Genomic DNA, 511,763 nt, shown 5'->3' on the forward strand with positions numbered 1-511,763 from the left:
ACACTAGACCTATTATTATCATGATTACCAAGGCAGCTCGTTGCATCAGACCCATATTTATGTGATACTGACAATGTTTTAGATGCACTATCTTTTCCACAACAGCAGCGCAAATTACGTTTTTGTGTGTTTGTTTCCTGAGCGTGAAAAACAACCCACCCAAAATGGATAATAACCAAACCGCTAAGAAAAAAACAAAACAAAACAAAACACTTAACCACCAAGGACAGACGAAAATCTGAATTCATAACTAAAATAAACTAGACCACAGTCAGCCTCTTCGCAAGTCAAGTCTTAACAAGCGAATGAATGAATTATAATGCTCAGATTTTTTTAAGAACTGCATCTTGCGGCGTCCCCAGCTGCATAACAGAGGACGCCGGGAGTTGTAGTTCTGCGTGCTTGGATCTGTGCTGCCAGTGCGCCTGTGTATGACAGAGAACGAACTACACTTCCCATAATTCTCCGCGCCCGGTTGCTCTGAGCTGCGCATGGTGACCATGGCGTTCCCTGGGACTATCTGACGCAGGTTACAGGAAAACAAACAGTGAAATAACTGAACTGCGCTCTGCATTCACATTGCTAGACCCGGATATTTTGAAAACTGAAAATGGGGTCTCGGATAAAGTAAGGGTCATTTATTCTAGCTTTTTCTGTACCGCAAAAAAAGATAAAAAAAAGAAATGCTATTCCCGGAATTCATGGAGTGACTGGCAAACACAAGGCCTCCCAATAATACGAGCTGGACTTGTTGCGACAGACCAGGGACGTGTTTACTGGACGCAATGTTTGTAAATGACAGCGCACTTTTGCGGTTGTTATCTAAAGTCGCACACCCTGCAGAGACGAGCGGACTGGGGTGCTCTGGACCCGTGTGGTGGCACTGGCTCGGGAGGGTGTGCAGAAACAGGGCTCGCCTTGCCTGGTTAAGCGGAGTCCTGTGTGCTGGTGTGCGTGGTGGAGGGTGGTAGTGTTTGAATGGGTTTATAGGAGAATATTACAGGCTATGTTGAGCTTTTCTATGGATAATTAACGTCAGTTAATGCCGTATCATGCAAAGACAGATGTTCGTGGAAAACACAGGGCTGGGGCCCCAGAATGGCAGCTGGCTACAGTGCATTAGATGGGGGAGAGGAGATAAAGTGACATGACATCTCTGTACATGCCACAGTGAGTGCTTTCTGATGGGGTTCAATAATGCTGGTTTAGGCCGTGGCAGAGCTGTTTGGTGCCTTTAATAGGAGTCATCTGAGGTTGGTGTGGAAAATAAAAGAGCAGGGTTGTGGCTAGACGTTACTACTTGGACATAAATAAAATGCAATGGCAGTAATAGACTCATATAGTGAAATCATATATATATATATATATATATATATATATATATATATATATAGTAAAGCATACTCATGATCCTTCACCACTGTAAGATACAGAGACCAACATCGTTTTCACACAAAATGTTTTTTTTTTCTATTGATTAATTATTTCTCAACATTCTTAGGTTGTAAACAGTTCACAGTGAAAAGCAAATGAGTGCACAGACAATACACTTGTCCTTCTTTCTCACTATATATATATATATATATATATATATATATATATATATATATATATATACACACACACACACACACACACACACACACATCTGCATGTGTGTGTTTTCACAATCAAATACAAATAAATAAAATCTGTATAGGCTGCTGTTGATTTTATGTAACCGCGCTTTTGAACCTTTACAATGTAGGCCTATTTAAATAACAAAGCAGTCTCATAAACACTGAAAACAATTCACTCTGTGGTCAAAGCTCAATGCAGCCTTTGCTGGTAGTTTTTGACTGTGAAGTAATGGAATCATTTCCTAAATTACTTTGACAATATATAATGGTTTGTCTTGTTATGATTATGTGGTTGATGGACTGTATTTACTTTCCAGATCTACAATGTAGTTTTGTTTTGTGTTACTGTAACCCGCCTGTCATAGGACAAGCCACTTTGACTTAAGGTGACAGATAATTTTTGTATTATTATTATTATTATAAGAACAATAATAAATATAATTTTAATTGGTTTTCCATGGTAATTGAGGCATTCACTTTTACAAATTAAGCTATAAAAAGTTACAAAATTAGTAAATTACGAAATTAGGTAACGCTGGAGTTGTTGGCCTGATTTTATCTTCATCTACAATGTAATTATTGTGCTGTGACCTGAAAATGGGTGTCACAGAACGGAAAACTTTTGGCACCTGTTACCTTCCTGTTATGTGACTGACAGACAGAGTAGAATTTCAAGCCTCACATTCCCTTGCATACAGTGTCAAAATAATTAGATAGATGTCTCTCGTGTCCGTGTGAAGAGGTATTTAGGCTAAATACAATGTATAGGTTATGTTCATGAAAGTGCTCTAATCATATGCCTACATCTACATATTCCGCCTTCACCTTTTGTTTACACCAATACTTTCACTATTACTAAGGAGCCTCAATTAAGAAAGGTTAATCTGTCTTTTTAAGTAAATACATAACACACTCCTGCAATAGATTGATCTAGCATTTGTATATTCAGATTAGTTGTTAATGTATAAAAGTAGCATTGTTGCAAACAGATTTATCGCAGCTTGCCAGTGGCTTACTCAGCTTTAAGCCACAAGAAGCTATCATGTGACTTGTACATGGTGTTATGAGTGTTTGTGACTCAGCTTTGAACTTATCTCAGATTCACAGTTAGTCTTTTAGAAACCTTCCATTGAGTTAATAACTTTTCCCCTTCATTTATTAATACCATTATTACTACTGATTAGACTATATTTTAAACTGTTAATGTTGTAAAACACTTTAATTATACAGCTTAAGATTATTAATGTTGAAAGTATTTCACATATTTAACCTTGTTACTTAACTTCCTCTCTTTTACACTGCTGCTGATTTTTTTTTTTTTTTAAAGGAAATTCAGGAAGGAGAAGCATTGCATTGCACCATGTGATATGTCAGTGGATTACCTATAGCAGAAACTACTGCCAACATTAGTATTCGTTTCATGCATTCACAGGTTTACAGGCTATTTTTTTGCATTCTACAAAAAGTGATTTATTTATTCCCTTCTGTGACGGTTAACTTAAAAACTAAATATGAATGGGGAGTGGTTAAACTATTCCAAAGATTGTCATATATTTAGATGATAGGCCGATATTGTGTGCCCGGGGGTCAAAGTTCATCCTTGATTAACTGTGAGACCTTAACCTTTTTTTTTATCTTTCAAATTTCTCCCACTGTGACAGACAAAACATTTAAAATCTAAAAAACGGATGAGTTAAAGTCATATTTAATATTTCATTTCTGACCATAAAACTAATTACATGTTTTAACAGCATGTTATATTTTCAGCTTTGTAAAAGGAATTTGTGTCATGTCGCTCATTTGTCATAGGATAAATACATTTCCGATAACTAAATTGTGTTAGTATGCATGGGATAATAATCCTTGTTCATCAGTGATTAATTATGGTATGCTTTTTTCAGGGACAGCCCAGAGACCACTTTTGAAGTATATGTAGAAGTGATGCACCCAGGGACAACAACTTCAGGTAAAAGCATTTTGGACAAAATTGAATGACTTTTCCCAAATTAGTTCAATATTATCCTATATGATGCATTCATGATGTTTCTTAACTGATAATGTAATTAGACAGGTGAATGGAGGTGTTTGTTTTGGGAAGACATTGATCTGATAGACACTTCCTTTTTTGTTTTATGTTTTTGTTCTTGTTTTTATATCCCTACCTGGCAGCATAATGATGTTCTGTAAATTATGAGAGATAAAGAAAACATCTGTTGTGTCATTTTAATTAATACAAAATATTTTACACATTTTATACAAGAATAGCAGCATACTTAGGGCTAGACCAAATGAAAAATTTGACACCCGCAAAATGTACAGTACAAACCTTTATGCTTCCTATCACGTTTTGATGTATAAGTAGAAAGTGGCTTTTGACAATAAGTTATGATTTCTCCTTTTGTGATTCTCAGGCAGTTCAAAGTTTTTGATTTTAGTCCTTAATTCAACTGGGTGATCAGTCACATTTCTGCAGCTGAGAGAGACAGTTTAACTGTAGAGTTTAGCCAATAATTCAGACATTTTATCTACTTCTCTTTCTTATGGGCAGGAGAGTTGTCAGGTCTAGGTGCGGTGTACAGCTGCATTTTGTCCATTGTTGCTGATAGTGCTGATTGTTTGCATTGCATATTTGGCTTTGGAATACTAAAGATACAATAATCCCAGACTAAAAACAAAAACACAGGGGTGTATTTTAATAAGGTCTGCTAGATCACTGGTTCTGGTTGGCGTGGTATTAAACAAAATATGATATTTCTCAAACAAGGGTTTTATTTTCCTCCCATTTCATATGGCATAACATTCTAATTATGTTTACTTAATTTTCCGTTCAGCTTGACAAAGAGGAATGATAAATATCCTTGCCATCATAGTTCCTATTTTACAAAGAATTTAGTTAGTTAATTCTTCCTTTACTTTGTCTGCTCTGTTTTTAAGATGCCATTTTAAACGAGAAAAAAGTTTTTCTATTTACACTTGACTGTTTGAGATTTGAGATGCTGTACTATGCTGTTCTAAATATAGCTGAGCTAAGACATTTCAGTGTACTTAACTTAACATTAGTAATTGTGCATTGTTGTCAAAGTGTATATTAACAGTGAGAGTTTAGCCTGAACATGGAAATGGATGAGTGAGTCTAAATTAAATGAGACTATTTTAACCTAGAAAATAGCTAATGTATGTGCTGTAGTTGCTTAATGAAGTCCATGCATTGCAGTTGAAATTGATGAATATAGAATAACATTTGTTATGGTTATGTGTATGTATTTATGTATACATGCATGCGTGTGTATGTATGTATGTATAATCAATACATTAATTGATTGTTATTTAAGAATAACTAAGAAACACATCAAATAACTTCAGATGAAAAAAAAACATGTTTAAATACAACAAGTTTTTCTGTTCCATTGAAATTTAAGCGTGTTTTCCCCTGGTAAGACACTAAAACTTGTTATGCCATAATAGTTGTTGTATTTCACTCCATTCCTGCTGAAGATCTTAAAATGCGTTCAGTAGTATGACCTGAAAGCACCACCTCCTTCTTTGCTTTCACATTCCTTATGTGATACATATCTTTCTTTTTATGCACAATAACTTATCAGACTTCAGATGCTTTTAAATACTCTGGACACCTTATGCTCTGTCTATGATGAAACTAATGGTGCACCATACTGTATAGGATGGTATTGTTTGTTTGTTGTTTGCAATAAAACATGGGGGTTGTGTATTTTATGTCCTAGAGTTATAGAAACAGCGAAGTTTTCACAACAAGGCGCTGCTTATGTCTCGGCACATTTCTAATTACCAGAATCAACGGCTTTAAATCTTTTGTTTCTAAAGAAACTGCAGAGGGCATGTACTGGCAGAAGAAAAAAGAAAAATGAGAGAATCCCTTGAAGCAGTAGTGTCAGGAGAACCTGTGATACTAACGATACATGGTTGGCTGTTGTATGGATCTCTTTGGAATTAGGATTCTTTTGTAAATTTATTAGGTGTTTTGGGTCTTAAATCTACAGACAACTGCATAAGAAAATATCTTGGGTTTCAGTCTATGCTGCATTGTAAATAAAGGTTTATTTATTTGTGTAGCCTAACTCCTTTCATTCTGTGTTGAGAGACCAGTTCTTGTTGTGAAAAAAATAAAATAAAATTCCCCTCAATAAAGGCACTGCGTTTTGAAAAGGAATTTTGTATCACTGTAAAATGATTGCATTTGTCAATTACCATTGTTTTAATATAGGCCTCCTTCACATTCTTTTTTTTTTTGTTTGTTTATTCTGCAAAATATAACATCATGGAAGAATACACCGCCACTTCATAAGAGACATTTATTTTGTGCTTTACCCAAATATAACATTTCCTCTCTGGATCTTTGAACCACGTTTCATATTGTAAATCACTCCGAATGAAAACAGTCTAATATTCCATTTAAAACTGCAATTTTTTTAAGAAGCAAAGCACTGCCATAAAATTACATCTGACAGCATGAAAAAAGGACTTGAGTCTGCGTGCCTCACTTTTAATGAGGACAGACAGAAAACAAAAATAAACAGGGTCATTCCATGTCAAATCAACATACCTAAGTAGCAGTTTAGCACACCTTGAAATACGTCTGAATTTTTATATAACTCATTACAATTTTTTTATAGTGTAAGCTCAACATTTACAGATTTCAGATGCATTTTGAGACTGGAGTAGGATCTCAGGATCTGATTGAGCCAGACATGATTTTGGTAGAATTGTATAGACCATTAATGGGTCCATGGAGTTATTAAATGACATCTTCATTTTTGTTTTACCTTTGTTTTCTTTTTGGCTGATATTGGCAGAGGAAGAGTATCTTCAAAATTGTTTTTGGAAGGTAGAATTAGGGCTTAGTTTATATAGTAAGAATTGGTTTAAATTCTGAATTTGGTATGATAGAGGTATGTATTCATGCAGCTAGACTCTTTCAATAGAGCAGATTTTGTAAGATGTTACATTACATTTTTTTAATGACCAAGGTGGGAAACATATTCTCAGCCTTTTTTCAATCATTATGGCAATTAGTGCAAATTCTCGAGATATTACAATAACTTATTGCTCAGTTCCCCATGCTCTGGCTTGACAGAAAGACAGATTTTCTAGACAGGTGTTAATTGTTTGCAAATTAATGATCTTTTTATGTTAGTGAATACCCTCCCTGTTAACTAAAGCAACCCTCAGTTTCTGCTTCTAATGCATACGGTCACTGTTTCTGAATTGTTGACCTATTTTTTTTTTTCTTTCTTCTTTATTATAGATTCCTTTGAAACTTAGGCTGTGTTCACACTGGGACCTCTTGGAGATTTTGGTGTAAACTTAGCAAAGCTCAATAAGTTTGGAGTGAAATGTGAACAGCATAGTCCACAGACCATGTCAATTACACCTAATGAGGTGGTTTTGGCTTGTTTAATGAACCTTAATGTGAACAAAAGCTGGACTTTGCACATTTGAAATGAGCTATATCCTACTTTTACATATACCGTTCAACTATACCTTCAGATGGAGAGATTTGGATCTGGATTTACTGAGTGCCTTAAATCACTACCTGTTGAGTGATGGTGCCAAAATAAATAAAATTGTGTTCCATTGCGAAAGGTGAAGTCCGCATCTGTGAATATCAATTGAAATATTTATACTTTCTTTCCTGTCTTTTGATCTAATAAGACGCACTGAATGTGGTTTACTTGATCCACTACGGGGCTGGGAATTAATTACATGAAACCACGAGTTCAGTTGACTGAACTGGTCCCTGTGAATGATACTGAAAATTCACAAGCATTTTAGTGCAATACATAATTCTCAATGGCATGAAATTAGTTTTGAAAGATGTATTTTAGTGTTTTTACTAAAATTGCGTAAAGAGACTCAAACCCAATTCTGACAGTAGCTGCACAAAATATTAAACAAAACTCTGGGCACTTGGAAGCTTTATTGTGAGCACTAATGAGCTCTGTCCAGCGAAACATAAAAGTACCAAAAGGAGAAGCTTTGGGGAAACTTTTCTTATGAATCTTTTCTTATAAATGATACAATAATATGGAGATGTACTGCTTTATTATTAAAATGTATGTAATTATTTTGATTGTATTTTTGTGTGTTAGACCTAGGTGTTTTACTTTGTTTTTTGAGAGGAACATCAGGTACCTGTGGAGGTAGACAACTATAGAAATATATTGTACACGCAGGTCTAAGCTACCTTTCAGTTTTGCCCTCAATGTGATTTGGTCAAGCAAAGTATCTTCGTGTATGTTGTGTAACAATATTTCTCTTAAAGATAAAAGAAAAAGATTACTTACATTCATGTTTAAATTGAACTGATTTAAGAATTGCAGAAAACTTTGAAGTGCTTTTCCGATCCTGTTGAAAATGCCTCTTGGGTGTTGGCTTCCTTTAAGAAGAGCACAGCTCATTAAAAAAAGTCTGTCATAAATAAGTCTAGGGGAACATCTTAAGTCCTGTCATTTAGTGATGAGAACAAGTTGTCTGTTAAACATAAACCTGTGACATTTACTGGAAAATTGAACAATTAATTTCTTTTAATGAGCAGTTGCCCCTTAATCTTTGACATGATTAATAAATACACCCATTATGCAAAGTTACTAATTGGCTCTTTACCTTGTGTGTGAATGAGGGATACATCGCACAGGAAGATGTTTCATGAAGAAATCAAAATAATAAATTGCAAGCACAGGAAGAGGAAATGTTTTGCTCAATCATATTTCAATTACCTTAAAGTATTTTTACCTGGAAACTATGATCTCCTGAAACAGTTATAGGAATGCAAATAACTTTTATACACACTTCTCTTCAAATTTGACTTAGTGGAAGCATACAAATGGTTCTTAACTAATGTAATGAAGTGTAAAATGTCCTCCTAGGCAATGACGGAATTTCTGTTGCTGATATCTTTTATATCAATTACTTATCTCAAAGTTCTTGTTTACAGTCCTTGCTTGACTAAGATAAAGTATCTGTATTTCTGTGGATATTTTCAGATAGGCTTGCTACCATACCTGTACAATGTAAGAAAGATGTCCCTGTTTGCTCTAAGTGTGGTTCACAAAGTAACTTTTCAGGGATCAAGAAGATGATACAATTTGTGTTTAGATCATACAACCCTCCCCGTATTGTTTTGACCTTTCTGTTTTAAACTGTAGATTAGGGGAATCATTAAACAGTACACCTCCAACCCACACAATATTCATGTTCTTTGAGACTGAGCATCCACTACTATCACATGATTAGTTCTGGAGAAGGGTTTCAGTATCTGTAGTCATTGATTAAAAGTTTTGCATCATAGACATAACAAAATAGTTTTAAAAGCTAGGAATATGTTGCATTTCGACTACAAAAATGTAATCACATGCATTTCATTTATATTGTTCAATTCATTCACTTGGATGTATAATTTATCAGATGCAATTTGGATCTTGAAGAAAGGGCACTGAGGTGGAAAGAGATATATGAAAGCTAAAAACTGAAAATATTTTGAGTTGTACAAGCAAGGCAGTGAGTTAGCATTATGAAGAATTATAACACATCCATGCTGTGGAAGGTCAAGGAATCTAAAAGTAAAAGCAGACATTAAACAGAACGATGATGCATTTGGAAAACTCTTGCAAGACATCAGAAGAAGGTTTAAAAGCTGTGGAATAAGTTAACTTTAAAGTACAGTAGAAATACATTTAAATTAAGAAGCACTGTTTCATAGGAAAGCAAGACACAAACGTGTATTGAAACTCAAAAATAAGAAGATGAATCTCTACCATGAAGACATTTCTAAAGTATTCCCCCCCTGCCCCCGAAACGAACAATATACACAAGATGTAAACAAAAACAAATTAGCACTTACGCTGAAGTTTTATGAATAACCATTGCAGCTGTTGATATACTGGTCAAGAGAAGATTATGGTTGCTATGATGTCAGGATATTTAAGAACATCATGTGTCCTGGAGTCCAGCTGTATTTTTCCAGTGTAGCCTTGAACCACGAGCGCACAGCCTAAATAAAGCATCCATTTTCAATGAGTTTAGTTAAAAAAAATATTTTCTGGCAATGTCACCACTAGGAATGTTATTTATTATTATTATCTCTACTTACATCTGAAGAATATAACATAGTCGAAATGTACTTTGTTTAATAGTGTAGACGTGTACACAATTTTTTTTTTATTATGATTTGTCAGCTATTTTGAGTATTGATATTATTTTCACATAGATTATTTAGCTACCTCGATATTATTTGCTTATCTCATTTAATTTGTAAACGTTCGCACCAAAACACATGTAATTTCCATCTAATTTAATTTGGCTGCTGACATAAAATAATCCTTGAACTGATTTCTCAATTGACTTAATTGGTTTAAAGCTTAAATTCTTCTGTGTGAGTTCCTCAGGGTCCTGGTATTGCTGCTCGTCTCCCTGCTCGTTTCATACAGATCAGACATTTTCAGTGGAAACTACCTTCGATAATGCGATTTGTCTTTTATGGTCAAAGCTATTTAATGCCAAATGAAAAGCACTTTTTAATAGTTTACCACTTTCTGCTACTGCTCAGTACTGCGGTCATGCTGCAACAGAGAGTTGAATTCTGAATGCATTTATGGAATAAGAAGAAAAAGTCCCAAGGCTTGTACTAAAGCACTAAAATATAATCTGATATAGGTGATATTTTATAGTTTGTCAAAATTCTATCATTCTCATTCATGTTGATTGTGTCCATAACGCAACAAATGAGCATTAACTCCAACTGACACAGAAATGTCCACTATAATTACACTATGGGAGGAATAGAACTAGATGACGCATAAGAAAGACCTCGGAGTCTATGTGGACTCCTCACTTTCTCCATCCAAACAATGTGGGGAAGCAATAAAAAAGGCAAACAGAGTGTTAGGGTATATTGTCAAAAATGTAGAATTGAGAACAAGGGCAGTGATGTTCAGACTGTACAATGCACTAGTTAGAGCTCATCTGGATACTGTGGACAGTTCTGGGCTCCACACTTGAAGAAAGATATCGCTGCTCTAGAGGCAGTTCAGAGGAGAGCAACCAGACTTATTCCAGGTCTGAAGGGAATGTCCTACTGAGAGACTGAGGACCTGAACCGTTTCACCCTGGAACAGAGGAGACTACGTGGGTACTTGATCCAAGTCTTCAAAATCATGAAGGGCATCGACCACATCAAACCAGAGGAGCTTTTCCAGATCAGCAGGGACACACGCACCCGGGGACACAAATGGAAATTGGGCTTCAAGGCATTCAAAACGGAAAACAGGAGACAATTCTTTACACAGAGAGTTGTCACAATCTGGAACCCCAGCGATGTGGTTGAAGCTGAAAATTTGGGAACATTTAAAATCAGACTGGATAGGATCCTTGGATCACTTATTATTATGGACACCAAACGAGCATGATGGGTCAAATGGCCTCCTCTTGACTGTAAACTTTCTTATGTTCTTAGAAGAATTATTGTCTTTGCTGATATTTTGTGTAAATCATGATTATTCCAGTTTGAAATGGTTGGCAAAGGATATGTGTGTTGATGACATTATGAAATGTCATGGAGTGGAATTGAGATGCATCTTTTTATCCATTCATTATTCTTCCAATGTCCATATTTTGCAGAAACAGGTCTTAAACGCATCACATAGGTGAGAATACAGGAGGTTTCAGATATTAAAGCAGTTCATGGGGCTGTGTTCCACATCCTGAAATAAATCTGCCATAAGAAAGATGTTCTCAACCCTGTGACTATGCTGTACATGCGCTCAGCGGGATCTGTATATACTGTATTAGCTTACAAACAGCTGCACCATTGTCATTGTCAACAAGACATAGAGCCTGTGCTTAACCTCTTAGTGACAGTGAATGAGACAGTAGATGCTGTAGAAAGCAAGGTTATTTTAAGCACCACTGGCTTAACACAACTGTTATTCCACCTGACACAGAGCTAGGGCTGTGCACTGAGGGGGGGACAGATGACAGTTTAGATGAGGATGGAAATGGTTTGGTGAAACCATGTAGGTATAAATGTTTTACTTTGAGATTGTTTTTTTTAATCCTGTATTTCGTGACTACTAAATGATGCGCCTTTTTTTGCCCATTTCTAGTTTTTTGGCTTGGATTCTTTTATAATATTTTTGTATTTTGAATTTTTATGGCATCAAATCTATAGCTTTATTAAGTGAATCTCATCGATTATATTATGAAAACAGCAGAGCAACGTCAAGTGAGGAAAGACTGAGAATAAACCCGGACAGTTCCAGAGCGCAGATTTATTTTGGTAATTTCAACATGTGAGTGATTTTGCTCAGAATCAACTTTTTAAAAATGCAGCTGTTAGTGTTGTGTCTCTCGAGGCTTGGGGAAGTTCATTGTTCTACATGGCTTACAGAGATGGCGGTAATTGCTATCAGGAATGCCATACCTCTCCGGTGATGCTAAAGGAACGGTGGCATCTATTTATGCTCATCCACAAAAATACTTATTGTTCTCGAGGGGTTATCTTTTCACTCCTTCCTGACTGGAGTGCATTTCTACTCTTGTATACTTCTATTCTCATCAAAGAAAATATGTAGCCTAGTTGTAAACTAAAAATGAGCCTCTTCTGAACTAATTTCATTCCTCCAGGATAATATAATTATTTCAAAATGACAGGGATGCATTTTCCAAATGTCCCACAAATAGAATGCAATTTGACTGTTTAGAGATTTTTTGTATGTATAATATTATGGGGGGTGCATATTCCTCATCATCGAAATGTGCCAATTATGGACAAAAAAGTGCAGTTCCTAGATCTTCAATTTCTACAAATAGTTTTCAAGATTAAAGCCATTCCAATGAATACAGACTGTGTGTGTAATAGAAAACAGGGGTGTGATACATTGTGTAATATTGTGTTTTGCCACACCATTCTTTGCTCTTGATAGAAGAAACACTGTAGTCTAAAATAAAGCTAATTGTGTCCATCTGAAGTTCTTAAGTCCTGATTTTAAAATACAAGCATTTTGTACAACAATAATTAAATACACATATGTGCATCAATGGGTACAAGAACAACAGGAAAGACTTCCACTTGTTTTGTTGCCACTTTTCTTTGACCAGTCAGCTGTTAGATTAATTCACCCAATTTTAATTACATTTTAAGGATACCTTGGGATCTGACAGGCTGTGGATGAGTCTTGCACTGTACTCTTTGTTTTGTTTGCTGTTTGGTGGGAATTTCTCTTTTGGCAAAGAAAAATAATGGTATTCTTTTTCTCCTCTTTTTCCTCCTTGTAAGAGCAATGGCCTTGTCAAACATCTGCTCCCTGGATTAGTTAAAGAAAACGAACATTGTATTATATCCTGAAGAGGCTTTACTGTAAGGCTCACCGCAAGTTTCCCTTTTCCTCTTTTCTCCTCCTAAATGTAGTACCGCGGTGAAAAGGAGGATAAATCTTTGTTAACAGGGAAACTATTAACTCTGGGGGAGTTAATCAGAGTCAGGGAAAAAGAGTTGGCATTTACATCTGAATTGGCTCAGAGTATATAGTGGACTCCTTTATCTTATTCATTGAAAAGGCTGGAAGCTTGGGGTTTAAATACTTCCTACTTTAATGTCATGGCACCGAGGAGTACGCAGTCTGATTTATGAAGTAAAGCTCGGTTTTACTCAGCTATGTTACTGATGAGTTTATTTGTTTTATTTTTGTTATAAAAAATGAATTGGCGTTGCTCAGGTGTAATGAAAATGATATATTTACATTTTTGTCCAAGTCGATTTTTTTATTTTTGTGTTTCGTGAATAAAGGCTAGCTCTGATTTTTCATGACTAAAGTAACTGATTAATAAGTAGTAATAAGCAGTGAACTTAGCAGAGTGTTGCAATCATATAATAAGCCATCCCCGCATATTCAGCTTGCACAACAAGATCTCTACTGCAGACTCGCATAGTTGAAGTAAAGTGCATTAAAACACGGTCTGTTCAAGACTGAATTATTGATGGTCTTGCTGGTTTCTTTAGCAATTGAATAGCCTAGATAATAAAAGATGATACCAATCATCCACATGTGAAATTGGATTTTTAACCTTTATTGCTTAAGTTAGCTAAGGGATAGAAGACTAACAAGTTTAAGCGGATATTGTTTATGAGGATATGTAAACATTTTTTATTAATTTCAACTTCTTTAGTTTTTAGGGTGTATTGTGTGCGAATTGAATACTAAAACAAAACAATGAATGACATTCAAAATTCACTTGATGCTGACATCGGAAACATTAATCCACATACCTAGTAGCTTTTTGTAATTTGGATTGTACTTTGTTTTCAGGACAACTTATTGAACATATGATGGGGAAGTATATCATTAGTACACCATTAAATACAATTTTATAGCATGATGTTCCTTTGCATCTTAATCTAACAGATCAGATAAATTGTAACAAACAACACTATGTTCTAACACTAATATGCATATAGGCAATACAACATTAAATGAGCTGCCACAGAGCAAATCAATGTCCCAGTCTACAGTTACTGACTATATTGAATATGCATAATTCTTAATTATTCTTTCTAAATAACACACATAGTGTCACTCGTGTGTTACAAGAAAGGAGAATTGTGCGATGCACTGGAAACAGTTGTTATTGGGGAATCTTTTATAAGATAAGTGATTTGTGCAACTTATTCGAAACCGATTAATTTCTTTCCATTCAGTGCTATTGCCTTTTAAATGTAGAAATGAGCCATTTTTCTTAAATTATCCAGGAGTTCAAAAGCACAGTAACAAGTTAGTTTTGGGCTTGTTTACTCTGTTAAACGCATGTTAGCAATACGCCCCCTGTTGTTTGTATTATAAAATATGCACCATTGCTTAGTACTGTGTTCCGAATTTGCATCTATTATTCTTTTTCTTTCTTTCTTTTTTTTGCAATCTGGTTTCCCTGGATAGGTTTAATACAATATACGTCATGTAATGTAGGTTGATCTCTATATAGATTATGCATAATGTATTTGTTACCTGGCTATTTTTAATCCTGTTTGCCTGAAACTGTTTGGAAGAGGAATTGGCTTGCTGTACAGTTGTGTGAAAGATCATTCAATACAGCTACAGACACACACACCATTCCAAAACTAATTGACTTGTGTTCAGTAAGTCAGGCTTGCATGAGGATGATATAAAAGGGGCTATATTCGAAATCAGTATGCACCACTGATGACCCCCCCCACCCAATTTGCAGTGTGTGAGTCAAAAAGTCCCCTTTCTTAATGTTATTCTTTTCAGAATGGTTGACTAACCTTGTAGTGCTTAAATAGGTTAGTTTTACTTGCACTATTGATTCTGTGTTTGTAGACAACACAGTATATAACATTAGGAAGCACAGCAGCAGCAGCTTATACTGGTTTCAGAGCAATCAAAGAGAACATATTTGTTGCATTTATTTCCATCCCCTTTCTGACCCTAACCCCCTTGGGAGTCTTGACCCACAGTTTGAGACATGCTGCCCTACATAAATGTAACAAACACTAATTAAGTGTCTTGCGTCTTATTTTAGATGCGAAAGCCAAGTCCAGCCGCCCAGACTTTGGACGCGCATCTGTCTCTTATACAGACAGACGAAGAGTAATGTCTTACCATTGTCTTTACGTATTCTGCAAATATCATTGGATATTTTGGCTGATGCCCTATAGTATTCATGTGACAGCACCAGTGCGCAGTAACATTACTATTCCACTTATTTCAGGAAAACAATTCAAGTTGTTGATGTCTTTTTATTAAGATATCAGAATTTGTTTTCCAAGCTTCTGTGTTGCAACTCCAGTTACGTCCAGTAAACGCCGAAAACAAAACGTCCTGCTCCCAACTGACCGCTCTGAAGAGTCTTTCTAACATTGTGTGAACCACAGTGAGGAAACCCACAAAGAATCTGGTTTTCGGTGGTACCAAACAGCGTCAAACAACAACTCGGATCCTGGGTTTGGCCTGTTAACACCCATTTTATTTCACAGTGCTGCTTTTCTCCATGCAGGGACCAAGAGCTTATGCTGTAACACAACATTCGGGCTGGCCCTTCACCCAGACTCCCCCTCCCCCGGCCCGTGTTTTGTTTGCAAGGCGAGGTTACTTCAGCTGGAAGATTGCGCTTATTTGCTCTTGATCATTTATTGAGCAGAATGAGAGAAAGTAAATCTGATGTGGAAATGTAGTCTTAGTGGGATTTACCAATTTGAAAAAGGCCTTTTCACTTGTTTTGTTGGTTTATCCCTAAACCCCTATTTCACCCCCCTCTATGAAAGCTTTTGACATCTTCATCAAGTTCACAGTGGGCCGGCATTGTTTGCTCTCGCTTGAAAGCCTGATGAGATTTTGCCCTCGTAGTTCAGTGGCACAAGGACAGGACTTTGCCATGGCAAGGGTGTTTTTTTATTCCCCCCCCTTTTCTTTTTTTGGGGGTGGGGGGGGGGGATAACCACAATATGGTCATTGTATGGCAGTGAATAATTGTGGCCACTCTCAGTATAACCCGCTCTCAGGCTTTGACTGTGAACCAATTCTTTTCTTTAGTGTGAAAAGAGACTAATCCATGTAAATACAGCCCACAGAATAAAGCTTTACAGAGAAGGGGAAAGATTGCTAAGCAGGAGGCTAGGGGTCAGCAATTTAACCTTTGACCTAACAAATAAGAAGCATGAAAGTTCCAGAATTAGTTTACAAAGACAGGCTCCCGCGGCCTATCACTTTTTCTTTTGTTTGTCTATGGTAAGGGCTTGATTGACAGATACTACTTTTAAAGGGGGTGAATGTAAAATAATATGGTTTATAGCCTAACACTGTACTTCCTGTTACAGCGTGTGCTTTTTGTTTTGTTCATGGACTGTTTCCATTGATTACTCTGAAATTAAACAACTTTGAGTATTGTTCTAGATAGATTTTATCTAAAGAAATATAATAACGAGAATTTAACTTTTTGTTTTGTTCATGCATACATTACATCTAATGAACATCTGGCAATATATAGTACAATCTATTCAATTTGCTCCTGAACTAAGAGTCCAGAGGATATTTGCTTAGTTTACATAAGGAGTTCCAATAGATGCTTCTATATATAGTATATTTAGTCTTACCTTAACAATTCATAGCTTGACTTATTCTATTTTACTCGAAATATGGAGGAATACTGTATTGAGTTAAGTAAAAAAAAATTGTTTGGAAGTTTTATTTAGCACATTTTCTATACCTTCGACAAAAAGAGAGCTCTGAACATAGCCTTTTAGCTAAGGGTCTTCATATTTTAGCAATTAATTCAGTACCTGGCTTTGCTTTTTGGAAATCATGCATGCTTAATCTCATAAAAGGATTATTCCAGTAACATTTCCCCCTCTCTGTCAATTTTCTAACTCTGTAACTGCCTGCATTTCGAGCAGTGAAAAAAAAAAAAAAACAGTTCCACACAGAACTGGTACCTGGAATTTCGAAGTGAAAATAATTCCTCATCACATAAAGATTCATGACATTGAACGAGACACCCCTTCCATGTCAGCCTTCCAGGTTAATGCAAACCTTAACAGACGTTCAAAATGTAACTGCAGTGCTTTGAAGAGCACTGGAACGCAAGGACACCATTAAATGACCTGATATAACCCAGGCCTTGGTGTCTTTCATTGCTTCCTTCCTGCCTTCAGAATCCTTTATTGTTTCCTCTCTTCTACCACCTTATTGCTTCTTGATCCTCTGATCTTACTCTGCTTAACTCCGAATTACAGGTTTTTGGTGATGGCTTTCCTTAGACATTACCTTCCACTCAATGAGCTTGATTTCTTATGGATTTTGTATGCATTTAACTAGAGTATTCTCCATTCATATATATATATATATATATATATATATATGTAGGCCTATATATTTGTAATCAAGTTAAGTTTGCTTGTGATGAACTCTGCTGAGGGAAATGTTTGCCTTAGAGCCGAATCCTTGTTTTCCAGTTAACTCTTTTTATTTGGTCTGTTTGCTCGTAACAGAGCTACTTTGACTGGAAAGTCATATGCAAGGCAGTAAGACTTTGGAGTCATTGGCAGCTTTTTCTCATTATCACAACCTCTTGTGGAATATCCCATTTCCATTTGTTGATGTAGAAATGTCAATGTGGAGTATCGTGGTGGAAACTGTCCTGCGTCACAGAAAATACTAATAACACAAAATCATTGTGTAAAAATCATTGTAATCAAAATGGTCTGCATATCAAGAAACAGTGACTTAACACACTTGAAAAGATGTGAAATAGATTATCAAATGTTAGGGACTGATGAGTCACACCCACTTACTGCGAAAAAAAAACCATTAACAAAATAAATCTAGAAAAACATTATGCATATTGACAGTTATTACATGATCAGATCTGTCGTGTCCGATGAGTGATCAACTTGTTAAACATGCCAGTGCTTTCATAGTGCTACAAGCAATACTTGTGTTACATTAGACGGAAGGTAGGCTTGAGCTTTTGCAATATTAATACATTAATAGGTAAAATAGACATCTAAGTGTTTGAGTCACGTTATCTTAATGATAATATTCAGAATAAACTAAGATATATAAAAAAACATGTTTGGTATTAAAAATTAGTGTTTTTTAGGATAATTATTACAATATTAAAGTTGAAGGCATTATATCGGTATAAAGCAATAATTTGTGTGTTGGGATTTCATCTTCCAGGATGGGGTTAGAATGAAACCAAATGACGTGCGTAACACTTAAAATTCAGGAACAGCTGTCAGGATTTGTCGGATTAATCAGCGCTCCTTGGGAAGAAACTGAAGGAACTGCTTCACCTGGCAAAAGACTAAAGAAATTCCACAAATTGGCCCATGTTCCCAGGTCTTATTTGTTGGTCCTAATCAAATGCAAAACAGTTTCTAATTCAAATAGTAATTTTCACTTGATTCCGTAATTGGTATAATCTGACAACTAATACAAAGGGAAATAAGTGCATTACATCATCCCAATCAAATCTGCATTCTTGAAAGACTGTCTAAAAGTAATAATACATACATTATATTAATTAATGTATATAGTCTATAAATAGATGTAGTAAATTATGAATTCTATAGACCTATGTATTTTTTTTTCTTCCTTTAACAGAAGGGTGTGTTATTCCAAGTTAGTACCATAGGACTAGTTATGTAGTAAAACAGCATAATGTTGGCATTCTTTTATATATTTGTGTCAGACTTCAGCTCATTAGAGTGACTGCTGGAGTACAAAGTCAAAACTGGTAATTTGAGTTTGAAAATGTGCATTAATGTTGTTCGAACCTTGAGGTGTGTGTTTGTTCGTGTGAGTGGGTAGTTCTTTCCCCTTTAATGTATTTGCAGTTTAAATTACACAGAACATTATTTTTTTAATTATACCAACGCTATCCTCAGAGATCATTTGCCACAGTGCACCAGCGCACCCCCCCCTTCACGCATCCTATTAAATGTGGACCACGGGATTCTGTTTATACCTTTTATACAGAGCACAATTAAAATGTAGAAAGATCAAAAAGATATTGAAGCTTTAGTGTGGTGTAATATTAAAAAAAATGCAGATTCTGTTATTGATGGCTGCCTGTTTGGAAATCATTAGGGGAGGCGAGGTAATCGTTAAAGCTGCCTCAGCATTTAGTTTCATTTCATCTTTTCTTTCCCTCTTTTTTTGTAAAGGGTCTTTTAGTTGAGTATCAAGACTTTGATGTGGAGAGAATGCTATCTCGATGCTTTTTTTTTTCCTTCCTCTTAAACAAAAAAAAGGAAAAATTCCCCATTGGTTATCTTGTGATTTGTCTTGAGTTAGTGTGTTAGTTTCATCTTAGTAGCCCTTCGCACTGGCACTTACTGGGGTGCGAAATGAAGTGAATTACCGATTCTGTCAAGGTGTATTCATTTCAATTCTCACTCATTATCCCTGTCAGATGGGTGTTAAATTATATGCTCTTGAACACTTCTTGTTCGCATTTACAAGGCATAAGTTATTAGGCGTACCCAGTCTGCATATAGTTGTCTGCCAGTTTTCACAGTCAGGAATGTCAACTTTTTTCCCACTCTTTCTAACAAGGAGAGAAACACTGAAAATAAATGTAAAGCCAAACTGGACCCTTGTGTGTACTTGTTGTGGTGGTTGTTATCACAGTGAAATTTGCATGTTTTATGACTCAGGAGAGTAAGTGTTCAGCTTCAAAACAGTCTGTGTTCCCTCTACTAACTAAGGGCACTGCAAAAAAAGAATCCCCTTGCATAAACATCATTATTGGTATATTATTTATTTATTTTTGTGAAAGGAAAAATCAAGAGCTGAAGATCATTTGTTCCAGGAAAGGAAAAAGACAATTCAACAAATTACAATTGCCAAGGTTCTCTTTATGCCTAAAAATTGCTTTTTCATAACTAAAAGGAAACTGATGAAAAGGGTCCAGTACATCAAAGAGGTTTTCCAACTGACTGAAAGGTTAGAAGTTTAGCCTGAACACAGGTTACCTTTTCCTTTTGAGTTAGATACTCATTATCTTCTAATTTTAATCAGATTCGCCCTAAATTAGTATAGCTTTTTATAGTAGTTTAAAGTTAAGCTTCAAGGACACATAACTTTGCTTCAATGCTTAGCTGATGGTTATAGTGTAGCTCAACTGCAGCCCATAGGCAGGGTAAGTGCAAGCTAGAACTACACTGCTGCTGTTTTCTGTTTATTATGTAGAAATATTTGATTTAAATTCCTGCAAACAAACAAAGCAAAGGATAGCAGTCTGCGAATCACAATACTTGAGATAGACTCATGCATGTGTTCAGACGTAATTTGCTAGGTATTTAACTGGTAATTATTTTAATGGATTTTACATTAAATGTGCTATATCAGCAAATGCTGGCTGAACAGCAACAACACCAACAAACACAGCTTCTGTATTTTTAGCTACCTGTTCTGTTTACATCTCTCATTTCTAGGACTTGAATATACTGTCAAAGACTAAAGTATTGGTCCTCTAACATGAAGTATGGAAAATGAACAGGGAATAAATGTCAGAATTCCATTCTTACATAAAATATGAATTAAAACATTCTTCTTTATCTTTTGATATTATGTCCCCACATTCAAAACTAGTTTGAATATTCTTAGGTAGGGTTGTCACGATACTAGAATTTTGAACTTCGATACGATACCAGTTCAATTTCACGATACTTGATAACAATTCAATACCACGCCAAAAAAATTAAATCTGTGCACACGTTCCTTTCATAAAGATACACAATCTTCACTCCAGATCAAACAGACATGTCGATGTTTCACATTGTTGAAATGCAATCTGTGGTAAATGCACTGCAGTGTTGAAAAGCGCGTTCCTGTATTGATGTGTGCAGCTGTATACACAGTCAACCCATTTCAAAGCGCTATCACATTATTATTATTTATTTCTTAGCATTGCATGTTATATTTTAATGTTATGCTATTTTTATAACTGGTTGTTTGTTTTTTAATTGTATGTTTGCTAGCATAGGTGCATACCAATTTCTATGCCAGTTTACAGTTTGTTTGTTCATGTTTATGTAGCCTATCTGTGCTCGTTTAGAAAAAATAAGAAAAATACTTACATTTCCAATGTGAATGCAGTGTTGCTGCCGTGCAAATGTTGTGTGATGTACAAATATTAAGTTTAATCCAACTGTTTATTTTTCATTTTCGTCACACAGATATTTTATAAAGGAGAGACACATTTTGCGGGTGCAGTGGTTGTATTTAATCCGAAATCACGGCAGTTCTAGTGTTAGGAACTCATCAAATGTAATCAGTCCAATCAATACCAAATTCAACAAAAATACTACAGAAATGCGGTGCAATGTCTCGGCGAATTGTGATAATCCAGTCTTTCCTTTTGTCTACTTGAAATCTGTGAAATGACAGCTTTATATCTGTCATAAAGGGAATCCCTCACACGGCCAGTAACACCACAGTGATACATGTTTGTTTATCGCACTTCCGGAACTGATGCTTTCAGAGCCTCGTTTTCGCTGGGACTGGAATATGGTCCATTGGTTACAACATCGGCTGTCTCTTTGTTTCCACTTGAGGTGTATTACGTAACTTTGCGTTATACAAGTACAATGCTCTGATACTTCGATATTACCGAATGCATAGCTCAGAACCGTTTCTGAAATTCGGGTAGTATCAAAGTATCTGTGTTTTTGACAACCCTATTTTGAGGAGATATTCCTGCTCCAGAGTAGTACTCAATGTTGAGCACTGATTTTAGGGTTTTTGTCAGTAATCATACTCTGTAGCTTCCCTTTAATTTTAAATTCATATATTTTATTAATTTGTAAAATGCAGCTTCACTCAATATTCAAGCACCTGGTAAGTAAATAGAGCAGTTACAGAGCAGTTATGTTGGCTCATAATTAAATCTGCGTTTAAGAATGTTCTTGGTGAAGCAATCATCGTCTTAGACAACTGGACTGTGTTCAGATCTGAATTCAGTCACAAGCCAATCCAGTTTCTAATCGCAGGTGAGCCCCTGGATCATCAGTATATACATTAGGAGTCTTTCTTAGGAGTGGCATAACTGGAATTCACTGAGCTGGTACGATAGCGCTGTGGCATTTGTTGCCAGTGGGCACGTTTACTCCACATGTAACAGTTTTGCAAATGAAAACAAAACTCGGATAACAAATAACTGATGTAGCACTAAGTGGAGCTTGTCGGGTTGTGGGAGATGCAAGGGGTTAAATTGTAGCTCTACGATTAAGCCTCTGAAGACAAAGTTGTGTAATATTCTGTTAGAGTGGTATTTAAATCTGCTCGATCCCAATCAGAGGCTGGCACCAGTATACTCATACATGGTGAGCAGCAAAAGCTGGCTAATCCCATCTGAGAAATTCCTTTTCAGTTAACTGTAGGTGCTGTACCCCTATTGGTTACAGCATGCCAAAATTCAGGACTTTAAATATTAGATAACGCATTATACTCAAATTATACTTTTCATGTTAATTAAAGACAGTGATGTGTGTGCATAACTGTATGGCTTAGATAAAGCAATTGAATTAGTATGTTATGAATACTATCTATCTTTCCACTCAGTTGTGAACTTAAGAGTATAAAATAAATGTGTGTATATATATTCTCTTTTTCATTACCCATACTATACAGTGAGCAAAACAAAGATGTTTATACACCGATCGGCCATAACATTATGACCACCTGCCTAATATTGTGTAGGTCCCCTTTTGCCGCCAAAACAGCCCTGACCCGTCGAGGCATGGACTCCACTAGACCTCTGAAGGTGTGCTGTGGTATCTGGCACCAAGACATTAGCAGCAGATCCTTTAAGTCCTGTAAGTTGTGAGGTGGGGCCTCCATGGATCGGACTTGTTTGTCCAGCACATCCCACAGATGCTCGATTGGATTGAGATCTGGGGAATTTGGAGGCCAAGTCAACACCTTGAACTTGTGATTCATCAGACCAGTCCACCTTCTTTCATTGCTCCGTGGTCCAGTTCTGATGCTCACGTGCCCATTGTAGGCACTTTCGGCAGTGGACAGGGGTCAGCATGGGCACCCTGACTGGTCTGCGGCTACGCAGCCCCATACGCAACAAACTGCAATGCACTGTGTGTTCTGACACCTTTCTATCAGCATTCACTTTTTCAGCAATTTGAGATACAGTAGCTCGTCTGTTGGATCGGACGACACGGGCCAGCCTTCGCTCCCCACGTATATCAATGAGCCTTGGCTGCCCATGACCCTGTCGCCGGTTCACTGCTTTTCCTTCCTTGGACCACTTTTGATAGGTACTGACCACTGCAGACCGGGAACACCCCACAAGAGCTGCAGTTTTGGAGATGCTCTGACCCAGTCGTCTAGCCATCACAATTTGGTCCTTGTCAAAGCCGCTCAGATCCTTACGCTTCCCATTTTTCCTGCTTCTGACACATCAACTTTGAGGACAAAATGTTCACTTGTTGCCTAATATATCCCACCCACTGACAGGTGCCATGATAACAAGATTATCAGTGTTATTCACGTCACCTGTCAGTGGTCATAATGTTATGGCTGATCGGTGTATATAAAAGCAATGTAATAGCACTATTTGTCTGTTCATATCAATGAGTTTAACAGTGACCTCCACTACAACATATATTTTTGCTGTTACATTAGATGAGTTACATGAGTTATTATTCTCATTTAAGTAAAATTTGCCTCTTATTCTCGTGTGGATTGAAGCAGGTTTGGGTGCACACAAAATCCTTCAAGATTACAAGAGCTTTCTCCTGATTCTGTAACTATTCTGTTCAATTCTGGCATGTGATAGCACTGACCGATCTTTTTATTCTTTGGCAGCTCTTTTATTGACTAAATCCTTTTTGTATCCCATGAGCCCATGACCACCAGAAATATTTGTACTCAAATGCCCTACAGTTGTACAAGGGTCTTTACAGTCTGTGAAGAGGGAATGGATTGGCAGGTGGTAATAGAGACATCAGCATTCTTGACGGTCACCACAAGACTGGCGATGTAGGCCTCTAGTCTCTCTTCAACAAAACAAAATCGTCTTGTGGATTTATCATAACGTGAGAAGTGGCCCTGGTCTTTTGATGGCCTGGTCTAAATCATGTTTGTTGTCTCCTTGTCAATTATGAATCCTTATTCTTTCAAAACTTCTACGCCACTGTTATCTCTTATAAAAGGTCAGATTTTTTAGCGGAAGGCATTACAACATGCATTGTAGGTGTAAAATATAATTGAAAGAGTCCCTCAATGATGTTGATAATGGTTTGACTTAACTCCCCAAAAAACAATTTTGTAGACTTTACATTTTTACAGGATCAATATCAACATTTCCCTCTACTGTATTAAAAGTGTGTATCCCCAGGAGCAGGGCCAGGAAGGGTTGTGATGTAGCCTGCTGTGCAACTGATTGTCTTCAGTTTTTAAATTAGAACTGGACTGGCTGCTATTAATGCCATGTTTTTTTTATTTCAAGATGGTTTTAGCAGAAATCTAGAGCACGTTGATTTAAAAATAATAGGAGGTGTTTCCTTGCAAAAGGAGTTCTGACTGCTGGGAAGCTGGTACCGAGCCATATTGTCATTCACTGGGATTGTGGAAGAACCTGCTGGGAGAGGGTCTTAAATCATGCACTTCTCAATACAATTTGCAGGCTACTTGTAAGCTGCACTACTTGGCCCAAGTGCAGATCGCTTCAGTACAACAACAATGATGTGTATGTTTATGTGTATGTGTATATCTTTGTTTGAGTGAGTGTGTGGTAGCGATTATCTTAAAGGGATATGATGGAGTACGTAATAGCTGATTTGTGCATAAAGCTATTGAGTTTGTCAGTCTATCTAGCTTTCTGTATTTCTGGAACCCTTGACTTTATTAATTCACTAATGATGTTAGACAGCACTCTAGTGTTGCAGGGCATTCATGCACTCCAGCACACATGGAAGTGGGAACTGAACTTTTTAAAGTATCAGATTTCATACTGAATATAACAATTAATAACGTATTAAGATGTATTTCTGCAGAATGTATTATATCATCTTAAGCAATGGATGGATGAAGGTCTTCCCGTCTTTGGGGGCGGGGGGGGGAGTTTGTGGCCATGACACTATTGTCCAGAGGGGTTGTGAGAATAAGGAAGTATTCTTGAACTCAACCCCATGGTATGAACAACATAGGAACCATGCAACTGGGTGTGAATTGGTTTCAAATTTTTGGCAGAACGTAATTGATTAAAAGATGGAAAAAATGGTGTTATAATCGTGGTCATTTTTAATGTAAAATATCAAATCTTACATTATCAAAACCTCTGTATGCTTTGTGCTGCTGCTCTGAAACCTTGATTGCCTGCCAGCATATTACAATAAATAAATACATAAAATGTTTAGGATTTCTACCAGCATTTCCTCTCCAATCCCTTTGCTAATCAATCCTGTATTTGTTGTTGCTGGTTTGTGTACTGTACATGTGATTCTACCACTGGAAAGCTCCTGTCTACTTTTTAAAGGAAAGTAGGGACCTCTGTGGAAGGGTTGCGCTGTGTGTTTAACGTGAGGGATGGCAGATGTGCTTAGAATGATTTTCAGCAACAAGAGTAGTGATTTTGTTTTCGAGCCTTTTCAAAGGATTTCTGCTGGCAGGTCCTAATAGGAAGTGATGTGAAAATGTGTCTTAAACGTGTTGGATGCTAATAATGTAGTTTGTATCGAGTACAGCTCGGTATAATATCTGCTACTAGCTGGGTTCTCTGTAGACACATGCTTGGGACGATGTTTAGCCTGCAATACATGTCTGTGGGTTGTATCTTTTCTTTGAGGCATGGATTTATTCTCTTACATTTTAGATGAGGCATACACTCTAAAATAATCCCAAACTATGTTTTTTTTTTTTTTTGATAACTTGTAATTTTATGGTCGATGTAGCTCAATGTGTTTTAAAATAAGGTTTTAGATTGTGCCGGTACCACTGTAATTTAATGTAATGTTACATGTGGAGTTGTGAGTGGATTTGTTCCCTTTGTTGTTGGCTGGGTCTCTGTTGTGTTTAATACATCCTTATTGTGAAAGAATGTACTCTAGGAACTTTCTGCCCATTTCCTTCTGTCTGCAGACATATTATTTTGCACCATATGCCATTATCCTTTCAGGATTACAGTGTTTTAATTAGAACACCATATTCAGATAAATGCAAACCCTGTAATAGCACTCTTTTGTTATTTACATCTCAGATTATTTTCAGTAATCATGTAAAATTGATTCAAACACATAACTAGCATAATGGAGAGCCCTATTTTGGTTTCCTATCATAAGTAGCAAGACTGCATTTTTCCTGCCACATTTTTAAAACCTTGATTAAATCAGGTACAATACCGAGTGATTCTTTAGCTGAAGATGTTATTTCGGGATGCATCTTATTAACTTGGTGGCAAAATATGTCATTTTAGAAGGGAAGGATGTAATTATAAAAATCTAAGACAGATTTGCTTTCTAGCTGAGGAGTAAGGTTTTTTCCTTGATTTTTTTTTTTTTTCTATTTGTATTTTTTGTGAATCTGCAGAGTGGGATTTAAGGCCCCAGTAGTGAAAATAACAACTGTCTGTTGAATGTAATGTTTTAGAGCTTCAGAATTCATATCTACCTTTCACATCTTCCCGTACACAACTTTGTGGCATATGTTCAACGCTGAGTAACATGATATTCTCCAAAGGCTTCTTCTTGTAAGGTTTCACTTGTAGGATTATACTCAAGGTCTCCGGCTGTTTTAAATAATAAAAAAGCAAACACGTTGTCATAGAGCTACTAGGAAGCATTGAATCTGAAGTTTTTATTTAAAGTGACAAGAGGAAATACATAAACAGGTCTGGGATTTGGTAGTCACTCCAAAAGAACAGCTGATATAGTTTAGTGTGCTTAAAGCACCAGCTTCCCTTTGTAATATCCTGTCTGACATTTCATTTTATCCTGTGTTCTTCAGTTCACGCTTTAGGAACTGCAAAGTTCAAAGCAGCTTTATGATTTCAGTCTTAGAAATTAAATGAAGAAACTTCTTCTGTTTTCCCTTTTTCCCTCTCGTTTTGAAGCATTCTTTTGGGATTTTCTCCACAGTCTATTCAGCTTTGAGAATTGGCTTTTCATAAATTTCCACTTTTCAATGCTGAAAAAATCCTATTAAACAAACTTTTAAAAGTTACATAGCCGTGTGAACAATTTCTCTGTTCCTAATAGTCATACATCAAACAAAATGTAAAATTTGTCAAATAATGTTTTGTGATAATTAAAAAAAAAACAACTATTTTTCAACATACATATAGTCAGATCTGATCTCAAAATATTTGCAGAATACAAAACATTGACAAATATTAATATTGATTTTTAGTAATAAAATTAAAGGTATTGCAAAAGTACATTTATCATAGTTATCTTCTTGACATTTCTTTTTTTTTTTTTTTTTTTGTCCCCTTTCTCCCTGTAAATATATGTGGAAAGCAAGTTCTTTGAGTTGAATAAAACAAAGCTAATTTATGAAGATCAATTGTTAGGTTTGCAATCAGTTCTCTGCAAGATGCACCTTCTTCAGAGCTGGAGCGAAACACTGTGAATATTTTTTGCTGATGCTTCACATTTCAGGTACTTGCTGATGCAGAAATATATTGATCTGTTGGATTCACTCTTCAATGCCTTCCAAGGTGTCTTTATTTAACCACTTATAGATCTGCTGGTAACTATTTGTGCTTAACCAACAGAATGTCCAGAAGGTTAAACATGAACCGATACAAAATTTAAATATTAATGAGCAACACTCAACAAGCAAAACATTTATGAATAGCGCTCCCTACAGCGGTGTTTTCCCCACTCGTCAGCTAAAAAAATTGGATTGTCTAAAATAACTAAACAAACTGATAGTAACATTCAGTTTAAATAAAACTGATAAGCAAACAGACATGCCTGTCTTAGCTTCAAACAGGGAATTCAAGGCCAGTGATAAAGACTTGATTGCTGTGTATATGATTATAAATAACAGGGCTTTGTTCTACATGTGAAGGTTGTTTTTTTTTTTCCCTTGCCAGGAATGAAATCAGTGGTAATTCAAAATGCTATCAATGCTAGAAACTTTGGAAGGTTCCTCAGACTTTCAATCAGTGGTGGATGGAGAGATGGGCAATCCTTACACACGTTAGTGCGCGGCACATTAAAAAATAATGTATAGTGTCCAGAGTTGGCTTATTCTCTTTATACCTCTTCTGAATCCAGGCTGGACCTGATAGTTTGAAACAGGGATTTTGACTAGGTAATAAGCTCAATCCAAAGAATTTCATCAGACCGGAGAAATGGCGGACGAGATGATGTTATCACAGTAAATGAGCTCTGACTGCCTCCTGTTTAACTGTGCCCTCTCCTGATCACAGGGCGCTTCCCACGGCTTGTGTACAAGGTACTCCTCTCGCAAAGGTACTACGTGCCATAACCCTGATTTTATTGGCAGATCTGCGTCAGTTCTCATTTCAAGTTGCACAACCATCAAATAGCGAACAGACCTGAAGAAGCACACTCAGCTCAAGCTCAGAGACGGGAATATAAAAGCAATTTCCAGCAACGTTACACAAAAACCATGTCCCTAGCTTATATAGATGAAGCCAATGTGAATATCAATGTCAGTGGGTTTACTCCGCATCCTAACTAAGCTTCTTTTATGCAGCCCAATCATGATGCACTGAAAGGCTCCTGTTATTATTGTTGCAGGAACTGAGGAATACAAGCGATACAGAAACAGGGCTCGCTTTGCATATGGACAGAGCTCTGACAGCAGTTGCCGGTTCTCACCTTTGTGACTTGTCTGCAGGGTGAGATTATGCATTAATATATCCCTAGAGGGAGTGCTGTTTTTTCCTTCAGAAATGTTAATCAGTTTTGTAGCTGTGGCAAATGCATTTCCAGATAATAGCATTTTGTTGGTGTTAAAGAGGTAGAGAATTGGTCATCTGTTTTATTTTATTTTGCATTATATCTGTAGCCAAGAAAAGTATTAGAACCCATCACATTACGCATACCTGCATCTGTTGATTTATAGATGGTAGTTTTGTACAGTTAAACAAACCAATTAAAAAAAAAAAAACATCAGCTGTAAATTTAATATATTCCTTGGGTTATCCAATTACTTTATTTGGTTTTCTTAATGCAGCATATTTGTGCAAAAGTAGTATTTCGTTACCCAAATAAGAACTGTAGTTTAATTATTATTTGTATACTGCTATACTTTAAAAACACCTGAAGCTGGTTGCTTCCAAGGGACTGCTGCGATTTGGCAAGCAACCATGCTCCTTGTAAATTAGCTCAATGCTAACACTGTGTACGGGAGAAATTATAGGGTTTGCTTGCTGTTTGAAATAGTTTCTTTTTTTACCCACTCTAAATATATTAGTAGTCTGTACTCAGAAATGGTAAATGTCAATTAAAATGTATGTATTTAATGTTTACCTGTCAATGATTTATGAAACACTTATTTCTGTTGCGAGCTAAATATAAAAGGTATACAGATCTTGATGTTTCCACCTGCACTTTCCAATAACATTCTTAGTTGTTTTTACGAATGATTTCACATTTTCCGACCAGCCAGACTTGTCCCCTTGTTCATTTGTAATAAAAAACCTATACAAAAAAATCTATCAATTACTATGTAGCAAGGTCTTTATCATTAAACACAAGTAATGAAAGTGGAATGTTTGTTTTACATTTGTCAATCAATTTTCAAACCTGAGTTTCACTTACCTGAAAAAATGTACCCCTTTATAATGCTCCACATAAAGTAACAGTAAATACCAAAATGTTATATCTTCATTTATTATTTTCATTCATTTTTCCTAAGAAATAAAATCAAAATTTTACTGCATTACAATTTGACACTGCTCTGTGTGGCATGAAAATAACTAGGTCTATATTGTGTTTAATGTTTAGGCAAAGTTGAGATTATAGTAGTAGAAACCATCAAATTATGGCTCCTGGGGGTTAAGGGAATCTTCTGAGTATTGTAATGAGCCTATAAGAGTAATTTTAAAACAGAGATGCAACTGAAGGAGACTAAGGACAAAAAAGCTGCTCATTCCAGTGGTTACCCCTTACATCTATCTGGAAGTTTTTTTTTAGTTTTAATTAATGCAAAACCTCATCTATTTCTGTATACAGACAAAACCATTATGGAAAAGGTACTTTCCAAACATTCACGGGGCAGGTATATCGCCCCCTCCTATGGCCGTAGTGTCAGTCGGACTCTGTGCTTGACACCGCGCAAGGCACTGGTAAATGGAAGGCCATCAAGCAAAATGCGGATGGCTCAAGAGCAAGAGAAGGATTGTGTATTTTTCTTTGCATGCTGGGCTGTTTGAAAGATGTGTTTACCCCCACCTCCTCCCCCTCCCCCACCTCTGAGGTTTGGGTAGCCGTGGCTGGTCCGATTTGAAAGGCGGTGTGAAATACTAGTAGGCTACTCCTCGCGACACTCACAGGGCGAAGAGGTGCATCGCCAGCTGCTGCTCCTCAGAGCCGCCTGTCTCCAGGCAACAGCGATACCGGGGAGAGGGAAATAAAGAGAGTCACGAGAGGGGCAGAGTGGGAACAAGAACCACCACGGCTAAACAAGCACTCCAGACGCGAATCACAATTAATTTCCTCCTGGCACATTGAGAAACGAAGGAAGCACTTGTCAAAAACAGGAAGTTTTAATGCGGGTAAAAAAAAGGAAAAAGGAAAGAAAATACTTGTTTTGCGGCATGAGCTATGTGATGAAACAGGCGTCTTAAATTGAGGGAATATACTTCTTCAATTTATTTTTTTGTTTTGTTTTAGTCCATCTATATATAGCTTAATATATAGCTTCATTAACACATGCATACAATAATATATAGTTTAATAAATACATGCATTTTATACATTAAACACATACATTTTGGCCTTTTTGCGTGCACCCTGAATTATAAAGTTTGTTTTAATTTATTTTTCCTTCAGTTTGATTCAGTTTCCTGTTTAAAATGTTGCTTCTATTTTACAAAGCATCCTATTCACTTTTATTTATGTTCCAACATTTTAGTATTGTATTGTAAGTGATAAGAAACCAAAATCATAGCTTCCTGAATGACAAATACTTTACTATGCAGCAATCCATGTATTTTTTATTTATTATATAGATTTTCTTTACCTTTTTCATATATGTTTTACCCATTTCTCAAGTTATATTTGTCTGCAGTTCAGGTGTTTGCCTACACTACCTTGGTTTTATTTTGAGTGTCAATTCTCAGTGCTGGTTTACATTCAGGGGTATTGCAGCTTGTCTGCTGCTTGAAGACAATGTGCTGTTGGATAAGTGGAAGCAGTCTCATGTGGGGCCAGAACTGTCAATATGTACTGAAGCTTACTGTTTAGTAACGGGGTGACACATTGTTAATAAGAAAGGATAGCTCTTAGTGTGGGGGGCAGGGAGTTTGCTTGTGGGATAAGGGACATTTTTATTCATCCCCTTTCTCTCTCCTTTAATGAAAGGGATTATGACCTGGAAATGTTCTTTCAATTGCTCTATATTGAACCCATTACGTATTAAAATATGATGTGGCTTTTTTTCATATGCGTGTTTATCTTATGTGGTTTCTGTAGAATGAGGTCAGATGAGAACTAGAGAATAATATTTCTCACAAGCACACTTCTGAGAGGTGCACTTCACACTACATAACACTTCAGTACCTAAAGTTATATCATTGCCAGTATATAAGCAAGGTCAGCACTCCTCTGTTATCTTAATTTGTGGAGTCAACACAGTAGCCCAGTTAATCCCAGAGCTCATAGTATGAAGCAGGATCATTGGATACGGTATTTCTTATCCCGTGGGTTCCCTTGTGAGAAATTCAGTTACATGAGTTTTGTTTTAAAAAACATAAAGAGAAAAGTTACAAACAAACAAAAAGTTGTGGACCTAGACCTGAAACTCCAATGAGCCAAAGCAGCAGGGATTGTCAGGGATTTTATTTTTATTATTACTATTATTATTATTATTATTATTATTATTGTACTATGGTTTTCTCCAGAGTATAGATTTCAGAAGATCTTACATTTGCAGGAGCTGCAGAGAAATTCTTAAATAAACATTACCTGCATGCGTACCTGCTCTGGATCTGAAAGAAATATAATTGCATTGAGGTTTATGTTTGTTGAGGGAGCAAAAAAGTATTCACTTTGCTTTTGGAACCTTTAGGATATATATAATATATGTATTACATAAGCTATAGGCTTAGTAAGTGAGCCAAACTCTACAATGTGTTCAATATGTTATATTCCTCAAAGCTGTCAATAAGCTAAGCAAGGGTGACCAACCCTGGTCCTGGAGAGTCACAGTGCTCACAGCTTTTTATTTTATCCACATCGTTAACTACTTAATTGAGTCAATAATAGGTCTTAATTAGTCAGTTTCCAGGTGTTTAGGGTATCCAGTGATTGGTGAATTAGAGAGACTTGGGAAACCTTCAAGACTGCAGCTTTGGAGGAACTGGGTTGGCCGCCCCTGACCTAAAGGTGTCTACTTACCTCTTTAAGATGTGTCAGTGCCTTCATCGTTGTAAGCATTGTCCCTATCACAAGTGTAACTGCAGGATGTCGATTACCCTCATGCCTGCAACCTGGGGTCTTGCATAGCTTTTCAATAGTTGTTGCTTTGACGTCTTCTCTAAATTAAAGGCAGTTCTGTTCTACATGCGAGAAGATAATTAGCCACCATTAAACAATCATTCTGCTGCAATTTAGTGATTGGATCCTTTTCATGACTTCAGACTACACATTAGCCAATTAGTATACAGAATGGCTATTTCTGTCTGGATGCTCAGAAATGGTGTGCGGCCTGTCATTACTCCACACACCACTCAGGCACAGGTGCACAATCATGTTTTCATAGCCGAGCATGTTACACATACATCAAACACAACTGCCTTGATCTTATTTAAATGGGAACTAGTCACTGCTATGATTGGTTTACAGCTACTCTTGTTAGCAGGAATGTATAAATAAAGTTTCTGTTATGTTCCTCTTCCACTCGTTTTTATTACTGACATTCACACCATTGCCAAATTGAGTCCCACTGTACAGCATCGAGTAAAGGCACTTAATCTTCTTATTTGTTCACTATTATTAAGGTGATATAGTCGCAGTTAATCTCCCGTTAGGCTAATTATTAATAAATCATTATAAACGCTAGGTGTAATATTGATAATTATGCCTGATCTACCCACTGCATCCGTAATGGATGTACATCTGCACTGTATGTTGCATTTGTTTTTAGTTCACATTATATTGTAATGTACTGTATTATGTACAAATCCTGTGCTCTTTAGATGTAGTCTCATGTAATGTCACCACAGTGCTCTCATTTGAGATATTTACAGAAGCCATGGTTGTGATGAAAGTGATACTTTTAAGTTTTAAAACTTACTAAATTGATAGACTGGAACAGAAAAAACAGAGACCTCTTACTAACACAAGTCCGTATAAACTGGTCACTTTAGCAACTACACTAGTTCCCCTTCAAAACAACTTATTGTTTCAGTCTCAGAATCAGTTGAATTTGGAATTTTCAAAAGTATTTGTATTTAAATTGAACCATCCTCTCATGTTTAATACCAGTATACCAAATTCAATATTTACTTCATCTTCTCTTTTCAGGCTTTTATCAAATTGTCTGCACTACCACTATATTATTTGTCCTTTGGGAATACATATTGTTTTAATTGTTGTAATCCGTAGTTTAAGTTTAAATCGTAAGGAACATTTATGTATAAGCCGGTAAAAGGACTCGCTAATGTCTGCTATGACCATAGGTTTAGTTTCTGCTTCCATTTGTGAATGTATGGTTTAGACTAAACCTGATGTATACTGTGAATGAACTGTGTGTGTATAATCTGTGATTTTAAACTAAATATACCATTGTTTTGTAACATGGTAAATGTGTTGTCCTCACACTGACATTGTAATTTGTTAACTAATTAATATACATTTATGTGTTTTTAATGAGTGATTCCCCACCCCCCAAGCTAATAGCCTGACCATAGATTTGATCAAACTATGTGCATGGCTTTTTTATCTTCAGATGTGTGTTCATGTATGTATGTATGCATGTGTGTGTATATGTTCTCGTCCTGTGTGTCAGGCAGATTTGAATCTGCGTCGCTGTGTCTGATGAACTAGATAAGCAGATAAACAGCTCCAGGGGTTCCTCCTCGCAGCAGACAGAAATGTATACGAGGAGCTTATTCCAGAGCATTGGATAATTACACTGTAGTCCTGCTTTCTCTAGCACTGGATGCCTGTGGGCCTTTCTAGTGGATCTTCCTTTCTGCAGCACTCCTATTCCCACTAGCATCCCCACTTCTCTCCTGCATTGTGGGCATTCTTCGTTTTCTGTCCTTACCCGTTTTTTTTTATTTACTATTTTTATTTATATGATCTCGCCTCAATGTAGCCTTTTGTTTCCTGTGGTATTGTTGTCTTAATCTTGGTCTGTTGTAGCTAAAGCTTGGAATTGAACTTAATTCTTCAGATCAGTTTCCTAAATGTGGTTGGGTATGATTTTTCTTTCTCTAAAATAATTCTAATTGGACTGAATTTTTCCAGGTCGTTATCCTACTGACCTTGATTAAGTCAAGGTAATGCGTTCATGTCTTTTTATTCTACAATTAAGTGCACAGCACACTTAGTATATGATTAGTTAAACATGTTCCTCTTCAGACATAAACAGTCTAGTCTATTTGATCTTGGATTTTATCATTGCAGTGGAGTAGACATTTTTTGCCTGGAGCTGGACCGGAGCTGCAAAATTTTGCCTTCTTGTGCTCCAACTTTTTTTGAAAAATGTTCCATATTTATTTTGTGTTTGCACATTTTATGTTTGATTTTAGTTTGAATGCATGGGCTGGTTAACAGTGTTGCCCAACCCTCTGTTTTATTTAAATAAATGAATTGTGCTTGCCATCTTCTGGGTGACATGAGTTTCTTTACTCCACTCATGTGACATTGGCATGTCAACAATGCAGCTTCTCCCATAGAACTGTGTTCATCCTCTCTTTTAAAATTAAATTTTGTCAGTCCGTGTCAGGTCTTTATTTATTTTTTAGATCAGTCTTTTCTACCACTGTGAGTTATTTAAGAAATAAACACAGGTCAGCCCCGTTCACACCAGCCCCACAGAGCCCTACATCTGAAGTGTGAACACCCCAACATGTTGGCCACCAGCTGCCTCTGACTGAATGACCCTTTCAGTCTTTCTTTTTCATTCTTCATGGCGTTCAAAGAATTGGTGGATTTAGTGAAGGTGGGAACAAAATCTGAATGAAGTGTCAAATAAAAATAGTTTTTACCAAATCAGTGATATCCTTTCTTTAAAATAACTAAGATAGGTAATGATTTAATGTGAGCCAGAGCGTGGAGCTGGAGCAGCCACTAACTGGCCAGTATAGAACAGTTCAGAAATGTTGCTGCTCCAAATCCCTGGAAACAAGTGTCTCATGGTCATGCACAGAAGTGATTCTTGAATACAAAGGGCCTCTTTGGTTCAACTGCCATAATGTTTAATGCGTGCCGTAATTATGATTACTATTACCTTTTGTAGACCTGCCGTTTTCACTGACTGCAGTGCCACTGACAACACTGTGTGTGTGAGAAACGCACCACATTGGAATTATTTATATATAATGAATAATGTTAATGCATGGAAAAACATTTAAATGAGGATGCCAAATACCACTAATGAGGTGTTTAATATGCACATGGTATTCACTAAGGGTTGCTAATTTCACAGCATGCCTTAGTGTGTGTTAAAAATAGTGATTATAGGGGCTCCACAGTGGCTTTACCTAAAACACACTCTGTTTGGAGAACTGGTCCTATGGTCCAGACATCGGTTGTGTTATTGGTCATCGCTGATTGTGACTGCGATTAAGTGTCTGTGCACAAGTGACCGAGCGCTGCATACAATGGTCTGTACTGGGGACATTGATGTACCAGTGTATTGGAATTTGTGTGTTTGTTGTCTTCATCTCTCCTGTGCTGGTTGATGAAAATCCCTCCCAAAAACTAGCATGTCAATTAATGGACGCCTACTTTTATATTTTCATTACTGTAATGTTTTTGTAGATTTATTTTTCTGAAACATTAATGAGTAGTAGTTTTATTATGTGCATAGGAGAGAAGGTAAAATTATGCAACAAACTGCCTGTTATTAACTTCTATGACTTGGATATCCTAACCATATTTCATTTTGTTGAATGAATATTTGGGGAATTTTGCAAAAGTTGCTTTACCTTAATTATATATTAATAAACACGTTATTTTTGTAATGCTTGTAATTCAAATCTTATGTAGTTTATTTTGGTTTTATGTATAATGATCCTAGGTAGGGTATTACAATGTGAAATGCAGAAAGACTGTTAAGAATAATGTCGAAAAGTAACTTCACGGTTTTGTGCAAAGTTCTCCCCATTAATTCCAGCCATTGTTAAAACATAGCTCCAAGTGAAACACTCAATTGATAAGATTAAAATCGGGCTGCTTTGGTCTGAGTCCTACAGTTTCCAAAAATTATAAATGGTAAGTAGTCATGGACTGACACGTAGGACCTGTACATTTAGGGAGAACACTTCAAAGCTTTCTCTCAGAAGAAGACATTTAACTCTTGAACTTCTTTCATATGTCTGCTCATTTCTTTCTGTAAGTTTATAGTGTCTGAATATATTTTAAGTGGTTAAAATGGTTTTCAGAAATTATATTCTAAACTTATATATTTTTAATCATTTTTGGAGTACTCTAGTTCTGGGTGGTTTAAAAGTGAAAAGTGGAAAGAAGTTAATTATTTGGTGTTTCTTATTATTTTAAATATATATATTACAGAATTAAATGTAATGAAATTGAATTGTAAGTACTTTTATTTTATTATTATTTTAAAATAATACTAATAGTTTTTAGCTAATGTCAGGTAATTCTATTCAGGGCCTATAAATCTTACATAATAGAACTCTGTCTGACCCCCAAAAAACCTTGAATATATTTAGAGCTCGGAGACGGCTCTCAAGACAGTTCTTCAGTATTTTGCCAGGTGTGCGTGTGTATCTCAGTCTTGGAGAATAAAACGGCATCTACGAAGGCATATGAATAGCAAAAGATTTGCTGGCGGATGTTTTCTTAATTAGAACAACATTGATATCTTCCATGGTGATAAGTAGCTCACTCCTTTCATGTACTGATGTCAGTGCTTATACCATCTGTGGCCTTCTACCGAACTAATCATGTGCTCCCCGTATTTCTGAAAAGTGCTTCTCTGATGTACATTTCTAGACTGCAATCCTATTTGTGGTGTGAACAGGTTGAAACAGACAAGTTGGAAAGAAGAACATCACCTCGTCTTTTCTGATCCTGACACTGATAAATCTGACATGATACCAGTCTTGCTCCCAGTGGACTGGTTGCTTTGAACTGATTATGGTCTGTCTGGACAGACACTTTGGAGGTCTCTTCCTTCACTTGTAAATGTACTGGACGTGTTTAATCATCTAGGTTAAAAAAGAAAAGGGAAAAAAGCATGTCTTTTGTAATGCACTGTGGGAAATAGGCATCCTACATGAAGTGATTCTCAGTCTTAGAAATAACGCTTCAAAGTGGCTGAAAATTCACCAGAATTAATATTTGTTGTGGTGATAGAGGGAAAAAAGGAAACGTGCTTTAGTTTGAGGTGAGAGTATACAGTAAGCTCAATTTTATATTATTTCATGGATTATATATATGATTTTGCATTCCTTTGCTGCTTGCAGTGAACAGCAACCTAATTTCTAAGAATTTTTTAATTGAAAAGTCACATACAGTGAGGGAAAAAAGTATTTGATCCCCTGCTGATTTTGTACGTTTGCCCACTGACAAATAAATTATCAGTCTATAATTTTAATGGTAGGTGTATTTTAACAGTGAGAGACAGAATAACAGCAAAAAAATCCAGAAAAACGCATTTCAAAAAAGTTATAAATTGATTTGCATGTTAATGAGGGAAATAAGTATTTGACCCCTTCGACTTAGTACTTGGTGGCAAAACCCTTGTTGGCAATCACAGAGGTCAGATGTTTCTTGTAGTTGGCCACCAGGTTTGCACACATCTCAGGAGGGATTTTGTCCCACTCCTCTTTGCAGATCCTCTCCAAGTCATTAAGGTTTCGAGGCTGACGTTTGGCAACTCGAACCTTCAGCTCCCTCCACAGATTTTCTATGGGATTAAGGTCTGGAGACTGGCTAGGCCACTCCAGGACCTTAATGTGCTTCTTCTTGAGCCACTCCTTTGTTGCCTTGGCTGTGTGTTTTGGGTCATTGTCATGCTGGAATACCCATCCACGACCCATTTTCAATGCCCTGGCTGAGGGAAGGAGGTTCTCACCCAAGATTTGACGGTACATGGCCCCGTCCATCGTCCCTTTGATGCGGTGCAGTTGTCCTGTCCCCTTAGCAGAAAAACACCCCCAAAGCATAATGTTTCCACCTCCATGTTTGACGGTGGGGATGGTGTTCTTGGGGTCATTCCTCCTCCTCCAAACACGGCGAGTTGAGTTGATGCCAAAGAGCTCGATTTTGGTCTCATCTGACCACAACACTTTCACCCAGTTCTCCTCTGAATCATTCAGATGTTCATTGGCAAACTTCAGATGGGCCTGTACATGTGCTTTCTTGAGCAGGGGGACGTTGCGGGCGCTGCAGGATTTCAGTCCTTCACGGCGTAGTGTGTTACCAATTGTTTTCTTGGTGACTATGGTCCCAGCTGCCTTGAGATCATTAACAAGATCCTCCCGTGTAATTCTGGGCTGATTCCTCACCGTTCTCATGATCATTGAAACTCCACGGGGTGAGATCTTGCATGGAGCCCCAGACCGAGGGAGACTGACAGTTATTTTGTGTTTCTTCCATTTGCGAATAATCGCACCAACTGTTGTCACCTTCTCACCAAGCTGCTTGGCGATGGTCTTGTAGCCCATTCCAGCCTTGTGTAGGTCTACAATCTTGTCCCTGACATCCTTGGACAGCTCTTTGGTCTTGGCCATGGTGGAGAGTTTGGAATCTGATTGATTGATTGCTTCTGTGGACGGGTGTCTTTTATACAGGTAATGAGCTGAGATTAGGAGAACTCCCTTTAAGAGAGTGCTCCTAATCTCAGCTTGTTACCTGTATAAAAGACACCTGGGAGCCAGAAATCTTGCTGATTGATAGGGGATCAAATACTTATTTCCCTTATTAACATGCAAATCAATTTATAACTTTTTTGAAATGCGTTTTTCTGGATTTTGTTGTTGTTATTCTGTCTCTCACTGTTAAAATACACCTAGCATTAAAATTATAGACTGATCATTTCTTTGTCAGTGGGCAAACGTACAAAATCAGCAGGGGATCAAATACTTTTTTCCCTCACTGTATGATTATATTCAATATTTAAAAACGAACCTGTGCCGTTCCTTGTGACACTAGCACCCCGGTATGAAATGGAAAAGTAACTTTTTCTTGAACGTGACCTGAATTATGTGCAGGTCACTGCCAATTGTCCTTGGGTGGGTAGTAAAGATCAATGTTTGGCATGATTTATCATGTGAATTCCTTTATCTAGGGCTGCTGCAACTCTTTGTACCTTCCACACCTCCATTAAAGTGTGTGTCATCTGCACTGAATCTCCAGGAAAGATCTCCACAACTTTGCATTTACCCAAGATGTACAAAAGTGTACGGGAGCTGAAGTGCTTTTTTTCCCTGACATATTCCCATCCTGTCAGCTGGAAAATTTAATTGGTTTGCAGCTTGGATTAACATCTAGACTAGCCTACTGAGAGGGCCTTATGAAAAAGGGCTTGATTTAAACTCCATGAAATTGAGCAATGAGATTATGTGGTTTACGGCTAATTTCAAAGTCCTGCTCGATGGTTTTATGGTGCTGTTTTTTTGCTTTTCCCGAAGTACGCCTTTTTCAGCATGAGTGTCGGCAGCTCTACACAGAAAAAGCTTTTATTATGTAACAGTGGCCTAACATAGACCATGTGTTCAAGTGTTGACAACTCTAGTTCAAATAGAGGCAGCCTTTGTGAGCGTGATCTTTTACTCAGGGAACTGAACAGTTTTATAGCTACTGGTTCAATGGCTTTATTAGTCTTGGCGTTTCTAGATTGTTGGTTCATGATTTGATACACAATTCAGTTCAATTCAATTCAATGTAAATATCATCCCATTCAAGATTGCCTACGTCAACACTGGAGCATCTACTGGTCATGGCAGTGATACAGAGTGATGTGATGATTTTCATATTGGCTCAACAGAATTATTCAAAGTATAATTGCTTTTTAATATTTGTTTGTCTGTTTATATCTGCATTTGTTATGAGAAGCTCCATACGTCAATCTTATGTTCCGTGGTGTTTCTGGAAAGCCGTGTTTAGCAGTTGGGCTTAGTCTTTTAACACATCGGTGTTACAATGTTCATAATCATTCTTCAATAATAAAGGATATTTTTTTAATTAGCTGGTAGCTGAAGTGTTTTGACCAGTTGATTGTAGAGGCTGGACCAGCATTTGAGTTTTCAGACTGAAATACGATTTAAGAAAAGCTCAGTTCTAATACATATGCGAACTTTGCTATAAAATAGGCTACTACTTTCTATTCTCCAATAAAAGTAAGCCTATCACACAGCCATTTGGTATTATAACTTACAACAGTCTGACTGTTTAACTCAGCCAGGCTTCATTATAGTTTATGAGAACATGGGAGTGCTGTCATACGTCTTTAAACTTAAATAAGTGAATGCACAAACACTGCATTATTGTGCTCTTTCAATGTTATGTCTTCTCTTTACTGATCAAAAGCCTGCAGTCTAAATGAAATGGCATCCAGAAATGTATAGTGAATGTTTATAGATAGATATTTATTGTATCAGCATTCAGTTCTTGAATTTGTATTCAGATGTTTACAATAACAAAAAGGTATAGCTGCTTGTGTGAACAGATCAATTTGCATTTTTTTTAATGTGCGCCATTAATCACTATTGGTCTCTGGAAATTATTCATAATTACTACAGTTGATAGAAAGAGGCAACAGTTGATAAGAGTTTATGCACACTTTATAACACAGAAAAAAAATAGACACAGGAACATATGTATACATTTAAAAGGTTTAGCCTACGCTGAAGGAGATTTAGGCCCCGACTAGTAAAGTGTGTCATATTGCTATTGGGCCATTATGGTACATGCTAAACCATTTCTGTTGTGTTAAGAATGAAAATAATCTAAAACCCGCAATACAGTAGTTGAGCATTTTAATATGATAAAGGAAATCTTGGTTTCTATTACACTGCTTTTTATTAGCTACACTTGGAGGTGCTAACCTAACATTTATTTATATTTTTGTAACAACATAATCTCGGCTGCATTGGTAGAATTTAATTGATCTCTGCAAAAGGTGTTCTTATTGTTTTCATTTGCTGAATCTTCACTTCACTTTACAGATCTGGAAGAAATCGTACGATTCTGTGACCAATTAAACATAGAAATAACCATGTTTACAATGGCAGCTATTTAAATAAATAAGCTGTACCTAAACGACTAGTTGTATTTTGCACGAAATATATATTTTCACTTTTTAAGTAATTAATTATTCAAAAGACTTTCCAATAATTGTTAGCTGTGGTTTAAATAATATGGAAACAACACATTTATGTATGTATATGTACTTTGTAGATCTAGAACAAGATACCCATGGGTAAAGCAAACCTGGAAAATCAGTGTTAATCAAGAGAAAGGCTTCAAAGAGTGTGCTTTTCATCTTTTAACCCCTGTGTGACTAATTAGGTGTGCATGAGTGTGCATAGCTAAGTTACGTTGTTTCTGTAGAAGGAAGAACAAAAAACCCCGGATCAAATGACTTATGTACATTTTAGAATTAATTTAACACAGACAGATTGCTTTATGCTGTTTATATTTGTTATTGTTGGCATTCATATTTAGAAAAGTATTATTATTTTTTTTTTTTTTTAATATCAAAGCTCAGTCATAATGTCAGTGTCAGGCAATTAAAGTATACAGCAGGACTTTAATTCTCCACTTCCATTTGACCAAAAAAATTGGTGTGCCAACCTTGGCTCTTGCCGTTTTCTAAATCTGTACTTTAACAATTATTAATATACCATTTGTAAGACATCTGCTTGAGTAATGGGTGCTGAAAGCAACATTGACTGAATTGTACATGGCTACATCAATTTTATTTACTGGAATAAAAAAATAAAAGCAACCAAAAAACCTGCCTTGGAGCCATGCAGTAGGGCAACGCTCGCCACACAACCCTACCTTATTTTCTGCACATCTACCAGCTGTGATTATCTCTGCATACTTACGATTCACAGATTTGCTTTGGTAGTCATACACATTTTTAACACAACTTTAATTCACTATTCGTAGCAATGTGTTTCACCTTTCTTAAAATATCACCTTTCACTACATTCAGAAATTGTAACTTCCCAATGTTTCTCTCCAAACACTGAATGCAAAAGGACGGTGCTGTATGGATTCCATACTTAAGCACATGTGTGCATGTCGTCAGATCTGCTCATGTATAAATCCATTGTCTCTCCAATCTGTTACTCTTACTCATGCATTTGTGGAGTTTGGTTATTTATGGTTTTTGTTACAGAACAAACAGTCATATTGATTTGAATACATCGAAGTAGAATAGTGGGATACTATTTTCAAGTTACACTAAAAGTAAAGGCAGCAAATAGGGATAGTGTATAATTGAAATGGACCCATTAGAGCTTGAATTCTCTACTCCAACACTAATGAAGCATCTACATGATACAAATAACATAGTAAAATAGACACACTTTACAATATAAATATGGCATTACAATTAAAATCATCAGCGAATTTAATAGATAGAGGAATTCATGCAATATGTTTTTATTTTATGTTATTTTTCCTCTGTTTTTTCATGACTTATTTATTTTTAACTTGGTAGTGATGATATTTAGCATATTCATCCAGAGTGCATTTTGGATGTTAGTGCACTGCCTTGGCAGGAAATTGAGCCGGCCCGTCGAGTGTACATACTGCCATCCATCTGTCCAACTGGAATTCACTAGAACAAAGATTGAGATCCTCCTTTCAGAGCGAACGTCCATGTGCTACATTTATCTTTCATTTCTACTTGAGAAGAAAGACTCACTGATGCTTTTGCCTCATTATTTAAATTCATTGCTCGATTATCGCTCATTATATGACTACCACACCACCGCTGCTACTACTAATTCTTTTTATTATTATTTTATGAACTTCCTAGTGCTTGGGTAATGCTTTACATGCACAAAAAAGTATCATTTTTGTCGGTTATATTGATAAACGCTTCACGTTTCCAGTCCCTTACTTAATACAAAGAATAGCTGAAAACTCAAAAGTATTTAGCTGGACCTCTGTGGCCAATTTGCAGGATAAAACGGGTAATTAGCATAGGAATTGCACTGATGAATGTGAAGAAATGGTTATGGCATCTTTGCTGAAGATGCATAAAGTGTTTTGCTTTAAAACTGCTAACCTAAAAGCTGAACGTGTGGTTTGCGGCATCAGAGGCGACTTGTTTCATTCAAGCTGCCCCGGAAAACAGTTCCCGTTGGTGACCATATCAATCAGCACGCCTCGCTAGGTCCTTGGCCTCTTTACTCATCGCAAGCAACATGAAAAATGTTTCCCAGGACTTTGACCAAACTTAATTCTCCAGCAACCTGCCAGAACAGAACCAGGTCACTAAAGTTTAAAGTCTTGAAAGGCTATTGACTTCACTCACTGTGCCCTAATGGGATTGAGATCTCAACTATCAGGTGCCCAGCGATCATGCTTCTGACTTACAACTTATTTAACTGATTGTAATTAATGATGTGTGCATGCATGTATGTGTGTGTGTGTGTGTGTGTGTGTGTGTGTATATATATATATATATATATATATATATCATTATTATTACATTTCACCCCCCCAAAATACTGATTTTAAATGTATTGATGCTATACGTACAAAATAAATATAATAATATATATATATACTTTCACACATCACATATGTATATATATATATATATATGCAAGGGGATAGACTAAGTTTTCCTGTGTGCATTATTTTCCACATAAAGGTGCAGATTTTTTTATATAAAATGTCCCCCAGACCATTTAAAAGTCAATGAAATACAGCTGACGCAATGCAATACATGGAGTACTTGTAAAAACACAGAGACACGCAAATGGATCGCTGCCAGGCAGAGCGTTTTAAAGATGGTTTTCTCAACAGTAATGCGCCAGGTTTTGTACATGCTCCACGCTGCCGCTGTTTGTAAGAAAAGTGTTCTGTTGCTTGAGAAGAACTGCACACAAAGCAGATTATTTGCAGCACCTTTCAAATAAAGGACCTTTTCAGCAACTTAGGCCTCCCTTTTTAGAAGTTTATGAATTTTTTATGGTTCAAGGAGCAGTACAGTAAGACACTTCTGGCACTGAAGAAAAGGAGCTTATATGCAGAACTGCATTTTTTCCCCCTTCATGAAACATAAACCTTTGTAATTCATGCTCACATTATAATGCTTAGTCTGTATATTATCTTTTTAATTTTTAACATGCATTTCGGAGATTTGGGGGCTTTTCTTGTGAAGATATCCAATGAAAAGGAGCTTATCCAGAGTTCAGAGTGGTATAAATGTGTGTGTCTCAAACCTGTTCATTAACAATGCTTTGTGTGCAGATTCCCATCAGTAGATTGTGTTAAGGCTGATCAATTATAAGAACACAAAGTTATTTTTATATTGAATCAAACAGTTTAAATGTGTGGCAGGAATTTGTTTTTGCTTCTGTGGACACTGTATTAGGTGGAGTTATTCCCCACTTTTTTTTATATCTTAGACATGGTTTTATGATACACCAATTATTTTGCATTAGTACATTATTATAGTATAGTCTAAACCCAGCTGAATTCAAATGCAAAGAATGCTAAAGCTCAACATGTTCCGTAGAAACAATGGGCCCCAGCACCTTATAATTTGGGTGTATCTTATCATCCTTATCATAACCTCCGCAAAGGTTGACACACAGTGACCTGTTTTTATTGGTTACTGTATCAGACGTTTTCTGAAATCTGTGCTGTGTGAGATGGCAGTGCTTTTATTCACTTTCTTATTAGCAATGCTCCTGAGTACTTATGTAGGCCATTGTTAGCACTTTTATCATTTTAAAATAACTTCTATGCCTACCCCACCCCACCATATTGTCTGCAGCTGTTCGCTCCTTTATACTTAGGAACTGCTAATACAGAAGTGATTGGTTAGAACTCATGCGGTTGTGAAGCCGGTTGCAGACGGTCTAAACTACCTGGCTGTGTAGCAGTAGCATCCCAATCACTCACTGTGTAAGTCATTTGAAGGACAAAGCTGACAACACGCATGGTTGGTAACACGGAAGTTGCATGCAAACTATTGCACCTGGATTAAACCTGTAGAAGTACAGCAGGGAGGGTGACCCGCAGATTGTCTAACAGATGCTTACCTGCAGCACATTCGCTCAGATCAATAGCTCAAGCACACATGAACGCATCAGTAAGAATTTTCTTGGTTGTCTTAACTTAGCATTACCCTGCTGTAAAAGTATGCTTTCAAGTCTTCAACGTAATTATCCAGGTTCAATACTAATTGGAAATGCTTTTTATTCTGCTGTATACACAAGGGTAATTGATTATATTTTATTAATATTCAAATGATGAAAATGTGAAAAGTCATTTTAGTGAATGCAATAAACATGTTCAATTGATTTTTGTTTTCTCTAGATAAAGGGTTTTCTGATAGAGAGGAAAAATAAACATTATTGTCAGAATTTGTCTTGTTAAATAATACTAATTAAAAAAAAAAGTATTGCAGTTGAAGGTGTACAGTTTGCAGTTGTTTTTTTCACAATATATGCAATATTCCAAAAGAAATTGATCATCAGTGAAAAAATACCATTTTGTAATGATCTGTTTTTAATGGCAGTGAAGGCGGTGAAAAAACAAGTTAATTACGAAGAGGGATGGCTATTTTGAAATGATACTTCTTTTGAACTCAGCATTCATTACTCAATATCACAGTTAAAGGGACTTCAAGGAACAGATGAAAAGCACTTTAGGAAGATTATTATTTAAGTAATATTAATAATATAATGGTTAAATAATAAAAATAATATAATCTTGGGTTGGGAGTATTTTACATTTTATTTAATTATCTACAATACACAATTTCCATTAAATACCTAAAGTTTTGGAAGGAAAAATTAATAATTGTGCTTTATTTTCTTTGGATACTATATTATTATTATTATTATTATTATTATTATAGTATAATTAATTTATTACCTATTGCTGTCTAGTACAATATCAGCTATGTGAGTCTCCACATGTGTGGATTAATTAATGTTGTTTAAAAAATACATATCATGGAATATATGGTAAATTGCTTGTAAAACAATTCTTGTAACTTTTTCATAACCAACGTATAGTTTTAAATGTTAAAGGAGAGCAAGCTGCTTTTTATGTTTTACTTCACCTCAAAATAATTTAACAACCTATTAAAAAACGTAAATGCATGTTGAATGAGCTTTAGAGCGTTGCTAATTAACCTGTTTTGGAGTATCTTTCACAGTTAAACACAGTCAATTTAATATAGAGATAGATATATAATCTCGACCAGGATCTCGAGTAGGATGTGGGCTGAAGTAGTGTTGGTCGGCTTAGGTATCGTTGAAGGAGAAGGAAAACCAACAGGAAATCTACAGTTAGTCTACATCTAGTATAGATGTGCTTTATTATTTTCATAAACTGGTGTTCATAAACGATGGCAAATACCCGGGGGCCATGTCAATCAAAGTTGTATCCACCGATTTGAGAAACTAATCACACCCTACCAATTGACTCATATGGAAAATAACTGGTCATATTAAATAATTAATTATTATGTAGAGTTTCTAAAATGTAGGATGGAGCAAATATCCAGATAAATTACATTTCCAATTGTATTTGTATTAATGTACTATTTCATTTTCTTTGCCCAGTCTGGAGACGGAAACTATTTACGACATGATTGGTTCAAATCAGTGTTCGTTCACTTCTTATTTCCTTCTTGAACTACTGACACAACACGGCTTCTGTGTGTAAAATATTGAGATTTCAATTTGGATTAATAACAAAATTCATGGCATTACTCCCAGAAGACTTTCATAACTTGGAGCAAAGAGTAGCTCATTAATAATGTCTTTAAAGGGGGCAGAGGTGGGGCACATAACTAGGCTCAGCTCTGGCCTCCTCACAGCATTTTAAATTGTCTGCGTTTTTCACTTTCCAAGTCAACAGAGACTGAAAATTGTAGGCCCTAATGGCTGGTCTGTTTTACATACTTTTTCTAGCAGATGGAGTCAAGTTGTGTTTTATTATTCCAGTTCATTAGTGGTCATGTCCATATTTATTCTATAGCCTATATTCCATAATGTATTGAGTACAATTCAGTGCCACCTCCGACATTCCCAATTATCACAGTGTTAATTTCCAAGTTATAATTTCTATTACATTTGAAGGATAATCAAGTGGTACAGGAATGTATTTGATTAAAAAGTCCCACATGTTACAGTTGCCTTTCAGAGGAGACTGTAAAAATGACAAGTAGTAATAATGCCCTTACCTTAAAATCCCTCCTTGCAGCATTTCTGGAAATCTGCCTGTTTCTTTGCATTTGTTGTCTTCCAACATTTCATCTGCAGTTGAAAGATGGAAATTCTGGCACACACTTTGACATTTGCAGTCTTCAATGGGGATGACTAGTAGCCAAAGCAGTTGTCTTATCTTATCTTTTGGCACAGTTAATATTGACAGTCGGATAAAATAGTATTAAAGTAAATGGTTGTATAAATTCATAAGCTGTCTGCATTGCGGAATAATGGTCTTTGGCCAAACAAAAATGAGCTGAGCTACGATTAATGTATTTTTCAGGAAAATACAGTTTGTTTTTCAGTTAATTGTCCTAAAAGTATACTCGGTAATTAGTATTATTAAGTATGCAAGTGCAGTGCTTGTGTTCCAGTCAAAATGTGTAACTTGAGAGTCTGTTTATGAAAATCTACTTTTTGTCAGCTTTTTTTCCCTATCAGTCGTGTTCAAGTGTCAAGTTTGAACTTTAAAGAAAAGTTTTATTATTTGAAACAATTTTTAATTATTTAAACCCTAAGCTACATTGCATGCAGGGCGGGGAAGTAGAGCATCTGTTTTGCTAACAATACCAGTTTAATCACAGTCCTGTATCACAGGGTCAACATCTACACAGACCTATGCATCACACAACTCATGACTTTCTGTGCTTCACACCTAAGGAGTTTTCCTCACTCTCTCACCTCTCCAAATTTTACTTTCCTTTAACACTTGAGTAGCTTTTGTGGATGTTAAAAACACATACAGGTGTCCCCCCCCCTCCCCCATAAGTTTAACTATTCCAGACTTGCTTTCAACTCATCATATGACATGATTGCCTCACACTTTGTGCCACTTCAAACCTCTAGCTTATTTTTAGTGAAAGGATATGGAAACCAGCAATACTTAAAGTGCTTTATCCAGAAGAAGAAAAAAAATAATGATAAAAAAATATATATATAGTATATATTTCGTTTTTTTGTTTGTTTTATTGGCATTGGAGACCAAATCAGTTGCAGTGCGGGAACATAGAGCATATTATAAAATAAAATAACGTGTGGAATATACTTGTAAAAAGGCTTTAATGCCAAATTGACTGGGGGATACAGTCCTCTGTTGTAATATGAATACAATGATTTATATTGGGATTTGAAAGCTGATGTATTCTGACTGCTACTGTACTACTAGGGCTGCCAGATAGCTGTAAATCTGTAGTAGTAAAACAAATTTGACAAAACAAATTAAAGCGTATGTTAGATGAGAGAGGTATTGTTGTCATTTGGGCTCTTCTGTTTCTGCTCCATGTCTTTTCTCCTCTTAAATCTTTAATACTGTTGTCATGCACGCTGTGAGAGGTTCAGCACCACTTTAATTAGCCTCCAGGAATTGTTTAGAATTTTTTTGGAAGATTTCCATACAGTAAATTGACCCTGAAGCACTTCCCTTATTATTCATAAGTCAACTTTCTGATAACAGGGGTCTGCACTCTGTTGGAGGCTGGGACTGGAACATCAGAGGGTTGTGAGAAATGTGTGTATCCCAAATTTGGGACATATATCATACCCATATCTGTTGGCTGTCTAAACGTGGTAGCTAATAAAATAACAATCAAAGAAGGTTTGAAAGTCGTTGTGATTTTTTTTCACTGGCATTACATCCAGCAGGCAATTTGCTGCCAGTAGGAGGTTAGGCAAGATAGCAGCCTAGAGCTAACAGGAGCATCAAATCATTTTCCTCTTTTCTTTCTTTCTTTTTTTTTTTCTGGAGGAGGGTAAAGGGTAACGCCTTGAATAGTTCTTTCCTGGCCTAATCAACATACCAGCCTCAGCTGCCCCTTTGGATCCCCTGCCAGGGTCCCTATCATCTTCTGATCAAATATTAATGTGTGATACTCTGCTTGCTCACTAATCCAAAGCCAATTAATATTATCTGTCAATTATTTACAGATCCTGAGGTGCGGAGGCAATTCCCCGAGGACTACATCGACCAGGTTTGGAATGCGTAATTAACTTTTTCTTTTTCTTTTCCTTCTCTCCTCCTTTTCTTTCCCTTCTTCCCTTGTTTCATTTTGTGTCTTTTTCTTGCTATTTATGCCGCTTTCATTTTGAATTGCTGCCATTTCATGCCTTAATTTATTTATTTTTGCTTGGTACCACTTGGACATCATTCCTTCATACCACAATGGTGAATTCCTGTTAAACGCGCGCGGACACACACAGACACACACCCACCCACCCACCCACCCCTATATGTATATGTACATATATTTTGCAATAGGAACTATGAAGCCCACAGTCTGCAGGTGTCTGGAAACTTGTAAATTTTAATTATTGATCATATTGCAGAGTTAATAATTACAACACTTTGAATTCAGTCATCATTTAATTAGCTGTGTAACACTTTCACATCTACTACAGAAGTTAGCTTGTGGCTCTTTAATAGCAGATGTCTGGGGTTTATGGTTGTAAATAGCCAGTTAGTTGCTGAGCCACTGTTTTGGCAATCAAAGAAGTATAAAGCTAACGGGAATCAACTTAGTAGCAGTTTGTTTTTAAAGTGTTTTTCCCCAGTTGTTTTTTGTTAGATGAGAGCTTAAGCTAGGTTAACAAGGTAAACCTTGGCCCTTCCTGTCTCTGTGCATTGGCTTTGCCAGGAAACGCTTGTAAACCCTGTCTTATGAAAAGGTTTTTTAATTACTTCGGCTCAGGTGTAAGAGGAATAACAATTCTGACCAACAATAAGGAGATAAGGAAACCCTCGTAGCTGAGTGGCTAAGGTGAAAAAAGGAGACAACTGGAATAAATCATTCTGAAATAAAAAGTGGCAGTCCACAAAACTTTTCTTCACATGAAGGAAACATGGACGCGAAATTGTGAAGAGCTAGCATTTCATAAGAGAATTATGGACAGATGCTGCACGATACATATTGTAACAGAATTTCATATTTGAAAGCAATGCTTTTATTTTAAACCTTTTGGACAAATGCAAAAACGACTAATTTGATCCTACGATAACAGAAGTGTCTGTCTGTACTTCACTATATTTTGTTGCCCTCTAGTGGAAACTCCACATATCTTAACGTAAGGTGCGTTTTTCACTTAACTTTGTAGAAAAGGGTGTTGGAAAAGGACAAGTAACACACTAACTGCGCTGAAAGATTAACTAACTGCAAGGAAGATTAACAACTCGAACAGGGAGCCGGAATCTGCTGATGTAGAGACCAGACCAGTAGTCAAGGTGTTGATCCAGTCAGAAAAACCATAGTGAGATGAATTGGTGAATTAGCACAGAGCTCAGTTTCAATAAATAGAAGTTGATTTCAATTTTGTATGCTTATGCAAATATGTATATTTCTTTCCAAACTGAAATTAACAATTCTTAATCAACTTTACTCTTAACATGACTCTTAATTCCCTGTACTGGCCAGCTTGAACACAACACTGGCATCGTTTGTCCACTTGTCAGCTTCTTCGGGAATTCACAGTTGGCTATGACTCCACCTGAGCCAGGCCAAAGCCCCCAACACTACTACCAGTAATTTACATGTATACAAATATGTCATAGTCCTTAGATGCATTAAATAATGAAATCAATAACCAAACAAACAATTAAATAAACAAACACAAATAAATAAATGCATTCTAGCCAGAAGGAGATACTGCCCCTATGTCAAACAGGGCCCAGCCAATCAAAATGGTCTCACACCCCTACGCTCATTAGCTGTTTCTGCACTACGAATTTGAGAACATAATGAAAGTTCTCTTGTAGAAAGCAAATTGAGAAGAATTATATTTGTATTACACATTTATTACAATTGTATTACACTTATTACACCTTCTAGATTCTTGGGTGTTTACAAACTTTGTGCACGTCAACCTCTGTAGAATAACGTTATATCGCAAAACTGGAAAAATAGTCTTAACTTGTATGTCAAAAAACTAAAAATGTATTTGGCTTAGTTGTGAAGGTTGGCACAAAACCAGAACGCCACATACACTGAAGCAGGGTGTATGATGACTTGGAGCAAAGCCTAAAATGATCTATGTCCCACAGTTAGAGGTATAATCTTTGGGCTGCTCTACAGACTAGCCTCAGCTGAGCCGATTCAGGGTTAGATTTTGTAGCGATTTATATATGAGGGTTGCCAGCACTGAAATGGTAAATGATGCTGTAATACCGAAGTACATGGCCCAAGGGAAGCATGTAAATCTACAATAAAAGAGTGCCTAAAACACAGCCCTGGGAGACACCAGTTAATACAAGTGCTGTAGTAGAAGAAGAGAACACCATTTGGTCTCCAAGATCAGTTTTTTTTTCACCTGTTCTGGAAAATTGACCTGTCTGTATTAAGGAACGTCAAACATTAAAGCTTCTTTTTGATTTGGTATTGTGTTCTTTGATCTTCATACCCAGTGATCTTAGTTTTACCCAGTGTCGGTCAGTAGTTTGTTGATCACATACTCTTAGTGTCATGGAATCTATTTATTTAACAATAAACTAATTAGTGTATTTTCTATCAGTAATTGCTAATTATGTAATTAATGTGATTTGTTTGTCTTTTTTAAATGTGTATATTTAAAAAAAGGGTTTTAATATTAGATTGCTGAATTTTGCTTTAACTTTATCGCCTCATTTAGACCAATTATTTTGTATTTTACATTTATTTAGTAGACATAAAGCCAATAACGAATCTTTGCTTATTTGGTTCTTGATTCACAATTGTAATAACCAAGATTTGTGAAGCCAACATTTGTGCTTTGCTTTGAAATATTAAAAACAACATATGGGCACATACTATAGGCTTTAATAACCCCCAAACTAGTATTTTACCTTGGAATCTAACAGCAGCTTCATTGTCACGTCAAACCATCTTTACAAAGATGAATGTTGCAAACAGATTGAGGGGTACTGTTACCAACCTCGACATAAAACAGGATGTAATTTACAAATATGAAGTGTTAAATAGTCTTTAACATCTATCCGTGTTAATGGCTTTTCTCCAAGTAAATGAATGCCAGTTACCAGGGCTACAGTACGAGAATTGCGTTTAACGTATGGAGCCCAAAAGAGAGTAGCCAACTATCAATAGATCATTAAATGGGAAAAAGGGGATTATTTTTTCCAAACCAGCTATGTGTGGAGATGGTTGGCTTTTTAAAATATTTTCTTTCATCAGCTGTATGCTGACCAAGAAGGAATAATATATATTCCCCTCGTAATAACTAGAAGCATTTTTCACATATTGTCTTCAAAAAGTGGGAGCAATGGGTGGTTTTAAATCCATTCCCATTTATCCTAAACATTTTATAAACTAATCACCTCTGCCTGTTTGTGTGTGTTTTTTCCCTCTTGTACAAATATTTGATCTAGAAAAAAAAATCCTTTGTTTCTGGTAGATGTTTTATGCTGGGTGTCCTTTGTTCCATACAGTAAAAGAATCTGTCTTGAATTATTGTGGCTCTGTTGCTTTAGGAACAGGGGGAAGAGAGGAGGTTAGATTGACATCTGTGAATGAATAATGATGACCAGCCTTTTGGCTTCCCTTGAGCCATAAAGCTGGTACTTTTTCCTTTCTGGAGAAAAAAAGGGACAAGAAGAAAGAGGAAGGATAAAAGGTGGTTTGAATAAAAGAAACGAGTCCTGAAGATGTATTGGTGTTACCCTAGTCATGTGCATGGTATGATAATCCATTTTGATCTGCTCTGTCTTAATTGTCTGCTACAGACAAATGGGCAGTAAAAGTTCATCAGTTTCATCTTTTGCTTTCTCATTTAAGGGCAAAATAAATGAGGCAAACAGAAGAAAATGCCTGCCTGGTTTTATTTATTTATTTATTTTTGACACGGAAGTAATGGCGAAGCATTATGGAGAGGAAAAAAAAAATCTTTCTGCCTCATTATTTCACTCGTCCTCTGCACAGCTCTGATAGATCTCACCATTTGTATGGAAAATGTAATCTGATATGTAAATAAGTTGTTTGATACAAAGTGATGGTATAACGAGCGCGATCTCTGTATTTTAGCATTTTTTTTGCCTATAATTAAAACAAAGCCAGTTTCATTCGCCCTGATTCTTTTTTTTTAACGGCGTCCTCTTTGACACAACCAGACTGCAATGACATTCATGCTTTGAATCTTTTAAATTAGGCAGCTGCTGAATATTTTGTAGAAAACTTAATGTGATGTGGTACTTTTGTAATGTTGAAATATGATTTTTGAAGTTCTCTCGCTTTGATGTCACTGTGCTGTGGATTATTTTAACTTGCCAGCAAAGAGGCCAGAATTAGTCTTTAATGAGAGAATATTCAAATGTCTGACCTCTAAAAAGAAAAAAAAAGGAATATTCGAACAGTGAAAAAAAATCTTGCGCATTTTCACAACAAAGGTAATGAAGTTCAGTATTTATGTATTATTTTCTATGCCTGTTTGATATCTCCCAGTAATAGCTCTTGCCAGTTTCGTATATAATTTAAAGACCTTGTCATACTCAGTCAAAAGCTTTATATACCCACGTATTTCTTCATAAAGGCAGGGTTCTCACATGGACAGTGTGAAGAAGACAAAATGTAATAATGCCCTAAATCTCGCCTAGCCTAGTTTGAAGTCATTTTTTGTTTTGATTATTTTTCTGTATTTAAACAAAATACTGGAGGATAAAATAATAATTGGCAGGAGAGAATGAGAATGAGCATGAGAAGAAAACAAAACAAAACCATAAAACATAAAAATCTCTTCCCTAAGTTGAATGGAAATTCTGCTGGAAACAGGAAAAACTAAAAAACCTACAAATTCCCAACTTGTTCCATAAAGCTATATGGATATTTAACCTTACAGTTAATTTACCCAGAGTACTACTATATATAATGCATGTATACTGCAGATACTGTATTTACAACATTATTTTATGAAGACATGTTAATTAATTTACTGTTGACCTCTCCTTTAGCTCTACCCTCTGTCTGTCACCACTAACAGCTGATTGCCCAGCAACTTTATTGCAGTTAACTTTGGTAACAGTATTGTATAGAGTGTTTAATTATTTGTCTATTCTTCATGCCACTTGGCTGCAATTTATGTTGTATCAGCTGACTTTGAACCATCACTACAACCGTTAGAGAAATCAAAGCGGGTTTACGGGGACTTAATTCGGGATCTTAAGGGAGAATATGACTATTTTATGGTCCAGGTATTTCGATGCTAGGCTGCAGTGAAGTTGGCCTGCCCTTAAAGCCATGCATGCGTTGTCATTCTGTTTAAACATATATTGTCGGTATTTCCACTCAAAGATACCAATTTTAAAACTGTAGATGTCTACCACACATTTGGAGGTATGTCCTGTTTCCATGATCTTGACACTGGAGAACTCAAAACAAAGAGTTAGGTCAGGTTAGCTTACCTTTTGAAAGGCTCACGTCTGCTGTTCAATACCACCTGTGGTTCTTTCAGGACATTTAAATATATATTCATGAGATTCTTTAGAAAACTTCAAAGTTTTTTATCAATGTGTGTATGAAAAGCTGCAATATGAATGCACAAGGGCCAAACAATCTTAAATAGCAGAGCCTTCCTTATAATTATATTCCTTAGCAGACTCTTATCCAGAGCAACTTACAATTATTACAACATATTATTTTCTCTTTCAATTATCCATTTATACAGCTGGTTTTTCCCTGGCACGATCAAGGTGAAGTACCTTTAAACAGCAGTGTACCCCACCTGGGATTGAACCTACGACCCTCAACTCCAGAGTCCAGAGCCCTAACCACCACTGCACACTGTTTCTGTATGTCTGCACATCGAAAATCTTCTTTTGAATTACTGTCTCCCAGGGCTTCTCTTCCTAAAAGAACAACTACTACTAACCTGTATTACTTTTCAAGACTAAACTGCCTCATGGCTGGAGGACTAAATTACTAGCAGGCATTCAAACAGTGTTAGAACTTGTAATTTTCACAGCGCTCTATTAACAGATGCGTAGTTAATTGCAGGGGAATTGTTTTAAGGTGAGTTCCCTCTACTGGTTCTTGTAGATGGTTCAGCTCCCTAGCTATACCACGTCTCCTGTAATTTTGTTTCTGCCTGCTGAGACGTGCTATGGATCCCTTCCAAAATGAATATTCAAAAAACTAAACTAAACAAACAAAATGTAGTGGCTTTGAGAGTATTCTCAAAGGGTTTCCCTGCCATTAAATACTACTCAAACTCTCTTCAAGATTTAAAATGACTTCAGTCCTTCAGCGTGACAGGCATGAGCTAAATCTGATCAGGAATACTAAGAGAACCAGGGCCTTGTGACAAACAGTTCCACATCGGTCTTCATCAGTGTCATATCACTGACGAATCTGCTGAAATGTTTATTAACACACTAATTTTGTTTTGAGGAATCACAGCTTTCTACCTCAGAAATTAAAGACAAGTCTGATCTACAGTTACAGTTGTAAGAGACAAAACTATTTCTTCTGTACTCGTTTTTGAATGTCGTTGATGTCTTGATTATTTTAGATTTCTGAACAAAAATACATGTTTTTGCTCTTCTATTTAGACATTGGTTGTATGGTGCCAAACACGGAACATTTGTTTTCATGAGAAGAAGAAGAAAAAAAAAAGTCAGATCAGAAGCTTTAAAATTCCAGTATTCCCTTTCTGACATTAATGAATAAAATATTACATTGCCCTCTATCTGTGATATCAGGTGGATGTTAAATTATTGATTTATTCTGTATTTATGATTTTATGCTGCTATTTTAGATATTAAAAGATTGAAGAAGGGGTTAATGCCCTTTCAAGGTGGACGAGCATGGGTCAGACACTTTAATTGAAAAGTTAAACCGTTTCTCAATGGGAGATACTTACAACTTCATAATTAATACATTGCAGTATAGTACATTATATTACCAAAGATGTCTCACTGTGTTAAGTAACCTTTAAGTTCCTTATTAATTTACTCACAATTCCACTGCCAATCACTAGGTCAGTATTATACTGTATGGATATATAGTCTCAGTTATTTAAACATTAAACATTATGAACAGAATATGAGTGTAGAATTTGAATATTAACCCCTTAATAATTTTGTCCATGATGTCCCACTACAGTTTGTATCCTTAAAAGTTATCCACTGCTTTATGGTACAGGGGCTTGTTTGTTGAAATGCAGTATTTAATATTTGTAATTTATTAATTGTGAATCAAATGGTTTTATTTTGTTTCTAATTGGTCCCTGTATAAAAGTTATTGTGTGTAAAGCTGCTGGAATTGAGATGAAAACAAATGAAGCTCAGACAAGGCATTATCAAATTATGTGGAAAGCTGAAATGCTTCATCATTCTCTATTTAAAGTCAAATTAAGTGAACTTGGCAATCAAGGCTGCGCTCTGCAGACTGAGGCATATTATCTCCTAATGTTCTCACTGTCATGCGGCTTCTGCTGCAAATTGGATAAAATATGCAGCAAATTTTACTTATTTCACCATATATGTTGTGTCTAAAGGCTGCTTTTAGCAGGCTTTAATTTTGGAGCTCACTCCTGTGACATAGCCTGTGGCTTAGACAGCAATGGAGACACGGGCACTTGTGTCAGGGATAAAAGAGGAAGGCATCTGGCTGCTCGGGAGCTCCAGCAAGCAAGGTACCCAGAGAAGTCCTTGATTTTCTAGTTTATCTAAACAAGCTCGACTAATCCCAACTATCTAGGGGGATCCACTGTCAAAACAAGCAGCAGGGCCCTAAGGCAAACAGATCCAGCATGCGAGGAAGGCTGGTGAATCCAATACACTGGTGAGCGCACACTGGAGTCTTTCTGCAAACGCAGGGAAGGGAAGGGGGGAGGGGGTTCGAGAGGGAGAGCGACGCACAGAAAGGAGGAATTTGCATAATGCCTTTTCATTAAGAACTTGGGGAAAGCTGACAGGCTCGAGCGCGGAGCCGCACGGCCACAATGCATAGCGCATAGGCAAGGCTTTGAATGACCCAACATATTGGGCTGAAATAAAAGAGCTCTAAGTATGGCAAAACGAGAGTGGAAACAGTGACTGCCGCATTGTGTAACATCTGCTGTACTTCTTGTTAGTTTTGTTCTCTGCAATTCTATGTGGACACTGGAGAAACCTTCACCGGCCCAACATGAATCCTGTTATCTTGCTCCTGAATATTTATGCACTGGGCCCATAGCTAAGCTGCCCTTTGCTGCAGTCTGACTCTCTCCTTATTTTAATTCTCTTCAATAAGGTCTGCTATGGAGGCAGAGGGGGAGAGAAAGCTAAATAAATGTTTGTCTTCCACTGGATTTTTTTTTTTTTGGATTTGCATAAATTGCACACAGAAGAGATTTATTTTTTCTTTTAATGCCATCTTTGAAAGTATTAAAAAAGAAACTGACACATGCATGGATGAATTCTGAATAAGCAGATCTTCTGTCTAAACTGTAACAGTTGTTAAATACTTTTTTATTTGAATAATGCTTTCTCTTGTGTCTGTGGATGAAGGGGAGGTGATTTTAGCTTACAGTAGTGCGGTGTTTAAGTTCAACACACAATGCACTGAAGGAGCAGGATTTATTTTATGCAGATACCTTCAATGTGCTTTGAAAATCTGAGTCGTGTATTCAGTTAACTCTCATTAATACAAATGTAAGGAGACTTTAAAGATTAAGTTGTGTTATAGAGACATTGGTAATTACAGCTGAAGCAGCACATATATTCTAATATGTGGAAATGGTTATGATAGCAAAGTAGGGCTTGTGATGTCATTGCACATTCTCAACATGAGCATTTTATCAGTAAAATAACTGTTATTTTCATGGTTTCGATCCCATCAGTAAATAGTTGCTTCTGTTCACTTTTTCATGGCCCTGTATCACTAATGTTGTAACCTAATGTTGAAATAAATGCTATTTAAATATAAAATTTGCAGCCATTTGCTCTGTCATACTTTGTTTTTACAAATGCCGCAATACATTGTGTGTTGTGCTAAAGGAACAAACAGACAAGACAATGAAAAGTACAGTATCAGTATGGGTTGTATCAAAATCACCACTCCGGCCCTGTTTTATATGGAGTTGGCTAGGGAAGGAAAATAAAATCTCTCTAAAGTGTGGCGGAAAAAGTTTTCACAGGGAAAAAAAAGACAGATCAAAGCCATTAGCCATCTTTTTTACTGCTTGGGTTGTTTATGATTTCGGCAGTTTAGCTTGTCAATGAAGTACGAGTCAGGGCTGCTGAACCGACACAGTTTCTATTACAACAGTGCGGATGGCGTCCCAAAGGGAGTGGGGCAGTGTGAGGAATTCAGCACGGGCCCATTATCTGCTGTTTCTCTGTGTGCTGTTCAAGGCACAGGGCTTCTGGGAGTCCTAACCCCATGTGCATAGCCTGTGTCATATTTGAGGGACTGGTGGCAGGAAAGCTGTGGCCTTGGGCTGGGAATCTGAGGAAACTCAGCTGCAATTAGATTTTGGAGAAGAATAATAATAATGAAAAAAAGTTTCAGTGATTTTTAGATTTTAGATTAAAGGATTATATTTTGACTCAGGAGGACTGGAACGCCCATCTGTCCACTGTTGCCTTACAAGTGGAAAAGCATGCTGAATTTATCTGTACTTGGTGTGTACAATTATTTGTTTGTGCTTGAGTTCTGCTATGTATATATCTTCCCTGCATTTTTCATACTGCTTCAGGGCAAGAGCTAACATGTTTGTTTTCCCTTCAATGTATGGAAAGAGATTCTTCCCCAAACTCCCAACTTTTTCAGATTTATATTTTTAAATGACTCCCTTAGCGTGTTACTTATTTTCATTGAATAATCCATAACCTGTTCAAATAATCATTGAAATAATGGAGGCAAAGGCTTATAATATTGGATAATGTAGTATAGTGCTTAATAATGAATGTATCCTGGACTTTTTATTAAAGCATATCATCACTGTGTTGACACTAATTTAATGGCTTTCTTCAGAATTTATAATAATAATAATAATACTTCAGTCCACTTTGTAGTCGTCAACTATCAGGAATGTCTTGTAAGAACTATGAACATCAGTATGGTCACCAATTAAACCATTGGGCCAATCCTGATATGTTGGTAGGGATTGACAAATACAATCTCATTAAGCCATTAAGCTTCAATACCATAGCTGTGCAGCCTTTTTTTCCCAGACACTCACTGCTAGGGCAGTACCCCTTGCATCCTCCAATATTTTGGTTTGAGATCTGATAAAATATTTCAGGATTCTCAATACTTGCATGTCTTCCCCCAAGAATATCCTCTGTAAAGGGATTCAGATTATGAATTATTATTTTTTTCCCCAATTAAATACTTTCCTCAGTATACTTTTTTGCAGTATAGTCCTGTTCTCCTAATACTATTAACAACAACAATAATAATAATGTTCTTTGCATAAAAAAAAGTTTTTTCTGGCAGCTAGATCTTACTTCAGATCAACAAATTATGTTTTGAGTGGACTCAGGTCAAAGTACTGAGTACAATGACTAATCCAACACTTTGATCATTCTCCACTTTAGAGTTTGTGTTGTTGAGTTGGCTGTGTGTTATTATTGTTGAAGTATGATTGGGAGCCAACAGGTACATTCTGGTGCTTTGATGCATCATGCAGAATGCTACTCTCTTAAAAGTTGCACTTCCCACACAAAGATAGTTGCTACATACTTGAAATTAGTTGGTGATCTTTTTTTCTCTCCATTGAAGGTTGTTACAAACATTAATAGTTGACACGACAAGTTGATGGAATATATATTTGAATGTATTTTAGAAGACGTCTCCATGCAGACCCTAATAATAAACCAATGATCTTTCCTTATTTTTCTAATTGTGGAATTCCAGCCTGTTTTATGGGTTGCTCACTCACAGTTTATTTAGACTAATTAATTGGGTTTAGATAAAGCACTGCAAACCCCACATTATTGTAATTACATTTGGTTAGTTCTAGGCACCCTTTACTGTCTTTGCCAAAATTGTGTACCTTGAGGCTAATTCACTCAGCCTCCGCTCAAAATGCAGGAACAAATCTAGAATATTAATTGATATAGTGTATAATATGAAATAAATCCACATGGCATATAATGAAGAATTATTGTGTTTTCTGTCATTGGCACATTCTCGTGACTTTATTCTCTGCTGCTTGAAGCTGGTTTTGGTCTTATGCATTTTTTTTTTTTTTTTTTTCAATCACCCCCTTGTTTCATTTTGTTTGGAATGAATACAGAGAAAAAAGAAGTTTATCATTTCAGACTGTTGTCATTTGTCTGAAATAGCTTCTTGGGCCCAATTATTAAAAAAAAACTTGGCTACGGAAGCCTGAAATAATCGATGAGCCCTGTGTTGCCATCAATACGTTTAGTGTTGAGACTATTGATTGGAGAGGATTATAGACAGCCTGTGCAAGCTTTATAATGTCAGCGTCATTTGATTATGAAAAGGGTTGGAACCAAGGGACCTGGTACCAGGTGGTGCGTGTCCTGCAGCCAGTGACAACATGGCTGCGTTCGCTCCCCGGGGGACAGAGGATCATGCCCTGCACTTTCACTGTACTGACTTACTGCTATGGATGAGCTATCAGCTCATTATGCTGAGGTGACGCTAAGTCAAGTAAGTTGTCAGAAAAAGGGCCCCATTAAGGCCCCTGGCTCCTCAATTAAAATAAAAGCTCTGCTTGTAATAAAGGCGGTTCAGTAAAATGGAAACAAACCCCTTCACCTTTTGTTGTGAAAGTGCAATATATATATATATATATATATATATATATATATATATATATATAAATGTGTATGATATGGAAGTAAAAATACCTTCCCACCCTTAATTAAAAAAAATATGTTATGGACGTTAACTCTCTAATAATGTTTTACAGTTGTTGAACTCAGAATGATTTGCTTCATGGTATGATTTTAAGTCAGACTGTAAGACTTGACTGTGTTCTCACTATATGTGTGAGTGACATGTGCCATGTGGCAACGTCCCCTTCCCCAAGGTGAGAGTCTGAATTCAGATAAGAGATATAGCTACTGTTGTGTTTTAGCTTTTTTTTTTTTTAATGGGCCTTTGAATATGTCACAGCACATGAAGCATACTTTTAACTAATTATTCTCAATGAAACTGCTTTTAATTTCACAAAAATGCCTTCATTACCTTTCCCCCCCAAATCTTTCTTGTCCTGAACCAAAATTTGACCTGCATACCAACCACAGATTAAAAACACAGGACTTGGTGGTGTTTTTATTATTACATAGATGGATGAATTCTCTGTCAGGCAAATAGCTGCCACTGAGAAATGCTGTTTGCCATCGGTAGGTGGGTCAGAGCTCTGATCTGCTCTGGAGTGCGATAGATTTTATGTTATGAAGATGGTCTGGTACTATAATGAACACACAAAAACAAACCACTAAACAGATTGACAAACACTTATCTATTTCCAGTTTTAAACTAGTGGGCATTGCTGATTTAATATGATTTAATAATTTTTACAAGTTCAGCTTCAACAAGACTTACATCTACATGTATTTTTAGAAAATAACATTTATTTTGTAGGAAACTTATGTGGTTGCTGGAATAATTTACACAATAAGGTGACATCCAGAGCAGCAGTGTGTGTGTGTCTGTCAATAAGCCTTGCTCTCCATTGAGAGGTTATGAGATTGATGTCCCTAGCATCTCATAATGTGGAACTTGCTTAAAAATAAATGAAGTGAAAAGCACCAATTCAGTTAGCATTGATAATTCATCATTATTGGTCATAGAAGTGCTACACATGTAAACTGATCTTTAATTTATCACAAAAGTTAAAAATTGCTTAAGGCAATCTTCCCTCAGCTTGAAGCCGCTTCTCTGGGCTTCACAAAATTAATTAGCTGCTCGTCATCCCAACCTAAACTCTGGGAATTCGAACTACAGACAACACACAGATACTACAATAATGAGAAGTGATAGACATGTACTAACTGTGGGCCGTGGCACTGCAGGTGTTGACTTAATACGTGGATATTGCAAATTAGAGATTCATTCACTGGGATTCTCATCAATTCCGAAAATTATGTTCACATTATTAAAAATCCAGTGTGGAGCACTACTCTATAATGTCCTCGTGCATTGAGAAAATTCAGCCCCACTCCCATGAAGTTGGACTCTCCTGTCATATTGACACTGTATACATCCCCGACTGTATCTCCTGTAACTTAATTGAGACTGTTCAGCCTTGACTTCAAAATTAAAGAATCTGAAGCAACTCAGCCCATATTGTGAATAATTCAAAACAGTTACACTAGCCTAATATCGTACATTACCGAACTGCACTTTAAAATTCATATTGTATTCCTACAAGCAAGCATCACTAGTTCACTGATTCCATATGTCAGCTGACAAGGGAAGGCAGCGCTCACTCCTTTGGCAACTGCGGTGGCAGGCATTTGATTGAATTAAATAATTAGTGTGTTTTTGCTTTCACAATCTACATGAATTGTGCACTGTCGTTTATATACCATCGCAGTTACAGCTCAGACCTGCCTTAATGTACACTGTCGAATTGAGCCTCACGCAGCCTGTGTACACGTGATTCCTTACAGTGCTTTTCCTCATAACTGTAACTAAACTCACAATGTTGCATCATATTTGTTAAAGCGTCCGCGTGTATTCAGTTGTGATTAACTTCTGCGATTGTATTTTGTAAGTGAAATCGGACCTGGTTGCCTCAGGACTACATGAATGAAACTAAGCACCCAGTCCGATCGATTTTCATGTCACTCACAACACTGAAACAGATTTGTAACGCACGCGTTGTTCGTTCAGTTTTAGGTATTTTCTTCCTTCTCTTGAATGTTTATTGAGCTTTTGAAAGCAGCGGGCTGGGCATTCTCTTTATGCGAGAGGACATCATCAGGCATTGCATTTCTGGCTGTTCTCGAATCCCCCGTCCTTTTGTTCTGCATTGAGAGCGAGCGCTGGGCCCGGCAGTCCCTCTCGCTCTAATCCCCAAGCCCCAGTTCCCTGGTAACAGCTGAAGCCTTGGCAGGCACCGTGCTCCAGCCAGCCCATGGCTCATGTGGTTTGGTGTTATTCACTGTTACCCATATGGTCAGGCTTCAGAGCGTTCCCTGGAGGGTTGTTAACACTGCATAGCCCAACCTCCCTTTCCTCCCCTCTGTCTGCAGATCCCACCGAGCCCCTGTGGCTCACCCTCGTGCAAACCTTGATTATTTTTTCATATTTAATGAAGTTTGATCATAAGTATTATTTCCACTTATTGCCTGTTCAAGTCTCTCTCTCTGTCACTCGTCTGTCTCTATCGCTCCCTCTCTCTGTCTCTCTCTCCTGCTTTCTTCCTCCACCCTCTAATTGATAAAACCTTTTTCCCCCTGTTTTCTTCCTCTCCCCTCCCTTCATCTGTCTCCCATTTCTTCGGGGCATGCCCTTTTATATGGTGTGGTGCAGTTAATACTTAGATTTATTGGTCCCATTAGATATATAAATTATCTCCTTTTTCTTTCCACAGGAAACTCTTCAGACTTTGACCAAGTTTTGTTTCCCCTTCTATGTGGACAGGTACCGTTATCATTTCTTACTTTATTAGCGTTGCTGTTATAAAGCTGCCGTAGAAATTAAATCCCACATGCAAGTTGGGTTCCTGTCTCTTTAACAGTGATTTAACGCACCCAGGTGTAGCCTAAAGTTGCACTGTCCCCCTTCTTGACGTTTTTATGAAGCCAAATGTATTTCAAAAAATGGGTTGAATAACTCTTAGTTAAATGTGACATTATAATGCTTTTTATGATCAGATCATCTTAAGTGCTTACATTTTGAATACAGTAGACTGACATACCAAGAGACTGATTTTCCAAAGTTGGTCCATTGGTCTGAATAGAGTGAGTGAGTAACCTACTTTGAAAATCTTTACGTTGCAAAGGAGTAGTACAATTTCTCATTTGTATGTTTCTCCTCCATAAATATTCTATGACATACCACATCGCCCCAGAAGATTTGTAACTTTGTGGTCTCGAAAATACAAATGCTTGATAATTTATATAGTAAACATAGGATTATTATTTTTGAGTATGAGCTTGAAGACTTGGATGCATATTTACTAGAGAAGATTAGTATCCACATTTAATGGTTAATTTTAACCATATAAACATTTAAATTATATAATTTATTTTAATGAAATTACTGTGATTATTATTTTTGTTAATAGAACAGTTTTTCTTTCATATTGCCCATAAGCTTAAACTTCTGTTGTAATTGTGGAAAGTCAGGCAGTTAAGAAATGGCTAAATATACTAAAACAGTGTCTTTTGATATTTATTACTACAACATTGGTTTCAGAGAATAATACAAAGCTTACTTTCAATAACTGATGTTGCTGGTACATACCTGCATTGTATTAATCTCCTGTTTCAAATCATCCTAGCACTACACATACAGGATTTTTAAACCTATAAAATGCAAACATAATTTCCCAATTTGCATATGTTCTCTGTCCTCCTGGTAATTTATACAGCCCTGTATATTGGAAGGAATGATCTTAACGGGAAACATTGAAGCAGAACTGGAGAGGAGAATAAAAATCATCAAATGGAAATGAGAAACGGTGCTGATACTATTATAACATATGTACCATATAACAGCACATTATTGTGTGAATACTGAAGTCCTTTTAAATTTAATACAATGACTTAATAATACTAATTGGCAGAAAAATACTTTTATTCGAAAGACAAGTAAATCCTTTAATTAGTATAACAGGGTCTTTTTGTCAGCATATGAACATGATGCGGACTTAAAACTTTAAATAATAATGTACTGTGTATGTGTGTGTGTGTATATATATATATATATATATATATATATATATATATATAGATATATATATATATAGTTTATTTTATTACTTTCAGAATTATTTGAACTTGTAGGTAGCTAATTTAAACATCATGAACCACACTGAAAAAAGCCATTCTCTTTCTTTATTTTAGCAGGCTCCAGGTTAGGCAGAGATATTGACTGCTAGCGCCCTCTGTAGATGTGTCCGGAGATTTCCTGCTGGTACACTCCTTTTAAAAACATGTAAATAAATAGACAATTCTGCAGTGTCTAATCATTTGACTAGCCTGCATGAATTACCCCCCTCCACCCCTAAAAACACACCAAATTCCAGTAGATCTGCAGGAGAGGAATTCAGATTTTAATGAGGTTTCTTGGAGCCCATCGTAGGTACTTTGTACAGATAATAAAAAAAGGTATGAAGCTGGTTTAAAAATAATTGTTATAGTGAAACATTCAAAGATTTGTCTTTGAAAGGGAAGATGCATAGTATGTGATTTAAAAAGTTTGTTGTGTTTGTCTTCCGAGGAGGATGCAGCCTCTGGCTTCTACAACCTTCCTTACACTCTTACTCCAGGCTTAAGAAAGTGGTCAGATGTTTTTCATTCACAATGGATGGTAGCTGTCGATGTGTATAAAACAGGGAAGGAGATTTTTATTGTCCTGTTTTGTCCTCGTGGTATCCAGGGACTTTACAAGGGGAAAAATAACCAGTTGTTTTTTATTTGGTCCATTTTAACCACCTGGATAGCGCTGACCTGGGGTGAGAGTTAGTCCTACCTTTATATAGTCACTACATAAAGTAACAGACTGTCACACAGGGAGAGGGGAGAGGGCAGAGGTTGATATGTGGTTGATCTGTTCTTTAATTTGACTCTTATTTTATCCAGGAATCGAACACATACATGTAATAAATGTCACCATGATAACCATGCTGGTGCCCAGAGCTGTTTTTGGATTCTAAAACAGAATCTAAACACTAAATACAAGTTTTGTTATTATTTCCATATTTGGGCTGGGTTGTGGTGTAGCTCCAGTTCCAGGTAAATCACGTGCTCCTTTGGGGACTCTTGAGTGCCTCCCCAGGAAAAGTCTCCACGAAGAGTAAACTCATGGATGCATTCCTATCCAGTTTCATCCGAGTGGTCACTTCCCTCATTTGTATACAAAAGATGTTATCTACAATATCACAACATCCCAGGCGAACGTGTTGAGAGACATTTGCACCGTGTCCACCACGCTTCGGACCATTTCCGATGATGTTCTCCGCTACCCTTTTCATTAAATATTGGAGAAAGACAGTGTAGTTCAAGAAATCATTGACATTGTTCGGTGATATGCTGAAGTCTTTATGAATCTACCAAACCTGCCATCTGGTGTGATATTTGTATTAGAGATCTAAACCAAACCAAAGAACCAGCTTGATTATAAGTGATCCATTCTAGCGGCCATATTGAACCCTTGTGTCTTGAGGGCTACCAACACGTCATCTGATTATAGTGTTCTTGATCTAATATTAGAAGTAAGGATACACTTGTTTTCCATTTGACCTTATTGAATTTTCATAAAAATCTGATTCATATGATAAATGTATGATTTAATTTTGCTTTCTTGTGTAATGAAGATGATGGAGACACCTAATGAAAACATAATGTACAAATTGAATAAAAAGTTCTGCGATGCAAACTAACTTAATTTGAACATAAAATCATAACTACATGACATGAATATTGTGTAATAAGAAACATACAACTGTATTTTAACAATGGGTGAGAGCTATTAATTACAACATTTAAAACAATTATAATCCATTATTCTCTGATTAGTTTTTCTTGTTGGAGACATATCATTTTATTGATAATTTAATCGTACAAACAGCACCTATGAATCTGTTTAATATTTATCATGTTTTACATGATGTTACATTATTTTACCAGTGCATTACATCAGCTTTTGCATCTAAAAATATTATTTCACATTGTGTGGTTTGTAGTGAAAAACAAAGCGTAAATCCCCTAGAGTGCTGCTATGGCACTCTTATGGTCTTGTTCCCTGCCTGTTGCAAGAGCAATTTAGTCATTAGCAGCATTTGTTACATATGAATGGTAGCTTAGTTTGCCTTCAAGTCCTTTGCATTTAGCCATTACAAGCTGAATCAAGGGACAAAGCAGCTACCATGACCCCTTGGTGTGTAGTAATGACCAGACATGTGTACACAGTGTAATTCGAAGAGTCTCCTCCGTTTTATTACATGTGCTTTCAGATTAGTCTTTCTCTTAGATCAAGATTGCGTGATCAAAAATGATGTGCACATATCTGTTTCATAACTCACCATGTATATTTTTCCATGTATAAACAGCAAATGGGACTAAATAATGTAAAAAAATGTAACCACTTTTATAAGATGTATACATATACAAAGTGTTAACTTTTCTGCAAACAGGGCATCTATAGCCATTGTGGATGAGAACAACAACAACAAAACATGTTAATAATTAAATATTATGGAAAGTATTTTACAATTTGCTTACAAAATTATTGAGTACATTTTATGATTTTTAACCCAAGGTTTTGTCTTAAGTCATAAGGGTCTAACACAGTTATGTAGATGGATGGTTGTGACGTATGCCACTTTTCCTTTATCAGAGAAGATTTTCAGAATATATTGAAAGTAGTGGATTCGGACACAAAATACTATAGAGTCTCCTCTGGACAGCTCAAGGGTTGCTGAACATGCTCTCATCCTCTGGTTTTTCATTGAGCTAATAGTCGTCGTTTGCTAGTTTACTAATAAAACATTGATTGTCTGTCCTTCTTCGTTCAACATAAATGTTCTGTTTTTAAAGGTATTTTGTTTTTTATTTTTATGAACTACATTACAGAATTTATCCATTTCTATTTTAGCATGATAGTCAGACAACTACATATCTTGAAGTCACGTCAACAAAAAGCAGTAAAGACCATTAAATAAATCGATAAAGATCAATGGAAGGATTAGTAAAGACTCTTTATAATCTTTGCAAACTTATAAAAGGATACCAGTGCTTAACCTCCATTAATTAGTGGTGCATCAATAAAATAAAGTTGTCAAGAAGCATCTCTGTGACCCCTTGACCTGCCCAGTGGTGACTGCAGGCAGTATCGTCTGAACCCACATTTCACTGTCCCAATGAGATCTGAAAAGCTTGGTCAGAATAAGGATCTAGAATTATTTTTCAAAGCTCTGTAATTCATAAAATATTCATGAAATTTGGCATTGTATATGTTTTAACTTCATCAATAACCATATATCAATATAGCCTATACACACATTGTTTATAAAATAGGACAGTGTTGATGTAGTTTCTGTGAACCTAAATGTGTATGCATAGATTAGCCAAGACAAATTGGAGTGACGGACTGTTCCAGAAGTGAACAGGAACCGCATGACTATACAGAGTTTCTTTAATAAGACAAAATATAATGGGAAATAATTTAATTACAAAGAGCTGGATGGAGTATATGAACAACACAATTGAAATCAATGTCATCAATAATATCATCTAATCTGGCATTTGTGAGAAGATTCCTGTAGCTTTCTGTGCTTTGCCCTTTTGTCTGTGTAATATATGAGGCCGAGGCAGAGTTCAAATCACTCGAAAGCGGTAAACAACATCGATTCCTGTAGTTGTTTCACACTTCACTTGTCCAGTCAGAGATGGAAAGGTTCTATAAGTTAACGTCGCACCGATATGTGAACATGCTTCTCAGACACAGAGAGCGCGGTTCAGGACTGACGCTGTTTGCCAAGCGGTGCTGTTAAATCTAATGCACTGTGATCCTTCATTACTCATATTGATGTTATATGAGGATCGCTCTGAGCATTGCACTGCCTCAGCGAACTCTGATGGACTGACAGGCCTGTTCTCTTATGGGACATCTTATGTTTCTGACCAGCAGCCTGGTATATTTATAGTATAGTGTATTTTGAAATACCAGAGGTTTTATAAATAAAGAGTGAGGGGTGGAGTGGCATTCTGTTGATTTTCTAACTAGCAAAGAGTGAAACCCTGGGTGTGTCAGGTTCTCTGGTGTCAGACAGGACCAGCTATGCACACAATGAAAACCTGTTGGTAAATGAGTTGGACCCGCTATGTAGTGATATGAGGCTTCCTGGGGAATTCTCAGTTACTTAATGGATCTAAACATTTACTCAACTTCCTTTATTAAACTAGTCCGCAGTTCATAAATTACTGCAGGCACTTTATTCAAGAAACATTAATTTTGAGACGATTGTGTTGTGTGGAAAGCATTAAATCTATCCCATTTGTCATGTGACTTGCATTTCCAGCACCTGCATTTAACACCCTGCGTCCTTGCTCTTGTAATTTCACTCTACAGTAAACATTTAAATTAACTGTAATTATTATGGACAACATTGCTTGTATACAGTACATGAAAGGGATGACAAATAAACACAGTAAGGTTTATAGCAATTTGATGACATAAAGCCTTTAAAATGTTCTCTCTTTTGTCTGAATTAGTTTAATACAAGACAACGAGGAGTCAGTCTGCAGCTTCAAGGTTCATGAAAAATATTGACAATGACATGTGACATGCTCTCCAGACTGTGTGAGAGGAGGACGAACACAACGACAGACCCAGAATTTCATTGCATTGTTTCTTTCATTTTTAGCCTGACGGTCAGCCAAGTTGGCCAGAACTTCACGTTTGTGCTCACTGACATTGACGGCAAGCAGAGGTTTGGCTTCTGTCGCTTATCGTCGGGGGCCCGAAGCTGCTTCTGTATCCTAAGGTAAGAGGAGTGGGGCTGTGGGTGGCCCAGGGAAATCGTGTCAGCCTCTGGTGTGTCACAGGCAATGCTAACAGCTGTCAGGGGTAAAGCTGCATATCCTTTTCTTAAAAAAAACAAGCTTTTCCAAGATGTTAGAAGCTGAGAAGGTCTTTTAAATGGCTCTTTGGGGTATTGACACCAACCTCATCAACTGAGCGGTTTCCCGTACACCTAAATCACGTATTGCAAAGCATTCATATCCACAGTAAAATAGTATGGAATGTATCACAGTCTTTATAAATATCTATATATTTCCATGCAGCTTATCAAAATAGTTTTTTATTAACTATATTACATTAGTTATACATTATAGTGAAAACGTACACATAACAAATGCTTTATTTAATGGTTTAACTCCTGGAATTCATTAAAAAAATATTATTTGTCATACAGTTGTCCCTTGCAAGTGACGGTATTTTCATAAACAAAGGCGTTCATAATAAAACCTGTGTCCAGACTTCAGCTCCTAACATCCATAAGCTGAGCTGTACAATAGTGTAAGTTCAGATTAAGCGGCCTGCTGTAACAGACTCATATTAAAGCTTGCCTTTACTGTGCTTGTGTTCTGTGCTTTTATTTTTGTTCCTGGTGCAATTGTTATGCAATGTGGTTTCATAATTTCAATAACTTGTAAGTGTAATAATTCCTGACCAACGTGGTGAGGGTAGGTATAACACTGAACATCGTAATTTGTTGTTGAGCTGTGAAACTATGTAACGCATGTGTGTGTGAGACGTTTGTATGTTTCTTGCAAGCGGTTTGAACTTCCTTTGATAAAATGTCTGAGGAGTGAACAGCGCATGTGAACAGCATCTGAAAGATACAATGATGTCTGGACCTGCTGTCTTCAGGCAAATCCAGCATAGAGACCACAGGAACCTAAGACATTGAGGATTTCAGACTTGTTTGGTCATCAGTGCTGTAGGTTATGGACTCCAGAACTTTGAATTTTGAAAACTTCAATCATATTTTCCTTGCAGACAAAGGGAAATAAAACCTCATAACTCGTATGCTTCATATATTGCAATCCTTGGATTGTTGGGGATTATTTTTCTTCAAAAACTGGACACCATGTTACATACAGTAGAGAATTATCACGTGATATGCAATTCAACCGTGTAAGATTATATTAGTTTCCTGTTTCTTTTAGAGCAACTTTCTTAGTAATGAGGGACTGTTGCTAATTTGCCTATAATAGATTTTTTGATTATAAATATATGACTATTGATTTCTTTAGATAGATACAGATATAGTGGAGAGACTAAAATTCACCTGTTTATTTCTCAAAGAGACATGAAATAAAATTAATACAACCATACCCATATGCAAAAAACCCTAAAAAAATGTAGTCCTATAAAACTGTGCCACAAAGCCACATTAAGCCATTCTGTAGCTTTTGATAACAAAGAGGTTGAACACCTCATTATTTGCAAAGGACTTTCAAAGCCTTTATCTACGACTATACTATATATAGCTTTAATATTTTCTTCTTGTTACCTGTTTTGTCTTTTATATACATTTCTGTCTGGATGCAGTCTTTTCAGAATCTAATCTGTGTTTTTAAAGTGTATATTTCAAGTCTGTTGTTCAGTGTCGAATTGTGAGTTTGCCCCAGAATGATGCTGTTTGGTTTACTCAGTTCAGAGTTTAGAGCCGGGGAAAGAAAGAAAAAAGAGATGAATGTTTCTGAAAGGTTACACAGTGTCTTTAATTACTCTTCGTAGAAGAAAGGAAATATATTTTGTGGGGATTTTGAAAGGATCCACAGCGGGGAGTGGTGGGATGTGATAAATATGCCACACAGTCTGTTGATGGGCTACATAACCCATGCATCAAAGGCAACCATTTTTATGTAGGTCTGCTGTCAAAAGGTGAATTATTTATAATAATGTGCTGCTTCCAAGCTGTTAGGGCATCGAGAATAAAACACATATTAAAACAAACACAGGAGAATCGAAACCCATTTGTTTGTGGTGCTGCTGCTTCTGACAAGACAGCAGATGTGGAAACACATTCGTCTGCTGCCTGATTAGTAGAATCAGCCAAGAATAATCTGTTGTGGGTGAGATGAATGCAGCTGGTCAAAGCTGGGGTCTGTTTCAGGCATCTTGTTGAACACAGTCGCCAAAATGCTGCTCCGTCAGTTGTCGTACGGATGACCAGGGGGCCGTGAAGTTAGCTGAGGACACAATGTCAGTCAGTGAGAGCATACACTGCCGAAGATCATGTATAACCCCCGACCACATTAGATGCTTCGAAACTCCTAAGCGGCTCATTTAATGAGTGGACGGCAGGGTAAATCTTCTCTATGGACAACGACGGGGCAGTTCGAGTTGGCCTCGGCGACTCCAGTCTTTCTTTCTTCCTCTCTTGTCTAGTTGCTAGATTTTATTTGTTCAGTCATTGTGGCAACAGCATGAACTCCCTGGAAATTCTATTGCTTCTCCGCATTGAAACCCAATCAGTGAGGCTCTGTGTTTTGTCTGAAAGCGGTAATTCCTTGTAAACTCTTGCTGTCATCAAGTGGCTGTCTCTTTTTACACCGTCCTTGATGTACGGCTGCTGTGGCTCACTTCCCATGTGCAGCGCGCTCTAATAAAATCATCTCCGTTCGAGCACATTTTCTCCTTGCAGGGAGAATTCTTGAGAGTTTGAAAAGGGGGGCAGGTTACTTTCAAAGAACAAGAAAAAAAACAACTTGGTTAAATGGAAAACCAATGATCACGTTTTGTGATTCTCTCTCTAGCTACTGAGTTAGTTTTTCCAGCTGCTTGTAATCCATTATAACTAGTTTCAGATGCACCGTCTACAGGAAAATTGGAAGTGACTTTCCTCCTACCAGATAATGTAAATAGTAGGGTTGTGGTTGATTGCTGTTTTTAGCTTCCCACATTAGAGAATCATTTCAGTTACAATTATCAGCATGACTTTCTATTTCTACTTATTGACACTGACAGTAATTGTTTGCAATGCAGACAGTGAAAATTGGATAAACTCAAAACTAGATTTTTCTGTTGTGGTTCTTGTTTTTTTATTCTTCCCTTCATCCCTTCATCTTGAAAGGGAACGGTTTGGCTTAGAACGGTGAGTGAAATGTTTACAAATATGCATTGTCTTTTATTGGATTTTAGGGGTCTGCAGCTGAGACATTTCAGTTTGTAGATTGAAAACGGGTTTATAAACCTGTGATGCACCTGTCCGTTTTGAATAATAGGGCTTAATAATGTCCAGCCTTATAAGAGCTCCTGTTCATATTCAGTTGATGATAGTCCAGCTTTAAGTACCACAGAGATTTGAAAACTACACACTGACAGGATCAATGGCTATTTGTGATTTTATTTGATTTTTTGGGGGCAACTGTATAATGCTTTACCATTATGTAGCACATGTGCCCATATTTCAAATCATTTTCTGTAGATTATTATTATTATTATTATTATTTGCACAAAAATGTAATTAAACAATATTTTTGATAACATGAAAATACACCTGAAATTGAAGCATCTGAGTTTCAACAAACATGCTAACTTTTCTGCATGTAGATACCTTTTACTTGATCTATGGCCAGGGTTTTATTTTCAGTCACCTAAGAACTTAACATGCATCTCCTGTTGTAAAGGAAAGTAATCATTTCCACGGGATGGCTAAGAGCCCATACTTTCCTGAAAAACATGTATGGCTCACTGAACAGTACAGTTTTCCTGACTGGTTTGTTTTTAACAGTGAAATGTGTGTTGAAAAGTCACATAAAGTCGCATCTCCCCCCTTTCTCCTCTAAGCTCCTCCTTTTCCCCCAAAGGGTGCAAGACGAGATTTTGTTTTAATTGAGCAAAAACATGTGGAGGGATCAGAAATATCTCAGGGGATTAAAGAAAAATTCAGAATTTGTACTACTTGCAGCTTGTGTTTTGAGCAAGGGTCTGCTGGGAATAAATGTAGTTAGTGTGACCTTTGACTCTGAGAACTGTTGACATGGAAGGCAGCCAAAAAGTGGCCACAGAACGCCTTTGTTAATCTCATTCATGGCTCCCTACAAACTTTAGTCAGTGGAAGTTGCCAGCTCAAATCTATGGAATGCAGAGCTCAATTTTCCCATGCTTTGGAAACAGAGGTGGGCCCTCAACCAGCAAGACTTCTTTAACAGGACTACATCGGCTCAACTCAATTGAAATTGACAGTTTCCTGGCTTAGGCTTGCCAACTGGCAGAGCATTGAAGCATTTTGACAAACAAGCCCTTTTGGGATGCATAGGCCACTGTTTGTACAACACCAGAAATAACATAACCTGCTTGTGCTCTGATACCCCTTAACTCACCATTAAACTCCATTACACATGAAATGGGCTCATTATATTCCAGGTTCAGGTTCTATGTTTTATGAGCAACAAAAACGACGAAATTCCTTGTGTAATCTCAAAACTGTACTCAAGTTTTCATGATCAAAGATTGTACCCCAACCTTTTTTAATGTCTTACACCATTTTCCATTTGACAAACGAATACACAATGCATTTAACTTTCACCTGCCTATAATATTCTGTGACATTTTGAATAGCCCTTTTAACTAACAAATCCAGCAAATTAATGATTAGAACCAACACGCAAGTGATCTAATGGCAGCATTACTGTGACTTCTTAATCAACACTAACCCAGCATTACTAGGTTACAAGAACTAGAAATAGATGTTAAAGTGCTTGGCAGTCAAGTAAGTGCTAGTGTTTGCCAAGTGGCTGGTGGCCAACTACAACACACCAAAACCAACTGACTCCTAGTGTTGGCTCAACAATTTGTGAGCAGCTGAGATTTGATTTTGGAATTCGGGATATAGAGGATTGTGTATGAGCAGGCATACACAGCAAGACGCTGTTTGATCTGAGAGACTTTTTTTTTTGGGTAACAGGAGTTGTTACCAAGGAAACCTTCAAGGACAGCATCGGCGGTATGCTTGCACACACGCATGTCTTTTATGTTACATGACCAAGCATAAAAATGAAATACATGGCAGACGCACACAAGTATTTTTATGTATTATTTCTACATAAAAGAAAGATTAGGGATAGAATCTGCAGCTCAATACTTCATCATGAGAAGTCTTTCTTGTAGCTATTATTCAATGTACTGAAATTCTGTCTATTCACTCACACTATTATGATGTTAGAAATTAGGATAAACATATATTATTATCTACAATTTCTTTAAATGTTACAGGTGTATTATTCTACACAGAGAGTTGCTTTTGTGCTGGTTTCCAAAGACTGTATAATTGAGTATATTATAGATTTGTCTCAATAGTTGGGTCTCATTAAAAAAACATTTAAAATAGTTTATTCCAGATTGTTTTCTTCTAAAGAGGCACAAGCTTTTATACCACTTATAATAAAGAGCTGGATTAAACAAAGATGACTTAATATATTACTGTCCTCATTTTCTTTTATTATTATTTTTTAAAGTTCTTAATAACTTAGACACAGACTCTAATGCTAACCAGGCACATACATATTCAGACACAATTGTGTAGTGTGGTAGTGTTCTTTTCTTTTTCCTTTTTCCTGAAACCTACCCCATCTATTTCTTGGATCTCAGCAGTAAGGTTCGGTTTTCTTTGTGCGATGCTATAGAATCTCAGTATGGTGGCAGCTGAAGCCAAAAATGCCAGAACGTATTACTTTTAAGAGGACTTAGAATGGCTTTGATTCTCTTCAACAACAAAATAAAATTTAATGAAGGGTATAATTTTCAAATTTCTGACTAAGATTCCCTCGGTCAGGCTACATGTTGTGGAAACCAACTTCTAAAAGAAACCCAAAACAGTGGGAAAACAATCTTTCAGATTTTAGACACTGTTGCAGTCACTTTTCGTTTATTTGAAAACCCCAATCTGTAGACCCCCCCAACACACACACCCCAAAGTGCAGCTGCTGGGTTGATTAAACAAACAGCATGTGCCATCGGGGCCTTTTTGTTCAGTACTGTTTTTCACCGATTGTGGCCCACGATTAATTAGTCTAGCAATCTTTAGTGGAGGAAATTGCCCATACGGTGGCTGGTTACGAATGTAAACAAATCAATCGGAAGAAATCCATTGAAATTCGATTATTTTTTGCCTTGGAGTCCGTACCAGTACAATCCCACTGGAGGTTGAAGGAAAGGAGGCACTGCTCTGGGGGAAGCTTAGGTCCTGGTGTTTTTGGTTTACACTTCCTGATCATATCTCTAACTGTTTGCACAACACATGGGACTCTATATGAATACATCATGGCTTGGCTGATTCTAGCTCACCAGATGCTTTCAGTTGCTGTAACTTTTATTTTATTGTTTGTTCCAACTCTTTGCTACTGGCCCTTGAGCACTGTCAAAGTGTTTTTAAGATGTGACAGGAAGGACACCACTAGGTACTTTAATATTTTTAATGCTCCTTCTCCCCTAACATTTCTGACATAAGTCAAGATTGGGGGACCCTCTGTTACCCAAGACAATTTACTTCTATCTTCTTCTACAGACACCTACCGTCTATGTATCCTCAATTAGTACATTTACTTTTGTTTTTTCATATTAATACATTGCCATTTCTTAGGCATTTCACTTAACGTTTCTGTTGATCTAATTGCATTGGTTGGGGAGGTGTACAATACATTTTTACATCTTTTGCTGTGTCTATTTTTTATTTATTTCTTAACCTTTCTCTTGGTATTTTTCTGGTTTTGTTTTTCTTGGTCTGCTAAACCATGAGATACAACATACTTTTATTTTGGGGGAGGTGTGCAAAGATCACATATTTCTCCACATGTTGATCTCTCTGGAAATATCCTCCTATTTTGCTCAAATTTGCATCAAAACCTGCATCATTACAACAGCAGATTTTATTTTTTAAATCATGTAAAATCAGATCAACAGCCACGAGTTTGATCACTTTCCATCTCTCCCTTTTGAGGTTATTAGCGACCCCAGTTTTAAATGTGCAGCCAAATATGCATATATTTTAGGTTGATTTTGTTTTGGAGGGATTCAACCAGCACATGGTACGTTGTGGTTTTAAAATACTGAAGACCTCGTACTCTGAAGGAGGATTTACCCTGACATTTGCAATGGCGGATAATTGATTGAGTTTCACCTCTAATGCTAATGTTTTACTATTAGATAGTCAGCTTGGATTTAGAAAAGACAGACCCTGTCTGGCTGACTTGATAGATTTCTTTGAGGAAGGAACAGTAGCAAGGGATACAGTCTACTGTAGTATTTACATTTCCTAAACAATGGTTGAGTAAGTATTAGATTACAGCAGGGAAGGCCCATTTTTCTTTCTAATGTATTGATTAGCCTTTTTGTATATATGGGAAACTTAAAATGTTTTGATGAACTGGCGAAGTGCATAAGGGGACGCACTACCTCACAGCAGAGGAATTTTAAAAGAGTGGTCTGATCTGAAAATGCAATTTAATGTACTTGCAGGCAGCTGGAACCATATCATTTCTGAAGGGTGGTGCTTAACTAGAAGTGGCCTACGAGAGGGATGTAGGTTTTTATATGCTCTGAGGTTCAACAACAATGGAGGTATATTTGTGTTTATTCTCTGCCGCTATCAGATCTTTTGTTCAGATCTGTTTTCCACTGGATTCTCCTTATCTACTGATGTTGCACAGCTGATGAGCCCTGAAGGAGGGACATCGTATAAAGGGACGTCTGCCAGGCATGCCAGTGTTCATTCTCATTAGTTGGTGGAAGAATAAGTCAAATGAATCCTGAGCATTTTGTCTCTGGTTAGTGGGACAATCCTTGTCCAGGCCTTGTCCTGAAATGTGGTAGTGCCTTCTTTCTAGAAACATAACAGCAAAGACATCGCAACACGGTGCCCCCCCCCCTGAAAAGCAAGCAAGCAAGAAAGAAAACTTTATTGTAGAATTGTAATAGAAGGATTCCTGCAATTTTCACATTTAGTTTTCTCTTGTGTAAATAATAATGAAAGTATTTTTCTTACTCGTGGTATGTCATTTATGCTGTTTTTAGGACTTCCTTGATTGCCAGTTTAATCTTAAATCTTCACAAGCGCCAGGGTTTTGTGTCTGCATGCTTACCAGGAAATGACAATACTCGGCTCTTGCCACCTCCTCTTTAAAGTGCAGCCACTGTAATGTATGGCACAGTGGCGGCCGGGAAGTACCTGTAGTTGTTTACAAAAGAGCCCTTTACATCTGAACTCTTTTTTCCTCGGGCAGCCAGGCGGTAAGCCCTGCACAGTCTGTTTGGCACAGTAGCAGCTCCCAGCCAGCCCCCGTCTCTCCTGCTGCTCGTCAGGGCCGGGGATGTGCCAGATCTCAGGTCGCAGCAGAGCAGGGCCGCTCTGCAAATCTGCTTTCAGTTAGGATGGAGCCGTTTGGCAGCACACTGCAGGTCATTGATTTAGTTGCAATCCTTTTCTCTAATATTTTCCATGTGGGCAACAATGGCCTATAAAGACAGATGCAAAACAAGATGTGAGTTATGGGCAGAGCAATGGCTCTCCTGCTTGCTTCCACGTTCGGTTGTAATCCAGTGCGGCACTTTTCACAAGAAGAGGTTTTCCGTGCATTTAGTATAGTGGATGTGGATAACACTCCTCTGTCACTAGAAACTCCTGAACAACAGAACATCCTGCAGACAAAGTAGTGTCGTCTCTCTTGAAAGTGAAAGAGATTTAAGCTCCGCAGTACATTCTAACTTTTAAGATCATTACATGTTGTTATACTGAGAGTTACAAAACCTAAGATATCACTCCTGCGATCTGTTTTTATATGAGGGATGGCTGAGGAAAGCTATTGACAATTCTGCCGTTCTCTACTACATGTGGAAAGACATGACGTCGTCTGCATGTGAGAAATGTAGCTCAAACATTTTATAGGACATTCTTCTGAAAGATTCGTTTTTTTTTTCTTTCCCTCAGAACTTCTGCACCAAAACATCCCCTTTAAAGTGTTTTTATGCAGGAGGAGCGGACGGACTCACCTGCCATTTTAAGTGTGTGTCTACATATCCTATGTGTGTTTTGAAACAAATTATTTTCTTTAGGGAGATTTGAATGATTTATAAATATGCAAATGTATCTGTCTTATTACTGACAGACATTATTACTGAGACACATCAGCAGGGTGTGGAGTGATCGAGGGGGTAAGGCAGGGATGGAGATCTTAAATTGAATGTGAGCCTGGGTAACTGTTCAGTGTTGAGACTGATAGGCAGCACTGTGGAGTAGTGGTTAGGGCTCTAGACTCATGACTGGTTGTGGGTTCAAATCCCGGGTGGGGCGGTGCTGTTGTACCCTTGAGCAAGATACTTCACTTAGATTGCTCCAGTAAAATACCCAGCTGTATAAATGGGTACAAATGTAAGTCGCCCTGGATAAGAGCGTCAGCTAAATGACAAAAATAATAATAATAACTGTTGTGTGCAGAATGCAAGGCCGAAAAAGTGCATGGAAAGCAGTGTGTTGGAGAGAGTGGCAATAGTAAACATATATTGATATTTATACAATAAAGACTCCGTTTTGCCCTTGCTGCTCATGTGAAAGGTATGTATAGATGCATATATGGAATATATATCTATACGTTTCTTCTTTGATTTATTGAACTTCAATGACATGTTTTTCAGCTGCCTGCTCATGTGTAGTAAGTAGCAGGTAGCAGGAGAAAGTCATTGATCCTGACATTTATGCACCAACACATTTACTATTTAATGAGGTAGTTCTAAAAGTACCTGCTGGAGTCAGGACCTTTTCCTGCTGTAGGCATTAATACCATTATAATTGGAGGACCAATTCTCACAGTGTTAAAATCAACATCATTTTTAAGTTGTTTGCTTGATTACTCTGATGGTCTTAGGGAGCCTGTTGAGTGCAAGAAATAGCTTCTCCGTGGCATTCGCCACATTTCAAAATACATAATTGCCAAACAAAGACATCGCTTTGCCTCGCACCGCAATTGCATCTCGGGTTGATAATACCAGCTGTAATGTGTAAGGTTGGTTTTTATGCTGTGATGCTTTTAATTAAGTGTGCTTGGGCCTTGCATTTGTTTCTGGTTTGTCTCTCGAACTTGGAACGATGATTATACTTCTCACCCGTGCAAACCACATGTGAGTGAGATCATCTGCTGATGCAATAAACGGTCATTTTTTAGCAGTTCAATCCAGGAGAATAGCATATGTCATCTGCTGGGGTCTCGGTGCTGTGGTGAGATGGATCAAACTGGGAAATGGTGCAAAGTCAGAGTCAAGGCCAATATAGTGATCTTACTCTGAAAAGGGAACAGTTGGCACAAACTGTTGACATGCATGGAAAGGTATTAACCTGTTCAAAGAGAATTCCAACAGAGGACACTACTGGGTTTTGTCTGCAAACCTTCCATATGAAAACAGCCCCCTTGTGTGTAATCACAGCCACACACACCCTGGGCATCCTGCTTCACGCACTTTATGGTGTGTTGCTGGCTGTTGTTTCTCCATTTAGTGTTAAACATCACCTGGAATGCAGTTATGCACTCGCGATCTCTTGTCAAGCTCATCCCAGTTCAATTCAGTGGTGATAAGTTCATGGGCTTGGCAAGAGTATCTGGTATCCAAATTCAGAACCTGTGATTCCTCTCAAGTCCTTTAGTCTCCTTGTTTAGTATCATCATTATATGGAAAATAAAGTAACCTTCTTCAGAGTACAAAAGGACATGGAAGAGTTTGCTTTTTAAAATGAACATATCTGATAACTTTGTGTCCCTGGCAGTTTTCAACAGTGCCTTGCTATTTCCTAGAAGTCTGTTCTTTGACTAGTCATAGTTTGTCTGCCATTTGCAGCAGCAACATTGTGTGATGATCCCCACTTGTGTATCATATGTGACACCCTTATATATTTGTTACAACGTTATTTATATAAGCTTTTGTTTTACACCCCCATCAGTACTCTGTTTTCTGCACTGCACTTAAATCTACATGCTGCCTTCAATTCCAGCCCTTTGAGAAGGATTATTGTGTTATGTGTACCCTTATGCAAAAGGCAAATCAAATAAATCATATCCTATGCCCTGCTGATATTATTGGTGTTGTGAATGGCGGTTCAGAGAAATTCAACAAGTTAGCGGAATTACTTTTCTAAATCCCTGCTGGTGATGAAACCTATTACCGTATAGATAATCTTTTAATTTAATTCTAATTCCTATCGTCGTAATTTTGCATATAATGGAAGCAAGGCTGATTGTTTTTTAATTACCCGGTTATGTTTTGTCTTCGTTTTTACAGATTGCTCTTGCTTTAACAATTTTCTCCTGGCATAAGTGTCTGTACATAACAGTATTAAGAATCATTTAAAACATACAAATGTGCCCAATTGAAAGATTTGGTGGAATAAATTGCCTGGGTTACTGGCTTTTGTCTAAGTGTATAATTTCCTTTGTAGAAACATGTAGTTCCACTGAGTGACACTGGAAACATGGCATTTTAACAAGAACAAGGAACAAGCCTGAAATCAAACAACAGGAAAACAATGATTATGTTAGCCTTTCCTGTCCTGTGATTTAAGTATCGAGGCAAATATTCCATCTTGTCAGTCTGGCGGTTGAGGTGACTAGAAATTGTATTTCCGTCTGGCAGACTTGTGTTTTAAACCACTGTATGACCAGTTTAATGACTTCCCAAACCTTACATGTGGAGGTTCAGTTTTGAAATTAATATGTCTTCACTGGTTTCATAAAAAAACTAAAAAACAACGCACATTTATATTTAACTAAGAACAATAAAGTTGGGTCAAACCTCAAACAGAGAATGTCATCTGGAAGCATTAGTGGTACAGCGTACAGAAGAGTCATTCATTTAGAAGCAATTAAGGGTGTTGTTGACACATTTATGTTCGGCCTATTACTCTTCATCTGATACTACCTTTTGAGTACAGCAAAGCATTTCAGCCTGTACATAATGAGGTGTGTTTTTAATTCACAAACTCTTGTTCACTGAAAGTAGTTATTCTTTTTTGCTGTTGCTGGGTGTGGGCAGAAGTGCCCCCAAATCACCAGAAACAACAAGAGAAAAGCCATTGTGGATAGAGGAAGTATTGAGCCAGTCCTTACTAGGATATCCTTCCACTCTGCGCTTTGAAGACCACGTCTTCCATTTGCTGCTAGTGCTGTCTTGTTTGGTTTTGTAATTGGTTAGAAAGTTGTTTTGTTTGTGCACGACTTCAGGTCATCATACTATTTAAGAAGAATTATGCAAATTTAATCAAGTTTAATTGAAATTATAATTTTCTCTGTTTTTTAGCTCCTTTTTAAAGAATACATTAAATTAGGCCTCAAAGAGATAAACAGTTTAATGTGATTGGTCCTTCAAAACAAAGAAAGAAAATAAATCTGTTCATTTAATCGTTTATGTATTGTGAACTGTGATTGATGCCCTTTGCTGTGCTTACATAGGTGACAAGAAAGTATGGCAAGCATGGCAGAAAACTGAATTCTTTCATTATTTTAGGGATAGCAAGAAGGCAAGAGATGGGTTAAATCTGTTTTTTAAAATGAAAATACATTAAGTTAGTGCTGGGAAACATGTCCGTCAGGAATATCCTGCTCAAAGACATTGTAAAATTCTGCATTGTGTGGCACAAATAAAATAGATTATTTTATAGATGTGGAAATCACCTTTACCTTCAGCCCTCTGTACCCGAAATACTCCCCTGTGTTTGAAGAGGATTTAATTATAACCAGATAGTGTATGTGGGCACCAGTCCTTGCCTTGCTGTAGTGTCTTTGCTGTTGTGTTATTTTTTGTGTGTTTGTTTTCTTGTCTTCTTCAATGTGTATTAGCCTCACAGGGAGCAATGAATTTTTCTTGGACAACCTTGAAATATTTTACTATGATCTAGAATCATACAATAGATGTGGTAATTTATAGTTTTTTTATTTATATTTTTTCCCCCTGCGGATCGCATTATATTTACGTATTGCTCATTTTTTGCTCAGACTACACTTAAAGTAATGTATGTTGGGAAAATTCGTTTAATTTGTTTCCTGTAATAAAATAGGAAGGCCCCATTCTTACTTACATTAACACATATAAGGTGTTTTATTTTACAGATTGCAGAATTTTCATGCCTATTTCTGTTCTAAATTAGGTTCTTAAAAAATAGGCTTTCTTATTTTCACAACCTATGTAGGTTCATGTAAGTGCGCTGTTTAAGACGATGTGCGTGTCTTCGATTTAAAAATGTCAACACTTCAGATGCCTATTGTTTATATATTTCTGCAATACTAGCCTGGTACTTTTGTGATAACTCAGGCATGTGATCTTCTTTCCTATTGTAAGAAAGGAAAAAATATATAAAAATAATTATAGCTTAAACATTAAGTTGCCATCATTTATGTTAGCATCAATAACAGTTTTTGAAAGTGCCGAGAACATCCTGTCTGTTACTGCTTGTAATATCAATTATATCAAAACAAGCCATTTGTGCCCAAAGTAGTACTTTGACAGATGATATATATTTTATGTGCAAAGACAAGTTTTTTGTTTGGGTTTTTAAATGGGCATATGGTATCAATTTTCCCTGTTTTGTTAAATAATTAAGAATTACCAATTGTTATTCAACACAACCCACTACTGTACCGCCACAACCCCACTGTGCTGTCAAGCTGTTTTTTATTTTGTTTTTTGCAAATCTGGAACACAATAAGCAAAGCTCCCCGTGAGAACAGGAAGATTAACATAACGTCTTCTGAGTCCCACAGCCCCAGAATTAATACAGAAGAGGTCCTGGAGAAAACCGATTCTTGTGAAGATGACTTTTTGTTCCTCGGCTTCTTTCTCCCACCTGTAACTGGCACGTGATCGAGCCTTAAATTAAATCTCTACAGTTAAAACTTCAGTGTTGCTCTCTGGATGGGGCTTTTTACTGGCTGAGCAACTCGGGGGATCACTACAGAACTGTTCATTGGCAACAAAGAGCAGGTGTTTGGTATTTCAACTGAATCTGTGAAACTCAAAGTACAGCTGCAGTGTAGTTACTCCAGGCTAGTGAGAGTATGAACCGTGAAGCCTTAATCTACAGTTAGTGCAAGGCTACATTTAACATATGATGCATTGGCTATAATAAATTGGTTTAGTGGAATTTGCATCACAGTCATTGATGTCACTGACCAGTATGGTTTCTTATGACATTTTTTGTAATTGGATTCATAAAAATCCCCAAAAAAGCCCTGTGTGCTTTAAAGCAGACTGCAAATGCTGTTTCCTTTATTTGAACAATCCCTCGTCTTCCCACCTGATGTGGACATTTTTTTGTGGTTTTGTTTTGCCTGCTGGGATGAACTCAGAACTCCATAGGACTTTCACACTAAATAAACTTATATGTTTATACAAGTAGGATCCAAATGGAAGAGCCAGTCAGGCATATTACAGTGTTTGGGGAATAGGCTTTAGGGTTTATGGTCTATGTCGCTGTAAAGTTGTCACTGTGAACGGCAAGGGAGACATCTTGCAGAGAGAGGGTGTAAGAGGATCCCAGTTGTAACGTTGAAATGTAACCAAATTAAATTCAGTGGGATGTTATATGTTCCCTGTCTTTTTACTGCCTTTTGTAATCCACCAACCCCCACCCAATATTAGAATTAAACCTTTGAACTCAACGTGTCTGTTGGGATCCGTAGACCATCAGTTATTTTAATATGTGTTGTACTGGCTCTGTTTGGGATGCAGTGCTCTCGGCTGTTTTGCCACAGAGTGCTTCCCTTCCTTTGTTTAACCTTTGACCTGTAAAAACAAGAGTTAATCAAAAGTTCTGAAGGCAGCTAAGAGGAAGGGGAAGTGTTTGGTTACAAATTAAATATGTGCGTGTCATAAGCCATAAATCCCCAATAGTGCTACCAGCAGTGCTACTTAAGCTGCATGTGGTACTTAGTGTTTGGTTATAAATTTTTAAAGCCTAGGTTCCATTACTTTGTTTCAAAGGATAGCATGTTGGCTGCAAGACCCGGGCTTTGGAGCCGTATATCCCAGGTGTTAGCTGGGTTAGGAGCCGTCTTACTGCAGAAGAGAGAATAACAGCTGTGGGTTCACATGTAAACAATTCACACTTTCCTGGCAAGGCCACTGGTCTGAGGAAAACCTGACTACCTGGCCGAGAAAGATGAAAATGACCTTTTAGTTAGAAGGTTTCTGAGTGAATACTTCTAAGTTTTATTTCGGTTTCTTCTCCCCTGTGGGGAATATATAGACACTATTACCTAAGTGGGTGACGTGTACTGAACTGTTTGTTTCTTTTGTACTTTCAACCTGATTTTTTATTATTATTATTATTATTATTATTATTATTATTATTATTATTATTATTATTTATATGTTTAGATTCCCATTGGCTTACAGTAAAACAGCACATTCTCCAACAAAAAGTCTTGTACTAATTTTCTTTATCAGAAAAAGATTCCTTAGGATTCAATTACTGGAGTTATTACTTAGTTCTTAAAAACATCAATAATCATAATAATAAAAAGACACTAATACCATCTTGACTGTAGATAAACTATTAATTGTCATGGTGATGTTTTTGGCTAATGATACATTTAAAAAAACAAGAAACGCGTCATATCATTCTTATATAAATATTTATCTTAAGCATAATTTTTAAATGGGCTGCAATGTACAGTTTAAAGTTTATAGGGCTTAAAATGCAACGTTTAGGGTGACCAACACATGGTGACGAACATTATCGCTGCATTCTTTATCCCACTCGTTCTCTATAATGAGTTTTTAACGAGCTGCGTGAGTGGTGGCAAGAAAACTATTCTAAAAGCATTTGGAAATGGGAGCAGATATTTAAAGCTCCGGGTAAATTGTCCAGCTTTACTTCAACTCCTCCTGCATTACAAGAAAACGTCAAGACTTACTGCTAAACCTTTGTTATGGGAAAATGACCGAAACTGCAGTGTTGTTAAACCAAATATGTCCAGAGATGGATTGTTTTAATAATGTTAGACATGTACAGTTATTTAAGAGTGTGTTAATAAATAAGTGAAGTAAATACTATAGCCTATGCTTATATTAAAACCATATGATCACATTTTGATCACTTTGAATGCAAGGGATTCAGTCTATTATCAACTTTCTTTCTGATTAAACAGTGTTAACCTGATAAAAAAATATTTAAAGATTAAAAAGTTAAAATGTTTTAGTGTGTGTTTTTGGTTCATGCAAAAAATATAATATATGTATGACACTACTTAAATACAATTGTTTTCAAATTCGTATTTCCCTTAAGTTGCAGGTATTTGAAAAGGATAGTTTCTGCATACATTTATGTACTAAACACTAATCTTGTTTCCCATATTATTGGATACTAACAATTGAAGTGTCTTTTGTGTTTCGCATCAATTTGCACAACAAAAGTTTCAGCAATTCCGATATGCGTTAGTAATATTTCAAGGAAATTTGTGCAACCTTCAGCTGTATCAGCAACTCTGAAAAGAAATCTATTTGATCTACACACTTTGCCCGATACAATGTATGATGCAGCAGCAGCAGCTGTCATTTGTGTTGTAGGATTGTAATTGGAGTGTCTCCTTTTGAAGTATTATTAATAATTCTGTACTTTCGTTTGTGCCCAAATTGGTTGTCGTTAAGCCATCCGTGATTATTTATTACGACACCTAGAATCCTTTTGACTGTAAACTGAATATTCAGTGCATTTTAATACTCAATAATGTCTTTGAATAAAAACAAACTACTGTGTAATGGAAATGTCAAATATAAACTGAATTCTTGAAATTCTGAAAAGCACTGTGGGACAATACCTTGTGCCCCGTCAAAGTTATCCATGGACTTAACAGTGCTTATTAAGTGAATGAAGTTACTAACTACTAAACTGAAGGTTTTATAAATACACAATTGTGGTAATCATTCCTAATTTATGTGGTAGTAAATACTAATAATGCACAGCTGATTAACCTTGTTGAACACCAGTCGCTAGTTACCTCCTTTTAGGCTCAGTATCCGTGACGAAGACTGCTGAATGATGCTTGAAAGAGTTGAGCTGTAGTCATGGTGTATATCATCTGATTGCTCGTGTAATAAAACCCATAACAGGCCTGTATTGCTGACCTTACAAGCATCAAAATATTGTCCTGCAACTTAGTGCATTTACATTGTCCGATTGGTTGGTACAACATTCTTGTGCTGCATAAAAGAAGCTCATTAAGCTGAAAATGTAATAAAACCACCAAGAGAAGCTTTCTGTTCATGCATTTAAGGAATTTTGTGTGTAGCACTGTATTACTGTTTATTATGTGTTTTATAGGCAGCTGGAATATGTGCAATGCCTCGACGAGTTTCTAGATCTTTTCCCACATATGCTTTATTTCTGCAGTATTTTCAATTAATCTTCTTTCTGAAGGTATGTACGATTTTCCCTTTTTTGAATTTGCAACATATATATATTTATTTACCCCGCCCCCCAGAAAAACTTTAAAATATGGTTAAAGTGTACGCCCTCCTGCTTAAATTCTTAAACAAGGAATATGCAGTAATAGAGGTCAGTGGTCAAACTCACAGCCCGATGACATGATAGACAAAGGGACCAGAGACTTACTGCCAGTTTGTCCAAATCAGATCATGTTTAACTTAATAATCTCCCCACTTAAATAACTAAGATAATTATTTTTAATTCACAGTCACAGTTAGTCTCCAGGACAAGGTTTGTGAAGAGACATTAATAAATACATCTTCATTGATAGTGCTTGAACTGTATTATATTGCTATAAAAGGCAACAGCTAGTAAGTGTATATTTATACTTTATAAACTGGGCTCCTTCCTTATTCAGCATAGCTTGGGGTTGTGTATGCAGAATACTACAGAAACACTCATTGTACTTCCATGTAAACCTAGAATTATAAAAACCTACTTGAGCATATTAAAGCATTCTGACTTGCCTTTGATGATAGTGTGCTTTTAAATTGTTTCAGCAGGTGTCCTCAAGTAATCACAGCTTTATCAATGTGAAGCTATTTTTATATGTTATTCACATGAAAGATTGAATGTAGGAAACTACAACATAATATATTGCTTTGAAGTTAACAAAAAAATTACATTTGTTTTACTTACCATGGTGCAGGGTGAAATTTCAAATATGTTTTTACTGATTATATTGTAAAACATTACGTCACATCTTTCTTTGATGTTTAGAGTATTTAAGAAGACGAAAAGCTCTGAAACAAAAAGCTGAGGGATGCATTAGCTTGGAATTTGCATAAATGGTTAACCTACATGCCCACTGAAATGATATCCAAATACACTTAAGTAATGTGTCATTTCCCCCCATGTTTTCAAAGAGAGGAGTACTGTTTTATCAGCCCGGCATCTGAGTGCCGCTGAATGACAGAATTAAGGTGGAATCTGGCCCTGGTGTTATTGCCTGGTGCTGGAAACTGTTGTTGTCTGTGAGCGCAGGCTAAAGAAACAAACGGAAGTCCTCTCAGCTTTGTAACAAGATAAGGTTCAGCTGTGAAACCTGGCCTCCGATAGGGGAATTGGCAAACTTTGAAGAGTGATACAGCCAGCCTTTGGTTTCACAGACTTGAATGTTGCTAGTGCCGGGCAGTCCGTGCAAGAAAGGTATGGGATAGCTCTCCAGGGATGTAAATAAAGACATTGGACGGCCTCCGTAAAGAGTTAAACGGCCAACCCTGCCAGATTCCAGGAGAATATGCATAAACTGAGAGAGTTGCGTGATCCATTCATATTTCTAGTGGTTAACAGGGCTGGTGGTGGCTTGAGTGAGTATTTGTGCTTAAAGTTGATCAATAAAAGAAGCTCTCGGTAGAACTTTTTCAGTATCATTTGTCTGAAATATTTATTAAATGTTGCATAAAAAATCAAACTATGAATTGAAAAAGTTGGTTGTTTATCGTGTGTGTGTGTGTTTGTGTGTGTGTTTAACTGTCTTGATTTTTTGTATCACATGGTAATATTTGGAAGCCGTGTCAAGGAAAGAACGCAATTACACAAGCTGTGGTCTGTGTGGAAGATCCTCACTTGTATCAATCTACAGAGAAGATGCATTATTATTCATTGCTCTTGTTATTAATAACACCTGAGCTAATATTGTTGTTGCTTTTTTTTTAAACACCTAGGAAGATTTGTCAACAACATGCCTGTTGCTCCTCTCTTTTTATTTGCGCAACTGAAAAGCTCTCTGTGTCGTAATTCTGTGCCAAGTTCTGTGAGCTGTGACTTTGCACTGTGGACACACCAGCAACTTATACATTTGTTGTTTGTTTGTTTATTTATTTTTATATTTAATGAGTTCATTATGGACAGTGTCACTCCTGTAGTGTGGAAAAATGTAAAGAAAGAAAGAAAATCTGTCTCAGGGTCAAAGTGAGTAATGCACTGGAATGCAGAGTTGGATTTTTAAAACTGCGTATGTGGTCTAAATGAGTCAGTTGTTTACCGTAATCACTGCCCATTTACAACTAATTGGCATTCTGGAAACCACGTAGGTAGACTCATGCTTCATTGGAGAAAACCGCTAATACAGGAGTGTAGAGCAAAACAAATCAAAGCATATTGTTTAATATATTATAATTGTATGCAGTCTGACTCCTGGACATACCACCAATATGATACATTAAAATTGAATTGTGACCCGAATGTACTGCAATAAAAATCAGGAGAGATATTTTAAATATCAACATCGCCTTTATCAGTCCACTGCTGGATGAACGTCTCCCCAAGATGGTACCACATGCTTCGATCTACTGCTTCTCTTTTTCATATCATGCCTGCATGATTTCATCTTCTCATCTTCCATGTGTTTGTCTTCCAAGTCTTTTTTTTCATCTCTTAGTATCCATTCAATATCTTTGATCTGTTCTTCTAGCAATATGTCCAGCCCATTGCCATTTTAACGTTTTCACTTTTTCAATTGTCACATGGTTTGTTCTCATATCCATTAATTTATTTTTCTGTCTCTTCTTGTTATTTGAAGCAGACATCTTTCCAAACTCCTTTGTGTCATCCGCCATTTCTGTATCATTTTTGCATTAAGTGACCAGGTCATAAGTGAGCACTGACAGTATGCGTTGATCATATACTTTTCTCTTGAGGCAAGTGGGTAGATTTCCTATGAACAGCGTGCTATTTCTTCCAAATGCACTCCATCCAATTTGTACTCTTTTTCTGATTTCTTCTGCAATATCTCTGTCTGTGCTGATTTGTTGTCCAAGGTAGACATGACTTTTGACTTCTTCAAGTATTTGTTGAACTTGGTATCTTGGTGGAGTCGGATTGTTGATGTAGCGTTGTTGTAGATGTATTTAATCCGAGTTATATGGGTTTGATTTATTTGTGTGTGTGTGTGTGTGTATATATTCTGCATTCCATTACTCTTTTGAGTTGCTGCACACACACACATATATATATATATTCTGCACTTCCATGATCAAAAATGTATCTTTATTCTCATAAAAGTGAATACCACAATGTTGTCAAATTTCAATTTCCACAATGGCCTGTACAGTATTCTTACTTCACAAGAGTTTCCTCTCTGCTTGTTCTCCTTATAATACAAATAAAGTCAAATCTTCTATGTATTTGATTTAGGAAACTATGAGGATTAGATCTGTTTGCAAAAGAATAATACTTACAGCATTTCGGTATACTCCATCAAATTGGGTTCGAATCTTCAGTGAAGTTGTTTGATCTAGTGCCACCAAATGCTGATACTGCAGTTTCATTAATGTTTCACATGGTTGTGTAAGATTTCAAGTGTAACTCATATATCAAGTATAATCCCATGGAAAGAATGATTTTGCAAATACATGGGCAGCTTAGAGCAGCTTTGCCTACATAGTTCTTAAATCTAAATCCTATACCTATTACATTGAGTGTTCAGAATGACATTTATTTATTATGATTTATTATTATTATTATTATTATTATTATTATTATTATTATTTATTCCTTACTTCTTATTTACCAAGCATCTGGCATTTGTCTCTCCTTTTACAATCCTACCCAGGATAGATCTGACTACATGAGAAGAAGTTATTTTTCACTCGATAAAAGTAAATGGATGGTTAGCTTTGTAATCCTTCCTGATTGTTTTCATACTCTTGCCGAAGCCAGTGCCTCTTTCCGGAGTAATTGTCTTCTCCGAGTTATGCTTGGGAGAGAAGGGTGCACGCTGGCCTGTGCCTGGTAATGAGCAGCGATGATAAAGCTGCCATATTCATGGGAAACTTAAGTCTTTAATTAAGAAGAGGCAGTTGCAATCATCCTCTTCAGATCTCTTTAAATGTAAATATTACAGCCTTTCTCAAATTCCCTTGAACACTGTTCCAAATTAAACTTGTCTGTGTAACGAGATAACTGTGACACTTCAACAAGAAGCAGATTTTTCTTTTCTTTTTTTCTTTTTTTTTTTTTTTTTTTTGCAGTGTAACACCAAGCAACACTTGTACCAGCCAGTGTTTTTGTTTATTGAAATGCTAAAGTTAGTCTTAAGAATTACATTTCACTCTAATTAAATGTGCTTTCTATATTATGTGCAATGTTTAGCTTATTCGCTCATATGTCTTCCTGGACAGTATTGCATTGTTTGTCCTCATAATCTATCCAAGTGCTGCTGACAGAACTGAGTGTTGCTAGACATGATTTTACTCTTTTGTATTCCTCAGGCGTCTGGGTTAAGTAGGGTGTTTGCACATAAAATGCTTGTTCCTTTGCCGTGTTTGTTCAGCCTCACGGTTTGCGAAGGCCTTGGTCAGATATCTGAGTGAACTACAAATATTCCTTTGAGAATTGCCTCGTGCAGCACGGCGTGTCGTGTCAGGTGAAGCAATGAAATTGTCATACAGACAGCTACTTTTGCACTTGTTTGTGTTTCATAGAAGAAAATAAAGATGCTGCATTCTAAGAGCTTGTTCGTGCTTGTTATTTACTTGTAGGCTGCCTCATTATGAACTGAGAAGAAAAGAAAAGTGGTCATTAAAATCCACATTACTGCCCTATTATGTACATTACACATTGATAACACTGGCATTTCTTACACATTTCTGAAGACTTAAGTGAACCAGTGCGAGAGGCCTGGTTTATTCAAGAAGGATAGGCTGAATACAGGTTGCACAAAACAAGTGCCTTTCGTTAAGCATGTTGTGCAGTAAATGTATCTGCCTACCCTCCTCATTTTGGGTCTATTTCCCCTGAGGTAGTGTGTTCCCCCCAGTGCATAATACTGCGCAATTTGAATTTAGTGTCGATTGGATAAATTAGTTCAAGTAATTATATGTAAGGTAATTCGTTACTGCCGACACTTCCATGTATGTTTTTTTATTTTTTGCTGCTGAACAATGGACTTCCAATTGTGCCATTGTACACATGCAAGATTAATTCATTTACCTGCCAAATAACTTTCACATCTTACTGTGTCGTATTTTTATTTTGTGTTGTTATTCAGATTACTGTTGCTTGAGTTGTCAACAGCATTGTAGCAGACCCCAATCATTTTGACTGATCTTTTATATTAAAAGAAAACGTTATAATGGAGCGAGAATGTGTTCTCATGATATATATACACTCACCTAAAGGATTATTAGGAACACCTGTTCAATTTCTCATGAATGCAATTATCTAACCAACCAATCACATGGCAGTTGCTTCAATGCATTTAGGGGTGTGGTCCTGGTCAAGACAATCTCCTGAACTCCAAACTGAATGTCTGAATGGGAAAGAAAGGTGATTTAAGCAATTTTGAGCGTGGCATGGTTGTTGGTGCCAGACGGGCCGGTCTGAGTATTTCACAATCTGCTCAGTTACTGGGATTTTCACGCACAACCATTTCTAGGGTTGACAAAGAATGGTGTGAAAAGGGAAAAACATCCAGTATGCGGCAGTCCTGTGGGCGAAAATGCCTTGTTGATGCTAGAGGTCAGAGGAGAATGGGCCGACTGATTCAAGCTGATAGAAGAGCAACTTTGACTGAAATAACCACTCGTTACAACCGAGGTATGCAGCAAAGCATTTGTGAAGCCACAACACGTACAACCTTGAGGCAGATGGGCTACAACAGCAGAAGACCCCACCGGGTACCACTCATCTCCACTACAAACAGGAAAAAGAGGCTACAATTTGCACAAGCTCACCAAAATTGGACAGTTGAAGACTGGAAAAATGTTGCCTGGTCTGATGAGTCTCGATTTGTGTTGAGACATTCAGATGGTAGAGTCCGAATTTGGCGTAAACAGAATGAGAACATGGATCCATCATGCCTTGTTACCACTGTGCAGGCTGGTGGTGGTGGTGTAATGGTGTGGGGGATGTTTTCTTGGCACACTTTAGGCCCCTTAGTGCCAATTGGGCATCGTTTAAATGCCACGGCCTACCTGAGCATTGTTTCTGACCATGTCCATCCCTTTATGACCACCATGTACCCATCCTCTGATGGCTACTTCCAGCAGGATAATGCACCATGTCACAAAGGTCGAATCATTTCAAATTGGTTTCTTGAACATGACAATGAGTTCACTGTACTAAACTGGCCCCCACAGTCACCAGATCTCAACCCAATAGAGCATCTTTGGGATGTGGTGGAACGGGAGCTTCGTGCCCTGGATGTGCATCCCACAAATCTCCATCAACTGCAAGATGCTATCCTATCAATATGGGCCAACATTTCTAAAGAATGCTTTCAGCACCTTGTTGAATCAATGCCACGTAGAATTAAGGCAGTTCTGAAGGCGAAAGGGGGTCAAACACAGTATTAGTATGGTGTTCCTAATAATCCTTTAGGTGAGTGTATATAAATAAATGCTATTGATGAAAGAGGTTTGATTTGATTGTTTGATTTGATTTAAGTACCCTTCTCTCTTCTGATATGATTAAACACACATATCTTCTCAGATTTCTAAACTGCTGTACATTTCCACCAAGAAAAGTGCAGTTATCCTTCCTAATCTCTTCCAAACTAGTGTTTACATAACACTGTTAACATGTAACATTTTTGCCCCTGCTGTTTTATGAGCTGAAGGTAAACAGAATTAAGGATTACCATTGAACATTGGAAGCTGACTCCTAAACTGGCATTACATGAGATTAATGTATATCTATTTCCTTCCAGCTATCTTCCATGGTTTGAGGTGTTCTACAAACTCCTCAACATCCTCGCAGATTACACTGCAAAGGGACAGGTCAGTAGACAGGAGGTTTCTGTTAAGAAGTTGTATGTTTTATGTTTACTGTAATAAATTCTGTGTAGCCTGTTTCAGTGCGTCTGCTAATAAATCACTAACATGCGGTTATAAATTCTAGTTTCACTTCGCTCTTTGCTCATGAATAAAACTGAAGAACATTTGACAGTTGGACAGCAGAGTATGTTAACAATTGTGCTTATGTATATCTTTAATAAATAATTGTATCATACACAGGCAACCCTAAACCGCTTTGTTTGTCTTTTTATGTAAGCATTTTCTGATCAGAAAGAAACAGAAGATACTGAAAAAGATGCAAATATAATCCCAACAGCCTAATGCATCCTCATTTCCTATTTGTTAATTTCTCTTCATTTTCTTTAATAGAAAAATACAGCATGTGTATCATATGAGATATTTCACAACTCTGAAGGCACAGCGTCTTTATTAAGGCTTTTACATTATTTTGTCAACTATGTTTAGCAGTTAAGTGATGCTGTGTGTAATATCCACCCTAAGAGCATTGTCTAAGATCATCTGTGACCAGAGTTGTTTTTTTTTGGTTGTTACTTCTCTGCTGTCTTATCCCTTTTCGCTCTCTAACTGTTTTTTGCATAATACCATGTTGGTAAAGACACATGTTATTTTACATGTTTAAATGTATATTTGTTTTGCCAAATGCAACCAGTGAGACATATGTATGTGTTTGTGTGTGTATATATATATATATATATATATATATATATATATATATATATATATATATATATATATAGAGAGAGAGAGAGAGAGAGAGAGAGAGATATAGATATAGATATAGATATATATAGATATAGATATAGATATCATCTTTAATTTGTCACTGATTTTTTTCCTTCCAAAAGAAAGGTTAAAATAAATAAATACTCAGCATTAAGTCACATGATTTATTTCAACCCAAAGGGATGCCTCCTGGCTCAGAGCTTGGGCCTTTCTTTTTTCAAAATGTTAATTGTATAACAATCCTCATTAAAAAGTGCAAAACCCTTTTTTTTCTAATTACAATTATGTTGCATTTAATTAGCACCATTTAGTAAATCAGTTTTGACATACATTGGCTGGTTTATTTTAAAAGAGAACTCAGTTTTCTGTAAACACATCTTTGCTAGAATGGCTTTACAATCAGCCAAGGGGCTTCTGTATTGCAATAAATACATTACTGTCTTAGACGTCCCAAAAGTATAATAATAATTTTCATAGCTTAATTCGCGATGTAAGTATTCTGTGTGATTTGGTTTATTCAGTGGTTCTCAAATATGTTTAAGTGACGCTAAATGCCACACGCTAAACTATTTAACCTAGGTGACAATTGTAGCACATGACAATTAAATCAATAATTAAGGAACATTAATTGCAAATGATGCATGAAAGAAAGAAGGGATAAATAGAAACATGTCTGTTTGTCTTCTTATTTTAAGTGTTTTGGCATTGCAGTTTCTATTTGTCTATTTCAACCATTAGATCAAATAAAAAACAACAGTAGGTAGTTAAGATTAGCAAAGGATACAGGTAACATATGATGCATAAACACACACAAGTATAGCTGGGTCTTCTAAGACTACATAAACTGTGTGTGTTTTTTATATGTTTGCATGTATGTATGCATCAGTGTATGTGTGATTGATGTATGGGGCTTGTCGGAGAAATCACGGATTGTGTGTGGGTGTTCAACAGTGTCAGGGAGAAGCAGAGAGAAGTCTTTAGGTTTTCAGACACCAGCTGGGCTTTTTTTTAGACCTCTCTCAGAATATTTGCGGCATTTCTGTTTCAAACAGCAACAGGGTAAACTTCAAAGAGAGAGTAAAGACAGCACTATCTTTAGCACTAAATGTGTTAGCTACAAGTGCAGGTACATCCACTGGCACTAGCTTAGCCCACATGCGTGTGCACCTACATTCACATGAACAATACACATCAGCAAATGCACAAGTAGCCTCTGATAGGAGACGCTTCGTCACACACATTCTTCCAGGCTGTCTCGGGTCAACCTCTGGTTAGTTAACTCGCACTCTCACTCACAGATGACAGCTGTGTTCCAGCGGGATGAAACACTGACTGTTTACAGCTTTTTCTGAATCCTAATAGTCTTGCCAAGCAATTGTGTAACCGCTGAATGCATGCTTTCTGTGAGCACACATTGGGTGGATATATTAACAATGCATTTTAAATAGTCGGATCACTTCTGCGGCAGACTACAGTGTAATGCTGTGAGGGGTATGTTAATACTTTTCACGGCCTCACTAGTGAACTTTGCCTTTGGCTAGTGCCATGGTTTTCTTGAACCTCTGGTGGGTTGCTTTAAAAAGAAAAAGCCAGAGAGGTATTGACAGTTGACTTATAAAGATACTGATGATCGTATATAGCATTATTGTCATACTGTATATAGATTAGATCAGCATACACAATGTTATCCAAGGAGATTACTTTCATGTTTCAGGCATACACACTTATTGAATAAACTTGCCTTAATTGAGAAGAGGAACCGAAAAAACGCTTTGTATTCTCTGATGGAACAATTTGGATGTTTAGAACTGATTGAACTGTATTCCTTTTCTGAAGGTTCATTTCAATTTGTTCTGGTGTTTTAGGACAACCAATGGAAGGAGCTTCTCGAAACGCTACACACGCTACCTGTCCCCGAGCCAGGAGTGCCTGTTCACCTCAGCGTGGTGAGTGACTTCTACTGCTGTTATCTTCACAACACCTTTGTCTGAGGCGCTGCACGATCACACAGGACCGTACAAAGAATTGCCTCTGCTAGGTGATGATGATAATCATAATAAAACAATGTAGAACACAGTGTTACCTAATTCAGTTCTGCATTGGTGTAAGTTACTGCACAAAAATATAGAAAATGCAGGTGTGGATCCTTTTAACTCAGTGCCCATGTGAATCTTGTGAATCCCATGATGGGTTTTGATGTTCTGTAAAATTACAAATACAATTCATAGAATTTTTCTGCATCTAACCATTGATTTTTAACATTTGATTTTCTAGGGGCCATGTGAAATGATTGGGGATATTTGCATCACTTAATTTCAAGAACAGGTGCTTCTATTTGATTACCAGATGGTTAAAACATAAATATAATATCACTTTCTGTAATAGGCGTTTACGTTTTATTTCTCTCTAAACTGCTGATTAAATATTTAACCATTACAGAGGGAATGCTTATAAATGTATCACAACCTTTATAGAGTACTAAAGAGAGGCAATTCTAAGTAGAACCACTAGAGACATCGCAGCGTCAAGCTTGTTTTCTTTGTAAATAGTACCCAATTGTCATTGCAGATGTCTGGGAGATTAGAGATGGTTTCTCTTTGGCATTTTCATACTTGTAACTCTTACGTGTTTTGATATTTCTTCATTTGTATTGAGGAAAACAAATATTTAATTGTTTTTCATATGAGTTTAAGCTGTTATAGGTTTAAGACTGTCATTAAGTATGGGCATAGATGTCATTCTGCATCTGTCATAGTGTGTGGTTTGATCTGTTTCAGGGGATAGTCCCACTCGGTGCACTGTGGTAGATCTGTAAAGTCTAATGACTCAAAAACATTTTCCAGAATGGAGGTTTCCTTTTCCGTGGTCTTCCATCCAGACAGGCTGTGTTTTTCTGGTCGACAATGCATCACAACTCTGTCATAGCAATACAATAAGTCATCTAGCTCCAGTCGTGACCCGCAAAAGTATTAACCCCACAGAAGGGTTCGTACAGACCTGCGTGTCTATTTACTTCTATCTGTATATGATTTGCTCTATAACTGGTAAATGTTTTTATTAACTTATATATATTTTTATAGAAATACTCTAAATATATTTAAATGTGTTGATTGCTTTAGAATATAAGCAGTATTTACCATCTGATGCAGGCAACCTGTTGCACCCCATGAACTTAAGTCACCGACCAATAGCCAACACCTACAAACGGCGTTGTGCTTATTCCCTTTGTGCTAATCACAGACTGCGAGAGAGCTTATTTTCAGCGCTCCCTTCCCTAATGTCAATTGACAGGTAGCAGTTGTTGCCTCTTGCCAGGTCATTGGCTAGTTCAGCAGATGACCCATCACTATTTTGTAAAACTTTAGGAGGAACAGCATGCCTGTCTGACCCCAAAGGCCAATCTGTCTCGTAGGCTTTTGTGGCATGATGGGATATTTCAGCTGTTTCGTACCAATGGTTTAAAGGAATGCTGCCGGTCTGCCCTTACTTCAAACATTTCATGGGCAGTGAAGCAAGAAAAGATATCAAAGAACTGCTTAGGGATGGCTTTGTTTCACTGAGCTGTGCAGTAGCTATGGGGCTGTTTGGATTGAGCAGTTTAACTATCCTATTTACCACTCCAGTGGAAGTGGAGCATGTGTATCCACCTACAGTATCTTTCTCTCCGTTGAGCCCTCTTTCTAAACCCTCTTCCCACAATTTTCTTCTCTCTGTCCATCTGCATACAGATATCTGTGCTGTTTGAAAAAGATGATTAAAAAGAAAGTAAAGTACAGTGCAAATCAAACATAACAGTTAAGAAAAAAAACAAAAAACGGTCCCTCTGTTGAAATAGGCTTTATAATGGCTCAGCTCGGTCTATGCATTGCTGAAAGTTAAATTAAATGTGCTATTGGATTGCAATATGTGTTGCAGTATGTGGCATCATTAGTCTCACCTTTCTGACACATTCATTCTACAGAAGCTCGATGGGTGATAAATCTGAGGATCATGGTGGCTAATTCGTGTTTTGAAAGGAACCCTTTTGTTCCTTGCGTGCCGAGTGCCGTCTGCACTGATTTTTAGAGTCGTTACCTTTCAGACCAGTAACTCATATTCCAGAAGGCACTGTATGCCTTTGTAAATACTTTGGATAGTTGCATTTAGCACAGTACTTCTGTACAAATTGCTTGTTAGAGCTTGTTTCAACTTTATTTCCAGTCTTTACTGAATATATTTGTGCTCTTCATCATTTGATTTCATTTGACCTTTTTCTTTGCTTTTCCTCTACATCTCTGTTGGATGTTCAAAGTTTTTTTGTGTCTGCTTTTTCCGAGACTTAACGGAATGATGAAAGCAAAATAGTTGCCTGCTTTAAATATCCTACCTCAAACAAGTCGATCTGAGTAATGATGATAAATTAATCTTTGTCTTTTCAGCATTCCTACTTTACTGTGCCTGATATCAGAGAACTCCCGAGTATACCCGAAAATGTGAGTCTTATTAACCCTTCAAAGAATGCATGTTATGAGTTTACCATGATGGATCGGCTTTCCTACAAGTATTCAGTCCGTAGAAAAATCATTAAAAGTGAAAAGTCCAGACGACATCACTGATCACAGGCACTTTGAATTACCACATAGGTAGGAACATACAGGTTATAAAAACATTCCCCGTACCAGAATACATTCCAGCTTTCTTTATTGTTGCACTATCTCTCCATATACGAATGTCCCTTCATAAAAGAAAGCACATAGTTTTCATAATTTAGCTTTCATTCTCTGGGTACTATACATGGAAATCTAAAAAGTCAGCTAAATCAATAATATCTTTTGATTTGTAATCCCCATTGGCCCAAGCTGCCATACAAAGCAACCCATTTCTGTCTTTTTGCCCTTAAGATGGTGTGCTTTATAGATCTCACATGTGGTAGAAACACAAATGTATCCAGGGAAAATTGTTATACTTCAGGTAGGTGCTTTGTTTTTAAGGATTGCTTTTTTTAAACTTATTTATTTTGCAGCATTTGACCATTTAATGTACTGCTTATTTGTGAATATCATGCAGAACAGATACATATATATTTTTTTCTATTGTTTTAACAAATCAACTTTCTCTTACATTTATTTAATTGTTAAAATATTTTCACTTATATGTTCTGTTTGTTTCCTTAAAGAACATTGTTGTGTCTTGTGAGATCTCTTGACTTGACTATATCCTCAGTGTATGAATTGACTGTACATAGCCATCGCAGACTCCTCTCCTCAGCACAGAATGAGTTCTTCTCTGACAAAAGCTCGTAAGTGGGGGTCGCCCTGTGCCTCTCACCCCCTGACACTGCTGCCCCACCGGCACTGTTGCTGCCAGGTCACCTTAGAGCTTCTCGGAAGCATCTCTTTGTTCATCAGTGAGACCCAATCCCCCTTTTTTTTTAAACCAATGCGTGCTTCTTATAATTATTAAGACTATTTTTTTTATCACTGTGCTTTTGTTTTTCTCTCTCTCTGTATTGTTTGCAATCTTTTAATCTCTTTTTTTTTTTTTTTTTTTTTTTTTTTTTTTTTTTAACTATCCCAAGTAATTTTTCTGCACCATTTGGATTTTGTTCCACCTGTTGTAGATGCGCACGTTGTTTCTAGGTTCCAAATTCAAATCTGAGATCATCATGCCTGCAGATTACATTTAAACCATCTGAATCGACCCCTTTTGTATATGGACCGTTTGATTCAGTCACACTCTTGGAGATGTCCATTTGAGCATGGTTAAGTCGCCCATTAAACCCTACAGCATCACTGAGCCTGCTTACTCTGGTGGCTATAACATCGGCCAGGAGAGGGGTGGCCTGCAGGCACTCTGAGCATTGCCACAGTACCCCTGCTGGAGCAGTCACAGGGGTCAGGGGTCAAAATCTCGAGCCATTTTGTGCTAGGGAGAGGAGAAGGTATTGGTGAAGGCTATTGTTCCCTGTAATGAAGCCAATCCTAAAAGTATCCATTTAATCTAGGTATTCTAGATAAATATATTGGATATATTCTAATAAATAATGTTTTGTAAAGTTTTCTCATGGCTGAATCTGAGGAGATTAACTGTCACAGAGACTTCGGTGAGCAAGGCTTCGGTGAGCAAAGCTTCATCAAAAATAAGTGTGCAGTCAAAACATATTCTCTGAGAATAAATATTAAATACTGTGACAGTGTTTAGTTATTGCTCTGAGGTGGGCCTCACAAACTAAGTGGGAATGGTTTATCTACTGATAAACCCCATGACTGACTGATGAGATTTAGAGCACATTTCATTTTTCATACAGTGTGTGTGCAAAGATGCAGTCATTACATGAATGCTTATTTTACACACCCTTCACCACTAACTTGTTTCCCTGTTTTTTTTTCCAGAGAAACTTAACTGAATATTTTGTAGCAGTAGATGTCAATAACATGCTTCATCTGTATGCTAGTATGCTTTATGAACGTCGAATCATCATCTGCTGTAGCAAACTAAGCACTGTAAGTAGAGCTCTCATTCCCTGAACTCAATCATCGATGTTTTGTATTGCAGAACGGATCCAGTGCTAAGCATCTACAGTCTGATGTGTGTCACCGACAGTGTTGCCAGTTTAATTTCATACGCACTCATTTCAGCATCAATTTAAACTTATTTGTATTGTTTTGTCTTATTTTATGATGAGGTTTTATATATTTTAGGTTGGACAATGTACTCTTTAAAACACAGTCATTCCATGAATTATACAAGCTTCAATATGCATTATTTCGTACTGTATTCATTTTCATTACATTTAGTTTTTAGTCCATGTAGTTGTACTTGATTGTAGGTACTGTCCTTGATTTGTAGAACTGTCTGGTGCATTTAACAACAGGGATGTATAAAGAGAGTAAATATTTAAATATCCACACTGTATTTGATCAAATACTTTGGTCAAAGTGATGTGTTTAAAAAGAAGACTTACATCACTTGCTCTTCACACATTATAAATCAATTGAAGCACAAAGAGTCATCAAACTATTCAAGTTCCTGAACTGCTCCTGTAATGTCTGACACCTACAAGCACAACTGCATGTGTATAAAGACCTTGTTACACAAATGGACACATTAGTAGCTTTCATTCCTATTCATTCTGGGTTAATTCAGTCCAATGTGTCTTCAATGTTTGTTCTCATTGCCTTAAAAGCCTCTACTTCACTACAGTTAGTTTTCATTCCTGACTGAGTTTCACTGCTACAAGCTTGTAAACAAAATGGCCATAATGCCCTCCTTTGCCTGCTTGTGGTTGTCATTTTGAGCTTCTGAAGCCAGAGACAGTATATAGTCCTTGAGTTAGCTGATATGGGACACAAGTTGCCTGTTTGTTGTGTAGTCTAACATGACAAGTCCCCCGCAGGGCTATCACAGACAACACATTGTGTTGTGCATCGACTTGTGTAACTAGGCCTTACAGACATTGATTGCAAACTTGCCCGACAGCAGCACAGGCTTTCCTCGCTGTAAAGCAATGAGAATCAAATACAAGCAATCCATTACAGCGGAGGTCTTTGGCTCACTCTATTGACTAACTATATGATTACATTAAATACAAATTAATCAAGTAATTAACACGCTGGCTGTGTGTTGGGTGCCAGTTGCCTATCATTAATTTAGTTTGATTATTTATTTATGGCTTGTGTCAGACACACTATACTTCTGAAGGGAAATGTCCTCAATGATTGGTGCGTTGGCATTGTCTTTATACTTATGCCATGGGTTTATGAATGCTGCAATTCCACCATTGATAATGTTTTCAAAGGGACCTGCCCATGTTTAGACTTGGGAGAATTAAGCCATAAAGGGATACTTTACTCATTCAAATCTGTGGCCTTCAAACCTTAGCGCTTACGAATATTCCAGATACAGAATTGTATTTAGTATATTACATTTACATATATTTTAGTAGCATGATTAAGACATTTCAATTAACTGAATAAAGCCAAGCTGCTGAAATACAAAACACAGGAATATCACAATGCACAGGTATGTATTGATCAACTCTTGACAACTGTATTTTCTTGCTTTATTGAAAAATAGCCCCATAACATTATGGACAAAGGCCAAAACACATTCGGACGACACTCACAAGCTTGTGCTGCAGTGTGTATATTCTTGCTGTGACTGTACTTCATTGAGTAGACCTGAAGCATTAGCTGTGTATGTTTGAAAGTACTTGTGTTACATTATAATGCTTGATGTGCATGTTGGAGTGCTTACTCAATCAATCAATTGCTTTCCCCCCCCTCTTTCGGAAGATCTTTTGTAGCACTGAAACTGTGATGGAAACAAAATTAATGTGCAATTTTTTTTGGTCTCGTTTTCCGTTGATCCGATTTCACAAAGAAATAATTTTCGAGCTCACACAAGCCGTGGTTGCCTTTATTGTGGCAGAAAGAGTTGTGAACGTTACTTAAGTCCCATCAAGCACCCAGGAGATTAAAGCTCAGGGCACAAAATGCGTCCCATCTCACAAAAGAAGGTCTCCGTCGATATTATGAATGAGCTTCTTTTAGTTTGCTCTATCACATAAAATATGTCAATACTGTTGAGATGTGCTGAACTAAACAAAAGCTTGTTTTCCCCCTAGTTGCTTTTAACCTGTTAATGTGTATTGATTGTACTTTATGAGTGGAAATGTAAGTGGAGCCTGCTTTAGGATATTTAAAAGCTGGTAGTTTTAACTTTTTCAAGAGACTTTAATGCCAATTTTTGCCAATATGGATGCTCAGGCTGTCGCCAGGCAAACTCGTTTGTGTAAGGGAGAGACACTGTAATAGCACACGGTATGTGATTTAGAAGTCGGGTTTTAGGTTTGGGATAATGCCCATAAAACAGTGTCAAAGCACAGAGAGTAGAGTACAGTAAGAAACAAATTAAGGATTCAACATTCACTTTAAGAGCATCTACACTAGGACATTTTTAAAACAAAACAAATAAAATGGAGACTAAAGTGCACTGTCAGTGATCTTAAATAGCAGAACAATGGAATACAGATTAACATAGTGAAACTGTTATTAGTATTAATTATTATATTAATAGTACAATACATTAATTTAACAGACACATTATACAATGTATTTTTCCAAACAGTAATATGTGAATACTCTTTATTTCATTTATCTGACAGTTATTTTTTTCAAAATATATACATTTGGACAATTTAAGTAAAGGTTAACAACAGAATAAATGGCTGGAGAATCCTTGGCAAAGATTCTGTTCATAAGAATTTGCAATGGTTTGTAAGCAATGAGATAAGAGTCTGTGACTGGGAACAGGCACAAATTGTAAATTTTATTCTATGTTTTTTAAATCACTTTTACTTATGTTTCTAATCTGGGAGATATGTTTTAGATATGGTGATGATATAACTACACCAAAAAATATGCCTTTTCAGCAATTAAGGTGTTCAATAGTTTTCTTGAACAGCATCATTATAATTCGCCTTGCGGGATCACAATATTCATCTCAAATAAAACACTGCATATTCACATAGTGGGAGGTCTTCCTGCCGTTGAGTTGTTGTCGGGGGTTTATTGTCTTAATTAGAGCCATTTTCAGAATGATGGGAAAGAGAAGAATATAGGCTTATCAAATTTTATCCTTTCATTTCAGGCTGCTTTCACCTTTACATGTGGCCACAGTCTCTCTCACTGTACTGTTTGTATTTCGAACGACATTACTAACTAAATAGAAAGTATTTGTTATAGTCGTGCAATTGATGTGTTCAATTATGGTTGGCAGCTAGGTCTGTATTAAAACAAACAGGCACACAGACAAACAAACACAAACCATCTGGGACGGTGCCGAAGATAATGATGTCTGGTGATCCCAGACTAAAATAGACTACAATAGAGTAGTTTGAGTGTTTCTATTCGCATATAGTGATGAATGGGACTGAAGGAAGGAAAACAATTGGCGGAGAGCTTTGAATACACAATCATCTAAAATGATGAAACACAGTTGTGAAATATAATTTCATATATAATAGTATTTAGAAAGATCTGTGGTGGGATTACACATACACTTGGTTGACACCACTTAATATCACCATCCATCATCCGCCAAAAACTTTTTTTCCTCCGCGCAATGAATGTAATAAACGTATATGGGAATCTCAAAAAACTGATTCCTTCATGACACTCGAATGCTTTTTTCATGCTCAGCTACACATCTGAGCAGCAGATCAACATGGAAGTCCAAAAGAGCCACGTAGTCAGCACACGGCCTCACTTCTTTCTGAACTCCTGCCCCTCCCCTGTGAAACTCAACAGCTTGTGCTGTGGCTGAGGGGTGCTAACCAAACCTCTCTGTCAAACATTTGATAGCGCTCTACTACTCTGAACAGGGATCAGATTTAAAGGAGAGGGAAGTATTAAGATAACAAATGCTGTATTTGACAAAACACCAATCCGGAGAGAGGAAGCATACATATCTGCTGTATTATAAGTTAATGTAGCTCAGCTAGTCTCTTATGTGATCAATGTATTGTAAATATTTTACCGCCACTCCATTGTTTTGCATACAGTAGAAGTCAAAAGTCTGAACATCCCATCTCATCTCATTAACTCAGAAATTGAATTATTTATAGTTTTCCATAGACTGAATTGAGTGATCAACAAACGATGAAATATATCATCGATAACTAAGTATAGTTTAACTAACAATATGTATGAAATTATACTAGTCACTGAATAACTTGTTTCCAATGAAGGATGTGAATGCTTTCAAATACATTTGTAGATTATATCCAGGATCAAATTCATCGCATTATTAATGTAAAGCTTTTGAAGCCCTCTAGAGAAAATCAAGATGTCCTTTGTGGAAAAGTCTGGAATTCCATTTTGCTTTACATAAAAAGCTGCTTTAAAAAATGACAACTACAGAGAAATATCCCCATGTGTATTATTGGCAGACGGAAGTGGAGCTCATTGAAAGACATGAATGTAGCCCACATAAGAGAGAGTTCACAGAATTAAGGTTGATCATTTTCACTGGATGAAAAGACTTTGCTGGTTTTAAAGATTTACTGGAGTCTTCATGAGACTGCCAGTTTGATTTGAACACCTTGCGTTATGATAAACCATATATTATTATTAGTAGTAGTAGTTTCACATACAAATATAGGATACTTACCACACAAGAGCAGTTTAATATTGAAGTAAAAATGTGCTAATAATGAGGGCAACAAAATGTTCACACAACAAACACATTTTGTTTAAAGCCTTGACAGTATACCCACGCACATCTCAGCGTGTACTTGATTATTCATTCTTAGAAGCATTTTTCATCCATTACGCAAAAAAGATGAAAACCGGTTGCACAAAACTATATTAGACTAGTCTTAATTTGACAGTTAGGCTAGTCTAATGGAAGTTAGACTGTTGCATACATATTGAAGACTAAGACTAAAAAGTTAGCCTCTTCACCCCCAGGCTAACTTAGACTTTAAGCCTATCTTTCCATTGAAACTACTTGCGACACTGTGATGCTGACAGGCGGAGTCTCCCACTGGCTCATACATGTCACTGATACTGACTCCTCCCACTGCATCACACGTGTCACTGATGCTGACTCCTCCCACTGTCTCACACGTGTCACTGATGCTGACTCCTCCCACTGCCTCCCACTTGTCACTGATGCTGACTCCTCCCACTTGTCACTGATACTGACTCCTCCCACTGTCTCACACGTGTCACTGATGCTGACTCCTCCCACTGCCTCCCACTTGTCACTGATACTGACTCCTCCCACTTGTCACTGATACTGACTCCTCCCACTTGTCACTGATACTGACTCCTCCCACTTGTCACTGATACTGACTCCTTCCACTGCCTCACACGTTGACATTTGGTTGACATCGACATAGTAGTGGGTCGATGCTGTTAATACATTTTTTGTTATTTTATCCCACAACCTTGTGTTTGAATGTAAGCAAGTTTCAGAAAATGTCCCGAAAAGTAAATATTTTTCTGCCTATATTCCAATAACAAGCAGATTTTCAGTTACTCTGAACCGGGATCGACGTTGTTTGAGAGGCTCGTGGTGTCGGCTATGTTTTTTTCTTTCCTGCTGTCTTAAAATTAAAATTAAAATTAAAATCCAAATGTCTTAAAATTCCCAGAATGCATGGCAAAATTTACTAAGTAAGACCAGTCTAAGGAAAGACTGTTTTATGTAATGGGTTTAACTGAGTGTCTATCATTACTATGACTTAATAATTATAAGACAAATACAAATACTTTTTAATGTAGCCGGCCCCAGAATTAAGAACTATACATTCTGTAGTTTAGGGCAGCAAAATGTCAGCCCTCCCCAATATTAATTGTTTTGTTGTGGTCAACAAAATACCTGGCCTCCCTGCTGGATCTCTTGGCCTGAATGTTTGTACAGTAATGTGGTTATAGAACACAGGCCCAGCTTGAAATTCTTTACCACTGAAACACAAAGTTAACTTAATCCGTGAGTTAGTCACTATTTCATAAAATCCTCTCAAGCAGACACGCTGATTAAAAAAGAAGTGTGTCTGGTTGACTCGATACATAAAATGTTCGGAATCCTTTTTGATTAAGTAAGTAGTTGTGTGCTGACTCAATTAGATGTGCTTTGTTTGAGCAGCTTATTGGATTATTATTGTATTTCTCTGCATTCATAGTCTTCATTTTTTACTTTTAAATGTATAAAAGATCTATGAAAAGATAATCCATGCCACAGTTTTCCAAGTAGCTTTTTTATTTTCTTTTTGTACTTAAAGAAGTAGAAGTAGGAAAAGCCATCTGCTGAGAATTCAAAATCACAGATATGGTTCATACGTTTTAAGTGCATCAGTAGAACTCTGTCCTTCATCTATCAGATCACTAAAGTAGACAATCACTTTATTGGGGGTGTTGTACGTGCTAAAATAGTGAAAAAACTGTGGTGAACAAACTTATTTACATTTTTTTCTTCTTTTATAGTTTAGTTGAAAATATCAATTGACATTCTTGCCTGTTTAACCCCTAACTGCCACATTAACCTGGGGGGACCCTAAATCACACACACATATTTTCAAAGACATGTTTGACACTCTTTTTCATTTCTTTTCCTACCGCAACTCTGAATGGATTTAATGGTACTTAAGTATCAGAGCAGATAGCACCCGATGAAAATCAGTTAGTCTCAGGAGTTACTTTTGCAGCGGGAAACGAGGATCCCCTAACTGCCCCCAGGGACTTCCAGTGACAGCTGGAAAATGGGATAGACTGGAAGGGAAAACAGTGAGCTCGCCAGTTGGGAATCCCTTAATTAATTGTCGTGTTACTAGTGATAAACTATCCAAGAGTTTATTTCCAAGTCAATAAACAAATTTAACAACAAGCTATCTAGCCATTCATCCATTCCTCCATTTTCCAGATTTATCCTGTACAGGGTCACGGTGAGCTGGAGTCTAAACAAAGAAGGATACACAGAGGAGAGGAAAGCAAAACCACAAAATAATCACAACTAAACAGCACGATAGAAAGCAAATAAAGCAGTTACACAAAGGAGGCATAAAAGTATACAAAGATTGTGGAGATGTGTGATATTGCTGGAAGCTCAGCTCAAATGAATTCTTGAGCATATCAAGGGCACTACTCAGATCTGGGAAACCAGATTAAAAAGATCTGTACAAAGGGGAGATAAATTATTTGAGAGGTCCAAAAGGGCCTGCAGATTCATTCTCCACAATCTGGGACATCAGTTCATTAGAGAGAAGAAAAAAAATTATTGAACAAGAAGGACATATGGACGTGCGCCAAAGGACAAGCTACAATGTCCACTTTCAAGCCTGTTAGATCCTCTGAGAACATCCACAGAGACCCAAGTAAAATTGGAGACACGAAAGGCAGGCCTGTGATGAAAAGTTAATCATTCTCATTGTCAAGCATGGAGTCGGGAAACGAGGAACGTAATCTACAGAAACGGGAGTTCATGACAAAACAAACTGCAATTGAAAAAAACTAACAATAATCGAAGCAATCCAAGAGGAATCGGAACTGATATCTGGTTCCTTGTAATCACTGACAGTTAAGGAGCTAAAAGGCTGAACATTTGCACTGAGAAATTAATTATTCTCTTGCAAACAATGAAAGAAGAACTCCACATTAGCTCCATGAATATGTTTAAGTGTATCGCTGTAAAGTTCCCCAGAGCAAGTTTTGCAGTACAACAACCTTGTGTGACCTAGTCAACAGCTGTATTTTGTACAGATTCTTTGACAGGATCTGTATGATGCTTCAGCACTGTAGCTGATCTCATTTTCAACCTGCAGGCCTCCCATGGCTGTGACAGTTACTCGTCAGGTTGTCTCATTATAAACAGCTTGGCTTCAGAGCAGCGAGTGATAATCGGACAGGGTCTCCGAGAAGGGTGCTATTTCCATTCCTGGCAGAAGGTGTTAACATAACTCTTCACTTCTGCCTTGAGCTTAGCGCCTAATAGATACTACCCTGTTAAGGCTACAAAGGAAGCGATAGTCTTCAGATATCAGCCACCTCGCAACCTTGTGTTTTTTCCCATAATGAAAAACCACCTACTTGAATGAGGGAAAGAGCTCGCTATTGTTTCATTTACAAATAACAAAAAGGGTTGTTTCTTTTACAAATTTGAAAAAGTTTGGACAAAAGATCCTCAAGTTAAAAAGCCCTATACTTTTTAATTCAGTTGGCCATTCCTTCGTTGTGGTGAAGTTCTACCTCCAAAACACACAGTTCTCTGAACAACATCTGTGGATGCCATAGGGACTATTAATGAGCAATACAGAGCTCACCTGGGATCACCTTGATAAGGTACAGATGGAAGATTGTCCTCGTAAAGTGTAGACCAGGCTTTTATTCCAGAACATATCAATACCATATCCTATTAGATTCATTAAATGAATATTGAGAGAGCACCAACCGTACATTAATTTCTACTTGTTACCTATGATTAGCATGTATTTCTGATTAAATTGTGATAAATGTTATATTTAATTGACTTTATCAAGTGCTGGTTTATTTATACAGATATTCCTGATTACGTTCTACAAAGTGTGGTAAACAATTAATTGAAAAACACTAAAGCAAACAAACCATAAAACTAAATAAAAAATCAGGCAACAGGCGAACAGGTGTGTCCATTTCACATTTTATTTAAATCAATTAAGTCAAACAGTTTCACCTATTACGTATTGTATTTTGTATATGTATACAGTACCTTCAGGGAATTCTGTAGAAACTGCTTGGCTAATTCAGTTTACGCTGTTTTTCCTTCATTTGCATGACTTTAAGACAGATGCAGGTGTTCTCTTCACTCCCTCTCCATGGAAGGACCACAGTTCAGTGTAAATATGTATTTTGCCCAACTTAGGTGTTTCAAATAAAAATAAAGCTCAGGTGGAAAACCCAGCCCATGTTTATTCTGTTTGTGTGAATTATTTAATCAATTTGTTTGTGGGAAAAAAAATATATCCTCAATTTATATCCGCGTTATTCATTAATGTTTGACATGAGTTATGATAAAATGTAATATGGAGATGAGCCACTGACTCAAAAGGTGTAAATTGCTTTATTTTTTCATAGACATGAATTGCTTCCTTTGTTTAATAGTTGTTCTCTAGGCATCCTCCTGGAAAGCAAAGTATGTTCATAAAATTAAAAGGAATTAAAAAAGAGAGAGAGAAAACGGATATGAATATTTATGATGATAAAAGGCTTTGAGCAAAATACACAGTGATATACAAAGACTCCCCACCAAGTGCAATGTTGATAGGATAATTTCCTTAAAATTGCATTTTCATTATTTGTTGTTTAGTATTTGCCTTGCTACAAGTGCAGACCTTTAAAAGAAAAGAAAAGAAACTTGTCCCATGGATTTTGAGAGCAATGGATTTTTACTGGTCAAAAATGAAGACGGTGTCTAGTATGGAGGAAGAGGACTCAGTATGATGCTATTAATCTGTTGTTTTTAGTGTTGTAGACACCAGACACAAGATTTTAAGATCATCTCTCTTTAGCTCAGTAGGCAGTTAGGAGCTGTTTGTATGTTGCTTTGGCATGGAATCCAATTTGGGAGTTTGTGTAACTTGTAATGCAAATTGTGTAACAATATTCAACTCTTTACTGTCTTTACTTCTGACCCTCTGTCAGGTAATTCTATGTATAGTATGAATCTGTGTTTGCATGTGTTACAAGAAAGCATGCTATAGAAAAAGCTTTTTTTTTAAATATATTTCCTCCAGACCTTGATATTGCAGATTAGGGATGTTATGGGAATATTGTGGGTTTTTTTTTCTTCCCAATACACACATTTGTGCTGAACACTGTAGTCAAAGATCTTCTTTCTATGACACATAGTCAATGTAAGATGGTTCTGTCTCAAATAGGTGTCAGCATTGTATTGAGTGCATATTATCAGTTTACTTTTTGTTATAAATGAACATCAGCAATCCTACCCAATATTGTATAATTGTATGTTGATATAATACTTTTTTTTTTATGCATTTGTTTTACATGACTTCCGATTTTCACAGTCTAACTTTACTCTCTGTCTTTATCTGTTATAGTTAACTGCCTGTGTCCACGGGTCTGCAGCAATGTTATACCCTATGTATTGGCAGCACGTTTACATTCCCGTTCTCCCTCAACATCTAATAGACTACTGCTGGTGAGTATAAAACTCTAGTTTAAACTGGGGAAAGAATCAAGCACAACCCGGACAATAGATATATATAAAAAAAAAATGCATGTCACATTTCATCACATCTATGATTCAAAATTCATTACTTGCAACCCAAACAGAGGAAAGTATCACAGACTCTTTCAGACTGACTGTCAGCCCAGATGCTCCTTCAGTAAATAAATGTAATTGGTAGTTGCTGTACAGCTATTAAGATCAGAGATCCAGAAATCGGTCTGAGAAAACTGTCCTAACAGGGCATTGTTGTTATGGGGTTGGCGTTGGTCTGTTGAGGCGATCAGAACCATTTCCCCTCTCCCTAGTCTGGGCACAGAAATAAACACTGAATGTGCAGTTGTTTAATGAAGATGACATTACAAAATGTAAAAGGCTGATCTAACCGGGTTTGTAGGAATATAGGTTTAAACCAGGGGTTTTCAAACCGGTCCTGGAGTACCCCCTGCCCTGCTGGTTTTTGTTCCAACCTAGGTCTTAATTACTCAATTGATGGTATATTGCTTTGTTAGGTCAATTAAAGATTCAGTTAAGCAATTACGACCTCAGTTGGAACAAAAACCAGCAGGGCAGGGGGTACTCTAGGACCGGTTTGAAAACCCCTGGTCTAAATGCATTAATGGAAAATGTAGTTTGTTATTAATTTAGTACAGCACAGTGTCAGCAAAGTGTTGTGTTTGTTAATGTGTGTAAGGAAGTGTAACACTCACATACATAAAAGGCACTGTTATTGAGAGTATATTAGTCTGTGCATCAGAGGCTGTTGCATCCTGCTTGTACTGTAGGTATGTGTTGACCAATTATAAATTACTTGCCTGATCACTCTATATAAGAGCTCCAGTTACCAAGCTTTTAATATTCATTCCCTCGCCTCTCATTTGTGTTTTTGCCATTTTCATTGCTCCCTTTATCATTAAATGCTAACCTGCCCATTGCATTTCAATATCTTGGATAAAAGCCTAACCTTTCTGCAGCTGGGCTATGTGTGTCCTGTGGCATTTCCTCGCTTTTGTGTGGAAACTTCCATATACTAAAGAGCATGGCCTCATTTGCAATAAGCAGCACACCATCAAACACATGATTCAATAATATACACACAGGCTGCTAGTATCTTATATATAAAAAACAAATACACACCTCCTCCGTGTACACAATCGACAGAGGCTGCGCTTTGGCGAATCCTCAGGAGATACAAAACAATATATATCTTAAAAAAGTTTGCTCGCTTAAGTAGACTGATTGCTAACAGTTAGAACCCAGATACACATACTGTAATTGCGTGTTGGTGGTCGTTACTGTGTCCCTTTTTCTTCCTAGTGTGTAAAGCTGGATTTAATTTGTGTCTGTGTTTAGAAAATGGAAGATGGCTGCAGTGGGTTATTCTGAGCATCCTCCTTTCATTTCACTTCAATCTCTATATCATCTCGAACATGTATTGTTTACTTAACTGCCTATGCAAATACTTTTTTTTTCTTTCCATGAGCACATTTGTTGGAATTTAATATTTTCCCAGAGCAATACAATTCCTTAAATAATCATGTTATATTTTGAAGCATTTTTATTTGTTTTGCTTCTCATTTAATGCAGTTTTTATAACACGTGATATGATAATATTATAAACAGGATTTCTCAGGAAGCGTTGAAATTAGGTGAATCAGATCAGTTACCGGCGACCGTGCATTAGGGATAAAACTAATTGTGTCTAGGCTATAACCTCCGTTTTTTTTCTCTGTATGTTACAGAGGTGGGAGTAAAAATGGTAAGTGCAAAGGAATGTAGTCGAGAAAGGTTGAGAAACTCTGCAAACACAGGATTTAAAAAATGTTCCGCTGCTGCATTAATGAAGACGTAGAATAATAAAAGGGGGGTCTGGGGCCCACTTAGGCCCCTGGGAGGTGGAGGGTTAAGAGAGGAAAATTGTGTTTTTTATGTATTTTGACACAAAAACTGGGCAGATTTATGTTGCTGCGCTCCCGTTATTAAAACTGTTTTAAGATTATTAACTCCAGATGGTACACAGAGAATTCAGGATACTGCACACATTTTAAGCGCTAACTTTCCATGGAGACTTTGTGCTTGAAATTTAAAAAAAAATTACGTAGAGGTTCTACTAAGGAACCAAACCATTGTTGTGTGGTTCATTTTCACATCTTTTCATTTAAGGAATACACTGATCTGTATTTTAACTGAACTTTTGTTAATTTGATGTGCATTATCACTCTAAATGTGCAGAAGGATGGGATCTTAAACAACATTTAGAAACTGAAGATTTGTTTTTTGCTCGTGTTCGTGCCGGATTGGATTTTTCCATTTAAGCACAAAAATACGTGCTTGTGATGTTACATTTTTATAGATTGAAAGATACATCTTTTGAGTGCCTTGTTTTTCCTAAAAGATGCGTCAGACAGACCCACCCAACCTCTGGCTTTTCTCCAGAGACTTCCCATTCGGTGTCAGTGTCTCTGGGGCCCGACTGTCAGTTTCGTGGTGGGAGATCCCTTTGGGAGGATGTTCTTTAGGTAGAACATGGAAGCTGTGTTCTGTATATTGCACGTACTGAGGGCTTTCCTTTTTCTTAAAACGAGATAGAAATCAGTTCTGAATCCCCACCATCCAGATTCCCAACATCCTGTCCTCCATACATTCTACCTGAACTTGCCCATTGCTCGTATTGAGGCAGGTATGGCTTTTACCTCCAAGCATCCATGGGAAGCAGATTAGGGGTCAGAGCCGCAAAGCAGTTTCTTTTATTTGTACCGTCATCATGCTCAGTTTTTTTTAATACATCCCAAGCCCCCTTTTTCCCCCAACCGCTCCCAGAACTCAGGGGGCGGATGGGGTATTTAAATTTTCACTTCCAGATTCCCCTTGAAACAGTTGCACAGGTAGATGTTCAAGTAATGTGCCATTGCTGCCGTCTTTTTTTGGTAAGGAGTTGAAGTCTGGAACATGTGCTAGTTTTTGTCTCAGCATTGACCACATTGCCCCCCCCTTATCTACACTTGTGTGGAATACAACATCGCTCCATGAAAACTCAATGCACATATGAAGTCATAGAAATTCACCCAATGCGGAGAGAGCGAACGCAGAATCCGGAACTGGCTCTCAGCCCTCTTCACTTAATATACTGGAAAAATAATTTTACTAAAGATACTTAAACAACTGACATTTTTCTGACTCGTTTGTATATCTTGTCAGTAATGTAATTACAGCAATAGAGAATCAATTTGCCTGCTCTTGTTCTACTTCCTTTTTTTAATACATTACCCGTAATTGAATGATTGTTACAGATTTTAGAATGCGAATGTATCCATACTGTTTACACCGATACGGTTCTTGTTGCATGTAATAACACTCATTTGCAAAATTAATGGACCTGCTCATTTTGTATCAAATATACTTTCCAGTTCCAGCGGTGGAGGTCACGAGTTTGTCTTTGAAAGTCACTCCAGAGCTCGTAATTCGATTATTGTTCTGTATTCTCCATGGCCTCCCATTTCTTTAACTAGCAACCTCTGATGACAAATGTAAGGAAGCCAGCAGGGATAACCAGAGTTTTAAGTGAAGTGCCAGGAGCCTGAAACATTTAAATTTGAAGGCGGTTTGTTCCCCTGTGGATGATTTAAATGTTAAGTACATCCCCATCTCGGGGATACATGAAAATGCAATCTGAAAACTATTATCTCCAATCCAAATGAGCCTTCAATTTACTCACTGCAGAGGAAGGGCAGATTCTATTCATTTTCGCTGCCAGCAGGTGCCTTTTCTTTGCATAATAGGCTTTGCATGTGTAATTAACACATAAAGGCCAATGCTGCCAGATTCACTTCAGGTGCACACGGGCTGAAGTCTTCGAGACTCCTGAGTGGACGGCAAGAGGTTTTTCACATCGTGAGTGAAGATTATATTTTCCCTGGCTGCGGTACAAAAGTTGTGTTAAGAAGGGTTTCTGTTCAGAACCTGCTGTTGAGAGAGCAGGTGCAGACAAAGGAAACATACCTTCAAAAAAAATCTTTTTGGAGATTGAATTCAAAAATGTTTTTGCCGTTTCCCTTTCCATAAGCCTGCACAACAAATAGTGCTCACTGTGTGGGATAGCTAATAGGTTAAGAAGTCTTATTATGGAACCTGTAATTACCAAAGATACACTAATTAGGAATTAAAGAAAAAAAAAAAAAAAAAAACACCAGGGCCTATTCATTCAGCCTGACATGATATTTAATTAGATTGATAATCACACATTGTAATTTTCTGAATGGATGAATTTTCCAGCATTGTATGTGGCATCAATATAGTTTGGAAATAACTTGCAGCTATTTGCACGTGTTTATATAAATTAGACAATATGTTTTTGGTCATTTTTATCCAAATAGCAGATTTTATCTCCAGGCTGACTGACTGCTCTGGTGTTAATTAGGGGTATTCTAGGTTAGGAGGAGGGGAAAACTACTAATTATTTCTTTTTTTTGCCCCAAACCTTAATCATTCATACGATGGTGTCTGCTGTAAAACAATAAATACTATGTGGCATTAAGACTTGTCTGCATATGATTTGTGTTGGAGCTGGAGGCACGGGGTGTCTGCTGTTTTAATTGTATGTTTTGTTGAGAAAGACAACAGTGATTTTAATTTTCAGAAATCAACCTTCACATGGAATGATGTTTTATATGAAGCCTTTCAACCAAATTAAGAACCTCTATAGACCCGATTATAGAGCCTTTTCTGAAATTAGGGGGTCAGGTCAGTTTCCTGACAGTGAATTTACATGTGATTTGGTTTGTCAACTTCAGAGCAGAATTCCAGAAAGCTGGTGATTTTAAAAACATTACATTATATCGCCATACCTTACTATAAATAACGAATACCTATTTCATAATTATTGTATGTCTCACAGTGTTTCATGGTATTTCTGTGACTGCTATATAAATGCATTTAAAATATATATTTCTAAAGATAAGTTTGCATGAATTATTCAGAGATATTTCCTAATTTGACAGAGCAAGATAATTGGTTTTCCTATTGATTGTTTATTTACCTGATCATAGAATTATTATAAATTGTTTAACTTATAAAGATGTCTAGCTGTTCTATAGATTTGTTATATTATATATTTATTTATGTATTTATTTTTGCAATGTAGGGAGTTTTCTGCCACCATAATAGTGAATATAGCTTTTTAAAACACATTTTCATGTTTTTTTTGAAAACATGAAACATCTTAAAAAAATATCTGTCTCATGATTCCCTTTTTTATTTTGTTTTACTCGAGAAATACAAATGTTAGTGTTTTATTTGGTATTTTAATTGAACCCTTTTTAATATTAATTTTAGGAGATTGAAAGGAGGACACAGTATTGTTAATTAAGTTCTCTAGGTTTAAGTTCTTTGCTAGGTGACAGTTTTTTTTTTTTTTTTTCTTTTTACTCCAACACATTAACAAATTACTGGGATTTACAGAATCCAACAGTCTCCCCGCTTCCTTTCATTACGGTGGCGAGGCTTTCAGTAGATGAGACGTTTTTGCACTCTTTAGACTTCCTGCAGTGGCCAAGTCCTGGCTTCTCTGACATTGAAGCTGTCATGTTCCTGAAGCTACTTAATTAGAAACATGCTCATTTCGGTGTGACCCGAAGGAGGCAGGGCCACTCTCTCTGATATATGAACATTCCTGAGGAAGGCATTTCTGACAGAGACTCGTTCCCTGCTACATCACATTTCAGAGAACTATTTTCAGTTTCTGCGCTTTGAGAAGGGGACTTTGGCCCCTGCATTCTTGAATCATGAATGGTTGGATTTTAATAATGTGATTTCTCAAAACACAGTCACGACGGACGGGCTGTTTCGAGACACTGTACTCATAATTGTAAAGACTTGGTTGGAGTTTTAATAATTTTGGATATCCATGGTATTTTACTGGGGAACACTGATATAAGTTATTTGAAGGGTGACAGATTTTATGCCTTCAAAATCAGAATAATATAAATGTTTATATTGCATGCGCTTTTTCATTCTTGACTGCAGTATTTTCTACATTTTTAGAGATCCTAGAATCCCACACTTACTTTTTACCCACATTAAGGGCCTAGTTGTATTTTTGTACGCGTTCTGTTTCTATTCTGATGTAAAATACATCTAATGTAACAAGAATAGTCCACTCTGAACTATGTTGAACTAGACTTCTTCTCATACACTCATGAATAAGACGCTTTGGTCGAAATGCCTTTGGTTTGTGAGGGGATTTAGACAGACAAGATTGATTACTGATCACAATAATTGTGAATGTGTGTTCAAGTTATTATTGCAGTGGGACTGTTTGTAAAGGGAAAAGGCGGTTTTGTGTGTTTGGAGTTTTGTGGTCTTTTGTGGACCTCTCATTCCAATTGAACTCCCTGTCAGTTAAGAACAAATGCCATTTCAAAGTGCGTTCCTCCCTCACCTGTCCGGTTCCGTGGTGTAATCTAACACTCATATTTGTGTAGTGCGCCACAGGCCTTCCCATTCTCCTTCTTGTGTAGTTAACGTATCCTCTGAACAAGGGTATCTCTTCTATATCCTTTCAACACAGACTATTCAATTTTTCAGTTTCGTGAGATCTATTTGAATATTATTTTATTTACTCATCGGATCACATTATTTAAATATGACACACATTTGGTCTCTGTAAGAGGTAATCATACATGGACACATAAGGAAGGCATTCAGATGATTCAATGTTTACAGGAGAAAGAGAATGCATACATTGGATCTTTACCCATATAATTGATCTTTTACTTCGTATGGAGTTGTGTGTCTTCGGTGCACCAACTCTACTCTACTTTTCCCTGCCATTGTACCTTCAGTCTGACTTTTTTGAAGACAGTTTATTTTACACAGGAAGTAAAAATGTGGTTGAAATAAGAACAGGCAGAATAGCTGGCTACAACAGTCTTCCATTGTTCACTGGAGTTGTTCTTTGTTTTTGTTCTTTCTTTTTTTAATAAGCATATTCTTACTGAACTACAGCAAAGGTTACACTGCAACTGCAGTGCAGCTAAAGATAAAGGCACTGGCACACACACAGACACACACACACATATATATCGCATAAGCCTCATTATTGTGGTGAAGGAGTACACATACAGTTGAAGGTAAAAAGATACAGACAGGCCTTGTGGATACATGCAGAGGGAAAACTGATTTGGTTTATTTTTTAGCGTGTTGAATACTTACTGTCATCTTTTGATATCCTCTCTACACAGTGGGCTGTCATTATTTCCATTAGACTGCCACAGCACAGTTTTGTCTCGTGTATCTCTATCTCTAAACATAGCAATAAAGACGAAAGGAATCACGGTTAAAACAATCTTTCACTAAGTCTACATACATACATACATACATACATACATACATGCATGCATACATTAGAGTATATACTATAGTCCAAACGAGTGAGTACATGTATGTTTCAACTGAAGTAGTTTTGTCTTGTGTTTTTTGAATTAAAAGGTAACACATCGTATGCATTCAAGGTCTGAATCTTATAACATGCAGCAAATATTGTGAGCAAATAACGTACTGAGTGGCCAGAGGGATGTTTTGGTGGGTGTAGTTGTTCTTATAATCTCTTAACTGTAATAAAATAGTCAAAAACAAGGACTGCTTCCAGACTTGAAAAGACCAAATATCCCAACACTACTTTCTCTCTGTAAAGGTTGAGGTTATATTGTCATATGTTTGTATCATAAGATACAGAAATGTATCATCATAAAGGTTGTGCGTCTCTCTTGTGAATGTTGACTGAGCCACATTGTTCTTCTGTCACTGGTGCCCATTATAACATCATACGGAACTCCTGCATTTGTAAACAATATTTTCTGAAAAGTGGCAATATTTGATGAGCAGTTTGTAGGTTACACAGTGTTCGTGCGAGGAGGGGGGTAATAGAACGAGGCCACAATCCTCTCCTTCTCGTTCTCCAGTATTATGCAAATATTGCTATGAACCATCACCAGTGTCAGCCTTTGAGAGCAGTCAAGATTAGGAACTGTGTATTTCGATATTTAGACATTTTGATATTTAGACTTGTATCTTGAATCAGCCATCAGACCTTATTAAATCCCCCTTGTGTCTCTGCAGTAATTGTGAGGTCTGTGTGTACAAAATACTAGACAAAAACTACCAACTTTCCAAGAAGATAATTATGTCATTACTAAGCTGTACTTTCGAGTTGTAATTACAAACGAAATGTTGTCAATCAATTATTTTAATCAGTGCGGTGCTGGAGCCGGTTGTACGAAATGGAAATTGAAATGCAATTTGAATAACCCACGAAGGGTTGCGGTTTGAATGTATGGTGAACCCTATAATTGCAATCCCAGAAAAAGCCACTGAAACAAATTAAGCTCATTAAGTGTAGATTCCAGCCATCCAGCTTTTCACACTAAAAAAAAACATAGATTTTCACACTTAGAGAAAAAAAACCTTCCATTCAAATCAGACCTTTTGTAAGGAAATCCTGTAATTGAATTACACACAATGCTAGCACCATACGTGTCAAACCTCTTTTTCCTGCATGCTTCTATGCTATTCCTAATGATACTATATTCAAGGCAGGCAGATCATATCATACTTTTTTAGTATTAGATTCCTTTTATTTAAAGAATTTCCTTGACCTCTCCATGTATTATCATTCATAGGTTGTACCAAACCGTTTTCTCATGTTTGTATAGCTTAGAACATGTATTAGCCCAAGTCCAATCAACAGCTGATGTTTCTCAAACCATCTCAAAAAGTAGTGTTAGATTTATGTTTAACTTCTCATGTCACACGTTAGATTGTTTGCCTCTTTTTGGAAACATTGTGCAAAAGTTGTTCTTTTTGAGCCTGTTTACCATTCGATCTTGAGATAATTGTATTCGAGCCTGGACAATACATTGTGCTGCAAGCTATTTTATCATGCTATGCTGCCATTCTTTAATACCGCTGATGTTTGTTCTGTTGTTGCAGTGCCCCCATGCCCTACCTCATTGGTGTACATTCGAGTTTGATGGAGGTAAGTTTCTTGAGCTCAGTGTTATTGTGTACTTGTCTGGCATACATGCATTGACTGTTTAAATTAGAGTCTTCAAAGTGGCTGCAATGTTTTTATGTGGATTAAAAATCTGGTCACAGCTACTGGTCGGCCTTACTTTCTCTGTACTTCTCTCATTTTGTCAAGCTTATTGCTACACCTATAGTCATCAAAGTCATCTTTGATAATGACATCTAATAAATGGCTTAATAATAATAGGTTATTGAAAGAAAAAAACAAATGCAGATCATTGTATAACCATGTTTTTTATTTATTGTGTTATATATGAACATTTTAATCAATCAGTTATTTATACCACTGCAATATACACTCACCTAAAGGATTATTAGGAACACCTGTTCAATTTCTCATTAATGCAATTATCTAACCAACCAATCACATGGCAGTTGCTTCAATGCATTTAGGGGTGTGGTCCTGGTCAAGACAATCTCCTGAACTCCAAACTGAATGTCTGAATGGGAAAGAAAGGTGATTTAAGCAATTTTGAGCGTGGCATGGTTGTTGGTGCCAGACGGGCCGGTCTGAGTATTTCACAATCTGCTCAGTTACTGGGATTTTCACGCACAACCATTTCTAGGGTTTACAAAGAATGGTGTGAAAAGGGAAAAACATCCAGTATGCGGCAGTCCTGTGGGCGAAAATGCCTTGTTGATGCTAGAGGTCAGAGGGGAATGGGCCGACTGATTCAAGCTGATAGAAGAGCAACTTTGACTGAAATAACCACTCGTTACAACCGAGGTATGCAGCAAAGCATTTGTGAAGCCACAACACGTACAACCTTGAGGCGGATGGGCTACAACAGCAGAAGACCCCACCGGGTACCACTCATCTCCACTACAAATAGGAAAAAGAGGCTACAATTTGCACAAGCTCACCAAAATTGGACAGTTGAAGACTGGAAAAATGTTGCCTGGTCTGATGAGTCTCGATTTCTGTTGAGACATTCAGATGGTAGAGTCAGAATTTGGCGTAAACAGAATGAGAACATGGATCCATCATGCCTTGTTACCACTGTGCAGGCTGGTGGTGGTGGTGTAATGGTGTGGGGGACGTTTTCTTGGCACACTTTAGGCCCCTTAGTGCCAATTGGGCATCGTTTAAATGCCACGGCCTACCTGACCATTGTTTCTGACCATGTCCATCCCTTTATGACCACCATGTACCCATCCTCTGATGGCTACTTCCAGCAGGATAATGCACCATGTCACAAAGGTCGAATCATTTCAAATTGGTTTCTTGAACATGACAATGAGTTCACTGTACTAAACTGGCCCCCACAGTCACCAGATCTCAACCCTATAGAGCATCTTTGGGATGTGGTGGAACGGGAGCTTCGTGCCCTGGATGTGCATCCCACAAATCTCCATCAACTGCAAGATGCAAGATGGGCCATCATTTCTAAAGAATACTTTCAGCACCTTGTTGAATCAATGCCACGTAGAATTAAGGCAGTTCTGAAGGTGAAAGGGGGTCAAACACAGTATTAGTATGGTGTTCCTAATAATCCTTTAGGTGAGTGTATATTCACTTGGAGTTATTTAACCTTTCTGATTTATACATGTACACCAGATATTTGAGATATTTTCAAATGACAAACAGACAGGTCACCCGGTTGTCCAGACAGGTATAGGTGCATAGTTATTTCCAAATATAAAGCAATGAAAATTACAGGCACAATGATAAATGTGTAATTGTGCAATTCCATTTATTGCTTTTTTCCGTTCACATCTTTCTTTTGAAAAACGCTCACTGAGCTAATTAAGAATTTAGACACTCTTAGAACCAGACCGGCATATCGTAACAGATCTCTATTACAGTGCGTTTGGCTTCAGGCACTGACTTCTGGTAAATTCCTGTAGTAATTAAGAGATCCCGATGTACCAAAACTTGTGTGAAGGTTTTTCTGATTACATCGAACCTTTAGCAATGTACCTGATAGAAATAAGATGTTAGAGAGATTAAACTACCCTGAGAAATAGAGGGGGGAGAAACAAAACTGGCAGACCTTTATGTAATTTTACTGGATATCCAAAGCACGTGTAATTTATTTTTTAAAAGAAGCATCAAACACATTCCATTGATGGAATCTTGAATGGACCTTTCAGACTCCGTGAGAATGAGGTTGTGATGCTTTAAAACCACACAGGGTCCACTTTGTATCATTTTGTTACTGCCGAATAAATACAAATCGGTGCTGCTTAACATTATGAATTGACGTGTTAAATGGTAAATGTATGTTATTCATAACTTGATTTATTCTTGCTTTCACCGTACAGTCTCATATGTACACATGCACATGCTTGCATCGCAGAAGGCATGGCTGTTTAGTATAGATTATTGTCTGTGTGAGCCCTGTCAGCTCGGCATCTTGTTGACCTTCCACATGAGCATGTTACGTAAAACCCAGTAATGAGCTTCCTTCTCAGTTGATTATTATAGTGCCATGTCTATAGCAGGGCTACTGCTCAGACAGCATGTCTGCCCTGGAGTCTATTGATCCAGGTCCATTTACACACACTGCCTTCAGTGTGAAGTGAGGGGAACTTGAGTTCTCTCTCATTGGCTTCTCACAGTGTCATCTCGTTTGGGCTTTGTTTGCTTTTTTATTTTTAATTTTGAGATTTGTATTGAAGACCCGCTCTGTCTTGGGCTCCTTATTGCCCTCTAAGTGTCTGTTTTTATTTTTCACCACCTATTATATCCTCCATCCTTCAGTTTCTTGGCCATGTGAGTTCTCCATTTGCCGTGTTAAGAACATAAAAGGGCTTTGGAGACCAAAATGACTCCTAATGCATCCGAGATCGGCTGCGGCTGCCACTCGATGTATCGGTCATGGGCTCAAAGAGGGTGCTCGAGTGCACGTATGCACTTGAAGATACATTTATATGTTGGAAAGCTTGCAGTTTAGCTTTCAGAAAAAGTTTGCCTTAACTTTACCCTCCCCCCTGCGACACACACACAAACCTTCACCACCACACAATAACCTGTTTAATCTGTCATTTAATAAGTAAACTATAATTTGTAGAACCCTCTCTGAGACTTGAATTAGCACAACATTTTCTAACAAGTAACAAATGAACTGATCTAAAATGCTAACTGGGATAATAGGAAATCCTCCTCTGATAATTATGAATAATGTTCAGTATGTAGCATGGAAGGATAAAGTAGCCTGATGTGGATGTGGATGTGTACATGTTCTGTGATGTCTGTCAGGTTTTATTTAGACGGCCAGTAAATTTATCTTGGTGTTGCTCGGCGTGTTCTGACTGAAATCCATTCCAGTGTTAAGGTAATCTCCTCTTTGAGGGCAAAGGCCAAAACTGTGATTTATGATAAAAAAAGAACAAAAAAATCCCAGTGGAAATTCAGGAGCTGTTTCTGATGCCTATCTTCTCAATTTTCCTATCATCACCTAGTTTATCATTACAGAGGAGATTTGAATCCAGAGATCTATAAACCCACTTCAAAGGTGAACGCAAAGTTCATTTGGGGAAAAAAAAAAACCTATCCAAAATGTTCTCGATCTATTTAAAAATTTGATTGGGTTAATGTCTTAATCAGAATCATATTGAATGAAGGCCTGTTTTCAGCATACGTAAAGAAAGCACATTTGTTTTATAAACACGTACATAGCAAGATCATTATGCTTCTTGTGACCTTTGGCCTTTGTTGTCACTTGTGTCACGGAACAGGTTGCTGCTGATTTGGACGAAGTGTGTTTGGAAATTACTGTAGTTCTGCACAGATCAAAGCGAATGGTCTGTTTGTGTGTGTGTGTGTGTGTGTGTGTGGAAGGACACTGAACTGAATTACATTTGTGTATCATTTCTCAGGTAAGTCTTCCACACACATGTAATGATACGAATAACAGAGTATTCAAGCATTCAAACCATTCAAAGGTTTAGCCACACGTGCACATTTATTGCACCCAATCCATTTCGGGACACAAGGGGTTAATGATCTGCCGTGTCACTTTTGAATTATACCTTGTAGTGACCATTAACGCACAATCCAAATTCATACGTGTTGGAAACATGAAAGAAATACCCAGCTTAGTAGAAATCATTCATTCCTAATTCAAGGAAGCAGAGTCATGTGTTTGCACTTAAAGGAGAGACGGATATACGATTTGCTCAGCTGCTCATGTTTATTGGTATTAATATTAATCCTTATATTGTAAATCAAATCACAAATATCCCTAGATCTATTTTGAGACTGGAAATAGCCTAAATCGGCAGATGTATTTGCCAGTTAAGATTTAGTCTAAGTTATATAAATTAGAAGTTAGCATCTGTAGCATATTCACCTATTTTTATTTCATTAAATTGACTCTTAGATGCACACACACAGGTGTATATGTATGTATGTGTGTGTGTGTGTATATATATATATATATATCACTATCTTACCATAAGCAATTATTCACACCAAGTTGGTGAAGGCCTCCCTGTTTCGATATTAGTTAGTAGAGATAGTAGAGATAGTTTTCCATCTCTACATTAATGCATGCAGTAAACATCGATGGATATTTTGTACTTTACTTATAAACTTAATCTCATGAGAATACTCCTCTTGGCACCTTGGTTAATTTCTGACTTGGTTTTTACTTCATATTAATTGACCCCAATAAACATAATTACTTTTAGCTTCATGACATGCATGTGTAGGCCTATTGCTTGACCAGTTTTGATGCTAGATTCACATAGTTCTTATAAAAAAGATCTGTAGCTATAAGATCTAGCACAGTACTTTTTTCCCACCTACATATCCCAATCCATTGTCTTTAACTGGCCGGTCATTGGACATTTGTTATCATAAACTAAACATACAACGAAGCTACTTCTTGATTAAAAGTAGACCAATGTGTCTCCCTGTCCGAGACTACCGAACCGTCTACAGTAGAAAGCACTATTCGACGGCTGTTTGAGAAGACAGTACTGCAGAGCTAATCATTTGGAATATTAGTTATTTTCATTATTCCAGGCCATTATTATTATTGGTTATTATTCCAAGACAATTTTTTCAGCAAAAGGAATTATTCAGATTTTTCTTATTTCCTTTTTGTCTTTTTTCTTTATATCTAGTACAGTATATCAGTGCGGTTCTTGTATTTATCAATGTCTACGCAGGGAGAAAGGGAGAAAACTTGATTTGCAAAATTATTTCTTAACCCCTTTCTTATTTTGATGAGCTCAGAGTTTCACCTCAGGATTATTGACTATGGTTTTCCTAAAGCACGATTATCTGAACTCCACATGGGTGGCTGTCAAGCCCTGCTAACCTGAAGAACAGGTACCTTTACTCAGCAGGTTTGTCTGCAGCAGCTGCTAGTGTCTTGTAATCAGCTCTGAGAAAGCGTATGTATCTGGGTGGGTGCTAGCAGGAGGGTGGGGGACTCATGGGGGTGGGGGGGGTAGAAAGCCACACGCTGAGCGGGATGAAAAGGCTTCATGGTCAAAGGGCATGTCTACCCTTCCCATGTCTGTCTGTTGAATAGCCACTTCAGATTGTTAATCTCAAGACTATTTCATTAAGTCTTTGTGTCTACTGCTGGGCCATGAAATCATAAAATTTTATATCAGCAGGTTTTCCTGTTTGCATGCAGCTAGTCTAGAAGGAAACCCACCACATCACAAATGCACCGAACTCACGAAGGATTACAAATCCCAGTGGCATGACTCGGTTTCAAGTTATTTTGTTGTTCATGTATTTGATCGAGGTATGCTTTCTGTGTGAAGTTATAAGCTGTCTTTAAAAGCAGATACAGTAGCCTCTAGTTTATGCAGGAGTGGTCAGATGTCCCTTCTGAAGAGTTGATGAACCTAGAAAAAGGCTACAGGAAGCACCTCGTCCATGTTATCAGCCAAAGGAGGATTCATAATAAACTGATTTACCACTGGCAATTGGCTGTTTATATTGGCTGTCTAATGATTGGTGCAAGATAAAGATTTAGTCTGTCTGAATAAGTGGCAGTACTTTATGCCATTATAAAACAATATGTTTATTCTGTGCATATTCCATTCATTCATTTGGTAATCAGTAATCAACCGATGTGATGGATGAAAGCCCAAACTGCAAACATCATTAACACCTTTGTTTATGTGGGTCATAATTCTGCCTTTTTACAAATACGAAATGTATGCTGCGAAACAATACACACCTAGACTTCACACCTGGTCTTAAGCAGGTGTATCGCATTGGGTTCCCATCAAAGGACCGCCTGTATTGCTTTAAGTATACAGAGACCAAATGCATTTTAGCTTCAATTACTAATTAAACTGTCTGGTTTATAGCAGATTTCCATATTAATGAAGTGGAGATTTATTTGTTCTTCAAAAACAACAGCCGCAGGAAAAAGCACTCTCGGCTGCCCAAGAAAATGTAATCCCCTTTTGCAGTTTCTTTAGTAACACCAATCTTTTATTCTGTAGACCTTCCATTTACATGGTATGTTATGTTTATCATGAGTTGATTTGTTACATGCTAGTAAGACACAGAACCAAAGTAGTCTACCTCCTATACCAACCTCTCTATTTTGTTGTGACAGACAGGAGACCTGGAAATGTAGTACATGTAGAATTAGTGTATTACCCCATCACATCGCATGAGTGGAAAGAGTCCATAACCACAATTATACCAGCGCAGAAGGGAAATGGCATGGGAAGATGAAAAGAGCTAGATGTTTTAGCCTGGAACAAAGAAAACTTGAGGGTGACTTGATTTTGGGTGATCCAAAATTAATCTGCAAAGTCAATTCAAGCCTTTTCTTCAAGTTTAACACTAAGACCAGGACCAGAGGGCATGAATGGAAATTAAACGCCACTGCATTCAAGACTTGACAACAGGAGGCATTTCCTTACACAAAAGCATGTATGGAATAAACTCTTAAGGCACGTTGTGAATGCTAAGTCACTGCGAGCCTTCTAGAAGAATCTTGACTTGGTTCTTGGATCATTAAGCTGGTAACAACAATATAAGTAAGATAGATGGACACCGTTCAGTTTTAACTCAATTATTATTGTGGTTATAGGCTGTAACTACAATATAAATAGCTACATAGAGCCACTACAGTAGATTTTGTTATTGTGGTTTTGAATTGATGGATGCCTAATCCCATATTAATAAGTAAGGTAAATATTTCTGGTGCTTTATTCTTCCGTCAACTACTGTGCCATTAAAGTTTTAAGATAAGCTCAGTATGCTTACCAAAATGCTCACATTAAATATAAAAGTATTAATATCCACACAGAGGGTTTTGAATCTCGGTTCCCAATTTGAAAGGCCCACGATCATTTCTGATGCTTCTGGGTGATTTAGTGATGTCGCATATTTTTCCCCCTCTCTATTTTCTGACAGCCTCATCAAAGTGGAAGCGGATCTCAGAAGAACTGAATTTCTGATTAAGAGAATGAAAAAAGTGAATACATAGCAAGAGACTGTTTCATCATCATGGAGAAGCACTACATACCTCGGGCTGTATTTTCTTCCACAGCCCTTTATAATCCTCTAGTTAGATTTTCAAGCTGAAACCGCCAAAAGGATATTTGAGAATTTAATCAATTTAAAACACGGAGTCTCCTTGTATTATATTACACTTTTCCAGCGCAAAGACGTCTTTTCGTTGCTGATGTTGGTTTCTCTCTATATTTTACGTCACTGAAAGACAGATTTCCATCATAAACGAGCTAAACCATCTTTTTTAAATAGTGTTTGATACAGATGCATAGAAATTATGGATCTTACGAGCATCCTGAAAATGTAGCCACTGTATTTTTTTCCGTTATTATAAATTAAAATATAATGTATAAACTTAACAATACCCTATTAACCCCTCCCTTTTCCACACTAAATTGATATTTCAGATGATTTGTACATGAACCATATTAGCTCGTGATATAAACTGCTCTGCTAAATTATACATATTGGATATTGCATTTCCTTAGTGTAGATGTGTTGAAAGTGGCTGAAGTGGCTCCTGCACAATTTTTTGGAAACAATTCAAGTTTCAATTTGTAAGATTTGAAAAGTCTCTCTAGATAATTGCACTGCCACACTTATGAGTCTAAATGTCTCTTATTAACAAGGTTTCCTGTCCTTGTATATGTAATGCGTTGTGTTTTGGCAACTGTAAGTTACACAAGATACAGTGAGGGAAAAAAGTATTTGATCCCCTGCTGATTTTGTACGTTTGCCCACTGACAAAGAAATGATCAGTCTATAATTTTAATGGTAGGTGTATTTTAACAGTGAGAGACAGAATAACAACAAAAAAATCCAGAAAAACGCATTTCAAAAAAGTTATAAATTGATTTGCATGTTAATGAGGGAAATAAGTATTTGATCCCCTATCAATCAGCAAGATTTCTGGCTCCCAGGTGTCTTTTATACAGGTAACGAGCTGAGATTAGGAGCACTCTCTTAAAGGGACTCTCCTAATCTCAGCTCGTTACCTGTATAAAAGACACCCGTCCACAGAAGCAATCAATCAATCAGATTCCAAACTCTCCACCATGGCCAAGACCAAAGAGCTGCCCAAGGATGTCAGGGACAAGATTGTAGACCTACACAAGCTGGAATGGGCTACAAGACCATCGCCAAGCAGCTTGGTGAGAAGGTGACAACAGTTGGTGCGATTATTCGCAAATGGAAGAAACACAAAATAACTGTCAGTCTCCCTCGATCTGGGGCTCCATGCAAGATCTCACCTCGTGGAGTTTCAATGATCATGAGAACGGTGAGGAATCAGCCCAGAACTACATGGGAGGATCTTGTTAATGATCTCAAGGCAGCTGGGACCATAGTCACCAAGAAAACAATTGGTAACACACTATGCCGTGAAGGACTGAAATCCTGCAGCGCCCGCAAGGTCCCCCTGCTCAAGAAAGCGCATGTACAGGCCCGTCTGAAGTTTGCCAACGAACATCTGAATGATTCAGAGGAGAACTGGGTGAAAGTGTTGTGGTCAGATGAGACCAAAATCGAGCTCTTTGGCATCAACTCAACTCACCGTGTTTGGAGGAGGAGGAATGACCCCAAGAACACCATCCCCACTGTCAAACATGGAGGTGGAAACATTATGCTTTGGGGGTGTTTTTCTGCTAAGGGGACAGGACAACTGCACTGCATCAAAGGGACGATGGACGGGGCCATGTACCGTCAAATCTTGGGTGAGAACCTCCTTCCCTCAGCCAGGGCATTGAAAATGGGTCGTGGATGGGTATTCCAGCATGACAATGACCCAAAACACACAGCCAAGGCAACAAAGCAGTGGCTCAAGAAGAAGCACATTAAGGTCCTGGAGTGGCCTAGCCAGTCTCCAGACCTTAATCCCATAGAAAATCTGTGGAGGGAGCTGAAGGTTCGAGTTGCCAAACGTCAGGCTCGAAACCTTAATGACTTGGAGAGGATCTGCAAAGAAGAGTGGGACAAAATCCCTCCTGAGATGTGTGCAAATCTGGTGGCCAACTACAAGAAACGTCTGACCTCTGTGATTGCCAACAAGGGTTTTGCCACCAAGTACTAAGTCGAAAGGGTCAAATACTTATTTCCCTCATTAATATGCAAATCAATTTATAACTTTTTTGAAATGCGTTTTTCTGGATTTTGTTGTTGTTATTCTGTCTCTCACTGTTAAAATACACCTACCATTAAAATTATAGACTGATCATTTCTTTGTCAGTGGGCAAAATCAGCAGGGGATCAAATACTTTTTTCCCTCACTGTAAATGCGTCCTCAAAATGAGTCGATAAGATGATGACGGAGAAGAAGAAATTATGTTACTTTGTTACTTTATGAATGCTTAAGTAAGCTTAATTGAAAGAGAATGAGATGATCACACCATAATGGTCACAATAGTATGTTCTGCAGGACCAACTAGTAACAAATCTTATTATTACAGGGTGGTGTGGACAGGCTTTATCCACACAGTGCTCTATGAAACGCAGTGTAGTGTGGTTAGGTAGGTTCATAACAAACATGGAGATGAAAACCTGTCCCGGCTGTTTGACAGACTTCATGGGTTTTTGATTCTTATATCTCAGAAGTTCCTTGCACTCTTTTGTTTTAAAGGTGCTGTTCCAGAAAGCAAGCCTTTCAGACAAACTTCTGAACGCAGTTTTCAGAAGTTGCATAACCCTCTCCCCTCTCTCTTTGTTGCAGAAGGTCAAAAGTATGGCTCTGGAAGATGTGGTGATCCTCAACGTAGACACCAACACACTAGAAACACCGTTTGATGATCTTCAAAGTCTTCCTAATGATGTGGTTAGTAGGACTCACTCTTATTTCCCCAGTGTCTTCTGTACTGAAACCTACATGCTCTACGGTAGCCTTGATCCCTCTCTCTATCTCTCTCTCTCTCTTTCTTCTGTATTTTGTAGTAAGAAAATAGGAGTCTTTCTTTTTAAAGATAATGGGCAAAGTGCTTTACAATTTTACAACCATTTTGACAATTCTGTCCTGCTGGGCTCTTCCATTCAGTTCAAATAGCAGAGCTTGTTTTCTTGTAGGCTGGAGTAATTGAGGACAACAGGTTCTTTTCACAATGCATTATGGCTGTTGTCTTGACCAAATTGTTCATTACTGATCTTGCTTTCCTTGTTTTGGTTGTTGTTTTGTTTTGTTTTGTTTATTTACTAGTGTTTCTTTTGAGGTACATTTAAGGTTTACCACTTTGTTACTGTAAAATCATTAATATTAGCTAAGTAGTTTTTATTTTCTACTGACATATATGCAGTTTGCTCAAAACTATATTAGTGCCACCTGCTAGTGAAGTAGCCTCTTAATTATCAGATCAAAGAAAAAGCAAAGGTGGTAAGTGTTTGGGAGATGCAGCAACCTGCTATTCTCTTTGATCTAGACTGTTGTTGTGTTGCAAAATATGACTAGGAGGCAAAAAAAAGGGGGGGGGAAGTATTTCAGACATTTGTTGTTTGTGTTTGTATTCTTTTAAACTGTTTTTTTTTATAATATATTTTGAAATGAAGAACAGTCTACATTCATGGTTTTATTCAAAGGTTTGGATAGTAAAAAAGAAAAACAAGACGCTTTGAAGTCGAATGTGGAACTGACTTTCATAATGCCGCGTATGAATGAGAGAGGAAACGCTGATTTGAGCGGAATGGATCCTTTGTGTTCTCTGAAAAGGTGGCATTGCTCATGTGATTGTTGTACGAGCCTCTTAAATGTTACCTATAATAAGATGCTGCTTTGTGAGGTTTCGCTATATTCCTCCTGTCTGTTTGATGTATAATTGTTTCTATGATCAAGTGTCCACATCACTCACAATTCACGGTGCTTACAGGTAGGAGAGCTCGACATTTGTAGAACAAGATCTCAAGGGGCCAATCCAGCATTTCTTCCATGCTTTTAAAATACCAGTCTTTCTTAGCTCATGCTGTAATGAAGGGGAATTTATTGTATTTCAGCAACGAATAGCCATATCAAAAGGTGGTCTTTTGTTATTTAAGGCACACGAAAGTTCTCCTTTGATTGGCTGGGTTAAAGGAGTCAATTATTGCATCTCTCTGTCTCACAGCAACATGATTTAAATGTTATTCCTTTCTCTTATGTTGGTGTGCCACTCGTCTGTGGGCGCGATGGGTTGTCATTGTATGGCCATGGATGTGATATAGAAAGTTACTGTTTTTTAAAAGAAGAACTTAATTCTTAGCATAACATCTGATCAAATCGAAGCAGCCTTTGTAAACGGTTTAACCCTTTGGTATACAAGCCACTGCTTAACAGCTGAAAGTGGCAAATGTGTACTTGGTCACAATATCATCTCTGCTTCTAGTGGGGGAAAAAACTAATTGAACACCTATAAGTACATTCAACATTTTGATGGACATTTTGAAGAATAACAAGAACCAAATTATGTACATTTTCGTTGACCCTCACAATATATACAGCTGCTTGGTTGATTATTGGCTTGTTAATAGTAATCTGAGAATAATGTTACAATAAGTGTTCTGGGTAAAATAAGGGGGAGAGACCTAACCCAGAGGAGGTGCATTAAACCCAGATGTTTGAGAAATGGACTCTCACTAGTTTCTTAATTACTTCATTTGGAATTTCTCTTAAGATCAATAAGCAGTTTGAGAAACGAGGAAACACAGCAGAAACAGTTTTTGTCCGGAAAAATACCAAATTTACCAATGTACAAATTCCAAATTCACTGCATGTTGTGCACCCCAACCTAGCCAGTACTCCTACAATGTCCTCTATGAAACCACATAGTCCATGTGCTGTAGACCTTTCCTGTCCCTCTCACAACTCCAGTTTTGTAAGAGCAGTTGCCTTCTCCGTGGAAGTATTTGCAACCGTCACGTAAGCAGGATGTCAAGGGTGTACTGCTCCCCTGCGGCTATATACATGAGTGGCTGCTGTATTGGCTACTGCTGACTCAATGTAAAGAGGATTTGGGGTAACGCTAGCTGACGCCTCGCCTCAACATTGTAATACATCACTTTATCACATACAGGAACAGTTTAAATATACCACAACTGAAAATACACAAACTGTTAGTTATTGAACTGTTATAGCTCCCTGTGTGTGGAACCCCACCTAATTAAACTCATACTTCTCCCGCTCCAAGCATTCATCAATTATAGCTTTGTAGCCCTTTTCAGTCGCTACCCAGAGCCTCAAAAGACTTCAGCAGGACAGAAGCAACACGTGGCAAGTTCAGGTCTGTTTAACATGCTCTGCGATGTTAAAGATTATTGATATGTAAGCCTGGCACAGGAGGAAAGCGCTGAGTTGAGGTACAATGCACTTAAAAGCAGTATTAGACATCTGTGCAAAACATTCTTGCTATTAAATGGTACAAAGTACAAAGGAATAATTTGGAACTGTATCAGTATTTTATGGATACAAATTTGATGCCTAACCAGATTAATCTCTCTGTGTGTTAAGCGCCAATAATATTATTTATTGAAGAATATGCAGGCCAGGTTTAAACAGTTAAAGACTTGTGTCACCAGACATTTTACTGGCAACATGGAACCACTAACAGGCCTTGGTGTTTCAGTTTGCTTTGTCAACAGTCAGGTGTTGTATTCATTTTACAGGACTTAATTAAACCAGGAATCGCTGGATCACTGTATAACATCAGAAGCAACTGCAGCCATAAACCCCAAATACTTCATGCTTAGGAATGTAATAAAGCTTTAAGAGACTTCCTTCCTTTCATTATTTACTTTTAGTTTCTTTTTATAACAGTAGTAATTCTGGCTTTATTAGTTTTAATTTCTTTCTTCAATTTTCCCTGTCTATGTTTTTTCAAGGCAGCATGTGTGTTCGAGGAATGCCCGTGCCATTTTGTAGCGACTGCCGCAAACGCAGCACAGTTCAGACACGAAATGGTGTGTTTTGCCAAAAGGCTACACTAATGCACAAGATTAACATGGCAAGATGGGCTCCACATCAGTGTATCCCTCTGGGTTTAGGTGGAGAGACCGAAAATTACAGTTAGAAAGATAAACGTCCAAAAGCACAGTTACCTTCCAAAGCCCGGCTCAGGTTACCTTTTAAAGGCAATACTAGATCCAGCAATCTCTAATACTCTTCTGCAGTTCATAACCTTTATTATATTCCATATGTAAACTGCTCCAAATAAGTTTTATTCATCCTTATTGGAAAAATGATTTACAAAGCAGTCCTTACAACTTATTTATTAGTACCTGTATGCAAAACATACAGAGAGGATCGAGGACAATGCCAACACATATAGCTTGAATACACATGGACAGTAAAACAAGAGTCTTTCAGTACCAAAGCACAACAGCACAAAATACAATGATAATTTATTCGCAGTAACCAACGTTGATTTGTTAAAAGAACAACACAATGTCTAACCAAAAAACACAATGCTGAGCCCTTTTTGTAATAGATGTTGAAAAAGAGTCTTAACTATCTCGGGTATTGCCGTGACTCGCAATCTCGCATGAAGGGGGAAGATGACAGTGTGCGTTATATTAGTTATCCTTAGCAATGCTTTTAGCTCATAGAGGTCCACTTAATTTACCCTGGTAACAGACAGGTGGGAGGATATACCTGCTCCTTTGCAAACGCGAAGCAGTTTTCATTTTCCACGTTATAGAAAACATATGCTGAACTATGTGTTTTTCAAATGATGCTGCTAAAATTAAAAAACATATGACATTGGAAGATTTTTCTAGGTCTGTATACTTATATTTGAGTTAGTCTTGCAGGGAGGGAGGTACACAATTCAAGTGCATTTAAATCAAATTTAAATCCTTCAAATGAGACTTTGATTTAGCTTTGATTAAGTTCTTCACATTCATCGGTTGGAAGTTATTTCCATTTAGTCAAACGCAGCCTGAACTTCATCTCTGTGAGTTAGATGAATAAAGACACAATCTGTACTTCAGATAAGAAAATGGAAGTACAGCGTGAAGGGTTTCGAACGGAGGCTGCAGACTATCCAGTGCAAAGCAACATATGGTATGGATAAAGGGAATGTTTTGTGGTGAGTTTACATGTTGACACTTCAGTGGTCGCTTGGTATAAAGTTGCCAAGGAAAACCACTCGTCAGCATCCCCAAAGAATTCCCCGTCTCTTGTTTCCTAGAGCAGCTTTCAAAGAAACCTTGTTTTCGTGCTTCCTGTTGCTGTGAGAGACTGACGCTCAAGTTGTACCCTTTGGTGTAGTGTTCATCTCTGAGCCCCTGTTTTAAAGAGACCGTAAGATGTGGTCCATGAAATGCACACGTTTGCATGCTGCATCAATCCTTTCATGTGTTGCCATGCAAACAAAAGCCAGTTGTTGTAAATAAGTAATCAAAGACCAACAGAGACTGGCTGTTTTTTGTCCTGCAACTTGTCTGTAGTAGGGCAGATCTTCCAAATGTATATATATAATATATCAAATACAACAACAACAACAATAATAATAACTTTACTTCACCAACCTTCACAATATGGTAATTGAGGAGAGGAGAACATATGTTTACCATTGAGAGAAGAATTATACAGTTGAGTGGAAAGAAAAGAAAACTGTGGGGGTGATTTTGACAAGGCAAGTGATTTCAATGATGAAGGATGTAGGGACACCACAGATTACCAGGACAATTATGTATGAATGTATTAGTTGTTTTTGTTTATCTGTTGGATGTATTCATTCATTGCAAACCCCCCAAAACTGCACAATATTTCCTGGAAGGGGTCACCACCAGAGATTTATATGTATGGTAAATTATTAAGTTATAAGAGAAGATGATAGCCAGAATTCACTTTTGATTGAAATGGAAGTGCGCACATGAGTCTGTCTTTTAAAATGACAGTGTTGCTTGTGACAGACACCATTGACGGACTGAGCAAGGGAGGAACTTCCTCACAACACACCCTAGACATGGCAATATCCCAATTCAGCCCACGCTCTGCCATTTTATATTGCTAAATTATTATTGCAGAATCCTCATTTTCTATCGGAATAATCTATTAAATGTACAATAAAACTGAAATGAACTGCTGTGAATATGCTGCCACTGGTCACGATGGGTCCTGTTCTTAAGATAGCTTCGAGTATTTAATGCAGTGTTTGAAAATGTTTTTGAAAGACAAAATTTCACCAGAACGCTGCTGGAGGCAAAAAGATATGTATGCCTTATGAACTAGTCTTGAAAACTGCAGCAACATTATTTTCGGTACTCCTAGGCCCAACGATTTAATGTCAAGAAAATACTTTTTATTTGTTTGGTTTGTTCGTGGTTTCGCTTTTTTACTGCACAAAATGACACAAAATATAACAGATTAAATGGTTAGGAAGCGAAAAAAGATGAGAGGAAAATAACATTATTTCAGCCCCTCATCATGCTTATCATATTGGTTAAACATTTGTTTTACAGAGTTTTTTCATGTAGAATAATGCTGTTGTTTACTTTTATTTGATCACAGGAAAAATGATGTGATTTTAATTGTGTATGAGGGAATAGGGGCTGCTCACAGATGATGCACTAGTAACAAGGCCCGTTTCATCTGTCAGATTTTCTCTTTGAGATGTGCAGCTAAGTTTCCAACTCCAGAAAGAGGGATCTAAACTGACCGTGTGGTTGAGACAGCTGCTGTGGGCTGGACACTGCATGCTCGGCTTCATTGTTTGATAATGCTTCTCTCTCGCTTCCCATTCCTCTGGGGCTTATTAGATGTGAATAGGAGAGGGTTGTTTTTCAGATACACTTCAGCATTTTAAAATAAGGCAATCCTTTAATGACATATTTCAAAGTTAATGTTTGTGTGCCTTTGCTGTGCAGTGAACTGTGAACAGTGGTTTAAACTATGTAATTTGCTCTTGCTATGTCCTAAGGTTCTGTATAGTTTAGGACTGAATTTTTTTCTTTGTGTACTTATTTTCAGTGGGTATGTTTTATCTCTTCAGAAGGGCCCCTTTATGTAGGGAATGTAAAGGTAATGTCGTTCAAATTATGTAATAGTCGAAGTGCCGCCAGCTCAGACCCCACCGAGGTGCGTTAGTTAAAAATGACTACATTGTTGAAAAACTCTGCAACTCTTCATTGTTGAAAAAAAACAAAAACCCTGAAGAATATTAGTTTTCTTGCCTTTGCGTGTTATACAGAATGACACAGACTCTGTGTTGTGTTGTGTTGTGACACAAATTCTAAATAAAAAATCATATTTGCATGTCTTAATTTTCCATTACTAATGCCCCAAAACAAATTACATTTGAGGATATGAATTCCAAATTAGTATGAATCTGCAGAGGATGCATCTTATGATATCACAGGTTTGATTGTTGGCGATGTCATAACCAACTGTCACCTGCTTTCTCTGAGGGCTAAGCGCCCAATGGGCCGAAAGCTGTTGGGTGGGTTCAAAGGTGGCCAGGGATTCCTCAACTTGACATACCTTTGACTTATTGGGCACCTCCAAGCTTGTAGTGTTATCTGTGAAAGTTTTCATATTGTTTGTACATGTGGAAAGCTCTCTATAGGCTAACAATTCAGTGACACTTGTAGTTTGTTAGATTCAGGCTGATGATCAGCTGTGAGATGCTCAGTCGTGCTGATGTATAACCTGCAAATAAGCTCTGTGAAAATGCAAGTGCTACCCTGACTGAGGCATCACACTTTTTGTCACTTCTCAATTAAATCAAACACTATTATGCAAATATATCACTCAGTGCATGTTTATTTTCATCTGTCCTTATATATAAAGTTGTCAATGTATTAATATACATATACATAATGTATGTGTGTGTGTATATATATATATATATATATATATATATATATAAGAACATAAGAAAGTTTACAAACGAGAGGAGGCTATTCGACCCATCGTGCTCGTTTGGTGTCCATTAATAAACAAGTGATCCAAGGATCCTATCCAGTCTATTTTTAAATGTTCCCAAGTTTTCAGCACATTGTGACCACTTTATTAGGTACACCTCCCCTCTCCATGGAAAGTAGTATTAAATTGCAAGTTATAGGGTAGGATGTATAGATAAATGGGAAAAAAAAATATTTTTTCCTACCCCATAACTTCCATTGAAAACCATATTTTAGGAATGTATAGAAAATGTAATTAAAAATTAAAACTGAAATAGCTTATTTGGATAAGTGTTCACCCCCTTGTAATAGTAAAACTAAATTAGCTCAAGTGTCAGCAATTGCCTTCAAAATCACGCACCAATTTAAATGGCCTCCACCTGTGTTACATTGTACTGATTCACATGATTTCAGGATCGATTCAGTAGTTCCTGTAGGTTTGCTCTGCTGGGTGGTGATTTTCAAAGCAAAAAGTCAACCGGTCAACCATCAGCACCAAGCTTTCCAAAGCTTTTTGTCTCCGGGACAAAGTTTTTGAAAGACACAGATCATGAAGAATCATTAAGAAGTGTTGCACCTCCAAGACCCTACCTAGACCTGTCAGTCCCCCCAAACTGGATAACTGAGCAAAGAAGGAGGCCGATGGCAACTTGACCAGAGCTGCAGGCTTTTATGGCCAAGCCTGTTCAAAGTGTGTATGTGACAACAATATACTCCACAAGTCTGCCCTGTATGGTAGGGTGGCACAGAGGAAGCCATTACTCAAGGAAACCCACCCTGAATCCCATTTGAAGTTTGGAAGAAAAACATTCAGGAGATTCTGTAGCAATGTGGTAAAAGGTTTTGTGGTCTGACAAAACTAAAATGGAACTTATTGGCCTAAATGCAAAGCATTATGTTTGTCACAAACCCAACACATTGCATCATCCAAAGAACATGTTTTGCACTTATGTTGTAAGTCGCCCTGGATAAGGGTGTCTGCCAAGAAATAAAAATAATAATAAATAATAATAATAACACCATCCGTACTGTGAAGTAGGATCCCTGCATGATGATGCAGCATCATCTTACAAGGATGATTCTCATCGGCAAGGACTGGGGCACTTGTCAGGACAGAAGGGGACATTGATGGAGCAAGTACAGGAAAGTCCTTGAGGTAAAGCTGCTGCCCTCTGCAAGAAAGCTAAAACTGGGACATAAGTTCACCTTTCACCATGACAATGACCCAAAGCACAGAGCCAAAACTACACTGGAGTGGCTAATGAACAAAAAGGTAAATGTCCTTGAGTGGCCCAGTCAGAGCATCGACCTTAATCCAATGGATCATTTGAGGCATGACTTGAGGATTGCTGCCCATCAACGCCCCCCAAGGAACTTGACAAAGCTTGAACAGTTTTGCCATATTGCCAAATCTAGGTTTGTGAAGTTAGTAGAGATCTTTCCCAACAGACTCACAGCTGTAATTTCTGTATGATATATGAGTATGATGCATAGATGAGTGGAAAAACAATCTTCATTAAAATGCGTTAAACTCTGAGGCACTGACACAGCAAAATTTGAAAAAAGGGGGTTTAGACTTTCTACAAGTACTATATTCTTTCTTCTCCCACGTCCTATTAAATAATCGGGACTGATTGAGAAGTGCACTCACCAGATCATCTGTCCTTGGTCTTTGATTGACTTATTTTGTGTTCCTCTTAACTGATGCTAGTAAACCATTATCTCTGTTGAGAGTTATTTTAGAATATGTGAGGACTTTGATTACTTTGTTGTTAAATTATAAGGGTAACAAGTATATAGTAAAGTCTTAACTACAAATTGTGAACATTGACTTTTACTTGCCTGCAAAATGTAAGGATACAGTATAATTCTGTATTTCATCCTTAATGTTTCTATAATGGAAATATGAAATCCCAAGTTGTAAAAACGTTTTTTTAAGAGTTTTGCTGTCTGTCCCTTCTTGGTGTTCATTTTCTCTAAGAGCCTCTTACAGGCACTGAATCATTTGGTTTCCCTCCGACTGCTATTCTTGGAGAGAGCATAACAGATAATTTTACTAAAACCACAGAAATTGATGAGCTTATATTAGATGGAAGATAAATTATTTTCAAATACACTGTGATCATGGCTGAGTCAAAGTAGTGCTAAAAGCTAATGCAGTGTCGAAGTGTCTCTTCGAGGCAGGAGTGCAATATTGTGAGTCTGTGCTCCTCCGAGTGAAGTGTAATGTTACTGACTCTCCCAGCCCTCACAGAGTACACATCCTCTTAAACACCTTTTCAAACCAACCATACATTGAATCCTTTTTTAAAACATATTTCCTTAAGCTTTTATTTATTTTACACCTGGAAGAACACGCTGGGCAGAGGGAGTGCTCTTGTTCATATCAGAGCATGAAGACTCGTGTTTTATCACAAGAATTATTGCGCCACGCAGACAGAGTTGTCAAAACTAACAGCATAAACTGTAGATGCCTGTTAAAAAAGCATTAACCTTCTCCATGATGCAGCAGAGGATGTGTTTTACTATCGTATGACTGCATCGGCACATTCTCTGTACATGCTGCCTCGTAGCCTTAACAGTTTTTTTGCCAGTTCATTCCTGCTCAGCTCATTCCACAATATGTCCATGAAGTTGCAGCACAGGGAATTTGTGAGACCAGTGCATCGGTTTTAAAATGCGTTCTTGTTCTTCCTGAGTAGCTTTACCATAGCTGTGACACGTAGGCCCCTTGTCTCATCCTGTGCACGTTGACAAACTCATTTTTGTGGGGTGACACATGATGTGCAGTATGCAGTGAGGACACCGTTCCCTGATCAATTCCAATCAGGCCGGCCGCTATTAAAATTCTGTGATCATGGTCTCAACTCACATGACTGTCTCGAAACTCCAGGATAATTCTGTGTGCGCACTACACCCGTATACTAAGTATTAGTAGATTTTAATGAGTAAGGCTGGATATCTCAGCAGCCCTCACAGAATCAGTTACAGAAGTCACTGTAAGTAAGATTTGTTTTTAAAGGCGCAGACAAATGACAAAAATATGACGAGTAAGAATGGACATCTGTACAGCCGTCTGTACAAATTAATCCATTCTAATTTTCTCCCTCTTCTATATGTTGTTTTTTTAGGTCTCTTCGCTGAAAAACAGACTCAAGAAGGTCTCCACAACCACAGGAGACGGTGTGGCCCATGCGTTCTTGAAAGCACAGGCAGCTCTGTTCGGCAGCTACAGAAATGCTCTGAAGATTGAACTGGTGAGTCCATACCCTGTGTCTGTGTTCTGAGCTCATAATGTCATCTTCAAGCAAACCATTGTGAGTTTAGATCCACGTCAAAGCTACCGCATGCTGTCGCTGTGTTATCCTGAGCTCCGTGGTTGTTGGAAAAGCATGTGCAGAAGACTATTGTTTGTAATACCCCTGTAACTGAATTTTGAATCAGAGCAGCATATATATGCCAGCCCCTGACTTCAGCAAAGATCCACCCTTAATATTCTTGGTATATTAAATTCGAGTCCTATTCAAAGACTTAACTGTCAGTCCAAAAGTTTCATTTATCGTGGCATGCTCTAAACACTGTAGTATAAAATAATTATCCCACTTTCAACTATGGTTTTACCTGCTGAATTGTAAGAACGCACACAGCAATGGAAAAATTTTCAAGAGTACTGTCGACAAGAGTCTCTCACTAGACAGTGTATATACAGTGAGGGAAAAAAGTATTTGATCCCCTGCTGATTTTGTACGTTTGCCCACTGACAAAGAAATGATCAGTCTATAATTTTAATGGTAGGTGTATTTTAACAGTGAGAGACAGAATAACAACATAAAAATCCAGAAAAACGCATTTCAAAAAAGTTATAAATTGATTTGCATGTTAATGAGGGAAATAAGTATTTGATCCCCTATCAATGAGCAAGATTTCTGGCTCCCAGGTGTCTTTTATACAGGTAACGAGCTGAGATTAGGAGCACTCTCTTAAAGGGAGTGCTCCTAATCTCAGCTCGTTACCTGTATAAAAGACACCTGTCCACAGAAGCAATCAATCAATCAGATTCCAAACTCTCCACCATGGCCAAGACCAAAGAGCTGCCCAAGGATGTCAGGGACAAGATTGTAGACCTACACAAGGCTGGAATGGGCTACAAGACCATCGCCAAGCAGCTTGGTGAGAAGGTGACAACAGTTGGTGCAATTATTCGCAAATGGAAGAAACACAAAATAACTGTCAGTCTCCCTCGGTCTGGGGCTCCATGCAAGATCTCACCTCGTGGAGTTTCAATGATCATGAGAACGGTGAGGAATCAGACCAGAACTACACGGGAGGACCTTGTTAATGATCTCAAGGCAGCTGGGACCATAGTCACCAAGAAAACAATTGGTAACACACTACGCCGTGAAGGACTGAAATCCTGCAGCGCCCACAAGGTCCCCCTGCTCAAGAAAGCACATGTACAGGCCCGTCTGAAGTTTGCCAATGAACATCTGAATGATTCAGAGGAGAACTGGGTGAAAGTGTTGTGGTCAGATGAGACCAAAATCGAGCTCTTTGGCATCAACTCAACTCACCGTGTTTGGAGGAGGAGGAATGACCCCAAGAACACCATCCCCACTGTCAAACATGGAGGTGGAAACATTATGCTTTGGGGGTGTTTTTCTGCTAAGGGGACAGGACAACTGCACCGCATCAAAGGGACGATGGACGGGGCCATGTACCGTCAAATCTTGGGTGAGAACCTCCTTCCCTCAGCCAGGGCATTGAAAATGGGTCGTGGATGGGTATTCCAGCATGACAATGACCCAAAACACACAGCCAAGGCAACAAAGGAGAGGCTCAAGAAGAAGCACATTAAGGTCCTGGAGTGGCCTAGCCAGTCTCCAGACCTTAATCCCATAGAAAATCTGTGGAGGGAGCTGAAGGTTCGAGTTGCCAAACGTCAGCCTCGAAACCTTAATGACTTGGAGAGGATCTGCAAAGCGGAGTGGGACAAAATCCCTCCTGAGATGTGTGCAAACCTGGTGGCCAACTACAAGAAACGCCTGACCTCTGTGATTGCCAACAAGGGTTTTGCCACCAAGTACTAAGTCGAAGGGGTCAAATACTTATTTCCCTCATTAATATGCAAATCAATTTATAACTTTTTTGAAATGCGTTTTTCTGGATTTTGTTGTTATTCTGTCTCTCACTGTTAAAATACACCTACCATTAAAATTATAGACTGATCATTTCTTTGTCAGTGGGCAAACGTACACAATCAGCAGGGGATCAAATACTTTTTTCCCTCACTGTACATATATAGACACAGTCAAGTAAATATTTAAACACTGTGCAAGAATAGTGCACAGGCTTCAGTGATTTAGTTATCTTTAGAACTGTGTGAAAGATTTATTTCCTAATGTTAACAATTAGTGTCCCCATGTTGGGTGCTCACATAAGGACTAACTCTGAGCCGGTCTTAACTGAATACAGACAGTAGAATATGTGCCAGTATCTCGTCCACATTCTTGAACATGCTAACACGACCATACCATCAGCAGTGGGCCGACACATGTCACACACATCGACGCATGAGAGGAGCACAGAGCGTGGCATCCACTTCACTTAATAATGCTCATCAACTTTGCATCATTTGCTTTTCGTGCTTTTAACATGAGTTATGCTTTCCTTTAAGAATTGAACTGACAATGAAGTGGCAGAGTTCTTTTGATTTAAATAAAAATAAAAGTACTAAAAAACAAATGCATCTTCTTACACATTCCCTCTATTGAAAGTGATTCATATTAAATGTATAATCATTGTCTTTCTAATGGTTGTGCCCATCAGCCTTTTATTTCAGTGTTTTGAGCTGCGCATGACCAGAAATCAGGGAACAGCTATTTTCTTTCAATTGCAGCATGGACTGCCTGGAAGAACTTTGTTGATTTTTGCCTTCCTTTATTTAAAAATAATGCTGTAAGTTTCAAAAATAACATGATTGAAACTCTGTGGCACACTGTCCATTCTCATTTGCACTTTTGCAGATTTTGTAATGTATCCATATGATGATGATTAATCACCTTCCTTATGCAGTGATAGCCAGGAGCGCCATTGGCAGGTCCAGAGCGAGGTCAGGGTAATTAGCATGCTATTTCACTCGTAGTGCCAATATTGCAAATACACAACTTCTAGTGCTGCTGCTGAGATGAAATGTGTGCATTAGCAAAGCATAAGAACCTTCCATGTATATCTGAAAGAAAGGGGATACAAATAATATTCAAAATATAAAACCAGAATTGTTAATTATTCAAATATTCCACCATATGCTGTCAAAATCTGATCCTTTCTGCATATGGCCCAATGGGTCTATTTTAAAATCTTATTTCAATTTATTTACATATTTTAAACAGGATAATATGAATAAAACAAATAAAGGTGTCAATCAAAGTGTGAGATATACGGGAGCTATATGCTCCACAAAAAGAAATTGGCAGAATCTGTATAATAGCATTATAGATGTTAATCTCTGTGATCCTGACACTAAGGTTAGGGGAAGAAAGCCTTCACACTGTGTCTTTTATAATACCAGTAAGTTATAGCACCGAACATGTGCATTAACAATGCTACAGCTGTTCCAGGGACTGCATATGGGAAACTACGAACACATTAGCAATCTGTCGCTGGATGACAGCAAACTAATTTGTTATATTGTATGCAGTCAGTTATATATTTCTTGATACCTTTAATTTCACATTGTAACAACTAAACTGTTAACTTTAAGATCACTCATAAGAAATATCCTTTAAAATTGAAGCATACAATTATTATTTTTAAAAATGTATCTTGTCATCTATTATTTGATTCTGATTTTACATACTGATCATGTGATTTAAAAAGGTTGGTTAAACCTGTAAAATTAAACAATTTGTTCGGGTTCATCGTTTTACAAACCAGTACTTGCAATGGCAGCATAACCAATTACTTCTTGAGCCCTTAAGATCTTTCTTGAACTATTTTACTTTGGCAGTTGTCCATGTATTTGGTTATTGCAGAATGTACTACAAACCTACACATTGTCCATAGAGAACTATTATTATTAAAAAATATTTGTGTTTTAATTGCATTTACAGTTAATGCTACAAGTCATTTAGTCAGATAACATAATTAGATTATATATATGTGTAAATGAATTATGAAGCACTGGTGAAGAAAAAGGTTAACCTCCTTTGTGAATAATGAAAATTAAAAATATCCCAATTTTTTTAGAAAGGAAAAGGAGAGAAAAATAATAAATAAATAATAAGTCATTACAATCAATACAGAATTCCTAATTAGAAATTAATATCAATTATCACCCCTTATATGCATTATTGTTCATTATAATATTATGGTTCTTCCTCTAGTTTTTTTTTTTTTTTTTTTTTTGAAGATGCTGCACATATATATTCTGCATTCCATTACTCTTCTGAGATTGTGTACACTGTCACTTCTCAATGAGACCTTTTTTGGTGCAACAGTTCAAATCAGACTTTTTAAGAACATTCAATTAATATAACCATCAGTCACATCTAGTTAAAAAATACAAGGTCAAATTATTTGTTTTGTGGGTTTCCTCTTCTGTGCATTGTATTACAGTACCTGTGTCATCCAGGGAAAAATATATTTCACATGGTTCTTCTAAGACAAACAACTCTGGAATTAGGAATAGATGCAAAATTAATATAAACGTTTTATCATTAAGCAAATAATTATTTATAGACACAGATTTTTTGTTTTAATCATAGACAGCACAAATGTGTGAAGTGTAAACTGTTAAAGATTAACTTTAGCTCATTTTACTAGTATTTACATGAACGTATCTGTAATAAGGCAGCTTTGAACAGTGTTCCAGATATCATCACCTTATAGGAAAATATATTTGACACATGCATTACTATGGGTGTACTAGGTATATACTAAGCACTATGATTCATGTCTTTATATTCCTGTTCACTATTACTGTGTTAATAACAATGATCTTCAACATCTAGGTAGATCATATTTGAAGACTGTGCTTTCAAATGTGCAGACGTCTCGCTCTCTCTTAGAGTGACATCTTGTGGTTCACAGTATCCATAGTATTTCCCAATACATTCTTCACAGTACTTTAACTACTTATAATAATAGTGGTAATCAAAATTTTATAAATATTATTATTAATGAGACTTAATTAACAGTATATTATTTAAATGACAGACAATATACGTTTATAGGTATAGTTAGCTTGGGATCTTTAACTGTGTGCCTTCTTCATTTGGTGGCAGTATGTTTTTGTCATATGCAGTTATACTTTACTGATTCAATTCAACTGGCTTAAGGTGTACTGTGCTTGCATTGTGGTTAGCTTTTAAAATGGTAGAATATTGTTTGTTGGCTTGTTTGTTTTGTTTAATTAACTTTGTTTCCACATGAAAGAACTGAGGTTTCTTTTGTGATCAGTGCAGTTAAAGATGTACTGTGGTGAAGCTTAGACCAGTGATCTCCCAACCAACAGTCACTTTACACCAAATGTGATCTACCAGCTTTGAGCAATGAATTCTTTAGCCGTCGGTCCAAGACATGTTTATTCATTAGTGAAAATAGACTATGAGTTCATATAGCCTTTTCACTGTTATAAGATGCGTTGAACTGAAGATGATACCACCAAGGTTGGTGAAGACAAGGAGCTGTATATCATCAGGATAATCAGCACAGTATCTGCACATAGACTCCTCATTTCATTATAAATACAAATTAAAATAAGATGGCTCCTACACTGGACCCATGGGGAACACCTCAAGCAACTGATTCTGATGTAGAATTTTCTCATGAAGCCAATTCAACGAAACCCCTTTGCCAAACGTGCACCATTCACTTCTCTAATGATCGCAGTTGCAGTCATGTGTACACAACAAAAACCTGCTGCGCCTTTAATACTCTGACTATAACTGATAGTAAGGTCTATATTTATATAATTGCATTAATTATATTTTAGATTTATGACTGGGTTATATAGGAGAGCAAGCAATCTATGTAAATGAGACCTGTTTTTCCAAGGCAGATTTGTCATTTGTGTTGACTGCTCATTTTCAACAGAGAAATATATATATTCACACTTAACATTTCATGAAGAGGGAAATTCACTTTCAGACCAGACAAATCTCTTTTTATTATTATAGCTTTATAAGTAATTCACATTTACAGATTTTCAAGTTTATTCTGATGATTATTACTGATTATTACCCTGAAATAGACAGCATACAACTACTTGAATGAATCGGATAAAAAGAAAGAAACAAATATTTGTGTTTGTGTGTGTGTGCATATATCTGAAAACTAACAATCCTTAATATACATTTTGTAATTGCAAAAGCACGGTAGTTTTAGCACATCCGGCAGCCTGGAATATGCCTTGTTTCGATTGTGATGATAATCGTACTCTGCATACATGCACATAGTTTTGATGCTGATTAGCTATAATTTGTTAATAGGAGAGAAAATGCTTCTGCATTAGACTCAACACATTCTTTCCCCCCTATTTCCTTGTTCTTTTCTTAACCAAACTTCAGTGTGGAATCTCTGTAGCATGTTTGTAATGATTTCTTTGTAATCCTCTCCAGGGATTGTGGCCCAGTCCCCCTTAAGCCGTTGCAGAAATCTTGCACCGATTGTGCCTGCCTTTTCTGTACCTCTGCCTCAGATAGCTCTCTCCGTGACCTGTGTGATTGAGGTCAGACAGCTGAGGGGCCAAGTCATCACTTGCATTGCTCCCTCAGAATCACTGTAGCGTGGAGGGTTCGTGCACAAATGTGAAGAGTGCTTGTGGTCATTATCTGACTAAAATCTGAATGCTGCTGCACCAATTAGTTTCCACCCAGAAGGAATATATGATGCGGTGGTACGAGGAGACAGACAAGCTTCTATCAGAATCCTTTCAGTAATAGTCGTATTTGTTGTTTATGCTGGGTTACAAAGAAACAAGGCCTTAAAGACACATGCACACACACACACACACACACACACACACACACACACAGTGACTCCAATAAGTTTTTATACACCTGCTAGGCAAATCCGTATTAGAGCCACTCTGTATCTATGTAGAATCACTTCGATTAGTAGGTCTCAAGGAATCGCCGGTGAGCTTTAGTGGGTTGTTCTTGTTCCAGACCTCTTGCGCTCGTATAAATACATACCGATATTGTTATTTATGGTCATAATTTACATCACTGTGAAATAGTTAATTGGTTGCACTAGCACCCTATTATATAACCATAGTTTGCAATTGTCTTTGTACATCTGTGATATCAATTTATGCAATATGTTTTAGTGATCGCTCTTTTAACTAAATGCAACAATAACATTGTTTATTTGACATCATTACTATTATTATTATTATTATTATTATTATTATTATTATTATTAGTAGTAGTAGTAGGTTTAGTAGTGTTTGCTGCTGCTGTTGTAATTTTGTCATGGTTTTAATACAGTAATATTTGACTCTTAATCATGATTATAATCTATTAACAAATTGTATTTTATTTCCACCTAGAATGCATATGATACATCAGAATTAAACTCCCATATATTTGATAATAAATCAAGAAAACTATATATATATAAATTATTTTAGATTTGAATAACCAATTTTGGAGCAATATATATTCAAAATGAAATCATTGCAGTTTAATATATTTATGTGTTTAAGTCATTATATCCTCCATTGTTTTCTTTTATTTCAGACTTAACAAAACAGTCTCACAGCCTGTTAAGCACTGTCAATGGCAGTGGGGTTATTGCAGGGGGCCGGAAACTAATCCTTTAGCCAGCAACTACATTCTACAATAAAGAGTTTACTTGTAAATCCCTGAACAGGATTAGGTTCACTAGAGGATGGATGTTTATGATATTAGATTTATGTTTTGAGATGGGTATTTATTGGTGGTTTTATTTTAGGTGGTTATTGTAAAATGTATGTATATATCAAGTGCCTGGTATGTTTTATGCTTTTTGTTTTTGGTGTTAAAAATTGTCTGATTGTAAAATGTAGTACACAATAAAAATAACTTCTAGATCTTTGATACTGTGTGTTTACCTCCCAGTTTAGCAGTTTATGGATCCAAAAACCTTATCAAGGTGTATTATGAAGAATCTATTCACAGCAGTTTGTACCATGAACACACTCGTGCTGTCCTGCTCGTACGTCCATTACAGATGTATCTTCTAGTCCTGAGTGTGACTAGTGGTCTAGGGTGACTTGATCAGTCCTCTTGAGCATTTTGAAAACTTGTAGTCCTCCTCTCAGCATTGTTGAATTGACTCATGTCTGTCTGTATATGACATATGTCTCAGTCCTGAGGGAATCCTGGCTTCTCCACAACACACATTTTGAATTGCGGGGACCAATGCCCAACACGGCCCAACTGTTAATGATTGATTGCATTTATTTTGCACCAATTATTGGAGCTCAGTGTTAATGACCTGGTCTAGCCCAAAGTGTACACTTCCACAGACGATTCACATAATATTGAACTGAAATAGCAGTAAAAACAAACTGGTTTCTTGGGTGCTTCAAAACAACCTTAATTATTATGATGTTCAAGAGAAACGCTATAGGCTATTTGTTTATTTAATGTGATTGAAATTATATTTTTGACATATATTGATTTAATATACTAAATGGATCAATTTTATTGTGTTTTTCTGTTTGTTTGTGTCTTAACGGAGCCTCTATAGTTTGAGATTACACTCGGGTGACCACAGTTGTTGAATGGGCGCTGCTGTTTATCTAACGTGTGTGCACAAAGGCTTAAGCCATTACAAAGGCACTTAAACCATTTTAGTGTTACACAAAAGACTAGATTAAAGAGATTATTCTGCTGTTTAAAGAATCTACTTAGTTTTCTTGTCAATACCAGCAAAGTGGAATCTGAGTGGTACACCAAATAGCTACGTGGAGTTGCTTTGTTTTGTTGTGATACAAAATGCATTTGTTGCAACAAAATGCTAACGTGTCTGTATCTTACAGGCCCCGGTTTGCCTCTGCATTACTCTCAGATCATTATGTGACCTAAATGCCCAGAGTGTTTCTTTCAGTAACTGGTAGGACTCCAGCCATGACATGATGTTAAGCCTTCTAAGTCTCCTCATTGTTTGCAAAACCTGTGCTAGATTTATAGCAAGGGGGATCCTAACGATTCAACGCGTATATCTCTGGCAGGCTTGGATTCTTTGTCATGAAAACAAAACACCATTTCCTTTCTTTTTTAATGTAAAATAGTATTATCTGTGTATAAATAGAAATACAATACAAATAAACGCAAATGTGTTTTGTTGTTGTTTATGCCTGATGCAATTAATTGTGTCCATGACAATACTTATCTATAACTAGTTCAACGGGAGAACAACACAATATGACATTCAACTATACAATTGATACACACTGTATGTTTTGTGAAACTTGAAACTAATTGTTTAGCTGTAACCGCTGTCTTTACATTGTCAGCTGGACAACAAATCTTTACGGATTGTATTCTGTAGTATCAGACCTGAAAAGTATATTCATAATTTAAATGAATACAAAATCTATTAAATATTTTCTTGAATGTAGTGATCACTAAGAAATTACTTACTTGTTTCCATATGAGCAAGAATGGAAGATCGATGTTAGCAATCACTTCAATTTATGGATATTCAATACCTTGTTATAGTCATTGATATCCCAAGCAGATTCCTCAGTGCTGAAGTGTTAAGCATGTGTTACTCAAGTATGGTCTTTCATGTCTGCACTACATTCACAGCAAGTTTGCAGCAGAATCCATGATATTATATGCAGATTTAAAACATGTTAATGGTTGTCTCTCTGAGTCATTTGTAATTGTAAAATTTTCTAGCTAAAGTTAAATATGGTTAATTTAATATATGTTTAATAATTACTTTCACACACTCCAAACAAAATCTGCTGGCCTGTGACTCAATGCTGCTTAACCTGAGATGAACAGAAGTGCAGTGTGTGTTTACATTGCAGATGCCTCTGAAATATACCAGGAGAGTAAAGTGTGTATAGGTTGTACAGAATCTGAGCCTACATAACACATGTTGGTATGCGAAGAAAGTATTTCCCTTGGAAAGCCAGGGAAGAAGATTCTTTATTGCCTGGATATATTTCCACCAAGTACTCTTCTGAGGAGGAGCTGATGATTTCATGAAGCTAACATCCTTTTGCACCTCACTGCTCTGCGCACTCTTGTAAAGTGGCAGCCTGCTGCCACACTAATGTCAAAGTTGTGGGTTTTGCAGGTGTCAGCCTCATTGATCCAGCTTAATCCAAATAAAAGCACAACTGCTTGCCAATTAGAGTGGTGTCTCATTCTGGCTTCATGTTTGAGGAGGAACATAATGTTCTGACTTGAAGATAGTTTGCTTAATGAAAGTATTCCTCACACAGTATTGTTTGAATTGCCTAATTACTGAAAACCTTTTGTTTGTTGTCAGATTGGCTTTAACCCAGCTGGTTCTATTCCATTGAAAGTCTTGAGGGCATTGTTAGGTATTATTTTGCTTCATATTATTCCATTTTGTAAATACAGGTTTAATAGAAGATCAAATACTTGGAGTTTGTTGTGTGCTTTTATGAAAGCTGTTTTATGCAATATCATTGATCCTGTATTTAAGGACACAAAATTGAATAGAAATATATCCGTTAATAGACAACAGTAACTTTTTGCTTAGTATTTCTGAAAAATGTGTGTAGATTTGTGGTCACTGAGAAATAAATACCTGTCAGAAAAACATATTCTAGATCTTTGTGCACTTATTATAATAATGAATGTGTAGAATCCTGTTTCTAGATGTATATGAATTAACATTTGTTAATGTGTCAGTGCTGTTTAAAATTCAAACAAACAAAAATAATTTAGTGCATTCTTCTATGAAAATGTTAACATTACGATTTTAGATGAGATTTTTGGTCCTTATTTAGATTTAATTGTATTGATTATGCAACTATAATATTCACTGTTTCTCATTGTCTTAAGACCCCTGTCATTTAAAATATCTGGTTAGCATCTCTGTGTCATGCTGCATTTAAAATAATCTTGTCACTTGAGAGCTCAAATAGACAATCCAAAGATTGTTGTAATTGTTGTGCGTTAAATTATAGCCCTTACTGATTATTTGATCCAGATGATTTTATTCCAAGATTGTAAAGTCCTTTACTGCTCTACAGTGGGATTTATTTATGCATTTATTTATTAATGTATGTATGTTTATAAGTGTGTGTGTGTGTGTATATATATATATATATATATTTATTTATTTATTAGTTTCCTCAGTTGCAGAACCAATGCTGGTAATCATTTTGTGAAAGCCTTACATTCATCAGCAGTTCTTCCTGTGCTTATTGGAGAACATGTAAAGGAACCATGTAAACATATTACTAAATAGATTTTTGGTTAATTTCTCAGGGAAAGATATCTGTGGTACAACATTATTATTTTCTGCTTACACAGATGCCCTTACACAGGGGTGGCTTATAGTTTTTACAATAAATATTTTCAAAGCATTACAGAGTGCTGGTAACTACAATCGGTACATCCATAATGTCAGAAAATACAAAACAGCATTGCAGCCTTTTACAGGGCATTACAATATAAATATTGGTAATTCATTACTGGTAATCAGGTTCTCCTCTCTTTATACTGGAGGGGAAGTCCAGCAATGATTTGCTAAGTAATGATCTAATGTGAAGCCATGAGGGACAGAAGGGTTTTTATGTTTTAATGTCTGGCCAGGTGGTCCAGCAGCATTTAATGTGAATTAAATGACTACAAGATCAGGACGCTGCCTCTGGTTTCCATTACAATAATGAGAATGTTTTAAATTCTACTTACATGAAGTAGTTTGGTGGCAAAGTGCCATTATTAACAGAATTCTCCTGTCCTGTTTGTTTTTGGTCAATACTTTGTTGTTTCTGTCTAAGGCATACATTGATATCTTCTTAATTTGTATATTTAGAGAGTTTTATGCTTTCTAATCAAGTTAATATTTTACCGTCGTTCAGTTTTTGAACAGTTCTGAAACGTATTAACCCCTCCAATGCCACCCACACTAGCGTATTGAAGACCCACAGCGCGTTTGAATGAGCAGTTTAAGGCCATGCTGAGCGAGGAGTCTGTGAGGTAGTTGTCTGACTCAACGAGGTATTTGTCTGAGTGTGGGAGAGAGAGAATCCGTTCACAATCAGATGATGGACCTGCTGTAGGAGTACAATACAGCGGTGTGTCTCTTGATTTTCCAGAACCATTCCTGAAATACTTTGGCGGGGGAGGTACCACAGAGTAGTGGAGAAGGGCAAGTTCGGCAGAGGGTTACAAGAGCTATACCCCAGGAAGACGAATTAACACTGCTCTGCATGTATCAACTGGCGGTAAATTAATGAGGTCCAGTCTATGCAACCTCGTTTAAATGCCTGGGGCAGGGAATGGCCTCAATGCAGGTCTGCATCACATCACTGTTTCCCCATACCACATCACTGTTTCAGCATGAATTCAGAGAGCACCAAGAGAGCTTATAGACGAACCCCCAATTCTGGGTCATTGATAACTGTAAATGTTCAATTTAGTGGTACTGCCTAAGCAGTCAATTTTAAAATGTACTTATGAGTACAATACATATATATCTACATATACCCTTTCCAGTTTAATTAACAGACTTCTGAAATGACTGAAATCCAAGTTAGCCTATATGTGGATCTGTTATATGTGTTACAGACAAGGTTGAGTACAATTATTATTAATTTAAATGATAGAATATTAGTTTACTTTTAATAAAATACATCCCAATTTCCATTACATGTTTTGCCACTCTGCACTGTCTTACTATTAGCACAAACATGTCTCCACAGTTTTAGGTTTTAGGACAATTTAATAATGTTCTTGACCAATAGTACAAAGCCCTCTCCAGTATTCTTGTAGGTTGTTTTTAAATTCATATAATTTCCTCCCTGCTCCATCATAGCTCACATGCAGCCAAATCACACATTTCAGCAGGATTTGTTTCTCAAATGGTACAGCTGCTAATATAAGACAAAAACGATTCATGGTATTTTTTATTTTATTAAAACAAAATGAAGAAAGCTGATTAATTGTTAGTTGTCTTGTTTCGTGAGCTTTGTCATTACTTTATTCTATCGAGTCAAAGCCCTGGGGAGTAGAGCTGTCGAAACACCAAAGGTGGAGAGAAAGTGCTTTGAATCAGAGGATAGCAACATTGCAGGTGCACTGCAGTATCTTTAACAGAAGACAGATGGAGTACATTTACAATTAGGGATGCTTATAAGTGAAATAGAGCAGGAGTTAGAGGATAGGACAATCACAGTTCACATTGAGTAATTTAACACAAAACATTGGACTGCAGCAAGAATATTCAGTAGGAAATCAAGGTACAGACAAATCAGTGCAAGCTATAACTTAACTACTGTGAAAACATCAAATTCTAAGCAATAGACACTGTAGCATTAATAACATTTTATAGATTATCTGTTTAAGGTTTTAAACAAGATGAATCTATTTGCGTGTGCAATAATATCTACTGTACTGCAGTATTTGTGAGTGGAACAGGACATGAAAGGTTTGACTTTCTGCTCAAAATTTCGAGAGGTAGTTGCTTAATTGAATTATTGAATTTGCAACATCTGGTAAATTCGCTATCAAATAACGTATTTAATCTTTGTATTTGGATTATACATATCTTTTTGTATTTTAGGCATCACAAATATTGACTGTAAATACATATTTATTTTTCACCTTTTTTCAGCGTAGTATAAAATTAACCGGCTCTTCAGTTTCAGCCATGTTCAGCTGTGAAAATCGGTAGTATCATCAGTGAAAATGCTTCAGAATCTATACTGACAGTACCGCGTGATGCACAGTAATGACTGCATGATGTCTGTCATGTCAAATAACAGTCATACTCCATAGCAATCTCAATCCGAGCATGATTTAAAATACGCTTAGAACTATTTATCATTTAATTATAAACATCACTGCATAGAATAACTTGCTAGATGCTCTTCGGGCAGTGTTTATCCTGTGTTCGGCCTATTGTTACTAGACACAGTCAAGCAGAAATATTGTTTTATATTTTTGTACTGTAGTGCCCAGTAAAATCTCAAACGTGCCATTACATTGTAGAAAGGAAAGATGCAACATAAATAAAATTAGTTAACAGAAAATGGAAATGTTTTGTGAAGATTACAGAGTCTGTTGTACAACCTTCAAAATGCAAGTACGAAAATAAGAATGTAGTGAAACACTTTTTTCCTAACGTATTAATGTTCCCAAAATAAAATGTTACCCCAAAATGCCACCTATTTTTATTTACGGTTTGACAAATGTTGTACTAGGAAACAAATAACCCGTGCCTTCTCTTTTATTACTCTATCTTCTGTTTATACACTGGCAAATAACCTTAAACCTTTCACCTTTAGCCTTTAAGTTCCCACCTCCTTGTTATACTGTAGGCACTGCTCAGGAATGTAAGATAAGTGAGTATCCTGAGAGAAACACTTTAATCATCGCTGTTTCACACAGTGGGGAGCAGACAGGATTCAACACAGAAACATCATGGCTGCACACACAAGTGGCTGAGGCAGGAAGAGGCAGAAACCTCTAAAAGAGCAGACATGCTGATCCCCTGCTAACCAGCAGTCAACTTGCTGCTGATTTCAGTTTCAGATCAATTCTCATCATATGAATGGAACTCATAAAGACGCTTCTTCCAAAAGCTGATGTGATTGGGAATGCAGTAGTTCAAAAACCCCTGTTCAGAAATGCCTACATGAGCACAAAACGGGACAGAGAAGGATTGAGTAACAGTGTTAAGGATAAATTAAGTTATATTCATTATTTTTCCTCTTAGTATTTCAGTTCATGTGTCTCTCTGTACATATTGACTGATTGTAAATATCATGACACTATCCACACCTTCAGTTATAACTCTGAAGTATTGTGTCATGTGTGTAGGCCATTTTAAAAGTCAAGATTGAGAAGATCTGTAGCTGAAATATTCTTGGACAGTTAGTATACACATGAAAAGGGACTATTTTTGTGGTTACTGGTGGCCATACTGGTGGTACGTGGTAATTTTTTGCTATAAAGGGTAATTCCTCATTTAATTTCATGCATGCTTTATACCCAAAAAGAGCATCTATCTATCTATCTCTGTTGATGTATATATTTTCATTTATATGTCATCATCATCACTATCAGCCTGTATCGATCCACTGCTGGATGAAGGCCTCTCAAGATGTTTCCACTTGCTTCGGTCTACAGCTTCTCTTTTCCATATATATATATTAGAATGTGTGTGTGTGTATATATTTGTGTGTATATATATATATATATATATATATATATATATACACACACATTTTCAGATGGCTCTTTCTAATTCAACTTAACAAGTGTTCACACATGCTAAAGCTGTTTCTGTTCTATAGAGCCGGCGGCATTTTCCTGAAGGTAGCCTGTCACTGTTAATTCTGCAAAGTATCTGATCACTGTTCACCAACTGGAATGGCAAAAGACACTACAGATTGTTTTTGATGCCCTGTGAAAAGCATGGCAGAGAAGGAATTGTGGAATGTTCCTGCTCTGAAAAAATGATACCAAAAAAACAACAACAACAACTGCCTGAAATTACGAGGGCACACCCCTGGCTGATTAAACCAGGAAATATTATGTAGACCGCCTTATTGGAGTAATAGGGGAAAGAGCAGACCGAGCTAAAAACGTGATATACATGTATAGATACTTTAGTAAATGATTTTATAATATACAAACATTAAATACATTTACATTTATTCTGTCCCCATATTTTTTTCTACTAATCAGGAAAGGAGGGTTTGTAGGAATGGTGCAAAAAAGACTAGCATGTTTTGAAACGTACATTGCCTCACCTTCTGTCAGCAGGATGGTCCACTAACTGGTCTCCCATTTGGTCACAGCCTCCTCCAAGAATGCCCCATGTCCCAGCAGTCAATGCTGCGTGACAGACAGCCTGGCCAATGAAATATATACATGTCCCAGCAATGAGACTGCCATACCCAGACCCGTACAGTTTATATTCCAGTTTCATTGCTTTCCTAAAAAAACTACACCAGCTTCAAGTCCAGTCTGAATCTACAAGCCCATAACAGGTGCTGGCAATACTAAGGTGCTCTCGCTGCAGATCTCCCTGACTGTATATGAGAAATGAGCATTTCATATGATAGAGGAAACAGAATCAGGAGTCAGTATGGGTGGAGTTCTCTCTTTTTGTTTTAAGACATTTAATTAAATGTTCACTCACTGCGATACTCAGCATGAATCAGTACTGCACAGACTATGATGCTTAGCACTAAAAGAAAAAAAAATCTGTTTTGTTATTCTGACCCACTCAGAATTCATTACAGACAGGTAAAGCATGTGTCAGCCAGTTTTGTACCAAGATTGTTGTTTTCTGAAGCGATTCTTCTGTCATAATGTGGGTATGCCATATTTTGATTAAAAGATTAAACGCTTTCACACAATAGCTTTAGAAGCCCCTGTATTTCCATATATAGATTGAAGTGTATTATGAATTCAGCTTCTGTGAAACAGTGAGTTGTTATAAGTCATTTCTTTGCTGGATGCAGCAGAGTAACATCAATTATTTTGACCAGTGCATTTGTCATGTAGGTATAGTTTAGGTGGTGGCCTCCAACACAGCTGACCTCCTTGAATGCAGTGTCTTTTCATCAGCTGCTCAGATGGCAACATCTTCACTGCTCAGTGTCGCACACAAACTCCTCTACTATTAATTGGCTGTCAAAGTGTGCTGAATTAACGGATTAATGCCCTTGGATTTTAATGCTAAATTCAGAGATTGGTAGTTTCATACTGTCGTCCCCAGCCTCTCTATTTAATGCAATTACAGATATGCATCTAGGACATCTGAGTGGATTGCATTTCATTAATATGATTTGAGCGGACAGCATTAAGCTGCTGTCGGCCCTGCTTGGACAGCTAATTACAAGAATGAAGCTTGTACTCTGATAAAGAACAATGGATTAGTATGAGCTATGACTTGTCAGATAAAGAAAACATATTTGTGTATATACATTATGCATTCTGTAAAGCTTTACATGTGTTAAAATCTTTATAATATCTAATTGGAATGTATCGGATTCCTAGTAAAATTAGTCCTGAACTAGCTTTATTATTATTAGAAACATTAAATTCACAAGAATAAAATTTCTCCCCGTTGAGAAGGACCCTTTCCTTGCCTCCTGAAGATATTCCCTAAAGGTTTAAATTGCTTCGACATGAGAAGAGCATACTGATCTGTCTCCCTTCATAATTCTTTTCATGTTTAAATAATCAACATTAGAGGCAGATTAAAAATGTGGCTCATTCATGTGGATGTTTTTTTCCCCCTTAAAAGAAAATTAAATGGATTAGTATAAACGTCAATAAATTTAGCTATGCATTATACGCGCTACATTAAAACAGCACATACATTTTAAACAATTGGGTTATCCCAGTTACAGCGAAATGTACCCTTTTGCCATGCTTCCTCTGTGATTCTTATTTTTCAAAATAGATAAAGAGGGGCTTGTTTCATAGATTGTGGCTTTTGCCATACAAATACACTTCAAATACACCACCGTGAATCATCACATCAAGCATGAGATAAGCCAGCGTACAGTGTTTTATTTTGTTCTGCCCAAGAGAATGAACGAGCAGGGTGCCCTTTATGTTTTTGTGTTTATTTGTTGCTTGAAAAAAAATGAATGGTCCATATCGGTGTCAGAGACGAGAGACTTGAACTTGTGTTATGAAGACTAACTCCAACAGCAGATCATTAAATGGTTTAGAGTGGAGCTGAAGATAGTGTTGTTCTCGTTTTCGAACCATATCCATTACTGTTGTACCGGTGATGTTAGAAGCATTTTACCCACTGTGGCCCATTTTGCTTGTTTAAGTGCTGTTTAGTTTACTGATCCAAGGACCTCGGCAGGCACCTTTGTCCTTTAAATGCATTGCCTCTTTAAGATGGGTCTCTTTCATCTGGATATGCCTTCCACCTCTCTCCATTGATATTCCTTGCTTGGCGTTCCCATGTATGCTATGCTGCTATATTTTTTTTTTTTTAAGATGGATTTGGAACAGCCCTAAACTATACTAGAGGTCTTTTATAAATATTAGAAAGGCCACTGGACCTCGTACTGAACCCTGCAGTACTCTGCTAATTACGGCCACACCACTTTCATGCATCTACCCTCTGTACATCTGCCCATGAAGAAGTTCCTCGTACACTTCCGTAAATTAGCTTTGACTCCATAGACTTTCAGTTTGTGAGTTAATCTTTCATGTGGAATTGTCAGTCTAAAGATAAAAACGTTGAATGCTTTATTTTTACCCATGGCAGGTTTGCTATACAAGATCATGCAGTTTTTCCTTCATGATATTTTTCCCATTGCATATAATCCTGTGGTTTAGTTCTATTTAATGTTTCCATAAATGTATGGACTGGAGGCAGAGAGCTGATTCGTTTATAATTACCTGGATAGGTTGTCTGCCTTCTTGTTGATGGGTATTACAGGCATTTTCCAGTTTCAGTTTTACATTCAGCAGATATGTCCTCTGTGTTTAATGTTTGTTTGTAGATGTTTGTTATATTGAGTGGCTTGCATGTATTATATCCTCTATTAACCATCTCCAAAGAAAATACAGCATAATGTTTTACTGTAGGCATTGCACCACACAGCATTTTTTCTTCTTGGGGTGGAGAAGTTCAGCCATTTTTCATCTGTCCATGCATCTTACCTTTGTTACCTGTTGGACCAGTCTTCATGACTTATTGCCCTTTATCTGCATTTTGTGACGGTTTACTCAAGACACACAAGTCATACCAGGATCTTGAAGAGATTCCTTTAGTTGTGGAGACATTTGATCTCTTTCTTAATAATTGTATACAAAAAGGAGAATATCAATGATAATGTGTGCTCTATTAGTTGTTTTTATTTTAACTGTAAAAGATAAATGAGGTCAGTCCAAAATAGAGAGTGAACAATATTGTCAATAAAAAATGGTTTGGTTGTTAAAAGTTTCCCAATGCTGAACATATTTGTGTTTATTTGTGAGAGGCATGGCTTCAAACCTTAACATGCAAATCTAACTGTATCTGTCAATATGAATGAGGAGAGCACTTGACAGGTGACTATGTCGATCTCCATGCACCTAATTGTCATCCCCTGTACCTTGGAGCCTCCTCTTCCCATACATTGCCGTGCAGGCTTGTTTGGACACTTGACATGGCCTATCACCAGCTCCCAATCATGGCCAACATGCCCAATCACTGCAGCCCCACCAGTCTGCCCTGAAAACAGCATTATCAGGCTGAGAAAATAATCCGACTTGAAATGAGGCAAGGTACACAAAGATGGGCATCCTATGCAAACCTCACCATGATTTGTTTTTTCTTATTGATTTTCTTCAGGATACTTTTTGCAATAACATGATAGGCTACAGTCCTGGTGTAGAATTAAGATATGTTGGCACAGTCCTCACACAACATATAAGGGAGGTCACACATGTAAACAACGAGTGGAGACACTTGTCATTAGACAGGTAAAATCCAGGGGATAATATAAATGAATTCCCTGTTTTCTGGGTTTGAATTGTATTATTTGTCTAGTCCATCATAACTTGTATTGTTTCATTATTTAATTAAAACAATTAAAAACCCAACTTGCATACATATTGAATGCATTATATAATAATAATAATAATAATAATAATAATAATAATATTAATAAAGAATATAACAATAACAATATCCCAGTAGTATTTTGTAAGTGTTCTGTAATATAACAAAAAAGCAGTATCTCTGGTATTTTCTCCTAAAACATGTCAAAGACCTTATTACCTCTCTGGTTTTGTTCTTTGTTCAGGCTGCAGAAACTAAGGCTTTTTACTCACCAAGAGAATACACTGTAAATTGGCCACCCGATCTCTGCGTCTCACTGACACCCTGTAGCCTTGAATATGTATTCCTTTAGCTTACTTGTAAAATAGAAAAAATATTTTCCTCTATCTGCAACATATTATTATACATACATTTTTATTGTTGTTCTTGTTTTTGTGTTGTTTTTTTGTTTGCTGAGATCCTGATATTGTTAGTTTGCTAGGCATGAATACTGTACTGTACATGTAAAAAAAAAAAAAACTACATTACACAGAAATATTAGAGAAAACAGATAACCTAGCGGGTAGGAGTGTTAGGGTTATATTTAAACTGGGGTAGTGAAGTGGTTGGGCTGGCTGTGTAGTGTGTGAGCATGTGTGAGGTAGAGGGGGTGATGTGCCATTTCCTGGCACATGCAGAACCCGGTGCCAGCTGCGAACGGCTGGTGCTGTTTCCTTAGGGCACAAGATACCAGCCAGCAAATGTGTAAACTGCTGAATTAATTATTTCTCAGCTTTATTGCTACTGTAACAATAGCTATGAGCCTTTGTTACAGTCATGCGGTGCCCTGATTAATGTTCCTCCGTTTTAAAAAAATTAAGAGAATCTGAAAGATTATTGAAATGATTAGGTATGTGTGGGTGGTTTTTATGTGTATACAAAAACAGAATACACACTTATATTATCTTAATATTTTAAAAGTCATTATAATATATATATATAATGTGATATTCACAGAAGATTGTAATCCTATGCTTTAAAATTATGAAAAATAATTTAATTGTGTAGAATTGTTGATGCTGTGCATATAAAATATCTTCATCAACATACTGTGCATATTTTTTATATATATATATACACACACACACTTACACACACACAGTGCTAATAGAAAGTCTACAATCCCTTGAATTTTCTTCACATTTTGTTGTCAGTGTCTCAGTGTTTTATGCATCTAAACTGTAGTTGTTTTTTTCTCCACTTATCTACACACCATACGCCACATTGTTAGGGGAAAAAGTTTTCATTGTGAAATTATATATATATATATATATATATATATATATACAAAACTGAAATTTCATAATTGGATAAGTCTCCACCCCCCTGAGTTACTACTTGGTGGAAGCACCTTTGGCAGGAATTTCAGCTGTAAGTCGTTGGGTCTCTACCAATTGTACACGCCTAGATTTGGCAATATTTCACCATTCTTCCTTACAAAACTGTTCAAGCTCTGTCAAGTTCCTTGGGGAACTTTGATGGACAGCACTCTTCAAGTCATGCCACAAAGGAAAGCCAAAATGGATTCATGGTTGGCTTTCTTGAGTACCATAAATTGGTGGAGAGCCTACAGAACTGCTGAATTTATACTGAACTCATGTGAATACAATCTCAGAGATGAAGGCCACATAACTTGATGTGTGATTTTCAGTGTGACTTACACCTGAGCTAATTAAGGATGCTAACAAGGGGACATTTCCAACCAAGCTATTTCAGTATTTATTTTTATTTCATTTCTAGAATATTTTTTTCACTTGGAAGTTGTGGTGTAGGATGTGTAGATAAACATTATAGACACACACACACAGTATATATTCCCAAACACAGCTTGACAGAATATTGTAATCAACAAATAATGTACATAGAGGCTGTGGGGGTGGAGGATCCTTTTGCTAACTTTTCTTTAATGTAATAACTTGATTTTACTACCCTTTTACCATTCCTGAACATACAATGTTCTCCTCTTCTGTAATACACTACACACCCCGGTGATGGCTTTATCCTATTGGAGTAATCTATCAATACAACGCAAATAATGTCCAGTCAATTAAAAATATGGTGAGAAATGTCTTGCAATTTCACATTCAAATGAAAGTCACCCTTTACAGCACAGCTTGAACAGTAGCCAACTAAACAACTCGTGATTGATTCAAAGCTGGGTTGAGGCTTCAGCCGAGTTTTGAAAGCTGTCACTGATTCAGAAAGACAGGCCAATTGAACCAGAGTGTTCCACCGCACAGTTTACACACTGGTGTTTGGGATACAAAAGAGAGGAACATCACCTGAGTTTGAGGACTGAGCAGCCAAGGATTAAAAAGACAACAAATGCAAATGCCTGGCTTTAGAAATGACCAGCTGAATCTTAAAGCCAACTCTGTATCTGACGGAGGTTGCATGTCCAACCTCTTTAGATGTTTGTGTAACTTCTAACGAACTAAAGACTGAAGAGTTGATTTTTGGAAATACTGTAATAAAGGGCATTGTATTATTCATTTCTGGAAACATGAAGGTGTGTAAGAGTCTATGTGTTTCAACAGAGTCAGATTCTAATTATGTCAATTATTTTAAATAGACTTTGTCTGATAAATTAACTTAAGTGGCTTTCCAATATGGCTCTGAGACAACTGAGATATAATTGTCTTTAATATATTTTAAAGAGGAGACGGTTATCTATGCAGGAATGCCACAAGATTAAGTTTCGAGGACAAAAAGGCAATTCTCACCAACATCATGGGTAAAGCCTTGTGTTCCTCTCCCTTTAAAGTGTCTCCCCAGTATTTCTGTAATGAAAGCATACTGCCATCTAGAGACCAAACGTCATCTTTTTTTTTTTTTTTTTTTTTAATGTGTTTGTTTGTTTGTTTGTTTGTTGGTTTGTTTTCTGGAGTCGTCATCTTTATTTTTAAATCATCAAATGTATGTTTATTTATTTATGTATTGTATAGCAGCCTTTAAGCTGTTTAAAATACATATTTTTTGCCTCTCTTATTTAGTTTTATATGCTTGAAAAGATGGGAAGATTAAGCCACTTAGTTACAGCAATGACATTAATAATAGTTTTAGGAAAAAAAAATATATGTTTATATATTTATTATACATAACATATTTTCATAAGATTAAAGTTAATAGGCATATTTAGTATGATTATAATTATTAACACAAGAGTATTGACACTCTCCACTTGCAACATTCACTCACCTGTTTGTTAGTTGGATGGATATTGATGTTGTTAATATGTAAGTGAACTGAAAACAGATTTATCCAGGCTAGTTATGCGTATAGACTGTGTGTGCGTTTGAGTGGTCTTGGGGATGAAGTGGGTTTTGCTGCATCAGATAAAGCTCTTGGATCAAACAGAGTTTTTTTTTTTTTTTTTTTTTTTTTAAACTAAATAGCTTTTAATGTGTATCTGGATTTTTTTTTATGGTTTTGTTGTGGCAAAAAATCTGGCAGGACCCTGAAAAATGTGGCATTTCTGTAGTACTGAATGGTGAGTGGGCTTTTTTTGCCAGTTCCCCAGGGCACACTTAATATTATATGCCAAAAAAAACATTTTAGTGTTTTGTAGCGTTACTTCATACTTCATCCGGATAATTTAAATATCAGTTCAACAAGGTATGCATATTTAATTATATCCCCACCTAGTCGAATTAGGCTCTGCCCAGATTACCTCCATCAGGAAACAGCTTGTATAAAGAGTTTTGCACTGTTCTTGATATACACGTATATGTTTATGCAACAATAGTAAGTAATTATTTATATATGGAGTGATTCATCCAATAATTAACTCATATTTAGTTTTTCAAAGTAGACCAACTACAAGAAGGGAGAGAGACAGCAACTCAAAGTAGTTGAAAATCTTGTGACGATTGTAATTTTCTATCAGGAATTTGTCTTGGTTATACACTTCAGTTTGAAAGGAGATGCCATCTTAATCCACGCTTGTTGCCTTTCAGCTTGATAAGACTAAATTAATGGGTAACTACCTTTACCTGTATGACTGTGATCAGCTTATACATTTTTATATATGATACAGGTCTTGAAAGCACTTACTAAACCTAACATTGATGCTGATCAGCTCTGAGAAATGACATTCGGCAGCAGGTATTGTCTCAGTTACACTTGTATACCAATAAATAAAATGCATGGATTCTTTTGGGTGTTTTGTGTTTTTTACGATTTGCCTTCATTAGCTGAATTGGAGCTTCCAGAAGCAGAGCAAGACTAAAATGTTAAGTAGTGATTTCCGATATTTATACTTCTTAGTACAGAATTGCCTGCGGCTGCTATGACTGTGGCTCATCCACATATGCTTCTTTATTGACTCACACTACAGTTTTGCCTCCAGTATACATTATTTGGGGAATTTCGAATAGGTGATATTATTGCAGAAGCGAGGGCCTGATATATTTTTTTTTGTCGGGGGGGGGGGTTATAAATTATAAACTGATAGAGTAAGTTAAGGTAATCCATTCCCAGCTCCGGCCGATTGCTCGCTGACGGCTGGCGCGCTCCCCTCCGCCCCTGGGGAGTTTGGTGCACACTTTGGCAAAAGTGTTAAGTGTATATATTGACTGCAGCCTGCAGCTCTCAGATTATTGAAGTCTGCTTCTATGGCACCAGCAGGGTTAAGGGAGTCTTTGTGTTGCTCAAATTGCTCTGTGGTCAGGTGCTCAGGTGCCGGAGTCTTTGCAGCCAAGCGTTGGTTACCCAGGAGTCCGGTCAGCTGTTGTTCTGTGGTAGAGATTACACAGCTTAATCATTAGCCGCTATAAGCTGCAGCTGATGCCAGCCTCAACCCCCTTTACACCTAATTAGCCTCATTAATGAGTTCTCCTGATCTCCATAGAGAGGGCTTCCTCCCTGGGACTGGAGGTAAAAATACCTCATGCAGGTAGTGCTCCTCATGTCTTTAATTAATGCCAGCACCTTCAAAGCACCGTGAGTCACTCGGCTCAGGCCCGCACAGTCTGAACAGCCACCTTCTTGTTTACATGGTTACGACAGCCATTTGTTGGGATATTAATTTAGTGTCTTCCTAGGGTTATGGGTTTAGGGTGATCTTCGTTCGTTTATTGAATTTGTTTCGCCGTAGAGTTCGATGGCGTGGAGACGAAGTTTGGCTGTCAATACACTCTTGCTGCATTATTTAATGAAATGTGGTAGAAACAAGCAGGCAAGAATCAAAGTTCTTTCCGGGGTGGAAAGTTTTTTCTTTCTTTCAGCAAATATTAATATTATTGTGATGAAGGAAAGTATAGCATATCAATTTTGATTGTACACAATTTCCAACTGCCACTCTAAAATAGAGACTTCTTCACAAGAGTCAGTAGCATGTGTGGAACTAGTGGGCAACATGCCTTTTTGAGTTGAACCAGATATCTCAAGAGAGGTGGGTTCCGGATTAGTGAAATTAGTTTAGCTGTCTCAGCTAACTCTTCGGTAAGAAGCCATGTAAAAAAAAAAAAAAAATCCCCTCACATCATTTGTCACAATTAGCAGACTCAGCTTAATAGAAGCCCAGGGCTGAATAACTAATACAGAACTGAGTGTGCATCATAATCAGTCTTTTATACGCTATGTATCATAAATGGTAATGTACCCTAAACTGTGTACCACAAGAAGCGACGAAAGGTTTCTCAGATAAACGTTTACCTGTGATTCTAAAGGGATTTGTGTACAAATTGGCAAAATCGCTTCATTCTCTGTGGTATTATTTGTTTTAGGGCACAGAGAGATTGATTGGTCCAAGCTGGTCTTTATACATTTGCTTTGGCTTAGTAAATGTTCTGCTGCAACAGATATGTTCTTGAAAAGTTAGGTTTGCAGCCTCGCCTGGAGGGCTTTATGATGTGAAAACAAATAGAGCATAAACTGATTTAAACTGTACTTTTAAAAGTAAGGTAAAAATGTAGGAATTCACCTTAAGGGCAGACATAAAGATTTTGTTCAATTAAGACATTGCTTTCATTTTCCAGCCATGGTAATTGTGGCACCATGGCTGTGCTATATTTTCTTTCCTTTATTTTCCTCCTCTTCCACTCCTTTGCCAAAACCATACAATGACTATTATCAAGCAGGACTAGACAGCCAAACACGGCCAGCTAAGATGAATTATGGTGTGAGATTATTTTATTTTTGAACCTGCTAAGGTTCAGGATTGTCACACACATGTAATGCATATGTGAATAATTCAAGTTTTTTTGTTTATTTATAAGACTCTTGACTCCATTTATGAGAACTTAGGAACAAAAATCGCAGTTGTATATTGGGGGAATAACACAAACATACAATCTGAAATGCTGTTTCCTTCTCCAACAGCTTCTTACCTTCCCTCAGAGTGTGTGTGTGTTTAAGATTGTTTTAAAAACACAAACACACATATATAAATAAAGCTCTCCTACTAGCAAGTTATAATTAGGCAAGAACTCACCCCAACACTGCACTGAATTCCAAGTGTACTACTTTACAATATAAGGAAATAAGCACCATTTTTTTTTCTTTCGTGGTTATGTAGGAGTGGACCCCCAGTGGAGTTGTTCGGAGGAGTGTGGAGGGGAAACGTGGGACTGTAATGAAAATAATGACTTTGTATTAGCTGGCCTAGAGGGGAGCAGAGTTGGCAGTTTTTGGCCCCATGAATGGTTGCGCCCATCTGCTCACTGTCAGAGCGTGTTAGGAGTGCATCTGGAATCGTGCCCCAGAGTTCCAGCTCGGTGCTGGTCATGTGACCGTCACCACGACAACTCGCCCAGAGTGTCGCAGCTCTGTCAGCCAGATGCTTGGGTACACATGTGCTCTAATTAGCTGGCATTTTTACTCACCATTAGAATAAAGTTTGTACGGGGATTGTTTACTTTTTTTCTTACTGCTGAACGCTAATTGCCTGGCTGGTAAAATAAGTGCTATCTATTTTTATCTTATTCATTTCTGTAGATTTGAAGGAGATGTGCACAAAAATGTTTATCAGAAATGAGAAACATGCCTTTCAAGCTACTGTACACGTTGATTTGAATCGAAGAAATCTCAGGGTTTTTGTCCTCCTTTCTTATGCTGCACGCTGTGCTGATGATTAGTCAACAGGTTTGTGTCACACAGTCTGGTTCAGATGTTGCCGTTCTTTTTAACCTTTCCTTCAGGGAAGGACCTGTTAAGAAAAAAAAAATAAAAAAAAAAAAAAAATATATATATATATATATATATATAAGTGATCTAAATAATCAATATCCAGGCTGTGAGGCACCTATGGAACCCAGTGGAAACTTAAATCCCAACTGGAGACAAGCTCAGCTCACTTTCACGTAGTTCAGTAAGGAGCTTGGGGAGGAGGGAAGCTGTATCAGGATTAAATAAATTAATCTAAATATAGCCCATGTTCATATTAAATCATCTACTGGACTGCCTACATGCACAAGCAGCAGTAGGGAACATACTGATGTAAAGCTTTGTTTATGCTTACTTGAGTATAGTGCTGTGTAATGTATAATGCTACAAGTTTCAGTGTCTCTCCAGATATGTGGCTACATTTGTGTGCTAGTGATCAGTGAAATATAAATGGTTATGACACCAGGAAGATAAAAGAGGTAGGGCATCACACTGATTCTTAGCAAACAGTTCACAGCTAATGTGATGTAGAAAATAAATAAATAAATACAAATTCTCACATTATGCAATACCCCTAGGACGTGTCTTGTGGGTGAAGGCTTTGATTTCCATGGGGTAATGATCACAAACACACAGCCAGACTGTAACCAGGTTTTATTTCAATAAGGGAAAGACAAGAACAAGTTTACAAATTGATGCACACTTCTGTCTCCAGTCACCTGACATGAACCCCATTGTACTGTTTAGTTGTGTTTAATAAAAAGACGCACGGTCACTAACTACAGCTCTGTGTGGGGCTGAATCTCTAGACCTTTGTCTTCATCCGTTAGGAATGCCAAACTTTTTTTTTTTATTGCTGCTGCCTATCCTTTAACTCCTTTGTGTAGCTTTATAATGGGACTGTTGAGTTTTGCATCATATGCCTCAGCTTTGGCTATTGTGAAAGAACCAGAAGTAGATGGTTGTTCAGAGAATCATCATTGCATTCAACTAAACCGGTGACATTTCTATGGCTTTAATTTGTGGGCTTTTTCTCTTCGTATAACCATTATTTGTAGCCACGTAACTGTGTGTACATTGTCTTGAACGCTTAATTAACTTTACCAATTCATCAATCCTTCTGTATTCTATTTGAAAACTTCCTCTGGAGAGACTAGCTGTCGTGTTAAATGGGAGGTGTAGGTACGCCGCCATTCATCTACATTGAGAGAACTGTGAACCTTCTTCATATAAGAAAAATCAGAAAAATACATGGACGAAATAATAATTTACCATTGTCTGTCCTTTAGAAAAGAAAGTGCAAGAAAGTTAGAGTTTTAAGATTAGGAAATAAATCTGAAAAAACATAAGCCTTCAAAGAGTTATATATATTTTTATATTTATATTTTTAATTTATTTCAATTAGACTGTTTGGGAAATTCTTAATAAAAATAGTTACCTGCTAATAATAATAATAATTAAAAAAATGACTTTTTACATAGGACTTTATTCTATATATATATATATATATATATATATATATATATATATCGATCAGCCTTAACATTATGACCACCTGCCTAATATTGTGTAGGTCCCCCTTTTGCTGCTAAAACAGCCCTGACCCGTCGAGGCATGGACTCCACTAGATCTCTGAAGGTGTGCTTTGGTATCTGGCACCAAGACGTTAGCAGCAGATGCTTTAAGTCCTGTAAGTTGTGAGGTGGGGCCTCCATGGATCGGACTTGTTTGTCCAGCACATCCCACAGATGCTCGATTGGATTGAGATCTGGGGAATTTGGAGGCCAAGTCAACACCTTGAACTCGTGATTCATCAGACCATGCCACCTTCTTCCATTGCTCCGTGGTCCAGTTCTGATGCTGACGTGCCCATTGTAGGCGCTTTCGGCAGTGGACAGGGGTCAGCATGGGCACCCTGACTGGTCTGCGGCTACGCAGCCCCATACGCAACAAACTGCGATGCACTGTGTGTTCTGACACCTTTCTATCAGCATTCACTTTTTCAGCAATTTGAGATACAGTAGCTCGTCTGTTGGATCGGACCACACGGGCCAGCCTTCGCACCCCACGTACATCAGTGAGCCTGGGCCGCCCATGACCCTGTCGCTGGTTTACCGCTTTTTCTTCCTTGGACCACTTTTGATAGGTTCCCACTGCAGACCGGGAACACCCCACAAGAGTGCAGTTTTGGAGATGCTCTGACCCAGTCGTCTAGCCATCACAATGTGGCCCTTGTCAAAGTCGCTCAGATCCTTACGCTTGCCCATTTTTCCTGCTTCTAACACATCAACTTTGAGGACAAAATGTTCACTTGCTGCCTAATATATCCCACCCACTGACAGGTGCCATGATAAGGAGATTATCAGTGTTATTCACGTCACCTGTCAGTGGTCATAATGTTATGGCTGATCGGTGTATATATATATATTAGACTTTTGTCTGATATGTTTTACTCTCTGTTTTTAGGAAGAACCGATAACATTTAGTGAAGAAGCCTTCGTGTCTCATCGATCGAGTGCAATGCGGCAGTTTCTCCAGAACGCCATTCAGCTCCAGTTGTTCAAACAGGTACTGTCCGATAGCCTCAAGCCTTTCACTGTTTGTTTTTTAAACTCAACAGATTCCTGGAGAATAAATCCACTTTCTGTTCACAATTCTCTTCAGTGATCATAAGACCCATTCAGACCCATATTTTACCTTATCTAGGATAAAGTTTTGTCAGGATGACATGTAAGAGATAATTAAAGAGTTTTTGACACACAAAAAATTCGGTCATATGGGACAGAGAGCCTGAAATCATTGTTTTATATATATATACACACACACACACACACAGTACCTTTGACATGAAACTATATTACTTCTGCAAACAATAAATGACTGTGATGACAATTAAAGCATTTCTGCAAGCAATGCTTTCTAGGCCTGGATTAACTCAAAACTATGACCCACCTGTCACAGACAAGGAGGATTTCCATTCCAAGAATCGAGAAGACTCTGGCAAACACATAGAAAGTCCTGGGTTTTATAATTTGCAATTGCATGGTTGGTGAAACTTTTGATTTTAACTAGGCCCTATTTTCTTTACACAATACATTTCAGATAGACATGAAACTGTGTATGCCACACAATGTCTTTATTAATTTCATAAAAATGAAGAACCTTACAATCATTTATGTATCTCTTTTTATATAGAAAAGCGGCTCTGATTTCATGCTGCAGTATGAATTTTAATGATAACCAATTTGAATACGGTTTCCCCCACTAGCTAGTCCTGTACTAGTCGTCCTAATCACATTCTTCTTTCATTCCGTCTTCCAAGTTTATCGATGGGCGGTTAGAACTTCTCAATTCTGGAAAGGGCTTCAGTGACGTCTTTGAAGAAGAGATCAACATGGGAGAATATGCTGGTAAGTTTCTACCTTTAAAAAAAAAGTAAAAGTATTTTTAAAATGTGACATTTTCAAAGTAGGCTTCTTCTTCATTCTCATTCTTACAAACATGAAGTGCAGTAGATTCATTTTTGTTTAATTACTTTGTTAGTGGTGGGGCTCTGAATATGTTTTCTTTGTAATGAAGTCCGATTATGGACATCTTGAACGTAGGAATGGTGCCGTAAGAGTTCTTCCTCCACACGTCACTGTTGGCTCAAGACACTCTTTATTTCAGTGTGTTTTCAGCAAATAGATGCCCAACTATTGGAGCCTGAGAGTTCAAATTTACTATTGCCGTTAAAAACAAATGATACATAAGATTCCTGCTGTTTCAGAAAAAGCCCTTTTCTGTTCTCTGTTCATAATTATCTTTATCTGTTTAATACATTTTAATGAGAGCAGAGTGCTAGTGGTATTTAAGCTCCTTTCAGGTGTTCTGTGGAAAGATTACATAATTATAGGAGAGCGGCAACACTGAGGTTTAATTAGAGATACATTTCAAAGTAGGAATGGCCTTCTGGCTATATTTCGGTGGGTGTTAGAGCAATATTGTGTCTAGTTTAGCTTAATTTTGCTCTAGAGTTGAATATAAATTAAACATCAGGGATAGGGTTGCCTTTCTGCTGTTAAATAAGATGTGTGTAGTGTGGTTTGGGTGTAACTTCATTCTTTGGTGTTGGCTAAGGTTGGAGTGCTGGCTGGCCATTGTCAGGGCTAAAAATAGGGTCAACATCTAATTGATTTAAAACGTGTATAGTGTCAAGTCTTTCCATTGGCCACAGCGATGCAATATCACAGGTCCAATACAGATTCAGAAAGAGTTTTCAGGCTAGTAAATTTTAATCCTGGTATGGCTGTGAAAATGTGAAATTGAATTGGTTAAATCATGCTGTTTATCTGGTGGTCCATGGATATCTCCCTCAAGACAGCAGAAGGGAGGTAGGGGTCTCAGCTGTTGAACACAGCTGAACACCTCTTTAAAGATGATGTATGCAAGAACTCTGACAAAAACATAGAAGTTTAGTTTAATGTATGTATTTTTAGATCACCTCCATTCCTTAAGCCCCATTGAATGTCAGTCTAAAAACACTGATCAAAAAGTCATCCTTCCTAACTATCTTCTCTGCCGCTTCTTTAAGCTTAGGTGTTGTATAATGTAAATGTGCCTTTGGCTACTGAGGCGATAGTACACGTTCAAGCACACTACTGCAGGGCTTGCCTACCTTTCTGCTTTGTGGAAAATTAAATGTCACTAGTTCACTACATAACATAAAACGGAGGATGGTAATTGCTCTTCCAACTTGTGCAGAAACTTCTGTGAAAACTCAGCTCACAAACTATTATACTCTGTGCAAAATCAGCCCCCCAGAAACTCAAACTTCACTTTCCAGCTCCACTGAATACATTTGTGTAGTGTAAGCTGTGTTTGTCAGTGCTCTGTTTTTTATATGTTTTTTATATTTGCTTTTACTGTGAGATACAACTGTTTTATTCTGTTTATTCCTTCACGTAAAGTGTTGGCTCCATTTAATACTTGAAATGTTGAAATGAAATGTTTATGATATTTGTAATTGGTAGTAAACTGAATGAGTGAACCTAGTGCTATACAGTGAGGGAAAAAAGTATTTGATCCCCTGCTGATTTTGTACGTTTGCCCACTGACAAAGAAATGATCAGTCTATAATTTTAATGCTAGGTGTATTTTAACAGTGAGAGACAGAATAACAGCAAAAAAATCCAGAAAAACGCATTTCAAAAAAGTTATAAATTGATTTGCATGTTAATGAGGGAAATAAGTATTTGATCCCCTATCAATCAGCAAGATTTCTGGCTCCCAGGTGTCTTTTATACAGGTAACGAGCTGAGATTAGGAGCACTCTCTTAAAGGGAGTGTTCCTAATCTCAGCTCGTTACCTGTATAAAAGACACCCGTCCACAGAAGCAATCAATCAATCAGATTCCAAACTCTCCACCATGGCCAAGACCAAAGAGCTGTCCAAGGATGTCAGGGACAAGATTGCAGACCTACACAAGGCTGGAATGGGCTACAAGACCATCGCCAAGCAGCTTGGTGAGAAGGTGACAACAGTTGGTGCGATTATTCGCAAATGGAAGAAACACAAAATAACTGTCAGTCTCCCTCGGTCTGGGGCTCCATGCAAGATCTCACCCCGTGGAGTTTCAATGATCATGAGAACGGTGAGGAATCAGCCCAGAACTACACGGGAGGACCTTGTTAATGATCTCAAGGCAGCTGGGACCATAGTCACCAAGAAAACAATTGGTAACACACTACGCCGTGAAGGACTGAAATCCTGCAGCGCCCGCAAGGTCCCCCTGCTCAAGAAAGCACATGTACAGGCCCGTCTGAAGTTTGCCAATGAACATCTGAATGATTCAGAGGAGAACTGGGTGAAAGTGTTGTGGTCAGATGAGACCAAAATCGAGCTCTTTGGCATCAACTCAACTCGCCGTGTTTGGAGGAGGAGGAATGACCCCAAGAACACCATCCCCACCGTCAAACATGGAGGTGGAAACATTATGCTTTGGGGGTGTTTTTCTGCTAAGGGGACAGGACAACTGCACCGCATCAAAGGGACGATGGACGGGGCCATGTACCGTCAAATCTTGGGTGAGAACCTCCTTCCCTCAGCCAGGGCATTGAAAATGGGTCGTGGATGGGTATTCCAGCATGACAATGACCCAAACCACACAGCCAAGGCAACAAAGGAGTGGCTCAAGAAGAAGCACATTAAGGTCCTGGAGTGGCCTAGCCAGTCTCCAGACCTTAATCCCATAGAAAATCTGTGGAGGGAGCTGAAGGTTCGAGTTGCCAAACGTCAGCCTCGAAACCTTAATGACTTGGAGAGGATCTGCAAAGTGGAGTGGGACAAAATCCCTCCTGAGATGTGTGCAAACCTGGTGGCCAACTACAAGAAACGCCTGACCTCTGTGATTGCCAACAAGGGTTTTGCCATCAAGTACTAAGTCGAAGGGGTCAAATACTTATTTCCCTCATTAACATGCAAATCAATTTATAACTTTTTTGAAATGCGTTTTTCTGGATTTTTTTGCTGTTATTCTGTCTCTCACTGTTAAAATACACCTACCATTAAAATTATGGTCTTGTAGCCCATTCCAGCCTTGTGTAGGTCTACAATCTTGTCCCTGACATCCTTGGACAGCTCTTTGGTCTTGGCCATGGTGGAGAATTTGGAATCTGATTGATTGATTGCTTCTGTGGACAGGTGTCTTTTATTCAGGTAACGAGCTGAGATTAGGAGCAGTCCCTTTAAGAGAGTGCTCCTAATCTCAGCTCGTTACCTGTATAAAAGACACCTGGGAGCCAGAAATCTTGCTGATTGATAGGGGATCAAATACTTATTTCCCTCATTAACATGCAAATCAATTTATAACTTTTTTGAAATGCGTTTTTCTGGATTTTTTTGCTGTTATTCTGTCTCTCACTGTTAAAATACACCTAGCATTAAAATTATAGACTGATCATTTCTTTGTCAGTGGGCAAACGTACAAAATCAGCAGGGGATCAAATACTTTTTTCCCTCACTGTAGATTGCTTACCAAAACATTCTCCTCTTGGCCATTATTGTTGATAATGTCATAGATTACATCTGGGATGCCCTTCGTTGAACAGTACTGAAGGAAGAGAAGGTACTTCTGTAGGTATGGGCCCAGAAGTATTCTCCATGACTCTTGTGAAGTGAAATCACAAAAAGCAATCATTATCCCTGAACATCCCATCTTTTTATGTATTTATTTATTTATGTATTTATTTATTTTATAACTTACAGGCAGTGATAAAACATACCACCAATGGCTTTCGACGGTGAAGGTCAGTGGGATTTATTTAATTATGTTTGTACATCTATGCCAACTTTATTCTTGAGAGTCCAGCTTTTTCCTCCACTCAAACGTAAAGTTTATTTAGATTTCCCATTGCATCTCTCTGTCAAAGCAGGGCATAGAGTTGAGTGTCCTTGTAGAAAAGCTCAAAATGATTTGTTTATAGCACAGCAATTCTCACGGTTTCTTTTTCTCCCCTATCCTCTTTAAATGAGAACCTGGACACAGAAACTCTCAGACGCTGGCTACCTGTTCCTTGAATGTTGAATGTTTTAATATCAATATTTGTATATAATGGGGATGCTGTGTTAAATTATTAACAGGTTGTGTGTGATTGTTTCCCCCTTTAAATGGAAAAGTAAGTCAGCTATCTGTCTGTCCTTTACAGAAGGGTAGTGGAGCCATCTTAAATACAGTGAAAACAAAGGCCAATCCTGCAATGAAAACAGTGTACAAGTTTGTAAGTATAACTTTTTGTTCACGTCATAGATATATGGTGGGGATTTACAATCATGTATCGTATTGATTTAGCCGACCTCATTATCACCATATAGTCATGGTCATAGCCACATGGAGAAAGAGAGAGAGAGAAAAAACAACAAGGGCTTTAACAAAAATGCATAAGATCAGTATTAACCTTCGCTCTAAAAAAAACATGAACCCTCTTTTTGCGCTGCTGAAAACGACATTGAATCCTTGGCAGACAGATCTGAATTTCTGATGAGAAAACGGGAGGGTACAGCATGTTGTTGGTCTGGAGACGTTTACTTATTAAACAAGCCAGCCTTATATGGTTGACACAGTTCTCCACTGCATTTACTAAACATAACAAAGAGCGCTGGTGTTGCCATGCAGTGGGAGATGGCAGTGTGGATGGGCAAGAAACATAACTCCATTGATTTCCTCTTGCAGGCGAAAGACCATGCAAGAATGGGAATAAAAGAAGTGAAAAATCGGTTGAAGCAAAAGGTAATTTTTTTTCCAAGCTGTTTTTCATAGATGTGGTGTATTAATTGATGCATCTCAATAGCATTCTCTGATCCCAAAAGACACATCCAAATCCTCCAGCGCACTCAAAAATATCTTATATACTAGGATTGCCTTTCTTTTGACTCAAGTATCTCCTTACCCACAGTAGGTTGTTTATTGTGGAGTTTTTTTTTTCATAGTGTTTCTGTTTCCTACCAAGCTGTTCCCTGTTTCAGAAAAAAAATATGTATATGTAGATTTATTACAGTACCACTCATTCATTCTCACTGCAAATACGCCTATCGTGTGTCTAAATATATAATTGTGTCCGTGTGTGTGTATTTCATTTTTCAGATCTGTGTTGTCACCCCCTTATCTGTCATTTATTCTCCAGTCATTCTCAGATCAGTTCAGTCCAGCATCCTATCATACACTGCAATGCTGTCATAGTGATATCTTGAATTTTTAAGGACAGAAGAATAGCAGTAGTAGCAAAACACCATACACTTTTTAGCATCTCACTCTGTTTGGGACACCAAGAAACCTGCTTTCATATGAGAAGAGCTGTCTTTATTCCTGTGAAACCTAAATACTTATTATACGCTTGCTGATTCGGGGGGGCTTGCTAAAACAACGGCAGTGTTTGATTGGGGTATTTTAGTGTCATCCGTGGCACATTCTGAAAGGTTACAATAGTCCTGACATCAGCAGTTTAGAGAGAGGGCAGGGCTGTCGTCAGGAGGTGATGGCGGCAGGGCGTTGGGAGAGATTGTTTGTGGTGCGGAAATTATTCGTCAGATCCGCTGCCTTAATACGCACTCAGCTCCCACTTTCAGCGCTAGTTTATTACAGCGGTCGTGAGTCCCCTGTTTATTTCCTGCACAAAAACAGAAAACAGAGTTTCCAGCAAGTCCCAATAAGACAATCCTGGCTTGGGTTTCTGTGACATCTGACAAAGCACTCAAACTGTTAGGAGATGGGTTTTTTTTTTGTTTATGTATGTATGTGTTTAATTATATATTTATTAAAGGAAAGTACATAGAGAATGTCTGTTAAAACCCACATAATGCTATTCTAGTCTGAGATGAGTTAATTGTCCAGCTTTTACTTTTAGTCTGTCAAATGTCCCTATTCTGACAGAAACAATAATATATTATTATGTCAAACTGCTTATGACAATATTAAACTGTGGCAACACAAATAGAACATAAACATCTACTTTGATTAAATAAAGTAGGATAAATAGATTAACTAAAAAGGTATAATATTTATAAACATAGGTATTTCCTCCCTATTGCTTTTGCATTAAGGTGCTACACAATAATAATAATAATTATTATTATTATTATTTAAAAACAAAATGTGATATAAAGTTAGCTGTAACTAGGGCAAGTGTTCTCCAGAGTTTCACTAAATTACTAAATTACTTTTCATTCCCAAAATAATCCCCTTTTTACATCTACTCAGGCTCAGTCAGCTTAACTGAAATTGCTTGTAAAAGTGAAGGAAACATTTACGATAAATATGAAATCAATACAATTAAATGGTTATTGTATGAGATGACAGAATAGTATATATTAATAATATATTTTCTTGTGCTCCAAAAAGTAATGTATTCAAAATTCCTTTTAACTGGAATTTACAGCTGCCAAAGGAAGGCATTTACAATATAGAGTTAAAATACAAAAACACAATGTCTCTGAATGGATCCTGGAAAAAACACCACTTATGACCCTTTTTAATACTAATCATGGAAATGTATGGATTATATACATTTGGATTTTATATTATATATGAATTAATACATTCATAGATGGCAGCCAGCACAGTACACTACAACACGTATCCTAACTTGATCCCCACAAGCCCCTCACACGTTGTGTCAGACATTGTAAATCCTGGGGATCTGCTGTCCCTTTTCTCTCTGGGCATCACCAACTCCTCTTCTGCCTCTGTTTCTCTCTCTCCCCCTCCTCGTCCGTCTCCTTCCCCACCTTCCTCTCCGCTGCAGTGAGCCGGTCCTTTAGACCAGGTTTCCACCTGTCAGATAAAATGCAAGACAGACATTCCCCTAATAATGCCGAAGCATGTTTGCTGAATCACATGCTCAGGTCTGATTGCAAGAGCCTGATCTGAGCGTGGTCTCTGTGTATAACAGGCCGGGGTAGTGATTTTCATTTTTGTTTAAATGCTAAACAGGGCCCTTGTTCTTACCTGAAAAAAGTGTACAAAATGGTTTGTGTTTTGTGATTTTACTCTGAGCAGGGATGTTTTTCTAAACTGAAAAGTGTAAGCCAGCGATTAACCAACTGTTGTTGTGAAGTAGTGTCGACATGTATGAGATACTGACTGTCGGTTCTCTTTCTTTTTTGTGTGTTGTCAATGCCTTATGTTTTTTTTCCTAACATCAATGCACTTAGTCTGCCTTATCCTATAGTACCTCCTCTTTGCCCCTCACCCTTAATCAAGAACGATCCTGGCCATGCAAATCACCTTTTCCTACCATACAGGACATTGCAGAGAACGGCTACTCTGTGGCCGCAGAAGACAGTCAGCAGAAGGTGGCGGCTTCACCGTCCGCAGAGAGGAGGGACCTGAAGCAGCGAGACGAACGCCGGCCAATCACAGTACACTTTGGACAGGTGGGTGGAGTCTCTTTATTGTTTTCTTTGGGTAAGTCCCATCGACTGGCTGTTTTCAGCACACGAGGATAAGAAGAATCGGGACCGGATGAAGAAGAAACATAAAAGCAGGAATAACAAGGAAAGTAAGAATATAAAACAAATGGGTAGGAATGTCGAATCTTGAATAATACAGTATGTCTCTGAGATCCTTCTGCAACGGCAGCTGAATCGCCACATCGTTGGCCTTGTAGAAATACTGAAATCGTCACTTCATTTTATTGTAGGTTTTTGTGATTTATTATTCTTCATTGACATGCTGTAGTTGTTTGCCCTGTCTGAATCATGATCGGTTAACAGAGAACATGCACAGATAGATCAGTATTCACAGAGCTGAGCTCGATTGGCTTAAAGAGAGCGTGGTTGGCAGCACAGCTTTTTTTCTCATAAGTCTTTTCCAATATAGTCTTTATTATCTTGGATTTTCACCATAACTGGCACCTTTTTCCATCTCTTTCAACTGGCCAAATCCTTCCTTCCCTGGTTAGGAAATATTAGGTGGGGATGGCAACAGTGAAGAAACCAAAAAACTGTGGGGGAGGGGGTGTGTACATGTGATTTAGGAAGACTGGAGAGAGTATGTGTGGAGGCTCTGCTGTGTGAGTAACAATGGAACAGTGTGAGTTGTTCCTTTATATTTCAGTACAGAAAAACCAAAAATCACAGATAGGTGATCCTTCATCACTTCCTTAGACTATGGACTCTTCTGCCCATAAGGTTCACTGACGTGTCATTGATAGGAAAGGCCATTGATTTTGTTTACTGACAAATCACTGATAGGAGATGCTTTGTCACTTCCTCAGACTACTGCCTCTCCTTTCAAAAAGGTGTTCTGACAGGTTAAAACTTGAATTTTCCAGGTGTCACTGAATCCCCTGATGGCTGGCAGCTTTGCTTCTGCTGTCTGGGGTTTAATTTCTAAACAGCATCTTCAACCAAAGAGAGAGTGTGACAAGTAATTATAGCTGGAACTAAAGTAAGTCCCTTTTTTAGCTAAGTGTTTTACCTTCTTATAGAATGCCCTGCTTCCTTTATGCTCTTCACGATAACAAGCAGCGTAGACTTGTCAGAGATTTTAATTAAAGGGCAGTGTTCTCCAGCAATGCATAGAGTTCGGTTGGGGCACTTGTCAGCGTCTTTAACGTTAGATAGATAGATGTACGTGCAGAGTAAGAGTGAAAAAGTTACAATAAAAATGTGATAACTGTTGCAGTTATGAGAGAGTTACATAATCCGATGAAAACGTTGAGAGTTGAGATGGATGATTCTTGAAGGAACTCTGGAACAATGAAATAATTGTGAGTTGGCTTTAACCTTTACCCAGGCTCTGTGCAGCATTGACATATGAGGGTAGAAATGTCCCAGATACACCACTGGAGACAAACAACAAATAAAAAGCAAAATACTTCTATTTAATGGAGGAAATATAACAAAAGCAAGTGTAAATACGCATATCACATATTGTGGAGAATGCACACATTTTGATGAGTTTATACAGGAGGAAAACGGTTAACATACAGCAAAACACGAGCACTTGTCTTCGTTCTCGCTCTACGGCTCAGTGCACTCCCTCAGTGATTAAAAACGATGAAGGAAATCAAATACCGTTCTCTTCTTCAATTCAAGTGTATTCAAACTCGTATTATGTTTTCCAGCTTTCTTGTGCTTATTTTGATTGCTTCCCCACATGCCTTGGCTAAATTAACATACAGTGATAAGTTAACATAACAGTTTGTTTTCTTATTATTCTAATTCAAAGGCAACATTCTCCAAAGCCCCTTTCTACTAGCAAAACCCATTTCCACTACTGAGTCTGGGGAAAAGATGCCCACTTTTTTTGTTTGTTTTGTTGTTGTTGTCCTTCCAACTCTTCAGTGTTGACTGAAGGAAGGAACAAATGCCGTCCTCTTGATCCAGTTAGTGTGAAAGCGCTCGCTTCAGAATATCTCTCTCTCCCTCTTCTAAACTGCAGCGTGATTAATTTATTAGTTGAACCTAAGAAGCCTTTTCATCTCGCCTGTCAGTTTGTCCACATTTCACTTAAGACAGGCTCCTTTGCTGTGCAGTTGAAGACAGCCGAAGGAGGGGAGCCAAACACCTTCCTAGCGCTGCCTCTGTCTCGTCCCATATCATGTACAGATTCTAAACACTATCCTGTTAATTTGTCACCGTCTCGCTAGCGGGTCAATGAACTGGCTGCTAGGAAAAAAAAAAAAAAAAAAAAACTTGTCTTGTCATGTGGCATCGAGAAAACATAAATGCTTGGTTTGTTTGTTTTTAATTATTATTTATTCATTTCATTACTGATGTGTAGCAAGTGCTTTTTTATTTATTTAACTGCTTTTTAATTTTAGAAAGTCTTGAGTGTCGCAGGAAGATCTCTGTGCAGATCATGAAGCCTTTTTACAATTTTTTAATCATTTGTCACTTGTTTTACACATCTGCAAGTATTCTGCTCGAGTTATGTGGCAAAGCCTTTTTTTCCTTCTTTCTCTCTCTCTCTCTCTCTTTTTTCTTTTATAAATCCATGCATGTGTATTAGGGTCAAGCCCTGCATATCAGTGATGCAGTCAGCTTGCAGATATAACTGCACCAAGAAAAGCCTGCTAACGGTTGCGAGATACCTTAATTGAGACATGCTGTCAAAGTGACAAACACATTTGCATACAGTCTATTTATTTTCACCGGAAAGGTCCGCAGTTTGCTGTTGGTTGAACATCCTTAATCAGCTCACTGTACACGAGCCAGAGGAGAGCTGTCCTGCACTCGTTTATTTCTGGTTTACATGACAGATTAACAAAAGGGGGATGGGCCGCAATAAGATTTCCTTTCATTTTATCCTTTTTTTTTTCTTTTTCTTTCATTCCTTCTTTCATTTTTTCTTTCATCCCTTCCTTCTTTTTTATTCTCACTTTTTTTCTGTTATTTTCCAAGAAATCATTTCCATAAATATTTAGATGTTCTCATATGATAATATGCAATACTTATATTCAAAGATTCGACTCATTGTGTTCAGTAGCTCAGTTCTATCCTTTCTTTCTTCTATAATCTATAAAATAATTACACTTCTTTTCACACATACTAAAAATGTGTCTTTCAAAGGTATGAATCAGTCCTCAGTTGGATGTATTTAAAAAATAGATCAGTTTTAAATTGGATGTATGTCGCAATTTGTAATGGGAGCAGTTTTTTTATTTTTTTATTCTGTAACTGTGCTATTTGTATTAATAAATAAGTACTGAATCTCTGTGAAAAAGAAAATAATTAAATATCCAAGTATCTGAATTTATATCAACTTTAAATGAAAAACATAGGACCATATGAACAAATAACAATAAGAACAAGTGACTTAATGTACAAAATAAAAATAAGTATTCAAAATAATACTTGACACCTATATATATTACCAATATCCTAGAGAGAAATGAAAAATAAATGTAAAGCATTATCAAATATATATGATTTGTCCAAAAAGAGAATATAATCATGTATATTTTTAATGGTATTTGGTCCATAGGGAACCATATGAAACTCTTTCAGAACAGGACGGGGGGAAAAATGTCAGTTGGGTCACTTACCTGTTTTACAAACCTGTACACAAATCCAGTGAAAAGAATATAAACCCACCTTTAAATGAGGTGTCCCAATGAAAATTCACAGATCCTCTGGGAAAAGCTTTAGAATTTAAATTGATAGATGATAGATGAACTCCCGGTGTCAAGGGAATTTCATATACTGGCAGCTAAAATAATCTAAATCTCTTCACAGATGAGATTTGATTCCTCAATGTTAATGACAGCTAATGGGCCTACTTTAAATTTAACAATGAGACTAGGACCAAAGGACACAAGTGAAAGTTCAGCAACAACAACATTTATGACTGACAATAAATGCCAGTTATTTACACCAAAATTCAAGGTTTAAATTCAAGATGATGATGTGAATGCCTTAAACAAACACTTTTGCATTGTATGTATGAAAGAAAAAATAAACATTGTACAGTCCTGCTGGAAGTCCTCGTTTTAAGCAGAATAAAATATTTTAGTGATATTGCTTAATTCCACCTGCGTAACATTCTCCACACTCTCAGGCTTAAAGAGCTAGTCAGAATATTATATTTAGTTTTGTTTTTGTTCATTAGAAACACGTGTAGTTACTGTAGAATAATGCCCCAGCTGTCATGCTATCGGTTTAATATTTTATCTGGTATTTGTTTCATTCTCATGATTAATGTTACCAGTTTAAGCTTGAGGGTAACTTAAAATGAGTACCAATAAAAATACTTCGTGTTGTTTTAAATATATTGCTCACTTACTTACTAATTTAACAACAGTATATTGTTATTCATTAATACAAAAATTGTGAAATGAATGCCATACATTTTCTTTAAATCTTTTGGTTCCAAGAGTAGAGTGCATAGATATGGGGCAGTAAACCATAAATATCAGCAACAAAAAAGAAACCTTGAACGGCCTTCATAAATATTGAAATGATTCTATATGCAAATTTTCAAATAGTTTTAATATTTCACTGATACGCACTTAAAGGGCAGGTAGGGTGTGTTTTTAATAGATATTTTCTCAGTGCACATCTCTGTGTGAGATTATATGCAAAATATATAGTAAAAATATACTGTGCTTAAATGATAGAAAGTAACATTTAACTGTTGTTGGACCAGCTTGGTAGAAGTACTGTGTTTCTGGTCACATGACAGGGAACGTTCAGAGACGCTTGATATTAGTATTCTGAGAAGGAGGTCCGCAGCGTGTGTACTGACAATGCCCTGGTGGCTTTGAAAAGGGAGGTTTTTCCGGCACTTGCTCTTCTTCGGGATCCTGCTGGTGTTTAATAAGACGCCTGGATCTGTGGCACCTCGGCTGCTTGTTTGTTTTCCAAGGCTTGGAGGTTGCTGCAGTAAGCACACCGGCCGGAGCAGATCATTACAAGGGCACTTGTCGCCGTGAATAAAAATGTCACAAATTTTTCGGTGCTGTGGGAAAGTGAAAATGTAACGCTGTCAGCCAGCCGGTGCAGGTGGCAGACTGTAGACAGGAAGGGAGAAAAATGTAGACTTGTATATTTCTGTCCAAAAGAGAGTAGTTGGAAATGTATTATGTGACCCTGTAAACTGCTGTGTATATGATATGATGGATTAACAGGTCTAACAGTCTATAGCAAGAGGGCTATATTACAGATTTCTTTGTTTTGTTTTGGTATTATGGTATTTTTTTAATGATGTATCATTGTTATAAAAGTTGGGGGTATAATCCTAACATCGTCCTGGAACTTTAAACATAGGCAGTACTGTACCAAAAGCACTGGATCAAAAGACATTTGTTCACAATGTATTTGTAAGATTTAGCCCCTATCCTTGCGATGTCCACAGCCTGGCTCTTTACCATTTGTAAATGCCATCACCACTTGAGGGAGGCTTGGCCTATTACGTTTGATAATACATGCTATGTTTGTGTGTGTCTTATAATATTTTCGAGTGAAATTACAAAAGACAATGTCACTGTAGCAAATAGAAACTGAAGGACCACATAAAATCCTCGCCATGGAAAAAAGTTGATCTGATTTTGTATGTATAATAATGTAATAATGCATAATGTATGACCTGTGATTCATAAATAACATCACCATAAACATGGTATTATTTTTTATCATCATTAATAAGTCATAATGCAGACTCCCTTATCCAAATTATTTTTTAAACACACTATAGTTTTGAGCCCCACAAACGTTTGCTTTGTTGCTTTTTTCCTCCCAGAAGTGTGTTGAAGATTCCAAAAGATTAGGGACCGAGAACATTGGATTTTAACAATTGGATTAAGTAAATGTAAACTACTAAGGCTGATGAACATTTAATTATGCAATCAGTTCAACCCTTTTTTGTGGTTGTCAAGCAGTCCACATTTATTCACGTGAAGTTGTGTTTATTTATCTGCATTCAGCAATATGACCATTTGCAATGCAACCACTCATCCATACACAGCTCCGGTAATTAAAATGATATTCTGACACAGCTTCCCTGCTGACCTTATGGAAACAATGTGTTTTGCTGCATCAACAAATTAGCTGCAAATCAGACAGTGTTCGGTAAATATGGTCTCCTCTCTCCGTGAATATGTTTTCCCCCTCTTTTAATGATGAGCTCATAACTAAACAGCGTTGACTGGAATGGGACCGTGCACACTTTCATGAAGAGAGAGAGAATATCGCCAGCTTTAAAAAAAAATAATACAGAACATTGCAAATACAGTACATGGATTGTGTTCTGTGCACTCAATATTAACAACTTTAAAAGAGATTTAAAAGATTAAAAGAGGCCAGCTTCAGTAGGAAGAGTAGAGTGCCATGATCTTTTTGCCCTGATGAATCAGTTGTGGCCAAAACCACCTCCCCGTAGGTTATCTACTTATATTGAACTCCTCAGTTATTAAACACATGGAAGAAAAGAAAACAGACAGTGAATAAAATCATTAATCAAAGCCCAGGGACGGTTAAGTCGACACCCCTGTGGTTTTTGATGCCCACAGTTGGCTTTTCCATGCTAGTGGGTCCTGAAAATAGTGTGTCTCTTTAAGAAGCTCATACAAGGGAGGAGAAGAGAAGCAGGAAAGCACAAGAGAAGAGAGACTTCTAAACGAAAGAGGAGGGAAAGGATTAGCAAGTTGCGATGTATTTTTAGTCCTCGACACATTATTTGCCTGCTTAAGGTGAACAGCTGTGTTGTTCTCCATTACTACTGATTAGAAGGAATAAAGACATGATACACTAATGTGTGGCCTTCAGATAATGCAACCTCTGTAGTGTCAGCTTACACATTATAATATTTTTCAGTTTATTTGTTCAAAAAGGGTAACTCAGTGAGACAGAAGGGAGATTAGGTTTTAAAGTGAACTTTATTCCACAAATACAGGATACAAATATACAGTATACTGCAGTATACAGAAGGGAGATTACAAGTATTGCTACTACTAATAGTATTGGATTGTGAGTTAAGGAGATGCATGCATAAAGCTTGGCTAATGCATAGGTCTTAGTGCTCAGTTAAAATACAGAGGTTGGTGTTAAAGTTCATCATCAGTTTGCATATAGAACTGAAAACTAGATCTCTGTGCTGGTCAGTGAAAGGTCTCTGTACCACACAGCATTAATATAAGTGATAAAATTAACATAGGTTCCATAAATGATGGTTAATATATATATATATATATATATATCAATACAAACTAACACTTGCTCTCGGTTAGTGGTGCCTGATTATCGGTGCGCTCGTTTCCCTTGTTCACATGTGAGAGAGCTGTTGTCAACGTGATCGGCATTGAAAACACTTATTGGGAAAAAGACCAAATTGTAGAACAAATTGAATAAAAATCATAATTAGTCTCGGTGGGAGTGACAGAGACTCGGATTCCCTGGTTTCGGACACTAATGAGGATAATGCTGAGGGACAGCGAAAGCAGTCAAGGTTTCCAGAGACTGTCTTCTGATAGAGATTTAACCAAAAGGTAAAGTCCTTTTTTAGTGATTTGATGTATAGGATAGGATTTTTTGTAGTCTTCAAATCTTAAAAAAAAAAAAAAACATAATATAAAAAAACTTTGAAATTCTCAAAATGCTGTAGCCATCAAAAAGTTGATTGTGTAATGTTTGTATTTGGAATTGTTTGATTATTCTGGGCAAAAGGTTCAACACCGAAGACTGATCCTCAAATTGGAAGCTATAGGCATTCAGGGTAATGTAAGCAGATGGATTATGAACTGGTTGATGTATAGGAAACAGAGGGTGTTGATTAGAGGAGTTGCTTCTAACTGGAGTGAGGTTGTTAGTGGAGTTCCACAGGGATCAGTACTAGGGCCTTTGCTTTTTCTAATCTATATTAATGATCTGGACCCTGGAATAGTTAGCAAACTTGTCAAATTTGCAGATGATACTAAAATAGGTGGCTCAGCAGATACAATCTTGGCAGCACAGGCTATTCAGAGGGATTTGATAACATTCAGTTGTGGGCCGACACCTGACAGATGAATTTCAATGTGGACAAGTGCAAGGTAATACATGCAGGTAACAAAAATATCCACTATAATTACACTATGGGAAGAATAGAACTAGATGAAGTAACGCATGAGAAAGACCTCGGAGTCTATGTGGACTCCTCACTTTCTCCATCCAAACAATGTGTGGAAGCAACAAAAAAGGCAAACAGAGTGTTAGGGTATATTGTCAAAAGTGTAGAATTGAGATCAAGGGCAGTGATGTTCAGACTGTACAATGCGCTAGTTAGAGCTCATCTGGATACTGTGTACAGTTCTGGGCTCCACACTTGAAGAAAGATATCGCTGCTCTAGAGGCAGTTCAGAGGAGAGCAACCAGACTTATTCCAGGTCTGAAGGGAACGTCCTACTGAGAGACTGAGGAACTGAACCTTTTCACCCTGGAACAGAGGAGACTACGTGGGGACTTGATCCAAGTCTTCAAAATCATGAAGGGCATCGACCACATCAAACCAGAGGAGCTTTTCCAGATCAGCAGGGACACACAGACCCGGGGACACAAATGGAAATTGGGCTTCAAGGCATTCAAGGAAAGCAGGAGCCACTTCTTCACACAGAGAGTTGTCACAATCTGAACAAACTCCTCAGTGATGTGGATGAAGCTGAAAATGTGGTAACATTTAAAAATAGACTGGATAGGATCCTTGGATCACTCAGTTATTAATGGACACCAAACGAGCATGATGGGTCGAATGGCCTCCTCTCGTTTTTGAAAACTTTCTTAAATATGCAGATATTTAATTTGAGTCCAATCCAAGCAGAGGCACCCGTTATTTGAACTATTGAGACAGCAGAACCATTACACTCTTAACAGTTCTTCTTTTGACACATTTGTAAGGCTGTTTGTTAGGTATTGTAATGAGACAAACGCACTGTTGCACAACTTGAAGAGCACAGTTCATATCCTTTCAGAGGCTGTGAGATCAATGTATTGATCCTGTGGTCAGGCTCTCCAGACTCCAGACTCTCCTTACTGTAGAGAGTGCTTTATGCACTGTGCTGCAGAGCTGCGGTCATGCTAAACAAGCTGTACGATTGGCATGCTTTTCATTCCCTCCTGAAACTTTCCAGGCCTACTGAAAATAGTAGGTGAAATAGATGTTTGAATACATGTGTAGTGTTAGAAAACTATTGTTTCTATTCCTATTTCAAAAAATAATTTGAGAAATCACAAACAATACAAATCAGTATCTTCACACAATGTGCAGAACTTCGGTTGCTGGAGTAAAACTCAAACAGACCATTTGAAATTTATGAATGTAACTTTGGAAGGAAAAACTATTACATTTTGTCTCTTGGTAGCTAATAGATTAGTTATCCAAGACCTCTCTTTAATCTTTCACCCAGAATCATATTGATCTGAGTTGTAACTCCCCCAAATAGGAGCATTGGTAAGTCAGTATTTTCTTAACTGTGCAGATTACTGGCCATGTAGCTGCTTGTAAAATTGGATCTTACAGAGGTAGCTTCCAAAAATGTTTGTAGGTGGTGAAAACATTTTAACATATACATCTAGACTTGGAAACTGGTAATAAATGCAATTTGATACCCAGCAGGTTGACAGTTTGGTATATATTTTTGTGTTTTATGTCATTATATTAGATTATTTATTAGAGAATGTTTAGATTAAGATTTCACTGAAATGTGAGGTCACAAATTTGTTATTCCTCTTAAAATCTGACATAAATGTGATTGACAAATGCTTAAAAAAAAAAAATGGATGTCAAAAGCAGTTTAAAAACTCCCGCTGCCTCTGGACGTTTAGCCCATTTTATCCATTTCTGTGTCCATCCAGTGGATAATTTACTTTCTGTTTCTCCTGAGTACATGTGTATGGGGTTTTCATCCCTTTAAGGTTAATCAAGAAAATTGGAAGGAATTGGAATGGACTTACAGGGTAGTTTCATGCTTGTTAGAGCTATTTAAAAAGTCAAATCGTCACAGTGGTCTGGAAATTATTCTGAACGGGAGCGCTTTGTTGCATGAGTAGACCCCCTGCCAGCTCAAAGATGTTGGAGGCTCTTAGGTTCCTGCTCCGGCTTTCAATCTGTTTTATATTATAGCTGTGTGTAGACTCCCAGCCAGGCCTACACCTGAGCGGCAAAATTATAATTCTGAGGTAGTTAAATAAAAAATCAAATAAATTAACGTTCCTGCTGATGTCACTTGGTGTCACGTAGAAGGCCTTTGGGTTATCAGAGAGAAATACAGGCTGGACAGGGTTTCTAATGTCAGTATTTTCCCTGCTTCTGAAGATAAAGGTACTGTGTTACAACAACAAAAAATAGAAACAAGGAAATTGCTCATTTCTGGTCTCCTTTCTATTATATACATTTTTTATTTCCTCCTATTTTACAACATGGAGATAATGTAGGCATTTGCTTTCTGTTGTTTTCATAGCAGCCAACATTGTGCATAATTGTATTACATCACTAATTTACTTGTTTTGTTTGTTGTTTGTTGTTTGTTGTTGCTGTTTGTTAGAGGAACATATTGCCATAAGCTTCAGTCTTAAGGGTTCCAACTTAATTGTTATGCCAATCAGTGTGTAGAATAACAGCACATTTCTGATATTTAGCCAGTAGCTGATATGTTGATGTGCCTCGAGGTTTCTTGAGTTTCTAGACAGTCATCCCAGCCATGAATTTTGCAGCACTTTACATATGAGGTAGATAGTGTGCTTTATGTATTTATTTATTTTTTAACATTTTACTGTCTGATTTTGTTTTTCTCACCAACAAATACAACTGTAGTGTCAATAGGTTTCATGCTTATTAAAATGCTATGTTAAAAAAAAAAAAAAAACTATTTTCTAGAAAGATAATTGGCTCCTCTTATTTGGTTTCTTTCAAATGTTTTGCTAATTGCTTTGGCCGTGGCAAGCCTGTCCTTGTTCACCTCTCTGCTAATCAGGTGATGGACCATTTCATCTTATTATTGTGCACTGCCAAATCTATGTGTGTTCTTTGTAAGAGAGAATTCCTCCTGGCTTGGATCTTGTTTTGTTTTTCTTCTTTTGGTTGCTGTGTGTATGGTGTGGTACCTTGAAATACACCCAAGTTAAAAAACCTCAGCCTTTTATTCTGCAGGATATCAAGCACGCATTTCCTATGCTAAGCGTGCCCTTCCTGTCGCTTTGACTCCTCCCTCTTTCTGAAGTGCCAGGAAACTAGAGATGGCTATTATACAAAGGATTTTCGAAGGATAATTATATTGTGTCACATATACAAATTATATTTTAGTGGTATATTGCTACTTCTATATGGCAAGTGTAATTAAAACATAATTAATTAATGAGCATATGGCAATTTGATTAATGTTGCCCATTAAGCCTGAAACTTCCAAGCTGGAAAATATGTATATATATATATATATATATATATATATATATATATATATATATATATATATGTGTGTGTGTGTGTGTGTGTATATATATATATATATATATTTTTTTTTGGCACTTGATTGGTTGTACATGTCAATTTTTTAATTTTATTTATTTTCATGTTTTTGTATCTTGTTTAAAATGTTTCTTGTCTTCCATCGGAGCTCATTGTGGCATCCATTTTGTGTTGGCTGGGTTCTGATGTCTCAGTTTCCCTTCTGATACAGCCTGAGCGAATTCGCCCCCCCAGGCCTCCCCCTCCCAAGCTCCAGCGCACCAGCCGGCCCGTGAGTAATGAGTTTCACCTTCTCGCTCGCACTACTAACAGCAGCGGCCTCGCCTGCACAGTCCTGCCAGTGCTTATTAAAACTTTCACTCTCGTAGTGGCACGTACAGGAGCCTGTTCACAAACCGTACGCTTCTAGTTTTGGGCTAGACGACTATAGCACTGAATTTCTGTTTGGAAAACCAGCCTAGAGAATGAAATTAGATTCATACTCTTTCATTTCATTCTAGTTTTGTAATTCTCTTCTTGAGCACAAATAGGCTACTAATGTGCAGGTACCCCCATGATTGAAAAATATCATGAATTACATTGACTATATGTAAACAGGTACAGAAAAGAGTGTTGCAAGGTAAATTTGGGTGTTCTTTTTGTTTGTTTTGAGACAGTATATGTACAATTACATTCCATTAATCATAAGCTAATTATTGTCCCTTTATACATAATACATCCTTTGAACAGATGTATCATGTATGAGTTTGACTACATTTCGTAATTCTAGCTGTTATTGGAGGCCATGGTTACTAAATATTTAATGTTTTGTTTTGGAAAATATACCCATGATTATATTTTGTGGACATGTTTTAAGTTTCACAAAAATTCCAATGCATTTTACTTTTTCTGGCTAATGTCACATTTTATAAAATGCATCGATGAAAAACAAAAAAAAAACATTTTCTGTGGCCATTTGGAAATTGCTTTTCACGCACTTTGCAAATTGAGATTAATATTTTATCATAATACATCAGTTGCCTGTGGACTGGAGCCAAAAGACACTGGTCACATCATACCAGGAACCAGATAAGAACAGAGTTGAGCCAAGCTATGAGTTTATAGCAGTACCTGCTTAAGCTGAGAACCCAGATACGAACACGTCAATTACAGTGAACATTCATGACATTTCAGATTAGTCTTTATGTATTTCTTGGGCAATGGTGCTGTTTCATATGCTTTGTTAATTCTTTACTCCTAAAGCTTTTTCCTTTACACAGTAAAGGTCATAGATTTTTGTTACGTAGAAGGAAGTCGTTCAGTCAAAGTTGAAATGTGCAGGTTAACTTTATTTATATTACAATCGTAGGAAAATGAAATTACACTGAGACTGTAATTAATATATTACACCTTGTTGAGCTGTTCCATTTGAAAATGACAAATTGTAGTGTTCTTTACATAGTACAGAAATTATTTTTTAAATTATTATCCATGTTCCATCTTTTTCTTGGTCAGGTGATCACTGTTAAACTTCTTTTAGCACTTTTTTGTACACTTGCAACATTGATAAATTGTACAAATAATTACTCTCAAGTAAATACAAATGGTTCACTGACAGAACTGTACCATGGGGGTACCAAACTGATGCTATGTGGTATGTTGAATGCATTGGGTGATGTCATTTTATTGAAAACAGTTATTCTGAAACCTTTTTCTCTTTTGTGGCACTTAAGGCTTACAATGGTTTTCCACTTGGGTGTGTGGCAAGTTTTAACTGTGGCTCTGCCTTTGGTGTGGTGCCGTTCCTTTACTACTTAACAACTCCTCCTTGTATGTGTGGGATTTTCTGCGAAGCTGGCCAAGCACTCTGTATAGCTTATATCCTCGCATGACTTTAATGTTTCAACAAGTTTACTTTACGATTTTAGCCAGTGTGCCATTGATTAAAATACCATGCAAAATACTTCAGTTACTACAGATAAAATACCAGTGAATTAGACAGGAATAACATCACAATAAAATTTAAAAGTTAAGAGTAATAATTAAATAGGGTAATAAAATATCTATTCTTGGATTCCATAGGTTCTGTAAATTAAGGAAAGCATGTGTGTGTTTTTATCAGAAGCAGGGATATGATACAGCTGTTACCTGAATAACCTCAGAGTGGAGTCCAGGATCTTTATCCTCAGCTGATATAACATTGCATTTCTCCAATTTAAATTTCTGCTCCCAGGATTAGTGAAAAACTTTTTATTAGTAATTTTGTTTTAATAAAGTTTCATTCATTGTCACCCATCGATGAGAAATACCTTTAGAGAGCTATATTATGAGTCTGTTTCCTAACAAGTTATTAAACTAGAAATATGTTTTTAAAGGTTGCTTTTTAATTTCCCTTTTTTAAACACTTCTCTGGCTGGTATTCAATCATCAACCCATATGTTTCTTTGCGCTTGCCTTTGTCAGGGTCCATCTACAGGGAATTAGAAATATATATTCGGAGAGGTGGCAAGGTGTTTAATCTGAGCATGCTCACACTTTTTTCAGAGACGATTTTCACTTTTCCCAAGCTACTAATTGTTTGAAGATGTGAAACAGTGCATGATTTCATTAAACAAACAACACTTTTAATTCAAGGTAAGTTAAAAAGAAATGAATATGACAAAAAGAAACACAAAAAAAACCTCATGTTTATTCATGTTTAGCTGAGTGTAACAGCCAAACCATCTAGTCAATATTGAACTGTTTTTGCTTGTGTTAATTCTCCGTCTTCAGGGGATTCATATATTAAATTGAATGTATAATTTCAGTATTTATTTAGGAGGAGTTAAAACTCATGAATAGATAGTGCCTTACATATTTATATTAAGAGTCACCAGCTCGGATAGTTTATAGTTGAATTCAAGGAGAGCCTACATTTCATCTGCAGACTTTTGTATCGTTTGAACACACTGGACCATATCCGTTAAACTTTACCATCCTGCAGACTTAACACCCAATGAGAATAGTGAAAAAAATTCACACACAAAGAAGTGTCTGATAAAAGTGCTATTTTAAGTTAACAAAAATAAATATAATGCTTTGTTTGTTTGGTTTTTTTGTTCCATTGTTTTATCTTTTTTTTTTTTTTTAACTGGGTAGTAAATTTAACAGGACATTAAGCTTTTTATGAACATGGGAATTTCTCACTTCTACTTAGAAGCCCCCATCAGAAAACGTTTGTCCACGAACGTACAGTGCAGTGTGTCCAAGGCCCCATTTTTATCTGAAGGTTTCTTTACGCAGAGATCCATGTCAGAGCCCTAGGATTCGGTACAACAATGGCACGCTATCACAACCTGCTGCTGATGAGAAGAGAATCTCATTAGGAATAAGAACAAGATAGATATAGGGCTGCCTTTTGGAGGAGCTCCGTCATTATGCTTATGTAACTCCTTGGGTTTCTAATTGAATGTGATAACATCTTGCTCGTGAAACCCTTCACAGATAAGGGCCATTTTATGAAGCTGCAGCGTTTCTTTTTTTGAGCCATGGATAATAGGATCCAATTGATTTGAAGGAAGATGTGATTAACAATAATCTGACTCGAAAGCTGGTGATTTGCTAATTAAAATGCAAGGCGCTCTGCGGTCCCTCCGTGTATTTTATCATATAATTTGGTAAAGCTCTGGAATGTCTTCGTTTGTTTTTGGTAGGTAGATTTCAATAGATTTCCAATAGTTGAGAAATCCGAAAAGACAGATAGTGTTTGAGGAGGTTGGAATTGCTCCTTGTGTGTGATGTAACATGACTGAGAGCGCAAGTCTTCCTGTGGCGCTTCAGGGGAGAGCAGTCGGTATTATTCAATTATCAATCGTTGAAAGTAGAGCTTAAAAGAAAACTAAGATAACTAACTAACTGCATTTCACTAAATTCAAAATGTACATATGGCAGGAACATGATTACAATAATAATCCGGAAAACTGCATTTTAAAACTGCAATTCAGAATGATTACAGGCTTGATTGTAAAAGATATTTGTGTTTGTGTCTCTTTAAAATCATCAGCTGTAACATCCAAATAAACTTTTCCAGATTCCTCTACCTGTTGCTGGTGGTCCATGCATTTAAAGCAGGATTTTCGAAGTCCAGCAAAAAAACTTAAGCCTTACCCTTTAACTGCTAAGCTCCAAACAGCAACTGACAGGAGAAACTCCAAGAAGATGTTTTCTTTGTCTTCTATTGAACCTGTTCAAATAATACCAAAGCTTTTATATATGTCAGTGCTCCAGAGCCGGGGGTTTCAGTCATGGGCCCCGGCTTTCATTCCAGATTAATTCTTAATTACTTGGACTTTTTTTGAAACCCTTAATTGAAATTAGATCTTTTTGTCTGACTGTTTTGTCAACACAGGCCTTTGGTTTCAGACATGCCATACTTAAGGTGTATTATTTCCAATAAATTTAGCGGACAGAACTGTTCATTCTCCCCTCAAGTTGTTTAATAAATTCCTGCTCCCCTATAGCTCTCTAATAGGTTTCCAATGAATTATGTACAGACACAGGTGTTAATTACACTCAATCAAACACTCCCATTTTAATCCAGCTCAGAGCGCAGGCTATGATGAAGCCTTGGTTTTCAGTCACCGAGCGTTGTGACGAAAGGAGATATGGGAAAATGACTTGTTTTTCCTGAGAATTAATTGACAAAGAGAGGATTTCTAAACAATTCTTCAAAGTTTTAAAAATTATATATCAACATTTCAAATTCAAAACCCTTTCATCACTTCCACTGTTTTACATATATTTGAATATCAAGGTGAAAAGGGATAATCCAGATTGTCACTGTGTACATAGTCATTTCAAAGGTCTAATTAATGTGATCAATTATACACATTTTCACTTGTATGATTCTCAAGATTTCTCATCAGCGTGTGTGTGTTCTGGTTTTTGTCTCAAGCTGCTGTTTAATTGGGAAAAATCTATTCATTACTTAAATGCTTTTTCGATTAAACAGAGCTTTCCATTTCTGCTGTGCTTGTTTGATTTAATAGTTGTTTCTGGTTTTGACACTTTATAAATATACATCATGCTTGTACATTAAAGTGAAAAAAGTACATACAAATACATCTCTGATGGCTGTAGAACACTGAATGTATGTTTACATGCATCTGTTTTGCATGAAATGGGGCTGGTAAAAGTCCTGGGACTTCTGTCTCACAACATAACTGTAAAAAACGAAAACGTATTTGCCTGGCTGCGGCACCGCAGTACACTTGCTCTAAATGAGGTCTATGCGCTCTTGATGAATTACCCTCCACTTATATTTTACAGTGGACTTTAATGATGCTACAATAATTACACTGCAAACCCCCGAACGCAGTGGAAATTCACTCCTCTCACGGATTAGATGTGGTCACTGCTCTTGTATTCAAGAGGTATTCAAATATGCCTGGTCAAATTTGTCAGGTTCAAAACCCAGTGGGAATTCTGCCTTTCTTCCCTCGTGTCCCGAAAGGCTGGGGATCCAAATCCTTCTTAGCATTTCTCCCCGGACTAAGCCTTTTGCCGCTGACACTAGTGGGGCCGATCCTAGGTTTTTCTAAAGCTGCAGAAGAAAGGTGAAAGTATTCGCAGCACGATGACAGGCCGGCTTCACGCATCACCTTCCAGCTCAGGCTTAATTAAACAGCTTTTCGTTCCTTATTTTTCACCCTCCCCACCCCCCCACCTTTCTGCTTTGTTCTATAGTCCTTAATGAAGCAGTCTTCTCCATCGATCCTGCTGATTGCCAGCCCGCTTCTTTTGTTTGTTGGCACTGAGCCATTTGGCTCTGCTCTGACAGCTCAACTCGCCTAATTAGCTCTGTTGTTCTTTTCCTCCCAAGTTTCACCCTGTTTCAAGTTCAGACAAATACCACCAAACTTAATCCCCCTCCAACCCCCAGTCCCAGGTTTGTAGTCTGCTGATTTGGGGGGGGGAGGTACAGGGGGAGGGGCAAACGTGCCTCAGAGATGACCTCTGTAAGCCATCAAGAAACTTCTTGAACCCCCTCACCATATTATATTAAACTAGGAGTAGTAGCCTATTCACAGCCATTTTTATTTTGTTTGTAGTTTGTGGTTTTGTGCAACAGATGTAGTGTTCAAATTCAGTACAACACCTCACAATGGGTTGTTGGTGGACATTTGTAAACATAAAACTTTTTTGTATGAATGGAACACATATTTTTGCAAATTCACTCATCTAAAAACCTAGCTCAACTTTTTTTTTTAAAGTTCAACTGGAGTCTTTCCAGATGGACCAGTAAACCGGACTAAACCACTCCTACTCCTACTCCTGAAAACGACTACTGCTAAACCACTGTGTCTCAGGCATGTCACCACTGAATGCTTACTTTCAGACACTGCTTGAAATCAGTTGTATCTGGCACATATTACAGTTATCGATAAGAGACGGGAAGCAGGAAGTTATTTTTTTATATTTGTACTTATTTATTCAGTAACAAAACCACTGTTTTGGAACCACTATAGGACTTCACATGGGTGACAACTGGGTTATTGTACACAACTCTTAATATTTTCTACTGTTCTTTAAAAGTGATAAAAGCTTAGCATTATTCCTGACCTAAACCCCTCTCCCTGTACTGTACTATGTAATGAAAGCAGTCCATGATTGGGCCTCTCCCTAGTTTGTCTTGCTCAACGTATCACTCTTTGCGTTTAATTCTGTGCATCTTTTAAAATGATAGCTTAAACCAAATCAAACTCTTTATTATAATTTGGCTGTGTGCTTGGGATCATTTTGTTGTGAGAGGCTGGGGATAGGTCTCATTGATCCACCTGTAACCACTGTGGGGGTGAACTCCAGGCCTCAGCAACAGGTATGTTTATTTTATTTTACTTTCTTGACCAGTTAGAATTTTCTTGCCCCAACAAGTTAATTAATGATGTTACAATGTTCATGATGTACTATGTAATTAGAATTACTATATTTTCATGGCTTTGAGGATCAGTTTTGATTTGGCCTCCCCCACTGACACTGTGTGTATATTTACATCTCTTACAGCTCTGATTTGATGTGATATTCACACACACACACGCAACCTCCACAAACAATGTGAAATGCAAGAAATACAACTAAAGGCACAGACCCTTCTCCTTCGCCGTTGTTATTGGATCAGAGAGATGTTAACGATCGGGCATTGGCGAGCTCCTCCAAATGACGGCAGGAAAATGTCGTATTTAAACGGATCTCGCCTTAGACCAGTATCAGGTGTTATTAAGCACATATTCCCACACCGCGGACGCATTTCTCTGTACCTCCATGGGGGAGATAAAAATTAAAGATAAACAGAATTGAATCTAAGCAGTCAGACGGCTACATGAACCATATGACATGCTGTACGCTGTGGTGGGTGTCCTGAGCCGTTCAGCACTGTCTTGTTTCCTCCGTGTCACATCAGACTTATTAAGTGTTCCGAACAGGCAATTATAAATCTTCGGAAATCTGAACTGACAACTTCAACTTTGCGTCGTTTAACAACTCCCCTTGAAAAACTTTAAAAAAATCCTTCCCCTTCTTCCGAGAGAGAGCCTTTTTCCCTGTGCATCAAACACATTATGAAAGCTTACATCTCTATTAGTATTTTCTTAGTCACTACTTTGCTTATCCACAGGGGGTTGCTTCAGGTTCAATTACTTTTGAAGCTTACTGTGCTTTGACCTTTTTCAATGTGTTTTATTTTTTTCATTTTGTTTTTAAGAAGGAAATCAATCTGGAGGTCTGTGTCAGTTATTCCAGTTAAGAAAAATATTTTAAAGTCTGATAATTATATGATTGATTGACTAATGTTATGTATGCATGCATATATGTATGTATGTATGAACGTATGAAGAAACTGAAGTGCCAATTATAATATGTTAATAGTCCCTCTTGTTAAAAGCATTATTACTCATCACCATACCTCAGTGGTAGAATTTATATCTTCAAATGTACTTTAAAATAAGATATCTTCAATTCATTTTAAGATATCTACAATAATTTCAAGATATCTGAAATACATTTCCTGTTCACTCCTTCATTTATTACTCTTTAACTGAACACGTAAACAGGAAGTGATAATCTCTACAAATATACAAGAAGTTTAAATATATCTTAATGTATTTCTGATATCTTCAAACAGATGGGAAGTAATTTCAAGATATCTCAATGTATCTCAGGTATTGTGAAATTAATTTGAGGTATCTGTAGACAGTTAAATGAGATATCTCAAATCAATTTTGATATATCTCTTAATGATTTTAAAATATCTGGAAATGCAATTTGTTAATTCAGTTTGCCATACATCCCAGAGTGTCATCAAAGACATTTTTCCTTTGCTCAACAACCACTTACTCTTCAGTTACCCTACACTAAACAGTGTGGTGTGCCTTATAAATTGATCTGAAAATGGGGATTTGAATGTGAATACATACAGCAAAGAAGTTCAAATCCACACGTTCCACATCAGCCAGTTGAAAAGGTCATTCTGCTGTTGACCACCTCTGGACACATGACTAAAATGTGGATTGGACAGTCCAGTATTTTAACATATGTAATTTGTCCAGAGCAAAATGCAGATTTAATGATGCCGCTGTGCTGTTCATGTGCAGCGTCTTCATTTTTAACATAAGTTCAGTAAAGGTGCAGCAAAAAGTCATTCACTGACCCCAGACTTGACCTTTCCTAACCCTGATCAAGGCTGTTGACATGCATGGGCCATTAAGACTCAGTTAATGTGATGTTGCCTCCTACTGGGTTTGGGTTTGGTATCAATGGAACCTCTGTCAGCCGGGTCAACATGCAGACAGCTGACACAGTGGCAGTTACAGAAGGCAGTCGGGCAGTAAAAGTGTATTGTATATCATACTGTATTGTAATATATTTTATATTATTAATTGATATGATTCCACATCCTTCATTTGGACTGGTCAATAGGACTTTGCCATCGGTAGTTGTTTAAAAATGTACGCTTGTCCACAGGACGATTTTTGCATTAATAAAGTCAAATGTCTTTAAAAAATGCAGTATGAAAATATCAATAAAGGCTTCGTTAGTGATCCCGGCACCAGCCACAGTCCAGAGAGTGTCCGTGCTGTCACTCAAATGGTTTTGTTTCTTGTTTCTTAATGAAAAGAAGGAAGACAGAGACAGCAGGTAGATTAGGTAGGCGTCCTGCTGTTGCCATTGCTCCCAGAAGAATCAGCACAAAGTTTAATCAAACTGCAGTGTTTCCTCTGCGTGTGTTAATGCACTGAACAGTTATATTACACACTTCGATTGCTATTGTTTGTCCTTTAAATCGTTTTATGCTTCAGTTTATAATTATAATTACAATAATAAGATAGAAGCAACAGATGTTTCTTCTCTGGTAAGTGATGTGTTTTACAAAATACTGGTTGGAATTCAGGCTTTTATATTCCACAGATTTGTGTTGGTCCTTTTATGAAATATAAGATATTTTTATTTGTATGTAGCTCTTAAAAAACATGTTACACCAATCAAGAAGAATACCTTGGAGTTTATATGACTCTAAATATCAAAAAAAGTAAATACAATGTTATGGGGAAAAACAAAGCAGGTGTCCCATTTGAAGATAACCAATCAAGTGAAAAACAACAACACAGAAATACAAATATGCTGGCACACCTTAATCAATACAAAATGTATACTGTATGGAGTGACTATAAAATTAAAAGGCCTCAGTATGTTTCCATGTATGTCCCCAGAATCATCAAATTAAGTTTGAAATAACTGCTGGAATCAAATATGTTCAGTCCTTTGATGGTCCCGTGAGCCATTGCTGAAAGTGATGAAACCACTATACGACTTGTTTCCCACTGAATTATGACTAATATTTGTATTCCTGAAATGCAACGCTTCCTTTACTAATTCTGAATATAACTGACCATGTCTGTGACAGATTCCAGGACTGGTGATATGAGTCAAATAATCTTAATGGTCACAGTATTTGCAATTGCATCAAATTTGAAATCAAATTATTATATAGGTATATTACAAGAACCAATGAAACGTCCTAGATCCCTCTTTCAGTTACAAGTTTTCTTTCATGCTTCGCCAAATGCTTTCCAAAGGTCTTAAATGTTATGGCTATATCAGAATGTTTAATGGCCTCTTCTAAGCATCTCACCATACAATCTCTATGTCAGTTATTAATAACAATCCCACAGCTGTCTGGATGTACTGCCGATCTGGGTTTTTACAAGCAGTAGTTTTGAAATTGACAGGTCTGTAACATATTTAACAAAGTACCACCTCATTTTTTAACATTAAGTGTGTGCAACCAAGTTTCTTGTTAGCAAGAATGAGGTTTGTTGTCTAAGAATCTGTGAAGGATAGCAATTAAAGACTTTCAGAGGCTTTCAGTTTTTCTCTTTAAGAACTCTTGGGTAAATTTAGGTCATGAAGCGTTATCTCTTTTAAGAGTCCGTTGTCCTATTAGTAAAGAATCTCTCTCTTTATCAATTACATACAGGCATCTGCCTCTATTATCTCGCAATTTAGTCATACCTTTGGGGTCTGCACTAGTGAACACTTCTGTAAAGCATGTATTTAATATGTCATCAATTACCTCGGTACCTCATTATTTACAAAATGCCCAATGAAATCCGTTACACTGGTGACCTCTTCCTTCACAGCCACTCATTCACGTCTGTTAAGTTTTTTTATTTCCTCCAACTATCTTGTGGCATTCCCACTTTTTTTGTTTTAAGACTGATATTACGTAACTTTATTTTCTGCCAATTTAAACATGAAGTACAGCCTTTTTGGTCTAATAATAAAATGTCTTCAATTCCTGCTCAGTTTCTGCTTCTGTTACACTACTCTGTTGAATATTTCAACTTTTGCGATCGATTTGCATTTTCCCCCCTGAATTCTGACAAGCTCAGCTCCAGTAATTAAAATAACATGAGATTGTTTCTGTGGTTCACAAGCATCAAAAACAAAAAATGCAGGAGGGGAGGGGAGGGGAACTGGCACAACCTCAAAATAAAGCGAGTGTTTGGCAAGAGAAAAGAATACACATCAAAATGAGGCAATCAACGCTTCTCATCGATCATGCGGTGACCCTTGTACCTACAAAACAGCTGTGAAATACAATTGCATGTATGTATTAATTACATCCCGTCTACGTGTTAATGCAATCAAAGAATAAAAACACAACAACACATCAAAAATAACACTCGGTTCACTGTTAGGATTACATCAAAACACTTACCCACCCAGCAATCACTGACTTCACTTTATTCATTATTTAGTAGTAAGCTGGTCTATAATCGTTGTTGTTTTGTTGTCATTTATACATACTGAAATACAGTTTTAAATTGCCTGAATGTGACAGTTGACTAACAGGCTGGGTAACACTTACACTATTTCATGTTTGTGTATTTTGTATTTGCTTTTTCTGAAGAAAATCCTGTTGTTCAATGTGGTCGTGGAGAGATAAGCACTGTAGGTTGATGATTCTCCCAGAATACCTTGCACTTTGGGGATACGGCTGGTAATCATACAGACTACATCTGCAATTATTTATCATGATCTAGAAGGGTTATTGCATATACACAGTACATTTATGTTCACCATAGCAAGTGCCTACAATTGACCAGGTCTGCTTAAGCTGTTTTGTTGAGAGTGGGTTTGAGGGAGACTGCAACCAGCCAAAATGGATACCCTCAAAACACAGGGCACAGTTTCTCAGGACAGGTGCTGGCAACTCCTGCTCCAGTTTCCGTCACAGCGCAGCAAAACCTTTGCCTGTTGTTTGAAGCCAAAAAAGGACAAACAGAGCACTAACTCAGAGTGCGAGGAATACTTTCATCGGTGTGTGCTTTTCAAAATCAGGTTGTAAAAACAAAAGTATACACTATATTTAATGTATTACATTAGTGTCATATAGATGTATTTACGTTATGAGAGGTTGTGATTGCGGCCTGCGTATCTCTTGCTGGGCATAGCGTATACACAAGGGTGGATACTTCGGTTTCCTGTATCTGTAACATCGAATGTGACACCCCTCTCTCACATTTTTATATTCAGACATCAAAACACAAACAGCATCTGTTTTTTTGGCCTAAAAGTTGTTTTTGTTGTTGTTCTGCTCAGGCCCGTCCTCCCCGGCCCTTGGTTGCGAAGAGACCCAAGAGTAACATGGCAGTTGAAGGTAGAAGAACTTCAGTGTCCAGCCCTGAACAGTAAGATTTCCACTTGTTTTCTTTTCCAAGTTAGGCTTTTGGATTTTTGTAATGTGTTTTCTTTGTTGTTGTTGTTGTTGTTGTTGTTGTTGTTTAGTATTTTTCTTTTGATACAAAGTTGAATGCTTTTATTACACTATATATTAAAGTCAGTATTTCTGTTTGCATTCCTTTAAATATTCCTTTGTTACATAGTAGCATAACATTTGATTTGGTGGGCTGTTATACATTTCATGTTTTTTTTTTGACAGAAATACATTTTAAATACACAAGAAGGATAATAAATTGCACATCAGATTCAATCATGTGTATTACTAGCTGCAATAGCTTTCATGCTGCTTTAAAGCTTTCATGCTTTAATATATATATATATATATATATATATATTCATTTTACAAACCTTTGGGCCATATATTAATATTAAGTTTGTTTATTTTACAAACCTTTGGGCCATCGGCACATGTGCCAAGAATTTGGTCCTGATCACTGTGCAACATGGCAGGGAAACGTTCACCACATTGTCTCCAGACCCTGGCCTGCCTGTCGGAATAATCAAGACAATCTGGGCTTGTCAGTAAAGAGGACTGGCGTCCAATTATTGATGTTCCACCTGACACGCTCCCCGTCCAATCTTCAGCATTCCTCGATGTGCCAGGGTGTCATGGGAACACGGATTAAGCGCCTGATCCACTGAAGTACTGTATCGATGCAGCATAACTCAGTGCAACACCTCGTGGCTGTGCACTGAAGAGCTGTGCGGGGCGTTTCCTCGCCTCGGGATGACGCAGGCCTCATTGCATTGCCAATAATCATCCATTGCATGGCCTTGCCTGTCCGATGAATATGTATTTTTAAGCCATGTGTTATTTAAACTGGCCTTTCAGTTCACAGGCCTGCAATCTGGGGCATAAGCTTGCGTTACCGAAAACTGCATGCCAAAACAATCTTGGTGTGAACAATTGCCACCAGCAACTACACGTGTACAACAGCATCCAGAGAAGCGCCTTGCAGGGACATTTTCTACAAATCTGGTGTCAGTAGTTGGAGGTGAAGATGGGGCATTATCACTTGGTGACCCAATTTGGCCCATTGGAGGGAATGGTACAGCTCGACCACAGACTATATACGTTTCGTCAGATCACTTGTCTGAGTCAGAGATTGCAAGATGCGAAAGGGACCTTCTTTTCTGAGGAGTAGCCCTGAAAATCAAACGTATTCCTCGTTCCTCGTTGAAGGTATGAAATGCAAAACAGGAACCGTGCTCGCTCTCCCATCTCTCTGAATCTGAGTCATTAACAAATCTCAGCCTGTTTATCTGACATCAGTGTTTGATGTGGCATTCCCAGCTGAGAGGTTTTGATTCTTATTTTCAAAGATCACATACTGTAACTTCCTTTTCAGACAACTTGGGGAAAAAATAAAAAAGTGTAAATTGTTTTTATGATATTTTAACCGCTCTGGCCTAGAGTGTTATAAATATCGTCATCATAACAGTAATAATATCAATGTGTTGCTAAGGAGTTAATGATGATATTCCCAGGGATTTTGGAAATGTACAGTTTTCACCCTCATTTTCAGGGTTTAAATTGTGAGGCCGTGCAGGGTATGGGACGGGTGTGTGGGGCAAACTGGGCTGAAAGACAGAGACACAGCTCTTCTGTAAGGAAACCAGGTGCCCCAGATATCTTCAGGGGATTAAAAAAGGAAAATAACCCCTAGCCCAGGTGAGGGCGCTTACTAACCCTATTCTTCTTAATTCCCTAGCTGCTTTCGGGCCTTACTTGGTTCCCTGATATGTCTTATTAGAGATCTCTCCAGGGCTTTAGTCGTATCCGGTGTAGACATTATTGAAATCGGTTTCTCAGTGCCAAAGCAGGGGCAGTATTCAATCAGTTGCCAAAACTCTCAATAGTATTCCTGTCACTCAAAAGCTTGCCCTCACCCTCCTGGCCCTCCCTGTAGGTGCCGAGCCCTGAGCCACTGTGTGTGTTCCTCTTATATACGGCCGGCTGATGAGCCCCAGGTGTATCGACCCGTCTGAGTTCGGGGGGGGTGTGTCATGTTTGCATCAGTAAAAGGGTGAGACGCTTCTCCAGTATATATCTGCTGTCCTGAACGACTCCCCACGGGGTGGCACATTATATATAACAATAGAATATAGTTTTACGCATCTAACACCTTGTATGATTGCCGTCTCTCACTCCTCCGATATTGTTTGCTTTTTTTGTTTAATTTAATGTACACTCACCTAAAGGATTATTAGGAACACCTGTTCAATTTCTCATGAATGCAATTATCTAACCAACCAATCACATGGCAGTTGCTTCAATGCATTTAGGGGTGTGGTCCTGGTCAAGACAATCTCCTGAACTCCAAACTGAATGTCTGAATGGGAAAGAAAGGTGATTTAAGCAATTTTGAGCGTGGCATGGTTGTTGGTGCCAGGGGGCCGGTCTGAGTATTTCACAATCTGCTCAGTTACTGGGATTTTCACGCACAACCATTTCTAGGGTTTACAAAGAATGGTGTGAAAAGGGAAAAACATCCAGTATGCGGCAGTCCTGTGGGCGAAAATGCCTTGTTGATGCTAGAGGTCAGAGGAGAATGGGCCGACTGATTCAAGCTGATAGAAGAGCAACTTTGACTGAAATAACCACTCATTACAACCGAGGTATGCAGCAAAGCATTTGTGAAGCCACAACACGTACGACCTTGAGGCGGATGGGCTACAACAGCAGAAGACCCCACCGGGTACCACTCATCTCCACTACAAATAGGGAAAAGAGGCTACAATTTGCACAAGCTCACCAAAATTGGACAGTTGAAGACTGGAAAAATGTTGCCTGGTCTGATGAGTCTCGATTTGTGTTGAGACATTCAGATGGTAGAGTCAGAATTTGGCGTAAACAGAATGAGAACATGGATCCATCATGCCTTGTTACCACTGTGCAGGCTGGTGGTGGTGGTGTAATGGTGTGGGGGATGTTTTCTTGGCACACTTTAGGCCCCTTAGTGCCAATTGGGCATCGTTTAAATGCCACGGCCTACCTGAGCATTGTTTCTGACCATGTCCATCCCTTTATGACCACCATGTACCCATCCTCTGATGGCCACTTCCAGCAGGATAATGCACCATGTCACAAAGGTCGAATCATTTCAAATTGGTTTCTTGAACATGACAATGAGTTCACTGTACTAAACTGGCCCCCACAGTCACCAGATCTCAACCCAATAGAGCATCTCTGGGATGTGGTGGAACGGGAGCTTCGTGCCCTGGATGTGCATCCCACAAATCTCCATCAACTGCAAGATGCTATCCTATCAATATGGGCCAACATTTCTAAAGAATGCTTTCAGCACCTTGTTGAATCAATGCCACGTAGAATTAAGGCAGTTCTGAAGGCGAAAGGGGGTCAAACACAGTATTAGTATGGTGTTCCTAATAATCCTTTAGTTGAGTGTATATGTTTGAAGTTTAATTGAACATTTGCTGCAAAAAATATTAATGGTTGCATAGAGGGCTTGCATACCAGAGACTGTGCTGTTGTGTTACCATAATATACACTACATATACTGTACTACCTTTCTGAAATCCAAAAAACACATCTGGCCCCAAGGGTTTTGGATAAGGGATTGTGGACCTGTACTTTAAATAGAATCAGTTGTTCTGAAGGGACAATCTGAGAGGCCTCTATTATAGAAATCATGTTGAGGAGGTAGAGTACTGTATGTAGATAGTTATTCACAGAGGAATGTTTTTTTGTTTGGTGAAAAACATGTGGCCAACAGTATGCAATGACTGCAGTAAAGAGGCTTAATTAAATATACACTTTTACTGATGCATTTGTAAGTTCCCTCACACACGATTCTGCTGTGAGGGAGAGAAAGTCTTAGATACTGTACAAAGTTGTCAAACTCAATTTTGCTGTAATGTCGTATTTCTTTCTAACAGTTTTCTTCCAAAAGGTGAATAATTCGTTTGAAATCAGAACTGAAAGTTTCAAACCATAAAACTTTGGTACACTTTTGTATTAGATCTTAAATTTAAACTGTATCTATTTTATATTATACATTTTTTATTATTATTTTATTTGAAGAGCCAATAGTTCAGTACATACGTTTTATTGTTAAGCAGTTAGTATGATTATTTAAGTGCAACATTCATAATTCCATAATAACATAATCCTTTTATTTCATGTATTTGAATGTAAATAACGGGTTTAACATTATCAGTAACAGATTTTTTTTTTCGTTTTCATGGCTTATCAGAGAGAGAAATTGAAAGAAGGATGGATGGGGGATAAATAGATTTACACATGCATACACAATATTTCAGATGCAATTCTCATTAATTACTGGACAGAATGTCAAAAATTAATGATCTTGTTCACATGAAATTGATTCCTTCTCAGCTTGTAAGTAAAATATATGATTTTCGAGTGTCTCCATAAAGCAGGAGAGATTTTATTATAATTTCCTTATTTTTGATGAGGAAATTGTTGATTTTCTATAAACTTGAAGTGGGAGGACTGGAGCTAGAAAGGGTACGGGGCTATCACCATTCAAACAATTTGCAATTGAGTCATTTCTGTACTTCGAAATTTACACCTGCTGTGCCAATTTAGCATCCAAGAAGCAGCCTAACAACCAGATATATAATTATATGGTAGGTTGACCCGCAACTATTAGATTTATAAGGGCAAATTTATCTTACATATATATATATATTCAAATTATGCAGAAGACAAAGCCCAGACAAGGGAAACAGCCATCAAAATGAAAAAAAGCACAGCTTTGTTCTGAATTGAAATAAATAAGCACAGCACTGGCTGCCCTGGAATTCATTTTTGAAGCTCAGCTTTTTATTCTTTTGCAATGGCTTTAGCAAACTGTTACATAGGCATTTATGCACAAAGCTTACTCAAGCAGCTGTCAAATGATACAGAACATTCTTGTTGGTGCCGGCAAAACGAAATCCCAGCTAAAGCAGGGACTGTCTGTAAACCCTGTGCCGGACCCCTTCACGCTGTCTTGGATTATTGCAACAGTGGTTTGAGAGCTGCACCATCTCTCAGTCTTGCAGGCAACCGTGGGATGTGGGTTCAGACAGGAAGTTGCTAGAAAATGTCTTGAAACTCAAAATGAACAAGAACCAAGTTGATTTTGCTTATTTTCTGAATTAACAGCTGACTCGCAAATCATGACTGTTATTAACACAAAGCATACTTCTCAGTCTCCCTTTTCTCTGGGGGGCTTGCTGAATTCAAGTATAGATCTTTACCTACCCCTTGTGGAAAACAGGGAACATTGCATGGTATCCTTGGGCACCAAGTCAGTGCACTCTGTTTTGTTTGAGGCACATGAAAGGCAGAGAACTAGATCAAATTGATATAAAACAGTAAAAGTTGAAATTTGAAATAAAACTGCATTCGTCAGTTTGAGTGTTTATTAAAATTGTATGAACAACTACATTTAAAGGGTTTGTCGGTCAAGCACTTTGTCGAAAGCATGTACATCATAGAAGTCAAAGTTATTTAGGATTATAGATGTTATAGAACAAGTTTATTAAAAGTTTGAAAAATCTAACTTGTTACTAAAGCTACATCCTAATTCTCTTAATGCACAATGCAGTGATTCACTCTTCTGCAGAAACAAGGCAACTTTGCACAAAAACATTCCTCGTCAAACAGTGAGAGTCCTTTGTTTCTTTTAGAATATCAGTCCTTCTGAAACAGAGAAATTGATGTAATTTTGTATGATTGTTCTCCTTGCTATATATAGAGATATTTTCATTGTTGAAGTGACTGAAGGTGTGAAGTTCCAGTATTGTGGATTAAAAATCACAGACTTCATCTATATATAGATGTAGCTACATTTATGTGTAGCTATATAGATATAGCTATATTTTAGCAAAAGTTCAAACATAATTAAGTTTTTGTGTTGAAATATTGCAAAATGGTGATAGATTTTTGAATATTGATATTGATTCCTGGATACAATGCCACAGAGCTGGTCTACAGTGGATTTCATAATAAGACTCCAAGCACAGGTGCAGAATTAGACGCACACATTAATTGGTGGGTGTTGGAGCACTTTTAGCATCTTTCCTACTTCCAGCTGTGTTAGTGACAGTGACCACCACAGCTCTGGAACATATGCAGGAATGGGCGTCGAGGCTCCTGGGTCTCAGTGGCAATAACGCTATATTTGAAAGGTGTATCCTGTTGAACGAGTCAAGTGTCTTTAGCCGGGATTAATGACGGCTCCAGGTAGACTTGACCGAGGCATTGCAAATCCTGACGGGGCCAATGCTCAGAGTACTGTACACCCAGAGACATTATGTATATTCAGACCAAAACAGTTGTTCCAGGTTGAGGTTCATAATAAATAACACGCCTCTCCTGACTATTCAACCAAGATGGATCTGTGACCTTTTGTTTTTATTTATCTGACCTCAGGTAGTTTGACTCGAATGTGAAAATGTATTCTTTATGAACTCTCAAGGCAAAGGCTTTTTGATCCTAGATATACAAAATTAAACGACGCATTTTATTATTCTGTAGCAATGCAATGTCAAATAATTAGCCATTTCTCAAAGTTATGTTTAAAATGTAACCCCTAGTGCCATAAAATCTAAATTAATCAGTTTTTCTAAACAGAATGGTTTCTCATTAATTCCACTCTATTTTATTTGTTTGTGTGTGTGTTTGTATGAAACAATCACTGGCATTTCTTTTAGGAGCCTATTAGAAACTGAGCAGTAAAAATAAAGCTGAAGCTCTGATTGTTTTTAATATTTAATGTGACACATACAAAACATACTAATACATGCTTTTTTATCCTGTAGGTAGTGAACCTCTACTTGGTTTCTATGGAGCTGCATCATATATGTATATGTGAAAATAAAAAAGCAACAACTTTGCAGTTCATGGTATACCAGATGTCCAATAAGCAGCCCCCAAGCACCTCCCTTGATGTATAGTTTTTATTTAGATTGGCCTGTTCTTTTGTCTTTTCTTGTTCAAAGATGAGCTAATGAAATTTTGTGAAGGGAAATGAAAACTAAAATACGGGATCTCCAAATAAAAACATAATGATGCAAATATTGTGAAACAGAATATGCCAACTAAGCTGACAGCTGTTTAAAAATATCTTTGTATTCATGATGTGCCATGATTTTCCTCTCAACAAGAGAAAATAAATAGAATACGCCACAAATTAATACTTATATTTATTTTAACAATATCTTGTTTTTTTTATTCCTATAATTTGCAGTCCTCACAAATAAGCTCCTTCTCTTATTGTCTTCCCAGAATCCTTTGCAGAATAATTTTCATGCCTAAGTGTCAATTAAATGTGAAATATCTGCATTTGTCAACATTTCATTTCTGGCCACTGTGATGTGTTACTGATTTGTCCGTGATTTCTGACACTAAAGAAAGCACTCAAGACACAGATCTTCCTCATTAAAACATAAGCTGGCACTATCATACCATACACAGCGCCATGAAGCGCATCCTGGTTTTGCGGCGCTGTGTTTTTGACATGATACTTAACAAGGAACAGCCACGGCTGTCAGGGCTGTCACATGTTATCGCAAACCAAGGGCATGTTAAACTAAACATTAGAAAGAGTGGCAAGTCATCGGCATTGTATCTCAGCCCAGGGATATGTTGGTAGGAGTCAGTGCACTCGTGTGGAGATGATGGGGGAGGGGCAGAGGGACTGGGTCTGGCTTTGTGTTTGTTTGTTTGTTTTGTTGATTTTGTTTTGTTTTGTTCATTGTTTTTTTGTTTGTACTTTCTTTATTATACACACCAGAAGATTAAAAATGCCAGCAGTTACGGAACCACGGCAAATTATTATCAGTGAATGCAGATTTCTCTGTCAGTAACCCATAACTCAAACCTAATGAAGGTTAGGTTTTTACTGCAGGTTATTTTCTCCCGAATCTAACAACCAGAAGGACTAAGTCCAGGAAGACCACAGTTTGGTCAACATAAATACTATCAAGATCAATAGTTTTAATGTGAATATTTGCAATATCTTATCTGACTATAAATGTAATTTAACACACTAAATTGGACTTATTTTCTTGCTTCTATCCCCCCAAAAATCTGTACTTTTATATAACTTGTCTTTTTATTTTCAATTTTTTTTAAACATTGAACTGTGAAGTAGAAAATGGGTAAATACTACATTTCAATTAGTGTATTTTTTCTATGCTGAATTTTTCTCTATGATGTGGGCCCGTCTCTGCTTAAAAAAAATACTAAATATGATATTAATTAGGAATTCCTCAGGAATTAATGTGAACAGTGAATCTGAATGGTGATAAATAACAGAGACAACGCAATTTCATGTTCAGCCTTCAGAGGAAGCTAAAATCTAGCTTTGGTACTAAATACAGGTTTGTCAAATAATCCTTGGTAAATATTATCAATCAAAATTCTGCATTCTTACCTGGTTCAACATTGTTCTTCAGCTTCTGTTAACTGAAATAAACTCTTTTTGTATATCATGCATATTCCAAAACGTTTTTATAGGACAGATTGCAGAAAATATTTTAATCAAATTCGTTCAGATGATCCAATCTAAATCTTGCATTTCGAATCACATCCCTGTGTTTTTTTTTTTTTTTTAATCTATACGAATATAGAAACAGGTTCAAGATTGAGATAAAGGGAATCCTCTCCTTATAGAATCAAGGCAGTATGAGACAAAATACCTTAACATGTAATTCAATTAAATTGATCAATCAGCGAAGAAAATAGGCCATATTAACATCGCTTATGAACATTATAGTAAAGTTTACAAGCTGCTGCTCCCTCTCCATCTCGATTGTTCTCATCATGGATGGCAATGGTTATTGAAACTTTTGTCATCTAAATTATGCCCAGGTAATACACTTCACATGTGAGTTAAAGCATGCGTAGTGTTTCCAAGGTAAAATTATATATTCTGTAATGGTTTGTGGCTGAGGCAGTGCCTGTATGGGGTTCACCGAGCAAAAATGACTTCCAATCCTCAGGGGGGGTTTGCATGAGGGGTACCTCTCCCTGTCACTGTGATTGAGCCTTTTATTTTTCTCTTCCTGTCTCCTTTAGTGTTGTAAAGCCCACCAGGCACTACACTGTCTTCCTTTCAGAGGACTCCTCGGGAGACGAATTTCAGCATGAAGACGAGTCTGTCTCTGGCTTCTCTGAAAACTTTCTCTTCTCTGCTCCCTTTGAATGGTCTCTCCTTTAAGATTCACTCTTTTGTTGTCGATGTGTTGCTCTTGAGTCCTTTACCGCCTGCTGGTTGACAAAATGTTGCACATTGCTTTCTAATTCGCTCCGCACTTCCTTCCGGGTGAGTCCGTCCCGCAGAAACCCCTGCTAAAGGCCAGGCTCTGCTGTAGCCCCATGTTGTTGTTGTGATTTTCATTTGTTTTGCTGCTTCAACAGCGTAACGCCACGCACTGGCCAGTTTTAGTGAAGGTTTGGGGGTTTGGTGAATCTGCACAGTGTTTGAAACATTGAACAGCCCCAGATATTGAGCAACTACCTACAACTATCGATTCACTCTTGGTCGAACAAAAATATAATCTGACTGTTATCCCCTTTACATAGCAAAGAAAAATGTAAGAAATATGTCCGTTTGACAGTTCACATGAAGTCACATACATTCTCACTCGTATTTTGCATGTTAGTATTCAGAAGTAGTGATGCTGGTGTTTAACTCAACAATCAACTCCACTGAAAAGCATCAGATGATAAAACACAGCTTGACATAAGGGTACAATTGACACTATAATGTGAAAGCACAGAAGCTTCTATGTAGTGTCCTGTTATGCTTTGCATGCTTTAAAAACAATGCTATGTATCTCTTTAACATGTATGTATGTATGTGCTACCATGCTGTTAAATGCCTCATGGTTTATGCTGCACCAGTTGTTGAATGTCCTCCCCTGTGTTGGTCAGGCCCCAGCCCTATAAGACACTCAAAGAGGCCGACATCACAGAAGGGGAGGAGCCCCAAGAGTCACAGAGGGTCCTGGGCCACACTGCGCCCCCCAGTCCAGTGGCCTCAGAGAAGATCACAGAGATCAACCTCCTGGACGATATCTTCAGTACTCTGGACATGGACTCCGAGGACCAGCCCCTTAGCCAGGCCAAGAGCCTCGAGGACCTCCGGACTCCCAAGGATGATGAGGGGGAGCAGATCAAGTTTGGCTACCAGGTGAGAGAGAGAGTGAAAGACCCAGAATGTGGGCTCTTATTGCTTTCCCCATGGCATGATGTTTTTACCACTGAGCTCACGGTTTCTTTTGAATTAAAACGCCATGAGATAAAATTGAATTAATATTGTATGTTTCTTGAAAATCAAATCTGTTTGCTCTTTTCACCATGCAATTTTTTGCCTTGTTCTTCCGCAGCGTATGGATCTCAACTCGGCCGATCGCACCCGGACATTGCCCGGACTGAAGCACTCCAACCCGTACAACAAGCTGTGGAGCACAGGCCAAGACGACATGGCCATCCCCACCAAACCCTCCCTGAGCTCCGAGAGGCCCCCAGCGGTCCCGCAGGCCGAGCTGTCCGAGTCCCCGCGCCCACCGAGCAGAGAGAGCGGCCCGGCCCCCTTCGACAAGGCCGAGTCCGTTTCCGGGAGCCAGAGCAACATCACCATCCCTCGCCCGCAGGGCCGGAAAACCCCTGAGCTGGGCAAGGTGCTGCCCCCGCCCGTCCCCCTCCCCAGAGCGGGGAAGACACCAGGGGACACCGGGAGGGTCTCGTCTGACTTCGTTTTCCAGCAGGAGAGCTTTGGTGCCACAGCTGGCGGACAGGAGTTCAGGCAGGCTTTGAATGTGTCCCCCCTGCCCTCACACCACTCCGGCCCCGATATCCTCAAGCCGATTAAAATGAGTTCTGAGAGCGGCGGTCTGGACCTCTTAAGTCTGTTAGATCCGCTGAGCACGGTAGTCAGCGTTCAGAGCAGCACCCAGATCAACAGTCCCGCCGTTGCGGCAGCGCCCGTGCCAACTGTGGCGTCCAGCCCCGCTATGTTTACCTCTGTGGGGGCGGAGTTTAACCCCCCACCGCCTCCCTTCCCTCAGCAGCAGGCATATCCCCATTCTGTGACCCCGATGGCACAGTTTTCACAGGTATCTCTCAATCCGTTCACCCAGACTCTGCACTACCCCGCCACGGGTCCCCCGGGCCCCCATTACGTGACTCCTGTAAGTAATCCCTTCAGCTCAACCTATATACCTCCTAGCACCGGATATTTCCAAACCCCTCCTAAACCTCACTACACCGGCTCACCTCTAACGGCTGTCTTCGCTCAGCCTCCTTCTTTAGGACAAGGCTTTATCCACCAGAGCCAAAGCCCGGCAAAACCTGCCTTCCAGCAGGCGGGCCCCCTGAGTAGCAGTAGTGCCGCCGCCGCCACCAACCTCCTTGACTCCAGACAGGGCAGGATCCCTTTGGAGCCGCCTGTGGTCTTGCCAAAGCCCACCCACGGGGGTGAAGAGACGCATGATTACCCACTCAAACCTCCCGAGGAGCATCAGGATCCCTTTGAAGATCTGTTGAACGTAACAAAGAAGGAAGTTGGGCTTCCCTCGCAGGGCAGAGTAGATCATCTCCGGAAACGATGGGAGACCTTTGAGTAGCTTGTAGATACTTAGGCTTGCCATGGCCTGCACCTGCGTTGATTGATTTCATGTGACTTTGGATTTCAATGATATTGTTCTGCACTGGGAGAGTTTTTTTGTCGTTTTTTTTCTTTTTCATTCATCGATACAATGGAAGGGGTACTGGTGAGACCATTCTGGTGATGAGAAATGAATTTTAACTGGCACCGCACTGACAAAACAGCTCCAGGTTGGAGATTTTGTCACCCGTGCCTCTGCTGATGTCCCAGTAGTGCAGACGCTAAATGTTCTGCTTCTGTATTTGTAATTTCAAGCCACTTTATCTTTGCACCTGGAACAAAACTGACCCGTCCTGCTTCAGTACACCACACACGATATATTGCCCACTTAATGGATTTTCACAGTATTCTGCAGAAGTCAGTTCAGTTTTTGATGCCTTTTCTTGTTTTGCTTCTGCTGAAATCGGTGTTGTAGAAGTGGCCCGTGTTTCAAGACGGATGCCGGTCACCATGCTTCAGTTTCATGTATAAGCGGTACCTCTAAATAGAGCTCAATAGTGATGATGCCAAGCTCACTAGTAGGTCAGCTAGTTTACTGCCTTCTCTACAACTGTATTTTGCTTTTGTAGAATTCAGTCTGCATTCAATCATTCTGCTTATAGCATACAACTTTATGCTGTACAAAAGCATAGTCTTTGTTAGATTTCTTTAAAAGCATTTGAAACAAAACCGTGATCGTTTTCTTGACAAGAGTTCATCTTTATTACTTTTTTCCCAGATTTGCTTACTTGATCCAACTATCAACTCAAGTTTTATTTTCATTTCTGTCTCGGAAATGATTTGACCAAACGTGTTGACAAAAGCAAGTGCCCTTTCAGGTGTATTAACTAGGGAGAACCTGCAATTATTTCATTGATATTTTTTCATTATGCAAATGCAGTGTCCCTTTTGACGCATAAACACTAATTCATCCTTCACCCATGCATTTAAAACCGAAAAGTGTGTCAAAAAATATGAAATAGCTGTTTCAGTTTGTTTGTTGTATATTCCTTATCATACCAAAAGGAAGAAAGAATTTCTGTTTCTGTATACAAAAAATAAATCTTGTTTGTAACATAATTCTTACGATATTTAAATGTACAATAAGTTATTTCATTAATTCTGGCCTTATTAGAGTAGAATGAAAAACTAGAAACATAGTTCCATCATGTTAACTTGTGTTTTAAGACAATCAAAAGTTGTCACACACTTTAATTAGATATGTTCCCATTACTACATGATACGCTGAGGAAATACCATGAGGCATTTTACTGAGACGTATCCGTGTTATTGAGGAATAGTACTACACTTCAGTATGTTTGCTGTGTCTCAGAGTTCTTCTGTGAATTGATTGACTCAGACTTCACTTTACCATTGCAGGTGTTTTATTTTCCTAAAAGTGGTCTTCCACGCATTTTCAGTTCCTCCATCTCTGCACTGGAGGCCCGTGATTTTATTTATCCTTGGACACAGACGCGGTAGCTTTACTTCACTCTTCTGGACTCACGCAAAAACTGATTTTATGGAAAGCTTTAAGGAACATTGCTGAGGCAAGAGGTTTACACTACGGATCCAATGGCTTGTTTAGGTTTCCTATTTGAGTCAGCCCAAGGATGCTGGGAGAGTGTTTATAGGTTTTATGGCTTGCTCAATGGCTAACAACAACAACAAAATCCCATTTAATTACGTGTCTGTTTCGCATGTTTGTTTTCCGATTCCCTGTTGTTCTTGTGTTTTGGGTGTACTGACTGTACAGCTTCTTCTCATGTAGCCTGTGGGCTGTATGGTACGCGGAGAGGTGTGAGTGATGTCACAGCTACCATCACTGCAAAATGTCTGTGTGGTCCGCAGAGCATCTCTGTACACTAAAGCAGCTGTCACTGAGCTCCATGTGCACACGGTGTTGTGTTCCTTCAAACTGTGCTGAGGAGTAATTATTTGTTCCCAGACGCGGTTGTGCGTTAATAATACCAGCTAAACCTGCTCCATCTCTCTCTATCTCTCTCTCTCTCTCTCCCTCCCTGCCTCCCTCTCTCCTGCCACTTGTGCCAACCCCTGCCCCCCTGCACTTTGTAGACTGCTTCTTCCTGGCTTTCCTGACAAATACTGTTGCAGCAGCTCATTATTTCCTGGGCTTGTATTCGAATTGTGGCCTGCAGTTAACGTGAAATCTTCAGGATTGTCCCAGACTCTGCTGGAATGGCAGATTCATCTCCAGGAGAACTTTCATGTGGAGGAGTGGTCTGAATGTCTGCTGAATAGATAAAGACAGATCCAGTTAGCAAACACACAGGTGTGTGAACTGTAAACCTGAAATGTGTTTGTTCTTATTGGATTAGTTCGGTTGGCAGGTTGGATGAAGCCTCGCATTGTGGTTTTTTTTCTGTAGTTGGGGTTTTGGGTATTATAAGGGGCTCATAAGAGTGTAGGTCTCGTAATGGTGTGACATAATATATATACATATATTCACATATGTACATCTGGCGCTGCAGTTTCACAGTTCAGCATAAACATTGAGGCTGTTGTTGGGCTTCTTCATTATTATCACTATATTAACTGGTAATTTTAATAAATAAAAATGTTTTTCAATAAATAAATAAAATCTGAAAACTATAAACTTGATAATGCTAATAAATGTAATGTTCTCTCTGAGAGAGTTTCAGATTGCTGCTGGATCAGTCTTTAAAGCCATGGTGTCACATGATAAAACCTCCCAGATTAGGTCATACTAAAGCTACAGCACAACAACAGGGATGGAGCAGGTGACTATATGCTAAAGGAGGGCCGGATTTAGCGCTTCTACCAAGAGAGAATAAGAAACAGAAGCTGCCAGGTCAACTTTTATTAAAGGCGGTGAAATCCTGTGCAGTTTAGGAGTAGTTCATTTAACAGGCGAAGGAACTCCAAGAACAACCTTAGTCTATTTTTGAATGTTAACATTGTTTTTAATACACTGAAGTTTAGTTTAGAGTTTTAATTGTACCAAAAAGAGGTGAATTATTTCTGGTGAATAATAATGATGGTCTCAGCCATGTTAGCATTGGATCGGAAGCATTTACATTATTTGCTGGTTTAAAATGGTGAAAACCGAGGAGACAGTCCTTTAATATAGTCTGTGGATTCGAGATAGATTTGCATGTTTGTTTAAAATGAAACGGCAGTAGATACCTCCATGATAATTGTCAAAGTAAAGAAGCATATCAAAGGAGTGGGGCAGAGGTGCATCTTTAAGACAACACAGAGGAGTCACAATGCATTTTTTCTTCTGGTTGACATCATATTTATTGAGACAAAGGCAAACAGCTCCCATTTCAACCAACAGTGTTTTCTCTGATATCTTCAAGGAGCAGCATCTGTTTGTCTTTGTTTCAATAAAAACGTAAAATGTAAAAAGCTTTGGATCTAAACAAGTGTTGTCTTTATTTTTTTGATGGCAGGACAGAAACGTTCAAGTAGCCTTAACGACAAAACAGAAACAATAAACCGAGGCAAAAATGTGAATTTCGAGTTGATCAGTCTTATATCTGTGCTGACTCTTCATTTCACAGCACAGCGCAGTCTCAGTGTCAATGCAATAGCCTCACAGAAACAGGCGTACGTTATTTGGGTTTGTTTTTAATAGAAGAAAGCTTGTTTTGCCAGCCTGCACATGCCTACTAAGACAATTTATTGAATGGATATAAGCATAAGCAGCCCATGAACTTTGTATTGATGTGTTTTTATTTGATAAAACAGTAAGTTTTTATATCTGACATCTGCACATCATATTTGAGTGTTTGCCAGTCGACGTAAAAGGAACACTGAATTTGTCCCTTGATAATGAGAAAAGAAAACACTATAGCAAAACAATGATACACCGAGTGAAAGTTTAAATAAAATGTTGCCTTATCATAAAGGAAACCATTCAGTTACTCAAGGTCTTTGGTATATATATCATGCCGACAATACGTCCTTGGGTTCTGTATGTAGATAGTGTTAATTGCAATACTTGAGATTGCGTCAACTATCATTTCATATAATTGTGTTCCCAGGCTGTGTCCTGTAAAACTGTGAAATATAACTTTTTCTATCATTTTCTTTTTTTCACTTTAATGCCATTTAGCACAAGGAAAGATTTCCTGTTTTTGTTTGTTTGATGTTGGTTTTTGTTTTTTATTTGATTTTATTTGATTTTCTTGTATTTGTTTTTAATATCGCAGTATTAAATAGCAAAATTTTACCATCTACCCTGTCATTGTTCTTCACTTCCAATTAATTCATTACTCCATGTAATTGTTTCCCATGCATTCATTTGAAATGCTAGTGTTTTTGTATTATTCAATTCAGTTACTCTGACATGCTTTTGAGGATTTATTGTTTCCTTTGTCACCTATTTTCTACTTTCTTGAGAAGACACTCCATTTCTTTCTTGTTCTCCCTCATCTCCACCTTTATTTCAGCCGAACTGCCAGACTGATGGAAAAGTCAGTTTTCTGAACTATTTATAAAAGGAATGCAATTTATAGACCAGATTAATAGATTCCATGATACACATTGCTGTACACCTTTGTGCTGTTGAAAAGTACAAAATAATACATTTTGACCTATGTTTTTTTCTGTCGTTCTAGCCCCATCTTTGTCAGGTTAATATTATTTCACAGTTATGAATAAATTGCAACCAAAAAGTATGGTGTTTTCTTTATTATAATTTTTTTCCGTTGATTAACCTTGAATGTCATATTTCCGTTAATAAGTGTGTTTTGTACACCAATTATTAGAAAGTCGTGTAGTAGGTAGTACGTGTAAAAACGGTTGCAGAAGAAAGATCATTAAATTCATAGTTTGTCCCCTCATTAATTGTGGCAGATGAGTCCATCGCAAAATAGATCATTCTGGCATTTTTGAATTATATGCCCCATAATAGCTTCTTTAAACCTAGAGGTTTTTTTAAATAAGTGGACTAATTCAGCGTACATGAGATCACTCAGCACAATAATTACACTGGGCACAAATCCATTTCTAAAGGTGTGAAGTTGTTTTTTTATTACAAAATATCTCTATTTCTGTGCGCAACTGAATTTAAAAAATGTGCCATAAAAAACATGTTGTGCTTTAATGAAATAATATGAAGCTAAGCCTCTGTGATACTGCTGACAGATTTCTAGGGCATATATTGCAATATTTCTGTAGTATTTATCTCTGACTCTCTGAAAGGAAAACATATCAAGAATGTAGAGAATGAACAACGTGAATATGAAGAATTACAATGGTTTGAATCTGGTATGTATGCTGTCCAGTATCCTTAACGATGTCAGGAATCATGGAATATAATCCAAGAGGATAATGTCTTTGTTGATAACTGCAAAATGTGATCTGACTGAAAGCATGTTTAGAGATTAGAATATCTCATACAGCACTCAGTGAAGAATCATTGGGAGTGTGGTAAATGTCTGCGGAATAGTAATTAACCTCTGTTCTGTTAACTAGCTCCAAGGTAGTTTCGCATCTAGGAGATTGAAATGTTCACTGAATGGCTTTCAAAAATTGCAAATAATAACAAAATAATTGTGAAGAAGCAACAATAAAAGATAACTCTTAACGCAGAAAATAGTGGCAAGATTCAGAAGTAACCTTTTGGAGGTTAAGAAGTTCTATTCATTATCCAACTTTTAAATATTTGCTTTGATGTTGAAATATAGATAAAACACAATTTACTTTTTCCCCCATTATTACCGATAGTGCAGTTTTATTGTTTTTGCTTAGTAAAGCAGTGATAAGTATTTGCCTGGCACACTCTGTACACTGCTGTGCATTAAAACAAAAACCTCTTTCTGCATTTTTGCAGCATTCTTTAAATGTCATAATTCTCAGATATGTTCATGAGTTCTATTGTCTTTGAGGAACAAGTACAAATCAAATGTAGAACAATTAAATGTAATTCATCTGAAGTTTATAGTTGCTCGTATTGCTTTATTCAAACACTGTTGGTATCTGAACAACTCAAGGAGGAGAAATGAACGTTAGGATTTTTGAAGTAACAGAAAATGAAATGTGTCAAAAACACAATGGCAGTGAAAATGTAGGCAAATATTAGCAAGGCACAATTAGGAAAAGCTCCTTTTGGTCTTCCTGCAATATTACATATTAAAGTGGAAATATCCCAGATTTATGTCTATGAGTTCTACATCATCGGTCTGATTTTCCACTTTGAGGATGAGACCGCACTGTACAGGTTTATCAGTTGGTCAAACTCCCATCAGTAGAAAATGAAGACTATTGTCTTTTGCATTTCAGAGCAAACCTGCCTCACTGGACCATCAGTGTGATTTGGATCAAATTCTTGTCATCCTATTAAAAACATTAACTGAAAAGACATGTGCCTTACTTCCTTTTACCTTGAGTACATGTACACTTTCTGTGTAAACCAAAGCCTAGGTTAATACTGTAGACCTTTTTGATTTACTTTTTTTTTTTTAACAAAACACTGTAATAATGAAGGATCTCCAGACATCTTTGCCTTGGTACATTCCTAGTGTACCATAGAGTCATGTTAAACTTCCAAATGAATTCCATTAATGAAAATGATAAAACAAATACGCACAATGTTCAGCTGGACCATGCGTACAGATGGTCAGAAGTCCACAACTCCATGTGGATACTTTTACTGAAATACTTCTAAACAAAGAAAAATAATCATAACCTGTTTATTCACACGAACAATTATTCACCCTCTCAAAAATAAATCCAAGACATTTAAGCATGTGTTTCCTAAAACCTTTTCTCATTGAAATTTCCGCCTTGTTGAGCGTTTCGGTGGTATCTACTTAAGGCGTTCCCTCGTACAACCTAAGTAGTGAATCTGTGTCTGTTTTTAAATCACATTAACTCCCAGAGTCAATTGATATCATCTGCAGTGTGGTTTCACTCTCCAATCAAGCTCATCACATCCCGTTTCAATGGGGATAGCTCAGTGCATGAGACCAGTGCATCCATTTTAAAATCTGTTGTTTTTCTTTGTCCATAATTCACCTTTAAGTTAATAAATTTTCAGTAGTTCATATTGATGATCATTTTGTAGTTGTATTTCAATAAGGTTGCCCCTGTACCCCTGCATAAGTGGCCACCATTGTGTACAATAAAGAAAGGATCACGTGTCAACGAACACCCAGCATCAATACTTTCCCAAAGTTACTGTGTTCTATCAGAAAGGCTTGGTGGACTTTAACTTTATGCCCACCAGGCTTAAATATCATGTTATTTGGGAGGGCTAAGCCAACTGACTAGAATAATTTACAACTTTAAGAATATAAGAACATAAGTCTTGCAGTTTACATCAAATATTCCTCACCAGCATACATACAATGAAATAGCAATGTTTTGAGATGAGGAAAGCGGTCTTTTTTATTTTATTTTTTTTTATTTATTTTTTTTTTAAGTCCAGTTCTCAACATACACATGCTACATGCTAATTGCTTTCCCCTTATCAAAACCAAAATCAGTGCCACACGTATGTAACTCTCCATGTACTGTATGTACTATGATATGCAGTTCCTTGAAAGTTCTTCTCCAAACATTGACCCATGTTTGCTTCTATGTTGGCTGTGGACAGAAGCTGCTTTTTGAAGGCAATGTTTTGCTCCGATGTGTTTCTTTGGAGAATTTCAGCACCATTTTTATAAAGACATAAAATCAGCTCTTAAATACAGTAGTGGCTTGAATTTCAAAAGTAGTCATCAAAAACAACACTGCCTTTTTCCAGTGCATTTTGTTCTTCATCCAAAAAGGAGATGTTAGTCACTTACACCTTATTCTTACAACTACATTTTAGACGCATTGTTTTTCTCTTTATCTTCTTAACACACATAAGAAAACAGTCATTAACACAATGTAAGCACAGTTATGACATTCAGAAAATAATTTAGGTATCACAGATCACAAAACAAAGAAAATACATATATTGTAGTAGTGCGTCGTGTCTTTGACAGGTAACTCTTGCAAAAAAAAAAAAAATCTGAAAGTTGAGATGTCGGAATAAGGGAACTAGTATAAACTTATCTACAGCCGTGGGCTGAGGATTATTTCTGTGTATGCAGAAGGCTTTGTCCTGAACACAGTGTAATCCATTTTTGTGGAATCATTTCATTTTGTAAGACTGACAGTATTACATAGCTGGCAGTTATAGTTCTCCCTGTGCTGCCGACGTCTTCAATCAAGGTTGCAGTCGTAGGCCTTAGAACAGATGCAACAGGTGCCTGTCAAACCAGCTAACAAACCAGCTACAATACCAGCGGCGTGCTCCTAATCCACCTTAAGGATTTACCTTTTGGTCGGCGAATAATTACACTATAGTACAAGTAAAGAGGGAATGTTTCCCCACTTTAGTGGAATCAATTCAGTGTATAAGACATACAGAAGTCAACAGTGTGCACCTGGCAGGAGGTCAACTGCTCCCAGTGCTTTCAAAAACCTTCACCAAGATCATGTCTGTCGGGGCTGGCAGCGAAGCAAAGCTGCCCAGAGAAGCGTCCAGCCTGCGGGGCGGCTGCCAATCAAATGAGCCGCTCTTCTGGAGGCACTTTGAGGACACTGTCCATTTCCAGGCGGGCTCCGGCCACCTCCTGCTGGCTCGGGCTGTAGGTTCCCTCCGACTGGCGCTTCTTACGGGCCGTGAGCACCATGAATATCAGGCCGATGATCACCAGGAGCACACAGCCGCAGGCCACAGGGATGGCGATCACAAGGAGGGGGATCCGCTCCTTCTGCTCCTGTTTCTGAAGAATGAATGAAGCCAAACTCTTAGTTTACTTCGTCTCGGAATCTCGACCCCTCGATTTAAATGGTGTCAGAATAATTAAAGTACACACACTGAATATATAGCTTAAATACAATTCTGGAGACACCTATCAGAAATTGTTACCTCTGTCTGAAGCCTAAGGACAGTTTTCAGAAACAAACTGAGGAAAGAGGACCATGTAAAGATCTACAACCAGCAAGTGTCTGATTACCCACTTCCTTTATAGATGTGTGTATTTTACTTTTGATTTATAAATATATATATTCTAACCAGAATTATTGCCTTCTCTTTTTTCTATATATACTTTAAATAAAGCTAACATCTCACTGAGCTGGTTTTAAGAAATGAATAATAATGTATGAGAATATGTTTCTAGTTTTGAATATTATGACCAACAAATTCAGCCCTGAGTGGAACCAGAGATTGTCTTTACGACCAGACAGGGCGTTTGCATTGAGAAGAACCATAGTGCCACTGGACATGAGAACGTAATAGCTCTTGACACTGATATTAGTCGGGCTAGTTTCCGCTCGCAGGCCTTTCGATCAGTGTGAACCAGGCCGGCCCCGTCCCTCCGGTCGAGGGCATCACGTGAGAGCTGAACCTGTCAGGTTTGCTTTACCAGCTGAAGGGGAAGGAGCACCAACACTGACACCACCACCCCACCCTGGGCGGCCCTTACAGAGAAGCTTGGAGATGTCAATGAAAACAATTTGAGCTTAAGTTTTAAAAGCTCGAATACAAGATGTCTCGGCAGGTGTCTCTACCTCTCTCTCATGTTGTCGAGCACACCGGGTGAGAGAGAGGGGAGTCTCTGTTACTGCCTTTGTCTGGTTTGCGTGTTTGTTTATTTTTACATTTTAATTTCTTAAAAAAATATATCTTATTTTTTTAAAGGAAACGATTGATAAGATTTTATGCTTTACCAGAGAGATAATTATTTCAATAACTTGTGTGTTACATATGGTAAAAAATTGCTTGTAATGAATGTAAGCCCATGTTGGAATGGATTTGTGTTCAGTAACAGTGAGATATGGAGGGACAACACCAAGCAATTCACATTAGTGGCTACAGAGGCTAAATACAGCTCTACAGAAATCCTGAAATTGCTATTCAATAATCAGCCCATATGTTGCTGTTGTAGAGCTCAATGACAGATCCTTGACACTGGACAGATGTAGAAATATCTAGATATCACAGCACATATATAGTACTTCTGAAAAGCAGACTGAATTCGTGTTATCTTTTTAAGAATGTCATTAGATATTATTTTTATGTTCCTCTGAAATAAGTCTTCTCAGGATCTCAACTTGCTTGACATCAGGTTTTATAGGCTTTCGATGGCATGACATCTCATTTGGCGAGTGGGGTATTGCTAATACAACCCATAAATAGTCAATTAAAATCACTCTGAGGTAAATTATATATATTCTCAGAAAAAAGTTTTGGATTCAAATGGTTATATGGTCATTCTAATAAGATTCCCAAGGTCTGAAGTTTGAAGTTTTAGAAACAAGTCAAATACGATGGAACAACCAAAAACACTGCTGCACAAGAACATACCACTTTGTTTGAACACTGAAATAATATTTCAAGAAACCAAGGAGTGTGTGATGACTGGTGATGTGAGTATGCTTTTATTATTTTATTTAAGCTGAAGATTGAATTTAAAAAAAAGAAAACATTACTTACATTTGTCTCACATTGTTGTCCTACAAAGTTGGGTAAACATGTGCAGTCAAACTTGTTAACATAGTTCTTGCAGGTGCCACCATTTTGGCAAGGATTTGCTGCACATTCGTCGATGTCTATTTCACACCTGCCCAAAAGACAAAACCCAATCTCTTATATCCTGCAAAGCACTACGGGAAATGAACATCCTAATTAAAAACCCTTTCCATTTGGTCTTTTGGGGAAATTACACACTTCCACATACACAACCCAAGACTACAGACTGGTACTTTAAAGACAGGGATAATAATGTTAATTGTTAGGTGTGTGTACATAATATCAGCCAATAGATGTCAGTATAAACCACACAGAAGAACTGGATATTCAGTGCAATGTTTACAAAGGTGCATCAATTAAATCATGCCAGGATAATCACTCTCTCATAAATATGCGTGGATGTTGTCAGACAGCTGCTTTGAGTCTCTTACCTTTGCCCTGTGAAGCCAGGAGTGCACGTACAGTTCGCCCCCCAAAGTCCATCGTTACAAATGCCATGATTTTGACACAGCACATCTTTCTCACACGCCAGTGGCGGATATGACCACCTGTTGTAAGACAAATATGAGAAATAGCACCTTGCAATAGCACCTTTTTATTTTGGTCTAAAACAGAGGAGATTACAAAAGTTTTTGATCCTGATTTTGACCCCATATTTCAGATCACCGTGGCTGACAGTTCACAAAGTGAAAGTTCTTCGTGTGTGTGCAGATGTTGGCTGAACTGGTTCAGAATCATAATGCCTTGGTTTTAGGCTAGATATTTTCTACTACTGGTCACCTCATCCTTGGTCTTTTTTTCCTTTCCATTCTATTATGTTAGATTAGGCACTTTCCTAAATATTTTTACGTTTAATATGTGTATCTGTGAAAACACTACGATATTTACACAAAACATGCTACTTTGACTTGAAAGAGTATTTTCATGTCACAAGTACTGATTTACCTTTTAAAAAATTAAGAGGTGGTGTGTTATATCAATTTTTTGCTCTATACATAACAGTGAAAGCAAACTTACTCGCAAAGATGACCGGTGTAGTCAGGAGAGCAGGTGCAGGTGTAGCTGTCTACTCCATCATTGCAAGTCCCTCCATTTGCACAGTGGTGATCAAGGCAGTCGTCAATATCCACAGCGCAGGTTCTTCCAGTGTACCCTGGATAGCACTCGCATTCGTAGGTTCCTGGGAAATTGCTACAGTTGCCGTAGAGGCAAGGACTTGACTGGCAGTCATCAATATCATACTGGCAATACTGGCCTTCCCAACCGAGTGAGCATCGGCACTCGAAGAAGTTAAACAAATCTTCACAAACACCATTGTTGAGGCATGGCTGGGAAGAGCAGACGGGGGACCCCATGCATCCCGTCTGGATTTCCTCCCCGCTGTGCTTGATAAACCTCGCCTGCTGAGGAGCCATGTCATTGTCAATGAAGGGAAGATGGACACCGCCCACCCTCACCCTTCCCAGGCAACCGGTAAAATTTTCAGCCAGTGACACCACAGACTCATTCAAGAAATTGAGGTTTCCTGCCACATCCAAACTGCTCGTGTTCTTTTCATCATCCACCACAATCATCCACTTTGAAGACCCGAGATAGGGTTCTGCCATTGACACCAGAACTTTGTGCCACAGGCCATCTGAAATAGGAAACTCACTGAACAACGAGAGGATTTCGAAGTTATTCCCAGTCCGAAGTTTTACAACCAGTGTTGAGTTATGCAAGCCAACACAGAACAACTCGACTCCATTGGTGGCACGAAGAAGCACAGCGTCTTCATCTCGGGTACGAACATCCAGAGAGATGCTAGTAATTGGCCGGCTGAGGGTCATGTTGGCAGTGTACTTAATAGGGGATTCCCCTTTAAAAGTTGCAGTGGTCACACCTGAAAAAGAAATTGAGGCAAATATTAGTTTCTAGGTTGAGGTCAAAGAGCAGGGGGGCAGCTACATATGCCTGCACGAATTTGTGACTTTAGTTTTATGGAACACCATGGACTCATTACTGTAATAAGACTCTATTATGTTATTATTATTATGTACAGTTTTTGACCATGATTTTACATATTTGACTTTGAAACTTGGGGACATTCATGGAGAGCTACTGTAGTCAAGCTTTAGTCTAGATATTCTTCTGTTTTTTCTGTACTTAGATTATTTTAAATTAATCAGAAAAATCACCATGTGTTGTTTGAATTAGCGGGTGGGTCAAGTTTTGATCTAGTCCTTAGTGAGAGAACAAAGATCAGCTCTTACATTCGTATCCATCAGGCAGATTGAGACACTGGCTGTTGGGGGGGCAGGGTTTGCTGCTACACCATACTCTTCTTTCACAGTTTCTGCCCGTGAAATTCTCAGGACAGGAGCAAACATAGTCGTTCCAAGTAACATTGCAGGTGCCTCCATTTTCACACGGTGTCGCCTTTAGAAAAATTAAAGAAACTGCATCAGATGAAAATGAAAATATCACAGAATGACACCAAAGAGATTTCATGTTTTACAGAACAACATTAAAAGCTGGGGTGGGAATGTGGTGGTTCTACAGCTGTGATTTAATGAGGTCAAACTGATGCTATCAAAACGAGATGTTAAGGAACAGACATGACCCCACATGCTTTCTTGAGACCTGACGGGGCTCTGTTCCATTTCTGGTTTCTCTTTAGTTTCATAAGGAACATAAAAGGAGTTTTGAAAGCTTATTGATCTAGATTACTTCTTCAAAGACGTTCGTGAACAACATGGACTGCTCTAGGGCAGTAAGGCATGCTGTTTATAATTTGATGGTCAAAGCCAAAGTAAGCCTCAAAATAGCATCTGCCTCTCTGTTGTCCTTTTCTTTCATCAAGGTGGTGCAGATATTTGCCTTTGTGAAAAGAACCCTTACCTGACAGGTGTCGTCACTGACGCAGCCCACTGTCACATCCTTGTCCTGCAGGATGCTGTATACCTCCGAGCTGCTGGAGCTGGCGTTCTCAAATGCCAAACGCGTGTTGTTGAGTCGCACATCCTGTAGGCATCCCTTGAAATAGCCTCCCCAAGGCTGTGTTTCATTTTCCCAGAGGAGACCTCCTACAAAGGCCAAATCCCCTGCCTGAACTTGAACATTAGGGACCACTTCCATCTGTATATTATCATGGGAAGTGCTGAAGCTAATGTTGCCATAATTAAATGTAACCATGAGCCATTGCTTTCCACCAGTAGTGCTGTACAGGGGGTTTACTGATAATGCCAAGGTGGAAAGTGTCTGCAAGTATATCCTGCCCATGTCTAGATACACGGTGAAGTATGCACTCTGGTCATTCCTGAGCTGGAACATTAAGCCACTCTCTTTTCGCGAACGCCAGAAAAATGAGACGTTAAAAGTGGATCCGTAGCTGTGGCTTACATTGAAGGAGGCATAACTCGATGAATCTTCTCGACTGAAAGTCAGTGGTGTGTATTCTGTCGGAATAAAAGAGAAAGAAAACAACGTTCAGGACAATGGTCTGGCATTCCAGATAGCTTTACAATGATCTATCCCTTGCTGAAAACCTGACCTCAGCAGCTTTGTTCCCAGGTCTTTTTCAACACTGACAGCTTGATTTATAGTTTTCCATTCTTAGTAGGATTTCAGTTGTATTTTCCTGGTGGCACCATTATTTTTACCAACAGAATATTTATTTAATATCAAAGGAAAATTTACTTGTAATACAGGATTTTGGCAACAAGAGTATTTGAGACTAGATGACTTGAATCACATAATTTCTGAAACTTGTTTTTATGTTTGATCATTCATGTGAAAAATATGAAATACAAAAACTAGGAAACCTGAATATGTAGTCTTGTTTTTAAAAGATTTTAAGTTCTTACCATCCAAGCAGCGTTCACCATGGAATGGGCGGGAACAGTGGCATTGAAAAGTGGACCATAGATCAACGCAGGTTCCGTTATTAAGACAGAGGTTGGGGGCACACAGTTCGGTTTTGTTGCAGCCCAGCTCCATGTCTGTAGCCAGGCCCTTAGAAATATCTTGGGGCAAGACCAGCAAGGAATCGATTAGAAGGTCCTCCATGCAACCAATAAAACCACTCTTGCTTCCTGTGTTGTTCAGGTAGAGTTCAGAGCCCACACCGCCAACAAAGGTTTTCTTGAAAGATCTAGGTGTTTTAAAAGATTGTTGTTCTGGGCCAATGTCCTTTGCTGTGCATATGTCACTGCCACAGTTAGGGTCTTTAAGGGTCACCACCAAATCCGTCCTTAAACGCACAGTCACCTCATGCCATTTTCCATCGTTTACCTGATGAGAGAGTTGTGCATGTAATGTAACTGTTTCCACACGTGATTTAACATGGATTTGACCCGAGATAAGTTCCAAGAACAGAAAATCCAGTTCATTACCCCTGTAAAATATAATCATATCAGGTAGGGTGGTTCGGAAGCGCAGGCTGATGCTAAGTCCCTCAGAGCCAACATCCCTCTTGCTTCTATTGCTCTCTGAAGCGTTGATAAGGATAAAGCCAACAGAGTTAAACGAGAAAGTTGTTGTGATGTTGCAGTATTGGCCATAGAAGCCTGGTGGACACTGACAAGTGTAGTCATGGTATCCTTCTACCAGTGTTGGCGTGCACGTGGCTCCATTTTGACATTCGTTTCCTGTGCAGCCCACCAACTGTATTTCACAGTCTCGACCACCCCAAGGGATGGCGTCTTTTTCTGCCAGTGGGCAGTGGCATTTGTGTTCTGCAATGCCATCCTCACACGTGCCACCGTTTTGACAGGGGTTACCCTCACATTCATCGATGTTGGTCTCACATCCAGCTCCTGAGGTAGAGAAAGAAAAGAAACGTTAGGTGGTAAAAGAAAAAAAAAAAGTAATATGACCACAACAAATTTTACAAAACAGAACCAACTCTAACCCTCTCAGGGGTTCATAGATCATGTTTAAGGGAAGTGACAGTTCCATTTCCTGTGAGAGTAATAACTTTTCAAACATCCAGGGACGTTTTAATAATATATAGTTGTACATTAAACAACATGAACAAGCAAATAAGCAAGTTACTTCTTACGTCACACATGTTTTCCTGAATAATGTTTTACAAGGACTTCCATTAGGAATGCCCTTCTTAACTTGATTAGTTTCCCTGTAAAGTTTCTCAATACCCATAGTGTGTGACAACCACAAGGACAGCAGGAAAACTGGCAAAACCCTCTTCCGATCTTCAAGATGAATTTGTGATGCAACATTTTGGCAACCTACAGTATATGCCGGAGTCAAAAACAGGCGAAATATATAACAATTGTGTATATTTGCTTTTACTTTTAAAAAATAAATAGACTTTCAGTTATGTTCTAGTTAATAATTAATTAAAAACAGCATTAATAATTACACAAAATGACAGTGAATGATGTTAAAAAATGTTTGGTCATCACAAAGTCATTATTTAAAGAAAGCTAACTTTGATCCTGTTTTAAGGGTCATGTTTTGTATAATAGTTGCTAAATGGATAACTTAGGAATGCAGTGTTCCTCCACACACTCTTGAACTTAATGGAGTTTAAAAGTCTTCAGTAATCCCCTTCTCACATCCTGGGCCCCTGAATTCTGACCCTACTCTCCTTTATGACAGAATTGAGCACCGAGTGACTGCGTTACAAATGATCGCAAGGTGACATAACACAGCCACGCAGCTATAATCAAGGTATGTCCAATTTGCTGCCCCACATAGTGCAGATGAAAGCTTACGCCTTGATTTCCAAGAATCTCAAGTTTCTAAGATGGCAGTTAGCATGAAAAAGCACAGGGGAGCCCCTATTGGTCATCATGCGCACAGCAGCTGTTTTCTCAGGTTAATGTAAGAGAAAGAGCCGCCTCTGGAGAGGCACCTCAATAAGGCAAGTACAGCTGGTACTCTATCCTTTGACCATAACTAATCCCTTCTCAATCCCGTTTTTCACCATTAAGTGACAGCCACAAACCTCACAGCAAGGGCAGTCCAAACGTATAAAGCTACCGCAGCGATCTGAAGGGCTCTTCTCCAGGTATGATAGATACATGTCAGACTGAAGCTAATAAGCATGACAACGGCCAGGGCTTGTTGGAAAAGATTACATAACCTGTCAGCTTTAAAGTGGTAGAGAGAGAAAACTTGAAAGTCATTTTTTATATTTTATTTGTGCTAATTACCGAGATTAAGATGGATGTTGGGCCTGTAATGCTTTCATTTCATTTAGCTATATACAGTATCTACATTGCTGATGTCAATTTTTGTGTGAGTGTATTTGATGAGTCATTTACTTTTCATTAAAGTTTTTAATTATGTTTGTTTATCAATTATTCATTTTCAGAGTTTGTTGAACACTGATTTGGCTATTCGAGAGATATAATGGTTATAATGGTCCATTGAATAATATAGAATCCACACTTTGCTTATTCCCTGTCTTAACTTAATGTTTATCTATACATACAATCCTCATGGTAACTCATGCAATTTTATATGATTGGTCTAGATAGTGATTTTAAAAAGAATGAGATAATCTACTAAATATTTTCATTTATGCCCAATGATTTGAAATATACACAAATATCCTTGTAATACAATACATCAGACACATGTGTTTGCTACTCCAGGTATTGAGAAACACAGGATATTCAATAATAATAATGTTGAAATGTTTTTGGAAGCAGCAGTCAAAACAGAGTAATGCTCGGACTGTAATCCTTTCCCCATGAAGTGCTCATCAAATCAATTACATAACTTAAAAAATCAAGCTGTCAAAAAACCATAAGTTTAAAGAATAGCCTGCTCAAATTCCTGTCCTGGCATGGCATGTACAGTTCATACCTCCTCCCCACACACACACACACACACACACACACACAAACGCGCCTTACAAGTTATGAATAAAAGTGATTAGTCAGTTACCTGATAGAAGGCAAATTCCGAACAAAATCACTTGCGATGGAAAAGGTTTCATTGTGCGTTCCCTGAAGACATTTGTGACATTGTCAGAATGGAGAAGTGGAAAAGGACAGAAGACAAGCTACGAGGAGAAGCCCAGCATGCCTGCTTTCCCTTAGTGCCAGTCAGGCAAAAGTGATTAGAGGTGAAACCAGCCAATACAGCTCGAGCCTCCCTCTTCAGCACAACTTGGACTGAGAGCTAATCCACATCTGACTGACTCCCTCCCAGCTGGCTCCTGTCAGCACTGACAACAGGAATGTTTGTCTAGAACGGAGTTCCACATGATATATCACTAATAATGCCTGGTACCGGCAGGCAGCTATGTAATGACTTTAGATGTAATTCAGGTTTGCTAGTCTGATCTTCACAGACCAAACAGATAGACAATACGCATCTTATTTTTGTGGAGGGTTTAGAGTTTCCTTACTTTCACGTTTTCAAGAGCAGGGAAAAGAAGAACACACGAGAAGTTAAGGTAATGCTGGAGAGCATAGGGAGAAAAAATTGCAGAGACTTCAGTATTGTGTTCTTCTGTTAAAAAGACTAAACAAAGCATGAAATGACAAGAGCTTTGGTTTGTGAGGGTTTATTTATAATAGATTTAGTTTTGTGACAACCCGAACCATCCAAGATTAATTATGCTGGCAAAACAGCTTTTTAAAGGCATGTTTTTTTTATTGGTATCCTCATGAAGTTCAATGCAGTAAGATGGAGTGCCTTCCTCACACACACGCACATGCACACACACACTCACACAAAACAAAAACCATGACCAAACAGACACACAAACAATACCAAATGATCAATTTTAACATCAAAGAACTGATGCATTTATTTATTATTTGCATTTAGATCTGTCTAGGACTTGGAAGGAGCATATGACCAATGGGAACAAACAGATGGTGAGGATTAGATCTACCCGTCTGCATTAGCCTAGAGTAGATAAGCAGTTTTTTGGATTGATAATGAGCTGTACTCCAGCAATGTTCAGTTTTTGTTTTTGTGTTTGTTTTTTAAACAGAGCATGCGAGGAAACAATACATACAGTATGTCCTCGTGCTGCCAAAGGAAAAAGGAAAAAGTCATCCCGTTTTTAATAGATTAAAATTGTGTAGAAGCTCTTTAAAAAACAAAGATAACAGAGGTTGAGCTAAGCAGTTGAGAGCTGGGCTGAAATGACAGAGAAAACACTGGGCTCCTGCAGAGCAGTTTTGGAAAACACTGGCCAGGGGCCTTGTGCAAATTTAATTAAAAACTTTCCATCCATAATATATTCATTAGTTACACAGTAGTACTTTGACAGTATTGATTTGTAATGTTTCGGGATGACTTGGATACTGTGGCAAAGATCCAAGACTATTAGCCCTAATTGTATAATGGGCAAGGGCTGGTGCTTGGTGCAGGCTAATGTACTGTTGTATTAAAACCAGGTCCTTTCCCTGTTATAAAAAAGGCCTCATAACACCAAGTAATGGGTATATAAGACAAGGCACAGTTTACAGATAGGGGTCTTGTTTATCATGGGATTGTATTGATGGTGGTGCTGTTGTGTAATTTTTAAGTGACCTACACAATCTTCTAGGCTTCTGCTGCTTATCAATTATATATCCTGGATATTTATGCTGCAGTCACAGGGGCTATGTTTAATGTGAATAAAAGGATTTGTGTTCAAGATAAATCAACTTAAAAGGTGGAAAAAAGTCGAACTGTTGTGTTCGGCACTTTTAATCACTGAAGAATTAGCAGAAGCACAAACTAAATATCCAGTTATTCTATACACCATAATGAAAATATATATTGCAGAAAGCCCTTCACCTACATGAATTTGATAAATAACGTTTGGTCAATAACTAAAAAAACATTTCATAGGCTGTTGGTAGATCATTTTAAGAATGCAGTGCCAGTGCAGAGTTTGCTGGTTGAATGAAGAAAGATTGAGAATTCCTGTATTCATCACGGTGGGAAGCGAAACTTGCATGCTATTGCATTTTCTCTTAGCCAAGCAACTTTAGTTCTGTGCAAGGCTACATGGGAGTGTCTGCAGAGGCATCTACCCTCCCACACTGGCGTTTTAATAAGTTACAATTAAATGCACAAGCAGCCTGGAATTGAAAAGGTTTGCTGGTGGCTGCTATGCTAAAAATGCCATTTTAAATCCTGAACATGTAACAATGAGCTAGACTTGTGCAGTAATTAAAGAACAATATTATTGTAGACTTCTACAGACCTGAAGACCCCTTCAGTTTTAAGTAGCTTTTCTCTAATCTTTTCCTCCCCAGCAAATGTAACCCAAAGAAATGGCATTTAACAGTCGACATATGGGAGGTGAAGCTGCTTTGTGTTTAATGCAATGCTGTGCTTCAGATAGCCTTTAGCCTTGACAAATTCAGACTGTATGCATTTAATTAGTTAATATCAATATTACTGGCATTTAATATATTCACTTAATTTCTCAAAACAATCAGTCTTATGTTGCACTGAAGTTGCACACTCTCCAGATGATTGTACTCATTTGAATGCATTGTTCAGTTCTGGTTTGTTGGTTTATAATTTTTCCTGTGAAAAGCATTTTGAAATAATAAAATATATATTGACCCTGGTAGCCATGGCACAGGGATTAATTGCTGAAGCAAAAGGGATTAGCAGCTAATTATTTCCTGAGAGCATCACTCATTTGCTCACAACTCGCTCACTTATTGAATTTGTGTACTTAACGCCCTAAAAAAACCTGTGTTTACTATTATAAAATACTTATCTATACTAAAGTATGTTTTGTGACTTCAAACGTAAAACAAACAACATGTAACGAGGATGTTAATTACAGGCAATCCGTTATGAATTATGATAAGAGAGCAGAGAATGACCAGCAGAGAAACTGGCCAGAGTCCCAGAGTGAATAAACCTGACTGTCTTCTCTCTCTTTCAAATGACCTCATATCATCAGTAAAGCAGTAGGTGTAAAAGAGGTTAATATATTCTGAGATTACACTGTTTGCAGTGCATCAGCTGTAAAGCCAGTAAACATGATCTACAATAGTAAGTTGTGATGTTTTTCAAAGGTCCTCATTGTTTCATTGTCAGTGGAGAAAGTTCATAGCGGCCAGAGAATAGCCAGTAAAATGTTGACAAAACTGAATGTATCCCCACCGTACAATGATTTGCATTACACTCATGTTTATATTATGCAATCTTTCATCACCTCTATATCCAGGCTCACAATGGCATGTATATCCATTGATCAGATCTTCACAGGTCCCTCCATTCTGACATGGCATGGAAGCGCACTCGTCAATATCCACTGAGCAGTTCTCCCCTGGAAATGTAAGTAATATGCATTAAAAAGAAGACAAAAGAAAATGGACAATTATTATAGATTGCGAATCTATACTGTATCGCTACTGCAGTACTCCAAGTTGTGTACAGAACACACTGCATGATTTGTAAATGTGTGACAGCAGAAATTATAACAACATGGCTTTGTTGCAAGAGGAATATGGCAAGCAAAAGTATAATTGAGATATGTTTAATTTCATGATTTAATTTAGAGATATCTGCAAATAATTTAAACATATCTTATTTAAAAGTACATTTAGAGATATCTTTAATTTATTTATAGATATCTCTAAATCATTGAGATATCTTCAAATGACTTCCTGTATGTAGCCCAAGGTTATCACTTCCTGTTCACTTGTTCATTCATTTCTATGTAACTGGATAGGGAAACAGGACGAGATAATCTCAGCCAACATACAGGAAGTCATTTGAAATCTTGAAATGATTTGCAGATATCTCTAATTGAACAGGAAGTAATTTGCAGATATTTTGAAATGATTTGCAGATATCTCTAAATGATTTAAAGATATCTGCAAATAATTTAGATATATCTCTAAATGATAATTTGACTTGCCATAATATGATTTTTTTCTGATTTCCATTTAAAGAGGAGGATATACAAAAGACAACATCCTGTATTGCACCCTTTGTCCACCGGAGGGCAGTTCTTAGATCAACAGATTCCCTAAGTATCTTCAGCATTCATAGTAGAAAGATGATTAAAAATGTCAAGGCTAATATGTGCTTGGAGAACTAGGCTGTTTGTGCAGCTGTGCTCATACTTTTGCTGAGACCAGTGGTATCAGAATTCATATAACAATTCTGTTTGGAGTAAAGAGTACCAGGTCAAACACAGACCCGTGGCCATGTCCGCTGATGAAGTCACAGCCAGAGCTGTGAGACCAAGATATGAGAGAAACAATCTAGGTGACTGACGCTCGCTAGTGGGATGAGGGTGGACTCTCAAGAATATAAGTACAGAGGACAGTGTGCGAGTGGGAGGAGGTCGCTCTCTATCTCACGGGGCTCTTAGCTGCTTAATGACCCAAGAAACCCTCCAGGGCTCTGCGTGACGACTCCACTCCGGGAGAGGACACTTCGTTCCACTCTCTCAAACATCTCTGAGTAGAGAGGTCCTCAGGATCTCCCATTTCTCATCATGTCAGTTTGCTGAATGGAGTTACATTTAATTTGCATGCCAATCCACTATAGTCTTGCACTCTGCATTGAAACTAACAGATTAGTTTTGTTTATTTCCTTTTTGTACAGTTTTAGACACCTCAATTTAAATCTTATGGCCTGGGTAGAAAGTTTCATATGGTTGTTTATTTATTTTCTCTCAGTCATTAATCTCAGTCCTGGAAGTATCCTGCTGGTCCATCTCTGACACTCCTGTGCTATAGGACCTAGCTGTCTGAGTAGAGCATTAGTATGTTTTCGATATAAAGTATTCACTTATTTTTCATCCTCTATGTATAAGTTTCGGCAGTTGTTTCAGCACACACTTGGGAATGCAGTTTATAACTTGGTAGGTAGCAGCTACTTTTGGTCTTTCTGTTCTAATACAGCCAACGCTGAGCAACCCCCTATGTTTCAAACCGTTTAGCCAGTTCAGACACCTCCCACCTTTGAATATCAACTGGTCAATCACAGATCACGTTGCATGGTTTTTAAATAACTCTGTGTATTGCAAATCTCCTTTCAATTAAAAACTGGAAATCACACTGATGATGTATTAGCTAATGTAAACGCATCGATGGGATGAATGTTTTAGTCCTAGTAGTCTTAGTCTCACCTGTAAACCCAGGCAGACAGTGACAGACGTAGCCTGCCGCCACCGAGTAGCTGAACTCCCGTGGGAAGTCGGGCAGTGTGCTGTAGTAGGCGTGTTGGGACCGCTCGTAGCACATGCCATGGTTTTCACATGGCTCTGCTGCACATTCGTTGATGTCTACTTCACAGTACTGCCCCTCATAACCTGGAATAACACCAAACACAAAAATGACTGATGTAAATTTTATCGTAACTTAGATTTTCTTTTTTGTTTTGTTTTTTTTCTTAATATTACTGCAGCATTGTAATATTTTATAAAAAGTCGCATGTAGGAGTTGAATTAAACTGATTACATTACTCGAAATAGGCTGATGTTTCCCTTTAATGGGAGGTTTACGTGCACTTATTTTGTGTAAGTCGCCCTAGATAAGGGTGTCAGCTAATAAATAAATAATAATAATAATGAGGGTTGGTTCAAAGACTTTTGCTTCCATTGTAATGCCACTGAAGGCTATGGTGTTTGGGTGGGTGTTAAGCAGCATTACCACTCCAGCAGAGGCAGCTGTAGAGTTTAACGCCGTCGATACAGGTGCCATCATTTTGGCAGGGATTGGATGCACACTCGGGAATATCAATCTCACAGTTATCCCCTTCAAACCCTGTATCAGCGCAGGAGCAGCCATACCTGCACAAATAAACATTAACACCAAAAAATGAATCAGAAGCCATCTTATAAAGTACATACATGAATACATACACTTCTCTGTGTGATCATCTGTTAATTGATCTGAAAGTATGTGTATATACATAATATGCAGAATCATCCGTTCACAAGATTCCATTTGTATACACATACATAATCTTAAAATCATGACCAATGTCAACTGTCTTTAGTCTCCTTAAAACATTGAGCACATCTGTGATGTTTACTTGCCCTTCACTATCCTCCAGTATGTTTTGTGTTCTGTGGATCCTGATATCTCTTTCAAGATGTGCATACCACATACGCAGTAATCAATCTGTGGTCTGCCTAAGGTTTTGTACTTGTAGTCCGTGCTCTTTTGGTCATGTTATCGATTTATTATTGGCTTTTGTACTTGTGCCCGGACACTGACACTCACTCAGTCTCCCTAGTTTTATTCTCGCTCTTATGTAATTACATTCCATTTTCTTAAGGAAAGCGGCAAAGCTTCACGTTGATTTGTACTCCAGTCGATATGCCGTGGATTGGCATATTTCTTGACCTTGAATTGTGAACAATTGTAAGAGAATAGATGTGTGAACCTTTATATATCATTTTAAAGCACACAGGCAATGTAATGATGAGATTTAGAGGTGGACTATTACAATTTCTTTGTTGGTTTGTTTCAGTGAAGTCTCCCTCAGAGATTCTTACCCATTCACCAGATCATGGCAGACACCTCCATTGTGGCAAGGTTCACTGGCACATTCATTGATGTCTACTTCACAGTCCAGTCCCTCGTAGCCCGCAAGGCACATACAGGTGTATCGCCCCACATAGTCTTGACAGGTGGCCCCATGCTGGCACGGGCTAGACTCGCACTCATTGATTTCCACTTCACAATTCACTCCTGTTATAAAAGACAGCGAAAAGGTTCAAGAAAAGAAATGTACATTTTACAAAGCAAGGATTACTACTCAAACAGTACCACCAGTTGCACTCAGGCTAAATTCATGCACAGTGTGGCTAGCGTGAGAAGCATATTAACAAGCTGCTCTGACTGTGGTTGTTTAATATACACATGTGCTCTTAGACGCTATTAACTAGGAATCTGTTTAAAGTGACCTCTGAACTCAGACTGCCATTAGGCATTTTTGAGGTGCCACCCAGACTCTTTGCTTTGGGTGTTCTTGAATAAAATAAAAAGAGTTAAGCTTTTACACTTTGTATATCCTACAGTACATTGCAGTGGGTCTAGTGGGAAATTAGATGATAGGTAATCCACATCAAATGGAGCTGGGCAATAGAACTAATTGCAAGGTCTATTAATGTTACATCAATCATCAAGTCTCAACCCAGTGGCCATTTAAAATTTGCATTTAAACATTGTATAATGCTCTGGTGTTGCTTAAATGAACAGGACCAGGCTCTCTTTGCATGATTTATTTATTTATTAAACTCCTGGAGAGGCTGTCCACCAGCAGCTGTCCAGCTTCATCACTGAGCCCCCTCTGCTTGACCCTTGCCGTCTGGTTTTCATCCTGCGCACACCACACACCTCTCTGCCATGAACTCCGTACTGCCCACACTGCATCCATCACTCCCCTAATACCTCTTGACCTTATCTCATGACACAGTTGACCACACTACCATCTTCTTCTCTCTGCCTGAGTTTAGGATTTTAGGCATTGCTCTTGCCTGGTTTTCTTTCTACCTCTCGGACTGCTGCTCTCAGTGATGGGGCTCTCTCTTAACCTTGTGCTCTTCCTGCAGGTGTTCCCCAGGGACAGTGCAAGGGCCACATTTTTTCTGTCTTTGCTCTCAATCTAGGTCATCTTATGTCTTTCCAAGACTTGTACCACTATTGGCAGCTTTCTGATTGACAGATCATTCGATTTTGGCCTTGCCTATCACTTGCAGTATGCATTGTCCTTGCATACAGCTTTTTCCATCACTCCACCTCCCTTGTCTTTCTTTACACCTCCTCTTGCCCTCTCCACTTATCTTTATTTGCCACTTGTTAACTTGTTTATAACCTCTCTTTACCCTCCCACCTGCTGTGTCCCCTTACCCCCTCCCCCACCCCCTGTAGTGAAACCACCTACCTGCAAACATAAAAACTCACATTGTACTGCCTGCACCTGTGGCTCCTGACACCTACCAAGATATAAACTATTATCACCAGTACAGGGCTAATTCAATAGATTGGGCAGAAACCAAGCCAACTCCAGAGTCATTGGACAGAGCACATGGTTAATCAGAAGGTTTGGGGAGAACTTGTTTATAATTATAAATGCCCTGTCTATCCACAACTGTATCCACAAAGGTTATCCTGCCATGTGACTGTTTTTCTGTGTTTCAGATTAAAAGCTAATAAGAGAACAGAGATTCTGTTTGGGGTCACCTAGAAATGTCCTTGTTTTTGAAAGAAAAGCCATTTTTTTGTCCAGTAAAATAACATCAAATTGATCAGAAATACAGTGTAGACATTGCTAATGATGTAAATGACTATTGTAGCTGGAAACGGCTGATTTGTAATGGAATATCTACATAGACGTACAGAGGCCCGTTATCAGCAACCATCAGTCCTGTGTTCCAATGGCACAATGGCACTCCAATGGCCAAGTTTATTATTTTAAAAGGCTAATTGATCATTAGAAAACCCTTTTACAATTTTGTTAGCACAGCTGAAAACTGTTGTGCTCATTAAAGAAGCAATACAACTGGCCTTCTTTAGACTAGTTGAGTATCTGGAGCATCAGCAATTGTGGGAAATGAAGGCTATTCCATGCGAGAAATTGCCAAGAAACTGAAGATCTCGTACAACGCTGTGTACTACTCCCTTCACAGAATAGTGCAAACTGGCTCTAACCAGAACAGAAAGAGGAGTGGGAGGCCCCGGTACACAACTGGGCAAAAGGACAAATTCATTGGAGTGTCTAGTTTGACAAACAGATGCCTCACAGGTCCTCAACAGGCAGGTTCATTAAATAGTCCCCGCAAAACACCAGTCTCAACGTCAACAGTGAAGAGGCAACTCCAGGATGCTGGCCTTCTAGGAAGAGTTGCAAAGAAAAAGCCATATCTCAGACTGGCCAATAAAAAGAAAAGATTAATATGGGCAAAAGAACACAGACACTGGACAGAGGAAGATTTGGAAAAAGTGTTATGGACAGACGAATCTAAGTTTGAGGTGTTTGGATCACAAAGAAGGACATTCGTGAGACGCAAACTGAATGAAAAGATGCTGGAGGAGTGCTTGATGCCATCTGTCAAGCATGGTGGAGGCAATGTGATGGTCTGGGGGTGCTTTGGTGGTGGTAAAGTGGGAGATTTATACAGGATAAAAGGATCTTGAAGAAGGAAGGCTATCACTCCATTTTGCAACGCCATGCCATACCCTGTGGACGGCGCTTGATTGGAGCCAATTTTGTCCTGCTACAGGAAAATGACCCAAAGCGCAGCTCCAAACTATGCAAGAACTATTTAGGGAAGATGCGGTCAGCTGGCATTCTGTATATAATGGAGTGGCCAACATAGTCACCGGATCTCAACCCTATTGAGCTGTTGTGGGAGCAGCTTGACTGTATGGTATGTAAGAAGTGCCCATCAAGCCAATCCAACATGTGGGAGGTGCTTCAGGAAGCATGGGGTGAAATCTCTTCAGATTACCTCAACAAATTGACAACTAGAATGCTAAAGGTCTGCAAGGCTGTAATTGCTGCAAATGGAGGATTCTTTGACGAAAGCAAAGTTTGAAGGACACAATTATTATTTCAATAACAAATAATTATTTCTAACCTTGTCAATGATTATATTTCCTTTTCATTTTGCTATATTTCCTATTCAAACTAATTTCATGTATGTTTTCATGGAAAACAAGGACATTTCTAAGTGACCCAAAACTTTTGAACGGTAGTGTATTTCTTTTCAAAATCATCAGGTCTTGAAGTGCATAAAGTGCTCTAAACAAGCAACTGGTTCAGCTCATGCTTTCATCAGCTAACCACATTCCCTACATTGGCTTCTTAAAAAAAGTTTAAGAGCTGTTTGAGACACTGAATGCAAAGATATGACACTGCTGAAAGTGTTATTTGTGAAGGAAGATAAACGGCAACACACAACACTACAAACATTATAGGGCTATTAAAACGCTTATCAAGCACCAGCTTCAAGATATATACCTAATCTCTGCTGGCGAATATCACTTTTGGAATTTCTGATAAGCAGTACTGAGAGAGACAGCATATTTTTATGTTTCGTTGACAATTTTTGTGCTGCTATTCCAGTAAGTGATCACAGGGAGACTGGCAATCTAGCCAGGCACTTGAGATATACTCTAAAAGAATGCAGTGCCATTGCATTCCCGAGTTATTAAGATAACAATAAAACCACTTGAAATACCACAGACGTACCAAGCTGAGAAAGAAAGAAAAGAGCAAGTTGAAATAGATTTATCAATCATCCACAAAAGGCTGATTAATGAGTTTGGAATTCCATCTGGTGGCACATATTTCTTTCACCTCTTAAAGATAAAAAATGTTTAATTAATTAAAGTATTACCTCCTGTTTAAAGTTTATTTTTCTATTCATTTACAGTAAACCACATGTATATATTTTTTACAGTGTCAACATCTCATGACTGGTATACCTATTACGGTAAAAGTAAGATATTTAAGAAACTTAAATTTAGATGACTTCTATTTTCCTGTTTTAATTATTGTATATTGATTACTTCCATTTAACTGGTATTCTTTAACAGAGTGTCCATTCCACTGTCAAACATAAGGTTTAAGACACCTTGGAGAACCTGGTCTAAATGAGACAAAATACAAGTCAATTCAGGTATACAAGTCAGTCAATTGTCTGTAAAATTGGTTACTGGTTATATTACCCAGGGAATGTACAGTAAGTTAGTTACCATGAAAGGAGATCAGATTCAATCCATAATGACTCGTCACAAGGAAGATACCTCTCAGTGGAGATTTAGAAAAATGTAATGTTGTGCAAAACATTCAACATTCTTGGAGAAAAAGGTGATGCAGGTTTTTCTCTTACCTGTGTATCCCAGCCGGCACTCGCACACGTATCGGTCTTTCTCGTTGATGCAGGTGCCGTTGTTCTCGCACGGCCTGGAGGCACACTCATTAATGTCGATCTCACAGTTGTTGCCCTGAAATCCCGGCACACAGAAGCAGTGGTACTCGTTCATACCATCCAGGCAGATCGCCCCGTTTTTACAGGGCATGGGCTCACATTCGTTGATGTTTTCTTCGCAGTAGTCCCCCCGAAAACCCGGGAGACACTGACACAGGTATCTGCCGTCCAAATCGATGCAGGTTCCATTATGATGGCAGGGTACGTCTGAGCAGTTGGTAATTCGGGCCAGGCAGTCGCTCCCTGTATAGCCGTTAGGACAGTGGCAAGTATATCCATTTACACCATCAACGCACTTCGTTTCATATCCAGTGCAGGGGTTGCTTTCACATTCATTGGTGTTAGTTGTGCAGTTTGGGCCTGTGAAGCCAACTGGACAGCTACAGATATACTCTGCACTGCCAGGTGTGCTGGTACAGTTACTGTACGCTGGGCAGACCTGCAGCGAACATGCGTCATACAGCTCCTCACAGTTTTTCCCCATATACTTGATTGGTTCATTGGCACAGTGGCAAAAATAGTCATCAATCATGTCCACACAAGTACCATTGTTCAGACAAGGAAAAGATGAGCATTTGTCTAGAGTTTCTGTGCAGAAGATCCCTGAGAAGAAAGAAAAAATGCAATGTAAGGCAAATGCAAATCCAAATTATGTGAATTAAAAGACCTTCTAGAATCTTTACATCCTATTCATTTGTTAAATACACCGATCAGCCATAACATTATGACCACCTGCCTAATATTGTGTAGGTCCCGAAACAGCCCTGACCCATCGAGGCATGGACTCCACTAGACCTCTGAAGGTGTGCTGTGGTATCTGGTACCAAGACGTTAGCAGCAGATCATTTAAGTCCTGTAAGTTGCGAGGTGGGGCCTCCATGGATCGGACTTGTTTGTCCAGCACATCCCACAGATGCTCGATTGGATTGAGATCTGGGGAATTTGGAGGCCAAGTCAACACCTTGAACTCGTGATTCATCAGACCAGGCCACCTTCTTCCATTGACCCGTGGTCCAGTTCTGATGCTCACGTGCCCATTGTAGGCGCTTTCGGCAGTGGACAGGGGTCAGCATGGGCACCCTGACTGGTCTGCGGCTATGCAGCCCCATACGCAACAAACTGCGATGCACTGTGTGTTCAGACACCTTTCTATCAGAACCAGCATGAACTTTTTCAGCAATTTGAGCTACAGTAGCTCGTCTGTTGGATCGGACCACACGGGCCAGCCTTCGCTCCCCACGTGCATCAATGAGCCTTGGCCGCCCATGACCCTGTCGCTGGTTCACCGCTTTTCCTTCCTTGGACCACTTTTGATAGGTACTGACCACTGCAGACCAGGAACACCCCACAAAAGCTGCAGTTTTGGAGATGCTCTGACCCAGTCGTCTAGCCATCACAATTTGGTCCTTGTCAAAGTCGCTCAGATCCTTACGCTTGCCCATTTTTCCTGCTTCTAACACATCTACTTTTAGGACAAAATGTCACTTGCTGCCTAATATATCCCACCCACTGACAGGTGCCATGATAACGAGATTATCAGTGTTATTCACTTCACCTGTCAGTGCTCATAATGTTATGGCTGATCGGTGTATATGGGTGCAAAAGCATTCACACTCAAAAAATCTATCAAAACATACATGCTGGTATTAAATAGGGTATCTTTAAAGTTGAGACATAAATTCAAAGTGATGTGAAATAATACATAATAGTTCAATAAAGTAATGTGTGGACACATACAGTGAGGGAAAAAAGTATTTGATCCCCTGCTGATTTTGTACGTTTGCCCACTGACAAAGAAAAGATCAGTCTATAATTGTAATGGTAGGTGTATTTTAACAGTGAGAGACAGAATAACAACAAAAAAATACAGAAAAACGAATTTTAGGGAGTGCTCCTAATCTCAGCTCGTTACCTGTATAAAAGACACCTGTCCACAGAAGCAATCAATCAATCAGATTCCAGACTCTCCACCATGGCCAAGACCAAAGAGCTGTCCAAGGATGTCAGGGACAAGACTGTAGACCTACACAAGGCTGGCATGGGCTACAAGATCATCGCCAAGCAGCTTGGTGAGAAGGTGACAACAGTTGGTGCGATTATTCGCAAATGGAAGAAACACAAAATAACTGTCAGTCTCCCTGGGTCTGGGGCTCCATGCAAGATCTCACCTCATGGAGTGTCAATGATCATGATGATCTTGTTAATGATCTCAAGGCAGCTGGGACCGTAGTCACCAAGAAAACAATTGGTAACACACTACGCCATGAAGGACTGAAATCCTGCAGCGCCCGCAAGGTCCCCCTGCTCAAGAAAGCACATGTACAGGCCCGTCTGAAGTTTGCCAATGAACATCTGAATGATTCAGAGGAGAACTGGGTGAAAGTGTTGTGGTCAGATGAGACCAAAATCGAGCTCTTTGGCATCAACTCAACTCGCCGTGTTTGGAGGAGGATGAATGACCCCAAGAATGGAGGTGGAAACATTATGCTTTGGGGGTGTTTTTCTGCTAAGGGGACAGGACAACTGCACTGCATCAAAGGGATGATGGACGGGGCCATGTACCATCAAATCTTGGGTGAGAACCTCCTTCCCTCAGCCAGGGCATTGAAAATGGGTCGTGGATGGGTATTCCAGCATGACAATGACCCAAAACACACAGCCAAGGCAACAAAGCAGTGGCTCAAGAAGAAGCACATTAAGGTCCTGGAGTGGCCTAGCCAGTCTCCAGACTTTAATCCCATAGAAAATCTGTGGAGGGAGCTGAAGGTTCGAGTTGCCAAACGTCAGGCTCGAAACCTTAATGACTTGGAGAGGATCTGCAAAGAGGAGTGGGACAAAATCCCTCCTGAGATGTGTGCAAATCTGGTGGCCAACTACAAGAAACGTCTGACCTCTGTGATTGCCAACAAGGGTTTTGCCACCAAGTACTAAGTCGAAGGGGTCAAATACTTATTTCCCTCATTAACATGCAAATCAATTTATAACTTTTTTGAAATGCGTTTTTCTGGATTTTGTTGCAGACTGTTAAAATACACCTACCATTAATATTATAGACTGATCATTTCTTTGTCAGTGGGCAAACGTGCAAAATCAGCAGGGGATCAAATACTTTTTTCCCTGACTATACAAATACATACAGTTTAGAGGTAAACTTTGGACTAGATTTAGGGACTGCTTCGGTTAGGGCTGCATGTGAAGGTCAGAAAGGTCTTAAAAGTTACATTAAGGTTGTCCCTGAGTATTATCTTGACTAGGTAAGCTAAATTGTCCTCTACAGTTAAATGTCGAGTTTAGATTTGGACTAGGCTCTGGGTTTGGCTAGGGATAGGGAAAGAGATCTGACTAAAGCTAGGCTTCATGCTGTGTTTCATTGAGACTGGTGCAGAGACAGCTTGGAAGTTGATTTGGTTCTGATGTTGGCCAGGCTTTCAGTTCTCTTTGTGGATAGGGCTAAGGATGGGGAAGGTATCTTTAACCTGTCCCAAATCATCATTTAGCTGAAAAGCAAATGCAGTTCTTAAGTATAGCTCTGTCAGGTAATTACCACTTAAGTAAACTGTTTCTGTGTAGTGTCCTTGGGTTAATGTAATTGATTTGATTGAACTTAATAAGGAAATGAGAGGGATTCAGAAACGGATAAGGAAGCAGAAATTGAGAATGTCATTACCGAGGGGATATAGGAAACGAACTGTGTGAGATGTGATCAAACATTTGCAGGAGATAAATTGAATTTCCTTGAAAGATATTGTGAATGCATCTTACTAGGAGGGAATGAGGTATAATATTTTGTTATGTGCGGATTGCCAATGGGACACAACACTTTATGGTAGGTTTGCATTTGGCAGAATCCTCTGACAAACAGCAAGATCACATCAAGGTTTGTAATTGTAATTTGTGATTGGCGGTTGGGTCGAAGTTTGGTCTTGACCAATTTTCTGCTGCTTTTTCTTAACTGCAGTACTGACCAACTGACCAGGATACTTCCCTTTACAGGTGTGACCAGGAAACAGTTTAACTCACTGCTATCAAACCCATTCATAAAACACAGTAAACATGAACTTATGTGTCATTGAGTCCATGTCATGTCCTAACATTTACCCCTCAAATATCTTTTCAGAAGCAATTTTAGTGGATTAGTCAGAATGAAAAATGTGTGGCCTGAACTGAAAATGTGTCCATGTAAATGAGAAAGGAATTAAACAGTCAGCCAAACCAGACTATTTAAAATGTTTTTTAAAGAAATATAATGTTAAAATGTCTTTCCAAAGCTTAAGGTAAAAACTTGCCTTAACTTGCTTCAATAAGATCTCATTTGAGTCCAGGTGGAAAATAAAAAATATTCCCCCGAATCTGTTTTTTTATATTTAATGGAATTTTATCTTGATCTGATCGTCTCTAGTTATCACCTGACACTTCCAGGTGAGTGAGATGAAACAGCACGTCATAACTTTGGCTACAGAAGGCAAGACCCGGGAGTCATCTGCTTTAACTTTAACCCAGTAGTACCTCCCCGTAGTGGACTCCATTAACTGGCAGACCCTGTGTGAGTTTTATCTGTGCTTTATACCAAAGAGAAAACAAAATTCAAAAGATGTTTGTGTTTTATTAAAGCGTGAATCAAGATTCATCTGAAGCCCTGCCAGAGCGCAGCAAAATAAAAGAGACTCGAGACAACAAAGCCCTAAATCCATCTGGCTGTGCTTAATGCCTCTTTATTGATGACCCATGTTGCTGGTAGGAGGAGGGATACTATGTCTGGTTGGGGCCCGTCCTGCATTTTACGTGCGCCCCTTTGAACAACTGCACTTTGATTAATCTTTCCCTTGCTTTGTCCCTCCATCCATCGGACACACATGTCATTTTCACTTTCTGTGAACTTGCCAGATATTGCAGTTCTCTCTATGTTCATTTGCATCCTGAAACCATTATATTACATTTTTTTGTGTTATTTTCCATTGGACATATATTACACTTCTGCTGTAATTTTACAGTAATATAAAGTTCTTAAGGTTGATTAATAACTAATAATCCGTGCGTTGAGTGGTTGATTTGAAATAATATCTACCAACAATATATGATCATTCAGGGATTTATACAACTTATATAATATAATGCAGCCTTTCCAGTTTTAATTACTGGGATGGAATATTTTCACTGGCTTCATTACAGTAATGTAACATTTCACCCCAGAAAATTAAACAATGTATACTATTATTATGCATGGTGTCATTTTACAAGAGAGATTCCAATTTTAAAATGAAGAAGCATTCCTGAAGCATAAATCGTATCTGGTGACCGTTGAGTTTAGAAGCTGGTAAACCAATGCCTTGTACTAGTAATCAGAAATTAATCAAGTGTGCAAAATATGAAGTGGGTCTGCAAGAAATCTTTCCATTGCCTTTCACTTCTTTTCAGTGCCCCACACAGCCGAGGGGAACGTCCCTGGATGTAACAGGAAATTTACAGGGGGATTTCTAACCGTCCTTTGTCTGATCGAACAAGCCAATCATGTGATACTTTGTAGAGTCACTCTGCATTCCACTGCCCAGCTCTTCAAATCTACTTTGATCAGTGTTTTGTGCAGAATTTTTTCATTCAGGCAGAAGACATTAATGACAAGGGAGAAAGAGCAGAGGGGGGAGCTGCTTGTGTGAGGAATTTGAACCAATTAGTCCCCTGGGAGAGGGGAACTGTGTCCTGCAAGCAACCCACTTTTAATGGGAAATTAACTCCCTTGTTCTCCTTATAGTTACAACTAACAGATGGCTCAAGTTCTAAGCTTTTAACACGCCTACACTAACCGATATCAGCTGACCAGAGTGAGGAAAGTCAATGAAAACACTATAAAAAGCCACTGTGCGGACACAAAACAGCAACGGTGAAAGGCTTGCAAATGAACTCCACCCCTTGCCGGAGAACCACTGATCCCAGGTGGTATTTTAACAAGCTGCCATCAGGGCAAACTTCTCAAACAAGCTGCACAGTCTCTTCCCATTTAAGTGTAAATGCCAGTGACCACGCCATGGTGATTACACCATGAGATCTTCCTAATCCCACCATCCCAATGATGTCATCTACAAATCTGAGATTACAAATCATCCTTCTCTCGGTCGAGACCATTTCCCAACAACATCTACAAGTGTATGTGATGTGATCTGCCCTAAGTTCATGTTAAACACAGGGGACAGTCCAGCCCTGCTCCATCCCCAGCTTAACACCCATCATGTGGAGTGTGACCTTACAGAGCTGCTCTCGCCACAGCACACAATATCAGCTATGGCTTGCTACCCATTTAGCAGAAGTGTTGTTTTTTCCCGTGACTTTCCATACAGATTCCTGTGTTCTTACCAGCTTAACTTCAATACACACACTGGTGGTTGCAATTGTGGGGCCACCTAGAAATCTGACAAAAATCAGGCTAAGAAAGCAAAGCCATGCTTATGACTTATGAAAACACTTATCCATTTGAAAAGAAAATTATACATATATTCCCCTATTAACGAGGTGCATTTCCCCCCTATGCATCAACGGACTGACTACAGCCTCTGAGAACCACCGTGCTAGAAGATTATGTATGTTATTGCGTTTTTGTATTCATCTTCATGTAAGAGTCACGGAGAGTGATGCAGAAACAAAACTCAATACAACACTGGATTCAAATTTTGGTTTTGTTTATTTACCCAGTAAAGATGGATGGTAATTTGACTGAAAACTGGTAAAGGCCCAGACTACGAACACTGGGCATACTGCTGTATTGGCATTAAAACTACCTAAAACGTATCTTTTGTTTTGCATTCACACTTACAACAACCTGAGCCAGTGCCAGGAGAGTCTATTTAGTGCCAAAACCGTCCGTGTGTTAGAAGGCTCTTTTGAACAGCAGAATAGGATACCTATGAGAGGATTGTTAGTGATGCTCCTTTTCTTTTTAAAAACTGTAGTCTAATAAGGTATAGCTGACATTAAAAATGTATGTGTGCTTGAAACATTTGAAATATGTTGATGTCTTTGTCTTATCTCTGTTTTAAAGACATCTGTCACCTCTGCTCAAGAATCGTAAGCCTTGTGATGAGAGATTTTGCCTCAATTGTCTTTTGTTTTCTATGTGCTGGCAATTGTAACCCTTTTTTTCCTCCTTCAATTGTACCCATTGTCTTTTTGTGTCATTGTATGGTTCTGGAAAGGAGTGACACGGGAAATGTGGAGACATTAGGAGCAGCAATAAGAGTGCTGCAGCAACATTGCAAATCCAGCTGAACTCTCGAGTAGTGAGATTTCAAGACGACATCCTATATATTTAAACAGCCTTAAAGCTTCATGTACAACTTTTAGTCCTCACTTCTAATTTAACCAATCCATACCGTTACACTTCCTCCTAAGTTTTGTACGGCTGTTGTGTTTTTGACTTTCAATCACCTTGGATAAAGGGGTGAACCAAAACAAATAAACGATCACAATGGGAATATCCAGATCTGTATTCTGCCTCAATAATCCTCTCAGCCCCCCAGCCCGGCCGCCCCCTCCCATTTCCAGTAACAAAGACAAAGGGTCCTGAGTTCCTCCCTGCTGTTCACCAGTAAATGAGAAACGAAGCTGCGCACGGTGGAGTAAGGTTACCATGGCAGCATGAAGTTATGTGCTCGGATTAGTAAATCCTCCTGACCTCCCTCGACCTCTGCCTTTTCCCATTCTGTGCAAAGGGATAGGTAGAAGGGGGGAAAAAGGGCCAGAAGTAAATACTGTCTGAGATGGGTTAATGCTAAGCCCTGTCACCTCATGGTACTTTATACAAGGTTTATCCACTGGCACCGAGCACTGTGTTCACACAGAAAACAAGTTTCAATCGTATTTACAACAGTGTCCAGATAATAGTCATAATCTGCACAACACTCGTTTCAAATTAGCCCCTTAACCTCACTTCAGCTGGTTTATTACATATTAGTGGCACAAACATACTTAACTTCTAAATCTTTCAATTGATCAGTTTACTGACAGTTGTGTTTACAGACCCAGAAAACGTTTCTGTAACACATTGTCGGCTTTTCTGTGATATTACTTGATTCTAAGCCTCCCCCCCGTGTACAAGATGCTGGAGAACATCATTGTTTAGAGAAGAAAGAAAGCCAATCTGAAGATCTTTGCTCGTCTAGCTGTGAGTTGCTTATTGGTGCGAAACAAGAACAATCAAAGTGAAAGTCATGTCCAGGAGGATTCCAGTGAAAGGGCTTAACTCCATGAGGTAATTCTGCATTTTTTCACCTCGAGTATTGGTACAAAGTCTCTGCAATGCCTCGGAAATATTATTAGGGTGACTGACACAGGAGCTGTTTTAGAGGATTTACACGTTTGTAATCTTGTGTATCTTCCAACATTCTGCAGCTATGAGACAGATCACAGGTCTGGACTGACCTCCAGTGCTCTGACTCCCACAGGTGACTGGTACTTCTCATGCCAGACACGCCCACTCAGCAATGTGTATTGCACTGGCTGAACACTAGTGTGTAGCTCTCTTTTCTCTATATTGATAGATTCTACCATATTGCAAATTAGAAATTAATATTCAATTGTTATAGTATTAACCAGTTTTAGTAATGAGTTAGTGATGAAAAAAAATCTCTTTGAAACATAATTGTCCATGTGAAATGTGTGACCATGAAAAGAAACTATAACAATTGTTTAAAACTAACTGATTGCATTAATATATAGGAAGGGAAGCACAAGGGTTTTTTGTTAAATTACACTGTTTATCGTGCTGTCCCCCTAGTTTCGGGTGGTTCACAATTAAAACAACAAGAACAAAAACTTTGAGATACTTTACCATATTACTGTTTCAATAGTAAAGCATCAAATGGGAGGCAATGAAGTCACCATCAGATGCTGGGCACCAAAATGACATAGCTGATACTTTTGTGTGTAGTCTTTGCTCAGCCCATAAGGAATGTGATTCTGTCCCTCCCCTCATGCTGCTAAAATAAGCAGGACGGTAAAAAAAAAAAGCAGAACTGTGATGCCAGTCTGCTTTGAGTATTTGCCTGCCACAAACAGCTATTGTTATTGGTGCTGCCACCATCTTTATATGCATGCACGCCAAGTGAATTTTGAGACTGGGGGGATGTCAGGGGGAGCAGTGGAAGAAAAAGAATTGTATTTCTCGCATCCAACATGAAGACGAAATGGATAATCCATTGTAGCTTCTGGATTTAATTTGCCTCATAACTTGTTCTTTATTAAGTTAATGTATTTCTTTTTTTTCATACAGACTATCTTACCACAGTAGTCTTAGTCCAATGACAATACATAAGTAGTTTTAGCTTTTGTTTTGTTTTTCACCCACAAACAAAGTAGAGCAAGTTTAAGGAGCATTATATTAAGGGCTGAAGGTGGACAACAAATGTTACTGCTTACAATTGAGATACTGACATGAAGAATCAAGGCACTGTCTGTAAACAAGAGTGTTTAAAAACAAGAAGACATCTAGGCAGAATACCTGAAAGAGCAGTGATTGAGAGAAAACTGAGCAGAAATCAAAAACATAAATAAAAACAGCAGATCTTTCATCCAAATAGAAGTCATTTTTGGTTAATATTACAGTTACATTTTCATTTTATAAGTTTTTAAAAAAGAGTGAAAGCCATTTGGCCCTTCATGTTCATTTAGTTCATTAATAACTTATTCATCTCAGCACATCATATCCTTTCGTTACAGATTACTGAACCAGTCAGTCAGCTAGGAAAATTCTTTCCCTACAACCGCTCCACACTTAAAAAATTCTTCCTCCGCTAAGGCTTTGAGGAGCAGACATGGATTGAATAAATTCAAGCAGGCTAACTTTGTGCATTTTTTTTTTTTGCATGGTTCATCTTAGTAACCTGTCTGCATACAAAACAGTGCTGTGGCAAACTCAATAGGCTTAGAAACATCTAGAGTGTTTTATTATCAGATATGCTGCTTTGCAAAGAAGCAAATAAAATCCCTACAGGCAATACCAGAAGTGTAGTTCGATTAAAAACTCAAATATATAAGTTCTACTAACAAATCATCATCTAAAAGTAAACATTACAATTTTATAATTAAAAGTTTTAAAGTGAAGTTTGGGACGAGGACAACCCCAATCTTTCACCTGATGTCTGCCTTCCCAAGCATAAGTATCCGGCCACAAACCAACTCTGTCTTCTGCTACACACGTCTATTGCGGTTTGTCCGAACTAATAGTTCTAATAGTAACAAAACAAGTCTGTATAACACTGTCACTGCACAGCAATTTCAGGTGAGCTAAGGGATAAATATGGCACTGTCCATCCACGTTAGACTGAAGATCTATGACAGAGTGGCAGGCTTTATCATTCATGTAGTATATCCTGCCTACACGCCAGTACACAAAGGGTGACCTTTCTCCTGCTTTCTTTGTGTTTTGTGGATCACTAAAAGTATATAATAATGTTAAAACTAACATTGTAAACACTTCTCTATAAGCTATAAGCCCATCTTCAGTTCATCCTTCCTAACTAAGGCCTTGAAGCGTGTGGCCGCTTCTTTTAGATCATAAATGATACCTGTAAAATGTTGCCATCTTCAGGGGCAGAGTACAGACACAGCCTAGGGCAGAGTTGTGAATGACCGAGCATTGGTTGCAGACAGCGATCACATTATTTGACAAAACCGATTACTGCTTTGTTCTTCATAGTTCTGTCCCGTCGCACTACTGAGGCAAGGATCTGGATTCAAATGAACTTTCTGTCGATTAATTGTGACAAATCTGAAACACTGGCAGCTGGTTCAGGGAGACGGCATTTGTCTCAGCTTCACCCCATTTCTCACTCATACCATTTTCTTTCGTCGTTAGTGGCCGAGAGGCTAATTCAAGACCGGATAATTGAAGTGCGCTCAGAATACCGCGGCCCATGCTTAAGAAATAGATCTTGTGACCTCACCAGTGTCTTCCCAGTTTCACCTCCTACCATAATATTTTGTATTGCTTAATTACAAAGCATAGAATTTAATAGCCCCTTCTTATATTACCAATTTGCTAACAGCTTATATCCCTGCTTGTCATTTATATTCTGGGGAAGCCTGTCGGTAGCCGTTCCTAATTCCAGACTGCACACGGAGGGCGACAGGGCGCTCTGTGTTTATGTGTCCAGACTTTGGAATTAATTGTCTAAGCTTATTAGGGATTCGGAGTCTGCGGGGACTTTTAAATCTAATTTAAATACACTGTTTTAATTTAGCTTTCTCTAATTGCTTTTGTCTTAAATATTTTTTACTGGAGTGACTCTTGGACTCCGGTTTCCATGTTATAATTATCGTAAGCATCGACATGTATGTGTGCATAAGTCCTTCCTTCTGAAGTACAAGGAATTTGTCTAAACTTACCTGTGTAACTTCAATTCATGATAAAGGTACCAAACCCTTTTATGTACTTATAAGCCATAATTATGTGATTTAATGCATAAAATTCTAAATCAATTTGTAGGCAGGCTATTTACTTCTTAATTGTCTTCAAACAGGTCATTGGCCTATATCTGTGTGTGTGGGAGGGTGGCAGAGATTATCAGATGATAGCTTTTTACTCACGCAAGGAGAACAACTTTACAGTGTAACATTGCAGTTTGAACATCATTATTGACTTGTACAATAACAATTTCCTTGACTGGATTTCCTTCACTACTAACTGGGATGCAATCCAGTTATGGTATCACATGTGGTGCTGTGTCTTGTTTATGTCCTTTTATAATTTGTTTCTGTTTTTTAAAAAATAAGTAACTTCAGAATTTCAGCAACTACAAGGGGGATCAGAGAGTTTCAGATTAGTACTGCTCTTGGGCTCTAGCTTGGTGATATACAGGTGGGCTAGATGCCCCTTCCTTGTACCTTTGCTAGTATGTTTACAAATTATGTGTTTTTCAGCTGTAAATGGTTATGGAATGATATAAACAGATCAATATCTCTAAATGGCGAGTGTATGTGTGCAAGTAAATTATACCTACAGAACAGGAAATAACCAATCTATAAGTGTATCTGTTATTTGTTTTAACTTCAATTACATCCAATTTGCCCTTTAAGCGGTTTGGGTTATTTCTCACGTGCCAATTCTAATCACTTTTACAGTAAAATAAGTGGCTGCGAGATGTAAGAGCTGTGCACGACTCTATTCCTGTACATCTCCCTTTTAACCTCTTTAAAAAGAATGATCAACATCACAACCTCTTACTCAATTCCTTAGCTTATGCCCCCCACACAACCATAATCTCTTCATGCTTTCAGCTTCTAAAAGATTGGACACCCATGTCATTTAGGAACTTGAATTCCATATTATTATTATTATTATTATTATTATTATTATTATTATTATTATTATTATTATTACTACTAATAACAATGATAACAGCAACAACACATTCTTATTGGACAGCAAACATTTCATTGTAGAACACTTCACCAATTTCATAGACCATAAATAGGATTTACTTGGATTACTTGGTTTGACCGTGCAATGAAATGGTATATTAGGTTAGCAATCTGTTACACTCTCCACTAATGGGCGGAAAAAAGAAGCCCCCTATCTTCTGTCCGAAAGCCCAGCTGTCCAAGGAGATGATATGCATTCTGATGTTTGTGGAATGCCTGCAAATGTTTTCTTGTACTACTTCAAAGTTTGTGCTGGAAAGCGTCTCTAAAGAGTGGTCTGTATCAGATAGCAAGTGCAGCTGTAAATCTGCCTGCCCAAGTGTTGTCTTGAGTGGCTGTCTTTAACATCTGACAGATCCCTGTTAGTCTGCAGCCTATCAGCTTTCATTGCCAAAGAGATGTGTTTATTATGTTAAAATTCAATAGGACCTACAAGTGATTTAATATCACTGCACTCAAATGGGCTCTTCTGTCCCTCAAGAATTCTTAGCTTAGACCAGGTTAGCATTTTGCAGAGTTGTGAATGATGATATTAGGTGGTTGTTTTTTTTTACATTTTGACCTCTCGTTTCTGCAAACGTATCTGCACGGTAGAAATTGGATTCCCAGGAGACAGAATATAAATATCTGGTTATAAACAAGCAAGAACTAAGTTAGGAAAAACAATGCTGGAATACGGGTGATACAAGTGGAGCAACCATTGGCTCAAAAAATAAATATATAGATGAATAGAGAGAAATATAGATATAGATAGACATTCAAAGAGAATATTCCATTTATTTATTGATAATCACTAGCAAAAAGTCTCCCAAGGGAGCTGTTTCTTAACATTAATACACAAAAACTTTAAAAAGTGTATGTGTGTGTGTGTGTACATTAATTATTGGATAAGAAGTGGGAGGTATGGTGTCTCTGTCATACTTTAAGAAGAATCCTCTGCCAAGACTGTATCACTGTCTGTCCAAAGCAGACACAAAAACAAACTGTTCCACATCGATCTCCCAGAAAGCTCTTCAACTACAGCCATTGGGGGCATTTCTGGGCATTTAAGTTCAAGGGTAACGCACTGGCCACTTTCAAAGATGGTGGAAATGGGTGTTATGTGTTTATCAGAATTCAACACAGGGCTACAGAAACCACGGTTGTGTTATATCTTGAACTCTTTATTAAATATTCCAGCAGGGCAGTCAACAGCATGCCTCGTAACCTTGACAAAGTGTGCTTAGAACAATACGGCCTGCAATATTATATTTCTGAACTTTCAGATATACTTTTACAAGGTTCTACATGACTGGTTAATTTCTTGCGGTCAAACAAGGAATATAGCGTACATACAGTGTACACTCACAGCGATAAGGAATTGCTGAATATCTGGCAAACAAAGCCTATTTGTAAGAAGAGTAGCATCACGCCGAGGTGATGTATGTGGAGGAGTAATACAGAGATAGCATGACTGCTCCATCTTATCTAAATAAGTGATGTGCGTTCGAATATCACAAGCAAGCACGGCAACTTTTCAGAATATTTTGAATTTAATTGTAATAACAAGATATAAGAAACAAGAACAACAACTGTAGAAACATACTGTAGAATGAGTGTAGCTGTGTATCTAACACTGCAGTTGGGGGGGGTTCAACAAAAGGTGATCTTCTGTACTGCTGGTGTGAAATAATAGAGTGCTGGTGAGCTTATAAAAATCTCAATTTAAACTCTTTCTACAGAAGTAATACACATTGGGATAGAGCACACATTGTTTAGGGGTGTGTAGCTGATATCCTTAGGTACTTATCTCCTTAATTCCTTACATGCTTACAAACGGCCAGCTGTGACTTCATGATTTCAGGTTTAGTGTAAAAACACACACAGTTCTTTCTTAAAATACTCCCCCCAGCTACGTTAATCGATACAAATTTTCAAATAATGCTCAACACAAACATTTGTATTGACATCTTTGACAGAAGTAAAGGACCACTAAGTTCTGTGATATCAAGAGTAAAACTGTATCGTACTTTGATATATTGTTTTTTGCATTAGGCACCATAGTCATTGGCTGCTTATATATTTGCAATGCCATAACTGTTTTTTTGTTCCTTTTTTTGTTCATTTGTTCATGGGTAAGATCCTCAGATGTCTTGAAATCTGTGATTGTTTCATTTGCTTTCATATTTTGATATGGATTAGTCACAAACTCAATGAAACATTTCAAATGAAACATGGTAAATCAGATGGATTCCAACACTTTCTGGAACCTTTCTCAATTAAAATATTGAGTCACATGGTTGCAGCTCTCTTGGAACCTGTTGCTATGGTGACGAGCAACAATGGACCCTGCATGTTCTTTGCCCCCCTGCCCAGTACTGTCAGTCTTTGGAAACTTAACGAACTGAATGCCAGGTCTAACAAATAGGGAATGGGGGAAGAAAATAGGTCAATGGTTTATTAGAGGAATTCAGAATTCACAGGAAAATCTCTACAATACAATTTAAGAATTCTCTTTCAACAGGTGGTGGATACTTAAGACCTATTGTGGATACAAAATGGTTTGAAACCAGTGTTTAAGTATCAATAAAAAAAAAAAAACTGTCACACAATTGTGCCTTTCCTGTATGTTGTGGATTCCTGCATTTCAAAGGACAGGGAAATCAGAAATAGTCACTTGTTGCAACAGTTTTGTAAAACATTCTTAAACTTGCAAAGAAAAAAATCAAGGTTTCAAAGTTTTAATTCTAATCCAAAACTATTATTTTATCTGTAATTCAATAAACTGGCAAAAAGAGTGTGAGGGTGAATAATTAAAAATAGAATTATATTTGCATCCTTAATTATTAAAGGACCACAAAAAGTTAAGTGACACCTAACACTTAAAAGTGTCAAAACTAAAAAAAGGAGGTTTAATAAGAAATACATATTTTTATTTTAAGAAATCAATTAGAAGAGATTAACTTTTAATCACAGTTTTGCATATGTTGTACATTCAATGAACACAGCATGACTTTAACATCAAATAGATATTCTAAAATAAATATTAATAATTAAATCTTGTGAATAGGAAAGGAGGTCCCTAAAGTTTTAAATGCTAAAGTTCCAAATTATTTTATTTATAACAATTGTTCTTGAGTGAATATTAAGTTCATCACAGCAGGTTTGTCTCTGTGTTTTATTTGTATAACTAAGCAGCTTTTATAAAACTAAGATCTGAAATATATACAAGGGAATCAGATGTTAAAGCGTATATATTTCTACTCCATGATAATCGCATTGGACAACCTGTTGCCTCTTATAGCGAATGGATAATCATTAACGGAAACTGCAACAAGTGCTTTCAACTGGTCTGCCCTCCTCAACTAACTGTTAATCCAAAAACATTTGCCACTGATTCAACAAAAAGACCACAGACACAATTTGCTATTTCATGATGTATATATTTGAATGGTCACCAAAATAAATAAATGAAACTACTTACCCCACTTGAACATCATCATAGTAAGCAGCACTGTTTTGTAGTAGGAGTTAGAATGAACTCTTCTAAGATCCATGGCCAAAAAAATATATAAAGCTATCAGAAAAGTTCCACTAAGAAATTGGTGGTCATTCCATAAGGTGAGCTTTTGGCATCTTGATTCGGGAGAGAGCCCTTTTCCCTCTAGATTGTGGCCGGCATGTTAGAGGCATTCCATGCTTTGTGACTAATGGGAGCTGTATTAGTTTCTGGGGACAGATAGCCCGGCCTGGCTAAAGCGGTGTAATCACCCCTATGGAGAAGCCTGGAAAACAAGGCCTGGAGTTTGTGAACTGGCATCTCTAGCTGTGAGAGCTGTAGAGGCATCTAGGGAATTCTGTCTGTTGTGTTTTTGATAGTCACTGTCTTCACTGGGGAGTGGAGAAAGCAGGGTGAGCTTCTTACAAGGGGATTTAGGTTTTTGCATATAATGGACTTCCTGGGGTGGCCAGTATGATATGATTGTTAAAAATGGCCTGAAACTCTTTTATCAGTTGGTAAACAGGAACGCTGTAGTTTATTACTTTGCTAACAGGTACACAGACTAGTAGATCTTCACATAGATCTGTAATATGTTAAATGACACCACTCAAGATTACTACAGCATTACTTACAATAGACATTAGTGCCGTTTCCCACATGACACAAGACACCTGTAAGTAGGAGGTGTTCTAATGCAGGTGAAATAAGAACAAAATTATTAATCAAATGCTTTATGGAAGCAGTATACTTTCACATTGGGTTTTATTGATCTTATTAAACACAATTATATACATTGAATTCATACTCATTCTTTATTAAATGCAACATACTGACATATTGTATTTGCTTTAATTATGTGCTGAATACCACCTGTAGGATATAGGATAGTCCAGACCTGGGGAAAATATAGTTTTAGTATATATTTTATTAGTAAATTCCAATAGTTTACACATTTAAAACATATATACTCAAATAATTCAGATATTCAAAGATATTGAAAAATAGTTTTTACCAATAATATTATTTGTATATAATCTGATGTATTTGCATCACGTATTAAAGTTTTATTTGATTGTACGTATGTAAACTGGTCTGAAATATTTGTTTCCAGTGATACATTATTAGACCACCTGTGACAAATTGTTTATTTTTCAGTATTGGTCATGATTTACATTGATTTATCAAGTAATATATTAGTTATATCCTTTTTGTAAAAGCCAGAGAGTGAGACTAATTATGACCACCACCTCCAAGGACAATCCACTCCAGGTTTTGGAGTGTCAGTATTACACCAGTGAATAGTTTGATGGGGCTTTTGTGAACAAGAGACTTATCACACAGCAATAACACCTACTAGGACAGCGGAGCCCCATCATGCCAGTGGCCGTAATAAAACAAGGACAGGCTTAACGACAGCACCCATGGACTGGTACATTAGAGTCTGTTACGGCTTGACACAACAGATTTCCATTAAACATTTGGCACAAGCAAAGTGCAGCACACACTGGCCATACAAGAGGCCGACATCTTGAATTGCGATGAATTTAAGCTTTGGGAGCTTAAGTCTGCAGTCTTCGTATGTAATCCAGTAGCTTTTCTCTTATACAAAAAGAGAAATCATTGCACAAACACCAAGATTGTTATCTACAAAACACAGACACATCATTGACAAAGGATAAGCAAAAATAAAAAATAAATACTATTATATTTTGCATATACATCATTCAGCCAATGCATGCTTTAGATCAAAATAACGGAAGGGATAAGAGATTGCACTTTGAGTTCATTGTGAATGTATATTAATTTATTTGGCTCAATGGTGCGAGTAACTTAAAAATCCAATTTGTAAGAGAAGCAACAACTGGAATAAATGACAGTAGTAAAGTAATCTCAATATTCATTACCAACAGTACAGTTAAACTAGAAATATCTTAATCTACGTCTACGGAAGAAGACTAAAACGTTGAGTTTTGTTTTGGTCAGTTTAGCCTTCCCACTGATTTAAGATACACAGTTTAGACTAGTCTTTAACTGCTCTGAGATTAATTTTGTTTTCTCAAAGAGCGATTTATTTTTGGGATGGGGGTGTACATTTTTATCAGCATAATTAATATTTAACCAAACGATCAGATGAAAGCTTGTAAAAATGATAAAAACTGCAAGTGGATGAGGGATCACTAGAGGGATCACTATTTCTTCTGTAGATATTAACTTTTAAAGGATTCTTTGTGTAAAGCTTCTTTCGCACCAATCCTCTTGTGGAATACCCTTAATGTGCTGAGAATAGACATTAGTAGAGGCAAATAAGCTTTCCGGTTCTAGGATTACTTGTTTAGATATTGTCAATCTACATTTTTCATGGCAGATATTTAGGGGTTTCATTGTGGCTCAAACCAGCACTGTCAGCTCTTGACAAATTACAGAAGACATTTTTTCTAGCGCCAAACATGAGTTAATCTGTAGGAATTTGGGAAGCATTAAAGATAAGTTATCATATGTTATCATTTGACCTTTGTTTCAAAAGTTCAACAGTATAGTTGAAAAAACGTCAGGAAAACAGACTTCGAGATCGACACGTTGGAGAGACAGTGGAGTGGGGAAAGATGTTGGAATTCTAGCAAGATAAAAGAAGGTAAGAAAATCTAACTAAATCAAATAAACATAGTAATTGTGGACTGTGAAACCCCCACCCCCCAAAAATAAATACAAAATGATGTACTTACACTAGGCAATGATTAATGTCTTTTAAAAGAGAAGAATACCCGGGTGACTAGAGTAAGGAAAATCACAGACACAAACAAATGTTGTAACTGGCAATGTTTTTTTATTGTATAGTGTTTTCCAAGTGTGCAATTTAAAGACCATTGTATTGTAAAATATGTATGTGCATTGCTTTTACCATCCGTATTCACATCCTTATCTGCTCATAAACGCTGTGAGTAAACAGGATGAGTTGATGCTACTGTCCAATATCCAAATTTGCTTCAGCACATTAATTTTCCCTTATCTGACGGCTTAATTTGATTGTTGGGAAATGGTGGCGTTACACAGACTCCTGTATCCCCAGAGGAATGTTTGTATCGCCTTAGATCATATGTAGATGTGTACAATACTGTCTTTAGGAGCTCTCTTGAAACGGGATGAACAAGTACCCAAGCATTTTTATGGAGTCTCATCCTGCAGTCGCCTTCCCTCTCACACCAGAGCCCATCTTTTGATTCCTGCCCTGTAGTGTGAGGAGAAGCCATAGCAATTATATCTGCTTAGAACTCAAATGGGTTATTACAACAAACATATTATTCCTGTTGTCCATATTTTCCCAGATATTAATAATAATAATTGATTGTGTGCAAACCAAGGACACTAGAATAGTTTTGATCGGTTAATAAAGTAATCTTTACACCAACTAGAGGGCGGGCAATAAGGGATCTAGGTATTAGGCTGGAACATCTTTAATGTACCTCTAACGGCCTTGGTGGGAGTCTGAGTTTATCTCCTCCGATCCAGCCTTCCCTTACTTTTGACTGACAGGAGAGAGAGAACTCTTTATTCCCTGATTCTTAAATCTTTAGACAAAGTATCAGCTTATACATATTTAGTTGCTTGTAAAACCTCCAGGCACAAAGTTTAGATCACCTTAAAAGAAAAATTAGCAAATCTGAAATAGTTTCTTTCAACTTCTCTCTCACGTAGTGTAAGATTCCTGTCCTCTGTACTCACACTTGTATGTGATTCAGAGCAATGAGTCAAGTTGTGGTAACCCCCTACACACATTTATTTCCATTTTAATATTAGTCTTGCATATCTGTTTCGGATTGCGGAGGATGCTTTCACGGACAAGAACATCACACTGAAATATTGGCATGATAAGGAATAGTTGGCGATTTCATTTTAGTGAATTTTAATTTCTATAATACAACATAAGAAAAGGAGTCTCAGGTTTAGTGGTGTGATTGAATTAAAAAATATATTAAAAACAACATTTTTTTTTCCTGACAAAGTTCAACAAAGTTCCTTTATTTCATTTAAACCTGTTTGTTATTCATGTTCAGGAGATATTTAAAAACCTTTTACTCCAAATGTATGTTGAATTCATTTAAAAAATTCAAAGAATACACTAAATAAAACGACAATTGTTTTCTTATGTTTTTTTGTTTGAGATCCATCTACCAGCACAAACACAATTACTGTTCTTTAATTAACTTAACATGGTAGCAACTTGCTATTTTAACCACTGCATATTTATTATTTCAATGTCCAAGTAACATGAGCTGTGAGATGTCCAACAAAAATAAGTGTTTTATGCTGCTGTTTTGGGGCGACCAGTGTCCTTCTTCAACAAATTCTAAACATGTAACTGTTCTTTGAAAGCTGGGTAAAAAAAAAACTAAAAACTTTTCACCTTGACAGAGAGCAGTGTCTCTTACTGGCTTGTACATGATGTATCTTAATACTCAAGCCCCTGCTCCCATGACTGAGGAATAAAAACAAGATTCTACTTGATCTTTAACTACAGAACCTATTTAATGACTATTCTGTTCTATAACCCCCGAAAAGGGTGCATCCAACTCACTGAGCCTCCTGCAAACTCACTTGTGAATTTAATTGCCTGTGTCCAACAGGAAATGGTTCTAGTGAAAAGGCCACCAGGCATGGGACCATCACGGGGTAATGAATGAGGGTTTAAATGATAATATTATCTGATGACCCGTGGCTAAGTTTACAGCAGGCTAATTCAGCTTTTTGAATGCACCAATTAATGGTTTTATTACTGCCCCCATACTGGTACGGGACAGTCTCTGAACACAACAGTAATTTACAGAAGCCAACATCGGAATGGGTCATGTGCCACTGTGTACAGCTGATTGATTATTGGCAAATAACAGAGCTTATTGGCTAAACTAGACAAGAACAATGAAAAGTTTCAAAAGAAGGTGAAAGCTTTTCAGCAACTTGATTTCAGTATATGTCCAGATAATGGGCAATATTCACATTAACCACTGTGCTTTCACATGCTTTTGGTTTAATGCAATGATGAAAAGTAGAATGAGAATAGATAATTGCTTTGTATTAAAATTAATTATGTTTCCCAGGTATGTTCTGCCATTGTACTGCAATTTTTTCTAAACTGCATTCAATGCATTCATTTTAGCACATATTCATTTAATCTTTCTTTTTATGTATAGTTAGTCTATTTGTGTGTTTGGGGGACATGATCACATTGAAAATCAGACCCTTTCCCCCACAAGTTACCTTCCCAAAGGCATTGTATCACATTGGAGAATGAAACAAATATCTTATTTCCACCAGCAAAACAACCTTTAGTTTCCAAGTCTTTTGCCTGTTTTTGGTCTCACATTACTGTTTCCTCTGGGTGCTGAATAACTCTAACAGCAGTTAAAGTGTAAGTAACACTCAACCAATCTTCACAGTTCAGTGCCTTTTATAGATGAGAGGGCATCTAAAATGCCTAGAAAACATCCTAAGCTATAACTATTGAAGGACTTTTTGAATCGTTATCATTCTTTCATTGCAGGATTTCAGTCATTTATATTTGTGTGTGTGTGTGTATATATATATATAACTCATTAAAAACTTACCCTTTACTGTGACATGATTGTCATATTAACACTTTCAGTGGCAGTTGTTTTTGAGAGACAAAAGCAGTGGGAAAAGTTGAGAAAATCACCTTTTCCTGGGATCCACTCTGTTCCCTCCATTATCCGTGCCCCCTGCTGTGTTTGTACTTATCTCCACTAGAACAACAAACAGCTGGTGTTCATTTAATTCTCCCCGATGACCTCTCAACCCTTCTCTTGTGTCCTTCTCTGGCTAGATCCCCCATTTTATCAAAACAAATTTGCCAAACACTCAGTCTTTCACACAAAAAAAAGATGTATAGTGTGAATTGTTGCAGGAATACCAGCATTCATGAGACACGATGGATAATATATGAAGCTGTGTGGTGAGGGCATGACCAGTTGGTCTGAGAAGAGTAATAACACGAACATGTTTCAGAGGAGTGCCTTCCAGCCTGTTTTACTTTCACGGGCATTCATTAGTATAGAATAAAGATACTTCCAGACAGTATCATTGAGAGCATTATCCATCTCCAGATTTAAGGTCAAAATGGCAAGGTCAGGCCAGCTCACTGAACCATAGTGTAAAGCTCCTCTTTAGCTCTAGCGTGGTTGACTTACCAGCAGCAGTTTCTGAGATCAAATCCCTACTCCAGTTAGGCAACAGTAAAATCCTCACATCAGCAGACAACGTTTATTTAAAATTTATTTTCAGCATGTTGCTTCTCTATTTGAGACATGTAGACATATCTCCCCTTTTATAAATGTACATGAATCGATTGTACAGTTCTCACATTTTTAGTAATCACAAAAGGCAGGCAATGAGAGAGTACAACCGCAGGGCCACACCTTTGGATGAAATGCTGTTAAGGGCAGGAGAAATGTGTGCTAGGAGCCTGTTGACATTCATGAGCTTTGATTAGACTGCCCCTCTCAGGCAAGGGGGAAGAACAATGGAGTTTGTGTGAAATTGCCCTGAGTTTCCAGTGGTTCATACACACTGTGGGAGATCTCATGTGCTGATGACCTCCATCGAGATCTTTAAGTTGTCACCTGCACAGATTAGAGACCCCAAAAGCCTCCTGGGCATTAGTTCAGTCCTGCTGCATATGGAGAATAAATTAGATTAGCCCAAATAAATGCCTTTAGCTGTGTGACAGTTAGTAAACATACAGAGCAGCTCCTGTAGGCCTGTGATCTAACAGGGTAGTTGGATCACTAAGGATTTACTGTTTCAAAGGAGTGGAAGGCCAGACACCTAATCAGCTTAGCAGCAAATATCAGAAGAAACAAAAACCAATCAGAGAACATTGTTTGAAGAAAACACCTCCCTAGAGGTAAATCACATTAACCTGACTAGAAGTATGTAATCTCACTAAGGTATAGAAATACTGCCCAGATACTCCAAACAAGGGTATCTTTCTCGTTGGTAAAAGGAGATCCACAGTCGTTAACTGTGCTTCATTTTACTGGCTAAAGCTAGCCACACCAGGTCATGTGACTTGAACTAATAATCTGAACAGTTTGACTGTTGAATCGCATTAGTAGGAATGACATTGTGATGACCACAAGGGTTTTAGAGCAAAATGTGAAATAAATCACCACAGACTCTTACAGACAGTACACAATACGAAAAAGTAAACAAGAGGACTAAATACCAGTAACTTTTCATAAAGTCCACTGTACTTCATTCAAATAAGTTATTAATGAAATCATTATCACAACAAAATGTACTTGAAAAAATAATGTTGTTCTTAATTAAATTACTCAGAACTCCTATAAACAACCTGGCCATTCTACAAGTAATTCTTAGTAATGCACAATATTTGGTATTAATAATGTAAAATGTAAAAACACCTATTACCTATGTTACTTTATAAATACTTTCTTTTGTTTAATATAAGTGAAATTACAACAATGCACTCCAAAAGTAATGTCTAGTTACTTTGTTTCGTGATAGAACAAGTCAATCCAAGTAAATGTGCAGTAATGAAAGGTGATGACAAATAATAGTAATTCATAGTAATATACAAGTAAATGTTTTCATTGATATAATTATTGATATTATATATATATATATGGTGCAAATAAATAGACAGATAGATAGATAACTCAGTAAAACATGCTTTTTGATCTTTAATCCCGTGCTGCTGTGCACGTAGCACGCCTCTTGGGGGCGGTATCATATTCACAAGACCATTCACACTCTTTACCACCCCGGTGTTTGGAGATATCCAGTAGCAGTGGGGTGAATGAAGGCTGGTGTCTAAGACCAACGCCGGACCGCCACGGCACTCTCACCGCCTGAAGAAACAGTCTGCATACAAACAACTGTGCAGTGTTTGAGAAAGCTGCCGGAAGAGCGTCCGAACTACAACTCCCAGAGAGCAGCGCTGCCCGGAAACGACAGCACGACTTCCGACATGCAGCGAGAGAGAACCGGAAGCTCCGGTGGGGCTGAAAAGTAAGAATATTTCCATTATTTTCATGTTTTAATGTCTTTTTGGTGAATAATTTCACGATAACATGGCATCGCGAATAGGTAACTACACGCGAGAAAAACAAAGAGACGTGTGCCTGCCTGGCAGAGGGCGCCGGCCGCTGTGTTACAGTCTGTCCCTTGTCTTCATCCAGGCCCGACCGGGAGGCCGCGATTATGTCCAAGTACTACGATGGGGTCGAGTTCCCTTTCTGTGACGAGTTTTCCAAGTATGAGAAGCTGGCGAAGATCGGACAGGGGACATTTGGGTAAGTGTTCAATATGAGTGTCTAAAATCCTTATTTACAATGTATTTGGGCGATTTACTGGCGAGCCGTGGCTTAGGCTGAACCCACCAAATGCACATCAACAAAGGGAGACGGGGACTTGAATATGTCTTGAGTTGTGTGACTTATGTTCGTTTATTTGCCATGTAGAACAACCCAGAGCCAAAGATACTGATGGGAACGTAGTATGATACAATTATACACATTTAATATTAAAGTAGTTGCACACAAACGTAAGGGGGGGGTCAGACTTGTCTTTAAGATTGAGTGGAAATGTTCAGGACATTTAAAGCAGATCTGAGCTCCCTCTGTTGGCGTAAATCACTTTTGCAATAGTCATTTTACAGTGGTGACTTTATGCATTGGTAGGACACTGTAGCTGGTCTTAATGTCGAAGAATAGACAGAAACTTTTACAATATTGTGTTATGAAGGCAATACGGTCCTGCAGTGTATAAATGCCTGGGGAAATGAAACTTGAATGTAAATGAACTCTCACCAGTGGAATGAGGGTGGAGTGATTATTTGATATGCAAAATTATTTTCCTTTCATTCATGAATCCTCAATGAGTGCTTATCACTGCCAGGTCCTTATTGTTATTTATACTTCTTTGATTGCAGTAAAAATTCATTCTTAGTGGCAACTGTTTCTTAATCACATCACATATTTTAGAAATCCCTGCACTTTCTCGCTGATTCAAAAAGAAAACATCAAGTGTGTTATTCATCATTTAAATGATTAGTAGATACTAGAGTGTTTCAAAAATAAACCCTTTGGAGAACAATTTGATTTATAGAAATCGTTATTCTTCATTTGTTTAATTATTGCCTCCATCTCTCTACAGTGAAGTGTTTAAAGCCAAGCACAGACAGACCGGGAAAAAGGTAGCTTTGAAGAAAGTGCTGATGGAAAATGAGAAAGAAGGGGTAAGTAATATTTTACCTGAAAGCATCTAATATTAATTCAAACCTATTTGCCCCATAAACCTGATTATTTAATAAAGATATCTGGAAACAGCCTCATCTGCCAGACAATTGGATGACGGTCATCAATATAGATGTTCAGGCTAAAATGCATTATTCGGTGCTTATGCCAATCCTTTGGAAATGTAAAGTAAATGTCTTTGTCTTGCTATTCGTTTCAGTTTCCCATTACTGCCCTGCGAGAAATAAAGATCCTGCAGCTTTTAAAGCACGAGAATGTGGTTAACTTGATTGAGATCTGCAGAACAAAAGGTAAGCATCTGGTCTGTCCTGCTGGTAGAGGTCCTGGGATCAGTAATGAGAGAGAATGCATGGGGGAGTTGGGTACAATCTTGATGGTAGCTTTTTCTGAAATACTCTCTCTCTGAATGCACAGCCACCCAGTACAACCGTTACAAGGGCAGTATCTACTTGGTGTTTGACTTCTGTGAACATGACCTGGCTGGGTTATTGAGCAATGCAAATGTGAAGTTCACTTTGGCGGAAATCAAAAAGGTCATGCAAATGTTGCTGAATGGGCTCTATTATATTCACAGGAACAAGGTAAGATAACTGCATGATTTTCTATTGATAAAATAGCCTTTAACTGTATGACTCATCAGGCTTTTACAGTTTTGTTTAATACCTAATATGAATAAATATATCGCCAATTGTTTGACAGAAACATTAGGCAATGCATCTTTATGATTTTCTGTGTAGTCAGCTGTTTGTCTCCACCTAGTGGTATTGCTTTGTAAGGGTCTACAGTGTATACGAGACACTGGGCCATATCCTACTGTGGAAATGCTACATTTTACCAGTGGAAAAGGGGCACAAGAGAACCCAAACCTGAGTTCAGTTAAAACAAAAATAAACACCTTGGATTACACAGCTCTGAGCTCCTCCCACTTGCATGGGTCCTGTGTTTTACATTCTTATACCCAACCTGCGTGTCTCATTCCCTTTCAGATTCTGCATCGGGACATGAAAGCTGCCAACGTGCTCATCACCCGAGACGGGGTGCTGAAGCTGGCCGATTTCGGCTTGGCACGCGCCTTCAGCCTCGCTAAGAATAGTCAGGGGAACCGCTACACCAATCGCGTCGTCACGCTATGGTATCGACCCCCGGAGCTACTGTTGGGTAAGCTAATTAGAGCTCATATGTAATTGAGTGTGTTATTGGCGATCAGCCTTTTGAAACCTGAGAATTGCATCTTTTTATTAAATGTGACGAAATTAATGTTTTCTTGTGACAACTGGAAGTCACTCAGGGGAAGGGTGTCTGCTAATAAATAGTGGCTCTTTTAATGTTCTTTTGTTCAATGAAGCACAACTAATTGTTCTGTGTTTTGTCTCTTCTTAGGAGAAAGAGATTATGGCCCTCCTATTGATCTGTGGGGGGGCGGCTGTATCATGGCAGAGATGTGGACCCGCAGCCCCATCATGCAGGGCAACACTGAGCAGCACCAGCTCACCCTCATAAGCCAGTTGTGCGGCTCCATCACAGCTGAGGTAAGAGCGTCAGAACGACTGCTGTAATTACTATATCAGTCAAAAAAAGATGGTGACACAGTAGATGCAAAAGGGTGAATCAGAATAAAACCTGATATTGAGTTTTACCCACAAACCTTTGTCTGTCCATTCCATTCCATAAAAGTACATGCTTATTTTTTTCCTTCCAGTCCATCCCCCAAAGGAGTAAATGGCAAAAGCACACAAACCTACCAATACAAGTTGTTATTATTATTATTATTATTGGTGCACAAGGAGTATGCCTTCGTTTCCAATCTGCACATTGAGTGAGGTGTTTTCATTTTAAAGCTGTTAAATGACTTCAATCTCCTTCTTTCAGGTGTGGCCGGGCGTCGATAAGAAGTATGAGCTGTACCAGAAACTGGAGCTCCCGAAAGGCCAGAAGCGCAAAGTGAAGGACAGGCTCAAAGCGTACGTGAAGGACCCCTACGCTCTGGACCTCATCGACAAGCTCTTGGTGCTGGACCCAGCCCAGCGCATTGACAGCGACGACGCGCTCAACCATGATTTCTTCTGGTCGGACCCCATGCCCTCGGACCTCAAAAACATGCTCTCCACTCACAACCAGTCGATGTTCGAATATCTCGCTCCCCCCAGGCGAAGGGGACACATGCCCCAGCAGCCGGCCAATCAGAACCGCAATCCTGCCACCACCAGCCAGACAGAGTTTGACCGGGTGTTCTGATTGGGCAGAGACTGACAAGTCCTAGAGGACCAGATGGACTGACTGAGCGATTCTGGGTGTTGGTAGGGGCCCTGTTGAGACATTGACAAGAACATACCCCCTATCAAAAAATCATAAGTTTTTTTTGTTTTTGTTTTTTAAACCTCGAGTTCTGTGATTGTATTTTTAATTAAGGTTCAGCTCAAGCCTCACACTTTAAATGTCTTAAAGTTGTGAAAAAGATCTGAGAGGAACAGACTGAGCTCAGGTTTGGTGCGTTTTATCAGGGACCATGAAGGAAACATTAAACACTCATGAAAAGGAGAGACTCGTATTCCAGACCACGGGGAAGGAAAGGAGCCATCTGCAATCAACAGCGCAAAAGCATTGCACCTTGGCAGTGTATTTATTGACCCAGTATTTAAGAATTCATGCACCGAGAAGGCATGTAAGTATGTATAAGAAACCATGCCCCTCTTTATAACTTGGTACGATCTGGAAATACGATTGGATCATTGTTACAAGTGATATTGTAGCCTGGGACTGGATAGGGGAGGGGGGGTGGAATCACTAATGAAAAACAAAACCTGACATTTCCCACACAGAAAAAAAATCATGGAAGAAAAAAAGACAGTTTGGTGTTTGCCTGTATACCATGCTATGTAAATATGACACTATTAAACCTGTCTATGAAATTCCACTGTTTGTCATTCTTCCCTTGAACATCAGCTGAACTTGCCACTGACAACCTGAGCAAGACATGGGTATAATTATGCAATACTAAATAATAGGGCCAAGACATGCCAGTGCACACCTGCTCATAGTAATTAACTGCAGCCTCAACTTTTTGTATGTATGAAACAGCCAATCATGTAAAGTATTTGAAGCTTTTGCCAATTACAAGTTATTTTCCAAGTGCTTGTTTTGATCCGAGGACGTGTTTGCTCTCTCGCCTCCTATCTAGTTAATGTTTGACAATAGCAATTTGGAAACCGTCTTTCAGTCCCAAAGTTTTTCCCTGTAGATTAGGACGTCATGCTGTCATGTCAAAGGAAAGGTTTCATTTTAAAAAACAGAAAAAGGAGGATCCTGAGCACACAGGATTTCTACCAATCATAAGTCTGTATAACTATTGCAGTTTTTTGAATGCAGACGAACTGGCTGTCGGGGAGCGTGGAGTTTCAAACATGATGCAAAGGAAGAGTTTTCAGGTGCTGTGAGTTGTATTTTGATGAGAATCTGAAATCGATGACAATCCGACACAAAGTAACTTAAAAGTAAAATACAGTTTTCTAAAAAGATTGTTTTTGGTATAAAACAAAATCCAAATGCATGCAGTTCTTTGAAAACTGTTTTAATTGTGTTTGTGTCATATAATCGTATTTTCGTTTCAGATAAACGAAATCAAAGTGCATTCATTGCCATGTTTGTTTGCTTTATCAAATGGGAATACTTCACTGTAGTGCATAATACGACTGTGACTGTATACACAATTCATGTCAGGAGTTTATGGGTCTTTTTATTTCGATTAGTGTTAATAATAATTGTTTCAACTATGTGTGAACTGGGTCCGTATACATTACCTCCAATGTATTAAACACTACATTTATGCATACGGTAGTAAAACTGAAAGTACTTTCGGGATATGTCCTTAAAATACACCGTGTGTTTCGAAACTCTCAATAAAATCCAAATTAAAGCCATAATAAGTAGTTCTAAATAAGGCATTAATTCCAAAACCAAATGAGGCGCACAGTTTTAAGAAGCTGCCCCTCACAAAGATGGCGCTTCACGGTGTCGTCGTCATATCCTGCAGAACAAATAAGGCGCTGTGGAGGTGGGGCTCGCTCGCCCTGTCACGGCGGCCGCAGTGCAGCTCCTGCCCGGCAGCCCAATGATGGCGCGCCCGCTCCGTGTTTGGGAGCGCTGCCTGCTCACCGCCTTCCTCCCCCGGCAGCACCGAGGCGCAGCCCGCCTGAGAAGCTCGTCTAACGCCGGCAGGAGCTTCAGCACCAAGCCAGCGCGGCGGCCCAGGATGGAGTATCAGGTACGGCGCCGGGAGCTGCCGGGAGAGACACCCCGCGGTCCTGCCGCAGAGACCTGCAATCAGGCTCGGTGTTACATCAGCTGCCGCGCTGGAGTCGTGCGGAGCCGCCGCCGGCACCATGTGCGCCGATCCGCCATAGACAGACGTCAGTGCAGCGCCGGGAAAAGCGCCTTCAGACGTTTAAAGTTGTTATTTTGTAACGTATCGCGCACAGGAGCGCCAGAGATGCTCTATTATGACACTGCTTTACGTCACCTCTCCCAGACGTTCGTTTAGTTTTGGGTTATGTTTGTATATACTTGTGTTGAATGCGTTATTGCATTAATTTTGCATTCACAAATCGTTTAATGAGTCGCTTGGTTAAATATGAGCGCATGATCGAGGACACTAATACTTTTTATACATCTAAGTGAAAGTTGGGCACTTTGACCTGCTCTTTTCAAAGTTTGATCCTTGTTCTGTATTTGAGTTGGACGGGCGCTGCGTGGTGGGAAAGTTGTTCCGCCTTGTTGTTACAGTTGCACTGCTGCTTACTTCTGGATGCCGCAACATGTATTTCTCTTTCCTGTTAATTCTTGCAGGAAGTACATTTAACTGTGCTAAATTCAAACTACAGTGCCATTCTTATAGCTTTTGCAACTGTGCCACCCATTGAAGGTATACAATTCAATTAGATTTAACATATGGAACAGAAAGGACGCTTGCACTGCGAATGATGTGTATATGTGTGTTATTGTCTTGCATTGATTTACCATAATGCTAAACCTACTGCTAGCATTGTTATTCTGTGTGATCGGCACATATTTGCTGATTTGGGAATGATTGTTCAGCCAGAAGTAACCTGAATGAACTGGTCTGTCCACACCTGTAGTATTGACATGCTATGCGCACATGTTCTCCAGGATTGCAGTTTGGTGTGCAGGCGCCTCTCTACATCCATGACGTTTCTTTTATCGTAGTTTACCAGTTAATTATGGAAACGATGCAGCCATAATGGAAATGTGGCAAAGGTATACTTTTTATCTAATGTAACCCGAAGTCAAAACTCAGTCTGCATCGGCTTGACGTACAACAAGAGTACAGGCTCAAAGAGCAGCTACTTAAAGTCGGATGATGACATTAGTTGTTTTTTTTTTTTTTGTTAAGGATTTGAAAACCGCTAGAAATAAGCAGCTCCATTAATAAAAGGTGCACTTTTAGTGACGTAAAAATAGTTTCCATCATCGCATGGCACAGGATTAAGACCCACACATACCAACACCATCTCAAAATATTAAATTCCATGTGTGTTTTAAATATACATAAAGTTTAAAACTTTTGTGAGTATGTTCACAAAGCATCGGTCTTGGGCATTATTTGTTTTAATCATTATGAGCTATAGTAGTTATTTTTAAAATAATTTCCAAAGCAAATGATGCCTCAATGACAGGTGCATGATTGAACACCACCAATGCCACTTGTTAAATATGCAATTAAGGGGATGATGCATTACATGACTATCTATCTAAACTATTAACTGTTACTAGTTTAGAAGTTGAGTTTGAAGTCGCCAGTGTCCATCACTTTGGATGGGAAAATAGAGCAACATTTTCAAAATATTGTTTAGATGTCATTCATTCCAAGAACTTAAAAATGCATGGGTATATGGAAATTGGCTACTATTCACAAAAAAAGACATGCCGTATGTGTGCCAGGTCAATGTTGGCTAGCATTTATTGTGAAATGACAATTTAATGATTTAAGTTGATCCTGGTATATGCATGTGATCAAATATCATACAAGGCACAGATGAGTACTATACAATTTAGCAATTTTTTAATGACCAGGCAAGTTGTTTTTCCTGTTATTTGTTTACGTCATGTTTAGGGCATGATTGTTGTTTAAACCGTATTTCAGTCATGGGAAATGCAGAGCCCTGGCCATGAATAGTTTCACAATTGTGTATGATGCTTCTATAAAATTGCGTTTCCTGATCTCCTCTCGCTTGTCTTCGTCGCAGGATGCAGTGTGCACTCTCAACACCCTCCAGACCAACGCCAGCCTCCTCGATCAGGTGAAGCGCGAGCGCGGGCAGCCCCAGATGCAGCTGCAGGCCATGAGGTCCTTTCTCCAGCGCACAGGCCTGATGGTAAGGCCCTCTGGGAGGAGAGGAGAGGAGATTCTGGCATTTTGTTTGTTCCCTGAGCAAATTCTAGAAGGTATTTTCAACTTTTGTTCAATGATGATATGTTGTCTTGAAGGTGGAGGATCTGGACCAGCTCAATATCATCCACGTGACTGGGACAAAGGGGAAGGTAAAAGTTGATAACCATCCTTTATACACACTGGGCACCATACTGCACCGAGTGTAGGAGCTGGAGATGAACTTGGTTTAATGGAGGGGGGGCTCAGAGGTGTCTGACAGGGCCAATCAAATTCAAGTGGGGGTCTGACTGTACAAGCTCCAGTCATTTGAAGCTGGTGGTAGTTTATAAAATGACATGATTAACTGACAAAGGAGCCAGAACTGCCGTTGCAACCAGAATAGCATTAGAAGGTTGAGGCCCAGCAGAAAAACGGTCATCAGTCAGTATGGCTTGTTCAGCCGGAAACTCATGTCCCATATGACATTGATTAGAAAAACTCTGTGCTCTATTCAGGTGAAGCCCATTAAGGCATCATTAGTTAATTAGATTTACAAACATGCTTGCAGTGTCTAATTAAATCTAGTCCTGACAGTGACTACTGTTTAAAGCAGATCCATTACAATATTCCACCCAGCTGCCCTGTTTGAACTGGTATACATTATACAGTATTTATGATAAAAATGCATGTGTGATTGTTTTTACTAAGTGTAATGTAAGGAAAGACCTTAATACTGTCTTTTGCATTAATTTCTCATAAGGGATCAACGTGTGCTTTCACTGAACGCATTTTAAGGAATTCTGGCCTTCGCACAGGCTTTTACAGGTGAGCTACAAAGCACCAGGTCAAGACAACAATCAAGGCATTTGTTTTAGAATATTAATAAGACCACGAGCGGTGGATTCCCAAAGGATACAGCAATGTGAATTCTGTTGAATACTACACCTGAAAAAGTGTTCAAAGTGATCCATAAATTACCACGTTTTAGTAGATGAAACTGTATTTACTTCTTTGTTGTTGGCATCCCCATATGAGTGCAACTAGCTGAGCACCAGCATTGTGTGGATATTGGACTACTAGCCATCATTGGAATGTGAATTTTGTCATTAATACCCTAATGTGATTTTTATCCCCAGCTCTCCACATTTGGTGCAAGTGAGAGAAAGAATCCGAATTAATGGGAAGCCAATCAGCAAAGAACTCTTCACAAAATACTTCTGGCAGGTGTACGGCAGATTGGATGAAACCAAGGTAAGTTTACCCACAAATCCTGTTGTCCATATTGCATTTTGGCACATCAGATCAGAAGTCCAGAACATTGTTATTATTTTCATCATCTTTAAATATATACCCATGAACACTACACTTTGGGTCCTGTATTTAATCATTTATTGTTCCATAATCCCATCGGTTTAATCCAATATTTGTGAAATTTGCATTGGAAATTAGTTTTATTTTAAACCAGAATATTACAACAACTAATATTCGTAATTATAAAAGATTGTAATCATTCACTAATTTTGCATTGCCTTGTTGCTGATGTCCCAGTGATTACAATTAAATCTCTAATTGTACCTGATACTAAGAGTAGGAATGCAAATGAACTGAGGAGGCATTCTGAACTGATTATCTTCATGGCACTTCCATCTCCATGCTTTTGGATCATTATATCATTTAGATTTCTTGCAGCAGTCACTAAATCGAACCAAATGCTGAGACTCAGTCTAGGGTGCACACAAGTATTCACCCTTACAGAGTGAAATGAAGGTTACATTCGCGTCCTTATATTGAATTCAAAGGCAAATACAGCAGCCATCGCTTCCTCCCGATCCTCCAATTTGAATTCTCCTGAATTCACAACAGGCGCTCGCTTGGTGGATCCGATCATTGTTGTGCTGAAACACAAGCACTAACTTTTTTCTTACAATTAGTTCTGACTTGAAATGGAGATATATGGAAAATAGCACCCACTGTCATTTTGCCCATTTTATTGAATCGCTTAATACAACCTGCCTCTTCGCATGAAGGACTCAACTAAAAGTCATGCCACTACTCTGGGTCCTTAATCTTCCACACAAGAGCCTTTGATATAGCACTCTCCTTGACATGGATAAATCGGTTATAGGAAAGTGGGACAGCTCTTGCTTATACTGTAAATGATTTAAGATGGTATCATGTGACAGCACGAATTACCAATTAGTCTAAATGAAATGAACTACTGAAGACCAGGGCTATAGTGTGTGAACTCTTTAATTTTGTGTGTTAGTGTTAATAACTATTTTGTGATGTAATGTCTCCTGAAAAAGTAGCTCCTGTGTCAGAACAGAAAGGACAAAAAATGAAAGATTTAGAACCGAAACAAGCAAGTATGTCATGTCCCTTTAATACTTAGGATGAATTGCCAAGTCATTCTGTTGAATGTAAAGCATTGACAGGGTGATATTCAAACCGCCTTGCTCCCGGGGAAATTCGATCCCCATTTTCTGAAGCTAATTATAGAAGTTTAAAAGTGAATCTAAATCTAAGTACAGCATAGGTATGTATATTTCTTGAACATTAGGTGTGGTTGATGTTGCATTTGGACAGATCTTATAAATACACTCAAACCTTTTAAATGGCTGTTTGAATGTCTGGGTTTTATTTAAGAAACCCTTTCATGTAACTGTAAAGGTTACTTAACGAAGATCCCATGGTGCAGTTGTAGTGCTGACTTTGAATCCATGGGAGAATGTAAGGCTAGTAACTTAAATTGTTGTTGTTGAGACATTTTTGGGATCTGGGGGAATATGGGAACCACACACATCTGTAGAAAGTTCCCCTGAATTAAGATTTTGTGATTGTTCTTGACTTCTCAGGAGTCCCATTATGGCACCATGCCAGCCTACTTCCGCTTCCTCACCATCCTGGCATTTCATGTGTTTTTACAGGAGAAGGTAAGTGTTATAGGTAAAAGAATAAAAATAAAACCTCTTGACTATTGATTTGTGTCCAACATCAATAAGTCTAATGACCTATATTATTACATGGAATTTACAATCTACATCTTAGGTAATGAAGTATACCATTCTATAATTTTGTTATAGTAAAATTGGAATAAGAAAATATTCCCGTTTTAGAAGATAAGTGGCATACAAATAAATTACTGTTTCTCGGGGGGACTGTAGACAACTCGCACTAACCTTTGTACAAAAGAATACTGCATAATAAACTTATATTAAGGGTCCAAAGTCTTCAGACCTTATTCTTAGGTGCAATCCAATATCTGAAGTGCAAACAGAAAATATATAAATGGCTGATTACAATAACAAGCAGTGTTTTAGGAATATAATTCATGTTTCCTGTTCATTATCAATATGCTTAGTGAACTAGGGATATGGCAGTATTTTAATATGAATAATCTCCACCTTGGCTCTCTGCCTGTTATGGGTCAATTAATCTCTTGCAGTTTTTCAAGTAACTGAAAAACATTTATCCCTCAGAGTAATGTCAAAGGTCAGAATCGCCCATGTTGAACAGCCATTGGCATTTCTAACTCATGCTGTCATGCTGACTCTTTAATGCAGGTGGATTTAGCTGTGATTGAAGTTGGGATTGGTGGCGCTTATGACTGTACAAACATCATCCGGTAAGGAGAAATTTCCATTGCTAACATTCTACTTCATTAGTTTCTTATTTGCTGCCCCCCCCCCCCTGTAATTTACAACTGCTGTGTCTGAGAACAAGAAACCCTACAGGGCTATGGGTCTCTTTATAACATTAACTTTATCTATATGGTATTTGTTTTATAGTGCTGGCACAAGTATCTGAATACTCATAGCAATATTTGTATTGTGTATAATTTTTGACCTGTATTCATCTAGAAAAATTCTAGTGAAAGTCAAATCAAATGGAAATGCAATATAAGGTTTAAACTGGGCCACTGTATTTATTAGTAATTATTTCACATTGTCGCATTGCAGATGCCGATGACCATAGATAGTGCATATGATTGCTACGTAGAGCTCCACTAATGAAAATGCTGGTACTCCTCTTGCAAAAGTGCATACTTAAATACTTTGTTCTGTTAGAAATAAACAAAGGAAAAGGATAATGACAGGAACTGGAAGAAAGGTTTTAATTCTTCTACTAACCAAAGAATCCTATCAGGTGTACCGATATAATTTAATCCAAACCAAATAGATTTTCTCCTTCTCAGGAGTCCTTGGGTGTGTGGAGTCTCCTCCCTGGGGATCGATCACACCAGTATCCTGGGAGACACAATTGAGAAGATAGCCTGGCAGAAGGGTGGCATATTTAAGGTGAGTCAGAAAGGCGAGTTTTGCAGTTATGAGTTGTGAAGATATTAATAATAGAATAGATCGCACCTAAGCCTGTTGTCTTCTCAGTAGTGAGGCAGCCAAAGACCATTTGAATTGAACTCTGTTATCAGTTATTTGAGAGGTTAACCCCTTCAGTGCTGTCTGAGTGTGTATGTGATGCATAGTGCCCACTGGGATATTGAAGACAACCACTGACTTTCATAAGGCAAGCAGGGACATTGTAAATACTTTGTACTAATTTACACACGTTTACTATTCACTATATTGCTTACTGTTGGTAAATACGGCAGGTGTATAAGACATCTAAGGTAAATGTGTTTTTACCAAAACTGCATTATTTCAGTGATTTTACACTGGTGACATTGTGTGAATTAAGAGTTATCTCTCTCCAGCCTGGAGTCCCAGCCTTCACCGTGAAACAACCAGAGAGCCCCATGACTGTGCTAATGGAGAGAGCCAAGGAGATAGGGGTGAGTTACCTTTTCAATCTATATAACTGTTCTGTAATTAAGTGCCAAAATGTAATCGGATACCTATGCAAAATTTCTCAGTTCTAAGAAAGAATCTGACAAAAACCCTGTAAGTATCAGCATTTCTAGATCAACAAAATATTAAACATCACAAATCTCCACACAGTCGAAGAGATTAAACCTGCCTATTTTACCGCACATGGTTATCTCTTTAATTGTCAAGTCAATGTCAAGTCTTGATTTCAGTCATGGCCAGCACTGTTCCTGGAGTGCCACAGTCTTGTAGGCTTTATAGGCCTCTATACACCTTGAATGCGTGGTCACTGACTAAGCCAAGTACCCGAATTTAATTCTGAATTCAATGGAAACAACAGCCAGAAAAACCCATGGCTCTCTAACACCAGGGCAGCCCTGTTCTGTACATTGCCTCCCACAATGCTAACAGCTTGGTTGAAACCCAGATTTATAATGACGTGCAATGATTTCGACAGTGTGAGCTCCACGTGTGCCCAGAGCTGGAGGAGTACGAGTTCAAGGGCGAACGGCTCAAGCTGGGCCTGGCCGGGGAGCACCAGAGGTCCAACGCCACCCTGGCGCTCCAGTTATGCAGGAGCTGGCTTCAGCGCCGGGGCTTTTACGGTACGCTCTTGCTCTCCGGTTGTTTGGAATAAATAGAGGTTACGTTCAAACCAAGGCCTTCCTCTGCAGCTCTGAGTGCTCAGATTGTTTCCCCGTTTATCTTTTGAAGATTCTTTTAATTCAAGAAGTATGCATATACATATTTCTTGTTTTGTTTCCCTATTTCCAAACTGTAGACTTCATCTCTCTTCCGGAGAAAGACGTCGCTCCCCACATGCTGCTGAATAACCGCTTACCTCAAGCCTCTGCGTTCCAGCCCAGTTCAGCCATGCTGGAAGGTAACCGTCCACTCTAGCACTGCTAATCCCCAGTTCATCTGTAAAAAGTGTTTCATTGGCTCACATTTACAGTGTTTATGGGCCTGATACTTTGATCAAATTTTAAGTTTTTAACAAAAGTATTCATTTCAGCAGTGAGAGAATGTGCTAACAAGTTCAAGTTGTGTTTATACATGAACTCTGATTTGAATCTAGATATAAACAATACTGTAATACTAGGGCGAGGCTCATTGATCAGACCAGCAGTTTTCACTCTGCATATGAAAAAGTGAAGCCTTCCCTGAATCTGTATCCTAACAAACTGCCAGCAGATCATTCCAGAACCTCCAAAGCTCTGTTCCAAACGTCCTTTGCTCTCAAGCCATTTTGTTTATTATTTATCTTGGCTTACAGGTAATGAGCAGTTGAACACTTTCCTGAGTGCCTTCTAGAATAGTTTTGTGCTTTTTGATTTTATAACGATTATTATTTAGAGAAATCTTACATGAGCTTTAGCAAATTAACCCCAAACATTCCCTGTACCAATTTTGTGTTTTACAGGCTTTAAACCACATTTCCGTAGCCTGTGGCCTGGTTCTCGTCTCGCATAGTTTCCTTGGAACTGCAAACGTCTTTGTGTCCATATCACTCGCATTGATGCTGGTTTCGTTCATAGCCCTTACAGTTCCAGTTGTAGCTTAATGTACACCTATATTTAGAGGACTGTGTCATCCTCTCTCCTCACTCGTCTCCCAGGGCTGCAGAACGCTGAGTGGGCCGGACGCACGCAGACCCTGAGACGCGGCCATGTTACTTACTATCTCGATGGCGCCCACACCACCCGGAGCATGCTGGCCTGCGTGCACTGGTTCAGAGAGACCGCTGCCCGGGATGAAAAGACTGCAGGGTAAGACCATCTCAGGGGTGGGATCTTCCCTAATGCTCCTCACTTACAACCTAAATGTACTTGGAGCTGCTAAGTGCAAATTATTAACCTGATAGGTGATGGAAAACCTTGAATCAGGTCCATGGTTTATAATTTGGGAATGGGTGGGTGGGTGGTTTGGTGCTTTTAAAGTAATCCTGGCCTTGGCACATTTCAATTCTGCTCGATTTTATATTGTTCAAATTCCTCCATCTGTGTATTTTGTGTATTTATTTTACCTAGAAAGGGGTAGTTTTGAAAACGTTTACAGTATAACATGTGGTCCATGAATATTTAAACCATGTTCACAAAGTGCTGCACCTTGCAGTGTTGTCATGTTGCAGACGGGGTGAAAGTCTGAAACCAAACCAAAGGCGATCACTGCCAACATCAGCCCAGCAGTTTCTGGGCTCAACACATCAGATATCCTAGGATTTAGTTAGTGATTATGTTTTTATCACACATCAGCCAACAGTCGTACTCTGACTGACGCACGTCTGTGATAACTGCCATGGGATAGTTTAATTATAGCATATCATGAAATGTAAAGCCCCTATAAAAGGAGATAGCAGCTGCGATGTTCATTGTTGGCGTCTGCTGTGTCACAGTGGGCCTGTGGTTCGTGTGCTGCTGTTCAACGCCACGGGGGAGCGCGACTCGGCCGCGCTGCTGAAGCTGCTAGTGGTGAGTAGGAAAACGCAGCCCCTTCGGTCCAGAACAGGCAGACATTTGTCATTTCTTGTATTTGACAAAATAAGCATATTAGGATTTTTTCATTGTGTACATTGAACATTGAATCCTACACCCCCCCCCCCCCCCGACGACAACCTTAAAAAAAAAATAAAAAAATGTAATCCTGTTGATCCTCCAGATAGACTTGTATTAGTAATATTTCATTGTCAGTTTCTTTCATGTGAGATTCTTGATTTCATTTAGCTTTTAGAAATTGTATTTCATTGAGATTTAGTTCAGTTATGCCAAAGCTGGGTCTGCAGTCAGTGATCGCTCAACCGTCTGTTTTCTCTTCCCTAAGCCTTGCCAGTTTGACTTTGCGGTCTTTTGCCCCAATATCACTGAAGCTGTGCCATCGAATAATGCTGGTATGTCCTCTTCACAACTTTATTCTTCCTATGGCAAGGTAATGCCTCATTTAACTAGATCTTCACCTGTTCTAATACTTTAGTGTCAGAGAGAATGTAGCCATGCGTTAGTTAAATAGGTTTTAGCCTGTTAGAGAGCAAAGAAAGGAATAAAAAAAGAAAAAACTCATTACACATTCATTGTAGTCCAAATGATCAGCTACAGTGTCACGGTTCTGTGGGTTTAATATTTGAAATTAGGGGGTGAGAGCAAGGGTTTAACACCATCAATTAAGTACAATAAATGTAAAGTAAGCGTTTAAGATTTGGCCATAAAGAATAGAAGAGAGATCTTGCTGGAGACGACAGGACTGGGGTTCCTCATGCATCGTGTGTATCGAGTGAAGACTCTTCCGCAGCAGTGCTGTAAGTAAGGAATGTAATCGAACCCGGTCAGGCACAGCTGTGCGTTTGCAGCAAATAAAGCTGTCGGGTTTCCATGTCGCGTAACCTTTTGTGTGGCACTGCGATGGGAAGATCTCATTCTGTTAATGAGTGAACAATATTGTGCAGCAACTTACCCCTCAGTCAGTGTTGACCCGCCCTACAGATTCATAGAAATCAGCGATTGAGTAACTGGGTTTGAGGGCAATGCTTTTTTCTAATGTATCTTTGTCTCCTCAGCAGACCAGGAGAACTTCAATGTCACTGTGGAGAACATGCTGACGCGCTGCCTGGACAACCAGAAGAGCTGGCGTCAGTTAAGTGAGCAAGGCAGCTGTTCGGGAGCGGAGCTGCGGATCCCCAGCGGGCTGCCCCTGGTGGCAGGGCAGAGACGGACAGACACCCTGGTGTTCCCTTGTATCCTTAGTGCCCTTCGGTGGATCTGCCAAAGCAGGGACTCTGTGTTGGACTGCACTGACAAACTGGCCTCCAGCCCGGTCCAGCCTGGTGCCATGACCAAGGCCGAGAAGCTGCGGGAGGCCACGGCTATTCATGTGCTCGTAACCGGAAGTTTGCATCTGGTGGGGGGAGTTTTGAAACACATAGACCCCTCGTTCTCTTCCTAAGGATCTAAAAGCTGCACGTTTACTCTCCAGTAGGTACAGGGTTTGTCCCTCCCTGTTAGGGTAGAGCTTTTCACACCTGCAGAACCACTGGGTAACATCTCCAGTTGCATGCTGGGAAACCACATCTAAGTGCTCTGGATATCTCTGTGCAACTTGGAGGGGTTTTGTCAGTTCGTTTAGTTGCAAATCTACATCTGTATACTTCTTTCCTGCCCCTGCCTTGCTGTTTAAGGAGAGGGCTTATGGTTCTTACTTGAAGTATAGAATATTTACTGAGAAGAGAGGATTTATGTCCTCTACCCTCTCAGGTGTTTGACATGTACAGTATGTCTTTTTATCATAAAGCAAACTAATTCTCGGCTTGAACATTGGGAAATGGTTATTACATTAAATTTGAAACCATATGCTGTGAAATGTCAGGTCTGATGTGAAGTGGAAGAGTTATTAACTGTAATGTAGGTTTTAATTTAAAACGGATCTTAACCATCATACCCCACATAGTAAACGAGAGTATTGAATATCGTGGTTTTCTGTGTGGGCTACTGATTAAACAAGCTTCATGGAGCATAAATGTGACCATAACTGCTAACAATCGTATTACTGTAAGGTGCACTCCACCCCAATGTTTATCCCTTACATGTATAATGAGTTGTAAGCCATTAACTGTAACCATTTATTGCTTTATAATGGCCAAGTTTGCAGGTTGCAAAACTAGATCTTGAATTGCAGAAATATAATCAAACTTCATTTTATAAGAATGCTTATTGTAAATATTTAAGTGTTGGAGAGCATTTTAAAGCTTACATTTAAAAAACGCTGTTCTCTCAATCGCCAGCTGCAATGAGCAAGGACCATACTTTCACAGGGAGTCTCAATAGTTCACAAATGCAATTGAAAACATTTTAAAACATGTATTGGCTGTCGCATAAGAATTTGTTTGTCTTTTGTTTCCAGTTTTATAGTTTGTTTTTACAAATGTCACACATACTGAGAGACCCTGTTGTTACCACTCTCATATTTGTTGTCAAACTTGTCCACACCTTTCATTTAAAGCTGTTATTCAGTCATTAATTTAATGAAATGTTAATTAAAGTCTACTTATTTATACATCCTGTATTTTCAGAGTTTGTTGAGCTCCGATTCCGCCTACAGAGAAACTGTAAAGCAGCCAATTGTTTTAACTGACACAGTATACTATTTTAAATCCCTCTCTATAGTAGACAAAAGTTGAAATGCAATGATATCGTTGTCCATTGCTGGCCCAGATTCTGTTTTGGGAGCCCCAGGAAGTGCGCTCACTCATTTTTGCAGGTGTCTGTCAGGGATAGGGGTTCATGTGCGGTGACTGGCCAGACCCTGACGCACGTCTGTTTCTTTCCCTCTCTGTCTCATGAAATCTGTGAACTGAGGATTTATTTCACACTCAATACTCCCTTTGCTCTCCTGTGGAGTCCCTGCATCGGTCAGAAGTGAGTTCACACACCACCAGATCTCCCATTAGTACGAAATGCAATGACGGACAAAATCTTTTGTTGATGATTATTCCATAAAACCACACCACACTCTCCATAACATGATTGTTCTCATGCACGTCTGCCATATTTTTGCCCATTTCCAATGTTGGCATTCTGCACTCCTTCTCATAGCAAGAAGTGCCATTCTTTTGACTTTGACTTTAGATGTGCAAGGTACAGTCAAGCAGCTGTCTTATTTTTTTCTCCCTTGAACTGGACAGTCGCCTTGATTTAGAGTCCACAGAATATCCAGTGCCTTGGAGACCCCACAGGCCTCTACCACATACCTTCCCTCTCATCTGTTCCTTAAAAAATTGGGATGGCACTTAGACCATCCAATGCCAGTAACAATCTGATCTGGTTTAGGTCTTATAAGGTTGAAGTCTGTATATTTTGGCATAAACTCAACTGTGCTTAATCCAGACATTTTTTTTTTTCATATCTTTTATATTTTGTTCAATTTCTGAGATGATATGTCATTGTAAAGTGTTTTTTAATTGTTGCACTTCACTGTATGCTATACATGGGATTGAAGCATATATATACACATCAGCAGTTTTCACAAATGTACAGATATTTTACCCTTGCTTTTTTTGCTTTGTTTTCAATGCAATTCTAGATTATAGAAGACGGTTTGGGATTTCCTGTAAACTGTATCCAGATATTGCATGCATTTCTGAAGAAAATTAAACCGGTTTTTAGCATTACCTTATTTATGGTTTACATTATACATGATTCAGTGATTTGCATCTCAGAGATGTTTTGGGGGAACGTGCCCAGCCTGCTTGTTTTTACACCTATTATTTATTCTGGTTTGTGTGAATCTGAATCCTGTAAGCATAGTAGTGTTTAATACCCTATGCCAATTTTGTATAAAGATGCCCAGTTTCAATTTCATGGCATTAATACTTTTAATATACATTTTATTTAAAATTATATCTTGATGTATATTTTTTTAAAAAAGATTTTTTTTTTTTTTTAGAAACTAAGTTAATTTAATATGATTTTAAATTTAATGTTTTATTGAACTGACCACTGAATACCAATGCTTTGTTGTCCATGCAACTGCTGATCCAATGCATATTCAGTGGTTCTGTATTGCATAAACTAAACCCCTGTCTTCCTTTTCATGCTTTTGGAAATGAAAGGAATTTATTTGTTATTAGACAATCTGGTTTCTAACACCAAAGCCTTTTTTTTTTTTTTTTTTTTTTTTAATCAGTCCATTTGTATAACCTTGTTTTTGAAGACTTTTTTCAAGCTATACACATTTGTTGGCTGTGTGTTACCAATGTTTTCATTTGTTAATTTTGAGTTAATATATGTTGCAGGTACTGTGCATTGGTGGTTATTTGATGAAATAAAAAACTAAAAAGTGTACTAGTCCTTCTCTATGGCCTGCTGACAATATTCAGTTTGAGCTAGAATGTAATATTATAGAGTGGACAATCGGTGCATTAAGCTTTAAAATGTGCCTGGGCCTGGGGGGCGTGAGTGGCTTACAGGTTGGACTCTGTTCTCTGGTTACATTGCACATTATTCAGATAATGGGGGGAGGTGCGGTGTTGTGAATTGGCCATCCGTTATTCCTAGTGATGTCTATTTGAGTACTTAATACCGTGCAGGTCTAAACTGCTCCATAGGGCAACAATACTATCTGGGTGGAAAAACACATTTCTCTTAGCCTTTGTAACATGCACAAAGTGCATGGCTTATATAATATCCAATGAATGTACTTACTGACCTTTCTATCATTTAAAATAACTAAGTTGCAAAAGTGTTTTGTATGTTTGTGTGAGAGTGAAATCGTGATTGCAAAGATGAGTCAGGAGCGGGTTTGGATCTCTTGCTGCAGTAGAAATGAGCCGGATTAGCACCTATGTGGGAAGAGCTTCTGTTTTAGACTTGGTGTGTAATTTGTGTTTTTGTCTTCATTTCTCCATGTGTGGAAACGTGGATTAGTTTATTAAATTAAATTAATGGATTACATTAAAAAATGAAATCCTTCCAATTTTGTAAAAGTTCCAGGTATAATTATTCCTAGAGAAACAGGTTGACTTGGGAGAAACTTTCCATTTAGTTAACATTGAAATTGTTTTTTCACTCAAATTACTAGTATAATTGAATTAGCTGCAGGTCTACAAATGGCATTAGTCACGTGTCTCAGTTAAAATAAATTCCCAGTCATTCGGGCTGGAAAAAGGGTTTGTGAATTGACTGACCCAACCAGACTTTACAGAGATGAGTATTACAGAACAAAGTGAATTGAGTGGTGTTGTTGGTAACCATTAACCATACTGTAATTTAAATTGTATACCTTTCATTGACTTCTATCCATCTGCACCTGGATAGGGGATGTATCATGATAAAAACATTTGAGAGAAGCTATATCTTCATTTATACAGCTATTTGACCCACTGATGCGTGTTATGATTCAGTGTAAGGAAATTGAGCAAGTCGTTACGGCTGATTTAATGAGATTTGGCATTTTTTTTTAATATCTGAAGTTGTCTGTGTGGAACAGTCAACAGCACCAAATTTCATATTAACTTGTTTGATGGTACTAGTGTCTTCAGTTTATTGTATAACTATATGGTACCCTGTAAGATTGGGTCAGCATGTCTCACTGAAAATAATTCCAGTATCAGACATTGCTTTTAATATTACTGCAGATAACTGCTTTTAAATGCATAACCTATTGCAAGTTTTCTGTACAAATCTTGTGTGTTAGCAGTTAACAATCGATTAAACTGCGAAATTAACATTCAAGCAGAAATATTATTTATCACAAGTCACAGCAAATACAGAATTAATGGAATGACTTTAAAGCTGCATTGCACAGTAGAAATTTCCTTGAACAAAGCTTGTATTGTATTCAAGGGCACATCTCTATTATTTGACAAAGTTACTGATTATAATAGGGCAAGCAGGAAACCTTCATGGTATAATAATATTAATCAAAATCCAATCTCACAAGCCATATGACACTGACTTTAGGAGATTACAGGAATCTCTTATAGGCAAAGGTTTCTTGAATTATGATTTATCATCAATTTCTGACTCATGGCTGTCCTCTGTGCAATTCCATCCAGTCATAGTGTTTAGCCACTTTCATTTTATACATATTAGCTCATACCTTGCAATGCTACTAACTTATTCAATATTTAGGACAGTGAGAAGAAACAGACATACAGTTATTAATTTAAAACATACTAATTTTATTTGAAGCTTCATATATTCTAAACACACTTAATCAGAAAGTGTTCAACCACACAAAAATGGGAAAACAAATTGAGACAAAACCCTGAAACATTCCTCAAATATCCCATAGGATTCCTTTAACAATCCCACATGAAACATCTTGTGTGATTTTTTTTTTCCCCCAACCTTACAAAAATAAATAAGGAATATCTTGGATCCTGCTGTATTCTTGTATGTAGTTGCAGGTGTTTTAGGAATAATTCAGGTTTTTGTCTTTTCTTGGACACATCAGTCATTAATTAATCAAAGTGAAGCATCAATTCAATGGCGTTGCTCCCTTAGCCAGCACAGCAGTAACACAAGCATGATTGTTCTGTTTAAAAAGTTACAAACATCAGTACTTTGTGTAGAATCCAAATATCATATGTATTCAAACGATTGAAAGAGATTCCAAAAAAGAAAGCGCCTTCAAACAAGTGTGCGTCTTTATTGTAACCATAGAGGAAATGGGTGGTAGACAAAATCGATTGAATCTACAAGACTTTAAAAACATTTAGGCCTACACACATTGTGAACAAATATCTTACACAGCCTTGGGTATTCTTTCCATCATCAAAGATCAGTATAAGACATTCAAAAAGAGTGAAAAGAAATGGCATCACAAATACCATAGGTACAAAAAATGTTAAGATTACAAAACATTCTATTGTTAATTTGTTTTCAAGAAAAATCCCAACACTGATGGCAGATCCTAAAACATCCAGCTCCTCTGTGCAGACAGATACTGAAAAAGCATCTTTATTTTACATTGAGTGTATTCCATAAAATGCTCAAATGTTTTTACACACACAAACTTGTCAAACATCAATTCAAAATAACAGCAAGCTATTTTAAATATATGTAATACACTGGAATATAAAATCTGGAGGCAAAAATGACATTCCACCTTACTGATGGGGTCACATAGTACAGCTTTGTAGTCATATCATGCTTGTATAAATAATATTTTAGGGTGACCTTACAGGGCCAGGAATGCTCTGCGAAATACCCGGTCTTGACCGCAACCCTTCTCAAGTGCATGGGTTTGTGGCCTAAAAACCTGCTAAAAAATACTTACGTTATTGTGTTGCGCAGGGAAATTCGTAGAGAAGTCTGTGTTGCTTTGAGTTACCAATCATCAACACAGATGGTAGAGGACTGCACATACTGTTTTTTTTTTTCGGATTCATTTCAGATGAGATCCTTCATTAAAAAAAAAAAAGACTACACAAACAGGGGATTTGTACTTCCGTTAGTGGGCAGCAGTGTTCTTTTATTTTGGAATGCAAGTTCTAGAACAAACACAATACCCAGCATTCAAACAAGGGAAGTCAGGTTTGTTTTGTTTAGCATTTCTCCGTCTACTTCGGTCTCCACACCCTTGTAGCAACTGATTAAAGTTTTTCCCCATTTTCTTCTATGAGAAGGAGATACTGGTCTGGCAGTGTGAAGTTGCTACATCCTCTGTAGGCAAATTAACAGTCTTCGTTTGTTTAAGGGGTGTTCGTGACTGGATTATTTTATCTCGCATTATCACCTGCACTTAAACAAATAAACAGTCAGTTGGTCTGAGGTGAATACTGGAGACACTGTCTTTTTAGTAAGAAAAACAACCCCCAAAAAATAAGAACCACTAAAGTCATATCTAGTCTAATGCAATATATTTTAAGGTTCTGTATTCACGTTCATCGAAACACAAATGTTCTAAGCTATCAAAACCAAATGAGTGTAATTTAAAACAACACAAAAATGCATTTTAAAGAATACAAACACAAAAAAACAAAACACAGGTATGATAATCAAATCACTCCCCCTCTTCATATTCAGGTGCCAATTGCATAGCATAACTTAAATGTGTGCTTGTGTGTGTAGCTTCAGTGTGTATAACTCAATCAGTGGTTAAAGATCATGGTTATCCTGATTAATTAAGCCATTGATGGAATGGAAAGCTGAAAACATATCTATTCTCCCCATTGTATTTAATCAAAATTGACTATATGTAAGAGACTGGGCACACCTCTAGATGCCTGCCCTACCCAGCTGTTGCTTGTGAGTGCTGCTTTCTGAATAAACTGAAAGAACCAGATTTGTGCTTCTCTCCGAATCATGTTCTAAGAATTTCTTAAACTGATAGTGCCAAGAGTTTAGTTTGAAGTTTAAATCACCATGGATTCAGAAGACTGGGTTACCATGGAAAATTAATGTTGCTGTTATCCCACCCCCACACATGCTGAAGAGAAGGTATTCGAATGGCCTTCCCCTGGAGCCTGGGAAAGAACAAGAACAGTCTGTCGTTCCAGTGGCCTTTAAATGGGCTTCTCTTTGGTTTTAGAATTTTCGTATGTATGTGCCCATTCCCTTGTACTTAGTTAGCTGTTAAATTATTTTCCATTTTCCATCAGAAGCAGCTGGGTGGTAGAACTCAAAACATGTTCTTCAGCTTGTTTTTCAGCCTTTCTCCTACAGAGAAATAAGCCTTTTGGAAAGTGTTAGTCCAGAGAAAAACTGGTGCAATCCTCTCGGAGAGTGAAAATGAACTCTATTGTCCTGCACATTTTAGTTTATATAATTTGTAGGAAAATAGAAAAGTATTCTCTTAGATTTCAATTCCTGTGTATTCTCTACATAAATGTATGTATGTGTTGGTAGAATAATGTATATTTCCTGTGGTAGTTTCTACAAAGAATTATAAACATCTAAAAATACATCTTTTAAGAAAGCAACAATCCTCAGTAACTCTTATTTACATTAACGGCTGACAGATGTTCATAGTAGGTTTGTGTAGAAAATGATTCCTCCATCAGAAAAATGGCCAAAAACTTGCAGAAAGTAGACATTTATATATTTATATATATATGTTTTTTTTTTACTTGAAAATAAAGATGCTTTTCATATTCACTGAGATTCCACCCCAACTTGCAACATTCTGAAGGAAAGAATTCTCAACTAACGGTCACAGCGTAGGCTACTACCCATCCACGATACCTACAGAGAGAAGAGCACTGAGCATGTGTACAAAAAACACTTGTAAGTTTGAAGCAGACCTAAGCAGAAGGTCAAGTGAAACCTTGGATGGTGCTGTACAGATCAGAGGGAGATGACAGTCCCCCTATCGCTGGCTCTCATCTCCCCCGCAGTCCACGGTCTGTGCTTGTCGTCACCACTTTGGGTTGGAGAAGGTGATGTTGTAATGCTTGGCCCAGCGTGCAAACACCTGCTTCTCTGTGATGAAGCGGTGGTGGTTACCTCTCCTCCCTCTCTCGTTCTGGATATAGGTTGTACATTCATCGGGTCCCCGGGGCTCGTAGTAGTGGTAGGGTATCCTTTTTGGCTGAGGTCTCCGGCTACAAAAAATCCACAGTGAAGTGCTGTGCTTTACTTGCATTTCAGTAGTTTAAGCACAGGCAACAAACGGGCTCTGATGCTGATAAGTGTTTTAGAAATGGGCTAGTATTTTTCCCTTTTCTTTCACTCTCTTTGTTCATCTTAAATATTGACTAGAAAGGGGAATGATATGGTTTTCCCCTAGGAGTAATCAAAATGTATCAACTTTGTATCACCACACAAAGAATTGATTCAGAGAAACAGCCTATCACCGAAATGGCTGCATCTGGTTGGTGCAACAGTTTTAAAAATGTTAAGTTACAGAATATATCTATGGTATCTATAGAAAATAGATGCTATTTGGGATATGGATTAGTTTGTCTTTCCTGGATTGGTTCTCTTTGTTTCCAACAGCTGTTCCTCTCACCTGCAGTAGTATGGGGGCACCATCCCATAGACGTGAATACTGTCACACATCTCGATGGCGATCACCATGGTAAACCAGCCAGTACTTAACCAGGACCGAGACTTTTCCCTGTGGGGAACATAAATTAAATATTTTAGATAATAAATTCCAGTTGGCTGCATCAGGTGCTCTACTGTGGCATAATGTTCCAGCTCAGCTTTGGCATGAAATTCTGTGAAGCGTGGGGGGATCTTGAATATTGATGTATTAATGTCTTGCCACCAAAAATAAACAGGGAATAGCACAAAGTAGAGTTAACAATTACCGTTCCATTACTTGGTCCTGCAGGTTTTTATGTCTCCTCCTGCTCAAAACTTGAAACCAATGCTTAAATGGTATTAATCAAATGCACTGTTGCTTGTTATTTGAAGTGACATGATCATACCCGGGTCCCTCACCTGTCCCGACCCGTCTCTTTGTGGAAGAGGTCATCGAACTGGCGCATCTTCTTGGGCGCGATGATGAAGGTGGAGAGGTTGGTGAATGCCATGCTGACCTTCTGAATGAGCCGGAACAGCGTGCCCTTGGCATCCTTGCTGATCTTGGTGGGCGGCCCCCAGAAGATGAGCACGGGGTCGGGGGTCTTGTTGAGGAACTCGCTGGGCCGCCGGATGATGCGGTACACGCTGGAGTGGGCCACCACCCGGATGGTGCTGCGGTTGCCCACGTCCTTCTCGAAGCCCGTGGTGGGAGCATCGTTCATGCGAATCACGCACTCCGCCTGGTCGATGTCGTCACCCACGTTGCTGCCCAGGATGTGGCTGGAGCTGGTCACCAAGGCGCACTGCTTACAGTGCAGGTTCATGGTCTGTGAACAGAGAGGGTACATGCAGCATGTGTTATGTCGTTGTTTTTGCCTCTTTCTTATCCATTTGGTCTCAAACACTGTAAGATACACCTTCACCAACATTTATTTTTCAACAGAAAGATTCCCATTAAAGATTAATTCCATTAAATGACAGTGCTAGATATTCAATATCCTTGAATTTCTGTATTTAAATTGTTCATTTCATTTGTTATTTTTGGGGGAAATAAATGGTACTTAAAACCTGCACTGAAGTGATCTAAAGGATAATTGTATTAATTTATACAAAGCTGCTGGCCAGAAAGGACAATATGTGTTTGCTTGTCAGCCCTTCGTCTTACCTTGTTGCCATAGACTGCAACATAGCCATCCTGGTTTGCCCATGCCTTCAAGTTGGTGGTGTGCACAGTGTAGCGGTAGCCATTGCGGGGATTGTAACTTTCATTTCCACTGTTCGAGCTGTAGAGGATGAGCAGCGTGGTGAGGAGGAAAATGGTCCCAAAAATGACCATCTTCTGACTCTGCTGCCGCTGCTGTGGGGAGTCAAAACCAGACAACTTCAGAGAAGAAAAAGCCAGGTTATACCCATCTCCAAATTCCTGTCTCCCATTCGACCAAAGAAGGAGGCTTACCTTATCCACGAGCCTGTGCGCCATACTTCCTGTAGGGCTAGAACTACAATCACATTCTCCCCAGTTCAGTCTTCATCCCTGAAAGTGAGGTGAGGAAAGTGTCACATGTCACAAAGTGGAGTGGGCAAAAGGCAGAAGAGTTCTTTGCTAGCTGAAACATAAATGCCTGTTTGGTTGACCCAAAACTCTTGACATTCAAGCATGTTGAAAATTTGCCGTGCCTTCATCCCTCATCGGAATGAAAGCTGCCTTTATGGGAGCTAGACACCTTTAGCATCGCATCTCATTCCCACATCTGATTCCTTTTACAAAGTGAAATAATACCAGAAGTGTAGGAAACAATGCACTAAAGGAATGGACCAGGGAATGGAGAAAAGTCACTTGACAGTTTGTCAGGCTTCAACATGATATATGGGGGGCGGGGGGACCATTGTGAACTGTAAGAAGAACATTTATCACTTCAACTTCTTATAAGTTCTTACATTAACTGATACAGTCAATCCTAACAAACAACATACCGCTGAGACAGTCCACAGAATCTGACTGGCCTCCACTTCCCATAATATGAGTTTAAAATATTGATAACTCTAGTGGTGTTATCATCTGGAGTGTTAAATTATTCAAACTGCTGAATGTAAAGTTTGCACTGCTTCCAGGAAAGGGGCTATTAAGTGTGAAGCATGCCTGCGATTGCTCGAAAGGAGCTCTACAGCACTGATGTGGTTTTGTTAATGTTTTTTTTATTATTATTATTATTTATTTGGAGGTCTTGAATCACCAGAAGGGAAACTGCAGACAAACGTTGACCATGACCGGCTCCTGTAAGGGAAACACTGTGTGGTCAAACACAGCTCTAGTTACACACAGAGGAGGTAAACCATCATTATACAGGAGAGTAAAGCGGCTGGAGAAAGGGAGTTTTTCCATATTCAACCACTGTAGTCAGTTAAAGACACTATCCCCCCCACCCCCCAAATTCACAATTATCTCTTCACAGTCTCTGGTCAGTAGCGAAATCTGTCATCTCATCACATTTGTTTTTACAGCAGAAGTGTACTTTTTTGTGTGTTTTTTTTTCTTCTGTTACACCTTTTCTTTTCAATCTGTAATATCTGGACTCACACCATGGTGCTTGTGTCATTTTACATTATTGCAGTTCAAGGATAGTAGTTAGAGCAGCCTTAAACACATTAGATATTCTAAAGATATCCCTTAAAATATCCCTAAGAATTCAATGATACAATAAACATAATTCAAAAGTTATGCCATGCTAATTTAGAAGACAGACAAAGGATAAAAGCAAAACTAAACATCTGCTTCATAGCGCCAACTTACACGCCATTATTATGAGGGCTTGATGTTCTAAAACCATTGTTGAAATATAAACACAATATTCTGTATGCAGTGGTACTAAAAAACATCAGCAGATCACTGTTGACTGTTGCACTGTTGGTTAGCAATTGTTCTACGTCTTATACTCCAATTAAACTACGCTACTGCAACTTACAGAACGTTTGTATTTCTTACTGTAAGGCGTCTTGATATTGCTTCCAGATTTGTATTAGTATTTACAGTTTTAAAAGCCAAAGAGGATTCAATGGTAAAGAATGAGCATGAATGATGCCCCAACAGTCAAACAAGCACACCAAGTCTTCCATCCACCACGCCATAATCCTCCTCTTTCTTTTAAACTGAAACGCTTTAGTCCGGGTGACATGCAAAGCTTCTTACCATGCAAAATCACGGCTATCTGGCTGAGTGGGCATATTAGCACAGCATAAGGAACTTAATGCTTTCAAAGCAGATTGTCTGTGAAGGGAAACCCCACATGAAGATGTTGCCTCTGTGTGGTTATTTAACACATGCTCTTGGTATGGACACGTCCAATCACTTTGCGGTCCGTTTCCCGGTGCCAAATAACCAGATTTCCTGAGATCAGCTATCACAGCAGGTGGTAGATGACATGGAAAGAAAAGTACACTGCATGGAAGTGTTTGAATGCTGGGCTGTATTGCAGCATGGTACAGCTAATTGAATTAGCACATAAGTCGGTCATGGCAGATGTGATTCACTCCGTTTTCCAAGAATCTGTAAGATAGGACCGCCTGAGAACATTAGAAAATTACCCTCCTCCTCAAATTGTCAACAAAGAAATGTATGTATTTATTTCTCGTCTTCCTGTGCAATAGATCGTTTTATAAAGTGTAACCGTTACATAGAGGTGGGAGAGATAATGCCATTATTATTAATGGACAAATCATGCAAAGAATGCCAATGAAAACCCATTGGAGAACTACATACGCTGGAGCTGATAAAAAGCCTAGATCTATAACCAGAAATACTACCATGAAGACAGCATTACAGATGCAGTACTTCACCTTTTCAATGGCAAAAGGCAAATGTTGAACTTCTAAATCCAGAATCATTTGAAATGGAGATGCGAAGAATGTTCTTCAGTTAACTCAGTGCTACACACACATTGGTCCTATTGAATCAATACATTCCACTGAAACAACTAATTGTTTTAAGTTGCCAGATTCCAGGCTGCAATGCACTCAACTCATAAGCAGTAATGAGAATATTGGGTCAAGGATCCATTAAAATATATATATGGGGGGGTGAATAACATTATTCTCGGTGGACGAACCAGTGAATCCATATTTTCAGACGGTAATGAGGAAAGTCGAGAACCCTGAAAGTCTTTCAGCATTTGTCTTCTGGGAATAATTAAAGGAGAAAGTCCCTTTCTCTAGTCAATATTAAACTCTTACATATTTTTCAAAACTTTCACTCCTGTTCAGGGACACAGATAAAAAACAGCATTGCCCAGTACCTTGATCTATTTCAGATTTGACAAGCTGCACGCTCGTCTATAAGAGATAACCTGGTGCTTTTGTCGAGTGGCATAGGCAGACTTGTCAAGTAACAGTAAAATAAAATCTTTGCAGGCTCATCTGCCAAATGTATGCATAAGATGTATGACATAATGCCTAGAATGTGAGAATTTCTGAGAGCTGAAATGCTGATGATGAGATAGTAGAAACTTCTAGAACCTTATTTCTTTGACCTGAAAAGGGTCAAGACTGAAAGCAATACAATATTCATATAAATTGCTTAATTATCAGCTGGATAATAAGAATTCCCTGGACTATAACTATCTATCACTAGGTTTATCCTTGGTTAAGTCACAATGTTGCCCTTTATGGACAAACGCACATCAAGATTAATTCTATCTGACTTGCCAGTATGTGCGTTAAATGCTTATACTATTATGGTCAATTCTGTGCAGCTGCATACCAGTACAGAGAGCACCCAATCTGCGTCTGGTACAGCCATTTTTATTGGGCGATATAACTGGGTTACCATGGCTGCCTTTATCACGCACCGCAGCAAATAAGAATCGATGAACGTTTAATTATTCTGTGGACAGGCAAGCAATAATCTAATGAAGGCATCCAAACGCCAATGCCGAGTTCATATTCAAAACCCCGTGGGGTCAAGTGAGTAGGTGGATAGGGATTCTTGGCATACAGTTGTAAAAGTGGTTGTTTTTGTAGCTGCTGAGGGAAGAATTAATTTTTCACATTTGTGTGGGTGGCTGTGTAGAGGTCGTGATCCCTTATGAAAAATATTGAAGGAAAAAATAAAAGAAAAAAGATAGCCACTGTACATTCATGCCAATTTGCAGCTGTTATCAGGAGATGCTATTGCTGTACATAATTACTTTGTTTTGCTGCATGTTATTATATCCCATGTTGCTTTTCAAAATTCAGATGCTAAAGGCTGCCTAAATGTCACTCCTGCTGTGCCACTGACAAACAGACAAGGCAGGTTGGGATGGAGGTGACATTTAGTCAATTAAAGTGACTGTTTTCTCTCCATAGAAGCACTGCTCAAAATGTAGTTCTCAAGACAGGCATATTGTATTTTCATTAATCAACCTACTCCCAAATTCACTGGCTAGGAAATTAAAAGGGAATACTACTGATAAGTCACAAATTGTAATATTTATTTAGCTCACCATAAGAACTATAAGGAGACAATCACAGCCTTCGGTACTTATTAAATTCATGTGTGTTTCCTTGCACACAGAAACCCATTAATTTCACCTGGTGGCACAGATCTCTATCTTCAAAGAAGTCTTCTCAATATATTCAGCACTTATAATCCACTCATGTCTCTACTCCAAATCTCCGTGTCTTTGCTAGAGTTAGTCATTTCCATATAATAAACTAAAGCCTCTTATTTACCCACCTCATCAAATCAATTCCGTACTGTTTTTTTTATCAACACTATGCCAGCCTCCATTTTTTATATTTGTAGAGTACATTTCTCCTGAGTGTCTTTAAATAGTTCTCTGAAATACCCCAGCCGATAAAACCCACTGCCTTTGAGGCTATCAATCTTCTGTGGAGTTTGCTTGGCAGGTTAGTGTTAACTGCTGTATTTTGTGTTCACATGGAAAGTATTTTTCCCTAGTTCAAGCTGTGTTAAAAAAAAATATGTTCCATCCAATGTGGCAACAATCAACATCCATCTCATCTGTAATGGTCTCCCAAGAGCATGTGTCTTTCACTCCTGTTTTCTCACTGCTGTTTTTAAATACTCCTTCTGGAAAATCGTTGCGTAACTTATATGTTTTGGATCACATAATGGCCCGGTTCAAGTTCAAACTTTGACACAGCCGCCAACTGGAGTTAACAACCAAAGACTTGATATCTGCCTTCTGTTTGCCAGAGGCTTCTTGCATATTGCCAATAGAAAGCTGCCATCAAGTACTGTGTTTGGAATGTGCAGTGGGCAGGTGGGTGGTAAATGTATGTTAATTAAAAAAAAGAAAATTATGAATGCATTTATTACTGTTTTAGCCTCTCCTGTAAAAAAATATAAAAAAAAATAAAATAAATTGAAGTTGTCATATCTATATCCCCCATATGATTAACTAGAGTCAAGATCTCAAATACTAATACTTTGTGCCATATAGGCTCTCCGCTGACGCCCAATGTGAAACGTCAGCTGCCAATTACGTCTGAAACCTTAGATAGGAGTCATGGGGGGGGAGGTGTGTCGAGTGGAGAGGGCGAGGCAGAATGAGAGTTTGAATTGTACAGAGTGGGAAAGACTAGGGGCATTTATCGAGAGAGAGTTTTTCTTTTCAAGTTTGATATTTATTAAAACATTAAGACTTTCTGAACCAAAATCTTCAAAGACTTGTTGCTGAGACTTATATATTTATATTAACTTTTTACCATCTATGTGATGATTAGTGATTCAGTATAATGCTTATGGGTTTTAGATGGACCGTCAATGTGATGATCAATGTAAACTGATGTGGGGAAGTGTGTGTATGCAAGTGGTAATTGTGTTATATGTTTGGAAGAAAACAAAAACGTGTGGGAGATTAATTAAAATTGTAAATGTCTGTCTGTTTCTATTATTGCTTTCCTCTCTATAGTCCTATTTATTTCTCTGGTGTTAGGGTTCAGTGGGTAAAAACCTAGGTTTGCTTCTGAATCCCTGTAATTATTTGTACTTTACGAGAGAAATGTAAAATATATTGGTAAGGTTTAATCCTGGCCTGGCACCCCAGCATCTACATACAAATATCGTTACAACTTTGTTTCTCAATTGTGTTCCAAATAAATAAGAAATAATGATTAATAAGAATACAAATAATAATTATTTGGTTGTCATTCAATAGCACATGTTAGGGAAATCATCATATGGTTTTTGAAAAATTCCTGTTGTATTTCACCTCAACAACCAAAACATAATACTCTTATTCTTTCAGTTTTTTGGACACAGTACTAAACAGCAGGTTGCATTAATGCACTTTGATTTTTCATATGTTCTCCCTCATTTGACACTGAAGACACTGAGCTCCTACTGCTGGGGTAAGGACTAAGTTTAGTCTGAGATTTGAAATGCTTTTAAAAATAGACTTTGGTGCCGAACACACAGCTCTGTCCTGGCATTTGGGTACTCATTATTTTTCCTGGTTTGTGACAAATCTTATGCTGGGACCTCATCTCTTCATCTTTAGATGACTAATGCAATGCCAGTCTTTGCTATCTGTACATTACTGTTCAAACCGGCCTATTTTGCATTTTTTAATCTGTGACCTAACAGAAGGAACTATTTATTTATGTAGAGCAAATCAAACTTAGAAACTTGTCACAGAACAAAAAAAAAGAAGCATCAATTCTGTTTTAATATGAAAACTAGTTTTGTTTTCAGAAGGATGAGGTGTAATCAGAGTTTTAAATGTGCAAACCTACCAATCATTATCCCTGGAAAACTCCATAAATCAAAATCTCTAACCTCTGGGCTGTACTGCCCTTTGCCATTCTGTAACTTCATGATTCATTTTTATCCTGTCAATCTAATTTAGGCATTAGGAATTTGTACAGTTGGGTAACACTCTAGAAAAGGGTAAGTTTTAATTCAGACAGTTGATGCCACCAATCATTTACATCCAGAATGCCACTAAACTTTTGCATTATTCAGCACAAACCACCATGTAAAAAGAGAGCACTGTGTGCACTCATTTTGTCCTATAATATGACACCACATACACTGATCAGCCATAACATTGTGACCACCTGCCTAATATTGTGTAGGTCCCCCTTTTGCCGCCAAAACAGCCCTGACCCGTCGAGGCATGGACTCCACTAGACCTCTGAAGGTGTGCTGTGGTATCTGGCACCAAGACGTTAGCAGTTGCGAGGTGGGGCCTCCATGGATCGGACTTGTTTGTCCAGCACATCCCACAGATGCTCGATTGGATTGAGATCTGGGGAATTTGGAGTCAACACCTTGAACTCGTGATTCATCAGACTTGGCCACCGTCTTCCATCGCTCCATGGTCCAGTTCTGATGCTCACGTGCCCATTGTAGGCGCTTTCGGCAGTGGACAGGGGTCAGCATGGGCACCCTGACTGGTCTGCGGCTACGCAGCCCCATACACAACAAACTGCGATGCGGTGTGTGTTCTGACACCTTTCAATCAGAGCCAGCATTCACTTTTTCAGCAATTTGAGCTACAGTAGCTCATCTGTTGGATCGGACCACAAGGGCCAGCCTTCGCTCCCCACGTGCATCAGTGAGTCTTGGCTGCCCATGACCCTGTCGCTGGTTCACAGCTTTTCCTTCCTTGGACCACTTTTGATAGGTACTGACCACTGCAGACCAGGAACACCCCACAAGAGCTGCAGTTTTGGAGATGCTGTGACCCAGTCGTCTAGCCATCACAATGTGGTCCTTGTCAAAGTCGCTCAGATCCTTACGCTTCCCATTTTTCCTGCTTCTAACACATCAACTTCAAGGACAAAATGTTCACTTGCAGCCTAATATATCCCACCCACTGACAGGTGCCATGATAACGAGATTATCAGTGTTATTCACTTCACCTGTCAGTGGTCATAATGTTATGGCTGATCTGTGTATAATCCTTTATTCAAGAAGATACATGCTTCTAAAATGTAATTTTAAAAGCATCTGTATCTGACATCATCTTCTAGTCTGTAATCAAGCATTGATTGAATCTACATGTACATCTACATTGAATCTACAGATTGTCACATGATGTTTCATATATTTTTATCTAGTAATGTTCCAGTAATTTTCCTTCCTACTTTCTCCTACTGTTTCCTTTCATGATTCACATCTTATTGAGTGCTTAAAACTTCTGCATTTCTGCAAAGTGTGTCATGGCTGCTGTCTGTTTATCTCACATATTTCACAGATGCTAGGATAATGTAGATTGCAGAAATGCAAGCCGGCACCTTCAAAGTTAGATTTATGAGAAAGAAAGAAGAAAAATAAACTTGAACAGCCAAGGCCACATAGGGTAATGCAATGTGATTTTTTTTTCCAGAAACCTGACATTTGCTCTTTAAAAAGCCATCACACAAGCTTATAGATTTCTCAGTGAAAGCACGGTTTATAGCTAATTCTGTTTATTTATAAATCTATTTGAAAAGGAAGCATGAGTGCTTCTCTTTCCCCATCTTCTTCCTCTAAGCACCTGTTCACCCTCATGTGCGGTGCAGGAAATGGATGTGAAGCCTTCAGTGTCTGAGTAATCAACATTGTAATTAACCAAGTGCTCATGTGTCATTTGTCTTATTGTTTAAAGAGTGCTTTAGCTCATAAGCATTTATCACCATACAGTGCTTGGATATGAGTATGAATACTAAAGAGCACAAAATGTCCTGACTGTATATAAATATTAAAACAAGAACGGCAACCAGGTACAGATGGAAAAACGCATGTTTTCTAATTGGAAACGTGCGCATCTAATGCAGCTTTATCGAATCTAAGACCTTGAACCACACATACCCAAGTAATAATGATAGAAATTATTGACAAACTAATTCCCCTCGTCTAGAAACATATCGGATACAATTGCAACAGCAACACAACACCAGGTTAGATCTACTATTATGGATTTTGTTGTTGTTGTTGTTCAATTTGTTTAGTGTTAGTATATCAATTTCCCTTTGAAGTTTTGAAACACCATTATATTCCCCACATCATTAAACTCCTTAACATCGCTGCATGTACGATGTGTTGTATTTTAATTATTCCCAGGGGACCATAGCCATTTCAGGTGAAAAACGTTAGCTAAACATGGAAATAAATGTATAATACATTTTGCTACAATATGCTACAAATCTTGTCAAAATTGCATTGATCCTTTTCGCTATACAACTAAAGAGAAGCGGTTTGGCTGATTTAATCTCATTAGTTACATATAAATTGGCCTAAAGGATGCTTTCCTAAATAAGAATTGCATATTAATACATGCGTGCCAAGATTTGTCCGTCACATGTGGATAACTGTGTCGGATTGAGAAGAAATACATTTCCAGGAAAGGTAGCATTGCAATAATTGAAATCGTTAGCTATCTGTGCTGTGGCACCGCTGTGTTGCGTCTACAATTATAAATATATATATATAGCAACATTGTTACTAAATAAACCTCATGCATGATCGTACAGAACAATGCATTTAAAGAAAATGGCAGTCGGAAATTAAAAAGTCAAAATTGAAGCGTGCATTACTTACAGTTTGTAGCTCTGGCTGGTTCTGATCCATTCATGCATTTCAGGGAGCGCAGAGATGCGATATCGATTCTCTCCACATCGCCCCTGTAATAAGGGACCTGCGTGTCCGCGCAGTCCTAAAGCGAGCCGACAAGAACTCAATGCAGTAGAAATCTGACCAGCTCACATTCAAATAAATACTGTGGCCACAACGCCGTCCTTTATCAAGTGCTGTCAACACAGGATCGGATGTTTGATTGCTGCTATGTGTCTAAAAAGCCGCAGTTTTACCTTCCTTTCTCCAAATCTAAGAAAGGCAAAATGCCATTCCATCTTTAAGCACTGGGCGTCTGGATAAATGCCATCTCCTTTCAAATGAAATATTCCCCAGGTGTAATAGTTTATGCTACTAAATAATATTGAGTAATAACAATAATATGTACTATAAATACATTAGATTTGCTACCCACAAATTAAATTGGTCATGCTTTGAGATGTCTTGTTAGAGAAATATTCACCCCTTTGAGTCCATACTTAGTAGAATCACCCTTGGCAGCAATTAGAGCTGCGAGTCTTTACCAGTTTTGCACATCTGGATTGTGCAATATTCCCCCATTCTTCTTGGAAAATTGTTCATGCTCTGTCAAGTTGGATGAGGATCAGTCTTGGACAGCAATCCTCAAGTCTTGCCAGAGATCTGTGCTTTTCCACAACTTTATCCTGGAGTTGTTTTGAGAGATCCTTGGCCTTTATGGTAATATCTTTGCTTTGAATGCACCACCCGACTGTGTTACCTCACAGAGACCAGTGTATTTAATTTGAAATAATGTGATCTACTTTTATTGCACACAGATTTTTTCTATTCAATTTATTGTGTGAATTCAGAAGGCAATTGGTGGCACCCTGAGCTTAGGAGTGTCATAGTGAAAGGGGTGAATACTTACTGATTAATACTTTTCAGGTTTTATATTTTAAATTGATTTGTTCCCCCTATACCCCCCAACACTCCCACCCATTTAATACAAATCCAAAAAGATTGGATTTTATTTTAAGCTGCTGCAGTACATTAAGTACACTTCTCAAAACGTTCAGAGCAATACAAAAAGCTGGAGTACATTTAGTTTTCAAACCCAAATACAAGATTAAAACAAACTTGAACTTACTACAGAACCATAAATACAAGCATTTAACAGACATGGCAGGTTATTAACATATGACTGTACCACATTGTGTGCAAAGAAAGGGATGTCAATTAAAAATAATACAAATTAAGAGAATAATCTTAAACTGAAGACTAAATGTACTTGAAAGTATGCCATAATAAGCTATGTCATTGGTCTTCACAAACACACATTGTAGAAATGACACTGGTTTAAAGCTTGTGTTACAAGTCATTATTTTCATAACATGAAACTTAATTTTGATCATAGTAGTAAACAATGTAAACAGTTATTAATTAGTAGGTAATTCCACACCTATGTACTGCATTGTACATGTAACGATTAAAGAACTAACACAGTTGGTGACAGCTTTAATTTCAAATCTAAATCAGTAGAAGACCCAATTGCTACATTTACTATATTTTGTAATGTCTGAGGATTTGTAGCACTGACCGTCACAGTGCAGAGGATTGTACAACAATGTTTCAATATGCTATGTACATAAAATAATAAAAAAGAAAGAAGAAGAAAAAGGCCATGCATGTATGTTAAGGCATAAAGGTGATTCTTTTCTGATAAAACTATATATATACAGCTCTGGAAAAAATTAAGAGACCACTTAACATTGATTTCTGAACTTGGAGTGGTCTCACATTTTTCCAGAGCTGTATATATCACTTATGTTTGAGTGTATTAAGTGGGAATTAAGTCTTCACGTGGGTATGAAAATATGTAAAATTATCTTTTGAGGGCATTATTATTTTAAGTCACCAATAAGCCTGACTCAGACATCCAAAGTAACGCTAAAAACTACTCGCCATGTATCCTGTACGGCATGCAGTTGCTCAGATCTCAGCAGCCTGAGATGATGTGCAGTGATGTCATATGTCAACTGGCATAATTTAAGTGCTTTAATGTTTAAAAAAAAAAAAAAAAACTACAATTGTATTGTTACAATCCTAAATTTGTCCAAGTTATCAAAATTATCCCCCCCCCCCACCCAGATCCAAATTCCTGGATCATGAGAAGACCATTGCTCAGTGGTCTTGCAAATCCCTGTGGCAGGACCTTTTATTTTTGTGTTACAGTGGTTAAATAAATTCTAATTCTTGTCATATGATGCCCATACAATTTATTATTTATATTTTAAGTCTAAGACAAACCAGAAAATAACATATTCCTATAATATGTTTTGGCTTTCACAGCACATTTCTGGTTCAGATCACTGTGTGGTCTCTAGAGAGCCAATTCAGATTCCACAGATCAGAGCTTGAAAAAAGAAAAAAACATAAAATAGTAACTATTATGACACTTTCTGGGATGTGGTGCATGATGGGAAGTATATTAGACCAGTTGCTGGCAATCACCAGCAGCCTATAAAACAACCCCACAGCCTTGTTTTATTTACAGTGTCCTTGGGTTTCTTCAAAGGCGCTTTAAATTCCATGTATAAATAAATAAATTAAGTGTGCACTTCCATCAATCAACCACAAACTGATGAACTCGTAAAAAAATTTAATCATACCCTGAAAGCCATGCTAAAGAAAACTGTGGAACTCAATGGGAAAAACTGGGACCAGCTACTGCCCTATTTACTCTTCACTATCCGAGAGGTACCCCAAGCCTCCACTGGTTTCTCCCCATTCGAGTTGCTATATGGCCGAAGACTGCGGGGCTACTGGATATAGCTAAAGAAACTTGGGAAGGACAGCCATGCCCACACCGAACCCTAATTGAGCACGCACACGAGATGCCAATGGTCCAGGCACATATGCAGCAAGAGCAACAAGAACAACAGCGCTCCTACAACCGCAGTGCCCAGCCCCGGGTACTTCAGCCAGGCGATCAGGTACTGTTTCTTGTGTCCACTATGAAAAACAGATTCCTGGCCAGTTGGAGAGGTCCCTGCCAGGTCCTGGAAAAAGTGGGAGATAACTCGGCCTCACCATAAGCAGAGGCCTGATCAAGCCACAAGAAAAATTCATGCCTGGCCTTGACCCATCAACAAGAAACAAGTTAGAGCATTTCTGGGATTGACAAGCTATTATCGCTGCTTCAATGCCAACATGCCACCGAGATGATCAAGAATAAGCAGCGTCCAAGGTGATCTGGACAGAGCAAGCTGAAGCCGCCTTCCGTGCCCTAAAAGAAGCCCTCTGCCATCGGCTGGGATTGGTGACCCACGACTTCCGAAGATCCCCGCTTGTACAGACGAACGCGTCCAGAAAGGGACTAGGAACCGTACTCTCACAGGAAATACAGCGAGAGGAACACCCCATTGTGTATCTTAGTCGCAAGCTTCTGCCCAGGGAAACCAAATACTCCACAATAGAGACAGAGTGCTTGGCCATCAAATGGGCACTGGACTCGCTCAGATACTATTTACTTGGGTGACATTTCATACTAATAAGTGATCGTGCCACCCTCCCGTGGTTGTCTCGGAACCACATGCTGGCAGCCTGCGGGGCAAGAACACACACAGGCAGAGGAGCTACACGCACCATTGACAGCCTGCGGGGCAGAAGAAGCAGCCAGCTGCTGGCAATCACCGGCAGCCTATAAAACAACCCCACAGCTCTATAGACGGCACAGAGTACCTGAGGGGAAAAGCCAGGAGGGCGTTTGGAGCATTTTTGTGTGTGAGAGAGAGTAGTGTGGCAATGATTTGATAACCTAGATTCTTACCTTCGCATGATTGAGACCCATTTTTGGAAACCCAATCTGGATTGGCTGACGACACCAATTACCCCCTTTTTGACCCACGCATAACGTTGCCGTGATCTATAACCCCGATCCCCGGACGTCAGTGCTTGATACCCCACACTGTGTCACACTATCTATATAGTATTTATCTTTCTATCGCACTTTCACAGATGCAACATGCAATTAAAAGCAGATCTGATTATCATGAATAATTTTGGCCTGTCCTGATAAACTTATTCAAGTTCCTCACCATAGGAGAAAAAGGGCAACTTCTAAAAGTTATAGCCATCAGAGTTACTACTGTGTTAAAGCCATCAAATAAGGTCAGGATTGGACATTTAGAAATTCAGCCTCTACACTTACTACTAGACTCACTCTACCAAATTTGTTTTGTCTACTTCCAAACTAAAAATATACAGATTACACTTTAATTATAATTACTGAACTATAAACTTGCCCAAATCAGTGTGAGGATTTTCTTGATGTGTGAGGAATATTTTGATAATTTTCCTCTCTCATTTGTTACTAGTTTGTCAAACTATATTCCTTTCAATTGAAAAAGGACCATAAGTATGTCTGAGCTAAATCCACACAGATTGAGTAGTTAACAGATCTGCTCAGCTGTATCTATGTTAATGGCCTGTGTTGCACAAAAGTTGCTGGGTTTTCATTTACCCTCTGCTGGTCATTTAAGATATTGCCTGATTAATTAAAATATATTCTAAGATGCATACGACTCTGAATTAATATTTTAATATTGAGAATTTTGTTATGATTGTTAATGTTGTTGTTTCAAGACATTTTTATTTAATATTCTTTTATATTTATACATTAATTCATCAAAGTAATACACCTGTAACACTTACAATATCAAAAATGCTTTTACAGCAATAACAAAGGATTTCCTTGTTTGTAACCTAGGTACTGTATAGCAATAACTTTCAGGTCATATAACAATTAATATATATATAACTGGCTGTCAGATGTTTTTTTTTTTTAAACAGTTAACTGTAATTGTGTCATTTGGCCAAAGTGAAAATGGTTATGTCTCCATCATAACGAGGTAACTACCCATACATTGCACTCGTTTATCTTCAGTATTCGCTGAATTGATCATGCTATCAATAAAACAACATCTACTGTAGCTCAGTAGTATTATGAAATGCATCTATCTCTTATTGTTATATTGGTATTAATAAGCCATTAACCATTTCCTTATATTTTCTTTAGCCTACCTTCTTTGATCCACCATAGGCCCTTACATATATGACACATAACTATAATATACATAATGCCTGTCAGGTGTCTAGAAACAGTAATGAGCAAGTAAAAGGGAAATGATTGGTTAGTGAAAATGCTGAGGGAAACTGGTCAACAATGCTAACTTACAAGACAGGAAGGCTAGACTAGTAATAGTAATATCCTAACACTAATGTTCCAGTGTGTTTTTTGAGGTCTGGAACAATGCAGGTATTTCAGGTACTTTATGGTCTGTCGTCAGCTGCTAAAAGGGATAGACCTATATAAAACATTGTTTAAAATCAAGAGCTGAACTAAAAAATCTTGGACCCCCAGGGATCGAATGTACACACCTTGGTTGTAAAAGGGGTTATAGACATAAAACCTGTAAACGACCTAAATATTTTAAATTCATATTATAGATTACAACACTAGTATAATGCTATCATTGATCATTGATTTAAAACTGAAATACAGATTTGGCATGTAAAACTCCATTGGCACAATTTAATACTGATTTCGTTTGGGAAACCGCATCAAGAATTTCAGTCATTCATATGTAATCCCAATACGTAACATATGTCTCATCAGTTATATAATACTGCCTTTAATCTTCCGCAATCTGGCTTTTAAAAGACAAGATCATATAGAAGAGAAATGTATTGCACAGACGTCAATCCAACTCTTGCAGAATTAAATCCTGCAAAAATGAAATTGCATTATTGATGCTTGAAAGCATACAAACTCTCATCACATGAGGTTTGCTCGTTATACATGAAATGTATGTTAGATGGCCGCAGTTTTATGGGCACTGAAAGCAACAGAATGCTGCTGCTGATCCTTAGGCAATGCCTTTCAAGAGCAAATCCTCAAGAAACACTTTTCTTATCTGTCCAGGAAGGGTGCGAGAAGGTCATGTGTTTGCGGGCGGCCCATCTGGCAAAGATGGCCTTCTCTGTAATGAAGCGGTGGCCACCCCTGGGGGCTCTCTCATGGGCTCTGTACATCCGGCACTCGTCCATCCTGCCCTTCTCGTAGTAATGGTAAGGCACGGTCGAGTAGTTAGCTTGGCTAGAAGAAAATCACTAAGGTCAGGGCACTGAGAGATAAGGAAAACAGACGCGCTGTTTGGGAGCTGTTGAATCTCGGAGGATCTTAACTGATCGAAGAAATTCAATGTTCCTCTTTTTTTCGTGTAAGAAATCGTATGGAATCTAATGCACACAATGTTTGTCTGTAAGACTTTAGTCACTACATGACCTGAAATAGTTTATCTAGCAATGAAGATAAAACTCACTACTGGGTCTAACTTGTTACACCATAACATTCAGATGGACCTGTTGTGAATAAAAACAGAGCTTTAAAAAAAAAAAAGGAAGACCAAATATTTACGCTAATTAACTTTTCACAACTGCATGGATCCGAAGATCAAAAGATTAGCATTTAGCTTGAAGTTGAAAAGTTGGTAATTTATTTAAATACAGCTGTGAAGAAAACCCATAAAACAATAAAACAAGTGTTGTGCTGTTTATCCTAATACGGAAGAATCAAAACCAACAAGAGATTAATCGAAAATATACCTGCAGTAGCTATCGTCGATCATCCCATAGACTAGAATATTGTCACATATGTCCATAGCCAGGACCATGGTGAAAAACCCAGTGCTCAGATAGGCCCCAGATTTCATCCTGAAAGAGGGTGAAGGTTATTAATTCCAGGAAGCACATTAAGCAAATCATATCTTTAATGCACTAAAATTGTATAAAGTTAATTACATTTGAATAAGTTTAAGTTAATTCATATTTGTGCCTTTTCTAACCCATACACCGCTTGAAAACTGTCCTCAAACTATAATCACAAAACAGAAATCCCCCTGTAATCACAACTTATAATAAACCACATAACATTTGGCTGCTTTGATTCCACCCATCTTTTCCTCACTACAAATTCTTTGACCGCACGACTCATTGACGGCGAACTAAGGACACCGTAACCCTGACTCAGCTGCAAGCAGATAAGCCAAGAGAGACGACTCCACCTGTTTCTTCCGGTTTCGTTCTGAAAGATGTTGTCACAATACAGAATCCTCTCCCTGGTCATCGTGTAAAGCTTGGCACGAGGGTACTTCCTAGCAATTTTCCAGAGGGCGTTGAAGATTCTTCCCTTGCCATCCTGTCTCATGTTTCTCTCGGGGCCCCAGATAATGTAGACAGTGTCTGCTGACTGCCTGAAGAAATAGGTATCGTTCTTGATCAACAGTGGCACGCTAGTGTGTGAGACCATTCGAACCGTGGTCTTGCTGCCCACGTCACTCTCATAGTTCACGGTAGGGGCGTTGTTCATGCGGATCACACAGTCCGCCTGGTCAATCTCATTCCCCTTCCTTGCCTTCAGCATTTGACCGGAACTGGATACTAAGGCACATTGCTTACAGTGGATATCCAGGTACTATAATGAGAAAAGCGTAAAGATAAGTAGTTTGTTAGCTTTTTGTGGGTCAGGTTATCCCCCCAGAGAATGACCACTCACTTTTTCACTATTTCCTTGCAAACTACCACTACACTGAATACACTATACCTAGCCTATAGCTATACATTGAGAAATAATGAAGTGTGGCCATTAATAGCCATGTATATTGCTCATGGAATATGGAAAGTATAACAAGACACAAGTCAATGAGCCAGAGAAGACATGTTCAAGAATGTGAAAGATTAGGGTCGTGCAGCATAGATAAACCTCCCCTGTCTTTCTTCTTGACATTCAGCCTCTCTGGCAGAAATGTGTACTGCTATAAAGTTGAATACAATCCTAGTGGAAATTACCATAACAAATATGCAACGGTTTGAACAATATGAAAGGACAAAAGGAAAAACTAGCAGCCAGAAGGGACCCTTTGCAATTCACCCACCTGCCCTGTGGAGATTCGAATGTACCCATGCAGACCGTTGTTGGGCACAGGTGTCCACATATGTTTTGTCACATGACTGTAGCAAAACAATATTGCAAGCGTGGTGGCTATCCCCAGTCCAATCCAAAGCAGCCTCTGTTAAGAATAGGACTATTTTAGTATAAACATCCTGTGAAACCTCCATCACTCGCATTAAGCGTCCCGAAACATCGCTGGTAACTGAAAAATGTCTAAATCCTGATAATCCTATGAACGGGACACAAGACAAGGGGTCGGGAAGTGCTGCTTTGTGACCGCCTGGATTCTCATAAGTGATTTTTAATAGCATAAACATCACTGGCTATTTCAGCAGTTGTTGGGTCCACCTTGAACTTGCTCACAGAAGCTGGCATAAATACTGCACCAAATCAGGAGAACAGCAAAGTGTTAGTCCTAATAATTGTAATGCCAGCTAGCAGCAGACAAACTAAATTATACAAGCATGCAATTAATATTTATCAATTATAACAATCCAGGACCCTCCCACTCCCACCCTATATAGCCAATCCCAGAAACAATAAGATAGACACTTACCAATGTTTTCATTTCTGATCATGGGCTGCCTCTAGCCCATGTGCCAGACTGTTTTCATGATATGACCTAGAGGCAGCATCATTCCTATAAAGGAAACGTGAAAGATCAGTCTCATATAGTCCTGTTTTCTAGCACTGTACACGATATACTACACAAAATGCAATGAAATGAAATCTAGGACTACTGTATCAATGGAAAAATAAGTTGCCATGGTGTCAGATTTAGCCAGCTAAACACAGACCCGGATTTGTTTTTATTTAAGCACATGTTTATTCAAAAAGGTTAACCCTGGTTACCAATGTAATGGAAAGTGTCATGTCTTAATTGCGTTTTACTGCTCGTTTTCTCTCAAACATACCTCTTTTGTTAAAGTCCCATCCTGTGTTACAGGGATAACGGTCCCCTTACGTTTGTCTGTAAACAAAGGTTCTTATCAACTCATCAACAAATACTCACCCCAATTCAATTGCATGTTAACTATGACCAGGAAAAGGAAGGCTATAAACATAAAAACGAAATCAGCAAGATAGTGCTTATTTGCCTGTTAATGACACCATGTGGTTTCTGATAAATGAACACGTCCTCGTTAGGAATATTGAATGCTGTTGAACGTTGGCTACTTTGAAAAGTGAGTTTAATGTATTAGGTATTACATAACAAGGGACTGTCCTGCCCTTTCCTAGTTTGTTGAGGGATTGGTGAATGCTTTTTTTTCTTTCTTTCTTTCTTTTTACAATTTAGGGTGTAAAGTTATAGCTGCACCTTTAATATCCACATTCCAGACTAATGCGTCAAAGCAGCAAAGTTTAGCATACAAATACCCGTCGCTTACAAACCAGGAAGTGAATATACGCCTTGTGTTGTGATTGGAGGTGATGTCATTTCAGCCACGCCTCCTTTGCGCCGTGATTGGGTGGATTTGGCATCCTGTGCTCTTTTCCTAACAGCCATTGGCTCACACAGAGGTCAATCCAAAATGTGGTTCCTCTCCACCGAGCGCCAAGCTAGTGTGAACTGCAGAGGAGAAAATGCCCTTCTGTGCTAGATGACCAAACTACCGCAGAGTGAGTGAACGATGGGGACAATTGTCTCTTAACATTACAGCTGGTGAATGATGCTCGTTTTTATGCTTAGTCTTTATCACCGCACAGCGCCGTGATCTTGTCTAGTGTAGGAGCAAGATCAGTGTCAGTGGATCTCAGAAAGCAAGGACAGCAATGAATTCACAATGATCAGGTTAAGGAAAAACCAGTCCATATTAAAGACCATTTGATTAATAATCATTTCGGTAGCTATAAAAACAATCACTAGTGCGGTATGCTTGTGTTTGTTTTTATTGTATTAGGTGTGCTTATTTGTCTCTTAATGTGTGTGCATGGTGAATTGTATTTAAATGCACCTTTCGCGCTACTGTATTTGAAAGATCTGACATGAGACCACTGCACTGCATGCACATGACAATTTATTCACACTATATAATACATATATCTGTCTCGTTTTTAATATAAAATGTTTACCATATTGTAATGTAAGTTATACTATACATATTGTTACCACTAAGGCACTAGTTTCCTTGGTGCACCTGACCTTTTGATGCATAATTCAAAGATGCAGTATTTGATTGACACTCACTTTCTCTGTTTCCTCTTTGAGAATAATGCATAATTAGTCAGGGTTAACTTTTAGTCTTTTTATATTGCATTGTCAATGCAGAGTGACCTAGTCTAAAGGTCATTCATTTGTTATAATATTAATGCATCTGAAAGATTTCTGAAGTGTTTGATTGAAACAACAATTACTTATAAATTAAATTATTAATTACTATGAAAATATATGTGCTTTATTTAAAATTAATTGTGCTGTACTTTATTTTGCTAAAGAGTATTCAAAACTTACATGGGGGTTTGATTTTAGTTTTTTGACTTGAGTGTAGTTATGTTATGGGTGACATCAATTGACATTTGCAATGATACGAATGCTGTTTGAAAATAAAGCAGGTAGTAGAAAGTAGGAATACATAACAATGTTATATGTTAAGCATGTGTTCTAACTGTGATTATAAAGATTGATCTGCCCAGAAAATAATTAAAGGGCCTATAGACTAGTGTAAAGAAATTAAGGTGTAAGCTATGTGATTATGCAAAATGTCCAAAATAACAAGATTTATCTTGTGTCCACACATTAAAAAAAGTAAATATGTATTAATAAAATGAATATCTGTTTATATAAAAAGTGCATAATTTTTTTTTCCTTCTGCAGTCTGTTTTGTAACAAAAGTATTGCTTGCCTGGCTGCCAGTATAGGCTTAAAATTACACAATGGTGGATTTGTTATCCACTGAGAAAACAAGTCTTGGTTTATTTACCAGGTAGGCGTACATGGCTTGTGAGAACGTTACTCACTTACAAGCATAGTTTTACATTCGGAAATTATAAATCATCATGTACTTCAGTTCAGTGGCTGTACATTTTTCTCCAATAAAAAGCAGCATTTCTGGATCGAATGTAATCCATCACCAGGAGGGTGGAGATTAAGTCGGGCCACAAAAATGTTAATCTAATTTTTTTTCCTTGTTTGGGTTTCTCTGTCTGACAGGATCTGTGAAATGGCCGGCAAGGGCAGATAAAGCGGGTCGTTCTTGGAGGCTGGCCTGGCGTGACGGGTAAATCTCTGTGTGTCGTGGAAGTCTGACTGCAGAAATGTCAATGAGGAGGACGGAAGGCGTCTCGATCATGCAGGCCCTGGCCATGACGGTGGCGGAGATCCCTGTGTTTCTCTACTCCACCTTTGGGCAGGTAGGTCTTCACAGTCTTGAAGTTCATCGCATTTGTTTTATTTGATATAACCAGAGCAGTCTCTCAGATGCTGCTGATAGATCTCACTAGACCGGGAGTTCATCATCCTGGTTTACTTTATTGACTATTTTAGTTCAAGAAAGTGAAGGTTGACATATAGCCCACATAGATCAGCTGTGGATGACTCTCTTCCTTCCAGATTGCAGGATCTGACATCTGGCGACATCAATACTTAAATACTTTAGAGCCTTTTTGCTAGTCTCAATCTTACCACCATAACAGAGGCTTGCAAATAACCTGGAGTATGGAAAGGTATTTGTATTTAATTTATAAGCCAACATTACCCTGGAATATCTACAGGATGTGCCTTGATATAGATGTGTTTTTAATGAAAGAGAACACCCATTGAAAGAAAGCAAACACACGTGCAGTGTTGAGTAAACCTGGCACTGCAGCCATGCTTTGGAGGAACCCAATTACTTAACTTGAATTAATTATCTTCCTGAGGCACGGAAATACTGTAAAAGGAAATGAGTTTGTAGAGGCACAGATGGCAATGGAAAATGGGAAATGACGTTTTATGTAGGGGTTGATGTATATTTGCAAAACAGAATCCTGTGGGGTCTCTTACATGTCACTTCCCTCCAGTCCATTTTCTCCCAGCTGCGTCTCTCCCCGAACCTGAAGAAGGTGCTCTTTGCCACAGCCCTGGGCAGCGTGGCTCTGGCCCTAACTGCCCATCACCTCAAGAGACGTGGCCGCAAGAGGAAGCAGATCACCCAGAAAAAGGATGCCCAGAAACAGCAGGCTGTGCCAGAGTCCCTACTGGGCAATGGGAGACAGTCATCAGTGAAGAGAGGTGAGGCTTCTGTCTGGGAAACGTGGGAATTTTTTATTTGAGCACGATGAACAAGCAAGCCTTTTATAAAGCAACTGAAATGGTGTAGATTAATTTAAATGCCTCCTCTGCTTTAAATACTGTAATGTGATGTGTAAAATGCGAACAACCTGTGGCAGTTAGATCAATTTTAAGTTAAATGACTGCACACAGACCTGAGTCTTTTATAGTGTTGTTAAACTGAATGGTTTCTTTATACAGCTTGAGGAAACATTTCTTTATTTGCTGCAAGAAATTGGAGTTCTGCAGAGGCAAATTATGCTCAGTGGTAGAAAAACACATTCTCAGACTTCCTAGTCTCTTGTCTCTCTTGTTGTCTGGTTTATGGGGGGGGACATTCAAGTAAAACATTAACTTTCATTTGCTTTTTGCAAATAAGAGATAAGAAAAGTGGTGTATTGACCTGCCTTTGTGTGCATTCTTGCAGATAATGTCATCTGCTACGGCTGAAGCAATTTATCACTCTGGGCATACATAGTAGAGCTGGATTTTAAATGTGGATTACTAGAGGAGACTGTCCTTAGATTTTGGATCTTGCACTTTGTCACTGATTTCTATGCGTTTTGTTGGCATATTAGTAACGTTCCTGTAATTGTTTCTGTATTCTTCATCTTGTGCAAATCGCCAGAAATCGTTACTTCATTTCTTTGTGATACTAACCCAACTTACACTGCACATGACTTGCCCAATCTTGTCTCAAACCACTGCTGGATTGACAGGGCCCAGACTTGATTGTGAAGTTCTGGGCAGGGACAATTCTAGTATTAGTGGCAGCCAGAAGAAGTGTAAAGCCCTGTGACGATGCTGGGTGAGAGCAGAGCAATAATCAGCAGTCGTGTGTCGTTTTTCAGCCCCGTTCTCCAGCCGGAGGGTGACCAGTCCCAGCGGCCGCAGCAATGACACACTGAGTGGCATCTCCTCCATCGCGCCCAGCAAGCATTCCAGCTCCTCTCACAGCCTGGCCTCCGTAAGAGAATCAGCACAGCAGCAGGCAGAGCATCAGGCAGCCCGGGGGTCCTCCACATACTGTGTTAACAAGCTTGTTTTCCATGTAGCCTTTCACCACACAACTGATGATTAATTAAAGAAACTGAGGTTTACAGACTTTTCCATTTAGGATAGCGGTTGCTTTCCTCACAGACACCCATAGAAAAAAAACACTGTTTACACTAATACCATCCTGTTGAAAGGAGCACCTGTGGTATTAGTATTTATTTATGTTAAAATCAGTCTTATTTCTGTTACGAGGTTATTATTTAAATATACTTAGCATGTTTTTACTTCCATTGAGTATCTGCCAGCTGATACACTGACATACCTGTGACCCTTGTTTTATTCACTTTGCTTGATATGGACGGAAGCAGGCAGAATTAGCCATTGTCAGGTTTTACTGCAGTCACGAGTTTGAAACGCTGTTTTTGACGCAGTTTTCTTTCGATTGCAGATGCGGGTCCCATCCTCACCGAACCAGGCAACCAATCCCACAACCCCGTGGGAGGCCGAGGCTGTGGAGGAGGAGCCGGGGGCAGCGGAGGACTCCAACGCTGAGAATCTCTACATCATGGGTGAGCAGGAGCGAGACGCTGTCTTCAATCCGTTAATTCCACGCCCTGCAGCAGAGGGTCCCAAACTGAACCCCCTCAACCGTGGAATCCCAGCCCTTTCAAATTAAATGTTGTATGACACACCTGCTCTTTCCAGTTATAAAGTTTTTAAAACAAGGCTTACTTCAGTGAGAAACCTGAACCTAAAATTATTACAATCAATTCATATTAATACTGGATATTATTAGTAGTTTCTGAATAATCACAAATGTAGATAATTAGTAAATATGATGCACCTTTTTCAGTCCCAGTTGGTATAATTCCACCTTACAACTTCTGTGTCCTTGTGAAGTACTCTTGGAAACAGCAAGATCTGTTATCAGTTTACCAATATGTTTACCTTTTCCCCTGAAAATGTCAAGGAAAGGAACATAAAGCAGTGATAGAGTGGCTCTGTCTACTACAGACTTCAAAAAAGGCAAATACACTCAGACCCTGTATAAGCCAATGTGAGCAATTTGGAATATTGGACTAGTTTGATATAGGTAATGATCATGTTTCTCACAGTAGTTAGGTAACACCAATGTTAAACAACAGGGCACACCTACTTAAATATTTCACGGCACACCTATCTTTGTTTTATTTGTTATATTGTATTTTTGCATGCTTGACTTCTCACATATTCCATGAAAGCACACCAATGTGCCACAGTGTGCTAGGAAACACTGTAATGTGCTAAAGGCAGGAAAGTTAAGTAAATAGTTTTCAATGAAAGTTCTTTCTAGCGTGTATAAACTTGAGTGTAAAGCCTGCCACCAGCCATGCCAGCAGATGGTTGAAATCCCAGCAGTGCAGCTCAGTGCCGGAGCTGACTGCCCTGTTTTTTGCAGGGATGGAGCTGTTTGAGGAGGCCCTGCAGAAATGGGAGCTAGCCCTGAACATCCGGCACAGAAGTCGGTCAGACGCTACCACCAGCAACAGCCTGGTCCCACAAGGAGCTCAGCTAGAAGAAAAGCCTGAGGTATCTGCCCTTCGTGGGCTGCTAGAAATGAGTAATAATCCTGTCGTAGGTGTCGAAGGAGACTGTGTTTGTTTGCAGTTGTAGTAAATGCAGTCTTTTACTGATGCAAAAGTAGCCATCACTGTTACAAGTACTGTTCATTCCCCTCTCTCTCACAAACTCTGGTGGAAAGTTAAAGGCAGTGGTAGGAAAAAAGAAATAAACAAACCATTTATTCTTTCAGAACAGTAAAATACCAAAAATCCTTCAATGCATTCTCCCTACTCTTGTTAAGCTATGTATGGCTACATCTATACTTCCACGAAAATATTTTTAGAATTAATGACTATGATCCCGACAAATGAACACACCGTATCTGGGGTCTCTTGGTTTTGGGTTTCAGCCGGAGTCCAAGAACAAGGTGTTCGCGGAGAAGCTGGAGACGCTTCTGCACAGAGCGTATCACCTGCAGGAGGAGTTTGGGACCACCATCCTCCCGGACAGCCTGCTGCCCGACTTTGGTAAGGGGGTTGTGGCTGTGAAAACTCTTTAACTGACCCTTTGTCACAACTTTATAAGAGCATCATTAGTACTGTCTGCACCCTGCTTCAGTGTTGCAGACTTTAGAAGAGAGAGAGAGGAAAGAGGAAGCAGGGAAGCCACAGTGCGATAGAGAGTTGCTGTGCCTCCTGATCTTGAACTGATGTTGTTGTTCTTTCCTGTGGTGGTCAGAGAGCGAGGGGACACTCATCCTGCCCAACGTGGAGTTTGCTGAGTTGCGGGAGGACGACGGGGCCAGCGCCACCTCGGATGACTCTTTCTTCTCTGCGGCCGAGGCGAGTGTGTGCGCGCTCCCACTTTCTAATTCAGAGCTGGAGACACCGCCTGACGTTTTACTTCCGAAGTTGTTTTTCCATTTATGAGTTTCTAAATCAAAATCCGCTTGGTAAAAAGGGGTCCCGTAAATCCTGTTTTTAAGATACTCACAGATTCAGGGCATCGTTCAGACGGACAGAATCATTTTGTGAGTCGAGTGGAGTTTCATCCTGCCTCTGTCCTCTGTCTCTCTCCACAGCTCTTCGATTCCCTTTCCTTTGACGAAGTCTATCAGCCCTCGAAGCCAGCAGCCCTGTATGAAGAGGCTCTGGGCCTTGTGAGGGAAGGAAAGGTGTCCTGTAGGACTCTCAGGTAGGAAATAGACTGAAAAGCTTGTTTAATGTTTAAGATCGTTTTTGTGCCAAGGTGTTTACTTTTTGTTTTGTTGTACTGTCTTCTAGAACAGGGGTCCTGGAGTGCTACAGTGACCAGGACTTTCTGGCCAAGCTGCACTGTGTGAGACAGGCGTTTCAGGTGTGTCATTCATTTCACGCTCGTATCATTCAGGAGATCCTACTGAGAGGGCATCTCCCTGTTCCGCAAAATCGTGGGTCATGTCAACCAAAATCTATCCAAAATAAACACTTTAAAGTACATTCGATTTGATTAGATTGTTTTTGTCCCCCTGTGCCTCACAAACAAAATGTCTACTCAGTATTTCACTAACAAGGACATCTTGAAAGGCATGATTTCAGGCAGTTGTCCTCTATAACCTCTGTTCATACCAGAAGGAAATGAGGTCATCCTCACTGCCTTACTGTACTGATGTGCTTCTGTCTCTGCAGATGTTGTTGGTGGACGAAACTCACCAGTTGTTTTTCAGCGAGACTGGCAAGCACATGATTATGGGGCTCATGGCCAAGGCTAACAAGGTGAGTCTTTCCAAAGTGCCGCCACAGCCTTCAAAAGCTACCGTGGATAGCGATCTGGCGCTAGTTAAGCACCCGGGGTCAGTAGGCTCGGGCTACTCTGGATTGTTTGCTCTGCTGGCCGTGGAAGCACCGGGCCGTGATCTGTGTTTAAACAGGACCACGGAGTGAAGTTTGGCTTTTGCCACACTTTGCACACCGCTTTGTGAAATGTTGAGCAATTCTCACCGAAGCTCGCCATGCCAAGGCTGGGAGCTTCTTTCCTCACTCCTGTAAATGAATGAAATGCCATATTCATTACATTGTGTGTTCAATGTGCTTAATATTCACCTCTCCCTGGCAAAGTGTCCATGCATCAGAAGTTATTATTATGAATATAATATCACTACTACTATCAATGCCTCAGCATGACTATGCTTCTAGCTCCTGCTGTACTGTGGTACTGTAATTCAGTGCTGAAATGAATAGCTGTGGAATGGATGACTAGAAATACAGAGAAAAACAGGAAAGCTTTTCCTATCATTTAAGGAATCTGGTTTACACAGGTCTGGCAGGTTTCCTAGGTACTGTATGTACTCTAACATGTACTCTTATCTGTTCCAGAGCCCAAAAGCATTCCTGGAGAGCTATGAGGAGATGGTGCGTTACACCCAGAGGGAGGACACTTGGACAACAACCAAGATGGAGCTGGAGGGCCGAGGGGTGAGTTGCTCTTCACCCAACCCCTTTAACCCACAGCTACTCTGAAAATCAACTTATGCTGCAGTAAGGTGACAAGGCTTTTTGTTAAGGTTTGCTTGGGTTCTTCTCAGGACTTGAACGCAGACTCACTCAATACAATCTCACAACAAAAAGTGTTGTATTGGGGCACTTAGTTTCCTGTGTGACTAAACCTTTAGTTGTATTCTAGCTTAGTTACCAGCAGATGGCATTAAACTCTGATGTTATATGTCTGTTAGGCAAAAATAAATAAAATATAATTAGACTGTACAATGAGATGCACTGCATATAAAATATTAAAAATTATGAAATGTATAACTTTTGAAAAAGTATTGCATGCGGTCTCCACTCTGTTTTGGTCTACGCACCACTCGTAACTTCACTATATCCTTTTTTTAAGCACGGGGTCTCTCTCCTTTCTTAATAAAGTCGAAATGTGCATATATCCTTGAAAGCAAATATATAATTAAAACACAAATTAAGATTACATGCATTGATGGCCCACACAAAATGACCAGAATCTAATCAAATTTATTTGGAGATGGCCAGTCTTTTGAGTTGTGCTTTGTAAGTTATTTATTTAATGAAGACTCTAGTGGTAAGTTCAATTTCAAGTTCCCAGTTTGAACCTGTTCAGACATGATTTGCTTGTTGCAACCTATGAACCAGAACGGGGGCACCTGGTATGAATATATAAATGTGTGACTCATATAGAGAGAGCATGGCAGGCTTAAACTTCAGTTCTGCATTGTGCGGCTCAGTGCCTTGACCCTGACTGACCCCTGCCCCCTTCAGGTGGTGTGCATGAACTTCTACGACATCGCCCTGGACTTCATCCTGATGGACGCCTTCGAAGACCTGGAGAGTCCCCCCTCTTCTGTTGTGGCTGTCCTGCGCAACCGCTGGCTGTCAGACAGCTTTAAAGAGACAGTAAGTGAGCATCCTCCCCCATGAAGAACAGCAACAGACCTTAGGAGAGTGTGTTCTCATTGAATAGTAGCAGTGGTAGTAATAATAGTGTTAGCAGCAACTGTAAAAGCTTTCTTTAGAGTTTTCTTCTTTTGTATAGTGTTCTGTCCTCTGCAGTGAAAGTTTGAACCATGATTTAAAAACTTCAAGACAGAGCTTCCTGCTCATCAGGTGTATCCTTCCTGTTGATGTGAGTTGCTTTTCACAGAGAAGTGGGTGATTGTTCACTGTATGAAGAAAACATTTTAAAGAAAATTAGCAAGACTGGTGTGGATTGTTTTTTTCTCAGGCTCTCGCCACGGCCTGCTGGTCGGTTCTCAAGGCCAAGAGACGGCTGCTCATGGTGAGTACAAATCGGACTGTGTGTGTGGGAGTTGCTGGGGGCCGACTATGTGTTTAACATTGTAGGAGGCAGCATTTCAATCATGGGAAGAATTTTGTGTCATTAATATACATTCCACAGAATGAGACACCGTCATGTCTGCTGAATATGCAAGTTGAAACCACAATGTTTGCCAGCTTGAAGCTGTGTTGATATACACCTGTGTGTGCTTATTGCTGCTGTTTTATATTTCAATGTTGCATTTTTAATGGGGGGGATTCAGTAAATCAATGAAATTAATTAAGCTCAAATTGAAAGTTTAGCAGCTCCAGTATTTCAGCCGACTCAGTAATTGATCTTTTGTTTTATTACTTGTTAATCTGAGGGGAGATGAGATTTCTCTATAGATAAACTTACATACATATTGATACTTTATTATCATTAATATCCTCTTAGTTGTCTGGGATGTGGTTTGATCAATGTAGTAGAAGTTTATGTTCTCTCTCTGTCTTGTAGGTACCGGACGGCTTCATCTCCCATTTCTATTCCATTTCGGAGCACGTGAGCCCAGTCCTAGCTTTTGGGTTTCTAGGCCCCAAGCAACACCTCAGTGAGGTGTGCAATATCTTCAAGGTGAGCACAGAAGTTATGTCACTTGTTCCTTACTACCTGTTTCCTTATTAACAAGCTGTATATTTTGATTTAAGCTGAAAATAAATACATCTCTTCTCTTTTTGTCATTCTCCAGCAACAAATTGTTCAGTACCTGAAGGACATGTTTGATCATGACAAAGTTCGCTTCACGACCACACAGTTCCTTGCAGACGACATTCTGAGGCTGTCTCGACGACGCAGTGAGATTCTCCTCGGGTACCTGGGCATCGAGAGCATAGCGGAGCCAAACGGATCCGTGCCGCTTGGCAACGGGCCTTCTGAGCATAACTGAGGGCCTTGTTTTTAACCTCATTTCATATCACTGGTTTTGCCACTATTCAGTTTCAGGAATGAAACAAGTTGCCACAGATTTCAGTGCTCTGTTGACGATCTGTAAGTCTGACTTTGCCTCTATCTGCACTGTGAAAACAAAACACCCTGAGAAACTCCCACGGGGGGCAAATCATGCTCTTCAAGGGATACATATTCTGCTGCCCAACTGAAAACCTTCCCTGTGGCGTGGACTCAGAGGTTGGCAAACTTAAGACTCTTTAACAACAACAACAACAACAACAACAACAGCAGCAACCAGAGAAAAATACACTTTAGACGCTGATTGTGTTTTGATTGCAACTTGGTTAATCCTCAGAATATTTCTTCGGTCACTGGTCTACATGGTGTACTTTATTTATTGATTTTGTTTAAGTATTTCCCTAACTAAGGAGGCACATCATAATTACGGAGGAATGATTCGGGTGGTGTTCACTTATATTATGTAATACAAAGAAATCAAATGCCTTTTCACAAAGCAGTGTGCAGAATGTGACAAATCTGGGATCTTAACTGACTGTTTACCTCTGGCTCAGCTAAAGTACCTGGGTATATGCAACCATACTTTAGACAGGTGGACTAGGGAGCGTTTTTGCTGAAGTGGATGTCTTTTTCAGGAGAAAAAGAGCAGTCGAAGCAATCTGGGTTGTGGATTACACCATGGTGACATCGTTAATACCGGAAGATTGACGGGTCTTATAACAGTGGAAATCTATGTCATGGCCAGTATCTTTGCTTTAAAGCAAGTGATGAGTTTGCGCAATAGTGGATGGAAGATCGTCTGGGTTCATCAGAGAGTCTGCCGGGGCCCTGTAATTTCCTGTGGTGAAATTCTTTGGCATAGTCAAGATCTAGGGTGGTGAAAAAGGTCATCAAACCATTAAACATCTTATAAATGTTATATATTTTTTGTAAGTGTGCCTGTTACATGAAAACTGTTATTTTATGGGTGGAAATACTGCAAAAACCTCAGCCAATATAGGGACGACGCCACAAAGGAGGGCTGCCACCAAAATATCCCTAACATGTTGCGATAACCCACCCTTCAACCTTTTTAATTTTTGTCATGCTCTGGTCAGAACAATCATGGGCTTCTCCAGTTCTCTGAGGATCACTTGCAAAGTATCTGTGTCATCGGTGCCTGAAGCTAGAATATTTCTCCGTCCTGGACATTTTCATTGAGGGGAGAGATTGACATATGAAATTCAGGTGAGGTACAAACAAATGCATTTCCTAACACAGGCAATCTCTTGTTGTCACCCTTCAGTTTGAGTGTTTAATTCGATTTTCTCTTATTGCCAGGATTGCAAGATATGACTTGTAGTTCAATGGAAAGATGAAGGCCAATAAATGTTTGTTGTTTTAACAATTGTACATTAAACTTATATAACAGTTTCCAGCAGGATTGTTTTTCTGTGCAAATCTTTTATTTTGATGGGTTTCTTTTTTATTTTGTAGTTATACAGCAACATGCTGTGGTGTCATATACAGTAATATATGTGCTGTAATTTGCACTTTCTAATAAAACTATAGTACTGTGGAACTGTTTTTGAAACTTCTAGGTTTTAAGCCTCTTCCATACATTGTCACCAGCTGTAAAACAGAAATGCATTTTCTGGAAACTGTTATTAAATACATTTAAATGGATTCAAATCCTGGAAGTAAACGTCTATGTATATTTCTTATTAGGAAATTTGAGCAAAAGTAGTGGTATATCTAATAGTGTCAATCAGGATCCAGTGTGTCTCCAGATAAAATACTCTGATGAATTGCACTTTACAGGGTGCTGCAGTCTTCTCTTCGTTGTAAAGTTGAAAGACGTTGATTTTCTTTGAGGGCAGACTCCCGCCCCAAGGGACACAGGACCTTCTGCTTTTAGTTCCACTTTAAAGAGTTTCAGAAACCACCACAATTAATTTACCATGGCTGTTGTTTCCTTTGCTGTAAGAACCCACAAATGATTGTTTTCAGATTAATTATAATTGCTTTGATAATTAAATTCATAAACACTGGATCACAAATCAACTCAGGAATGGGGGTAACATCCAATCAGTGGGTGTTTCTGCTAACACTCTGCCACCAGCTTTGAAATCGACTACCCGGGTCTGTGTGTTTTCTGCAGTAGTTATTAATCCACAGAGTGTCCAGTAATCTCTTACACATCTAACTGACAGTTCTCTTTATTTTCTTTACCTACTTTAAGAGACAATTACAGATGTTTTGCAGTTGATTTTATTGAATATGCATTCAATCAGTACAGTACCAGCGCAATAGTTTGAAAAGTTTGTGCTGTCCAGTTAATCCAATAATTTCCATTGTAAGAAAGCAAGGGTTTAGGGTTGAACAAAAAGCCCGAAGACACGGTGGCCCATTTGTTTCCATTGAAGTGGCCCAGTTCTCACATGACCTCTTGTTTGTTATGTATGTGGCGAAAGTGAATCCCAATACAAACTAGAAAGCATATTCACAGTTCCATTCCACAGTGGAAACAATAGATTAATTTACTGTTAAAGAGTCTGAAGATTGGGAACAATTGGGCCCCAAACCTTTGACAAAACGAAAGGCTAACGCAGATATCGTAACAGCGTTGGTATGTTTGTCTTTACAATTATTAAATAAAATAAATAAAGCACAACATCATGGCATAAGAAAACCAATGCTCTTGGAAATCCCCCCTTTTTGTAATTATTGGATTTTTAATTGCTTTTCATTTAATTCATTTTTATTTATCTGATTTGTTCATCTGTATTTAATTTCCAGTGAAATAAGATACCTAAATGGAACAGTCATTTCTACTTTGTGCAATCATGTGATTGTTGCTAGGCAATGTTATGTTTAATTATTTCGTATTAATGTGTCATACTTTTTGAGAAGTAGGTCCCACATCAGCACGGATAGGGAAATCGGACGCAAAGTAATCTAATCACAAGCGAAACACAATGCCTCCATAGCAATTTTCCGTCTGATAATTGTTCCGTTTGTGTTTCATTGTTCCACAAATGAGAACTGAATCACAACAGAAAACAGTCCATTTATAACAAGTTGCCGAAAAATATTGGAAACAAGAGATTAGGAAATGTGCCAGACACTTCTCATGTTCTACTACACATAAATCAACCAGATAAATTGAATCTGATGTTTGCATTTAAAATAAGTTGAATGCTTCAATATGTTTTAATGTATAGACCGAAGCAGATTGTTGGAACATTTTCGTATGACAAGTCCAATGTAAAGAGACAACTTCAGTGAACTAAAACACAGCTTAGCAGAGAGTTACACTGAATATCCATTAAAAAGGGAGACGCAGTTTGTGCCATTAACCTTTTTCCCCTTTGGGCTTATAAATGCTTGGAGAGACACCAGCAACCTACTGTATTATTTTCAGATGGAGACTTGATTCACCAGTACTTGATAACTAACATTGTAGGGCAGTTCTGCAATACTAGACCTGTAGAGGATATATAGATTATTCTGTATTTAACATTATTAGAGCATTTCCCCCCTCATGTATATAAGCATCAATACTCTAACTTCAGATTAATAATGTTGTATTAAAAAAAAAAAAACAACAACTATATTTTCTTTATTTGGCTAATGCCATTAAAATCTCACCTAATCTGAAAAACGTTCCAAATATCTATTCAGTATCTGATTATGAGGAAATATATTTTCAGAAATAACAAGGGAACTTTTCTGGTGACCTTTGACAAGCAGATGTGTTGTGAACCAGAATCCTTATATTTGTTGTTTGTTTTGGCATTTGATGTTTTGTTAATTTATTTGTATCTGTCAGTGGATGCTTGAAATCCTTTGCCCTTCAGTGCTTTCTTCAAGTGCTCATGTTTTTATTTGTCTTTTTGTAATCGTGTTTGTATTTTTTTTTTTTGTACACGCTGTATGTGTATAACTTTGGTCTAACAGACTTTGGTTGCATCTCATTTTCTGTCGACCTTTTTATGTGAAGAAGACAGATCATGGGAAAGAGATTGAAATACATATTTATAGTTTTTACACAATTTATCAGTGGGTGAGAACAGATCACGAAGTACACAGAGGAAGGTGATAAATGAAATTGTCAAACTCTAAGGAACGGATTGTCATGCTTTTTTTTTAAACATAAACATAAGAACTATTTATGTATATTATTTTAAGATCAGGTAGAATAAGGCAGTATAGTATCCTAAAGAGAATAAACCCATTAAATGGCTTTGAATACATAACTCTAGGAGCAGCACTCACTTCTCACCCAACGACAGGCCTTTTTTCACTTTCAATGGTTTTCCAGCTCTGTAGGAGTTACAAGACCTTTGCTCTTTTATAAAACGTTGTCTTTTCATATTGACGTTCTTTTCCTGACAAATGTTTGCCTTCTTTTCTGAGCCCTTGGTGCCTAAGGTGCCTGTTAATGTTTATGAATGTGTTCCTTTAGAAATTCAATATTTGATCCTGCCTTCTACCTACTGTAAGCTTATTACCATCTTTACAACAACAACGGTGGACTCCACAAGCCCCTTCGCCATTCTTAATGTATACTTCTGTTTTATCAAAAAACATTCATTAAGTAGAAAGAGATTACTGATTTATTTTACTGTCTGTTTCAAAAATCCCATAATATAGCTATTTTATGAGTTTGTATGTAAGCAGAGATATTAAAAAACAGCTTTGGTTAAGGGAAATTAAACAAAAAAAACCTGAGACTTTGTGTTTTTAAATTCTACAGTTCAAACTAGACTCTCACTGACATCAAAACGGAAATGTCTACCCTTTATCTACTCTCACAATTTTCTCTCTTTTGTTGTCTTGTGTTCCTCTGTTTCATTGTAGGCTTTTTCCCTTTACCATTTAAATATTGCCTAAGCTAGGGAAAGTATGCAAATGTGCAAGTGTGCATTATTGTCTGTGAAATTATTCTGAATCGTTTTAACTGCTTAACTGTGCCTTTTGGCAATGCGGACCTTGTTCCTTTTGTTTTCTGAACCTACTGTTCCTTGCTACATATCTTTGTTAGACTCACTGCACTACATAATACCATTCTAATTTAATCAATTTTAGGTAAAATGTACATCTTCTTGTTTTCTCTCTCAACTTGAATTGTATGCTGCTTGTATGTCTTTTTATTAGTCCATCTAATGTACTCAGTTATATTGTTTCTTTCATTTGTTTTTGGTGCACTATTTTGATATTGTCTTAGTTTCCATGAAGGAATAAATTAAAGTTCCAATAAAATATACCAACCATTCAAATTTTGTGGAGCTTTTTTTGGGGGGGAGGGGGGGCTGTGAGGTTATATACTTATGAGTACAGTGTGGATTTAACCCTCAGTTGGATGCAGATTACAAATGTCAGTGCCCTTTTCTTCCCTAAATATATTATCCTTAATGTATCGCACATCAGTTTATTCAATAGTGTGCTAGATTTTGTATAGTTCCTTGTATTGTTTCTTTAACAGTCATCCATGCCACTGTAACTGTAATCGTAGACCTGATTGGAACTGCTACTGATTATTTCTCAAGAGAACATATTTTTTAAATCCCCCCTTTCTGCTGCATTTTGTCAAAATATTATATTTTTACACCAAAGATGTATCTTATTATAAATAATTTAGTCTTTAAGTATGCCTATCATGCGAACATCAACTTTTCCTTTATTTTTTTATTTTCACCTTTTATCAGAACAACTGCCAGAAATGTGTGAAAACTATTTCCTGTTGTATTGAATCCTAACCGTTCTCTGTATTACAGTATTTTGCTTTCTTGTAGACATCCAGTATGAATGGTTCTTTGTTAATATGGAATCTAGGCCATGCCAAATACAAAATGGTAAAAGTACAGTCTGCTGAACCGTTATAAATCCATTCACCTGTCCCTCTGCTGATCTATGCACATTGCCGTTGAAGACAATGTACAGTACACACATGCTCCTTTTTCAGCCCATTTTAAGTGTGACTGAATATCTATGAGACAGTCACATCCTTGCATTTGCTTTGCAAGCCTGAGGACTGGAGTTAGAGGTCATACATGCATACATGAGACATGCAATTGTACGCTCATCTTTGAGAAGATTAATACAGAAACCATAGGAATTTTACACGTCTTAACACTGAAGCCCAGCTTTCATGCTAAATGTGTTTATTTACACTGGCTAGGTTAGATCATGAATATCCTGCACAGACCTTACAAGTGCATAGTTGTTTTTTCAGCATTACTAATATTCACATTCATTTTGTTTTGGCACAGTGATCCCTTTGTTGTAGCTGGCTATATCTATTTAAAAGTGATTTTATTTATTTTATTTTAGGATAGGATTGGGCTTCTTAAATATTATCCAATGCACTAAGGTATAAACCCTACACTGTTTCAATTAGTGGAAGTATTTAGCCTGTTAAAATGAATTCAGATCTCAGTACTGTTATTGCAAGAACAGCACAAAGTTACGTTTAATAGATTTTCTCATTCAATTGACATTTCTTATTCGCATACTACAACAAAACAGTTTTCGAAGTCGGATTCTAATTGGTTACCTGAAAGTCTTGATCTGATTGGAAGAAACGCATTACAGATCACAATTCCAATTTGCTGATTGGCTCCCTGACAGGTTTCCAGGTTCGTTTTCTGATTGGTCCGTTTTCGAGACCACAGCTGTGTTTTATGATTGGTCCAGGCAAGTTGGGCGTTGCAATTCTGATTGGTCTGTCTCTGGTGCCCGGTATCCGGGTAAGATGGCGGCGGTAGAAGAGTGCTCGGTACCACCTCGATGGCGGTCGATATCTCTTACCCATGTCGAGTACCCGCAAGGTAAATACAGTTCTAAACCTTAATTTTTATTTCAGATGCGTATATCGCCAAATAGTTTAAAAACGTATCCACTGTAAGGATAGTTTGGAAATTTCAGCTACTGAATGGACTCGGCCATGGATAGCTGCTAAATAGTGAGCTACTATACGAAACGGCTATATGGCACTAGAAGCGTACGTAATATAGTAGCTGCCAAATAGTGTGCCATTTCCCGCATGCGCAGTTTTGCAAAACTGTCTACAATAAATGGGTTCTGGTTTATAGTCACATCTTAGCGTTAAAAATGACTTTGAATGTCGATAAAGGCAGCGCATTTAAATGTATTCGCCATAAGGACTGCGCAAGAAGATGTTGCATACCCACTTTTTACTACCGCACTTTTTGTTGTTGTTGTTGTTGTTGTTGTTGCTGTTCCTCATTGTCCCAGTTGATCATTGCCAAATAGCACACAATTATGCTCAGTTTTACTTGATCTAGATTATAATGATGCAGGATACTGATGCACATTTATGCATTAGTGTCTGTGTTTACACTGCCTAGTTTTATTCATTGCGTAGTAGGAGGACCTGCCTGCAAATGGCAAAGCACTCATTCCATCACAGAAACCGCTAAGATATATCTGTCTGTGTCTACCAGTCACAACACTTATGATCACACTTCAGTTGGTGTAGTAAAGCTTGTTAGTTTTATTTTGAACGACCAAATACCATCGTATCCAATTTTATCCACAGTCGTTTCCTCCCATAGTACGTGTGCACTTGCTAAACTTAGCTATGACAAATGGATTGATACAGAATGGATTCCTTGACGGAACAATACGCGTTTGAAACCTTACAGCGATGGAGAAAACCAGAAACTGTTCAATTCAAAGTTTTTTTTAATGAACTCCAGTGCTCAAATGCACCATCCTGTTATGTGCTTAAATGTTGCATTGCTGCCATTGTTGTCAGCTGTTACTAGAGACAACCCATCCTCCCCTAACTGATAGTTTAAATTATTTAGGCGTAGAAAACTAATAGTAAAGATACTTCGCCTATGTTATGTCAGAGCTTTATTATGTGACAAGGTTAAATATTGGAATATGGATGGTTTGTAAAACATTAATCACTTAAAATGCCTTCTACATGAAAGATCACTGAAAATGGTATGCACATGCGACTCAAAAACCCACTGTAGTTCAATATGGTTGATTGAGTTCAGCAGAGTTTATGCATGTTTTTCCCTGTGCTAAAATGTTTGAGTTTATTTATAGATATGCATTTATCTAAAAAATCACTATAGAAATTGTTAATGTATTGTTGAAAACTTTTTGTCTTGTGAAGTGAATCAGTTTCTTCCACTTATTCTTACGAAGTGCTGATTAATCGATAGACATGATTTTGATTGTTCGGTTTTTAGTATTAATCACCTCAGTTGGTGTCCTAATGTCCTCAGAAAATCCTACAGTCCGAAGAATACTTTCCAGCTGCACCAATAGTGGTTTCTGTTTTGAAGTCTAGTCTGCAAGCATTTTGCATTTAAATAAACAAAATTCATGTGCTGTGCCCTGAATTGTTTAATGCAAATGTATACAAATACAAAGGGGGTGGATACAATATTTCTCCATCTATATCCTGAGATGTATGTATTTGTTATATATAAAGATTAGTTTTTAATTATTTTCCTTCAGTAGATTTAGTAGAATGAGCTGTTTTAAACCAAAAATATTAATTGACATAACTTTATTTTCTTCTCTTTTTCCCAGGAGACCTAACAGGAGAACTCCTTGCCTATTCAAGTCTTTTGCCAATCTTTATCCTGGTGGGCTTCGTAACACTCATTGTGTTTAAGCGGGAGCTTCATACAGTAAGTTGCGCTAGCTTTATCTTGCTTAGTATGGAGGAGGCCCTTCAGAAATGTCAAAGAATCGTAGTTTTACTTTACAAGTATATTGTTATTAGACTAGATGGCATGATCCCCAAATATTTACCAAGGTCCTAACTTAGCCGACCTTAATTCTGGGATCATGTCAACTGCTCTTATCCAAACTCCTTGGTGAGTCTTACAGCTAATTATTTGAGGAAAACACTTAAAACTCAACTCAAGCTTTACTGTAGCTGACACCTAATAAAAGGCTGCAGTGTACTGACATGCTTTGAGAGGATATATTGGCTGGTCTTTGGAGACTGATTGACCTATATAAGGACTGGTGGTAATATCTTATTACCTTGGCAACTGAAGGAATTAGATAAAATCTCATTTTGAGATCAACAAATAAATCTGTACCCCTCAGCACCTGTCTGTGAATGTGAAGTGGATGTTTCTCAGGAATGTCATGCAATATTTATTTGAGACATGTCATTTCCTTATTACACTTTCTGCACAACATGGAACCCATTTCAGGATTATTGTCCTTCTTGGTGATCCACTGACTTGAACAGAAAAAACGATGCCCCTGGTAAAGAAATTAGGCAATTTGCATCCTGAGGAACTACATCCTGAATTGCTAATGTAATACTTCTGTTTGTTTCTGTGTTCTTATTTTCAGATTTCGTTTTTTGGCGGGCTGATACTTAACGAGGGAGTAAATTGGGTACTGAAACACATACTCAGAGAGCCCAGGCCTTGTGAAGGTATGGAGCATCCAGTTGTGTTGCTTGGCTTGGAGACGGGAGATATTATTTGATATGGCTGACTGAGCCCATGTGTATATGCATACAACGAAAACCAAGAACCCTCAGTGGAGGCAATAACCAGCATGATTAATTTTAACTTCCGTAAAGAACAACCCCGCACAACAACCGAAATGCAAGATTTTACTTAAAGTTTACAGCGATTAGCACAGTTGAACAAACGGAAACTGTACACCTCAGGTCAAAAAGATGTGGTCGGACTGAAAATTAGAATTAAATATTTTCATTGTCTGGGGAAATAATGCTGTGCCTGTGTTATTTGTGATTGCAGGAGCTCATGTCACACTGACTACTGAGTATGGAATGCCCTCCAGCCACTCACAGTTCATCTGGTTTTTCTTTGTATACTCTTTTCTCTTCCTATATTTAAGGTAAGTGTGTGGTTTTGAATTGCCTTGTAAGGACTACAGTTTACAGTGCTGCCAAAATCCGAGGAAAGTTTTGAGAAAAATCTAGTATTTGTATTATTAATTAACTGTTCCTAAATAAAAACAAATATTTATCTTAATGTGAAAAAGGATGCTAGAATTTAGAATCTTCAGTCTTTAAATACAGCATGGGGATCTTTAAGTTTTGATGAAGAATATTTAATTCCTCAAATGTACAATAAACTGAAATTTGGTATTTTATTGTAAAATGGAAATTGTTTTACCAATATTTACCAACAAATAAATATATATAATTTGAATGTGGTCATGAGCTTATTTGAACTGTGTAACCGTGACCCCTATTTACTGTTTTTATCTGAGAGGGTATGCTTGAGTAGTTGACCCAAAGTAGGTAATCTAAATCAGACTGATTATGAGAGTTGTCCATTTTGAGTTTTTGTTTTCTTTTTTCTCTGTGCAGAATGCATCAAACTAACAATGCCAAATGTCTGGAACTGCTGTGGAGGCACATCCTGTCCATCTGTTTGCTAACTGTGGCCTTTTCTGTGTCATACAGCAGGTACGAAAACGTAATTTATACACAGAACCCTGCTATATTAAAATATCCATGTTCCACATAATCATCCAAAAGCTAAAACGCCAAGCTTAAGCTGAAGCATAAACCAACTTGTTCCGACGTGCAGGGTTGCGGTCAATTCCAGTGTTTCCACTCGAGTCCCTTTTGCAATTCCTTTATCTATGAATTTCCAATTCCAGTAGAGCCTATTGTGCCCATGGCAAAAATAATTGTAATTTGGAATGGGTCTGAAAGAGGGAATTGGAATTGAAAAATTGAGATTGACCCCAACTTTGCATACATGACAACAAAGCCTTATATGTAATGCAGGATCTGATGGGGATACCCTTATGCAGAAGGGTCATATTTTAAGCAGAAGTAGACCGTACGGCTACTTTTATGAGAGTTTAATTTTCTGGGGCAGAGCTCTGTAGTCCAAGTGCTATAGATAGCACTATTCCATAACATTCACAGCAGTTTTGTGTTGTTTTGAATTGAATATAGTAGTACTAATTCTTAATAACACCAGTTACCGCATAGTTAGTCTGACTTTAATATCTGGTGGGGTAAAAATGCTGATATTCAGTAAATATCAAAATAAATTATTTTGAAACTTTGCAATGTTTTGCTACACACATTACACTTTGAGTTACAAACTTCTTATTGAAAATAAGATTGATAACCATACATGTTAATTCCACAGTGCAAACAGGAGAATGATACCATTGTAGGAGGAATTAATACAGCTCCCACAGTAATGCTGTAAAGTTGTATAGTAAGCCACAAGGGGGTCACTGTTGGAGGGCCCATCAAGAAAACCCTGACAGACATCTAGCCCAAGAATACCTGGCAGCCAATCCAGACTCAAGCCAACACTGTGTGGACCATAGAGCCCACCTTTGAGGAGGCCATTATCTGTTTGAGCTGATATTCTGTGGATGAAATTAAGTGTTTTTCTCTTATGATGTTTCCTTTTATTTCAGAGTTTATTTGTTGTACCATTCCTGGAGTCAGGTTATATACGGAGGAGTAGCCGGCAGCATTATAGGAGTATTCTGGTTCTTCTTCACACAGGAATTGCTGACACCGCTGTTTCCCAAGATAGCAGCATGGTAGGTATCCAGTCAAGGGTATCTGTGTGCAATAACTAAAAATTATTATCAGTGCAAGCTTTGTGTATTTAAAGTAACCGATTGTATTGCTAAAATACAGATAAAGGACACTGAAAAGTTAGCATCTGTTATGAAATTAAGCAGCTTTCACAAGCAAATTTGTCAGATGTAAATGTGGTCACTGGACAACACTTTCAGCTCTGTAATTATTTCCCCCCTTTTTTGCTGCAGCTTACTCTTTGGGGCAAATCATGTTGGTTATTCCTTTATTAACTTAGTTCTTCGTTTCTCTCTGCAGGCCAATTTCAGAGTTTTTTCTCATCCGGGATACAAGCCTCATTCCGAACATCTTGTGGTTTGAATATACAGTAACACGATCAGAAGCACGGTAACTGCTTTATGCTTTAATTAAAAATGAAGTGCTCTGCTCCATGTCCCTGGTTTTAAAAGCTTGTTCTATACATGGGACCTTTCAAAGTACTAAGTGAATATTTTATTTGATATCTAATGCGGTTTCTATTTTATTTAGAAACAGACAACGAAAGTTGGGAACAAAACTCCAGTGATTTCCACAGATCCTTGTTTTAACTTGGAAAGGACCTCGCACACTGGAGAATCTGAACAGATCTGGAGCGAAAGGGGGGATCCATTTAAAGGACGGACCAAAGGAAGTACTGGGACTGACCTACAGCCCGAACAAGTCCATTGGCTTGCTTCTGGTGCTCGCGCAGCTTGCTAAATGCTCCCTGATGCATGCAAGACCGTGCAGGAGGCAAACTATTTAATACAAAATTAATATATTTTAACCACGAGCGCACGTTGGCAGTAGAAAAAAACAATAAAACTGTATGTATCTGAATTTGGGAGCAGAAAAAAGGATTCCGAAAAAGCGAATAACATGAAAGTGGTTCGTTGATATTATTTCAGCATGAAATTAGTAGAGTGTAATTTTATTAAATTTTTTTTTTTAGGGAAGAATTTCCAGGTTTTTTTGGGGGGGGTGGAAATAATTATTTTGACTTTTTCTTGAACATGCATTTCAGAAAGAAAAAAAAAAACAACACTTTTTTTAAGAAAACAGTTGAAAGTTTAATATGAACTAAATTTGCACTTTGTGAAAATTAAAAAGAAAAAAAAATGCTTTTATTAACACTAGTGATGTATGTGGAAGAGAAACTGATATTTTATCCCTGGTACTTAACCTGTGTCTTTGTGTGAGTATGTCAGCCTCTTTTATTAAGTGCAAGTATTGAAATGTTTTCTACACGTGCATATATATGTATAATGGTAATGATTATATATATATATATATATATATATAATAAATTATGCATCCTTTCAGGTGTTGGCATTAAGCCAGGAGGGTTCTGAGCCAAACAACAGAAAGTTGCTAAGTATTTTCAACAGCATCCCTGTTGCAGAAGAAGCCTTATCAATAGAGAATAAAATAGCTTACTTTCCTGTCACGTTTTACCTTGTCTTCTCCAACTGACAGCTTTGGACTTTACTAAGTAGAATCTTAAATGAATAAATCATAATTCTGACAAACTTCATAAAGAACCTGGCACTAATGACTGGGGCTAGTTTTATGGGTGGTGGGGTATAGTGTTGCAGATTGCTAAAAGTTTGGTATGCACACTCCTAAGGTGTTTTATTTAATCAACTGCAAGGAAAATAATGTCCTTTGAACAGAACTACAGATATTACAGTCGAATAGCTCTTGTGGTGCCTCCGTTTTGCCTGGCAAACATTTGTCATGATTAAAAATAAAAGAAAACTAGAATGTGTTGATTCAGTTGTTTAAGGCTATACTGTTTCCATGTCTGGAGTGCCACTGGTTAAATTGTATGATTAGATGCACCAAGACCATCAAGAGATGGATCTCTGTTTACCTATTATTATTTATTTATTAGCAGATGCCCTTGGCCAGGGTGACTTACAAAATATAAGAATAATACAAAGTGCAATAATACAGTACAATTCAAGCCATAATACATTTTACAAATTACAATTTACACAAGTGTATACAAGATGCACAGTAAACAATATATGAGGTCTTACATCCTGGATTGTAAAAGCTGATGAGTGCAGACGATGTTAGGTCACAGTTGAGGGCCAAGGGAAAGGGAGCATAGGGGAAATCAAAATACACAATACAAGTACTAGTAAAGCAAGGCAAGTAGTATGACAAAACATTGTATAAGTGCTTTCTTACAGGAGAGTAAAATACAAAATTACAAGTACTGTCTGAAAAGATGTGTCTTGAGTAATCGCTGGAAGGAAGTCAGGGACTCGGCTGTGTTGATTTCAGTGGGAAGGTCGTTCCACCACTTAGGGGTCAGGGATGAGAAGGAGTGGCTCTGGAGGAAGGAGAGTGGAGCGGAGGCAGAGTAAGTCTTCTGGCACCGGAAGACCGCAGTGGTCTGGAGGGGATGTATGGAGAGACAAGGGTCTAAAGGTAGACAGCCTGTGAGGAGAGGTTGGGGGGTGGATGAGGAAGCTTGCCATGTCACTTGGTAGGTCTGGTCGTTGAGGTAGGAGGACCAGGTGAGAGCAGTCCCAGAGAGTCCAAGGTCAGCGAGGCAGGAGATAAGGATGGAATGATTGACTGTCAAATGCTGCAGAAAGATCAAGGAGGATGAGGATTGAGAGGGAGGCCTGGACCTCTTCCACTTCTGTTCAGTGGCGTGCAGACTGGATCGGGTTGAGCAGAGAATGGAAGAGATCCAAGGCTGAGGAGGGGAGGGACGGACAGGACGAAACTCGAGAGGACATAGAGAATCAAGTGAGGAGAACAAAGAGGAGGTAGCACAGTTGACAGACATGGGAAAAACAATAGAAGGTAAGAGAGCAGTGGAGGCAATGGTGGAGGGGGAGACGGACGAATATTACCTATATTCCATATCTTCTGAAAGACTTGTATAATATGCATATCTGCCTGTGTGCTTGCTGGTGTGAACAAAAGCATTAGTATCTGTTACACAATGCACAGTCAAAGGGGGACCAGTAGGGAAAGTCCTTAGCATTAATTGACACTTGGACTACATGACTGATTATCAACAACTAGTATTGGGTATGGAAAAGGTGTAGATCATAGGCTTACAATCCTCATAAGAAGTCTACAAACCCTCTACATGTATCTATACATCCTACCCCACAATTTGCAGGCAAAAAAGATATGCTAGAAATGTGTACAAAAGTAATTAAAAATAGAAACTGAAATAGCTTGGTTGGATATCAACTGCCCACCCTCCTTGTAATCGCAATCCTAAATTAGTTAAGGTGTAACCAATCCCCTTCAATCACACACTAAGTTAAATCACCTCCACCTGTGTTAAATGTTAATGATTCACATAATTTCAGGACACATTCAGCAGTTTCTGTAGGTTCCTCTGCTGGGTAGTATGTTTTAAAGCAAGACTCAACCAGGAACACCAGGGAGCTGTCAGAAGAACTCTGGGACAAAGCTGTTCAAAGGCACAGAGCAGGGGATGGATATAAAAAAAAATATCAAAGGTGTGTAGATAAGTGGAAATAATCCTTATTAAAATGCATGAAACCCAGAAGTCTTGACACAAAATATGATGAAAGTTTGAGGGGGTATAGTTATAGTGTGGACCAGTTGGAGATCACTACAGTGTTATTTTGTTTTTCATTTTGCTTCATACAGACAACCGCCTGAGAACCTAAACTGAAACAATGTGCCTATATGAGTTGGTTGTTTAAAATTATGCAAAACATATAACATATTCTAGTTCTAATAAACAATACATTTATTGAGGTGCTGGCCCACCCATGGCTTTAATGACTACTGTAACTGTGCCATCTATCTGGATGTGCAGATTTCAGTGTCCATATCTTGATTTTGTATCTGTTGTCTCTTGATTTTCATTCCTTCAGTTCAGACTGAGGAAGTGTTCAGATGTTTTGAGCATGACTTTCCTGGAACCACTGTTGTGCACACCCAGATCTTGATTTGGAGCCGTACTGGCTCTCACCATGCAGACCTGTCAATACAAGTGCTTCACTATCTCACAAACTCACTACTGAGTACTCATGTTTCATTGTGCTTGTCATAAAGAATAGTATTATTTTATTATCATCCATGATTTTACAATCATGGTTTTCATGTAAATAATATTAAAAAGGTATCAAAAGCAGTGTCATAAAACTAATCCACAAAATGCAGTGAACAACATTAAGAATAAAACATGCATAGTAGTACGCCTTTTAAAATACAAGTTTGTTAAATGATGTATGTACAACTAATTCAAAGTATATAACCCTCTCCCTGGGAGCTTCCCTCTTTTCATATAAATATTCATTAGAAAAACCACTTCAGCCTGGTTTAGTTTTCATGAGTGGGAATAGGAACAGGAGTAAAACTGAATTAAAGCAGTTTAAACTCAACCGGGTCTAAATTATACATGAGTCCAAAAAAAATAAGAATGATTTCAGCAAGTACTTTTTTTGCATCCCGTTCAAATGCACACGTGTCGTAGTGTTGGCTGATCTTATGCTGCTCATTTGCTTCAAAATACTCATCCTGTACCCTCTCCCCTGAGAATGTACTGCATGCTGGCTGTAACTAATTATATCTCATGCATCGCTTCCTTCTGTAAAGCATACATTTATTAAGCAAATGCAATAAGACTGTGTACACCCCCTGCACCCATTTAGTTGCGCAGAAGTACCAGTAGGTTCTGCGATCAGATCTGTAGAATCCCTTCAATCTGATTGGTGGAGCCGCGCAGAACTGCGGGCATCTGCACTGCACGAACCGAAGTCCCGCGAAGCCGAAGCTGCTATACGTCACTTCCGCGACATGAACACCCTTCTGGCTGAGCTTTACGGCAGTGAGGAGGAACAACACGGTGTATTGGATCCATTTCAAATCCTCATATCGTTTTTTGTTTTTGGATTATGCATTCAATGTTATCGGAAACAAGCGGGAAAGTAAATGCTACATAAAAGGTAAGCTTCAGTGAAACAGGGGAAGAAGGGCGACGGGACGTGGAAAGTGTAAGTGTTGTTGTATGTAAAGTAGTTGACCGGATATTTAGTTTGGATCAAGTCAATCGTGATATAATTCAGGATTAAGTAACTATAAAACACCCCATGCCTGCTAACATATGTGGGACTACAATTTTAACTTCACATTAACCAATCGATGTGGCGTAGGTCGTGCGTTTTTTAAATCCAACTTTAAATTGGCTTACTGGGAGTACTGCAACAAATGCACTCTGTTGACATGATGCAAATAGTCTTATACATAGACTACTGTATTTACATGCATACAGGTGTGTAACAAAGTATTTATATTCATAATATATAGTATTAATTGCACATATAATATAAGGTTTATTTGTGATGTTTGTGTTGGTAAATAATATTGTTTACCACTGCAGCACACGTGGGTACATGCCTTGTGAAAGCGCTATTGTATTTTACATTGCCTTCATGTGCATGTTCACATTTAAAGATCTATATTGGCAGGTCTGATTTGTACATTACACCTGCAAGCTTTTTTGTGTGATTTACAGTGTTTTTTACACTCTTTCTCCCTGGTTTAACTGTTCATTGTTGCAGTGCGCTGTGATGAGACCAGCAGTACAGTAGTACCTGTTTACAAAGGCTGATTGTGCCTTTCCTTTAGGAGCATTAACACTTGCATTGCACACCGTATATATACTGTAGTACATTAGGGTCTTAAAGTACAGTGTAGCGAAAGCATGCTTACACTTTAGAAAACATTGACAGCAAAGTACAGTTGAAAATGTCGAAATGCCATGCTTTTCCAAAGTTAGAGCTTGTTACCCTGCTGTGGGCATTTGTTTTGCCCCACCAATGACCCTGCCCTAAACACAATCATACATTTTAATACCATGCTCTCACACCTGATCTTATGTATGTGTATAAGCAAAAGTAAATAAGTAAAAAGTAAACCCAAGACTGAAGTACAAAGCTGACGGCATTTACATTGCATGCTTTGGTTGCCCTCCATTCACTCATTCACTGTAGTCAAGAACATTTCACACCATGTTGCAAAAATCTAGGTCCTTGGTCTTTGAGTTGCTTGTGATTGAGGAGGAACTTAAATGATCCTAGTTCTGTCCGGTAGGCTTATTCGGTAGATTACATACCGGACGGGCATGCAAGTGTTTACATCGGACATGCACATGCGACCTAGACAGTTTCATGTCCGATGACCATTAGGCTCTCGACGGTCCACGGCAGGATCCCCCAGCCCCTCCGGTCGATGATTCCGGATCATGCATTTTTACCATTACACCACCACTGCTTATAACCATGCATGCTGACCTCGGACTCTGCTTGCACAGCGTTCATGCCCTTTCCATTTCTGCATCCTCCCGACACCGCCAGGCTCTCCCACACTGGGGGGTTTCCTATGCCTTGCCCAGAAGCCTCGTTCCCTCAAGCCAAGTCTCAATGACCCGAGTCAGTGCGCCATTTGTGTGTCATTCAGTCTCCCTACACTTGTGTACCGGCGTGCATGGGTCCTCAAGCATCCAGGTCACATGCCACATGATCGGGATTTCTTCAAGTGCCGTCTCTTTCCTTTAAGATGAGCACATGTCGCTGGTGTACCCCCGTGGGCTTCAATACGACTGAGCTGCTGCAGAAATACTCGTCTGGGTCTCTTTCAAAGGAGGAGGAAAGAGCTGCCAATGAGGACCTCTGTTATTGCCTGGAGTGTGTGGTGGAGTATCACAGAGCCAGGGATGAGCTGCCATCCTTGCACAAGGTAATACATGGCTCAAACAAACAGACAAACTGCAGTACCCTATCATACAGTCAGATTGCTTCAGCACAGGCTGAATCTGCAGGAATGTGAGTTATGGGTTGTGTCATTGTGTACTATTGAGCCTAAAACAGTCCTAGAGTTTTAGCAAAGTGAAGTACAATGCTGTGTTCCAGTTTGCTAGATGCCACTAGTTTGGATTTTTTCTTGATGCCACTTTGTGTCTGCTAGCTGTTGTTGATTATAGAAATACTTTCTGATGTACTTGATTTCTGTTAGTTTACCAAACAAAAAAATCACCTAGAAGTTTTCAGGATTTACACTCTTAGAATGAATGTGTTAAATCTAACACCTGTGTTTCTTCAAGGAAAATACAACTTTGTTTTAAAATTCACCAAAGCACAACACCATAATGTGTCTTTGTGTTGTGCTTTGGTAAATTTTAACAACGTTGTATTGTCCTTGAAGAAACACAGAAGGTGTTAAATTTAACACATTTGTTCTAAGAGTGTAAATCCTGAAAATGTAAGTACTAAGACTGTCTGGAGTGAACAAAAGATATGCAACTAGAGATCACTTGTATTTATTGAAGTCGTAACATCATTGAGTTATTTTTCATTTTGTTGTAATTCACCAGCGGCTCTGGGAACTGGAGACTTCCCGTCTCATTGACCGCTTCGCTCAGTCATCTAAGAAAGAGCTGGAGGAGGATGATGATTTGTTCATAGTGGAGGATGAGCAGGAGATACAAGTGCCCAAGTTTACAGGGCCCGAATATGAGAACTTCCTCCGCGTCCCGCTGTACGAGGTCCTGAAGTATTCTTACCTGATGCTTCACCCTCAAATTAGTAAGTCATTATGTTCAAATTAAGACTCTCTTACGCTCTTACTCTCTTAAGTAATTTCAAACACATTCCTGTTGAATTAATTAATTATTTCCTAATTACTTTTCCAAATGATGTTCCTTTTCCATTGCAGGTGAAATGTGTGTTGAAGCACTCTGTAAAATGGAGACAATGAACTCGTTCCAGGTCTTTGATAAACATTCTGGGATATACCTTCTGCTAGTTCACCCCAACGAAATGGTAAGCTCACTAACTTTGTTTTGCCATGTGAATATAAGGGCAGCAGTGTGGGCTTGTAGTTGGGGTTCTGGACTCTGAAGTGGAGGGTCGTGGGTTCAGTCCCAGCTTTTGGACACTGCTGTTGTACCCTTCAGCAAGGTACTTTAGCTAGAGTGCTCCGTTAAAACAAACTCAGCTGTATAAATGGGTATCCATGGAATGATATCAATTAAAACTGAGCAAATTTAATTATAACTTTATCTGGGAGTCAGAAGGTCTCAGAGAACAGTAGGTTTATTCTGCAGACATGTGTGACTCATAAATCTCCAATACCCCAGGATTGCCTTGGGACTTCCCAATGTATAAATAGTTGTCAATCTGAATTTCAGAATCTGTTTTCCATTTAAGTAATTTATATACAGTGAGGGGAAAAAAGTATTTGATCCCCTGCTGATTTTGTACGTTTGCCCACTGACTAATAAATGATCAGTCTATAATTTTAATGGTAGGTGTATTTTAACAGTGAGAGACAGAATAACAACCAAAAAATCCAGAAAAACGCATTTCAAAAAAGTTATTAATTGATTTGCATGTTAATGAGGGAAATAAGTATTTGACCCCTTCGACTTAGTACTTGGTGGCAAAACCCTTGTTGGCAATCACAGAGGTCAGACGTTTCTTGGAGTTGGCCACCAGGTTTGCACACATCTCAGGAGGGATTTTGTCCCACTCCTCTTTGCAGATCCTCTCCAAGTCATTAAGGTTTCGAGGCTGACGTTTGGCAACTCGAACCTTCAGCTCCCTCCACAGATTTTCTATGGGATTAAGGTCTGGAGACTGGCTAGGCCACTCCAGGACCTTAATGTGCTTCTTCTTGAGCCACTGCTTTGTTGCCTTGGCTGTGTGTTTTGGGTCATTGTCATGCTGGAATATCCATCCACGACCCATTTTCAATGCCCTGGCTGAGGGAAGGAGGTTCTCACCCAAGATTTGACGGTACATGGCCCCGTCCATCGTCCCTTTGATGCGGTGCAGTTGTCCTGTCCCCTTAGCAGAAAAACACCCCCAAAGCATAATGTTTCCACATCCATGTTTGATGGTGGGGATGGTGTTCTTGGGGTCATTCCTCCTCCTCCAAACACGGCGAGTTGAGTTGATGCCAAAGAGCTCGATTTTGGTGTCATCTGACCACAACACTTTCACCCAGTTCTCCTCTGAATCATTCAGATGTTCATTGGCAAACTTCAGACGGGCCTGTACATGTGCTTTCTTGAGCAGGGGGACCTTGCGGGCGCTGCAGGATTTCAGTCCTTCACGGCGTAGTGTGTTACCAATTGTTTTCTTGGTGACTATGGTCCCAGCTGCCTTGAGATCATTAACAAGATCCTCCCTTGTAGTTCTGGACTGATTCCTCACCGTTCTCATGATCATTGAAACTCCACGAGGTGAGATCTTGCATGGAGCCCCAGATCGAGGGAGACTGACAGTTATTTTGTGTTTCTTCCATTTGTGAATAATCACACCAACTGTTGTCACCTTCTCACCAAGCTGCTTGGCGATGGTCTTGTAGCCCATTCCAGCCTTGTGTAGCTCTACAGTCTTGTCCCTGACATCCTTGGACAGCTCTTTGGTCTTGGCCATGGTGGAGAGTTTGGAATCTGATTGATTGATTGCTTCTGTGGACGGGTGTCTTTTATACAGGTAACGAGCTGAGATTAGGAGCACTCCCTTTAAGAGAGTGCTCCTAATCTCGGCTCGTTACCTGTATAAAAGACACCTGGGAGCCAGAAATCTTGCTGATTGATAGGGGATCAAATACTTATTTCCCTCATTAACCTGCAAATCAATTTGTAACTTTTTTGAAATGCATTTTTCTGGATTTTTTTGTTGTTATTCTGTCTCTCACTGTTAAAATACACCTAGCATTAAAATTATAGACTGATCATTTCTTTGTCAGTGGGCAAACGTACAAAATCAGCAGGGGATCAAATACTTTTTTCCCTCACTGTAGTTGGGTTTACAGATCATATTAATGTATAGGCCTTGTTGTGAAAGTTGAAAGAAGAACTGTGTTTAATTATTATACCTGTAAAATAGCTTCTTTGAATCTTTATGGTCAGGCCACTTTGAGATTATAAGACTTGTCATTTACATGGAAATGTGAGCGGTTTTGCCATACCTTTCTGGAAATGTGTTGCGCTGAGAAACCCGCTGTGCTAATGCAAATTATTCTATAAATAATTCAGTATGGCAGGGTTTATATCAATGAGCATGTCTGCCTTACTAGTTTAAGAAATAAAACTTTTTATTTTTGGCGTCATGCAGAGATGCTCATCTTGAGATACCATGAAGGTACTCAACATTCAATAGCATTCAACAAGAGAAAATTGACATGAATTCACAGTCCTAATCATGCATTGATTGTTGTTTTTCTACTTACCTTTGTTGCTCACAATTTTGCAACCCACACATACATATAGGATCTAAAAGTTAAATATTACTCATCTAGTGAATAAATGCAGACTGTATTTAGATTTTGGTTGTGTGCACTGAAAGAGCAGGTGAAATGATGTTGTTCCTTCAGGGACTACTAATTAATAATAATCAATACATTTTCTCACTAGGTTTTATAACTACATGTTTATTCCTCAACTGTAAAGATACAATTATGCTTAAAGACATGCAGTGAAAACACATACTGATGATGTGTGATGTTATTTTTAGTTCTGCAGAAGTGAAACTAAGCTGAGTTTTGACGTTTTAGCTGTAATGCAATATTGGTAATACACGTTAAGTTCCATTTACAGTGTTGTTGAATGTGCTGTGAGCTCGGTGTTCCTGTCATGGCTCTCTATTGTCTGATTAGGAATGTCTATATATAGTCTAAATCATGCAATATTTTAAGTATCCTATTGGACTTGAAGATGCATTGTTGTCCCAATGAAACAAAGTGTGTGTGTGTCTGTGGGAAAGAAAGTGTTTAAATAGACTTTTGGAGATGTGTACATGGATGTGTACTGCTTTATTTTTATTGAGATATGTTTTTTATCTTGTAAATGTGCATTGAACCAGATGCTTATTTGTACAATATGCTTCTGTCCCCTCTAAACTGTTGGCATCACCGGGCTTCTGCTTTATATGTAAATACTATTAGAATTTATTTATCAAGTTTATAATGTAGATCTGTCACAAACAAGACATCTTGTAAGTCTCCCCTGCATAAGGGGTCTACTATGAAATAATTGTTGATAATAATACTGTGTGTGTGTTGGGGTGGGGGGAGGGGGGGGTGCAAGTTAACTGACACCCACGATGTTTTGACACAGCTTTTGGGCTGGGAATTAAGTTGAAAAAAATGTAAAAAAAAAATAAAAAATGCACTGGTTGTTGCTGATTTTCTTGTTAATGAACAATGCTTCAGACAGCTCTTTTGGAGTTAAGATATTCTCCTCTGCCTGTGTTTTAGGTGCGCAAGTGGGCCATCCATACCGCCAGGTCTCTGGGGAAGGTGGATCGTGATGACTTCTATGACCTTCAAGACGTTTTCAGCTGCATGTTTAGGGTTATTGAGCTCGACATCTTCATGAATTCTGATATCTACAGCTCTCTTAATAGAGAGGAAGGCAAAATGGTTCTGCTTCCTCCTCATCTGTATGATTCCACCAACTACAAGAACTACTGGCTAGGTAAACATTTATTCTCTGCTCTCCAGCTTAGGTGTGCTTCTAAATCAGCTGTAATGTTGAGCTTGTCATCTTCCAGATTTTGCTGATATGTTTTATGATGTTCCTATGGTGTTTGGTGTACATTAACAGTGACAGAAACGTGCAAGACGTTCAGCTTTAGTCATACCAAAAACGATGGCTTAATGAGCAATGTTCTTTCATTTCATCTGCAGGGATCTGCATGCTTCTCACTGTCCTGGATGCTGAGGCTATGGACTCCTTACTCCTGGGTCACGAAAAGCAAAATGACTTCATGCAGTCCATCCTTAACACCATGGAGAAATCGGTGGAAGGTATTGTTGTGGGGTTTCAGTTTCAATGACTCAGCAGCCCTGCCTGCAGCCGGGAGGAGTCTCTTTATGCCAAGTGCATGAACATTTCATTAACCTTTGTTGTTTTGCAGCTACACAGAGATATTTTGTTCAAACAAGATACCAACACCGTGTCGGTACACATCGCTAGTGATGTAATTGTGTAAAGAAACACCTGTGGTTTCAGACCCAAGGCTGGACTCGTTCCTAATTCTCTCATTTTTTGGAGAATAGTATCTTCCTGTTTTTCAGATTTAGTTGACATTGAAAGATTACAGGAACTAGCCATTTATGCATGAAAAGCACATTACAATACACCCTTCTGTGCCCCTTCATATAACTTTGAATAGAAAATAAGCTATAGTCTATACGAAATGTCATAAGAGCAGGTGTTCCCAAAGTGCAGCACACCAGGACGTTTGGTGCAGGAGCGAATGAGAGCAGCAGGCGTATCACGTGTAATATTGTAGCAATTGTTAAAGGTAAATAAAGGTGACTCATGAGCTCGTGAACCATATAATGTAACAGTACCTGGATACAGTTGAAAATTGTAACTTACATTACTTTTTTGTACAATGTGTCTGAAAAAGGCTATGGGCTACTGTATAGTAGCTAGTAGGATGTTACATAGTGTAGAGGAAAGTTTTTGAAAAGGCTTATTGTGCGAGGCTGTTGTCTTCTCAAGACGACAAGTTCCCAGGTCAGGGTGTCCATGGACTCCCTCCAGCATGTTGAATAATGGAAAACATGATGGTAAAAAACAGCAAACTTGTGTTTTCGATATCCTGCTCTACTATTTTGATAGGGTGCAGCTGGGTTTGAGAGAGTCCTCTGGTGCTTAGCAAGATATTGTAAGATGAATTACTTTATTGTATCTTTGTTTACAGATTGCTATAAGTATCCCCATCTTTCTGTTTCAAGATCAGAGAAACCTTGCATCTCACCAATGCATGGTTCCTCTCCATACTGTATGAATAAAGGCATTACAATGAGCACATCAATCTGAATGGAGACTGAGTTTCTTCCACAAATGAGATTAATTGTAATTGCATAAAAAGTGCCAATGTAATGGCAGATTAATATATTAATAATTAATGCTACACTTCAAACAGAAATGTGTGATTATTTCGTATTCATAAAGAAAAAATTGAAATGGAAACATCAAGGTAAAATACAGTAACGTCTGTTTTGTTTGCTATGGAAATAGCTCTAAGTGTGCACACCATGGGGCAATTTCCATTAATTTGTTTACACATTTCAAACTATTTGTATGGTCCCCAGAGAATTAATGTTTACTTGGTATATTTTGAAGAGTAACTATTTTGGTAGGCTATTATCTTCTTTAATTCTTGTGACCAGGACAATGCAGTATCTGACAGCATAATGTTGGTGCTCAAACCTAAACATGTTGTGGCACCAAGACACAGGATTAAATACAAATACATTTCAAAGCTGGTGTTGCAAGTGGTAGTAATATACAATTCTAATTTAAATATTAAAATGTACAGGAGATAAATGTATGATTTGGGACATATTTTGGTTTTATGAATGGTACATTTTCTTGTGCGGCCACCCATCACATGCAACCTCCGGAAATCGTCCCTCCATCACCAAAACTTTGGCAATTTCTGGTGTAGAGACTGTTCTATTGCATACATTTTCGTGTTCTTTCTTGCAGTTTCTACTTCTTTGTTTCTGATTTCAGTAATTCGTCTTGTATATCCAGCCTCATAGACTCTACTCCTCCCTTGTGCATGCATTCCACTAACACCAAAAGCTTTCTACAAATCTCTGTTTAACCGCTTGTTTTACTTGGTGTTCATAGGTATTTTTCCGCAATGTCTATATACAGCGTTCAGAGATCTGTATTCTCCCCTTCATTAGTATAAAACTGAAAATGTAGTGCATTTAAACTATTCAAATAATGAATAGTGCAGTAGAACATGCTTTCTAACAGATTAGTTTAAAATTGTATCTGGGTTTACATGTTTCTGATATTTCCTTCCTAATTATTCTTTGCAAAAAATTGATATATGAAATATGTACTATATCAATGTTCTAAATAGTTTCCAAAAATATTACAAATGAGCCAGTTTATAAACCCATGGAAAAACCTGAAACTGCTATTAAGCGTGATCCTCTTTTCATTGATATGCTTTCCTGTTTGCTTTCAGATGAGAATTTAGACCCCTTCTGGCCTGCATTACAGTGTTTCATGGTAATCTTGGATCGACTCGGGTCCAAGATCTGGGGCAAGCTAATCGAACCAGCCCGGGCGTTTCAGACGATCACTGGGAGCTCCAGTTACAACAGGGAGATAGACAATATACGGCGAACAACAACTGGGTAATTTTATTGGTCCAAAACAAGTTCTCTATGATTTTAAAAATGATCAGTGACATGATTTATATTGATATTTTATTAATTAGCGAAGCTTTTGTTCAGATTTGAATAGCTGTGTAGAATAAGGGTTGCCTGGAATGATATAATACTTGTATATGTCATGTTGCCATGATCTGTGATTTTTAATTAAATATAATTTTTGTTTTCCTGCAGTTTTTAAATATTTATCATTCCTTTCCTCTTTTAAGGCCCAAAATCAAAGTTGAACCAGAAAATGATGACATGGTGACATGCAGTCAGATTGTATATGACTGCAACACTAAAGAGAGAAGCAAGGTATACACACGATTTAAGCTTTTATTTATCAGTGATAATACAGCTGTTATGGAAGTTTATTTGTGTGGTGATTTTGAAAGTTTCTCATGGTTGTGCCATGCATTTATCGTGGTCTTCCATGGTTTTGCTTTCCTACACATTACTATGATTTCACCATAGTATGCTACAGTAAACATTAATAAGGTGTGTAAATACAATGAAGAATCCTTAAAAACATGCTTTTGTTTAAAATCCTTAGGGAACATTTTTTTATATATAAGGCAACATAAAACTAAGAGGACAATTTGCATAAAAGATTACTTTCATTTGCAAGTAAGCTCCTCCAGAAAAGGAGGAGATTTTACCAACAGATACCAACAGTTGTGTTTAAGTGAAAACTCCGGTTATTACACAACACAATCTGCAGATGTAGGGGAAAATAAGAAAACAATACATTAATTTTTTGTAGTGAAGAATGGCTGTTTATTTTCCATTTTCTTTTTTTTTTTCTTGCCTTCCCCCTTTGTGTGCCGTTACAGTCGGCACAGTGTGGGAAGCATTAGTCTACAGAACCATTCCTTTGTCCCTATTATAGACATTATTTGACAAGGTATTAACAAATTAAACGTGAGGCATGCGACTGGACTTGTCACATGCTCCAGTACTGTGTACAAAAGGAGATTTGCTTGTGCTACAACAGTGATGGTTTTTATTATATATCTTGTGCTAGAACACCTTTGGGTGCCTGTTGTCTGTCTATGTAAAAACGCCATATAGCAATAAAATAAAGACACTCAACTGGAAATCTGTAGATTAGATTATTGTTAAGCTTATTTTATTTCAATCTTTATTAAAAGTCAATTCTCAGTATTCTAAAATAAATATAGGTACTGTACATATTCTGGCTGTAGAAGAAAATGCTCACTGCCTTATGCTCTTTCTTTTAGGATACGTCAATCAGGAGCACCTTGAATGCTGATGGTTCTGCTATTATGTTTGAAGAAATGCATTCTTTAGTGAGCGTTCTGCAGTCTGAAATGGTGCAGGAGATGCGTGTGCACAACAGCACGTTCTTGTGGTTCATTCCCTTTGTGCAGTCTGTTATGGATCTGAAGGACCTCAGCATCGTCTACATCGGGGAGATCATTCACTTCCTGTGCGGAGAGATCAAAGATCTCATCAACGGGCGCATACAGAACTGTGATAAAGTCACCGAATTTTTCACCCTTATTCTTGTTTTAGTCATTGAGCTGCATCTTAACAAAAACTGCATGAACATCTTGTACTACAGCGCCCCAAAATGGATTGAGGTGATTGTGAAATGTGCCACGCTGCCCAGCTCCGCTTTTTCTTACGGCGTGGACATCTGTACGGCAAGAGTGTCCTCCACTTCATCCACGAGGACACTGTCCCGCCTTCCTCAAGTGAGCAGTGTGGTTCCCCAGCAATGTATTCGCATCATCCGGACCCTACTCCGGGAGGGCTGCAAACTGTCGACGCACAATTCATGCATACAGTTTCTTGACATGCTCAATAAACAGTTGCGTGAATCTTCTCGCAGAGAATGGATACTTAGCCGATCACATGTCCAAGACCTGCAGGCTTGTTTAAAGCAGCTTGTTAACGCTATGAAAGACAAACCCCCCACAAGTGGCACGGATGCATCAAGGAGACCCTCTATTTCTATCAAGGATGAGAGGAGTTATGAGGACTGTGGTTATGGGAACCAAAGTGACAGGAGCTCTCCATCCACGTGTTCAGATGACAGGAGATCTTGGAGCTTGCAGGAGAACCGTGCTTTGAAAGAGGAACCTATTTGGCAGGATGATTATGATCAGGCTTCAGTCACAGGCAGTGAAGACAGCAATCAAGACCCAAATAAAAAAACAACGGAATGTCTGGTTACCATAAAAAAAGAAGTAACTTCTCCCTCTACTGAAATGAATTCAGAGCTAATGAAGGAATCCAAACTGTCATTCCCATTGACCATTCTGAAACCTGATCCATGGCAATTGCAGGACCTAAAATCCAGACTGAGCTCGGATACTTTGCTATCTAAGCTTTCCAAAGTTATAACCAAACAACCATTCACAAGAACTCTGTCCGATGGGGAGAATTCTTTAGAGGGTCAAAAAGAGCAGGTTATACCTGGACCTTCGAAAATGACTTCCAAACAGGAGCCGAGAGAAATTGGTCTACAGAAGTCTGTTACCTGCAATGAAAGTACTGACAGTGATGATGATGATGTGCCACTGTCAGACAAACTGTCTTTTCTGAGGGCAAAAAAAGTCAAGAAAAATAAGAAACGAAATGTGTTAACTGATTCCCAAGTTGATAGAGAGCTTCAGTCACTATCTGTAGCTGCCTATGCAAAGAGCACTAACTTCCCTGTTGCTTCAAGTCAGGAGGGTTTAGTATCCCCAAATCTAGATAGGGTAGAAAGGAAAGTGAAGAAATATGTGCGCAATACTAACAAAGTGGAGAATCAAGATGTAACGCTAGTGGAACCTGATGTGGAGTCCGATGCAGTGATAGTAATCTCTGACTCGGAGTCTTGTAAAGAAGATCATGACAATGCCCTCATCAGCAGTAATGAAACCGGCATCAACTTCAGGGATCAAAATAAGATTTCTATAAAAGATGAACCTACTGATCGCAGGGATTGTGAAGAAGATGACTTAGAAAATGGTGACAATGGAGGCAATGAATATGACTCTCAGTTGTTTGAATTTGAAACCAATGATGAGATTTTTTCTGCCTGGGAGGATTCCCAAATTAATACAACTATGGGAACTCCTGAAAAACAGGACTCCTTCCAGCCAGAGTCTGTTCACAGCAGTAGTCCAGATCTCAATGAGATGTACAATGATTGGGGGTACGAAACCGATTTTGTTCCGGATGACCTCATTCTTAAAGCATCGGAACATGGCGAAGAGCAGATTAAGAACCAGCAGGACTCCAAAGAGTGCACTAAAGAGAGCACTGAAAAAGAGTTGTCTGACTCATTGTTCCATGAGGAAAAAATCAAGAAAAAAAACCTTTCCAGCACAGATGAAACAAATGCGGCACAGCCATCTTCATCATGTCAGAAAACACTCAGTAAAAAGCTAGCTGAAAAACGGGCATCTTTTGGAGATGATAATCTTGGGAGGCCAAAGAGTTCACTTGCCAATCCCAAGAACGTTACAAAAGGCAGCCCTTTATTAAAACTCAGGGAAATGGCCAAAACAAGCAAAAGCAATGACAAAAAAGCTTCTGCCACAATGCCTTCAAAAGAAACATTTTTTGCCAAGTTTCCTTCTCCTACCTCTTCCACCCCTGCCATAGTACCTCCCAGAAAGGTCCGGCAACCTGTAGAGCCAAATTCTACTGCAGAGAAGTTGGGCCTGAAGAAGAAAGAGCGCAAGGCTTTCGAACTTTCACAGCGCTCCTTAAATTCTGTGGCTCAACTCAGGAGCTATGGGCAACATTTTCAAGTAGATAAAAAAAAGCAGAAACGCAGGACCAAGAAACCTATGCTGATTTCTCCCCAGAAACTAGTTGTCAGAGGGAATAGAAAGATGCTGGCATCTCAGGACCTTCAGTTTTTCCGGCAGAGTAGGAATAAAGCATCTGTTATAAATAGAACAAGAACAGTTAAGCAGTCAGACAGTTCAAAGGCAATAGGCAATGCAGAAATTTCTAAGACAACTGCAGTGAAAGAAAAAAATGTAGTAGCTAAAAATTTGGCAGGTGAGATGGGACAGAACGATGAAGATGATGACGACGACCTATTTTTTTTGCCCTCATCACAGCCTGACCCTGCAGAGGCTGAAAACCATGAACAATGTGACCTAAAAACTGAAGAAATACCAAGTGTTGCAGGAACAAGTCACAGTGCGAATGAACAAAGCACTTTGACCACAGTAATTAGTGGACGTCCACAGATGGAGGAGCTACAGGTACCTGGAAATGGGTTGATTGATGAGGACGACAATGAAGATGCCAACATGTATCTGACGCAAATGGACCCAGTGGATATGGAGCTGTGCTCAGAGGATCAGGATAATTTTCCTCTTACACAGAGGGAGCCAGTTGACATGGAAATCGATGAACGGGAAGACCAGGATGTTCATGAAGCTCCTCCAAAAGTGGATCGCAGTATATGTGAGAAGGGTTATCCTTCTTCTCCGGCAAATACTTCTGCAGTGACTGTCGCTCACAAGCCAATCGCAGCTCCACAAAAAGATGATCACGTATTTTTGAAGCCGGGTATGCCACCTTCTTTCCTTAAAACGGTGAAACCTTCCACAACTAAAATATATGCTCCAAGCTCAAGAAGTGCAACCTTGGTTCAAGAGATGGAGAAAATCTCCAAGCCATTGCCACCTACTTCGAAGACTAAAATTGTTCGCCCACAGCCTCGGCCTCCCAGAAATTCCATCGTGCCTCCACTCCACAGCAGACCGGCTCCTGTGCTAGTGCCCCCCTCTGTCATTTCTTATCAACCGCTGAACAGCTACTCACGGCAAGCCCCTGTGCAAACCAATCCTATGAGGATAGAGACTTCTGCACCCAAAGAGGCTCCCCCGTTGGCTCCCAACTTTAACTTTGATCAGAATTTTTTGATCATGCTAATATTGAAATGGACCCATGAGATGTTTTGTAACTTCTCTCATTTTGGATCTCCAGACAATCTGTGCCCATTTCCATTAAAAGAAGTCCCCAGCAGCTTCAAAACCTTTGATGATTATTTTAATACTTTTTTTCCTTTGCTGGTGGTCAACTCTTTTGAAGAGGTATGTTTTTAACCGAGACATTGTTAAATTATGCAATTTATGCAATATCCTTGTTTGAAAGTTTTTTATCGAATGTGACCTTGTTTGTTAAAAAAACATGTTCATATTTAGGTTAAGGATTACTTGAATGTATAACTTTTCTCAATTTACTTGATGTACATGTGTTAAGTGTTCCGAGTATTTAGTCAGAAATGAGACTATTTTACAAATCTTTCTATTTAGGTTTTTACATCAACGTATTTTACAAATTTATGTAATCCATTGCCTATGATTCAATTTTTTTTTCTTCATATTTTCCTCTTAAGCTTGTTCAAGATTGGATAAAGAATACACAATCCAGACGAATACTTACACACATGTTGAATCTAACTGGCATTGAATATTCAACTAAAGCTAGCAATGCAAGCTTTACAGGTGAGTTTATAATCACTACTCTTGGCTGAACTTCAGAAGGCAATCCACCAGTGGATTGACAAAAGATCATAATTACATCTGTATGTCTATCTGTGTGTTTTTACTTAAATTGCTTTGTCTGAAATCTAGTCCCATTACGGAGCAATGAAGTAGAACGACAGCTCTACCCCAAGGAAGACGACTTAGTTTTTCTTTGGCTGCCCCAGAACACAAATGCCTATGTGAGAGAGGACAATGAAGTGATGGAACCCATTCCATGTCTTGGCTGTGTCTCTAGGTCAAACCTTTCCTTTGGAGGTGAAAACTACTTTACTTTCATGCAAGCTTTAAAAGTAGAGATCTTCCTAGCAGACATGTGGATTAGTGGACTGGACTTGTAGTTGGGGGTTGTGAGATCAGATCCCAGGGCAAGACGCTGCTATCGTACCTTTTCGTAAGATTGCTGTTGTAAGATTGCTGCAGTGAAAACCCATTTGTATACATGGGTACCCATGTAAGTTGCTTCGGATAAAACCGTCAGACAAAAAATGTAAATGTTTCTCAAGAAGGCAATACAACTTGGATATGTCTATTATACATCTTTTCCACTGATAATTTTTACTTAGGCTTTATTTTGTTAAATGTAATACTCTTAAATAGTTATACATTGTAAATAAATAAAACTTAATTGTACACCAAGTAGTGACACTTACTTTCTTTTATTTCCCTTAAAAAAAACGATGAAGGTGAATGTCCAACTCTTATCCTGACCATTCAGACTCGAGGGAATGTTTCAGCCGTGCACAATCAGCCAGTGAAGTGTGAGCTGGTGGGATCACTTATCAGCACTCTGCGAGAGTTTAAAGCTTTATACTTGCTCAAGACTAACAGGATGGCGAGAGCACTGTATTGTCCTCATGTCTCCTTTTTTCGTGCTGCCCTGCAGGATAAGGACAAATCAATGAACATGCCTGTAAGTTGCTTATTTGCATTAACACTTTCTTTTTGTATTTGTAATTAAGCATGCTTCTTTATATTTTGTTGAGTGACTTGCATAAGCACCTAAGGTTCTACTTTGAGAAGCTGCCTTTCTGCCACTCTGAATTATTCTAACTCATTGTATTTTCGTTGGTTTGTTTTGGAAGGAATTCAATGCTGATCAAATAAAGGCCATCAATTGTGGGTTGGCCATGATCAAGCAGCAACAGAGAAATCCTAAAATCTGCCTCATTCACGGGCCTCCCGGAACGGGCAAAACTAAAACCATCGTGGGACTCCTTCAGCGCATTTTTTCAGAGGTTCGTCATTTGGAAGCAGTGTCCTCGGACGTTAAATAGTTATTGTAGTCTTCCTGTCTCTCCCCTGCTGGTTAGATTAGTCTCAGTTCTTGCTATTACTTTCTCCACCCCTTGACCAATGTTCAAATCACGCAAGCTACTATGGCATAGTTGTAATATTTCATGTTAATCTGAGATAATGTTGACTTCATCCCTGATTGCTGTATTCATTCAGTGTCCCTGAACATTTATTTTTTATTTTTTATTGTGTCTCTAGGATCAGGAGAACTTGATGCCGATGGAAAACCGGCCTTTCAAAGGCAGAAAGCTCAGAGTTCTTCTGTGTGCCCCGTCAAATGCTGCTGTTGACCACCTTATGAGGAAGATCATTCTAGATTTTAAGGAAAAATGCAGAGATATTCAAAACCCATTAGGTAGGAAGTATTGTGAACTCCATAATGCGCGACTAGTGGGAAAAGTCTAATTTTAACCATCACATTCAATCTTGAACTTGGTATCACTGGACCAGTCGAGAAACTGTAAAAGCCGTGACTTTTACATGTATGGAAGATGAACAGTGCTAATTGATAATAAATCCCTGCACCCAATAATGTTGGGCAGTATAAATAGCATGGAACGTACATATGCCGTTAGTTTTGTTCACAATGATCCTTATTTCAGGTAATTGCGGAGATATTAATTTGGTGCGACTTGGGATGGAGAAGGCCATTTCAAGAAAACTGACTGCATTCAGCCTCGACAGCCAGACAAAACTCAGAACACGTGAGTTCATTAAATGACACTAGTTCAGAATCGGACTGTATAGTCCCTGGTCAAACACTTTTAATGCTCCTTAGATTTCTATTTAATAAGGCAACATAGTTCCTTTTTTGTTTGAATATTTAGAATGAAGATTTATGGGGTAGACTAATAAAGTTTGAGCTTTCATTGTGGTCTGTGTTTTTCAGGTTAATCAGGAGTATTTATTCCTTGCTATTTTTTGTAACTCGATTTGAATTGTGTAATTCGATTGGGATATTTAATTGTGCGGGGAAGGCTAGTGTCCAGTCTGAAACTCATCTCTTGATTGGCGTGCACAGAAAGAGGGCAGCAAGGGCACGACATGGACATCAACAGACGCAAGGAGCAACTCGATCAACAAATCGATAAACTCTCGCGCATGTGTGCTCTAAATCAGCAAGATCGCATGAAGGTAACATACATTATAATTGCGCTGCACTCTATATTGTTGTTTGTCGCTGACTATATCTGATGTCAAATAGTATGTTAAAAGAAATTCTACTCCTGCATTTTCTGCTCTGTATCTCTGCTTCTATACTTCAGTTTGTATGTGTTCTAGATTCTAACTTCTGATTATTCAGGTTTGGGGAAATAAAATGTTATATTGGCAAAGGCCTTCCCATGCCTCTCCTTTGCTCTCAAAAGGATATGTACTGGAGGTGTGATGGCTTTGAGAAATGTGAAAATGTACAATCTTAATCTTCATCCAAGATCATAGTGAGAACATCAGAAAAGTGTGTGATAAAGTTTGGGGCACCTCATTGACGTCATCTAGTTGCCCAGCAGCCAAAGGGAGTCATCTTGTATATGATAGCATGTTCTTTAGAAACACTTTAGTTGCGTCTTGCCGACTGACCATCTCCGGAGCGCTTCGTTGTAGCTGAATGAACTATTTTGATATTATTTCAGTTAAATCGGGTCCCGAGTATTCCTTGTCTATTGAGGGAGTAAAATTTCTCCCGTATCAGTTCCATTAATGGCAGCCAAATTATCATCTTTATTTTGTTAATATATCTGTTTGAGTATATTTGAGTATAGATGTAGGGATGACATTACATTATGCTTTAGGTAAGGGTTGAGAAATCATTTGACACATTAGTTCTGAATCTAGGAACAGTTGCCCAGCCTGCTAGCAGCAATCTTTGGACTTTGGGTCTGGTCTGATGACTGTTAATTGAGGCTAATTAAGGATGCTTTAATTTCCTTAACAAATATTTTTGTATTGCATGTGAAATGCTTTATTAGAATTTTCTAATACTCTTTCTTTTAAGACCTATCATAGCCTGCCCATGTTTTGGGTTTGAGCTTGAATTATAGGAGCGTCATTACTTTAGTTTTGTCACGTTTTCTTGTTTGCTATCAAACTTTGATAGAAGCTCATTAGAGTTTCTGTTACCTAGTCTGTATTAGGGTTTGTTAATGTAATGTTTTTAAATGTCTGCTTCACAAAATTTTCCCGTGCTGACCTCAGAGTTCAGTGATGCAGTCACTTTAAAGACTGGGCATCCTGCTGTGTCCACCATTGGTCAGTGCTGTGGTCTAGCCTTGTGTAGACCAGCATTGAAGCATTATCTCTGGTGCTTTGGTGAGCACAGGCTTGTATTGTGAAACGCAGAGCTTCAAAGCTGGCTCTGGGTAAAGGTTAATTTGTTACCACTATCCTAAATGTCTTATTTAGCAGTGCTTATACATTTGTGTATACATTTTCCAAAATACTTGTTTTTGATCCTTGCAGCTCACAGATGAAAAATGCAGATTGCTAAAGGAACGAGAACAGCTCGGGCGGCAACTAAGAGAGGTAATGTGCCTCTAGGTCTTCTCTGACAGTTAAGAGAGAACAAGTAGGTGTATGGACTGTGACTCAGCAGGGGTTTGATGCTGGGTATCCATGAGGTCAAGGTTAACGCCTCTACCAGGAGGCTGGGGGTCTCTAGTATCCATTTTCTTTGGGGTAATCCCAGGTCATAGTCATAAACTGGGAGTGTTTGGTGGTTGTGTCCGTAGTTGTAGCTTTTATTCTCCTGTCCCAGGTTGATATTCATGTGGTTTGTCAGTCATAAAAAGGGTGGAAAAGCTGATAAATCACAATACAGTTTCTGTCTGTCTCACTGCTCACTTTCTTAGTGCACCACGCACCCCTTTGGTGCACTGTGCTGCTTAAAGGGGCGTGTGCCACTTATATCGGCGGGTTCTTGGGTTCCAGGTGTGCTCTCAGGTGTTCGCTGGTGAGTGAAGGTGGCAGTATAGGGATGCAGCCCAGTCCTGAACCACAACTGTGTCACAACCTAGAAAGGATTTTGGTATCGATTTCAGTGGCTGTTACACTGAATGAAACTCCTAGGAACTAGCAGTATGGAATGAGTGACCTGGCAGCTTTCTTCTGATGAAGATGAGAAACAGAGGGTTTGTTGATGGCGCTCTCTTGCTTTGACAGAGTCGGAGCAGAAAACAAGAGACCCAGGCCAAGGTCCTGCAGGATGCTCATATCATCTGCTGTACGTTGAGCACCAGTGGGAGCATGCTGCTGGAATCGGCCTTCCGTAGACTGGGGCATGACCCGTTCAGCTGCGTCATCGTGGACGAGGTAAGTGGTCCGTCAATGAGGAATAAGAAGTTGGATTCTGCTCATCAAGCTTCTCATGTGTGTCTCATGTTTTTCATTTGATAAAAGCCAAAGGGGGTTATAGTGATTGACATCAAGCATGTACCCCATGTGCACTCTCACTTACTCATAATGTGAAACCTATAAAGCAAGTCAGGGCATTTTATAGAGATTAAAACCCTTTGAATTAGGTATTGATCATCAAAACAGCTGTGAAGTCTACATAGTACGCCTTTGAACATTTTTATTTTTTCTTTAACCACATTTTAAAAGGATTAACAGCTGTTTGAATGCCTCTTGTGTGTGCCAAAGGCAGGACAGGCCACAGAGACAGAGACCCTCATTCCTCTCGTGTATCGGTGTCCTGCCTTAGTCCTGGTCGGGGATCCAGAACAACTGCCGCCCACTGTTGTCTCCCAGGTAACTGTCATCCCACGCAGCGATTAATCACGCTCACCTGTGCCTCCTCTACATGTCCGTTGCCGATTGATCAGATCTTATTTCAGCAAAATGTTTGAGAAGTTTGTGACTGTTGGAAATGTTGGTAGTTGCCACAAATGTACCTGTGAATCACAGATTTGAATAATGGTCATAGCTGTGAATTCGTTCAGTTGCAAACCATGTAAAAATTACAAAAAAGACCTTGTACAAATTCAGATTTTCAGCCCCGATCTTATTTTATTTTATTTTATTTATTTCTATGTTTTATCTATATATAGAAAGCAAAGGAGAAAAGGTTTGACCAGTCACTCATGGCTCGCCTGTGGAAGTGTCTCTACCGAGAAGTGAAGGAGAACCCGGGCCTCTCAAGCCCGGTCATGTTCCTCAGCACACAGTACCGGATGCACCCCGACATCTGCGAGTTTCCTTCCAGATACATCTACAACAAGTCACTGAAAACTGATGGGTACGATTGCTTTTTTATTTTTTTGGTGCTGTTGTCAAGAATTAACTTAATTTGTTACACAGGCATCCTATTACAACAGCCTCTCAAATGTGCTTTTTTCTTTCCTCAAGAATAATTTAATGTGCATCATACCATCCTTAGTAATACTTGTTTACCCTTGTAAACTGAAATCTAAGAAATGATCAGGTCAGTGAAATCAGGCCTAATTTTCTACTAAAATATTAGATTCATCCAAATTTAAAATATACAGAGATGCCGTTGTCTGTAAATTAACCCACCATAAGGGTTGGAATATCAGTTTTGTGTTTGGTTTATGTTTCAGCAAAACCGCAGAAAGGAGATGTGGGATAAGTTGGCCTTTTCAGCCGTACAGACTCTTCGATGTGACGGACGGCTATGAGACTAAGGAAACAAACGGAGAGTATGTGAGAAGTCAAATTGCTTGTAGTAGATATTTCTTTACCACCAGTAAAGTTAGTGAAAGTCTGTTATCAATTAACAGCAGATCACTGAAGCATTTTTCTTTGAATATTTGCTAACCAAAATACACATCTTTAATTGAATTGTCTGCTATTTATGCTGTTAAAATCTTACATTGCATTTCCTGCACAGTTATGGAAAGGATTAGTTGAAGAAATAATATTTCAAAGTTAGTCTAGTATTCATAAAATTAACAAAAAAGTGAACTCCCTTTCATCTCTTTTTTACATTTTTATTTTTTATGTTTAATTAAAATAACATGCCTGTTTATTCTTCCCAATTTCCAGCTCTTTTACTAACCTTCAGGAGGTGAAGCTCGCAATGTTTCTGATCAAACTGATCTGTGAGAAGCAGATTGGTCAGGTCGGGGTCATCACCCACTACAGCGCCCAGAAGCAGAAGATCCAGGAGTACATCAACCGCGAGTTGAAAAAAGAGCATATCCAGTAAGAGCCCATAGACGTACCGAGTCTTAAAATCCTAGCAACCGCCTGTTGCACTGTAATCAAGAAAATCACTTGCGTTCCTTGCTGTATCAAGGTTACACATTCTTATTGTCCTGAAATCTGTTTAAAGCTTTGATTATTATTACTATTGTGAGGTTTTTCATGTCCAAATAGTATAAATAAATGTTAATAAAATCATCAAACAATAGGATGTGTGTTAAACACTTTTATCTGTGATTCAGATGCGTGGAAGTGGACACTGTCGATGGTTTTCAGGGTCAGGAGAAGGACTGCATCATCGTGTCCTGCGTCAGAGCCAGCAGCGTCCAGGGCTCGATCGGGTGAGTTCTGAGAAGGAGTCCAAGCAGAGTTTTCCCTTTCGGTCAAGAAAGACCTTCCCGCACTTGATATAAGTGCATTTCCAGACCGTACGCAAGGCTCGTCTCATATGCGGTCACAGTCTGGGTTTTCAGTCTTCATCGGCAGAGATTAGCGTCTTCATCACTCGCCCCTCTTGTTTGCAGATTTCTGGGAAGTCGTCAGCGGCTCAATGTGACCCTAACGAGAGCGAAATTCAGCCTGTTCATTTTGGGCCATCTGAAGACGCTGAGGGTACGTGTGTCTGCCTCCTACTCTTTTGACTTCCGGGTGCTCGTTTTACATGAATGTATGTAAAAACATGTTTGCCTCCTGTATTAACAATCCCTGTCATGTGGTCTGATGTGTGCTTGCAGGACCAAAAAGACTGGGGAGCACTGATACAGGATGCGTGCAAGAGAGGCACCATCATAAAGACCCAGGAGCGGAGCTACAGAGAAGACGCAAAGCAGATTTTCAAGCCAGAACCTTCGTTACAACGAAGCCTCTCCTTTCCACCAAAGGAGGCAAACTTCACTCCCAAGCCCAGTTTGCCTGCAGAGGCACGCAGGATGTCTGCTGAGAAACCCGCTACGTTTCAAACTGCGCAGAAGCCAGTGCAAGCGGAGAGGAGGCAGGTGTCCGTCCCCCTGGCACTGGCTGCTCCTGCACAGGGACATGTGTCCGGCCTGGCCCACACTCCTGCAAAGCCTTCAACTTCAGAGAAACCCAGGGACCCTCGCCTGGCCAGTCGCAATAAAGACACTGCCCTGGCACCCCCAGCATCCAGAGCGCTGGGGGGCTCGGCCTCTACTGTTCGACAGAGCGGGGGAACCGACAAGCTTCCACACTCCTCTACTTCTTTTCGTTCCCAAACTAGTGGGACTAGCAGCAGCAGTAGAAGTGCCACAGAAGAGCGCACTTCATCTTCCCATCGCCCCTCGAGCAAATACCAGGACAGCAGGTACCCCTGCAGTCGATCGGACAGAAATGCGTTGGGTTCCAACGACTCTCGGACTGGCTGGCATGACAGATCGTCTCAAAAAAGATCTTCAGACACACGGTGGTCGCAGTCGTCGGCCAAACAGCGGAAGCCCTGACTGTTCTTCCCATTGTTCCGGTAGTTAAATCTAGTTCTGGCTTGAGTGAATGTGGAGGAGGAAGGCAGCCATGCTTCCCAACAGTGGACTGGGGCCAGATGTAGGTTTGGTTTCTTAAAATGATCAGTATTATTGAAACGTACACAGTGATCGTTTTATAAATGCCTTTAAACAAGGTCTTTGTGTGTTCCAAACTGTTAATTTTAAAACAAACTTCCTGGATTCTGATCTACTGTTAATGTCTATCTTTACTATCTTTATCATCCTTCAGCAGCTATGGAATATTTTCTTTAAAACTGACTTGGCTATTGGCTATTGTTTTTTGTTTTTTTAATAAGCACTTTTAATGCTGCTACCTCTCTTCTAGCCACACTGATGGACACTAATTTTGAATTAAAAACAAAACAAAAGTTCAAAACCAGAAACTGACTAGTTTTGTATGTTTTTTATAAAAACATTTTCCCTAAAATGTTATTAGGTGAAAATCATCCCTGTGAATACCAAACCACCAAAATAATAAAACTCTCAGTGGAATCGTATTAAAATTTCTACTTTCTGCCTATTCCTCACACATACACAGACCCAGCGTAGCCAGCGAGTATCACAGAATCGCAGAATTGAGCTATCTGTGAAAGCTGGACCCCTGTCTAAGCTTGTATTAATTAGAGTCCAGCTGTTTTAGTTAATTTCCCGTTAGGATTTTTTTTTTATACCCTTCTAATTTGGAATTGGCAGTTATTAATCAATTTCACTCCATGAGAGCTTTTCTTTGCATTTCCTCTTATCATATTTTAAAGTTACTGATGCAATAAGGCAATATAAGGTTAATTTATCCTCATGGTGAACTCTGGTTACACTGCAGCACGTAGCCGCTTGTATGCTGCCCCTGTGGGGAACCCCAGTGGTGATCAGGTGATGCGCCAGATCCAAACCAGTAATGTCTGGATCCAGCCGCTGCTCAGGGTTTTATCAGTTGAGTGGTTTCAGAACCCAGAGACCTATTTCTTGAATGTCTTAAGTCACCATCGGGGCTGTAACACATTTAGCAACAGCTCTCTGGCTGTAAAAGTATTTGGCAGTTAAAGGGGACTGTAAAATGTTTTGAATTTTAAAAATGCTTTTGGGTTTCCAGCTTACTATGAAACTTCTATCCCTCTTGGTTTTATGCATGATAGTCCTAAGAATTCAGTTGCCTGAATGTGTTGGCACAAAAGCATTGTTTTCATTTTTAATTGACTCCCAGGGAACATATTTCTTTTCACGCCATTCCTGTACGGCAACCCGCGCTTTGATGTTCTTGCAGTCATTTGGCTGTTTTGTGAGGATGATCCTGTGGGTATTAAACCATTTTGCTTTGGTTCTCTGCCCTTCATATACAATGTCAGGAAAAGCACACATCTTATTCAGTAAAACTGTATTTCAATATCAAATGTTTGTTCAGGCACTCGATTCTGTGACACACTTCTAGGCTTTAAAAGTCCGGCACTGTATCATTGCGTCAGTTTACAAAAACAAAATATATACAAAATATGTCATGGTGAGCTAGAGTGTAATTTTAAGAAATGTAATCTGCTGTCTGGTTTGCCCAAAGACTTCTGTGTCACTGCCAGATTCTGTCTATTGTTACCCGTTACAAATTCATGGCAAGCAGTTGCAAGACTGAAACTATACGACACGTTAGTGCTCCATGAATTGAGTCTCCAATTTACGGAAAAAAAAAAAGCAAAAGTTGTTTAAACAACCTGATGAAGTTATGGATGTTTATGTGGTTTCCTATAGTGTGAACTTGCATTTTCAGCAGCAGAAGTCAATGTTTGTTTTTACAGATCTGCAGTCCTGCAATATTCAAAATGTTCCTATATGTAACCTTCCATTTCCTTTTTTTCCCTACAAAAAAGCTACAGGATGTGTACATTGTGCTCCTGCAACTAGATTTAATGATTGACAAAATGTATAAAGCTGATCTTGTTTTGTTTTTCTTCTGGATTGTATTTTAATATGTTGTTGCCATCCACCATGCGACTACGACCACTTCTGAAGTAATGTGTGACTAAAGCTTCCTTACTAACCATCTGCCAACATTGGTTCATGTAAAGACAATCCACCTGCTGCCATTATTGGCAAGTTACTCTGACGGGCCGGGCCTTGGACAGCCCGAGTCCAACACAGTTGTCTATCACTGGCACAACACTTAATAGCTCCTGATGTGCTTTCCATATACCAGTTTTTCCTTGACTGCACTGCATTGTAATCGTCCCTGCCCTACTGTTGTTCCTTTATTATTTTAAACATGGTTTCATCCCTCATCTCTCCATCATAGTTTAATACCAGACCAAGACAAAACTTGTTTTTGTTGCTGTTGTTGTTGTTGTTAACCAAAAGTATTTTTCATAAATCTCAAAAAATGGGAAATACCCATACTGATAAACACTTAGTTATTTTGCCATTTTTAGAAGAAATATAAAGTTTAATCATGCCACTTAACTGGCCAGTAATTATTACCTGGAGATATCAAACGTTTCAACTTAATTAACTAACCGATGGTTTTAACCCATCCAGTTAATAATGGGATTAGCTACACAGCCTATTGTATTGCCTTTTTTCTCTTAGTAGGTGATGCATATTTTAAATCTGAATATTAGCAGGCTATTAAATCATATTGATTTGACTTAAATAAATAAAAGCTACACATTTTATGTACATTTAGGTTTCCTTTTAGTAGATTTTTAATTTAAAAGCAATGTGTTCACTATAACCTCCATTTTGTCTAATGATCTGAAGCCCTGATTGCAGTCTGTTAATCCCATTCTGGAATCCTGCTGTATTCCGTTGCCTAAACAGACCTGACTAGTGGATATTTGCTGCCACATACACAGGATCCCAACGTTTATATCATACCTCCCCTAATTCTCAGTTGTATAATTCAATGTAAGATGTTTATCTTCACCCCAGTTCCTGACGTTATCTTACGTCTTCATCTGTATGTGTACATATATATGTATATGTGTGTTTGTATATATACATACAAACATACATACAGCTCTGGAAAAAAAATTGAGACCGCTTAACATTGATTTCTGAACATGGAGTGGTATCTTAATTTTTTTCCAGAGCTGTATATTCATGTTTTAAAGCTTTGTTTATTTGATATTGAAGTTTCATTTTTAATTTTTTCATTTGCTTTAAAGCTCTCTGGTGATAATAAAATGCTTGTAACATTATTTTGTGTTCATTTTACATTATGGAAGGATATGTCTAAAACGTATATGAGATTTTTCATGGATTTCTAAATGTATGAAATAAAGGCTCTGGTTTTATGTATGCGGTTCTTGTTTTGAACCACTAGGTGGGACTCTTCCTCTGTCCAAAATCAGTTCTCCTGTAAGTTTGTCCATATTTTTTTGTTGCAATCAAAGCAGGACTTTGATGTAATTCTAATGCAATATAATTCAAGTGCATTCTGTTCAACTAATGGAAATGTACAACCAAATTGGAGATTCGGGAGAATATTTAACTAACAAGAAAATGTTTGGATGTCTGGTACTACTTTGGATTTTGTTTGCATTAAAAAAAGTTGGCGCCTTTTTCGGAGAGGTGACTGACACCCTGTACTCACCCAACGTTATGTACAGAGAGGGGTGTGTTCCAGGAACAAATCTGTGGAGGTGACTGTCTAAACTGCTTTAGATCAATACTGTGTTTCACTGAGAAATTGTTCATAAAGTGTCTTCATATAAAACATTAAAATAATCAATGGTACAGTGTGTGTGTGTGTGTGCCTTAATTTTTTTCTGCGGGGATGTGTACAGCTTGACGAATAAAGGACGCACAAACGTGAAGAAGAGCGTAAATAACAGTCACATTTACTGCACGTCTAACAGCGTATTAAAATGCTCGTCTTTGATATTTTTTATTTTTTTTAATGATAACGTTTACTCGGAACAAAAATAACCATTTCTACAAAAAATATTCAAACAATGTTACAGTATATAATAGTAATATAGTTTCTTTTCATTTGGATAAGTAATATTCTGTGTCTTGGCTTCCTGAACACCATGCGAAAAGGGACTCTTTGAGTACCCGGACCATCCCTTTCTCTCAAAGCCCTTCCGGTCACTCTTCTGAGGAGTCCAAGCACTAAATCTGCTTCGCTTTACCCCACGTGAGGCCACAAGCACCCCCTCTAAACAATGAATGATAGGAAAGAAAATTGCAGCAAGAAAGGAAATGTGGACAAAGTCTTGTCTCAGAGAACCTGGCCTAATTCTTTTTTTTTTTATTGATGGGCTGCAGCAGCGTTTATAATCCATCTCAGTTCAGAAGACGACATGGATAAGTGCAGTATTAAGTGGGGGAACCTTATAACTACAAGAAGAAGAAAGTCTGTATCTTAGTATGTTCCATTTATTTATTCATTAAATTTATTGATTGATTTATTTTTTGGTATGACAGTCACTCCAACGCCAACGTTGGCAAAGAAAATACCCCCCTTAGCCAGTGTCTCGGCTTGGCTATAAAAGCGGTCCTTGCGCGTGTGCCACCTCTGTTGTAATCCTGGATGCCCTGAAGCACCGCGAACGAGGGGGATTCCAACACCGTGGCACCTTCCCTTGGTTGTGCAGAGGCCTCCCGGCTGAGGTGTGTTCAGTAAGCGGTGAGCGTGGCCAGCTGGCTCCCCAGGGTGCAAAGGAGGAGCAGGGTGAGGCTGAGGTACGAGGTTGAGGCAGTGTTGCAGTCCCCTTTGTCGTTAGCGCACTTGGGCTGCTCGCAGAGGACCCCCTTGAAGTCCGGGGGGCACAGGCACCTCTGGTTCTGGTAGCAGGTGCCCCCGTTTTGGCAGAGCAGAAGCTCGTCGTCGCAGACGTTGGCTGCCAAAGAAAGGAGCGAGAGCCGCGTGTGAGTTGGGGAAGGGCACCACTTCTCATCTGCTGGCACGGTCCTGCTTTGCTTGTTCACCGGAAATAACGGTTATTCTCTGTATTAGGGTTATGTCCCCAGTAAATGACCCAAAATGTGACTATGCCAGTAATATAGAAATGCAAGTAAATACCTGTTTGCTTGCTTTTTAGGTAAACCATTTAATGCAATTAATTTATTAGAATGACATCTTAAACTGTTAATATCAACCTCAATATAATATTAAAAACCTCATCAGGTAATTATATGTTTATTTTGTTTTGAGAATTGTGCAGGTTCATTTCAAATGAATAAATAGATGACATGGATCAATACACCTTCTGTATCTATGTTGGCTATGACTTCCCACAGACGTAGGTCTTGATTTAAAAAATAATAAAAAGTGTGTTGTCCTGCAAGTGTTTCAATAAACACATTATAATATGTCTGCTGGCATTCTCCCTCTGGTAAATAGTTTCCAACATGATGGGAAAGGGGTGAAAGCTCATCTGAAATGAGACGCTTCCTTTAAAAGTAACTACAAATATTTAAGAAAAGTGTAACACAGGAAAGTTTTGACCCAGTGTGTCACAATACCAGACCAACAACACACCTGTGTAACTGCTAAACCTGTATAACAATTAGCCACATGATCTTCCTGTGTAGTCTAGCAATATGTTTCAGGCATTACTTATTGTATTGATATTCATACATGATGTAGTTTTAACTCCAGTTAAATCCATAATTCCAGGCAGGTAGAGCTTTTAATTAACCAGGCCACTCCCCATTGTAGAACATCACTATTCTTGATTGATTAATACTATCTGCAATGGCTGCTGGGAAAGAGACTACTCCCAGCATCCTTTAAACCTTTGCAGTCAGGTGATTCCCTTTCCAAGTTATATGACTCACATTTTAGGTGTAGAAAACCATAGGAAAGACTTGGCTCAACTGTGGATGGCTTCTGCTGATAGGTAAGCTTGATAAGTTAGATGTTTCACAACGTGAATGCAAATAATACTTTTTTATTGACTAGTTTTGAAATCACAGGCTCATTCCTTACGATTTACACAAACCCTGTTAACATTTCTTTCCAATTAAATCCATTTAATCTGACTACATACAATTGATAATCCTTTTACAAATTGAAATGTCAATTGCATGTCCTTTTTTAATCGATTGACTACTTCTTAATCTAAGAATTTGAAAGATGTGTTCACTGTCAGTGGTAATATAAAGAACACATTCCTTAACGCTGCTCTGGCAAAGTATCACTTCCAAGTCACTAAATGTATGAGTATCATAAGGCACAGTCACAGAAGGCACATGAAACCCCATGATGGAACCATATCTTGATTAGATCCTTAAGTCGTGTGTAAAACTAAAGGTGTGTGGCTTTCCATCAGGGGGAATTGGTAATGAAAGGAAACCAAAACAGTCACAAATTAAAATCACAAAAGCCAACTGCTCGTGAAGTAGAGCCCAAGAGTGACTGGAGACAAGGCACATGGTGTACACAAGACCCAAAGAACTTCAGCATGCACTCTCAAAAACCGTTGTGCCGCCTCATGCACGTTCCATGAAAACACAACACGTACAATAGCCTCCACAGTCCTCACAACCCAGTTGAGCTTTCAGTCAGGGCAGTCAGGTGTATTTTGCATGTAGTCAGAATGTGGCTTTATCTGTCTAGTTACCTGCACCATGAATACAGAACTGATGGCACACTAAGAGCCAGATTCCCATTCCCATTCACAACCCACCCGACATAGTTCAGTATCCTCAGTTCTCTCAGACGACAAAACTGCAGCCTCTGGCCCAACCTGTTGTGACTCCTTGCCTTTCTATACTTACGGAAACAGCCCTGCTTCCAGTAGTATCCGGGCAGACAGTCTTCACATTTCAGCCCGGATGCACCGTCTTTACACTCGCAGTAACCCGTCTCATTGCAGCGGTCATTCAGGGAGCCCATCAGGTTACAGTTACACACTACAGAGAGATTGACAAGGCACTGCTTTGGTCCAGAGCAGGTGCAAAACCAAGCCTGGTTGAGAAGCATGCAGGTCTCATCCCAAGTTCCCCGTTCAGCCTCCCCGCCCCCATATCCAACTCACACACACACACAAACACACTCTACTGGTTCTAGGTGCGTAACACTGCACACAGCACACACTGGTAATTGGAATATCAGTTAGTCAGAAATGCTGGTTGTTATTTTTCACTTTGGCCAGCTGCTCACTCTTGGGTCAGTGAATTGCCAATAGAGTTCATCACCGGTGCACAATTGTGCTTTGTACGGTCAGGGTTTCTGTGTTCTTTTTTATTATCGTCATTGTCTCTGGAAAACAAAATAATTCCTACCAGTTTGATTCTGCATGAAGTGAAGACATTGGATTTTGTATTAAAGGGTGAGACAGCTCTCTCTTCCTCTGATGTGCTTGTGGTAACGGCTGCTGTCAGTGTGCCGGTTTTGATCTGGCGAGTGCGTGTGTGTGTGTGTGTGTGGAGCGTTGCTGGCAGAGCCAGGGGGGGTTCCCTCTGAAATGCACAGTTTGACCAGCCGAGGAGACGTGAACAAACTGTTGCCTGTAAGCCACAATAACAGACTTGATGTTCGGTGTGTTTGAACAGTGAACGGAGCACATGAAACACGATTTAGGGCTCTTGTAAGAAGTGCTCAGAAGCTCTTCGGGATCACAAAGCAGCATTTAGCAATGGCTGTATCTCTGTGTGGAAGGTGTGTATCTGCTCATCAGCTGCAAAAGTAAAATAAGCTTTTACAGTCATTATTTTATGTGTCATGGGTATTTTTATACATATAACACCCCAAAAGACTGCAGTCAACTCCGATATTAATATTTTTTTAGCCAGTACCAAATGAACAAGCTGTCATTTTTCTGCCAGATTAACTGCACCGTTCTTTGGATGTGTAGTGGTGTGAGCTTGGAGGCACAAATTGTGATTTCATTTTGTATTTTATTATTTGCAGACCTCTGTGCCTGTCTGGGAACATATGTCATGAGGTGTTACTAACTCCGAGATGGTGTATCTATAGACTAAATACATTTTAGTCTAATCTGCAGAGTGCCAAATGGGGAGAGAATCAGGTGAGTCCGTTTGTTTCCACATTTATTTTTGTCTCTGAAGATGCCAACTTGGAAGGTCAGAGAGCAGTAGGCCTCTGAAAGGTTTTGGAGCTCTTCTGTCATAAAAGAGTCTATCTTGACTGAGATTAAACATCCCAAAGCACTGCAGTCCATCTCCAGCTCTTGACACATTTGTTCACTTTGTACAGCTTGGCAGGTATGAAGCTTTTCTGCCGAGGTTAAGACTTGGCTAGCAGCCCGGCTCTCTCTGTGGTGTTGTCCACCATCCCTCCTGTCGGGATTCAGGCACAACATATGGAAAAACAATTGCCCAGCGGAAACCTGACTGCAATCACTACATATCGATATTGGCCGTGTTGTGGACTCCCAGGTTGCGCTTTCAATTCCTGCAGTGTTTGCCAAGCTCGGAAAGCTACATCTACTGTGAACTGGTTTCAGTGTATCAGTCGCTGCAGGGGAACATTTACTGACTCCATTTTGCATTGCTGGAATCAATCTTTGATTAAGCAGCCCTGCGTAAATACAGTGGCACATACGGTGTGCTAAATTGTTAAGCAGCGATCGAGTTTCACCTACATTTCTGATTTTTATTTTGATCTAATCTCACTCATTCAAATATGCTCCAGAAAGTGAATTTACTAAGCATCTGTTGTATTGTTTTTTTCTTTACTTACTCTTGTGAAATTAAATTAACTACCTCATACAATGATACTATACTATAAACTAGATTTATCGAATTTTCAGTATTAATAATAATAATATCATCATCAATGCCTTCTGAATTCTGTTAAACACCTCGTTCTCTAGAAGGGGACAGTGCTGCTCTACTTGCAGCTACATTTCTCTTCCAGTTGGTGTCAGTATAAGTCAACACAAAGCCCAGCCACGCAAAGACATTTCAGACTTGCGCTTCTATTGCTGTGCATTTAAACAAGCACTTTATTATCATTTGAGTCGATATGCACTTGGTATATTAAATACATTCAGCCACAATTTAAATGTCAGGCCACTATTCAATTTATAAAAAAACATCACACTGCACTTTTCACAGTTCACTGATCGAAAGGTGTGGTTTATTTATTTTCTTTAGTGATGTCATGTAAATAATATTACACTGTGTTATCAATATTGATTATCAGATTAAATATTTTTTTCTTATTAGAAAGTTATAACTACCTTATTGTACTATAATAAAGATAAGGCGCTCTCCTATATTTTCTTAAAAATCTCAATTTCAGTCTTGGCAAAGTGATTGCTGTCTTTGCTGTTAAGTTTATTTATTTATAAACTGCACTTTTCTATGTGGAATCATAGAAACTTAAAATAAGTAAACTGCATTGTTGAAAGTGGGAACTACATAGTATTTGAAATAAAGATGTGGGGTAATTCTTATTATATATATACACTCACCTAAAGGATTATTAGGATTATTATTACTAATACTGTATTTGACCCCCTTTTGCCTTCAGAACTGCCTTAATTCTACGTGGCATTGATTCAACAAGGTGCTGAAAGCATTCTTTAGAAATGTTGGCCCATATTGATAGGATAGCATCTTGCAGTTGATGGAGATTTGTGGGATGCACATCCAGGGCACGAAGCTCCCGTTCCACCACATCCCAAAGATGCTCTATTGGGTTGAGATCTGGTGACTGTGGGGGCCAGTTTAGTACAGTGAACTCATTGTCATGTTCAAGAAACCAGTTTGAAATGATTCGACCTTTGTGACATGGTGCATTATCCTGCTGGAAGTAGCCATCAGAGGATGGGTACATGGTGGTCATAAAGGGATGGACATGGTCAGAAACAATGCTCAGGTAGGCCGTGGCATTTAAACGATGCCCAATTGGCACTAAGGGGCCTAAAGTGTGCCAAGAAAACATCCCCCACACCATTACACCACCACCACCAGCCTGCACAGTGGTAACAAGGCATGATGGATCCATGTTCTCATTCTGTTTACGCCAAATTCTGACTCTACCATCTGAATGTCTCAACAGAAATCGAGACTCATCAGACCAGGCAACATTTTTCCAGTCTTCAACTGTCCAATTTTGGTGAGCTTGTGCAAATTGTAGCCTCTTTTTCCTATTTGTAGTGGAGATGAGTGGTACCCGGTGGGGTCTTCTGCTGTTGTAGCCCATCCGCCTCAAGGTTGTACGTGTTGTGGCTTCACAAATGCTTTGCTGCATACCTCGGTTGTAACGAGTGGTTATTTCAGTCAAAGTTGCTCTTCTATCAGCTTGAATCAGTCGGCCCATTCTCCTCTGACCTCTAGCATCAACAAGGCATTTTCGCCCACAGGACTGCCGCATACTGGATGTTTTTCCCTTTTCACACCATTCTTTGTAAACCCTAGAAATGGTTGTGCGTGAAAATCCCAGTAACTGAGCAGATTGTGAAATACTCAGACCGGCCCGTCTGGCACCAACAACCATGCCACGCTCAAAATTGCTTAAATCACCTTTCTTTCCCATTCAGACATTCAGTTTGGAGTTCAGGAGATTGTCTTGACCAGGACCACACCCCTAAATGCATTGAAGCAACTGCCATGTGATTGGTTGGTTAGATAATTGCATTAATGAGAAATTGAACAGGTGTTCCTAATAATCCTTTAGGTGAGTGTATATATATATATATATATATATATATATATATATATATATATATATATATATATATATATAATTAACATGCTGATTTCTTTTGAAAACATCCAGTTTTTCCAGCCTTTTGAGTTACCTCAGGCAGTGATTACTGTATTTTAATTATAATGTACAAGGGGCATGTCATATTTGTATGATGGTTAGATTAGTAAAGGTGTAAAAGCCTTGGTAACGTTGGCATCATTGATTTGATACGGTAGGTTATGTTTGTCAAAGGGCAAATTTGTTATTTTTCTTGAATTCAAATACATGTAAAATTGACACAGAGAGAATTTGGGATTAACATTGCAAATTGATTTCATTAAGGACCTCCAATATACCCCACCCCCCGGCTCAGTGGACAGGTCAGCATTCTTAAGATCACATTTTCCAAGGCTAGTAAAAAAACACAGGAGGGTAAGAAAACAGGCAAACATATAGATTGACCATAAAAGTGTCTGTTAATACAGAGCTGTATGATGTGGTCATTTAAAAAATGATAAACCTTCTTATTCATGCATACTCAATTGGTGAGTGCAGTGTTAGGTATGGAAAATGCATGAAGTTAGTCAGAGTTAGACCATACTCACTGAAGTGTACCTGTCAGGGGAATCTTGACCAACTGCTCAATCTGACAAAAACCCTGACCCATGTCACACCAGGCATGAAAGACACTCAAATGTAATTTTCCACACTTGCATGCACACACACACACACATGCACACACACACTCTTTACTTTGTTAACTACATCCACTACAGGATAAAATACAAGATACAAGTTAATCCACCAAATGGGAGGACCTACGTTTATCTCCAGACCTGTCAATAAGTCTTCGGGACATGTGTGGAGGGTCATGTTGTGCTAATAGCTGTGCCCTTGAGATGATTAAATAACAGTTTGAACAAGACTGCAAGACTGCATTAACAGCAGTTGTAACTGCTAAGTGACTAGCCTTTTTAATCATCAGTTTCATGGAGTCTCTTTTATGGCTGTATAACTAATTTTATGACAGTATGCACTGCTGAAGAAGTGGTTTTGTGAAGCACACTTCTAATCGCAGTCTTTATTTCAAAGAGAGTATTTAAAAATATGATTATATTATAAACTGTGCCTGTTGCAATTAGACTTTAAATCTGAAATCCTGCATATTCTATATATATATATATATATATATATATATATATACACATAAGTGATGACCATAAAAACTAAATAATTTTGTTAAGAATGTATTGGCGGTTATCCTCTGGCAATCTGAAATTATGCACCAACACATATGCAGACTTAAAATTGTTTTTCTTATTTTTTGATAGTAAAAGATAATGCATTTAGTCTATTATGGAATCTTATAGGTCTTAGAATGTGTGTAAAGAGAACGGTTTCTGAGTTCCTCTCTGTTCTTCTCATTAATTGTGCTATTGTCTATGTATATAATCACAACAATCTCCACTAATACAAATAATCCAGAAACCCAGCAACATATTTCTCATGCAAAAACATTTGTGCTCTGCAACTGCCAACATATTACTCGGGGTCAGTGGTCTTATTGCTCACTGTCATGACTTGACAGGTCTGTTATAGGTTAGTTAAAAAATAAATATATATATATATATATATATATATATATATATATATATATATATATATATAGTGAAACCACACTGAGTTTGTCTAGTTTGGTCATTTACAATACTCATGTGTTTTCAGTAACTCTGTGGATCGTGTCACAACTGGGAATTTGGTGAAAAGTGACATCGGATGGCCAGTTAATGTAGCTACATCCAATAACTGTACACAAAAAGACCACACAGTAGCAAGATTTCTGAGAAAAGGGTGCTGTACTTCATGTTGCATCTGTTGGTTAAGTAACATACTGGTTGTGTTGCTTTTTTCAGCATTCAAATTATGGCTGAATTATGGAATTATGGAATTTAAGGCTGAAAACCATCTCATTCCATATTCTGAAGCCATCTTAAAAACTGAATGAGATTGGCCAGTTGCAGAATGTAAACTATATCAATATGACCATGCTAGCAACACATGGGATAGTAATAGACAGTATTTTGCTTTACTTCTTTACTTCATACTGCACCCTTCTAAGAAGTGCAGGAAGGATCAAAACCAGACCAGACAAACCCAACGAGTCACTGCTACAAAAGTGAAGACGTGCATTGATGTGCATGGCTGGCAAGCTTGCAGTTCCTGACTGACCTATGCAAACGTTCTCATCATCCAGCTCCGCAGAAGCGTTCCGGAAGTATCCCAGGCGGCAGTGCTGGCAGTGCTGCCCCCTAGTGTTGTGTTTGCAGCTGACACAAGTCACGATGTTGAGAAAATCAATATAGCTGCAGCGGTTTGAGTGGCCATAGCACTCACAGTCTGACAGAGGAGAGAGCAAAGCAGTGTTAATGTTATACCCAGGAACTGGCAGTGGGGGGGAGGGGGTCAGGGAGGGTGGCAGGTACCTTGCATCTCAACTGAATGATTTGGGCTGGAAGTCTGTTGCGAAACTATATGCTTAAAGTAAAATAAAAAAGCCATTCCTCATTTACTCCACAACTGAGCTTAAAAGATAGAATTGAATTTGTTAAGGTTTTAAAAGGAGTTCCTTCTTCACCTCACTTTATTTAGTGTATATGTGTGTGTACATATATTTGCTGGGGATGGTGCTAGTTTTCAGCTGTTTCCATTACTGATTCTCTGAATTCATTCACCAATATTCCAATATGACTTTTAAATTCACAGTCTCTGGAAACCTCTCCTTCAGAAAAACTTACTCTAATATGAATGTGTGGTTTCAGCAGGTGATTCACTCATTCGTTTTACTCATTCTTTTTCTTTGATGTGATTTAAGAATCTTTCCAACTTCTCTAAAAACCTGCTCATAAAATCAATAGATCTATGACGGTGAGTGGTTAATGCATTCACTATGCTAAATCCCTGTATGCACAATTCACCCAGAACAAAATTTCAGATGCTCTTTTAGAAGCTCCATCGGGTAGCTTTGCAACAAATTTTGCCGGTCGGTGTAAAACATGCTCGGTGCGAGACATGAATTAAGTTAAAACCGTGTAAATTAAAAATGGTTTTCACATCTTTATATGCTCAGGTTAGGCCTTACAAAAATCCTGTGAGAAACCATGTTTTGTCTGCTTACACTGTAGACTTCTGTACTTAAATCTGCTAATTAGGTAAAGGTTGCTGTCACTACTGTGTGTAAGCAGCTCATTAGTTAATAGTTTGCAGCAGTAAACTGTAATAACAGTACTGAACAACAGTACTGAAGTTTCTGCTCTTGAATGTAGTACTTCCTGCAATCTTCAACAACAGCCACACCATTCCCTAAAAGAGATAAGCAAAGTGAAGAATGAGTCTTTTTTTAAACCACACATTCAATCTTATGAAGCCAGTTGTGGAGTAACTCTTGGGAGAGTGTACAGGAAGAAAATAAAATAAAAATAGTAATAAAACATCAATACAATCCACTATAAATGGTCAATTTACTCATAAGTAAAATAACGGCACCATAAAATACAAAGCATATGATTGATTGTTGTATTGCTTTTGTTTAATTGTTATAAGATCTAATTATTATTATTTATTTTTTTAAGTTGAGATAAAATCCTCTTTGTTTTTATTGCTGCAGGGCAATAATATTCTTTTATAAGTCTGTTTATAAATCATGTTTATGCAAATATGTTTAAGGACATATTTAGACCTGTTTAGTACAGGGTCATGATGTTTGAACAAGAGTCTCATAGTAATTTTATTATTGTTTGCTTATATTGTCTTAAATCATTTATGGGACGCTCACATACATATCTCTTCAGAGAGATCTGCACAGCATTTCTGTTGAAAATGTGGACAAGGATTCCTAATTAAATATAAATGTGCAATTACATTCCAGATTGTTGTGGGAATGGGGAGTTGTTTAGCAAATTATGGAAAAGGCTTTCAAACAGACTTCATGATCAATGTGGGGGTAAATAGATTTTTTAATAGATTTTTTTAATTGGAGGGGGGAGAGAGGATCTTCAAGCTCAAATCATTCTTGATATTCAAAGCAATTTTGTGTGGACTTTAAGGATCAGTAATGTATTTACACACTATACTGGGACACTGACAAAATCACAGGACAAAATATCAAGAGAGTCTTTACAGGAGTCCAGTGTTAGAGACGACAACAGGCTTACCTTGCAAGTCATATAAGACCAAAACATGCAATGAAGATGGGAAGTGATAAAGAGAGAGGATATCAAACAGTGATGAGTGATTTAGAGAAATAAAAAGCAACAACAACAAGAACAGAAATTTAGATTGTAATTTTTCCACAGTTATAGTTTTAAGAGACTTTTGTCCATTGTTCAGAAAGCAGTTTTTTTTATTATGATTTGGAGTGAGAGAACATTTCAAAGTATAAAATAATAATATTCCTACTCCATTTATGATATTTTTAAAGGAACAGTCTATCCTATGTCTTTTCTCTTTATTAATATCTAGATTTAGATCTATTTATCTCTCACTAACAGACTAAAGAGCAGTATTCTAAGCATCCAGTTTATTTGGTCTTTAGTGGGGGTAAAACATTACTGCTTTCTGGTGATATTGAATTTTAACATACATCCGTGCTTTGTACTTTCAAACAAAAAGTATAATTTGACCATAGCGAGTGCTGCACTGCCATTTTTCATGTTTATTTGAAGGACTGGGCAAGTTTTCCCTTTGTGCCACTTGTTTAAGATATTTGTCAGTAATTGTTAAACACTTCAGTAGGTGGTCTACGAGTAATGCTATTGGTGCAGACTGAGCTCAACATTTTATAAATGAATGTGCTTTAAAATATCAAATTTGTAGTTTAGGCCTATATAGTATATATATATATATATATATATATATATATATATATATATATATATATATATATATATATATATATATATATAAGTATTTGTTTAAGTTTTGAATTATATTAATTTGATTTGACCAGATGTTTAGAATACTACCCTGTATTAGGGCTTGAATGTCATCACAATATGAACACAGTAATTGTCCTGGGCCAGGACCGAGGAATCCCACAGACAAGTTGGCCATCAGTGGCCATCAGTACATCTCTCCACCACAAAATACACAGTCCATAACATCAACAGTATCAGGGAAATAACTTCCAGTACCCATTAGTACTCAGTACTGCAGGCAGGAAAATTCAATTTCAATTTCTGAAATATTTCAAGAAATGCCAACTAACCTCACATCAGCTTCTCTGATTTGGAACTGATTGTTTATAGTTTGATTTTAAAAACTTCTGGCAACCCCCAGGTTCCATCAAGGAATTAAGCTTTGGAATTACTGTCACTATTCAACCCAAGATAAAGCTCAACAATTAATGGATACCCCTCCGCCCCCACAGGCAAAATCAAGCAAGCAGACTTCTATTTTGGTCTCAAATTGCGGAAGGATTGCAAGAGGCGTTCAGTTTGCAATACCAAGGAATCAACTGAAACATAGCCACAGGTATTCCACTTCTTTTAAACAGATGCTTTGTGCCCAGATAGTTTCATTCAAGCCCTGTCTAACATGTTCACAGCATTTCTTTAGGTTCCTCTTACCTTTGAACTCCCCGTATATTATCCCTGTTAACTGCCTGGACTGGGGCCATCCAGGTTTTATGAGCATTGAAGTCCCTTGGAAAATAAAATTGTGTGTGTTTTTCTTTTTCTCTCTTTCACTAACCTAAATGGAAAACACAACCTGATCCTGAGTCCTAAAGAAGCATATTTAAGAGTTCCAGTGACTGTAAAGGTATTTTATGGCTGGCAATGAAGCTGAAGCTTATTAGAACATCACTGTCTGAAGTAAAGGCTTTGGAGACTAACTAGAGAATTACAATTTTAATTATAAAATGGTGCAATGAAAGCGAGGAGTTGCATCATTAGTTATCTTCATTCCCATTCCAGGGGACTTCATGTTTTCTCTGGAGTCAGTCTATTTGAACTTACAATATTAGACGGGAGCGTACTGTTTGCAGCAAAGAGACACGCTAGTTTGAAAACTTTTTGTAGGCCTTTGATGAGGCATTAACGGTTTTAAAACATATTTTGTAATGAACCTGTAAACAATGAAAGGCCTGGGCGTGGATTACTTAAATTGCTCAATAAATAAAATCTGGACATGAAAACCACAAGGGCCTCCTGTACTAACTCTTTCAAAAGCAAATGGCAATAACCCTCCTTGACACATGAGTGGAAGATGCCATATGACATCAGTTAACTCAAGCAAGTATAACTAACACAAACCCCAAAAGAAGCTTACCATTTTGTCTGCATATTCATATACTCAAAAGACTTTTAACAGTAACTCTTCTACAATCATCACTGGTGCAGGCTAGACTTTCCACGGTCCCAGCACAAATGCGGAGCGACTAACTGCCTGCCACTAAGGTCATGTGCAATGAGATTTTCAAAGCAATGCGCATAAAGATTGGCTTTCAATTATTGTCTCATGGCGTATGTGTCTGGGTTTCCGCCTTGATCCTGACTCACATTGCAAGGTCTGTGGAAGGTCTAATAAGGGCTGACTGGATTTTATTTCCTTCCCCGTCAACACAGCGTTTAAGGAAAGTTAATAGCCTGGTGATTTTCAAGAATGGCAAAGAAGAATCTGATGCCAAGCACAATCAGAAAATAACAGAAATGACAGTATGCCATAGTTATGCTTTTGAGGATGCATCATGTTTCTACTTGTTGAAAGAGCTTCATCGTTTATTTTTGTTTTCTCCCTGCACATCAATGACCCCTCCTCTAATGCAGCCAGGCTATAAAGAGTACCACTTTGAAGATTATAGCGAAAGTATTTCTTGAACAAATAATCTATAAACAAGAAACAGTCCATTTTCTTATTAGTATTGAGATCATGCAGACTTTACAGTGAGGGAAAAAAGTATTTGATCCCCTGCTGATTTTGTACGTTTGCCCACTGACAAAGAAATGATCAGTCTATAATTTTAATGGTAGGTGTATTTTAACAGTGAGAGACAGAATAACAGCAAAAAAATCCAGAAAAACGCATTTCAAAAAAGTTATAAATTGATTTGCATGTTAATGAGGGAAATAAGTATTTGACCCCTTCGACTTAGTACTTGGTGGCAAAACCCTTGTTGGCAATCACAGAGGTCAGACGTTTCTTGTAGTTGGCCACCAGGTTTGCACACATCTCAGGAGGGATTTTGTCCCACTCCTCTTTGCAGATCCTCTCCAAGTCATTAAGGTTTCGAGGCTGACGTTTGGCAACTCGAACCTTCAGCTCCCTCCACAGATTTTCTATGGGATTAAGGTCTGGAGACTGGCTAGGCCACTCCAGGACCTTAATGTGCTTCTTCTTCAGCCTCTCCTTTGTTGCCTTGGCTGTGTGTTTTGGGTCATTGTCATGCTGGAATACCCATCCACGACCCATTTTCAATGCCCTGGCTGAGGGAAGGAGGTTCTCACCCAAGATTTGACGGTTCATGGCCCCGTCCTTTGATGGGGTGCAGTTGTCCTGTCCCCTTAGCAGAAAAACACCCCCAAAGCATAATGTTTCCACCTCCATGTTTGACGGTGGGGATGGTGTTCTTGGGGTCATTCCTCCTCCTCCAAACACGGCGAGTTGAGTTGATGCCAAAGAAATCGATTTTGGTCTCATCTGACCACAACACTTTCACCCAGTTCTCCTCTGAATCATTCAGATGTTCATTGGCAAACTTCAGACGGGCCTGTACATGTGCTTTCTTGAGCAGGGGGACCTTGTGGGAGCTGCAGGATTTCAGTCCTTTACGGCATAGTGTGTTACCAATTGTTTTCTTGGTAACTATGGTCCCAGCTGCCTTGAGATCATTAACAAGATCCTCCCGTGTAGTTCTGGGCTGATTCCTCACCGTTCTCAAGATCATTGAAACTCCACGAGGTGAGATCTTGCATGGAGCCCCAGACCGAGGGAGACTGACAGTTATTTTGTGTTTCTTCCATTTGCGAATAATCGCACCAACTGTTGTCACCTTCTCACCAAGCTGCTTGGCGATGGTCTTGTAGCCCATTCCAGCCTTGTGTAGGTCTACAATCTTGTCCCTGACATCCTTGGACAGCTCTTTGGTCTTGGCCATGGTGGAGAGTTTGGAATCTGATTGATTGATTGCTTCTGTGGACAGGTGTCTTTTATACAGGTAACGAGCTGAGATTAGGAGCACTCCCTTTAAGAGAGTGCTCCTAATCTCAGCTCGTTACCTGTATAAAAGACACCTGGGAGCCAGAAATCTTGCTGATTGATAGGGGATCAAATACTTATTTCCCTCATTAACATGCAAATCAATTTGTGACTTTTTTGAAATGCGTTTTTCTGGATTTTTTTGTTGTTATTCTGTCTCTCACTGTTAAAATACACCTACCATTAAAACTGATCATTTCTTTGTCAGTGGGAAAACGTACAAAATCAGCAGGGGATCAAATACTTTTTTCCCTCACTGTATCGTGTGCTGAAACTTTTAAATGATTAATACAAAATATCAGATACATTAACAGTGCTGAGACATAGTCGAGAAGGCCTGTTCTAGAATTTGATAGAGCAAACAAATAGTACATAATCTTAATACTAAATGGGATAGACTGAACTGTGTTTATAATGAGATCCTATGCCGTTGACATTGAAGCTATCTACCCACCCAGACCCCAGGACTCCAACATTTATCACAGGTTCTGCTCCTAACAAACTTAAAATACAGTCATGCTGAAGGAGGTTATCACACAGAAGAGGAACAAGATTGATTGCAGTCTCAGGCACAGACCGCAGTTACTCTGTATGGATACTGCTGACTGAATTGATTATTTGGTCTGTTTGCAACCCTTAGTGCAGCAGGTATGCCCTATTATTTAGGCACACACTAGGACTGGGCTAAAATGGCTCCAGCTACAAAATAATTTACGATGGAAGACCTTCTATAATGATAAGAAAGCTAATACCATGTAAATGGCTATCAATGTTTTTTTTGTTTCTTCATCACTCCGAAGAGTACCATTTAGTTTCCCCAAATGGATTTCAAATGTTGCCACTGATTTACAGGTTTCGAACTGTAGCGCCGCTGGAGTCTTTAACTACATACATAAACCAATTTGACTTGACGATCAATACTCCAGTTGTAATTTTACCAGTTGAAACGGTTGGAAAAAGAACAAACAAACAACCGTGATGGATTTTATGATCTGTATTAAATGACTGGCGTTTCCGTTTTCACTAGACCCAGCCATCTGTTGATGAACTACTGTAATGCACAGTGACAAAGACATGCACACGCACACACATCAGTATACTAAAGCTACATACAAAAGATACCTGTTTTTTTTTTCTTTCCGCCATGCCCATGTTTTGGCTTTTGCATGACTGTGTACACCAGAAAGATGATGAAAATTCAGCAATAGGCAAACCATGCATTTTATCAGTACTAATGGCATCGTTGTTTAGCCTGACAAATGAGAAGTGACTTTTCAACAGTTTGAGAGTCATTCTATAAGATTTCTGCTCTGCTATATTCTGAGGGTGGCATGGGACAGTTTCAAGGAGCTGTTTTAAACTGGATCTTTATATACTGTGCACACTGTACTTCAATGGACCAGCTAAAAGAGACAAAATAAGAGAGGAATACATCGATCTCAACAAGATACTCCACCAGACCGAAACCGCCGATTTGATAGTTGCGAATAAAGTAATGCAAATTGTCATGCTTGTGGTACATGTTAAAACGAACAGGAATTTAAAGTATGTATCAGATACGATCTGTGTACTTTGAAAATGTATTATATATTCAGGAGTATTGTGTTTGTGGTTTGAGTTCATGGGAGCTATAAAATTTAGTAGGACTTAAGTAGCTATAAAAAGAAGGCCTATTGTGTTCGATGAGTGACTGTATTGACCTCGCCTGCCCCCAGGAAAGAGGAAAGGTTATTTCTGAACCCGTGACGAAGCACACCATCAGCCGCCTCTGAAGGCCAGTGTTTATCCCTGCACTCTTTTATGGTTTCATGTATCGCACTGCGTGAAAGTTCAATAAATTCCTCTGTTTCCCAGATGACCAACACCCCGCGTCTTCCTTCTAGTGAAATATTAATCAGCTGATCATTCAATAGCCATTTAAAAATAAACCAAAGGGCCCGAGCTCTCTCTGCACTTGCAGTTTTGTTTGTTACTGGCCGTTATCAATATCATATTACACAAAAGCCGGCAACATGAAAAAGCAGAGAGAGTATGCCTTACGCTACACTTGTGATGCATCCTAAGATTAAAACCCTTTGTTCTGCAGCAAATATTTCCATAGAGGCAAACATGTTGGAAATCCTTCATTAGCTTTGGACGGCTAAGGACCTCATCCTAATGAGTTAGTGGGTTTGAATGTGAGACTAAAACCTTTTTGAATCCAGAGTGTTCTCTCATAAAGAAGACTACTGACGGCATGCTGTCTGCCCTCTCTCCCTCTGTTGACCTCCCTGGTTCAATGCATCACTTTCTGACTGTATAAACACTATATATCTGCAAAGTGTTACTTGAGCCAGGAGCATGCTGGGTTGCAGTTCCTATGCGGTAGTTTTCAATTCATGACACCACTGTAGCAGATGACTGACAAAATCCAAGCCAAGAGTCAAGAGCCAAGAGCAAGATAAGACTCCAAAAAGGCATTGCAGATAACCTTCTCGATGTGTTGCTGCCCCAACCACCAGGCCTCCACCACACAACAATGTGAGGCTGCTGTTTGGGATCATGGCAGCTGTGCGTTCCTGTACATTGATTAATTGTGGAAGGTCCACGGTACAGGGGCTGGATTTTCTAGATTACAATTGGGAAGGCCGGTTATTTTTTTACTGACCTGGAGGCGATACTGTTCCGGCAGCACCACCACCACCATGATAGTGAAAGATCTGAGTGGTCGGCGAGCAAACCGTCCAAATCAGCCCATCAGTTGCAGCTCATCTGGAGCCTCTCATTCCCTAACTGTCCTAAGCACGGATTTAACTAATTGCGTTCTTTCCTCTTTGGGAGCCTCAGAGACTAATTTGCACTCTTGCCAATGGAAAGCCCCATGGTGGAATAAATCTGAGCTGGTGTGGGGCTCTCACCGCCTGGCTGCCACTTGGTTTAGCAGCAGTGCTTAGTGAGGGGTGGAGACTCATTCCTGCCTCCGCCTCGAACATCTCTATATCGACCTTGGGATCAATCCAGGACAGGCTCATAGACATTACTGGCCAAATTGAATTTGAAAGTGTTATCCAGTTACCATCCTAGTGAAAACTTTGAGAAGTTCATGTATTTTCAATATGCAAACGCATTTCTATCAGCTTCAGGCTAAATCGGATCGATACATATGCTGAAAACTTATATGGGCGAATGTAAACGTAGAGCAATTTGTTAACTAATAGTAAAGTACTGAGAACAATAACATACTGCGTGAATTCTTTGTTATTTATTCACTGACAATAATGAACTGCATAGCATTTTACGCCTTCTAATTTCTACTTTCAATTGTCCTCTCCCGCGCTGTATTTATTCCTGCTGTGTCTTCCACCGGCCTGATTAGGGGAAGTGTGATTATTATTTCTATTCACATATTCCTGGTCATTAATCAGCTTGGGGATGGTTGACATTCTGGGATAAAGAAAAATAAATAAAAGTGCATGCTTGAGGAGTCTTAGATGATTTTAGTTTCTCTCGGTCTTCGAGGACAGATCATTTAGAAATCTGCAAAATCCTTTCCTAAATGATGTCACTGCCTGCACAATATCAGCTCTTAATGCACAAGTTTATACATAAGCAGATGAGTAAGACTGTATTAGTATATAATAGTAAATTGAAGGTTTGGCCCAATATAGGACTCGATAGGTAGAACTATATTTTAGTCCTAATAATCTGACGATACAGAACCTAATGAAAACAATTAACATAACAGATATCATAGACCTCTATTAAATACTGTGTCACATGATAAACCTTCCCAGACCCTATCTTATCAGAGGATGCAACCCAAGTGTTTCCTGTCCAAATAGATAGGCTATTAGAGTATTTTATGGATAATCGATCAGTTTGGTTCAAGGAAAAAAAAAAAGACTGCTGTCACAGCATGAGAAACCTGTATGTAAAGAAGCAGCCTAAACTGCAGTGATTTTTGGGGCCACCTCAGGTTTTCTGACTCTGGGAGGTGAGGAGGAAGCTCCTAAAACGGTGATGCCATGTCTTAGTCATCCTGTGAAAGCATGGGAGAAGCACTCGTAAGAGCTGATTTCGTACAAGGATTTCCGTAGACAGACGTAACAAGAACCGTCCACTTTGGCAGTTTAACCCGATCAGGATTTAATATTGTAAAAAACAATTGCTCATGTAGTTATAATATTTGCTGAGGAATCTGACTCGTATTTAATATTAACTGACACATTTACGCTGTTCATAAAAAGGTGTTCGTTCTTGTATACTCCAGGAAATAAGCATCTGGCTCTAGGCCTAACTTTCTCCCAAACCTGGGTCCGTACCCTGGCATCAATCCAGCAGTGAGACAACCCCCGCCCGCCCCCCTCTCCTCTCAAGCCCCCAGGGGGACAAGAGCTGCACGCCTGTCCCAAATCCTTCCCGCCTCATCGCTCACAGCCCTGCGCCTGACCTTCTCAAATCACACATCAGCCCACATCAGCCCACAGATCCACCATCACAGCCCCCCACAGGGGCCTCCTCCGAAGAGCAGTGATGATAGAGAGGGGCTGGACAGGAATGCTGAAAGATCCATTTACTGCCATTCTGGCTCCTATCCTGCTCTCTCTCTCTCTCTCCCTCTCTCTTCCTCTCCCTCTCCCCCACGATCTTCCTCTCTCTCTATCTCTCTCTCTCTCTCTTTTGATTTTGAAAATGTTCTGGTGAGAGAGATAATGATTTACCGTGCTGAGTGACTTCTCATGGCTTTGTTATGTATCTGTTCACTAGAAAGGCTATGCAAAGGAAGCTTGCTTTTTGTTTTATTCCGTTTCACCTCCCGTAAAGAGGAGAATACTGGGATTTGCACTTTGATATGAAGACTAACATATCCAATCGACAGCCAATTATTCCCCCAAGTTATTTCGGTGTGACTGAGATGTGCTGCTACATTTTTTCTGAAAGGAAGGCTTGGCAAAATACATGAAAGGTTACCGCAATTCTGTCTACGTTGAAACCTGAGCAAATGTAGAGGAGGGAGTGTGAGGGCTTGAAACCCTCCGCACGTGGCACTGTTAACTTGGCACAATGGCCTATATACCTTTATGACTGATTTAGCACAGCAGTAAATGTTTTTAATCTCCTTTACTCTTTCTGGCTCGGCGGAGAATGTGGCACACGATTACACAGCCATAAATCACTCTGAACACGGAGAAGTGTGGATGCCTGCATTGTGCAGTGGGTGAAGTAGGATTCAGGATCCAGTCTGCTTCTAGGGCGAGGCATACTGATGGAGTGCTTTGGTCATTAATGGTTCTCGGTCATCGATTGAGTGCAACTGGCGTTGGCTGGGTTGGTCTGGTTTTGTTTCACTGCAGATTGTTTGCAACCCGTGAGAGTCGTTGATATTTCTCTCTCTGTCTCTAGGATATTTCCTGACAGTGCCAAGTGCATCAAAATGCTAAGCCTATAATATCTTGTGGCCGGTTAACATTTTTACGTGGGTTGACCTGTCCCTGATTAGAACCACCCTATCTTTTACACCCATACTCCTGCTGTAATCCTGGGAGAAATCTGCCAAGAGCTCCCATTGGCACTAAATTGAACAAATTATGTTTGTTCTTGCACAGAGACATCCCCGGGAACCAGTGTTCGAGGAAATGCTTCACTGGCATTTTAATCTGTCCCAACCACTGATACAGGCATTTAATCATCAGCAATTAAAATGTAATTAACCGTTCTGTATCACTTAATGGAGAGGAGAGTCGCATGATTATTTGCACTTCCAACCCAGTAGAGATTTAAAGAGCAATGAAGTCCAAATTATAATCCTTCAGTGTATATTTTGGGTGTCTCTTAGGGATCAGCCAAATGTCAAATAGTTAGACACTTTAACACTGGGCAGATATACCTAGATTTACATCAAGAAAATGGAAAATAATAGACGATTATACCCTCTTTCAAATGGGGATATAAAATAGCACAAGGTAGGCTGATGCAAAAAAGAGCAAACCGAAACAAACAACAAAGATTGCCTCAACCTGCTTAAATTTGTTACTTCTACATGTCCATGGGGATACCTTACCTTTTTCTTCTTTTACCACTTCCACCTTTTCCTTTGGGGGGAAAGAGGAGGATGGTAGTTTGCTCTGTGTTGGGGTAGTGGCTGTCTGAGTGGTTTGATCAGGGACCCTGACAAGCTCTTGAAGGAATAATTTGAGAGAGTATTGACTTGGTGACATTAAGAACAACAACAGAAAAGGAGAACATTTGCATACGAGATGCTGCCTCAGATTTTTTTCTAAAAACAGCAGCTCTGTCTCAGAGCTGAGCAGCACGCCACGCGCACACACAAACACACACCAACACACACCCACACACACACTGCTGAGCTCGACAAAACGCCTTGCGGTTAACCCCTGCTATTCCAAACTCCTTCAAAGCCAGTGCTATGGGCTAGCAGCAGACTGTACAATGAATTGGGTATGAAAATCTGGGTTGTTGTACAGCAAAAAGCTGGTAACTGGTGTCAGATTCTGCTTTTTTTTCTAAATAAACATCACTTGAGTCCAGTTAGAAATAACAAGTGGTCCCAGCCTAGATTACCTCCCCTCAGAACTGAAGTTAAGAGGCAACATTATGCAGGATGATTGATCATTTCCACGGTTCCTCAAAGGTGGCGTTGAACCAACCCTTGTATGATGGCAGCAAGTTACTAAATTAACGTTTAGAGAGATAAATTGGAAAGCATAGTAGCAAACTATAGAGCTGTGTTAGTATCAGTACTGATAACCCATTGCTTCCAATAACCATCTCAACCTAACAGCCATGTGTGATTCAAAAGAATCAAGCTGACCTGTGGAGTATGGTTATTTTCGCCACTGAGAACATTGCACATGAATGGTGTATACTGACACGCACCTCAGCTGTAGTTTGGCACTACAGGGGTTAAGTTACTTGATTTAATTTAGACAACTACGAGTTTTCAATGGAAAGCTAATGAAGTAATTAACTGTCTCCCATTCTCACACAGTCTTTCTACTGAGACATACACCTTAAGATGTATTATCATAAATGATCAAATTACGCTGAAATGTATATTCACATTTGAATTACTTAAGAATCATTTTAGACCAAAGTTAGAGCACACCACTATCAAAGATACATATCCTTAATTATAAGAAGACAATTTCTTAATAATCATGGAGCTAGAGGAGTCATCTCTGTTCATGTAGATTAAGGGATATGTTTTATAGTCTGATGTCTACAGCTAATTCTAACAGTTTATGAAGCAAAGCCATTTGGAGATTTCTACAAAGCGAAGGTAAGATAATATTCTAGGTGCAGTTTATCTTTTCATGTATCGCACATCTCAATTCAAGGAGCAAAGGGGGCCATTTTCAGATGGAAAACGGCAGCAACCTGCTATTCTGTAGACAAGAGCTTTTTTGCTGATTTCGCAGCTGCAATTATTTAGACAGTCAATCATGGAATTATTCAAACAACCCACTTTTAATGTCATACAGCGTCTAATCTGTCCTAAAATGCCCCCGATTTCTTTTAAGTGGGTTCAGACATAACAGCAACAAAATGTTCATATTTTCATCCAAATTGAATGTTTTTATTTTAATTTCTCCTCAAATAGGCATAAAAAATTTTGGTACCATATACTCCAAAACCAAACAAAGTCCTCTCTACGTACATACACAAACATATATTTATCTTTACACAAAAGTTGAATTGGAAAGCGTATAGTATATTGCATTTACTATGAACATTTACGTATTTTATGATAAAAAAGGCCCTATTGTTGAAAATAATACCTGAAACTATACTTAACTTATCTTCTGTCCAGTGCATTTATCATGTTACTAAATGAGGAGTTTACTCCTATTTATTATTTTTTTATGTTAATTATCAAAAAACTTCAAGGTGCACCTGCTCATGCCTGAAGACACTCCAGTGTGTCACCATGCACACTCTGGTTGGGAAACATGGGCTTACACTGCTAATTTGCATTTGGCATTGATATATTACTGAGCTCTTGTTGAGGGTGAGATGTTGTTAACCTTTCACTGAACTACTCCACAAACACAGAAGAGCACAAGGCATTTTGCAAAATGAAAGAAGTACAGTGAGGGAAAAAAGTATTTGATCCCCTGCTGATTTTGTATGTTTGCCCACTGACAAAGAAATGATCAGTCTATAATTGTAATGGTAGGTGTATTTTAACAGTGAGAGACAGAATAACAACAAAAAAATTCAGAAAAACGCATTTCAAAAAAGTTATACATTGATTTGCATGTTAATGAGGGAAATACGTATTTGATCCCCTATCAATCAGCAAGATTTCTGGCTCCCAGGTGTCTTTTATACAGGTAACGAGCTGAGATTAGGAGCACTCTCTTAAAGGGACTGCTCCTAATCTCAGCTCGTTACCTGTATAAAAGACACCTGTCCACAGAAGCAATCAATCAATCAGATTCCAAACTCTCCACCATGGCCAAGACCAAAGAGCTGTCCAAGGATGTCACGGACAAGATTGTAGACCTACACAAGCTGGAATGGGCTACAAGACCATCGCCAAGCAGCTTGGTGAGAAGGTGACAACAGTTGGTGTGATTATTCACAAATGGAAGAAACACAAAATAACTGTCAGTCTCCCTCGGTCTGGGGCTCCATGCAAGATCTCACCTCGTGGAGTTTCAATGATCATGAGAACGGTGAGGAATCAGCCCAGAACTACACGGGAGGATCTTGTTAATGATCTCAAGGCAGCTGGGACCATAGTCACCAAGAAAACAATTGGTAACACACTACGCCGTGAAGGACTGAAATCCTGCAGCGCCCGCAAGGTCCCCCTGCTCAAGAAAGCACATGTACAGGCCCGTCTGAAGTTTGCCAATGAACATCTGAATGATTCAGAGGAGAACTGGGTGAAAGTGTTGTGGTCAGATGAGACCAAAATCGAGCTCTTTGGCATCAACTCAACTCGCCGTGTTTGGAGGAGGAGGAATGACCCCAAGAACACCATCCCCACCGTCAAACATGGAGGTGGAAACATTATGCTTTGGGGGTGTTTTTCTGCTAAGGGGACAGGACAACTGCACCGCATCAAAGGGACGATGGACGGGGCCATGTACCATCAAATCTTGGGTGAGAACCTCCTTCCCTCAGCCAGGGCATTGAAAATGGGTCGTGGATGGGTATTCCAGCATGACAATGACCCAAATCACACAGCCAAGGCAACAAAGGAGTGGCTGAAGAAGAAGCAGAGTGGCCTAGCCAGTCTCCAGACCTTAATCCCATAGAAAATCTGTGAAGGGAGCTGAAGGTTCGAGTTGCCAAACGTCAGCCTCGAAACCTTAATGACTTGGAGAGGATCTGCAAAGAGAAGTGGGACAAAATCCCTCCTGAGATGTGTGCAAACCTGGTGGCCAACTACAAGATACATCTGACCTCTGTGATTGCCAACAAGGGTTTTGCCACCAAGTACTAAGTCGAAGGGGTCAAATACTTATTTCCCTCATTAACATGCAAATCAATTTATAACTTTTATGAAATGCGTTTTTCTGGATTTTGTTGTTGTTATTCTGTCTCTCACTGTTAAAATACACCTACCATTAAAATTATAGACTGATCATTTCTTTTTCAGTGGGCAAACGTACAAAATCAGCAGGGGATCAAATACTTTTTTCCCTCACTGTAAATATTACAGAAGTGTCAGGAAGCTGGCAATCTAGGATTTCATAACCCTCTGTTCTGCAGTTAACAAAGGGCTAATGTGATAATGTTGTTTCTGTGTGATGAGTAGGGCAAAGCGCATTCATAAACTGTTAGAAAACACTACTCCGCTAGTTCTAAAGGAAAGTGAGGGGCAATACGTTAAGATTCCCACCTGGTTCCTTACTGAAAAATTCACTTAACAGCGAGCTGAGTTTGGGCTCAGGGGCCTCAGTCTGGCTGATGCTGGTTGTGGTCTCTATTTAGTAAAGAAGGGGCTTTAGTTTCAAGAACATGCCTCAGGGTAGCAACAACTCATTGCCTGACTCTAATCCCAGCTCAACGTCCTGCCTGTTAAATTGTGCTGTGCAGTGCCTTTCATTAGCCTCATCTATGAAGTATGTACAGAGAAATAAAATGTGCCAAAGAGTTGCATTATGGGCTCTTACTTCAGCTCCTCCAGAGCCTTCTAATGGAGAAGTCCCGGTAATGGTGTGTTTTCTAAACATACGCTTTCTTGGCTGATTTCAAAGGGAGGGTCTCCAAGACAGGCTGAAGCAATAGCGCGGGACTGCCTGAAGTCACCAGCATCTGGAAAGGTCTGCTGGGGACGGGGGTAATAAGGAATTCTAGGCATGACTTTATCTGGTGCTTCTTGATCCGAATACATATGTGCTACATCTGTTGGCAAAGAGGTTTTCCCCGACCTACTACACAGCAGCCATGTCGTTGGTGGCTTGTAAGTCTGCGAGGTAGAAACAGAATATCTCATGGCTTCCATCTGCTAATGTCGATATTTTGAACATCGTGCGCCTGCCTTTTGCTGCTGCTGCCGGTGGCAATCCTCCAACAAACTAATGAGAACTTCACACTTGCGAGGGGGGATTGCAAAGCCTACTTTCAAAATTAGTTTAATTCCTGTGTTTTTTTTTATTACCAAGTATTACAATAATATAACCCAGCCTTGCCATATATATCAGTGCAGGGCAAGACCGTATCTGGACAACCACAATCCTGCAGGTTTCATAGGTCACTCTGAATCACTAAATACAGCAAAAAGCCATTTTGGAACTGCAACTTCTCCTATGCCTTCCTCTCCCTTCAGCACATCCCTGGGACTGTATTATGTCTAGCTCATAGTACTAGGATGTATGCGTATTGTAGTAGCGTGCTTTGTAATGATTTTAAATGTTTCTTATCCATACTGTAAATAACCCAGGATAAGGGCATCTGCTGATAAATACATAAATAATAATAATAAGCAATCAAATATGACACAAATGGAAACATAAGCAGACACTCACTCTATTTAAAGTCTTGAAGTTGCTTTGTGGACCTTGGCTTTGGATTTCTAATTTGGAAGCATGGGCTGTTTCACAAGAGAAATAAAACATAAATCGGTTAACTGGCTCTGTCTCTTAGTTGTGTGAAGGGATCGTGACCTTTTTCTTTTTTTCCTTCCAGCAGGCAGAGTTGCTCTCTGTGTTTTGGCGGGTGCGGAGGGGGAATCAGTGCTGACAGACAGCAGGATGCCGGTTTGAAGCGGGTGGATTTTCTCATGATGTTCAATCCTCCCCCCACAGCCATCTGCCGCAGTGACCAGCCAGCTCAGAGCAGATCAAACTCAACAAATGCCAGCTCTGTTAATCTGAATCAGATAAGGCTTTGAGCTATTCTTGTGGAACTGCACTTGTAGTAAGAAATATGTGCAGGGGATCACGACAGGATGGAGCGGGGGGTTGCAGGGTATTCTTAAATGCTTTTATTCTGAAACTACTTAATGGCTTTCTTGTCCAGTAGAATTGATTAGGTTCATGAATCCCTTCGATTGTTGTACACATTTAATCAACTACATGTTTTAAACTACAGCCTGCTCTCTGGCTGGCCTGAGCTGAGCGATCAGGTGATTAGACAATTGTTCTGAGTGATCCTCAGTGAGACTTATATTTACGAATATGCTATACAGGAGCGCCAGAGACGGCCTGTTCTTCTGCCTCCGGGGCAAAATGAGTGCCTGGAGCTAAATAATATTCTTGTAGACGGAGAGGGTTTACTGTGAATCTTGTGACTTATTGAAAAGGACAACCAGGGCTTCCTTGTGCTCAGGGGAACCCCAAGAGGGATTTCCACCACATTTTCGTGATGGTTTCATTTAAACACCTGAATGCGCAGCTGCATTATTTCAGAAAATAGTTTTTCATGGCATCTATTAAATAATGAAGTTTTGAGTACAGTATTGAGGTGGAATAGATTTTGGTTTTATATTACAGTAATTAACTCTTGTGCTCTTGTGTTTGGGTGAAAATATCTATCATAACAATTATTACTGACTAGTGGAGACAGATTGGATGCGATAATTTATATTAATAATCATCCTTAACTACTGTTTGTTTGTTTGTATTGGAATAAAAAGTAAGTTATGAAAACCAGTAGTTCATTCTGATAAATTTTATCGGATTTCAATACAATTGTCCATGTAATTTGAGAGTACCTATCAGACCAGTAATATTTTGTTCAAATTATTAATTTATTTAATAGTTAATAGTCTTTATCCATTTTTAATTTAAATAAAAAGGCCAGTGTACCTGTCTCGGACTCAGACATTGCCTTTAACTGTTCTTGTTGGCTACATACAAGAAACTGCTGCTACCATTATAATTCAAAGTCTCATTTCTCTAGAGAACCACTAATACTTCCTTTGCTTCTAACAGACATGAACTAACGAAATTGTCACCCGTCATTGCTGTCTCTCTGTTAACATGCAAACCATTGAGTAAAAGCAGGAAACGATCTCTCTTGTCAGTTTGGAGAGCTAAGAAGCAGCCATTAGAGGCATGAGGGATGCTCATTGCCTGCTCTGAACTCTTATCATTCCTGCTAAACTAATTCCATGTCAGGAGATAAAGCGCAGGGCAGGAACGTGCCTGACGAGCTGCCCGTCTCTCCCCGAGAAGGCCGTAGACAATAAAGGATGACTTTTTAAAATTAAATATGGATTGAATGATGCACGTCTCAGGTATCGAAGTTCTGTCCTCCAGCTCGGGGATTGATATTAATTGTATATGTCATAATTCACTGGGGGAAATAAAAAACAAAACACAGAGAGGGGGCTCTCAATATATCAGAATCACATCAGGACAGATTTCTAAGCCAATTAATAATGCAGTCATTGAATAGTACTGCTGCTTCTCAGGAGTTCAGACAACAACCCCAATAGATGTATGCACAAAGTCAATAGTTTATTTTGGCATAGACTTGCTTGACTAGGGAACAATGACCTGGCCATGAGGAGAGGCCATCGGATGCCCCCCACCAGGTGGTATGAGCCAGGGAGCTGCTGCACAGGTGGTGTTTGGGGTGCAGGAGGGATGCGAAGCGATGAATGCTGGGACAGTGCATTTGCTGCCAGATATTTATGCTTGGAAGGCAGAAGTCAGGTGCAAGATTAGGGCTGTCCTCCTCCTGAACTTCATTTTCAAAACTCCATTCAGTGCTCTATGACTATGTAATGAAAGATTATGCGTTTGAAACACTGATTTAATGAAAAGCAGTTGATGTGTATATTAAGCAACATACAGTGGAATAAATTAATTTCACTTTAGATTGGTTTTCAGAACACAGACCTGCAATAGAGCAATTCATACATCCCTTTCTGTCTATGGTAAATACAATTAGGGTACATATTTGAGTGGATCATGTCAACCAAATGTTCACCTGTATGTATGTAGGTTATCATAGCTCAAATAAGCTAGACTGTCTTATTTTAAACTTAGAGTCAATGCTGGCTTATCCATCACCACATAAACGTACAGGTGTCCAATGCTTGCAAATATCTTGATTCACTTAAAAAAGGTAGGTCGATAACACTCAATCTGTGCATAATACATTTATGCTCAGTGCCTTAAATGATTTGCACAAATATTTGAATAGCAAAGGAGCAAAAGCATTCGCTTGCATGGGTCACGGCATGTCAGGGTTCAAAGATATCTGCTTTATATGGCAGTGCTTTCTATGGATTGTAAAGTTTTAAACAGCAAGAAGTCCATCGTGGCACTAGTGGACTTCGAGAGTCCTGCTAGTGATTCAGGGGAGATTTCAGTTGGAGCTAGCCCCTACATAACCTAGGCTGTTATGGCCAAGAATAACAACTTCTGCTTCTGCGATCCCATCAGGCAGCACTCAGTAGCTTGTTAAGATCCTGATGTATACAGCCTTCTCACTTCTCTGCGGCATGTACATGCTGAAAGTGCTTCTCGGAGTGGCACTCTCAAAATGAATAAATAAAGCATAGGGTCAATCAACGGGCTCTGATTTAGATCTAATCTCTACTTATAGTATAAAAAAACACTGTGTTTTCTTCTCCTGACCCAGTGGTGATCAATTTGAAAGCTTCCCCGTATCTTCTGACTCTCCATGTGGCCCATCAGAAAAAAGGAGGGATTCTTCTGCCTGAGCTGCAGGAACTCGTTTTGTTATTCCTTCAGCGTCACCAGTCGGGCATGCCTGAACACCCACTGTATTTTGATGGTGCTTCCATGAGAAAACCACAGCAGAACAATTATCAGCTAAAAAAGAAAAAGGACCTTTGGGACAGATACTTTTAGAAAATTGAAGTTTGACAAAGAAAATGTCTAATTTCTCATTGGATTAAAGGAAGACGTACCGTAAAGTCTTCCATAAAGCAGTAGCTCGATTGGGTGAAGGTCCTGAAAACATTGAGCAATCATGAAGATCTGTATGGTCTGCACAAACTTGTTCCCAGCTATAAGTCAAGTCGACAAACGGATGACGCGGAGCTACATCAATTATTTACTACAGCAGCGGAAGCCATTACATATCCTGTTCGTACCACACATGAGCTACAGTGGACAGATCCGAGTAATTTTTCTACTTATGTTCTACCTTTAAGGAGCCATTTATGCTCTTCTAATTTCCCTTTCATTGAATGTTATATTCGGTGCATGTTCTACTATATGTGATCCCCTGTTGTGCTTTTAAGTTGAATTATTTGCCATGCTACGTTGTTACTCAAACTTCTGGTAAGACCTCACAAAGTTGATTAAAAGGGAATATAATGGGGAAGCATTTCAGAAATGCACTTTAATTCTACACAAATAAGTAAATCCACAGGGTGCCTCGCTATATTGCTTCTACAAAGCACTTTTGTTGCAGTAGGCTTTGAGAGACCTTCCTGGAAGCTTTTCCCCCCTTTAGTTCGGAACATTTATTAGCACGAAATAAAAATATAAAAAGGAACAACACACAGAGAATTGAACATATAGTAATCCAAGCAACCATTATAGATGATCATAAAAATGAAAAAGGAGCAGAATGAATAATTTCTTGCTGGAGTTTCTGCCTTTTTTCCAAACTTATGAACAAAGAGTCAAGCTCTGGGCCTAATGGGTGAGTTGACACCCATATCTGTACACTTTGGGGTTGATTCTTATAATAAGGCATAACCCTTTGTAAAGCTCTGTTGAGACACTGGTACACAGCAGTATGTGCCCCAGGTGTTTAATCACTTTTTTGTTAACTGCTACGTAGCCACACATGTATACAGAGTCAAAAACGCCCCCACATACACGCAGATCTCACACTAAGACTTGCATTTGCTTTCTATTCTGATTCAGTTTCATCCAGTTTACGACGGCTTTTTTTTTGTCTTTTTCAAGCTTTGGAAATAGTGACAAGACTGAGGAAAAATAAAATGACTGGTCCATGTAGACTTCTCATCAGTTCTATCACTTATAACCATGGCTTCCTCTATGAGTAAAGTAAATACAGACATAGATTTAAAATGCTCCAAGTGCAAAACATGCAAAGTAAGCTTAAATCGGATTTTCGTCAAAATACTTTTTACTTAACTGAGAGTTGCCCACATAACTCACCTACTGGCTTTGTTGTTTTATGCAATTGTAGCATATTAAACCAACTATTCAACTTAAGTCAAGATTTACAGAATAAAGGAGCAGATAAACTCACATATTTAGCAAAGTAATGGTTTCTGACCTCATTATAAGTGGTTGGGGATCCTCCAGTAGTCTGTAAATCTTTTATGCACAACAACATACAAAAAGTAAGAACATAATATGTCTTGCAATATTAGATTAAACTAGATACTTACAGCTTGAAAAAAATAGCTGAAGATAATTACTGGAGAGTAGCGGTTATCAACCTCGCTCATCTCCAGCACTCCTGCTGTCCAGTTCGACATATTTGTCTTCATCTTATATTTAGTTATCAAGTAGTTTCTGAGTATGGTTTCGAGACGGTTAAAAACTTCAACATTTTCTTTCATTAGATGGTTTCAACTGGGCAGAAGTGGGCAGAGACAGAAGCTGATAATGGCTTTGAACTCTAAACATGCTAACTACTGCGGAAAGGATGGTCTGTCCTGTTGTCATGTGCTTAGGTCTAAACTGTTTCCCACCTGGCGGATTGGTAATTATAGGCTGTGGAGTTGTGGTGGCTGTCACGGTGGTAAACTGCACCGGATCGGCAAATACCGGTGCTAAGAGGAGACCAGCAGAGTAGAAAGAAGAAAACGGGGAGAGGGGTGGTAGGTTGGGGGCGAGGAGGGAAGAAGTAGTAATAAAAATAGAAAAAGCAAAAGAAAGAAAGAAAACAACTTCAACAATCAGCAGAGAGAACAAATACCTGGATTTTAGCCGATTTGCATGACTTCCCCCGAAGGCCTGCAACTATTAACCACAGGGAGTTTGCCACTTGCAGATATTGTCAGACTTTACCAAACCTTGAGAACCTGTCACCTGCATACCAAAAGTAACACTTCAACCCCTGTATTTCTGTTAAACCACACGCGACAGAATCCATCCCCACAGGGATCCTATCCAATTCAAATTCCTTTTATGTTCTGTCGGCAGGGCTGCGTGTGACAGCCCTTTTGAAAATGAAGACTTAAGGGACCCCTTACCCATCACCAAAAAATATATGCATTACAACACACTTTTTTTCTCTTTTGTTTTTTGTTCTTTCCTTCACACTTTCTCTCTGTCTGTCTCTCTTTCCCTCTCTCTACAAATACCCTACTGATATCTAAGAGAAAACTGTGGAAAAATTGTTCATGGGTGAGTAAAGCTTTCAGGAAAGAGACAGCAACAGACAGACTCATTAATAATAAAATAAACAACAATGGAAGAAAAAAAAAAGACAACAAAAAATAATATGTATGACAGACAATCATACATGCATGATGGATAGGTTTCAGGACAGAATCGCTGTCTTTATCACTTTGTTTCTCTCCCCTCGCTCTCTTTGATGTGATTTGTGATTAGCGTGTCACTTACTGCCAAGGGTAGAACCAGCAGCTTCACCTGCAGGAAAAACACAAAAAGAGATAAGGCAGTTGATTCCTTTATTTTTAAGAATATAGTGGCTTTAATTCACACATCTAAAGCTGGTATGATGTGTGGCAGCAGGCTTATTAGTTTTGTGTGTATGTTTAATATACATCAGCCAACTCAAGCATAAGAGGAGCTGCCTGACTTTGTTACTGTCATGTGTTACTGTAGCGCAGAAAAATACATCCAGTCTCAGGATAGTGCCAAGACTCGCCAGCCAGTCTGTTTTTATTTTTACATATAAGGCTGACAGATCTGTTCAAGACTGAAAAGCTTTCTCTTCCCTCTGTGGAGAAAAGCTGTTCCAGATTTGTATCATTGTCTCCTTTTAAGGGACTCTCCCCTTCTAACCTGTTGAGGAAGGGAAATCTTTTCTGGCGGCTTTGCGTCAGCACTGGTACTAACGGTGGTGTGTTGCTTTTAGCGCTCGACAAAATCCACTGGAATCTCAATGCGTTTCGGAGTAATGTTTCGTGAACACGGACCCTGTGTTTTACTCCACTGGATGATCGAGAACATATCTACAACTTGAATATGCTGGATTATGTCATTAAGATATATTTAGAAACTAAGTGTGAGTCTTTGCCAGAACTTGAATGGGAAAATTGTCTTAGTTCATTCATACAGATGCTGGAATGTATCTAAAATTAACAATGGTGTTTTGATGAGTTTACTTTCACTATCATTTTGTTCTATGTATCAATCCCAAATTTTAAGCTATCTTCAGTATTTTCTAACTGCAAAATAAATAAGAAAAGCAGAATCTGAATTTGAAAATGTCTGATACTGAAATTATAGGTGTGTCACCATGAGTATTCTGGTCAACAGCAAAAGTTAGTTTTGTGTTCCGTAACTAGAAACCTGGGAGGTCCCAAGGAGGTAATAAAAGTGCAGGCACGCTTATCTACACATTCAGAAGCTTGTGACTTTACGACTCACGAGGTGTGTTTTCTTTGCATGTACAATTGTGCCTGGGTGATAAACCCGGGCCCAACGTGCCTCACACTCTCTGTCTCATGGGACCTCTGACTGCGTTGTGTGGCCAAGCTGGGAGCAGCAGCAGCTGTACGTACAGGTGTTTGGTGATCCATTCGGGGTGGGCAGGTAGGAACCGGGCCTCCAGGACTTCGCACGGAAGCTCTTCTTACAGTGGCCGCAGTCCTGGCCCGTGGTGTTGTGCTCGCACTCGCACTCCAGTCGGCCTTCGCGAAAGTTACACTGGCTGGCGTGCAGATTGCATTTACACCTGTGCAGGGACGAGACAACAAAGGAACTGGTAAACCACCAAACATGCTGACTCCTGTCTGACAGCAACACGGAGGGATGTCAAACTTTTTCTTAACGACACTCGATACATGAGTTGAAAGGGCCTTGCTCCTTTAGCATACTCCGCAAATATTATGTGAATGGCCCACTTTCTGAAAAAAAGATGGCGCAAACTCCTAATGAGTCCTAAAGGGTCTCTTACGTAAGCATTGTAAGATTTATTTTACATCCGCTTAACTTAACGTATGCGGCACACAGTTGACTCAATCCCGTACGGACATGTACATTCCTTTTGAAAATGCTTTTCACCGCCAGCTGTGATGTGTTTACTTCAAATTTCGATGCATAATATATGACCTTTTATTTTGGACACATGTATGCTTGGAATAGCACATGCACCCACAAATAACAAACAGATAAATGCCCATGCTTCAAACCGTCATCAAACAGATCACAATGCTGCACAGACAATGGGAAACGTTGGGGTCTCTCTGTCCTGCTGTTAACCAGCACACTAGTTCTACCCCAAGGCCATGTTGACGTGTGATGGTGAACTTTGAGCATTTCAGCACAATTGTGAATACTCAAATCACCATTTTCACTTTGTACTCACAGAGACGGTCAGGGCCTTTGTCCACCAAGGACTAATTGTATTCATGTATTTACTCCCTTGTATTTTCCCTCCCTGTATTTGGGTTGATTTTCAGTAATTGCTGGCAGTCTGTTCTTTTGGGGCTAAGGTGATTGAATAATTAGCCTATGATAGCTATGGACAGATATTGCTGAATTTATTGCTAAGTGTCTGAATCGTACGCTTTTAGAATTTATTTAGACATTCACACCTAACAAGGAGGTGATTAGGGTGCTAAATGGCATAGCAAAAAAGCTGGAGAAGACTGAGTACATAGAAACTTCTCTGCTGAAGTGTAGAGCAGTTTTACAGTGGGTTTTAGGTACTGCTTTTTATTTAGGCTTGACCGTTGCATGCATTCTCAAGACGCCAAAAAACACCACTGAGTTCCTTGTCAGTTTCTTCTCCAGCAGCAGATTTGGAAGTCAGTCTGCTCAAAATGTTTTTTATGCAATCACTTTACATCAAATGGAGTTGTTCTTTCCTCGGACAATGCTCTGCTGCTCTTTGCATGTGATCCTGTGGAGGTTTAAGTGTACTTCTCTCCAGTAAAGTCTATTCCGCTTATATTTGTTTTTTTTCTTCCCCGATGTTAAAAAATACATTAAGCAAGAATGTAAGCATGACACATCTGTACTTACGTCACATGGAGAGGATAATCATAACTACAGTAATCCTTTGTGTGGCGCATTCAGGAATAATCTAGGGCTCGGCAGAGAGTGGTTTGTGTAATGCTGATTACCCACATGCAGCTGAGTGCCCACGTGTCCTTGTCATAGGCAGTACAGACAGACAAACGACAAAGGTCAGACTGTCTCCTGAGGAACGCTAATGAAAACCTGGGCAATCTTTTACTGCATTGAAATCTACACGGACGGATTCACAATAACTGTGCACTCACAATTACTTGGCTTGCTGTACATTGGCAAAGATTTCATGGTTGTTCCACAACAAATTTCAAGAAATGACACCTCATACTCATACTTCCAGTCCACAGCAATAAGGGTCAAAGTAATCTTCAGCGAGGCCAAGAAAGTTTATTTTTTATAATTATTAGGATCTTTTTTTTTTTAAACACGTTTGAGCACAACATAACAAACGAGCCTTCCCCCAAAAAGGAAATCATTACATTACATAATAATTACAATCTCTGGATGGTGGCAAAATATTTATTTCTATGGTTAGAATCAAATTAAGAAGGCTAAAGGAGGCTTTGGAAAGTAGGTCCTGTATGAAAAGTATGTTATGTTTAATGTAGGACTCCCATGACTTTTAAATCATAACCTTTCCAGATGAGTGAATGAATTCCAATTCACTTTGTTCCACTGGAGTGAACAGCCATCCATTTGCATTAAATATTGAACGGAAGAACCTGTGCTGCTTGAAATAGCAGGCCTCTGTCTCTGCCACACAGGGATTTACAGTGCTACTGCAAGTTTAGTTTTTGGATCCCCCTACTCCCACCCCCATTTTTGTATCTGTATATGTAGCATTAAGAGAGAAAATAATCCATTTGAGTCATGAAAAACTGTCTACCTAAAAAGTGACAGGAAATAAAACTGTGATTTTTAGTTCACATATCCCCAAATGGGGTATTTCATCACTAAAGACAGGAAATCCTCTTGGACTGCTCTAGAAAATAAAGATGAGCAAAAGTCAAAATGCTTTTGTTTTCAGTGCAGGTTCCTACAGATTATCTATATGCTTATGCTCAGGATTAAGAAAAACTAATTACTTTAGCATACCATGTGTTGCTTGTGTAAGATGGAAGTATGGGGAATACTTTGTCTGTATTTCTTGTATGTAGAGGTTTCTCAGACTATGTTTCTCTTCTACAAGCTGCTTTCAAGCAGTAAAATAGTAGCAGCATTTAGAGTTTATAGATCCCATTGTAAACTTGCATTTGAAGACCTTAAGAAATTACATTTTTTAGAAGCAGGATACATACGTAAAAACTAAGAACATGATGTGAATTGGAGTAGTGCCTTTATATGACTTTGGAGGTAAGTGGGTGTCTTTGGGGAAAGTATTCTGCGCTTGGGAATGTAAATGCATTTCATCTATGCATTCAACCACCCAGGAGCTTTGAAAAATAGTAGTTGGAGATGTAGAATTAAAGTGCTAGTTCCTCAGCAATGCAAATTACTTTTCCTGGGCAGATGTACTTGGCTGGGCTCAGTTTGGATTTAATGTTTTGACTAGACTGAAGTATCCACTCCAGCCATAGTAGGGACTAAGTTGGTATTCAGGCAAAGGTAGGAATAGTCTAATGGAAAACATTTAGGTCAGTTTTGGGGAAATATCTTGTCACATTTATCTAAATATTTCACTAGAGTTAACTTTCGAGTTATGGTTTGATTCACAAATAAAGTTTCACTCTCAGGCAAGGATTGCATTCCCATTCAGACGTGAGTAGTTTCAGATTTGGGCAGAGCTTCACATTTCAGTGTGGCTTACGGTTGGGGTTGTGTCTGACGTCAGGGTTAATAATGTTGTTGGTATCTTATTATTTTAATGCAAGGGTATCTAGTATACAGTCTTCCTGTTTGGCACTGAAGTGCAGCCTCACAAAATACAGATGATTTAGTTGTGTAATAAATTATATCTCTGTATAAACTGCAGATTTAGATGTTTAAAACCCCTTTTTTTACTGAAAAGGAGAATGAGAAAGTGTGAATTTTTTTTAATTTGAATGTGGATTTCATAGCTATAGATCTATGTAGGTATGGCAATATGCTCTCAGGTCTGCTGAGATGGTCTGTTCATCAGCTTTATGCCAGGGAGAGAGAAGGAAAGTAATTTCACTGCAACTTCCAATCAGGCCGTGCCCGACTCAGGGTGTCTACTTCAATGACACTGAGCCGGAGTCAGTGCACACAGCGGAGTCTATTAATTTCACATAATTTAATTAACTCGGGTTTCGTAAGCATATATATATATATATATATATATATATATATATATATATATATGACTAGACCTCTGCACCCCCCAGGAGACCCAAAAGTCATAATTAAAAAACGGTGACAATCGCAATGCTTCTCATACGCAGAGCTGTAGTTTTGGAAGGACTGAGGTATGAATCCCGGCGCTCACTTCACTGACATATTAATCACAAATCTCTATCATCTGTGGTGTGTGAAGCCTTGCAGCTCAGAAACTCTCTGGAGTGATCTGGCAACAAAATGGACAGGCTGAGCAGAGGAAAGACCGGCTCTGTGTGATGAGTCTGCGTAGCAGTGCTGTATCTTTACAGTTATTTTCCACGAATTTAATGTGCTTTTACCAATGTGATATGTAAATAAGTAAAGTAATAAGAAGTAAATAAGTAAATGTCTTTAAGGGTAGTATTGCAGATTATTTAACTATAGCGTTTTCATACGCGTGGAGAGTAGAAACCTAACAGTGCATGGTATAACTGAGATAAATTCATGAAAGAAAGAAGACTGATATTAGTGTGAAAATGCTCAAATTGAAGCTGAACCACAAATACATATGGAGATGTGAAATACTGTACAGCATAAGAAGAAAATGATTGAAATGCTCAGGAAAATTCAGGAACACATTTAGGGTTCTACTACACACTGTAACAGTGGAAGTTATTTGCCTAGACAATCTTTTCTGTCTATCTAATAAAGAATAAAGCCATCCATCCCAAAACAATTTTGCAAGTCATATTGATACTTATCACACACCAGAAAAAAATACTGGATTAACCCACGGTTTTCTTTTGTTCTTACTTGTTTGCCTTACATGCTTACCCATCAAACCACCAGATGCCTTCAAACCCAGGTGCACATTAAAAGCTGCTTCTCTCTGCTGCCTGTGAGAGATTGTTAGGGAATCCTACCTTTTATTATCCCTCAACATAAGTAATATATGTAATGCCATCCCTGTTAATGTTTAGGATGCTCGAAAGCCATCAATTAAAAATGGCTACAATATGTTAATGCAGTACTAATGCAGAGGGAAATATCCGGGCCTTGATTCCGTGAGGACCGTTGAAGGAAGGGAGCCTGATTAAAATTGACAAAAACCTGCCATATAACATGGGTGAATGATGTGATGGTCATGTTAGAAAAAGTAACAATAATCTCATCTGTTTTAAGAAAGAAACTTAAAATCTTTAGATACAATTAGGGTCAAACAAATAGTTTGGTTTCCCTTTAAAGGCCACTATTGCACATTTCACAATTTTGTAATCATTCGCTTAGAGTTGGCATGAAAAACGCTCCACCTAGCACAGAACTAAGCATGTAACGGCAGGATCCGCGGGGGCCCATACTGGCGATCACATTTGCGATTAGTTTGTTAGTTAATTAATTCAGTCATTCATTCATTACTTATCCCTAAGCCCACAGGTTTACACTAAACCACTTTTCTTTTTTGAGCCAAAATGCTGTAATGCTCTATTTTTGCAGAGGGCAATTGTCCTGTGGTGTTAGTAAGAAAATGAGATGCTGCTCATTTCTGGAGCCAAACCATGCTGCTAGACCGGGAGCAGATCCTGACCAACACTGTGTGTAATCTGGCACAAACTAGCTGAGCTCATGAGATCCGCCTAAGGCCCACAGTTGGTGTGAAAACGGGGGAATGCTCTGAACATTTTTAACCAGCGTTTATATTGACAAGAGCCTCTGTAGTAGTCAAAGATATGTAAGCGATGGGACACAATTCAAAAACCAATTTCCATCATCACTTTTGGAACTGAGATTCGGGCTTTTGTTGTATAATTAAAAAACAAACAAACAAATAAGCAAAACAAAGGCAAATCATGTTTTCATACAGGAAGACAAATGTTTTATTACCAAGGAGGAGAAAAGAGGCAACACTGAAAACCCTTTGCTGGAACTGCTTGGTACCCGACACATAAAAATGTATTGTACGTATTTGTTGACTTATTAATTCCCCTCTTGCTGGCGGTTATGGTTCTTATTTATTTTCATTTGCAGAACACTTCTGCTCAACGTATTATGAGCCACTTTTAGTCGAATGAGGATGGATGGTGAGGAAATGAAAACAAATGGGTCTGAAAAGCACAGCAGGAAGAGAGATGCATGCAAGATGTCTCGTTATTACCAGAGCTTGGGAAAAAAGTTAGCATCTTTTACATAGGAGAGCAAATAATCATAAAAACTATCAACCCAAAACAATTACAAAAGTGGTGCCAATCGCTTTCCCCTAAGACACAATAGGGAGGCAGCAAAATGCCATGCAGTCTTAAATTCCTGATTCATTTATTACTTTTAATGGTTATATTAAGTACTAAATATTTTCTAAACTGCTCGATCTTTACTTACTTATTGAAGTAATACTTTACTGTCATTTGCCAAATGTTTTTTCTTGTTTTTTTTGGTCTCTCAATGCTTCTACAATATCTAGGTCCTCAGTAATCATAAATCGGACTCGAGCAAATTGAGCTTGACTGCAATCCCGTAACAACTTCACAATTTAGTCACACCAGTGGAAATGATTGATCTCTGGTGTTTTCAGTCAGAGGAATGTGCATTTCAAATCAAATGCCCATTCCCTGTGCAAGTTATGCTCTTTCTTCACCAGTCACAGCTGATGTTATGGTTGGTGTCTGCTTTCCTCTAAAGCTACTGCAAAAGTCTCTGTATAATAATTATGTCCATTTGCTAGACAACCCATTCAAAGATCCCCAGGATAGAGGATTATGTTTTGATAAAAACATTCAAGTATTTAACAAAAGAATAACTAGAAAACAGTTCCCTGTCCACTGGATTCTAGAAGGACTGGTAACTTTCTCTCACACTGAATTGGAAATACACAGAAAAAAGATCAATGCCTAGCATTTGGGTGCTGCTGAAGAAGGTGTTGAATTTCTACATGCAAAGCAAAACAGCTGGGCAAAGCTTCCCTTTCTGTCTTTGTCAGCAGGTCACTAAAGAAGTGGGATGTTTGAAGGTAGCCTAGTTACTACAAAGAGCAAATCCCCCTCTATTCCCTTCCTGTGGATTGCAAAGTTATGGCTGACAACACAGTCACAGAGATCATGCTTTATTCTATTTAAAATGGTCATCCTTTTGACTATATATATAAAATCATGGCAAAACTTGCTTCAGTTCCTGCAATCTGAAGGTGAAATTGAGCCTTCACCATGACTAGTACACCTTCATCTTTATTAAATTACCTATTACTCTATATGCCATTCTATAGAATCTGCATCTGCATGTCAGTGTATTAAACATTAAACACGTGGCAAGTTAGTTTTGAAAGGCCTTCGGCAGTTTTCTTCTCATATAATGCCGGAGGACCTTGGGAGTTGAGATCAGCCTCTTTTAACCAGCAGCTTGTAAAAATCATGACTTTTTTGTTGTTGTTGTTGGGAATGTTCTTGTCAATTATTTATGGGTAAGAGAACACAAGGCTTTTTTATGCTCTAAACAAGCAAATCAGAAATGTATTTCAGGGGGTGGGTAGAGCAATTGCAAAAGCTGCTGCACCGAAAAAAAAAAAAAAAAAAAAGACTGAAAATTGTGTAAAACCATGCTTAGATCTTTGTGGTGAACTTGGATGCAGGGTGGTTTCACACCTGGGGGGGGAAACTGAAACTAAAACACCAATCAATCATGCATCCTTTAAATATTTTACAGCTGTGGAGCTTTACACAGATTAGATATATTTTCCAGCCACTAATTTGACCCGTGGAAGACTTAGTTTAACAAATATTTCTCCGCCATTCTACCCCTCCTAGCTTTTGTAACCCCCACCCTTTTGTAGGAAGGGGGTTTAGTGCAATCTCTATTCCTTTGCCCTTTTCTATTCTACAGGAGTCTATAGGTTTTCAATAATAGAAGCTGAAGAGTTTTCAGAAGCTTAACAAGGACGAGACACAGTCCCTGTTAATAAGAAATATATAGGTTGTTAGGCTGACATAGCTGGGGGGACTTTTTATGAGACACTTAGGATGCTGCAGTTCAAGCTGTGTAACAGTGTCGGCTGGTTAAACAGGTACTGTCTCATTTCCCCTTTGAAGTGCAGATTCCAGGGAAGTACGTTTGTGCGAAATCTCCAAAGGAAATCCTCAAACTACACCTGGGCTGTCAACCATCACACCCCGACTCTCACAGAGTGTTCAGGCTGCCTCCCGTCCTTTCTCCGTTTATCTTTAACTGTCTTCCCTGGTGACACACAATGCTGTCCCTGTCAGCACACAAGCACTTAGAAATGGAGTTGCATTTTATGAAGGGCTGAGCTCTCCAGGCATTGTACTTCCTAAGTGAGAAGGTGTATTATTTTGCACGTTGTCACACTTTAGTGGAGGGGTCTCCTTCCACAATAGTGGAACCGTAATACAGTTACACAAACCAGAACAATTAAGTGCTAATGCTGCACACTGAGTGCCCATCCCTCCTGATGTTGGCTTTCAGAAGCGATGATAGCCACATGCAGAGACCTCTTCCTCGGAGCATGAATGCTGACGGCCGTGAACGCGGAGCTCCTTTGATGGGGCAGAGGTAGAAATGAATCTCCCTAATTAGACGCGTCTCTGCCTCTGCATCTTGTCTCTGCGTGCTGAAAACCTTCTCTCGCCCCCTGTGGAAGCATAGGCAACTCCCACCCTGCCTGCCTCAGAGAGAAAAAGACAAGTCCACATAATTGTCTAGCTGTTTCATAACAAAATTCCCATTCAAATACCCCCTTATTTAATTACACACTGTTTCTCACAACCAGAACCGCTTTTATTTGAATTGAGATGAGGTATATAGTGTTTAAAATGTTTTGCATGCCTGTCTCTGTGTCTACCATTGTATCTTTATACCTGTCTATTACCTGTGTTTTGATATCTGATCTATTCACCAGGACACTATATATATTCATCAAATGGTATATTACAGCAAAGTTAATTATAGAAACATGTTACATTGCATCCAATAGCAAATTCAACATGGGAAGCTTGCAGTCTATTTCTGTTTCCAGAGGTATGTTCTCAAGCAGGGAAACGTCCTTCGACTGAAATGGATGCTGTCCAAAAAACATGCAGCACTGAGAAAAGGGAGATGAAAAATTGATGAGGGCCCGCGTGGTGATGAAAAATTCTGTTTTGTACTTCAGGATGTGGGCTTTTGTTCTTGCCCCTGGGGTGCGGATTGGGGCTGTCAAGCTATTTATGCCTGGGGTGTCTGGAGTCTCGGGGGGATACCTTTCTTTTAAAGGATTTAAAAGTTTCCTAAGTGTTGGGAATATGTGGAATAATTTGTGAAAATGCCTTTCCCTTTGAGACGAATCCCACGCCCCGCCGTCTATGAAGATAATTGCATAATTACTGCCGAACACATAGTAACACAATCGAAATGAGGCTACACATGGTAAAATGAGCCAGTCATAAAATCCCAGTTTTCTTGCATATCTCTCAGTTTAAAATAATATACCCTTCAACAAGGTGCCCTGAACCTCCCGAATTAATTTCCCTTCAAGTTTCAAGTCTTACTCTCTCTTTCTTCGTTAGCATATCAATTCATACCTTCGAGGTACGGTATAATTAAATAGTTATCCATGAGCAAGGAGAAGACTGATTTTAAAATTAAATACCCTCCTCTAAGGAAGCACTTAAATTCTCGATACAGATGACATTTGCCATTTTTACATAATAAAGGATATCAGAAGACACTCACTGTATGATCTGTCCCTGTTTATTTTAATTTTTTTCAGTTTAAAGAAATTTAGAGAACAGCCTCGATGCCTCTCAGCTTTCAGAAGTGAAGGCCTCAACGCTTTCAGAGAATCGACTGATTGCATCAGCATTCCTTAATGTCTCAAATGCATGTTGTCTTACTTTCTTGTCGTTAATCTAATTTAAAGCATTAGGAGTCTGAAGTGTTATTAGAAGCCAGACATGAGGAAAATCTTGTAATTTTTCCCCCTCATAATTCATCAGCAAAAGCAGCTTACCGTAGGCTAAGCAGAACCAGGGGGTTAATATCATTATCTTTGTAAACCCTGAGAGTGGGCTATCATTCAAAGAGCATTTCATCACAGGGCACCGAGCAAAACTCAATTAAAAAAAGACGACGCAACTTAAAACTTACTCAATAAATTGAAAACATCCAGACCCCCCAACACGCTCACACACACACACAAACACACACACACACACACACACACACACACACACACACACACACACACACACACACACACACACTACATAACCAAAAATGAAAACCTACCCAAAAAAAGTAAAGACTGCTATTTCTAATTGTGAGATTCATGCAGAAACCTTTATAGATTTGTTGCATATGGTTCGCTGAAAGACATAAAAAAGTCTGTGTAGGCTGTTTGTCTCTAAGTACTACAACCTTGGAAAACTTTGCCCTTGGTAATTGATTTTGAAGATTATCCACCCGCTCAGAAACACCAGTTCACCTAGGGGTCGTGCATATTCCGACTCCCCAAGAGTCAAAGGTGTTTGCATGGTGGATTTCGATTTTACTCTTCCAAGACCAAAGGTCAACCCTTCTCTCAGGGAATAGTCATAGGATTAAACTGTGCAAAAGGCAATGACTGAATAAATAGAAAATGAAGTGTTACTGTAAGTTGAAACTACAATGTGAACCTCTAAATCTGTCTAAATATACACATATGTATTTTGTTTCTACAGTATATGAGTGTGTGTACAGTGGAGGGGTCTTAAGCAAAGTTCCCAGGATTCACAAGGCAGGATTTAAGTTCAGAAGAAAAAACACCACAACAGCCACCAAGACAGAGGGATCAATTTTGGTAGATTGCTTTGTGCACATACTCAATCATTCTACTGCCTTCAAAGAGAGACGCCAGTATCGGTGATCCTTATGAGTTAATTTTATACTATTTGAACTAATTGAAGGGTGGCTGATTTCCATACTTTGCTGAGTCCTTGCGAGGTGAGTGAGTTTCAAAGCTAAATTCAGAGTCCTTGTACATCCGTCTTATGCAGACAAGGGATCTTTCGGCATTACTGTCAACGTGTTAATGAAACCCTCATCTCCTTGTGCACAAGCATGGCTTTCTCTTTCACAAACTCTGCAAGTGCTACTGTCACTCATCTTGACTCCATCTGAGCTATTCGGAGACGTCGAAAGGTGCTACTGCGCGCCCGTAGGGCATAAACCTTGTAGTAAGAACATTTACATTTCAATGGGGTTGTAATAATATTATGGTAATTAATGTAGTGCTGTGAGAACAACTGCAGTTTGAAGCCGTGTTGTCAAGGACAAATATCAGTTCTGTACCTCAGATACAATTCCCTCAGCATTACAGTGCTGCTTGTATCTGCCATAGTACATTCATATCAAAACAGATTTATACTCCACAAAAGATCTGATAGAAAGTTGGCAACACAACAGTATTTGGGGTAAGCTTGTGTTATTGTGCATCAAGATTTATAGAGCACCTTTCTAGGGAATTAAGAAGACAGCATTATATCCATCAATCCATCCATTTCCAATAATCGCTACATCCAGTACAGGGGCACATTCACAAGGCTAACCGAGATGGGCACAGGGTGCAAGGGATGCCAGTAAATTGCAAGGCTAGAGAACCAGAGAACCCACACAATACCAACGGGGACACGGGGGCAACATGTAAACACCCACCTCGGCAGAAAACCAGGCCCAAAGAGCTGTGAGGCAGCAGCATGAACCACTTTGCCACCCTTACATTAAACCGACAAGGCAAAATTATATATATGCTATTAAAAACCTAAACAATAATAATTGATTCAACACCAAGTATAAACCAATTACATGAGAAAATAAAATACTTATTTACTGAAAGAATGCCCCCATATCGAATGCACATCGATTTTCAGTTTTTCTGAGGGGTTTCCAGAGCACCCAAATAATAGTCATGCAATTCATTATTGCTGAGAAATACTGCATATGGCTTAGGCCCCTAGTTAAGCCTCACTCAGAGTTAAAATCTGGAAGGAGACAGTTAATTTTTCCAAACACCACAGCGAATCTGAAGTTAATATAGCATTTCCTATGGCAAGTCCATTTCCACAGCTCTCAGAAGTACACTTCCAACAGTGTGAGGCTTTTAGAGGTAAACACGGGACATTCTCCAGAGAACGGGACTGGAGGCACTCAGTTTATATGCCTTTATACCCAACAGAATGTGCTCTGTTCTACACAGCGTCTTTATTGCGTCCGCCTTGCTACCTTTGTAGCAACAAAAGCAGAGCCCATAGTGGAAGTAGGGCAGGTTGTGTACTGTAGAACTGGAAGAAAAAAAAACAACAACAAAAAACATCTGGACCGTGACTCCCATTGCTTGCCTTGTTCACAGGCTAATATGAAAATACAAAAGACTGCTCTGAAAACACAAAGCAGCACTTTATTTTGATGAGTGAAACTATTTGACAATTCTATGCACCATCTCAAAATCTCAAGATAGTGGCTCATTGCAGGTTTCACGATTTGCTTCAGGACAAATTCCTGCTTGCAGAGCAATTCCTATCATTCAAAACTAAACCAAATAAAATCCACTTTCAACGCTACTCTTGAAGTCTTGAAGTCTGCTTTAACTTACATACTGTCCTTGACCAGGCCGAGGATAAATCTGTTATTAATTCCAAAGATGTTGGCAGAGTCCAAACTGATACAACAACAACAACAACAAACAACAAAAAAAGCCACCGAAATAACACCCCTGCAGTCCTTCAGATAACATTGCCGAAGGACTGACAGAAGCTCGGGTTTGAAACTTAATTAGAAGAGATCCCTACCTACTGACAGCCAGTTTAACAGCCACACAGGGGAATGCTTTAACACAATCTGAAAAAGGCTCAACTTGAGGCCTGCTGAATTGAAAGCAGTTTTCCTATTATGACTTCCAACGTTTATGTAAGCGGTGCACGAGTTTCTGTAGAGGTGCCGTCTCAATCCACTTTCTCCGAGTCATCTTCACACGGTGCACAGGACCCGTACAGTACAGAGCAATACCCCAACCATCCTCTGGGGGATGTGGCTGATGTACTGGAGTTGCCATTTCTTTACACTCCACTTGACCAGCTACTTGTTAGAGTAACCCTGGCTTAGCTTCTGAGAGCTAAAGGGATCAGGAAGCAAAATGTTGTGGCTAAAGCACTTTCCTGAACAGAATCTTTCTCCGCAGCCCACATTAAGGACAGATAGCCCTCACTCTGTTCTTTAGCCAGAAGCTCGAAGGCTGGGGGTGTTTGTAAGGGGCAGCCAGGTGGAGTTTAGGTTAAAGGCACAATGTATAAATGTAAGAGTGGCTGTGATTTTCCACTGCAAAACTTTTTTAGTTTTTTTCCTCTTCAGGTATAAATGTCAACAGTCTATCTTGTCACACCGAACCTAGGGAAATCCCGACTCTCAGAAAAGCATAATTAAGAGGTGCCTAATTTTATTACATTGCAGCAACTGGTACAAAAGTGTTTTTTTTTTTTCTTGGCCTCTTAATGAATGTGATGCAGTAAAGTTATAAATAACTTTTCAAATCCATCTCTGTGGGTATGTGCGTCAAAGGTATATGTAAGTATTTTGTTCTCTTCATAGCAAATGTATTTTGGAATATAAGGAAATACAACTTTATAGTATCAGGAGGCTGGGATTAACTCCATAGTCTGAATTGTATTCACAGATCTGTAGTAACCTGTAAGATTGACTGGTTAATATGAAGGTTTTCCAGGTTCTTGCTTAATTGATAGGGAAATAAAGGTTGATTTTAAAATGTTCTGTACAATTACATTAGGCTTGTGACTGTTTGGAGGTATATTGTAGACAGTGCTCTGTATAAATAAATGTATCAAGGACGTTTGAGGACAAGAACACCCCCCCCACACACACACTTAAGAAAACGCAAAGGAACTGCAAGTCCATCTACCCTGAGTCTAATTGCAGTTCTTGAGATGTAATTTCAATCCACTGTCTGCATGTTTTTGTGAAATATTTATATAATGGAGCGCAGGGTGGTAAAACTAAACAAAAGATTGTGTCAACGGAGCCCTTGGCAAACTGTAGAGTTAAAACCATTTCACTTCAAGACAAGAAACTTTTCTATTTAACAATACAATGACATCCCAAGAATTGAGCATTAAGTATTGTCCCATTCGATATGTAAAAATGATTAAGTGTGCCACTATTTGTAGTTTCAGTTCCTTGCTGCATAAGAACTAAATATTAACATTCCAAGTGTTGGAGGTGACTAATATGCATCCTTTTCTAGAGTTAAAACAAATTAATTCTGTATTCTTCCTCACTTTGGATGCTGTGTGTGACTTAAAACACGAACATGTTCACATGCATATGCTCTCTAATAGCTCAAAAGCAACACATTTATAATACAATTCCCACATACATCACTTCATAAGGCTTAAAGATAAAGGGAACAAAACAAACAAAACTTTAATTTAAAATACACGTACAGCGCTAGAATGTTAAACACTCAGAAAAGGGGTTGACAGCTGGTGGCTCTGGCTACTACCTGTTGTATAGGACAGACAGGTTGTCACAGCCCTAATTGAAGCATCTAGGGAACGAGAAGGTTGGCCCGAATAATAGCTTTACCAATTTGTTATTGAGAACTGCACAGTCCTCACGTCGGGATCAATGGTGCTCTATTGAAAACCTGACGAGCACCTGCGTCCCCGAGTCCCCGAGGTCTGTGACAAGAACAATGTTCTCGCGGCTGCTATAGGACCACAGTCGGGCCGGGATATAGTTAGAGGCAGCACAGTTGGGAAGGAGAGAACTGATTCTGTTGTAAGCAATTGTTTTGAATGGCTGGGACCTTACAGCAACCTTGAAACTTAGCGCAGTACTTGAGTCATCTGCAAGTGAAGAGATGCACTCTGCAGATCGGACTCCGAGGTGAACGAACGAGGAACTCAAAATACTGCTCCTGAAATTGATAGGAAGCACCCAATAAAGTAAATTTGCTTCTCAGTTTACTTGCTAGGTATGACGTAAGCTTACAAGATAGTCTATCACACATTTACCACATCTTCAGACCTGAAACAGTTATGGTCTACCATTTAATTGATTACATGTGTAGTGTTTGTGGTGTGTACACACAATTATTTGAATGTGATGTCAGTGGTCCAACACGTCCTCAGTACTCCATGTCCCAGCTGACCTCTGTCATACTGTCCTTGTAACCCTAGGCCCCAGCTCATTCACAGAGCTATATTTACCCAAAGCTTTCCACTGTTGCTTCCTTGTGAATGTACTTAGTGGGCTATCGGGTTCTCTGATTATTGATAAAACAGCAGTATTTGTTGAGCAACTGGCCCCCAAAATACGTCTTCAATTATGCAAGGTCTTTAGTCATCTTTTTTTATGTGGCATCATCAGGCTTTTTTATTTGACATTTGCTTCAAATCATTTGTTTTGAGGAGGTACATAATTTCACAATAATGACTTTACAAAGGAAGTAGGAAGCATATAATTGATGTCATGTTCTGGAGATTTTACAATGTGAAAAGGAAATATTTTGTGTTTTTTTTTTTTTTTTAATGCTCCAAGTTTCTAACATCCTGTAGGTTGTAATGAACAAAAGGACTAGACCAATACTTCACCACCCCTATCACATGGTGTGGAAGTGCACCTTCCTGGATTCCCAAGTGAGATTTTGGCAGATTTTACAAGTGTTAGCATTCATGCCCCAGAATTTTCTATCAGACGTAGAGTGCACAATGAAGCCGATATAAGAATGGAAAGTACACGCACAGTAACTAACACTCTCCACCAATTGAACCCAAAACAAAACAGGTTAACCTTTTTTCTCCAAACCACCCTTGGGAAATGTCCTGAAAACCAGACATATTACATGTCACTTCTGCTCTCTGACAGACAGCTCCCCCTCTTCAGTGTCCAGAGGTGTGGGGGGGGGGGGAGTTCTCTCTATATGCAAGACATGTTCCACAGGATGTTTGGAGACTCATTTGTAAATCATTCAAAATTGCCCTTCAGAATATGGAAAAGCAATGCAATATGTAAACATGGGGGGATGGGGCAATCATGGGCCCCCTGCTCAACTCAGTATCCTACTCAGCCCTTACTCTCCGAAGGAAAGTAAATGAAAATGCTTCATTTTAGCTATGCAGGCTTTAAAGGGGTGGGGGTGGGTTTTTTATTAAAAACAACAGCTGGTCTAACGCGGAAGACAGCCAACACAGGAGAAAAACAACAACAACAGCCTCCAATCAATTTCATAAGGAAATTAATAATTGCTCCAGATTTCACCCAACAAGTTACTGTGACAAGAAACAGGCGGCCCTTGTTTTTATACTTGATTAACTTCAATTACAGCTGATTACTGCTGTTAACGACGGAGGAAATGAAGTGTGGAGGAAGTACTGGCTAGACTTGACAGTACGGGCAGATTCTAATAGAGCAGCTACCTTCCCACTCAATTTCTGTGGGATTCAGAGCTGATTTGCTTATTGTTACTGTTAGGAATGTTAAGAAGTTCCAAGAATTCTAGTTTTCATTGTGTAGTCCTCGCTGGTGAGCTTTCGCATCTGGGAAAGAACAAAGTCCTGTTTCTGGGGTTTCTGTATTCCTCCTTAAATCATTCTACTAACGGTCACCCACACCCGCCCACTGGTACCGTATATGCTTTTACACCTCTCCACAACCCAGTGCTGGTTTTTACATTTTTGCAGACAGGACCGCAGTCGATGTCAAAGCTATTGAAATTGTAATTTTCGAAAATGAAATGCAAAAATAAATAAATAAAAGGAACAACTAAACCAAGTGAGAGTAACAGATGCACGATTCGACAATTTGGCTAAATCTGAGATCTTAATTATTCATCCTGCTGTATTTCATGCACTGCTCCAATTAGTTTCATTTTCTGTATAAAATAACAGCATCTCTTACTTGCATTTGTTAAACTGTAATGTTAAGAGTTTCCATTTTAGGAGCTCTTAAACTCAAGGTAGTCTCATTATAGGACGCATCACATAGATGCAGTTCGGTCTAAATCCATTGTGAAACTGAAGCCAGTGTTTTCAATTGCAAAGGAATGAATGAATGATAATGTTACCATTCCCAAAAGGCAAGCTTGTAATCAGTTGATCCTTACATTTAAGAGACTGGACACAGTATAACACATATGTCTGAAATGAAATGGTATCTAATCCTAAACAAGGCAAATGCCTGGGATCCAAAGCGTTTAAAAGCCTAAGGAGCCAAAATCTTATAAAAAGCCTTTCATTAACGGGTCAAAACAGATTAAATTACCATTATGATCTTGAATCCGGTGGTAACTTTTAGACCTCAATCCTCAACCCTCCCCCCTCTATCTATCCTATTCCTTTCAATACCCTGAAATAACTATTGATTGAGGGATTATATTACTGGTGGGGGGGGCAGGGATGGGACACTAACCTCATTCATTTTATCACAGTTTATATTTGCTTCACTGTTACTAAATTGAGCAGAAAAAAGACAACAACTGTGGATTTAGATGTCAGCAAAAAAGCTGTGCTCTTTCATCTCCGTATGCCACCGTCTCTATAGCTGAGATGGGATTTTTTTGTTCTGATATGTTTCATTTGTCTCCAGTTACACTTTTGATCAATACTTACAGGACATTTATTGAAAAGTGAAAGGCAGACTCTGGCTTTATAAATTGAGCTAACTCAGCACCAGCTTAAGTCTTTACAAGATAAGTCTCTTCCTCAGATGCAATTGCCCTCACACCCTTTACCCATAAATTCTTACTTTGCATATTTCCCCCTCCCTCTCTTGACATTAAATACTATTCAAAGGCCAAAGTGCTTAATTGATTTGAATAATAATTTAGAAAAAAAAATCCCTGTTGAAGCTAAATAACACATTGTGAGATTCCTGTTAAGTGTCATCCTTCACTGTCAGAAACGTGCCACCTTAAGAGTTGCAGTTCTGCATAGTCTGGTTCAATTAGACAATTATAAGGATTGGTTTACTTCATTAATCATACTTACAGCTTTCTACCGATCGGGAAATATTTAATCAGAAAAATGCCAGGATTTGATGGTTTTGTAAGAAATTGCAGTGGTCTACAGTAAATGCTTGCTGAACTCATGTCATTTGTAATGAGGTAGAAATGAGGCACTTGGTGCATATAGAGAGGGTTAGACACATGTCTGTATCTCCTCACGACACCCCTTTCTTAGTTTTCAGATCAATTCTGAGTTGTCCATATTGACTGTGACATTTAGCTTTTCAAAGTGAGGTTTCAGCATTTATTTGAGTGGCCTTTATCAACACCTATGTAAAATCTTACCTGAACAGCAAAAACAGATTGTAGTTGAAGGAAACTAAATAAAGACAATATTGTCTGGGGATAGAAGGAATGTGAAGAAGCTAACAGTTAATTGAAACTCATTTATAACAGGTTACACTGCAGATCCGCTGACGCTTGCCAGCAAGGTTATATAGTTATATAGTTTAAATTGTCATTTCAGTTGAATTCTGGAATCAAAATCAACGAGCACACATCTGATATTCTCACACTCATGGAGATGAATGACAAATTCCTGTTAGAAATATATGTAATAACTAACAGAAAGTCAGGGGTAGTCAAATATTGGACTGTCTAACCCAATTCAAAACCAACCCTTTGATACAAATAGCTCCTGAATGAAGTAAAATAATGAAATATGTGATATATTGATAAATAATTAAAGAGCTTGTTGCACCACATTCTTGCACACTCTAGCGTTCGACTGCCCCTGGACTATCTGAGCTTTTAATTGTTCTTCTCCAGTGTCACATTGAGCTCCATTTATTGAACTTTTAATACCTTGCTGTGTGCGCAGTAAAAAACAACACACTGTAAATTTCTCTCACCTGGCGATGACTTCGATGTTGGAGATGGCGTAGAAGTACTTATAGAGGTTCTCACGCTGGACGTAGGTGCCGCCCAGGGCGGGGCGCAGGAGCCGGAGCCGGAGGTTGGTGATGGTGAAGTAATCCCTCAGGCCCTTCATGCTCTCCAGGCGCGTATACAGGTTGTCCATGTTCTGCAGCCTGGGCCCGGCAAAGAGGGCGAATCGGTCACGCACCTCAAAGCGCACATTCTTCTCGTTCTTGGAGCCCACCCAGCGCGAGTACTCCTCGGTGCAGATCACACGAGTCACGTTGATGGCCAGCAGGTCCTGCACTTTCTTTGGGGGCATGCCAAAGGCGTCCATGCAGTCATCCGCATAGAACTGGTAGGGTTCCCACGTCTTCCCATTGTTGATGGACTTGTCCAGCACCATCATGGTGGGCCGGCCGTACTCGAAGGTGATGAGGATGTCGTCGGTGAGCTCCAGGCTCTTGTTCCAGGACAGTGTGATGTTGGCCAGCAGGGGGTCAGGGAAGCGTCTCCACGTCACTGTCTGCCAGTAGGTGATCAGCCCGTTTCTCTCGTTGTCCAGCATGAGCTTGGGCGGATGGGCCAGGTCGGGGTTGGAGGCGTCGCACTCGTCACTGCACAGGTAAGGGTTCTCCTGCGCACAGAGAGCAAGGGTTGATGGGTCAGCCAGGTAAGGGAAGAGGGTACCAGTACCTTTGCTTTACTGAAGCTTTTATGCACTACTTTTCTAACTGATGAAGCCATGCAAGCATGTTATCTATAACCTTGTAATTATTTTAATATTTGTGGTCATTTTAAGTAATGTCAACATAATTTTTTACTTCATTATTTTTTTAACACAGTTTTTTTACCACAGTCTTTAATTAATAAATTAATAATTAACAACTTGTTAAACAAGACCCTGGAAAGTATTAAGGCAAATATTTATCATCCCGATCTCTTTGCTTTGCTGTTTATTTGTCCTTATAGGAAAACAAGAGAGTGAGGTGGTACAGGTCACGTAAACCTTCCAAGGCGCTGTAAGACAAAGTACGGCCCCAAGCCCTACTTGTCTCCACCTAGATTCTTACAGAATAAGGCCAGCATGTGCTCTTCCTAGAAATATACAAAACAGCAGCAAACATTTTACAGATAAATGTATTTAAATTGTCCATTATTAGCCGTTTAGAGTTAGAGTTCACAGCATCTATTCATTGATGTTTGTGTCAAATAGACTGGTTTGTGCTGGTTTTAACTGATTTTGTTAATAGTTACAATACTATTTTCACTACAGTTCAAGAAGAAAGGTTGGTCTATATCTTGCAAGCAGTGCTAATTCAATCTGCATTTCCTTAATTTAAGTCAATCTCATTTGTGACTCAAAGTCATTTGTTCTTCATATTAATAGATTGTACTATATTGCAAATTATACATTCATTTGTGTAATACTATACCATTAGCCAATCTCTGCTCTGCATTATCTAATTATCAATTTAAAATATGAAAGTATCTTCTTTCTATTCTTTCTATTCTCATCATGTTATTGATGTAAAACATGAAGAGGAGATGTAACCATTAAAAAAAAAAACATTACATTAAAACGTGGAATGGTTAGTGGGTGGTTATTGCTAATGCTGATTTCTATTAACTGATTTTGGTATGAAATTAAATTGTTTATGGTCCGTTGAAATACTGAGCACAGCCTTTGGCTACTGTGTTGAATCTCAGATGGTTCATATTAGCTGGTTGCTTCTCTTTCATGGCTTTCTCCTTCCATTGTTGACACACAAATGTGTAATTGGATTAGAGGCAGGATTGTCAGATGGTCATCTCATAACAACATCCTTGAGGAAATAATTTCTACTGTTATAATTAGAAAGCCAAACAGAGGGTAACAAGAGATACTGTGTCCATTTGCCATCCGTTTTACCCAGATATTTATATACGTCACAGGAAGGAGCTGTTTTAATTCTCTTTTCCCTACATCCTCTGTTGCACTTTGAGAATCAAACCACGTAAAGGCAAATTTGAATCAGATTGCGACAGCTGTGCCAAATTGAATGGGTATATAGTTACACTGCTATCCTGGACCATGGTACATACAACACATACAGCGGAGCTTCTGCACCGATTTATGGCCCTGGCCACACCGGGTTGTGGCAGCACGGACAGCCTGGCTTTACTCTTGCCTTGTCCTACATACCTTCACATAAAATGAGGATTTCAGCCAACTGGTGCGCCAGGTGTCCCGCAGACACTAAGCCCCTCGGGCAGTTATCTGCGCAGGAATACTGTCATACTTTAAAAGCAACAAGGCGATAAGTGGAATCCCTGTTTGCTCGCTGCTTGGCAGCAATTGGGTCTTGGTAAACAGGAACAGGCAGGCAGGAATGTACACTGGGACATGACACGCTCTTTCAAGTATCTTTCAAGCCACAGAATAGTAAAACAGTAAACGGAAGCTGTTCTTTATCACATTTTCTGCTCAAAATAAAGGGAGAATGCTATACCAACAAAGATAAAAGCAATTAAAGGGGTGTGGGGGTTGACAATATATGCAAATAGAGCTAGGAAGTATAAATATATTTTGCCACTTCCTGGGTTCGTTTGTCTATTGAGCATTTTCTTTCCTTTTTCATTATGGTTATCCTTGGACATGTGATGATGGTACAACAACAAAGACTAGAAGAAGGTAGTGAAAGTGCTTTCTCAGGCTCACTGTGCCTCCTAACTCTGGGGAATAGCAGGAAGACTGCATCTAGTAAACACAGAGAATGAGCAGCTGAAGAGAGAGGGGAAACAGCACAGGCCTATGCTACTGCCAGGGAGTCTTTTAAAGACTCACTAGGCCCCACTGGAAAACTTACTTCTATACTCAATACGTTATCAGAAAGCAGATGCGATACAGTCGCACTTGGTGACAAATCCAAAGCGCAGCCACAGAAATAGCAATGACTACAGCATTCCTGCGTAAACACAATAAGCATAATATCTCTCACTGAGGGATCAGTTGCTAGATTTAGAGTCAGATGGGATTCAGAGCTCAATTCATTAACTCATTAGAAGCCTCCCACATTCTGGGGTGGGATCTTGCCTTGTTTTCCATTGAATGCCAGAGATGGCTAGCTTACATCCTGATATGTTAAAGTTGTCCAGGCCAGCAAATATGTTCTCTGTTTTGTTTCAGTGTGTGATGCCAAACAGTTACAGCCCAGTAATTTATATTAAACAAATCTTCTGAAGCAAACATCTGGGGTTCATTCTCAAATACCAGATGATGTTTACAGTTTGAGGAAGGGAGTGGAGTCTGTACCCCAGAATCAGCATTGACAAGAACTGCCATTGCTCATGTGCAAATGCTATACCATTACTACTAAAAAATAACAATGTTTTTTGGTGTTGTTGTTGACGTGTTGATTTGTTTTGTTTTCATATAGCTGAGCATGCATTCAGAACGAGAAGAATGATCTAATCTGGTGTCTAATTTTAATTTCAATTGATCTTTTCCTGTCCCCGGAGTACTTTTATATCTGGTAAAACTCAATGCTTCCACTCCTCTGAGGGAAATCAAAGACTCGGTTATGAAAGAATATCTCTACATAGAGATGAGCTGAGAGCTGTCTCGTATTTTTGCACAGCTGTGTGTGACTGCCTTTTGGAGACAAGAAGAAAAAAAAACTAAAACAAAAGATGGGGAAAAAAGAGAGGAAAAAGGAAAGGCAAAGATCTACAAGTTTTTGGTTTGCTGATTCACAAAATACTAATGTTAATTACCTCGAATGGCAGGAAACAAAGCCTATACAACTGTGGAAAAAAGGGGAAGAAAGAATGCTGTTTATTTTCAATTCCCATTAATTTGCTAAACACTGCTAAATGTCCCACATTTATCCATACTCTGCAGACTCTCCACAGAGATATTCATAACTGACACCCTTGGCACGCTCTCCCTTGATGAACACCTATGATAACGCCATAATGGTGCTGGCAGATGTAGCTCTTTGAACCGGGCCATTCAAAAGGCAAATTCTGAGTGAGAAGGAGGTGCTTTTTACAGCAATGAGGGAAATAATAATTACCAGATTAATAAAAACAAGAAACAAACAGTGCCTTTGTGCAGTGGAGATGGAAAAATGGCTTTTCTACCAGGTGAGTGCATGCACTGTAATTTTTCCCTTTTACGTTAATTACTCTGAAGCAAGCCCCCCAAGGGAAGTCCCGTGACACACTGTCTGGCGTTAACGAGTTCATCTAGAAACAGCCACCGTCATGCCAAGGAGAAACAACTCTGCTGCAAAAACCCAATAATTAAGTCTTAACTGTCTCATATTTCACATTTACCTTTAGCATTTAATTCTATAGATCTTCACAAATAATTGAATTACAAGGCCTATTTCCCTAAGGTGTTTTTATCATTTTGTTTTTTTCCTTTCTAAAAACTGAACTGAAACAATGACAAGTAATTAATAGTCCTTGACTGCAAACTGTTAATTAAGAGACAGACAAAGTTATTAAAATTATTGCATTGCACATTTGTCCACATACAGTGAAACCAATGGCATTGATTAATATATATATATATACACACCGATCAGCCATAACATTATGACCACCTGCATAATATTGTATAGGTCCCCCTTTTGCCGCCAAAACATCCCTGACCTGTCGAGGCTTGGACTCCACTAGACCTCTGAGGGTGTGCTGTGGTATCTGGCACCAAGTCGTTAGCAGCAGATCCTTTAAATCCTGTAAGTTGCGAGGTGGGGCCTCCATGGATCGGACTTGTTTGTCCAGCACATCCCACAGATGCTCGATTGGATTGAGATCTGGGGAATTTGGAGGCCAAGTCAACACCTTGAACTCGTGATTCATCAGACCAGGCCACCTTCTTCCATTGCTCCATGGTCCAGTTCTGATGCTCACATGCCCATTGTAGGCTCTTTCGGCAGTGGACAGGGGTCAGCATGGGCACCCTGACTGGTCTGCGGCTACGCAGCCCCATACGCAACAAACTGCAATGCACTGGGTGTTGTGACACCTTTCTATCAGAACCAGCATTCACTTTTTCAGCAATTTGAGCCACAGTAGCTCGTCTGTTGGATTGGACCACACAGGCCAGCCTTCGCTCCCCACGTGCATCAATGAGCCTTGGCCGCCCATGACCCTGTTCACCGCTTTTCCTTCCTTGGACCACTTTTGAAAGGTACTGACCACTGCAGACCGGGAACACCCCACAAGAGCTGCAGTTTTGGAGATGCTCTGACCCAGTCATCTAGCCATCACAATTTGGCCCTTGTCAAAGTCGCTCAGATCCTTACGCTTGCCCATTTTTCCTGCTTCTAACACATCAACATTGAGGACAAAATGTTCACTTGCAGCCTAATATATCCCACCCACTGACAGGTGCCATGATAACGAGATTATCAGTGTTATTCACTTCACCTGTCAGTGCTCATAATGTTATGGCTGATCGGTGTGTGTATATATATATATATATATATATATATATATATATATATATAATTTTAATTTAATTAATTATAGGACTGTGACGAACATAGAACTAATAATATATTCTATAACTTTGACTAAATGCAATATATTAATATTTCTAATTTAGCTAGGATTGAAGGGTAACCATGGCTCTGAGAATGTATTGTGACATTCTGGACAACAAAGTTAACAGAAGACCCCATACATCTGCCAACCACAGAAATGTGTCATAGGGAACATAACAAAATCGTACCATTGCACACATTGCACTGGGGGAAGGAATCGTAGCCAATATTACACCTACAAACTATTCAATACATTTTTATGTCAATGTCCCACTGTCCTGATACTGGTGGAAATACAGGTAGTGTGTGCGTGGAATTGTATATGTGTGCATTGCAGTGAGTTTGCACATCCTCCGAACAAGATTACTGGTTAATCATGATGAGACAATAATACCGCAGAAGGATGACATGGAAGATTACAATGTGAACTGCTTCATTTGAAGAATCCCCAAAGGGCCGTTCATGCATAAAAACAGGCAGATGGAGATTATTTAATGTGGGCAAAGCCTGCCGAGGCCAAAATAGATTTATTCTCATGCGGCGCTGGGCAAACTTGCGCAGATTTAACGTGGGCTCATACAAATTTCATGACGAAGCAGCAACTTGTACAAGCACATAAAATGACCAAATTCTAACCCAGGAAAAGATCATACTGATCCACAGCAGGCACAAGAGGGTGTCTGTTTCGTTGCACAGGGTTATTCAAATTGCCAGGACAGAAAACAGTCTCTGAGTCTCTACACTGTTGGGGTCAGGTTCACCACTATGACCATTTGTATACTATTGCCCTGACAAGTGGAAGAAGGAAAGTAAATTAGGGTGCTCTTTTTAAAATAAAAATATAATGGATTTCTGCATCAATCCACATTCACATTCAGAACTGTCTGCCATTGCATCCATCCAGTTCTGTTTATAATGGATTTGCTTTGTTATTCCTCCAACAGCTAATTTTAGCATAGGCTGTTTATTTTAGAAATGGGCAGTACTAACGAGGATCAGATCCTTCACATTTCTGAGCCCGATTCCCAGGGATTGTCATAAACATCCTTATTTGAACGTATGGTTTTTGGGAGAGGTCAATAGGTGGATAACTTTGCGGTCATAAAGATTAAGCCGGTGCCTGTCTGAGGATATACAACAGCAATGTTCAAGCTTCATCTTTCTGCTTAGCTAAGCTGGGATACGTCCCCAACCCCCTCCCCTCCCCTCCCCTCCCCTCCCCTCCTCTCTATCATTAACCGTCTTTCTGTACAAACTGAACAGCAGCCAACACCATCAACAAGAAAAAGGGAAAGCTCTGCACAAAAGATGCCATATCCTGTTGGCTGGGAAGGAGTCAAAATTCCTCTAAATCATTAATGAGCCGGAAATGGCTCCTTGGGAAAATGGAGTTACTAAATCGGGAGCAAACAAAAGCTGGTTCTCTCCATATCTGCTCACCAGCTAAACTCACAGAGAGTGTTTGAGAAACCCACACAAGGTCACCATGACAATAAAATATGATATGTTTTGACATCTATATAGTGCCTCCTCGTGCAACTATCCCTGTGTGCTTCAACTACTATAAGAAGAAAATTAACTAGAAAAGAAACATAGCAAAGAAATTCAATATAAAGATTATTACACACTGCTTCAGCTCCCATGACATGCCTGCATTTTGACATCTTCTGTTCCATTAAAGTCTTAATTATCTACACCAATTCTTAGATGTGTATATGATAATGTGTCAGATGCAGTAGTTGGTGTATCTTCCCTACTTACTTCTGATTTAGGGTCTTTTGACTGATGGCCTTCCAAAGGTAGCTATGTTGACATTTATCACACTATAAAGCTGCGAAACCTGCTTTCATACAGAAGTCAATATATTGATCCCCTCAAGAAATACAAAAATATGCTGAAGTGCAGCTATTAAGAGAAACGGAGTGACTTTGAAAGCATGGCCGCTGTGTTAAGTGTTCTGGTAAGAAAGCTGTGTTCTGATATAATGTGGGTATTAACCCTTAATGTAGGTCATAGTATTAAGGCATCTTTACCAACATGCAGTGGTTATAATTTTGAAGGCAACAGTTTTAGTTTGTATTAACTAAGTAACAAAAGACCCTCTGTGAATGATCCAACATAAGAGTTTGTCTCAAAGAAGACACACATGCTTGAAAACTTGACCATTTTAAATCTGAATTTCCAGCAGGTTAGGACCCCCACTGAGCCTCTATGAAACTGACATGGAAACAGAGGGATTAGGGTATTTGGACTAGGCTGTCCAAACATTTGCCTGATGTTTCTAGGCTTGCTTTTAGCTTAACCATTTAGCCTCACCTTCCACTTCCCCTCCACAGCACTGCTTGATCTCTCAGGACAGTCAGCTGTATTGATCCCTTTCAGAAAGTGCTTACACGGAAGGACACAGTGCTGCCCCCCTTCCCCAGTGCAGGAGCTGCTGTCTTCAGTACACTACATCTAGCCTTCTTTAGGAAAACCAATATTGGCCCCATTAATATTTCATCAGGTAGAAACACTTGTATACCTTCAGCGGCCAGGCTAATAGGAGCCAGGAACCAATATGGGATCACTATATTTCTTTTAAGGGCTGTCAAAGAGCTTTTACAACTTTCGTATCACAAATCAGCAGTTTTAGAATAATGATTTAAAGGCTCTTTCTTCTCTGGGGAGTAATAAACAAACAAACAAACAAATAAAGAAAACCAAAGGAAATCAAGGAGTTAATTAAAAATCAATATATTCTGTATCCATTTCTACATTTTTGCCATCTAGAAGTCGGTGTTATAGTCTGCTTGAATGGGTCACGACAGTTCCAGCTCTCCCACATTCATAATGAAATGTTTAAGTGTGTAACATGCTATCCCACAATTCCCCCTGTCTTGTGTATGAATGTCATGTTTCATAATCAGGAAATAGTGTCAGGAAATGGAAATTCTGCTGGGCCCCCTTTTGAATAAAGTGTTTTGAATTAATAAGGCTTTTATTCAGATCTAAGAGAGATTATAACTTTTCTCCTCCTCACTCTCTCAGATTCAAACCTTTCAAAGCAAGATGTGTAAAACAAATATATATATATATATATATATATATATATATATTTTTAGGTAATCAGCTGCATCTACCATCTAAGCCAAGATTATGCCTAAATAAATTCCTTTAATAGAATTTTGTTTTCATAACAAAACATACAAAATAAATATCTTTTTGAGTCTGTCTTTTATCAGATGAGGGTGTCTTTCTCTGCAGCACTTTCGTTGAACAAGAAAGGCATTAATAAAAGCTGTGAGTAAAATATTAAAATTACTGCTTGTTATTTTATCTTAATGACCTACGGAGGTCTGTTTTGATTGATAATTTAGGAAACACTCTGGGGCAACCGACTCATTTAGAAAAAACTAAATTAACTATGTGACATGGGGCAGGCATTTCAAAAGCTCCTTGAGGAGAAAGTGTTGATTTTCCTGTTTGTAATCTTACTGTACAGTGGATACAGGTGCAGCGAAATATTAGTGCACAAAATCATAGTGCTGCTGGCATGAATCACACCAACTTAGCACTAGAGGCCTATGTTGAAATCGTGCTCTGTGAAAATAAATGTTTATATAAAAGATTATGTATTTAAGTATATGTTAATATTGTTAACTACTACAAAGAAGCTACTGAAGTACAGTATTCTGCCCATTAACTTTCTATTATAACTGAATGTTGTTGTTCACACTGCAAAGGATAGCTTTTACCTTTGGATGCTTCAGTGCCCAAAGACATGTGGGTATTTTAGCCAGTATTGCAGACTTTGAGGCACATGTCACACTAAACTGCAATACAATGTCTTCTTTTTTATTTTTTCATCTGTGATTTAATCTCATGTAAAAAAAATCCCCCCAAATTTAATAATTTTACTTTGAAGTCATAAAGGGGCAGGCAGGCTAGTCATCCGTGTCCCTTTATTCCCTCTCTCCAACCTGCTGCGTGTTCCCAGCTGGAGTAATCCTTCATCCGATTATATTACAATCAACCCCTCTGGCTTGTGTCCCGAAACAGCCCGCCGTCAGCCTTCGTTCTAACGCAGATTAACCTCTACACTGCCAGCACTTTACAAACAACCAAGGCCGTCTATGATTCAGCAATGCCAATCATGAAACTCGTGGTTATAATTGTCAGTCTCCCAGATGGTGGATTCGACTGCAGGTGGACAGCGCTGTGGTTTATCAAACAGGACGTCTTTCGAGGCCAACCCCCCATTCTGTGTGGAGATTAAGAATAATGAGATTACACTCAGTAATCAGGTGTACGCAAGTACACATGTTCGCTTCTTAGTTCGGTGTGGGGGAGTCCCTACAGCCTGCCTTGGTCTTTCTGATTGCAAAGAAGCGATTGACTGTGATGCTCTCTGAACTCTCGCGAGGTGACATGGGCATGGTGATGAACATCAGGGTCATTCTCAGTCCGAGGTGTCTGTGATTTATAATTCACGGTCAGTGAGGTAAACAACCTCCAGACGGAACATGAACATGGTGTAAAACTCAAACTCAAACTAACTTTTTTCTTTACAGGCTGCTTAGAATTTATTCTCAGACTATTGCCTACCAATACTGTATTCTACTAGGATAAAGGGTGAGGGCAATCTCTATGACAATTATGTAATTGATATTGATATAAACTTCTTATTGTGCATCACCCACTCAATGTAATATGTGCCAAATAATGTCCCTTTGCTGCGGCCTTCTACTCCTGATCTCCAAAATGGATTGAAAGTGAGACTGGTGCATCTCAATTGGTGATCCTGAACAAACCTTTTTTGAGTGAATACATAGGTAAAACATAGGTGTTTTCAGACCACTGTTCCTTTTTAAATTGTAAATCTTGTTGGTTCATGAAAATGGTGAATTATATCTATTTAGAGATATTACAAAAGCTTACCCAACCTAAGTTAAAAAAAAAAAAACTAATTTATAACATGCCATCAGCTGTTTCGTTTTTTTTTTTTTTTTTTGTAGTCCCAAATGATGCACAGCTTCAAATTAAAAGCCCTTTAAGATGAAAACAGAGTGTTTTCGGTACTGTTTAAGTACTGTAATTTGAAATCAAGCTGAACAACCAGGCTTTCTGATACAGCCCTGCCAACACAATCCTTATGTGAACAACAGCTGCAGTTTTGTCCCAAAAGGCCCCTAATAATAATACCAGATAATACTACGTGGTGCATTTGGTGTGCTGAATCACACACCTCGGGGTAAGCAAAGTCAACATGCACCCAGGCCCTTACAGTGTCCTAGCAAAAAAAAAAAGTTACACAATAAAAAGGGTTATTTTTCTGAGTTTCAACAATGAATAAAAATACCAATACAATCATTCTATTATTTATTTTTTACGTAAGAAATGTAAGAATACATATTAAGACAGATCTCTTCATCTATGTAAAGAAGAACAGTGTAAATGCTCATCTCTAAACTGTATGTAACCATGTGCCATCCAGCAGCTCCGAGTTTTTGCAAATGTGTTGAACAGATGCATATAATGCCTGCAAACTATATCACAAAAAAGAAATCCCTCTCATCTGTAAGACGCACAACTTACCAGCGTGCAGAACCTCTCCGGCGGGTCTCCACAGGTGATCCCCGGGGGGTCCACCCTGACTTTCACGTACTGCTTCATGGACGTGTGTTTGGGCTGGCAGGCGGAGGACTCCCATATCTGGCCGTCGTCTGTACTCACAAGCGACTTACAGATGTCGTACTGGCCCAGAGTCAAAGCGACGCATTGCAGAAGCAATAGGAGCTGTCGGAGCATGGCGGTCACCGGGGCCATGTGAAAGTCCGGAGAAGGGCCAAGGGTGCCACCGCCGAGTGAGCCAACACCGAGAAGATCAGCATGGAACCAGACTGCTGTTCATGGAGAAATACCTAAGGGGTTCATACCGACTAAAGGTGCTGATGTCCCTCCATGTAAACTGGGGTAACTGTGGTTTGGGCTGATGGAGATTTTGGGTTGGAGGTCGAACAGAAGAGACTGGATATTATGAAACTGGGACGGTATTATTTTATGTTTTAGTGAATTTAATAGGTGTGTGCACTAAATCAGTGGATATATATTGTGACGTGGGGGGAGGGGGCTTTCCAATGTGTTATGTATCAATATGCTTGTTTATTGCTCTGCCCATTGCTTTGATGTGAACGCAATGGAAGTTGATGTGCGGATTTCCAGGCGAGGATCTTGGCACGTTGGCATAGTCCTTCCGTGACCCCCTGTGCCAGGACGTGTGGCACTGCTGCTCTCTACTCTCAGCACTTCGTTGAAGTTAAATAATTTTCCGAAACAGGTGGCACCAATCCATATGTGGAGAGGGTCTTTACTTGGCTTCCTCACGCTGGCGTCGAAGCTATAAAGAAGGGAAAAGACATGAGCTCTAGCACAATACACACAATGGGAACTGTAAACCCCACAACGTCTGACCGTGCACTTCACCGACTGTCTCGGTTTAATTTAATGTATCACTCAGCTGACACTGAAATCCGTATAATGTCCAGGAGAAGGGACCGTGCCAAGACGTGTACAATGTTTTTCCTATTAACCATGCAACACTCATCTGTGTCGGGAAACAATGTGTTATTTATTTGCTCTCCAAAAAACAGACATTTTCTATTAATGCTCCCGACATGCACATTTCACAATAACGGGGAGTTGTGCCAAGTCCTTTTAAAATGTTTAAACGACTAGTTGGGAATGTGGCGCCTTCTTTAGCATTGCATTTGTAATATAGGTAAGTATGGACTTAATTGACACTTTGAAATACAGATGCTATTCTCCCGTAGGATTTCAAACTTTCTACATTCAAAATACCATTGCATATGGAGATGCTAAATTAGATTTGCCTCCTCTCTGCGATGTCCTTATTAAAACAATACACCGCAAAGCACCCCCTCCCCTACATATGAATGCCTAGTGTGCGACTCAAAAGTTTAGTTGAAATCCAAAGCATTTAATGCGAAGTTTCATTTTAGAAACATGGGCTACATGAGCTTTTTTGTGTGCAAACAGATGGTTTACGTTATATATTGAAAATTCACTGTATTATTTATGTTAACTTATAAGCTAATTAATTTAAACTATGTACTAGCTGTGGATTCAGTTTGCACAACCGCATAGTCTACTCTTGTTTTGCATTTTCCGACAGTAAGAAAAAGCAGTTACATAATATGCAAAATAATAAAATCCGTTACTTGAAAAGAATAAGACAACAAAAAACCTCGGTCGTGCACTTATCAATGGTTTTTGGAACTACCCTTAGTAACGCAGTACGTCTCTGCAACATTTAACAACGTTTGCTGCAAGCTTGTAGGATGGTTGGCGACACGGCGGGCTGACAACGTTGTGACAACATGAGCACAACTCTACAAATTCGCCTCTCACAGCGGACCATCCCGACGCTGCCACTCCATTCCTGTAACGTTACAACGTCGCTGCATCGCTAAATCGTTACCTGGGATTGTACCTGCAATTAAATAGTGACCTAAAGCTACTTAGGTGAAAGTCTCTGTATTCAAAATGCAACCACCTCTATATTGCTCGGAGCACAGACAGAGGGATGCCTAAAGTCATTATTATACCTAATTAGATTTCTTCTACGTGAGGCGGAATTTCTCGCAGACATCCTGAAGAGGAATTTGTAACACGATCTTCCTGAACAAGAGAAAGCTTTCATCTCTCCTGCTGCTCTGAACTCACTGAGGCAGCTGCGTGTAAAAATAGATACAGCAAATTCCATTTAATTCTCTCTTTGGGGGATTAAGTTTATGAAAAATAAGATACACGAGCAATAGTGCACAAGGGAGACACTGACTTCAATCACAAGTGCATTGCAAAGGGGTGTGACGGGCACAATTACAGGCGCCGGACAGGAACAGTTTCGGATTTTCATATTTGAAAAGTTATTCATTTCTAAATGCATTTGAAGAGTAAAAGAAGCAATGCAGTTGGGCTATTAAATAATATTGCTAATTATTGAATTGATTGATGAAGACAGCAAACTTCTACTGTCTCCCGGAGTTGTGGTTATTTAGTCCACTTGTTAGCTAACTCTCAGGACTCTCGGGAAGCACTCAGGGTTGTTCCCCATGTTCAGGACCTCGGACAGCGCAGGATTAACACGAAGTGCTGACTGAAACACATTTCAGTGTTTGGCATGGATTGCAAAAAAATCTACTCATGTGAAAATGATACAGCCTAGCAATATATCTTCTTTTTTCAAATCGTGATTGAGTAAGTCTATACTCACCTTGTGTTTGGGCGATGGCAATTAGCGTTGTAATCCTTTATGTGTGTTCCCCTTTGCAAAAGTGCCCTGAACTTGCTGCAGCCCCTTCCGCACACCTGCACTGGGCTCGCCTCTGGACTCAATCCCTCTGTACTCCCTGCTGCAAACACATTGCACGGGATGCGCTCTCCCGTATTTGTTTTTTTTCTCTTCTGCTTGGTACTTTTTAATGACAGAGAGGATGGCGCCACGGCACTGTATGAAGGTGCCCTAGATCCAGGAATGAGAGCAATACGCAAATCCCAGCGTGAAGGAAAAGCATGGGTGAAGACTTTTAAGGAGGGCTCTTTCCCACCCGTGTTCTCCCCCTTACTTTAGCAGATCGGCTTTGCCCTGTGCGCTCAAGGGCAGATAGCAAGAGCTTCATGGAAAATCTCCCTCCCCTCTCTCTCTCTCTCTCTCTCTCTCTCCCTCCCTCTCCCTCTCTCTCTCTCTCTCTCTCTCTCTCTCTCTCTCTCTCTCTCTCTCTCTCTCTCTCTCCAAGTTAATACTAATGCTAAATCCTTTTTGCCTTCACTTTCAATCACTATATGAGCTTTTATCTCAATGCCTTATCCGGGCTGCGCAACTTCCTCTCCCTCCAGCTTGAAACTGAACCATCCCACAAGCCGAGCGGGCTCTGCTGCTTAAAGGAGCAGCTCGTCCAGGACCGACGCAAAGACACAAGGAAGTGCTCCTGTCCCTGTGCGTGATAACCAGAGAGGAGACAGATGATGTAGTAGGTTTGCGCCAAGGAGTTGCAGCTCTAATAAAGTCCCCACCTGCTGGGCGCGCTTTCTCTTGACAACCAATTATTTGTTATTTATTTATTTATATGTAAGTCTTTATTTCACAGCAGACATCATGCATATGCAATATATCATGGTTACCCTTCGCATTTGCACACACGACTCTAATTTATTTCCATTTTAGACTTTTTGTGACTTAAAACAGAACAAAACCGACACGTCCCTTGTTAAATGATGCAGAAGACAAATGCGTTTGCTGTGGCTCTGTGCGTGTCCGTGTGTTTGTAACCCGCATGGTAACCTGCTCAATTAAAGAAGTGACGTAACGACCCATTCACCCAACTCATTTCAAGAGAATGGCGTTCAAACTTCAATTAGCTTTGTGAAATACAAAAAAAAAGAACTAAACTGCTGTATTAAAAAACAACGTCAAGTCTGTAATTTTGTATCCAGACCTTTATACATATTATTCTTGCAAATGTATCTCTCAGTTCTTCTTTTTCTCATATCTTATTCAGATTGGTCAATTGACTTGAAATGCTCATTGTTTTCTGTTATCATTTATTTGTGTGTTTATTTTATAATAGACAAGCGCTCGCCTTTACACATCTTAGATCAGTGTGTGTGTGTGTGTGTGTGTGTGTGAGAGAGAGAGAGAGAGAGAGAGAGAGAGAGAGAGAGAGACACTGGATCACACTTCATACAGTCCTGTCTCACTCGATAACTTGGCATATGATCAAATAAGTGGGAAGGCTGTTTAGGTCGGATGAGTGAATATGGGACGATGTGTAAGTATGATCTGGCTCCCTATACTCTCCTGTGAAAATACAGGATCTGTCCGATCCCAGTGACACGCACAACAAACGTCAAAGTATCGTTTCACTGACGCTGCCCGACTCTCACACGTTGTGACACGTATGGCACCGATCAAATGAAATGATTTTGAGGAAATCATTTGTTCATCTGGACCACTAAAGGACAACTCTTACACGTCTGATAAACAATTCAATACTGTTTACAGGTTTCTGGATTTATGTCTGGTCTTTACGACTTTCTTTCATCAAAGTCTTAAACCGTCATAGATTTAACCTGGTTCATGTGCATAACGATATTTGAAATAGTTAACTACATAACTAAGATCTCACCAGGCATACATGCTGATGTTAACAATTAAATGTTAGCCCCCTATAGATAATTTAACGTGGTCTTTATATATTTTTTGTTTTACAATGCATCTATAAACGTGGATTTTGCCATTTAGTTTGATATTTTACTTTGATAAAATGTCATATAAACACATAAATATTAAAAACTACTATTAAAAAGCTACATTAAAAGAGTGAAACTGTTACTTTGATATTAGATTACAATGAATAAAATCTAAGTATGTTTGTAATGTAGAAAAACATTTAAATTAGGTTTTACATAGGAACTTGGATAGTCATCTAATTTACTAAATATTTCAAAGGTCCAATGTAAACATATTAACTTATTAAATAGTTATATAGGATTAAACCAACTTTGAAAGAGAGAATAGCTGGGCTTTTAATATTGAATTGTTTATGTCAGGTTTGCAGGTTAAATAGTTTTTGAACGAAAATATATGCATACTAAATTAATCTTTTAGTTTCTGATTTCAAAAAGCCCAATAAATCGATAAGATTGAATGTGAATCGCATACAACAATAAACTGGAAAAGAGTCAAATGTATCACATATAAGATCATATTGACAAATAAATTAAACAAAGTCCCAAAAGAACACGGTTATTAAATACGTTTGTTTTATTTTAGTATGGAGAGTAATGATAATAATAATGTAAGCAAGGCCTAAAGGTAATTACAATTAAGAAAAATATATTCATAATAATTGGTATATGATCTTTCAATAATAATTTTATTTTGCCAAAGTCAGATTCTCGAATTCAGATGTCAAGCAAACAGAAACAAACGAATAAAACAATAAAAAAAGCCAAGCACAACAGATTTAAGGAAACGCACTGTTGGGAGAATTTAATTTGTTTGAATTACACTGAAAAAGTCATAATGATTATTTGAGATCACTGAAATTACATCTTTGTAACTTTTATAAGTTTTCAGAAACAACGTTAAATGCATTCATCAGAAAATGTCGAGGTTCCTGATGACTAGATTTTATAATCAGATTTTAAACCAGATTTCCACGACGATGTATAGCATACATTTTAGTACTACTTTAAGGTTTCACAAACACCAAAACGGAGAAGTAAATATTTAAAACACATACACAAATATGCAAAATGTTTAAGTATAGAACCACATCGTTTTAAAATAGAATAGAATATGTTTTTTGTTGAATATTACACACATAATTTAAAATGTAGCATACTTTATCATTTTACTTAATGAAGCTGAACTTAAATTGGATTGCCTATATGTTAAATTATAAATAGCTAGGACATGCATGTTTTGTATGTCCATAGTAAGCTACACACGAATAAAGCAGATTGTGTATTTAATACATACATACATACATACATACATACATACATACATACAAACATACATACATATTTAGCATGTTTATCCTTTAGATTTTCTATCCAACTGTAATTTAATGGCGATTGTGTTTGTATAGATCTAAGAAGCAAAGTTCAACTTTGCGGTACATATCAATTCATTACTCACAGCTTTGTCTCAACTAAAGTTTTTGAATCTACATCGAGAACATGACGGAATCACAAGATGACTGAGGTTACACATGTTTTCTATTTACATTTTGCACCGCAGACTTTTTGTCATTAATGGGGAAATTAAATGTAACCTACCCAGGCCTGACCTTTTCCCACTGTACACCTCGGGGAACACGGCCTAATTTCCCTTAAGGTACTAAAGGTTATGTTTCTTAATGTGGGGGCATAACAGGACTCAGCTGAATGTCAAATAATATCCTTTTGAAAGGACAAAGCTAATCAATATACAGCGCTGAGCACAATTTAAAAGCATCCTGAAGAAGAACTCATGCGCAATGGCTGTAAATCAGCCAAGCAAGCAAGGAAGCATGCTGGAGCTCTAAGGACATGGACATTTACCGAAAGGGGGGCTGGAGACTCGGGGGCTTTCAAAGCTTGGCCACATGCAATGACTCGGAAGAAACTCTGGAAGATCTCGCTGGGTCTGCTGGCATTGACAGGACACTTGGAAAGCGAATCGATGGCTCGTCCTTGCCCACTGTCTCCTGTCTCTCGCACTACACTTCCCTTCCAGTTTAACCCTTACCCTTGCCTTACTGCTTTGTTGTCTCTTATATATATTATTATATCACAATAGTCACGGATCTGATGATAGTGACTCATCATTACGCATCTTCATTGCTATTAAAAAGGTGGGCTGTGACAGGTGCGTAATGAAGATGCGTAATGATGAAGTAGAAAACGGCGCACCACATGTTGTACGTGTCAAGAAGGAGGATCTCGTCCCAATTCAATGCAACATTATAGTGCTTTCCTAAAAAAAAAAATGAACACGGTCGAATAGGCTTAAGCAAAATAGGCCTGTACTTAAATAATTTATAACATGAGGAAGCCTGTATCCTTTGTCCTGCCTTGTTGAAAGACAAAAGCATTATTCCATAGTTCCCATCATATCCTAACATGCTAATTTGTGCTATATGATATATCCACTTTGGCATATCATTTATATTGTCTGTTACATGATATAACCACTTTGATACATAATACATTTGATTTGTTATTTTTGAATTGAACGTCCCCTCATAAATTCATTACCCAGAAAGCTGGCACATACACAGCCAATACATTTGCTCCAGGCAGGTGGTAACAGTTCGTCTAAGCAAATTACAAACACAAAGAAAGTAGCTGAAGGAAGGCCTACAGTTTTATATTTATTAAAATGACATTCTTATTCAAATGCTTAACCATTTAATGCCATTTTATCGGAGTTTATGTCACAAACTCTCTTACTAGATTCTGGAAACAATTATCATTTGGCTACAGTTTCCCTCCTTTAGCCTCTATCAAAATGACTTCAAGATGTCACTGCCTCAATGATAGGGACTATTGAACGGTGGGATCGATAGATTAAAGAGCTGATCATTGAGACTGAAATGACTCCACACGCATTCAATTGCTTTCCATCCGGACCCTGTATTTCCTTTCACGAGTCAAGTCACTGACCTGCTGATCACATTAAGCGGACAACGATTTGTGCGTGTAAAAATAGGACACGCAAACCCAATCAGTATCCAAATGATGCCCTTCCTAAAATATCAGAAACAAATGATGTGGAGATTGGAGAATATATAAGGAGCACTATATTCAACATGGCATTCTTTATGCACATACTTAGAAATAATTGTGGCTTAAAATGAACTTGTGCTTAATGATCATTTGTATTTATTTTATACATATCATATCGTGCAAAACCGATATTTTGCAGAATTGTATTGTAATTGTATCTCCATCATCTTAAAATGTAGCTGTTTAATACAATGCATATCATTTCAGGGAACTATTGAATCTCATTATCAACACCACTTTCGTATATGTGTTTATTATGATCTAAGGTCCAAAAGTTATAACTCTTCATGGTTGCTAGCTAGGTTGATTACAACAAGAATAATAAGATGCATGGTTTATATTGGGAGTGGAGATTATATGATTTCATTAAAACGAGGTAGCAGTTTTTACTTGAGAAGTGTTTTTTTTTTCTCGATCTCCACTAGGAGTTAATACAAGTTCCTTGAAAATGACATAATTCTGGTTTGTTTAAGATCACGATTACTCAGGATTTGTACAATTTACCTGTTAAATATTCCAAGTTACACAATTATACATGTTTACACAATCAGTACAAACACATTTGTATTCATATTTATATTCTGCTCAAACAAGCAAGTCTGTTCAGCATTACTGTACCTTTATGTCAGTACGGATATATGGCGTGTGTGTGAGAAATGACATCGCTACATACAAAAACTACAAGTCCCGCGATAACCTGTAAGTTCTGACGTCACTTCCAAGCGCCACTTTGTAAACAACAGTCGCAGAAGGAAAATGGCGGACGTCATGAATGTTGGGGTGAATTTGGAGGCGTTTTCTCAGGCGATTAACGCCATCCAGGCTCTGCGCTCCAGCGTGACTCGGGTGTTTGATTCACTCAAAGATGGCATGAAAAACAAGGAGACGCTGGAAGGCCGGGAGAAGGTTTTCATTTCGGACTTTCAGGACAATTTGCAATCGGTCAACCGGGACTTGAAGTGAGTGTCTCTCTTGGCAGTTCAGACTAGACGGCGCTCCATGCTGACACCTATGCACGCCTGGATTTTCCCAGGCACACATTTACCAGGCACACATTTACCATGTAATACACTATCCAAAGCCGCTTATGCATTGCATTCCTCTAGTTTTTCTTGTCAAATAAGTTCCTACACCCATGTTTAAATAATCACCCGAAATACACAAATTACCCAAGATTTTATTAACATAGGCTACCCTCATTTTCTCTTGTCTTCGGTTATAAGTTAGACTTCCGTAGCATTAAGTGCCACGACTGCAACTGCAATAACTATGTCGAAATTGTTATTCTTGCTGGAAGTGTAGCTACATCGGTACATTCATTACCAGTGACCTGTCACTTAGCTAAGACATCACAGGAGTAATTTTAACTTGTTCAAATTCTACAGCCTTGAGTTAATACTTATTGTTTTATATCATGCTTTCAACAAATTAGATTACTTGGAAAACATACTGTAGTCAACTGACAAATATGATCCACGACTGCATGTGTAGGCACTATGTTTTATACAAAAGCCAGGATTCAGGAGAACTAAAGATGTGCTTCCTTCAGATAACCACAATTCAGGCCAATTCTATACATTTGTTTCAGTGTTTATTGGATGGAGCCTTTTGAATTACTGGCAGACGGGCCCCACGTGTCCCCTGATGTTAGATGTTTTTCCTGTGTAGGATTCATTTTGTGTTCTTGGCAAATGGATAAGAGAAGCATACCTTGAAAGAAATGTGGACTTCACATAATAGCTTATATAGACCTCCTCTGTATTAAAATGTAACCAAAAAGCTGTGGATGTTGTTCTCCTCCTGTGCAGTGAGCTGGAACGCCTGAGTAACCTAGTTGGCAGGCCGTCTGAGAGCCACCCGCTTCACAACAGTGGACTGCTGAGTCTGGATCCAGTGCAGGACAAAACCCCTCTCTACAGCCAACTGCTCCAGGCATACAAGTGGTCCAATAAGGTAAGAATAATTGTGACTGCTTTGGTTTAAACCTCGTGCTAGGATCTGGTTAGTCTGCCCCATATCTTGTTAGCTCTTCTTGTTAAACATACTCGGAGTCTACTTTAGATTTTACTCATTTGTTAGTACATTGTGTAGTTGAGGAGCTGACTGCACTTTACACAACATGATCAATGTGTTAGGAAGGAAAGTGGTATTATTTCTCACATGAGATTTGAAGGAAACGGCAAATGACTAGCAGGAATTAGAATGAAACTGAGTGTTGACAGGTCAACCAGAATGGAACAGAAACAAGAATATTTTGTTGGAAAAAGCATTAGGATCCAATAAGACAGGTCAGTGAAAGATTGGAACTTGTAGCAGCTGAAACACTTCCAGCATCCTTTGCTATTCTCCTAACGTAGATGCCACTACTACTCCTCAAGCAGTCGCCTCTCAGAAGTACAAATATTGGCTGACTGAAGCTCTGCACTCATCCCACTGTAAAATGTGTCCCTGCAGGGCCGTGCTGGCTCCATATGAAATGTCCGGTGCCATTCCATAGTTTTTGATTAATGTTGATTTGTAGAGAGACACAGAAGGACAGCAAACCTTTCTTGGTTTTTTTAATTTTTAATTTTGAGACATGCCGCCTCTGCCCCCTGTTGTATTTTAGATAAGTGGCGATGGCACCTCCGTGGAGGATTCCCTATTTGAAACTGTCAGGCTGTCACTGGCGCGACTGGCTGACCGAGCCAACATTTCAGTGCAAATAAGAGAATGCAGAAGGCAGGGGATAGGTGTTCAAATATTGGAACGGTGAGCGTGTGTGATCAGGGCCAAGTTCTGTGGAGGACAATCATGAAGGACGGAGCGCTGTCTTCCCCTGTGCATCCGTCTCGTTCTTGTGCTCACAACGAGCTTTGCCAAGAAAGTGCTTTGCAATGATGCATCATCCTTCTGTTAAAGACCGCGAATAAGACACGGATGCCTAATGAGAAGAAAAAAATTGGCCGCCACACTCCCAGAGCTGCAACTTGAATCTTGTAATGATTCAGCTAAAGTGATGTAGCATGTGATCCTACATTTACTTCCTAGGACATTACAACATGGTAAATAAGTGGTTGCACATTTTGTAAAGTTTTGTTAATACCTGTTATCGTTATTGCTTTAAAAATTATAATGATATTAATTCATTAGTTTTCTTTTAAAACAATTCCAAAGCACCTTAGCAGGGGACTCACCTAATCGCCCACTGAAGAGTAGCACTCTCTGGGGTGGTTTATGGCAGCCAATCTGTGCCAGCCACACACCATACGGCAGATAAAGTGGAGTGAGAGATTATGTCGCCCCTACAAATCTGAAAAGTGAATTTTAAATAAATGTCAATATCTCATAAATTCCCTTCAGTCTTTCACTTGAAAGACCTGGATGGTTTGGAGAGAAAAGGTAACAAACCACAAATCCTACGGTGTTGGAAGACCAAGATTGAGTTTTGCATATGCATGCAAATTGAAGGATAAATGTGTGACCTTAACATTTTTTGTATGTTATATTTTTTAACTGCATTTTAGCTTTAACATGAGGGACAGAATAAGTACTAAGTCTATGATATTTGCTGAATGGATCTGACATATTTTACAGCAAACTGAAGCGTCTCTCAGGGCTAAGCCCTTCTGGCATGGGTACATTAGAGCGGGCCAATGCATTAACTTCAGAGCTTGTAAGGTAGCTGGTTTTATTCACAGCACACAGAGCAGCTCTCATGGCTTTGGTCCGGTGGGCTTTCTGTCGACATGAAAGTTTAATTCACTAGTCAGCAGTGACCCATTTTTTTCCCCTTAGGTTGCTTCGGTAAGCATATAACAACAGGACGGGGGTTTGGTCTAAAAATGAGTTTCTGATTCTTAAAAAATGAAATTCTTAAATGCAAAGTTTTGGAATGCAAATCATATCTTTTCAACCCTTCTATTCTCTCACACATACACCATATCATCCCAAAATGCCATGTGTTTTAATCATTGTGAGGAACTCTTGGAGAAACAGACCTTTGACTTGCAAATCCAGGACTTTGTAAAAAGCATCAATTTTTCTTTACTATAATAATCCTTGTTTAATTTGCTATTCAGTCAGTTTAGCTAGAAATTTGAAATATTTCTGACAGGATCCACAAGGTATTCTATGTGGGGTAGAAGGCATTTAATACAAATAGAAAAACATTACAAAACACCTAGTTGCTTTGACCAGGGTGCTCTAATTAATCCAATCATGATGTTCATGCAGTGTTTTGAGGAACATCATATTTTGGTGTGAATTCATTCAAACTTCTTTTGTTAATTGTTTTATTTTGTTGTTTATTATTCTGAAGAAAAGCAATAAACCTTAGTTTAAAATATTTAAATTTCTCTGAAGCATTAGAGTGCTGTTTTATGAATGCAAACAGCATGTAATAGAGAAGCAAGACAGTATCTGGAAATTGAAGGCGTTAAATAATCCATTTAAGTGGATGTCCCATCAGGCGAATACAGATCTAAAAGTTTTCTCTCTGAGATAACCACTAGGCAGAAATGGATGATTTAGTATTTTCTAACTTCAACAGAAGCACCTCAGTTACACCTGAAATATATTTAATTATTATTTCCAGTCAGCTATATTCAAGAGAGCAGACGCAAGTCAATTGGCCAAATGCGTGTCCAAAGTTTGGCGCAGTGTTAAGCGAATTAAAATCTGCTTACACTGGGGAAACATCATCTTCTGACTCTTCAGAGTTACACATTAGTGTTCGCTTTATAAAATGAGATGAAATGCAACTCAGCTTTAAAACACTATTTTCTGCAAGTGGAGAGCTTTGGGAATGTTGAAAGCCACCCTCCCCCAACAAAGTTTTTAGCGGTGAGCAGCAAGAGGCTGAGATTGAGACTGTAGTTTTTGAGCACAGGGGTGGTGAAAAACCTTTTGAGGTTTAAAAAAAAAAAAATCCCCTCCACCTGAACTAAAATATAGTTTATCATATAAAGCTCCTGTTAGAGTCTTGCCAGTGTAGGTAGCAATGCTTAAATCACAAATATAAATACCAGTTCAGCTTTTTATCCAAATTATGCTGCTCTGAAAGTGGAAAAACCTGCTAAAGAGAAACTTACACCAAACCCTAAAACATTTAATCACACTTTTATAAAACCTTTTGAGATTCAGTTAAGGGTAACACACTCATGTTCATACATGTTAACTGCAGGAGCACCTGCGCACACAAGCAAAATCCACTTAAACGTTTCCCATGTAATGGACTTTGAAAATCCCTCTGAGATAACATCACTCAGATGTCTCGGCGATATCTGTTGAAAGAAGTGTAGCCAGCTCATAATCTGGCAGAAGCCGTTATAACCTTTATCTGCTGGACTCTAATGCAATTCGCTCTGCGCTACGGAAGTGAGATCAGGTTACCGTAGTGAATGCGTTGAGACGATTTGGTGATTTGTTACTAAAACTACGTGAAAAATAAGGATGTCAGCTGTCTTCTGCTGAACGGGTGAATAAATAAATGACTGACTGACACCATACAAGTTCAGGGAGGTATTAGTGTTGAAGGGATTCCCATTAGAACGACTTTATCTGTTTAATGTCCTGCTTTAAACAATATTTTCCCCTTTTCTCTGAGGGTTGGATTATTAATCTCCTTCCCCACTGGTGTGTTCTGGTACGTCTGAATAAGGAGATTGTTTGATATGCTCCATGCATTACTCATGAGCTGTGGACCGGAGCCGGACCAGTTTAACTCTCTGTATGACAGGGTATCTCCTAAGATCATTTAACAAAAGAAAAATGTAATTAACCTGTCAAAATGTAATTGTGGAATCTCACTGGGAAGTGAGGCCTTTTCTTGCTGATTCGGATTGTATTTCAGCACTTTGGGTAATGGATAGATACTTACCCCATGGGCCAGGAGTACACAAGTTCAACCCATGCTTAAAGCAAAGCAGGACACACTCCATCATCCATAAGTCTTTGCATGCAAGAATACCTGTACTGTATCTGTGGTTGTAGTGTCATAGATTAAATCTTTCTCCCTCCCACAGTTATTCTATTCCCTCTGTCGGTTAATACGAGCTGCTACCACTCCTGCAGACTTGTGCATCAGAGTTGATGATATGATTGTTAAAATAGCAGCTGTTCTATAGCTATTTATTTTATTAAAAAAATATTATTATGTTATTGCCTTTACACTGCACCTTGCTAGGGTTAAAAATGTATCATAAATCACAATGTATCGTCTCTGTTTTTCCACTTAACACAGTATAAACTTTGTAGCTGAATTAGTCCTCTCTTAGAGTAAAAAAAACTGTAAAGCAGGGTGGAAAGTAAATAAATAGTATGGTAAGTGGCTTTTACAAACACAGATTAAGCCAGTAGAGACTCCACCTGTCCCAGAAACAATATATGCCTTTCTGGTACTTTCAACTCTGAGACAATTTGTGCAGCTCTGTCAACAAATTAGTCAGAAAATTGGCTAAAACATTTAGATTAGCATTCTGCTCCGGCACGTTTTTGTAATCGATCTGGTTGTGTGTTGTCTTTCGGTCGGTGCTAATGTGTATTTAAATCACCATTAGTTAACAGACTGCAAGTGCACAGTCAGGAGTGTCGTTCTATGATAGATATCATTTCATAGTCTTATAAATTCTGTGGTGTTACTCAGTTAATAGTGTTTGTTTTAGTAGTTTACTGTGTCCCCGCTCACTGCATAATATGTTGCATTGATAAAGGAGGATCTACAGGTCTGTAAAATGACGTCTTGGAAAACACTTAGCCTACTCTTGTTTTGCATTTTAAATATGGCATATAAACAACAGTATTACGAGGGATTAGGTTTTAAGAGATCTTGTAAAATAAATGAATCAAAGAAAAAATAAATACTGACTTCATGTCATTTTATGCCTTTGTAATAAGCCTGTTGTATGTCTAAGCACCGTCCCAGAAAGGTTTAGTAAGACATGCATTTCAGGAATACTTCAAATTATGCAGTCTGGAGTAAGTGGAGAGTCTGGCTTTGCAGACGATTGGGCTAATGCATTCTTGTAAGCTGGGAAAAGACGCCAAGGCATCGTGTCTGAGCGGATCGGGGAGTCCGTTGTCCCTCGTTTATGTTGGTGCTCTTACACTAATTAGCTGGGCTTTAGCAGGACAAAACTTACTGCAGATTCAGAAAAAGAAATCAATTCCTGTCAGCTTCCCCTTAAACTACTACACAGAAAAGGAGAAGAGAACGCTCTCAGCTTGCTTAGGTGCTTAGTAACTTAGTATTGATTGGGTATGAATATTAGGTTAAAGGCAATAAAATGCCATTAAATGTTAAACAGTCTCTCTAAAAATGCTTTCTCCTTCCTTTTATTCCCTTTCCGGTCACCAAATAGTCGAATAGCTTGTTCATTTTTTTTTTTTTAAAGTGTGTTGATGTAGGTTTGTTATTCGTATTTGAATACACTTTAGAATACAGGAACCCTGGGAAATAAAGCAATATATTTCTCTCCATCCAAATCAGTTCTCCTCTGGTTCATTTTCCACTTCTCAAAATGAACAATGTTCTTTTGCGTTTATTTATTAATAGCCTCTGAGACCCCAATAACCATGAATTAATTGGAAATCCCAAATTAATTATATTCTGTGAAAGCAGCCTTTTATGTACGTTTAAATATATATTAGCAAAGTACAGATTACTGTTAATGTTTATATGTCAAATCAGCATTGTGCTTCTTTCATCTGAAGCGATTTTACATTGGAATGCATTACATTGGATAATGCGCCATAGAAACTGCGGGAAGCCCCATTTCTCACAAGAACAAACTACATTTATAATTCAATCATTATATAATTGCATAAGCCTATTCAAATTAATTTAACTATATTAAAAAAACACACACAATTATACTGCATTGACATACTTCTGCTGTTATACCACATGAGGATTTGTTTGTAGTTCCCTAAAATAAAGCCTGTGAAAGGTGTAAAAGTGATTGAATTCTCATAGTACTATGACTCGGTAGATGAACGCATCTCTTATATTTGTATGGGTAGGCTGCTTGCTTATTTTCACACTCTGTTACACACACTGAAAAGCTTCTGGAGGATAGACACAGCTCTATTAGTCGGTATGCAAGGGGTGCTGTTGAGTATGAAGCTGCAGGTCCCCTGGGTGACTACCCCAGCCCATCCTGACATCACCTGGTCGTATCTCTACTCCAGTGGGGTATCCTAGCAACAGCTGGTGCAACCTGGGAGATCTACCTCTAAAGAACAATTGTCATAGTTGTTGTTAATCCCCTGCCAGGTGCAAAGAAACATCACTATTACATGCAACTGTATATAGTACAGGATGATTAATGCAGTGCAGGCCAGTTTTCTTTCTCATTTGACTGCTGTACAAATGATGTTAAAATCATAACATTGCTGACATTGATTCCACGCTTCAGTTTAATGGGCAAAGGACAGTCATTATGTTTTGACCTCTGGAAACGCTGTAGTAATGGAGAGTGTAAACTGCTGTGGGTGGTGGTTGATAAATTCAGCTGTAAAATGGCTACTAGACACCAGTCTGTAGCTCTGACCTTCAGCATCACCCTCCTGTTAAGAAGTGAGGTTGTGGCTTTATTCCTGCATCTGCCCTGTGGATGGATAGAGGCATGGATTCAGGGCATCTCTGTGGACCCGTGCACAAACACGGGTGTTTTGACAATGTGTGTCAAATGAATTAAGATCGTTCTAAGAAAATGAACCATTCTCAGGGAAACATCGTGCTCTTACAGGAGAAACATCAGACACAATATACTACTACAATAGGCTATATGTTCATTTACAACGTTCTTTACTTTTATATTGTGTGAGATAAACCTCATGCAAAACTAAAAAAGTGCACCCAAACACATTTATTTTCATCTACAAAAGTATGGTGCCGATTTGGATTTTTACAACATTTGAAAACCGTCTTCACAATTGACCAAATTGTAGTTCCTGCAGGGGGTTTGGGTATGCCACATGTGCGGCTCAGTCCTGTCAGGGATATAAAAAATGCAGATGTTCCAGCAGAAACGGGAGAACAGCGAACATACACATGAAATATTAAGAGATGGAATCAGGTAGTGTTTTAACCTGCCTCTCTAGCGCTGTGATTTGCATGCAGAGGGTTCATAAATCATTTATAATCTGAACCTTGATTGCAGCAGGAGTTACTTTGCTGCTGTACGAGACAAGTGTGTTAAAGAATGGATATGTGTTGGTTCAGACCAAATAAAAAAATCATTGTGACATTTTCAAGAAGTCTGCAAAACTGGTTGCAACCCCATAGGCAGCAATAGGTAATGGTTTTTATATAAATTGACAAATAACCGTCTGTCATTGCTGTAGAATATTAGAGCTTTGATTGAAAATTCAAGTTAGGAGCTCTTCTCATACTGGAACATTAGTTGTCACCACACAAGCAGGTTTTTCTTTTCAGTTCAATTTATAGGAATTGATGGTTGATTTTTCAGTACAGTCTTACAATACATTCTTCTATTTTGATTGTTTCATGAAAAACAAATCTCGGGATCCATAATTCTGTGTTGTAAAACTCCTTTTGGTTGCTTAAAATCATTACTTCTGGAGGCCTTTTGAAAAAAAATACTTTGTGTTATTCTTTCTCACCTTTTCTACTTGCCTTTGGCATTCTTGTTGCTACCTTGTGCCACAGTAAACAAGCCTCTCAAAAAGACGTAACACCTAGACTTGTTGTTTTTCCCGCTTCCCACAAATAAAAGACTGCAGTTTAAAGTCTTTTTAGCGTGAACAGAGAGCCGTGCAAGCCCGTAAATGAGAGCTTGTGTTTCACAAAGTGTAAAATCCAGAAATTAATTTACGCCTTTTGAAAGTGTGTAGGCGACGTGTGAACCAGCAGGTGCACCGTGAGGAGGAAAAGATCAGAAAGTACTTCCACCTTTCCACCTGTCTCCTCTTCGGTTTGTGCACGGCAGGCTGAGCGAGATTTCTGAGCTGAGCTTTGATCAATTGGAACATTAGTAGATGCCTTTCTAAGAATACAAAGAACAAGATCATCTTTGAACAGATGCCACCCCTCATGTTTGCGGTTGTAGGCATTGTGCTTTTGCTGAAGGCTGGGAATTCTCAGAAGTGTGTTAAGCTATTAGTCTTTTGATACAAATATACATGTTTTTGGTATTGTTTAGATTTTTTTGGTTTTGTTTCTTCATGTATGTAATTTGTATTTCTGAACCTGCATATATTTAGAGCACTGTATACTTTCTTCAAGCATATAAAACGATAATAAAATAAACCCATGTAAGGTGGTAAAAACATGTAACTATTTCTCTAAGCAGTACATGCATTGATAATCAGTGAAGGGAAACTCAGACAAATATGTAATGGTGGTGTTATTTATTATAATATTTTTTTTTACTTAAAATGGGCCTACTTAATCTAATCAACAATGTTTTATTCTCCTGAAAGAGGTTGTGAAGAGAATTGTTAAATTATCAGTTATCAGGTGTACAATTTTTGGTGAGCAGTGCCTGGCCTATAACTAGGATATATACAGACTAAATCAAACCACTTTTACACCACTAGTTTCCCAGCACCAATGCTCCCTTGATAGGTAGTGTTTAAGTAAAGCAATTGAGAATTATTAGATTTGCAGATACTTCACAGCCACTGTCTCAGTTCCAGTCTGTAGTTTTTGTTGACAGTGGGAGAATAAAAGCAAAGGATCAATAGCAACCTTCCTCTCATTGAGCTCTCCACAAGGCTACAGCCCGGCCACACTGCTGCGCCGATAAGAGCTTTTCTTCTGCTTGTTTGTGTCTATTGTTTATGTATGCATTTATTTTATTTTATTTTTACGATCAGGGTCAAAACAAGGAAGACAACAAAGACAGTTAAGACTGTGGAGCCTTTTGATAATTTTTCAACCTGTTAAAGAAATACAGTGTTTGAGGGGATTGATTTGTTGATGGTTAAAAAAAATTGTGTGGCAGGAATGAAGACCTATCAGGGCCACTTTTGGCTTTGTTATCCAATCAGTACAGTGCATTTTTATTGTTGTTTATGACCAGAGCCACTTTTACAGTGTTGCTTCCTGAGTATAGCTATATTGTTTTAGTGTGAGCACGCTTGCAAATCATAACGATACACATACTGCCTTCAGGATTAGGAAGATCACAGCACAGCTTAGTGGTCAGAAGGCATCCGGTTCATCACTTGTACAGTGGGAGCGTGTCTTGCTTTCACAGGAAGAAACAGCTCTCTGTTTGGAAAACTGCGCTAGGTTCAACGTTTCATTCCGTGTTCACTTGATTCATTCATCTTAATGTTAAAAGACATATGAAAAGAAACTGAGGCTGAACTATTCTTTTAAACAGCACGTATCACCTAGAAGGATAGAAAGGGAAACTTGAAGTAATTGTTCTGATGTGTTCTTTTTGATTCGTGGGTAGTTTTAATTTGATCTAGCCCTACATTTTGCAGATTCTTCCATGCTCTGTGTTTGTAAGACCCCATGTGACCCCATCATTTTGTATGTCGGAAGGTATGTAGTTATAGCACAGCCTCAGTATTGTAAAACTGAACATAATAAGACCCACGTTTACTTGAAGTCTCTTATTACAGGCTAACCCGTTTTGGTTTTGGCGATCTCCTGAACCTGTTGTCTTAAATCAGATGCCTTGGTTTTAGGCACAGCTCTTATTTGTCCAGCAGAATTGTGTACAAGTTTGTTCTCCATTCTCCGAATAAGCAGAAGAATTGTGTTTTTATGGGTATAAGCCTACTTTTTCTCATTCTCTTCTAATTTCTTTCATTTTCTTCTGTATTTTCCCACACTCTGAAGGACATAGCCCTGGGGTGTTGGAGAATTAGGGTGGGATTAGAGGCATTGTCTGTTTAGTCTCTGAATGGGGCATGGCTTCAGTGCTCGTGGTGGAATATTGATACAGCCCGTGGACTCTCCAGGAATGCAGTGCAGACACTTTTCCTGCTAGCCAATTGTTAATGTAAAGACAATCGATGCATTTCTTTCAAACGTGCCAGACCATTAGAAGGAGAAGTGGGGGTATTTGGGTCTGTTGCTCCGGGGTGGGGGGGAGTGCTGGCTTGCATTTACGTCTACTCTTCACCAGCCAGATCCAAGACCTGGCTTCTAAGCTGTTTATAAGGCACCTTTTAACACAAACGTTGGCCCTCTGGCAAAGCGAGGAGGTTTTGAAGTCATGATTCGTCGATTGCTTTGAAATGTTAATTTGGGAACTTTCTCGTCGTTTTTACCAAAAGTCCTCATGTTCCTTGGCCTCTCATTACCGCCTTCCTTTGATTCCCAATATTGCTGTTTTGCACATTATATACAGATTGACCCCATGTACAGCTGGCTGTCACTCCAAACCGTAAATTTGAATTAAGCTTTATCAGTGCCATCTCCAATATGCTCCTACTCCTACTCTTAAAAGCTTAGTATTGTCACCAAATCTGAAATCGGACCTCGAGGTATAATGAACATTGATTATAATGTTATTTTTTATACATACTTTGCTCCCCAGAACAGATGATCTCCATAGAATATTTTTCTTTCTAAAGAGGCAGTGGTATTGTAGTGGTTTAAATCGAATACAAGACTGATCTGACTCTATGTACCCTTGACTATTGTGTATGCCTTCGTCTCTTAAGTGCCTGACTTTGAACAGGAGCGATGCAGGCGCAGGTGCTAGTGTCAGGCCTGAAGCCTTATTTGTAAGAAATGATAGCTGAGCACAAGACGCTACCTACATGACAAAAAAGTGGTCATATACAATCAATCATCCTCAACTTTCTTTTTTCTCTCACAATATTTCTTGCGAGGGATTTCTGGAGAGTTTTGCATCAACAATGCCTTTAAGATCTGGAGCCATGCTTTCTATTCAACCCAGCCAGCGAGGGGCAGGACCTTTAAAACGTGCCCTGTGCACCTTTTCAGCCAACCAGTTTGTGCCTCACTTTGGCAGCTCTCAAACTCAATCAGTTGTGGGCACAGTGATGGGTTCATGCCTTGTGGTTTTTCTCCTGTTCTGCAGCATCAGCTTTGGCAAGGGGGAGAGAGGAAAAGAGGAGAAATGACACGTCTTTGTCGCTCTCCACAGGAAACGCGGAGTGGATTGCATTAATAATTGATTGGCTGGGGGTTCTCTTGGAGGTTTGCGTGATCCGATCTGAGAGACAAGGACTCCTGTGTGAGTTGCCCAGCTCTGGTGTGCTCATGTGTTGCCTCACATGGGTTTCATTGCATAACAACGGCAGGTGTGTGACGGCTCATAAACGGCCTGTGTCTTCCCCTGAAGCGAAGCCAAACGGAAAGGGCTGTGCTTATGCTCTTCCTCGGCTATGACTGCTAAAGAGTCCTGCTTTAGCCATTGCTGTGTTGGAGAAAACTATTTTTAGTTTAATCAGCATTGTCTAAAAACTAGATCACTCGAGAGCCTTGCTCAGCTCTATTCTATGTAGCACTGTTGTCCCCAGACTCTGGCCATTAGAACCGCAGGAAGACGCTTGTGAAATGTTAGCACTTCTCTGCTCAGTAGTGTTACATTGTCATGTGACCCTAAAAAGTTTGCTGCACTTCGGGTTTCTTTGCTTGTTTTTTCTTTTCATCCTTTTTCACTGCCTGACAATTCAGCTGGTAGAGTTCATATATTACACTTATAGGGTGGTAAAGAAATTCCTCGAAATCAAGGGGGAAGAGGTTGCTTTGTGATGTTCCTATAAAGATGCTGCACTTCACACACAGTTTGCCTTTTCAATCATTTGTCCAGGAACACTGAGAAAATGTGCATCAGGGTGAGAGTGTTTCAACTTTTTGTCCTTTCAGTTATTGGATATGATGAGAAAATAGTACCACACAGGAATAAATAAATAAATTAATAAATAAATATATCTATACACCCTACTGTGATTGGTAGTCTTTTGAGGCCAGTTTACATGTATAGTGTAGATGAGGTTCAGTGAACTGGAAAGGAGAACATGTTCATGTTCAAGGATAGAAGCGCACAGAAGACCAGTGAGGATTATTTTTCCAAACCAGTTTTCGGTGGTTGAAGCCCCATTTGATAAATAACATACCTAATGCAGGAACATTCAGAATGGAAATGAAAGATCAGATTTAAAAAACAGAAGAGAGAAAAATGGAATCAAATAAAAACAGAACCTGGTACTTGATCTGGTTGTTGTGAAAGTGCTGGTAAACACTTGATTAAAAGAGAGCACAACTGCCCCAAGCTACTGCCTGTCACTCACCAGCTGTAATACTGTGATGTTTGGTTTAAGAGAACTCAAGGTCCATTCCTTCCCGGGGCTCCCTTTTTCAAAGAAAAAATAAATAAAAAAAATCCCAAGTTGGTTTGAACTGAAGAATCTGAGAACTTCAGAAGGTTCTTTTAGCTACTGCATACTGTTACGTCATGAGGTTTGCATAGATCTTGCTGTTGTGATTAAATCTACAACCCCAATTTGCCATCAACTTGTCTGTGTGAATGGAGCAGGAAAATGATTGCCGGCAAATTCAGCGTCAAGTCCTTGCTTGTCGACGCAATCCGTCAGCTAACTGCCGTAACCAATCAGAATACAGGCAGATTTTTGCAACCACAACACAAGATTCAGCCACCTAGAACTTCTGACCATAATGAGAAATGGACCGGGTTGTTAGAAATGGTTGAAAAAAATAATATAGTCGTAGCAATTCTGAGTGTTATTGATGAACCAACAGGTTGGCGTATGTAATGCTATCTATTGTCACACATATGTCAGATGTTATATACCAATAAATCATGCAAAATATAATATCTCTATACAGGCAAATGTGTTACCCCCTCACACTGGGATCGTTTAAAATGAAATCGGTTTGGTTTGTTTGCTTTAAAACAATGTATCATTGTGCTCGCCATTCACACTTGTCTTGTGTACAAACATGCTCTGTTCCTTTGGAAACTAACTCGAGTTTGTTTTCGAGATGCATATGACTACGTTGTATTGTTTACTGTATATTTCCTATACCGGTGTGGAAATTGGAATTTGTAAATTGCATTATGCTTTGAACTGTACTGTATTTTTGCACGTTGTATTGCTCTTATTTGTAATCGCCCTGGATAAGGGCATCTGCCAATAAATAAATAAATAAATAAATTAATTAATTAATTAATGACGGCAATAAAGTTACTACACATTTGACTACTTCTGATACAACCAAAACGGGTGCATTCACGTTGTGCAGAATGTGCGCAGATCTGACCAGCAAAGCAATTCATTTTCAGAATCTATGACAACAGTTTGAATAGTGACGCATCCAACTGTCTATTTAAACGCACTGTATGCAGTTATTGAACACAACAATAGGCTACTATATTTGTGAATATAATAATCAGCGTTGCGTTGCTGAATTGTTAGGATTGTTTTGCCTTTATAAAAATATACAATTACACAGTAATGTGACGTCTCCAAAATATCCATCTAGGAGTATTTTACTGGTACTGGCATACCTTTAAACGGGGAAATGATGAATCTTGTATAAATACGTCCAGAGTGTCGGTCCGTGTCTCCCCTCTCGAATCCACAGACTCCCGAGCGTCTCGTTCCCATGGCTATAGACCTTTTGCTGGCAATCTCTGTTTTCTGTGTGAATGGATCCTTGCCGGCAATTTTCCGGCATTCAAATCGAATGTGAATGGGGGGCAACAGGAAAAAAGCAGGCAAACGTTGCTGGCAATTTGCCAGCATTTCAATGGGAATGGGGATTACTTTGGTTGATCCTTTCTGTGTCCTTCAAGGTGACTGTATGGTGTCTCTTACAGAAATTCTCCCCCCCCCCTCCAGGCAGCCCCAAACCTTCAAGGAAAACATTTATAACTGTTGTGGTTTTAGGTTTTTCAATGTCCTGTGGATAAAGTTCCAGCAATAGAGTGCTGGGAGGAGATGAAGGACTGAACAAAGGCCAGAATTCAGGGTACTAAAAGTTCTAGTCTCATGGAAATTGAATTACTGGAACTTATAATTTATAAAATAAATATATTACATATCATATATTAATAGCAATACTAAATGTTTCCTATGGTAGGAAAAAAGTCTATGTTCTCAGGTTTAATTGTCAAACCTTTAAATCTGGAACAAATGTAGTTGTCACTTGGAGTGATCAGCTGTTTCTACTGTACTTCAAGCAATCCAGTCCATTTTCTCTTTTAGTCATTTTGATTATTCGCTTCATAATCACATTTTCATGATCACATGTTCCTGATCACATCTGCATTATCTCCAAAAGTCATACTGACAGGATGCACAATAAGTGTCCAAACTGGCACAGTTTCAAAAAATGAGGACACCAGAAAGAGCATCACAGGGAGTGAGTTTTGGTGCAAAACAGAAGAATCGCTCAAAAAATAAAGCATTGACACCTTATGCACGTTGTACGATGATGTGGCAGTTATCTGAAGCCAACGAACCCGGTCTACCTTTGTGTGTAAATATACATACACACACAGGTACAAATGTAGATATTTATTAATCTCCATATATGATAGATATACATGCACACACATACCTCTTTCTGTGTGCACAAACCAATTCAGATGGGTAAAGTGTTTTTAAAATACTGCGGCTCTCTCTTTTTGGAACTTGGTTGTGTTGTCTGATACCTTTAACTGGGAGAGGGCATCGCTGGAGGGCTGAGAATAAATTATTGTCAAGGTCATCCTCTGCAGTGTGCTTGAATTAACAATCGCAAGAGCCCCACTCTTGTGTTACTATGCAAAACTTGAATGGGAGCAAATGGGGGAAACACCCTTTTCTTGTTCCTGTCACTCTGAAGAGTTTTGGGTATTAACATCTCGTCTTTGAGCAGCTTTCTCTTTTTTTTGGTGGCTCATTTTGCATTTACATTACTGGTTGTTGTTGAGCTCCAATGGCTCCTTCATCGGATGCACAAAAAAGGAAAACGTTCCCAACAGGTAATTCAATCAGTGTCATCTCTAGAGTGGAAGAAACATTGCTAGAGTCCCTGAAACATATTAAAGCGTTAAAGCTTTCCAATATAAAAAAGAAAGTCCGGAAATCGCTGTTACTAAGACGTTTTGGAGATGGACCTTCTAGTCATTCCTAACACGAAAGGTTAATTTTAGCTGCTGCCTTTACCAGAATGAGTTTTTGACTTCCAGCTGTCATTGATGATCTGTCACGTCTCATGAAGATACATTTGAGATGCTCGCAGAGCTGAGAGATTGAAAATGGACTTTATTTTTGGCGCATCTCGGCAGCGTCCTCTTCTGCCTCTGCTCCTGTATAGATTCATACAACATCAGCACCCTGGTCTTGGGTTGATAGAAATGTAAAGACTTGGTAAGAAAGTCCTTGTACTTTTATAGGTTTGTAAAAATTACTGCTTGGGTATCATCCATTCACTCTATTCCTGTTTATTTTGTGGATTTGATTGCAATGGTTTGAGCTGCTAATGTGTTCTTGCTGTGTCAAGGATCCATCTACACAGTCTTTCACACCTTTCAACATCTATTCATACCTTCATTCGACCTGTTAATACTACCATAGTCCTAAGACCCTTGTCAAAAACTTAAAAAATGAGTGAGTGCAAGAAAATATAAAAGAAGAGGTGCTGTCTGTGGCAGTGAGATTGGAGTGATTCTTGAAGGTCATTGTGTGACCTTCCATCAGCCTCCTGACTAAGCCTTCTGTGGTCTTTCCATCTTCATTTCTCTGTACTCGCGATTGTCAACTTTGATGTCTAAAAAAAAAAAAGGCTGTATTTACAGTTGGCAATAAAACCTCCCAACACAATATATGGACACTTTCGGTCTAGATGGATTCCACATTACAACAGCTGCTTGCCCGTTTACTTTCATCCTCTCACTTTCCTGTCTCCCCTTCCCTCCCTCTCTCTCTCTCTCTCTCTCTCTCTTACACACTTTATCAATGGTGTTCCTTATCTAGACAGCATGACACCATAGCCACTTGATCATTGTCAATTATGCCTACGGCTTGTTGGGGGCCCGGGCCAGTGCTGTGCATTCATTTAACGCCAGATAACAATTTGATTAACGCTCCCCGCTTTGTGCCCCAAGTGTTAACAGAGACGTCCAGCTCAGTGAGCCGTTTAAATACCTGCTTATCTCCACAATCCAACAGTGAAGACATCAACCAGCCCTCTCGACAGCTATTACCGGCAGCACTCCCAGCGTTCTTTAAGCACTCGGCTCTTGGGACTCTGCCAGATTAATATAGTGGACCCTCACTTAGATTTGGCTGTTGTAATCCGCACACTTGCTCTATTGGAAATGCCGAGTCTGGGCTCTTGGGTTCTCCCTGCTTGCTTTTCAAAGGAGGAGGTGGGGAGAAGATGACAAACCTCAGAATAACTTGCATTACTGTGTATACGGCCGGCACAGCAAATATGTTCCATACAAAATATAGTCGGTTAACTTTTCAGCTTCCATGTCTGTTCGTATTTGTGGCATCCACAAACACAGATGGTGAAACATTTGTTCCCAGCCTAAACATCTTTACTTTCTTTGACGGGGAAACTTGCTCAATGAAAATGTCTTCCTTTTTTGTTATTTCTTTGTATTAAGGTGTTTGGTACAGGCATTAATTTTGAGATCTCTGCTTTGCCTTGTTCATTACATGAAAGAATGAATGGCACTGATTGAAATGTTTGAGGTTCTTGTGCAATGGCAGCCGAGACATTTGTTGGCTGACTGAATCACTGTCATAATACTTTCCTAAATATTCATGAAGTACCAGAAGTGTGCAGCTTTTACCACCTTTAAATTTGCTCCTATAAAACAGAAAAGCCTGCTCCACTTGACATTTGCTCTGCCCTTCTTCTCTTGGCAGCACTGGAACCTTGCGGCAGAATCAGGTTAATTTTCAAACTAAATATCTGATTCTGATCGGAAAACAATCGCTCAACCTGGACCTTGTGTTTTCCTTTTTAAAATGTATTTTTTAAATGGCACACATGAAACAATACCTGAAGGAGATGGCATGGACCTTTCTCGGACATTTCCTATGCAAATTAGTCTACTCTGTGGATCATTTTCACAGTGGACAAAATAACTTTATTTTCTGTAAAGATTTGGTATTTGCTGGTTATATCACTTGCTGTGCTAATTTGTTTGTTGCAGTACATTAAATGATAATTTTATTACTTTTGCCTTTACCTTGGGAGAGGATCCGAGGGGGAATGGAGAATACAGAACAGAGGCATAGAGAGAGATTGTCTGTCTTCGCTTACAGTAAGAAGGATCACAGCTCGAATTTTGATTGACATCTATTATATGATCAGTGCGATGTGGTGTGCAAGCCGGTATCTTTTGCATGGAAAAGGCGTTAGGTTTCAGTCAGATGGGCTCCCGCAGCCTTTCAAACCTCTCTCGGAGATGGCTGTGAGCAGCTAGTGTGATTGTACCACATCTAATTGATTCATCTAGTGAAGCGCCGGGTGAGAGAGTAGCTTGGCTTGGAGTAGGTGCTAAGAGTGTATCACTGTGTTACTCAATTTGTCTGCTTGCACAAGGTCACATGGCCTCCAGCTTTCTCGCTTTGAGACATTTAGTTGCAAACCCCCAAATCTACCAAGTTATCAGATTCACAAAATGCAATTAGTTGAACAAATGTTGTTAGTTCAGCTGTTGTTGTTTTTTTAGATTTTATTTTATTATTTTTTTAATTTTTTTTTATTGATCAATGCTTTGTAACAGTTGGCATCTTAAAGGCAGGTGTTTTGAAAAATAAACATAAAAAGTACCAAGCCTATTCACAGTTTGCATTGTTGCACTTTATTTGAAAGGCTTATTGTTAGGTATTTATTAGAAAAGGTGTTTCCCAACCTTTTCAAGCCTAATCTGCTTTATTTTAGGTTCTTCCGACTTCACTGAATCGGGTGCGGTTTCAATTGGCCTAGCTCGGAAATTATCTAGGGTTGGTGTTCAGCCTTTTGATTTGGGCCTAAATAGGAATTGGATAATTTATTGAAATTCAGATGTTAATAGTGTCATCTCTCTTTTCACAATTGCATTGCACTACTACAGTCCAGTATAAAGTGAAGATTTATAACCCCAAGGTTAAGGTAGGTTAAAGTATTTAAGGTAGGTACTTATGTTATTGATACTTATAAGTTAATACAAGGCATACCTACTAAACTTAAAACATTTTGTGCCACACAAAGCGTTTAATTTTGTTGGGAACTCATTTAATTATTTTTTTCGTGTGACTTTCTGTGGCACACCTATTCACACACATATGCACACCCAATTTGCCATACACTGTTTCGGTAACCTGACGCTCATTCTAAGAACAAATACCATAAAAGTGTTATAAAAAACATCTTAGACCTCATATAGGACACTACAAATTTCTCACTAGGGTAGGTAACATGGATTTTCATAACCTTTTTAAGGTCACATCATCTAAAAGCTAGAATCAAAAAATTTTATTGGGCAAGCTCTTGAACTTCTACTGTAATGCTCTCATGACTTGACATTGTTAAAAAACTAAAAAAACACAGTATACCTACTGTTTAGGTGGGAAAGATTGTACTATGACAAAAATACAGTTGGTTTCAACCTGGTTACATTGCAGTTGATATCCTTGACTTCTTGCAGCCTTGCACTTACAGAGTTAATTATATTTATACTGTTGGGTTTATAGACTCCTCATGAAGTGTCGGCCTGGAACTTGTTTTTATGTTTTGGTGAGCTGATCAAAAGCTGATGATGTACATGGAAGAGTTAAAGGTTTTTGTTCTTTCTCCAATCATGAAATAATACCAGCTGGTCACGGGCTTTAATCATCTGTTAAATGAAGCCGTCAGAGCAGACAAATAGATGGTTTCAGCTCGCCCACATAAGATCTGTGAGCAGAGCCTGGGTAGCTTGGTCCTACTTCGCTGTTAATGATGGACTACGAGTCGGCAGATCGCTCTGCAAGGAGCAGTTAATAAGTTCAGTCCAAAAGGAAAGGAAACTATTTTGTGAGTGAAAACAGCCACAAAAAAATGCTAAAGACAACCAAAGCCAGTTCGTAAAATGTGAACCCCAGAAAAGAAAGGTTGATTGAAGTTGGAGCCTAACAGCCTTGTTTTCCCTTTTGTAGGGCTCAGACAGAGGGCTGTGAAGTTAAAACATCAGATGCCGTGTTTGTTTTTGTGTTTTCTCATAGTAATTCCTCATTAAAAAGGACTTTTGACAGCAGTATACTTTTGATAACAGATTTCTAATATTTGCCCAACCCCCCCAGGCGTTAATCTTCTGCTTTTGTTTGATTTTGATGTGGTAACTAAGTATAAAGTTTATCATGACTTTTATTAATTTATTTATTTTATCTCCATGTACACACCGTACCAAATGAGCTTTCAATTTTCAATTTCTCTTCTCATCTGTTGATCTAAACGAGCCTGCTGTCAGTGTGGCAGCTGCAGATATTTGTTAGCCCCCAGTTTGTGTATCTCTCGTATCGCTTCAGCAAATAATTCCAGTATTGTCTAGCACAGGGAAGAGTTAACGCCATTTCTGTAGATTGTGTTGTGCACAGTTTTTAATAAATGAAGGTGTGGGGGGGAGGGGGGGAAATACCAACAACAACAAAAAAATCCACACTAATTCCAGCAGCGGTCAGAGCTACTTTCGGATCTTATTAAAACACTGCTGCACTGTCACATTTTCACGTCCCCTTGTTCAATCACAACGAGTAGCAACTTGTTTAAACCCAAATTAGTTTCTTGCGGGGAGCATGTCCGATCTCATTCGCTTTTTCGTAACCCTGATTTATGGGAACCGGGCCCAGAAAATACCACGGACCTCAAGCTCCTCGGCTGGTATTTAAAAATTAATTAACCCTCTGACTGCACAACCACCGCCTCCCCTCATTGCCTCCTGCGCTCCCACTTTCATACATTGTCTTCTCAGCCTCCAGAAACTCTCGTTGCAGAGTGCTGTGAAATGTCAATTTCATGATCGACATGCTATACTCCTTAATTTATTTATTTGTTTCTTTCCCCCGTTTGAGATTTTTTTAACTGATTATTATGTTTCCCTTTGGTGATCGATGGTCCTTGCCATGACAAAATAAAGGCATAGTGAGTAAATTATGGCAGAAATCCTTTTCTGGGAGAAATGGTACACCCCTATCAATCAAAGCCACTGTTTTCCATTGGGGTCTTGGCAGGGGAAAGGTTGGAGATTGGGAGAAAGCAGGCGTAGTTTAATTAGGGCATAATTGAGTCTTTACACATGGCATTCACGCTTGTTTATTTTTCACAGTATTTAAGAAATACTAGGCTAGAAAAAATGTATTGTGTGCTTATGCCATCTATGCAAATTTATACGACTCTAAGGCAGAGTTCTTGGAAAGATCTGTTCGCACTACACTCGATGCTATCTGTGCCATACGGTCCCACTGCTTTTCCAAATTGTCAACAGAATCGTTACACCAAGTAGCTATTGCATCTGATGAATATTGTGTTGCTTATTTCTGTAATGGGAGTAGGTGACTTTTAGAAATGGAGCACAAACCCATCCTGATTCTTTGACACTGAACCACGAATGTTAACGAGTTAATTTCCCTCGGAAGAAGTGGATGGTCAATCCAGACTGCAGACTCCTCATGTGTGCTGTGAGACACTATCAACCGTTGCAGGATCTGGATTTGTGTACATTTATTAACCGCTTCCGTTGGATTGATTGGAGTACTTTGAATTTGATAGGGTTAAAAGCAAAACATCATTTTTCATTCAGCCTATACTGAGAAAGGATGAGTGCATTTCAAACTCTGTACCCCTCAATAGCTAGAGTAAGTCACCATCTGCGTTTTGAACAAGAAAAACAAATGGAATATTTAAATTGTGCCCCAAAATGCCACCACAGTTTGTCCCTCCATTGACAGTAGAAACTATTATTTTTCAGAAGCTCATTGCCTTTTAGACAGATAAGGTGTGGGTGTGGGTGGTATATAGAATGGGGTACCCCCCCCCTCATAAAAAAAACAGCACTGTTGTCAATCTTTTCTCACTACGAACTGCATTGAAGACTTTATCACTGTGTGAACACTAATTCTCATAAGATCAGTTTCTCTGCTTCTGCTTGAGCCCTGAGAGATTTAGTCATGGCTGCGTCTTTGTTCTCCTTATATCTTATCAAGGAACGGCAATGAGCCAGGGCTCCTCTCTGCTGCAGGATTGTTGCTCACACATTTCTATTGCCCTCATTCATGAGTAATGAGGTGGGTGCCTGGGAGGCATACAAACTTCGTGAAAGGGGAGAGAAGAGTGACATCCAATTTGTCCATGAGAATTTATATGGTAGAATAGAAGGTTAACTACTACTTTAGGCCAGAAGTTCTACTGTGTATTTTCTTCACTGTTACATGTGTGTATATTAATATGGATGTGTATTTACATGTGTATCTGCATGCACGCACATACATGTATATATGTAGAGATAGTCAATTGTAATTTTTATTGTCTGTCTTTTCTTGTCACTGCATGGCATTGCCTATTCACAAGGCTTAATAAAATGTAAATAGGTCTCTATTGAAATTGTACATCCCCTTGAACTTTTTTCACATTTTCTTGTGTTTCATGCATTTACTCCACTCTGTTAAGGGGGAAAAAGTTTTAATTGTGACAATATATATATATATATATATATATATATATATATATATATATATAATATACAATATACAAAACTGAAATATCATAATTGGATAAGTCTGCACCCCTCTGAGTTAATACTTGGTGGAAGCACCTTTGGCAGCAATCTGTTGGGATAGGTCTCTGCCAACTTTGCACACAAACATTTGGCAATATTTTACCATTTTTATTTACAGAACTGTCAAGTTCCTTGGGGAGCATTCTTCATATCATGCAACAGATTTTCGATTGGATTTAGGTTGGGGCTCTGACTGGGCCACTCAAGGACATTTACATTTTTGTTCCTGAGCTGCTCCAGTGTAGTTTTGGCTGTGTGCTTTTGGGTAATTGTCATGCTGAAATGTGAACTTCTGTCCCAGTTTAATCTTTCTTGCAAAGGTTTTGCTCAAAAACTTTTCTATACTTTGCTTCATTAGTATTCCCTTCTATACTGACATGTGCCCCAGTCCCTGCTGATGAGAAACATCCCCATAACATGAAATCATGTGAATCACTACAATTTAAGGTGGAGGGCACTTACCTTGATGCGTGATTTTGTAGGCGATTGCTTACACCTGATCTAATTTAGGATTGCTATAACCAGGAGTAGTGGACACTTATCCAACCAATCTGTTTTTCTTTTTAATTTTCTACACATTTCTAGATTTTTTTTTTTTCTCCACTTGGAAGATGTGGGCTAGGATGGATAGATAGATGATCAAAACAAATTATAAAAATGCATTTTCCGGGCTATAAGGCAACAAAAGATTTTTTCTATAGTCACTGTGTGTAAAATGCTCCTTTCCTTTTCCATATTCTAGTAGAAATCCTTAATCTAATTGAAATGAAATGTATAGTACTTTCGAGGACCACTTTAAGTCACTTGGCCTGGTGACTACAAAGACATTTATTTTCCAAATCGATTTCATGTTCCAGGACTGTTTAAGACATCTGGACTCATCTGTTGGATTATTTTTGTGAGGAATGAGAAGGAGAGAAGATCAAAGCAGCTTAAGAGGGAATTGGTTTATATTCTTCACATGGTTTCAGGAGCTTCATTAAACTGCACTACAAAAACAGGTTGAAGTACTACTTAAGAAATAGCCTGTGATTGTAAGCAATTCACTTTCATCATAAAAAATGAAATATTGACGGATCAGACCAGCTTTGTGACAGTACAATTGTACAGAGTAGAGCGATCTTGTCTATAGTGGTTACGTTGCTCTCATTTCTTCAGCATGAATGGGTGCTTTAAAATGTATACTTGGGGAGGAGGGAGAAAAAAAAGTTTGAGACAAAAGTATTGCTAAGAGTTGGATAATGCATCTGTGTAGCTGTCTGCCTAATCAGAATGGCAATCAAACAGCAGAGATCTCTTCCCATCATCCCTCTGCTGGTCTCCAATGGTGCACCATGTCTCCTCCATTCTATTTGATCTTGACAGTAATTATGCTACCAGTGTCCTTTGTCAGCGTTTAAACACCCGCTGCTCATGTGTTGCCGGATGCCCTTCTTTTTAATTTAGAGCTGTGCCACAGATAATGCATTCAGCTGTCAGCCTTGGAATCTCTTCTCATTTTCTCATCTTCTGTGCGTTGAAAATGTCTACATTTTGCGCCGGCTGTGGTTTTGTTTTCATCCCCCCTCCCAAGCCGAAAAATAATCATAAAAATAGAAAACCTATACCTTATGTTATACAGGTATATTTCTAAGACTTCCCAGGGACGGCAGTGATTGTTTTACTGATCAGTCTAACACTACCCAGGGTGAGAGAGAGACACACACACACACACACACACACACACACACACACACAGAGGAGGCTGAGTGAGTAGTCAAGCCATCATCTGGCACTAATTGAATAGAATTGGTAGCAGGAGACCAGAGCATGTGCCAGTAATTATAAAGCTGAATAAAGATAATGACAGTCTTGCTGACTTGATGGCACAACATTCCCGGGGAAACCCTGGCGTTTTACCTTTGTTTCTTATGTGAGATTTTTCCACACCTCTGTCAAAGATTTTTTTTTCTTAAAGAAAAACAGCAATCTCCTAAAAGCCTGTGATCTTGGACTTCTTGGACATCTGTCAATAACTGTGAATTACCCTCTATACTACAGGAGTTGTATAATTCAATCACCATTTTTGGACAGCGTTTCGTTACATTGTACAAATTCAGAACTTGCCTGTCAGGGGAACCCACTTTGCAGCCAGTGCCATTTGTATTTCTTATGCAGGATTCCCCCTTCCCCCCTGCCCTGCCCACATCTCAATAAAAATATAAAATTTTCTGGCTTTGTACTTTTGTATTGCTGCGCAACTTGGAGAAACAAACCAAAAAGGAAGTCATTCTGAGCAAAGTATTTGTTTCAGGATGGTGTCTGGATTTTATTTTGTCTGTGTCAGATCTCAGCATCCCTGGGTCTGTACTCCTGGTTAGAGATTCAGACTTTGCAAAACTCGCCTCATTAGCTGTGAAGGAGCTGCGATTAATTAAAATAATTTGATGTTATCGTGCCCGCTTTGGTCAGCCAGATTAAACCGGAGGAGTGCTATACCGTCTGCTGCACGTTCTGCTGAAGCATTACCAGTACAGTGGATATGGGCTAATTAGCAGAAGAGGTGGAATATTTTAATAGCAATTAACAGGCTACGGATTTATTTAAGCATTAATTGAAGGGCTTGGTGTGTGCTGAAGCGAGGAGACTGATCCAGTGACTGACTCGTGAATCAGACTGCGGGGAAACTGCTATAGCATGCTGTAGATTTCATAATGAGCTGAAATGAGACGCGCACCACCTGTTTGCTCGCTGCTTTGCCCCAGGAATACTGACTCTGAGAAGGCCATGAATCCGTTCTGCCTGTCCAGGACTTCATGTTACGTTGGGACATTTTTGTTCCCACATTTCTTGTGAGGAGATGTAGACTCCAGACACCTGCAGCTAAATTCACAAAAATTTGTCCAAAATTCATCGTCTTCTGTATATGTACATGGCATATGATGTGTTTCAACAAAAAGTGCTGCTTTGTGTTTTTCTTGTTTACATCTTTGAATGCTTGCCTCTCCCTGTTCTGGTTTTGAGAGTTTCTGTTAATTGTCTAATACCCGAGTTCAATACCTGAGTTCACATGAAAGCTGATGTGCTACGAAATTCAGTGTCCCTATAGCAACTATTCATGTAGCAAGTGAGTCTATTTTGAGCTTTTATGTATTTGTTGGTTAGTAAATCCATGGTTTGTTCTTCTCCTACACCCCAACCTACCTTAGATTTGGGTTTGCTCATCCTGCTTGTAAGCATCACCACTGAGCACCACAACTTATCATTCATTTTATTTCTATAGCAATCAAATAAATCTCAAGAATGAGAAGAGAAAACAGCCCACAAAAGTCAGAAGACAGAAATGGGTTACCTCTCCAAAGCACTTTGGGAGCAGTTTGTTGTTTGTCCTCCTTTCTGTCCCTGTCGCCAGAGAATTCGGAGAACCCTTTGATTTCGGACGATGGTGATTAACATTCCACTACTCTGCGTGGCTCAGTTTTTATTAACAATACTATCCATCTCTGTCAGAGCCCTGCCCTTTGATATAGATCTTAACCTGTTAGAGAGACATTGCTGGCCTGTGTCCAGTAAATTAGAAGCTGATGAAGTGATGACACAGGCACATTAAAAAGGAAAAGAGAAGACATGTGCAAAACCTTCCTTCTATTTTATTGCATCGACCAAAAGTAGATCTTACTAAGTGCAGGATTCGCTTATTTATGTACCAATGCAGAAATACTGTATGTGTGCAGCAGATTATGACTGCGTTGCACAGTATTGAATGATTTCTTACCCCAGATAAAACAGCCCAGTTCAGGTTGCTGAGGACTTTATATAGGAGAGGCAATGCATCTCCCTACCGTCATGAACCACACACTGCTCAAGACAGTGTTATTACCCTCCACTGGAATTGAATGGATGGATTATCCAGGATGCTTTTTCATTTTTGATAGCTATACTAATGTCAGCATATCAATTTTTTATTTGTATAGATTGAAAATGTATCTGTACTTGGCCTGAATGCCAAAAATACTCTTTGATGGTGTATTCAAGTGAGGGTCATCTACTTATTTTTTTAAAAGTGCGTCTAAGCTGGCAAGAAGCTGTATCTTGTTACATATTCTAATCATTCATAAAGTAATGTGAGCAGAGTCCTCTGACCCTGTCCAGTGTGGTTGATTCAGAGTATTATTTTGCAATAATTTCATCAGATAAATGTACTGAAACTTTAACGTAAGAGTTGCAGATTCCCCATTTAGCTTGGTTTTAACCAAACAGAAGGGATATATTCGTTTGCAATGGAACGTATTTCATTAAAATATAAAAGGTTATTATATCACCTCATGTCCCTCCATAGGTCATATGTCATAGGTCAAGAATGGCATAGCATAGTGTTTGTAAAACATTTACTCAAACTTCCTCTGTTCTGAACAATTAAGTATCTGGAAATGTGTTAGGATGGATAGTTTTCCCCAGTGCCAATACTTCGGAGTACTGACTGTCTCCTGTCTGTCTCTGTTCAGTTGCAGTACCATGCGGGCCTGGCGTCCAGTCTTCTCAACCAGCAGTCCCTAAAACGCTCGGCCAATCAGATGGGGGCCTCGGCCAAGCGTCGACCTAAAGTCCAGCCAACGACCCTCGTACTGCCGCCACAGTGAGTACACACTAACCCTGCCTTCCATCGCCAATACAATCTGTAGAGCACTAAAATAAACCTACAGTGCCCATCCTGGCTTATGTGACCGAACAAGGGTTTTTAATTTTTTATTTTATCTTTGCTGAAATTCTAGAAACATGTAGTTAAAACAGTCACGGATAAACCTCAAAACTTCCTGGTTCCTTTCCCCTTTCAGCTGTGGGGTGGGAATACATCTTGAGTAGTTTGCTAGTTTTGCCTTCTCACACATACGATGGGGGGGGATGAACCAAAAGCTTTGATCCTGGCGATAAAAAAACAAACCACAGCGGACCTGGGAGATACTTTGAAAGATGGCCCCACCAAGTGTACAGTGGACTTGTGCTGGAAGATGAAAGGGAACTGATCTCCAGAAAGTCCTGCAGATGTCCCGGTGCGAGGGAGTTACAGAGGCATGGTGCTTCAGCCACCAAGGACACATCGATCTGCTCTCTCCGATTCATAAACAGTGGGCTCTATTAATGCAGCCGTACAGAGAGAGAGAGAGAGAGAGAGAGAGAGAGAGAGAGACCGTTTTTGGCCCCACCACAGTGTCTGACATCTGTGAGAACTGTTCCTGCTTAATTGAAATAAGAATTGAATGCCATGCTTATCTGTTGTAAATAATCCATAGTTTATAAAAAGATATACATATATTTATATGCATAATTTTTATGCAATTAAAGTGGGCTTAAAAAAAAAAAAATGGAGACGTGACCCAAGTGAAATCAAATTATCAGCGGTGTTACTCAGTTAGGACTGTTTGTCAAAATGATTGACACACACAGTCCTTGGTAAAGAGCAAAATGCTTCAGATTTTACCTGTTGCATTCTAGATCATTGAGATGTTTTTTTTTTTTTTTTTTTATATATATACTTATTTTTTTGTTTGTATAAAAGACCAAATACATCTCATGAAGATCACTCCTGGTGACCTTCATTATCACTCCTGCCCTTTCCCCAGACTGACAGAAACCGAAGTATGCATACGGTATCGCCTGCTGCTGCTGCTGCCTTTTTAACCGTTTCCTTACTCATCCAGCTGCTCTGTCTGTGCACTCACTGATGGATAGCTTAGCAGCGGTGTCTTTTGAGAAAAATTAATTAATAATTGGCCAGATCTGAGCACTGTCTGAGATGCGAATCTGAACTGTTGTGTTATTCAGCTGCTCTCGTTCTGGCATCCATCGAGATCTCCTGTGCCTCGGTCTCCCCTCCCGTGGCTCCTGTAACGAGAGTATAGTCCTACTGCTCCCTGAACCGTGCCTTCACCAGAGCTCGAGTCCCTGCCATTCAGCTGCCATTTAGGGAAGAAAAATACAATAAATGAGTAAAGGACTAGATCTACCAGTGAGCCAGTGATGATTTAACCCATACAAGGCTGCACAATATTTAATCTCACTCTGGGCGTTTTGCAAAATTTGTATTTTTGTATTGGTAAAAGAAATATGAAGGTTTTGAAAAGGTGAAAAGTATTTAGCCCAGAAAACGAACAAATGAATTAAGGAACAACAAGGAAAAACACAATAATTGAAAAAACAATGTGAATTCATCCAATTTGTTAAAAGCAAAACAAACCATCTGTAGTTGAAAGCACAGCCTTTCTACTGCAAAACAGACTGAATCAATCTATAGAAGTCAAAGTTCATTGTTCGCAGTTGGCAACAGCTGATTTGTCTGCATGTACTGAAGCTGGTGGGAACGAGGATGGTTTTCTGTCTAATTAACAAAAAAATCTTTACAAATACTTTGAGTGAGATGCAACAAGTGAGTCTATTTTAGTCTGTTGTGTAAAACTGGCAGGGCTTCGGATACAAAGTTTTATATGGAATGAAAAAATTATTAATGCATATAAACGGGATATATTTTACCTGCATTTTATCTCGATCCATCCTTATAAAAGAATTAACCCTTTGTACTTGACTTATACTAATTTTGAAAGCAGAGTGTGAAAGAGAGAAGAGATGGAATTTATCCCCTGGTCTCCTTAGTCTTTCGACTGCACTACAACTATTTTTTAAAAGACGGGAACTCCCTTCAATATGGGAGAAGATTTGTGTGTATGTGTGTCTTTACACTGCATATTTGTAAAGCACTCTTGCAGGCATAAGTGTTCAGTACTGGCCATGTTTGAGTGCCTGGTTACGCCATGTGCCATCCATTCCCCACCCCAGAGAACCAGTGCGGCTTAATGTATCGGTGAAACACAAGGTGAAGCTGCCTCCTCCATCGAATGACATTGTCCTTATGAAACCACAGTTCTAAAAGGGGCAACCCATGAATTATGCAGTGCAGCCTTCATACGAGGTAGCTTTTGCATTTCTAGATTTTATGTGTGATTTTCTTGGCCCGTGTGCTCCTGTGTGTGGAAATTAAGACTTCTCCCACTGTTTCAAGTTTAAATTGAGTCTTTTGGAAGAGGGGAACTTTTTTTAAAGACTTAATGCTTCTAAAATGCTTTTTAAACCTACTACATAGGCTCAGATTATTATTTTTTAATTATTTAGCACAGATCTAAGTGTTAGTTTCATAAGTGTATGAATTTATCATTATACATACAGTCAGCACTCTTCTCAAGGGGGAGGTAAAACCCCATCAGCCCAGAGCATGTTTTCTTTCTTCGGGAAGCTGTTTATTGTTGAAAGAGGGTGATGGTGGTTACTGTTAATCTTGTCAGAAAGTAATTTGCGGTGATGAACCGCATCAGAACTCGAAGGTAGCATGAAGTAAGAATATGTTCATTTAAGTGAGTGACGCTGTGCTGAGGATGAATGATCGAGTACCATTTGTATTGAGCCTGCAAAGTTTACCTGTGTCTTGAGAGGTTGTCTCTCACTGCCGCTCAGTCTTAGTAACACGGAAGCGAAGCGAGACCCCGTAACGATGCACAAACTGATTTAATGGAGCATGGAGAGCACTTGGCATGCCGTAATACCTGCTATGAAATGTGTTCTCCAAAGTGAATTATGTAACTGTTAAATCACAAGCAGAATTATGCAAAGCTTTTCCATGCACAAAACCAGGGTAGGGCTGTCGGCAGGGTTGAGTTTCTTTTCTAAATGGGATATCGGGCCCTGCTGTTCTTTGACAATGTGGCTTGAAACAAAGTCCCAGTTGCCAAGAATATACGCTACAGTCAGGATGTGAAACACTGGCTACCTTTCATAGGAAACCAAATAGCCCAGTTTTTGTGATCAGTAGTGGCCTTTCTGTACGCAGTGCCTTTGGTCATTTGTGATATGATCTTTCAGTCACATCAGTCAGTGTATGATGTTGGTTCCTCATCAAAAACACCTTACAAAGGGCTTTCAGGCTTGTGCAACTGGTGAAAGTCAATGCCTGGAGCACAGTTATGCCTATATTCACTGCTTCAATTTACAGATCTGTCATAGCTCACTGTAAACAGGATTTCTTGGCAGGCTGTGGTATTCCTGGCTGAGTACTGCCAGGGTCCAGTAGACTTGAGGCTGGAAAGTGGTTCCTGGCCCTTCAGCACAATATCGACCCCTGTGGCTTACTGGGCACTTGTGCGGCTGCAATGTCAAGACATCTTATTGGTATGATTCAGTGGTGTATAGTGTTTATTTTGCCCCCTATTGTGGCATCACAGTTCAGAAAAAAAACGTGAAAGTGCTGTTTAAAAATTGTTTTTTTATAGTGCTTGTTGTGTACCCAGACCTTTGTTTGTTTGGGGTGAATACCTGCTGAAGCTATTTCAGTGCACAAGGGTTTGTGAATCCTAATCTTTGTTCCTGTCAGATTACTAGAACAATTATTCTGATGAGGTTAGCAGGCCCGGTCCTGCGCCGTCAGCTGAAGGTTTGTCAGATTAATCCGCTCAGGATTGTTATGTCATATCGACAGGGAATGTAGACGCTGTTTGTCGTTGGGCCTTGCCTTTCTGTATGAAAAAATATTTTAAACGGCACCACAGAGCATTCACTCAACTGTTGACAGTGGTTGAAATGTTTATCTGGGTAGCTGGGTATCTCTGCTAGAAATTGTTTCCTGTACCACCATGATTGTTTATTTTATTCCCTTGAATACTTCATACAGTAGTACATATAATCTGCTTCTGAAGCTCACATTAGTCACCTGGATTGGAAGAGTGGGTGATTATGAGCTCTATAAATGAAATGATTCAGGCGATAGTCAACTGAGCCAAAGCAGCCTTTCTATTTCTAATTTTGCTCCTTGAGAAGCAATTGAGCTAATCCTTTTCAAGTTATCTCATTTAGGGGATGGAAGTACCTAGCCTTAATATTTAATCCTGGCATTGTGTGTGTAATGGGTTTCTTTCCTTGCTTGTCTCCTTGCCTGGTAGACACAGCAGAGAGAGAGAGATCTGCTGTGATTGTTTAATCAGTCTAATGATTTCTGGCCCATCAGAAGAGGGTGTCGACAATAGCCACCGACTGGGCCTGCACGGGGATTAATGCTTTTAAATAGAATCACGCTGGATTTAATTTACTAAATTGGCTCTGCTTCATTTCATGGTGGGCCGAACAGACAGCTGTCAGCGATCAAATGCAATTGGGAACTTCCTGAACTGTAAACAGTAACCGCGAAAGCTTTCACCTTGTTACTACTGCCACCTCTTGTCGCCAGCCTAAGAGTTTACTCCCATTAAGTTTATTGGAGGTGGAGGTTTAAACTAAAAAGTCTTAAACTCAAAATCAGTAGCCTCTCTTTCTCTGCCCTTTTAATACCCGCGCTCGCTGAGAGGCCCCCGTCACGCACTGCCACATCACACGCCTCATTTCGTGGCTCAATTTCTGTCCAATAGAAAGCAGATCAGATGGAGTCACTATCTTGATGGTTGAACAACTTTTCAGAACTGGGTGACACAGAAATGGACGCTGATTTAATATCGATTGTTGCTCTCCGCTGACAGTATACAATGACACAGGCCGTGCATGGGAAGCTGTTCACAATAATAGCCGTGGAGGGAGACATTGATAACATGAGAGGAATGCTAAGAAGCAGCATTGTGAAGTATCATTGAAGTTCAGAGTAGGTCTGTGGTTTGTTTGCCTTGATAAAAAAGTGTACCCTCCCTTTTATTTTGACAGATATGTGATATAAAATTGTCATGCAGTGGCTGGAGCTTTGAGCACACCTGACACTTAAGCTAAAAGTGTGTGTTTTTGAGTGAATACAACACTGACACATGAATCTGAAAATAAAGCGTAATGCCAAAACAAGAGTGCCTTATTAGCAGCAAGAGGGAGTTTAGAAAGCACTGGAGCAGAAGCAAATGAAATGGCAAATGGCACTTAAAACTCTTTGTAATATGTTTATGTATTGCTAAATACAAAAGGCTAGACAACTCGTGATTTGGGTGTGAAGAAGAAACTGAGTCCAGGCTTAACAGAAAGATATAAGCTATTTAACGTTCTGTTAGCCAGGTTGGATCTCTGCCCTCTGGAGCCGTTTCATGCTAAAAATCTTGCTGACGTCATTCCTAACCTCCTCCCTTCTTTTGCACACATCACATGCCAATTATTTTCTGCAGGCACTGTCGTTAATTACCTTTGCTTTGCGGTAGCTTGTGATCCACACACATGGGAATTTACCGCATTCTTAAACTGACCAATTTAAACAATTAAAAAAATCCAAACATGTACATTCACTTTTTTATCATTTCAATAAATAACCATTTAATAACTGCGTTTTCATGTTCATAATACAATTTTAAAGTCAAGTAAAGCATGTCTGAAGCTTACCATGGGGAGCAAGGGGCATAAACCATTTTTTAAAATTATTAATTTAATACTTTTACTCTATAAGCCCAACCCAAGGTGAGTTACAAGTATGCACAGCACCCTGGATACTTCAGCTTTTCTCTCTCCTGTTTTTCTTTTTTAAATAGACTCATTTATAGTTATCTGCAATGTATAAATAGTGTAGTAAGAATCTGTTCCGAGCTGGAAGAGTTCAGTGCCCTTTTTTGACTCTAAGGTGATAGTACCTAATGATTCTCACCGAAGAACAAAAATAACCCACATAATCACAGCGTAATCAGCTTAAACCACTCAGGTATTTCCCTGCAAGTGAATTCCTATGGGTCCTTTATATATATATTAATGTGTGTGTATATATATATATATATATATATATATATAATATTTTTATATATTATTAAATCAGATTTTAACTCTGCAATCTAGGGATAAGAATGTCATAATATACTGAAATGTAGGTCATTTGCGGAGTTTGTAGTATGAAAGCCCAGTGGCCAATCCTGGCAGAGAATATAAACTGCTCCCACTCTTTGCTTCAGGGGTAATTTAAGAGTATTTCAGAATCTAGACAGTGCTAAATTAAACTTTCAGTGTCAGAAACTGTCCTGCCTGTTCACATGTGAGTCTGGTGGGGTGGGTTGGGTCGGGGGGGGAGGAGAAAATGTTAACTTTCACAGGAGTATCATGGGATTCGGATCAGCAGATTCCAAGAGGAGTGCCGTCCAGGGACACCCCGAACACTAACCCCACACTCCTCCTCCTCTACACCGCATCGATCTGCCATGTCAACTTCACCGTGCCCATCCTCCTCAGGGGTGAGGTGGTGTGGAAGTAACAGGAACCACCTGCCGTGACGGTCAGGTATAACTGCAGCACGGCATCGGTCGGCTCAGCTGAGGCTGAGGCACAATGCACCGGCCCGGCCAATTCATCCTTGCAAGGATCAGTTGGCCTGTCCGGTCCAGTGTGGTTCGGACTCGGCTGAGCCAGGATGTTTTGTATTGCCTATGACAATAAAAACACAATCATGCTGTAATCGGAGCAGCCCGGTTCTTGCCGTAATCCCATTAGAAAGGCGACCTTCACTCCAGGGAAACCAACAGGACAGCCTGATTTCACTCATGATTTGCTTTCAACGGCAGCTGTCTTAACCAGTCCGCCAAATCTTTCATAAAAGCAACATTAAGCAAAGTACAGTTTCATGTTAGTGAAGGTAACATTTTTTTTAAATGTAGTGAGCAAGTCATTCAGATTAACTGTGAGATAACTGGCTGTTCTTAGAGATTAACGGTACGAATTAAAGTAATGTATTGTCATTTAAATAGTCAATCGATTGTTTCTATACCAAAGGTATTGCAGAATGTTCTGTTTTTTTGGAATTATCTAATGGGAGATCCAGTTTTCTTCCTTGTTGTGCCACAGTATTTCACTAGCTCAGTTGAGGGTCTTGAATGAACATACCCAGCTGAAGCTGACAAGGTGTTCATTTTTTTCTGAAGAGGCATTTTGACTTTTTTTTAAAGGAAAATTACAATAATGCTGCACTTTAAGATCATTAAAAATATGCAATACCAGATAAACCTCACACTGAAACATTTCAAGAGTTATTCTTACATTCTCTGCTTTACCCACAGAAGGTTTATTGCTTTAAAGTCCAAGCTACTTCACTTTAATGAAAAGCAGTAACGTTATGCAGTCCAAGATGAGAAATGACCTTGGCCATAATTACGAACAATATAATTTCACTCATGGTAGCAAACCTTTCTTTTGCCGTATGAGAATCCATGTCAATTTCTTATCCATGTAGTAATATATTTTTATTGCGGTATAAAATAAAATAAACTATTGGTGAACGTGTCGTTGAAAATCTGACAGAGTTCAGGTGACTGACCTGGTAAAGCGACGGATTGAGCGAGTGATTATTGATTTTTACAAACGACTGCCTGCTGTGTTTGATCACTTGTTTTGGTTGGACTTCCGAGCTGCCTTGAGAAAGCTGGCCAATCTTTGCCTCAGAACCCCCCCCTGCAGTGCCTGAAAAGAGGGGTCAATGCTCACAATTACATAACCATACTTCAATTTTACATGCCGTTATTAAAACATCTTTTGGTTTCTAATCGGTGAGAGACTGGGGGATTATATCTGTGATTATACAGGCCAGATTATACTGACCCGGATAAATCTACAGGCCCATGTGACCATCTTGCTCCGTTGGTTTTCCATAATCGGCACGCTTGATATGTTCTCAGTAATAGCGCAGTGCCTGCAATGTTGACTTTATTTATTCAAGCATAACTTACCAAGAAAGCCCTCTTGAGAGTACCTTGTCCTTGAGCATTGGTCCTCCTTGTAGTTAACTTACAGACAGTAAAAGGTTTAGAGTACATAGGGAGCACAGGTATGCCTAGAACAAAAATACTGTAGTGTTATATAAGAACTAATCAAATAATCCCCCAAGATTATTTCCCTGGCATTAGAAGTGTTTGAACAAAGCCTTTGGTGCTGTTGGGAATTTTTTCAGTGCAGTTGAATAAAAAAATATTAAATAAAGATTTGTAGCGAAATCTTCTGATGGAATCTCAAAAATTAAATTGAAACCTTTGTCTTGTGTTTTTATTGCATCCCTGTTGGGTCTGCTGCTCTTTCTTCAGTAATAGATGTGCTGTTGACTTCAGGGAGCAGAGAGTAATCTAGCTACATCTGTTTAAGTGTCAACAAAGAGCAATAAGATTAATTAACCCCCCACAAAGGGGTACCAGTGGTCAGTGCTTCATACCTGTAGAGTTCTCGGTACAAGAAACTATCAGACATTTCAAATGGCTCTCGATATAAATGTTGCACCCCTAAATCCTAAATACAATATTTGCCCAGTGGAATTACAAATGTGTCCAAATGTATTACTGTTCTCGGGACAGCAGGCAACATTTGACCACTCTGGCAGTTAGTTAAACCATTTTGCAGAAACTTCTTTGAGCTGGAGAGACAAACACATGTTGTTGTCATCTTTTTTTTTTTTTTTTAATTTCTTGACATTCATTTACATATTGTATAGGAATACATGTCCTTTCCCTGGTATCCTGTATTCAAATTACATTGCCTTTTCCTCCAGTATATTGCGTGTAACAATGGCATTCAATTCCATCTAATTCTTGCTAGCTTAATGCAGTGACACCTACTTCCTGGAATCACAGCTTCACTCTTCTTGCCTTAATAATGCTAATTTAAATAACTGAGATTCAAAACAGCCCTGCGGTAAAACGCAGTGGGTTACGCAGTGGGTTTGAAAACTAGTGTTCTACAATATTTTCCCATGTCTACACTTGCTTAATATATTAATTAAATCGGAATAACATTAAAGCCAGAAAAAGGCTAAAATCACTTGCGTAACAAAGTAGGCTAAAACTGCAGGTTTATGTATATTTAAAAGACATCTGCACTATTTCTGGTTCTGCCTTTAGCTATATTCTCTCTTTCGCTGATCTCTGTTTAAATACCACTACATCTCTGAATGGTTAAGTGCATCTTTACTTTGTAAGCAGTATGTTTTTAATCAAAAACATCTAAAGATCAGATGCAAAGAAAATTATACGTATTAAAAAAAAAAAAGTATGGGCTGCCTATACATTTTATATAACTAAATAATCTAGGGAATCTCTGCCACACAGATAATTGACTGACTCTGGATTCTACCATGAGACTTTGCTTTTATCTGCTCCTTACCTTGATGCTCCCTTCTATTGCTCTCCATTTTATCTCTACCGATTCTTGCGCTTTACGTTGCTTTAATTGTAACTGCTTCTCTAGGGAGCTAATTATGCCAGCTTTGACCCAATCGCTTGTGGCGCTGACATAAATATTACTACACCTCTGCTTTTACTTGACCCCTTGACAGTATCTTGCACTGTATTCTGTACTTGATTTTAGTCTCATTTCCTTTTAAGTTAGCACTGATACTTCAATTAGGATTTATATTGTATTTTTTTTTAATCTGGTACAACTGTAAATCACCCTGGATAAGGAGGTCTGCTGAGAAATACATTAATACTTCTATACATGGAAGTTAAACAATTAATGGATTTGTGGCCTAAGAGAAATACAAGAAGACCTTTAACAACTTCCTACATCATTAATTGACAATAAAGAGGACTATATCGTTGTTGGCTTGCAATATCTCTTGGTCATTATGAATTATAGTACATTAAAGGCAGTTATGTATTCGACTCGAAGAGCAGGCAGTACAGCTCTTGTTAAATTAACCAGCAACAATGTACTGTTATGTTTTAATGAGCCAGACTGTGAGGTCTTTTTAATTGTGCTCTATGTATGTGTTTTTGGAAATTTGAAGAAACCAGATAAGCCTTCACTCATCCCAGATATATTTTTTATTTTTATATTTTATTTGACTGGTTATTGTTTCACTTATCTTCTAACCTTGAGAAATTAGTTGCAAGATGCTCAGCTCTAAATCAAATGATCATTGTCACTGATTAATTGCTTAGTGTTCATTTTTTTGTTTTGTTTCTCTCAAATTCGTCAGAATGCGTAACACATTTATAAATGCAGGATCATGCAATTAAACCCGTGTGAGAAGCGCTTCATTCTAATTTATTCACTTTGAATAATGCATAAACTTCTGATTGTATCATCCATTGATTCCCTATAACTGGTTAATTCGCTTAGCTATTACGCAGAATTCTGCTGAGATTAAATGCTATAGATTGAACGCAGGTAATCGAAAGGTGCCCAAGTAAACCTGTTTTGCATTCTTTTTAGTTTGTTGCCTCTATCACACCTTGCTGGGATTGACAGCTCAAGCTAGTGTATGGTTTGCTCAAGGAAACTTCTGGTTTTATCAGCAATGCAATATGTAATATTTTGCAGCATTAACTTGTTAAATTTAGATGCCTTCTACCTGCAGTGGTATGCTTTACATTTAAGGACCTAAACATGTGTGTAAGTGCTTTTTATTGTCATTTGTAGCGGTTTAAATCAACATGAGCCAGTTTTGATCTCTGTTTAGCATTCAGTTATGCTCTCTGAAATGGCACCTAGGTAACCGTAGCCAATATGTAACAGTTGGCATAAGAAGGCCTGGAATCCAGTTATCATCAAATTCTTATCCTTTTTATTGTATTTTATTTGCTGCATGTTATGACATGTATGCAAAGCTGTAGCCATGTATTTGTGTGGATCTCTTCTGTTTCACTTATTAGAGCAGTGGGGGGTTTGAAGAGCCTTTTTAGTTGAATCTGTCAATCACACCACTTCCTTCACAACTACAGGAACATACGAGGACTTAAATTATTCACATTTGCTTAATACGCTAAAATATATATTCTCTTTTTTGCATTGCGTCAACTGTGTATATGTGTGTGTGTCTATATATATATATATATATATATATATATATATATATATACACTCACCTAAAGGATTATTAGGAACACCATACTAATACTGTGTTTGACCCCCTTTCGCCTTCAGAACTGCCTTCATTCTACGTGGCATTGATTCAACAAGGTGCTGAAAGCATTCTTTAGAAATGTTGGCCCATATTGATAGGGTAGCATCTTGCAGCTGATGGAGATTTGTGGGATGCACATCCAGGGCACGAAGCTCCCGTTCCACCACATCCCAAAGATGCTCTATTGGGTTGAGATCTGGTGACTGTGGGGGCCAGTTTAGTACAGTGAACTCATTGTCATGTTCAAGAAACCAATTTGAAATGATTCGACCTTTGTGACATGGTGCATTATCCTGCTGGAAGTAGCCATCAGAGGATGGGTACATGGTGGTCATAAAGGGATGGACATGGTCAGAAACAATGCTCAGGTAGGCCGTGGCATTTAAACGATGCCCAATTGGCACTAAGAGCCCTAAAGTGTGCCAAGAAAACATCCCCCACACCATTACACCACCACCACCAGCCTGCACAGTGGTAACAAGGCATGATGGATCCATGTTCTCATTCTGTTTATGCCAAATTCTGACTCTACCATCTGAATGTCTCAACAGAAATCGAGACTCATCAGACCAGGCAACATTTTTCCAGTCTTCAACTGTCCAATTTTGGTGAGCTTGTGCAAATTGTAGCCTCTTTTTCCTATTTGTAGTGGAGATGAGTGGTACCCGGTGGGGTCTTCTGCTGTTGTAGCCCATCCGCCTCAAGGTTGTACGTGTTGTGGCTTCACAGATGCTTTGCTGCATACCTCGGTTGTAACGAGTGGTTATTTCAGTCAAAGTTGCTCTTCTATCAGCTTGAATCAGTCGGCCCATTCTCCTCTGACCTCTAGCATCAACAAGGCATTTTCACCCACAGGACTGCCGCATACTGGATGTTTTTCCCTTTTCACACCATTCTTTGTAAACCCTAGAAATGGTTGTGCCTGAAAATCCCAGTAACTGAGCAGATTGTGAAATACTCAGACCGGCCCGTCTGGCACCAACAACCATGCCACGCTCAAAATTGCTTAAATCACCTTTCTTTCCCATTCAGACATTCAGTTTGGAGTTCAGGAGATTGTCTTGACCAGGACCACACCCCTAAATGCATTGAAGCAACTGCCATGTGATTGGTTGGTTAGATAATTGCATTAATGAGAAATTGAACAGGTGTTCCTAATAATCCTTTAGGTGAGTGTATATTTATAGACATACACACATATACACATTTTAGTGTGTTAAGCAAATGTGAATAATAAATATATATATATATTTGTTTATTAATGTTTTCCACCATGTGATATTGCCAATCTAAAGAAATTTAAGTAATTTCTTGGCGTGTAATGCACACAGATTGGGTGTAATTACAGTTATTATCGGTGTGTGAGTGTGGAAGTGATATCCCTGAAGAGAGATCTGTCAAATATTTTAAATACTTAATGTCCTGCAAGATAACCTTTTCTGACTCTTGAGTACCAGGGAAATACACATGTATTATTAGTGGCCCATTTTTATTTTTTAAATAGCACTGTATGGAATTGTATACGCATGGATTCAGAGCTATTCTTTCCATAACACGCCCTAATGTATACCTTATGGTCTGTCTCTAATGGTAAAACTAAATTGATTCTGTTTCATTTCAGTGTGAATGGTTCCTATCTACACATGTTCTGTGTTTTTATTTGTACTGACGTGTCTTTGTATGTCAAAAATGGTCATCACGTCCCAAGTGAATAGGCCTTTACGTTATTTGTGTTAAATAGAGCAGGAATGTTACTTTTACGGGAATTTAAGAAATACACCGAACATTTCAATCCAACAGCTATTAAATATTTTATTTTATTTTTTGTTCCTTCAATACAATGTCATTTTCAATCCTGAAAATGTGAAGACGATCTTGGAAGTGCCTAGAATCAAGCTGTGGCTGTGAAGGCTTTCAGAGTCCTCCCTTCGGTCTGGTGCAGAATATTGTGCTTTTATTTCCTGGGCCCTGGTGGGATGGGACAGGATTAGATGGAAAGGTTACACTGGGCTAATCATATGCAGATCAGGGAAATCTATATGCTCTGTGGTGGTGCTTTGATATATATATATTTTTTTTTTGCACGAATCCTCTCCCTTGTTCATCCTAATTCTAGGAAACATGTAAAGAGCAATTAAAATTATGTACATTATTTAGTTTGCGTTGTGGTTGGGTTTTGGGAAAAAGAACGTGTTGAGCATAAACTGGTAACTCTTTTGTACATTATAACAGTCAGTTATAATGTAGTTATTCTATTAACCACGAGGGTACAGGTGCAGTAATCGTGGTGCTTGGATTATGATGCTATTTCAGGTACTTGAATGTCAGCTTTTGCAGTCCCAGTGTTGAACTCCTAGGAGACACATCCCATGAAATAGTATTTCAGTTAACATTAACTTAAAGAAAACTACTGGAAACTTTGTAGTCATTGACAGCTGGAGGGAATACCCTCCCAAAACAGTCCTGTAACCCTTCAAAAAACATTGTTACTAAAATGTTCCAGCTTTAGCATTATCTTCTCTTCTGTAAGTATTATTTTAGTGTGGAACCTGTCTTGTGTTCTATCTAGTGAATTAATTGGCGTCAGAAAGCAAGCCTAGACTTGAACCTCATGGACACCTTTATGCGATGCCAATTCACGTGTGATTCATTTGGCCCCTCTGTAAAACATACATTACCATGCCAAAGAAGAATAGGGAGTCAATCCTGGCTTTGGATTTATGAGTGGCAATCATGTAGCAACCGAATTTGATGAGATTCCTCAGTTATTTCTTTATTTGTATTAGTGATTTCATGACCAGAAAGGTTACTGGGAAGAGGAGTCTTCAACTTATGCTTGTTCATTCCTTCCAGTCTAATTTGAAGGTATACGCTACATGTAACAAATACTAAATTGAATAGATTGTATGCAAGGATTCTTTTGACTCCGCGCTCAATGACACATGCTTTGAGTGACACGACACATTCATATTAATTTATTGTAATGCTATTATTTTTTTGGTTTGTTTGTATCTGTTATAGATAGGTCAACAAGAGCTTTGTGTCTTATATTTATAGTGAATGCCGAATATGAACTTATTTGAATGTGTAATGCATTTCTATTTTGGTGGTATCATCATGATTGTTTGTTTATACTAGATCGTTCATGGCTTATTGTTCTGAATAAGTCCCAGGAAAGTAATTTGGTTGAGAAGATGTCTGTTTTTTTGGGGAGTACGTGAATTAACCAACTAGAACAAAGAATCAGAGATGTATATGAAACAACAGAACTAATGACTTATTTCCAATGCGTAATAAAAAAATGAGGTACTTCATTGTACAACACTTGATTTCAGTTCAATCACAATTTGTAAAAAGCAGTTCCAGATTTTCCCACATGATAGTTCTTATTAACTTCAACTCATGCATTGCCCTAACAACAATAATTAAGTTTAAAAGAGTTTGGTCATAGTTTGGTGACTGCACAAGCCTATTAACCATTGGGGTGCTACCTCTCAGTCTAGCACTACATTAATGAGAGAACAGTTTCCTCTTTTTTCCTCTGTTTGCTCCTTTGTATTGCCCTCCACACCTCGATGATGTGTATTGATTGTTGGTGGTTAAAGAGAGATTCATTAAATCCTCATTAGCATACAGTTAGCAGTGACCTCTGACTCAGTGCGGTGACAGGATGACAGTTGCTTTTCTGCTGACTCGGCCAAAAGCGGGGCCTGAGGCCCGGGGACCTTGTGCCAGGAGTATCGATAACTGGAAGGTATTCCAGAGACTGAAATGGATGATTCTGTCTGGGTCTGATTATGATCTTGTCGAGCCACGATGACGGCTGCGTTTCACGAGTGGATCTTGTCACACACGACCTCTTCGATGAGCCGACCTTAACACCAAAGCAGGCGCCCCTCTACCAGCTCGGGGCTGAAGGGCAGGACACATTACTTGAGCACATTGGCAGAGAGTTACACAGCAGAAAAAACTCCTCGGTTTTCATTGGCAGACTATACGACTTTGAGTAAGTCTTAAAGAGAAAATGAACTGACTTTAATGACACATGAGTACTTGCAAAGTACAAAGGACAATATTTGTATGTCTGATACATAAACTGGAATGTTAAGGTGTTAAGATATTGTTCTCACTTCATTACAACATGATATTTATAAATAACTCCAATTTACCATATAGATTTTCTTACCAGCTACACCATTCTGCAGTAGAAAAACAGTCTTGTTTCAATGTGTTTACTAAATTACAGGAACTACAATGACATATACCTTGCACAAAGCAAAGGGTTTTATTTTCTCTCTCAGTGTGGAAACCTTTGACTTTATATAATATAGTTAAGCCAGACCCAAATCTTTCAAGAATTATTCAGACCTTAATGGGGAAACCGAGAGAAATTAACATATTGTGTTCATTTTTGGAAAGCATTCAGTTAAACATACATATGTTTGTGTGTGTGTGTCTGTATACATATTTGCACTCCAATGTTGCGGACATAAATTTAAAGCAATAGACTTCCTGTTGACTGTGTTTGTGACCCCTGGATCAAATTCAATTTTCTGCACCTCTTTATGAACTTAGGGAAGGTACAGATATGTATCGATACAGACGCATTGTAACGCAGGTCCTCTCTGTTGTTGTAAGGTATGTCGATGATGTCATAACGCGGATTGGACGGATGTTTCCCGACATGACGATTGAACTGTTCAGGCCCAACGGCACCTCAGCTGTGCTTCTGGTAAGCTGAATTCTGGAGGTACTGTTTTGATTACATTAATTTCCACAGGTACTCAATCCTAGCACTTTGGTCCCGTAACATTCAAGGTGGGTACAACACTCTTTCATCCGAGGAAGCAGCACATATTTTTTGATGACGTCAAAAAAGTGGCAAGGGAACAGACTGGTTATGAAGTGTGAGAGGTAGGTCTAAATTTAACCTTCAAAGCTTGATCACCTGTCTGTATTTATTCACACCGGCCATAATTCATCTTCCTTTTGGTCCATTAACTTCAGCACATCCGAAACGTAGCATGACTTGATGAACCCTGGACAGAAGACCTCAATCTCAATTGCAAGAGAACAACCCTTCTGAACAACTTTGCAACATGAGCAAGCAAAACTTCTCTCATTCAGATCAGACTAATCCAAAACATGTATGAGCCATGTGACATATTGATGAGATTGTGCCATCTTTAGTCTGCCTAGGCTATAAGAGCTGATGTTTTAGTTATCCAACTCTACGGGTTTTTATTTGTATTTTCCGGTGTGTTTAAATAGTGTGTGTACACTTTACATAAGCACTGCCACTGTTTGCCTGACAGTTTATTCAGATTGGCAAAAGTAAAACAAACAGTGCCCAGTCCCACATCCCTTTCTAGAAACTACCGAGTCAAACTGCCCTTGTGTCTTCTACTTTGGCCTTGTTTACAGCCTGTGAGTGTGGCAGATGTAGATAATTCTGCTTCAGTGAAGATACAAATCCATAGACGTAACCATTGTGGGGGGGTCGTGAGTGGGAGTTGAAACTGCAGCTTTCGTTATCTCTAGGTCGTCGCATATTCTTTCTGTATTAAAGTCACAGGGTTAAAAGTCCAGGCAGCATCAAGGATACAGCACTGCTAGTAAGTGGTGGCACATCCACGTTACCTCTGGCTGACTAGGCAATGGTGCAAACTAACAGGCCCATTAACACTGAGCTCTTTGAAGCAGTGGCTGCTCATTGCAGGACCTGAGGTCTGAGGTATATCGGGCATATGAAACAAGTCAGCCTAAGAATAGTATTCTCTATTTATGTAGCCTGCCTCTCTGCCGATCCTGTTAACTTCAGACTGCTTACTTGCAGCTCGTCAGTGGACACCAGGGTGTTTTGTTATAACCTTTTTTCTGTTTTCTGTTTTCAATATGAAGACAGAGTCCGTGTCTCACAACTCTTATGTGGTGTGCAGCAGGTTAAAGGCATGGATGATCGGCTTTTCGTTTTAAACGCCAATATTTATTTACAGTGTCTATTAATCCTCTCTTCTGTGAAATGTTATCCTGCTTGCATACATTCCCTATATTAATTTCTCTCCATGGTCATGTAATCTGTGCCCCACATTCTCAAAAAGACAAACCTGAGTAAACATCGTGTGGCAATCTGGTTTCACAAGCCACCTATTTGAAGGACGTTTGCAAGTGTTCTAACAGCATCCTTTCCTTCATGCGTATCCGAATGTAGGCACCAATAGTGTTGCGGTTCTGTCTCATTCAGATGTTGGACGATCTTCTTTCTAGTGCTGACAGCTATCTTAACCATCCCTGCTTATCTGCTTCCACAGCTCACACAAGGACTAATTTGAGTATATCCACACTGTGTGCTATTAAAAAAATAGGGGGAGGGTGGCAGGGTGAAGCAGGTGTTTTTTCTTAATGCCTGGAATGCCACCTGTCAAATATAAGAGTGTTATAAGCAGATTACAACAGGGAGCAGTGAGAGAGAGCTGAGATGCTCTTATGATGGTGGGGGGTGGCAAGGTGTGACACATACGAGCCCATATGAAACGGGGGAGTTGTTCTGTTGAATTCCTCAGTGTCGTCCCCCTGGGAAAGGCTTTGGAAGGGGCTGATGAAGTTCCTACACCACAGTGCTTCAAAAAGAAAAAACAAATCTGAGCAGAAGCAATATAATCTCCCTCGGGGCTTCCAACGTTGTGTTGGGATTGAGGTGAAAGGATGATGGGATGTGGCTTTTCAGGCTAGAAGCTAGAAGTAGAACCTACAAGAGGAGTAGGAGCTCACTTTCTTTGTCTCTCACCAGTGATGCTTAAGTCCACTTTACTGTAAAAAGAAATATGCCTTATTATTAGTGGGCCACAATTTAAGCACAAGAGAGAAATCTACATGAACGGAAAGAGTAGTCCACTCATCATGAGCAGCAAATAAAGGTAATTGCCCACATGCTACCGTAGATGTGCTTAAAATAGGGGCCTGTGCACTCTTCACTGTTTCAGATTTTGTTTCTTCACAAAAGCACCTGATCCCTCATCTCATCAAATTGAAGTCTTGGACATTTTCATTATGCTTCACTTAATTTCTGTACTGTGAAAAAGAGGAAATGGGTTTGGGGATAAAAAGTGGGGATGGGGACAAGAACGGAGTTTCCAAGCTAGCAATTTTGTCAGAAAACAATTACGATAAATTCCTGGCAGGAGATCAAGGCGGGCGTCTTGATTTGGGCCACTCGCTTTGCTGTAACTGAGTTTTTTCCTCGTTCGCTTTTCTGGCCATTTGTTTCCATGTCTCTTCTTGGTTGAATATCAAAAAAAGAAATGTGGCCATCAAAAACTTACAGGTCTGAGTTGCAGCCCCCTCCCTCCCTGACTTTTTAACATCTATCATTTGACACGCTAGTGAAAAGTAACAGGAAGCAAAAAAGTAGCTCAGCGGCTCCTGAAGACCTCCCCACAGATACGGCCACTTTTGACAACCACCTGAAAAAACTGTTCTAACTTTAACTTTATCTAGGACCTAAATGCAGTTTGTGTAATACCGTTTTGAAAAAACTATGCAAAAAACGCATAATCACAATTTTCTGTCCTAATAAAAAGACCACCAAGAGGGTCTGATTTAAAAAATCAATTAATACAAAAAAATTATCCGTAGGTTCTGGGGGTGGAGAGAAAAAACATGGAGAGTCTTGCCAAACCCACAGACTCTGGTGATTTTCCTGGACAGTCCGGACGCTGTAATTATAACTCGCTTATTGGGAGGAAAATATAGTTCTGAGAAGGTGTGATTAAACGGGGCTCCGCAGGATTGCTAAATTGTGATTACTCTGAATAAAACTAATTGTCTGTGTCTTCCGTGTTTCTAAATGGTTGTTTGTAGGCGGCAGCAGTTGTACAGAGAACAATACAGTGTTAATTAGGGCATAAGATTGGGGTCAGAGGAAGAGACCAGCAAATTCCCTCTAGTCATAGTCTGCAGGTAGTGGTGCATCTCCGATAATTAGCTGCTGTTAATTAGTGCTCCGACTGCTTGGCATGCTCCCGAGGCCCCTGTGCATTTCCTTACATGCTGAACAGCATGGTAAATGTAATTCAGAAACATGAGGAGGGCATGTGATTACAGTTCATGAAATGTACATGATACATAAGTTGGATATTTATAAACGGCTGTGTGTGTGTTTGTGTGTGCAGGGTTTAAGAAAAGGGGAAAGAATAAAGCATTATAAACCAGTCATTTGCTTAGTCGAAATCATCATTCTCCTTAAAGCAAGTTAAAAAAATTAAATGTGCAGAGTGGTGTTGTATGCATTTTTTAACATAATCCTTCTTGCTGTTTTAAGTGTAACACTAGGTCCCAAGGTAACGACAGATGTGCAGCTGCTTTCCAAAACCATTTTTAATATCTCCATCACGTGCAGGTTTGTATTGGAATTTTTTGTTTTGTTTAAAACGTGTGGAAAACTGCTTTAAAAAAAAATATACGTACATTTTCAAATGGTAACTATTCCAAACACACCTAAGTCGTTAATAATAAAAGCCTTAATTTTTTTTGGCTCACTCTTTTCAAAATTGAGCAGCTGTTGGCCGTTCTTCCCCGTAATAGTTTGGAGGGAAGCAGTGCGAAGAGAATTTTGCACTTTCTTATTAATTGAATTTTAAAGTGTTATTGATTTGAATTAAAATTTTCCACTTCAAGGTCGAAACTGCAAACATCCTAAGGGCAGGGTATTAGACCACAGTGTGCTGTCTGCGGGATATTGACAGCGTGTTCTGTAATAATTTCAGAAGTTCTCATTGTGCTGAGGAGCGCTGAAAAACAGTCGGAGGTCATCGCAAGCCTGGGACAGACATTGTCAGGATACATTTTGTTCAACCAGATTACCTTGCTTCAGGCTTCTAACTCTTTAGAGAGGCGAATGAGATCTTAACCCGGTAAAGTGACCCAATATGCCCCTTTGGATGGGAAAATAGAAATAATTTTTTGAGGAATTATTTTTGCTGTTATTAGTTTGCCACTTTTTACATGTGTGAAGCTGTGTGGGAGGTAAAACATACTTTTTCCTTTTTTATTTTTGTTGTTTTTTTTCTTTAACTTCAGTTGATAAATCCTAAGGCTGCTTTTGTACCCTGGAGTCGCTTAAAACAGTGTTTCTTTTCCAAAATGCTGTTGCAAATCCACCATTAGGACATTTGGCAGTTGTCTTAAGTAAGGTCTCTCCTTTTGACACCTCACAGTTCAGAATAAATATTAAAAATATGCTTTAGGTGTTAGACTGATTAATTGCCATATCTGTATTAATGGAATCTTTATATGTTTTAAGAACAATGTAATGAAAATAAATAAATAATGGAAAATCTGAGAATTTGAACAAGTCATAATTTAATATGGGATACAAAGAAGGTTAGAATTGTCTAACGGTTACATTTAGGATGTTCACAGAGCAATATTTTGAGTAATTTAACTCCATTATACATATCAGACATCAAATGCGGGTTACATTTTAATCTGGTCAGGGTTAGGGTTACAGTCCCCGTAAAGAATAGCCATGTCAATTGTATGTTTATGCGTACAGATGCTGGTAGTAGCAACAGTTTTACGGTGTCAATAAGGTTGTTTGAGCTAGATTTTGAATGACTGTGGAGTTACCTGATTAGGTTAGTGTTACATAGGGTTACACACACTCTTCTCTCAAAAAAGTTTGCCATTACACACTGGAAAAGAAAAACATCAATCTCCTGAAAACCTTGGCATCTGCTCACAACTTGGACTTCTTGGACATCTGTCAATAACTTTGAATTACCCTCTATGCTATGGGCCCTGGGTGGGAACCACTGATTCTTTGTGTTGGATTTCTTTCCCAGAACAAAACTAGTTCCCCCTGCTGGCTATCTCAGAGCACGTATAAAACCACCATGAATTTCGATAGATTATTCCAGCACAGCTATACGCATGTTTCCTTTTCTGTCTTCTTAAACCGTAGCAGTCAGATTGTGTTCTTTCCTCCTACAGTTTATTTTACTCTCTGTAGGGGAACTCCTAGGGCTGTCTTTATTCTTGTGTGAGAGGGGCCAGGGAAAGATTTGGATTTGCTTTTTTCTACAAGACCAGCAGCAGCAGTATTCCTTTTTAACAGCCTATTAAATTTTACAACCAAGAACCAAACGGCCATAAAGTCAGCAGCCTAACTCGGTGTTTCGGTGTTGCAAAAATAATGCTTTAAAATCTCCTGCAGTTCATATTCTGCCAATCATTTTTTTAAGGCTCTTCATAAGACTCCTTCTGCCTTCACATGTAGTTTGCTTTTTTATTAAACTGGCGGCAGTACATTTTTCATGTTTTAATATTTTCAAAAATGACACTATTGCCAAATATCTCGCTCCTCTTGTCTGCACAGCTTAAAAACAACTCTAACAAGCTGTTGTCTGGATCTTTTTTCATCACCTGTCCACTACTCCATGTACTTCTGTGCAAAAGCACTCCTCTAATTGAAACGAGGGACACGAAAGACTAAAAAGTAACTTGTTGCTAAGAAACGATCCGGTTTCTTCAATGTTGATACAAATCACCTACCTTCAGATCCTGCTCTGCAGCCCACAGTTTCTGAAAAAAGGATACCATCTGTGTTAGAACAGTGTAGTCATCACAGGCAGTACGATCAGTTTTTAATCGTCTATAACGGGAACACAAAAAATGAGTTTTATATTTTTAAATGTTTTGGTTCACTTTCTTTGCCAAGAGGATGTAGAAACCTTATTCTTTTTATGAACTCGTTTAGTTACAACTTTAAAACACACTTAGGAAAGCTAAAATACAAACATGTATGCAAACATATATATATCTGTGAATCTCCACAAATGTGCCCCTCAGCCACACCCAGATCTGTGCTTCCTAATATGAACGCAGAACGGCCGCTTTGATGCTCATGTGTAACAGCCTCAAATGTGTGAGCCATATTTGTGGCTGCAACAAAGCTATTGTTCAGGAATACCACCGGCGAGTCTCCCGGGACGCCCCTGTTGTGATGTTAGACAGGCTCCTAAAACAGTACAATGATGGTGGGGGATGCACCAGTACAACTGTATGTGTGCGACTCATTGGAGACGCTGCCATCCAGTCTCGCGGCACATACAAAAATCAGCTTCCAGCTAGGCCCCCAAGTGGGAAAACCCATTCATATCTCAATCTCAATCTACCCACAGCATTTTTTGGTATTTAAATGATAGTGAATCTCATTGACAAATTATTAATTTGGTGTAACTGCCACCGAGCTTCTGAACATGCTTTGGTCATGTGATCAGTGGTGGGAACTTCACCCTATTCCCTCGTTGTCAAACGAGTTGCCGTTTTTATTGTTGCAGTTCTGTTTTCAGGAAGGCAGGATGGAAATCTCGGCCATGAGGGAAATTAAATGCATCAGATTGATGCTTTTTCCAGGACAGTAAACAGTTGTTACCAATGAAGTATATATTCTTGTAATACTGTATGTGGTGAACATCCCAGGAATTTTATGACAGCTTTCTTTTTTCTTGTTTTGAAGCAGTAGTAGAAAGGGGGGATGAAATGAAAGAGAAACAGCCAGAGAAAGATGGGATGAGTTGTCTAGAGACGGAAAGCATGCGTGTCATTTCGCTTCTGCAGTAACCTTGTAGTCAGAGAATTTTTGTCAGGCGCGGAGTCTAAGGGCCAGTCATCTCTTTTGATTTTTACAGCGCTGGAGGCTGTCTGAGTCTTCTGCGTTCAGATCGCTCCTCTGAACTGGAAACATAGATGAGCTTCTGACTTTTTGTGTAATTCTCATTAATTCTGGAATGATCTTTGGAAGTTTTGGTTAATTTTTGTGTTCTTTTAATTCTTGGCATTGCTATATTTCCTGCACCGCAATTAAAGGAAGAGTTGATCTGAACTTCAATAGACATTTTATAAACCATGAACTCTTTTTCGACATTATTTCCGGCCATCACAAATCTTTTTTTTTTTTTTTAATATATATAACTATTTACTGTTCATTGCAAAGTTTTTAGATTTAAACTTTGGAAGAAATTTGGAATCATTAGATGTACATGATTTAATTTGTGATTGAAGTCACTTTATAAATATGAATAAATATTGCTTTGTATTGAAAACAGAGAAGATGAAATCAAATCTCAGACAGAGATCTAATCTAATGTTTAATAAATAATAAGAAACTGAAGGATTTACAAGTTGCCATAGACAGATACAGGACAGTACAGGTGAGAGGCAGCCATCTTGTTGTGTTCCTAGTTTCAGTGTCTTAGCATTCCTGATTTTGTTTTAACTGCCTTAATTGAAATTAATCTTGTCTGTAGTTTGCCTTAATTTAAATCAGTTCAGTACAGTTGGTGAAAGTAAATAGGTTGAAGGAAAGGTGATTTAGTCAAGGACGAGCAGGATTTAAGTGTTGCTAGGTGGAACTAGTTTGAGCCAGTTAGGTGTGAATTGGGGCCAGGTAGACAAATGGGTACTGTTGAGAAAGAGCTGCGCTGTTTCTCATGACAAAAAAAGTCAAGCAGTTGACAAGGGGACAAACCAAAATCCCCCCCCCCCCCCCCCCCAAAAAAAAAAGAAGCATGTGCCCGCTACAGTGTCATGTTTGCAGAATGATTGCCTTCCTGGATGAAGTCATCCAGGAAGATTTAATTTGTGAACGTTGTCAGCATGTTGAAATCCTACAGATTAAGGTCCGTGATGTTGAGGCTCAGCTTGTTGATCTGCGCTGTATTAGTGATATGGAAGAATTAGTCAATCATCCCATTAGAGAGATGGTGTGCACGCCAAAACCTAGGAGAGTTGAGACCTTAGAGCAGGAAAATGTACAGAGCTGCTGGGTTATAGTAAGTCGTAACCGCAAAGAAGGGCGCACACAACCCTTAGAAACATCCCAAGAGCTACAAATGCCCAACAGGTTCCAACTGCTGGACACCAAGTTGGACAGTGGTGATGGGAGGGCAGTTGAGCACCAGCGCACCATGGTGCCCACTCCTCCCCAGAACTGGGAGGTAGTTATAGTAGGAGACTCAATTCTTAGAGGTGTAGATCACACAGTGTGTTCTAGTGATAAGGAGACCCGCATGATATCTTGCCTGCCTGGTGCTCACATTGCAGATCTCCCTAAACTAGTAGACAGACTACTGGCCAAAGCTGAGGGGAATCCACTGATCATGGTCCACATTGGAACCAATGACATAGGAAAAGGAAGTTCAGAGGTTCTACAAGACAAATTTAAAGAGTTAAGAAATAAACTAAAGAGCAGAACCTCCATGGTAGTTTTCTCCTAAATACTTCCGGTACCACGTGCATGGCCAGGGAGACCGGCAGAGATTACAAAGTTTAACACGTGTTGAAATCTTGGTGTAGGGAAGAGGGTTTTAGATTTATGGAGCATTGGTCTTTCTTCTGGGATAGATGGGACCTGTACAAACTGGATGGTCTAAATTTAAACAGAAGGTGAGCTAATGCATTGCGAGAGCGTATGTGCAGAGTAATTGAGAATCTTCAAGAAAGATATCGCTGCTGTTCAGAGGCAAGCAGCCAGACTTATTCCAGGTCTGAAGGGAAAGTCCTACTGAGAGACTGAGGGAACTGAACCTTTTCACCCTGGAACAGAGGAGACTACGTGGGGACTTGATTCAAGTCTTCAAAATCATGAAAGGCATCAACCACATCAAACCAGAGGAGCTTTTCCAGATCAGCAGGGACACACGCACCCGGGGACTGGATAGGATCCTTGGATCACTTATTTATTAATGGACACCAAACGAGCACAATGCCTCTCGTTTGTAAACTTTCATATGTTGTTATGTTCTTTTATAAATAAATAAACGCAACAAAAAATGTCTCATGAAGCACAATCTATAATACAGAAACATTTACTAATTGTGCTTTAAGTGATATGTATTACCTGTGTCCCCAAATTTGACTAGAAAACGTACCATCTGTTCTCTGCAGGTGGTGTTTGATATCTGGTTACTCAAGAATAGAGTGATTTGTTTTTTTAGGACAAATGCTCAGTTCAGTCCATATAGTACGTTGTGTGTGGGTTTGGATATAGAGTGCAGGGGGGGTGCTTTCTCACTGGCTTTCATCTCAGCCGTTTGATTTCTGCAATACCAAGGGCCCAGAAACAGATGGATTGTTTTGTGTGGTTTTTTTTTAAATATTTATTTATTTATTTATTGGTGTGTTGCTTTCTTTCTTTTCACCCCCACCCCCCCCGTTTTCATCTTCACAGCACCGACAAATCCTCAACCGCACAAGCAGAAAAAAGGCAGAGTAACCCATCAAAATCCATCTGTGCTGTGCTGTGGAGAAGAGACGTGTCCAACTCGCGTGTCTGTGCCCTGCAGGAGTCTTTCCCCGGGGGTCTGCTTGGTAACTGCTGGGGCCTCTTGGTCGTAGTGTCTAAAAAGAGGCGATTTGTTATTGGGAGAATGGCAATAGGTCCCAAAAGGCATCTTATTACCCATACGCTCGAGCTTGTATTAAACTTCATTATTAATACTGAAGCCAGTGAGTGTATGGCTTTGTTGCTCTGGGTGCAGTGATGTAGCTTAAGTTCAGGATTGTGCATCTATTTGACATGCAACCTTTGGCTTTACATTGAGGATACATTTCTAAATGCAGGGCATTTTGCGTCTCCTCAGATGTCCATCATACAAATTCAAATAATGGCCAATCTATTTATAGTTATAAGCCATGCTGTTAGTTTTGTGAAAGTCCTTTTAATTTATTATTTTTAATGTTCTTTATGCTCTATTGGGGTATATGTAAATAACAGCTCATGCACAGCACTGTGGAAAGTCTTCTACATAATTTTTGACTTAATCTGTGGGGGCTGACATGCCAGACAGCGATCCTTTTCTTTAATAATAAATTGAAGTGACTCTTCCCCAGGGAAGTCATCTGTCAGGAGAGCACCAGGGTTTTTTTTTTTTTTTTAACCAGCCCAATCTTGCAACCACCCCCCCCCCCCCCATCTTATCATAAGGACTGTCAGGTGTTAATTTTTCCCTGGTCGTGCAAGGATTATCCTGTTAGATTACACTTTCATTAAATGTTAAGTTTCGATACATGTCAGTTGATTTGCCCTACCAGAGGTTAATGTTGATTGATTTGCTGTTGTTAGTCACAAGCCTTTTTGATTGCCTTGCAAAAATATATTGATTTGGAATAGATCTGTACCCCCCCCCCCCCATCAACTTGCTGTCATCCAGTGTTTTGTATGAAATCATAGCTGAAGTGCGTCTGGCTGTGGCGGTAGCTTGGTGCCATTCCAGCCCAACCTGAGCTCAACAGGTGACAGTGAGATGGGCCCATATGAAGAAGCTGAACACTCAGCTGTGCCCCCCAGCTGAACTTACTCAAAAAACAAGTCCGTTAGTATTAGTATATAGTATTAGTGTTTCAGCAATGTTATTTACCTATCTCTGTCTCGTTCTCTCGTTCTCTCTCTCTCTCTCTGTCCCCTTTGTATTTGCTATTGTTATTTTTAATGAGGTCAGTAGAGGTCTGTGTATGCTTTTTTTTTTTATGATGATGCACACCTTCAGAGTGGTAGATTTTAATAGTGTCGTCGTTTTTTGTTGTTTATTGATAATCCCACCACAACGCAGACCATACAGTACTCTATGTTGCCTAGTGCTTTCTTATATCCTGCAATGACAGGGACCTCATATTAAATACAAATGTGCTTGTCCTACTTATATGTAGCATATTATCCACTCCAGAGGTAAAAGCAAAGATGTTTTTTCTTCTATTCCTTTTGAGGTAGTATTTTTGTTTTTGTCCACTCTCATGTGCATGCACCCTGTTGTATTTATGTCTGTGGGTTGGCTGGGTGTTATTTTTTAATTTTGGCAGTAATGCAGTAGATATACCCTACTTTTTCTTTCCTTTAAGTTTTAGTAATAACATTGAAACTACTCTGACTGCTTCCACTAGGCATAATAATTAAAAAATAGATGTAGAGCATGGCACGCCACACGCTGATTGCATTAACTATTTTCATGAAGGAAAGAATTATGAATTTAAGCAGACGCACATGAGAGACAGGCCTCTCTGTTCTTTTTAATAACTTTGGCAGCGTTTGCCCAGGCTTGTTAGTGCACGAGACTATAGGGTTTGGAAGGAAACTTGTTGTACTGTGGAACGGAGTGCCAAAGCGAGGCTTCTTGCACTATTAAGAAGCCTGTCGACAGTAATAGATTTTAGCTCTGAGCACCTGTCTCCGTACTGAATGGCGCTCCACTGCAGATGTGCGCTGGGCTTTGAGATGGAACCACAGTCATGAATTTAATAATATGTAAAAAGAAGTAGGAAAGTATGTAACTCATCAAACATGAATGGGTGTTTCTGCATTTTCTCTGCACTGTCAATTCTCTTCCTTAAACCAAAAAAAAGCAAAACTTTTTGTATTAGTAGCAAAGACTTATTTGTTATGTTGTTATTTTCAGTTCTTACATTTATTCTAATTTGATTTGATTATTATTTTTTAAGTGCCATATAATTTTCTAAGGCAGCACTCTCAAAAGAAAAAAGCAAAGCACCTATCTGTATAATATTTATAGAGGAATACTATTCCTTTTCCTGTCTGACGTATCATGTAAGGAGTATTATGCATTGTAAATGACAATTGACAAACGTAATCTGCATACCTGCTCAATATCTGAATGGGGATTTGAAGGGTATTAAATACGGAAATACGTTTTTTGACAGTCAGCATTATTTTCCTTTTGAGGTTAGAAAACAGCCCTGTTCCCCTCCAATTTACCGTAATAGGTGCTCTGTCAGGAATAATTTTTCATTTCCATCGTTTCAGATGTCAGTCAATGCATAGAAAGCTTTCTTCTTCAAAGACATCATGTTTCTGCCAAGCATGGTGGGCCCGCGATCGAGGCTAATTACTGCATATGTAAAAAATAAAAAAATCTTTTGTGTTTGGTACAAAAAGTGCTGCTGCTTGAGTTTGATGGGGGAGAGGTGTGACAGTGACACACTTCTGTCACCTATAGTGGAGTTAATACACTTAGAGCACGTGCTCTTACAAAAGGAAACTGTAAACATTATTAGATATCTAAACTTAGATGACAACTGGTATTTTATTCCTTGAAGTATAATTGATATAAAGGCTTGTCAATAAAAGTGTGTGCTCTGAATTACAGCTGTGGTTACTGAGCCGCCACTGTGCGATGGTTTTGCGTTGTTTATTTCAGCTTATCTCCTGTAATTTGATTCTCTGGTTCTGGCACTCTGTTACCAAACAGAGTTCAGCTAGTTAGCTTGCACATATTTTTAGCAATCACCTTTCCCAATTGTAAGAAAGCACAGTTTCTTGGGCATCTTGAAAGCATCCATGTGTTCAGAAAGACAAATTAAAAGTAGTCTATTTTTTCTGTATTTGTTTCTGTTGTTGAATGGAAGCAGGGACAATGCTGTGCTTTGCCTACATCAAATGGTGCAGCTTGTTTGTTATTAAGAAGAAAAAGAAAGATCCACCTGTTATCACTTAAAAAAGACACTTGCCTCCTCTTTGTTTTTGTTTTTATTGCGTTTTAGCATTTCATAGTGTGAAAGCTTTAATTCACAGCTACATTGAATCAATCAAATGTTGCCAGTGCCATTCGATTAAACGTTTTTCAGTTTCTAATGTATTGATTAATGTGTGGGCTATATATGTGTCAATTCGTCTGTGAATACTTTGAAATGGCTGTTAAAAAGTCTGTATCCCCACAAAACTCCGGGGTAATGAGACAATTTAATATTGAATATTACTACAAATGTGTCCCTGAGTCTTTGATTTTTTGGTCATGACTAACTGAGATATGAATTGAAGAAGGAGACGTATTTATCCAGATCCCCATCCACTCGATGGAGCCTCTGTAGAAATTACTTGCTCTGGTAAACAGCATTGTTACAAGTCCCAAAATAGAGTTGTGTATTGATTATTTTTGTCTGTGTGCATTCCTGGAACTACATAAGAACAAGGCCAAAAAGAAATTGATAAATTTGTCCAACAAAAGTATAAAAAAGTCTCTTTTCTGTGTTGGTCCAAAACAAAAAAAGCAAAGTCACTTTACAAACAACCGTGATTCCAATTACTTATTAACTGCAGTATAACCATTTTTTAAATGTTACTGAAGAGTATTATTCTCCCATGTGAAATATTATGTAAAACAAGAAATCTACCATTACCCCTGTGCTCAAGAAAAATACTTGGCACCTGGACTTTTCCACCACTGTTGAGTAAAATATATTAAATAGTAACAGATTTGTTTGTCACTTCATTAACCCTTTCAAGCCCTTGGCTGTACCTTTATGTAGTACAAATGTCTGTCTGATCCAGCTGCACCAGGGACAAAGTCTAGGCTGACATCTGTACAGTAAAAGTACTGAACCCACACTGTCCGGCTTAACGGCATTGAAGATAAAGTGATGGACAAAGTGATGAATTTTCTCAGCCATTTATGTGTAGTCTTTCACTTGGTACAAACCCGAAGAAACGTTGCGGGTTGTGTAGTGTGCGCTGCAGCATTTTCATCACAAATTGCGCGGAGCATGTGGAACATATTGCAGAGACTTGTAGTTTCCGCGTCCCCAGAGACTGCTTTATCTTATTCTCATATTTTTTAACATGGGAACAATGGCTGAACAAGAAGAAAGGGCAGCCGAAGGCCTTTTCGTTCATAGCCTATCAATTCATGATGAAGAATGCTGATTTGTATATGGAGCTGCACAATATGTTTAGGCTTGCTCCTTTTAGATAATTAATTTTAACTACAGAGATTATTGTTAAAAAAAAAAAAAAAAAAAAAAACTTGCCATTAAAATTTCCTTGTTTTGCCAAAGCCACTTCTGACAGCTGCTTTAAGAATCTGCTTGTTTGTTAACTTGTGTGTTAAATTAAACCGAGCCAGTCCTGGAGATGCAACTGCCTCATGTTAACAATGAATGTGGCACATGAACCTTTTCGCTCTTCCACACAGGTTGTTTAAGTGTTCTTTTCACACTCACATTTATGAGCCATAAACATTTCAGACAGATTGCTTTTGCTGAATTACAAAACCGCACAGTTCGTTTAACGCTATGTTGGGAATCTTTTACATGTGTTTTTTGTTGTTGTTGTTTTTGCTGCTGCTGCTGCTGTTGATGATGATGTTCCTTTTTTGCTCAGAATCATCTCAGATTCAAATCAATACCTCTGTGCTCAGTCTGGGATCCCACAGGAATTTCAGAAAAACATTGTTTGATCTTGGGAGGGGGGGAGAAAAACAACTGTAAAATACCCTGCAAGAGTAGAGGAATGCCATCTTGCCTTTTTTTTTTTCCTCTTAATCTTTTTAGATTTAACTCAGTCATTTAACAGCCTGCTTAGTCTTCCAACTGTTTATTACTATAATTAGTGCAATTATAAATCTGAAGACTGGCAATGAACACCTGTTTGAATTTTGTTTTACAAGAAATTGCTGAGTGTGAGCCTTCGCCCCATACTATCGAAGAGGTGCTAATGAACATGCCCACTACCTGGCCTTTTATTGAAGTAGAAATTGACTATTATAATACAATTATTTATAATTACTCACATTTGTGAGATGAAAACACCTAAAAAACAAAGAGCTATAATGTTTTACATAAGTGTATCTTCACACTCTGGAGATTAGATATGTTGCACATGTAAAACAAATTATAAAAGAAAAAAAAGACATTTTAGCACTTTAATGCCAAACTCTTTAGACAGTCTTCAACATTTTCATGTTTGTGTGTGTGTGTGAATTATAAACACTCACACATTTGTCCCCCGCCACAACCCACCATCACTCTTCTTCTGTCTAAATATATTCGCTTGTGTTCATTCAAGAAACCCACTAGGGAATCTCTCTTAAAACATATATTTTTTTGTATGCAACACCTTTCCCAGTTTTCTCCCTGCCTTGTTCATAGTTAACAGCACCCTAAATGATTCTTACAACGGCCTGCTTTGCAAAATGCTCTGTGAAGACTGCAGTCCACACCGCCTGTTAGTGTTAAACAGTTGGTAGAATCGAAGATTTAATAACATGATACTGTCAGCTTGCAAGTTTGATTCTCTTTGCTGAAGATGCAAATAAATAATTCAGATGCAGGAGCAAGGGGATAAATGGTGTTGTTTTGTTACCCGACATTGATGACTTTGATGTTTGAACAGTTCTTAACAAATAAAGGAGGAATTCAATGCGCTTTTGTTGCACTTAGCGCTTTCACGCTGTCATTACAATATGTTGTGTTGTGCGTGTCACAGTGTGATGTCTCTGGGACAGAGTTCTGTGCATTTCATCCTCAAACCTGGCTTTACACCTTGATGTTCTGCTTATATTTTAATAAACTACCCCAAGGACTGTCATTTACCTTCTGCATTTTTCATATCCCTGTGTACCCATATTGAATGTGTTGGAACACCTGAATATCTTGCTTATGGTTTTGTTTATAATATGAATTTGATAAATGTGTCTCCAGTTTGTTTCAAATGTACAGGCATCACATTTTTAACACATGATTTGAAGGTCAAAAGTAGAAAATATGGCACTGTTGCATAAACCCCTGTTTTTATGTATGTATTTATTTAATCATATATATCAATCAAATCATTGTAATTACCGTGGTGTGTATTGATAATTTTAGGTTACATACCATCACATTCACTTGTCCTGAACTCAGAACTTTTTCAAAAATTAATTCACCATTATAAAAAAAAAAAAACAATCACTTATTTCTTAGTAAATAGATGTGTTCCTACAAGGTCAGTTGAACATGTTGATGCAGCCGTAAAACATACTCACCTTTCTACGGACAGTCATTGGGAAGTGCAGGCTTTTTTTTTTTTAAATAATCAGGCCCCACTGAATTTTATATTCTCAGCACAGAAATAAGAAAAGCCAAAAGTTCCAGGCAAAATATTAACAATAAAATGTATCAGATGTATACAATGTATGCTGTATAAACTGTAAGCACTGGTGAATGTATTATGCAGTAGCTGTGTGACAGTGGCTTGCCAAGTGTACACAGTGCAATGTTGCATGAAAGGCAAGGCTACCTAATTCTGTATTTTTTATGTCTCACAGGTGACTTTGGGGAAAGTGCTAAAAGCCATAGTGGTGATGCGGAGCCTGTTTATCGATCGGACGATTGTGAGGGCATTCAACGAGAACGTGCACTCTGAGGATGGCAAGGTAGGGTTTCTGGGGAAAGGGCGATGGTACTGGACTGCTTGTACCATCCGCTCAGGCTCTGGATCAAGACTCCTGCAACTCGCAGATGAGGGAAAGACAAAAGAGAAATCGGTGATGGGAGAGTCCAAAGTTGACATCCCACGCCCTTTTCATCAGTTCAAACTGAAAAACAAGTTCTGGAAAGATATCACTGATTTTAATAAGTATAGCTTAGTAAACAGTATTTATGAAACTAAATTTGTTGCTGCATAACATTGACACAAATGAAGAGTGAACACTTTTAACTGCAACTATGCATACAGCCATACAGGGGCACACACACAAATCACAGTACGGTACTGATGCTTAAAGTCACCAGGAGCACAAACTGTAAAAAATATATATTTACTGCACCGGCACTGTAGACTGTGAGGCATACATGAAGATGCAGCTCGCTCACTAAGACAACATCTAGCCATGCAGAAGTCACATGGTTCAGGGTTATGAGTTGAACAGTCACTTGCTGAAACCACTTAGTGACTCCACTAAGGAATATGAAGACGGGAACATAAAGCAGTCATTTCCCTTGACGACAAATAATAACATAAGGAGGACAAATGTGGCTGGTTAATAACCCTTTTGTTGGGCTCATTTCACTTGCTTTTTAGAGATGAAATTGTTAATGGATTAATGTGGAAACTTGGTGGCATGCTTTCCCAGTCAAAACAGCGGTGACTTTCTGAGAGTGTCTGTCAATACTTAAAAAATAATACAAAAATGTAGTGTCCAAGATACTTTCTCAGTGTGCAGTGTGCACGAGGAGCTCATCATCCAGCTCCCACAGGTGGAGAGATGGCAAGGGGAAGATGAAGCGACCTGTAGCGATAGATAGACTGACAGGGAGAAGGTGGAAGAAGCAGATACCAGCAGCCTGTGATAAATGGAGCGATGAATATGCAGAGAGTGAGAGCGAGCAGAAGAAAGTCAGATAAAAAAAAAAAAAAGATCTGCCACGTCACGTGATCCCGTTGGAGAGCGTTTACTGTGAGCCGTGCAGAAACAGTGTGAAGTGGTGTGGGGTGGGGGGGATGCCAAGGCTCCACACGGCGTTTTCTGATTCTCGCCCCCCAAAGCCTCACCTTCCATGAATTAAAGACAACTCGGGGGTCCCACAGCATTCTCCCGCGCCGGGCTCCTGGGTCATGTTTATGCGATTTCTCCACTAATTACCAATGTGCCAAGAGAGCAGAATTGGCTGCTTTAGCCTCCTAGCGTACGAGAGAGAGGAAAGGAGAGAAAAAAAAAAGGCACTATCAAAGGAGGGCTTCAAAGACTATCAGAAGCGTCTCTTGGGTAATTTGCGAGCCTGCATTCTTCCAACTTCAAAGGCCGGCTGCGTGTAGGGGAGGGGGGGCGGCGGGGGATCGAATCCGATTTCTCTAATAAATGCTGACACCAGCCCTGTTTGATATTAGATTCAGGGAACATTTTGATTTGTTATCGCCTTTGAAATTGTTCGGACGACCTTCACAAAACTGCCTTATTACCACTCCCGTTATGCTAAAGGAGTGAGGGGAGAGAAGGGGGAAAGAAAAAACAGGAAAAGCACTGGCATCCTAACATTAAAAAAATAAAACGTGTCGGGGGGGAGGGAGAGGAGAGAAGGGCGCACCAGTTTAATTCAGAGAAGAAGGACATTCCCCGATATTGTGTTTTCAGCATTTTTTGTTTTCTTTAGATTTTTTTCGTGGCATTACAGATTCGTGTCATGATTGAAAGTGAAAAAGTAAGGAGCAATACAACTGAAGCTAGCAGGTGCATTATTTATTGCACAGGGATTTTGTTGGCCAAAAGCTATTCATGACCCCCCCATCCTTCACTGTAATTCTTATCCCATCTCAGTGAATGGATTGATCACCTCAGTGATGGGATTAGTGCCGTTGTGCACATTTCCGTTCGCACCTCCTTGGCAAATCAGTCTTTGATTTCATGTGTTAATTACACATACTTACCTGTTAAATAAAATGAGTTTACCGTTATTTATTATTAACTGAATCCTCAAAAATCCTCTTTTTTAATGAGAGTCTTTAGAGAATGTGGCACTTGTTACCCGGGCTGATACACCAATGACTTTAGAGTGGCTTCTTTGACGATCTTCAGATAATGACTTTGAAATCTATTGATCAGTAGTATGAGATCTCTGCTGAGTAAAGCGATCAATTTTAGTTTGAAACTATTTTAAAAATAACCTTCAGAATCCAAAGGCTATTCCTACTCCGTTTTACTATAACGATAAGAAAAATAATTAAAAACCACATTAGTGTTTCAAGCCTGCATCAGCACTGTAATATCTTGGATAGCAATATAATGTGTTAATTGTGCTCTAGAGAAATGTAATACCCATTTCCTGTGATTTTCTTTCATGCTTTTCCCAGCAAGGATTAAGTTGCATTCATTTTTAGTCATTTCTATTCTAGATTAATATTAAGAGAGGCAGCATTTTTGTATTGACCTGTTCACAACAGGCTGCTTGTCCTTTAAGTGTAGACGTCGGCTCTTTCCCTCTATCTAAAGACTCTGCTCTTCCTCATCCAGGACCACCCATTCCCATTCAAACAGCAAGAAGACAGCCAACTTTCTTGACAGACTAGCCTACCGAGGCAGAGTTGGCTGACTGAAAAGCAGACATCCACTAAAGAGAGAGCTCAATGTTGAGTTACAGATGTATACTGAAAAGAAAGTTGTATGCCCAGTAATAACCTGCGAGAAAAAAAAGAGCAGTAAATCATTAATTGTTTGAGAAGTGCAATTTACATGTGCCCGTGTCTCCTTCACTCAGCTGAGATGTGTTTAATGAGGCCTACAAGAGCCAAGTGGGACTTTTAGGAAGAGCCTCTTCTGAGAATGTGGAGATGTTACTTCACTCTCTTCACATCACCAACATAAAACTCTTTACGTCTAATGCATAACAAAAATGATATATTTATGTAGTAGGTTGAGATATTAAAACATGCTTCACTTGCTTCATAAGATCTGTCAATAGTAAAGAAATTAAAATCTTTGTTGTTTTGCAGCTTGACATATGGTCAAAGTCCAACTACCAAGTTTTTCAAAAGGTAAGAAACCTATCCTTTCCAGTCCACTCCCATTGATGTCAGTTGCCATTGAGTGTTGTAGAGTTTGTTTGCCAAGAGCGTTTAGTTGTGACCATCCTTGGAGAGGGACCAGGGGTATCCATAGATCAGACTGGACCCCTTCCCTCCAAATAACTCCTGCCCCCTCATCCCTCCCTCTCTACTGTTATACATGTTGCTTGCATTTTTTGTAGTTTTTTTAATCCCCCCCACCAGTTTCCTTTTTTTATTTTAATATCGCCTGCTTTTTGTTCAGCAAACATTACAAGTTTCCGACCACACTTCTCACCTTTTATCTTCTCCTCCGCATCTCATTAGAAGGGAATTATACACCGCAGCAGTGTACATGCTGCCAGAATTATATAGCGAGCCAATTCGAGGTTCGCCTTTAAAGGAAATTGCTTTTCAAGTGACTTTTACACATCTGTGGCACTGTATCAAAGGATGCCCTAATTATTTATTTATTTTATACACACAAACCAACACAAATGGTAGGAAAAAACAACGACTATTCTAATAAAGGGGACAGTGTGGATGTCTTTCTCTGGCAACTTTTCCACTCCAGTTACCCGTCTTATTCTGTTGCGCTGAACCCCAGCCTATCACTTCAGTGCTTTAGCATCTACGTTGATGCATACATTTCTGATTTATTTTGCATCTGTGTGACACGAATTGCTAATTTTAGCATTCTGTTATTGCATTTTTTATATATTTTTTTTCACCAAATACACACATTCTAGGGGTTGCAAAATGCACATATTTTATTTTTTTCAAAATATGTCCCCGTTTCATTCAACTTAATATACTTGCATTCCACGCACACACACACACACATAAACACACCCAGACGTGGACACACAGACTCTAATTACAGAAATACTGCAGCCTAAGCAAGTTAGGCAACACTGACATTAAGGCAAGGGTGTTTTTTTTCTTTTTTTTGTTTTGTTTAAAGATACATTTGCCTGGTGCAAATGCTTTTTCACATTGGTGTTGCTTTTTAGTTTCTGTGTCAGGCTTCTCTGTAATAGTTTTGTATTAAAAATAGCAGATTTGTATGTTTAATAAAAAATCTAAAACCTTCCTGGTTCAATTACTGGGGGTTATGCTTGTAATCCCTGTGTTGATGTTGAAGATTGAGAATACCTATTGGACTTGTGAAATTAGTCTCTGTTGAGTTGATTAGGCCTGCACAACACACCGTAAATAGATCTTAAAATGTTCAAATACAATTCTACTGGATTCAAATTGGTTGAAAGGGAGTTTCTTGGTGTTTTGATTGCAGTTACTATTAGTTTTAATTTGGTCTTCAGGACTGAAAAGTCCTTTTCACATTGGTAGTCTGGTCCGTAGGACGACTACACCATCCTCCTGACTGGTTCTTACTCTTACAGGATATACAAGATTTGTTTAATTAGCTTTTAATGTGATTAGGTTAAGTTCCATTATTTGTAATTTGCCTAAATATGTGACTGATCTATAGTAAGAAAGACATCATCTCAAAAATAGAACTAATTAACGTGAAGTGAAGTTTGCATAAATGACTTAACGGTAGTTTTCTATGGTGTCTCCGAGGTGACGGACCACGCTACCACAGCCCTGCTGCACTACCAGCTCCCTCAGATGCCGGACGTCGTGGTGCGGTCCTTCATGGTTAGTACTCTCCTTAAATATAGACAATCACCCAAACGTTTACTTCCCTCCTGTAAACATGTGTACCAGGACACAACCAAGGTCTGCTCCACTGTCAGCTCATCAGCCAACGCACAGATGGGGGAAAGAGATCATCTTCAATTACTCAAATGCTGGAGAACTTTTCACCTAAGTAATCACAGAATTGTACTCTTTTGTAAGCCTTTCATTGAACCTTTTAAGCTCATTTTCATTATTATGAACACAATTATTCACAATAGATGCAATTCTTTGTTAATACAATAGTTTTATTTCATTTTCCATATAGCTCAACTAATTATTGTTTTTATTGTGGTGCCAATGGAACCATAACATGGATAAGAAAGACTAATAGATCAAAGCAAGTGGACCCATCTTGGGGAGGCCTTCATCCAGCAGTGGATAGTTATAGGCTGAAGATGATGATATATGTGTGTCTTCACTCTTAATCTTGCACCCTTTAAATGGATTATGTAAATGAGAGGTCAGCAATTAATTTTATCATGTAGTGCTGAACCCATTCTGCAGTTCTTACAGCAGCTGCCAATTGCCTTGGGAAAAAATTTGACCCTTTTATGCAACTGTATGATGTAAGAGAAAATCCGCGGCTGAAGAAAGTCTTCTAGTTTCATGTGCTGCCAGGATTTCATATGTTCTGCAACTGTTGTATGTTGTAAACACAGTCAGTATAGGGAATATATTTACCAAATGCAACTTAGTGTAATAAAGATGTTTGGTAAATTACTATTCTAATGGGTACCCAACATAGGAAGAGACATTTCTGAATGCCTAAAGACTTAATCTGTCGCCAGCTGTTATCTTCCTAACTATAATCTTTACATCAGAAACCTGCTATTTAATCATCGCCTCCATGTCATTCTGGATCCAGATGTTTTAGCTTAGCATCTGTTCTTGCTTGTGCTGTGCACTGTACCTACGGCCAGGTGTCAATGCACATTATCTCCCTGCAAATTAAGAAAAAAACAAAAAATCCATATGCTGCTATATTAGACGTTTTTCTCAGAGTCCATCTTTAAATAGCCCCTTTCTTCAGCCAGCACTTCTCTTGGTGCAGAAGGAATTGAGATTGATTAATCCGACTTTTTAAGATCAATGGAAGGCTATTCTGATCATGCCCAAATGTGCGGGCATGGCCTTGATTTGCAATAAAATAAACTAATTGGCAGATATTCTACTCAGATCTACCTCCGCGTCAAGTGCTTCCTTCGTAAATCCTCTTTACAAACATGAACATGAATTCATTCTATATGTATGAGCGGTAAAGACTTATCTGATCTGATCAAATGTAAAATAATTTATTTTGAAATGGAAGATGTTTTTGCTTATTTGGAGGAACAGTGCAGGCTTTGCATCGTGGTTAATATTTTAGTGTTTGCTGGTTATTATCCAATGGCACTGTTTAGATCTGTTTCTGGTAAGTTCTGTTTGATTTTATTTTTTATTGTGCATCATCTGGAAAATGTCTTCTTTTCTCCCATGCTTCGGCAGGAAATTAAATGTAAAAATGCAATAAAAACCTGCATCCAAATGGATTGCAGGCTATTAAATCCGTCCAGCAGAAAATGCTATTTGACAAGCGCAAGCAGCAGCAAGCTGTGTAGCGTGGAAGCATTAAATATCGTGTGAAGACACAGGGACAAGCAGCTTAAATATACAAGCCTGGCAGATCGATTTTTAAAAGACCACTGAGAACTTCTTACAGAGAGAATCTGGGCTTTAACCAGAAGTGTCAATATAATAATCCTTCCAAAGGTAAAATATAGGCTTTCGTTGACAGGGGGTTACCTGACCCACAGTCTCCCTGCTGAAATCATCAGACCTGTGGCCAGGGGGCCCGTGAGCTTTGGGGGTTATGTGAAATCTACAATAGGGTGAGACCTCTCAGTTATTTTACACAGAGAAAGGGGAAAAGTACTGAGATAATTTTTTTAATTTAGATTAAGACCAGCAAACCCAGACTTGCTTAGTTTTCTTGTCTGACAGGTTTTGTATCCCTGTAAAACTGTACCTCTGTCACAGTATGTTTAAAATATGTTAAGGCTAATCGGGAGGATTGTTTACAAAAAATAAATGTTTTCAGTCTTGTATTTCTGTCATTTGAAGGCTTGAAGTGAAATATCGAATATCTGACATCTTTCTTGTTAACCATAACCTTCATTCTTATTTCGTCTTTATACTAGTTGAACCCTTAGGATATTTGACCCCCCGCTCTGATTACTGTAGATTTTCTCTGTTTCGTTTTCTTAAAGAATCAATTTGTTTTTTCAAGATGCTGGAGAATCGAGTCCTTTAGGATGGATTGATTCTCCTGTTCGTGTAGCTGTTTTCCTTTGGCGACCAAAGCCAGTTCCAGTTCGAGAGAGCAGTCTCATCGGTGTTCATTAATTTTATTTCTGGCTTACTGTGTATTATGTTACCAAAAAAACAGTCACACAAACCATTCAGACCATTCACACAAACCTTAATGGTTTGTGTGAGTGACACAGTGTTTCTACAGCAACGCAGAATCTCTTTAGCCAAAGTTGGAAAGCTCAGCACCCACTATGGGTTCTGTTACATTACCTAAATGGCAGATGAAGGTTGTTTTCATTTGCAATGTTACTGCATAACAGAGGTCGCCACCCCCCCAGCAGGGTCACCTCAGAGCACTCAGAAGAGTCTGGGATGGTGCCCTGCATAACATTTTCCACACCGGCCTGTAGACAACACTTTGACAGAGCAGACCCAGATCATGCTTCACTAGCTGACCAAACAATAAGAAATCTGACGTTTCAAAGTCCAGAACTCTTCCTTCAGAATTTGGAGTGGCCCAGTGGTTAAGGTAAAGGACAGTAAGGCTAGTCTAGTGAGACAGTTGCATAAAAAAACAAAACTGTCTAAAACTGAGCCTAAAAAGTTAGCCTCCTCACCCCAATGCTATCTTAGAATTTAAGTCTTTCCATTGAAACTGCTTGCCTGAGACTATGGTGACAGTCACTGATACTGACTGCTCCCACTGGCTCAAACGTATTAACTGAGTCTCTAACGTTAGTATAACTATACTAAGACTTAGTTTATGTTTATGCAGTTGGTCCCTGAGTTATCAAAAATGATGTCTTGTTTTCTTTCTTTATACTGTTTTTAAATGGCTAACTACAGGTCTTGCCTTGCCACTGTAAAGACACATCACTCTTTTTGGGTGTTCTTAATGAGTGTGCTTGTCAGCTCTTGAAGCAGAGTGTCTCATTGAGGGTTCACAGTGCGTTTTCTGGTTGTTTTTACTCCTAGACCTGGTTGAGAAGCTATATCAAGTTGTTCCAGACTCCATGCCAGCGCTGTGGGAAGTATCTCCAAGATGGGCTGCCGCCAACCTGGAGGGACTTCCGCACACTTGAAGCCTTCCATGACACCTGCCGCCAATGACCAGGACGGAGACGTTGCTGCGGGGCTGGGGGTCCGACTTTTCTCCAGTCTCCTGCCAGGGATCTACCCTTAACGTCGGCATGAAAGGTTCAGTCGATTCAGAACGTGGCAGAGACCTCAGCCATCTATCTGTCTGATCAACAACGAGAGTGTTCTTGGGTGAAGCTTATCAAAATCTTCACTCCCTGCAGCAGTTTATGGGTTTGGTGGACATTGCCAACTTTTCCTAACCCAGAGCGGCCTTGTAAAGACTTTCGAGTCAGGATAGACATAGTTGGGGATATTTTGGATTATGAGAACAGCCTAAATAAAACATCAGCTGTCACACATCCTGAAGACATCTAGCTTAGGTCTACCACATCTCAACATTGTATTTTTTTATTGTATAACGTGGCCTGCAGGTTTATGGCTGTCCAGGACCAGGAATAAGTATCATTAGAAACCTGTGCTTATCTCGGTCATTTCATTCTACCAGGAACTGATAATTAATCTAAAGAAATTATCGCTATATTTTTCTCACAGTGACATCTCTTCACGCCTGTGACAGACATGTTGGGGAGCACAGGGGTGTGTACAGTGAACACACAATCCCCCACACCCATCCATCACTATAGCATTTATACAGGTCTGCCAGGAGGTTTGCTTTCATTCAACTTGTCATGGTTGCCTGTTTACATCAAGAGTAGATGTGGCCTTATGATCACTTGCTTTTTCAAGTGGAGCAAATAACCAGTTTTCGGGTTGGGGGAGGTTGTGCAGTTTGTTGTTCAGTCCCATTAGCATCAGAAAGGGTTTTAATCATTCATGATCAACTCTCTGAACTGGAAAGAATGTTGTTGTCTAAACTAAAATGAATTACAAGCAACATGCTATAAATAGACCTTGACTTCCTTACAATTATCAGACTACAGCTGGAAGTATCCTTAGGTAGAATTATAATTTTTCCCAGAAGAGTGTATGAACTGTTCTGAATCGCCAGGCTGTGTTCTCAGAAAAACCTTGCCAGAGAAAAAAGTATTAGAAGAGAGTGTTGAATTTTCTGAACTATCACAGAAATCCTTACTTGTTTTTTTTTAGGTTTGTTAATCTTAAACAATTTATCTTGTTTGCTGCAGCCCTGATAATGAAATTTCAATTACAATCGCAAGGTTTCCAACAAATGTCAGACGTCATTGCCAGACAGCACGGTGAAATGCATTAAAATTTATATCTGAATAAAAACATTTTTTTCATTACTTCCTTCCTTGACTCATGTAAATTCCACCTGGTATAGGCCTGACTGGATTGGCACTTCTGAATTATTGATGTTTTGATCTCTTGTATTGTCAGGGAACAGGAGCACTCGTGTAAAGAGACGTGGCAAGCGCTCAAGTTGAATGAAAGTGAAAGTTTTTTGTGTTTTTTTTTGCCGCAGAAGCATAATATTAAGTTAATCTCAGAATGAAAAGTTCCTCAGACTAAATGTTTTCCTATAGAACACTTTTAGTACAAGTTTTGTTTTGTTCATCATATGGTTGTCACCTGTGCATGTTTTATTTTATTGAGAAATGGAAAACAATTTATTCACATTTTGGTGAATACAAATGAATCCTTTATGTAGGGAATGGAAATTAAGTGTTGTCTCTCTCCAGTGTGTAAATTGACAAACTAGTCATGATGAACTAACAGATGTGTATTTTAAGCATCATTGTACTATTTCCCTTGAATACCCTTGAATCTATACCTTAAGTATAGTATAATTTGAAATTGTCCGTTACAGTTTAAATAGTAGTCAGAGGCCAGTGCATCTCATCTACTCTGTGACTTTTCACGGGGCTTTTACCATCCACAGTTTAGATGCTTATTGTTCCATACCACCCGATACATTCCTCATGTTCAATTTTAGTTTGTTGGGTTTTTTTCTCCACGGAGAGAGGGTTATCACTTTTCAGCGCAAAATGTGTTACTTGATAAAACCTGCTGCATCTTTCACCCCTAAATACAATCCCATCGATCGCCTGGTTCCCAACCTCTACAGCCTCTGGTTTAATATATCTGATTCCAGCAGATACTCATTATGTCTAACGGACCTGCTCAAATTAAAATAGAACCTTTGCTATTCTTTATTTATTCTTCATCACAATCTGATACCCCTTCTGTATGGATCGAATTCAGATCTCTGGCTATAGTTGTACGCTGAATTCCCAGGTTTCCTTATCAACAGACCTCTCTTCATAGGTGTGTCAATTAAAGCTGTCAGAAAGCCTATGTTTTGCCCTTAATTGAACTGAAAAAGAGTCCATTTTCAACTCATTGAAAATTTGAAACTCCCCTAGTTGCCATCTGTTCTTGCTTCTAGCATGTGATTGTAACAATAACGAGTAGGAAAATATTTAAATGTTACCTGCAGATATCTATAACCAGTCATTAAGTTATTTACTGCTGGATATCCTGCCTGCAAATGGAAATGTTTCTGAATATGGAGAATGAACGTAGACATGTTATTTTGTTTTCCCTTTGTAAATATATATATATTGTTTTTCCTATTAGAATGTGGAAGCTGTAACACTGCTTTTGTTTTATTGGTAATTTTAGTTTTTTGTACCTTTGGGACAGTTTTGTTCAAGATCATGCTTATTTTATATTTGGAGGCTGTCTAATAAAAAAGATTTACAAATAATAATAATTTGTGTGTTGGATTGTCTGGCGTTCCATCCTGCATCCCGTATTGGTGAATCGTCTACAGCTGGTTCTCTGGAAGCTCTGACTGAGATTCATTGTGTTGATAAAACAGTGGGAGAGTGCTCTGGATCTGATATGAAGCTCATAAAACACATTTACTGTTGTGTTGAGGCGGCAAGAATCTCTTCTATAAATATCTGAAGACATACGTTGTTTAACATATGGGGGTTTTCACGCGGTGCGTCTGCACTTGGTGGGGGGGGGGGGTCAGCATTGTGTATGCGTGTTGCTTTGAAATACATCTCTCTTTATGGATTGTAATTAAATGCAAATGCCTGGCAAAACGGTTTAGTTTTAACATTAGGGCCATATTTCCCCAGGGTTTCGAGCCATGAATACTGTTTACTGGGGTCAATAGACAAACATTGTTTGTGTCACAGTGATGAGAAGTCTCTGGCCTTTCACTTCCCACTGCTGGAAGCCATAAAGAGAGACTGAAAGCTATATTGTGCAGACAAGACAGTTTTAAAGGACCCCTAATTGATGAATCTCCTCAAAGGTACAGTGGATGTATGTGTTTGTGTGTGATATATATATATATATATATCTCCCCTGATTTCTCTCCCAATCTGTAGTCATAAAACCAAAGGTAAAGGTCATAGCCACAACAGGATCAAGGACGAGTACAAATGCTGTCATTTAAAAATATATTTTGAGTTGGCAACAACACTGTAAATATTTGTTTAACCCATTTTATGATCTGAATCCAGATGTAAGCTGAAGGATTTATAATGAACGTTTGTGCCTTATCTTCAGTTAGAAACCCCTTATGCAAATGCCATACACTAATGTAAATGTGCTGCTTCACAGTTTGAAAGTTATCATAATTTGCTTGGCAGACTCAGTCAGTGTGATTCAACACTGTATTTAAAGGAGTCTGTTCTCAAATTTAAGTATAGCAGTGCCTTTTTAAAGACAAATATTTCATTTCTGCGTGTGAGTACTGTATAGATTTAAGTACTGAAGGTGTCATGTTTTGACTGGTTGTCTCCCGGCCGTCTCAGTGGGCCTGCCAGCTTTTTCACTGGTTTTAATGGTTTGTGTCAGTTCATCTGGAGAGGAAGGATTGTGTGTTGGTCAGTGCTCATTATTAATTTATATTTGCATTTATTTATTAATAAGTGGTCTTTTTTTTTTTTTTACTTGTTGTAACTTAAAGGACAATGCTTGTGCATCTTGAACCAAGTTCACGGTTTTCATTTTTATTCAAGCCATTCAGATTTTGCCTGCCCACGCATCAGTCGAGGAGCTGCCCGGGCAGCACCACACCAATCTGCCTCTGTGGCGTTTCCAATAAACCCACTTTGGCCAGCAGTTCTTTTTTTACTTCCCTCATCGCGGCCCACAGCACTGCACAGTTTACATTTGTTATTCATTATTACGAACAGGTATCAAATCTCCCTTTTATTAAAAAACAAAGAACAAACAATGTCTTAATTAAAGTCTCGAATATGTTTTTACCCCCCTTCTTTCCAAAGGGGCGGGGGGGAGTTGCCGCTACTCCTGTCGATATTGAACAGATGTAGCAGAGCAGGTTTTAATTTTCTAGACCCAGGCAAGCCTCTGACCTCATGTATTTTTCATCAGCTCACTCGCTCTGCGCTCCCTCGCCCTCAGAATGCTATTGATTGCGTGATTAAGCCATCAAACTGCAGTAAACAGACTTCAATTTTTTCAACTAAAAACTTTTTTCCATGTTCTAGCTCAAATTGTGATGCTATTGTTTTATTTATTTCCTCTCCCCTTTCTGAGCTTTTTTTTTCTTTCCCTTATGAGCTGATTAAAGGTGAAGATTATGTTACGTCAGGGGGATTGCAGGAGATCCAAAGCTGCTTTTGAGTTTTCCCATGACAGCTGTGGTCCAGGGTTCAATAGCAGCCCTTGCACGGGACCGGGGGGATTGAACTGCACGACCCCTCGGCCAGCAACGCTACGATACCCTCAGGTGAGCGGAATACTAAATACCCCAGTCTGGTCGTGTTTCTGCATTTGTCTTCTTTGGGAGAAAACAACTAATGAACTTGAGAGTAAATCACCACCACTTACTGGACTTTTCACACAAATTGAACTGGGTCCTGTCAAATCCAAATAGAAAACAAATGCCTATTCTATAATGAACAGATTTATACTTTCCAATGGCCTTCCAGTTTAGTGGATGTTTTTGTTTTGATCAAATCTGCCACTCTGCTGCTCACATGGTACCTGTGCAATGGCACGGAGCCCAATGGAGCCCAATGGGGCAATCAGAAACCATGCTTATGTGTCTATGTAGACGTTTTCTTATATATAGTACCACATACACACAGTTTTGCAATGTAAAGATGTTACCTTTTACAGGAGTGCTAGATTCTCTGCCATATTTGACTCATTCTACCCATATTTTCACTTCACATCACAGATCCACATTTTTTTTGTGAAATTCTACATTGATTTTCATCAAGCGTTGTATCCAGTCCCAGAGCCAAGTAGTTGGTCTTTTTATCTCCTTTTATCTCAGTGTGGAGAAGCAAACGCAGTCCTTTCAGCCAATGTAAAATCACTGCAATGAGCTCGGCTTGTTTGTGTGGAGAGTGGAGATCCTTATTGGAACTGAATGCTTTGCTTAGATCTCTGACACAGTGTCTTCTGAAGTTTCTCAAAGGTGGAAACCATATTGTATTATAAAGGCTTTTTTTCCCCACAAACCCACTTCATTCAAGCTTCTTCTCAGTGTTTTAGTCGCTGCTGAAGAGCCAATCCTCGTTTATTCACTCACTGATTGCAGTTTGAAGCACAACCATGATGCTCAACTGTACGGGCGACCAGCGTTTTTCCTGAGGAAGGCAGGATTGAGATTTTTGAGCAATAATGTGGCATATTGTAAATTATATTGCTTCAAAGTTTGTTAGTTTTAAGCACAGACATTGTGATTTAATAATAAGCCGCAACAGTTTGATGAGCATAAGCTTGGGAGTGCAGCCCAAGCCTTGATTTCAGTGAATGAATCAGCAATTCGTCAATGAGCTTTTACGTGTTTTATTTTTTTTGATGAATCAACTCACGACCTGCTGCCAGGTCTCCTCTGTTTTGTCGCTCTCAACAGCTGCTCCTTCTGCCTCCATTCAGCAGGTTGATCAGGTGTAAAAAGCCGGTTCAGATGACAGCTTAATTGTCAGGCGTGTTTATTAGTGTTAAAGACTCAACACACCGCTGCACACATAGCTGTTGAGGTTCATCATCTGCTTTTCCATGCTCCTGCTGTTTTTTTTTTTTTTTTTCCTACTTAAACACGAAATGTTTCCTCGTACTAATCATGAGCACTTTGTGATGAATAAACTGCACTGGCATTTTACAACACACACCTCACCCCCCAATTAAAAGGGGATGGGAAAATGTACAGTTTAGATTGACTGGAGGGAGTCACTTGACCTCACCTTGGTTCTGCTAAAGAGGAGCCCCAGTGGGCCTCTGGGATCACACGTCCAGGTTGTCCTGGGTAAGCAGCTTCTAAATAAGTATAATTTTAGAGAAGCCCAAGGGAGAAGAGAAGAAAACAAATTAGAAAAAGTGAGAATGGAACTGGGTGTTATGCTTTTGGCGTTTCCCCTTTGCATGTCCCTCAGTTCTGCCATTTCACACCTTGGCTTTCAACCAGAGATACAAGGAGGAACAGAGGACACGGGCATCTCCGCACACTGGGGGAAGGGTGTGCCGAATGAGGGCCTTGTTCACATACAGAGAGAGAGCGCTGTGGTTACAATCCCCCATGTCACATGAAGGACCTTTCAATGAATGAGCTATGGTCTCCGAGTGCCCAGGGACAGTGAAGTCTTGACCGTTTTTTGAAGGGAAGTGCCCAGTTGCGATCACACGATGGGTGAGACTCATCATTAACGTTTCAGTTCACCTGCATAGTGTTTAGTGTATTCATGCAAACACATTCAAGACCACCTTAGATGAGCAAGGTGCACAAATGAGCAAACAATGGCACATTAATGTATGTCTCTCGCTTAACAAACAAAACAAAGGAAATAAACGATGGTTGTTTTTAGTTTTATTTTGTTTGTTGTTTTTGACAAGGTTGAGTAAAGTTGTTTGCACTTCCTAGTTTATAATAGCAGTTGTTGTTACAGTTGTCATTATCCAGAATGTCTAAATTTGTCTTTTTAATGAGATACAGATATGCACCAGTACACTCCGGGTTGATTATAAGTCTAATTGTGTAAATATGCATTCATTACAATAATGGTTATTAGAGTTGAACTTTGTTACCCCCTATTTAATTGTAACTAACATTCATGTGCATGTATTAATAGCTTACTTTTCTTTTAATGAGGGTTTTATAATTTTTATGATTGTAGAC

At 38.7% G+C, this 511,763-nt stretch overlaps 11 protein-coding genes across 24 annotated transcripts; 7 read left to right on the top strand and 4 right to left on the bottom strand.

Annotated features, from left to right (window-relative positions):
• The first annotated feature begins 479 nt into the window (after nucleotides 1-479).
• Nucleotides 480-219,422, top strand: dennd1a (DENN/MADD domain containing 1A). 4 transcript variants are annotated; one of them, XM_066712922.1, is made up of 24 exons: nucleotides 480-627; nucleotides 3,521-3,585; nucleotides 49,860-49,903; nucleotides 64,410-64,459; nucleotides 70,410-70,529; nucleotides 94,675-94,744; nucleotides 97,372-97,452; nucleotides 99,925-99,978; nucleotides 101,878-101,988; nucleotides 112,083-112,183; nucleotides 121,196-121,241; nucleotides 131,440-131,541; nucleotides 141,719-141,844; nucleotides 170,925-171,026; nucleotides 171,781-171,868; nucleotides 175,705-175,745; nucleotides 176,145-176,216; nucleotides 176,669-176,725; nucleotides 179,236-179,367; nucleotides 191,082-191,141; nucleotides 202,988-203,076; nucleotides 212,184-212,312; nucleotides 213,042-213,300; nucleotides 213,497-219,422. In XM_066712922.1, exons 1-24 carry the CDS (start codon nucleotides 611-613, stop codon nucleotides 214,733-214,735), a joined length of 3,255 nt encoding a protein of 1,084 aa, XP_066569019.1. In that variant the 5' UTR covers nucleotides 480-610; the 3' UTR covers nucleotides 214,736-219,422. The 4 variants fall into 4 exon arrangements, with proteins under 4 accessions (XP_066569019.1, XP_066569021.1, XP_066569020.1 ...); XM_066712924.1 differs by lacking the exon at nucleotides 212,184-212,312; XM_066712923.1 differs by lacking the exon at nucleotides 191,082-191,141.
• Nucleotides 219,423-220,667: 1,245 nt separating this feature from the next.
• On the bottom strand, nucleotides 220,668-259,248 carry crb2a (crumbs cell polarity complex component 2a). Its single transcript, XM_066712920.1, has 13 exons — nucleotides 259,009-259,248; nucleotides 243,039-243,740; nucleotides 238,695-238,890; nucleotides 237,844-237,983; nucleotides 237,321-237,503; nucleotides 235,392-235,505; nucleotides 229,102-230,052; nucleotides 228,137-228,693; nucleotides 227,509-227,674; nucleotides 226,274-227,138; nucleotides 225,688-225,804; nucleotides 225,221-225,347; nucleotides 220,668-223,505 (listed from the first exon to the last, which is right to left on the bottom strand). The coding sequence occupies exons 1-13, from the start codon at nucleotides 259,079-259,081 to the stop codon at nucleotides 223,284-223,286; spliced, it is 4,413 nt and encodes a 1,470-aa protein (XP_066569017.1). The 5' UTR covers nucleotides 259,082-259,248; the 3' UTR covers nucleotides 220,668-223,283.
• Nucleotides 259,249-266,960: 7,712 nt separating this feature from the next.
• Nucleotides 266,961-271,230, top strand: cdk9 (cyclin-dependent kinase 9 (CDC2-related kinase)). The gene is made up of 8 exons (XM_066712930.1): nucleotides 266,961-267,069; nucleotides 267,240-267,353; nucleotides 268,216-268,297; nucleotides 268,516-268,606; nucleotides 268,731-268,897; nucleotides 269,303-269,474; nucleotides 269,697-269,845; nucleotides 270,186-271,230. The coding sequence occupies exons 1-8, from the start codon at nucleotides 267,029-267,031 to the stop codon at nucleotides 270,549-270,551; spliced, it is 1,182 nt and encodes a 393-aa protein (XP_066569027.1). The 5' UTR covers nucleotides 266,961-267,028; the 3' UTR covers nucleotides 270,552-271,230.
• Nucleotides 271,231-271,444: 214 nt separating this feature from the next.
• fpgs (folylpolyglutamate synthase) lies at nucleotides 271,445-284,567 on the top strand. 4 transcript variants are annotated; one of them, XM_066712926.1, is made up of 15 exons: nucleotides 271,445-271,741; nucleotides 274,577-274,705; nucleotides 274,818-274,871; nucleotides 275,462-275,526; nucleotides 275,838-275,952; nucleotides 277,557-277,634; nucleotides 278,265-278,326; nucleotides 278,897-278,999; nucleotides 279,413-279,490; nucleotides 279,982-280,129; nucleotides 280,306-280,407; nucleotides 281,143-281,293; nucleotides 281,920-281,995; nucleotides 282,345-282,411; nucleotides 283,075-284,567. In XM_066712926.1, the coding sequence occupies exons 1-15, from the start codon at nucleotides 271,574-271,576 to the stop codon at nucleotides 283,458-283,460; spliced, it is 1,782 nt and encodes a 593-aa protein (XP_066569023.1). In that variant the 5' UTR covers nucleotides 271,445-271,573; the 3' UTR covers nucleotides 283,461-284,567. The 4 variants fall into 4 exon arrangements, with proteins under 4 accessions (XP_066569023.1, XP_066569024.1, XP_066569025.1 ...); XM_066712927.1 differs by having other exon boundaries at nucleotides 283,078-284,567; XM_066712928.1 differs by lacking the exon at nucleotides 271,445-271,741 and adding an exon at nucleotides 272,388-272,577.
• A 3,601-nt stretch (nucleotides 284,568-288,168) lies between these two features.
• Nucleotides 288,169-303,155, bottom strand: st6galnac6 (ST6 (alpha-N-acetyl-neuraminyl-2,3-beta-galactosyl-1,3)-N-acetylgalactosaminide alpha-2,6-sialyltransferase 6). Of its 2 annotated transcripts, none has more exons than XM_066712932.1 (6): nucleotides 302,511-303,155; nucleotides 293,442-293,519; nucleotides 293,151-293,342; nucleotides 292,403-292,812; nucleotides 291,966-292,073; nucleotides 288,169-291,558 (listed from the first exon to the last, which is right to left on the bottom strand). In XM_066712932.1, exons 2-6 carry the CDS (start codon nucleotides 293,463-293,465, stop codon nucleotides 291,372-291,374), a joined length of 921 nt encoding a protein of 306 aa, XP_066569029.1. In that variant the 5' UTR covers nucleotides 293,466-293,519; nucleotides 302,511-303,155; the 3' UTR covers nucleotides 288,169-291,371. The 2 variants fall into 2 exon arrangements, with proteins under 2 accessions (XP_066569029.1, XP_066569028.1); XM_066712931.1 differs by having other exon boundaries at nucleotides 293,151-293,366; nucleotides 302,511-303,153.
• Nucleotides 303,156-303,514: 359 nt separating this feature from the next.
• On the bottom strand, nucleotides 303,515-311,900 carry st6galnac4 (ST6 (alpha-N-acetyl-neuraminyl-2,3-beta-galactosyl-1,3)-N-acetylgalactosaminide alpha-2,6-sialyltransferase 4). Of its 3 annotated transcripts, none has more exons than XM_066712934.1 (6): nucleotides 311,528-311,900; nucleotides 311,072-311,155; nucleotides 310,499-310,633; nucleotides 309,629-310,038; nucleotides 309,171-309,278; nucleotides 303,515-308,661 (listed from the first exon to the last, which is right to left on the bottom strand). In XM_066712934.1, exons 2-6 carry the CDS (start codon nucleotides 311,081-311,083, stop codon nucleotides 308,460-308,462), a joined length of 867 nt encoding a protein of 288 aa, XP_066569031.1. In that variant the 5' UTR covers nucleotides 311,084-311,155; nucleotides 311,528-311,900; the 3' UTR covers nucleotides 303,515-308,459. The 3 variants fall into 3 exon arrangements, with proteins under 3 accessions (XP_066569031.1, XP_066569030.1, XP_066569033.1); XM_066712933.1 differs by lacking the exon at nucleotides 311,528-311,900 and adding an exon at nucleotides 311,430-311,521; XM_066712936.1 differs by lacking the exon at nucleotides 311,528-311,900 and adding an exon at nucleotides 311,368-311,428.
• Nucleotides 311,901-312,048: 148 nt separating this feature from the next.
• miga2 (mitoguardin 2) lies at nucleotides 312,049-325,617 on the top strand. Of its 3 annotated transcripts, none has more exons than XM_066712937.1 (16): nucleotides 312,049-312,135; nucleotides 313,667-313,866; nucleotides 314,515-314,725; nucleotides 315,616-315,731; nucleotides 316,209-316,329; nucleotides 317,199-317,329; nucleotides 317,712-317,829; nucleotides 318,041-318,144; nucleotides 318,384-318,496; nucleotides 318,586-318,658; nucleotides 318,970-319,056; nucleotides 319,657-319,755; nucleotides 320,569-320,703; nucleotides 321,032-321,085; nucleotides 321,581-321,697; nucleotides 321,813-325,617. In XM_066712937.1, the coding sequence occupies exons 2-16, from the start codon at nucleotides 313,771-313,773 to the stop codon at nucleotides 322,008-322,010; spliced, it is 1,773 nt and encodes a 590-aa protein (XP_066569034.1). In that variant the 5' UTR covers nucleotides 312,049-312,135; nucleotides 313,667-313,770; the 3' UTR covers nucleotides 322,011-325,617. The 3 variants fall into 3 exon arrangements, with proteins under 3 accessions (XP_066569034.1, XP_066569036.1, XP_066569035.1); XM_066712939.1 differs by having other exon boundaries at nucleotides 312,079-312,178; XM_066712938.1 differs by lacking the exon at nucleotides 312,049-312,135 and adding an exon at nucleotides 312,180-312,307.
• Nucleotides 325,618-328,742: 3,125 nt separating this feature from the next.
• dolpp1 (dolichyldiphosphatase 1) lies at nucleotides 328,743-335,362 on the top strand. Its single transcript, XM_066712940.1, has 8 exons — nucleotides 328,743-328,842; nucleotides 330,587-330,687; nucleotides 331,370-331,454; nucleotides 331,786-331,885; nucleotides 332,364-332,462; nucleotides 333,443-333,571; nucleotides 333,870-333,959; nucleotides 334,101-335,362. The coding sequence occupies exons 1-8, from the start codon at nucleotides 328,767-328,769 to the stop codon at nucleotides 334,135-334,137; spliced, it is 717 nt and encodes a 238-aa protein (XP_066569037.1). The 5' UTR covers nucleotides 328,743-328,766; the 3' UTR covers nucleotides 334,138-335,362.
• Nucleotides 335,363-338,404: 3,042 nt separating this feature from the next.
• setx (senataxin) lies at nucleotides 338,405-364,992 on the top strand. Its single transcript, XM_066712941.1, has 25 exons — nucleotides 338,405-338,545; nucleotides 340,158-340,337; nucleotides 340,972-341,182; nucleotides 341,313-341,419; nucleotides 344,865-345,084; nucleotides 345,297-345,416; nucleotides 347,609-347,780; nucleotides 348,026-348,113; nucleotides 349,040-352,870; nucleotides 353,176-353,284; nucleotides 353,414-353,581; nucleotides 354,010-354,236; nucleotides 354,409-354,561; nucleotides 354,818-354,974; nucleotides 355,222-355,323; nucleotides 355,641-355,753; nucleotides 357,077-357,139; nucleotides 357,776-357,925; nucleotides 358,256-358,363; nucleotides 358,663-358,850; nucleotides 359,173-359,271; nucleotides 359,618-359,776; nucleotides 360,019-360,117; nucleotides 360,301-360,388; nucleotides 360,511-364,992. Exons 2-25 carry the CDS (start codon nucleotides 340,158-340,160, stop codon nucleotides 361,231-361,233), a joined length of 7,635 nt encoding a protein of 2,544 aa, XP_066569038.1. The 5' UTR covers nucleotides 338,405-338,545; the 3' UTR covers nucleotides 361,234-364,992.
• An 81-nt stretch (nucleotides 364,993-365,073) lies between these two features.
• Nucleotides 365,074-431,131, bottom strand: ntng2b (netrin g2b). Of its 3 annotated transcripts, XM_066712943.1 has the most exons (9): nucleotides 430,688-431,131; nucleotides 427,990-428,791; nucleotides 416,869-417,512; nucleotides 398,235-398,407; nucleotides 397,108-397,134; nucleotides 396,231-396,311; nucleotides 389,973-390,056; nucleotides 386,160-386,276; nucleotides 380,442-381,289 (listed from the first exon to the last, which is right to left on the bottom strand). In XM_066712943.1, exons 2-9 carry the CDS (start codon nucleotides 428,218-428,220, stop codon nucleotides 381,225-381,227), a joined length of 1,422 nt encoding a protein of 473 aa, XP_066569040.1. In that variant the 5' UTR covers nucleotides 428,221-428,791; nucleotides 430,688-431,131; the 3' UTR covers nucleotides 380,442-381,224. The 3 variants fall into 3 exon arrangements, with proteins under 3 accessions (XP_066569039.1, XP_066569041.1, XP_066569040.1); XM_066712942.1 differs by lacking the exons at nucleotides 380,442-381,289; nucleotides 386,160-386,276; nucleotides 389,973-390,056; nucleotides 396,231-396,311 and adding exons at nucleotides 365,074-366,101; nucleotides 367,984-368,118; nucleotides 374,096-374,263 and having other exon boundaries at nucleotides 430,688-431,122; XM_066712944.1 differs by lacking the exons at nucleotides 380,442-381,289; nucleotides 386,160-386,276; nucleotides 389,973-390,056; nucleotides 396,231-396,311 and adding an exon at nucleotides 365,074-366,101 and having other exon boundaries at nucleotides 430,688-431,126.
• A 5,364-nt stretch (nucleotides 431,132-436,495) lies between these two features.
• Nucleotides 436,496-507,359, top strand: med27 (mediator complex subunit 27). Its single transcript, XM_066712945.1, has 8 exons — nucleotides 436,496-436,709; nucleotides 437,559-437,703; nucleotides 463,934-464,064; nucleotides 479,932-480,025; nucleotides 496,386-496,493; nucleotides 499,547-499,588; nucleotides 501,182-501,259; nucleotides 504,566-507,359. The coding sequence occupies exons 1-8, from the start codon at nucleotides 436,507-436,509 to the stop codon at nucleotides 504,698-504,700; spliced, it is 936 nt and encodes a 311-aa protein (XP_066569042.1). The 5' UTR covers nucleotides 436,496-436,506; the 3' UTR covers nucleotides 504,701-507,359.
• The last annotated feature ends 4,404 nt before the right edge of the window (nucleotides 507,360-511,763 follow it).

The sequence above is a fragment of the Amia ocellicauda genome, chromosome 9 (genome assembly GCF_036373705.1).
Source record: "Amia ocellicauda isolate fAmiCal2 chromosome 9, fAmiCal2.hap1, whole genome shotgun sequence".
Classification (NCBI taxonomy): domain Eukaryota; kingdom Metazoa; phylum Chordata; class Actinopteri; order Amiiformes; family Amiidae; genus Amia; species Amia ocellicauda.

What these genes read in the sequence shown, in the direction of transcription:
- dennd1a (XM_066712922.1), top strand. An exon ending in AGCTGCTTCTGTATCCTAAG is followed by an intron (nt 70,530 to 94,674) that starts GTAAGAGGAGTG and finishes ATTTCCTTCCAG; the next exon opens with CTATCTTCCATGGTTTGAGG. An exon ending in AGATCAAGTTTGGCTACCAG is followed by an intron (nt 213,301 to 213,496) that starts GTGAGAGAGAGA and finishes GTTCTTCCGCAG; the next exon opens with CGTATGGATCTCAACTCGGC.
- crb2a (XM_066712920.1), bottom strand. Translation starts at nt 259,081, where the DNA reads ATGGATCTTAGAAGAGTTCATTCTAACTCCTACTACAAAACAGTGCTG. An exon ending in CAGCTGCCTCTGCTGGAGTG is followed by an intron (nt 237,504 to 237,843) that starts GTAATGCTGCTT and finishes GTGTTATTCCAG; the next exon opens with GTTATGAGGGGCAGTACTGT. An exon ending in TGGTGAACGCTGCTTGGATG is followed by an intron (nt 228,694 to 229,101) that starts GTAAGAACTTAA and finishes TTATTCCGACAG; the next exon opens with AATACACACCACTGACTTTC.
- cdk9 (XM_066712930.1), top strand. Translation starts at nt 267,029, where the DNA reads ATGCAGCGAGAGAGAACCGGAAGCTCCGGTGGGGCTGAAAA. An exon ending in TGAGATCTGCAGAACAAAAG is followed by an intron (nt 268,607 to 268,730) that starts GTAAGCATCTGG and finishes CTGAATGCACAG; the next exon opens with CCACCCAGTACAACCGTTAC. An exon ending in GCGGCTCCATCACAGCTGAG is followed by an intron (nt 269,846 to 270,185) that starts GTAAGAGCGTCA and finishes TCCTTCTTTCAG; the next exon opens with GTGTGGCCGGGCGTCGATAA.
- fpgs (XM_066712926.1), top strand. Translation starts at nt 271,574, where the DNA reads ATGTCAAAGGAAAGGTTTCATTTTAAAAAACAGAAAAAGGAGGATCCT. An exon ending in TCCAGCGCACAGGCCTGATG is followed by an intron (nt 274,706 to 274,817) that starts GTAAGGCCCTCT and finishes GTTGTCTTGAAG; the next exon opens with GTGGAGGATCTGGACCAGCT. An exon ending in ATGTGTTTTTACAGGAGAAG is followed by an intron (nt 277,635 to 278,264) that starts GTAAGTGTTATA and finishes TCTTTAATGCAG; the next exon opens with GTGGATTTAGCTGTGATTGA.
- st6galnac6 (XM_066712931.1), bottom strand. Translation starts at nt 293,465, where the DNA reads ATGGCGCACAGGCTCGTGGATAAG. An exon ending in TTGCAGTCTATGGCAACAAG is followed by an intron (nt 292,813 to 293,150) that starts GTAAGACGAAGG and finishes CTCTGTTCACAG; the next exon opens with ACCATGAACCTGCACTGTAA. An exon ending in AAAGAGACGGGTCGGGACAG is followed by an intron (nt 292,074 to 292,402) that starts GTGAGGGACCCG and finishes TGTTCCCCACAG; the next exon opens with GGAAAAGTCTCGGTCCTGGT.
- st6galnac4 (XM_066712934.1), bottom strand. An exon ending in TTCGAATCTCCACAGGGCAG is followed by an intron (nt 310,039 to 310,498) that starts GTGGGTGAATTG and finishes TTCTCATTATAG; the next exon opens with TACCTGGATATCCACTGTAA. An exon ending in AACGAAACCGGAAGAAACAG is followed by an intron (nt 309,279 to 309,628) that starts GTGGAGTCGTCT and finishes ACCCTCTTTCAG; the next exon opens with GATGAAATCTGGGGCCTATC.
- miga2 (XM_066712937.1), top strand. Translation starts at nt 313,771, where the DNA reads ATGTCAATGAGGAGGACGGAAGGCGTCTCGATCATGCAGGCCCTGGCC. An exon ending in TCTACTCCACCTTTGGGCAG is followed by an intron (nt 313,867 to 314,514) that starts GTAGGTCTTCAC and finishes ACTTCCCTCCAG; the next exon opens with TCCATTTTCTCCCAGCTGCG. An exon ending in CTTTCTTCTCTGCGGCCGAG is followed by an intron (nt 318,145 to 318,383) that starts GCGAGTGTGTGC and finishes CTCTCTCCACAG; the next exon opens with CTCTTCGATTCCCTTTCCTT.
- dolpp1 (XM_066712940.1), top strand. Translation starts at nt 328,767, where the DNA reads ATGGCGGCGGTAGAAGAGTGCTCGGTACCACCTCGATGGCGGTCGATA. An exon ending in TTAAGCGGGAGCTTCATACA is followed by an intron (nt 330,688 to 331,369) that starts GTAAGTTGCGCT and finishes TCTTATTTTCAG; the next exon opens with ATTTCGTTTTTTGGCGGGCT. An exon ending in TTTTCTGTGTCATACAGCAG is followed by an intron (nt 332,463 to 333,442) that starts GTACGAAAACGT and finishes CTTTTATTTCAG; the next exon opens with AGTTTATTTGTTGTACCATT.
- setx (XM_066712941.1), top strand. Translation starts at nt 340,158, where the DNA reads ATGAGCACATGTCGCTGGTGTACCCCCGTGGGCTTCAATACGACTGAG. An exon ending in ATACGGCGAACAACAACTGG is followed by an intron (nt 347,781 to 348,025) that starts GTAATTTTATTG and finishes TCCTCTTTTAAG; the next exon opens with GCCCAAAATCAAAGTTGAAC. An exon ending in TAGCAATGCAAGCTTTACAG is followed by an intron (nt 353,285 to 353,413) that starts GTGAGTTTATAA and finishes TCTGAAATCTAG; the next exon opens with TCCCATTACGGAGCAATGAA.
- ntng2b (XM_066712942.1), bottom strand. Translation starts at nt 428,220, where the DNA reads ATGGCCCCGGTGACCGCCATGCTCCGACAGCTCCTATTGCTTCTGCAA. An exon ending in TGATGAGAACGTTTGCATAG is followed by an intron (nt 368,119 to 374,095) that starts GTCAGTCAGGAA and finishes ATCTCTCTGTAG; the next exon opens with TGTGTAACTGTAACCTGATG. An exon ending in CTGGAAGCAGGGCTGTTTCC is followed by an intron (nt 366,102 to 367,983) that starts GTAAGTATAGAA and finishes TTTCTTTGGCAG; the next exon opens with CCAACGTCTGCGACGACGAG.
- med27 (XM_066712945.1), top strand. Translation starts at nt 436,507, where the DNA reads ATGGCGGACGTCATGAATGTTGGGGTGAATTTGGAGGCGTTTTCTCAG. An exon ending in TCGGTCAACCGGGACTTGAA is followed by an intron (nt 436,710 to 437,558) that starts GTGAGTGTCTCT and finishes CCTCCTGTGCAG; the next exon opens with TGAGCTGGAACGCCTGAGTA. An exon ending in GCACCTCAGCTGTGCTTCTG is followed by an intron (nt 480,026 to 496,385) that starts GTAAGCTGAATT and finishes TATGTCTCACAG; the next exon opens with GTGACTTTGGGGAAAGTGCT.